Source organism: Sturnus vulgaris, chromosome 3 (genome assembly GCF_052056855.1).
Source record: "Sturnus vulgaris isolate bStuVul1 chromosome 3, bStuVul1.hap1, whole genome shotgun sequence".
NCBI classification, from domain to species: domain Eukaryota; kingdom Metazoa; phylum Chordata; class Aves; order Passeriformes; family Sturnidae; genus Sturnus; species Sturnus vulgaris.
This window is the reverse complement of record NC_142245.1, coordinates 2676824-3253539: the sequence shown is the minus strand read 5'-3', so window position 1 is coordinate 3253539 and position 576716 is coordinate 2676824. Positions and strand designations below refer to the sequence as shown.

Genomic DNA, 576716 nt, shown 5'->3' with positions numbered 1-576716 from the left:
TTTTGGCCCCCTTCTCCCTCCTGCCGCAAATATAATTAGTTTATGTTAGCTGGAAAAGGTCGGGGGTGACGGAAGGGCAGGGCCCTTTTTGTTTTTAGGCAAGATAGTGGAATAATTGCTTGACGCTCAGATCTGCAGGTGCTTTATGAAGCTCATTTGGTGCTGGCAGCCCACAGTGAAAGCTGATTTCCCTGGAAAATGCCGGATTCCATGTGACAGGGTTTATTTGCTGCGGCAGGAGTGATTGTCCATTCATGCCATTCATCATTACGGTACCTGTTACAGTCAACACTTCCTTGAGCCGCCAGTCCTTTTAACACTTGCTGTCCTTCTTCCCAAGGCTGGGTATCCGCGGCTGCAGCAGGACAGAGCCTCCACATGCAATTCCAAAGAGGACACAGGGATGCCATGGGGGTTTGTGCCTTCCAGCTCTTCTGCTGTCCCCTGTGCCTTCAGGGACAGTGCCAGAGGCACACGGTGCCCTGCAGGGACTGGTGCTGGCCATCCTGACTCTATCTTTAGGCACCCTGTGACAAGTTTTCCTGCATGAGGCAGATATTTCAGGCCCAGGCCACCTCTCAGTCAAGCTGCAGGAATGGCAGTGTCCATTCCGCCAGTTGTGCTCACTCAGAGAGCTGCAAATACACCCAGTTTTTCAAACATGCTATGATAAAAACCCCTGTGCCAAGGGAGAAACATTCCAGAGCCCTCCTCCAGGCTGAAGGGAGGATCTTGCTGGAAATTTGTTTCTTATGCCCATTCAAATTCAAGTTTCAAATAAACTATCCAGAAGATAGAAGTGGCACTTCAGCGCTCCAGGCATTTATCTAAAAAGTTATTTTCTATTTTGTTTTCAATGATGTGCAGTTCTTGCATGTGGAGCCTCCCTGAGAGACAGCCTGGCAGTGTCCTGTCCTTAATGCAGAAACTTCCTCCTGCTATTCACCCTCACTTTTTGGATGCAATTTAGTCTCATCACTAATTGTCCTACCTGCTACAAGAACAGAATTATCCCTCCTCCTTCTGCAGAAGCCTGTGCACAGTCGAAGATCTTTGTGACACAGATACATCAACTTCCAGAGCACAACCAGAAAACTTCTTGTCCTTTGTGCAAAACCTCAATGGTCAGTCCCTGTCTGTAATAAAATAAAAGCTACCCCATCTTTTTTTAATTCCAAACATCCCCCCATTCCTTCAAGTGTCTTGTTATCTTTGTTTCTTACTGTAATAACAGCTAAACAGCTTCTAGCATTAGCATTTCAAAGCAGTCTGCACTTGGAAACACACCAAAATGGCAATTCCAGATACTCTGGAATAGCTGTTTTGATTAATTTCCAGGCATAGACAAGCCTTAAGATTTCACCTCTTGATGTTGCCTGCAAGGGGTTGCTGACCCTAAATCCCAGCACTAACCTCCTGTGCCTGGAGGTACCACCTGGCCTCTAGGAAATCAAACTCTCTCACAGCCAACAATTACAGCTCAGACGTTTCCACATCAGTATTTCTGGCCTACTGCACTCATTACTGGTTTATATCTTATTTAGCTATTTATCTCCTGGCTGAGGAACAACATTTCTACAACATTATCTGAGCCCTGATTAATAAAGCACAGATATTACCTAACCAGTGTCAACTGGAACTTCTCCACGGATCTGCACAGAGAACAGCTTTAATTTCTATCAGGTGAGGATCTGGCCTGCTTAAGAGTGTGTTAACAGAAGACAAAGCCCAAATGTGTTTTATCTCCAGTGATAAATGTTGCATTACCCAGTCCATGTAGGATATACCTTCTCAGAAATGTGATCTTGGCCAAAGCATGTACTGGGCACAATAGCTGGAAAAATGTAGATATTTTCAAGTAGGAGTGGTTAGAAATTGCCAAGAGCTGTCAGTTGAAGCTTGAATTTAGGCAATTTGTTATTGCATAAGTAACAAGTGCCCAGATCTATCAGGACAGTTTAAAGAGACAAAAATCAGGTCTCTGGCCTATTTTGCAGCCAAGGAAGGAAGGCCCTGAAGGGAGGCATTCACAGGTGAAAGCTGGGCACCTCAGAGCAATCCAGAGCAAAGATAAGGTAATGCTGGCTAAAGACAGACCTGGGCATAAAAGTCAGAACCCAACATTTCTCTGCCTGTTTTGGAAAGCTCATATGTATCCAGGGAAACGTCAAAATAGAGGATCTGAAGAAACTGAAAGCAACAGAAACTCAAGGTATACAGCCTGTCCATTTTCTGAATCAGTTAGTGTGGTTTAGCACCTGAAGTCACACCTACATCCCCTCCTAGGTCTCACTTTGTGGCCACTGCAGAGTGCTTTCCATCAGGATTTCTCTTGTGAGCTCTAAAGCCTGCCAGAGGAATGTGTACAAGCACACTCTTCCTCCTCCCACAGGTCAGGGTTTGTACCTGTAACCTCAGAAGAAATCAGCCCCTGCAAACAGGACAGGTGAATTCTCTTCCTGGCACTGCTGGGTAACCCTTTTCTGTCAGTTCTTTCTTTTTAGATTGAGAAGTTCTCCACTGGGACAAATGACACACATTTCTTTTTCGAGAGATGCACGTTACAGATATTTCTATCATTAGACACTGCAATTTGTATAAATAGTGCAGGGAAATGATTCATTAAATGCATTTTTAGTCTTTGAGAAAGTTTTTTCCATGGACAGCACTTCAATCAAGGAGAAAAAGTAAGAGCAGTGTTTGACTGTCATATCCCAACTTCTGGCCTGTGTAGCTGCAGAATGTTCCTCTGCCCCTTTCACCCATGATTCACCAGCATATTCCACTCAACTGCTGAAGCAAAGCCTATAATTAGGTTATTATCTTTAAGAGAGGAGTCTAATTGTAGGACAACAAATGCCAAGCACATGAAAGATTACTCGTGTCTTACGAACAGATGACGATACCTTCCAGCACATGCTTCTTTCCACGTGGGGAAAACTTGGGTGCCAGTTTCAGACAGGACTGGATCACTGACAGCCACTCAAAAAGACATCTGGAAGTGGATGATCTCATGTGGTGAAAAAGGACAATAAATTAACTACACGAACAAAATCATTGTCCCAGAAGAAAGGAAAAAAAAAAAAAAAAAAAGAAGAAGAAAAAGAAAAAAGAATTCAACTGTGTGCAAGTGGACTTCCAGTCCAGAGGTAGAAACATATGGGAATCAATAGCAGAGGCAGGAGGACAACTGCCATACAAAGGATGCAGGGAATTTAAGCAAATTAATAGCTGTGGGAAGATGAAACAAAGATGACTCAATTGTCAGACAAATAATTTTGTTTCCCCCCACAGGCATCATTACCAGTTATTTGATACAGATTCCCATTAAGCTGCCTCAAAAGTAGGTCAGAGAAGTTGGACCTGTGGGTTGAGCAAGGCCTGTGCTAGAGGTAATGTGAGCTCTTACAGAGAACAGCTCAGCCTCTGGAGCACAGCTTGGGATTCATCTCCAGGAAGGTACCTCGGAGACATGCAGCTTGAATTGGGCTCCTAAACCCACAAACAGACAGCCCCCAGCTCTATCAGGTCTAAACTCAGTGAGAACTTGCAGCAGATGTGTCCTTAGGAACACAGCAAAAAGCATCATATAGGACTCACAAAACAAAAGTGCAATTTTTTAAATCTCTTTGTCAAGTTTGCCAAAACCATCAGATAAAATGACATTACACTGAAGCACCTTGACTCAGATACCTGACTGTGAAGGCACTAGTTGAGGAATACATAGAATTTTTTTAATCAACGTGCCCTGGATCAAGCAACCAGATGCAGGGTTTAAGGAAATTTCAACTCTTGTGGCAGAAGAGTGACCCATCCCATTTCCCAGCCTGCTCACACGTCTGCCTCAGTGACCCCCCACAGCAGTAAGATTGACAGAATAACTAATACACTGTGTGAAGTAGTACAGTAAAGTCTTGTTAATATTCCCTTTGCTAATCCACACACCTCATAATTCACACACAGAAAGCCATGGTCTCTTCCCCCTTCTCTGCTAAGATTTAACAGATTGCTTTAAGGAGGTCTCACATTACCAAGAGTTCAGGAATATTACCAAATGTGCTGCAGGACATATCTTCCTGTACATGAAGAATAAATAGAAATCATCACAAACATTCACACATCTATTGACCAAATCCACAGCTTTACAGTCATCTCCACAGCTGTTAGAATGAGCAATCAAAAGGGGATTGTTTTAGCTTGTGTTTCCTATTTCATCTAAACAAGCTCAGTTAGTAATATTATAGAAAGGCATCATCTCATTGTGAAAGAAAGAATTGACCCAATTCTAATGTTTCCTCCAAAATTCCAAAGGCCTTGGGGAAACACCCGTTGAACACTTTCTCCTGCAAAGTTAGTTCATGCTGTACCTTGAGTTACCACCTCACACAGGAGCAGAATTCTTAATTTAAATGGGTGGGCTTGTCAGCACTCCTTGGCTGGCCCACAGACAAGACATTGGAATAGTGAGAAGATGGGAACTGCTTGTTCTCCAGTGTTTTCCCATAACTCCTGTTGGGAAGGAGGAAGGACAACAAAGTTTTCCTGGATCCATTAAAACACAGTTTGTAGAGCAGTCTAGGCCAGCAGAACTGTCTTGAAGAACTGGGAACCTCTGAATTGATTCTTTCATCAGGATTTCCAGGAGAACAGTTGTGTTATTTCTGAGCCCAAGAGAAGATCAGCCTTTGTCCTCATGGCAAAGTAAGTGGGTTGCTCATCTACCCAAGTCAAACAAGCTCATATCCCTTCTCTCCTCCTGGGAAGGAGCATGGAGAACATCTTGCACAATCTGTCCTCTTACTCATCGTGTGTCCTCAGCACAGCTAACCACAGAGCTGGGGACCACATCCAGAGGCCGCAGCAGCCATGGGGAAGGTCCTTCTGAAGTGCAGTGCAGTAAAACCTGCCAGACCCTTTATGTGACATCTACCACTATATTAACCAATTGAATAAATGACTTCCTAGCAGTGATTTTGTTTCCTTAAGGTATGCAAGACATTGGAAACCTGCTTGGATAGAAGAGAAATTTTTCCTATTTCTGCCAACCCTCTTCCACCACGTTACCAGAGCCCAGTGAAATGAAACTTTCCTGCTGCGTCCGGCAGTAACATCTGCTCTGTTGGCTGCCCTCACTTAGCTCCACTAAACTTCAGCTTACAACTGCTTGCTTAAAAAACAAGCAAGCAAAACCTCCCAGCCCCCACTTTAATAATTAAAATAAATAACTGGAAATAAGTTGCAAACACTTTTCTGACATCACGTTAGTGCTGTGCCTTACAGAAGACCACTTGTGCTAAAGCTGAAATTCAGCTTTGGGGCCAAGTGCCTCAGCTCCTCAGTGGACTCAAGTTCAGGCTCCTTCATCTTTAATTTCTGCTCTTGTGGCTGCTTGGAGTCAACAGCAACTTCACCATGTGTTGCATACATAATCCCCAAGAGCTGTCATCCTCTTCTCATCCAGTTGTCCCAGGAATCTGTCTGATTTCCTTTTCTAAGCTTATCTATAAGGGATGTCATACAGCAAGCTTTGTGTTGTGTTTTATTCCATTGTACAACCCCTTAATGGAGTCACTTGGGTCAGGAAAAGGGATTATTTCCCCTCTAGAGCAGCTCTGTTATTTTGACCCTGGTTAATGAAACTATTTATTTTAAAATGAAAACTAAACAAATAAATGAAAGGCAATGCAAGACCCAAGAACTGCTCTTGTTTGTTTGTTCTTGAGTGTTGGAGGCTTTAATTTTTTTGGTAGGTGGGGAGAGTAAAACAGTGAATGAACATATTTTTATGAAAATATCTCCTTTGTCAGAAAGCTGTAGTACCTTAAAAGAACCTCTAGAAGGAAAAATTACAGACTGTCTACTTTGTGGCTAAATTCAGCATTTGTTCAGCTCAGAGTGGTTTTTATCTAGAGTCAGGAGTTCCTGGCAAACATGAGTGAATGCAGCAGCATTCCAGCCTTTCCTGCTGTCTTTACTGGCCTTGCCACTTTGTACTGAAATTTCTGCAAAACGCTCCAGATTGGGATTCCTGTGATCTACCACTTACAAGCTGCTCCAAATCTGATTTCTTCCTTGAGCGTTTCGACTCCTATCAAAATCAAACATGCAAAATCGAAAATCAGCAAAATTGTTTGTATTTCCTTCTTTATCCTCTTCTGCAGCAGAGCAGGAGAACACTCAGACCTAACTGAGAAGCCATTCAGCAGACTCTGGGGTGGGCAGGGATCAGATTTCCAGCTTGCTCCTTAGCCTCCCCTTCAATTCTCAGTCTGGTTCCAGAATGTCCAGGTTCCTCAGGGCTGAAGCCACCCCAAAGAGAGCAGGGACATCATCAACCTCTAGGTTCTGCAGAGCACTCAGCCACAGCAACTCAGAGCTTTTTGCAAGGTGGGAAGTAGGCATGATTTCAAACCTTGAAAACCACATATTCACCTGTAATAGCTTCAGGTATAATACATAAATCAATAATCCTGGTAATCCTTCTTCTGTCATCAGACTAACCTTGCTGCCTAATCCTACTCCCTGGAGTAAATCATGGAGCTGTTTTGAATCATTACTACTGCCACAAGCCTTGAACTTGAGCAAGAGGCAGAGATTACTGAGCTGGCAGAACTGGAGCCAGACTCAGGGATGAATCCAATGGGGTCCAGGAGAGTTTCCATTCAGTCTGATGGGGATGAGAGGAAAGATATTCCCTAGGATTGAGGAATATAATCAAACAAGCCATCCCTTATATTAGTGGGGATCTCCCTTGGAAGTTATCACAAGAGTAGTCATCTCCAGCTTATCTCCTCACAATTTGGCTCAGACCTCAAGCTGTGGCCTGTCTGCATCCACTCACCCAAAGGGAACTCACACTCTTTGCAGCCCAGCTCTGCATCTGGCCATGGGGAAGGAGCAGCTTTAAGACTCTCTGCTTCATAACAGCCAATTTTATACAAGCTTCTTTTGTTCAGAAAAGGATTTTGATAGAAAAGCTCCAATGTGATTAGTTAAGATGCAGGGTTCCTCTAATAGAACCACCAAGAAAGAAAAACAAAAGTCAGCACCATTAAAAAGAACCTATTTCTGCCTCCCTGCTTATTAAGTTAGACCTTTCTCCCCAGAACGCTGCTATTTATTTTATCAACTTGTTATATAAAAGCTGTTCCTCTTGGGGAGCGCTGTGCACACACACACACACACAGAGATAATCACTAATAAATTGCAAAGCTCTGCATTTCACAAATTAATTCTGGCTTTATCTTGCCAATCATAATCTGCCAACAAGTTCTCAGGTCCAGCCATCACATTTTTGGTCACACTAAAAGCAGGAATTTTAATACTTATATTGCAATTCCATATAATGAAGGTTGATGTTTAAAAAATATTTAAAGTAAGCTCCAAAGTTTTTACTTTTTGTATTTATAAAGGAAATTATTGCTATTTTTCTGGGCAATTAAGTTTGCACACCTATCTAGAACCTAATTTGTTTCTATTTTCTTAATACCTATAAATTGTATTTGACATGTCTTCCTTTATTCAGCCCCTAAATTTGTCCTTGAGTAAATGTGTGCTTGTTTAAAGCAGTTTAACACAGTAGTTCAAAACCACTGGGGCTGCCAGGGCAGAACTTTGAACTTCATGCTCCCGAGAAATGTGGGGCCTTGACCTTGCCAAAACCCCCTGTTTTATATTTAAGTGGTCACAGATTTAATAATGGGCTGCAAGAAAGATTTGCCATTAACTACCTCCTTTACTTTGCTCTTAGTTAACAAAACACTTATGTAGGCAGTGGATGCTGTAAGAATTGAATTAGTTATCTAGGATAATCTGTCCACATGAGCAAATGGTGTCCCACTAGGTCAATACAGAAATTAATTGTGGGATTCTTGTCAAATCCACATTGTTTCCTGGCGCAGTTGCAAGCCACTCAATTAGACACCTTTCAAGGCCTTTTGCTGGTCTAAATGTAGCTAATTGCTCCAGTTCTGGCTGGGGATGATTCATCTCCCAGATGTCTCAGAGCCCTCCCCAGCACTGCTCAGCACAGATCAATACATACACCCAGCCCACAGGATATTCCTGTGAACAGGATATTTTTACTCATGCCTCCCTTTTATATGATTAATCCCAAACAAGGAAGGTCTCCTGAATCATGCTCCCGACACGGCAGCTCCTTTAGGTCTTGCTGGCTTCCCACACACGAGGGACTGGGCATGAATGCAGCCCCTTTGTCTGTGCTCTCCAGGTGCAGCACTATTCACACTTGAGCTTGACAGCACAACACAACAGTTTTTATTTGCCGGCCTCCTCTGTCAAGTATTCTTTTCTCTTGTGCCTCTTCCTCATTTGTCCATATATCAGTGGCAGGCCTGGCCAAATTGAAAATGAATGAAGCACAAAGAAAGACTGTAGTTTCCACAGTGACGCTCTATGGGAAAGCAGTGCACGGTTTGGTTTTTTTTTAGAGAGTCCTCAAAGGTCACTGGTAGCACTTGTAGCTGTGAGTCCCAGGGAGAAGGACCAGAGCATCTGGTCCACTGGTTACCAACTTTCAAGAAGAAATCCTCATGAGCTGCTGCTTAAGAGCCACGGGGGAAAGGATTAAAAATATAATAACCCTGACATTTCTTCCCAAGCTCCCTTTGTAGATGAGTAAATTCAGGAATACAGGAACAAGGGAGGATGGGGCAGTTTGGTAACCCCTTCCCCATGCAGAAGGACACAGAGTTGTACGTGGGAGCTGTGTTCTCCCAGGCCTGGTGAGTGACTGCAACACGAGACTTTGACTCGACGTGGCGCAGCACCTTTGGCTGCAGAAAACCTCGGCGAGGCCTCCTCACTCACCTGCCATTAGCCCAACCAGCCACCGGATGTCTTCAGTGCTCCATGCCAATAGCCAAGGGACAGCAGCACCCAGGAGTGGGAAATGGGTCTCTTAAGGATGGGGATACACAAAATGACACCTGGAAGATCACAGCTCACTCACCAAACCTGGGCTTTAGCAGAAACCAATGTGCAGTGGTTGGACATTGCTTGAGGAACTGAGTTTTGTTCAGCACAACGCTGGCTGTCTCTGGGACCTTCACTTAGAGGACAGATTATCTGAGTTTCTCATGCTGGATACCCCCTGCTTGTGGAAGTGTCAAGAGAACTGCACAACATCCAGAAAGAATTTGGGATGCTGAGAACTGCAGAGACCTGTCAGGCACTTGCCCTGTCTGTGCTTCCGACTGTCCCTGTGCCATTGAGTACATGGCACCGTGCTGGCTGAAAGGGGGAAAAGATGTCTACCCTTGAGAGCTGCATCTCACCCAGCTCTGCACACCTGCATCCAGCTTCAGTAGCACAAGGAAAAGGGGGAAAATGAAGTGGATTTCAGTGATGTATATAAATACATACACACAGAGACAGGTGCTGTAAGCACTGTTTGTAACACGGGGGTAGGCAGAGGCCAGCACTGAGCTGGACAGCACCACCCTGAACATGCAGAGCAGAAACACAGCACCCCCCTACTCTACTCTCCCTGCAGGCCTTTGGAGTGCGTCTGCCAGTTAATTAATTTCTCTCAATTTCTTCCTTTTCTCTCCTAGTAACCCCTCCTTTCCTCTTTTTCCTTGTCAACCCTTTCTTCTTTCTCCTCTGTTTCACTGGTGGTTTTAATTCTGGATCACACTCACACCATCACTCCCCAGGGTCAGTGCTGGACATTAAACATTCTTCTGTACATCCTGAACTCTGTGTGAAAGAGGACAGAAAGTCTCTCCCAGCTCATCCTTATGGGTGCCTGCCTCCATGGCAGCTCACAATGCCAGAGATGCTTCAGGACAGCTCACTGGAAGGAACAACACCAGGCTGTGGTCTCCAGGTCCTTTCTGCCCAGGACATTCCTGCTTAGGCACACCTGAAAATGCCTTTTTCAATCCTACACAAGTCAGGTTTGCCAGGGGCATGCTTAGGTAGGAAAAGCTGAAGAGATGTAGCCCAAACACAACACTGAAGTAACACAGTTTCAGAGAGGCACGGGTTTGGGATCTCCTGAGGCCTCAGCATAGCATATAAAGAAATTTATCTTTCTTATCAAAACTCTTAATGTGCTAACAACTGCATATTTGTCTAAGTGCTTTCATATGGTAGGGTCTGTCTGACACAACAGCCATTCAGAGCCCTGCTGACTCAGAGCTTTCTTGGCGATTCCTCTATGCCTTGGATCAACTCTGCCTTTGGGGGAGATGTAACAGCATTGAAAACAACCTCCTTAAGGATTCTCAGCTGTTCTGACTCCCTTGGAATGTCCATTCCATACTCCATCAGCTAAGGCCCCATCACATTTCTAATCTTTCCTATGTCATTGTATATAAGTCACCAGGATTCTTTTTGTGGTGCAACAAATTAAATAAGCAACCAAGACACTTTTCTACAGTTTTCTAATAAATTTTTGTACTTTTAGTGAGGTGGTAAGCCTGTCTCTGGCTGGCAGAAGCACTCTTTTCATTTCTAAAGAAGCTGATGTCCCAGTGGCAGCAGACACAGTGCTCAGGGGAGTGATTTCTGGAAGGAATACCAAGCAACTTTGAAAAGTTTCCCATCCAAAAAGTCTGCAATTTCCAGTGACTATTCTATGGTAACACCTTGAGAAGACAACCACGGAATAGTTTAAATCTGCAATCATATTTTTTATCATGTTATTTAGCATGTCATTGCTCCACTGTTATCAAACAGCAAGGGAAAATGACTTCAGTGTGATACTCCTTAACACGGACTGCAACTACTTTTAGGAAAATTGATGACGCAGGATCTCTTAATTTTATTTTCTGTCTGTTTTTCTTTAATTATTTAATTTGTTCTGACTAATGATCATCTTACACTTGTTTGCTTTACCCCACTGTCAGGTTTTCAGGCATTTTTTCCTGATCTTTATGGAAAGCTTCAAAAGCTTTTTTAAGCACTCCAGAAAATTAAACAATAATTGAGTCTTTTGTTTTTGCTTTTGAAGACTAAAGCTAATGAGAAGTAGGTCAAGCTGAACTCTATTTTCCCAAGCATTATTCCTGAAATCTGTTAGCACCTTGTATCTCTACTCCTCTCTTAGCACTACAGTGTGTTTACAATCTCTCTGAGCATGTCCTCACATGCCAATTATGCCGAACAGACCAACTCAAACAGGAGATACCATCCCCAAATTTGAGCAAGCAGCTCTTTGGGGTAGCTACTAAAAAAAAAAAAAGAAAAAATACAAAACCACAAAAAACTGAACATCACCCAGATCCACTAATTCACATTGTTTTTGGCTTACTTCCAGACTATGTCTTAAGCTTTGAATAGGGACTAATGCAGAATACACACACAGAAGTTTATTATTCCACTGCTGCTTGGAGAATTTAATGCCAGAGAGAGCAAGGCAACATGTGTAAGGAGACAATAGCCCCTTATAGCAAAGTTTTGCAATTTAAGATGAAAAGTAGTGTTCTGCTATGCTGACAATTGTAATCCTTGTTACATCAAGCAGTGCTACAAATCCTTGGACACCACTGGAGCTACAGCCACGTACGATGCTGTGGGGCCTGGGCAGCACAGCCATGGGGCTCAGCTGCTTCTGCTGGGAAACAGAAGCTGCTGGGGCTCCAGGCTCAGCAACCAGCCTGAGTTACTTCCTTGAGCTATCAGGGCTCTGGGAACACATGGCTGCTGTCTAATGAATCCCCATGCAAAGCCATTTCAGGATCCAATCCCTGAAAACAGCCCCTCCCCACATGACTATTAACCCTTCTGAGCAATCAGAACCTACACAGGGGCTTTGAGGCTTTGATCTACACCTCTATACAGATGCAAGCCTTCCAGCAAAGATCCAAACATGTATCCTCTTTCATCTCGCCACTTCTCCCTGACATTTGATTTTCCACCTCCAAAGGTTTATATGGAAAAGCCAGAAATCACATTGATCCAAAATTCTGGTGGCACAGAACCAGCCTAACACCTGTGCCACTACAGGAGACCAGACTACACCAGCAGGCTTAGTGGAATATTCCCTCCTTAGGAACAGAGAAAAGCTTGGAAACCAGTGCTAAGGAATACACTTCACCATGGAACTGGATATTCTGCTGGCACTCAAGAATGAATCCTTGTTCCCACAGGTGGACTGTGGATGGTCCAGCTTGGAGAAAACACCTGCTGGCCTGAAGAAACAGCCCATGGCTACAATTTCCTTGTTGGCCACGAGAAAACCAGGGAAGAGCCTGAGCCATGGAATACTTGGATAATATTTTACCCTTGAGCCAACAGAAAACTGATTTGCAGCTGAAATCAAGTATTGGTCTTGATCAATCAATCAAAAGGCACGTGGAGGAAGTCACACTATCAAAGTTCCCTAAACCTGCAATGCAAACAAACAAAGCTGGTTCCCTGGCACAGGCTTCACACAGAAAAAAATCAAGCAAAATTTTGTTTTCTGCAGGAAGAAATAGAACACAGTCATGGATCTTTACATAGCTAAGTTGACGAGATGCTCAGATAGCAGAACTACAGTGTGAATTATCATATAATCAATACTAACATGGTTATTATTCTTACAGGATAATTTATTTGTGTCAACCAAGTTGGTGTTTCTTTTCCATTCTGTTGTAATTCCTTTTTCTTTTATGAAATGTAATTACATTTCCACAAACGCCATGTCTGCAGAGGGAGCATGCCAGAAAGCTGTCAGCCTTTTACTCGTCCTGCTGTGCTGCCAGATGCAGAATGCATTGATTTTCTGAAGACCATGAGGTGTCTCATTTTGCCCAATTCTCCATGTCTGGGTGAAGCCACACGTGCAGACATCAACACAGCCAGTCTGCAAAGGTGGCAGCTCATAAGATCACCGAGTTTAGCTCCCTTCCACCACAAGCCACCTACATTATTAGGCTAGAAAACAGTATTGAAAGAATGAGAGCTGTTATTTCCACAGCAGATTACTCCAGACCTGCTGCAGACCTAAAAGGCAGGACTGCACAAATAGGAGCAAACAAAGGAAGAGTTTTGCCATTCCTGGATTCTGTGCCTTTTCAATGACAGTGTTTTCGCTATCTTCTACCACCTGCCCCATTAGTAAGCTACCAGAAATGAAAGCCTAAGTCATCTTAGGGTAAACTTTGTTATTCTTTATTAATGCTCTATAAATCAGTCTTGTTATAAATCAGGGAATGTTCATTAATCAATTCTCAAAAAATATTTTATTTGGCTAAGAGTGTCAAATCGTGAAAGTAACAAAGCAAAAATTAAAACCATGTGCTAGAAGCGGGTTCATGACTGCATGCTTACGTCAACAAAGCCTCATAACTGCACAAATAATTACCATAGATCATGTTAACTTTCATTAAATAAAACCATGCTGAAAACCAGTAGTACAATCCTTATAAGGCACACATGTTTTCTAATACATTTGTGTACTCAGGACAGCATTTTGCACTCAGTTAACTGCAAACTTGGGTTGCATATGTGTAAACGTGGGTAGAAGCTTTCCTGCTGGCTTTCTATACACAGACATACTAAAAATGTTGACTCAAAAGCCCATTTCTACTACTTTTTTCTGCAATCAGAACAATGTTATCCTCATTTTCAGACAGGATATACTGCTGAGTGACAGAAACACAGGACCAAAGTTCAGGGATATGCAGACTTCCCTCCTTAGCCTGTTACTACCCAGTTATTTAATCTTTGATAAGCCATTTGTAACAAAGTATTTAAACCTGGCTGAAACCAGCTCATCAGTTCATGTGAACTGATTTGTCCATTAATTAAGATGCAGTCCCTTGACTGTGTACTACCTGGGTCTGGTTTCCTTAACTTAAAGTTAGACAACACTATCTACATTTAGGAGAAGGCAGAAATAAAAAGCTGTGCCAAGAATACAACAGAACTAAATCCTCACAGAGAAGAAAAGTTAAACAGAAAAATAACATATCAGTTGCCTGTGCAAGATAACTCTGCCAGTGAGAGAGTGTTTAGTTGGTATCTGTCTGTTCTAGAGCACTAGAAAAGTATTTGAAAAAAAAGAAACCATCACATTTGTCACACACAAAAGTCTAAAGCAGATCTGACCCAAGAGCTGGGCCAACAGAACGTCATGGTCACTTCCCTAGACGACAGCAAACCACAGGAACCACATGAGTCTCAAATTCCAGCCTGGGCCCATTTCTAGGCCAGTTTTTCTTCTTTTTCCATGTTTCTGTTTACTGATATTTATATTGCAGCAGTTCCTAGAGCTTCTAAGTGATATCACACTGCTACTGAACTAGGCAACGTAAAAAATAAATACAGCAAAATAAAAACATACTGAGAGATCTCCAAGCAATTAGAAATTAAAACAGACTAGACAGGGAGCAAAAGCTGTATCATACTCATTTTGATTACCCCATGCTCAAGTGAAAACTAGAGAGAAGGTACTGATACAGGGCTAGGTAAAAAAGAAAGGCTCAGAAGGCAGGGGGGAACCAAAAAGAGTGAGACTCCCCAAATTGCTGCTTCTGGAAGATCTTTGTGCTTTGTCATTCAGATCTCTTGGGGGCTGATCCATCACATTGGAAAGCCTTAGGCTGACTCTAAAAGGAAAAACTCCTGCCAAACACAGGGCACGGACACCTGGGCATTGCCTCAGCCTGTCTGTGCATGTTTCTCCTATTTAAGCTTCTATGCACCACTATCAAATGGGTGGTTGTTTGATTCACACAGCAAAGCCTACCCTGTGGAGCTCATACTTTAGGCATTTTTAACAAACATTGGCTACAAACTCTAAAATGGGGCATTTACCCAGGCTTTTATATGCATTCATTTGTGTAGGAAAAATAAATAGAAAAGAAGATAATTTAAGCCTTGGCATGGATGGAGCTTCATCTCTGAACTTTAGCACCTGATGCTGATTAATCAGTTGTGGCCTGACTGTTGGCAGAATCAAAAAACATTCTTCCAGGATTCTAATCAGAGATAAGCACCAAGTGAATCTATAGAATAAACTCTGATTCGCTGCACAAAATTCAGGTTATGCAAAAGCCTCTTCTGATGTGCAGCAGGACAACCCGTGCAGTGTTGGGGCAGGATTGAAAGCCCCTGACACGCAGGGAAAACAAATGCCTGCCCTGTCACAGGCCTGGTGCACATAGCACCCATTTGCTGATGAGCTGCATTGATTCTGTGAAGTGTCCCATGAAATAGGCCTTCAAAGCAGTAAAGAAAAAAACCCACCCTGAAAGAGGACAACCACTGTGAAAGCCACAGAACCTTCTTTGTGTCTCTGCTCTTCCCTCGGGGTTTGCCATGAGCACACACAGAAGGATGGAGGGAATTATTGGTGATTCCCTGGATCCTGTGGGCACTTCTCTCTTCACCTGGCTCTGTATCTGTGTTCTGACATTTCAGAGCCAAACTCACTCCTTTAAATCACTTGGAACTTTAGACTGGCTATTATGGCAGCAAGATGCTGGATTAGCACAGCTACAGGTGGCCAATATAGATCTCTGTCACAGGAGTGAGAGGAGAAGGCTTTGCTGAAAGTTTCCAGATAAAATAAGATGCTGAATAATTAATAAAAAATAATCGAGTTTTATCTGCACTTCTCTTCCTTGCCTTTTCATATTTTTTTCTGAATCATCTAAAGACGGGTAGGAAAGGAAAGGGGAGAAAATTCCACAATAAAAGAAGGTAAAAGCCAAATAATACCATCTCTAAGGGATGTTAAAAAGCAGAAAGCAGCCCATGCATGTGCAGCATAAAAAATCCAATCTGTCTCTGCTTGCTCATTCACACATCTACTTTCTTTGCAATTTTCCACACACACTTTAAGCACATGACTAGAGATGCTGAACTTCACCTTCCCCTCACCCCATGGAAAATTGGATTTTTAATTAGAGGAAAATGTCTATTTTCCTTGAACATAGTAATTACATCTTTTCCCCCAAGTCACAAAGCTCATTTGAGAAAGTTTTACCTCAATGTTTTTGTTTGCCTAAATTGAGAGGGAGCTTGGTGGTGGAAATAAGTGAGGGCAAGGGGGGAAGTTTTTTCTACATTTTTATTTTGGAATAAAAGGCTGGATTTCCTGAAAACGTTGAGATACGGAGTGTGGCAAAGTCTGCAAATTACACAGAAAAATAATTCAAATTACACATGTATGTTAATACTTGGTGAACACTTCCCTCCCCAAGGAAGGGGTTGGTCCATGGCATAAGCCAGCTCATTCTTCTCCTGCCTGAGCTGACTCTCCAGCTGACTCAAACAAGAGCACTTGTGTGCTCAATTGCTGCATGGTTGCTAATGCAGACCTTCCCTATTTCACATTTATCCACAGGACCCTTCCTGAAAGCAGCCTGAGGCACCAGATGAGCCCCTGTTCTAAAATCAGAATCACAAAGAGTTTTCAACCCAGCAGAAAGGAGTTCAGTGACAGCAAACCCAATCCCTCCAGTGCCAGGTATGGCTGGATATACAACAAAGAGGGGAAAAAAGGTTCAGTCCAGACCACTTAACCCACAGAATTAGTCTGAATCCAGCTTTTACTTCAGGCTGAAGCACCACAGATACAAGTGCAAAAGGGGTTTGCTTCTGAAAACAAAGTTACTTATGGGGTGGACTTGCTTCATAATAACAACCAGTGCCACTGCAGGTTTGCAAACCAATTTTCACCTGTTATTTATATCCAAGGGGAACCTGTGCCAGTGGCAAATATCAGATGATCCCAGGCATGACTTTGGTGTTCAGAACTTTAGCCTGTTCACAGAATAACCAAATGCATGTTTAATAGAGAATCCCATTAGTAGGGACTTTATTAATGCTTTTCTTACACAATTCTTGGAACTTACTGTGTATGTTCAACCACAAGTAATGAATGTGTTTTGGGAAGGAAATACTGCAGAAATGGTCAGGATATAATGATCCATAGAATGTGGGTAGATAGGAGAATGGAAAAGGGGGAAATTAAACAATTCAGAATGTGAGCCAAAGACTTGCTGAATCCAGCAGGCTTTGCATAAAATTTGTTTTCAGGTTAGACATGTATCTTGCAAACACTACAAAAAAAAAAAGGGCAGAGCTGATCCTTTCAGGGAGCAAAGAGAGATTGAAGAGCCCTTGAAAGATGTTTGAGGGGTGGTGCTGTGATAGGAATAAAAATGGCATGGTCATGTAAGAAGGTAAAGGAATAGTGCAGGAAGCTTGGCTGGATTTGCTCAGCAATGAGGATTTAGCAAACAGGGACACCAGAGGGGAAGGGAGACCCATCCTTTGGTAGCTGAGCCCATTGCTGGAGCCACCTGCCACCAGCTCTGATGGTGAAATTGGAGTTGCCCTCCCTGACACCCCTGCTTCATTTTAACAACCAAAGAGAAAGAGGGTTGTGGAAGCTTTTCAATAAACTACACTTGTTTGAAAGGAAGAAAATGGCCATTTTCCTCATATCATGAGGGAAAATGTCCTCCCTATTAAAAATAATGCTCATTTCAGGCATAAAAAGTCCTCAGAAATTGAGTTCCATCTGCCCTGCCCCTCCATACCTGCTACTAAATTTTACCCATTCCATTTCCACTCACACCTCAACTTGGCTTCCTCTTTCCCACTGACCCTCAGATGTGGAAATAATAAAGGAGAAATATGACACTGCTCTTGTTTTCTGAACCGTACCAGCTTCTTCTGAATTTATTGTCAGGATCTATTTTTTGGCAGGAATAACAAGAAAGGTCAAACTGGAAGAGAGCTGCAGGTGTGCAGCTACAGCTCACACCACTGCTTTGTGTGGGGATGAAGGCAAACATGGCAGGGTTTGAACTGTGCCTGACAGAGCAGAGGCTCTTTTATCTCTCCTTGAGGGATGCTGGAGGGGGAGCAGCTCAGCTGCTGCTCCATCTGATACATTTTTCCTGCTGATTTCTGGGCTGGGCAGTTTTGTATTACAGCTGATCCACACATCTGGCCTTTTCTCCTTTGGTTTTCTTTGCATTTGGTGTTGGAAAAGCCAACAAGAACAAATTAATCTGAAATCAAAGCCAAGTCAGCAGCAGAAAGAGACTAAATACTTTCACTAGTTTGATAATTCACCAGTACAAGAAAACAGAGAAGCTCTTTATGCTCAGCCACAAAACAGGACAACTGTTGTGAAGGATGAAGAGTTACTGACACTTTCACTAAAAAAAAAGGCATTGATACAGGAATTATATTTTGCTGATATCTCAGATAAGGCCTTACAGATCCCATTTGGGGGTGGAGCAGATATTGTTATAAGCATTTGGGAAATTTGTTATTTGGGAGAGGCCAAATCTAAAGCTCAGCAAGAAAATAGGACACAACTCTGCCCACATTCCTGGAGGGATAGCAGAGATCCTGCTAGTTCCATTTCATTCAATTTGTGACTATAAAATGATATATTTCCTTTCCACTGTTGCCTCTCAATGTCACCACTGCACAAAAGTACCTGAACCGACTTTGCTCCCAACAATTCCCATTTAGAGACCAAAAAAAAGGGGCTGCAATACAAGAATTCAGTTTTGGGAGGGGAGGGAAAAATCCCCCTCAAGCTCTCCCAGAGAGGAAGTGAACTTCTCCTGCTGTCTTTTTTGGACTGGTGAACAGGACTGAACGTTTTAGGAAATGCAGGCTTCCTTTATTTGCTTCAATAGGCACACAAGTCAGAAAATTCAGCTCTGTGTCTGCCCCAAAAGCCTGAAATTCAGACTGAAAGCAATAAGGGCACACCTGTACTGGTGGTGCACACATCATGGAGTGGGATCTCCCAGCCAGGAGCATATCCTGGGGAGGATACCCAAGTCTCTCTGTAAATCCTTACCCATCATCAGGCTCCAGCTCCAGAAAATCTTGGCCTCAAATAAAAATTGCATTCCAAGCACGTGTCCCTCAAGTTTCTTTCTAGAAAAGCCAACTTGAAAGCATAAGTTGGTCAGCTCTGCCCTAATAATTTGGCAGTAACTTCAACACAGCTACAAGCAGCATCATCCAAAATATAAACTAAATACAACAGTAAACAGACTGGACTGTCGTGCTGTGCTTTCACTACAAGTCCTACCAAACTACCATTTTTGCAAGTATTAGAAATATGCTTTTAATTCCTTCTAGATCCAGTAGTCATTGCTATGGTCTAAGAAGAAATGTTGTCTCTTAGTTATTTAAATAACCCTTGTTCCTGAAGCAGTCATGTCCTCAGAAGCTACCACACCTTTTCTTGGCTGGGGAACCAAGGCCCAGACTTATGATTTGTCCAAGGTCATATAAAAAGATATTAATAGAGGGAATTTATGTCATGGCCAACATCTGGTGTAGATTATTTACAAATAAGTTGGCTCTCTTAAAAAAAAAAAAAAAAAAAAAAAGGAGTTTTTAAGTTTGTTTACAAAGTTGCTGCATGTTGTTTCCACTGTTTTATTAAGAGCACATGGAGCCATGCTTCCAAACAGCAGCATTAAAAATAGCCTAGGATTCACAGTGGATGAAATTCAAGCTTTGGTTTTGATAAGCATCCAGAAGTCAGGATTAGCCAAACTCCTTTGGTCAGCCAAGAATTTATAGCAAGACATTTATTATGGAAAGCTAGGGTAGCAGAAACCTAAACAGAAGCAAGGCAGAGTCTTCCAGACAAACCCATCTGCCATGTAAAGGTATGTCACTGAGATCTTGCCACCAAAAGGCAGCAAGCAGAATGAAAAATGTCTGAGCAGTTTGATCTGAAGTATTCAAAGAGGCTCAAATGTACTTTATTAGCCACAGTACCAGAGCACAACAGATCTTCAGATGAGGACGTTGGAGAAGGATTTGCCTTTTACATCAACATTAAATTTCCCCTGTGGAATAGCCCAGTTTGTCAGGAGAAGCTTCAAACCTCCAAGTCCAGCAACGAGTGATCTCTGAGGGGTTCAGCTCTGTTCCATTCACTGCACAGGTAACCCCCCCAAAATTCCAGCTGAGAATGTTCACTGCTTACACTGGATTGAGTTACAAGTTATCATCTGAAGACACCGGCCAGGTTACAGAAGGAATGAAGGAAGAGTATCCAGTATTTAGGAATTCATTAAAAAATGCAGATTAAAAGAATGAGAGCACATGGAAAAACAGTAGAGCTCCGACCACACGAAATGTGCCAAACCCAGGATTCTACAGGAAGGAGATCATAACTGGAGAGCTTTCCTGAGCATGAGTGGGTGACCTTCACAAAATAGCATCAACTGGATGCTTGCATTTTTATTTTCTATTTGATTTCCAAACAGACTGCAAAGGTGAAATGCACAAATATTAACTTAAAAGGTTGGTAAAACATGGCTTAACCCAAACCTCGCTGTGTGCAGTTTCTGGAGATTTTAACTACCTGTCTGCACATCTGTAAGAAATGTGTGAGTTTACCTTGGAACCACAACCCTCTGTTCATAAACCTGGAACTAAGATGTACTGAAACAGCTTGCTGTCTTTTTAGGACTCTAACATTTAATCCTGTCAGACTTCTGCAGACCTGAAAATGGTTGGACCTGTTCCTGTCACAGCCAGGAAGGATTACTGCATTCTTTCTTCTCAATTATTTTTACAGAAACTTCAGTTCACCCCAACTAAAGCTGAGGACCTTCCTGTGTGCCGAGTATCTGGCACTTTAAAGAATAAGGCAGATTTACCCACTGCAAAACCAGAATACTGATACCAGACTGCAGCCAGATGCTGTTCTGAGCTATTTAATCAACAGGGTAAGGCTCTGTCATAATCACTTTCCCTTGCTACTCTGTACCTTCAGATGGATTTAGGACTGAGATTTTCTTTACCTGGCACAGCTGCTTCTGGGACTTTTCTCCACTCTGTATCCATTTCTCTTCCATCATCACCATCCACATCACAGCAGATCTTGCTGCTTCCTGGGTTCTTATTTGCTGCAGATCCTCCTTTATCTTTCTGGCACCAAATCCACCCCAGCTCGTGCATTACAGGTCAAACTGGTGCAAACCAGCAATGCTCAGAGGACAATTCACCAGCTGAAGCTGAGGCCACTTGCTGGCAAAACAAGGCCAGGCTTTGAGTTTCTTGTTTAAGAAAGTGTTAACTTTTCAAAACTGAGTGTAACTTAATTCCCCCCTCAGATGATCTGTGGTCTGTTCAATACAGTGAGAATAAAGACAAATAATTTTTCCTTCACCTGCTCTTTTGCCTCACCACAAAGGTACAGGTGTCCCTGTCATTCTCAAAGCCTGGGGAACTTAAAGCTCTGTTTATGAGGAGTTTAAATTTATTATGAAATTTGGTTCTCTCCACCTGGCATCATTTAAGCCAACAGGTGAATATCACTTGTTGAAAAATGACACACTTGATTCTCCACTCAACTCTAATGGATTTGCACTGTTTTAACTCTGAACAGACCCACGGGATGTTTATGCCCTACAAATAAACAGAAGTAGCTTTTCTTTCAGCAAATACAATCTGTTTCACCCTAATGATCGATGTTTCCACTACTGAAAGAAATCCTAGTCCTACTTGGCTAACCCCAGTATTAGTCAATAATGACTTTTAGACTATTCAGCCAACCTTCTGGGAAAAACAATATTATATATGTGTTTTGCCAAGGCAGAAATCATAAGCAAAAATATTGGACCAGCTGACATAAATTAGCACAGCTCCATTGACAGAGGTTGCACAAACTAGAAGCTCTGCAAGAGAAAAGAAATAATAAGCAAACTTCCCTACTAGTTATAGGAGACAAAATTGATGTTTCAATTACCATATTTTCTTATGGTAATCATTGGTAACAATAGTTGAAATTATTTCAGTTCTTTCTATATTTTTCTTTTAAGAACACAAATTCCCACAGCTAATTTGAAAAATAACTCCACATAATATGCACACGAGAAAAAAATAAATCTGCTTTTAAGGTAAACCAGGCTCTAATTCAGATTTTTGTTATCAGAACAGGACTCTGAGATGGTAGACATAAAATTCAGTTTTTGATATGGTACTAAAGGCTACAACAGATGGATTTTGGAGAAGACCTGGCCAAATCTTTACTCAGCTGCTGCAAATGTCTCTTCCCAAATGCCCAATTTTGCAGGAAAGAAAGGACTGCTCTGTCCAGATGTGTCCAAAAGGTGTCCATGGACAAGACCTTTGTCTGGAGTCATTCCAAACAAGCTTTAATGAATTCACACCACACAAGAGGAGAAGTGAAAAAAATAAAAGACAAAAGCACTTAACTTTCATACATCCATTAAAACAGAAATTCCGTTTTTCAAAATTATCTCCAATTTCAGAAAAGGAAAAAAAAAATTTTCAAAACACAGCCTGCACAAAAGCAGCAATCTTTGCTCATTTCTAACAAGGAGGTTGTGATCCAATGTGGCCACCTTTTAAAATCTGCCCATTACAGAAACGCTTATTTGGGTTTATTGTAGGACCAACAACCCTACAAATCAGCCAGAGAAGTTCAGATTAATTTTTTTGTGCTGATAGAAATTTGGCAGCTAGAATGATAAAGTGTTAGGGGGTGAATCCCCACCTGGAATAAGTGGATTTCTGTGCATTGCTGGGCTGTGCTGATGGTCCAGCCCTTGGAGACTCCACCATTGTTCCAAGTGAGCCCAGTCAGTTCATGACCCTCTTTGCTCTGACACCCCATAAACTTGAGCATTTCAAAGGAGCAATGACCCTACCAGCTTGTCTACTGTCTCTGATTACCCCAGGCCAACCCACAGCTGTTCCTCATCAAAAAACTAAAGGAATAAACCCTCCTAATAGCAACCTGAAAATCTGACAGGCATTTTTCCATTCTACTTTGCATATTTGAGTGCTGATTTGCTTATCTCCCAGCCAGTGCTAATTAAAAGGTTATTAACCTCTCTGTGAACTTCATTCACTTTGTAACCTGGTTCCTTTCCCTGCTGACATGCAAAGGCATGAGGAGTACTCCATTTAAGAGGTGAAATATTCATCATAGGAAATGCTATTACTGGGATACCTTGTCCAAAACCACTGTCCACAATTTCTCTACAGCTGAAAAATCATATTGAAGTCAAAGACTTGCTGGTTTGTGGTCTACTGAAAGAGTTTTTAAAGTATGTTTATTTACAACCCTGCTTATCCTGCTCACACTAAATAAGATGAAATAAGTAATGTTACTCTGTTGATAGAAAAGCTTGCACACCAATAATTTTGTCTCTTGAAAACCACATAAAATAGGGTTAATTTGTGATCCTCTTCTGACCTGTGACAGGGAAATCCCTACTTTCTATATACACAAAGATGCAGGTATAACAAATTTGGCAGAACCACCTCTCACCTGGCAGTGGAACAGCCAGCAGAGAATGTGTGCCTCTAGAAGACTCAGGTCTCCAGGAGAATTATCACTGCTGCCTAAAACAATCACTTGTTTCATTTTTGGGAGACAAGATAAACAAAGCCTTTCTGAAGAACAACTGTGACAGGAATTTCATTGAAGTTCACAGAAATGCTTTCTGTTAATTCCTGTGAGCTTTGGATCAATTCCTGTATTTGGCAACTGAAGGGATGCTTGTGCACTGGAGATTGGAGTAGCTAAAAATAAATCAAATATCAGAACTGGAGTTCTCTGCTTGTGTGGAGGCTCCTGGCAGAAGTGTTGCTGAGAGAGCATATATTCAAAAAGAAACATAAAACATAGGTTTGCATTATTTTTATAATGTTCTCCTGAGTACACTTTTAAATTTAGAGCTATTTTTAGGTTTGCTCACCTAAAACTACAGGTAGAGGGCACAACAGACAAATCCAAGCAACCAAACTATTAATTAGTGCAAGTTCCTGTGGTACCTGAGGCAAACTATTACTGCAGAAGTTTGATTTTGTACAAGGATGTGGCTCAGAAGGTCCAAAGATCACAAGCACTGAGCTGCAGGCTTCAAGCTCCCTATCCCCAAATCTCCAACACGCACAAGGGTAAAATTCCAACAGCTGGAGACAACACACAGCTCAAGCTGAGTTTTGCCCATGATGAGGAAATAAGCTGGCATCAGACACCACAAAGTGCCCGAAGGCTTTGCCAGAGCTACTGAGTTGCGTGCAAAGCAGTCAAAGGCTGCTCTGACACACAGCAAATAAAGCTGAAAAAATGACATCTCTGCTTGTAAAATTCAACCACATGGATTAACTCAGATATATTTAAATATTGCAGGATAACCTTTCATATAAGTTCAATTTTATTTCAGATGGTACCTCCAACTCCTGGTTCTCTTACTGCATTTCACCAAAGGAGAAAGAAGAAGATAAAGGAAGATTCAAGCAGAAATCTTAGCATAACTCACAACAAAGGTGGGAAATGAGTGAGAGAATGCCCCTGCTTCATTTGCACAAACACAAACACATCTTTTTTACTCTCTTTCAGCACAGTGGGGGAGAAAAATCCAAATTCAGCAGCCAAGAGTTCCTGAGTACCCTGTGTTAAGACCACCTAGGGTTGGAGAGAGAAGTGAAGCAGATACAGAGGAGCACACAAGTCGGGCAGAGGAGCAAGGATAAGAATCTGCAGAACACAGAATCTGCTCCTCCACCTCCTCCCTTCCAGGCCTCCTCTGAAAAACACCCACAAGCCACCCAAGTCCCAAGGATGGTCCACAGAGCATTGGTATGACTTCTCACCTGTATGTGAAGCCAGAACTAAAATCCAGATACAGTGTTCCAGAAAAACGTGGCTAAAATGAACACGGCAACAGCCTCACTGATATAAACATCCCAAGCTGTTTCTATGTCAAGTTCAGACATTCATGTCACTGGGCTGCAGGCACTGGTTTTGCTCTGTGGTGAAATCACAGTAAAGAAATAAATCTGTGTAACCGGGTTTTGCTGGATACAACCGAAATGCAAAATTTCCTTCTAATATTTTTTTGTAAGAGAATGAATAGAAAAAGCTTCAGTAGCAAGCCTGACACGGCCTGAACTTCTGCAAACCTTTGAAGAGAACACTGACAATTAGTATTTCAATTTTTGAGGGGAGGCAGGAGAAAAAGGGCACAGTTAATGATTTCTTCAAATCTTTCTTTGTGGTGTTTTTTTTGGTTGGGCTTTAATTTTCTAAATTTTTAATTACAATTTTTTTCTTTTCAATCCTCCTCTTACACTTAAGGGTTGGTCCAAAACTTGTATTTCTTTCTTTTTTAATCTGATTCATCAAGAGCTGCTGATCTGCTGAGCCATGTAGAGTAGTAAGGCAATTCAGCAGTGAATTCTGATCTTTGTCCTGTGAGAGCATATTTATGCATGTAAACCCTCATATACAGGTATATTAATTTACCATTTTTTTAATGACTTGCATGTATAACTTTTAAAGCACCAATCTTAAGCTGATGATGCAGCTCCAGTTCTTATAAAAGACCACTAGGTATGCACAAGGCATTAATAGAAGTCCTATTAACTCCCATCAAGTTGTAAATCTAAAATCCTGTGCTGTCACTATGGAGACTCTGATCTGGGAGACACTGTAGGAAACAGGGGACATTGTCCAGGATATCTCATTCCTCAACAGAATGCAGCATTTCTTCCACAGCAGTTATAACTCAGGCTGTGAAGAAACAGTGACCTCTTCCATTGGGTGCCCAGGGGAAAAAAGTAGCCAGCTTGGTTGTGTCAAATGCAAACTTTGGGGTTTACAGACAAAGTGAAAAAAAAAAAGAATTCATTCCTCATCAGCCTCAAGTGTTGGATTTCAAAGAACTTTTGCTTTAAACCAGTAATTTTAAATTTTGCATTTGATAAAACTAAATTTTCCAGAGGAATTTGTCTGTACTTACACTTCCCTTCACGTGTTCAAAATGCTTTGTACAAATTAAAAAGCCAAAAGTTCTAAGCTGGTAAAACCTAGGTTAGACACTTCAAATTTCCAAAAATACAGTGATAAAGCACTGAAAAAGTTTCAACATCTCTTCCATCTACCCAGTACTTTTAGCCAAGATTATTTACCACTTTGTCCCAACCTTACAGAGAGTGCAAATCTGTGATTCATTCCAGCAGCTTGGTTTTGTTCAATGAGCACTTCAAATGCAGACTCAAAAACATGCTAAGGCTTGAACCCAGAATGGAAAAACTGTATTTTCTTTTTCTAAAAGTAGAAATGGAATTCTATAAAGAAGAATAGTGCTGCTTGCCTATGAAACATGGTATTTCATGCAGATACAGTCAGGTAGAACACTGCCCTGGGCTGAAAGGCCAGGCTGAGTTATCACAGCAGCAGGAGGGTGGAAGGAAACAACTGGTGCTGCCTTTGCAAATTTGAACTGAATTTAAACCCTTGGTCAACAACATTATTCACCTGTGTGTGCTGATCCCAAGCACTGTACTGGGAGAACAGTGGGGTTTTTTTTCATTTGTTTGGTTTTTGCAAGTCTTACCCAGCAAGGAGGGGAAGAGACCAATCCTAGAGGTGTAGAACAGGCAGCTCCTCTGGAGGCTGACAGCACACACCGACCTTCTGCTGCACAGGAATTGGTTCAAGTGCCCCTGCCCTCCTGGAGCAAAGCTGCTGTGAAGCCAGCATGTTAAACCCACAGGTATCTGCCAAGAAAGGTTTGAAAAAAGTGAATTTTGGAATCGGGCTTGGGTTGGGCAAGCAAAGATGGAGAAACTTTGAATATCACGAGCAAGTCAGGCAATGGTAGCACTGAGCACAGCTCAGCTTGGGGCTTGTTTTAACTATGACTTGGGGGGTTTGCACTGCAGTTTTATGGACAGAAACAGCTGCCTGTACAGTGGGGAAGTGACAAGTAGGATAACAGAATAGAATGCTGGAATGGTTTGGCTTGGAAGGGACCTTAAAGATCACCTTGATCCAATCCCCTGCTTTGGGCAGGAACACCTCCCACTAGACCATACTGCTCAGAACCCCTTCCAGCCTGGCCTCGAACACCTGCAGGGATGAGGCAACCTGTTCCAATGCCACCATCCTCACAGGAAAGAACTTCCTCCTCAAATCCAATCTAAACCTTCTTTCTTCCAGTTTGAATCTATTCCCCCTTTTGCTGTCACTCCAGGCTCTTGTAAAAAGCCCCCTCCCATCTTTCTTGTAGGCTCTGCTTAGGTACTGAGAGGATGCAATCAGGTCACCCCTAAGCTGACTTTTCCAGGCTGAGCAAACCCAATTCCCTCAGCCTTTCTTTGTAGGAGAGGTGCTCCATCCCTCTAATCTGAGAAGTTATATATAATTTATTAAAAAGGCACATTTCATTTTGCTAGAGGTAAGTTTCACACAAAGTCACACTAAAGCTTCATTCCTCAACCCAAATACAGGTATCTACAAGCTGTTTATCTCAATGCTCCCAGAATTACAGCAGAGAACAATAACTTCTAACTCACTTTTTACCTCCAAGATAGAGAATTAAAACAGGACATATTTGTTTAAGTGTTCAAGTGTGTAATTAGAATAAAAATGTGTAATTTCACATGGTGAAGGGTTTTAAAACTGGGGTTTTTAGAACATAGTAATAGGAATGGGACAAGACAGAGGATTTTGGGTGGTGTCTCCATTCTGTCTTCTTCTTCCTTCTTCCTCATGCTTTCAGGCAGTAGTTTTTGGTTGGACAGTTGGTGCTGCACTGCAGGTCACAGGAGTTTGATTATTGGGTCAAAAGTACAAATAATATAGATGTTAACTCTTTATTGGAGTGTTTAGCTTTAAAAGACCTTGTAACTAGCTAGGTTCACCTCCATTTTGCTCACTTTTAGCTGGTAGCTAGGAGTGTTGCAGAAATCTCTGTACTTTAGATAAGATTTAATAAACAACCAAGTCTGAACACAAGAAATTCATCTCCTTTGTGTTTTTAATCCTGACTCTGAGTGAAGACAGAAGAAAACGAAGACAAGCCACTAATTAAGTGGTGCAGATACCACCATTACAGCCTATAACTCCTATTGATGAAGGGGACCCAGGGGGCTGCATCAGCTGTGGAAATACCTGAAAGTAAATGAGTGGAGTTCAGTGACACCAGAAAGCCAGCACTGCTCACACATGCACCAGCTACAGTTTGCACAGCTCAAGTTTTCTCCTCCTCCACAAAAAAATGATTTAATGTCTTTCCAGGTGTCCTGAGCATTCCCTGTGCCCCTTCAGACTGCTGCACACACAGCTCCTCAGCACACCACCAAGGCAGCTCCGTGGCTCAGGCATGATCTCCTTGACCCAGGATCTGGGTGAGGATTTGGCCATCAAAGCAGTAATGTGTCAATAGCAAAGGGAGTTAAAAATGCCATTGGACATAGAACAGATTTAGCTTTTCCCACTTAGCTGTAAATACCAAAGCAGGGTGTGCAATTCAAACAGCTCTTTCTCATTCTTAAAGGGTTTAGGCTGGGAATTTGCTGTGTCCATGGAAACACCAGGAAAAAGGATTTCAAGTGAGATTTCCACTGTCTACCACTTGCTTTATTGAGTCTTTTCATGATGCATGGGTTGCTGTTGGGTTTGCTTGCAAACAAGGACCTGGGCTTAATCCCACCTGTCAGGCAAGCACAGCAAACAGCTTCTCTTCATTATCCTGCTCCAAGCCCACTTTGGAGTCTCACATGGAGGCAATAAATATTCCTGGATTAACATCCAAGATACAGGTGGGTAGAATAGAAGCATGCACACCTTACCCTGAGAATGGGCTGACATAGTCCATGCTTGGGATGGCTTTGTTAAAGCAGTCAGCAGGGTAGTTGGAATATGAATAATTGAAGAAACAGCTTCTTTAATATGAACCATGGGCAGCATGTGGTGCAACTTTCCCTCTGTTTCCCCCTCCCCAACAAGAATTCTTCATATCAAGCTGGTTTGGTGCTAAGTGCACATATCTAGGAGGCATTTCTCTCCAAAATTTGGATCCAAACACACATCAAAAATAACAGTTCATCCGTCACGGTTGGGAAGCATGTATGACAAGAAAATATTTGCTTTGCTCTGGTTTTGTGTTTGGTTTGCTGACCGCTTATATCAAAAAGCTAGAACAGCTTTTTCATCTTGCCCTAGTTTAGAAACATTTATAGGACAGATGGTCTAAATTTGTGGGTTTTATAAACTTAATGAGAATGTTAAAAAAAAAAAAAAAAGGCGCATATGGGTGCAATATTTTCTGGGGCTTCTTTGAGCTGGCCAAGAAGTAGCCCACTGCAGAGGGGAGTAACAATTTCATTGGGAACTCATTCCAAGGGGAATAACAATTTCATTGGGAACTCATTCCAAGGTTTACAAACGACTGAGAAGAGGGACTGCCACAGGCTTTCTTCACCTCAGTGGCAGTTTCACTTGCATACATTTATTTATTCTTCCCAGCAAGCAATGTTTCTTAAACTTTGCCTTCACAGAGCTGCTAAATGGGCTGGCTGTGGTAGCTCAACAACAGGCACAGGTGGTGCTCCATCCTCTGTCCTGAACACTTGCTCTTGGGGCTCCTTGCTGGACCCAACAAAGACTTTAGCTCTCAGTTCCTCCAGGATGATTGCATTTAGTCCTACATGCAGCTCTCTCTTTCTCCAGACACCACCATTTCTAAAGGACACTGACAATGTAATCTGGGCTTCAGGTCAGACCAGAGCATGGGGAGTTGGGGTATCCATATAGAGGCCCTGGTCCCAGGCTCTGTGGCAAACTTTGGGCAGTTCAGCATGACTTTTGTCCTCAAGTGGGCTCCAAACAGAGCCACCATGAGCACACAAAGAGGGAGGAGAATTATCTCTTCAGGGAAGAACCAACCTCTTTCTCCACCTACTCCAAGAGCTGGTGTGTGTAAGTGTCTCTCAAAGTGAATAGATCAGTGAACAGAGTAAAATCAGCTTGTAAGGTCAGGGCTCATGTGACAGGCTCAGAGCCCTATTTCCTCACTGTGAGACAATCAATAAGAAGCACCATCTTTTCAGCCTCTTAGTACCTGTCAGGTTCTCCACCTCAGAACTTAATCTCACCTCAAACACTTCATGTTGAAATAAAATAGGTTGAAGATGTTTTTATGAAACAACATCCTTGGTATAAGACTGAGAGTAAGAATCTCCTGTTAGGGAAAAATCCTCCTTCACCCATCTTCCCAGGCTGAAAAAGCAAATTTAAAAAATCAGCTTCCAGTTCTCCCTTATGTGAGCTATTAAAATATTCATGAACAAAGTGTAAGCCATCAAAACAAGCTCCACTAACTTAAGACCTCAATTTTCACCTTGGACAATCTTCTTCCAGTGAAACACACTAGGAGGTATGAACCTCAAGTTATTTTCAGTGAAATATTTCAGAGTGTTGGCACATAAGCTGTCACTTCTAGTTTGTGCATAAACACAGCATTAAGAAAAAACAGGCAGCAATGCTCTCAAAATTATTGTCTAAGCCCCTTTGCAATCTTAGGCATGCACTGTTTCATTTTACACCCAGCTGCTGCTTCCAAAATCTTCTTCAGGATTCTGATGTTTTATTTTATTCTCTTTAAATGTGACAGCTCAGAGTATGGTCAGGTGTGAAGGAACTGTGCAATACTTTGAGGAAATCTCAAAACAAATCCTTTTTCCCCCTAATTTCAGGGGGAATTGAAATGAGCAAGGCTTGCAGACTGAGCAGGCCTTGCTTTAGCTTAGATTTCAGGCTGTCTTTTACCAACCAGCTGAATAGAAATCTCACTTATTAACAAGCAGAGCAAAAGCAGCACAGGGCAGTGCAGTGCCCTGGTGTGACCCCAGGATTCCTCTGCACGTTATCAGCTCGAGACAGAACTGCTGTGTGTACAAAAGGCTGATTCCCAATAAGTCATCTCTAGACAGGATCCAACAAAATCCAGCTCTGCTGGGAGCAGAAGGAGGCTGTGATTACACAAAAATCACCTTTTCATGCAAGGCAGAAGCACTCCTGCCCCCCCACCAGCTCCCTACCCACCCCCACTTCCCAATAACTAAAGTTCTCAACAAACGTTCAGCAAAGATTTGGACAAACAGCCAAGGACTTCTCAGAACATCAAATGATTATTAAATCTTGAGCTGCACTTTCCAAAAATAATTTTCTGCTGCTGCTGTTTGTTTGTTTGAAAGGAAGGGTAGTAAAATCCACAGATGTGTATGGCCATAAACCTTTAGATGAGACTCAATTTCCTTGATGTCCAACGATAAAATCCACTAATAAATGTGTACAGATGCAAAGGCCTATTTGTTGTCCTGTCAAGTCAGGCCATGTGGAACAAAAAACCTAAAAGCAACCAGGAGAGGAACTAATGATGTAGGCTTGCCTCTGCCAAGATGCACTTACTGCAGTTCCTGTGACATTTAAGGAACATAATGATGGGACATTCCTTTTTAACTTGATTGTTTTGTCAAAAGCGCAGTTTTACAGCTGAAGATCACGTTCCCAAGATAGTCAATTAGGTTATGCAGATTTACACACACACTGTGATCTCCTTTGTGCAGCATGACCAGTTCCTTTGCTAACAATCACTCACATTTGATGACAAAGATTGGGCTGGTGTCAATATCTCCCATATAGAGCTGGATTATTTTTTTATTTATTTTTTTTTATTTTAAATGCTTTCCATGAAAAGCTCTTTAGATCTCCTGGTGCATCAAGACAGCTTTTCTTTTTTTAATCTCCAGATAATTATTTCTGAATGTGCAAATATAGTTTTCAAGGGGAAAAAAACCCACTCTCTGGAGTAACCAAACACCAGATTTCCGCAGTATGAAAGCCATTTTAAGGCACTGTGGTGTGCTTCGTGGTTAGCCCTGCTTCTACTTAATTAGGGACCTAAGTTATAAGTCCACAGCTGCAGGAGAGCAGTAAATAGCTATTGCTGACTTCCTTATTGCCAATATGTACATCATGATTGTAGGGTGAAGAGCAGGGAGCTTTTTGTAAACACTGCCTTGTGCAGCAACACTACTTTGATGTCATAAAAACGCTGTTACATATTTTAAAGTCTTAATTGTGGTCCACTGTGGTGCTGTCAGCTTCCTGGTGGAGCACTAACCCTTTCTGTGATTTCTGGGGGATGCAGAACATTTCTTTGCAGGTTTCCTAATTCATGCAACCTGATTGCAAAGCCCTAAGTCCTCCTATAGCACATGATATCCATGCTGAGAAGGGAAAGGAGAGGGGGGAAGGAAAGAAAAAAATTCCCCCCCCTTGTTCTCCCCAGTTTGAAGGGCACTTGCCTGCTCCATATTGTTCTGATTAACAGCATCCGCTTGCTCACTGTTAGGAACACTCCCCCACTAAACACCCTGGCCAGAAACCCCTTAATTCTGTGCCTCCAAGACAAGAGTCCCCACAGCAGCAGTCTCAAATAACCCTCCATCTTTCACCAATCCTTGCTACAATATCCAGGCAAACCCTCCCACCTCAGCACATTCTGGCTTTGTGCATGGATTCTCCAGCCTCTCTCTTCTACCCGCATTCTTCAGGTCACCCAAAATTGAAAGCTTTCAAATTTCTTACCTAATTTTTTTAATGCCCTATCTTGCTTCTATGTCCACTGTGGCCACCTTAGTAAAATTTATTTTTCAACCAGCCTTTTTGAGCCCCTCCATGGCAGGCAACTTCTGATTGCTACCCTAGAAATAGTGGAAAGCTGTCTAAAAAGAGGCTCAAATCAAAACAAGCAAAAGCTTGCAAGAGCAAAAACTCACCTGTTGTCACCAAAACCACTTCTGTTCCCATCCTGGTGCCAAGCCCTGCCCCTGGCTGCAGGGCCAGTTCCTCAGGGTGATGGGACAGACACTGCAGTACCCACCAGCCCTTCTGAACTCACACTTGGCATTAATCCCTGGGTATCCACACAGCCACCGGATCCCAAGTGCTCTCTCCTTGTCTCCAGGATCCACTCCTATGCTCTGGGCTTTGCAGGTTGTCTGCATGACCACACCAGGTCCTCCTGGCCTTCAAAGCATGCACTATTCTGGAGAAATCAGGCTGTTAGCAAGTAAGAACTCAGCCTCAGAAGAAAACTTTAATGAGTGGACAAGACACTGAAGAGAAGGACTGAGGTCCAGTCCCATCTCTGCTGTCACCCTGATAAGCACAAAGACACCTTTTCCTCTTTTCACACTTTTCTCCCTGTTTCCACAAAGGTTACAGGAGCCTTGGAGACCAGCTCCTCTCAGCACAAGGTATTTGGCAGGTGTTGTGGGCAGCACATAGAGGATAGCACTGGCAAGCTCACATTCTATTTCCTGTCAGCAATAAAAGCCACCTATTCCCACTTAGGCTGAACAGGCTGTCAGGAAAAGGTTCTTCCCCTGTTGCCAGCAATGCATTCAGAGATCAAACATCACCTGCAAACAGGTTGCTGACCTCAAGTAGTCTTTCTAGACATCCTTGTAAACAGAAATAAAGAACAATGCCAGAAAAGGCAGAGGGAGGACTTACATCTCCAGAGATGAGATTTGGGCAGTGTCCCTGGTAAACACCAGCACTTTGGAACTTGTCTGGATGAATGGGGCTGTCTGATGGCAGCACAATGGGGACTGATGATGAAACGCTGACAAATGGGTTTCCTCCCAGCTGGAGGAAAACATTATTTGCCATCTGCACAGTCTGTGTCTTGGAAACATATTTTGCAACATGAACACTGAGTTCATGCAATAAACAAACCCAAAGAGTCCTGTCTGACAAAGGCATCTCCCAGAGCAAGAAGCAACTGGATTAAAGGCACAGAAGAAGACCACAGCTGTCTCCAAGGGAGTTGGAGACCTCAAAGAATGACCCAGCAAAGAGAGGGATGGATTTAGTTTATACACCTGCATTTACCAGGTGAGCAGAGCATCTGAGATCAGCCTCAATAGCTCAGTCTTCAGATAAGGGGGTGGAGATATCACCAAGGAAAGGAAATGCGGGGGAAAAAACTGGCCAGGAGAAAGGAGAAGAGTTAGGACAATTTTAATTGACTTCACAGTAGGGAGCAACAAAAGGAAAGATATTTGTGAAGCCATTATAAATTGGCAAGGAAAATAGGGGAAAACAGACAAATCAGTCACACAGGAGAAGAAAAGAGCTTTGCCAGAGCTGAATTGTCAGGCTGTTTCATAGTGACACCCAACCCATTTGGTTATGCTTCAATTCAAGCTGAGTTTGTTGGGTGTCTGGGCCTTCAAGCAGCTCTTCTGAAAAGCTACAAATGTCACCCCCAGAGCTGCCTCTGGGTGGGAAGCCCACATCTGGGAGCAGCTTAAGATCCCTACAGGAACACAAACATCTCCCAGTGCAATTACAAAGACAGAGTTTAAATTTCTGTTCTGAAAGGGCACACCAAGAACAAGCCAAGAGAACAGAGCCACCATCCAAACAGTTTTTCCTTCACTCTTCTCTGTCCTAAGGGGATTAAATGATAGAAGGAATGCAGTGGGATAAATTAGAGATTAGGGACAAGTTTTAAAGTCCTGGTTACTTGGCACACAGTGAAATCCAAAGCCACACATCATTCCCCTGAAGAGATCCCATAGGATATCACTGATAGTACCAGGAAACACAGCACAATGCAACAAACCCCTGAATGAAACCAAGGTCTTAGGATCTGTGAAAATAAATAAGAAACACATGCAAAACCCTCAAGGAACACCACCAAACCAATACATTCAAATAAATAAATAGAAGTTTTCTGCTTCATTGACTGGCTTTATGTTTGCATATCCAGCATCACTGGATATCTTTGCCTCAATGCTCTTGCTGGCATCCTATTTCTTGTTGGCCTATTAGAAGTTCAGAGGAATAATGTTTTATCAATAAGAGCTAAACTACTGACTCAGAGCATGAAGTCAGAGGTTTCATGCTCGAAGTAAATGGCTGACTTTTCTCTCATTTCTAAAAGTAGATAGTTCCTGCTTCTGCCAGTTTCTGTGTCACCTACTGGCCACATACTTTGTGTTCTAAGACTTCTCTGTATTTATAAACTGAGGCTTACAGTGCTTTTCAACAGAGTCTCTCTTGACTACTGTTGGTGAAGCTCTGGACTCCAGGAACCAGTCTCAATTTCAGAAAGGTAGCACCAAGAATGAGAGGTCACCATACCAGCTGGACTCTACAGCAACAAATAGCCCTTAAAAACAAATAAATCAAATCTCTCTTATGCTGTATATATTTTAAAGCCCATACAACAATAAAACTGATTTAGCAGCCAGAAGAAGATGGCATATCTTCATTCACAAAGCTTCACTGAGAGACATGTCCCTTCCATTCTCATCTTTTTCTGGGAAAAAAAATCCTTCCAAAACTCTTTTATGGGAAAGACCAGTGACCAGTCAGAACCAAACCAAGAGATACAAAAGCCAGGAAACACCAAGCAGGGCTCTACTGCACACTGATTTGATGAATCATGGTAAATATGGAGCTTGAAATAATTGTGAAGCCATTACCAGAATTCAGATTATAAAAGGATAACTTAGACAAGTTGTCCTCATCCACAGAGTGATTGGGGAGCAGTTTTTAGCATAACCAAAGGCCCACTGAGGCAACATTAACCCTTCAGCTCCTAAAGGGTCACTGCACTGTAGCTCAGGCAGAAGTTCTATTTACACTGGATGTGAGTGGGTACTCATATACCCACCTACAGGCATGGACTTGTGGATACCCCCAAATTACTGACTGACTCAGGAGGCAACATTTCTGGAAATAATGATTCAGTGCCATGGGGTGGCTGCATGAATCTGTTCCCTCCCATCAAACCCAGCACAGACACTCCTAACCTCAGGTCTGTGGTATTTCTCTCTTTGGAAACATGCAAAAATGTTGGGAGTGTTCAAATATCTTTAAACAGTGTAGAAGATCTTATCTGCTGTGTTGCATGCAGCACCCAATGCTGGCAGGCTACTTGGAAATACCATTCCCTTGGATTTAATTACCAGTATCTGTGTTTGTTTCATTTCCCCACCACCCACCAAAAAAACTGAAAACCCAGTAAGGTTTATAGACAGCTCCATTAGCTTAGGTTTTACAACATTACCTGAGCTTAGGTGCTTCTTAAACAGTCTGCATTAAACTAATTTCTCAATCGACACTGATTTCTAAAACATTATTATCATCCAAATGAATTCCTTCAAGTTCTTCCAATAAGCTTTCTTTTACCTTAGACAGTACAGAAGCGTTTCCAGGCTGAAATCTCATTTGTGTCCTAAATTCCTGGCATGTCCACAGCACGATGTCTATTTTTCAAAGCATCTGAAGTTCTGACAGATGCATGAATAGGAGGCATCAAAAGGATTGGAGGAGGAAAAAAAAGAAAGTAAAAAGCCAAATGCTTAACTCCTTGAAGCAAACACACCTCAAACCCCATTATTTTAGGAAGAACACAGTAACATCTCTCCAGTTCTAATAAATGAGATTTAGGATAAGAATCTAATTTAGGAACTAAAAAAAAAAAAAAAAAAAAAAAAAAAGTTGCAGTTACACCTGGGATGAATTTGGTTTAGCAGCCCACTTATCTGTACGTAAAAGTTAAATAAATTCCCCTTAAACAGCAGGTTATCAAGCAGAAATCAGCAACACCTGCTGTATTTGTACAATAACAATAACAAGCTGGGATGCCATTCACTTCTGCTAAGAAGAATGCCAAGTTTGCCAAGATTTGTTTTGGCCGCTGGTAAATCTATGTCTAATAGGCAAGTGATGCATTTCATGGAAAATAAGCTGCACCTGGATTTGAGTCATACCTTGTCCCCTTGAAAACCTGTCATATCCTCCTACTTAAATGTCTCTGATACAATAAACACATGAGCATAAACAAGGCCTGACTCTTTTGCCCTGTCTCTCCCTTCATTCCAGACAGGAAACATAAACCAGCTAACAGCCTGAGATGCATGAAACCATTTCTAAAGCTACTTTGGGCCATTTGTTTAATGTCATCCAGGATCTCTTTTGTGCACTGGACAATTTTCCTACCATGTGTTTGCTTATTGTGTTACCTGCTGCTGCATTGCCATGCAGAGAGAGCCATGTAATAGAAACTGGAGCCAGCCTAGTCTTCACAGAAGGTGCCTGATCCTGCACCACTGAGGTAAATAGGAGCTTCAAAAGGGACAGATGGTGCAGGTGGACTCATAAAACATAGCTTTTATTATTCTGCAGTGAAAACTATGTGAAAAACGTGGAAAAAATGGTATATGGACAGGAATGGGTATCATATGGGAGATGCTACACATTTGATACCAGCCATGGCTTGAAAAAGAAAGATACAAGAACATCTTCACTTTTGGGTCCCAGCATGAAGGAAGTGCACGTGGGTGACAGTGACAGCTTTGGGGGGCTTTGAGTCAGGCAGCACACAGGCCATTGGGAGCAGCCCAGCCCCACATCCATCCAGGGCAGACAGGGAGCAGGAGGGTGGGGAATGGGGCAGGGTGGTGCCTCAGCTGAGTGAGGTACTCTCCACAGCTGTAAACAGCTGCATTCCTCAGCTTGGACGAGTCACATCAGTGCTCCCCAGAGCACATGGCAGCAGGGAAAGCAAGGCACTGGCACTCCCACACCAAGATGCTCGTGCAGGAATGTCAGCAATGCTATCCTGAGTTTCTCCACCACAGTAACAGAGGTCATGCACACATTTGATGCATGGAAACCCCTTGCTTTTGTTCCCCCAGCAGTTAGAAAACCCCTCAGGCCGGCTACAAGTACAAGGAGTGTTGCTGTATGAAAATTCCCACAACTATTTTAGGTTTTAAGTGTTTTACTGGCACAATTCAGCCAATTTTCCCCTCTTTGCTTGTCACGTGTCACATTGCAAGGCAGGTGCAAAGCTTGCAGAATTTCAAACTTTCACATTTAACATATTTTTCCCTTCATTTATACATTGACTTTTCCATACAGGATCTACGCATGTCGACACACCTGAAAATGGGTAACTAGATCCCTTTTCCACATTTAATGAGTGCTTCCCTCATTATTCTCCTTCCTGTAGGGCCACACAGGTAGATATAAAAGGGAAAATTAAAATGACTCAAGCCACTTTAGTAATCCCCAGACCACCCATGTCATTAGCACTGCTCCTCCAGCAAATGCTCCATTTCAAGGGGTTCTATGTCACTTGCAATAATTTTGGAGCAAGACAGACCATAAAACCTCCTAGAGCTGCTTGACAGAGGCAGTGGGACACACACTATGGCACTCCAATAACTCAGCCTAAACACAGCAGCTCCCCATCAAATCACAAACAGTGGTTAACAAAGAACTAGAGTTTCCCACCCACCCCAATGATTTTTCTTAAACTCTCTGGCTCGTTCCTCAATTCCATTTTCCTTCTCGGACTTTTCAGTGGGTGGAAAGAACTGTCAGACAAAACCAGCTTACTGAGTATTTCTGAGAAGAGATTGCCTGGATTGGGGTTGTGTGTGTATGCCTGGCTGCTGAAGTAATGTCAGGGCAACCAGGGAGAACATGGTGACCTGGAAAAAAGCCTAACCCTCGGGAAGGGAATGTGGGTAGTGATAACAGGGTTAGACAAGGGACAGAAAGGGAAGTGGAGGGTCGATTTGCTGATGTGTGCATGTTCAGGCAAGTAGGATGGGAAATGAAAAGCAGGAACTGAAGGCATCAATACATAATCAAAATTATAGGTTACTTGGCATAACATATAATGAAATAACTCATATGACTGGAAAATTAACATTGAACATATTGAGGAATAGCAAGCAGGGGAAAATAAAGTCTGTTGAGAAACAGGGTATATTGCTACAAGACTGGATAAAACAATATGAAAAATGGTAAGAACCACAGATGCAGTTTGTTAAACCCTAGACTTGGAAGGTGATGATGATGAGGCTTCTTGTCCTCCCAAAATTCTACTGTGTAAGATTACCCAAAAGGGGATTTAAGGCATCCTGATATCTTTTGTAACATCTGCTGTACCTTTCCCAAGAGCACAGCGTCCAGGGAAGGCAACAAGGGCAAACAGAAGCAGCTTGGCCTTGATTAGTGGGGAGGAGCCAAGAGAGACATAAAGCAAAAAGCATTTTTGTGATACTAAGTAGTAACAAGGCAATCAGAGCAGAAGGAAGATCACAAACAGCATTAAAGCCACCGAAAGTTGCTCAGGCTGCCATGGTTCCCAGTGACACTGCTGTGTATTTCCATGCAGATGTGAGCACAGCAGTGCTGCACTCTGGTTTGGAAGCACAAAGCAGTGTCCCAGAGGAGCTATGATCTGGGTAAAGCTGTGGCATCCAGTTATTACTGACTCTACATTTTCCTCATGTCCTAATAGGAAAAGAACAAAAAGTTACAAATGCATTTCTATAATTAAATTTTCATCCACAAATTAATTCCAAGAGGTGAATGATGAGTTCTGTCTAAATAATGTCTCAGAGGCATCTGGAGCAGTGCCTGCACTTAGTAGTAAAGTTTTTTCAATAAAAACTCTCTGCTCTGTGGCACTGAGTCACTCATAGTAGCAGAAGTTCACTTGCAATATCACATATCACCATCAGTGACTCTCACGTGTTCCAGGCTTTGAAGGCATGGCACTGATGGAGAAGCTGCTTTTGAAATGCTGGGGTTACAAACACTCACAGGTTCAGTGCCATTTCTAAAGGATCAGAGGGTAAGTCTGCTGCTGTTACTCTGATTATCTCCAGGACCTTTCTCCTTTGCAAGAACTCTACTACCAACTGCAATTAGTTGCACCCAGTAAGTCACGTTTCTAAGAAAAAAAACCACAAAACAATAAAAAAAACCCCGGGTGTTCCTCTTCTGTAAGGACAGGCTGAGAGAGCTGGGGTTGTTCAGACAACGAAAAAAAGTTCTAGGGAGGCATTCCAGCACCCAAAGGGGCTACAAGAGAGTTGGAGAGGGACTTTCCAGAAGGGCTTCAATGGCAGGAAAAGGGGATGGATTCAAACTGACATAGGGTAGATTTAGACGAGAAAACAGGAAGAAATTCTTTACTGTGAAGGTGGTGAGGCACTGGAACATGTTACCCAGATAAAATGTGGATGCCCCATCCCTGGCAGTGCTCAGGGCCAGGTTGGATGGAGCTTTGAACAACCTGGTCTAGTGAAAGCTCTCCCTGCTCACAGCAGGGCAGTTGGAAAAAAAATGGTCTCTAATGTCTGTTCTAGCCCAAACCATCCTGTGAAGTTCAGGCAGGAAATGAATTCACAACCCACAAATATTATCATACTATTTGCAATATCTGCTGAATTCCTCCAGCAGATCCACAGCACAGGTTGTTAGGATATACTTGACATCCACTTGCAGCAGTTAAAAAAAAGAGAAGATGCAACACGTTTGGTGAAGCAGACAGCAAACTGGGATCCTTTAGAGGGTAAATCACTGTAAATGATTTGATTTGAACTTGGGATAGAGCTGGTGATTTAATATGGCTGTAGGGCACAGGTGTAGCTATTTTAACCCTTAAGTGGAATCTCAGAGCTTTTCTATTTACCTGGAGATGTTTCTATACTACATAAAGGAAATATTTAAAACCAAAGGCAAGAGTCCTTCTGCCATGTAAAAATAGATTCAATCTCTCTGTCAGGGGTAGATGTCACAGTGCAGGGAGTGGCCAGACCACATTTGTGCCTTTGCACCCATGGATGGACACCATTTCATTTTCTTGAGCAGCAGTTTACCCAGGATAAACTGCTGTTGATATGTCAGGTAAAAACCCATAACAACAACCACGTTCAGAAATTATTACAACGGGCTTTGGATGCCTTAAGGATGGCTTTGACCTTGTGACAGGAATTACAAAGACTGTAATTATCAAGGGCATGGCTACAATAAATCATTAAAACTTTAAAAAATTAGTGGGTTTCCTTCTATGCTTTAAGTAGAGAAAGACTTCTTTTGGAATGAAGCCATACACACAAGGACTTGCATCTGCACTGTAATTCCACTCAAATATCCCACAAAGGTGAGCCCTTTGTAAACCTTTCCCCTCGAGGAATCTTTTTTTGGTCACCTTTACCTGCACCTTCCAGTCTTGCCACAGCAGCAGCTCTGCTGCTGGGGAGTGTGAGCTGTTGGTGTGTGAAGCAGAGCTCCAGCAGAGCAGTGACACACACAGGCACTGCTGGCTTGGCTCACACCTGAGCAGAGAGCAGGGAGAATCACCGAGCAACTCAAATCACATGGGAGGCATCACTGTGTGATTTCTGTACCCTGTATAAGTCCTGGGTGGGTCACTCACTCTCATCACTAAGTGCCCTTCTGTCAGTAATTGACTCAAAGAGCAAAGCAGGGAGGGATGTTGGTATTTAGGCTTTATTCCACTCACCTATTCCAACATGTATTTGACTGGCACTCAAAGCTGCAAACAACAGCCATGCCAACCTGCTGATATTCTAAACAGCCAGAAACATCTCTTGATAAAGTAAAAATTGCAAGTGTGCTGTCAGAGTTTAATCCCCTGAGCTCCTCTTTTGTGTAGCTGGCAATGGTAAGAGGGATGGAGGAAGTGCTGCAGAAGACAGCCCACATTCCCATAAACTTTTTCCAAACCCAGGTTTCACTGAAGTCTTGCATGTACCTTGACACAGACCAAGGACAAACAGTAGCATATGCAGAATGGAAAAAGCAGACAAGCCTTCATAACCTCTCCTGCACAATTTCATCCTTAAGAGGCACATTTATTCACATAATTCACTGCCACAGCTCAAGTGCTGCTCTAAAAAAATTTGGCCCTCATTGTTTTTTGATGGACTGCCTTTTCAATTATTTTTCTTGCCTTTAGCATCCATCTTAATACTCTAACAGCTGCTTAAATGGTCAAAAAAATGTGATCTTCTGTAGAGCTGCTTGGAAAGTGCTTGATTTTTCCTGGGCAAAACTTCAATGGAAATACATAATAGTTTTCATCTCAATTTTTCAAAGGAAAAATTTCAAATTTTCGGCTGAAACTCAAATACCAAAATATTTCAACCAAAACCCAAAATATTTCCATTAGGAAATGCTACTGCATGGTGTCCTGGGAGATGGAATTCCAGATCTCATGCTCTCATTTCCCTTTGTGCCCCATGATACAGCTGATTTCCCTTTTTCCAGATGAAAGCTGCTGCATCACTGAAGTTGTATTTCCTAATTCCTGGTGGGACACACACTACAGAAATGAATGGGGATGTGAGGCTGAAGAATACCAGCAAATTCCCACACTACCCTTTCAGATTATACAGATGGAAACATTTTGGTTTTCAAGAAAGGTTTCAAGAAAAAGGTTTCCCTGGAAAGCAAGCCCTTTTTCAAGGTAAGCTTAATTGAAAACCTGTGATTTCTGTCAACAGGCAGTTTCAGGACAGCTATTTTCTTTCAGCTGGTTGAACAGATCCTGCTGTTGAGCATTATTCCAGATTGCCATACAGCCTGAGTGCAGTTAGCTAGAGCAGCCAGACTTCCAAAGCTTTCTAGAAGACCCAGATTCCATTTCTGTGGGGTTTTGAAATGAACACCCCAATCCTGCAGGATTTGACAGCAATCTGGACTGGTAAGAGGCATCTCACAAGGCACTGAGTCAGTGCCTTTGAGAATTAGTGACTAAATGGTTTTTTGAGTTAAGGAAACACCAGCCTGGCTTTACTTTGGGGCACACAAAGTTGCCAGCAGAACTCAGAGCATCCCAGGGTTGCTTTTGGATGGAAAGGATGAATTTACATCTTTGATGAGACTCTTGCTCCTTCATGCCTCTGCCTGGCAAGCTCCAAGAGGTGTGATCCCCTGAGAAGGAAGGGGAGCAAGTATTTATGGAGCAGCAGGAAAACCAGACAGTACAACCTTGGGCATCCAAGGGCTGCAAGGCTCTCTGAGGGAAATGCCATGTGTGAGTCACTGATTTTAGTGTGACAAAACCATTCCTTGGACTCAAAGTGAAGCCCAACTTTGCTTCCTTCCTAAGGACAGAGAGGGGAGAGGACTGACACACACCTTACTGAGCTCACAGTTGGGATGGATTTGAGCATCTCTCCTTGAAGTCCTGTCTATCACTGAGACCTTTTTGTCCACGGGCTCAGCTGCTTTTCCTTCAAGCTGCCTCATCACAGGGCTGGCCTTGTTATGGTTCTGGGCCTTACCAAGTGATGCAGAACAAAATTTCTTCCCAAATCTGCTAATCAAATCAGTTTGACCAGCCAGTCCTCTGCAAAGAGAGGATCTTAAGTACCACGTCCAAGCACTGGCCTATCTCCAGTGTCATGTCTCCAGCTGGGAAAAATCTGGTGCCTCAGAGGAAAGCAAACAATAAATCCTTCCCAAGTCCTGCAGGCTGAAACCCTGAAACATGAGATTTGGTTACAGCATTCCATTTAAAAAGGGTTAGGAACACACTGAAACCAGTTCAGACCTTCCTGTTCTCCTCAAGAAGGGAATGGATACTACCACATCCCAAATAGTTTTTCTCTGTAGCCAGATTACAGCACCAATATCCCTCAGGCAGACACATTGAGCTTGCTTTTGTTACATTATATTTAGAGCTATTTTGGGTGCTGGGCAAGGGAGATGGATGGGTTCTCATCTGCTGGCTCCTCCAGAAGGACACAAGTACCTGCACTGCTATTTCAGTGCAACCTCGTTCACATGTCTCTGAGACCTTGGCTTTCAAGCACCTTGGAGATTTTCTGTCTGCAAGAAACTGAATCAAGTCCTCAAGCTCACTCTGAGGACCTTAAGTGCCGATAAAACAATTTTAAAATTCTTTTTCTTACCTTTCTTAATTTATTCCAGGGCCAAGTTACATCACCGTTATGAAATTTCACCTTCACCCCAGGCTGAAGCTGTCTGACTTTGACCAGCCATTAGATATAATTCTAAATATCAACAAATCAGACTCTCTTGCAAGTCTTGGTGCAGCATAGAGAGACAAAAGCACTGCTGGTATAAACCCTTTTATACATCCAGAAGTCACACTTGTCACAGAACTCAATTGAGACCCGAGTTTGGAAGCTCCATAAAGTTTGTATGTTCATTACAGTGGAAACTAATTAACACAGCTGACACTTTCAACTAGAACAAGCAAAGAAATATCTCAGCATTATTTTCCCAGATCACACTCTTCCCACCTCCAGCATTTGGCTTCTACTAACCTTAGATTATTTATTGAGAAGGAATACTTGAATTTCCAACCAGACCGATTTAGGGTTGAGCAGGGCTGGCACAAAGGGGACAAGGACAAGGGAAGGAACCAAGTCCAGACATCACTGCAACACTGCCCAGAGCCAGAATATGCACCAGGCATTGATAACTTCACTGACTGTTCCAATTACCATATACTTTGGAATGGCTACTCTATTTCTCCCTGTTGCCCATATTACTCCTCTACTTCTGATATTTCTTCCTCTAATAGAGCAATAAACATTTCTGTAACTCACTACCAAAGTAGTTCCTTATGTACCAGTTTAGATATTGTGGCAAACACCCAGGAGGAGCATGCTCATTTCCAAATGATATGAATGAACAATCTAGAAATTAAATTCCTGTGCTGATTTAATTTGTGGTAGGATTCTGCAGTTTATTGGTGGCTTTAGCCTCGGTTATCTTTGGTATCTGCAGTTGCCCAGCTGTACTTCCTTGATCATTTCTCCCAGGGGACTTCTTGAAGTACAACCAAGTCCAATCTGCCCTTAAAAGCAAGAAAATGTCCTATTAACCACTCCAGCTTCTGGACAACCAGTCAGGACAGTCTCGAGATAGGAATACAAGATTTTTCACGATTTCCCTTACAGAGAGCAGATTCCCAAAGCCCTGCAGAGCTTGGGGACTAAACCTCTTGACTTCTACTCCTACCAGAGAAAAGAATCTTAACCTGAGTTGGACACAATGAAGGTTCTTGATGGCCATTCAAGAAGCAATACAAAACACAAACCTTTGATAACAATAACCACGTGTGTGCCAGCAGGACAATGCACATGCAGAAACTCAGTGTGCATGCTCAAATACCTTGCTGAATCAGGGCCACAGTAAATGCATTCTTTTCATAGAAGCATTTTTCCATGGACCTGATCCAAAGCCCACTGAGGTCAGCAAGAGTCTTTCACTTCAATAGGATTTGGATCAGACCCCGTGAGCATTTCCAACTAAAACCAGCACTGGAATTTGTGCATGCCCTTGCATTGAAACAATTTGAGTCTAGTTCATTGTAAACCCTAAACTCAAATACTCCTCACCTCTGGGAAAGCTGGGAACACAAGCTGGATCTTTACTTTGCTTTCAAAGGCCAATTCGAAAAAGATTCCAACTCCAATGAGCATAAGCCTTCAGAACATTCATACCTGAATGAGGGGCATAATTTAAAAAGAGCTCAAATATCTCTGAAGAGGAAAGTTTCATCAGATCTTTCACACAGTACTGCAGGTTAAGTAAAAAAGTATTAATTAAGGACTAGCTGAAAAGGCATCTGCTGAGGAATGCATTTTAGGGTCTTCCTACAAAGATAAGGATTCTATTTCCTAATAGCTATATAAATCCATAAAGACTTATCTACGATTTCACTGATAGATCATCACTGGAAAAAAAGAGAGAAATCATAAAAGCATTCCACCTGTATTGCTGGCAGATGGCTTATAAATGTCACACAGACTTAGACCTACTACTGGCTCATACAAGAGGTATTAAATAAACTGCTGAACATCTGCTGGTAAATACACAGCAAACAAGAATGCAACTCAGAGCCAAACATCTGGCGAGTGTGGGCCACATCTCTGCTCATAAACTAAGCAATGTTTTCTGCTAATCATTAACAGAGTTATTGATTTTAGAAGTGTATCACACAGCTATAATTTTGTCAGAGAGTAGACCACATAAGTTGTTCTTTTTCTGGTTGTTTCATTTTGTCTTATTCCAAAAGTCCGTAAATTGACGAGTGGGACAAAAATTATAATTGACATCATCTGTGGGAAATATTTCATAAAACAACAGGCCCAGATGTAGGATTAAAGCCATGTGGTAGTAAAATACCACACTGAAAAAAGTCCAGGTTCCATGATTTCTTATGAAAACAGATGTGCTATTACTCCACTCTACTTGTTTTTCAATGCTTTTTACTCCAAATAATTCTCTTTTTTTCCCCTCTTCTTCTTCTTTTTTTTTTTTTTCCACAATTGCACTAGGGAGAGATCATAAATTGATTGCAGATGGCAACTTGTACTTCAAAATCCTAACTGTCACAATCTTTGAAATAAAAATAAATGAAACATTTTGTGAAATTATATTGAGCCGTGTTAAAAGTAATGAAGATTATACAAACATATGTCTTTTTGTCATTTATACAGCACCTTCAGGCATGACAACCAGATCTATTAGACAGTACTTGTCTCCCTGGGAAGTGGTTATTTTCCAAGTGCAGGATGTACTGAAATATAGAAGGTAACCTATAGCCTGAGCACTCCTTTCTCCAAGCCTCAAGATGGTTGGAACCTCCTGCAGCACAGAGCCAGCAATTCACATCCTCGATTCCCTCACATACAAAGAGGCAACATGGAAACAAGAGAGGATTGCTGCATGCATTCTGCTTTGTACATCATTTCATAGCAGAACATTCTTGACAAACACATTGTATAGGAGATCTGTGAAAGACAGAGGCTTGTATGGTTTGAATCTTAATTTGTCAGTGCTGTGCAGGATGGCAAACAACTGTATTTCTTCCTAAATGACTTACTAACATATGGAGCCCATTCTGATGCCACTAATTACCATTCATTAAGTTCTGAATTTATGCATTTTCACAACGGAGTCAGAGATTCTCCGTTTTCCAGTTATCAGAGATTTTGCAAGAAATAATAAAATAAAGGTCTAAGTAGACTCCCACCCTGTCACTGTAATGTCTTCATGCAAAAGCCATTTTTGCTAGAACTGATGGGGTTTGATGGTGATTGAAAAGGGATTGATTGAGGTGCCTAGTGTTAGGAATCCCAAAGAAAGAAAGGGGAGGAAAGATCCAGATACTCATTTGGGAAAGGAGATGTCATGTCCCAGTATACTTTGGGGGAAGCTGTGAAGGAAATGGGAACATTGCCCCTTCATGACTCACATAAAGGAAGATTAAACCAACAGTAGCAGGTAATGAGTCAGGACGAAAGATTTTTGGGGACCACAAAAACCATTAAAAAACACCCCTAAATGAGAACAGGAGCAAAGACCATGCCCACAAAAAGAAGTGGGAGCAGTCTGAGAACTTTTTCTTCTATTAAATCTTTATATCCAAGAGAGTTAACAGGAATGCCTCCATTATTTTGTGTCCCAGGCAAACTGTGAAGGGATGGGCAATCTTTGCCATCTGGCTCTGGAAGCTCCACATCCTTGCTGTGAAATCTTTGCTCACAATGCAGCTCTTGGAGCATCTCTTCTTCAGTAGCAGCAAAACTTGGGCAACCCTTCACACAACAATCCAGAATTCCTTCTGCCAGAAAAACTAGGAATAGCAAGATTTGGTTCAAGATATGGAATGTACACTTGTCTCTAATGATACACAAGAGTTTCCAGAGACTGAAGTGGTGGTTGAGGGAGAAGGGGTGGGATTGAACTGTTGCTCAGTTGGCTGGAATAAAGGTTTTCGAGCAACAAGGGGAAGGCTTGGAGGAAGTTCAAATCGGGGTCATTTGCTTTTTGTGACAGATGAATGTGGAATCCCATGAAGCCTGGTACTCTGGAGCATGGGAATTCACAGCTCCAGTAAAGACCCCGTGGAGGGACAGCAGTTTAGCACTCAATATTCCTCTCTAAAGAGACATGGTTCAAACCCTCACTCGAGAAACTCCATTGCTCACAATGCCTGGTATTTTGGCTGTGTGTGCTGGATGGGAAAATTTCAGGCAAAAGAACAAAACCAGAAGCTCATGGAGAAAGATTGCAAGGGCTTTGCAGGCCAGGTAAGCACAAGGCCTGCAGCAAGAGCTTTGTTTGCACAAATATTTACATGGGCATCTCCTCATGCTCTCTGTGAGTCTATCCACCCTCTCCCTCACCTCCCAGCTTACTGAGGAATGACACTGGATTGCAAGGAGCATCACTGCACACATCAAATAAGAAAAGAATTGCTTTGGATGCTCCTGAACACTTTGTTTTAACCCATCATGACCTGTGTGTTCTGCCTTATGCCACCTCCCCTCCCACTCCTCTCCTAAGAGACTTGGCTTTACTTAATTCACTGTAAACATGACCTTGACAGAATATTTACTGATTGTATGGAGTTTTGGGGTCAGCAATGAATACTGAATACATTATTACTACTTTTTCCTCTCTATAGTTTGTGGTTCAAAACAGACAACCCATTCTTTCTCAACTTGCAATTATTTCAAGCTGAGGTTAGCATCTACCATCAACATTCAGAAGACATCTCCTCATTTGAAACCTGTTTTCCAATTAAACGAAAAGGTCACTAAGAAAACACACATCTAATGCAATCCAGTGCCCAGATTACACAAATAAAGGAGGTACCTTTCTGAATATGTTTTTAAATCCAAGTCCTCCTTAAGGCTGGGACCTGCCATGCTTAACTTCCAGCAGTTTCTAAGTCTGCAGAAATGCTGAAATAGTATTTCTCTTACCTAATTATCATAAATCTCCTCTCTCCAATAAGACATAAATAAGTCTCATAAAATCCTCACCAGGGACATGATATTTTGAAAATCAGAATGTGACAGGGTTTGTTTGGCAGGGTTTTGGGGGATTTTTTTTTTTTTTCAGTATGGTTTGGGCATTGTACTTTTAAGTTATTCTTATTTGGTCAGTGATATCACCTTGGTACCACCTGCATATCCTGGCCAGTTGGCTGCATCCACCACAGCAGCCCAAGAAAATAAATCAGAGTACATCAGAGACTATGAAACCAGACATGATTCAGGAGGTGAGGAAAAGAATAGAAAGAAAATTATCCATATGAACACAAAGCAGAGCAGAGGAAAAGCCTAAATTAAGATCTTGATCAGCTGACTCCTGGCCCAGTTTTCTACGAGACAACTCCAAGAACTATCTCATGTTTTCCCATAATGGCTCAGGAGGCTGAAAATATTGCCCAAAGGAAGGTCTCATAGTGCTGCACACTGAGTCAGACACAAACCAGAGGAATGTCACATTTATTGATTTAGCTGGAATATTCAGAGATTTGAAGGCTGTATTGACCTTTTTTATGGCAGCAGTTTCAAAACCTTTCAAAATCTGCTGCTGTTCGTGAAAGAGCCAGCAACTTTTCTCATCCTTCCAGTCTTACTCTCACACACTGGAAAAAGAGAGGATGTGTTTTAGAGAGATGGAAAAGGTCAGAGAAACAGAAGAACAGTAAAAACGGATGAAAGTGGAAGTTTGTTCCTAAATCAAGATGTGACCTTCACTTGAAAAAGGCTGCATTTTTCAAGTTTCTTCATTCATTCATTTTCAGTGGTTTCCCTGTAGCAGGTAAAAAGCCTGGAAATACATTAAATTTTCCAAGAAAGCTTTTCTGAGCTCACATTGGATGGGCAGAGGTGGTCAATAGGCTGCTCCTGAACCCACAGTTCAAGGCCTTGCCTCAGCTGCTATCTCACTCCACAGCTTGCAGCAAGAAGGGAGTGAGAAGAGGGAACCCGCCCAGTACTGCAATCAAGATTCTGTTTCATCATCACTAAGCCTGCTGCTATTCCTGCCAGAAGCCAAAACCACCCCACTGAGCTGCCTGAAAAAGGGGTGGTCGGTGCTAGAAGAGGATTTCAAACACTTGAGATGGATGAAAGGAAGCCCACGGCCATTAGCACTGTTGGAGACACAATTGTTATTATTAACACCATCTGCAACATGGACATTTTGGTCTTTGATGAAGGAAGGATGGAGCTGGAGACCACCAGCAGCAGCCTGGAGTGGGTGGAGTGAGAAGGAAACATACCACAGTAGCAGCAGCCACAGAATTTGGGATCAATAGTGAGGAGGATGGATCTGAGCAGGATGTAGTTTGCTGAGCAGCCATACGTGCTCGTGGGCATTGGAAGCTCTATGCACACTTTACTAGAAACAAGGGGAAACAACAATTCTTTGAGATCTATTTCTGCTCTGAATTAAGTCCAGCCATTGTAACAAATCATGCAGAGATTTGTGTCTATCAGCAGCTGGTCAGAAGTCTCAACAGCAATCAGCAAGAGAAAGTGACATTAGCAGAATCTGCAGTGAGACAAGGCTCTAGCACCAAAAACTACATTCGATGCTACTTAAACATCCTGAACATCCTGGTACCAACTGAGGAAGGCAGAAAACCAAAACAAGACACAACCCTGCACGTAGGCTGCACACAAAGGAGCACATAAACACCGTGGCTGTGTTTCAGGCCTCAGGAGCTCTCTTTTGCCACACAGCAGCCTCTGAACTGCAAACAGAAACATGCATTTGCCCAAACTACAGCAGCCAGCGGTGGCAGGATAGGCAGCACAATCACCAAAACCAGCAGTGCTGCCAAACACGCCCATCTCCTCCCCTTTCCAATGCTAGCATTAAGTGCATTACCTCTGGGAAAGGAAAGGGCTAATTATGGCTGACCCCACCTTTTCCATCCTGACACTGGCCTCAGCAACACCCACAAGATGATGGTACTGAGATATCAACCACAGCTCCCCACAAGTTGCATTTCAAGCCACAGCAAATAGCAGCCCTTAAAGCCTGTGGGAAGGCACTGACCTGACTGATAGGGCAGCTGATAACAATGTTAGCACTGCTGGATGTTTTGCTGCCAGATTCCAGCCTGGAGAGGCCTTCTCACTCTCCAGGAAAAATTTACTGTAAGACCAAAGTGAAGTGGATGCTACAGATGCTGAAAGACTTTATCAGTGTCTTTTCTTCAGAAGCAGCTGCTGAGGGAAGTGAAAAGACCTGTTTGGAATAAGCTGGAGGATAGCAGACAGTATTAATATTTAACATCACTTTATCAGTCACCATCATGACATCTTTCTGTACCTTTGTAAGGTGACAGCTTCACTTGTAGATCTTGATATCAGAGGTAATTTACCTCACCTTGCTATTCATTTTTTTTAGATCATGGATGATAGGCTGGACTGCACAAATCTTGGAAAAAGACTTTCGTTGGGCCATCATGGCCTCCCAAAAGAGCCAAAGATAAACAAGACCCCTATATAAATAAGGTCTTGTTTTAGCTGGCCAGTCCTACAGGGTCTTCCATGTCAAAATCCAGGGCTAGAAATGACCATGCAGCAAAGAAAAATTAGGAATTCTAATTTTTTACATATGAGAATAAAAAAAGCATAACATCTCAGTTTTGACACAGAACAAAACTTGTCGTTGGCAGGGGACCCATGTCATTTGTCAAAGGAGTAATTTGTGTTCTTGTGTAACAACAGACGCTAATGGGAAGCACACTCATTGCTCCATCCCTGCTGGCCACCAGCAGTGTATTTGCATACAACTTCCAGCATCTGAGTCCTGCCCAGAGCCAAATCACCTGGGCTGAGCCTTCATTGTCCCTTCACTCTACTAAACCTTCCTTACAAGTGGACCCAGGGCCAACACTTCTCACTTTATTGTCTGGCAAATTGAATCCAGTTAAGTGACAGGGTCCTTGAGGCTGTTTCTAGGCTCATTTTTTCATTAGCTTTTAAGAAATACAAAAGCCTGTGAAGCCACGCACTGGATGTCCTGCCAAGAGTCCCTTGGTTTTGAGAGCCCCAGGCCCCTTTCAGAGGAAAATTCCCATCAGTCTCATTGCTCACTGAATCTAACAAGACACTTCGTGATTTAAATATCGCCAGCAAAGTTAAATCGAATCTAGTTCACATTTTCCTGATCCAGAAAGAAGCAGGGAGCCGTGCAAAGTGTAGTTTATTGGCAGTAACTTGAAGAAATCATTTTTCACCCATTTCACCTGATGCACAGCCAGCTTTGAGCAAGGGTGCAGCAGCTCAGTTGTCTCAATTCTCAGGAAAGCAGCCAGGGGTTTTCTCAAGTTCACCTCTCCCCATCACCAACTGTTCAGCAGCACTGAGCCCATCAGCAGCAGCAACTTAGGATCTGCTGACCTCCTGTACACTCGTGTTCAAGCAGCAGCTTTTATTTCACCACTAACAGGAGATCAGAAATGCTCTCTCAGTGGTAGTATCCCATATCCTCTCTAAAGTTTATCAATTCCACTCATTTCCATTTCCTAGCAGAGCATAGTAAATTTAACATTTCACAGGGTCAAAGCTGTGAAATCCATCTCAAAACCATTTTAAGTGAGCTTCAGCCAGGTGCTGAGGATTACATATTGCTCCACATGGAGATTCAAGCATTGCACAGAATGGGGAAGGTTGGAAGGGACCAGAGTGGGTCATTGAACCTCCCTGTGTGCAGGATCAACAAAACCATTGGCACAACAAATATCGGTCAATAGTAGAATATAGTAGTAAGAAGCAAAAAGAAATTTAATTCTGGTTTTTGAGAGATTCTCCTTATAAACAACTACAGGAGATGAAAGGTTCTTGAGAAAAATCTGCTAAGAGTAGAATAGTGACACTTCAACATTTTTTTGCATAGGAGCACACCAGTCATGCCAAAGCAATTCATCTTGGAAATACAGCAAGGGAATTTGCTGTTCTATGAACATCATTTCAACAGTGAGACTTTGTGGCAATGATCCCAATACCCTTGCACATCACTTTTTTTTTTTTATGTGTAACATGTGGCACTAAAGGGTTTGTTTGTGCATGGTGCACAGTCCTTCTATTCTATTTAAAACCAGGTCTAGCAGAGCACAGCAGATCAGATAAGTATTGTTTGCAGAAAGAAGAATTATTTTCTTTCTTTTCCCAGTTTCAAAACTTGCAGATACGACTCCATTCAGCAGACTAATAGCAACAAAAAGTATATTTCTGGTTAACCAGCTGAGAATATTCCTGACCAGATATTTGATTAGCATTTTACATCCCTTTTCCTTTAGTACATGTCTGTTTTCCCATGATCAGTAATCTATAAATTTCTAATTTGCTGGCAAGCATTAGAATCCTTTTTCTTTGGTCCTCCCACCTACATTAAGATCTACAAAACAAAATATCATAACTGCTCATAAATGCTCACTCATTAAGTGTAGATCTAGACCACCTATAAAGCCAAGAAAAAGCATAAAAAGCTGAAGAATTGTCCAGTGCTGGCCCACTGTAACTCTGTATTTGTATCAGGATCCTGGTAGTGTAACATTCTCACTTCAGGAACGCAGCTCATGGGATGCCTTCAGTGCCTGCAAAAAGTATCAGTTTTACATAGTATTTGCAGTTTCTATGGACCATTGAAAGTTTGAGCAGACAGCTGGAGAAGCCTCTGGAGATGTTTCCTCTCTAGAGTTCTTTCTTTTTCTAAAATGGTCAGTTTGCTTACTTATTATCTATCTGAAAAGTCACAATAATTTAATCAATGCTGGATAATTTCAAAACTAAAGGAGCTTACACTTGCGTGACACTATACACAAACTCACATTTCCAAATCTGTCAATAGCTTTGGTTGGAAGTAGTAAAAGTAGTAAAAAACATCATACATAAAGTTAAGCAAGAGATTCATTGAGTAATTACCACAACAACAATTAGCACGGACAAACTTCATGCTATGGGAACAAGAAGGGGCACTGTCAGCTTTTCACCTGCTGGCCACTCTCAACTCAGCCAAAGGAGAGAATTGACTTGAAATAACATCCAGGGTGGCATGGGGGACTATAAATGCTTTCTTTTCCCTGGAGGTATTAGATGGAAGCAATCCTTAAACGTCTTTGGAGCTGCTTGCCCCAAATCCTAAAGCTGCAAGGTCCATCTGCCCTCCAGTGTTCAAGCACTGCTTTGCTTAAACAGCAGCACCATCCCCAGACTGACAATGCTGCTTGACTGAGAGGATGATTCCTTAAAGGATGCATTCAGCTACAGGATCTTGTCTTTATGTATGGGGTCCAAAATATGGAGCTCTCTCTCTCTGAGGTGTCTAGAGTCCTTTCCAAGCATTCCCTTTTTGTGATTGATTGTTTTGTAATGATTTTTTTATTCCATTTGGGACAGGAAGGTTTTGTGGTTTTCCTTTTCTGTTTAAAAGCAAAAACCTACTGTTGATTACTTATTTTTGTTACCTGCTTGACAGAGTTAACTCTACAGTTTCTTTTCTTGAGTTAAACAACTCTGCGCAGACCTTGCTAATAGCCAGTATGTCAAATACATTACAACAATTTTTAACTATCAGTTCCCTACTTTGAATTTATTTTACCCATTTGAAAGCATTTGGAAGAGAGCAAAACTGAAGCACAGATGGCATCATTAGAAGTAAACATTGGCCAGGATACAATATAAATACCATACCGTGGCATCTGCTCTAAATTTAGGGTACACCACAGTCAAGTCAATAGCACGGGTTGATATTGGTTTACCTTTTAATGAGATCCACAATATTAAAGTCAAAAAGTGGCAGAACAACATGTGAGACCCCTTAGTTTGTGAGTAAGGTACTGCTTCCTGAATGCTAACTATCTGGCCCAGGCTCAAAATGAACTTTTAGGCACAGTGTGGATGCATGATTCTCCAGATCCCAGTCCTGCCAAGCCAAAAGGGAGGCAGGATTAGTCAAGTTATTAAGCTGATGACAGCTCCTCTGCACACTGATCTGCACCAGCAGTGGCTCTGAGTACCCCATAGCTTCTCCCCAGAGGAACAATGAGCCAGCATTTAATGTCTACATCCTCCTCTGTCCCAAGGTTTGATAAGTGTGGAAGCAGCAAAAGTCATAACAGTGCCTTAAAACAATCCTACATATAGGCTAATGATAAGAACAATTTTAAGCACAGAAGTGATTTAGGAATGCTACTGCTGGGAGACTGGGGAGAAATAAATCACTAGATCTTGTTTCTAATGTATTCCTGAAATGCAACCCATCCTCAAGTCCTGCCTCTGTGAATACCTCAGGGTGCATTGCAGATCTCAGCAGTTTCTGAAAGAAGCCTTTTTGCCTTCTTTGCTGGCAAGGGTACAATTTTCAGAGCCCCATGAAGAACCAGACATGCCAATTCCCAAGACAATCCCAGCAGGAACTGTCTACCCCATTGCTTTATGCAGATTGGAACCTTTCTCCCATGGGCACACTGTAAGGGCCAACAGGCCAGTGGTACCTGTGGTACCAGTGTAGCCAACAAAGCCAAAAGAAAAGTCCAAGAGATGTCTGTGATCCCTGCACTGATGATGCCTTTCCCTTGTGTTGGCATGGCCTCCAGAAATACAGGTCTTCTGCTTCCATGCACTAGGGCTCATCTTCTCAGTGCAAACACTTCATGATTTATGAGGGCAGAGGTAAAAAGCAAACCTTTTCTGTTTGTGTACACAACTAACCAGCAGTTTGACTCCTGGCCATTTACAAAGTTTTGCTGCTTTACTGCCCTCGACCAACACAAAATAAAATGTCTACAGAGAAATTGCTATTCATAGCAAAACAGGAGTTGCCACCTAAGACTTTCTGTTAGATTAAACAGCCAGTCCATTATTTTCTTCTTCATAGCTATTCCTTGTGCATTTCAACTGCTCTGTTAGACGGCTCTTCGGGGATTAAGGAGTAATGTTTCATTTTTCACTGATCCTTAACAAAATACAGCAAAAGTATCTACAATATAACAGAAGGGGTGCTGTCATTGTTCCAAGCATATTATATTTTAGACTAGCTGAATAACCTTTTGGGAGCCAGAATGCTGATTCACACATAAAATGTTACATTCTCTTATCCATTAAGCCACATTTATGCAGAAATGCATTCCCTGTTTTGGGCTGGGGTTGGCTCATCTGTATAGAAAGGGACTTTATTCTCAACTGGGGGGTAAGATGAGCTAAGAATCTCATAATATTTTTCTTCCCATTACAGCTGGCCAGGCCATTGAGTACCTCAGTTACATGACCCACAGCATTAGGTAAAGCTATACTGAGTCTCACCCACTCCCTCCCATTGTGTGGCACTAATAGCATGCTAGAACTCAAAATGGAATTATTTTCCTTCTTTTCCTCCCATGAGGCTTTACAGTCTCATCTGGTTTCAGCAGCAAGTATTTCTTAATAAAATGCTGCTGCAGCAGAAGAGAGGGAACTGGGGCAGGGAATGAAAATTACCCAGTAGTTCAGATCACCATTTTCCCTCCTTGATCTGGTTGACCAGTGGGTCACATCATCTTCACTTTCACCTGCTCACAGTCCCAGCTTGTGTTACTCATCCATCAGAGCACTGCTGCAAAGGCATTGCTACATCAGCTGCATTTTGGGTACATGCTCAGACTGGACCAAGTCCCAAAATCTATTTAAAAAGTTTCAGATTCTTTCTCACAATCTCTTACTAACCAAAACATTTTTGAGAATTATTTCAATAGGAACAGTCATTCAATCATTAGGCCGCTGGGTCTTTTGAAAATCTGCTCTGAGTCACTTGGAATCTAATTATCAGTGGTATTTAAATCATCGTCATTAAGGGAACCAAAGATGTTTTCTGTAAAGATTCATTTTTGCCCCCACATTTGTTTCATCAAGCAAGCAGAGGATGTCAAGATCTCCACAAAAGCAGATCATGGAAAAAAAAGCAAGTCTCATACTGAGCTGCAGAACATCAGAAAACACTTAAAGATGTTAAGGCTCGAATAATTATGTAGCAAAAGCTTTTACATAATTTGTGTCACCACACTTAAATCTAAGAAAAACTTCAAGGGCCTCAAATATTTAAAATGCATTTGCCAGAGTGTTGGAACCCAGATAAAACTCGCAGGGAAGAGAAGAATAAGTGGTCCAGTCACCAAGGCAAACTCCACCAGGGGGAAAAAAGTTGAAGTCACATATTCAGACTTTACTGCATGCTAAAAATGAACAGAGCAGGACAGCCTTTGCCTGTGCTGCCAGCAGTCTTCCCATTCATTTCAAAATTAATGTGAATTTCTGGTCAGAACAACACAAGGGAAACTTTAGCATTAGCCTGACGCTGTGGTGTAGATATTTGCATTTCACAAATGCAGGAGAAATTCCCCCAAATGCTGCAGTTCATATCCCAGGGGGCTCCTGCAGATGTTGATGCTGTTGTAATGCAAGTCAAGATGGGAGCTTTGCCGTCGGTTTCGGCAGCGCCGGCTCAAGTCAACTGAGCTTCTGCAGGGTTTGAGGCTGTGCATGTCCTGAACTGCCTGGGGGGATGAAAGGCAGCCAGGACCAGCACTGCCACCTCTAATTATCCTGAGTGGTACCATTCCATAGGAATCACCCACCCCTTGGCAGCAGGGTCTATGGATCCTTGCTAGCTCAAGCCTTTTTTAGTGGCAAATGCTCTCCATGGTCACCCTCTGCTCAGGAGACAATGTCATCCTCCCTTTGGGTTTGGTAGCAAGACATCCATTCTTACAGACCTTAACAAGAACCACTAAATCATTCTCCTTGTCTGAGGCAGGTTTGGCACCCTTCTCCCCATCAAATCCCCCTGCAAGAGACCTTTTCCACTCTTTCAACATTAAGGATAAAGGAAACAGAGACTAGCACATAAATAAGAATAGACCCTCAAACAGAAAGTATGTGGGTTTCATTCTGGAGAAACGACTCTGAAATTCCATGGGTCTCGTTGTGTAAATGCTGTCACCTCAAAAATGCTCTTAAGGTAAAGAGCAACATAAAAAAGACAGAAAGATGCAGCAATTTGACTCCAGCTGGTTTTAAACAGGCACATTTTACTCCAAGGTCAGATTCAGCACTGATAGAAGCTGGAACAGCCTCTGGCTATTGCAGTTATTAAAGCTGAAGGACAAATGCCCATGCTCCTCTGGCAAGAAGAGGTGTCCTGTTTTGTTTCTCAAAATTGAGGAAAACCTGTACTTGCTGAAATCCATGCAGTGTCAGAACTTCAGGGCAAGTGCTCAAAATGGAAATCGTCATTCTCTTCTTCCCAGATCACCAGGGTCTGGCACAAAGCCTGAATCATTACAGAGACAGACCTTCAAGGAACAAGGGAACAGGCTGGTAAAAGAGCCCTTTTACTGCAAAAGATACTGGAACTGAACCTGGCCAGGCCACTGAGCACTGCTCAGCTGCAGTTTTCTCATGGTAATACCAGAGCTCCTACTCAAAGGCAAAAACTTCTCTCTTTATTGCAGTTGTAATCAGCAGGAACGTGATCGGTTCCTTTCCCAGCATGAACTGTCTCTCCCCACATCTGTTGCTTCTCCCAGCCCCCAGTGAAAGAGAGAAAAAAGGAAAAATAGTTTATTAAAGAAAACAAACCCAAAGCTGTGCAACTGCTGTTTTAGCCCCACTGGAGGAGCTTTTGTCTAGTTTTACAGGGCCTAACATGTGTTCGATCAAGATCAATTTCTGAGAAGATCTAGATGGAAAACAATCAGGTGTTATCAACAGTATCACTGGAGCAACATCAAAGCCTTGCCTTAGTGCATGAGCCTTGATGCACCCCAGCTGCTCCAGACAGAGCTGAAAGAAAAACTCCAGCATCTGACAGAGCTTGTGAGACACCTTGTAAAGATGGAGAAAATTAGCCAAGCAGGTGCCTGATGTGGAATGTTTCTAGAAACTCCTGCCTCAGAACTGAGATATGTAAGAACAGTAAAAATAAGAAAAAGCACTTATTTTTTTAATTAAGGACGCATTCTGTAAAAAATACTTTTCTTAAAACTAAAATAGCCACGAATAAGGATTCTGGAGATGGTTTGTCCCACAGCTGTTTGTAAGGAAGTGCTCCACACAGACCCTGGCACTAATCCCTGCTGGACACAGGATTATGCCCATGGCTGGAGCTGATTTAGAAGAAATGCAGATCTGCTGTAATGACACAGAGGAAACTTGTACAAATTGAAACTGCTCATGAACTAGGACTTCGTGCAGGGGTCACAGGCCCTGCTAATTAGATACAACCACAATTAACAGCTGTCAAGTTCTAAGACTCAGCTTGACAGAAGGGCTGTCCCAGTCCTTCTCCTATCTTTGAACAGTCCAGGTTGCCTCACACTTTGTGTCACTGCTCTACCTAGAGACAGAGGGAATGGGCAGGGACAATGAGGCATGTGACAGCTCTAATGGCTTCGTGGCCAGATGCAGAGAAACATACAGCTTTTGTTTCACATGCATCTTCTTGGGCATGTGAAGCTTTTGTGTGGAAAAGACGTGGTTTGACATTCTGCTGATAGCACAGGAGATCCATCCTAAGTATGGAGGGAGATTTCCAATGAATGCTCAAGGCCCACTTAGTGATAAGACATCCTTTGGAGCTGAGCAACACATCTCACTCTGCCATGTGTCTCCCATCTGAGTAGCTTAGGCTACACAGCAGATTTAATCAGTTCCAGCTGGGACATTTCCTGTCTCCCCACAAGCTGCATTAACCCCTTCTTTCTTTCTTTCTACTATTCAGAGGCTCATGGAACATAGATAGTTCTCCCAAGCATCCCATAAACAACATTACCTCTTGTTCCTACCATTTTGAACACTCCAGTATCACCCATGGCTCATGCAGCACAGGTTTAACCCTGGCACTGTACAGAGTTGGGCAACTATAGGTGTCTGATCCAAGATGAAGTGGACTAGAATCGGATCTTCCCTGCAAACTACTTAACTACTACACATTTCTTCTAAAGATGGCCTTATTTTTTCTGGATTTATATTCAAGTATGGTTTTTTTAATTAGATGTCCCTTTTTTCTCTAAGGTACATCCCCAGCAGCAGAACTAGCCTCAGTCAGAAATTCTACCCTTCATCCACATCTGCTTCATGTTTCTAGGGCCCAGAACTCCAGAAATGTTTGCAAGACAGGCTACCAGAGAAGTAGGCATACACTTCCTGTGATAACGAGCCAAAAAACAAAGCAGGGCATAATCACCTCTCTGCTCCCAAGGCACATGTTACAGCTGGCATCCCTGTGAAGCTGGTCCAGTCAAATCACACAGGACAGGTATCCAAATGGAGCAGTGCATCACCTTTCCCAAAGTCAATACATCTTAAGAGCCCATCTGGCTTCAGGACTAATATTAACAAGCTGTGCCACTCACTCTGACCTCCCTATGACCACTAATTCCTTCCTATTCTTACTATCCACTCTTCCCAACATGTATTTGCCAGATTTCCCCCAAGCTGACAGGATATACAGAAGTGGTAATCAACTCCAGGTGAGGTGCCTCTTGCTTCCTAAAGGCTGCCTTGGCTACCCTGGTGTTTGTCCCAGGGTTTATGCACACATTATGTGAGGCAGCACAAACCCCGTGACGCATTCCGACATGTCCGGCGGCTCCGCAGCCATGCCGACATCCCAGAGCCTGCAGAGGACCACATTTTAAAATAAACACAACTTTGCTTACACTGTATCCTGATCTTTTACCCAGGAGGCAGACACACAGACTCAGCTGGGCAGAGACATGGGCTTGTGGTTGAGGCCCTGGTCTGGGAGTTGACACAGCTGGGACTGGACCCTGCTCCCCTGCCATCTCTTCCTCCGTGACCTTGGACAAGTTGCTGGTTCTTCTGGACCTCAGCTTTCCCCTCTTCAAAATGTGATGCAGATCTCTCAGTAGGGACTGACCAGGAATTTAAGTCAAAATGGGACTTCTAAATTGCATTTTAACCACAGTCCCCAACTTTTAAGCTGGCACTAAGTAATGTAGATCCTCTGGCCTAGACATTATAACTTAGATGGATGACATTGCTGCTAGAAGGGAATCTGCCTTGAAGGACAAGACCAGAGTTCCAAACTAAATTAATTAATTATGTGGCAAAAAAAAACAATATCCAAGAAAATTCAGTAAGTGCAATATATTTGCACTGAAATGGGAATACTCATTCTGCACAGTGGGACTGTGCAGAAGTGCTGGCTGCATGAAGAGAACCAGGCTTTTGAATAAATAAAGCCATAACCATCATCCTGGAACACATAACCAGGAGTAAAATCTGTGAGGCAAATGAAGTGCCCACTCATTCAGCTTTTGCAAGACCTCAGCTGAATAATTGCACCCTGATTTGGACCATTTAGAGAAATTCCAGAGAAGAGTCGTGGGAATGGTCTGGAGTTCAGAAATCATGAGCTGCCAAAAAGACTGAGAAACTGGGGTTGCTTCAAGAGAAGAGAAATGGACTGCTGAAAAAAAGGGGAAAGAATTAATCCATGGTGGTCAGAACAAATAGAAATATGATTAAATTACACATATTCAGGAAAACATTGGGAGTAAAGCAGTGAAGCACAAGAATGTTTTTCTTGGATAGAACATCCACCATTAGGAGAATTAGGGACAGGTTAAACAAGAATCTCTAAGGAGTGACATAGTTGGGTTTGATCCTGCTCAATCAGAGGATGCCCTAGAAGAACTGCATCCCTGTCAGCTGCATTTTTTAAATTATTCTTTCATTTCTGAAGAGATTGATTACTAATGGAGTCCTCACCATGGACACATTCATAAAATGGATGTACCTGAAACTTCTCAGGGTTTGAGTTTTCCTCAAGTCTCAGTTTTGAGGAAGAGTTTCACCACAGCACGTTCAAAATGGGTGTTTGATTGTTACATTACACCTGCCAGCCAGTTATTTTTACATGTTTAAAAAAATAGATTTTGCCTTTTAAGCACCCTTGGTCAGCAAGATATGTATGTAATAAAAGATGATTTGAGGTATCCATCATATCCACAGGCATGCCTGGCACCTTTATTTTTTAAGGTCACATTAAATGTTTTGCCTTAGTGACCTCATGGTAAAAAACACTGCAGAAATTGGGTTTCATGCAGAAGTGGCAGATGAATCCATAGAAGGAGACACTAATTAGTGATTTCGTAACACCTTTAACAGAAGTTTTCCAGAAAATCAAAATTTTGGTCTTTTTCTGGAAAATCTAAGACCTATAACACAGAGGTTGGACAATTTCATTGTGTTACCAACATTGAAAGACTGCAACTCAAAAACCAAAACACTCCATATAGTTGGATCCAAGGAGGCAAATCTGAGCAAAGAGGTTGAAAAATTTTTACAAGGACAGCCATTGATCTGAATATACAAAAACCCCTGCTATGTTTTAATACCTAATAAGTCCCCTAGGTGTGAATTTTGAAAGATAAATACATAAATAACCATAACCCCATTACTAAATCAGTGAAAGAAGGATACCTCCATAATTTTAAACCAGGGAAGTATTTTTCAAGCACCAAACCCAACAACTGCTCTCATTCAGCAAGTGGAGGGAAATAGGGACAAATGTCATTAATTGTGCCCTGCCAAGCTGCAAGTCCAGTGCCATGGAATAAAACCTTTCAAGGCAGGTATGTTATGGAAGCAGAGAAGAAATGGTTGTCTCTGCAAATACTTGGGGCAGGGGTATTTATAAAGTGAAAAACCACACCCCCATGCCTGGGTTAACATAACTACAAACAACCACTTCTCAGCCTGGAAAAAAGTTGAGTTGGGGGGCTGCAAATCTGGTTATTGCTCATATGGAATTTATATTCTTCCTATCAATGATCTGGTTTCTACTCTACCCACTCTGACATTAGACACACACATTTTAGGAACCTATTGGAGAAATTGTTAGATTGTGCCAGAACAGCAAGTGATCTTGGAGCAAGTGCTGAGAACAAATCTACCTCCAAAAGTGCTTGAAGCAACAGAGTAAACCCTGTGAAAAACCAGCAGGAAAGAGAGGGTGTGTGGAATGTTCCCTCTGCCACCAAGAAGAGTCTTACACACAGATACTGAGAAATAACTCTCACAATTAACAGGCACATTCTCATTGCTGAACAACCACTGCTCTCTCATTGTAACACTCCCAACTTCCTCCTCTGCTTTGGCCTCATCCATAATTTTTAGACTCCCCCAAACAGGAGGAGAAACCCTTCCTTCAAACCCCCTGCAAGGCTCAGCAGCAGCAGGGAAAGCATTTCCTGCACTGTTGCTGTTAAACCCAGACTGCAGCAGAGTCACCTCACTGCACAAACTCTGCCTCAGCACCTTACCCAGTTTCCACATCAGGTCAGTGACAGACCACCCGTGTTTCTACTGAAACAGGAAAACCAAGAAGACACTTTGACTACATTATTAATGCCACTGTGAAGATTCCACAAGGAATCCAGAACAAAACTGAATCACACACTGATACATCTCGACAGCTGCAGCTGTATGAAGTGAGAGCAGCCATATTTGTAAAGCACCAACAAGATGACTTGTAGAGAGACAGCCCTTTTAAACTCCAGCAGGGGCTAAAGGGCACATCTGAGAAGCAAGTAGAAGATCAGAAAGACAATGAAAGCAGCATAATGCCCAAAGTAAATTAAGGGAAAAGGAGGAAGCATCCCTTTCTCAGGGCATCATAAATATCCATCCCCCTGCTCTGTTGCTTTCCTTCCCCATTTGAAAGAAACAAACATTTTAAAGTTGCAAAGTACAAACCAACCCCCCAACTAAAGAGGGGCCTGGGGTGAAAAGATTTGGATCAGGACTTCTCTAAAGACAGAGAACATTTGGGGTTTTTTTTATTTATGTATTTTTTCATTGCCCTGATCTTCAGTTCCCTGGAAGGTGAAGAGAGCAGCAGATATTTCTGGTTCTAACTATATGACTTAGTTCTCAGAAAAAGAGGAAAACTTTTGGGAAAGGTCAGTGCAAGGCTGCATCTGCTCAGCTGTAAAATGCCTTTAGCCATTTATATGGGTTATACACAAATATTTACTGCTTTTTCAATCAAAAACAAATATTTACTATTCTAATTACAGCAGTACTTGGCAGACACGCTAGTCTGCAAATACAGAGCATCTTCCTAAGGAAATACATTCTCATCCACTGAAGTTAAGGAGGACAAAAGAAAAACCTCTCCATCAAAGACAGGCTGAGAGAGTTGGAGTTAGTTCAGTCTGGAGAAGGCTCTGGAAACCCTCCAGTGCTTAAAGGGGCAACGAGAGAGCTGGAGAGGGACTTTTGACAAGGTGGGGAACTGCTCCAAACTGAGAAAGGATAGGTTTAGATGAGAATATTAGGAAGAAATGCTTCATCATTAGGTGGTGAGACCCTGGCACAGGTTGTCCAGAGAAGCTGTGGCTGCCCCATCCCTGGAAGTGTTCAAGGCCAGGTTGGAAAAGACTTGGAGCAACCTGGTCCAGCAGGAGATGTCCCTGCCCAAGGCACTGGATTGGGTTGGCACTGGATGATCTTTAAGGCCTCTTCCTGTCCAAACCATTCTATGACTTTATGAATAAGGGATGATTTTTATAATTTCATTTCCATCCCTGAATGTCAACCAACCCAAACAGAATAGGATCTGTTTAGTGCATGCTGAAATGTGACTTTGACCGCACGTCATGAACTGATGGAAAGTTTTGCTTTCCCACTCTGTTCTCTATGGCTGAGGGTGCAGAGCACACAGCAGAAGCTTCCAAGACATCAATATATTAGAGAGGAAACCCCCACATGTTTTAATAACCCACAGCTACAAAACTTCAGTTGAAATGGCAAGTGTTGTGATCCTTAATTGACCACGGCAGATTTGGAAAGCTGGAGAAAGCGCTACAACAGTCAGACTGAACTAAAAATGTTCAGCAGTCATTTTTGTTCTAGCTAATATTTCAATACAGAGGAATAACATCTAACAAGTTTTGGTTATGGGTGACTAAACTATTGATTTCTACTCTGGAATATTTCATAATAATGTCTTTAAATATTCAATAAACAGTAAGGTTTAATTTAAAATTATCAGTTCTACGTAAGTAATGGTGCACAAAATGTAAGGTTATAAAGAATTAACTGCCTATATCTATTCATAGTCAGGCAGTAGGTGAAAAAGTAAATAAAGAATGTTCATGTTCAGCAATATATACAGACAGGTCTCTGATCATCTTAGCCCTTGTATTTTGGGACACAACGAGGTCTTCAGGCTTCAAAAACCTCCATTAAATATTTTAGAAAAGTGACCTGGGCTCCCCAGATAAGTCTGAGACAACCCTGAGTTAAGGCATGCATCAACCTAATCAATATATTTTCCATTTGGTGTGCCTCACAGTACACTATCCATCACTAGTAATGGAATTGTGCATTAGAGGTTTGAGGTTAGACAGTCCTAGATTTCTTCCCTCTTTCATGTCACCATAGAAATCTCAAAAAACCTGAGCAGAGAAAAAGGGAGGGAGTTGCTCACTTTGAATCATTCGTTACCATAAACCTGATGACTTGGATTCCAGTTTGGGACAAGTGTGTCATGAGACCTGTTGAAAAAAGGTCTGTTTCAAATAGACACACACCCATCTGGATAGTCCTTCTGGTTTTGTCTTCATTTTAGGTTTGGTTTGGCTCTCCTGGAGCTTGTTATTTCACTTTTCAAAAAAAGCTGCCAAATGTGGACAGTGGGTGTGTCTTGTTGACATCTTGCGGTCCGCACAATATGTCCATTTTGCTGATTGTCAGGGCAATATGATTAAGACTTTAAAATCAAGGGAGATTTTAGCCTGTGACATGTGTTGAACAGCAGCAGTGTTTGTTGAACAGCAGCAATTAAGCCTCATTTCAACAGTCAGGGATGACCACCTCCATCACTCTTCCTCAACCACCCTCCCTCAGTCCCCAGCTGTATCATTTGTCTGGGTCCTCCTTCACCCACCAGGATTAGGCACAGCTCCAGCCTGAGCAATAGCAGCGACCAGACTGAGCTAAATCCAAGGTCCTTGCAGCCCAGTACCCTGTGTCCAGCCATGGCCAGGAAACAGCTGTTTAGGAACAGAAACAAGGCAAGAGAATTATGCTCCTTGTGGTACAGCCTCCAAGTAATCAGCAGTTTAAGGAAATATTTCCTGATTTCCAGAAGTAGACTGTTCCCACAAGATTATGTGCATCCAAGGCTTGGTGTTCCCTCCCAGCCAACTGGCAGAGGTTGGATCTTCAATCTGTCAACCCTGAAACTCTGCAGAATAGGCCAAATTCTCTGCCAATAAAAAAAATCAGTGACATTTCACCAGCGTGAAAGATATTAACATTATATGAGTTCTTTGGAGTCCTGTCTGAAAATGAAAGCATCCTAGGGGCCAGTTCTCATGTAGACAGAGGATCTTTAAATCATAAGAGCAATAAGGAAAAGATTAGAAGCAATCCTGAATTTTATTTGGCTGCCCTGAGGAGCCTTAGCCCAAGTTTGAGAGAGGTTTTGTTATGAATTTAAAAGCTAATAGATAACCCCCGAACATTAATCTCCTTTTAAGCACCACACATTGGACACAGTACTAAGAAAACCAAGGTTCAGATGTGAATATATGAAAGAAATTAAATTAAAGTGTTGCAACTAATTATCCACATGGCTAAAGTGATTTACAGCAGCCATCAATACAGCCAAGCACTGATAGGAAAAGTAGCACACATAGTAAAATGATATGGTGTGGTAAAATATTTATTAATATTTTCAAGAATTATTTCTGTATAAATTACTTCAATGACTCAGAAAATCCCTGCCAAAACAATGTAACATATATCACGCACCACACAGAGCGAAAAGGACCAAGGTATGGGATACTCTTATTAAAATTACAGAATAATTTAAGGAAGAAGGGACCTCTGGAAGTCATCTACTCCAACCTCCAGTTCAAAGCAGGTGTAATTAGACTGGGCTGCTCAGGGACATGTCTAGTTGAGTCTTGAGCATTTCCAAGGCCAGAAATTCCACAAAATTTAAGTCGTGATGTTAGAAAAATCGTTTCATTTAAGTTGCAACTGTCAAACACCATTATTCCTCCATTACAGCGTGCATATTACATTTACTACTTCCCACCATGTCTGTTTCTTATTGCTGTTCTGCTGATACTCCAGAAAAGAATTGGATGAAGAAATTCTTTGCAGAGGCCTCCCTCAGCTTCTGGAGCTGATGTGACAGGGAAAAGGACAGCTTCCTACCTCAGCATTTGTCACTTGAACCAGAACATTCGTTAGAAAAAGCATAAAATGAGCCACTATGTGTATATACATTTCTAGGGAAGGATTCAGAAGTTCCTAATGGATTGCAGGTTTTGGGCACTATCACTCCGGAGGGGCACAGGAGGAGGCAAGCAACAGCCACAAGGCAGCCTGAAGCTGCACTCCAGCCCATCCAGAGCCTGGCTCACACCCCACACCAGAAACTCCTTTGTCTTCAAGTAGATTCAGTGATTTGCAGGCAGAAATTATCTCCTGTTCCAATCACAAGTTTGTGGGACTCCATCTTAACAGACCATAACATTATTATGATAAAAGTAAAACCCAAGTCCATCAAGAAGTCTGGAGTTCAGGAGTGGCCAGGGTAAGTCACAAAGTAACATACTTCGAATAATAAACCAGCTTTGGGACCCATGTGCACACTGCTCAGTGTCCCTGCTGATCCACAAAGGAACAGAATAACTTCAAAAAGTTGTGGGTTGGCTGAATGATTTCTATCCCCCTGTCCAGCCCAAACCATAATCTGTTTCAAAAGGAGAGATTAATTGCATCAGGCATCACTCAGAGCAGGCCAACCATCCCTAGAATTTTCATTGTCCTGGACATTTGACTGCACAACAGAATTCCAAGCAATTCTGGACTGTGTTCCTCATCACTCTGCAAGCTCCATTGGTTGGGAGGGACGACTAAATACCAGTGGACAACAGCAATTAATAGAACAAAGAGAAGGATGATCCTATAACTTTAGAAAGCCTCTCCCGTTTTCTTCAAATTCCCACCCCTCACTCTTATAATGAAGGGAAGGGTATCTATGAAGCAGAAGCCAAAAATTAATTTAGCCATGTATTACAGAGTTACAACGAAAATCAAGTGGAGGAAACACATCCCCAGCTCAGTATGTGAAAGGCCAGGAAGGATTCTGGTGCTTTCCCAAGCACAGAGACAGGGAAGAAAATTCAGTTCATCAGTGTTACAGCCAACACCGTCACAACCTTAATTACACAAATTTTTCCAGTTTCTTATTTCAGTCAAGTTTGCTAACATGTGACCCAAAGTCTTGCTCAGGTCACAGATTTCACAGAATATTGTGAGCTGGAAGGGACTCCCAAGGATCCTTGAGTCCAGCTCTTAAGTGAATGGCTTATACTGGGATCAAACAGAGATTGAACCCACAGTGATCAGAGACAAGGGACTTTTGCAAGGCAAAAAAAGAGTTTTTGTGGAATAACAACCCATTGGCCATCACTTTGCACATGGTGATGACAAGTCACAGTTAATGCTCCAGGAATCTAGTGTATCTTAATTAACCTGGGTAACTCAAGAAAAATGGAGTTTTACATCCTAGAACAAAGGATTTCAAGCCTTTCCTTCTGGTCACTAATAACAGCATGTACCAACATCTGTCTTAATTCTTCAAAGTGCAACAGAAATGAAGGTCAAGCATTCAACACTTGAAAACTCATCTGGACCAATAAATGTCTGCAGATTTTAGTGAACCTGCTTAAAAAACATGTCTAAGTGATGTCATCCTTTCCCTGAACCTACAATATCCCGGGATTTACAACATCCTCCTTGTGCTGGAATCAAAGCACCATAGCTTGTTCTGATAAAAGCTTTGACTTCACAGACATTACCCCAACAACATGCCATCAGTTTAACAAAAGGCTCAAATATCAGAGTGCATCACAAGACTCGGCCTCGTGTTTCCTTCCTGCTCAGCTGCAGGGAGCACTCACTGCTGAGCCACAGGCAGAGGGCACACACAGCCACTCAGAGCAGGCTGCCAGCTTCACCACAGCTCTGCAGGGGTTATTTATGATTATTCATGCACCTGCTTGTAAACATGTACATAAAATAAAGCCATCCAGTGCCCATCATCCCGGCCAAGGGTATTGCAGACTGTGATGTCATCCCAAACAAGTCTTGAGGCTGTAAGAGCCAACACAGGCCCCCTAGTACTCACTCACCATTCTGAATTACCTATTAATGCTGCATCACTTCCAGGAGCTGAAGTAGATCTCATCTGGGAGCCATTTGTAGACAGGTAACAGCCAACGGGCTAATCAAGACCCCAGACTTTCAAAGCAGCATTTTCTTGAGGAAACAGCAACCTCTGATCTCTCACTCAGCCCAAGTCAGCAGGGTTTGGTTCCTCTCCTTGCTACCATCTTCCAGCTGCAACAGGCTGAGCTTGCCAGGCCTTATTCCTCTGAAGACTCACTGGACAACCAGGGCTGTAACCACATTGTCCAGCCTGTTGTTCTTACTCCTTGCTGTCAGTAGTCTGCCCTTTTCCAAAGGGAAAAAGCTCTGACATATCAGGCAACTTTGTGCAGAGCAGCTGAACTCCAGTCCTCACTGCTTCCCCACACTCTTTCCTCTTCCTCGGGAGGCACCTTCCCAGCAGCAGCTTTCATCCAGGCACTATTCCTCAGTTTAACATCATCACCCTATAAAAAGTTTTCTACCTCAAGCTCAGAAGTGCTCCAGCTCACTCATAGAGCAGTATATTCCCAATTCAGCCTTTCCTCAGCTTACAGCTCTCCTCCACAAAAGCAGCATCAGCACACTACTCACACACCAGCCTTTCCCTACAAGACCAGCTCCTTCCTTGCTACTAAACCGAGTGCAGGTGTGGCCAACTGAGCAGGGCTGGCCACCCTTAGAAGGTGCAAACACCTCCCACGTCCTACCAGTCACTAGAGGGGATTTGCTTTCAGATTGCTCTAATATAGCTGCAATAAGGAGAAGGTGGAAAAAGTATATCTGGGTATGTTTTAGGCAGCCTTCTGATTCACAAGAATCAAATGTTCTTTATTGGAAATTGAAAAGCTCCTTTATTTAAGAGCAGCAAAGAATCAAGAACAAACATAAACAGCTAATGGAAAATTAGGGAGTGATGAACAAGGTGTTTTTAATTAGTGGGATTGGGCTGAAGTAGCCAGTTTTAGCACTTCATAGAGGAGTATCTTCCTCCCCTTGCAATGTGAACTGTTAATATGGCATTTGCATATGGAGAAATCATTTGTTGTGTATTTATTGTACCAAGAGGTTTGATGGGTGACATTGGAGCAGCCTAATCCGTGTGCCCCGGGCCTGGGCTGCTCATCAGCCTTCTCATGGGCAGGGCTGTACCCTCAGGGCCCCACACAGTGACAGTAAGGAATTGTTGAAGCCATTCTGCCTCTTTCTAGGAGGTTTGGTGACACAGAAAAGGTGTGGAAAAGGTTTTGTCTCTCACAATGTCCTTGCTCAATTGAGAGGAGTGGCACATTCATTTCAGGCTGCCCTAAAGTCTTTTCCCAGCTGTCAGATGCAGTCAAACTCCAAGCATACACCTCCTATCCTACTCAAAACCAGCACGATAAATAAAGGGAATGCTTGTGATTTTAAAGGATTAACTTCTACTGGAAGGTAAAACAGGGAGGCAGAATTGTAATATATGTTTAATTATGGCATTCAAAATCAAGCATAACTGGAGCTGATGGAAGTCTTTTCATTGATTTCACTTGGCAAAATCGGGGTCATCCTTAGACAAATTCCTTGTTTTGCCTTCAGATCCATTGACAGCCTTACAGCATTAGAATCACGTGTGTGGTAATATCTTAACCTGTACATGATCCATTCATGCTACCATTAAGGAAATGGAAAATGTGAAAGGTGACAGAAGAAATTTGACTTTCTGCACATTCCATAACACAAATCCTCTCTGTAGCATTCTGTCCTCTTTCTGAGTGAGAAGAGGCTTTCTCCTGTAGATACTTTTTTCCAAAAAGTAGCTCAAGCTGGCTGATCAGTGCCTAAAGCAGGACAAAATCCGTGATTATCTGCATGACTTTTACAGCCCAGGCTTTCAGGAGTCATGGCAACACAAATGCTACCTGTGAATACCATTGTCCTAAACCCAAAAAAGGAAAACATTTAAGGTTTTCAGTTTGCACAAACAACTTTCCATCATCCTGGCAACTTCATTCCATCTGGAACATCCTGTCTTCATATTTCAGAAAATACGGAATGAGGGAGGACAGGAAATATTAAGAGTTCACAAATGAATTTTTGAAAGTTCCTTGGATCAGAATGGAAATAATTTTCCTTCCCACTCCTTTTTGCCCCCTCTACCACTACATGCTGCAGTATTTTCCATCTCACTGCACTTTGGATTTGACCTCTTGGTGAAAGTCAGGAAACATCATCCACCTCATTGTGAGCACCTGCACAGCTGCAGGTGTGAGGGGAAACACCTCATTGAGAGTGGGTCAGGGAAGTCTCTGCTGATTTCAATATTAACACCCATCACATCCACAAAAAGCAGCCTGTATTCATTGTTAATGCAGTGGCAGAGTATCAGAAATGCCACTCGTGGCGGTCAAAGTGGCTATGGCCACTTCATTTTTGATAAAGGAGGTAATCCTTAGTTTCAGGACTGTCTGGTCTGCATTTTCAGTAAACTTTGTTCTCTCTTTTGAAATCTTCCCCTTTCCTGCCTTGACCTAGACTGAGGGGAGTACACACACACGTTCACCCTGAGTGCATGGGACACACTGCACTGCCTTCAGCAGGACTGACCACGCACACCATGTGCTGCCTATAGTACATTTGCAGGGATTTTTCTGTTTAACTTTTCAACTGGACTCATATGAGACTCTCCCCAGCCAGACACCTCATTAAAGCTGACAGATTTACAATCCCCAGCTTGCAGTTTCTGGACTGTGGGTGGCCTTGGCTTTGGCCAACTTGCGAAATTTTGCATGCCACCATTTTCCAGTGGTAGAGTAGGAAGAAGAAGAACCCTCCTTACCTCCCATACACAGCCTTGCTGCTCAGGGTAAAGCACTAATATTTCAAAAAGGACCTGCCTATTATGACATGCCCCTCCACTGATTGTAACAATGGAACCTCAACCACAGATGGGGCTCCTAATAAAAATAAATTAGTGCTGCTGTTGTAAAAACAAATAAATAACACTAATAACTTCAGGAGAACTCTGTCAACACAGATGATGGGCAGGGCTGTCAGAGTATTTATTTACTACGTTTCCAGAACTTTGCTGTTGACCTTTTACCTTCTAGAAACAGCCATGCTACAGAAACCTCCCTGAAGAACAGTCTCTGTCTCCCCACACAAACAGCTGAGAAGCCTCTGGAGAGCTGCTAGTGAGATATATGCACTGTCTGTCAGTGGTGAAGGAGTCAATTCAACCCCACGATTCAAACAAATGCGCTTTAAGAGCATCTAATGTTTATATTGGCTTTGTGTCTGCAACGCTATTTTGAGAATGGTCTGCCTAAGGCATTTTTCTCATTTCCAGACTGAAAGGTACTTTAATGGGGCCATGCCTGCAATGGTTTAGTTCCTGTGTTGGGCTCCTTGCCGAGGCTTCCACCTGCCTGTTTAATGGCAGAGCTTTTCAACTGCTCTGCACGGGGTGATATCTGGACTTTAAGGACTCTGCAGTGATGGTGCTGCCTGGTATCGTGTGCTGCACCCTCCTCATGTCCCCAGGCTGAGAGCAATCAGAGCTAGGCAGAGCAGGGAAGGAGTAAGAAAAAGCAATATTTACACAGTAAACTTTCCAAGCATTCAGGAGAGAATGGCTTGCAGATGTATATGTTTAAATGACATTTACACTCCCATTGTTTCCTTTAACTTGGTGCTCATCTTACTCTGGACTTCTTCGGATGAAAAAAACAATACTGCCCAGAGCTGTGCTCTTGGTGAGAAATAACACCCTTCCCCTTCTCTCTCAGATGTACTAAGTGCTAAGTAAAAAAAAAAAATCAGCATTGTAGAATTGTGTGTTTAGTGGGGAGGGCTCCCTTTGATCTATGAGCCTAAGTCAGTTGGGTCCTCTTCAGCCAGAATAGCAAGCAGAAGACTTCAGGTACCTGGCACAGGGGCTCAGAGCAGACCTGGCACAACATTTTAAATCACCCACTCCAAGGCTCCAGAGGGAAGGACAAAAGTAAGGAAATCTCAACACAATATAATATTCACAGCCATTTTCCCCTCAGCAAAGGCATTCAGCTGAACCAAACCTTCTACAGCTGAACCAAACCTTCTATTTCTTTTTATAAACTAGGACTCCAAAATTTCTACACTCTTTCCTTCCTCAGTAATCTTGGTCACACCTAATGCTCTAGGCTAGGCATTGAAAAACAGCACCTTACAGTTCTGGTAGTCAGCAGACAAAATAAAACAATTAACTTCTTCAATTGCTGGCTGCCTGTTTTTTGAATACCTCAGTGTATATAGGACATTGCTGTTAACATAAGTCACATCACCCTGACAGTGTGCCAAGCACCAGGAATCAGCAGTGCAGGCAGCAATAGCACATTATTGGAGTTAAGGGCTGTTTTCTTCCACATGTGCAGCCAGGAGGGCAAGGGGAAATGCCACCAGACACTTGCAGTTTCCTCTGTGTTAGTGCTTTCATTCTACACAAATAACTCACATGTGAGGGCTGACAATCACCAAGTGAAAATCAACACTTGAGCAAAGGTCACAAGGAAAACATAATGCTACCTTTTCCATAAATAATTAGGATGTTGTACAGCCACTCAAAGTCCAGTCTATCACTCACCCAAGCCAAGGACTACAGAGACTTTTGCAGGCTTTGCAACACCCTTGCCATTTGTTAACATCTCCACAGAAAAATCCTATTTAATTTACCCAGTAGTCTCTTCCCAGATGCAATGATACTTTGGCATCTCACTCTGCAACATCTCTATTTTTGATTTTCTGTCTTGGAAATTGGTTTTGTGGTTCAACCACATATTTTTTTCACTTCCTATGACTGACATATGATCTGAGCTTGGCTAGAGGAAAGGGACATTCTGTATAACACATCATCAAGAGAAAACCTGCCCCGGACAAGGAATCTGTGTGGACTTGGTCTGACTGGTAAAGAAGGTCAGAATGAAAACATATGACATGTAGAGAAACAGCCCTATGAGATTAATGTGAAGGCAGGAGGAGAAATCAGATGTCTATTGCAATGCAGTCCTCCATCTGGGGTACTTTGCACTCCTTGGGGTTTTGCTGAACTGACAATCTGCACACCAAGCCCATCTGAAATACCTTGTCACCCCGGGGGTCACCTGGGTGCTGCCCTGCCAACATGTGACAAGTCACAGCCCACAGTCCTGCTTGGCTCCAGCTGAAGAGTGGGAAATAAGGGCTGAGGTGCCTCCTCCCATGATGACATGTGGGATCTGTCCTGAGATGGAGGGGGAATGATTCTGCTGATATTTCCAATAACACAGCTCCTGATGCAGTCTGCTCCTCCTGGTGCCACACTGAAATCACTTCACAATTACATCACAGAAAATCTAGAAGTACTGATTAAGTACTGATTTAAGTACTGATTTGTGCCCTCTGAACCCAGCAGACCTAACCAGGACTCTTCAGGATTGCTTTTAGAACATGTTTTTTTTTCAGATTCCTTTGCAAAATAGTTAGTACTTGGTACAGAGAAAGCAATAATATGCTATAATCAAGTTAAATCATTCATGTGAAGAATTTCCATAGGTATGTATTTAATAAGCATCAGGAGTGAAAGATCACACTGGATTCACTACAGATCAATATTTCTGCACACATGTGAACTGCTGAAAGTACAGTGCACAACCCAACCGTGTAACACAGCAGAAAACCAGCTCCACTTGGTTCATTTTACAAATTCCAAATGTTTGGGTTTTTTTCACCAAAACCTTCTTCTTATTCTTTATTCTTTATAAACGGAACTGTCATTCACTGCAGGACTGAATGGAAATGATCAAACTGCAGTCACTGGAAAGACTTCTGTACATGTTGGATTGGATTCTCCTGGAGTAGCTTGAAGTAAATGTTTATATATACTTCTAGTGAGTTTATTTTCTTAGGGTGAATGAAAATAGAAACTTCTTGGAGCAGGGAATGGAGAGAATCAGCTTTCCACGGAAACCACAACTGAGAAGAATTTGATAACAGCTCAGAATAAGGAGTAGTACGATATTTTAGTTTCACTAAAGACTTATCTTCTTCAGAAATTTATTGCACCTTATATACTTGGAACTGGTTACCCACAGGTTGCCTTCAAGTGAGCACTCTGAAATACTGATTTTAGCAGAGGTATTTTGATGTTTTATTAGCATCTTGGGAAACCAAGTCTGAGCTATTTTAGGCAGAAGTCAAACACTTTATTTCCAACGCCTCAAGAAATAACAGGGCAGCCAATTATTTCCCTCTCCCCCTTATAGCACATATGAAATTAGCAATATCACCCAATCACATGTCAAAGCCACAAAACCACTCTCTAAATAGGTTCAATACTTAGCCAAGACTGCAAACATACCAGAATAAAGGCAGCTCAAGAGGACTCATGCTATGTCCAGCACTTTGCCCAGTTCTAATAATTCCATCATGTCCATAGAGAAAACAGGCAGGTATTACGTGCTGTTGGCTGATGAGGAGTAAAAGATATATTCTGTGAGGCTTCAAGGCTTCATGTAGAGGTTCTAGTGTTCTTTCTTAAACCTTAAACATCTTTTTATCCTTCTCTTTAAGGCACACTACAACATCATTGCTCAGTCCTTAACAATCTTTCCCTGACACAAGAAACAAGGAAGGAAACTGGACAATCATTCAACCAAACCCTGTTGTTTCCTTCCACTGAAGAGTTTCAAGCATTTTGGGATTCCTCACTGAGAGGGAGGCAAAGAGAGGGCTCCAGCTTGGCAGAAGAGAGAGACAGCAGCAGGAGCATGAAAGAGTTGGGGTGATTTGGGTTGGCCAAAAAAATAGTGTCATCAGATGGATGTGAGAAACCTCCAGTGCAGTGTGAAAATTAGAGAAGTAAGAAAATGTCATTGAAATCAATTTATTTTAAATAAATTAAATTTCTTTTACCTAAGACTGTAGAACACCTGGTGCAAATGCCTCAGTTTCTGTTAGCTCTGTAACAACTCTTGAATCCTGCTCTTATAGACTCTCTTCATGCCTACATGTCCAGTCACTCCCAAACTTTTCATTTGGTTCTCACTGAGAGGATGCAAAATGACCAGGGGAAGTGAGTCCCAAACAGATGGGATCCATAAGAGTGACTGGAATCCAAAGAAAAACAAATTAGAAAACACCCCAAAGAATTATTCCTCCTATTGAAAAATAAGCAGTACTTACTCATTATTCTGCAAGGAAAAAAAATTGAGTGCCACGGAATTCTCACCAGAAAAAAAAAATACATCCATATACTTATTTGGATGTCAATATCCATCTTGGTAAATAAATAATCCCTTCTATGGCTGAAGGTGAATAGCTCTGAGTGTCTTACAGGATCTGCATCACTAAAACGTGCTTTTCTTGCCAGACCTCATCACTCATAAAACAGTCCTGTATCAGAACAGCCCCTGCAGTGCAATTCAGACACCATTCAGGTCCTGGGGGAAAGAATAAAACAGGAGAGGCTTGGAATTATGGGTCTCATGGGACACCACCACAAAAGAGATGAAGAGATTTATTTCTGTTGTAACAAAATCCCATTTTCTGATGGGGAAAGGTTTGGTCTGGATTGTCTTTTCTGGCCTCATTTATTGTTTGAGTACAAAGCTACAGGAGGAATCACATTCATTTGTTTTAATACATCAGAAGCAAAAGGCTATGCACCGTTGGTCTAGTTTCATTTCATCTGTTTAAGAGAACATTTTGTACTGTCAATGAAGTATCAAGTCCTGATTTGTGCCAAGCTCATAATAAAATTGCAGACCAACAACACTTCTGTTTGGAAATAAGGTCAAAGGTAGGAATGACAGGCATGAAAAGACACATCCACAAAGTCAAGACCATGACTTGAAAAGCAAAATAATAAGTTAACAGCCCTGAAACCACAGCTCTCCATGACTTGTGCACAGTGTGTGGAAGGACAGACTGGTTTTGACTAAACTGCCTCACTCTGCCAAGGAGTTATTTCTCATGAAAACTCCTCAGAGCTTTTCAAGCCACAAAAAAATCTTCTATTATATTATCTTTTCATTCAGATTTGGAACTGAGACAAACAGCAGTCTGTCAGGTTTTCTTCAAGATGGAATTTCTGGGGAAAGTTGCTGAGCTCTTTTTGTCAGCTGTCATGGAAGATAAATGATTGTCTAAGCAGAAGTATGCCAGGGCTTCCTCCGGGGTGCTTTGGCTGAAATCAGCTTGAGGATTGTCCTCCTACCAGGCACTGTCACAAAGCACCTTTGTGACTTCTGCTGGACAGCTCCAGAGGGCCAGCAAGGAGAGAGGCAAAAGTGGGAAAGGTGGAAACAGTGGTCTCTTCACTACAGATCCACATAGAGCCAATCCTGCTGCTGCTAACTAGGACAACACTGAGGAAATTCTTCTGTTTCCATGAGATCCTCTAGTGGCTGTGCAGCTTCCACAGGGTCAGGCTGAATTCTGCAAACAGGCTTTGAAAAGTTCAAGTTGTTCCATGCATGCAATCACAGCCTTTGTAATTTGTTCATTTCTTTTATAGTAAAAAATACGTTTTCTCAGTTATTTACCAACAGTTGCACCAGCTGCTTCTCTGTGCCACCTGCCTGAAGATCAGGAGAGGTCATCACATATTTCTCACAGATTTTCTCCCTGGATTATCTACACTCTGCAGTAACACTCTGTGTAAAGGCTTCCTTTGATAAAAAGGACCATACAAATGGGCAGCACAGAGGTGATTTTATCCATCCATACTGCACATCCATAGAGGAGATAACCAGATGCTTTTTCACTGGGATTCAGTGAAGGAGAACCATTCCCAGAAGCTGGATACTTGTCAAAGCCCTCTGTGCCTGTGCCTGCCACACACACTGGAAGCTCTGCCATCAGAGTAGGCAATTCCTCTGTGTGAAAAAGGGAGCAGCAAAAAGGATACCAAAATAACTTGGATTTTGGGTGTGGTTCAGCACCAGAAACTGCTGTGTTCAAATTTACCTTCTCCAGGGTAATAACCTGCCACCTGCTCAGCAGCAGCTCCAGCTGACAGGAGGATCCTGTCTATTTATACAGGACATATGGAAACATGTCTAGGGAAACACAGGCATGGTCAAAACTGCACCTGCAGAAAGGGACTTCCTTTAAATTAAGGTATCCCCAATGTCAGCAAGCTGAATATTTTCTTATTCACATTGGGGACCTTCCTTAGACCTTTCTGCCTTTTTCAAAATGATTCTTCTTTCCCTTGTTGATAAACCCTTTTCTGAAGTTGCTTTTCAGCTGTGGAACAAGGAATGAGATTTACTTGTTCAACAGCACTGTACACACACAAAACCCCAAACCATTTGCACAGTCCCCCTTCTCAAGATCTCCAAAGTACCCCAAGCAGGACCTCTCACCATCACAGGGTACCTTGAGGAGAAGCTGAGATTCCACTTACAAAGCAGAATGTAAATATGGGAGGAGCAAAGCACAGAACCCATCTGCAATATCCTGGATAATGCAACAATACTCTGGATAATACGGCTGTTCTCCTTAACCCTCCCCCCTCCATCCCAGCCCTTCCAAAGGGCAGAATCTAAACACAGCTGCTGGCTCTGTCCTTAGGCCAAGAGGCTACATCTGGCAGAGCAGCTCTACATGTCTCTGATTTGGGCATTCCCAAAATAATGTCATCTCCTCTTGGCCTCTGTTCCTGTCACCACCCGAGTGCAAAAACTCTGCTGTTCCTGTGTAATTCACAGGAATCCTGCTATCAGCTTCTCTTGTGATCATCACTCAGAACCAGGAATCCAGGCCATTCCACTTGTTACTAGTGACTGACCCAACTTCAGAAATAACTTTTGGTCTCCACTGTAAGTCCCAGGACTATTTTTTGAAGGATTATTTCCTTTACACACCCACTTGCATGCTGAGAATCTAACATTCCTTCCTATCAAAATCTGGGCTGGGCTCATAACCTTCCAAACAAATCATTTCCAAGCTCCTATTAATCATTTATTTTTCATCTCTACCATACAGATTATCCCTGTCTGGTAATTTGAACCTGGATGACATGGAAATTTTGAATAGATTTAATTTCATTTTTGCTCAGCAAGTGTCCTGTCCATGTCTGGTGAGAAGATGGGTGAGTTTTTCCAAAGTGAAAGATGTTACATCCTCTTTTCTTATTTCAATGTGCACATCCACTGATGATGCCATTTTCCCAAGGCAGAAGGCCCCTGAGTATTTATTTTTCAATCATAGATGTCCCAACTATTTGCACAGAACATATATTGTAGCAGGATGATCTCTTGACATAACTAGTGACACTGATTATATTTAACTCTTTTATCCAGTTCTTCCTGGTGACCTAAATAGCTCCAAGCCAAAGATTTCACATGAAAAATGCAGGATGTAATTCACATAACCCTGTGCAAATATGATGCCAGGATCTGGATGCATATCCAATTTGGTATTCCCTGAAATCACTAGAACAGGGTGACAGAAGTACCCCAAACCTCTATGCAGCACATCACACGACAGATTAAATCCTTGCCCAGGGCAGAGAGCCACTAGGGAGGTTAAACTATTCACATTGCTTTTCAAACATTTCCTGCCTCCTTCCTTACAAGCTGACACGAGGGCTTTAACAAGGCTGAAATTCTGGAACAAAGATTAGACATCCTCCTATACAACAAATACTCTCAAGAGTTCTGTTCTATTCCAAGCCTTCACCATGCTCAGTTGCCATGATTCCACCTTCCCATCCTATGCAGTAGCTCACACACACTATTCCTTATCTCCAGGAAATCCAAAGGATACTGTAGAGCATGGATTTGTTGGCTGTCTCTCTTCCCAGCTCCTTCTGTAATACTGACACATTTTCAGCATTATTTCTGCCAGGGCTGTCACTCCCCAGCACAGCCTATTCTGTACCAAGCACTGACATATTTACTGGGAGTCTCTGGAAAACATTCACAATCCCTGCAACAACTTACTGAACTCATATAAGCATCTCTTGTGTGACTCGAATGTTAAATTCCTTACACTTGTCCTTCAGTCCCTTTCTTGGTATTTCTGAAATATATCAATGTACTGACACCAGAACTTACTCCTCAGTAGGGCAAATACTTTATGAGCAGATGACAGCACTGTCCAGGCACAGTTGGCTTTGTGCTTCCTGTAAGATGCAAAAGGTTTTCCACTTTAACTATAAACACTATAATGATACCCTTTCCTACCCATCTAAATCAATCCCTGCCTTGAGAATATCAGCAACCAGCTCCTCTGATCAGGTACTTCAAACTATTAATATTACCCTAATTGTTACACTATCTAAAATTGCAAAGCCATTTCTAATCCCTGAGAGTTTGTCCTATTGGTCTTTGTCAGAGGGTATGGATAATTATTTAACTTGCATTTAGTACCTGCAGTCCTTATTGCCTAGGAGATTTTATTCAGTCTCAAGATCACTAAAATATGAGTTTTTGCTCAAGAAGAAATTCCAAATGCTTTGGGCCACATCCACTTCCCCTTCTGCCACAGTTGTCTTTGAATTCTTATATTATTATCTCCACAAACTGAACTACACCTCTAGGACATTTCTAAAAGGAAAATATTCATCTCATCTATTTTAGCTCCACCACAGTCAGAGGAGCATGGCTCAATGACCACAGCAGCACTCCCTGCAGAGGCTATTTGCAAGACATATCCCTTCCATGCCAACACACAAACCCACATCCTGGACTCCTGGTGGACTGCTTCCTCACAGCCTTCCCATTCCTACACCCAGCTCTGGGCTGCAGCTGCTCCTTGCTGGTCCCTGCTGGCCTTCCCTGCCTCACTCCAGCAAGTGGGAGGTGGCAAGAGGAGCAGCTGGCCAGGCAGCCACAAGGCCACTGCTGCTGTTAGCACAGACAGCATGAGCCTGTCAGGGCCATGGAGGCTGGCACAGCCAGGGGCAGTGACAGTGCCTGCAAATGAAAAGTTACCTCACCCCCTCCCGAGCTTCCTGTGACTCTTCTGGAGGTGATCCAGATGCACAGTTCCCCATGAGCCACTGACTGTCCCAGTGTGTGCTCCAGTGCTAAATCCCCATCCCATGCCAAGACTGCCTGAGTAGATTGTTCCACAAGCACGAGCTTTACAACCCACACCCCACTGTGACTTCTCAGCTGCAACCACAGGCAGAGGTCACAAGCCATTGTACACAACCACCTTCCCCAGGGATCTGTCTCATTCCTGGAATCACTGTCAGAGCATCTCTTGGGTTAGGTCACAGCAGTTCAGTATGGCCAGCCTGAACAGGAGGGCACAATTTCAGGCAGACTAGAGAAAAGATGAAGAGACACTCCAGAGGGTGGTTGGTCCCAGTCACGAGCACTTGGCAGGGTCTCAGGCTCCAGAACTGTGTCACAGCTTCGTGTCCTTGCCCCAGACATGGTGGCCAGAACATCAGAGGGTCACTTAGCTACTGTCCCCATTTGCAGAGACACCAAACACACTCACTCGTCCAGCTGCCAACACTTGTGCTGGGCTGCTGGCAGCACTGAGCTGTGCCACATCAGGGCCACTGCTTGTGGAATCACCTGCCAGCCTGGCCCATGCTGCTCCTCTCAGGCAGCCATTTGTTGTGGCATTTGGTGCTGCTCTAGCAGGTGTCTGCTTGCACAGATGTTACACATTGACCTGAACTGGCATTACTTCCATTCTTAATCTCAACAGCTCAGAGAGTTTGTGAGACTTCCACTCTTCAGCACTGCAATCTTGCTGCCACGTTATCTGAATTAGTTGTAAAATGGCTTCTCTCAGAGCTGGAATATAAATCTGCTCAAAACATCTCCCAAACCCTGTGAATTGCTGTCTGGCATCCTCAAATGGAGCCCTGACCCAAGTCTGAATTGGGACCTACTTTGAAGCTGACCTGTTCTGAGCAAGAGGTTTGACCAGATAATTTCCAGAAGACAACAGAGGGGAAAGTCCAACTCTCACCTCTATTTCTGCTCCCAAGCAGATACACCCATTTGAACACCAGGCCAGAAAAGACAACATGGTTTTACTCCTGTGGTTGACAGTGCAGCTTCCACATGACACTTCTGCCTCCATTTGGACAAGCAGATGCAAACTTACATGCCTGTGCTCCAAGAGTTGTGACCAAGCAAATAAATCCCCTCTCTCAGCAGTTGGACAGAACTGCTTCTGTAGGATACACAATATTTCACTGTCAACCTTTTTGTTTAAACAGGCATTTGCATCACAAATAGTCATTTACCTCTGGAAAACAAAATACTTCTTAAATTATGCCAAGAGTGCAACTTCTGGCTAGTTTTGCTCCAAATTAGGTGTAAAAATCAGAAACTTATTGAAACATACTTTTATCTTTGAAGCTGTTCTGGCTTGGAAAAAAATCAGAATATCCAAATTATATTTTCCTCAAAAAATCCTGCCTTCTTCTTAATTGATTAGGGTTTCTTCAGCTGCTTTTTATTAGTACTATAAGGAAAACAAACAAGAGCTGTCTCTGCTTTTTATTCACCTGGAGCCCACAGAAGATCATATCATCCTTCCAGCACCTGAAGGGAGCCTACAATAAACATGGAGACTATTTACAAAAACAGGGAGGAATGGATTCAAACTAGAAGAGAGAAGGCTTAGATCAGATATTAGGAATAAAAATTCTTCCCTGTGAGGGTGGCAAGGTCCTGGCACAGGTTACCCAGAGAACCTGTGGCTGCCCCATCCTTGGAAATGTTCCAGGCCAGGTTGGATGGGGCTTGGAACAATCTGGGATAGTGAAAGGTGTTTTTAAATTCCCTTCCAACCCAAACTTTTCTATTATTCTGTGATTCTATATTAGAGAATTATCTGCCTGGAAGCTTATCAGGTTCACTTTAAGTGCTAACTTTTTGTTTTCCAGAGGCATTTGAATCCTAGGCAATATTCAGGGTAGGTGTGAATAAACAGCAGCAGATATCCATCATGCTTTATAGTGACAGAGCTGAGTGAAGAGGTTTTAATTGCTACTGTACTTGAGAAAATGAAGCTTTCTCCAAAGCCTGTGGTTAGCCTGGAGAAGATTTCACTTGTTCTTTTCCTTAATTACATTGCTGCCAGTTGATACAGTTTTCTCAGACCTTAAATATCAAAGGAAAACATGTTCCTGTCAATGCAGTAAAAAGCTGTTTTTAAAAGAACCAAGGCTTGATGTTCTGTGTTCTCACTTCTGCAAAAATCTGAGTGACTTCAATGGTATTTTCAATTGAATAAGGAACATAAACTAAAGCCAACATTATTTGTGTGTGGATTTTTCCCCATAAATTTTTTGTTTGTTTTAAAGCAGTTGTTAAACACGTAAGACATTTGATTGATTAAAACTTACTTCCCAACAGCAAATAGTTTTAACAATCTTATTCTTATAACTTTGTTTGTTTGTTAGCTGAAGAGTTAGATGAAACAAAAAAAAAGAAAAAAAGTCTCGTGACAGGCCAAGGGGAAAGGCACAAATGGAATGGGATATAAAAGTCCACTAACACGTTAAAGATGTATCAAAGAATGTGATAGAACATATCTGTGGTCAGTTGAAGATGCTTTGAGTGGAGATAATTTCCCTGAATTATTATGTGATAACATTCTTTATCCCAGTACACAAAGCTCAAAGTTAGGATTCTGATTTTTTTTTCCCCTGCAAAGGCAAAACATTTCCAGGCCTTTTAACAGTCATCAGCTTGGTTTTTCAAAGGAGCACAAAAAACCAATTTGGTTGGAACAGGAGGACCAAGACTAGAACTAGAAAAAGGATGCAGGCAATTAACTTCCATCTGACCTAAATTTTGTGTCAGAATTCATGGTCAGATGACAGCTCATCCCACAGGTTTGTAACACTCTGTTACCAGCTCCTCTGTGTGTCCAAATGTGTGCTGCCAACTGTGAAAAGTCATGACAGTGACTCGCAGGACGTGCTGCTCACAACTGACACTGGGACACACACTGAGCTGGGCTATTTCTTCTTGGAAAATGCAACCAGAGAGGCTTTAATAGCCATAGCTGAAACAAGAACATCAAAGAAAGGGGCACAGTTGGCAGAGGACTAAAAAAACCAAAATCAATGTAGAAAAAGCTGATTATTGATATCATCAGAGCTGCCTCCTTCACTGTCTGTGAAATACAATATTGGACATCATCAGGCAGTTACTGCCTTTAAGTTCCTACAGGTTTCCTGTGCTCTTTTCCCTTTCCACCATGAATGCTTTCTTTCATGTCAATCCATGTGCACCAAGAAAGCTGGGAGCAGAGAAAACTTGCAGCTGGTCACCTTCAGTCCCCTGGTTTGTGCAGCAAACCTCCATCTTTGAAAGGTGACTGCTGACTCCTGGCAGCCATGGAGCAGATTCAGAATCAGTCTCCCATTTGTTTTTGGAGTTGAAAATGAGAGTTGGTATCACAGGCATCAGCAACAAAGTTGTGCACATGAGAAGCACTCAGGAGAATTCCTGCTCTAGAGCAGTTCTCGTCTTTCTCTGGCTGTACAATCACCAAGGAAAAGTCACGAGGTCAGACACCCCCTGTTGTTAGAATCAGTGGATAAATGTTGCTGTCACAAGGGGAAAACGGGACTCAGGGTCCCCTCAAGAAACTTCTACATCCCAGCGAGAATGAGCAGCTGCTAATTTGGCCTTTGGTCTCAATTTTATTGCCAAGCATATAAAAAGAAATGTTCCAATCTTTTATTCCTTTTTTTCCCCCAGCTGCTGACTCAAGTAACTTCTACCACCACTATCCCTTTTTGCTATCCTATAAAGCTCTACACAGATAATAGCTTGATCTATAAAGTGAGAGCAACCCCCCCAGTCACCCAAGTATCTTAAGAACAGGACATTCAATGCAGTCAGCCCAGATTTAGTGAATTACATTTTCATAGGAAGAACTGAGTATAAAGCAGACAGTGCAGGACAACAGCTGCACTAATGAAATCTTTAGTTACACCAGATGTCAGCTATGAAATGTAAGGAAGAGACACTTGCATCTTATTTTTTTCTTCTTTTCTCTGTTATCTGTGCCCTGCATTTTATTGTTTAAATGAAATTTCTGAATCATCAGGAGATTTTTGTGGTTGTATAATGGCTGGAGCCCATTCCTACCACCCTTGAATTTCACTGCAGGCATCTGGCATGAGCACCAGAGCTCTGGAAGGAGTCTTCTGGGTTTAAGACCACCAAAGAGACACAGGCTGTAAAAGAGACACAACTACAGCTGGAGACCAGTGAAAAGGAAATATTATTACTGGACATTTGTGAAGTCCTTTTTCTTTGGTCTGACTGTAAACCTGTATCAAACCCACTTAAATAATGAAGATTTCAAAGTTGAGCTTCAATAAAACCAGCTTTTCTTTGGTAGAATTTAGGATAGAGAGGATCATTAAGAAAAGACCCAGGTTAGGAGGGTTCAATAGTGAATTGTTCAAGAGTGAAATGTTTCTGCAGTCAGCAGTGGATAAAGACAGGTTTCATTGGAGACACTTCCTTGGTGGCTTAGCTTGAAGGAGGTGAGAAGAAGCACAAAAGAGGTACTAACACAGGAGATATTCTCATTTCAGACTCAACAGAAAAACAGTAACTGTCCAAAGGAATAACTACACATTTCATTGCAGGCACATAACCCAGCCACAAGTGCAAATCCAAATTAGGTGCTTAAAAATGTTTGTGAAATATTTAGAGGAGATGGCAAGGATATCTTTCATAGAGTTTTCCTTCATAAAGGGATACAATTCTGTAAAATTTTCAATGGAAAAAGATTTCTATGCTAATGTTCCTAACACAGAGGAGGGTTCTCTAGTCCCTTTCAGGAAAAAAGAATTTGATCAAAAACTTTGGTTTTTCAATTTGAAATAGAAGTCACTGTTTTTTGTGAAAGCGTGTGAAAGAGACACTGTTTTGCATGGACTTGTCTTCATTCCAAGGCAGAAAAAAGAGAAATTTCAGATACCTGGAAGTTGCCATCAGATGGGACAAAGAAGAAATGACTCTTGAGAGCACAAACACACCCTACCCACTACAGCCTGTAAGGGGGATTCTCATGGAATCCCTAATACTTCCCAAGCAACTTTACAGTTCACCAACTGCTTTCAAAAACTCACTGGGATTGATTTATGTGTTGGTAAAATGCACAGTCATGCTCACACAGGTGAGAGAAGGAAGAAATGCACTTTTCTTTCCCAACAAAAAATTCATTTTTGAAAAAGCAAAAAAAAAAAAAAAAAAATTAAAAAAGAAAAATCAACTTACAGAGGCTGCTGTAGTACTTCCAAAGATTGGCAACATAGGCTTACTGGTCAAAATTATAATTATTTTTACTAGAATATTTCAGTCTAGTTATAGCTATTGCCTCCAGAAAGGGATACAGGTGTGCTTTTTAAAGACCAGTAATAGCCAGTACATCAAAATAGTGATTTGCACAGGTTTTTCTGACCCTTGAAAGCCTTCATCTATGCTAAAGGCAGCATATAAATTCATCTCATATGAGAAAGAGCACAATAAAACAGATAGAGGAGGGTCATGAATGAATTATTCCTCTACAGGAAATTTGAGTGATCTTAAGATTAAGAAAATAAAGTCCAACATCTTAGAAAAGGAGAGTACTCTCAAACAGACTTGGAAAAAAAAAGTCCTCAAATGAAAACCACGTTGATAATAAGTAGCATGCTGGTGCAAATACTCTGCCTAACTTCTTCTGTGCAATTAAAGACTGTGTTGAAAAGCAAACTTCTGCTTTGCAAAATACAGATAATTTAGACCATGCTTCTGCATCCACATTCCAGAGTCTTTGGCTTCTCCATGGCAATGGCAATGAGGAACAGCAACTGCAGATCAGCACAACTGTGACAGGGGTTGTACTGATGGAAGGCTGGCCATGAGAAGCCCATTGGATCCTCCACCTCTCTAAATCCAGGCCTTTGACCCAACTGAAGAATGCAAAGATCCCTCTGGGGCCTGGCTGTAAATATCATCAAAACATTCTCAAATACTTTTTTCAAACACTGCTTTAGAAAATCTTCCATATTCTAAACTTGCAAGTTGGGTTGCAGCTCCAGTTCTCTAATCCTTAACATGTTGGCTGAAGTTCTAATCCTGTACCAAAATGTAATGTCCAGAAAGTTTTAAGCATTTAAGTTTTATATGTTCTTACAGTTTACTTAGGATTACTATAAGCATTGCTTCTTATAAACATTTACATACTTTGGCTCTGCTAATAAAGTGTATCCTCACTCTTTTTTTTTATTGAGGAGCTATAAATTTGTAAGAGAGAAAAAGCCTACAACAACAATGGGGGTAGCATGGCCAAAGCCAAAGGAAAATCATATATGAGGAAACAATGGGAAGTTGGCAAAAACAACACGAAGGAAAAAGGGAAGTTTATTGGATACACGCAAGGAAAAGACCACCCCATGTGTGTGGTATATATTTGTGCTAAGTCTCACATCTTTTCTGTGATATTTTTTTTTACAAGGTTCTAAGCTGTTTTTTATGAGATGAATAAAATACACAAGAGCAAAGTCTCCAGCAGTTAAAGGGCAGTAGTAGATGTCTCTGCTATGCATTTGCTTCTAATAGAATTCCCATTCACTTTCCTTGAGCAAATCAACATTGTTGTTGGAAAAAGTTCTTTGAAGACCAATGACCCAAATTATCCTTTTGCAAAGGAAAGAGGTATTCAAAGCTTGGAAATCTGCCTCCAAACATATATGCACAAAATGCTGTGTTGAGCAAATGAAGTGCACAGTAGTTCCTGCCCAAATCCTGGATGATGCTGAGCTCAAGCTGAGAGACTTCAAAGGGCCTCCAGCAGAAACGTGCTCAAAACCCCACACTGCCTGGCACCATCCCATGGGAATCTGCTCAGTTTACCTTGGAGGTGCAGCATTTTTCCTCATCTGAATCCAGGTAATTGATTTTATATCTCAACAGCCAATTTCAAATCACGTTCCCCCAACATTAGCGAGAGGCTCTTGTCTTGTTCTCGTACCATGTAGCATCTCTAATTAGAATCACCATGACATTCTCCAGCCCAACTCCTGTTTTCCTGCTCTTCTGTTTTGCTCTTCTGCTCTCCCCTCTTTGTGAGGGCAGCTTTAAGTTATGCACATGGTTACATTCTTCTAAGGATGTGGTAAATCCAACAGGCTTCGGTTACTTCTTATAAGGCCTCGGAAACCTGTCAGTGGTGAGGGAAGGATGCTGGCCTCCAATGTGTGGGAGAAATGACTAAAATTAAGCACATGACAAAAATTAGCAGAAGAAAAAAAGGAAGCTTCAACACATGGAAGGAATTTTGGTGGAACAAATAAGATTTGCTGGGCCCTTCTCATATGATTCAACGATTCTGTTGTTACACTGCAAGTTGCAGTAATGGAAAACAGAACAACAGTTGGAAGGTGGGAGGTAAACTGAAAACAAAACAATATGTTACCTTGCAATGCAGGAGAGGTGAGGGTTACATGTTTATGGTGCATTAAAATGCATCGCTCATTTGTCAAGGTAAAATCCATCTTAAAACCCTTTCATTCTTGTTTTCTTACTTTTAAGGTATTAGCAGAATTCTGCATTATACAAAGTAATCCAAGATCTACTCAGAAGAAAGGATTGTTGTCCCTTTTTTTGTCCATGAATCTTCAGATGCACGGAGTCTGAGAAGAAATTCAACTCTGGCACATATATACAACAGGTTCAGGGTGCTGTAAACTCTGCTAACTCATGATTATGAAGAAAGCATGTCACCACATTTCCTGACAGGAGGGTCTCAGCTATGAATGCAGCTTTAATTTTCTACAGCAGGGTTCATTAGCTTTCATTCTACTACATTTGTACCAATTTACAGTTTACATTTCACGCCACTGTGTTAAGAATCCTTCAATATTTGTGGTTCTTGTAGAAAATATTTGGGTCTGCCAGTCAGACACTTAACTGCAATCAAACCTTTTACCTTAAAGGTAAAGTTTTCTAATTGTGATAGGAGGAAATTTTTTTTTAAAATATTGAGAACTGAAGATACAGGCATTAATTAGGCACTGGAGGAAGTTTGGTGTTTCTCTTGTGAGGGATCCTAAGTGCATCCAATTCCAAAAGGATTAAAACAACACAGAATGAGCCACCTTCAAATGAAACGGATGAGAAATCAAATTAAAATAATTCAGTGGTAATAGTATGGTTTTCTCTTTTTTAATATTTTGGCTGTTATTGCTATTTAGTGAGCCTGGAAAGACAGCTTTAGAAAAATTCAGGATAGCCACTCTTATCCTGCTGTGTTTGTCCAGAGCTGAGACCTCACTGAGTTTCTGTGTTTGGTCCTCTGGAAGCAGCTGTTCCCCAAGTTCATTGTACTGCACTGAACTGAGTGTGCTGCTGTTCTGTGTCTGTTCCTGGCCTCCCTACTGCATTCCCGAGGCACAAAATCTGCAGCAGACACCCCTCTTGGCAGGACAAAAAGTGGCAATGAAAGCAGAAGAGCACACAGCTTGAAGAATCTTTCATCTTCATCTTGGAGAAGGACAAGCAAAACAAACAAATTGTGTTCTGAACACAGTCTCTTGCCTGTCATTCTTCCCTAATGTCTTTTCTCACTCCTTGGTGTCTGGACAGGCAGCTCAGACATGCTCTGAATTTGAACAAGAGTTTGGAGGAGTGTACACAGATTCCTGCAGCTCATGATGTCTTTAGCAAATAATAGTCCCTGCTTCTCAGTCTTCTCTGCCCTTCTGTGGCCCCATGCTCAGAAGCTGTGCTGTTCCACAGAGCAGGAGCTGTGTGGGTTTGTTCCAGCAGGAATTCCATAAGGAAGCAGAGCTGGGCACCGCTGTGCCAGCTGGCATTGGTGGTGCTGAACTCACGCCTTAGTTTCACGAACAGTGAAGGTGAGGGAAAAGAAAAAAGCAGAGCTCTTAACCTGAGATCTCTAAGAAGCCCTGTGCAAAGCAGGTAATTGGAGAGGTGTGTAAAGCCCTGCCTCAGGCTGGGTACTCAATGGACAGGTGAAGTGCAGCTCCTCTGTAGGAGCATAAGTTCAGACTGAAGTAATTTCTTGCTGTTATTTCTTGTATTTAGTTCACAGTGTTCTGTAAGAACTAAGTGCTCTACCTTAGCTAATTACTGAATTAAAAAAATATGACCAAGCCCCAGCAGAGGTGGTATCTCTCATTCTTAGCAAAGGGTCTCTGACCCTCCAGTGTACTTTCTGATCCTACTCACCTGCAGAATGAACTGCAGAATGGAACAGAGGCTCTTGCATCCATTCAAGACTTAAGAACCGACAGAGCCCACTTAGCACACTTCACTCAGTGAAGCCTACAAAGGCTTTTCCATTGACCTCATAAGAAGCTGGATCAGCCCTGTAGGAAAGGTTTCAGCACAGCAAATACAATTTCTTGCCATGATTGTACTTGGTTTGCCAGAAAGATTAATCCCAGACATGGTGGGTTAGTCAAAATTTGGATTTCCACCGCACCCACGCAAAATGAATGGTGAGAGGTTTCCTCTTGTTCCCCCTTCCCTGCCCAGCAGCACTGCCACCTGCAAGAGGACAAACCTTGAACTAACACAGACACAGTTATATAAACCCACATTCCAGTTAATAGTCACTTTTGAAATTCCCAAGCTATGAGCTGTCCTGCAATCTAGAAACTGTGGTTTCCAGACATGAGCTAAAATCCCAAACCACTGCACAAGGAGTCATTGCAAACATTTCTGTGTCATTGTTTCAAAACAAAGCTTGTAATATTTTAATGCCATGACCACAAGAACTTGTCTGCTGCAGCCTGTAAAGACTATCCAGTGAGTTAGGAAAGCACTCCAGCCTCCAGCCTGCTCCCACTCATTGACAAGTCTATTGGGAATACTGGGAAAAGAGTGCCCCAGTGGGCCAGCTACTGCCTTACCTAGAGCAGTAACAGTAAACATGCAGATGATGATAAAGACTGCCAGGAAACACTGTCTGCCCTTCCCACAGGTGGCACCAGGATCAGTGTCTGCCCAGAATGTGGGGGGCACAGGCTCTTGGCCTTCTTCAGTCTCTTGTTTAACAGCCAGGATTAACTCTCCCTGTTTCTGTAGCCATGCTGTGGTGCAATGAACAATGTCAAGCTCTTTGGGTCTTCAGGCCAGCGAGCAGAAGCACCTGTACAGCCTAGAGAGGGTGTCCTGTCTCTACTTTCTGAACGTTTTCATCTCATCTTAAAACTCCAGAGGTCACAACTGTTCACACCCAGCATTTTACAGCCACCAACTCTGACAGGCAGATCTGCTTTGATTCCTTTTGCCATTTTCCCCTCTATCTCACCTTCTTAGGGAGCTTCATCTTCAGTGTTAAACCACGCACCTGAGACAAAGGGTGCTGTGACAAGGACTCTCATGTGGCTTCCCCCCTTCATTCTCCTGTAACTCAGAGAACACACAGGTTTCTCTGCTGGAATTTCTTTCCTGATGTCCTCCCGTAACAACTGGCTTCCTAAACTGTGACCTCTAAGAACCAAGGACATTTTGGATGGCCATTTGAAACCTGAATATCTAGCATGGATGGGTGAAAGAATCACCTATATCTTTTGTTGCCTGATGATTATGCCTAGTTTGAGTTAGGAAAGCCAGAACCCTAAGCAGTAATACACCAAGGTATAAAGGGAAGGGCCAGAAGAGAAGAAACTAATCCAAGAACAATTATTTTGTCTGTTCTTTCTGAAGTAATAAAATACAACTAAAATTTTCTCACATTTAATTCCACAGGAGAATGCACATGTCTGCAAAAGCAAAAATACCCAACTATTTCAGCCCACAAAGATTCCAGGAAAGTGACAAGAGTTTGACTGAGTCAGGATAACACAAACTATTAACTTTCTGAAGTTTCAGGACATAGAAAGAATTCCAAATTTTGCTTGATCAGCTGAAACAATTTAGGGAATAAGTTTCTCTAATTTTATTGCCAGAAGTTTAGCAAAGAATTTCATGTCAACATTAAGTAGAGATAGAGCTGTATAATAGAAGACATTATGAGTCCTCCTCCATGGCTTTCCTAGTAAGGTGATACCAGCCTTGGAGAACAAAGCATCTTTCAACTTTATAGAAATCTGGAGGCTAAAAGAATGCTAAAGATTTAAAATAGATTCAAGAAAAAAGCAGGTTGAAACAGAAGCTTCACTTGTTTTCATATTAGAGTAGCTTTTCTCACTTTCCCCTTCCCAGGTTAGTTCATCCAGATTGGTTTGCAAAACTGAATTAATTTTCTGCAGGGCAACATTTCCAACTTACACCATATATATTTTATATGCTTTCATACTGAAATGTGTTTCCAAGACTCATGACATTTTGTCCTGCCAATTTGTGATATTTATGTTTACCTGGAGAAAACAATTCAGATCTGCCTGGAGGGGATGGATGCTCCTGTTTCATTCTGTTTAACAGAAAGAACTCACCAGCACTCAAGTGAAAGACTGATTATTGCACAGGCCAGCTGGGGCTACATAAAAGGGTATCTGCTATTATTTGCATGAGGCAGTGGGGAGAGCTTTATGTAAGTAATACCCCCATAAAAATGCATCACAAACTGAAGAAAGCAGATTTTGGCAAGTAACATCATCCTTAAGGAAACTTTTGCTGACAATGCACAGTCTCACTGGGATGGATGTGGTTGACCAGTAAGGCCAGTCCAGTCCCTGACAATTGTCCCTGGTTGGAATCTGCAGCTATTTAATTCTTCTTCTACAAAAATGACAAAAATGCTTTAAAGCTGAAGACTAGAATAATAAAACCATGTAGGTTTCTACAGAGAAAGTGTGTTTTGAGGGATCCTTTGATATGCTTTGTTTATTGTTGCAAGCAGTTGTAAACCACAGTCTATTTTGGTTTTTGTCTGATCCGAGTTGCACATCTGGCTGTCAGGGTTAGTGTCAGCTTGGTGGGGGGACTCTTCCAGAGATGTGTACAGGAGAAATATGTCTATTCTGCAGCATGGTGTGCAGGTCTGGGGTTTCTTTCCTTCACCTTTCAACCTCACACTGAAGGAAGGCTCTTAAGTAAAGCACAGTGGCTCAGTAATGACATCCAAGGTTTCCACTAAACCCAAAGCTCCCCAGTACTCACAAGACTTCCAGAAAAGCTAGCATGTCACACTGGTCTTTGGTAACCACTTTGACCAAGACCTTATTTGTTTGCCTATGGCCAATCAAATAGCACATTTTAGTGGTCAGCCCAACTGTTGTGTCCCCACAGCTCCTGTGGAAATGTCACATGCATGGAGGGTCTGAGGATTTGTGAAGGGGCACAGCCCACAGACAGAAAATAATGCATCACAGAGACACCAAGAGCTATTTCTAGACATCCTTCAAGTCTAGAACTTAAATCTGAGTGCCCAGCTGAGAAACTAATTTTGAGAAATGTGCCATGAAGGCTGCAATCCTGCACATTACCTCTAACCTTCATGTTGCTCCCAATGTCCTGAGCTGTCCCAGTGCTCCAGGAAGGCCAGGGTCCCACCCCCCCACACCACCTCAGTGTGGCATGAGAGCACTGCAATTCTGGGAACTCCTTTGCAAACAAAGATGCTGGTTTCTAAGGAGAACACTGTTGGTTTTGTAACCTGGGCTATTATATTCATGTTTAATACATGGATTTAGAAAATGGAATTAGACCAAAAATGTATTTTCAATGTGCTTCATTTAGTTTTACAGCTCCCTGCAAAACACACAATCTGGTTTGGGCTTTATAATACAAAATGTGATCTGAAGATAAGAAAGGTAGAATACTTAACACTTTGTGTATGTACAGATGAGCTGTAAATAGGCCCCTTCTTTCTTATGAGGAAGGGTTCTTCAAGTGCTTGATACACCGTGGTATTAACTTCTGTAAATATTGGTAACTCCTAAATTTTGGACTGTTAGAACTATCTTCTTATGGTACTCAGAAATTAATGTCTTCTATATCCAGATATGAAAAGCAAAACAAGTGACACATTGTGAAAAAAATCAATAATACATCTTGAAAGAAAATTATGGAAATGGCAGAGGTTGGTGCCAGCACCAATGCCAGGGTGCAGTGTGCTCCAGACATTCCAAATTCTCTCCCATTGTGATCAAAGAAAGAAAGAGTGCACAAGGAATTTGTTATCCTTTGGATATTCTGGTGAATGTTGTAGGAAGTTGGGCCTTGCTAAGACATCTTTGAGTACAGATTTGCCATCCCTGTGGCAAAGGAACACCTCAGTAATGGTGTTCACAATTAATCACAAAATCAATCATCAATTAAAGCCAGGTTAAGGTGAAGTGCAAATAAGAGGATGTACTAATTGCGTTTGCAGTTGATGCACTTAGATGTTTGTAAAAGATAAAGTGGAGAAATGAAAGAAGAATTTTACTTAATTGACAAAATTGACTAAATGAAATCAAAAGGGTTTTCTACCCTTTAGGCTACTGCCAGGGATAAGAGAACCACAGAAACATTAACAAACAAACCCCTTTGGTTCTCTCTGTTATCTTGAACCTCTAACTGCCTGATTTCCTGGTTCCATCAGATGAGTTTCCCACTAATACTGCTGCCCTGGAACATTTTGTTGGGAGCTCACAGTGAGAGACATTTTGAAGTTTCACAGAAGTTTCTCCCTACAAATTGGTCTTTACCCAAGGGGAGACCAGAAACAGGAATGGGACAGTGTTCCCCCTACCCTCCAAACATTAAACATGATCCTCAGCAGCTGCTGCTTCCCTTTGGAAGCCTGCTGCTCACAGGAAGAAAAGGTTGGTGGGATTCTGATAATACTTTTCTTGCACCAATCTGTTCCCACTTCAGCAAAGAGAAAGCACATGATGAAACAGAATATTCCTCCTCATTCCCAGTGAGGCTAAAGAATGATCCTGCTACTCTGAAGGACTGTCACAGCCTAAGACTTCGATGTGGGACAAAAAAAAAATCCAACTTGTTTAGATTTTTCAAGACAGGAGTTGCATCCTGGGGAACTGAATGAGTTTTCCCATCTGTGAAATTCAAGGAATAGAAACACTGAACAGTGGCATCAGGGTATTTGTCAGTGCAAGATGAGCAGATGAAAGTGTTTGGTAAAGCATCTTCATTTAATATCATTTAAGTGCAATGTGACAGACTTTACTGTCTTGCAGTAGTCTCTTGGTACCTTTTGGACTTGTAACCACCTGCCTAAAACCAGACCTGAGGAGCAAATGCTAAGCAGAAAACAATTCCATTTTGGCATCAAAACCTGGACCTGGAGACAGCATTCATCCCAAGGAATATAATTTGTCCAGGGATTACGCTGCTTTGCACAAAAACACTTGCAAAAATTAGCCTGAGATGATGAAAGGGAAATGAAGAGAGGTCCAAATAAGAAACATTTCCTGAAACACTGGAAATTTTAATTTTCACTTGAACATCATAGCTACTTCAGCAAAATTTTAGCTAAGAGAACAGCTGTGTTAAGTAAGACTCAAATTAGAATGGAACCTCATTCCCTCCATCAATTCTTTTTCCCCTTTAGTTTGGCTTTACTATCCTAAGATGTTACTTTTGCAATGTAAGGATGAAGTAAAATCCCAGCAAAAGTGTAACACAGACATTGCCAAGACTAGCAAAGTTCAATGAATCCTGAAGCTTTTTCTGATCCAATTCCAGCTTATAAATGGCCAAGGCTTTGCAAATTTTATGGGCCATCTGCAGGCATAAGACAATTTATGTCCTTGGAATTACATCAGATTTTTAAACACCATTTTCACGAAAATAAAAAAAAAAATGCATAAAATTTAGGCTTACCAAAACTTGTCATAGCCAATTATATCACCGAAATCAACAAAAGCAGGTGTCTTGCACACTTCCGAATATGTGGTGACCTTCCACTGTTCTATAATGCATTTAGGCTTTTTTAATGTTCTCTTTTCTGCCATTTCCTAACCTCCTCTCTATCTCAGCAGAGAAGCAGGATAGAGTAAGAAATGACCTGGACATTTATCCAAACCACAAGCCAAGATGCCTGTGGCTTGACAAAGTCTGGTTAATACTTTTTTCCAGGTTTTGACTCACATTGGAAGTAAAAGTGACAAAAACTCTACTGAGAGAAGTCCTTTCTTTTTTAAGATTCCCTTTCTGACTCTGTGCAGGTGTGAGCTTCAAGATTACCTGGATATGCCATGCACCCAAGGCTTTCTGTAACAGCAAATAAAACAGGACACACCTTGTTTCTTCTGAAGCAATCCCTAAGGGGTCAAAATCTTCAACTATAAAGCACAGGAGGACACAGTTTGTGTGCATTGCTCAGTACAGTTCCACACTCAAAATTCTCAATTGCCTCAACAACAGTTTAGTTTTAAACTGCTAAATTGGTAGTTCAGTTTTGTCTTAAAATCAACAGTCAAAATGGAGTTTACATTTTTGTTTTTCAGGCATGTCTCTCCTTTCCCTAATGAATCTTCTGTTTTCATGACTTGCTTTTGCTTTCAATTTCAATAATTTTGGTTAAAGAAATTGCAGTTTGTAAGAGCAAAGAAGTTTAGTTCCATCAAACATGATATTTATTGGCATGAGGGTGCCACCTATTGTCATGACAATTGATGTGAGAAAACCTTCAGCAGGGGTTTTAGGAAAGCATTGCCCTGTTCCTTCCTACTTTAGATCACTTCCAGTCCTTTAGATGATTCCATTTTGGCAAGATTATGTTTCTGTCTATCATACACAGCTGATGACACAGGGATTGCTTGTTCCATTAAGTGATAATGTTGTGGAATATGGTGATTGCAAGATCATACAAGTATCAAATTATAACCATTGTGCTTGACCCTCAGACACTGGTCTGCTATACCCACCACTACAATAACAAATCAGGTCCCAAAAGCACCTGTATTTAGGATTTTTCACTATACAAACATATGTATTTGGCAAAAAAAATACCCTAATACTTGACATTTTTCATGATTACTGAAGTTTTAAACTTCAATACATAATTCTATTAGGTACCCAGATTGGGGAGGCCAGGGACAGGCTTAGAAGCAGGAGAATAGTTCTACTTAAAGACCTGAAAAAGCACCACTACACCACTTCTGGAATTTTAAAGTGCTTCCCAAAAGGATTGTTCCATTTCTTTGACCACCAGCAGTCTTTGTAGCCATGCAAAGTGTAGCTCTCACCTATAAAAGTGATGATAGCTTTCTATAATGCTGACATAACAATGACAATAACAACAATATGTCAGTTTTCCTTTATTCTTTTAACTTTAAAGACGAGTTTTCAGTTTTCCAGCAGCTCAAATTATTAAATATTTCATATGGAAACTACTCCTAAATATGTAGAGAAACTAAAAGTTATATAACAAGTGCAATGTATGAAGTGCAAGCCCAGGAGTTCATTTTTGTGGACACTCACCTTTACACAGTGGTCTTCAATCCAAGGTGTGGACACTCACCTTTACACAGTGATCAGAATCAAACTACCCAGAAGCTGCTTCAAGGAAGGAAACACCAATTTCTAGGCCTGCTGTTATGTTGACCAAAAAAAAGGCAGAATAAACACTGTACTGGGAGGCAGTACATCCATACCTGCTTCTTTTGGAGTATTATTAACAGTAGCATTACCTTTAAGTAGATTTGTGGGAAATGCACCAAGACTTCACAAAGCTGGTCCTTCATATAAAATACACTGGCTGGATTGCTGCCTAGGATATTCTAAGCTTTTGCCACTTTTCAGAGATACCAGGATACAGATGGATCTCCAGATTTATTTGGTTTGGTATGGATTCATGTTAGGTTTGAGTTTTCATCTTAAGGCTTTTGGGCTTTCCTATCCCAAAAAAAACTTACCTAATCTGGAGTGACTCAGGGCTGTCTTTTCCTGGGCATGCAGGTAGAGAAAAACAGACCATCAAAGGTAGAATCAGCTGGAAAATACAAACAGCACTGCTGTTAACTGCTAGTTGAAGATCATTTGAGTAGACATGACCCTAAAAGACCACAGCTCTCAGTTTAAAATGCCAAGGCTGTGATTAGTGTCACCACTTTTTCCTCCCAAATCTGAATCTCAAAGACCCGCAAGATTTTGGTTTTTACATGTGCCATCCATGGTTACTGGAAATGGAATATTTGTTTCAGCTTCATGTCCAGTGTGAAAAGAAAAAGAAATTGAGTTAATTTTCAGAGTAGCAGGAGAAAGAAGAAAACACTATTATAATTTGGCTGCTATTTGTAAAATTACTTTAGAATTTTAAAAGCCTTTTTACATTAAAAAGGGTGGGGGGGGGGAGGGTGGAAGGAGAGTGAAAAAAGAAATCCCTAGTTCCAGGTTTGTGCCCCCTCAAATCCAACTGAGACTGGTACAGATTATTGATAAACCATAACAATTCTTAGCTGTGAGCTATAACGTTTTCTTCACATATGATGGCAGATAAGACCCAAAATGAGTCTGAGACAGGACCTTGGAGAATATTTCTAAGGCAACAAAGGAAAACCCTTTGTTTGTTTCAAATAAGCAGCAGCAAACACACATTTCCTCAGCTGGTAACACCTTCAATGAACTTGCTGACTTGTCACTGATCAACACATTAGATTAAAGGCTTATTTGTTGTATCCTAAATGAGTGAGTTTAATGAAAACAGCTGTTCTAGTAACACACCAGAACCTTTTAATTTGAGCAGCTAATGGGACTCCTAAGGCAATGCCAAAGAACACAGCTTCACTGGGGAAGCCACATTGCTTCTTTTCAGCCACCTCTCCAAAAATAAAACAGGGATTAACATAATCAGATTGAAAACTTTGTCTTGGTTCCTGCCAACAAATTCCTCTAGGTTACAGCAGATGCTTCCAGAAGCAGACAGAGGTGACCACAGTGCAGAACAATGGGAACAAGGATATTCCACAAAGATATTCCCAGAGGTCCAGACTCCACAGCTTTTACAGAAAGGTCACTAGGTTTTCAAAACAGCATTGTGCATTTAGGTTTTCAAAATCAATAAAGGCATATCAGCAAAACAAATGACATTGGAATTTATCCTGGAGATAACTGGATCCACGTTGCATAACTGTGGAGTTCTGTCACTGAAAATGCATGTGCAGAGAATACCCTAAAGCTGGGCTCAGCAGGAAAGCTCTATCTGAAGTCCCAACAGCACAAGGTGCTTGCTCAGATGGACAGAAAATGCTTTAAAACCTTTGCTTTAGGACACTTCTCCTCTGTAAAACGCCTGGCTACTTCACTCCTACCACCCAGAAAACCACACATCCTTGCAACAGAATTAAATATTCGTGGTGCTGCAGTTTATAATTAGCAAAAACACTGAGGGAAGGGGAAAGAAAAAAAATTAAACCAAAATAAATCCAGCCAGCAGCACTTGGTAAGAGATCCATGTTTATTTAGCATTCCCTTTGTTGGCAGCTAAATGCATATTATTGTCAGGTAGTGCCCATGTGTGTTTTGCTTTATCAGTACTGCCAGCTCTCTTTTCCCCATCCTAAATTACATTTTCCTCTTCAAGAGAGCACACAAAAGAATACACCAAGGAAGCAAACATGGACTCTGATTCTTCCAGCATTTCCACGCCTTGATACTCAACATGCAGTTGTATACAATTGGGTTTCCACATGCACTTTAAGTTATTCTCTTGGCAAAGGCCATCTTGGAGCTGGCTACTGAAAAATCTCTCCTTTGCTCTACTTTGCCCACCATAGCTTTTGTCTCATATAAATATCACTTGAGAGCTGAAAGTCACCAAGCTGAGAGCCACCTGGATCTTATACCACCAAAGAATTATAATGAGCTGTAAATGCTAAAAATGCAGTAATCATCAATGGAAGAGCACAGTACCTAAGCATGCAGAAAGTGGAATAAAATCCTGAGCTCCCTATAGCCAGCTTCTTCATTTCTGTATGCAATAGCCACACTCTGCTCCCTCCAGGTCTATGTTCAGCAATCTGACATGGGAGAAGGATTGCTCCAATCTACCTTTGCTGGATTTGCTCCATATCCAGGAGCCAGCACCTGGCCTTTGTGTCAGGTGTGCCCACAGAGCAGAGCCAGGGGAGCACAGGTGGGAAGGGAGGCAATAGATGCCCCAATATGGATGCCACAGGGCAGAACAAACATTCCCATTGGGATGTCTGACACTGGCTGATTCTGCTGCTGACTGGCAGCACACAGAACCTGTGTACTGTCATGAAGTCATTAATTCTCACAGGCAAAGCCTTCCTTTCACACACTGGAAGTAAGTTCTAGCAGAAAGGCACAGAAGAAATACACATGCTGGTGTCAGTCCTAGTTTTAGTAAAGTCTTTGCTTGTACCATTCACTGGATACTCTCCAGTGCTGCTACAGACAGCAGCAAACCTTCTTTTGCCATGTCCAGGTATTCACCAGGGCTCTAAACTCACATAACATCAAATAAAAGCATCCACACTTCGTCTGCCTTCTGCTGCTCCCAAAGTCAGTACTAAAAATTATCCAAATTGGAGGTAGAGGAACCTCACTTGGCAAAGTCCCCTCTGTCTCTCGTTAGGTATATTACAGGACATGATAAATTTCCTTCACATAAACGGTGAATAATCTGCTTAGCAGTAATAACAAGAAATGCAAACACTTCCCGAGCCAAAGGCAGACTAATACTATGCTGGCAAGCCCATCTCCCCACCTTAGTTTGGGAATGGTTAAAACAGTATGAAAGTGTAACACCAGTGGATAAAGCCTGTAGCACACTGTACAGCCAAGAAGTAATATTTTAATTCATGTGGGGAAACATTTTTGTGTGTTGCAGAGACCAAAACTCAGCTCTAAAGCCCCACGGGAGAGCTGATCTGGAAAGGCTGGATAATTCTGTCTTCGTTGCCTCATGGAGCTGGAGTACAAACAGGTGACGTATTGTGTGTTCTGGACTTGTCTTTGGAAAACTGGGCTCTGAACCACAAACATTTGTACACAGTCTCACCCTCTCACCAGGGCCATCATCTGTTTAAAAAACATAAGTGCAGGAAATTCGGTGTGACAAGAGGATTGTCACACTCGTGGTTTTTTACTACTGATTCTGATACTGGGTGGGCATTTTCCAAATAAAAAAAGGCAAAAAGCTAAAAAAAAGAGAATCTTGAGAATTTCAATGTTCCTTTTAGCTCCACAGATTTCTCAGTTCCTTTAGTCCACAGAACGACACACAAAAACTTGGAAATACGAACCCTAAGTTATTTTTGCTTTAAAATATTTTGTAACTGTCTTTCCTTTTGAAGCCTTGGTCATAATATTGCAGACATCAACTTATGATTTAAGAACCACTAGAACACCAAAACTGCAGATTGCTCCCCTGCATATTCCATAGGCTACACATTTATCCTTTCTATGTACTATTTTTTATGTGATATTTTTTGCCTGGAAAGAACCTCCATTTCTTTATCTGTAAAACTTTTTCTATAAACAGATACAGTGAAAGAATTAATTTTAAAGGCAAACATAATTTTCCCGGGGAATTCTTTGTTTGCTTGAGTACTTTGTATAATTAGACCAGCCAGTTCAAATTGTGCAAATTATTTTACATATACGCAGTTGCCCTAGTGAGTAATATGGATGCAATTCAAGTTAGAGAGCACACTCAGTGCTGACTGACAGCCCAGTTTTCACTGAGTTTTGTTTTCTTGTGGACATTTTCCCTGTGTGAATTGCAAGCCATACACGGAAAGAACATTTGTTTAAAGTTGAAAAATTATCTGCAGATTTTTACCATCCCCTGTGGCTCAGCAAATGAAAAGACTCTACACTGGTAGTCTGGCACGCCCTGGATTTTTTGCAGTTTGTATGGAGTGCATTGCATCCTTCTCCAGAAGGTACCACACTAATGACCTTGCCTGCTTGCTCCTGCCAAGCAGTAGTTGGCAAGTGTGGAACACACTTCAGTGAGCAATGCCTTTTACTGATGACATTTTTTACCCAAACTGAGTTGACCAAACAAATCAGTATGGGAACAAGAACATCAGTTTGGATGTTTCAGCATAACGTTACAGCAAACAGGAACCTGCACATACATATCCAACCTAAGCCTGGAGATCCTCACTTCATTCCTAAACTTTGTAAGCAGCTCCCAGCATTTAATACCCAGCCAGCAAACCATTTCCCTTGATGAGTTAATATCCTGGTGTTGTAATTACCTTGTTTTTTAACCACAGAAAGGGAATCACAGCCCATGTGCAAAGGGATCTCTGAGACACCTTTGGCATCTGTGTTACCTGTGAGGTCCATCCCACATGAGCCTCCATTGGAGCTGTGCTGGCAGTGTGTGAATTACCTGTTTCCCAAGGCTTTAACCCTGGTCTGCCATGGACTGGTAGGAGGCAAACTGGAGCAGCAGGAGCTGCAAGAGTCTCTCCAGTTCTTGGGGCATAGACAAAGCTTCACTGACCGAATAGCATGATGTTTTTCAGGATACTTCACTAGGCATTACCAACATCTCCAATAGCTGTGATTAAGAATACCTGCCCATATCCTCTGCTTCTTTCCTAGGTGGATGGAAATCCAGCTGATCTTGCCAAGTTTCAGTGGTATTTATCTTCTCTGGGTTGGATGGATCAAAAATGACCTTGTGTGTATACCAAAGTCCCATTTTTCACCTGGTCACACCAGCTTTAACAGGCCCCACCACTTAATGAAAGTCTCACTGCAACTGATTTGATGTTTCCTCTGCAAATCCTCAGGCATCTGAGAAAAATGGTTATCTGAGCTTTCATTTCTGGACTCCTACCTTGAAATCAAAGTATATTCACAAATGTGTATGTATAGATGGGAGAAAAAGCTCATGCTAATTTTGAATCCTGTAACTGCTTTCCCATCTGCTTGTATTTACTAGCATGCCATTCCCTGGAATGAGTGGATTCCAGCAAGCTGGTGTTAGTGGCAGCAAGCTGAAGCCTGCTCCAAACTGTTTGCAGGATCAGGGCTTTCTCCTCCTGGAATGCATCACTGTAAAGGAGCACAGTTTTCAAATAAGGCATCTGCATTCAGACACTGACACTCACTGGAGACTCTTAAATGCTTCTTTTATGTAACTAAAGGTCAAACTGAACCTCCAAATGTGGAATTTCTGACATCCAATTAAGTAGCCCACATTAAAAATTGGGCCAGTGTTTAATTATGTCTGGAGAATACATGAGTTCAGCTGAGACAATTCACACTCACCTCGTGTTTCTCAGTGTTTTCGATGGTGGAACTGAATAAATATTCTTTTGCTCCACAGATGCACTGGATCAAGGTTTAGCTTGTTACACATAAAAAATAAATCAGCTCATATTTCCTTGACTTCATTTTTCCAGCTTTGTCATTCTGTCTAGGAGCACACTGCACGGTCAAGCCAGGCATGGCTATGCATGTTAATAACCCTTGGAACATTATGGATATTTCTGTGCAAACCCCTTTTTATTTTTTCCAAATAAATAGTCAAAGTGCACCTGGTAAAAGATACTTTTCTTTCTCTTTTTTTTTTCCTAAAGCCTGTGTTTCAAAAACCCTAAGTGGAACTACAACTGTGGTGCTGCTTTTCAAATCAAAAGGACAGTACAGACTTCACAGGATATGGCTCCCAGCCAGTTGTTTAATGCTTGTAGGTCAATATACAACCAACTCAGCTTCTTCTGCTGCCTAATTGACAAACCACATATCAGGCACAGGAAGGTTAACAACTGAGCTTTCTTTCACCTAAGATCCTCTGTTGAGTCTCTGGGCCCTCAGCCCCCTTTTATTTTATCATTCACAAATATCTACTGTGAGCTCCCTCCAGGCACAACAGACGACGTGCATACCTGGGAAGAAGGAGAGCCCTGGTAAGGCAGTGAGTGTCTGGTCACTCAGGAGCCAGCCTAGCTGTTCATCATGCTCCTCCATTCAGTCTGCCAAAGAGGTTTAGACCCACTGCTCCCAGTGTAAATTATTTGTGCATGAATGAACCAGGAAGAATTTCCTCCAAAATATTTTTGATTAATGGAGCCGTGACACCAAATGTCAATGCATCACCAAACAGTCTTGATATAACCCAGCTCCCTGCCCCAGCCTGTTTGTCAATTGCCACTGTTTTAAGGTATCTGTTTGCAAAAACAAATGTTAAAAGTTTCTTCACGAAAATGTTTTCCAAAACACCAAAGAAGTAGCATTCCTTTTACTGTAGGTTTTTATCCCTGGTATTATTCCTTGCCTGTTTAAAGGAAAAAAAAACCTACAGGTAAGGAGTTTTTCTGGAGGGGGGCACCTGAGAAGAGCAGAGAACACAGGTATCTACCAAGAGCCCATGCTCACCACTGCTCAGGAAAATCACCTGGCTTGTATGACCTCCTCTGTTCCTCCACATCATGGCAGTCACATGTAAATCCATGGAAAAACACCAGGCCTCAGCCAACACTGCAATAACTTAGGATAATGGGATATGCCTCAGACAAGATACATCAGCAATAGCAGTGCATGAACAGCCCATGAGAAGCTACTAACATTATTCCACTCTCATTCTTGTCCAGATTCCTGGGGATGCTGCTCCTATCACATCATCACAGTAACGCCTCGTACTTCACCCTGACAAAGCTGCAGTGAAGTCCAGCAATACAAGCACAGAGGTTTCAGCTCTGTCTTTGGCCACAAGACACCCTACAGTGACATAAAACATCTCTGTGTACTGGTCCCAGTGACACTGAATGGATAACTGCCATTTGGAAGAGAAATCACCTGGTGAAGGCCAGCAGCTACTTCAGAGTACGACATGTATCCAGTCCACACAGAGACAGTCCCTCAGGGTTGAGTGCTGATTGTCTAAAAACCCTTACATGTATCCATGAGTGTGATGTGCACCTCAGAAGGAGGCACAGAGTGAATCCATTAGCAGCACACTCAGCTGCTTCCACCTGCTTTTTGTTATGCTCTTGTTCTACCAGCTGTTGCATTCAATGTTTTCAGGTGTTTCTGACCTTTGCTGTGTTTGATGGTGCCCGTCCAACAGTCTCAAAGTGACAGACTGACCTTTCCCATGTAGCTTCCACAAAGGACATGGATAATTTTGCAGGGATGCAGAGTCTGGGTCTGTGGTTCTATTAATCTAAATGAAATAACTTTCCCTGTTTTGTTTCTGAAAAGAAGATCCCTCTTAGGCTTCCTTTCTTGCTACTAGTGTTGGTACTACTGATGGAAAAGATCAGAATGGCTCTGTCTCATCCTTCCACCCACCTCTTTCAGGCAAACTCATCCATTTTTTATCCTCAAAGGCTCTTGAAGAATATTCTGAGGATGTCACCTTTCAGGATAGACCTCTTCATGTGACCAGCACAGGTGTGAATGTGTAGCAAAGCAACAGCAGTAAATCAGCCCATGCAAAACAAGGCAAAAGCAGATACAATACTGCAAAACCAGCCCAAACAAATAAATACTGCTGTTCAAACACTTGCTGAGAACTCCCAACATGCAGAACACAACAAAGAGACAACAGAAACTGGGCTTTGTGTCTAAGCTTTTCCTTTACCTCAAGAGACAAACCCTCACCTGCTTGAGGAGCTCTCTGCTTCCCCCACAATTCCCAGTTTTTCTCCAATACACAGAATGGTATCTTTACCCAGGTCAGCACAGTACAAAGGGTGCAGATACAGGAGTTCTAACTTTCCATCACAATGATTTCTGGCAGGAAAATTACTTCAGCTTTGGCAACACACATGTATCTTCAAAGATTTGAGGGCCAGTTGCTGTTTCTGCATGTTTGTTTCTCTCCCTTATGTGACATTGAGAAATGCAATTCCTCCTGTAAAGGAGGGAAAATTCCAGTATCCATCATTTTGAAGGATTACAGTCAGTGCCATTAACATGTGAATGCAGCTCTAGTCTAAATTACATTTTCTCTTAGGGCACTCTGAAAGTGAAACTGAGCATGAGGCTTGAAACTAAATTGGATTGGGAACAGAAAGCCTGGGAAACTTCCCCCTTTCCATAAAGTTGCTGGAGCCATTTTATTTTGCAACAGCGCTGTATAATATATTTCCATTGGCCTGGAAGACAAAGCTCAATTTGTTTGAGTATCATGAAGAAAGTGAATTGTTAAAATCCACAAAGTTAGCTAAGAAGTTGTTTTGAATTTGATGTTCAAAAGCCAGCTTTAACTTCCCTCAGTGTAACTTTTCAGGTATTCATGTACTTTTGAAAAATTTAATTTGCATAAGGCTGTGCTGCTTTTCTTCAGAATTAATCAGGTGGAACTCTCACATCTATTTCTGCACACATGCAGGACTTAATATTTTTTTCCATCATTGACATTTTTCACAGAACTGAGATTAAAAACTTACAGTTCTGTTTTCAAAATAAACTGCAGACAAGATTTTCAGAAGCGCCTCTGCACTTCTGCTCCCACTGAAATCAACACTCAAAACCTCAATTTTCCTTTCCTGTAATTACAAGCAAACCCATAAAAATGTAAGCTGATGCACTGTTATCTTCCCTAGTCTGCAGACAGCTTGAAACAATGTCTGAGGGATGAGAACTCCTGTCTCTCATCCTGGAGGAGTGAATCTGAAACCAGAAGCTGACAGTCTGTGTCAACATTGTTAAGGCTTCCCCAGCTGAGGATGTCAGCAGAAATGTCCTGATGAACTTCTACAGTCTCCCACTTTTTCACTTAGTGCCTTAAAAAACTCCAACCTCAAATCCTAATATGTACCCACAATCTGTCAATGCAACTCTTCCATCTCCACAACTCCTCCACAATGGCATCTTCTTCTGCTTTGTTCCTCTTCCAAGGTTCTCCTTGCTGCCACCATGCCTCAGGCTGATGCATGAAGAGTGCCAAATGTCCAACAGGAGAAAGCATGCTGCCAAGACCACAAAAACCTTCTTCCTTACCAATACCAAACTCCCAAACCAGACAGGAAATAAAAGTAGCTGAAAGACATTTATTTGAAGCTCTTTCATTTGAAACCAAGTTTAAGATTTATGAAAGTATAAGATACGACTCGGGGGGGATATTTGAGGTTGGCAGGACTGGATGCAGAACTGTTGTGCTGGGAAGGTACCACTTCCACAGAGGACAGCAGAGCTCTGACACACTCTATTAAGCAGCTGAGCAAGAATTCTTGATGCCCTTCCTCAAAAATGAAATAGCTCCTAGTTGGGCCATGTACAGCCACAGCACTGTCCTCAGATGTACTCGCCCTAGGATTTCAGAAGTTCACAGGTTATAAATACAATTACATCAGGATACTTCCTCTGCTTGGACAGAAATTTTTGTACTGTTAAACTGCCTCCTTCTCAGATTGCCCACTTGACTTTTCTGCCATCCTTGCTGCTTCTTACTCAGCTGACACAGTGCCACAATGGTAGCAATAGAAAGGCTTCTGCTGTCTCCCTAAAAATAATTTCACAACCTCAGTCCAGGCAGATTTACAAGCAGTTAAGAGTCTGATCATTTCAATGCATCACATACTTGGTAGGATTTTGGAAACATAATCTATTTGTTTTCATTTTAGCTTTTTCCTCTTTCTTTTTTTTCCCCCCATCATTTACTCTCACCAACACATCTGTTGAAATGTAAATCAAATCTATTTTTATGTAGTAAGCTCTTTGTATTACAGCTTTTTCAAGCCCTAGCCATCAGGTAAATATTTACAGATATTCTGTGGTTTAATTAATTGGCTATGGACTGCTGCAAGTGCGTGCACAATGCTGGTCTATTTGCAACAGAACACCACTAAGGAATGCCAGTTTGTTTCTTCTCTTTTGCAAACATAATATTTACCATTACCTGGTATATCAGATCAGGAGTTCTATAGGAATTGACTGATTCTGGCAATGAAGTTTGGAAGTAACTCTGTAGATCCTGATCCTCACGTGTGGCAATTCATACGGCCAGCCTCAGTCATTTGCAAATGAAATAGATTTTTTTTTTTCAAATTGCTGAAATCTGTTTTCTTTCAAAAGTCATTTCAGAGTAGTCAGTGAAATTCAGTCAACTTAATTAATGTCATTTAAAGGATGCCCAGTGGAAACACAGTTATTCAGGGGCACTGTTTCCATATTTGGACCAGTACCCCACTTCTATGCATTGTTCACCTCTACACTGATTTTGTAGGGGAGGACAAGGGGGAGGAGTGGAAAGGATGCTGTAATGAAATTTTAAACAACCAAAAGGTCCTTTGGCAGTTTCCTTATTCCCTGAAAAATTAGTGCATTGCCTGGAAAAGTAAAAAAAAAACCTGATCTGTAACTCCAGTGGAAACCACTTGTCATCTATTGTCCAGCTATGAGAAATGTTACTTTTCCTCTTCCAGACATGCTGCAAGCAGCAATCCAGCTGAATGCTTTGCAGGGACTGGAAGGCCACTGGAGACCAAATGCAATCATCTCCCCTGGCTTCCTGGATGACACAAGCCATGGAATTTCAAAGCCTATAACTCCTGCTGTAGCAACAAGCATGGCCATCAGAAAGACATCCATTCTTGATTTAAAGACTTCCAGTGATGGAGATCCACAATGTTCCTGGGTAATTTTTTCCAACCTGGTTAAATAAGCTCATTGTTCAAAATGCAGCCTTACTCCTGGTTTGAATGGATCCTCCTTCTCCTGTTTGTTGGCTCCTGTTACACCTTCCTGTGTCAGAGCACAGCAAATTCCACAGTCACAATATTTTGACTGTGACAAAACTGTACAAGGCACTTCTCAAAATGAAGAGTCTGGATTTTTTTCATCTTTTGATGCCAAGGAGTATTATTTATTTACTCTAGTTTATCTTGCTTTTTAAATAGGGCATGGAAATATTCTCTACACAGAGATTGTGACAAGCTTTACCACAAGGATAGCTGAGATCTGGTTCAGATTTTCCAGCCTTTAATATCATCATCATTACTCTTATTTTAAGAGTTAAGAACACCTCAATATTCTTCAGCTCCATCCACCATGCCACAGCTGAGCAGATGAAATACCAGGAAAAGGGTCTCATTCATCAATATCAGAGTGACATGAGACCTGCAAACATTTGATTCCACTTTCAGGAGACATCCCTCAATGCAGAAATATTCACAATCTACTTAATATTTTGTATTATGTCCCGTTTGGGAATTAAAATTGCAAAAGCAAGAAGTGGCTGTTCATTCTCCCAACCTTTTGGACAGGGATGGAGCTGAGCAGTATGATAAATTTCTTGGGAAACCTCCATCTCTTTTCTTTTGTTTACAAGTAGCTTGAGATAGTTTCAGATTTATTTGAAAGGACTTGTGAACTTGTTTTCCATTTCCCTCTCAGAACAACTTACAAGAAGTCTGCTGTTGACATTTCATTATTTAATTTAGGATGCTGCATTGTGTAAGTTACTCACAAAAATCAGTCATTGCCTTTTCTATCCCACGATTGGTTATTCTGACTAGATCTGCAAAGGTCAAATTAGGAACTTGACACAGAAATAAGACATGTTTCAGTCAGTGCTTGAAAAACCACACAAGAAATGATCTTGTGAATCTTACAGGGTGATCAGAGAGCAGGACAGGTGAGCTTTGGTGTGGAACAAGCTCAGGCTGGGAAGAGACAAGCAGTGGAGCTGCTAAACAAATGAAATCCCACTTCTTCCAGGCCTTCCTGGCTGCTGCACCATGGATAGTTGTTACACTGTGAATACTCTTGCTGGTTAATGCACGTCCATGAAAAAATGGATGCCAAGACATTCTGAACAGGCCTGCATTAAAAGTCACCCTGATATCACCTGCTCAGAAGGGACAGAATGTGCACAGGCAGCTGGAACTTTTAGGAGCAGCATTCAGCCTGACCTTAGACTTATTTAATGACACTTGGTAGCTCACACCCCTAAGGACCAAGGGAGCAGAGCCATAAATGACAGCCACTTCCTCCTTCTTCCTGAGAGTTTATAAATTGAGGGTATCACCCCGTATTTCTCATGTAGAAGTACGCTTTAAAGATAGCACTTTCAGCATTTAGAGCTTATTCTGGAACTCTCTTAACTAATGCCTGAATCCAGTTCAAATTCAGTCCCAATGCTGACATTTGTGCATGCTTCTATCCAGTATTTTCTCAGGCAAACCTCCATTGGCTTTCCAAAGCATTTTGCTTGAGCAAGAACATCAGGTTTGACCTTTCAATTGCACAGTGACAATTAGTAACAGCTCAAAACAGAGATTTTTCTTTTTTTTTTTTTAACACAATAAAAAATCCACTTTATTACAGGATGTTTGCTACCACTGAAGCTCTCTTCTCCCAAAACCAACAGAAATGAAGTGCTTTTTTCCAAAGAGGCTTCAACATCTCCTGAAGAGCCTCTACAGAGTTCAAGAGCTGTTAAATCAGCACCTTCCTGAGTGCCCATGCTTCCATCAAATTCAGCAGCTGATTCAGTCTCTATTCAGTATATTTAAATGTATAATTCCTATATATATATATAAACCAGCTATACATACAAGTATGTCTGTGAGGGAGTGGGAGAGAGCTCCCATCCTGTCCTCTATCCATTCATAAATGTTTTTTTTCCCCTTTTAACCTTAAGACAAGCAAGGGATACGGTGTGGTTTGGAGTCCAGTATAATTTATCTCCTCTGTAAATCTTGTGAATTGCTATCTAAACAACTGTTCTGTAGAGCAAAGCCTTTGACTGATTGGTCCCACGTGTCACAGAGCCAGGTCAGATGGGTGCCTCTTTCCTTACTCCATGAATATGAGAGGCCAGCATAAACTCCATGCCAAATCTGTGTTTATTTAATTACAATATTAACTACAAGTGACAACAAAACCTGCCACTGAAAGGAAGAAGGTGACTTTATACTGTGGAGGAGACCAGGTGAGTAACTGCAAATGTATGAGTCAATCCATCATCTCATTCCGTTCATTTATCCAGTCACACTTTTTTAATTTTTACTTCTGACATTTAAGTCAGAATCCACTTTCCAAAAGCTCCCTCACCTTTCCAGTGGCTGGAGAAGAAATACTGAATTATGCCCAGATCCCACAGCTTAGCCCAATGATTGCCTACACATTTGGACAAGAGGCACTTTACCTTCTCCTTCACAGGCTCTTGAGGTGTGAGTAAAATCCTGGCTCCTTGGAAGAGAAAATAAAAATTCTAATCTCATCAGAACCAAGGTTTCCCTCCTCAAATATCCTAGCCAGAAAAGCTTAGAAATGCAGCAATTCTGAATAGTTTGGGGTTTCTTGCTATCTACATTCTCTCCCAAGCTTACTGGTATTTTCCTTAGAGCGTGGTTAAACCTCAGGTGAGAACTCCACTCCTGAATCCACATCCTTGAGATGCTATGAGGGAAAGAAAGCTGAACCTGTGGAGGAAGTATTGCTCAACACCTCAAGCACTGTGGTAAAATACCTGTTTCTGCTGTGCTTTTTAATGCTATTTCCTTGTCTATTTTATGTTACCACATTTTGGTAGCACCTAAGTGATACCCCGATGAATCAAATTGACCAAAATTGAGAGCACTCACAGAGCCCAAGTAAGACAGGTTTCTATCTGCCCTGTCTTTGGGAGTTAGCAACTCTGCTTTGATAGAAATTTTACCCCAAGTGCATTGATTGATTGATAAGATAAATTGACTTTATGTCTTTTTGTTGCTATTTAGTATGGGTATGGCAGGGTTGGAGCCTTGAGAGGACGTGGTCATTACGGTATCAGGGTCACAAGTTTTCCAGAGAAACTTGTAGTGTTTCCCACTGATGGTCAGACCCTTTAATGCCTGTGGAAGACCTTGCATGTTCAGATCCTTTTGACAAATAATAGTTTATTTTTCAGCTGTCTCTTCCCAGCTCCACAGTAATGGAGCTGCAATTGCCTTTGTTGGCTTCAAAATGAGCCCTGTGTGTCCAGAGCTTAAACCAGAGGTGGTTGCTCCCTATTTTGATCAGCATCACTTCCAGAAGTCACCAAAGAGCACAAATGTCACCCTGTGTGCAAAGGAACTGGATCAGTACCTAGTACAGAAGAGATCTAGATACCACATCCTATAGTTACTTTTATAAAAACATTGTTAATATTTTTTAAATCAAATCAATGTGATTTGGTTATTTCTATCTCCTATCCACACTGCACAACAGTGAGCTGGCAGTGGAAGAAAAGGGTTTTTAGAGCTAACAAGTGTTGCAGTGAGGACAGGTTTGCTGAACTGATGGACTCACAGAAAGCACAGAGTGCCTAAAATACTGCTAAATCAACATTCAGCCTGAAATTTTCTCCTTGACTCTTCTACCTCCCATTCCAGACTATGTTCATCTTTATGCTTGCTGCAGTTCTGTCTTTTAATCTTTTACCAGCTCATTGTAAATCTTGATATCATTCTAATAACAGAACTGAATCATGCTAAGACAAACATCTTGGCAGGACTGAGACCTCCAAAACAGGAAGTCTTTAAGATAAGTCCATAGCTCAGAAAAGTATCACACAGAGGCCCTAGTAACTCCTGAGCTGTAGAATTACCAGTTTTGCCAAAAGCAACAGATTTCCTTCTGATCTCAGAGCAACTGTTTCCACACAAATCACATGTGGAGACATTTTATAGGGGTTATGTTATCCGTGCCTCTTCTGTTTTCTACTTGCATAGATTCTTGTATTTTGACACTACTTCTCCTCCCATATAAATGACCTTGTAAATTAAATTTATAGCTTCACAACTGGGGTCAGATCAGTACAGTTTGTTCTAGTTTGGAATATGGAATAGGAAGGAGTGTTCTTAATGGGTTTAGGATAGACATTGCTGCTTGGGAATGGAAACAGACTCCACCAATCACTAGAACAACAAACTGGGAATTGGGAATCCCTTATTCCATCTTGGCTGGCTAGGTGAACAAATCATGAAGTTTTTCTGTGGCTCCTGTTCATTCATCAGTAAAGAGGAAATTGGATCATTCCTGTCCTCTTTAGAGAGAGCTGATCTGCATTAAGCACTGACATATTGACATAGAAATGACTATAAGCACATAAATCTAGGTCTCAGTGGTAAATGGCAGTGGTTAAATCAACTCACAGCTCACGAGAATGACTCTGAGCCCAGCTCTCCTGTCATGCTCTGGGCATGCTGATCCTTACCCATGCAGTACTGATCAGATACATCCTCGGGGCTGGCAGGATTTGCTTTGTTCCTGCCTGCTCAGTGTGCTTTATCCATTTCCTACAGGGAACACAAGGAGTGCTGCAGATACTGCAGCACTGTTCCCTCTCAGAAATGGAAAAACAGCCCTAATAAAACCTTATGGCAACCACTGTACGTGTTGTGTGCCAGCGTGTAAAGGCTTCAGGAGAAGAGACAGAACTTTTGTCCAACTCTCCCTTCAAAGGTGGTTTGCCAAGCTTCAAGTTTACACCCCTTCAGCACTTAAAGATGCCTGATTTCATATATTGCTACTGGGTGATTAATACTATTCATTACTGGAAAGCTCTAAAAGAATCCAGTAAAATATCTGTACGGACACCATGCAGAGAGAAATGTTGAAACAGAGGGAGTGTGAGCAGTCAAGACCCACTAACAAATTTGTTAGGAGCAGAACTCAACAGACAGAAACTGCACTGGCAGTTTTGTCACTGCTAGTGACAAATCCAGAAAATTACGAATTCATAAAAAGCTGAACATGGCTTTTTCTCAGTGTCTTTCTCAACCCTGTTCCCACCCCAGACAATTGCAGCATTTTGGCTGCCATTCTGCTACGGGAGGCAAAGTTTAGTAAGCAGGACACAAGATCAGGAGTCAGCACACTTGGGCTTTACTCTTGGCTATGCCAGTGACCTGTTTGGCCTTTTCCATCACCCCATGGAAACAACCAGCACCTCTGTGAGTCTTTATTTCTGCTCCTGCGCTTTGCAAGTCCTATGAGCAGAGCTGTCCCTACATGTGCAACACGTGCAATGCATAACAAATCCCCAATCTTGGCCAAGGGCCTTAAATACTAAAATAAATCAAATTATTGTTACTAAATGTCAAAAAATGCACTCTCAGAAAAATCAAATGGTTGGCAGAAGACCTGTTAAGAAATGTCATTTTTTTCCATTTTCATTTCTCTCTCCTATTCAACTTTCAACTTTATATGTTAATCCTACAAATATTCATCCAAAAAGTAAGAGTCATTCATTGCTTGTCTTTCAGGCCTAATACTGGTTTCTTACTCAGGTAGTCTATAAGTTTTCTAAATCAATTTGACCCCATCATGCACAGTGGTTAATAGATCATGCAGTTTACACTGATAAAGGACCAAAACCAAAAAAATAGAGAGCAGTCCAGTACCTTATGTCTCTTTACGCGTTCATCTCCTGCTTTCCTCTGCTAGGCTTTTTTGGCTCTCGTTTTCAGTGCCTTGGAATAAAAAATGAAACACTTAAAACCTGTCTGAACAGAATGGCAAAAATAAGAAGGAAGAGATATCACATGACTCAATGGAAAATTGAGTTTCGTGGCAGTTACACCTAAAAGTTAAAATCTGTTTCTAGCTCAAATCTGTCCCTAGAATATACCCTGCAACACGACAGGACTGTCTGCACTGCAGGAAGCTGCTGGCACTCCGACTCAGGGTCAGTTTGGAGCACATTTGGAGGAAAAATGAAATCTTTGTTGCCATTATGATTGTCTTCATTAAATCTGATAGAAGTCTAGACATATTATAACTAACCAGGGAGAAGAAATGCAGAATACAGGTAAACCAGTCAAGGGCTGTATGGCACACATTGATTATCCATAACCTTCTACATTTCATCACAGGGAATACAAATAAGGTGTATGCTCATTTCACAAACAGTATCAAATGGACAGGCCTGAGTCCTTCTGCAGTATGGAATGTGGGGCAGCAGCACCAGCACCCTGATCCTTAGACTCTGCCTTATGGTTGACTCCTGGTTAGGAGCTGGACTAGAAACAAACAGGGATCTGAAAAAATACTGCTCCTCAGCAGTGAGGTCATCTCCTACTCAACCAGCTAGTAGGTAAGTTGTGTAATAGGAATATCCAAGTTGAAATATTTCAACTGCCAAAGATTATGAATTCTTTGTTTTGCTTTGGAAACAAATGCACAGTAGGGACCAGAATCACAGAGCAAGGAAGACAAAACAAAGGCTTTGTTTGTAAGGGGATGGAACCACTGCTCTCTGGTCAGGGATGAGGTTGGCTGATGTGTTTTCCATAATAGCCGATTGAACAATCTCAGCCCTCAATCCCAGCCAAATACTAATCTGCTGAATTTATTACATTTGTGTTTTCAAATTAAAATTACCATCTGTAGCTCGTGTGGCAAACAGCACAGAACATGTGACAAGAGAGAAAAAGCACCTCATGACAAGGTGGGCAAATTCCAGTTGGTTTGAGGAGCTCAAAGAACTGGGATACTGCAGGATGAACTTTTCTTCGCTGAGCAAAAAGTGTAGCAGTTTAATGAGGTTATTTGTTAAAAACTTCTCCCTCAGTAATGGGCTGTGCAGCCCAGGTCTGGAAATGTAGTTGGTTTGACCAAGTGATACTATCAACTCAACAAAGCCAAATTGCAGAGGAAAAATGACATGGTAGCCAGAAATAATACATATGCACACACAGAGAAGAAAATCCTCACTTGGTTTGGGGTTTTTTTTGTTTTGTTTTAAAGATTTCTGCTCTCACAATCATAAACATTCTCAGGACAACAAAAAGTGACTCAGTGTTGCAGCTACACTGTCTGAGGCGGGTGTTAGCCCACACCATGGAGTACTGGGTGTTTGGAGCTCTGCAGGCCCACAGTGTCACCTGGCATTTCTGGTCAATCAAGCTGCTGATGGTGCCTTTATGGTCTAATTCTTAGCAAGGCTGAGGGCTTGAACCTTTTTACTCTTTCACTGCTACTCTGAGACAAGTGAACTCTTTAGAAAAGCAGTCTGCTGGAAACAGCAGGTCCATTCATCTCCAGTTGAATAAACGACAAGGTATGAACTCCACTCAGATACCCACCCCATGCTCTCAGTGTGCCTGGTGCCAAACCATGTGTTTGATAGGATTTCTGCACAGAAATGCAGATGGGTCTGGGCCTAGTGGAAATGTCACATTGCACATGCACAGAGAGGTGCAAATTGCCTGCAAAATTATGCAGAGTAAAGCTGGCTTAAATAAATGTTTTCAGAACAAGTCTGTTGCCAGAAATACTTTTTCATTAACCTTTTGTCCAAGTGCCTGCAAATCATATAGGTGAATATTTGAATTCATTTTTTAATCAGGGTACCACACAGCAAGTGATTCTGTCTTTACTGATCCCTGGAGGGTTAGGAGTCTTAGGAGCTACTCAGGTGGGGTTTTCTACCCCTCCCATCATACCACTGCTTCCAGTTGGTATTTCCCAGTACAAATAAAACCAGAGTTGCAGCCTAAACATGCCAGGTGTTGTACTGCTTACAGTCTCCTGTGTAGGCAGAAAAGCATTGATTGAGGGCATCAGTCTCCTTGTACAGTTAAAGGAGCTGGGCACATTCCAATTACATCAATGGGATGCTCATCTCTGCTCTCTAGGAAGAGGTTAACTTGGACAAAAACATTAATTTTTTTCCAGTCTTTTCGGATTTTATTGATGAAAAGAGCTAGGTAAGAAAAATCCCATGTATGAAGCTAACAAAAAAAGACTTCCTATCCTCATTTTGCAAAAGAGAATAAACAAACAAGGCTAAAACAGAATCAGGCCCTTGATCAAAGACATGTAAAAAACTAGAAAAACTAGAAGTCAAAACTTCTTTTTTCTTTTGTCAGTTTATATCTTCCTTCCTCATGGTGAAGTAGGCTCCCATTGCTTTCCAATAAACAGAAGTGGAAAGATAGCATTGACTTATTTCACACTTGGTGAAACCTGTCCATTTCTCTATGAAAAGAGCACCATCCTCCTTTTCCTTCTTCCTGACCTAAGCCAAACACAGAAATTTAGCCTGCTTTTCCAGTGTTTTTGGCATTTATTCCTTGAGATATTGTTCATGTTGTTAATTTTGCTGTGGCTTGATTTTCCAGCTGAGATTTGAGCAAAATTTGTGACCAGATTGACTTATTTCAGTCAAGGTCTCAGACATTACTGCTTCAGGCAAGAAGTAGAAACCATATCTGAGCTTTTAGGGGTAGGGGTTGTCCAGGTTTTTTCCAAGCCTCTAATGTGAATGCTTAACTCAAGTTTTTTCTCTATTTCTGTGTTTAGCAGGTTAATTTTACCTGCAAAATATCTTCAAATAAATTTTTCCCCTACATAAACAGAAACATTAAGAGATACAACTAATAAAACATTTTGGTGGTCTTTTTGTGCATTACAGTTTCATTTCAAACTTTATCTAAATGCAGTTCAGAATGATGAATAAGCAAATAGTTAGTAGGTACTGAATGAAATTAAATATATTTTTCATCCTTTCCTAGGATAATCCAAATTCTACCAAGTTTTGATGGTTAGGAGTCCTAATGTTCTGTTCAATAATTGCTCTATACACACATAGGGATAATATTATAGAAAAAGAGGTCAGGACCAAGGAGAAAATTTAGTCGAAATACAAACTTCTAAAGATGTAAAGGTAGATACGAAACAAGGCTGAAGTGGCTAATTCAGTAGATTGTTGATCCTATTTAAAACCACAAAGGAGATCTTGGCCACCCACTGTTTTCCAGCAAGCAGCACAGACTCTCAGGTGCACAGCAGAAGTTCCCTTCTCGACTCCCCAGAAGTAGAGAAGCACCTCTGGGGATTTCTTCCCCCCCAAAAAAGAACCTTATTGAGAAAATACAAAAATACAGTTCAGAGGGCTCCTAGTCTACATATCTTTTTCTCACTCCATCTCTGGTGCTTTTTGATCACGTGTACAAACATAGTTGTCCTTCCCCTCTCATAAATCTAAAGATTGTCCCTTGTGTGCCACGCTGTTTCAAACATCTGCCCTGCCGCAATCCCTCCCCATCCCAAGGAAATCTCAGCAGGAGTCAAAGGAACTTTTTCATTGCCACTGCCAGTATTTCACATGATTTTGCTGGCTGTTGTTTGTTTGTAGCTGCTCTGTGGAGCAGAGAGAGTTCCCGAGATTGCCATTTGTGTTTTTAAGTTGCCATTAACATAATGGAAATGGTGTGTAACTCCCATCTCCCCAGCCATCAAGGGGCTGTCAGTCTTAGTCAGTGTCCCAACGCCCTCTCACTCATCCTCCTTAAAAGCAAATGAGTGGCTCTGCATCTGTTGTTTCTTTCAGAGGCAAGCCCAGCAGGGTCCTCCTTCCCTCTAACTCTCCCTCATCCAGAGGTTTGTGTTTTAGTAACTTGAAACATCCTGTAAAATCTATCAGGATTAGTTTCCAGTATAGAAGCACTTGTACTTGATCCAAGCCAATCAAATGTTCCTCGGATACTAAGCCCCAGGGTTTAAGAGAGCACACCCAACATATTAAGCAAAAATGACCTTCTTAGTGAGGCTACTACATTCTCCTTTTTGACCCCTTTTGACACAATTTTGGCTGAGACGAGACTGAGAGTTAAAGCCATTGTGAATGGGCCAAAAATAATATAGTAAGAGTGTCTCTGATGTCACCAGGATGTTATATCCTCAGACAAAAAAAGCAGGGTTTAGATGGAACTGGACATTTTTTACATATTAGTAAAAGAGGCTTTTTAGTAGATAACATTTGGCTTTCAAACTCATTTTTCAGTCTTTCCCAATGGAATTAGTAACCAAATTAAGGGGTTTAGGAGCTCCCATTATAATCTAACACAAGCCAGAACTTACAAGTCGTGTATGACCTGGCAGTCCAGAGGTTATGGTGACTGAGAAGGCAGACCACAGAAAACCAAAGAACAGGAAACTTTCAGTCTAGTGTTGATGGAAAAGCTTTGGATTAGATGGATGCAGTACTGAATAACTCATTTCAAAGCAAACAGCTCTACCAGAGGTTTCTGCCCCTTTTATGGAGGAAAGGCTGAAGATGTACAATGTAAGGATTCAGAGTTACATGAAAGTGCAAAGTCTTATTTTGAGTTATATACAGCAAGAACTGGGTTTGCACAGCTCCACAGAGTGACTCCCCCTTCTGCCATCCACAGGCTCCATTGACTGACTGACTTCCTCAATTTCTAACCCCAGTACTTATTATCCCATCAAAGTTGGTTTGATGCTCAGTTCATCTATATGTACAGGCAATTTAATGGCATTTCTGGAAGGCCACAGATGTACAACACTTAAACAATTCATTCCAGTCCTCTGTCAAAATCACTCGTTCTGTGCAGCCATGGAAAAACTTCTTCTTCTACCAGTGGCAATTCCAGAAACATCCAGATGCTGATGATTTTTAAAAAAGGCAAAGCTTTTCAGTGGGATTAAAATCAATCTAATCCAACATTTCCCCGTTCTCTGGGAGGGGTGTAACAACTGGAATATTGCACATAAGCATGAGCTTCTCTTGCTGCCAGATATGAAGGGGCTCTGAAAAAGAATGGCTCAGAAATGTCTGTGCCCACAGCCACTTATCAGACTGTGCTGCCTTAGTTTCAGTGTTACCTTGGATCCAGTTGAGCAGGTGGTTAATTTTAATCCTGACCACTAAAATGCAGCAGAAGTGTTCAAAGAAAATGGAGGCTAGACTGAAAACAGGAGCTGATTTCCTTGAGTGAACTTAGGCTTCATTAGATTCCTGAAAATATAATGTAATGCTAAAAACAAAATTAAACTTTGACCCAGGTTAGCTCTTTAATTTCCAGTGGAATAAAGGCAAACAGATTTCTCCACAATAAAATGAACAAAACAAAAAATATTATAAATTGGACAAAAATTCCAAATCTCACTAGGGCAGTTGTACATTCAGTTTCCATTAATATTAATTTGCAAGGATTCATTTATGAGAACATGTGTCATCAGCTGCTACAGCTCAGCTGATGAGTGGCAACTTGGTGACTTGAGGCCAAAACCTACCAGAGACAGCCTGTTTGTGTTGCCTGATGTTTAAATGAATGTGGATTTCAATTAACATTGAGGGAGTTAAAGGTTAAAGTTAAAGGTTAAAGAATAAATATTTAAAGTAAAGCTGACAAAACTCAAGAAACATCCATTTCAAGGAGCAGGGTCCTTCTCACTCTTTCCATTTTGCATAAAGCTGCTCTGGTTACCTTGGGGCTTTCCCTGATCAGGCTCCTCATGATAATGATGTACAAACCCCAGCTCTGCTCTCTCTGTGAGGTAGAAATGAGTTACCTGAACTCAAAAGAATCCAGTTCTGTCCAAATCCAGACTAATAGCACAGAGACATTTCAGCCACTCTCACAAAGCTCAGACTAACACACACTGACAAAACTGGGGACCAGGGAGAGATAAAAGAAGCTTCCAGAATGCTTTGCTTGAGTCCTTGTCACAATTTGACTTTCACATTCTTAAGAAAAAAAGCCCCCAAAAAAAGGCTCAGTCAAAAAAACCAAACCACTAAATGGCCAGATGCTCTTCTGGTGTGAATCAGTAAAGCTCAAACCCATGTACTGCCTAGGCTTTCTAATAACAACTCAGGTACAAGACACATGAGATCTGATTCCTCATTCCAGGCAATTATTAGATCCATACTACCATATACTTACAATAATATCTTTTTTTGTTTTAAAAATATTTCAAGATTTTGGTCCAAGGGGGAAAAAAAGGGAGAGGGGAAGTTATTTTTTTATTTTTAAAGCTCTGTGCTATTTTCTGGTCTTAACTTTGTGGTTTTCTGACATGACATATATTTCTAGATATCAGATGTTGAGAAACATCAAGTCACATTGAGAGGCAAATTAAGTTCACTTTCTTCCCAGATCTAGATCACCTGACCTGGACCACAATTACTAAAGCCAATATTCTGTTCTATCATAAAGGTCAGTATTTGCTGATTACACCGATTTTTGCCATACTCAGCCTATAAAACTTGCTTTAAAACCTCTGAGAAAACACGCCGTTTGTCTGGAAATGTAGAAATTGCATACTTGGCAGCCACTTCTCTAAGCCTAATTTATAAAATAATTTAAACATTCTGGATGACTCCCTGCTTAAAATCTTCATCAGAGCCCAGCAACAGTGCAGGAGGTGTTGGGATGGGAGACAGTGGGACCAACACCATGGTACAGCTGAGCTTCTGGAAGCAACACAGGGTTTTTGTTTGGAGGAGGCAAAGTTTAGTGCAGGAAGGGAATGGAGGGCATTCCATTCTCTGGAACAGAGATTGGTGTCAAGGGGGAATCCTGCTGCGAGGAATGTACTGAGCCCAGAAACTGTCTCTGTTTTTATTACTATTTCTAATTATAAATAAATGATGCTAAGCTTTCAAACTTTCCTTTCACAGCAAAATCCCAAGGTCATGGGAATCACCAGTGCCACAAATAGATGAGTGAGATGAAGACATGAAAACCTGCCCTTCACAGGGCCTGTCAGCCACAGGCTCCCAGCAGGAGAACACAACCAGGATTAGGACAGCTGGGCTTGTCTCCTTGGCTGGCCATCACCTTCCAATCTTTTTTCCCTGCACATCCCAATCTTTAAAGATCTTCACAGCTTTCATCATTTGTACTCCAAGACTTCCCCAGACAGCCAGACCAATGCAAGAAAAGATTCTCCTGCAATGTTCTGCTTGCTGCTTTCCTGGCTACTTCCTTTCACATCCACCTTCCTCTTTCTCTGCTGAAGGGAGGTGCAGCTGTCACTCAAACCACACTGTAAGCTCTAAAGAGTTCTGTCTTTGCCAGTACTCAAATGTGAAAAATCATTCTGCTGGAAATTTGGGAACCATTTAAATTTGAGTGAGAGTAAAAGCCCACAAACTACCTTCAAATCATGTAGAAACTCACATAATTTTGCCATATGAATCAGTTTAATTCTTTGCAAAAACAATCTTTTTTTACTGCAGGGCCCTCAGCAATCACAGCTGTTAGATCACACAGCTCAATACAAGGTCTCACATTACAAGAGTTATTATAGATAACAGTAAATTTATTATTGAAAACAAGGTGTTCTGTGGCTGCTCCTGCACAGCACAAGGAGTCCTGGAATGAAAATTGCTTGTCTAAAAAATAATTTGAATTTGGACAGCTTGCAATGAACACAGCCATATGCCAATCCCAGGGTGCTCTGCTTGCACAAGAATCACTGAAATAACTTCAGTGTCACTTGGGAAGCTCATTGAAACACAGTTTCTTTTGAATGTGTGAAGCTGGTAGGAAATGTTTCTATTTAATGCAACCTGTACATCCCCCAGTATGGTCCCCTCCAAAGCAGGGCTTTGCTTTCCACAGAAAACTGCAACTTTTCATCAGAAAGGCTAAAATACATTCAACAAAAAAGATTTTCAGCTTTTCAAAAGACAGAGGTTTCTCAGAAAAATAAAATGTTACCAACATCAGCACCAGGTACAAATTGCCTGGAGCCCCAGGACTAACTGGCCCTCTGTTTCCTGCTGTACCATTCCCTCTCTGGAGCACTAATCCCCTGCTGAGCCTCCAGTTAAGCAACTGGAACACCCACCATGAGTAAGCAGTATAGCTGAGTGAAAATTTCCCTCAGCGTTTGTTCCTTTGTGCATGACTAACCTGGATATAACTTCAGGTATTTTTTTTACCCTCTCTTTTTACAATGCAGACAGCTAGATTCTAGTGGAAACATTACTCCAGCCACTGCCCTCACCAGTAAAGACACACAGGCTCCTTTCCTCAGATCTGTCCTGCATGGAGCAGTTTAGCAGCAGGTGCCTCTGGTTATTTTGTCCTTGGAGCTGCATCCAGCTATGAACCCACACCTGACACAAGTGTCACCACAACCACCCGTTCCTAAGTCAGTTACCTTCTACAGAAAAAAGTGCAAACAAGGTGCTCAGAGAGAGATTAAGGAACAGCTTCTCAAAATTGTTGAAGCACAGGTAGGCACTTAAAGGGATTCTAAAAGTTCCCTACAGAGGTTAAGGATCCAGATTCCTTTGGTAACACAAACATTTAGGACACCTAGATCTCCACTGAAACAGCAATGAGGCCACAGAAATATTCAGAAAGACACAATACCTTTTACTGAAAGCAACATAACACTATGTAAGGCCATATAATAAGTGAATGTAGTAAAAAATATAACGTAGATGTCACTTCCATAGGAAGAAAAAAGATCTGCCTTTTGTAATCTTGGCAGCCAATGATGCTCAAACCCTTGCACAAACAGTGTGATCTTTCTTACATGACCAACACTGGGACTCTGGAGACATAGAAAGTGGCATTTGCTGTAAAACTCTGCTGCATAATCAAAGTTGATGATAATGGGGTTTTCTGTTTCTGTGGCTACAAAAAAGCAGATTTAAAATGTGAACTGAACTCAGAAAAGAATTTTCATTTTGTCAGGACTACAAATTTTGCTGTTTAATCCCATGCTCAATGTCCAGCTGCAGCCAAAGAGAAACAACTCTGTATCTTATTGTTTGTGGGAACATGCACAGAGCAGTGAGCCACATCTGTACTTTTCTGTATCTGAGGTGCTTATTTCAGAAGCACCATTCTCTCCATTTTACAACTACAATCTCTAATATTTTCCCCCTCTGTTCCTTAAGGCAGGGTTTGGAAAAGAAAGCCCCTAACTGTGTCATTCACAGTGGAGATGCCATCTCAGCAGCTGGCCAGCTGCAGCCGGGCCAGGTGGCAAACGACACCTAAATGCTGCCTTCAAACATCTCTCACTCTACCCAGGGAGCCTTTTCCTCACACCAGATAAAATTCTGGGCACAGAAAGGGCCTGGCTGAGGGAGGGAAGGAGAAATAATATGGGATTTCCAGTTTCTTTTTCAGTCACTATGAAAATATCCTTTGAAATAACAACCTTTAAGGTGAAATAACATTTTTACTGCTCCAAGATGTGATTCTTAAGGGTTTTTTTTTTTCATTTTTAAAGCAGAACAGAGCTCATGCATGCTTTGGTCATCTGTGAGCCCTGGCAGGTTTCAGAGAGGTTCAGAACTGTGGGATATAGAGTTTTATCCCTGTCTCTGGAGGCTTGCTGCTGGGAGACCTCTGAGGTCTGAAGGGGCCTCTCCTGTGCCCTCACACAGGGTCCAAGCAGTGGAGTATCAGGGAACTTGGAACTGTCCCACACCCACAAAGCCAGCTGAACAGCCTGAATAAAATTCGTGCCTCTCAGAGGACAGGGGACTTTGCTGTACAAGCAGCAAAGCCTTGGTAGTGACTTTGTTTTCCTCCCTGTCAGCCAGGAGCTGACCCATCCATTACCACAAAGGACACTTATTCAGTGTTGATGGAGAAGGAAGTGTACCACCTACTGAGTCACCCATGCCACATCCTAACACCTGGCTGTGGCCTTGCTGGGCTTCCACTTAAACATGAATCTACCCCGAGTACAGATGTAGAAAAAGCCTATAATAAAACCTCAAACCATATGAGACTCTCCTGGATGGGAGGGTATACTGCAATCTCCTCAAGTCTGTGGACTTCCAGAAGAAAACTGGAATTCATCTGCTTTGCTTTTGTCCAGTTTCAGGGGCAACAATTGTGCATGTCACATCCCAGAGCAAGGTACAAAAGTAAGTTTCCTTGAAATCAGAAACAAAATCATGGCTACAATTTATTTTTTCTTTTAAATTGACTGCATAAAACTGGCCAAATCTGGCAAGATGTTAGAAGCCTGATCTACCACTTACCTTACCTACCTCTGGAAGTTCATCCAAGTTCATTATTATCATTCTCACAAGACTGTTGAACATAAAATAGAGGGGTTTTTTAAAGCATTTCTTACAAATTAAATTCTCGCCCGCTGGGCAATGAATCACTCTCCATCCGCAGTACACCCCATAGTTGACAAACAAAGCAGTATTTGCCACCCTATTGCAAAACATGGTAGGGCTGTATTTTGGGAAATGATTCTTCACTAAAATAACATCGTCCAGAGCAGTACAATGCTACAAGAAACACAAATATGATGCTACATCCTGTGGCTGGCTCTGAAACATGTCTGAAAAAAAGCCCCATTTTGGGAGCTGCTGGAAGCACACGCTTTTCCAGGGAGCATCAGCTCACGGGTGGGATCACTGACTGGTTTGTCCTCAGTCACACCACAACCCCTTTAACCCCACACTGAGGAGCTCAGCCCCTCAGCAGCTCTCCCACAGGCAGGATGATCCAGCCCCCACTCTTCAAAGGCCCTTTCTCCAAAATGCTGCTACGTGGTTTCCCCGACAAAATCAATGTTTACTTGAAGCTTTGTGTCCTCCTGGATCTTCCAGCTGAAGAAATGAAAGAGCTCCGTGCTTGAGCTCAGGTCCCAAAACCATAAATGTGAAGTATGAGGGAAGGAAGAGGTGAGCTCAGGAAGAGAAGAAGGAAAAATATTTCTGTAATTAGCATCCTTTAAAAATATTAATTGCTTGCCTCTTTTAAACTAATGTTTGCAACGAATAATTTTGAAAAACCTTGAGTGCTGGAAGTATCTGCAACAGCTGTGCTTCTTCATATGCAGAATATCAAGAGCACCACCCAGATTATACAGAGTATCAAGAGTATGGAGTACATAATATCATAGTATCAATAGTATCAAGATGCACCCACACTGGTGAATCACTGCACCTGAGAGAACATAGTCAGTTCCAAAAGAAAAATCACCTCACTTCATACGGCCAATAAAATTGCTACTAATGGTTCACTGAAAATAAACTTAAGTCCTCTGGGACACTCACAGAATTTCTCCATAACTTTCCAGTTTTCTCACAGAATAATTATTTTTATTGTCACTCAGACAGCTGTATTCTGAAATATAAATGTGTCAAGTTAAACAAGTTATTTGTTCTGTTGCACAGAGCTCACCTTCTCCAAGTGCTCAAGGCCAGGCTGGACGTGCTCCTGAACAAGCTGCTCTAGTGGAAGGTGTTCTTGTTCATGGCAGGAGGGGTGGAATGAGATGGTCTTTAAGGACTTTGTCAATTTAACCTTTTTATGATTCTGCAGACCTTTCACAGGAGGAGCTCCTGCAAGGACCCATCCTTTCACATTCTGATTTCCAGCTCCTCAAACCATTTGGAGAAGAGATATGTAGAGGCACACTATAACAGGACAGAAAAATCACCTCACAGCCCCCTTATCCTGCAAAAGGAACACCAGCATCCATTCCCACATAGAGATAAAATCTAAATCTGCATCAAACTTCAAATCCAAGAATGGCAGAGGAGAGTCTGGCAAGGAGGAAAAGGTGAGATTACTTGGCAGGTTTTGCCTGAGCCACAGCAGGAGCCTCCAGAAGGGCTGCAGGCCATGACTCTGTGAGGCTGCTTATGAAATCCACCTTTTACCTGCTAAATCAAAACACAAAAACTACAGCACAGATCTCCCAATTTTGTTTGTAATAGGAATGAGCCACTTAAACAGCTCCTTTTTCTCTAGGTTCTCTATGGAATGGCTTTGGTTGCAAAGCCAGAGCAGCCTGGCTTCAGAGCAACTACTTCATGTTTCAGCCTGATGCTTCAGACTGAATTCAAGTCGAGGGGATGAGGCTATCACGTCAGCAGCACTCTTGCTTAATGTTTTGAGTCACATATTGTATTAGTCACAAGACACAGTAATTGTCTTTCCATCCTTTTTCCCTCACTGTGATGAATAACCTCTCTTATGGAGCAGGTTTTCCTAGGTGCTTTTGATTAGAAACAAATGGGTCATCTTCCCAAAAAGCTACTGAGCAGATAAAAAAACCCAACCAGAAGCCTCCACACACAAACACACGCACATGACTCACCATGATCAAATAATCCTGCAGTGAAAAGAAAAGTTTTGTTATTTACTTGTGAAAGGAATGTAGGCTGCCTCAGTCCTGGGAGCTGCAACTGCAGTGTGTGGTACATCAGTGTGCAAACCTCTGGGTACAGCCCCACATTCCCTGGATGCAAATTGCTCCAGCTCCAACAACGCCCCTCCACTTTGCTCCCCTGCTGTGCAGTAAATCATGCACAGGTTATCCTTCTCATCCCATCTGCTTCTTCATTTTTTTAACAAAACAAAACAAAACACGGAGGCCCTTTTCACATGCAGCCTCCACACTGAAATAACCTCCGCGTTTTGAATTACAGCAATGAAACGATGGGAGCAGCCAGGCTTTGCTTCTGTCCTCAGGTCACTCTGGTGCAGTTTGGTGCCAGAAGGATCAGGGAAAAGGCTCCACACTCCAACTGTGTTGTTGCTCTTCCATTTCTGCAATATTAAGCCATCCAAAAAAACGGGGTGGGGGGAAATTTCAATTTGCACAGAGTGCCCCAAGCGTCTATAAGCAGGACACACTAGTACTCCTGGCACAACCCTTGCTTTTTAAATGATTTTTCAACTTTACAGCTCGGTGGTATAACAAAAACAGCTGCACAGGGTTGTCCTATATCCTTCCCTAATCTGTGCCTCCCAATTTGTGTCTTCCCTCCCTGCTGCTTGCTGGTGACCAGCTCTTTGACCCCATAGCACACCATGGGTTTACAGGTGCTGGTGGGACAATCTCACAAATAAACACCAAATGTTTCATGAAGTTGCCTTTTTTACACGTTAAAAATAAGGTATCACATCCACATCGGTCTTGCTTCACCTTGCCCTGCTTTGCAGACCTCCTGCACACAAATAGGCCCTGCTTGCTCATGGTTCTTGCATGTGTTTCTGCACTTCAGCCCAAATTTCCCATGTCTCTCTCCTGTCTTTTTTTGGGGGGAGGATTTTCCTCATAATTTTCCTCACAATTCCATAGAGGATGGAGGCAGGTGGCGGAGGCAGCAATTGGGTGGCCCTCAGCACCCTGAGAGGAGAAGCAGCCCAAGACTCCTGCTGGGCCGGCAGCAGGGCTGAACACAAATTCACCACTATTTATTGGGAGGCTGAGATTTTTTAAAAATAAATTTTTGAGGGAAAAACTGGGCTTCCCTTACGCCCCAAGCACCTCCATTCCAAGCGGCGGGCAGAAACCCAGCACCGACCAAAGCGGCGGCGAGGGAGTCAAACATGGCCGCCCACCGTGAGGGCAAAGCGCCGCGGCCTCATGGCTGCCTTGCCGCCCTCAGACACCTTCCCCTCAATCCCAAAGACCCTTCCCCACCAGAAACTTCTTCGCCTGTCAGGAAATAACGATGGGGACATTCGCCCGGCCTCGGGAGGAAGCGGAGCTGCACCGGGCGCGTTCGCGATGGTACCGGGCTGCCGTGAGGGGAAGGCGGGACGCGGTTTCCCTCAGGGGCTGGAAGTAGCCAGGGGCAGCCCCGAGTAGATGGAGCGCAGGTTTTCCCTTTCCAGGGAAAAAAAATCACTTGGTGTATTGCAGCACCATCTGCTGGTTCCTGTCGAAGGGACACACGGGGCTCTCCCAACAGGGTAGGAAGGAAGAGAAGAAAGTTGCGAGGAGGTTTTCAGTGGTTTCTTGTGGGCTTTTCCTGAAGATTTTCCTTCATCTAAAGGCATTGACGCGTCTCTAAATAAGCAGTATAAGAAGCGCCACCACCCAGAGAAAAAAATGATATATTAGCGCCAAGTTTAGGGATTGTTTTCCCTCAAGAAGTCAAAATCCAGGTTTTTCCCTATTCCTCTGAAGCAGAGGGTGGTGAATCTGCAGGGCCTCCGGGCAAGGATTTTCTGAGGTGACCAACTGGTTGTGGGCACTTTAATTTTTTCTGTATATCCATCTCAGGCTGCCCGCCCTTATTTCTTTATGTTTGCATTTCATGAAGCCCTTAAAGCTGTGAGCCTGCGGTCCTGCGGAGGGGCTCAGCCCGCCCACCCGCAGCCTCCATCGCTTTGCTAAGCCCTCGCTGCCTTCCAGGGGTTCCTTTTTCCAGCCAGTTTCCTTCCTGGCCTTGATCCGTCCCAACGCTGAAGTCATGGTGGTGAGCTCTATTGAAAGTTGTTCCTTGCTGTTAATTTACAGCCTGGTGAAGGCAAAAGGAAGAGGTTGGGATTTTTTTTTTCCCCTCTCAGTGGTTGATTTGAGATAATACCAATATGAAGAAATACATTACTTTCATATTATGTTATATAGAGAGGAATGGCGCTCACGTATTTTGCTACTTTAAATTTCAAGTACAATATTAATTAAACCATGACTAAACAAAAGAGTGCTGGTCCACCCTATAGAGTATTTGAAAAGAAAAACTTCCCTTTACAGGGCCCAGCAAATGTCCAAGGTTCAAACAAAGTACGAGGTGCTAACGAACGGAGCCTTGACAAACCTTGTTTTCCTGCACAGGGGCTCAGTACATAATGATTTCATTCAGCAGCTACTGTTCAAGCATGGAAAGTGTTGGTAAAGAAATCCCACAGAGATCAGACAACCATTTTCCTAACTTAAGCTTCCCCCTCCGCTCCTCCCCCGTTTGCCTTTCGGGCCTCTGCCAGTCATAACATAAATATTCATCAGCTGATATTTGCAGTAGCTGTGAAGTTATGAATGAGGCCAAACGCCTTTCCCTCCTGCCCCATCTGCAAAATGGCAGCTTCTGGTCTTAGCTCATGGTCAAACGACACTTTCCGAAATCCCCAAAGTGCACTTGCAGGCTTTTCAAATTCAGTCGGGCTTTTAATGCGCAAAGCAGAAATGCTGTCTACCTAATATTTACCCTGGGATTACTGAAAAAAAAAAAAATATATATATGTATTACTTTGCTATGCTTTAAACTTTGCGATGCCTTGACGTAATAGACAGAAGTGTTGGCAGCTCAAAATGTTGGTTGGTTTATTTCAGGGGACATGACTGCTGCAGGTTTCCTTTCTGAATTGAATACCAGACACTTGAACCATTTGTTGTGCAGAAAAGAGAAACGGCTTTTATTCCTAATGCTGGTTTCTTAACCACCTGGGTGCTGTCAGAAGGAGCCACATGCACTTGAAAACACTTTTAATAAGACTCCTTTAAGCCTGTCTTAAATCCTGGATCCTGAAAAATGGAATCCCCACTGCCTGTCATACGTGTTTTCCCTCTGCAGATTAGTGAGGGGCTGCTGCTTTAGAAATGTTCCATTCTCACAAAGCCTGGAATTATGCTTTCAAACCTACCATAGGTCAGCAAGACAGTGAGACATCTGATGTAGCTACACCAGCAAAGTCAAAAGCAGAGATGTCAGAGAAACAAGGTGACAGTGCAGAGTTTTAATAAGTCTAATTCAGCAAGGTATCAACACTGGATCATAGAGGATTAAAAATCCTAAATGCCCAGAGCCATTGGGAAATCCTCGTGAAGAGGCTTAGAACCCTTTCAGATCAGGGAACTCACCTTTTTGTAGCTTGGGTTGCAAAAATCAGTCATGCAAACTATCCTCTCTTGTCTGATTCTCATAGATTCAGCCATAAATAAAAAAATTACCACCAAAAAGATGACCTTCTTAAAGGAAGGTGATAGACTTAGGAAGTTTTAAAAATGTTGCAATCATCCCATTTGATTTTGACCATGAAAAACCAGAATGTTTCAATCAACACATCTCCAATATCTTTTGACCAAAATAGAGCATATCTTCTAAAATATAATTGTATTTCATTTAAAGACTACAAAGGATAATTTACCACCTCCCTTGAGAACATTCCAATACTCATAATCCTTTTTGTTATTAAAAAAAGCCCCCATGCTTTGTTTTTCATACCTTCAACTTTCAGCCACAGCACCCTGTATGTTCTTTTCTGAGATGAAAGAGCCTCAAAATCATCTCATTGCACCTCCAAATTGAGACCAAGCACTCTCTCCATCTTTTTACTGATCAGTTATGTACACTTATTGGAATATTTGCAGTGGCAAGAGCTGCAGAGTTGTTGGGTCCTGCATGGCAAAAAGGTTTCCCCTCTGGGAAATCAGACATACCATCAGGTCATAAAGTTTTGATCAGGGCAAGAAAAATCATAGGGCAGATGTTGAATACACACCTTAGCATGGCTCCTCTGCTCCCACATACAAGTAACTGCTTGGGGTGTGCACATTACACATAAGATCAACAGGCAGTCCCTTAGCCAGACACATGTGCAAGGTTTTGTTTTACAGACCTAAATCACCTGCTGGAATGGACTTAGGATCACTTGATCTGCAAAATTTAAATTCACAATTAGAAAACATCTTACTAGGAATTTCTGCTTTTGACAGCAAACATCCTCTAAAGTTACACTCTGATTTTTTGCACTACACCCAAAAATCCAACATTCTTACTAGGCTGCTGGTCCTGTTTTTAACCAGCTGTTTACATAGTGTTGTGCTGTTTGAAACATCTTGTTGGGACAACAGAAGTATCTATGTGACAGCACAAGTGAAGAGTAATTAATCGACACACTTCACTGAGCACTCCAATATTGGGATGAGCTGTTCTGGCATTTGCCATGATGACGTGGCACAGCAGGATGGAATAACTACAAACAAAAACAAGATCGTCAGTGACACCTCCTCACACTCAGTGAGGCAGTGGCAATAGGGTCTATGCTAATTACAAGTAGAAAAGGAAAGAGACACTTCAAGGAATTTCTCCATAGCCGTTTTCTCAAGAGAATGGGAAGGTGAGACTGATAAAGGCTAGCTCAGGATGCTCTCTCCTGCATTCCCATATATTAATATTTGTAGTAATAGTCATATTGCTTTTCCTGTGTTAATAACCAAAAAGTTTCTCAGAGGCAACAGAAATCCTCCAAGGTAAATTATCCAGTGCACAAATTCAGAATGGAATGATTGTGCTGCAACCACAGCTCCAGAAATCATGGCAGCAGCCACAGTGTTGGCTGAGACACACTTGGTGTTGCAGCCAATGTCTTTGCTCATCACATAGTACTGAAGATTTACAAACACATCAGTAAACAGCAGCTCAAATTAATAAATGAGCTTGGGGGCTGGATGTGCTCTACAGTTCCTTGTTCTTTGGATGCACTCTACATCCTCTATAATAACTTGACAATATGGTCCCATCCATATCAGAGTAATAATGGAAAAAGGATTGAGAATCAAAAGGAATCATTTTTAAAATCTTTTTATCTTTATGGTAAAAGGGCCTTTCTGCAATAGATCAAAAGTATGGTTTTATGCTTGCAGAGGGGACATGTACACCCAAACCCAACACACTTGAAACCTATAAAAAGCAGAGCATGCAGATGGTTGAACTGTCTGGGTTGATGCTCATTAGCATGCCAGCAAATTATTTCAGTCGGGTGTGGTTTTGTAGTCTGTTGTGCAGCAGTTACAAACCTACACATAACTACTTGCAAGTGACTGTCCCTAGACTAACAGGAGGAGGACTGTCAATGATGCCAAAAAGCCTCCTCAGTGCCTCTGGCACAGAATAACCAGAACAGAAGCTGGAGCTATCAGAGATGTCTCTCAGCCTGCTGTACAGCTGTGGCAGCCTTCCAGATTAGCAGGGAGCAGAGGTTGGGAGACAGAATCCGTTTAAGGTAGTTTTATGGATAAATAACATGGAGAGTGAAGTACAGAGATCATGACCTATTTGGGTTATTTATACATTCAAGTGTGCATGCCATGAACTGGGACTGTTCTTTCCTTTCACAAAAGATGGATTAAGTGAAGCTCTGGGCAGCCTGGTCTAGTGGAAGATGCCTCTGCCCATGGCAGGAGTGTGGGAACTAGATGAGCTTTAAGGTCCCTTTTAACCCAAGCCCATGATTCTGTGATTCAGCACCAACTCTGTAACAGGGCAAGTTTGTCTGGGAAATACCAGCAGCATTTAGAGGGTTACTGCACAGGCCTTGCCAAACTAAGAACAATCACCACAGCAGCCTTGCCACAGAACTCGCTGCTTTCCTCCAGCTGTGGCCTCAAAATTCCTGATAGAAGCAACCATCAAGCACCTCACATGACAGCTGCAAGTCCCACCAATTCAAATACTGTGAACTTGATGGGATAGCCACGAAACTTCCAGTGATACCTATGAAAACTTTGGTGTCTCTTGGGGAGGCAGGGAGAACAGAGCCTGTAGGCTCATTTGAAGGTCTCTGCCTTCAAATCCTCTTTAGATTCCTTACCATGGCTGTAGATGATGTATGGGAACCAGGGACTGGGTTCCTCTGCCACAAGACTCAGTGCTTTCTCTGCTGATACAAAGTGCTACTGAAGCAACACAGGCCACCAAAATCCCACCTACACAGGTCCCTTGTCCCATCTGGCAAACCTTCAACTTTAATCCTGAGTAGGGGACTCTTGAAAAATGAAAATGAGCTCTTACCTTCTCACCAAAAGCCCTCCAGCATCACCCATACCTGTCCACACCTCGTGTCCAATTATTTCCAAAGGACAGACTCTGCCCAGAAGTCACTCCCATGTTTCTCGTCCCAGTTTCCCTGTGTGATCCAACCCAAGGACGTCACAGCAAAGGCTGGTGTGGCAGTAAACACGTGGGATACAGTGAGATGCAATGAAAGCCACAGCCAAGAGATGGATGCTGCTGCCCCCCAGTCCTACAGGCATGGATTAGGAGCTGTAGAACAAACTCACCAGCAGGCATAAAGGAAATGAGGTGGATTAGTGCCAACTCTCAGTCTTTAATTGCAGAAATATTCTGTCGGTCACAGTCTCAGGAAAGCATAAGTTCCCTTTTCCTAATATACAGTTCTCTGTTTGTAACTCTTTCAAAGAGCTTGCCAGTGGAGTTTCTTGTATGAAGGGCACTTCTTTAGTTTTTCCAAGTTCTTGGGTAGAGACACAAGCTTGTCAAAAAGAATTGATAACAAATTCAGTAATTTTTGCTGCTCTTAACTGCCTAATGGGAAGGCTGCAGACATGTAACTCCTAAGTCAGTGACAATTTGTATTAAAATTATAACAGAGACCCCCACCCACACTCTTCAGCCTCTCTCTTTGATGGAATATGTGTACAGACCCAGAGGAAGGAAGCTTAGATATGGGAGATGATCCTGCTGTTTGAATTCCCATCTCTGACCAGCGTTCAGGTCTCACCTGTTAGGAAGATTGTCTATCTCACACCCTGCTAGGTTTCTGGGTCCAATAACAGAACATGCTGAACTAATTTGCTGAGCACAGAGTAGAGATGTGCACAATACCCATCTTGAATTTGTGTAACAGCTGAGTTTATGCCATGTTACCTTATTGTTACCTTTGAAGTCTTGGTGACTGGTGAAAAAATGAGACTTACCCCACATGAAATAAACCTAATTGTGAATCCCTTCTTTGCAGGAACCCTTTTAATGACACTGAAGTGTTTAAAATCCACTACCCTCAGTTCTCCTAAAACTCTCTGCTCAGTTCACCTGTTGTTGAGTATTTGTGCTGTGTGTTGTCCACCCCAGAGTTACCTGCCTTAGGGAGAACAGCAAATTAAGGTGGTGGAAGTGAAAGTTAAGGGACTTAGCTGGGGGAATCAGTTTGTTTCTGCTCCCATTTCAGAGAAAGACTTTCTCTTCCTCTGCCTGTCAGTTTACCTTCTGACTCTGCTGAGCAGAGACTGCTGCCTGCAGAAAAGCATCTCTCAGTGCACAGCGCTGCCTTGACCTTGAGTGGAACTTACAGCTGCTGCTGTCATAAAATAATAACCACAATTAATCACTGTCAGTCTGGTTATGTGAATGTCTTCCCTTTGGCTGAATAATCCATCTGTATGCACCTCCCAGCCTTCCACACCACAGAGGTGCCAACTGATTACTCAGTGTGGATAATTACCTGAGCACCCTGCAGGATTGTGACAGAGGAGATGTACTGGTTGTCTCAGGGCAGTCCTATCAGGGTTCTCTCAGACACAATCCATCCTGCCCACCTGGAATGATCACTTAGGAGCTGGAAACCCCTAAGGAGGAATCAGATCTCTGAAGTTCTCCTGGGACAGCCTCTGGGTGCCCCTTTCCAGAGCACCAAGCCCTGGGGAAATGCAGGGCTGCCCTCAAGGTTCTTATGTTGGCACATAACCAAGGTACCTATGCAAAGGAAGAAGCTGAGCTACAACACAAAAGCATTTTGCATCTGGAGGACATGTTCTCTCATTTGTTATGAATGTAACATATGTGGTACTCTTCCTCTGTTTGGCAGGAGATAAGAAAAACAGAAGCAACGCAAAAATGAAAACAAAATGGAGCGTATAAGCATCGTGAAGCAATTACAGTGCTGCATCTTATTAGGATCTAAATCTGGGATTGCCAATCTTGTTTTAAAAACAGTTTTGTTCAACACCCAGTGACAGAATTTAAAAGCTGACATATCTCGCTGTATTGTGGGTCACAGTCACAGCTGGTGTAAATCAGTATAAACTAATGAAGTCAATGGAGCTTCTCTGATTTACACTAGCTGAGGTTATGGCTCAATAAGGTTAGGCTTGCTTTCTAGGAGTGTTCAAGGAAGCCAACTTCTGTGTGTCCTGTGATGAAGTGGTTATTTATAATGGCCTTCAGTGTGGTTTGGAGCCAAATTTCCACATCAAAAGTAGCTTTATAAGAGATATCCTTACACTGAGGTTCAGTGCAAAATCATGACTTCAGAAGCCAGCTTTCCTCATGCACTCAAGTATTTGATTTCAGCCTGAAAACCATTTGAGAAGCCAAGAAAAGCAGAGCCATTCCTGCCTACTTCCCCAGCTCTGCTTCATCTTTGAGTCGCCTGCATATCCAGCAGGCCCCAACCTACACTGCCCATTTATCAAGGCGAGTTACTCTAAGTGTCTGTTTATTTATGTTCAGAAATTCCCAGTAAGACAGACAAGTTTCATGCTCAACCTGAAAAATTGGGAATGGGGGTGGAGTTCTTACCCGTTCCAGAGCTATTTGTTTGACTTGGCCACTGGTGAAAATAAAACACAATAACTTGTCCTGGAGTCACAGCGAGAGGTGGAGGTCACAAGAAAACAGATCATGTCTTTCACAGCTCCTCAGCTTCAGTGCACTGAATTATGACTCCTATTATTTACTTACTGGATTCTCCACCCTGCCTGCACGCTCCAAGCATTCGAAAAGCAGCAGGTCTCTGCTTCAAAGGACTGACAGGCAAGTGAGAGAGAGAGGAAAATCTGTCCTGAAGCTGCAGTAACCTCCTCCTCCTCCACGTTTGATCTGAAAGGTCAGATGTTTTCCCAACCCTCGGCTGACTCCTGCCATCTGCTGAGCCACACCTGCAGTCCTGCACCTCTGTGCTCTCCTCTGCTGAATTAAACTGCTGGATTCTCATGGCAAAGATGTTCCCAGCGCAGCCAAGCCTGCTCCAGGTGGGCTTGTCCAGAAGGGTGTTGGTCTTTTTCTTAGGAGAACCCTGCTCCCTGCATGTCCATCTATCAGCTGTCCAGAAAACACCACAGGCTCTTTCACTGACCTTGCCACTTAGAAACACATTGATTTCTTTAGAACATAGTGCTAAAAATGCATGTCTTGATCTCAGTTGCTGAGATCCCAAACCAGGGCTGAAGCCTCTCCAAACCTCCTGAGTGCTTTCTACATATCCTGTATTCTGTATGTTCTTCTGTGGGTTTAATCCTCCAGGAGCTCACTGGGGCTAAGGAGACAACTTTGTGGTGATGCTTCCAAAAAGGGAAACTTCTGAACTGCCAGCAGCAGAGAAATCCACACACAGACTGAACATGAAACATCAGTATGTAAGAGCCTGCCTCACATCTGAACCTCTTGGGAAGTACCACTTTCTCCTAAAAAGCACTGGATCATCCTCTTCTTTCATACCATCAGATTTTGCTTTTGGTCTCTTCACACAGCATGTGATAAATATTTTCTCATTAAGAGCTGCAATCTCCTTTTCCAGGGAATGTTCCTGGTCCATCCTGGGAGGTGGTTAGAGAACCCCAATTCAGTTACTGATCATTCACCAGCCTCCCAAACCAGCTGGGAATTTTCTCAGTACCCAGCACACCAGCTGAGTGCTGTCTTTCTGGGTACAGAAATATCACTCACTGGTCTCTCCTTATTATTTCTTTTTCTACATAGACATTTTTTCTTTGTATTTGTGACTTAATATGGAACCAAAGTAAAGCCAGAAAATAATTTTGCTATTAAACCCATCATGTTTGCTATTTGACATTTGGGTAGGCACTAAATGACACTAAAGCATCATAAATGCAAAACACTTCTGCTCCCCTCCACTTCTGTGCCTTCATCTAAGGACTATGACCAATTGTTCCTAAAAGTTTGTTGGGTTCACTCGTTACTTAAGACAAATAATTTTATACTTAACATATTTAACATTTTTTTTTTACACTACTTATGTTCTCCTCAGAAATACTCTCAAAACCATAGAAAGATGTACTATCAGCTGTGTGCTCTGGTTTTTTCTCAGCTTCTCCAGATGAAGCAAGTGTGGAGATAAATTTTTTTTTCTTAGCTTGGACATTGTTCAGCTTTTAAAATGGTAGAGGGCACTCAGTCATTCTGCTTTTTAATCCAACTCAAACAGAATGCTTACCTTTTTATTAAATTAAATAATTTCAAAAAGTAGTTGTGTTTGGCTGTCTCAAAATGAAAAGAAATTCTATTCACCATGGCGTATTTTAAAAAGAGAATTCCACCAGACAAATGAATTTACTTTCTGTTAACAATCTCACAGCCTTTAAGTATTTGGCTCTAATTTTGGTTTTTAATGCTTGTCTAGTCTTACTAGGGTTGAACTGGAAGGCAGTCAGACGATTCTCAGATAACAGGCAGGAAAAAACAATGTAAACCCCTGATCCCAGAGGAACTAAAAACAGTGAATTACGCACAAGTAACGAAACCGGTTTCCTCAGCATCACAACTTCTACTGAACCACAGAGTTTCAGAACTTTCCTCCAATCTGGTTGGGGCAAAGACAGGAAACTGCATCTTCTGAGCTTTAGAAATAGATCTTAAACATGTAAACATAAGATATTATGCCGCTGTCTTTTAAGTAACATTTATATTATCTCAAATAAACAGTCTTGCCGAAGTTAGTCTGTAATTGACATCTGACACAGTCCACATTGCAACAGATATGATAAGTGCAGTAAACAGCAGAAATTATGCTTCTCTGTGCTCTGAGAAACATTCATATTTCCTTGCACAGATAAACTTTATTTTGTTGCTACGCAACTCTCACACAACAGACCACATTCTGCAGTAAATAAGAGTACAAATTTTACAACTGGAGGGCAAGCATGTGGCCTTTTGGGTTTTCTCCCCATTTCAAGTTCCAGCCCCAGCTTTAGTTCACATTATAATATTCCATCATTTCATTACAAAGCTGCCTCTAAAGCTCAGTAAGGGATATTTCAAACCAAGCAAAGTGGGAGAGTCAGAATGCACGAGGCTGATGGGAAACAAATGGTGGAGATGGTGATGTCAGTGAAGCCATGAAATTAAGAGGGTTTTCTCTTTTTTAGTCTTCTTTAAAAATGAAGATTACATTTTCACAGCAAGATATTCAAAACCTATGTGTCCACTCCCTGTTCCCTGTGAAACTGCCACACCTGCAAGGGAGGTGAGACAGGTGAAGAGCTACCTTTGGTTTTACCCAAGATGAGAACAGTATATTCTTACCTCTTTTGTTCTTTGCAGTTGCAAAATTTCTCCTGAATTCAGTGGATATTTGGATTGTTTAGAGAACAGAGGCACATCCTGAGTGTCTCTGCATCCTCATCACAAGCAGAGTGAAGAACACCAAGATTTGTCTGACTTAAGGGTGTGCATGGAAACTCAACAGAGCCACTAGGCTCTTCCCAAGTCATGGGTTAATACCTCAGTTATTCGAGTTTCCCTTTGCACATGGCTGCAAATTCTACAAACTCTCCCAGGTAGCGTCAGCCTTCCCTTGCCACTGGTAGCTAATCAATCCAGGTGACAAATGTGACTCGGAGCTCCAGGTGGATGCAGCTGGCACAGTTTGGGTTACAGGGATGTTGATGCTTGAGCCAAGGATCTGACGTACATGCAGTGCACGTACATAACAGCTGTCTGACTGCAGGGGGGCTTGTGCCACTTACACAGCTCCATTTCCCCACTTTTGCTTTGCTCTTTGCTTCCTTCCAAGCAAGAGTCCTCTGGGCTCCTACAGCCTACGTGCCACAAGCCCAGATGCTTATAAAGTCACTAGGGAAAGGACATTCTGTTCATAAGAAAGCAAGATTAATCTCTACAATCTGCAGTCTAGTTTCTCTAAACAGTGAGCAAGAAGCATCTTTTGCATTTTAAATTTCAGCATTTCTGTTTGCTATCAAAACATTTCTGTTTATAGTTTCACTTTAACAGCTAAATTACTCCCAGGCATAGAAATTAATTATCAGCATTTGCACATACACATTGAAGTTTCTATGCTGGTCTTGGATAAAGGCCTATCTCTAATCACACCTCCCAGTGTAGCAGCTTTCCTTAAGAGCCTGAGAGATTTGGAAACACCTGTAAAATTTGCTTTGAGTCCTTTCTTCAACAAGTGATCTCCTACAAAGCAGAGTGTTCCCTCAGTCAGGATTGCAGGAGGAGGCCCACAGAGGGAATGCAGTCGGATTTTGTCTGGAAGCACAACAGGCAACACACAAGACAAGAGTCTTCAGACCTAAATCTTGGAAAACAATGCTTGATGTCTTCGGATCAGTGTCCTGCCAATTTCTTCTACTCTCCGGCATCCTGGAGGAGAAGTTGCAGATCAGTTCAAGCCCCTGATTTTCCAACCCACTCTAAGCCTTTTCTTTCTCTGCCTCATAAAAATCTACATTCTGTCAGATGAAATCCACCCCTTAGCGACCAAAGATTTGCCACTAGTTTTCTGTGGATTTATTTCTCTCCTTGTGAAAAAAAAAAACCCACAAAGATAATGTTTTCACCTAATCTATTCAGTTCCCCATTTATAAGGCTGGGATAACAAGTCTTTTTCCAATTTCTCCACAGACTAACCTGTTTAGATTGCAAACATTCCCCTCGTGCAAGTTGCTATAGCATCTTGCCTGGGGCAAATGAAAGCTCAGAGAAAATGTGATTAGGGAGAGGAAATGTTGCTGTCCCACCTGTCAGTGCCATTGCCAGGCGAAACTCTTCCTTCAGCATCTGCAGAACTTCTTTTGCTCCCTCTTCACCCTGGGAGATTAGGAGACAATGTGAACTGTTACATATACGTGTGTAGGTATAGACATGTATACCTGTGCCAAGAAAAGTTTTATGCACAAACATAAATTCCTGAGGGCTGGTCATAGGAAATTTTAGCAAACAGCAAATCAGATGATCAGGATGCACACAAACAGATCACACACGTGCTCCTCTGTGCACCCAGGCACACACATGTGCATGCAGTAAGGCTGAAGAGTCAGTGTAGGGATCTAAAGTCGTGCATTTCAGCTTTTCCTCACTTACTTGATAAGCCAATCCCCAGAGGACAGGTCTCCCAACGAAAACAGCTTTGGCACCAAGAGCCAATGCCTTGAGAACGTCGGTGCCTTTTCTTACACCACCATCCAGGAACACCTCCACCTTCCCCTGCACAGCCTCCACGATTTCAGGCAAGACATCAATCTGAAAGAGAGAAACCAGGAACACAGCTTGACTGCTCCTGAAACCCTATTTATTTTTGGAGCCAATTCTTACACATAGGATCCAAGCTTTACAGCAGCTTAATGAGCAGTTGCATGCCTAAATCTATACCCAAATAACACAGCTTTGTATTGAGAACCAGCAGTGACTTTGCAGGGTAGAAGGTACATGCAAAGGTCAAATGTATTTGGAGAGTCACATAAACAGAATGAGAATCAGCAGGGTCTCCCAAAATGGCCATCTGACCCCATGACACATACCTGACACAAGCCAGTATCTGATTCTTAAGCAGAATATATGAAACAGCAGCACTGAGGAAGCCTTTTGGTGGTGTTACTTCCCAAACTTCCAGTCTTCACTAGTTTGGGGATGAAATTGAATCAGCTCACTTTTTAAATAATCATCTTTGTTTCCCTGTTTAAATTTCCCATTAGTTTATCCTGAGGACCAGCTCAGGAGCCCAGAGGCAGGAACTGTACCTATAGACAAGGAGGGAGAGAAACACAAGCCTGGAGGAACTTAAGAGCTGGCTGAAAAATTTTAAATAATGCATTTTCCCTTTTGAAAATGCATCTAATTACGGGAATGACTATAGAGAAAAAACTTCTTAACATAGGAAAAAATTAACTTTCCTCTAAGTTTTGAGCAAGGTGGAGAATAATTTCTTTCAATGCACATGTATGTTGCTTTCACTGAGCTCTGTTCATCCACTTTCTCAGCTTATCCCCTACACCAGTGATACAAGTGAAGGGAAGAAGTATTTTTGCTGTTCTCAAGTTCCAAGTAAGTAACCAAGGAATTAAGTAATTCTTCTTGCCATGCAAGAGGTCCCAATGAAAGGATGAGCCTTCTGAATTCAAGCCTGGAGCATTAATTACAAGGCAACTTTTCCTATTAGGCCACCTAAATAGTTCCTATTCATGAAAATCAGGAAAGGAGCACCACCAGAAGCCAAGTATTAAGGAGACTGGAAGCAGTGTGTGGAAGTAAGACAAAAGACACACAAATTCACATCTTTCCAATACGGATGTAATTAATTTCCTTTTTAATGGATAAAAATGACTAGAAGATGGGGGGAAAAAAACTTGAAAGTACAGTTTGTTTTTAGATTTGGATTAAAATTTTCTTGAAGTTTGGCACTTGCTGTGATTTTCCCCCTCCCTTTGGTTTTGCTCTCTTGCCAGACATATTTTGGATCTATTTCCATATCCAGAGACCACTTTCTACATCCTGACAAACTGTACCAACATTAAAGTGCTCTAATAACTAAAGCATGATGCAAACCATAATTAAAACATAGATTTCCTCAATGTGTAACTAGACACTAGAAATATTGACCAGCTTGGGTTCAACTCACGATCTGAAACCCCACAAAACTGAAGCAAATTATTATGTTTCTAAATCAGAACCATTTAACATGATCTGATACAGATACATTATAAAACCAGCATTGTGAAGTGTTGTTCTTTGTACCATAAATCCAGGGAACACATCAGCTTTAGCAGTTCTCCTCTGTCCTGTGGTGTGGCAAAGGAGTAACCCCTAACAAGGAGTTTGCAAATTTCTCTTCTGCTGCAGCTGTCAAAAATTAATTTTTATTTCTTGAGCTCTTCCACGTTCCTCAAAATGATGTTTTTAACAACTTTGTACGTTGTTGCTGTTGGATTACCTCACACACTGGCCTGCCCAAGAGTTTTAAATACTCTCAATGAAATTGGGGAATACATTCCCAGGAGGTGACAAGAGGACCTGTTCCCCTCTCCCTTCAGGGGACCATCATGGAAAACAGGAGGTTTTTCATCGAGAACATATTGGAAATACTCAGAGAGGCACAACTGGGCTTTGATTCTCCTCCCTTTCATTCTCTTTTTATTTGTGCAGCTTTCCCACACCAAATGAAGCAAGATGAGTGATGACTGGAATTTTGGGTTTTTTCCTTCATCCTGAGCACATACTTTTTCATTTTCCTTTACTTCTTTCTCTTTTGCCGACTGAGAAATTCTCAAATCCCTTTCACCTTTGGAAAAGTCATGGGGTAGCACGACAAGGAAAAGGAAAAAGGAAAAACTGTAATTTAATCACTCGCTCCCTTTTCCAAAGGTGAAAATACTTGAAAGGAGAAAAATGGAGAGTTTCATTCTGCCTTTAGCTGTTCCTTAACTGTAATTTTTTAGAAGCCTCCAAAGAATATTAAAAAGGGAAAAACAACCCTAATACAACCTTCAGTGTGCTGCAAATGGCAACAAAGGTTTTTCAAAAAAAAGAATGAGGAAGAAGAAATGAAAGAGGAGAGTGGAAAAAAAAAATTCTGATTTTCCAATTTGATCTACCAAGGAAAGGCTGTGTCTAACACAGAGTACAATGTGACATACATAGAGAAGTGGAGAGAGGTTGTTACTCATGGCCTAAGGCACAGAACACTTATTCCAGGTTTTTCCTCCAGCTTCCACATGTTCAGAGAAAGCAAACAAGAAGCTAAAAGGCAGAGAAAATGAGAGATTACTAGAGCATATTAGCATCAATACTCACAGTAGCAGGGACCCCATCAAGCTGTCGTGCTCCATGATTTGACACCAGGATCCCATTTACCCCAATCTTTATAGCTTCCTTGGCATCATCAGCTAGGAAAAAAGCCCAACACCACAATGAGGGAATCACTGAGAAAACCATTGCCAGCTCATGCAAAGCCACCTTAGGGCTTCAGCCTTCCAAAGCCTTGCCTCAATACAGAAAAATCTTTTATCTTTAAGTACTAAGACCAGAAAAGTAGTTTGAAATGTTGGAGCAAAACTTTTATCCCTTTGGATCAGCAGCCACTTTGGTTGCTTAGCCTTTATTTTCCCCATTATCTTCCAGAACTCATCAGTTAGAGATTCTTTTGCCAAATGATTTTGTCCACTGCAAAATTCTTGGCAAGATCATATTAATGGTGGTGTTGGTGACAACACCAGGCACTTATTTAAAAGCAGCTGCTTCCACAAGCACCTTCCCTGGTGGCTTTCTAACAGTGCAGGAGGAAGTGACAGCTCTTCCCTTGCCTTCCCCTGGGAAGCAGCAGAGCTACACACCCCTGAGGATCCCTTTCAGCACGATGGGCAGCGAGGTCAGTCCCCGCAGCCACTTGATGTCCTCCCAGTTGATGGTGGCATCGATGGCCTCAGCAACGTACACAGCCAGCCCGCTGTTTTCTCCAAAGTCTTTCCCTGAGGAAAATCCCAGGTCATTGCTCGAGAAGTTGTTTAATCTAAAGTGACAAAAAGAGAGAAAAATAGTCTGAGGAAGATTTGCTGTGGCCACCATCGGTGCCAAATGCCAGCATTCAATATATATGAGTTAAAGCTTTGCTGCCCTGCAGGGCAGGAACAAAACCAGGCTATCCCAGCATGGCAGATCCCATTCCTCAGTGAGTCAAATCCTTGGGCTCACAACCATTTGATAATCAACATATTACTGGATCTTTAATGGCCCCTCCAACCCAAGCCTTTGTATCTTTCTGTGATGGTTTTGTGATAACTCTGGGGCAAGTTTCTCTGGCCCAAGGTAATAGTCTGACCTCTATAGCAAAAGAAATAAGGCTGGGTTTTGTTTTTCAAATGCAGAGAATTCAGCTATGAGAGGAATAGGGAGGTAGAGGGGAAAAGGAGGAAATGAAGTTTCTTTTAAACTCAATGAAATAGATGGATGTGCATAAAGCCTTGCAAAGAATTCAGAGTTTTCATCTGTTCAATAAGGCCAACAGCCAGCCTGTTTACCTTGTGTCCCTTTTGTACATCTCCTTATAAAATGCAGGGAGGGAAGGAAGCTCATGTGAAAACATTGCTGTTATTTGGGTTTTTCAGCAGCAAAATCTCACAGGTTCTAGCACATCCATGTCCCAATTGCCCTGCTCTTCTGAAACTGTGTCCTGTTCTACATGGGGTCATTTAATACTCACATTTCACATTTTGGGGAGTGCATGAGTGTTTTTGCATGGAACCTGGCTGGTTTCACTGCTGATTTCATGCCTGCAACAAGCAGCATTTCACATGGCTTTTCTGTTCAGCTCCAGGCCCAGAAGCAAACGAGAAAGGAGCGGGCTCTCAGCAAGATCCAGCTTTTCAGCTGTTGGTTTGTGGAGGGTGGGGTGCCCAGAGAAAAACAGAACCATGGATAAGATTATATAAATAACTGTTGTTTTTCTTGGCCTGGAAAATGCAGATCAACACTTGGATGAATGTTGCCTTACATACATTTCAGAGCACAATGGCACCTTGTTGTTGCTTTGAAACTTTGTTGAAAACCCGAAGCCAAGAAAAAGTTATCACATAAATGAGCAGAGCCCTGCTCTAGGAGAGTTTCACTGTGGCCTCTGCAACAAAAGCACTGCCCAAGCAACACTCAGGAATCTGCAGTGATTAATTGGAACCTTTAAGGATTACTCCAATTTCATGTGATTTCATATGGTTCATTCAAAACCTTGTTATATTTGGGCAGGTAGGGTCAAAGTGCTTCAGAAACGTTCTCCTGCTTTCCTCAAATGCCTTTGTGTTGTTGGACTTGCATTCAAGAACTCCTCAACCCCTTAAAATTCTATTGCCCCTAAAAAATCAGCTATTTAAGTAATTGTTAAATTTTATCTTTTAGAGTAAAAGGTCAGTGTATATTGATAGTGGGCCAAAACCAGATCTCTAGCACAATTACCATACAGGCCATACACATACCAGTGTGGTACATTTTCATGTTAGATGTGTTAGGGCTTTTTTTGTTTTCTGGTTCTTTTCTCCTAAAACAGTACTTTAACACAGAAATCAGGGCAGAGTTCAGGTTGCTCTGTCAACTTTCATCTCTTAGCTGCAAGCACAAGTGCACAGGGGAGAGCCAACACCCCAAGCTCTGGAGGGGTTTTTGCCAGTGAGGCAGAGGATCAGATTCACTGCAGAGCCCCATGGCTTTTCTTCCTTTTGAATAGTGTGGAAATGAAGAAAAACCTCTACACATCATTCTTGCCAAGTACATGTTACAAACAATGTGTTTGTAGTATAACACAACAATCCTTGGAAACATAGGAAGAACAATTCAATTTCATTGATAATAATCAAAACTAGATTTCACCCAGAACTCACCTCAAAATACATTAAGCTGTCTTTTTTTTCTCTTTCTCTGTCTCTCCATTTTTGTGTTCATTTTCATGCTCCAAATAATTCTAACATGTGCAATGGTAGACTGTGGTTGTTACCAAGACCTAAATGCAAGAACCTCACAAGATTTTCAGCTTCAAGTCCTGGATATCCCATCAAGTAAATATTCTTCCAGACAGTCCTTGGCTGCTAGAACTGTGCCAGCACTTCAGCATAAATTTATCAGGTGAGTCTCTACAGCTTATCAATTCATATTTACAAAAAGCCAGGCAAATCAGCACCATTACAACACCATTGTAAGGTTCAAATTCTGGCTTAACTCTGTTAAAATTGAATTCCTCTTTGGCCCTGCTGTGGGGAGGAACTAGAACTAGTGCTGAAATGAATCATGATGCCACAAATGTCCCAAGACATACTTTGGGTTAAAAATTGCCCTCATGGAGAATTTAGAAAGACTGATACCCACATGTTTCTGTATCTGAGTGAAAGAATAGTTGAAGTTGCTCAAAAAGGGGCCCTGCAGTCGGTAGCAACATGGCCCTGCACCCAGAGCAGTGTCATAGGATGACACAGAAGGAACCTTAAGATCTTCTGGTAAGGAATTTTGCCCCACTAAGTCCAGGACCCTTTTGGAACCCAGCAAGTTCTTACATTGACACATCCATAAAGAAATGCCCCATATTGCTGGATCCCAGAAACCTGGGATTTTTGAGCTTTCTGTGCTTTCTGGCACTGACCCCCTGGAGAACACTGCTTTTGACCTAAGGCTTTGGAGAAGACTTCCAAATTTGAGTGATGGAGTTAAAGTCATGGGTGTGTAGCCAAATAGAAGTGTGCAATTTCACATGGTGAAGGGTTTTAAATTTGAAGTTATTATAATACAGTAATAGGTATGGGACAAAATGAAAAATTTGGGGTGGTGTCTCTTTTCAGTGTTCATCTTCCTTTTTCTTTATGGTTTCAGGTAGTAGTTTGTGGTTGCACTGAAGGTCACAGGAGTTTGGCTATTAGATCAAAAGTATAAATAATATAAGTGAATTGTTGATTCACTTATATTGAACTATTATTGAACTGTTTAGCTTTAAGAAACCTTGTAGCTAGCTAAGTTCATCTCCATTTTGCTCGCTTCTAGCTGATGGCTACAAGTGTTGCTGAACTTTCCGTACTTTAGATAAGATTTAACAACCAAGCCCGAACATGAGAAAATTCATCTCCATGTTTTTTAATCCTGGCTCTGAATAAAACCAGAAAAAACTCCAGACAAACCACTAATTAAGTAGTGCAAAGCACCACTGCGTTACAGCACATGTCTGACTTCAGCAGCCCGCATCCTCACATTGCACAGCGTGCAAACAGCCAGCAAAGTTTAGTCTTGGCCTAAAGCAGATCCCAGCCCCGCAGAGCTGCTGCCCAGCACAAAGCTCCCAGCAGCAGAGGTACCTGAGGTGCGGGGGCAGCTGGAATTTGTTGCGGACATCGGCGAGGCGCCGGCCCAGGTACGGGGTGTCCACGGTGACGAAGATCCCTTTGTATCCGGTTCTCTCCGCCCGCCTCACCAGCGACTCCGTCACCTCGCGGTCCTTGTACACGTACAGCTGCAGCCAGCGGAGGCCACCCGGAGCTGCCTCAGCCACCTCCTCGATGGAGGACGTGGCCCAGGAGCTCAGCATCATCCCTGTCCCCACGGCTTGGCACGCTGGAGGAAGGCAAAGTGAGATTCTTTAAACAGCAGCGTTAAAATAATGTGTTGAAAGCTTCCAGCTTTTTGGGATGTTGCTACATTGCCTCCCAAAAATCACCCTCTGCACCGGCTAACCTCACACAGATATGTTTTTATGAATCTATCGCTTACTCTCTGTCACTTATTGTAAAATAAAGGAAAACACGCTGTAGAACTCCAAAATATTATAGAAAGCCTTGTTTTCCTTGGTCTACCACAGTATGCATATTTTTAATGTAAATGGACCTCTGTTTCAAGACGTCATCCCCAGCCCATGGAGGAATTAAAAAGTGGTCTTTATGACAACATTTTATTAAATAAGGATTACAAGCCTCTTGGAGTGGAAACTTATGAACAGCTTATTCAAACAAATTGGTTACACCCTCCCAGGGCCACCAGCCAGTTTTCCCTCACTGGAAATACAGCAGCAATCACCCAAACCTCTCTAGTTCCTAACCATTCCGTTCCTCTCCTTTAAATCACTGGACGTAGTTCCCTCTATATTGGGAATGCACGGGAGGGTTGTGAACCCAGGAATTGCAAAACCCTCACATCAGATAAGGGAGAAATGTAAATGTTATGGTTCAATCTGCCTTTAGGTATCCATTTATTTCCATTTTTGCCTTTTATTCCCAAGTCTACCTCTCCAGCCCTATGGTTGCAAAAGCAAAAATTTAGTTAGAAACTACACAATAAAACATTTTGGGTGAAGAGAAGATGTAAATCACCAGATACATATCACTATATCCTTTCAACTTAGCTGCACATGCAGCAACAGAGAAAATAGTGCTTTTCTCTTATTTAAGATTAGGTTTAAGCAGTGTGGTTCAATGAGAGTTCAGCCATCCCAAACGGGGTTATGGCATTTTCATGCAAGCATGCTCATAAAATTCCCCTCGTCTCTCCTGTGAAGTTCACAGCTCTCTGGTGAAGCACCAGCTCAACACACATAGTTCAGATCTCTCAGGCAAATCCAAAGTTCACAGACAAAAGTTTTTGAAGTTTCAGAAATTCCCAGTTCCAGTTTTCGTCAATCTGTGCTTGACCTTGATAATTTTAAAGCTTATTTGGACAATTTTCTAGACTTCTAAAACCATGAGATACAGAGGCCTGAAGTGCTGCCAGGTTTGGTTGGGGATTTTTTCATACCTCAAATTAAGTTTCTCTAAAAATACACTCCCACTTCTCACACATTTAGCTGCAGTTGAAGAAAACAGAAACAATTAATTTCCTTTAACAACCGTGTTTTACACTTCACTTTTGGGGTGCTGCAAATTATTTATTATTTCAAATCAGTCCAACTACAGCCATATTCCCACAGGATGTTCTTGCTGCAATATGTGACATTTGCCAGAGTTTTAGCATGGGATGTTTTTGTAAACCAGCCTTTCCTCATGCCATTTCATGATTGCTTTTAGTTGTTTGGTTTTTGGGTTTTTTTTCAGGTCTTCTTTCAATCCTGAGCATTGCCCAAAGGACTCATTCACCCTTGTACACCCTGCAGGCTCCTCTTGGGCTCCACGACAGCACAGAGAGTACAGCAGTAGCCACACACAGGGAGCTGGGGAAGTCCATGGAATCAGAGAATGGTAAAAATCTCTTCCTCATCTCTAATCCAAACCTGCCCCCTGGCAGTTTGAAACCATTCGCTCTTGGGGAACTCAACTCAAGTATTTTACATAGCAAAAAATGGGACAGGGTGCACTTGGGAGCTCCAGTGGGGAACAGAGCAGTGACCTTTTTTAGCCCTTTTTACATCCTGAAGCCTCAGAGCATCCTCCCCCCATCTGATGGGGCATGGAATTTGTCCCTGTGGGCAGCTCAGAGGAACAATCCTTCAGGGAGGGCACTGGAGAGGAGCCCAGTTCAAGCCTGCAGATTTTGTCAGGGTTACCTTGTATGGGAATGGGAACTCGCTTTTTTCCTCTAACTGGGCAAATTCCCATCATTTCCCTTTTAGGGGCATTTCCAAAGCCCAGCAGTCAAAACCTGTAGCAGTCAAAACCTGCCCCACTGCAGGCATTTTTCCCTCAATCCACCAGTGAATCGCCAAGCTAAGGGCCAGAGGCCATTCCTTGGGATCAACACGATGTCCTTGTGGCACAGTGGCATTTCTCAGGAGCAGCAGCCGTGTTCTTGGAGCTGCAGCTCCTGAGAAACAGAGTTGTTTAAAGAACTCCACGTTACTCTCTTGACAAACCACACTTGGCTGAGAGACCCCTGTCAGCCTCTCCTCCCTCAGCCCTTACAAAACCCTGCGTGGGAGCAGTGCCTGCCCTCCTCTTGTTGACAGGACACGTTTTGTCAGCTGTGCAGGAAGGCTGGAGGGACAGGGACACGTGGCCAGAACGGATCTGGGATGTGCCTGGCATGCCAGGCTGCCTGGGCACACTTGTAGCACAAAGTCCCCTGGCCTTGTCACTCTCTGGGGGGGGGAATCCAGGCCAGGTCAGCCCAGGCCATGTTGTCCCATGAAAATATTGTCCTCTTCATGACTCTGGCTTGACATTAATTTTAGTATCTCAAAATTAACCTCAGCTTTTGATCACCACAGAGGTAACAGGTGGCTACAAAGTCCCACTATTTTCACTGTGGCTGAGCACAAAATGTAATAAATGGTCAAATCCCTCCTTCCCAGTCATAATCATGCCTGCTGGGCACAAGAAACCCAAATTTCAGTGCTCAGCATCACAGACAGAAAAAGCACAGTAGCAGCCTGTTAAGAGCCAAAGGAACAAAGGTGTTGCTCCCTCTCTAATAGGAATGAGAGAGCTGCCAGAAACTCAGCTAAAACAGAGGGAAAAAAACAGCTTTCCAGTCAATATTGCTGTTCTCCATTTGGCAAAGCAAACAGTGCAGTCACATCACAGGTGATGGTGAAACCCTGCCTGCGTCAGCAGCAGCCTGCAGAAGTGGTTTGAGTGCAGCTGCAGAGGGCAAACACAAACTGCAGCCCTGAGCAACTGTTCTCAGTTGAACTGTGACAGTTCTCAAAAGACCTGCCCAAGAAAACAGTCGGGTCCTCAGCCTGATTTTCAGCCATTCATGGAGAAGCCAGGCACTGCAATGCTGCTGTGGGGGTGAAAATACAGGAATTTTCACTACCCAGTAAGTTCAATATGGAATAAGCAGGAATAGAAACACAAATCTCAATAAAATAATGTGACAAATCTGTTTATAATCAATAAAGGCTGCAAAAACACTGCCATTTCTTGTTTAGCAGCTGGATGGTGCACAAGATTTTGAGTCAGTGGACTCGAGGTGACACAGGGATCACGTTGGTTTGCAAGCACAGCATGAAGTCAGTGTGGCAAATGAAAGCCTTGGAATGGAGAAACAGTGAATCTGCTGATGGACAAGCAAGAAAAAAAAAGATCCCATAGAATCAGAAGGGTTCTATTGAAAAGTGTTTAGAGAACAACCTTTTGCTCTTTAGTGGCTAAGATTATTCATCGAATTTGGCAAATATTTTTAGTCAAAGAGGTTGAAATTGGAGTGGGAAGGATGAGAAAAAAACACCTAAGTCAAAATGTCATGTGTTGATCTTTTCAAAATGGAAATGTTTTATCCTGAGCTGACACTTTTGTTTCAAAACAGAACTATAGCTAAAAGCATTAGCCAGTAGGAAAATGAAATAAAACATTATGTTTTGGATCAAATGAAACATTTCAGTTAATCCAAAACAATTTTCCTCCCAATTTTTCAGTTTCTACTGAACAGAAAATCCATTCTTTGGAAAATTGCCACATACACTGATGAGCTACAACTAAAATGCCAGGGAATATACTTGAAGGAAGACCTAGAAAAACTGGGATAACTGCCAGGGTGCATGAAATTTTTTCAAGGACAAGAGAGCTTTCTCTGTAAGGAAGGACTCCTGCTACATTCAGACATGTCAGAGAAAACTGAGGAGCAAGCTTATTACAGCCTGCATAGACTTTAAATTAATAAATGAATTTTTTAAAAAGTCCAGATAACAGGAATACAAGTAAACCCAACACCTGGATTTGAGTCTGTACAAGGTTTGACAATGATTGTAATTTATTCTGCTCAGAGTGGGGTCACCTAACTTTTGGAATAACTTACATTGTGTTGGCTGGCCTGTCACCAGCAGCTCTTAAAATGACAATTGGATGTTTTTCCTAGAAAAGATTCTTTACTCATGCAAAAGAACTGCCCATGAAGGGGAGTTTCAGGTGAGCTGACAGCCCCTGCCCTGCTCTGGGAAGGTGCACACTCCTCTCCACCAGCTTGGTTGCTGCAGGAGAGCATCCCTCAGGAAGCAGCAGCCCCCAAAACCCTGACAAGCCCCAGAGCAAGAAGTTGTGAAGGCAGGGAGTTCTAAGGGGCACCATGACATGCCCTTGTCCCTAGAGGGGACATTTACCCTACAACACGTGGGCAAACCTGCCAGGAGAGCAGAGCAGTTCTAAGCAAGAGGCTTAAGCTCCAGGAAACTGCTCAAGCATTCTTCTCAAAACACCAGGAGTTCAGGGAAGGAGCTGTCATGGCTCTCCTCAGCACCCTGCTCTGCAGGGCAGCGTGGTGTGAACCAGGATTATCTCCTGGGGTTCAAGGCCAGCCATCAGACTCAGGGCACACAGGGAGGCTCCTTTGGGAGCTGCTCTGCCCCCAGCAAGAGCCAGGGCACAGGCTGGGAAGGGGCAGGACTCAGGCCACGCTTCTCAAGGATCATGGTCACAGCAGAGGCACCACCTCAGAGAGCACTTCCTGCACACCTGAGCCAAGAAAAGCCAGGCTTGTGGAGCATGCCAGGCTCTGCAGAAGCCACAGCACTATGGATCAGACTTCCTTGGCTTGTGCAAACCGATGGGGAAGCTGAATTAAAGCAACCAACAGTTTGCTCACTTAAACTCTGGGCTACCTCTGGAACAGAAGTTGGATGTGGCAAAACCCCTGATCCCGAGTATCCCAAGTTAAAGAGAACCTTTAAGCCAAATGTGTACTTTATAGCTAATTCCTGTCATCTCATAAGGTCAAACCAAAAGTTTGGCACTGAGTGCCCTGCTCCACCTCTAACAGCACAAAACTAAAGCCATTTTTTTCTCCCCCAAATGCCAATGCAAGACAGAGGGTGTGATTTAAATACTGCCCTCCTTTGAAAGTAATGAAAAATGCACCAGCTCAAATGGATAAGTTTACTGGACCACACATTCCAACTGGTGCCAGTACACCAAGCTGTCCCAGCTTGAAAACCCAGGAACATTAAATGCAATAATCATGTGTTAAAGTTTGAAAATGTGGTATTCAGCCTTATTGTACCACTCAAATTCACATGCCATTGTGGATTTATGCCTTAAAACGTGGCCGGGCTGCAGCAGCAGTGGGAATTTTTGCTAGGAAACATCCTGGATTTTGTGTTTCAAATCTCGCTCTCACCATTGCGTTAATATGTTTGCACTAAATGTTTCAGAGTTTCCTCCCTGCACAACCTGGCCCAGAACTAATCCACAGGAACTGCCAGAGGATGGGACAGCACCAAGGAGCCCGTCCCAAAAACCCATCAGAGGTGCTGGAGCGCCATCGCGTGGAATGCGCTGGTACTTACAGACAGGAACAATCGCGTCGGCTTCCTGATAAAAAACTTCTTGGGAAGGGGAAAAAGGCAGTCCCAACATGCTGTAAAATTGGAGAGGTGTGGTTTTTTTTAAAGATGGCCATAACCCACCTCCGTGCACATGGCAGTTATGAGAGCTGACAGCAACTCCCACTGCAGGGCTGAGAATTTGACTCGCTTCACACCAGTATCTGCTGCACTGGGCATGGAAATGCTGTTAGATTAATAACCAAGCCATGCACAGGATTTTTTTTTTTTTAATATATATATCACCTATTTAGGTTTTGCACCCTTTTTCTTTCAGCACTGGAGCACTGAAATGCACAGTCTGTAACTCGAGTTGAAGGAGTAGGTGACAATTCCCCAGCTGAATTCTGGTTAATATCCTTTTAAGCTGCATCCTCTGTGCTGGCAAACATCTTTGTGCAGCTTCTAGCCCAGAGGATCCCTTATCTCACTGCCTCCCTGGGGTGCTCTCAAAGAGCTCTCTTCAAAGCAAGGATTTTTGCCAGGCAAACAAAGGCCTCGGAATTTCTAGATCAATTCTCTAATGGGAAGAGTGTTGCTGTGACAATGTTTATAGTGACATAGAATGTATAGGTAAGTAGATAGATGTTCTCAATTTTATATGCGACAAATTATTCCCATTCTGCATCCTTCATTTCACGGAGAGAGAAACCACACTCAGACGAATGAAACGGTAAAAAACAAGTGTGACAATCCAGCCGGTCACCCTGAGCAGCAGCAAGGAGCCCAGCCGGGCTGCCCTTGGGACATGCGGGGCTCACCTCTGGCGGTCGCCGTCTCTCCGTGCGGGTGAGCCATGCGCTGCATCGCGGTGGCGGCCACGCACACGGGCATGGTGACCCTCTGCCCCAGGACTGAGGTGGACAGATCCATCACCGACACGTCCCTGAGCACCCGCGGGTACAGCTTCCACCTGGCACACACACACAGATAAATCGGATTGCAAACGGCTGCAGCGTGGGGGGAATTTACAGTTCCCAATGGGCAAGAGCAGGTTTTCCTGCTGGTACATAGTGGCAGAATCGAAAACAAACCCCTGCACGGAACAGGCAAGGAGATACCAAAGAGCAGAGACTGAAAGAGGCAAAGATTCCTTGAACATTATTGCCTGGTATTGTCTGAAAGGAAAAACGGGAGCTGTAAAACAATGAGGTTCATGGTGGGTCTCAACCCCCTTGGGGAAAGCCTTGGGGCAGAACTGGGTGCCAGATGCTGTGTGCAAACAGGAGAAGTCATCAGCCACCCTGTTAGCCCTTCAATGGACTAGGGAGCCAAAAGACACGGGATTATTGGATAACACAAGGCTGGCCTGCGTGCTTGGAACTCCCTTTTCCAAAACAGAGCAAACTAAACCACACTTAACCTGAAATTACAGTTTACTGCAGCATGTCTGCACACACAGAAATTTACTTTTTCCTCCCCACACACACAAAACAGCATCACAAGATCATAATCGCCATTATAGGATCAACTAGACACTATAATATCCAAAGTTTTATGAGGAGGATTGCATTCCTGGGAATACCATGGGACTTTGCCCCATCATCCAGCTGTTGTCACAGCACTGCCGCCACTAGAAGCCACAAGAGGGGGTGCAATACCTGGGGCTGCCTCTGGAGAGCTCAGCCAGGCCAAACCAAGCACCAACCTCTCACTGAGACCTCCCTCCCTCTAAAAGGGCTCCCATGGCTCCTGAACTGTAATTACAGAGAAGAATTTAAAATGTGTGGTCTAATACTGCTGAACTTGAGTAACTGCTCAGCACCAGAATCCTCAAGACTGATAATATTATACTGACCAGCACAGAGAGAAAACCAGAGAGTAGGGGTGAGCTTGAGCTTGTGTATTAAAATGACATTTCAGGGAATAAAAGACAAAAATCTCTGGTTTATAGAAAGATCAAGAGACATTTCCCAAAAAGCCTGAGGCAGAGCCAGGATGAGACCCACCTTTCTGAAGGCCTGGAGCTTGGGGCCATGCCAGCTCTCCAGGGAGGAGAAGGACACTTATGATGCTTGGAAGGAGATGTGTGGCTGTGGAATTCAGCTGTGCTGCTCAGTGCCAAGACACACACGGCAGGAACATCTCCTCACACTTGTTTTCATGCCATTGTAACAGTTTGTTATTTTTCAGGGGAGGATGGGCTGAGGGTGGGACAAAGAAAACATGACTTCTTTCTTCCCCCTTTTTTCCTAATACTCATTATGAAGGCTTCCACTCTGCTCTGAGGTATCTTTTCCCAGCAAAGAAAGAAAACAAAAATCCCGTTGTAAACTTGCTCACTTATACAAACCCAAAAGCATACAGGATGTGAAGCATCTCCCTCTTGCCCAGGCTCCTGGTTTCTCTGACCGGTCACATTGGTACCTGCCACTGCCATCTCACAGCCGGCCTGTGAGGGTCAGTCCTGAGGTACAACATCCCTGTGGTGCCAAAATCCTCCCAGCAGTGTATGCAAGAACAATGGTGCAGTCCCAAGCAGAGATCCCTTATCAGGTCACATCCTCTCAATCAGCATCCAGACAGTGCTCCTGACCCAGAACTCACTGGTCCCACAAAAACACCAAACAGGTTCACTCCCTGAGTATCATCATCCTTTAATAAAACCTGATCTTGCTTTGGAAACCCGGGTGTTTCCAGCTCCAAGTTTGTCAAATACTTGAAACCAGGTGTTGTCTGGACAGGGAGATGTCCTTAGCAGCAGGAAGGAAACCTCATAGGCAGCATTTCCCAGCCACCAGGGCACACATTCATTTGGCTGCCACACAGCACCTGCTTCCTCCAACTTTTTCAGTGAAAGATTTCCTGCATATTTTGGAAAAAAAATAAAACTTGGAATTTTTTTTTTTAATTCATCATCTCCTCATCACCCACATCTTTTTCTAGCCAAGTCCACACTCGTGTGCTGCAATCAGCAACAGAGTGAATGCATCCTTCTTCCCAGCTGGAAGCAGGAGATGCCGCAGTGGGGAAGGCAGCGAGCACTCCCAATTTAGGCAACTTCAGCTAAAAGCTGTTTTGAAGGAAGGATTAAAGGGAAGGAAGAGGGATTAATCTTTTAGGTTTTTTTCCTTTTTTTCTCCATGCTCAAAAAAATTTCTGATTGTAAATTACCTTGCAGTAGGGTAAGAGGGAAACACTGGCTGCTTTCAGCTGGGAAAAACATGGAAATTTTCAAATTGCACCATATTTTCAAGCTGTTCCTCGCCTGAGTTTTCTCAAATCCCCTCATGCTGCAGGGCAAAAAGCACATTTGGGAAAAGACACACTGCTCAGGCCAAGCCTAGAACCAACCCAGTTTGCTGCCCTTCTCTCTCCTGCAGTTCCACTTCCCTTCAGAAGGAGCAGGGGCTGGTGCTGTGCCAGGCTTTTCCTTGGGGAAAATTATCTTCCAGCATGTCTTGTACTGGACGGTGCACTGGGAATCTGAGGTGAAACACATCACAACAACATAATTAAATTATTCTTCCAAGCATTCCTTTCCTTTTCTCCCTCTAAACTTGCCAGACTTGTCTGACCCAGTCCCACTCTAAGCCTTGCTTTTTAAACCAATGCTTAAATTACCTCTGTGGCCATTTTCATGTCTTTAATTGCTAGAAGGTAACACCACGTTTGCAGCAAGCCTGCAGTGATGCTGGCACTGCTGAAGCAGCAGCTGCTGTTTCTTGCACACGACAGAACAAGGCAGTTTCTCCCAAAGCCTCTGGGAATTCCATGGCGGGGTGGTTTAGCAGGAGCCTCCACACACCCATGTCCCCCCCTTCCCTGGTATGCCATGCTGAGAGGGGACACTCCAGACTGATGTCCCGAATGCCAACGAGCTGAAGGAGACTCCAGACTGATGTCCCGAATGCCATCGAGCTAAAGGCATCCCGACCTTGTCACAAAAATCTCTTCTCCATTCAGGCCCCTGTGACAACTCGAGAGAGGATTCCAGCTGCAGACAGGGCTGCGATGACATTCGGCATTCCGGGATGCAGAGCAAAGCCAAGGTGAAGGCAGGCAGACAACGGGAATGACATATGCTCTGCCATCCCAAATCATCTTTCCTGGCCTTAATGCCTCACTTCTGCCAGGGCCATTTGAGAACTATGAATAAGAAATACTTCTCTGGCCTCAGCAGGAGCACACTGATGTCAACATCCCAGAACTAGGAGCTGGGGGAGAGTTGCAGCACCTGGTGTTAAACTCCTCTTAAACACTGTCCTTGTGGCTGCAGTTTGTACTCTGGTACTTGATTACACAAAGTACCTGAAGGTGAAAAGGTCAAGGCGTTCATTTTATAATCCAATGAGTATAAAATGTGCTGCTCCAAAAATTGCATGGAGTGTTCCCAAGATACTGCAGGATCCAGCAACACAATCATCCATTAAGAACTAACCCTAATAACAGTAATATTAGTCCTTAAGATCATCTATTTATTTTTCCAGAAAGGAAACCATTTGTTTGCCAAAAAAATAATAAAGAACTCACAGATGAACCCAGCACTGGTTTTCCACCCTCACACCTCACCTGAATAATCCTGCACCATAAAGGTACAGACTAAGAATTTGTGCTTCTGGCTCAGTTTTGTGCTTTCTCTTCCACTTAAAATTATAAATACTTGTATTTAATAAACTGCAAACTTTTACAATCAGACTAAACCCTGCAACTAAGCTTCTGACAGGGGAAATAAATGGGAAACAAAACTGAATTTACTTCTATCTGTCACCAAATTATCTGACTTGGTTATCTTTGTGCCTCGGGGGTGTAAAGTCCATCTGACTTTCTATTTACCCACAAGCTGTAGTCAGGAACAGGCAGAAACACCAGGACTGTGTGAGGGTCAGAGTGAGCAGCATTTCTCCATCTGTAACAGCTGGGCCATGCTTCTCCCAACAGCATCCAAGGGAAAAAGAATTGTTTTGCAAAGTCCCTTGTATTAAATAGGTTCTTATAAACCAAAAAATTAAAGTGCCTTTCCCAGATAGTCTAAGGACTGTTAATGGCAGAATTCCACGTGCTGAGAAAATGGGCTCTTGTTTTACTTCAGATAAATATAAAGGGAGGGAGAGCAAAGACAGAAACACCTCCCAGCCCCTTCAGCCATCCCCACACTGCTGAGCAGGGACCCAGCACTGAGAGACTTTCAGCCACACCAAATATTGATTTCTTTTAACATCTCAGGTCGTTCAAGGCACTGCTAATGAACATCTCCTTCAGTCCCAGGCTGCCTGCAAACACCACAGTTTTGAACCCCTACAACTGGAGAGTTTTATTCAAAATCTAATAGAAGATTCAGGAAAGATGAGGTAAGCCTGAACCCCACAGGCAACCAGCCCAATGTAAGGAGGTCTCTTATCAGAGGAATCCATCCCTGTGGTGGGAAACAGCTTCAGAGCAGAGCTGCCCTTATCTCCCTGCCAACATCCAGCTCTGCTGATGCCAGCACAGCAAGGAACTTGCCCAGCTCTTTGTTAGAATGTCTCTGGCAGCTTTAGATCCCACCTCATCACGATTACTTTCAGCAGCTACAAGTAAAACCTTCACTGCTCCTGCAGTTTATTGCCTGCAAGTACTTCCTTGGAGTGTCCTTTCCTTAATGTCTCATTTTGGTTTTATGAGGGCAAGTAGCATCAGAGCATCTGGAAGCATTAAAAAAGGTACAATAAAAAAAAAAAAAAAAAAAATCAGGTGAGTGCTACTCCATCCTCTCCTGCTCCTATTCACTCCTCAGGGCAATCTTCTGGCCTGTGTTTGAGCAGGGAAATTTCTGTGATATCAGCTTCTGCATGGAGCTAGGAGGTCTGGAATAAGCAGTGGAGGTGAGATGTCTTCTCTTGACATTATAAAGCTTTCTACGTGTGTCCTTAAAGTTAAGGTTCTGGGCCCATTTCTGACTGCAGAAAAGCAAAGCAGGGAGGGAAAAAGACTAAGGATAAAACAGGAAAATCATGGTTTGGTTTGTTAGACTCAGACGAACTAAAAACAAAGCCTTTGCAAGGACAAGTGCAGGGGTTAAATGTCTGCACCAAAGCAGCCCCTGAAGGAAGGAGATGTCAGCAGCTGTTTGAGCAGCTTGGCTGGGCTCAGCTGGGCTGAGGGGAGCAGCCTCCAGCTGCCTCCTTCCCTCTGCCCTGCCTCAGGGACATTTGGGAGTAGGGAATCAACTGATGTGATGCCAATTGTGACACTTCCACTGAATCCCACAGCAAGTGCCCACTGACTTCGTGCTGACCTTGTCCTTCTGAGGCTAAGGGTGACCTGAGCCCGGGTTTTGACAACGGTTCAGGTTGTCAAACAGTCCAAGTCAAAACTGGTTTAGAATAGTTCCCAGCATTTACAGTATCTCCTGGTGAAGGGCTGACCTCCTGCTGGAAACCCCTGAGCACAGCTGGGCCACCCAGGACTGAGCCCTGCCTTTTCCAGTTCACCCCAGAGCTGGGAAATGCAACTCCTTCCTGCAGGGCCCTGCAGCTCTCACCTGGAAAGGCCACAGACCTAACTCAGTTTAGGAGAGCTAAGGAAAAGGTAAAACTGACTAAGGACCTAAAAAGTACAACCTCACCCCAAGAACCTCTTGCTGGCACTGTAACCTGAAATGTAGAAATTTCACTTTCACTAGCTGATTAAATATTGGAGCTGAAGGACTCTGGAGAGAATTTCTGTTAACAAAAGAACCCAAATGCAGCAAAGCTAAAAAGGTGCTAATGGATTTTAGGGACTGCTTTCTGACAGAAAACGTTAGGTGGAGGAGTGAAAGGGGAGAGAGAGTTATCTTAAAAATCAGTTCGAGAGTCTTTTTGCTAAAATAGAAAGAAGTTGCAGAAAATCTGAGTTTTGTTCACAGAGAAAAATCTAAAATTGCACCACATCTACCAATAAAGCAGAACTTACACCCCCTTCCTCCCACCCCAGCCTTCAATCATCCTCCTACCTGGAAAATGCTGCTACATTATCTGCCAGTGTTTCCTGGTCATCGGCCCCAGAGCAGTAATAATCGTACACGGATTTGGGCAGAAAGGTTTTAGCATACTCCTCAAAATCTGCAATGCACACTGGCTTGCCAGACATGTTTGCAGCTCTCACTGGGTTAATTTATTCCCACTTCCACTCTTTTAAACTCTGGAGTTTTGCCTGTAAATCATTAATATGGTACCTCATCAGGATTCAATTTATCTACATTTCTCCCCCTAGAAAAATAAATACACCGACTTCTTGTGTCATATTGGACTTCAGCACCATCTTTTAGTTCTTATGTTAAAGGCCAACCTAGAATATAACAGAATAAAATATGGTAAAACAAGAAAAAAATTAGTAAGCAAGGGAAGAAATATGTAGTTAAACCTCCAATAGCAGGAAGGTACCTTCCCCTCTGTCATCCAAAATATCCAGGAGACTGAAAGCACAAAGTTTGCTCACACCCAAAAAGCAAAATCTTGATTTAGATGATTTCTAAAAGCAGGTCCCAGCCTGCATCCTTAGGGTAACACCTATCACAGGTGAGATTGCAGTTATTTCCATTAGAATCCTGGGTACCAAGGGCAGCTTCAGAGACCCAGCTGCCAGACATCCTTGGGCACAGGGCTCCTGATTTTCAGGTAATTCCATCTCCACAACCCAGAGAGCTCTCGTTTTTCTTAAAATGTTAAGGGGTCAGATGCATTCACCAGCTGGAAATAAAAGCATCTTATCAAAGAGACAATCCTCATGCAAAGTGTAAAGTCTTGGTTAACATTTCTAGATTTCTCCTTGGTTTCAATTTTAAAAAATATGCAGAGTTTGCAACAGGTTTACACTAATTGCTTAACAGGGAAATTAAGAGTGTATCATGTGTATATAATACATTTTTTCAGCTGCAGACTGCACATTAATATCAATTTACACAGAATTACACCACAAGGCATTTGTAACACATCAGTGTCAGAAACAACTCAAATGCAAACTGCTTTAACCTTGGCATTTCACTGTGCTTGCAGCAAAAAACTGAGGACACGTCTGCTTGCATTTATTTAAAGTTTGCATCATCTGTGCTAAAAACAGGTATTTATCCTGGAGCATGAGACAGAAAGTGCTGCATGATAGCTGAACATTTTAATATGTGCAGCTGAACTCAACCTTAATGAACTCAAAAGGTTTTTATGTTGGGAAGTTGCAAAAATTTCTGGAGGCAGCAATAGCGTTGCACCACTGTTGCCCTCTCCCCATTCTATAAATGTCTGTATTCTTCAAAACTCTTCCCACCTTGATATTTCTTTTTCCACTTAGATGCTTCTCTGCCACATTCACAGGATATTGGTGATTGCTTTAATTGCCATTATTTGTCACTCAGGCTCAAAGTTCCTCTTCCCTCTTCCGTTGTGCAGTTTCTCAGGTGCCACCCTTCATGGATCCTCCCACATGTGCCAGTCACACCCCAAAGCCCCTCTGGGACCACTGAATGCCTGCTGCACTCCAGCCAAATCACCTTGGGAAGCTCCACAGAGCTCAGGGGTTCAGTTGGAACTGGAGCCTCCAGCAGGATCCACCACTTGCCATGCTGGCTAGTTGCTGAGCTTGGATGAGGTGGAAGGTGTCAGTATCAGCACAAGGGAAGAAAAACTAAGGAAAAGGTGAAATTTAATGCCAGGTCTCCCCAGCACATCTGATACCAACACACAGAGCTTCCCTCCAAGTAATTGGCTCCTCATTTTAATGAATCTCTCCGGATGAGATTTCCTCTGGCTGCCTAATGAGGCATTGGCTGTCTGGCCTTTAACCCTGGAGCCAAGGAACTGCATCCTGACTGAACAGCAAAGAGTTGGCCCGAGCAACCACACAAACCTCACTGCCACTGTCGATGTCAAAAAAACAACAGAGCCCCCTCCCACATCTCCTGCTTCTCCCTTGCTCCTTTTGCAGGATCTACAAACACAATGAGGTCATACCTGGAGCTCAGCTGAACCAGGCTCTGCAAAAGAAAATTTTCACTGTGGTTCAAAAAGGTCAATCACAAATTCCGGATGAAAAGCCCCACAGAGGGTTATTGAACAGAGAGAACTCGTGGCCTAGAAAGAGCTACTTGCAAAAGGCAAAAAGACTGCAGAAAAAAACCCCACAACATGCTTGTCCTGATGTCTGTTACTTGCTGTAAAGGGAGACTTTGCACAGCATTCCAGCCTGTGTCCTTCTGCACGATCAGACAGACATCCACAGTCTCCTGTCAGCACATGAAAACCTCTGCAGGGGAAAGATGACCCAGCTGGGACTTTCTCCCTTCGGTTAACTGCAGTGAAGATTAACTGGAGAAGTTAACTGCAGCATAGAATTCAAATATTTTAATGTTCAAACCACTGCCCATTTCTCATGACTGTTGTGCAAAGCTGTTTTATCAAGTACCTTACATAAGTAAAACAGTTATTTTGGCTTCCAAATTCTCCATAAACGATTTCTCCAAATGAAGTCATAAAATACCCATTTTCTAGAGTGTTTTTGGACATCATCTCACACCAGTCAAAACTGAACCAATTCATTTTGTCCCCTCCAAGCCAGCCAGAAGAACCAATAGAAAATATTTGTGGAGTTCTTACCCCAGCAGCCATCTGGCAACTCCACTGTGGGAGTCAAAGCTGATGGATGCTGCAGGGATGAGGACAGCTCTTTGGCCATTCAGCAGTGAGCAAGTGGCTGGAACAGGCCCCTGGATGTCTATTTTGGGAAGTCTGGAGACTGCTGGGATGGCAGAAGAGTGGAGCATTGAGCAGAGGACTGATGCTCCTGGGAGGAGCTGCATGGTTCCGAGTACAATGAAACCAATCCAGGGCAGATTTACCAAGATCTGTGTTACTCTTGTCCTGCAACCACAGCAACAAGACATAAAAAGTGCCTTTATCGAGGGTCATCTTTTAATTTCCTGATGTGTGACTGACACTTGGAATGGCCACTGTCCTTTCTGCATCCTCTGCAAGCATGTGAGGCACTGGCCCAGCCTGTGCCAGGAAAATCCGTGGTGTGCAAGTTCAGCTCCCACACTCCCCTGGAACCCAGACTAACAGATGTAAAAGTCTGATGTAGCAGCAGGCTCCAAGTAACTCTAATGAGCCATAAAAAACAACCTTTCCATATAAAATGGAAATTTAAATGAAAATATTAGGATAACTAAATCCCCATTTGTTCCCTGTATGTTTAAATAAGGAGCTTTCCTTTCTCCTGAGGAAAGATGAAGAGAAAGTAAAAGCAGAGTTTTAGGTGTTTTTCTAATGGGAGAAGAATGAAGATATTTGGTTAAAAATAAGTAACCACCACAGTGCTCACTGGGGTAAAACACAATGAACTCCCCAGTAGTGAAGGGAATGACAGCACACACTACTGGGCAGCTGCATTCCCAGAGCTGGGACTTACCACTGGTCCAGTTCCAGATGGAAAAATCAAGCTTTTCTGCCACTTTAGTTCAGCCACTGAAGAGTATCTTCAATATTTCCTCTGCAAAACTAGAGCTTGGATTTGTCTGATTGCTTGAGCCTGATCAAAAGCTGATCCGATTTTGCCTGTAGTACTCCACGTGCTGTTTTCACGGAGAAAATTTCATGTTCTCATATCACAAAAGAGAACAAGCAGCAGCTGATGAAACAGCAAACAAAATGCTCACAAAGCCTCATCTGATACCGTTCCAACTTCCACTTTGCATGCAGCAATGAGCACAGTGGAAAAGAAGAAAAGCAAAGTGAGTGGCAAATGGCCCAGGCCCTGCAGCTGCTCTGTTCACAGGGACAGGCAGCTCAGGTAACTCACCTGAGCACAATGAATCCAGGTGCCAGATCCAGCAGCTGCTCACAGCATCCAAGGAGGTCACAAGGACGGCTCCTGGCAGTCCCTTGTCCCTCTGGCACAGCTGCCCCTACAGCCTATTCCTGCAGCACTGCCTGGAATGTGAACCACAACCTGAGGATGCCTCATTTAGGTCTGGACATTTCTTGCTGGCCTCCAAATCCCAGAGGGAGTCGGCACAGCTTTGGCAGAATTAGGGGATTTCTCAGGGAGGGGAAAGAAGTACCTAACGTGGAGGTGAAGCCTTTAAGGGTTCAGTTATGTTGTTCTGCCCAGCTCCATTCTGAACCTTTGAGAGCCCTGGGTTCCTCCAGGGAAACCCTCCAAAAGGAAGCAATTCACTGATTTCCAGGTTCCTTTTAAAGATTTTAAGGAATCTTCACAAGTCACAACCTCTACAATTAACTGGAACATCAGCATCACAAAAAAACCCCTTTTTTTAATGACACAGATGAGCCAACTCTGCACAGAGGAAATGAAAAGGACTCCAAGCAGGTCATAAATACAAAATTTTATGTGGCATTTCAGTAAAAATACGCCTAAGTATAAATTTGCAACACTTTCATGTAACAGACAACCCTGTGTAACATTTCCAGGAAGAAAACCCACGTAACACGTGCCACCCCCATGGGGGCAGTAGATACAGAGCACACACATAAAAGTTTCACACAGATCCCAAGGACAGGAGGTTTGGAACGCTGCATGGATTGCCAGCCTCTTGAAAAAGGAACCTGACAGATTTTTTTCCTGTGACTTGCTGTTAAGCATTCCCATTCCAGTGGCACGCAGCCCAATTGATATTTAAATTTCTTCTCAACAACCTTAAATTAATTTTGACACACAGCTCTAGTTCACAAGCCTTAAGGCCCCGTCCTTCATCAAAACATTTTGAACAGTGCCAGCAGCAGCTTCTCCAAGGCCCTTTTGTCTATAGTGAGGTGGCAAGAACAAGTTCCATTTCTTCATGATTAATCCGAACAGAACAGAGATAACAGAACACCCAGATTGCACAAAAGGTTGATCTTGACTTTTTGGAAACACACCAAGTTTAGAACTATTGTAATAGTCTAATTAGCACAACTCACATGATTCAATTAAAATGTGTTTTAGTGGAAAAAAACCTGATCCTGGAAGGTATATTAATGTGACACTTCTACTGCACAGCTATTAGATTTTCTGTTAAACACAAATTTAGCTTTTATAGTGTTTGCTGCTCGCTGTTTCCCAGACAGACATCAGTCCAAATTGAGTATCTCCAGTATCACATCACAGTAGTTTTCCTACAAATGTAAAATTAAGTTGGAGAGATCAATGGCTGCACAGTATCACTTTTTTCTAAGCAAAGCCTTAATCACATTCAGTGATCTTTGTAATAAGATACACCAATACATGTCAAACATTGTCAAACCCAGTCTGCATTAATATTCCCTACTTTATTCATGAAAACACAGGAACAACATCCATCCTATGTTCAAGAACCCTTAGAAGCCTGAGCAAGCTCATTTCTAGATCCACAAGATAGATCTAAGCTGCTGTCACCTGCTGCCTGCTTATTTCATCTGTGCTCATCAGTGATCTCACACTTCAGTCTATCATGATGGAAAACATTTCTTTGGTTTAAATAATCCAAACCCAACTGTGACATGCAACAGCAGAGGAAATGTGAGCAGAGAATTCAGGCAACCCACACAAAGGGGCTTCTGATCTCTCCCACAGCATCTCACAAACCATTTGCCTTTTAGGACAAAGTGCCATTTGGGGGTTTCTTTGTTTCCTGTGAAATCCAAACACACCACAGAGAAACCCAACTCTTGCAGGAACACCTTTTTGTCTTCGAAGTGCACAGTTCTTCTCTTCACACTGTAGTGGCCACAAAGTTTTCTTAATTTTTGCAGAAAAAGTGTAGCTTTTAAAAGGCTGCTGTGTGCCTCACCTGCTGCTGAATTCTGTGGCTGCCAGCTTTACAACTGCTCAGTTACACAGGACAACACCTAAACATCACAAACTGTTCTCAAGATAGTGCAATGGATAGATATTATCAAGTCTACGTTTTCACCTTTGTGAAAGCACATTGAGTTTCATACAGTGGACACCTCTAAAACTCCAGACTGGGAGTATTCTTCAAGAAATTACAAATTCAGGATATGCAGTGTAATTTTCTTCTTTGAACAGCTCTACTAGACAAATGAAAGTTTCTATCATATAGATCAAAAACATATGTGACAGGACAGAAATGGGTAAGTTGAGCTTTCTTGGAAAATATCTTCTTCATGAGCATTAAAAAACAACAACAAAACAGCTTTCAACACAAATTGGCCCTATAAATCTCAGTCTCAAAGGAAACCAGCATTTTGCACTTGCAACTTCTCTTCTAATGAGAGATGATGTCATCTGTGACTAGTTTTTGTTCTTGAAGAACAAGATGAAATCCGTGCATGTTAGCAAGGTTTATGCAATATATATATTAAAATAATATCAAGATTAGGACACATCTTATGCTCATGGTCATACATCAACAAAGCAGGAACATACAGGATCTCACTGTGGGTGCTCCTTACCAAAAAAGACTTCTATACTAACCCAAAGGAGTGATACACTGATATGTTTAATGACCCAAGTCTAACCACATCTAATGCTGTCTACCTGACGAGCCATTTTCACTTGATGCAGTTCTACACACGCACGTTTATTCTGACAGAAGCAGCAAAACCCAAAGCTCCTCACCACTACCCACCTGTGCCCCCTCTCTTTTCCCAACATGATGAATCCAGAAGTAGAAAAGTGATCAAAAGTAAAAAAACCTTAAGTGCCTCTTCAGATAACATCACTAAAGCAGCTTGAGTTCTGCCAAAAGCAGAGTTTTCCGAGTTGGAAATGGCAGGATTGCACTGCACATGACAAACTTGCACTGGCAAGAAAGGTGCAACTTACTGACTCCAAAGGGAGTATTTTCCTGCTCCAATCTCTCCAATTTGTTGATGGGAACAAATTACCAAAAGAAGCAAAAAAAAAAGTAGTTGTGCTTGGGCAAAATTTCCCCCGACAAAAATAATTTCCTTTAAACCTGTTAAAGGTCCTAACACATTTTAAATATTTAGCTGCAAGTCTCTTTCTGCCTAACATTTTAAATTACTCTAACCCCTCGGGTGAAACAACTCAAGCTGCACAACCTCTGGATCACTAAAAACTGACACATCTGGGGGTGAGCTGCAGGATCAACTTCCAAAACAAAAACGAATAGAAATGGAAGAGAAAGGTGCTTCGGTTGAAAGTGATAAAAACAAACCCATGGTAAACAACATTTTTGATAGAAGACCAGTAAGGTGCCTCCTTTCACTAGTGAATCATCTCTGTGCTTCTGTGGCATTTGGGAACAATCAACATTCAGACAGAAAAGTCACAGTCCTGCCAAGCTACCATGGAGTTAAAAGTCCTGATCTTGCCCAGGTCAGTCCTTAGGGTGACACACACAATGATCATTTCAGAGCTGGTGAACTGAGGCTGACACCCCCTTTTTCTCTGAGAGGACATGGAACAGATAAGACACTGATTCTGATTGTCACGGCTAAGGTCACACAACACACAGCAAATGTGCTTATCAAAGAAAGTAAGCAAGAACTAAGCTTAAAAAAAGAGGAGCCTGCTGGCAGAGCAGAGCTTTGCGTAAACACCAACGACAAATCAAGTGTAAGCTCCAGCTTCAGACCCCCAAGGGGTCTGACACTTCTTTGGTCCAAGTGTAGCAGGTACAGCACTGGGAAAGCTATAGTTCCTTCTCAGCCTCCTGACTTCTCCGCTGCCTCACTGTGCTTTCAGTCTCTGGTTCAGCTAAAGGCTGCTCGCTTAAGTCTTCCATTTCTTCTTCCCCTGATTCTTTTCCAAGTGCTAAATCCTCCTCTGACTCTTCAGCACTCGAATTTGCTGCATCTTCTCCGTCTGAGGGATCTTTGTCATCTGCGGCCTCTTCCGCATCGTCGGCGGAAAGCTCCGCAGCGTCCTGCGGCTCCTCCAGCGCCGCGTTCTCCGCGTTCTCCTTGCTGATGGCTTCTTCTAAACAAAGCACACACTGCAGTTAGACTGAATCTCACTACAAAGCCTTGCCAATTGGCACCACCACGGACATACTCTGAAATATTGATCAACATTATAACTGATTAGGATTATTATTCCAGCTGGGATTGGAACCAGATGATCCTTAAACTATTCTGTGGTTCTGCGATTGAAAACTTTTCCTTATTTTTCAGTTATTTCATTAAACTTTCAGTACATTTCTCCTCCACGTCCATTTATTTTCCTTGCACAGATAGACTCTCATCTATTCTACTGAGTTACAAACCAATTTTACTTGGCTCCTGGATTATTGGTTCACACCTAAGAACTCAACAGTGGACTGCCCTTGCTCCTACAAATTTACACTTGAAATTACAGCTTCTCACCCTCTTAAAGAGTTCTTACCAGGAGTTTCAGCTCTGTATTTTGACTTTGATGGGCAGAGGCAGTCTGAAATCAAAACCAGGATCTGTGGAAAGGAAAAAGGCATTTATTAGCAATAATAAAAATGGGAATTGTTAGCAATTGCAAAAGTCCCTGCACTCATTCTCTTTAGAAAGATATACACAATGAAATTTACAAAATTATATTATTTTGCTTAGAGATAAGAGCTAAATAAAAACATGGAAAAAAAGTGCTTTCTCAGTGTGCACTAACCAGCATTCCCTGCTTTCTACTACCCATTTTCTGCCTCCTACTTGGCTAAATTTATTCAGTACTGACGCTTGCTGAAGAACAGCTCAGAACATGGTTGAGAATTTTTACTTTCTGAAAACTTATGAAAAAGTCTTGGTCAAGATTTCCTGTATTTTGGGATGTTACTTAATTTCTATGCCTGGCTCCCCACTACAGATGTGTGTTTGGCATTTTGTGCTCATTATTTAACCAGCCCAGTGCAGAACATGGACACTAAAAATGCAAGGAAGATATTTGTGCCTCACTGTCACACACTAAGAACAAAGACAGAGTGCAAAGAAAAAGACAGAGCTGATACCATGTGAAAGAAATATTTCAATCATTGAAAAGCTTTTGGCAAAGAGCTGGGATATTAACTTCACATTTTTTCAGCTTATTCAGTTTGGGGGTTTTTTTACTGAAGGAATAAGAAATGGAGTTTCTTTTAAAACATGACATTCACTTGCTTCTAGTTACACTAACTTTCTTGCTCTCATTTGGTGAAAATCTACCACCATAAGTTTATCTTATGAGCAAAGTTAGATTTTTTTTTTCACAAGATTATGCAAAGCATGAGTTCTAGTTAACTGAGAAAAAAAGTAATGTTTTTCTTACCAAACCCAGGAGCAGGCCGATCAGTAAGGTAGCCAAGATGAAGATGGCATAGGAAACCCAAACATGAACTCCAAGAGTGCCAGTGAGGTAGTTATGAATTTGCTGGAAATTAGAAAAAGATACTTAATAACTTCATACCTAAAACCACTTAGGATTTCTACTGCCAACACCATTACATAAATTTCTGTCTAAGACCTTGCATTTAACAGCATTTATACTGAAGTCTTCTCCTTCTGACACCATTAAATCTTGGGGGCTTTTACTAATTTGTTCACATTTAAAAGCTTTATAAGCAGAGGATGCACAATTCCTTCTCCCTAAGACACTCAGCATTACAGATGCCATACACAACCTTGAATGCAGATGGATGGATGAGGAGCCTCAGAGCCTGCAGAAAACTATCACAACACCCGTCATCCTCATGTGGCATCTGTTCAGTAACTAAAAATTCAGCTCTTACTTAAGCTTTTTAGCTCTTAAAAGGAGCCACATACTCTAAGCAAACCATAAAAAATTATTTCACTTCTAAATTTAAATATAATAACCCAAATACAGTATTAAGATTTCTTTCAAACACACAAATTCAACTGGTTGAGTCAAGCAGCACATCAAGTCAGACAAGCTGGTAGGAAATCAATTATGACATTAAATCTCTTTCAAAACAAACTACAATCAACAATTACAAGATTTTAAATATGAAAGTTCCAGAGTCGTCTTTTTAAATGTCAGGACATCTTTTGATATTTATTAAAGCATAAGCAAAGACAGCAGAGCAGGAGGAGTGAAGAAATGTACACCTGAAATACACATCAAAGTGGAAGGCAAATAAGAGGTTTCTTCTCAGGACAGTTCATCTTTGAGGAAGGAGGCTATAGAGAAACAACATTTCAGAGCAACCACGGAAGAGAAACATCAGAAGGCTACAAGAATTAAATACTATCCAGTGAAAGAATCAAAACCAGAATCAAGCAGAGTTCTGTGTTGTGTATTGTAGTTTGATGCTTAGGAGAAGTGATACAAACTTGTTGCAGCTCTCAAGGTACATTTCTTTTCTGAAGCACATGTTACAATAGTAACATATTTTGCCACAATTAAATAGTCTCTCAATCTCACTGACTCTTGAAGGTTTTGACAGGATGTTTCCTGACCAGAATCTGAAAGGTCTGAAAATTCTCAGTATTTAGATGCCATAGAAAAACTTGGATAGTTCCCAAATGAAAGCATCTTGAAATATTTTAAATTTAATACTTTAAAGCACACTTCAGTGTAGCTAAGCATTTCTCCTTTACTTCTGATAATCACTCTATTATCCAAATTCATCATGTTCCTATACAAGTGGGGTTGCCAGTTTGAACCCCAGATGCAGAAATTATTACTAAAAACCCCTTGCCCTCCCTTCTCCTGTGCAATACATGACTCCTCTCATAAAAGGATAATAAAAATATTCAGTTATTATTTAAGCATAAATAGGGAGTATGGAAAACACTATACAGTTACTTACCCTGATCCATCCCGAGAAGTGAAACAGCCCTGCCATGCCATGCATCCTGGAAAACAAGGAAATGGAAGGACAGGTTCACAGCAGCCCTGTAGCTCCTCTCCCCATTCCTAAATATCCTACAGCTCTTCTTCCTTCTCACATGAAAAACAAGGACCCTCTCTGGATCTTTGATGTGAATTTATATATAAGGGCTTCAGCCAGAATGAACTGCAGGCCACTCACATCTTTGGTGCATCCTTTGTGTCACGCAAGCTTTTTATAATATTTCTAAGCAAATCCCTCTCTCTAAAAACAAATTCTTCTATATTCTATAAGCACTACACTGTTTGCTATTCCAAAGGGAGACAAAAGTCTCTCTTGTAAAGAAATTAATAAGAAATCATTAAAGCTAAAGGCTGCCCAGTAGCCAGAAGTCATGATCTACATAGGCACACACTCGATTCCAGGACTCAGCAGATACTGGAAATGCCACTTTACATAACGCTCGGTGGCTGTATTTTTTCTCTTAATATCTTTTCAAAGATGACATAAACAAGCCCTAGCAGGCACAAACAAAAGCAAATGCAGAAAATAAGCTGCCTTTATAGGTGAGAAGTGGGAATCAGGCTGTCAATACTGATTGCTTCTGCAAAGCCTACAAGTCTAAGGAATAAAGGCCTTTTGTCTTCAAACTGTCAACACAGGACCCTTAACGAACAATGAGATATAAAACATCCTTTTTGTTAACAAAAACCAAGTGTTACATTATAGAAGATGGAGACTTCCATCCTGCTACAGGTTCCACAGCTTCCCATTTCCTCTCTAGGATGTAGCCTTGAAGATCTTCCAAGGTGCGGGAGCCGCGGTATCTGCGGAACACTCCATTGTTGGCACTGCAAAACCAACTCCCATCAGCACAGACAGCCCCAAACCCTGAGCTAAAAATCCCAACCACAACCCCCACATACATGATAGGTTTCACTTGCTCAGAGCTGAGTGTTTGGGGACTGTAAGCCATGATGGAAAACCTCAGTTTTTAAACAGCACGGGGTTTTGCCATTTATAAAGCTGCTGTTTTTCTTAAATGTTCACTGGCACTACAGCAAATACACAAACCACTTCTAAATACAGCTCAGAATTAAAAGTGCACATATATATGTATTTGTTTATGTATCTGCATGACTCTTAATACCCTGACTTACTGAGGGGTTCAATATTTTAAGGGTAACATCACCTTACTGGTGAAGAGATACAGCAAATGTCTTCTCTGATCCATTTTTAATGGTATGGACAACAGAGAAATTAGTAAAGTCACTAAAACTAAAGAAAAGCCCCAGATAAGGATTTCATCATACAATCAAAGCTACAATAACCTGAGCTGAAATCAGAAGTCACTATTCCTTCATTTTCCCCTACTCTTCAGTTACAGATTAAATCAAGTGACAAGTAGGAGCCAACAGCTGCAGTTTCCAGTATGACACACTTACTGGTAAATTGTAGGAAGTGTTGTGACAAAGAAACGACCACTCAAGCCTAGAAAGGGAAGAAAACAACACAAACAGTTAAGTAAAACTGAAATTTCTCAGCATTCTAACTTATCTATAAATACCTACAAATCTGTATTTTAGAGCAGGCCTCACAGCTTTCACCATTGTTTTGTAAATACAGGTTAGCAGTTTGTCTTCAGATATGCTACAAAAGGTAACAGATACTAAATATTAATTATACATTAAGGAAACATGTTAGCTTGAAGAACTGAGAGGTAATTTTCCTCATCAATGGATCTGTCTCCTCAGTATTTGCACCCAGCTGAAGTTTTGGACCAGCCCAGTATTAGATTCATTCAGAGTCCATTAGAAAGGGATGAATTCTTATAGTCAGCAACTGCAATTCAGATAAAGCACCAGTGTAAAGAGCATGGTTATTTAACTTTGCCTTTTATAAAATTCTGTGAAAATCTTTTGGGAAATGAAGGCCTTATTCAGCCTTCAATAAAGCAAACAGCTCTAGGCAACAGGATTAGCCACAGAAAAGTATTGTAGCAAGAGGATTTCTGCCTTTAGAGACAAAGAGGAGCCATACTGAAATAAGCCAGGTATTTTTAAAAGTTTCAGTGGTAATGTTTTCCTCAGTTTGAATTCCCCTATGGAAGAGACAAAAAAGGGTTATGGTTTTTTTGTTGTTTGGAATTTTGTTTGAAGGCATTTAAAGCAAATTATCTTTAAAGTTCTAAAAAGGAAAGCTTCTTCAACTTTTCAGCTCTCTGCCTTTATTGCTACAAGAGGCAGGGTGATAAACTTTGTGAAACAGCTAAAAGTTGTGCCAGCACAGGGAGATATCAAGCAAACAAACCCACAAGTGAGGCAGCAGAATTAATAAAGAGACAGCACAGCTGCACAAGGAAAACTGGGTGGAGAGTAACAAAGAACATAATTAGCTTAAGAACAGAGAAAGTCATGGGAACGCTGAAAGGCTCTCTCTGAAGTTCTTAAAAATGCCACTCAGGTAAGGGAAATAAAACAGCTCACTCCTCTTACCTGTGGCCTATCCTAGAGAGAACACCTCAGAAGCAACTCTGAAATGTATCTAAGCACCCTCAACATTTTAGGTGGAGGTCTGCTGGTTACCTAAGGCACCTCCCTAGATTGGTAAAACTAGATGTGAGTCAGCTAGAAAATTTAAGAACACATTAAATTGTTTTGGTGCCTGTTTAATACTATCTTGAATTGGCTATAGTTAAGCATCTGTCTGTGCCTGCATACCAAAAACTGACATGCACTATGAAAATCAACAGTTAATCAAAAATGCAAAAACCCTTTTATTTGCATATACACACCCGAGAATGTACAGAGAATAGAGATGTCATCTAAAACTCCAGCTGCTTTCAGCCAACAACCACTCAAAGAAGATGCAGAAGATCCAAGAAGACTTGTTGGAATTCACAAGTACATGTTGTGATCAGGAGCTTAAAAAAGGCACCACAAATATGCAGAACTTAAGGGTCCAGAAGCATCTTCACTATTTGCTTGCTCCACAAGGAATGTTTCAATGGAAAAGATGAGGCAAGAGGAAGCACTTTAAGGCTGGAACATCAAGGGACTGAAATCTGCTTTGAAGCCATTAAGACTCTGGTGGATTTATTCTTCAGGCATCTCCTGCAATTAGGCACCATGAATGGCCACTTTATCCTGCCAGTTTGGGAAGTGCAATTTTATGTAACTCTGCACTCATTTCATGGTTTTCCCCTAATTTAACACATTTTGACTACTTTCAATTCAATGAAGGGGTTACATAACTAAGACTAATTAAAGTACCATTGTGCAAGCAAAAAAGGGAGACAGAGCACTTAAACACAACTGAAAGGCTGATGCAAAGCCCACAGTAAAAATACCTCAGTAACTTTGGAGAGCTCCATAGAAACTCATATCTTCCAAATTACATCAGCACCAAAGGTCAAATATGTAATAAAAGTTTGTTTTCCAGTCTGAGCATTCCTTAGTTTTGGAAGTGCCTTCAGCTTCCAGTGCTGAACTGGATCTTGTAGGTTTATTACATGAGCTTTGGTACAAATTCATCCTTCTGGTCAGTCCTTTGACTCAGAAGCTACTCATGCTTAGGGGTCAGGACTCTCAGCAATATAAGAAATTCAAGTACTAAGTCTACATCTATTTAAATAAGGTAGTATTAAAATTCATCTGTTTATTTTTCACACACTTTATAAAGCAAAAACAAAGAAAAAAAATCAGTAAAGTTTGGCCTTTTTTTTCTAACAACATCTCATCTTTCAGTCTTTTGATACTGCTCAAAAATCCTTTATCCCTTCAGAGCCCAAACAAGCATAAAGCATCCCCAGAAGATGCAGAGGTTTATACAATATTAATACTGCTTGTACAAAGACACATTCAAAACTTTGAAGGGAGTCACCAAAGGAATAAATTAGATTGCACTCATGCTTCTGTGAACAGTTAGTAAAGTGTTTTTATAAACATATTTGCATATGTGCATCACCAACAGGAAACAGCAATAACATCTGTAATATAAAGCACTGCCACAATTAAAGCAGTCAATAAGCCAGCAACATGCTGGAAACAGTTAGCAGCTTTAATTAAAGCAGGCTCACTCTACCACACCCTCAAATTCTCCTAACGGGAGGCTACAGAGCTGGAATCTTCTGCAGACAGGTTGGAGGAATGAGACAGGCAACAGCCTCCAGTGAAGATTAAAATAGAGAATAAGCCTCTTTTAAGTCAGTATTAAGCCAGATCACCCTCCCAATTCTTTAATCCTTCAAACTGAGTTTATAAAGTTCAGTTCAGAAATATGAACTGTATGGAGAAACAAACTGTGGATAACATGATTTTGACTTTGAAGCCTAAATAAGGAGTAAATGGTAGCTGTAGTGAATAAATGCTGCTATTAAAGCACCTCGTTTTGTGCCATACCTGGCTCCTGAGTGACATCCACTTTTCCAACAGTGATGCCGAGGTGCTCACTCTCCTTGGCAAAGCTCTCCCAGGTCGCCTCAATCTGCTGACAGGCTGGACACCAAGGAGCATAACTAAAGGGGGAAGGAAGACAGGGTAAATATTTTAATACCCTTACACTTAAAGACATCCAAATTGATTTCTCATACAGAGAAAACAGAAGCACATCAATCACAAAGGAAAAAAACCTACATTATTTCTTAATCGAGTCTACTGAAGAACACAAAGTTGTTTTATCAATCCTTATGTTCCTCCCCATGTTATTAAACCAAATCATAGCTTTGAGAAATTCATACCCAAACTCCTCACCACTTGTGATTTATTGTATTTACATAGGAACTAAAATCCATTTCCGTGGCAGCTACCTGAATTATTGAAGGCAGGCAGTCCTCTGAAGCAGTATCCTTCATCACAACATTTCGTACTGATTTCCCACACCTCAGAACTTGCCAAAATTGCATTTGCCTTAGCCCACCACTCCATACATCATAACATGCCCTTTTTGATAGCAGTCATTAGAGACTTAAAAAGAACACACATCAAATTCCTACTGCTCATACTTACTGTCTTGTTTTTACCCAGGATTCATTTCAGAAAAATAGGAGCACACTTTTCAAGAGCTGAATTTTCTACACTCTCAGTCAGAATAATTAAACAAATTTTGCACCTATTGGTAATATAAATCTGGAAACAGAAGAGCTAACATAAAGGATAATATCAGATAAAACTGAAGATAAAATACCTTTCTGTATTTTAGCCTAACCGGGTTGGCCAAGTCTCCATGAAATTTGTGCAGCTTGGCAGGCACTGTCAGACACACCAAAGGGAACCAGGAGGACTGGGAGGTACAGACTGAGCTGAGCAAATTTTCCATGCACAGACTCAGCCTTTCACTAATGAGGAGAAACCCTTATGGAGTTTAATCTGATTTACTGGAGGGGGATGGAGGTTTCTGGCAGCAAAAGCAGTGAGTCTAGGGACACTTGTCACAGTGCTCCACAAATGCCACCAAGCACCCCATCCATTGCAAACCACAGAAACACATTCCCTCCTGGGCAGAGTCCAAGATCCTTAGCACAAAACCAGCACTGGGAAGCTTCACAAGGTTCTCTGCTCCTTCAGTCAGTCTGCCACCACTGCTATGTGACCCAGGGAACGATCCCTGCTCTCTGCCTGTCAGCAGGAATGCTTACTTCTGTCCTGGCTGCAGACAGAGATAGCCCCAGCCACCCTCAGATGTTTCATATGAATAAACCTTCATGTAAAACAGGTCATTTCTCACCGAAGAGAAGAGAATTCAATTTACTCTGAGTGCCTTGTGGTAGTTTCTAAACTCCTGCATTTAAAAGGGAATCTGGTCACTTTGCAGTTAAAGGGACATAAATTCAAAATACCTGGTGTATTTAACCATACTAGAAATTCATAATTCTGTGAAAGCCCCTATCTTGTCTTTTTAAGTCAACATCATTCTGTGTGAAAGCATCTGAAAAAAGGACATCAATCTTATCCTGCCAAGACACAGAACCTCAATATCTTTGCAAAAGCTCCTGGAAACAAGTCTCACATGCAGCGATGTTCTCCATTGTGATGCTGGCCCAGAGAGAGCTTTTAATAACAGTCTGACAGATACTGTACTTCACAAACAGGATTATTTTATTATAGAAGCTTGACTGATAAATAAGAAACTGCAAACATCCATCAGATAATGCAGCTGGTGTTGATCTAAAATGAAAGAGAGAAGTTTGACTGTTTTCTAAATCCAGCTTCTCTAGATGTCTCAAATTCACACCATGAGATTTTCAAAATTAATACATCCTTCAGACTGTTCAATCTGATTTTGGAATAGAAATTTTGACCCCATCTAAATCCATATTTACATTTGACATGCATGAGCATTTCTCCTGAATGAAGTGGAATATTCAATACACTACTAACACTCATATGACTGAAAATATTTCCTTTAACTCAAAGCAGCATGAAAATCCATCCATGTCACAGTTTAGCAGTGACAGGACATAACAGTGAACTTCACAAAAAGCTGTGTTTGCTGGCTGTCTAATTTTCAGTATCAATATTGGACATGGGATGGCAATAGTTCCATATAATGCTACAAGATCCAGCCACTCCAGCTGAACATTGGCACAAACAATCAGGATTAAAATATTTGCTTTACACTCCTGAAATGACACATCCCATTCCTGACAGCAGAAAACAGCCTGTCTCCACATGTTCAAGAGAGAACTTGCAATAGACTTCAGATTTCTGCAAGAATTACCACACTGCTGTTTACTTCAACACCCTCACTTGCCTGAAGCTTTCATGTCTGCATTTGTTGTGCAGCATTTGAGGCATCAAGGAATTCATGACTGCCTCCTGGAAATAACACAAAAAATAAAATTACCAAAGCTTTATTGTGTCTCTCTTAAAATAATCAAAGAGTAAGTGTAAGGGGAGGTAAGTTACTGAAGAGTAAAATACTTCACTAAAAGTTTCAAAAAACTTTCTGCACCCTGAAGGACTGAGGGAAGTACTTGATTACAACAAGGTCCTTTAGAACTGTGGCTGATTTGCATTTCCACAGAAGTTATGGGACAACTACCATTCTTAAATTCACAGAAAAAAAAAATCCGCAGGAGCAAGGAAACAGATCCTCATGCTTGCTGTGGAACCAGTCTTTGTTACTTTTCAAGCCACAAAACGCCAGAGCAGGTCCCTGGTAAAAGCAGATGTAACCTGCTTGTTGCACAAATCTCTTGTGCCTTGCTCCAGACAGGCCAGGAAACAACTAACACTTTGTCAACACCACCGAATTTAGGGCTGCCACTCCCATTTCTTCTCCCTGTGCACGAGGGGGTAGCTCTGTTAACTGGTAGGACACGGGGGCAGTGCAAACAGGTGTGCCAAGAAAACAAGCCTTTCCAAGTCAAAAATCCAAGTCCTCTGGAATTTCAATCAAGACTTGGGCACTCGGTTAAAGGAAAGAAAGCTTTCAGTAGCCTGCTACACATTAAAAGGCAATTTGCTGATCTCCATCACAGCTAAAAGTGACACACTGCCAAACTATTCAGTGCAAGCAGGTACTGCACATTCCTCAACACACACCTCATTCCTGATGCTTCCAGACCTCTTCCACAGCACAGTTGTACAGCTGAAATGCTCTCACACACGGTCAGCCCTCCATAAATAAGGCTGCAACAACGATTGACCTCAGTGGACTAAAATCACTATTTCCAAATATGCAGGTGTTTTCTCCTGTTCCTACCCCATTACGATACCGAAGGCTTTTTGCAGAAGGCATAAAGAAAGCAACTGAAAAGCAAAGTTTGAAGCTCTCAGACACAACTTTCCTTTTGACTTCTATTTATCTGTGATCTAAAGCATCAAAGAATATGCTTTGGCTTTCAAATACCAACAACATCACGCAGGCAATACAAAAGAAGCCGCTCAAGCTAAAACCAGTTTGAGCAAAGGTGCCATTGAGCCGTGTCACCCCGAGCCGATCAGTAAACACAGGAGGGCTTGGCTAAGTGTACTGACACACAATTCCCAGCCCCAAGGCACTCCGCTCTCTGCTGTACCTGCCTGGCTGCTCAATTCACCGCTTTCAAATACATTTAACTCATCTTTTTAGCTGCCTTTTCACTACCATTATTCACAATATCAGTGAACAGATGTAACCTCGAGGAGCACTCCACGCTTTGCTCTAATGACAATTTCATCAAGTTGCAGGAATCTAGGAAAAAGGAAAAACAGCTTATGGATACAGGCATGAGAGGATTTGCTAAACAGAAAACCGCAAAACTTTCTTAAACCAAGCTTCTTGATGGAGTTCGTACTGGGAATGCTATTAAAATGAGAGTGCAAATCTTGGGACAGTATCCAACAGAATGGTAAAAGCAGTATCAGAATGAAATTCTTATTTTTATTCTTTAAAATAGTTTTGCCTTATTCCTACAGATTTCACGAGCATAGAAAATAATTCAAAAAAAAAAAAAAAAAAAGACAGTTTCTAACTACAGCTAGGTCTTGAGGCGAGATAGGCAGCTTTGTAATGCCAACAAAAGAAAAGCTCCAGATGAGCTGTGTGGTTTTAATGACTTTTCAAGTGAGCAGGTGGCAGCCAAAGATACAGAAGCTGGTCCCTGTCATTCACCCGGATCTCTATCACCACAACACAAGCTCTGCAAGCTGACAACGAGCTTCCTGCAGAGCGCCAAACCAGACAAGCCTGTTCTTTTAAAGGAGGAAAAATTAGTTTTAAAATAGAAAGCAAATCAATGAAAACTTAGGTGAATTATTCTAGAGCTTCAGCAGATTTGGTTCCATCATTCCACATATTTTTATGTCCCCTTCTGCATCTGTTTTGTTTTGTTTCTGCTACCAGGGCTATTTTAGCATCACAATTTTGCAGTTTTTGTTCAGCCAATGCTCTGCACAGCACTCAGCTCTGTGTTCAATTATTAAATAAAATGTTTGGTCACTTCCTCTGGACCCAGCCAGCAGAGCTGCAGAGGCTTCAAAACCAAAACAGAGTTTTGATAACTTGATTTTCATTCCCCCTGCTTTTTGGCTTTTATTGGGTTTTGGGTTGTTGGGTATTTTTAAGAATATGACAAAGAAAAGCCTGGACACTAACAAGATGTAAGAGACTAGAAACCCTTAAGTGACAGAAAATTCTCAACCTTGTTGAATTCTTATCCTAACTTACAGTAATTGTTAAATAGTTCAGCACATCCTTTGGGATTTTATTTACACAAAGTACTTCAAGCCTACTGATTACAAACTTTAAACCATAAACAATAAATACTAAAAAAATTCAGCTTCATTTTTAACACACTCACGTGAAGCTACAGACCAAAGGTGCTGGTGGGAGGGGTGAACCCTTGCAATCAACTGGCCAACAAGACAGCAGGGCAATGTTTAATGATAAATGACAATGAAAAAATAAAAGGTGTGGGGCTACATTATAAATATAGGGTTTGAAACGGGACTATTAAGTGGTCTCCTGATTTCCACCTGGCTACAATTAAAAGGGACAATGGAGACATTCCTTATCAATGAGTCTGTGCTGAAACAAAGGGGAACCAAAACATTTAACACAAAGTACTGCAGATGCACCAAGAGCATAAATAGTTTCTTCTGCAATCAGAGGCATGAAGACAACAAGTTCATTGATGGGTTGGGTTTTTTTGCTTGTTTTAATTTACTTCAAAAAGAAGAGGATGTTAAATTAAGATAAATCAAGCCTCGAACAAGTTTTGTTTACAAATGCAAAATGTACTTCTAAGTAAGCAGACCAGAAATTAGTTTTCTGTGTTCCAAAAAGACACAATATTAAAGACAAAAAGAAAGCTCCTCATATTAATGACTCATTATCTCACAGCTACAGAACAGAGATAAGGAAACAGGGAAACTTTTAACACAGCTCATTCCAGCATCACACTCACAGCACTCCAGCCCAGACCTGTGTGCTGTGATAGCAACAACATCCAAAAAATGGTGCAACGTCTGGCAGATACAGAACCTTCTCCTAAACATTTTTATCAATAAAATGCAGCAGTGCTTCCAGGGCCTGAAATTTTTCCAGCTATGAACAACCGAATATTGACAAAAAGCCAGCAGAGCACACACACCTCAGCCAGGAGGGATGAAGGAGGAAAAATCCTATTTCTGTTACAGGTGCCACACACAAGTAATTTCAAACTTAAGTTTCTCTATTTGTGCCCCTGGGAATAACAAAAAAAGTGGAATTACACAGTGATTTTCCACTTTCCCAAATAGAAAAACTGACATTAAACAGCAGTGTACCTGTTCCTACCAGGGCAGGAGACTTCAAAAGAGCAGATGACAAAAATATTTTTTTTTTTTTCATGAAGATGTTATAGTAACATTGACATTAAAAAAAGTATTTCACTCCCAAGATAAAACTGAATTTTCTCCTTTCTCTTATAGGTATTTTGAAGAAGAGGACCGGGAGCAGGGATGGGGGGAAATGCTGATCAGATTTCACCCGGAAAGTAGATAGGGGAAAAAACTCAGACCGGATTCTGCGCGGAAAACATTAAAAAAAAAAAAAAAAAAAAAAAAAAAAAAAAAAAAAAAAAAAATCAATCCTAGAGCTGAAACCCTCACTAATTCCACACCAGCAGCATTGAGTTTGCATCCTCATTAAAGACAAAGGTGCCTCCTCAGGAGAAAAGCAGAAAGCACCAGTAATGAACCACAGGAATTAGCGTGGAGACCCGAGGATCCTTCACACATCAAACACCACATAAAATTAATTAGAGTCTGATTTAAGCAACACCAAAGCTAACTCTGCCACCAGCGCTGTTGTCAGCAACCTCCACTCCCAACCAAAGACCAATTTTTCATTTGGAGTAAAGCCTTCCAAAGGATTTTAATTGTTCACTATTCCAACCCCTTCTGATTTTAGTCAGTTCCTCTCTTTTTTTCTTCTTCAGAGGCATGCACCACTATTTATATAAATATTTTCTTTTTGAAATAAAAACTTAGGTTATTTATGGTAACTCATTCTCCTTAACACACCGACCTGTGAATCGGTAACTTTCATACAATTGCTTCTGCATTGGACTAAGATGTCCTAAGTGGAAAAACTTCAATTTAAAACAACCTCAGAGCGGGAGAAAACAAACTCATTTGTTTTTTTTTCTCTACCTTGTAGATCACAATAAATGAAGAGAGAAAAGCCATTCTAAATCCTCAGCCACAACACTTGACATCCCTGGGTCACTCTCAGCTGTTTCAAGATTGTTACCACCTCTTCACTTATTAACGCCAGGGCCCAGGAGGAACCTGAGCACTAAAGCCCTAAGAGAGGTGAGAGTCTATCTCGCTAAGAAAAGACTGGACATCTCATCAAAACAAATTAAAGAGCAAAGAAAAACTTTAAGTAGCTGGCTAAGTATTCAGGAGGGAGCAGGAGTTCAGATGTTCCAACTGTTTTAAACTTAAGCACTTGCACAGAGTAGCAAACGTGCCACAGTAAAATCCTCTTTTATAGCTGCACAGCCCACAGGTATCACGTGACTGTACTGCCTACTTAAACTACTTTTTTATTCATTGCTGTCTCAAAAAAACCCTCGAGCTCCTTTCCCCCCCTTCTAAATACAAGCAGGTGAGCGAGGCTCCACCAAAAATAAAGCCACGTGAATTTCAAGAACTGCGTCATGTCACAAGCAAAGCCACCACTCCAGCACAGTCAGTCAGAAGTTAATGAAATCTGATGCATCTCCCTCGAATGAGAACTCCGAGCTCAAGTCAAGGCTGGGATGTTATGTAATACTGCTCTGGAAGCCTACTCCTGCTAAATATTCCCTACTGAATTCAGGCCTCTTGGAGCTCACACAGAACCCAGCACCAGGTGGGGGATCAGGGCACGGAGCAGTGCTGGACACTGTTCCCAAAGTGACCCACTGAACCTTGGACACTCGGATGAGAACCGGAGGGACAGCTGCTTCACAGAACCACTGAATGGTTTGGGATGGAAGGGGACCTTGAAGACCACCCAGTGCCAACCCCATGCCATGAGCAGGGACACCTTTCTCTGGACCAGGCTGCTCCAAGCTCCATCCAACCTGGCCTTGAACACTGCCAGGAATGGGGCATCCACAGCTTCTCTGAGCAACCTGCGCCAGGGCCTCACCATCGCCACAGCAAATAAATTATTCCCCAATATCCAATCTAACCCAACTATCCACCAGTTTGAAGGCAATCCCCCTTGGTCTGTCATGACACGTTCTCGTAAATAGTCTGCTCGTCTTCCCTGTAAATTCCCTTCAGGTACTGGAAGGCCCCAGTTAGGTTTACCCAAAGCCTTCTCTTTCCCAGGGTGAACAACCCCAATTCTCTCAATCATTCCTCAAAGCAGAGATGCTCCATTCCTCTGATCAACTTGGTGGCCTCCCTCCACGTCCTTCACTTCATATCCCTCATTCCCCTCTGTCCGGAGTGACCGGTTTAACCTTGGGCGCTCTGTGCCCGCACAGGCCGGGAACCAGCGGGGCAGCTCCTCCTGCGCGGCCATCCCTGGCGAGCCCAGGCTGTGTCCGCCGCCTGAGGGCGGGCAGAGGGCACCGCGGGCACCGCCCGCAGCCTCCCTCACGCCGTCCCCGGGCAGCCACCAGCAGGATGGGGAAGCTACAGGGCGGCAAGGCCGGCCCGGCCTCCTTGTCCCCACGGCGGGGCTGCACTCACCGGCCGTGCCTGCCCCTCGCCGGGAACCCCCCTCGTCCCCCCGGCCACGCTGCCTCCGAGGCGGGCGGGAAAGCGGCCGCTACTCACAACTCCAACATCCACTGGCCCTGCAACACCAGGCTCCAGTTGGAGCCGCACAACACTCGCACGCTGCTCTGCGGCTCGCCGGGGCTGTAGAAGGAGGACGACAAACAGGCGGCGGGGCCCAGCAGCGCTGCGAGGAGCAGAGCGCGGAGGAACCGCCGCCCTTGGCGCCAGCGGCCCGGCGCCATGTTCGGCCCGCCCGCCCTCAGGAAGTCGGGGTACGAGCGGCCGCCGCGGGGGCGGCGCCTGCGCGGGGCAGGGGCGGCTCCTCGCGCCGCGGCCCCGCCCGCCGCCCGCCCGCCCCTCACGGCGGCCGCGGCCGGGGACGGGCCCCGAGCGGTCCCGAGCCCGAAATCCCGCTCCGACAGGGCCTCTGGGCACCTGCTCCGCCCACAGGTTTCTGTCATTTTTCTGGCTTTTCTTGTAATTGTGCGCGCTCGCGGCGCTGTGTTGTGGGAACTGGTTGAAAAGAGGCGGTGGCTTCGCTGAGGTGCCGTGAGGGGCCGGTCCCGTGGGATCACGTTAAAGCGAGTGTTCCCCCTTCCAAGGGATTGTCACAGAATCCCAGAACAGTTCGGGTTGGAACAGACCTCAGTCCAAGCCCCCTGCCAAGGCAGGGCCACCCAGAGCAGGTGACACAGGAACACGTCCAGGTGGGTTTGGAATCTCTTCAGGCAGGGATACTCCATGACTTCCCTAGACTGCCTGTTCCAGTGCTACGTCAACCTGAACGTAAAGAATTTCTTCCTCATGCTGAGGTGAAAAACTTCTGTTTTCGTTTATGGCCATTGCTGCTCCTCCTGTCTTCGGGCTGTAGCTCTCTGGCCCAGGCAGGCAGCCCATCCATCCCACACACATAACGCTGTGTTTTCCTTGACTCCAATGACATTCCTGCCAGCACCATCCTTTTGGCTTGTCCAGGTCCCTCTGAACAGCAGCCCTGCCTTTGAGTGCAATGACTGCAGTCTTAATTAATGGAAATTAAGAAAGTCGACTTCTTTGGTTTGCCTGGTAAATTGACTGAGGAAAAAGAAATTAGAAGAGATTACTGTAGAGGTCTAGGCTGCCTTCTTATCTCTTGGGAAAATCCTTGTTTGGCTGGAGATTATCTTGGCATGGAAATAACTTGTGCTGAACAATTTTCTAACAGCTTCTGCAACACAATGCTGGTAAGTCCTGTTGGTAAAACATTCACACTTTTTTTTTCCCTCAGCAGAGGAAATAGTAGCGTTTGCCACCTGTGAATTTTGTTGCACTTTTCCATTTTATTTTATGAGGCTCCTTTACATCACTCTCGTGTTTCCCCATAGGATTCTGGGCTTGATCAAACCATTCTTTAAGGCCTAAATATTGGTCTGACCTTTACTGACACTGAAGCAGACTCAGGGTTAATATTTGGTGACAGAAGCAGAAGATGCCCCTAGCACCATTCTCACTATGCAGAAATGGAACTATGACTGATGTTTTTTCTTTTTTTGTTACTTCTCAGGAGTGATGAGACCTCAGTGATACTCTCCTCATCAGGTATTCCAGCAGTACCTGCCTTTACCAAAGAAGAGTTTTGCTGACAGCTTCCCAGCACTGCAGAGAACCCTGACTTTCTGAGCCATCTTGCCACTGTAATTAAGGCCAGCTGAGGATTAAATAAGTAAGAGCCTTTCAGAATATGATTCTTGTAATATTTTTCATGTGGTATGTGACCTCAAAGTCTCTATATCACGATTTTTCTATTCCTTTTGTGATTTGTAAAAGAAAAAAACTTTCTCTAATTTATCATTGCTCTTCCTAAATGGATAGTGTTGTAAAATGGGATGGTTTAGCAATGTTTAGACCTGGGATATGTAGTGAAGAGAAAAAAAAAAATACAGCAGTAGAAATTATTTGAGGAGATACACTAGGCTGAAGTTCCTTTGTGAAAATATAATACAGACAGGAATTTTTTATTTTTTTTAATTTTTTTTTCTGCTGCTGCTGGTAAGAACTTGACAAACTTGAGGGAAACATGCTAATCTTTCTATAGATTCTCTAGGGAAAGAAGAAAAAGTGATTGGCCAAAGCAGAGAGAGGGTGGAGAACTGGTGGAGCCAAATTAAGAGAATTTATATGTCAAAGAACTGATGTGCAAAAGGGAAGGCTGAGGAACATTTTCTTTGGTGGTGGTACAGGGTGGTGAATAATTATAGTTGTGTCATTAAAGAACATGCAAATGAAGGGGCTGAGAAGGAACAACATGTAAAACGATGTCTCCAAATAAATGGGAGTGTTCCTGTGAATTCCAAAGAACAAGGAAAGCAAAACTTTGTAACTAATTTATCAGTAATTTCTGGCCACATTCTACACAGAGGAGGTTTGCATTTCAAGCAAGTGGTGATCAGGAAGAAGGCAGAGTTGCTTTCATTCCTGAAAGAGAACAGAGTGTTCCTAAACCAGGGGAGACATGTCATGGAGCTGCTAATCCCTGTCAGGTAGGTCAGGCTTGCCAAGATGGAGGTGGTACACCTCAGCTGAACCTCATCAGGAACATGCATTTGGAAATGGATAAAAAGAAAAAGCAAGGAGGGCCAGTTAGAGAAAACAAGTGTCTGGGCCAGACCTTCTCTTGCTTCTGTGATGACTTTATTTGCTCTGTTCCTTACACAGTTTACTCTCCTTTAGCTTCAGTGGGCTTCTGTTAACCTGACTGCTCCAACTTTTACACTCTGTGTGTGGTGCTCTGCTGGCTCTGCACAGACCTGGAGAGCCACAGTTTTCCAGCTTCCACACTCCAACTTCTATTACAGAAAAGCTTCAGGAATCCACCTGTCTCTTTAGGTTTCCACAGCTGTTGATAGAAGTATAGCCATGAACCCCAGGTAAGTTTTGGACAGAATTGAATTAAATAAAAATTCTAATCTGTTTTTGTTTGCTTTAATCTTGATTATAAAATGAGAAGTTCAACTACAATATGGAAAGAACGAGTGAAGCTACATGAAGGGAAAGATGCCAACCTGCCTTTCTCTTCTTCTGTGACACCCAGCCCACAGATATTTGTGTGTTGAAATGATAATTTATCTGGGTGACCAGCCCCTTGCTCTGCACAGAGGATACCACCAAAATACATTGTTTCCTACACTTCCCCATCAGTAATTTCACTGTTTCTCTTGAACTGTGTGAGGAAGATAGGGCTCTGTGTTTTGCCACTATTTTCTGTATAGGGAGCTTGAACTAGGTTACTTTTAAAAGGTCCCTTCCCACTCAAACTTCTGTGTCTTTGTGTTCACTGAACTAAAATTTTCCTCCTGGTTTTCTAGTGGAAAAAGAAGGGAGTTAAAAACTTGAGAGGTTTTAGGTGTGTGATACAGAGGACGAAGTTAGAAAATTCTTTCTGTAACTTAGTTTCTATTAGGTTTATTTTCTGCTTTATTGAATGTTGTCCTATTATTAGTTTGTGTGGGTGTCTCGTGGTAAGGAAAGGTATTCCAGCATTCCTGACACTTTTTCTTTCACTGTGTGCCATGATGGATTCATGACACTGCCTAGAGCAGATTAAATTACTGCAACACTCATTTTCCTAAAATACACTTCATATCACCAGCTACATGATTTTTTCCAGTTCTCTGCTGGATTTCCAGAACTATGCTCCTAAACTTTTGGAATTTTTTCTTGATGGATTGGTTGTGAAACTAAAAAACAAGATCATCACATAGACAATAGCAATGTTGATATTTCCAATTTTAATTTGTACATGTGTCTAACAAAACAACTCAACAGTTGCAAGATACTTTTCACAATGTGAATGCTAAAAGAGGTCTATAACTTAAATAATGTAGTAGAAAGTAAACAAGATGTGGCCAAAAATACATATTCAATGCATTTTCTAACATGGATTTATTAACAATAAAGTTTGTTCTATTTAAGGGGAATGGTTTAGTTTAGAACAGATAAATCAATAAATACACAACACTGTAACTGTTGGGAAGTCACCATGGCTCTGCCTTTGATACCCAAGAAAAATGAACAAAAGCTTTTAGACAAAACCTTGACTTCTGACAAGGAATGTTCATGTCTGTGCTTCAAAAAATGAGACTAAAGAATTCACTGAAATATTAAAATAATATAAAGAATATAAAAGAATATAAAGAGCTTTCTTGTTCATATTCATCGAATTAATGTGAATTTAATGACTACTCAGCAAAAGGTAAGTGTGCAATGAGAGGAGGAAATAATTTACAAAGTATTCTCCCCAGAATACATCCAGTTGAATGTGTGATATTCAAGAACATCTCTAACTAACTTTGAGTTTTGCTGTTCTCCAGAAATGTGAAGAACTAGTCCTGCCAAGATTTAGAGACAAGTTATCAAGGGTATTAAGCATTGAAAAATAGATCTTATTATCCAAAAAATATCACCTTTCGTTTTATGCTGCTTACACAGGGAAGTTGATGTGCACCAACAGTTCTTCCCTACCCTCCTGAGTGGCTCTCCTTGATCTTGTACTATTAAATAACATTGAAAAATCTGCTTTTTCACCTCATCTGCATGCCCAGAGGTGGAGTTGGTCATCCAAAGACTGAAACAGAAGCACCCCAGAGTACATCAGTGCTCAGTGTACTTCCTGCAGCCAGAGGTGTCCACAAGCTCCAGGGAGCAGGAATACTAGAGCACAGCTTGTCCAGGAAGCAGAACTGCCCCTGTGGGAGCAGGAGGACCTGCCTGCTCGCTGCCTCTGGAAAGGTGACTGCTCAGCAGGGGAGCTGGCACAGAAAGAACAAGTGTGGAGCCTGCAGGGCAGCCTGTTCCTCCTGCAATGCCTCTGTGTTGGCATCTTCCCTCTCTCCCAAGGTTCCAAGGGGAGGGAGGGGAAGGCATTGCCAAGCCTTATGTAACCTCCAGCCCTGTAAAGAGGTGCATGCTGGGGCTCCCTCTCCCCACACAGCACCCCAGCATGCAGGCACGCCTCCACTCCCTTCTCTTTGCACCAGGCAGGAGAGACCTCCCACAAGATCATCTCCCACCTCTCCTGTGCATCTGTTCATTTTCTGCCTGTCAAGCCTTTTCAGAATTTAAAAGGTCTTACAAGAGATAAGAGAACAAGCTTTCAAGTTTGAGTGCATCAGATCTGATATCAAATGTGAATTTTTATTGCTTTGGCTTATTTTTCTTACCTTTTTTGTCCCAAAGTGGAAAAGAGAGGGAACTGCTGTGTAAGGAATTATTGCTTGCAATATATTTTTCTCAGCAATAAAAATACCTTCAAGACAGCAGTACAATTCTCCTTTTAGGCTCGACACCTTCAAAGCCTGATATATGTGGCCGAGTTAGATGGAAAGGTATTATTAGGTTTTTATTAGATTATGATGCAAGCTCAAGCTGGCTAGGCTCATCAGGCAGTAAATCTAGTGCCAACAGCTGTGGCCAAATTCTGCTCCTGTACCTGTTACTCCTTGTGGTCAGTTTTCCTCTGGTTTCTGTCAGTTGTGAGAAGGGCATGCATGTATCAGGATTTACAGTATAACCTGTCATTGACAGAGTAGTTAGGATTGTGCTCCCAAATCAAATCAGGAATAGTTCTATTAAAGGAGGAAGAGTTATTCTTCCTTACACAATACAGGAATCCAAAACTCGGGCCATAATCACAGAAGTAATGCTTGTTAGATATGTCATGGGTATTATTTAGACATGGCTTTTACCATCAGTGACTTCTTGTTTCAACAAGGATCTTTTTTCAGCTCCTGTCTGGCAGCCACATGCTGTTTTAAAGAAGTGAATCAAACTGTGTTAGTCAGGCAGACCTGGAGATCTCCTGTTGCCCTCAGCAGGGCCTGCACAAGAATTGTGTATCCAAAAGCTGCCCTGGGTCCTGTGAACAGAGCAAGTGCTGTTTCCATTCCAGGCAGTGCCACAGTCCCACTTCAGGAATGCCACACTCATTGTAAGCCTGCTCTGGCTGCTGCAGGAGCTCAGCAGGGAAACAAAGGTGCAGATGGAAGCCCAGGCCAAGCTCACAGATGTCCTGTGGCAGAGGGGCTGCTGTGCACTCTGTAACACACAGAAGAGATGCTGTGATTTTAAAGGTTGCAATGCATCAAGACTTCCTGCAGAAAGAATAAAAACTCACCTGGCAGGATGGCAAGTTAGAGGAAATGAAAGCTGTTGTGTTAAAAGCCAAATTCTTGCTTGTAGTCAGTTTTTGGATAAGCATCTCAAAGAAACACTGGAGCAGAGCCATAAATCCAGATGCCACTGCATGTAGTTCTCAAGCAAAGCTTCCAACCTCTGCAAATATCCTTATTTATTAATCTTAATTTGTGCTGAATTAAGCAACTTCTGATGAAGGCATTAGGATATGCATGAAACAATATTTTCCAATGTACTGCTGTATCCACGCTACCTTTTCAGAGTTTGTAGCCATTCTCTCCCACACTAAGAAAATGTCTTCACCTAAAAGCAGTGAAAAATAATATTTCTGCCCCCCATTTGAACAATTAATAGATATTCTGCCTTGATATTTATTCCAGTCTTCTGAAGCTCCTATGGGATCTAATCTTCTCTAATAATTTTCAAGTTTTGGAAAGTAATGTTCATTTCCAGGTATTTCAAAGCAGGTATAAAATCCTTACCCTGGGCCTCCTTTTCCACTTACCAGTGCATGATGTGGACCAAGGACAAGTAATGCTGAGCCTCTTTTTTTCCTTTTTCCCAGTCAACCATTTAAACAAGGTAACAAGTGCACAAGACCTTGCAAGGCACTGGAAAAACCTACCCGTCCAGAGAAACTTATTGAAATCCCCACTGAATGTGAGAAGTGCAATTATGTAACTATATTGTGCCATAGCTTTGCCACAGTAATTCTCCTCCCTCTCCCTTTCCCAGAGACTGTTGAAAATAAGTTATTTGAAAGAAGAATTACATGCAATATGATCTGAGTTTAACTCAGCACTTATCTTGCATCAGTAGTGTCCAATAGACATTTCGAGCCATTTATTCTTGGGACAATGATCTCAAATTGTTCCTGGAATTTTAGGAACAAGATCACTTTCAGTTAGAGTCTAAAATCAGTGATAAGTTAGTTGAATGAAAATTGGAATCAATCCAAAAGGTTTTCTACACTGCAGTGTAAAACAGGTGGAGTTCAAATTTCTTGGTCCAAAAAATATCTTTTTCATAACCAAAAATCCAGGTGAATGATGAGCCAGCTGCAGAATTCCTACAAAATGGAATGTAAAGATTGCTTATGTGTCCTAGTAATTTATGTGGTCACAGAAGTAGCTCTGCTCCAAAAAGAAGTGCTGTACAGATTAATAATCCTGGCTAGGGGTGCATTTATCAGTCCCCTCTGCTGCTCTGCAAATGCCTCTCTCCAGGTGCCAAGGAAAATGGGCCACTCCAACAAGTGCTTGCAGGCCAGGCTCCATCTGGTACAGAACATTCCCAGAGCTCCCTGTGCTGCTGCTGGGGCTGACAGTTGCCAGAGGCCCAAACACTGCTGCTGTCAAAAGAGCCTTTTAGGCAGTTTGTCACCTGGGGTGGCACTTGTCTTTCAGGTGGTAGGACAGCGATAGTGGGCCTGCTGTGGCACTCCCTGTCCCTGCAGAGCTGTTGGGTTTGGCAGGAGTCTTGCTTGAGGAGTCAGTGCTAGATTAGGCTGCAGATTGGTCAGTGGAGAAATTGGATCTTGTTGCTGAGCCACATGAAAGCAGAAGTCTTTTAAAATGCAAAAAAAGGCAAGGCCACTCGAACTTCCAGGAAGATTAAATTCTAGTCTCTTGTTTGCCAAGGCCACAGAAATCGTCACATATACAATCAGCAACCCGTAATTAAATGCAACTTTCAGAGTGTCCATAAATATTTAAGCCTATTGCAATTTTCAGAGATATGATTTGATAATTAAGGTGATCACCACAAGGAAAATTATTTGTTTTGATCACTTTTGAGCACTTGTGATCCAGCTCTAGCACACAAGAGTCTCAGGTACAAAGTCAAGACACTTTCCTTTGGAAAGAAAAGGAAAACTGTAGAGGGTGCACATTTATCTGAAGTGTGGGCCGATGGTATGGGCTGATTTGAAAGTTTCTTTCAGAGCTACCCTTTTGCCAAAGAATGCATCAGCAGATCTCTAGAAATAGCAGGCTTTATATGGAATATGTTGGAGTTGGTAAGTACTCAGAGGCTCATATGCCATCCTTTTCCTGTTCAGCTCCACAAGTGGACAGTGCAAACCAGTTCTAATAACTGGATTATGTATGATAGCAATCTAATGAATATAAATATACAATTTTATATGGTTCCAGAAAAAAATAGTTCTGTTTTTGTTCCAGAAAAGCCCTGTACTGAAAGTGATGGATATTCTTTAAGCAGATATTTTACATTTCGTTGTCCCATTTCTTTGACTTTTTCTATGATGAGTAGGAAAAAATGGTAATGCATAAAACAATTATGGCATTCTCTGTTTATGTCTCAAATTCCACAGGGAGATGTTTTGCTTCTGTTTTGGAGATGCATTTGTGAATGAAAACCACCAGGAGTATAAACATGAAGCCAAAGGCACATTGAAACAAGCCACAGTCAGTGGCTGAGCAGACACTGACACTTGTGACTCTGACAGAGCCTTGGCCACAAAAATAGGGGAAGATTACTTCCTGATTTGGCTTCACAGGGAATTGTGCTTTTGGCAAGCTGTTAGGGTATAACTATAAATTTATAGTTTCTTTTTGATTTAAACACAGATCTATACACAAGAAACATGTCCCGCTAAATCACAGCTTCTGACAGCACTCCTGGTCCTCCTTTCACACATGTTTGAGAAGAAGCTAAATTTAATGCCTCATTGAGGAAGAAGAAAAGAATACTCTGTTGCAGTTTAGAGAGCAGTAAAAATATTTTAAAATTAATGAACCCTCCAAACAATTTCTGAAATGCAACCATGTGCATTCTATTGCAGAAAGGAAAAAAAAAGCCATAAGGATGTGCAGGGAGTCAGGCAAGTCCCACCACACCCTAAGAAATTAGCTCTGCTGTCATTCTCTAAAACAGAGAGCTGTCATTTGGAAAATTTGGACATTTTTGTAAGTATTCATGTGTGCCTACCATTTGCTGCTACTTGTGGTTCAGTATTTCCCAGTAAAATCCAGGCTGTGAACAAAAGGCCAGACAACTACAACGTTTTTAGCTGGTAACAGCTACTGGTTACTTCTTCTGCCTAAGAATTGTGGATTTTATGCCCTGAATGTCTTTTGGGGCTCAGCACTATTCCTTAGTATAAGTATCACAAAAATATCAAATCATGGGGGACTATAATGGAAGTATAACCCCTCCCTTAGGATTAGTGCAGCATCAATCTGCTAATTTATATTGCATTCCTATTTTCTAAGAGTCTCTAGTAAAAGCACATTTAGCTTTTAAACAGCTTACTTATTTCTCAGCAAAGTAAGAACTTGGACCTTCTTTGAAACGAAACGAAACAAAACCCAAAACAATATGGTGCAGATTGGCGTAAAAAGAAACAGCTGTACCGGAGCCCTGATAGCATTTAACTGTTGGTCCTGATTACCCTTCCCTTGTGTCCCATTTAAGCTCCAGCTTGGGATGTGGCTGGTGATTGTAGTTGTGTTGGTCTCTGCTTGTGCCTTATACTTATCTTTAGTACCTAGCCTGCTCTTTTATCTCCTAGCCAGGTGGCCCCTGTGCCTGGTTCTTGCTGTGCTTGAGGTAGGTGATGAATTTTTTTATTTGTAACTGGTTGAGCTCCTATGGGATGTTGGTGTGTGCTGGGATCCTCCACAGCCCTACTCAAGATTTTTCTGCCATCTGATATTCGAAGATAGAAAACATCTGCAATGAAACTCTGGGAGGTGAGCATGGAAGCTTTAAAAGTTAAACTTATTTTTCTGACACTTTAGTGACACTGGGAGGCATCTACACTTGCTTTAAAATATCTAGATGTGGGTAATTTGTAACTCTCTGCACTGAGTTGTTTGGTTGGATTTTTTAAAATTTAATTGGCCTAAGCAAGGGGAGAAAGCTTCTCAGGTGGCAAGTATTCCATTCTGTTACCCTGGGCTGTTTGCTTGTTACAGGCTCTTGTTACTGAAACCAGCAGGTTTAGAGAGTGGGATTTGCTTCTGTACTTCAGAATAGGCTGCTCAGAGGAACAGATTACTGAATGCCAAAGTAATCTTCTGAAAGAACTATTCTTCAGCCTCCAGAGGAATGGAGATTACTGATGGTTCCTCAACAGAAGAGAGCTGAGAATGGAGCTATTTAATGCTGTCAATAGGCAGAGCTTTTTGTATGTTTGTTCTGAAAGCACCAATAGAGGTGTCATATTCACCTCAAACACCCGTTTGCAGAGTATCTGATTTCTGTGAATTATTATCAGCAGCTTCCTGGGGAAATCAGATAAGGAATGTGACTGTATTAGCACACCTAGGCCAGATGCAGTGAAAGCTTTTGGAAATGTTGCAGTTTCAGTGCTCATAGGATTCACCCAGCTGCTGATGGTTGGGTTCTAATTAGCATCACTTCGTTTTTCTGCAGGGTAGCACAGCAAACCTGGCACATTTAATAAGATTGCCATGCTGCTTTCACAGCTTTAGCTGTCAACCTGCTTTCGTTCTGAGGAAGTGGAAAGACTGTTTGTGAAAATCCATGCTGGAAGGAGGGAAAAAATTAGAGAGGATCTTTGGACTTAGGAGCTTTCTTGAGGCATGAGAAAACTATAGGAGTGTGCAACTCTACTTTATATGGATAACTGCCCAGTAAAAATATTTCTTCAGATCAAAAATTTTCTTCCTTTCTGACTGAAAACTATCATCTTTCCCTCTGCCAGTGCCTCTTGCTGTTTCATAGCAGTTTGCAATATGTCTTGCTATCTTTGAGCTGCTTTGCATTCAGTTGTTGGTTTCTCAAAGTATCCAGGGGAGTCTGAGGGGTTTAATGGGGAAATCCAGCAGTTTCTTTTGCAGCATCTGGTCTTAAGAGGCTTGGAAAGGTCTGTGTAGGCCTTTTATACAAAATACTGTGCACACCCCAAATATATCGTTGTACTAAATACCTCACTAAAGGTAGTGAACCTGATGCAAATAGAAGATGACTGATGTAGCCCAAAGCCTTCAAGCTTGTCTGAGTAGAGCAGAGTTAAATGTGCTTCCTTCACTGGACAGTTCTAACAATTCAATTGTGTTTTCTGCATTTCTTCTTGGTGTTTTATTCATTTGGACACAGCAAATACCTGTGCTCTTCCATTTCCAATGGGCCAGTCTTCACGTGAGGACAAATGTTATATTGTTGTGTTTGCTAATAGGAAATTTCCAGTCTACTTTTTATTTGGAAAGATTTCCCTGACAGAGGCAGGGGACTGGTTCGAAGCATTCTGGCTTTTTTGAAGTTTCATTATTGTCTTCAGATGTACTTCACAAGCTGTATGACACTAAACATAAACTGAGGTATTTCCCCAATATCTTCCCTTTATTCCTACTGGTCACTCATGCTTTATGCAGGTGACTGCCTTTGAAAACACCTGTGTATCAGAATGCCCTAGAAAGGAATATTCATATTATTGCTGTACTAATTAAAAATTATAGCAAATAGCCTGTGCCAACTCATCCTGAATTAATGATGTTGAAAGAAAAAAGTTGCTAAGATTAAGTGCGTTTGTGGAATTTCCCTTAGTTCTCTGTTAGGACTGTCAGACCAGGCCCCTTTCTCATCTGACTAAACTTCAGTATAAGAGCTGGAAGTCTGAATCAGACAAATTTCTATCAGGCTAAGGATCCTGTCTCAACACAGCTTAATAACAATTTCCTGAGGAAAAAATATGAGTTAGGGCTGCGTGTAATTTTTTTTCATGTTGGAAATACTTGGCACCAATAGGGGTTTCTGGAGCATTTAGTTCATCTTTAATTATCAGCAATGGACTTGTGTGAATTTATTTATCTTTGAACTTGCTCATAGTTCTTGGATCCTTTAGCAGGAGGTTCCAGAACTTAATTGTGCTTTGTATTACAAAAGTAGTTCCTGCTTTTGCTTAAGTGGCCTCCTAGATCTAGCACTGTAAGAACTAGATAAAACATTTTTTTTTTCTTCCCTTCTCTTTTAGTGTTTGTAGATCAAATGCTGCTCCACTGACTGTAGTGGAAGCTGGGCTGATGATTTATGAAGTGGAAGTAAATTGCTGCTCTCCATGTATTTCCCACCCCTCTCCCAGTTAGCTGGCACTATAGTATGTTAATGACAGCCTGGAGCAGGTGTGATTTCCATTTGTGTGATGAACCACTTGTGTACTTCTCCTTTGCAAACGTGATGACAGATTGGGAATGCATCCAGTTAGACAACCCATGTCCTCCTCAACACTTGCTTGTGTTAGTGGATGCTGAGCTCCAGTCACTTAACAGTTTGTCCACAGCTGATTACAGGATGGCAAATTTAAGATAGACCCTCCTGCTAAGTGGGTTTTGCCTCCCTTAGGATATCAGTCCCCTGGGAATGATACTGGGTTCAGGCTGAGCTTAGTTTCCTTGCTGCTGCAGAGCCTGAACAGTAATTTTGCTCAAGTCTTGGAGACTCTGAAGGCTTTCTCAAATATTGGTCAAAAAAAGACCATCATGGAAATGTCTGGGTGACAAATCAAACCTGAAGTCAGTCCCTTCCTGGGAGGATTATCAGAATGAGAAAACATCATTATCTGTCTGTATGTACAAAGTAAAGATGGTTCTCTCCACTTGCTTTGCTCTCAAAATTCTAGGTCACCAGCATAAATAGAGAGCACAGGCTCAAAATGAGATCTCTGCTTTTCTGCTCTGCCTCTTCTATGTTGCCAGAGTAGAAGTGGGAGGGGAAAACTTTAAGCCTGGAACTTGGATGGCAGAGGAAGACTCTCCATGGAGATTTCCTCACTGTAAAAGGAAGGATCATAGGTTGGGGGCAGAATGCTGAACTTTAGGCATCACTCCAAATCATATTTTGGTTTGGAGACAGTGCTGGGTTTCAGGCAGCCTCTAAAGGCCAAATTGCCTGGAGAAGCGTTTTTACATCCATCCTTCCACCTCTGCATGGCTGAGGCAAGAAGGCAGAATTACCTGTGTGATTGCTTCCTTTCACTATTTATATTGTTTATCACCTTTACCTGGCTGGCTCAGTACAGCTTGCACTCTGCTTTTGTTTGGGAGTAGCACAGGGAAGAGAGTCTAGAAGGAATGTTCAGGGGAAATATGCAAGGAAACAACTTATAATTGTTCCTCAAATATGATCCAAAGTGTTTTGAGCTTTATTCAAAAAACATAACATTAAACAATTAAGAATGTAAGATCAGCATGCCCACATGAAAGTGCATTAAACAGATTTAAGTGTACTCTGCTTCAGGGATAAAAACCCCTAATATGGGGCTAAGCCTCTTTAAAGATCCATCAGTTGCAGAAAATACAGTATCATTCTAAGCATTCTGAGATTTGGCTTGAGTTTAAGTGTTGGGAAATTTTCTGCCTTGACTTTGCCTTAGTGAGAGAAATGTGTGGTGGTGAACCTTAATTCAAGTCACTTGATAAGTGTGCAGCCCAATGATGTCTTTATTGGGTATTTGACTGATGTCTCTTCCCCAGTTCCTTATGGCAGAAATCACTTCTGCAATTTACTGTAATGGGACTTTTCCAGGCCAGAGACAATTGCTACAGGACAGGTGTAAACTGGAATGATCTGTCATGCTGAGTGCTTGATGAACTCTGTTCAGAGACACTTTACCTGGACAGAGCTGCACTGATTGGAGACTGGTTTCTACCATTCCCATTTTCATTGCATCAAAGCAATGGGCTCAGTATCATTACATACACGAGACTAAAATTTTCATATGGACCTGACACTTATTTTCTCTTTTTTTCCTTTTAAACCACATGTTTTGACAAGTTGGATCTTTAGAGGACAATTCCTTGTAGGTCTTGAATTACAGTTAAGCTTTGACTTCAGCCATAAGGAATGTAAGGATCTTAGAAAAACTCAATAGTGTGTTACTAACCTGCTGTTTTTCCTCTTGGGATATATTTGAGCTCAATACTGGACTCCTGGTGGCTGTTGCTCCAATGCATATTTAGAATTTCTTTTTCTGCCTCTACAGAAGTAATCAACTTGTCACCTAGTGCCCTGGTATGTGTAGAAATGACAAAACCAACTAAAAGTGAAACTAGTAACATCACAAATTAAATTATCTGCCTGCAACTTCAGCAGCATTTTTAGTTAGTCTCGAAAACAAGGGGAATAAATCAAATATAACAAAATGTGCTGTGTTTGGATTTTGGAAGTGACAGCCTTTGACAGTCAGTCTGTTTTCTGCCCAAAAGAAAATTCAGCTGTACATAAACATGGGAAACAAAATTACTTCTTGGAGACCCTGGTGTTAAACAGTCTATGTTGGCTGAAACTTGGCAGCATCAGCCTGTTCACCTCATTTATGGAAGCAAGATCTATCAGTGTACTGTATGAAAAATGAACTCTCCTTCTGGAATCATTGCCATTAATTATGAGATTCAAGATCAGATTTCCTTGCTAAAATGAATTTGGACTTTGACAATTACTTTAAAAGAAACTGTTCTATGGTCTTGTCTTTTCTTGTCAAAACACTGCTTCTTAATGCATTATTTTTATTGTAGTAAATTGAGGAAAAAAATGCTTAAAAGGACATAGAAATTGTGCAAGGCATGGTAACAGTTGAGATTGGAATTATTGTACTTGTTTTTGGAAGGGGTGGAAATGCCTTGTCACTCTCTGCCATCAGTTCCTTCCATGATGTGCCTGGAATTGTTGTGACAGAAACAATTCCTGCTTGTTTCTTTTCCTTGGAGGTGACCAGCCAGGGGCATGCAGAGAAGAGGAATAGCCAGACCTTCAAATTACTCTTCCACCCTCTGGCCCTAGAGTGGGGGAGCAATCAGGAAGCTCCTGTGGGAATCAAGCGTGGTTTTAAAATGCCCTGTGAATAACGAGCATTTTGTATCCTGCATCTCCTTGAAACCCAAGAGAATTAGGCTCTTTGCCAGGTTTAAAAAGGTAATCAGGCTGAGCATTGGAAATCAGATGTTTTCCTGTGTGAATTTGAATTTTGAATTTTATTTTTAAATCGAGCACTGTTGACTTTGAGTCTGTTACAAGGACATAAAGGAGAAAGAAACAAAAAAATACTGGAGACTTCAATAAGTTCTGAGCTGTAAAGCTTCTGCAGGCTACTTGTCAGGCATGTTCCAGCTGTAAAATAAGTGTTACTGAAAATATCTTAAGATCACTGTATAATTTAGTCAGCTTTGAATGTCAGATCATACAATGGAGCACATGTGCATATTTTACAAGGAGAGAACTGGTAAAATTAGCCTGTTTCTGCTGAGATATTGCTCTGAGTTGGCATTGCCTCAGGTGTGTGGCAGGGTGGATGGAGCTGGGAGAGGAGAAAGGGCTCTGCTCCCTTCTGGCACTGAACAATTCCCCTCACGTTTGCTTCCCTGTCTGTAAGTGGATGGAGGAGCTCTGATAAAAAGCTTTGTCTAAAAGATAGCTAAAAGAACAATTCTACCCTGCTGAGGGTTTTACTGTAGAACTCGAGTGTTCTTTTTTCATTAAGAAAGAGTATTATTGATTAGCAATGATGTGGCCACTTAGCATTTTTAAGGTAGATACATATTATGTTCTTTCAGTAGTTGTGACTCGATGGGCATCATAATTCAGCTCTAATTGTTCTTGGAAATACATCTCTAAGAAGTTATTTTAAAAAGCTTCAGTACAGAGTACCTTTATTTCGATATTTGAAAAACTATGTTGTTCTCTTTTGTTTTATTGACATCCAAATGCTCAAAGCATCCAGTAGAAATTCATCATTTCCTAAAAGCAGCTTTCTCCAAAAACTATGTTTAGTTTTTGGGTAAATGTAATAGCACACTTAGTGAATGATATTGTTAGACCCCACTTTTACTGAAAACTAGAAACTCTTTGGAAGGAGCAATGAGTTTTTACTGCTTCTCTGCTGCAAATGGATGGCACAACTCATCCGAGATTGCTCCAAGTGATCTAATTTTCATTGTTACAAAAGACAAATAGTCACCAGTTCCCTTCATGGTGTGCTCTTAGATGAGCAATCTGGGACTGATAGTCGTGCTGAGATGCTGAGCTCGTGGGAGAAAAGAGAAATATCCACTCCAGTGAAATCCTGTGTGCAGATGTTGAAATGAAAGGAGCGCTGCAAAATGCCAATGCTTTCCTTTTAGTGCACTTTTTGCATATTCTATCAGTTCTGCTTGATTTGCTGATGAAAACAAGTTCCTGCATTACACACTATGGGTAAGTACTTAAAAATGAATAAAAATTGTATTGAGGGATGTTGTCTCCAAATATCCAAGGAGAAATGAAAACCAGCAATGCAAGTCTCTCCTGTCAGAGGCCTTGCTGATGAAACAATAGGTTTTTTTAATAGATCACATTATCTTCAGGAGGGTGGTGCAACTTGTATTTTAACTGTGAATATATTAATTTATGTGCAAAGCAGTTACTTAAATGGGAATATCCAAGAATTTTTGCCAAACCTAAGTGAATAAATGCTTGTTTTTAATTAAGGGATTGGATTCCAATCCCATTCTGCCAAGACTACCGTATATTTTAGGAAAAGGAGAAAAAGAATCAAAAAGGAAAAGGTGTAGGAAAAGCAACCCCCTTGACCACATGGGAATATATTTTTTTTGTTGGATATTGGTTACTTTTGAAGATTTGTGTGGGAGAAATAGGAGGATGAATTTTAAGTGTTCTACAAGTCTCAAGAACCAGAGAAAAAGAGAAGCCAGGAATGGAGCAGGAGGATAATGCAGGCAGGAAGGATCAGGGTCAGATCAGACTCAGAGCAGTATTTTTAAAATAGGAAATTTATTCTGGATGCTTTTATTCCTACCTTCTGTTTGAGTATCTGCAAACACCAGTTTAAATCCTTAGCAATTGCTACATTAGCATGAATTTCCAAGGGTTTTAGCATTTTGGGTATCACTGACCAACTATGGGTCATAATTGCGGCTCTTCTCAATTGGCCATAGCCCTGCTAGGGTTTTAGGTTGTGAATATTTAGGTGAACTGCAATCTGCTAAGATTGAAGTCTTAAATGCTAGTTTTTAAAGCTCTGAATTTGTAATCAATTGGACCTACGTAAAGAAGATTCTATAATCATTATCAAGTAGTGTGGAGATCAAAAGTGAATATTTTTTTTTGTTCAAGCAGAGATAAGGATGAACTGCTTAGAGTTTAAAAATTCCTTTACAGAAAATGTACAGGTCCAAACGATAATGATTGAAATGAGTGCTTTGAAGGTCAGTAAATTAGGCCTATCTTCACAAGGGAAGCTGAGATTTGATAAAAGCATTTCATCCCTAGATGACGTTATTTCAGCTATGAATTGTCATCAAAGTGCCTCAAAGTCATCTCTCCCTGGTCTTTTATATAATCAAAGGTGTGTAGTGGAACTTTCTCTTGTGTTTTCATTTTAGGCTAATAGTTATCATGTTTCAGGCATTCAGTGTTTATTCAGAAAGTGACATTTCTGCCAAGAAGTCTCCATGAAAGGTTTCAGTTCAAGATCTGGGTTTTCCTTGAAAAATTTGCCTTCTGGTAGATTTTGTCCCAGCTCATGAGTCACAGCAGCTCTGTTACTTCTGGACAGTGACACTATTTAGAGTTTTTGTGATAATACGGACTTGTTCAACTACTTGAGGCCACTGCAGTTGGAGTTGAAGGACTGTCATACCTAAAAATAGGAGAATGTCAATTCCTTAAGAATGAGTAACATTTGGGAATTCTTGTATCTCACCTGTTCACAGCTACACATGGAGAAATGCAGTTCAGCATTGCACCTAAATGCTTAAAACAGTGCAGATTGGAAGTGCTGAAGGCAAGGCAGCTCTGTGAGCATGAAAGGAAGAGAGGCCACTGAAAGATGGCTTTTAGTGGGAGCTTCCCAGAAGGAAAACCTGTTCCCACTGATGTGTGTGTTTAGCAAACTCAAAGGGACAATCAGTGGTTCAAGCAGGCCAAGAAAACAACAGAGGGAATTAGAACTGGAAGCAGGCCTGCAGAATGATGGATAGCTACTGGATTAGTGAGTACATGGAAACTTTATTTGGCATTCATGTAGTCTTGAGCCTCAAAGAAAGAACCACAATGTTCCCTTGGGAGATTATTTTAAGATTGCAAAGAATGTATGTGCAGTTCCTTGGTATCGAGCAATTTCATCATGTGCTCATCCAGCCTGGGTTTTTTAATTTAGGAGTGAAAGTGCAGAGCATCCCCTGGATGCAGAGCTACTGCTGTTCTATGGGGGGGAAGAAAAAATGATCTTATTTCCACATCCACAGTAAGTTATTTTCCCTCAGGATCCATTTTGCAGCATACTACAGCCTTTGGATGTCTCACTGATTTTATAGTCATGAGCTCTCTGCCACTAGAAAAGGGAATAGAGATCACACTTGGCATAATGCCATTTAGAATAAATTGTTTTAGCTGCTAAATAGAAATTTAGCTCAAATTAATTCTAAAACTGGTTTCAAGGTTAACTTTCAAACAGATTTCTTGAGGCTTACTTTTAAAAAGTGGGGATTATGCAGATTTTGTTGTTTTAGGAATGGATTGCTTGCATAATCAAACCAAAATGAGGTTTGAAGTGCAGCTGTATGTAATGTCAACATTTGGACATCAATATCCAGACATTTATGTTATATAAAATGTCCCTTTCTTGTGCAATAGACTTTGAACAACAGCTAAATTAATAGGCCAACAATAGTTTGCTATTAGTGTATCAAAACTATATTGTGGAGATAATGCAAAAAATAAATACAAGATTCCCTAAGAAACATCCAGACAAGCTTTTTCATTTTCTTGCAGGAGTCAAATGAGATGTAGAAGCAAACATTGAATTTTTCTCTGAGCCATGCATGTTGTAGGCCTTGTTTTACATTCAAATGCACCTGATTCCCCCAAAAAGAGTAGCAAAACTTTCAATCCTCACTAAGTGAGGAACTGCAGTTTTTGGAGTTTGCTTTTAAGTTAAAATTTGGCAGAAGTGCACATTGTTCCCTTTCCATTCTCCACTTTTTTTCTGCAGGTTCAGTAACTGCCCGTGCCTTCTCCAGCAAGGGAGGTTTCCAAGGGATGTGCTGATTCTCTAAGTGGCTGTATTTCTGATTTTCTGCTGCTGTGAATGTCAGTGGCTTGAGCAGAGGAATGATGTTGTTCTAGGCAGGCACTGTACTCCTCAAGTGCAGTGTGTGATAGATATGTGGATGTTATGATTCCAGAACAGCTATGCTAATTTCCAGGTGCTGAATCAACTTCCCACCCTATATTTCAGTAGGTGAAGGCTCTCTGTTCAAAACAAATACCCAGTGGAGACAGACTGTTCTCATTTTTGAAATCATGCAAGACTTTTGACACTTGCTCTATTAATTTTCCACTAAGGACAGCGAGTCCCTAGAATAACTGTTTAGCTAACCTCTGTATGGAAGGGCTCTGCCTGTCACTGCTAAAATTGGAAGCACTCATTGTGCTAATGGATTTTGGCTCTCCTCTGCAGCTTCACCTTTATCTCTTAAGCATAGATGTTGTTGTTTGAACATCGGTTTTCTGAGTAAAAAGATAAAATGCACATTTTAAATTAATCCTCCTTATCCTCTATGCTGCCCTCTTCCCTTATAATTTCCTCTTGGAAGCTCAGAACTGCTGGATGACAGTGCAGTTGCTATTGTCAGGTCCTGTCAGCTGAACCACCACCACAGAGGCTTTGCTTGACTTTTCCAACACATCTGTCCCTAGGCTGGGCCATATTTTAGTTTGGCTTCTCTGAGCCTTCACTCAGAGGATATAACTTTATTAATCCAGCTCACAGAATCCTCTATTGTGAATTACAGAGAGGTACCCGGGCTCAATGTTTTGTGCTGTCAGTATATTACCAAGTATTTCTCTGTGTCAAGTATTTTATCTTATTTTGATTTTTCCATTCCACAAGTTGAAATGCTCAGGGTGAAGGCTCAGGGCTGTTTTGATGGACAAAGTTAATCACTTGGTGATTCAAACCTTGATGCCTGATACATCAAGCTTCCAAGATGTGTTTACTTCCCAGCCTCAAATCCTACAGTCCCAGCTGAAGTATTAGCAGCAGACTTAAATTTATTTCCTGACTACCTTGGAGGGGGCAAAGATCAGCTGCAGCTGTATACAAGGAGGGTGAGCTGAATCTTGGAATTGTTATGCATTTGCATGCAATTAATTTTCATCAGATTTAAGATCTCAAAGTTTTTGAAAAGCAAAGGGTTTGTCCTTTAAACAATTTTATTTAAAAATTCTATCTTCTATGTGTCTTTGTGGGGGGGGAACAAGTATTCTAGAACAATCTAAGTGTACTCTGTGGAAAACCTGTATGAAGCCACCCTAGCATGACATAATTCATGGACTGCTTTCAGCAAAAGTTAGCTAAAAATAGAGGATGAATCTGTACTGTTTGAATTAATGGCTATCTAAATTTTATTTTAACATCATCCATTTGGAATCCAAAACATTCCCTAGGTGTAGCAACTGATGAAAAAATCTGAAATGAAGTTATACCTCCAGTTCCTGGTGCATATTCTGAGGCTGTCTCAAATACTCCTAATGCTTTTTTTTCTCCAAGATACCCCACTTTGAAGGTGCTGTCACATTATTATTGGTCTGACAAACTTTTTTTCTCCTCCCTTTTAAATAAGTCCTTAGCGGAAACAATACTGTGAGGAGTGTTGCTGGTTCTGTCTATGTTGAGACCCCCTTTTTTCATTTGTTATATCACTGTGGAATTTTTTATACCTGCTAGACAATCACTTGGACAATCAACACATGGCTGTTGCCTCATGGATTTCAAAGTGCTGATGTGACTATTTTGGGGTTTTCTGAGCCTATTTCTAGCAGCACTGATTGGCTTTTAAACAGTGCTTGTGTATGGCACCTGGAATATCCCTAGGTATTGCATCCAGGACATTGCCATTTCCAGTGTGGCTGGTGGTGTGATGGCCCAGGAACTTGCATTCCTGTTCTGGCATCCATGGTGATTTTGACAGCACAGCTCTCATATCTGTGTGTTCAGGTCTGAGCTCACAGGACATCCAACACCTGTTTAAAATCATGAAGACCTTTCCATGTGTTTCAGTGGAGGTGATGCTAAAATCCAATGGATGCCTGTATATTTAGTGATAGATCCTCTGTGATTTCAAGAGGACCAGTGCTATGAAACAGGACTTGCCAAGCTGACTTTGACTGGATTGCCAGTGATAAAAATGTCTCATGTGAAATGGCTGCAGCATGTGGAAGGGACCAAGTCTCATGGCTGACTTGGTCTGGGTCCCTGTCAGTGCCTGCCTGAGGTCCCTGTAGAGGCACCAGGGAGCAGTGTTGGGATAACCTGGGCCCTCTGGGGTGCCATCAATTGCTGTCAGCAAGTGGAGAGTTGGAAAAGCAGGTCCCTTGAGCAAACTTCCCCACTGGCTGCTGTGAGGTGCTTGTCATCAAATCCTGCACTGTGTGAACAGAAGCAGTGCATAAAGAGCAATTTAGCTGGGCTGTGAGGATACTGACTGCTCTAGGTGTGCAATGAGCACTTTGTGGTTTCCAAAGTGAATTAGAGTGCATTTCAGCAGTGGTAGGCAGTCCTTTAGACACTATTTACAAAGCCTGCAGCTTCTGTGATGCTCTCTGCTGTTGACCCCTTCTTTTAATTGTGCTTTCCCAGCCCAGCTCTTCTGTGATAAAAGAGCACTGAATCTCTGCTATTCTTCCCGGAGCAGAAACCTTTCATTTGGAAAGGTTGCAGGCAAACTGCCTAAATGTGTGAGCAGGAGGAAAATCACTACTGGCATTGAGTAAAGAACTGTTTGACTTTTCTTGTGCAGAATGTGTTTTGAGAAACTCTTTCTGTTAGGCAAACAGAAATGGCCCCATTACAGTGCTGTTCATTCTGAAAAACTCTGCTGTGACCCTGTTGCACCAGGAGGAGCAGCTCTTTGAGTGCCTTGCCCACACAACTAAATGGAAAGAGCACTTTCTTTAGAATAGAAATGTTCCTGCTGCAGTTCAGATGGTTGATGGAGTGGATGTCATGTTTTGACTGCAAGTCACCATAGTCACCCAGCCTCCATGGGTTTGTTGTGATAGGAAATAAATAAATTTTAATTCTCCAGTTGGATGTATTAAGATGCTGAGAGTAGCAATTGAGCTACTATTTGATTCTTGAAGTTTAAAATCCCAATTAAGAGGTACATGCCCTTGCCCCCTGGGTAACTGTGCATGTCTGTGTTGGGTGCTTTTTAGTTTTCTTACTTTGAGGTTATTTTCTGAGACATTTAGAAAATGTTTGTATATATATCTTGTCATACAGTTATTCAATCTAAATATCAAGGTGCAGTATGGGCTGATGGCTGGCTGTGGAACCAGGAGCTGCAGGCTCTGAGCATTCCTGGTCAGCCAGACCCTGTCTCACTGCCTCTGGGGACATCAGGTTCATCTGGGGACAGGCCATGGTCAGCTGGGATGTCAGTCTATGGATCAGGGTTTGGATCAAGGTGCTCCACAGCCAGGAATGGGCATGGCTGTGTGACACAGCTCAGACAGACCCTGAGGAAGGGATGAGGGTGAGAGCCTTAGGGAGCTGAGGGCCTCTCCCCAAAATGACTTAGCAGAGCTATTGAGGCAGCTCCCAGCTTTAATCACAGAGCTTGATCAGCCTTTGGAAGTTGAGAGGGGAGGGAGATGCTCTAGGTCCTGACATTAAGGACCTGAATAGGCAGAAAATAAAAAGCAAGAAGATCCCTGGGATTCCATTGGGTTTGCTCCTTGCACACTGTACAGAACACTCATTAATCCAGCTGTACAGGCACTTGGGATGCAGAACTATGCTTTGCTAGTATTTAGTGTACATAAACCATTGTTGTGGTTGCACTAATGAGCTGCTTAGTTGATTAGTGCAGCTAAATGAATTAATTAGCTGCCCAGTCAATGGTGGTGGCTCACATGGCTTGGGCAGCACGTTGGCTTCCAGGATGCTAATCCTGGTTCCTTCAGGGATTGTCACAGTCAGAGAGGCTGGAGGGGAGCTCAGAGTGGCAGTGACTCATCACTGATAGCAGAAGGCATGAGCAGGGTGAGAGGATGGGTTGTAACTGGCACACCTGACTGGCCATACAGGTGTTGGGTAGGCTGAATGGCTCATTGCAGTGGGACTGTGCTGGAGCCTGGCTGCATTTCACCCACACTTCCCACCATATTGAAATTATTTTGTGTTTGTAGACCACACAATTGTTTGACAAGAGTGTTCTCAGGCAGTACAGCTCCAAGTACACAACTTTATAAAGAAAAGTGCCATATGGTTTGTCAGGAAGGTCTCTGCTGCCTCTCACACATGCTGAATCACAAGGATATTGCATGCAACCCTTGGCACGTGATAGGAGAAGCATCTGCTTTGTGACATGAAGATGTGTGAAATGTAAGTAAATCACTTGGGTTTGTGTTCCTGGAATACCCCTCAGCCCTGTGTGTGCATTGGAGCTGCACTCTGCCAGGCACTGCACAAACAGAACTGAGTCCCAGATCCCAGTGCTCAAAGGCCTCTCCGTGCTGGATTGGGAAATGTAGCAATATGAAAGTAAGGAAGAGCCTCTTGCATTACTGCATTGAGATCAACTCGGAGTGCTATAAAATATCCAAATATTCTCATCTGCTGCAGACCTGGCCTAACTCAATTGAAATGCAAGCTATCACAGCAAGGTTGAGCTCATTAAAATCAAAGCTTTATTCTACTGTCCAGCCTCCTCTATGTTGCAGTCAGCAAGTCTGCAAAAATATATTTTGAGAATCAGCCTTTCCTTAGTAAGCCTGAAGAAAGCAGCACAGTTGTTTTAGATGTTATTTATTAAATATGGCTTAATTAAAAACTGGTTTAGCTGTGTTTGGAGCCTGAAACAATTCCCTTTAATTCCTTTGAGAATGTTTTATTCAACTTTATTAGCAATTAAATCTAGCCCTTAACCCTTTGGAGGTTGCCAACAAATTGCATATTTGGGGAAAGCAGCTTAGTATTCATTGGTCAGCTGTCTAGAGACGGTGTCTGTTCCAAGGATTAAATAGATACTTTTTTTTTTGCCACTGGGCAAAGTTGTCTGCCAAGTTTTCACCAGATGCCTGTTAAGCTGGGATTTATAAACAGTTCTGATGCAGGGATCAGGGCAATCTGAGTGACTCAGCTGCTCCTCTTAGCTCTCATTTGAGCTGAGATGCAAGCTGTAAGCAAATTCAAGTATTATTTGATAGTATTCACTGAAAATAGTGAGGCTCAAATCCATTGTCATAGCTGACAAGAGGCACATCTCAAAGGAGCTGTGTAGTTGGCATTGTCTGACATTTTCTGGGAGTCCTCAGAGAAGCCAAGGAGCAAATAGCCATGAAGGATTCATTCTTTGTGGCACCAGCAGTGCCCAGCTCAGGCTGCAGTGCATTGCCAGCAGCAGGTGAGAGAGGTGCCCTTCCTGTCTGGGCAAGGTGTTCTGGGCACTTGGGGTGACACTGGGGGCGAAGGTTCCCCTCTGAGCACAGTAGTGAGGCTGGAGTGGTGTTTGCTTTGCCAACAGACTCAGAACACCCTGCAAGGAGCCCCAGTCTAGCTGAAATTTAGCAAGAGGAAAAATCTGAGCAAGATAAACCTAAATAATTGCTGCTCTTTGGTTTGCCACTCTGAGGCTGTGCATGTAGCAGCCTAACCCCGAGTCCTGCTCTTCCTTTCCAGCACTCAGAATGCCTGAAATTAGTAAGATTTTAGGTTGCAGTGGCAAAGACAAGAGCCTTCTGTGGCTGGGGTTTTTTTTTTTACTATTGGTGTAAATGAGGGTCCTAGAGAACTCATGGGAAGTAGTCCAGAGCTGAAGCCAAGTCAAGAAAATCTACTTCCAAAATTTCCTGCCAGTGCTAGTGCCCAAGAGGAGAAATTTAAGTTGGTAGAGGAGATTTTACTCCTGTGTGGCTCCACAAATGTTTATGGTCTTATTTTAGAAACAGAGTCCCTCCCAGCAGCCACAGCCCTTATTGTCTGCAATTATAAACACAAGTTACAGTGCATGATTGAGGCACCAGACTTTCTTGTGTTATCATGCAAGTGAAATAAAATCAGAGTTTCCAAGACTCTGCTTTCTTTCTTCCAGGGTTGTTATTTTTTTTATTGGCCTTGATAGTCCAGGGAGCTTCCTGCTAGGGACTTCTTCCCACAAACATTTGTGTTCCTGTTGCAAATTCATTCTGGTGTATTTTGTCTTGTTTGCTCTTCCACTGAATTGTCTGAATTTTGAATTTTAATAGCTACTTCCTTCAGAGCTATCTCTCCATGTGACCATTGTAGAGATGTTAATTCTTGACAAATAACAAGATACAACAATAGCTATATCAGAAAGGAAATCCTTTTGATAAGAGCTGGAGGTGTGACTGCTAACCAGAAAATTGAGCTAGAAACACACTCAGTCTCAGTCTGGCCCTTGATTTAGTCTTGGGCAATTTAGTTCACTTCATTTCTTGTTGTTCTTTGCAAGTGTGGGGATAATGCCTAATCATGTGGTAACTTGTTACCTCCTATAGGTTCTCAAGCTGTGTTGTTGCCTAGTATTGAAGTAGAACTTATATAATCAGAATAGCATTATTACTCCTATTAGTAACTATTTTTGCACTTTGTGTAAACTGAATGGAAGCCAATTTAGTCTTGCTGCATGTGAGCCTTTCACAGTTCATACTCGTATATAATGCATAATTCATATATTAAACACATTTATTACCATGCAAAGTGCAAGCAAAGATAGGGGAGAACAAAGACACATATTTTACAATCTATTAATTCTGGGCCATTTTAGAGAGAGCAAAATACTGAGTGGATTACTTAGGCTAATATCCATTCTCTAGGCTGCTCAAGGTCATATATAATGGATGATGGACCTCTCTGTGTACAATATGCATTATGCATAGTTTCTGAACAAGTTGTAATCAAGTCTAGGAACTATGCCAATTCATTATTGGAGAAATTTATGGCATTTAGCACTTACATAGCATGTTTTTAAAGGAGAATTATAACTAACCCTTGCATGTCTGCAGGTGTGTTACAAGAAAGACTTTTTTGAAAGAATCAGAATTAAACCTCAGATTGTTTACCTTTTTTGATGTGATCCATTTTATAGGCCTTCCTTTAGCTCCAAAATGGAGTTCCTAAAATAAGGAGTGGGTTAGCTGAATCCAAGAATGTTCTGCCTTGTTGAAGATCTTGACTCCCTGGATATTAATGATACTAAAGGTGAGCAAGTCAACTTTAAATGGATGCATCCTGTCATTGGGTCTTACACTGAGAACATCCTGCTTAGCAAGGACCCACAGCTGCCAGGGGAGTGGGGCTTTTTTTTATAGATTTATCTCTTTTGATGGACTTGTGGATTCCAAACACATGAAACCATGAACTGCAGATGACAGTGGAAAGTTGGAGGCTGCACGATATAACAGAAAGGAGGGATGAGCGAGGTAGAGAAAGTTCCTTGGCTGAAGTTAGGAGCCATTATTGCCTGGGCTTGCCAAAATCTTCTGACAGTTCTGTTTGCTAATTACCTATGACTCTTGGAATGCAGCTCTTATAAAGCCAGTTTCTCTTCTCTTCTCTTTGCTGGGAAAATAACAATTATGGATTTGCTGAACTAACTTGTAGTGCTGTACTACCACAGTGAGAGCAGCTTGAGATGAGGATCCTTGATGCTCTCTTTTACTTGTGCTCAGCACCAGCAGCCGTGCTTCCTTAAAGGAGCACATAGACTGTTCTGAAAATCCTCTGGAGCTGCTTTCTTAGCTCATTTCTCCAAAATGCCCTTGCTGTAGGCTCAGGCATCGTTGTTCAAGTCTGACTTTTTCCTCTGTGTGATTTCACTGTATGATTGCACTTGCCAGTGGGATTATATTCTTTGTCACCTTCTATTTTCTATTTGTAAATGCCGGTATTGTATCACTTGTGACTGTTCTGATTCTTCTCATCTGTGAAATGGTGTGAGGAAAGAGAGCTTTTTGAGAAGTCTCTGTCTCTATTTTGTTTTTCAGTCAATGTATCTTTGGAGAATTGGGGTAGCACAAATCAACTGTATTGGGATCGATTTCAGTGTTTTATTGAGACAGTCACTACTTTGCTCTGGGAGGACATTGAGTGAATGGCTTTTCTTCATTAAATGCTATTTGTTCTAGTCAACATGGCTGTGGCTATTCCTATTCCCATGCAAGTCTAATTGCTCTTTTCTTACAGATGAGATTTTAGAGTAAATTGTATGGGCAGAAGAAAGGAAGTTGTAATGAAAGCTAAAAGGCTCAGGTTCTGATGTGCATTTGAGGTCACTCTAACCCCAGGTGCTGATTTCAAGTTTGAACAATGAGAGAATGACAGGCTAATGTTACTGTGAAGGCATAATTCATCTGGCTACCGTTCAGGTCCCCACACTATTAGGGCCTATTAAGAATCTGAAACACTCTGAAGAGGCATTAAAAACTGTTGATGAGAGAAGTTCCCATCAAAGTCCATTAGCATAAGTGAGTGGTCAGAGTAGCTGGGCCTGACATTTCATATTCTTTTGCTACAAGAGTAAGTCTGAGTTTCTGAAGAGCTTTCAGGCTCAATCTTATTCAAGATGATCTCACATGGCATTTAGCAGTCCCATTGCTTTTCAGGCACTTGTGTGAGGAGCAAGCATTCTGAGAACAAGGCATGCATTTGCTTCAGTAGATAACAGGAAGGTGGGAGGAGGGAAAAGACCTGAAGCATGGCTGCAAGGGCAGACAGATTCCTGGATGATCAGCTTTGCATACAAAAGGACCTCAAAATGGTCACTAGATATCCTAGAGAAAGGAAAGCTCCCTCTGTGCTGTCAGAACTAGTAATAGATCCTTGGATGTTGAAACACCACATGGATGCAGGAAACATGAGAACTTTGTGGTTTAATAAACCTGATATAATGCATAGTGATTCTTTAGCTTTCGAAGCTGGTTGAGCTGTACAGGTCACTGGGAAAAATCTGTAGCTTTTTAAAGAAAAAACAAATTAGAGTAATCATAATATCCCACATATAACTGCAATATAACTCACCTCAACCTATTCAGTTGGTTTATAAATGTCAGTGGCCACAAAAAGTTAAAGAACTTGGTGTTCTGGCTCAGCCTGCCCATGGCAAAGAGCCTGGGTGCTCCACCTGCCAAGGTGGGAGCAGCACCATCAGTGGGTGTGTGGCTGGGCTTCCCAAAAGGGCTCAGAGCACATTGGTCCCAAACTGCTTTTCTGAAAGTGAGGCAGCTTGCATTCAGAATGACCAGGAGACTGCTGAAACAAAAGCAGTGTTTTTAAAAAAGCATAAAAAGCTTGCAACAGTGGGGAAGAAGATTTGGCACTGCCAGCAGCTTTCCTGTGGTATCAAAACCTTCCCACCTGTCCCTGGCCAAGCATCCTCTGTGGTGGGCACCAGGAGTAGCTTCCAGCAAGGTAGGGCACTCTCAGTTCAGGGTGTGGCCAGTAGGGTTCCTCCCTGGTGGGGCGTTTGCATGTTGGGATGTGTTCAAATCCTGTGTTGTGATGTTCTGGTGTCTCACCGGTGAGAACACAGCCAGTGGAATGTGGAAATCAGGAGGAAGATTTTTAGAACTCAGTGCCTTAAAGCAAATTTTAGTTGTATTATAGCTGCTTGCTGTCATCTTTGAGGTGGGTATGATGGTAAATAAAATGTTCAATAGTTATTTAGCTCAATTTCAGAGTAGCTCAGCATGCAAAGCAGATCTGAATTTCTCCATGCAGTCCAGGTAGTTCAAAACTGGCTGTGTTTTCCTTGGGATATTTTAGCATTGTGTGCTCATGAAGACATGGACCCTCCTAGGGGATCCTGAAATGAGAGTCAGAGTCTTGGGAAAGTCTTGGTCAAATCACAAGCACAGGGCATGTGTTGTTGTAGTCCAGTGCTTACTTACTCCAACTTAGCTACACACAGGCAGATCATTATTTTGAGCTGTTTTATGTGATTACAGCAGGTTACAGTTCAGAAGTATCTAACATATACATTCAACATTTTAACTGTGGATTTAAACTGCTTATACTCTAAGCAAACATTAAATGTTGACTTGTCATTATGTATTAAAATTATTTGCTTGAGGAGAAATGTATTCTATGCCAGTGATTTAACCTTGCTTATTCATGTCAGCATAAACATGTAAAACAGGGAAGAAAACTGTAACCTTGATAGCTGACAGTAGAACAGGAATATCTGTAATCAGACTCCCATTTCTTTGCCAGTTGGTCATATCATTGTGATAAATGATATTAAACAGCAATGGATTAGCCACTGACTGGTGTCTCAATATTCCATGTGGGCAAGGATCCTTGAGAGATCTACCTGTGTTTTTGAAAAGATGTCACCAAGATGACAAAATGCACTATCAGTTACCAAATGTTGTTCTAAACTAGGATGTTCATCAATGTAGATAGCTCTTCTGTGTTAACATAGAAGTTCATAGATTTAAGTTGTCACAGAAATTGTCCCTTGAATGATTACACACCTTTCAGAGTGGATTCTTCCAAATGTAATCCATGAGTAAAAGGTGGGCTAGAACTTGCCTTTTCCTCATCCTTGGTCACTGTTTCCCCTTGCATCCAACAAAAGAAGCAAATTCTCCTTCATTGTTGCTCTGTTGCTTTGTATGAGTTGGTATCACTTGGCTGGATCTTGGTTTACTCCTAAGTGGCAAAGTAATGGTGAAAGATGTAATATATTACAGGAGGAAGACTTGTGGAAATGCTCATCCTCTCGCCTCTTGCATTCCTCTTATCCAATTCTGAAGGCTGTACATGCAGGCATTTCCCAGACATACTTTGACAATACATCTTTGCTCTTGCCATCTGACAATCCTGCAAATTATGCAAGTTACCTTCCTGAAGTTGTTCCTCTTGCCCAAGTTCTGTCTCTACAAGAATCATTTTTTGTACTTTACAAAATACCTGTGCCAGGAGTTTGTCATGTGAAGCCACTTGGGGTGCAGCCTGATGGAACAGTTGGGAGATGTGTACTGTTAATGGAAACAAGCTCTGGTTATCCATCTTTTCTTTGTCACTTCACACTTCTCCTATGCAGGACTTGTCTGCACTAAATGCCTGTTGACTGACAAGTTAGAACACATTTGCTGTACTCCAGGTTCAGCCTTAGCATTTTTCATAAACACTTTCACCTGAAAGCTTCCTTAAGGACAAGAAAGTCAGAATCTAATGCAAGTCGGCTGTGGATAAGTCCAACCTAAAAATAACATATGTTAGAATTACCCTACAAAGAGTTAGATAATTTGAGTATATTGACAGAAATGGAAGTGCCATTCCTGGGAGCCTTATTTCTGAAATACCCCAGTAATAATTCCTTTCATATTGTTTTAGGAGTATACTGTAATTATTATACTACTTAGTGTAGTAAGGATCTTTTTCTTTTAATCTGATCTATTGTGCTTGACCAGTTATACTTGTAATACAATACTGGATGAATATTCATGTGTGACTCCTCATAAAGTTCTCTTAAAATCGATACTAAAAGGCTGAAATTGTTTGAGAGGTGGCAATTACCGACTGCAAGGAAATTATTCTCTACTGAACACTTGCAACAAGAATTACTGCCAAAATGCTGCTGATGGAAAGAGTATTAAATAGTGAGTGTAAATCACAAAGCTATTATGGTGGTTTATACAAAATAGTTCACTAATGGATCACAAACCATGGCAGTTAGGTTTATAACAAGCAGAGGCCTGAATTTAGACAAATAATGGGGTTTTTTATTGCATGAGGGCTTGAAGATCACTATGTTCCTTTATTACTGGGCTATTTAACAGTTACTAGTAAGCCTGTGAATTGTCTTCACTGGGTGAATACTCCCTTGCCTTGGACATATTTGACTATGTTCTTAAATCAGGCCCATCTTTGAGACTGAGCTCTTGAGGGTTTGCTGCAGCAGTGTCAGCTGGATATATTTTTAGGAGTGCACCAGAGCTGTTTGGGCACAGCCAGCCAGAATGGTTTAGAGGACCTGTGGGGCAGAGCTTCCAAATGCAGCCTCTCCTTTACCTGTGGGCATGCAAGCAGTTTCTGTGCTGTGGTGGGTTAAACTGGTACAGAAAAACATAAAGTTTGTGTGTCTAGGGAAATTCATTTGTATGCCATGGCACAGACAAAGCAACCCTGGTTTGCCTGTGTCAAATTTTGTTAGCCCTTAAGAGCCTTCAGGGATTAAATACTGCAGCAGAACAAATCCATGGAGTGCAGCACAGTCTCTATGCATGTAGCACACTCATTTCTCAAAGTCTGCCTTCAGGAAAGGCACAGAAATTCTGGGTTTATTGCAAACAACTAAATACCTAAGATCAGGGAGTTAGAAAGAAAACGTGTCCAAAGGTATAAGGACAGCAACTCCATTATTTCCACAATATCTTCACTAGATACAGTTCCCTTTGCTAATGTCATTATTTTTCATGCACAGCTGACCTTGTATCATTTGGCATTAGGGGACACATAATAGCCCTTTAAATATTAAATAGTATTTTCATATACTGAAACCTGTTGGTGATATTATATATTATGCATAAGCAACGTTTCCTTTTTCATTTTCCACCTATAAAGATGTGTTGTACGTTTCCCCCTCTTGAATTTGAGGTGACAGGGTTTTTTTTCCTGAGTAGCTGTAGATATAAAATACCTAGCAGCAAGATGGCTTTTAACTCATTTTTATGGCACTGCAAGGCAGTATCTTCCTAATAGCCTTTTCTCAGACATGGAAATGCTGCCATTAGAGGAGGGCTGTGGCTGTCTCTCTCTCTCTTAAAAAGGATGTTGTCTTTCACAGAGGTTAAGACTCTTCATTACAACTTTATATATTCAAGCAGAAATCAAGTCCTGTCTCTTTTCTAAGCTATGAGATGCCTTAAAGAAAAAAGTTGTGCAGAAAAGCCTCTTGTAGGTGAACTGTTAGAAGCAGTATGGGCCAAATCCAAATAGCTATTCCATGGGGTAGGTGCTACCCAAGCATGAATCCTCCTTGTGCCAAAATGTCAACTAACTCCAATTTACATCTCCTGGCCATCTTAACAGGCAGCCTCTGACTCGGGCTTTAATTGACTGGTGAGACAAGAATACCTTTTTTTGGGGGGAATGGAGGCAAAGCTTTGCAAATGCAACAGCTGTGCATTGCTAAGATGAAAACAGGACCTCGTGGTGACTTGGAGAGGAGCCTGGGAAGAGATGGGTGCAGCTCACAGGGAACAGGGGGCTGCAGCAAAGGGCCAATTGCTGCTTCCTGACAACCAGGAGGGAGGAGATGAACAACTGATGGGTTTTGCTTTATTTGGGAAGTGGTGGCTGCTGGTTGCCTGAACTAACAGCCTCCTAAGCTGCTCTCAGCTGTGATTTAGCTACTGGTCTGTGCTGCAGTCTAGCTGGCTGGTTCTTTAATGGCAGAAATGAGTTTTAAGAGCTTGGCAAAAGCGCTGTAATTGGACTTGAGGATTTAAGTGTTGCAGTGAGGGAAATAAGTGTTCCTTCTGTTGGGAAGGGATAATGCAAATAGCTTGATTTTTTGGAAAATGAAGAAAAATTTCAGTGAGGTGTCTAGGAGGAATACTTGTATGTTGTGCTGCAAACAGCATTTTTAGTAAAATATAAATAGGAATATGTACATGCATAGGTGACATACATCTAATGCTTATCTTATCCACATAAAGGGGAAAAAGCCAACCAATTCCTTTTCTCATACCTCAGAAAATTCCTTACCCAATGTTCTTGTTAAATACCTAACAACATAGTATGCTGAAAAAATTCTATCCCAAAATGCTAATTCTTGCACAAGATGTGTGCCTGAGAACAGCAGATTTAAAGAAAAAATTCAGCCACCAACAGTGTCTCGTTTTTATTTGAAATGCCTTTTTTAATTTTTTTTTTTTTTTAATTTGGAGGAATAAAGTCTATTTGTCAGTTAACTACATTTTTAGCTTTGGGGGAACTGGATGATCTTCAACATCCCTTCCAAGCCAGTTTACAAATCAGAAACACACACAAGTAGAGAGTACAGAATACACTGCCTTGCCAGAAACGAGCCATGGACCACTCTGGAAATCTGCTGCCCAGGCCACTCAGTGCCTGCAAACCACTGTTTCCTAAAGCTCCTCAAATTCCATGCCCACCCTCCCAGAGAGACAAAATCTGAGCAGGACATGTGAGTAAGGAGTTGTTCAGGCTGGTGCAGTACTGAAGAACAATGATCTGCTCACCACGTGAGAATGGAAGATGTTTAAAGCTCTTCCAGCTGAAGTCTGTGGAGATTCTATATTCCAAAACAGTTCAGGAAGGAAATTAAGAAGATTGGCACCCCAGTGGCATATTGGAAGTCAGCCATTTCCTACCAGGGAGTGATAGGATGTTAGAGCACTGCTGGATTATCCTCCTGGGGCTCTCAGCAATTTCTGTAGTCTTGCATCTTTGCAGTTTGGTTTGAACTTGCTAGGTGACTCCAGAGGTTTTTCCATGCACCCACAATAACTGGAATTATTCCCCTCTATTAACAATCTGGTGCTAAAACACTTCTAGCACAAAGTGAAATGATTCTGTGCCAAGTACTGGGGCTTGGGCTGAGGTGTGCATGGACTTCCTCAGTGTAGGAAGGTGATGAAAAGTTAAATAGGGGGGGTCTTGGGTTCAGAGACTTGACCTGCAGAAGAGAAAAAGCCAAGGAGCTAATCCTGAAGGCATGGAATCTGGGGATTGTGTTCCTCACCTTCACACTTGATGTAAATGAAAGGCCTGCCTATTTCCACAAAATAATTAGAGGGAAACAGTTTTCTACCAAGGGAGCAAACTGCTCCCAAAGCAATGCCTGTGTCTCTACTGCCAAAACTTGGTGTGTTTTCATGTATTTCTACAATAAAGCTGGCATTTTTAGCAATATTCCGTGGTACAATTAGATATTCATTATAGCTTGCAAGATCTTTGTCAGGTAATAGTCATGTCCATTTTTTTAGGTCAGTGAGAAGGTTCTCACTGATGAACAGTGGCAGAGGAAGGCAAAGAGCTCTGACTCCGTTTCACAGCCTGTCGAGCCCACCTTCGTGACAATGCAGTCATATGGCAGCACTTTGCATCTCCTGAAAAAATGGATTCCAGTTGTGAATTTGCATGTGAGAAGGCCCTTGTTAAGGATCTCTGGAGCTCCTATGTCTCATTTCTGTCTAAGAAAATCACTTTTCCTGAACTGATCCTGAAGGGAAATCAGTACCCACAGCTCAGTGGCAATCAGTGAAGTGCCCAGGAGCATCAGTGCTCTGTGTGATCAGGCACTTGGATTTGAAGCAGGACTGTGCTGCTCTGGCTTTGTAGTGATGAGCTCACGTTATTGAACTTGTGGTCACTTTGTTAGAAGTGCCAAGCTGAAGTCACATGGCTGTTTCCTTTCTATTTTAGGTGGTATTTCTGAACTAGTGTGCAGGGCAGCTATGCTTTAATTTAAATCCTTCTTCAATAATAAGTCCTATTGTGCCAGCTATGAGATGGCATCAGTGACTAGAATTTTATTGACAGACTTGGTACCAGTATATATTAAACACTACTCATTCATTGGTATTTCTGTAATGCTATTCACAAGATATTTTCCCTACACTGCTCTGATTCTTGCTATTGTATCATATCAAAAACATCAATTTTTTTTATCAGTGTTGTAAGGCATAGAGGAGAACAGAGAAACACTACTTGAATAGGTTTCTTGGAAACCTGGACTCGGGTCTCAGCTTATCTGAGACTTCTTGTAAGATAATGGTCTCTTAGGGCAGTGATAATCCTTGGTCTGAGCACACTTCCTTTGTGTCACCGAGGCTGTAACAAACAGTCCAAACTGCTAAAAATGTGTGTGTAAAAAGGAGGCTGCACTCCTGCTTGAATCCCCAGTGTATCACAAGTATAGAAGTCTCTTAACATATTCTTGGCACTGTAAGAGCAAATAATGTCTATTGTGGTGTCTTTTCTTAAATAAAAGTATACTTTAAGTGGCACCTATATTCAGATGAATTTTCTAAGCAGACAGTGTGCTGGTAGATGATCTGAGATTTCACTCTGGTAACACTGGTGGGGGAATGTTAATTCAAATGAGCACTTGTGTCAAGTATTCCTTATGACTGCTGCAAATCTCATTGTGTAGAGAAGTCAAGAGGTTTTTTATTATAGCCTGTGATGTTCACTCAGCTTTGTTTTGCTCCTAGTGCTTTAGCTGCTGGCTGCTCTGAAACATAAAGCTTCCTTACAATAATTGCTTTTCCTTATTTGAAATTATATGTCATGACCTTTTATGTGTTTACAAGACTACTGGGAAAATGAATGTTGAAACTTAAATTCATCATCAGCTGTTTCATCAAAACCGTTGCATAATCTCAGGAAAAAAAAAAGATAATTGCAAGATAAATTATTTGCTTTCAGAGTGCCTTTTTGAACTTGCACAAAGCTCATGGAATGACTTCAACCCAAGTATGGCTGGGGCCTTTCAGTTTAACCTATTAGTCCTTTTATTCTCACTTTTCCTGGAACAAGAGGACTTTTGGGTATTGTGGAACTCAATATCTGATGCAGAATGTGAGTAAGGCAACCAGCACTTTGCTGATCTTGCAGTGATCTCTATGGAATAGAGACAGTGGCTGGTTTTCCCTCTTTTCTTCCTCCTGGCTGTGTTTTGCTGATAAATATCAAGATGTAGCCCATGGTGGCTTTTACAAAGGGCATTTTTCCTCCCCTGTTTAACCTCCTCCCTTCCTCTGACAATGTCTCCTGGTTGGGAGGTTGGTAAATGATGTTTCTGATTGCTCAGCAGGCATCCTGTTAGAGCAGATTGCCTCCCAGACAGCCAAGAGCTGTAGTTAGTGATTTTCCTGGCCACACAGCGACAGGACCATCAGCAGAGCCAGTCCTGAACCTGCATTTTGAGCTTTGGAGCTCTCACCTAAAATCCTAGCAAACTGTTAGTTCCTGGTGAAGGGTGCTTTCTTATTTAAGAGAATACACTAAATACTGGAAAATGCTTATTGTGGATTTTAACTAAGCAGAAGTATCCTCCATAATCATCAAGCTGAAAGCTGTTATGGTCTATCCAAACTCTTGTGCTCTTATTTGACACTGCAAGTTGGGCTGGGACAGCTCATAGATTTGTAGGGGACCGAGTCCTTTCTTCCATTAGATGTGTTATTAGTGATCCAAGCTTTATTCAGATTAGCAATATTAAGAACTGAATTAGATTTAAACCAAGTTGTCTGAACTGTAACTGGGAATTTTTTTTTTATTTTTTTTTTTTTTGCTATTGGGAGTTTCAATTCACTCTAGGAGATGTGGCTCCAAGACCTACATCACAAGAAAATTGCTCGAAGTTTTAGAAACATGGCTGAAAGCAAACGTTTTCAGCTACATAAATGGTGTTCTATTGCTTTCTGCCTAATTTTTTGTCAGTTGTGGAGTTTCACCTCTATAACTGCAGGTTCTGTAAAACAGCCAGAATGGTAAAGCAAGTCTGATTATTCAGGAGAGGGTATTATAAGAACATTTCTAAAATGAGCTTAGATAAAAGTGTTAGTGGCAAAGGCATAAAGTTTCAAATGGCCTGCTTCAAGGGAAGATATGCCATCAAAATAATTGTGTATTAATTTAGGAACATCATGAGACAAAACAGCAATTGGGAAATCTGAAAATTGAAAATGTCAAATTTCCCATGCAAGAGATTCAACACAAATTTTCTCCTTAACATTTTAGCATCTGAAAGAGTTGTAAACATTTTTCCTCTAAATATTTAATAGAAAGTAAATAGTCCTGCTGGTGTACAGACCCTTAATTTTTAGGGTACTTAAACCAAGCCCTGGTCATCTCCAGAATCCAGGCTATGTGTATGCTGGGCTCTTGGCCTTTAGGAATGAAATGGGAAGAGCTGAAGGACTTGAGAGATAAATCCTTTTAAGTGTAAGGAAAGAGGACTGGGCCAGATCTGTGAACACTTTTTCAGACTTATCTTCCATCTTTCTAAAAACAAACCATCCTGCCACCAGCTTTAATAAATACTTTTTTTTTTTAACTGTACCAAACTTGTAAGCTAGGCCTAAGTGAGTTAGCCACCATGGGACATGACTCCACCATTGGAATGGGAAATACAGCTGAGAGCTGTTAGTTAAATATTGCTCAGCCATAGCAATACATGCAAAAATTTTGTGGGAATTACAGATGGGAATCCAGAGAGTGTGTATGCTGACTCTCATTATGGGCTTGCTGGGCATGTAATCCAAGAGCATCTTTGTGCCTCTGAAAGATACCATGAGATTTGTGTGATTTTCAGACACTGCAAGAAAAGCACAAACCAGCTTTTTTCTCTTTGCATGAAGCACAGAGGTCCCATTCATGCAGCAGCTATTTTATCCAGAGCACAAAATTTCTGCTCTACACAAGGGCTGGGGGTTTTCAAGGCAATTTCTGTGTTGCAGCCCATTTGATATTTTTGTCATCTCACAGCTCAACTTGAATGTAAGCTCAAGCAGGTGAGAGAATCTGCTTATGAGAGGGTTCTAATCTGCTTATACAGCTGGGACAAAAAGGATGAGCTAGAAGAGAACAAAAAAAGGCAAAGGTGCATGAATTACACTGGGATAAACAAATGCACAGCTTTGGAGTCAGTGCACCTTTGGCAGTTTACCCTGCCTGTGATTTACCAAACCTGGTAGGCCATGAAATCTTCCATAATTAACTTCAACATTCTTCAATGTGTTTTGTGTTTTATGGACTGGTTTTAACAATCTGTAAAAAAAGAATGTATTATGCTGTAAATTTAACAGGGAAGCAATAACAGATTATAGTACATAAAAGGTGAATTAACACTTGTTAGGGAATGCATTAGCTGACTTTTTAACTTGGCATTTTGACTGTTGCAAGAATGGCAATGATTTTGGGTTCTTCGGGTAACAGTTTGGGCTTTTTTAGCAGAGATGAAGTAGGCAGGGAGTGTCAGGGCTTGCATGGAGAAGAGGGGCCCATGGGATGGAGCAGATCAGGGAAGGACCTCTCAAACCAGGGTCCATCCCCAGTGCAAGAGCAGGGTAAGAGGCCCCAGCAGGTGAGAAATTCTGTTAGCATCTTCTGTCCAAACCATCCAGGGTTCATTCTTCTTCACACAGGGTGTTTTCCTGGAGGATTGTGGACTGCTTCTGGTGACATGGAGTTCCATGGGGCCAGCTGTGCATCGGGTCAAAATCCATCCAAAATGAAATGCTGTCCTAGTGGGTGTAACAGTGACCCAGCCACTTCATTTACACAAAGACACTATTTGTGTCATAATTTCCATCATTGTGCATTAATCTTTATTCTCCCAGTGTTTTAAAGACACTTGTGATTCTGATGTGAGGGAAAAATGAAAATGATTTGAACAGGAAATGGACTCCTGCACAAGATTCCCCTCCCCTTCCAATTTCTGTGTAGCAGCTGCTGTTGCCAGGCTGTCTTTGTTGCTATGGTGGTGGCTTGTGTGCCAGAATTTTATATTCACTCCTCAAGAGTCACCTGATTGAGTGGCTGTGCCACCAAAGTTATCAGGCTCCCTTGTAAAGATCAAGGCTGTATCTGACTGCTGCTCTGTACGTATGGCAACTTGTAAAGGAAGCAGATTAAACATCAACAGATTCCAATGGCCTCTGGCCATGAGCTCAAGGAAGAATTAGCAGATGAATTCTCTCAGTAAATGAGTAACTTGTGCATTTGGAAGGTGTCACTTCTTAGCACACAAGGCAGCTTCACCACACCTTATGGCACGTGTGTCTCCTTGGTCAGGTGTGAGCTTTGCTGTCTGCGTGACTTGAGAGGAGCTTTTTATCAGGACTGAGCTTTAATCAGAGAGAGAGGGTCACATTTTCTGTATTTCTTTTATGGAGAGTTGTTCCATAGAACTTAATGATCCTGCTCCCTCTGATAATTAGAGTATAATTTGACCCAATTTAAAATGCAGTTAGGATGATATACTTCTGGCGAAGCTGAATTTATCTTAAACATAAGTGTTTGCAGGATTTGGGATTAAACTCTCAGTATGTTCACTGCACCATTGCAGTGAAGCATTTGCAAGGCTGAGGCCCCTGCTTCTCTTTAAAATCTAGAATTACACCAAGAAGCTGAGGATACCAAGTGAAATAGATATTTAATATTTATTTCTCTGAACCCAAATTTAAAATAGTAAATTTAGATTTTTAGTGCATTTCTCATATCACTTCACATATAGTCTTTCTGCGTAGCTTTTGCCATGTCTTCATTTGATCTGACTTTGGTCAAAGCCATTTGTTATTTAAATCAGTTATTGCTCCTTTCCTGATGTGTTTACACACACTTCCAGATGTGTATCTAAAACGTTGTATATTCAGTTATTCCCCTGGAAATGAAACATTGGTACCTAAGCCCCTTATATAAAAAATGATGCTTTATGGCTATACTGCATTCAAGCTACTTGTGTTGTCTATGCAAGGCAATCCCTTTAGAGTCTAGGCTCAGATTTTTGAACCTAGAGTAATCGAAATATCCTGAAACAGTTCTTGCAGTACCATGAGACCAGCAGGTATCACATCTGATTTGTGTGATTTGGAATAACCACTTCAATAAGCCTATTGCTGAGTGGGTTTTTTTCGAACACTACATCTTTCCTTTACTCTTGGAGCTGAAAGGGGCTGAGTGAAGAAGAAATAGAAGATAAGCATTCAGATGTTTAACTGAGGCTTTGGAGGAAGGTGTCTGATTCTTCTTTGGTGAGGCTTGGTCCAATCATTTAATGACAACATCTCCATATTCTTTCTGGGTGTAACAATCCTGCTGAGTGTAGCTGGTTTCCAGGTCACTGACCTCAAGCTTTGTGGAAAAGGAAACTAGAGTGACACACTGAATTTGCTTGCAATATGCACCAGACAACAAGAAATGTGCTCCTTGCTGGAGCAGATGCCAGTTAAGCAATAGCAGTAACACATGAGCCAGCTATCTGGGTTGAAGCTAAAATTCCCACTGTTTTCTCAGAGCCGGGATTTCAGCACAGGCTGAATCATGAGCACTTTCCAGAGCTGTTGTTTAAAAGGCCCAGGCATAATGCCATTTCCTTTTGTGCCGCTTCTTCCTTTTGATGGAAAATTCATTAGATACCTGCCATATAAAAGGCATATTGCTTTTCAGACAAAAGCTATCAGATTAAAATACTCAAGTCTGAAAAACCACAAAATTGCTCCAGATAGGTTTTATCTGTAATGACAGGCACCAGTATCAGAGCCTATCCTAACCCATAGGGCCACTTCTTCCATGTTCAGCACAATGGCTGCTGGGAGCATATATGGCATCATCCTGAATCCGGAGGTATCATCAACTGTGATTTGTTTTTCCCTAACAAAGATTGTAAATGAGGCCAGGCCAAATGCAGGTGGATTGTGGATTTGTTGAGGAGGGTGCCATGGAAATGTCACAAGAAGTAAACCCTGGGAAGAAGGTTTACTTCTTCCCAAGATCTTATTTCAGTAGACTGCTGGGAATGCAAGAGCTTAAAAGATCATAAATAAGTAGTACTGTAGCATCAGTACTCTCTGCTTTTATTTTCTGGGTATTTTAGTAGTGTTGTCATTCTTTTGTATGCCATATGAAATGAGATGAAAAGGCAGTTGTGAAAATGGCCCTGAAAATCTCTCCCTTTTCCCCCATCATGGAGCAACCCCATACATCAGTGCAGCCAAAGGCAGAATTGGTTATGGTTTCTTTAAGTCATGGCAAATGGGAATTGAAGCACAGCAGGGAGAGAGCAGGTTCACATCCTGACTGATGTGACACCCATGTTTGCATGGAAGATTAATAAGAACAAAAAATAGATGAAATGGGTTAATTGGCCTTGAAATGGGTACGCTGTGTGCATGGGCTATCGTAAAGGAGCAGATTCAACTCCCACTAAAGGCAATCAAAAGTTTTTCATTGAAGGAGAAGAATCTGGACAAGACCCAGAGGAAAAGCTTTAGCAACTCTTTATAGTAAGAGCAAATCAGCAGTCTAACATGCCAGTTTTGTAGCTTTTTAATTAAAGAAAAAATGAAACCAGCATCTCCAGGTTCAGATTGAAGAAAAAATGTTTAATTTGGAGGAATGATATTTCAAAATAGTACTAAGTTAAAAATACAAAGATATTTTTTCTATGTCATCTGCGTTGTCTGTAGCAGAAGTTTAAACATCTCCTAAATCCCAAGGGTCAGTTGGCAACTCCTACAGAGAAATTAGAAATCTCATGAGCTGTGTCATCTGATGCTTTATCTCTTTGACTGCACAGGAGCTCTAACAGAGAGAAGGTCATTGGTGGAGCACATATAACTTTGTTCTTCAAAAACATTTTCTTAAAACCTCTGGATTTAGAATTTTGCTGGGTGAGAGGACTTTTTGCCATCTTTATGCCTTTTAAGTATACCTGAAACTGAATTAAGGTCATATGCCTTTGTTTTGAGGAAGCCTCTTCATCTTATGAGATGAAAAAAGCTGTGGTAAAGCACTTTGTGTTTTTTAAAGCATGACGCTTTGGGAGTTGTTTGTGCCGCTCTTTCAATTAGAAGTTGTTCTTCTTTTGGCATCACTGTGCAGGCTCAGCGCTGTCCCTCTGCTTTTGTAATATCTGTTCCCTCAAAACTAAAAGACAAAGTTTCACTCAACACGAGGGACAGCTGTGCTGAAGGTGCAGAGTACTGCAACAGCACTGGGAGGGTGTGAGGTCTCGGTCTCTGAGACATCCCAAGCCCACGTGGCTGTGTTGCCGTGTCCCCTGCTCCGGGTGTGGAGGAGCAGGGCTGTGGGACTGGGTGGTCTCCGGAGGTCCCTTCCAGCATCCCCCATTGCGTGGTTCAGTGCTCACTCCCTTTGCAGCCACATCTCTCAGTGGGACGAGACGCACGGACACTCACCCTCTCTCCCTTGCTGGGCCTTGCGGCGCGGTAGCGGAGCCCCACGCGTGCTTCCCGAGAGAAGGGAGATGGATCTCCTGTTCCCAGCGTCTCCCTGCCGTCTTTCTGCATTCCGGAGGAACCTGACCGTGGCCGTGGCTGGTGGCCAGGAGCTGGCGGTGGCCGTGGCCGGGAGGTGGCGCCGCGGCGCCGCCGGCGCTGCCCTGGGCGCGGGGGAACCTCGGGGGCCGAGCCTGGCGGGGCGGGAGGAGGAGCGGAGCGGGGAGGGAGGGAGCGGAGCGGAGCGGGCAGCGCCGCGGCTCCGTGCCCTGCGTGCGTGCGTGTGTGTGAGAGGAGCGGGCGGGCCGGCGGTATATAGAGGATGTGCCGCCGCATGGCTCGCCCCGGCCGCTGCCGTGCCAGCTCCTTGGGCCAGCGCCAGTGAAGCCTCTCGCCCTCGCCGCCCGGGCAGCCGCCTCCCTGCCCGTTCCAGGCGCCTCCGCCGGCCTCTCTCCCGGGTTTCCGGCGCCCCGGCGTCCCTCTTGCAGCGGCCGCTTCCCGCGGCTCCTCCGCGCCGGGGCAGAGCGAGCGCGTCCATGCGGTGCAGATGGCCGGGGCACAGCCAGGGGTGCACGCTCTGCAGCTCAAGCCCGTCTGCGTCTCGGAAACCCTCAAGAAAGGCGTCAAATTCGTCAAGTGGGACGATGTGAGTAGCCCCCGCTTCCCCCGGCAGGGGCACGGCGGGGTTACGGATCGATGGGGCGGGAGGGCTCCGGGCCCTGCCCTGCTCGGCGCGGAGGGCAGGTGCGGGGCGGCGACAGAGCTGTCCCTGCCGTGTGCTGTGGTGCGGTGTTGGACCGGCGGCTGAATGCCGGGCAAACTTTCTGCGAGGGCTCTCCTGCCTAATTGCGCCTGGCCGGTGCGAGCTGTGTTGAGCTGGTGCCTTTCGCGAGCGTCTTCCTCTCCCGCCTCCCGTGTTTCTGTGTGCATGTTGCCACCTCTGTCCTCGTAACATAGTTGTTTCAACCTGTTCTCTCGCTCCATCTCCCGTCTCCTCCTCCCAGCCTCTCCTTTCCCTTCTGGCTCCTGTTCCTTTCGTTGTCGCTCTCGTTCTGGTGGAGTTGTCAAGCCCTGGATGTGTTCTCCCAGGGCTTGCAGTTTGGTACCCTAGGTCACTTTACTTCCTCCGCAGAAGATACTCTTCTTTCTTGGCTCATTAGGGCATGAGACGTGCCTCGACATCACAATCTGCTTTCCCTTGCTGCTTCCCAACCATTTACGTTTGTGTGGCCTCAAGTAGGAAAGGCGTGAGAGTGGTTTCTACTTCACCTTTGGTAGATCAGCTTTGGTACAGAGCTGCGATTTCTTTTTTGGCATGCTGGCTATGCCCGGGACAGTTTCAGGGGAAAGGGGAGTAAAACATAAGAGTTGGCTTTTTCAAAGCCTGCAGAGAAGGAAAGCAGGATGAGTCCTCTGCCACCGTATGCTCCGGCAGTACAACGCTGGGTGTTTGTGTCTCAGTTGTGCGTGGAGGAGCAGGTGCCCCAGAAAGTCTGTGTGCGAGAGGTGTCTGGAGGCACAGAGGCATCGTGAGACTCGAGCTGTGCTAGGGAAATGGTTGGGAAAGAAGGCAGGCAGTCTGAGCTTCAGGAGAATTGTTGAGAATGAGTTGTTTTCAGAGCTCTTGTGTTTTTGCTGTGGGCTTGGCCGTGCTAAAGACGTCCACAGCAACAACTGGAGGGACAGCAGCGAGGGAGAAGGAGCAGTTCGTGTGTAATCACTGTTCTTGGCTTATGGCTCGCTCTTTTGCCATTGCTTTCAGCCTGTCCAGCAGCCAAATGTGTGAGCTTGGCCGCTGTAATAACCTGTGATAAACACTCTCAAGGAGAGAGAGAACATCAGAAACCAAACAACTTGTGGTGTGAAGTTTTATTTACAGTAATAAGCTAACACATTTTTAAAAGGCTCAGCAAACTGACCTTGTCCGCAGCACTAAACAGTCGCTTGATACAGGTTCTTTATGTTCAGGAACTAAGCTTGAATGACTTGCCTGAGAAAACGTTTTCTTTTGGTTGACATTTTCCTTAGGATGGGAAAAGGCAGCCTTGTCATTGCAGTTATTGTTTTATTTTTGGTAAGCTACCAAGGAATTTCCGCGTGTATACGCAGAGGTCAAGCTAACAATGATTTGAGTCTCCAGACTGAAAGTCCAAGTCATCAGGCAGCAGGTTAAATTACTGGAGTGCTATTTCCCGAATAGTAATTGTATAGATAGAATTAAAAGATGAAGAGGTGTTCTCCCTGCACAGTGGATGTTCACTGCATAACCTGTCTGCTATAGGCTAGTTGGTAAAAAGATTTAGAATTGTAAACCTAAAGCCTGCAGTAATAAAACATGGCCAAATTTTGGAGAAAGAGCTGTATGTTTGGGTTAAAGGTGCTACTCAGCAATACACAGGTGTTACCTGGAATGTGTGGCTGAGTTGAGTCCTGTTATATTTAGTGAGTGCTTTCATGAGCAGCCTTGTGAGTGTTGATGTCTATTTAGCCACACTGTAATGAAGAATTCTAGCATTAATTCATTGTTGACTGTGCATTGTGTGTATACCTGCACGTTTCCCACCCCTCAGCCCTTCTGTCTTGCCTGTGGTGTTCTCAGCAGTGGAAGCCTCACAAAATCCAAGGTTTCAAGGGAAGGGAGTCTTCTCTGCCACTCTGTATGAAGGCGTTCAAACAAATGCACGTTTGAAAAATATTTGCCATTGGGTAGCCATTAACCACTTTGGAGTCTTAGTTTTCTATGAAATTAATCTGCTGGAGGTTTTTTTTAAAAGATGCTGATGAATGTGAACCTCTGTGGTCTGTGATGTAATAGGCATGCACAAACTCACTAGTGAAACAATAGGCTGTAATAAGAAGTAGTGAACTACAACATGTAACTGTAAAACACAATTGACCATAATGAGCACTTTGGCTCTGCTGTGCTACCCGGGCTCTTCAGAAGAGCCAGGCTCACACACTGTTTATTATGCACCCTTTCTTTTCACTGTGTGTGAGAGTGGCAGCTCAGTCCTTCCACATCATCACCTGTGCACTCAGGTAGCCTCTATCCTCTCCTGGTTGTTCCTGTCGCTGCTGTTCTGGATTGCAGTTTCAAGACGGTCCTACTGACTTTCCTTTGCGTTTCATGAAGCACAAGTGGTTTTTGTGAGTTCTTACAACTTGTACCAAATTTCAGCCCAAAGCAAAATTTTTCTTGCTGAGCTTAAAACCACTGAGGACTTTTTAAATGGGAATGCTGGAAGCATTTAAACCAGAGCATGAGAGGCATGTAAGGAATTTCATGTTGTATGGAGTAACACTGTAGAAAGTGTTTGCCGGCTTTGAGGAGGACACTGTGGCAAGGTGTGCAGAGCAGGCTGACAAAAGCTGTGGTGGTACAGACTTGAAAACCGGTCCATGGATGGACTTCTCATCCTGAGTCTCTGGTAGCTCCGTGCCTGGTCAATAACTGAGGTACTGATAGCAAATGTGGTACTGACAATTCACATGAACCCCCTATTTGAGGAACAGCTCCAAAATCTTCTACGTGTCACCCACGAGCCTCATCCAGTGCCTGCTGCTCCTGCACTGTGGGGGTAATACAGCTGCTAAGAGAAATGCTGTGCCTGAGCTTGGTGAAGTGGAGAGGAGGAGGTCACATCAGCCACTCCAGATCACAGGCAGGCAGGTGGAAGGCTTGGAATTCCATTTCCTCTGCAGACCATCTTCAGTTTATAAATTAAAAAAGCATTAGGATCAATTAAGCAGTTCTGGCTTTGCACAACAAGTCACTTTTTAATGCCTTGGGATTGGATGTAATACTACTCCCACCATCCAGTGCCTAATACACTGTTCACAAATTCCATTTGGAATCAGGATTAAAGCACTGAAGTCAAACAGATTGTTGTTTTCTTGTAACTTTGCTTTTCCTCACACTGTTTCTGTTGTATTCTGTAACAGTTTTCCAGGTCAGAAAACAAATTTTAAAACTATATGTTGCTCTTGGTGTGTAGTTTTGGGTTCCCAAGGCACTGAGCAGAAATAGCTGCTCTTAAAATCTGTGAATGTAGCTGGTTGCTTCAGTCTTTATCCATGTGTGCTTGGTTCAGATGGTCGTTGGCTGAGCTCTTGCTTCTTCAAGTTATTTTTTGAGTTGAGCCTCTATAGCTGCTTCTCCCTGACTGCTGGGAGAGACTCTGGGTCTCCTGGCTGCCGGTCTGGCTTTGAACAGCTGTGCTCTTGTATTCCTAGAGAGAAGTGAGAGAGGGGGAAGGCTTGGCAAGAACTGGCTTCAGCCTCTCTGCTGTGGTGATCCCAGGTTATAGCAGCTTTTCCTGATGAGCGTTTCAAGTATAATAAATTCAATAAGTTAATATATTTAATTAATAAAGTTCACAGGTGAAACTATTTTTGGTAAGGGGTTAAGCTTAATGGGGCAGAATGTGTTGCTAGGCTGAGAAGGGTAAGGAAACTTGAGTGTGAAGAGCAACTTCTCTCATGAATGATGTGTCTCCAGGGCTGAAATGTGCCCTGGCTGACTTCTTTCCTTGTTTTTGTCTGGCCTGTAGTGGGAACAAGATAGACATAACTGAGTCTTTAAGTAGCTCAACAGCCAGAGCACAGCTGAGCTGATATTTTCTGAGAGCTGTAATTGGCACGCTGTAGCAAGTTAAAATGATGGTGTATGTTCAGAAATAGGTTTGTTTTCATTTCTTGCTTAAAGGCTTTCTTATCTTCCCTAGTGATAATATGTACTTTGCATAAAGATTTTGACTGATCTCTCTGTGGCTCACACTATTTACTTTTACTTTTAAGTTACCTATATTGCTAAGGTGAATTCTACCTAAATTGAGGTTCAGGATTCCAATTTTCTATCCATATCTTTTTTTTCTGAGCACTGGATTACTGCAGCAAATCTCCTGACAGGTAACATTACTTAGTGGTTATAGAACTGCCCCAGGTGAGCAGCAAAATAGAACCCAGGTCTTCTAAATTTTCTTAATGCATTTCTCTTAGAGCACTTTGTCTTAATGCAGCATTTTTGAGCTCAGAGTGAATGCTCTGGAAATTTGCAAGCTTCTTTATCTGTTTAGAATGTTTTAAAGAACATTATCAGGAGTATCCCCTTTAACCTTACAAGTGAACATAACATCAGAGCATCTTTATTCTGGATAAGCTGAGATGAAACAAATAAACAGCTTGGGATTTTTCAGAAGTTATTTTAAGTAACTTTTTCCCCCTTGCCTTTTTTTGTTTTTAAACTGTGCACAAGCCTGCCACTCGAGTACATTAGTGAGAACATGAAAAATGAGTGACCATTGTTCTGTGTGTATAAAACTAAAACAATAAGCTGAAGAGTTTATTTTTTTATGAACACTTTCAGCCTGGAGTGAAGAGGTCAAGTCTGACGTTCTGGAGTTTTTCTTGTTTCTTCTTTGTTGCTGATCTTTATGTAGTAAACAAGTATCAGCTCTGGGCTATTTAAAAGTATTTTATCTCAATGAGCCTAAGTGGTGGTTTTGGTCTTTTGCAACAAAAGAGATTGAATTTACAGCTTTTAAGAGTTAATATTTAGTAAGTGGGAGAGTCTGAACTTGCTTAACTCTCTTGGAAAGCTCTTTATAACTTAAATGTAGGGGGAAAATAAGATTTGGATGTGCTGCAGATTGGTTAGATGCCTGCCTGGGAAGATCTGATGTTCAAATCATGGATGACATGTGTTAGTGGGGTTCTGGAGCCCTTTGGTGTGCTGGTGGATACATGGGAAAGTGAAAACCAGAAAACAACTCCTGAATAAATGAGGATTCTTTGGGAAAAGGGAAGGTAAATGTGAATTTGGGTTGTGCACCGTGTGCTTTCTTTGCTCCAGTGTTTGAATGCTCAAGACTGTTCTGTTCTTTTTTTAACAAAACCTGGAGTGAAATAGGTAACACACAATTAACTATTGCATTCTGTTTCTAACTATGCAGTCTTTGATCTATTATACAGTAAATGCTTCATAAGCACTTTTAAATTTATTTTCACGAGACCCATTAAATGACAAAATATTTTCCAGTTGTACTGTTGTAGATCCAAAAAAAGACCAACATTAAAAATTTTTAATTTGTCATGAGATACCTTGGACCTAATTTTCAGCCTGCAGTGCCATACTGTCAGATGTTCAGAGTGCCTCCCCAGTGACTTCAGATAAGTTTGAGCTCAGCATCTCTGGAAATTAGGAAATGAAATGTGGAAATCCAGTGTTCTCTCAATCAGAATGCAGCATTTATGCTGATGAGCACACTGGTTTAAATTTTTTTCTCAGCATCACACAAAAACTCTGGCCATGGTCTGGTTGGCATTTCACTGCCTTTGCTCTAAAGTTTTCCCTTTATTTTTTCTTGACTATTTAGCTTGCAAGGTGTAAGGACTCATGCAAACCAATGCAGTAAGAGGATCATTAGCTTGAGTGTGAGGATAGCCTGAGAAATGGCTTGGGGAAGGACAGACTTGTGAGAAATCCCACTCAAGGCAGATCTCTGAAACTTGCAGTCTGTCATCAGCAGAACAATGATTTCTGTGCTGTGGTGCCATCACCAAAGCTTTTCCAGGGTTCAACAGCTCTAATAGTGAAGGGTATCTTCTTGCATGTTCCTATTGAACAGATGGAATTTCTTTTTACAGGTTTGTAAATTCCAGTTCTGATTTTTTTTGTTTCCAGCACTCATTTCACCTTCCCCAATGCTTTATTCTTTGCAACCTATTCACTTGTGGCAGATTTGGTTCCTCTGCCCTCAGTAAGAGGACATCTTTACCCTTTCAGATGATTTCAAGGGGTTCATTGCAAATGGGATGGGAACTTTGTCCCATTCACTTGTAGTTCAGCTGTCAGCCTGAAGAAGTTCATAGCTCTGATTGTCTGGGTGATCCTGTTTAGTTCCAGTCTGAGTACATTTGTATTATGGAATTCACAGCTAATGTCTGCTGACCTTATGGAAACTGGAGTTCTGCTATTCCTTCTCCTTTGCACCTTCTCTGCTTCCCCTAGGCCTGGAATCCACCTGATTTGTGGGGTGTCAAGAGAGCTCTTTTTAGGGACTGTCCCCACATCTTACACCTTTGCTCAACCAGGTTTTAGGCCCTTTGGCCAAAGTGAAAGAAATATTCAAGAATTGTTTGCCTCTGCCAGAAAGAGTCCACATTTCTTACTTTTGTGTTTCAAAGCATTTTGGCAGAAGTTTTCGAGAAGATTCAAGCAAGTGAAATAATGATGTACAAAAGTTTTCAGGTTATATTTGGTGATGTTCAATGTCTCTGAAAATCTGAGGCAAACCCAGGAAAGAACAGTCAGCCTTAATAAGGCAATGTCATGAGCCTCATCTGTCAGAAGAGCTGAGGACAGAGGCTGCTCTGCTTTTCTTTTTCATATCTGTTGATGTGAATTTTGACTGCAGCTGTTTCTAAGAAACATCCTCATTATCTATATGTGATTTATTAAAACACCAGCTCTTCTGGCTTGTCATGGAGTAAAAGGTTCCATGTCATGCACAGCCAGGTCATGGTGGTTCTCTGATAGATATGGTCAGAAAGGAGCTAAACCCACATTTTCACTAATTACCTTTGTATGATCATCTTTACTGGTCTGTAGTAATGAAATGGAGGTGACACCTTTTGCTCACTGGTGTTAGATGTAGTCTGAGGGACCCACTCCTAAAATCAGACCTTGAAGCCTTTCCCTGGCAGTCATTTAATTATGGATTTGTCCATTGATCTTCTGTGCTTATGTTTTGCTGTGCCTGGCTGGTAAGGATCCCAAAGTTCCTTGTGGCACTTTCTGGGTGTCAAGTTGGAACCTCTATATTTAAAAGTATAAACCAAAGAATATCACTAATGCAGGATCTGAGGTTGGACAGCCAGTTAGAAGGCAACTTAATGGAGTAAGTATAGAACAGCCCCATTACTCATTTGAGGCTGTGGAATTGGAGGAAAGTAGAGAATTGGCCCTAAGTCAGCAAATGAAAAGGTGGAGGACTTTTAAAGGTGATATTAAAAGCCCTTCAAGAAAATCATTCTGTTAAGCTGAGACTGACACTGGGACAGCAGGTTAAGGCAACTCTTTGTTCCAAGGAATTTGCAGGAGCAGTCTCCTGGAAATCACTGCTTAGCATGAGCACCCATAGGTGACATTTGAAAAGCCTTGTCACCCAGAGTCATTTGCACCATTGGCTGGACCACTTTCCCTTTTTCTTTTTCTTGACTCTTTCTGCTCACAGCTGATTTTTGCCTTGGTCATCTTCTCCTGTACCTTTTTAATCTGCTTGGAAGTGTCTCAGCCATCTGGCCTGCTGCTCGATTTGTTGATATCCAGAGGAATGGATGTAGGATATAGGCTCCTCTCCTTCTACACATTTCAATGTGCTAATTTCCAAACCCTTTAGCTTTAGAGATGGACAACATTTTTATTTCCTGTTTTATTCTCAGTTTTGGATATGAGTGCCTTAGGGGAGATATGTCTCTTCCTGATTTGTTTGTCCTTGAAATTCTGTTTATTTTAGTTGTCCTCCCCCTCTGTTATGTCCTGTTCAGAGTTGTGTATGGTTAGTCAGTCTGCTCAGGAGAGTTATGAGGTCAGCTCTTGGGGTGAGGAAATTGAATTAATGGACTTCACGATACTCATAAATGACTGCAGGTGTGTCTTATGGGTCATAAACCGCAGTCATTCCTTTAATAGTACAATAATATTTGTAAATAAATGCACCAAACAATTGTTGGTTGAAGCCAATATCTATTGAGCCTTGAACTGCTGCTTTTCTTGAGTGTGTTGCAAAAGGGATTTTTCAGGAGTCTTGTTGATCATTTCCTGCCTTTGCAGAGTAGTACAAAAACAACAGACCTGTCCCAGGTGACAAAGGACTGTGCTTTTTCTCTGGAGTGGCTGGGAGGACTTGCAGAGCTGACTCAAAGTTTATTCCTATTCCTCCACACCCAGAACAGAGCGTGGCATTTGGTGTCAGGGATTTACAAGAGTGATAATTAACTTGTAGAACATATAAAGCATTATTCACATGACTTTTATTGCTGCTGCTGGCTGTGTGGAAGTGTTCCTAAGGCACGTGTTGCACAAATACATGTGCAGAGTTGTTCTCAGATCCTGTGACAGTGTGGGGCTCTCATGTTCATCAGCACATTAATTGTGCTGTGCCTTATGCCAGAGTAGTAGAGTTAATTAAAACTCTACCCCCCCCCCCCAAAAAAACCCCAAACAGCTTTCTGGAACAGAGATTCCCAGACTAAGACTCACCCTGTCATGATAAAGTTTCCTTTGGGCCCCCTGATAGATAGTGAAGTTTCTTTCACCTCACCCTCTGCTTTCTGAGTCTGATTTTAGTCAACATTTCAAAACCCACATGTACAAAAGTATTACTCTGCTAGCTGTGTGTCATCAAACACACTTGGGCTTGAAGCAACTGATTTGCAGTGATTAGGATTTACTGATTTTGCTGGTTAGACCAAATTGCTTTGTGTGTTTCCCATCACTTCCTTCTCTTTCCCCCTGAAGTTGCTGATGTCTCATCCAAAGGCAGAAGGACACTTAGTCTTTATCTTTGCTCGTTTTTATATTTTCATGCACAGGCTGCATATGACACAATAAAATAAGCTAAAAAAGGAGAGTTTTGTCTCCAGAGCAGAGATTTTTTTTCTCTTTTTGAATGGTGGAGGTCTAAGAACCCTTTTCATGGTGCTTGTGGATACAGACAGATTTTTTTCAGGGTCTGATATATTTTAAAACCAAATTTGCATGTTGCTTCAAACAGTATCCAAATCTCAGGTTTTAAGTTCTTAAAAACTAGGAAGCTTTGGAAATAGGTGAATGTTAAAGCTATAAAATACCTGTAGCACTTGAACAGAAATATAAATCCTTTCTCAGAAGGAACTGTGTGTTTAGCCTGGCTTAGGCCATTTTTCTGTGTCCTTGTCTTTTTCCCTTCTGTGCCCCTTCCATAACTTCTAAATTGAGTTTCAAAAATGGGTAGAGGTCTTGAGACAACAGTGTCTTTACAGATATCATGAAAAATAGAAGAGAAACAGGAAAAATCCTATTAGGAGCAGGCTGCACTGATGTCAGGTATTGAGGCACCAGGGTAACCTGATGTGAGAGATGTGATGAACTCCCATCTATGGAAAAGGCTTGGATTAGAGCTTGTGTCTGCCAAATCAGGCACTGCTGTCAGTCAGAAGACAGGAATTTGTAGGTAACAAAGCTGCCTTGCTCATTGTACTAAGAAATGGGCCTGTTTTTAAATGACCTGAGCTATGGATGTCACCAGACTGGACAGGTTTTCAACCAGTTTGAAAGTGAGGTGGGGTATGGATATATTCCCATTACTATATTTTTCATGGTTAGATTAAAAAGATAAAATTTAATGGAATGTTACTGATACAGGTCTTAAGGTAAATAATGCTATTCCATGTTTTCTAGGCAAATTCACCTTTGTAAAAGTAAATTTTAAGTATTTAGTGTTGCTATCTGAAGGTGAAGTCAGATCAAGGTGGGCAGTGGACACTTAACTATAATGCTTTACCGTGTAGCTCTGGTTTGACATTCAGGATGTTATGCCTGTTTAACTTCATCTACTTCCAGCTTTTCTGGGTTAACGCCACATGTTGACAAGTCTGGAGTTATTAGGTGCTGTCTCCACAGTAATGGAAATACGTTATGTCAGAAAAATGGAGATGAGGCAGGTGATACTGAATTCTTTCAGTGACATCTTGCTAGTGATACCTTCAGGGTAATTTCTAGATGTTGCAATTCATTAACACGGATGGCAAAACAGCTTGTGCATAATTATGTGCTCTGTGTGCTGACATGGATTTCTTGTTTGTCCTTTCTCTGCCAGGACTCCACTGTTGTGACTCCAATTATCCTCCGAACAGACCCACAGGGATTTTTCTTCTACTGGACGGATCAAAATAAGGTAAGAGAAGCTTTCGGTTCCACAGTGGTTCTTCTTTTTCTCAGTGATGTGATGTGCAGTCCTGGCACAGCATTTTATCAGCATATTTTCCTCTGCTCTTGAGAGCAAAGACAGCAGGCCTGGGGCTCATCCCTGGTGCACAAATCTAGGAGCCATGGATGGAAGATTTGGTAAATTCCAGCCGTGAAAATGCTGGGATTCCCAGTGAAGTGTCTGATTGTCCTGGCCAGGACAGGAAGGATCCATTTGGGATGCTGTTGTGGTTCACAGTTGCCTTCTGCACATTGAGGATTTTGTCTGTGGTGCACGGCAGCCTGCAATTCCCTGAGGTTTATAATAGAAAATTAGTGTTGTAGTTGTTGTTGTAAAACACTGTGGAAACTGGGAATTGAACGATTTTCTCCTAGTTATATAGATGAATTTTCAAGGACTGATCAAGTGCTTGTACTGGTTCCCTGTTGAAAATGGTGTTGAACTTGGTAGTGCTTGAGCTTTGGCCTTGTATGAGCATCTGCCAAAAAACTGAATGTGTGCTTGTAGTGCTCTGGCTGCAGAAAGCTGGTTTACCAGTTGTGTAGCTGTTTTTCAGGAGTTGATGTTGATTGTATGTTTAGATACCAGGGCCAAAATAGCTTGAGGAGACAGCAACCATGAAATGTGCAGGCACATTGAAGAGGCAATTTGCTGTTACATTAGACGGTGTTTATCTTCCTATGTTTGCTTTTGAGAGGAGATGGAGCACGGCTTTGAGTGAGCCTATTTGGGAATCATACCGTGGAGTTTACAATGAAAATCTTGTCTTTGCCTGTGCTTGTGCAAGGTTATGGTGGGTAAGAGTGAGTTCATCTGTTGGGAGTGCAGGGTTGTTTTAATTTGGTGCCCAGAGCAGGCAAGTGAGTGCCCTCAGAAGCTGAAGGCTGTGAGTGATTTACACTGACCCAGTGGCTGGGTCAGGACACAGTGCAGCCTTCTGGTTTGTTCTTTCCCTTGCATAAACTAATTGTATAAGCTAAAAAATAACGATGAACTTTGTAAGAATAAGTGGAAACCCAGAGTTGATTGGAGAGTTTATTTCACTTTTAATGTGTTTGGCGCTAAGACCTCCTTCAGTTTCCTACTGTTGTCTGTAAAAACAATGTCTTGAAGCAATTCTGTGAAGAATAGCTATTTATAGAATTGTTGTTCCCATATTCATGAAAAAATGTATTTATAATGCTCAGGGCATTTTTTTTAAAGGTTGGGTATTTATACAAGAAGTTTAAGTGTCAGTTTGATTTTTAAACTTGCAAATCAAGACTCTGTAAAGAACAAGACGGATTTTTTTTCTGGTTAATAATTCATGACAACTAGGTGAAGCTTGTTTCTAAACACCATTCTAGCAGTGCCTATTTAAAGAAAGTAAATTTATATCTACCGGGTGCTGATAGTGCAAGGACTGGAAAGGAAATGCCATTTTCTGCTTTTAGAGTATTTGGCTTCATGTTGATTGTGAAATTGCAAATACATGAAAAAAAGGAGGTTATATAGGAGATTCTCTTTAATTTCCTTCTCTTTGTGTGAAGTGATCCTGTGATGATAGTGGAGCTGAGTGAAGAAATATGAAGACAATACAACCTCTATGTGATCACTTTCTCTTTTTTCCCCAATGTTATTTTTTTTTAAGCAGTTGCTTTTGTCATGAGCAAGGCCTCTGCTATTTTCTGTGTGTGGAAAGATAAGCCTTGCTAAACAAAGTGATGAATTGGGAGAAGCCTGCTGCCAGCTTCCTTGATCAGGCACGTTTTTCTGGGAGCTGACTACAAAAGGTGTGGAGATGAGGCCTGAGCAGCAGCCATCTCTCAAGCCATTCTTGTGTCCTGTTTGTCAGACACTGTGTCAAACAGTAAATCACTGCCTGGGAATGGTGTGCTGCTTCAAACAGGAGTCTGCCTCCTTTGCTTGCTGTTGCCTTATCAGTAAAGTTGCACAAAAATTACATGAATCACTGGGAGGGAAAAACAAAACAAACAGAAAACCACTCCCCTGTGCTATATTTTTTAATTTAGCTTCGAGAGCTGGTGGTTGTAGCCCTGCAGCTTTCCCTATCTCATTGGCTGGTTGAGCTGCTTCTGGCATGGTTTTTTTGTTGCCTTTTCTGTTTCTTCTCTGTTGCAGGGCAAGACAAATAATGTGTAGTGTCTGCTGTCTAGCAGTGGGTCTGGACAGTCTGAGATTGCTCTTGGTGCAGTCAGAACCCAAAGTTCTGGTGAAGATTCCTGTGGAGAGCAGCCTTTGCTCAGTGTCACTGACCCCATCTTGTAGCTCTCCATGAGCTGCTGATGCCCACAGGGTTTGCAGTGAGTCTGGGTAATGCTGCAGACCAAAAGGCTGCTGGGGGTCAAGTTTTAAATACATGACCAGTGTGCTCTGTTCACTTGCTTTCCCTTGTAGCTTTCTAATAAATAAGTTAGTAGCAGTTTCCAGTTGAGTCTCAGCAGCTGTGAGCTCCTCATAAACAATCCAAAATCTGTAGTTTCAGCTCCGTGGAGATCCTTTCCACTTGGGATATGTCACATGTGAAAGATAATTTCAATTGGATGGCAATTTTCGTGGTGTGAAGGTCTGTTAAATATTTTCATTTAAGCTCCTATCTTGCAGTTAGGTAAGACCCATGTGGTATCCTGCATTTTGAGATGCTCCCTGTGCATTTGCATATTTCAGCTTGCATTGCTGTCATTAGTAAGGGTAATCTTCCAAAATCAAGGCATCCATAGCATTTCCTTATTTTCTGATAACAGCAAGAACATTTGATACCTTTTGTTTTGAACAGATGGCAGGACAGCTTTCTGATGTTAATTCTATTTTTCAGTATAAAATTCCTTTGTTGCTGAGGATTCTGGAATGTTTTCTTCATCTGTATGCCGAGTGCTGGTTGATTCCCTATTATTACTTGACTGATTCTCAACATGGATTTTAAAAAGAAAAATTAATTAATGTGGCAAGCTTATGTCTGTTACTTATTGTTTAGGTCACGTTTTTTAACTACAGCAAATCCAGACAATATTCTTTGTGGTGTTGTATTTTTATGACCTGACTAAAACATAACTCAATTTCTTTTTTTTTTAACAATGAGTAGTGCCATTTCTTCCATTTGTTCTTATTCTAGTCATGAGCGTGGAAGAAAGATAAATCAAAATTTCACCAGGTGAGGAGAATCTGCTAGAGTGAAAAGGAGTGATAATCAAAAGCATTTCTCAGGAGATGAGCAGAGGCTGGAAGCATTTGGTGTGTTTAGCCCAGCTAGCAAAGCAAAGCTAGACAGACTTGATTTCTGTCTATGGATAAGTACATTAATGGATGCACAGGCAGACTAGGAGGAGAAAAAGGTATTGTCAGACAGTTTGTGTTATTTTTCCTGCATCCTTTGTCTGGAAGTTGTTATGCAATCAAAAGGATGTTGGGAGAAGGCACTTAGCCATTGACTCTGAAATTCCTAACACTGTGCAAGAATAGGAGGGAGAGAAGGAAAGCAGCTAATTGCTTTTGTGGTGGATTCATTTAGGGGTTTAAAAGTCTGAGGATGGTTCATATGCTGTCCTTTCTCTCACTAGCACATACTGATTTATTCCCCTTTGTTTTAAAAGCTGGCTAGCAGCGTGGCATGACACACAAGATGCAGACCCAGTCTCATCTACTGCACCACAAAAAGAGATGGAACAGTCTGTATTGTGAAACTCAACATAAGTGCCCAGTTCCTGGGAGTCAGCAGCCATTTCCAATGCCTGTGATAAACAGATGATGATGTTGTTTGTCCAAAGGAAGTGTTTGTTGAGAAGCTACTGCGAGTGCTGATGCTCTGTGGGGGGGATGTGAGGCTGGAGCTTCCCTCCTCGGCCCTTTGCAATTTGAGCAGCAGGACACCCCAGCCAGGGGCTTGAACTACGGGGAAAAGCAGCTTCAGGGTGTACATGGCACATTGCTACCTCAAGATTTTAAGTGTTTGAGGTAAAATGGAGTGGTGAAGCCACAGAAATGTTCCTGCCAGACTCTCAGGCTGATGGTATCTCAAGGCAGAGCGACTCGATCGGTATGATTTTTTTTAATGGCTGTTTTGTATTTTTAAAGGATAAAAGTTGCTCTTCTAACAGCAGCCTGTTTTCATGTGTGAACATCACTGGCAGAACTGGTGCCAGCATTGCTGCAGCTCAGCCACAGGATAGGAGTTTGCTACAAGAGCCTGGAGCAATAATCCTGTGCCTCAAGCTGGAGCTCTCTGGTGCCATGTGAGTGCATCAAGTGGTTCCCCATGATAAAAACTGAGAAGATTGATCTTCCTTGGAAGGTCCTCATCCTTCCTGTGTCCTGATGTGATCCTGAGTTCCTCTGGGCCTGAAAACCCAGCACAGATGCCAGTGTGGGAAGTGGAGCCTGAGGGCTGTAGGTAGGATTCAGGAGGATTAGGTTTGGCTTCAGCATGTTTGTAATTTCTGTGGCAATCCCATTGGCCTCATCCAAATGGAAGATGGTGTGGCATTTTTCCAGCTGCTGGGGATTTTGCCTGTTATGTAAGAGTTCTTTTGTGTCTCTTTTGAAGCAGAGCTTCTAACCAATTGGGCCAGTATTTGTATTGCCCTATGTGCCAAAAATGTTTACCTTAAATCTATGTATGCTTTACAGTACATTTGACAAGCATGCAATAAAGACTGAAGTTAATATATCAATATTTAAGGTACGCCTAGTAATTTAATGAGAATGGAATATTTACTAGTACTAGGTTTAAAAAGACCTTCTCCAAATCTCAACTGTTTGGCTTAATTTATTCAAGAGCAAGGTTACTCAGCCCTGCATCTCAGCACAGAAAGCATCCAGGAATTACATCATTAAACATGTATTCACACTTCTCTCTCTGGTATGTAAACAAAAAAAGCCCTAAATAACTTAAACCCTTGAAAAACCTAGGACTGTAAATGTGATGAATTGAATGAGAAAAAAATGCATATGTGTCCTTACAAAGGAGTGCTTTAACCTGTGCAGTGAAAATCTCACTTGTCCTGCTCATTCTTGCATTTCAGCAGTCACCATCCCTTTCTGTTAATTCTGTTTCATGATGAGTGTTGGATACATGGGTCTCTATCATGTTTTGCCATATGAGCAGATTGGTCTTTGCTTCAGCTGTAGAACACAGGAGCTGGCATTACTGGGGTCCATGTCCTGGCATTCTACCAGGCATGAACAAGACTTGTGGAGGGTTTTTTGTTGTTGCTTTTTTAAAAATTCTGTATGAGATGCCTTGTATTCTCAGTGCTCTGCTACTTCTGAGGCTTCTCTGTGGACTTGTGTAAAAGCAAAGAAAAAACTCTTAATTTGCATCTGCATGTTCTCCAGTGTCAGATGGGCACAAGGGGAAATAAAAACGTTCCTAGTCTCAGTATTTATGTTTTATAGGACATTTTTGATATCAGATCATAATCATCTCCTACTGAAGGGAAAGTAAAATTGATTAATGAATGGAGTCAAGGAGTTGTGGTGGTGTGAAGTTTTGCTTCTTAATGACACTGGAAATTGGGAGTCAACCTGAAGCAAACAGTGAAATAATAGTGGTGGCACAGCAAATAATCTGTGTTTTGCAGTCTTTGTGATTGATGAATTTGAGGTGTTACATCAGCAGGTACCATGATGGCATTTAGGAACTTGAAACCAGCTCATTTTTTTTCCCAACAACTTAAAAAACAGTATGTGAGTGGAATAAAAGAAGACAGGGTAAGTGGCAGGGAATTGCCACAGACAGTTAAAATGGGAGGAAATATTTCATGGAGGTCAGCTTCCCATCAGGCTGCTGATTTAAAGGAAATCTCTCTGCTTTCAAAACATGGAAATTGTTCAAGGCCCATTAGGGAAATGGTACTACATCAAACACAGATCTCTAATAAGCATTTCCCACTGCTAAATATCTCCCTTCTTGTGAGGGAGGCAGGAATAGAAAACCAAGTGCTGGGTTTAATCCACAATACAAATCAAATTGCTGAAGTGAGGAAGCCAAAAACCTCAGAAAGTGAGGATGACTCTGGAGTCAGCCAAATTTATGTACTGCTGAGTTCCTGGGCACAGAGAACAATCCTAACATTTTAATTCATCTGAGAATATTCTTCTTGCTGTCTATTGAACATGGGTTGTGACTTTCCTGTAAAGATGAGATGGTAGGTTGTGTATTGTTTAAAAAGATTGAGACTTTGTAAGCTTTGGCTGTAGATGGATGTAAGTGTCATATGTTACAAAAAATTGGCAACTTGGATTTTAATGCAAAAGATTTTTATGATCTGTCTGCTGTTTTGCTGTTAGAATTTTCAATTTCAATAGCTCAGTAAAGAAGACTTGTGTCCAAGTGGACCAACATCCCCTCAAGTGCCTTCCTGGGCTGGGGTCTGTTTTCTAGCTCAGCAGGCCTTGCAGTAAACAGAGCCACTGGTGTATCATAAGCCAGCCTGCAGATTCTTTTTTGCCTCCTTAATTAAACAAAGTCTCTTGTGTTGGTGCCTGCAGCTTGTACATCGATTTGGTTCAATGTGCAGCATCAGCTTTGCTGACTGACCTATTATTAGCATAGTTCAAAAATTGGCTCCTAGCACATCAGCTTTCCTGATCTTTGGAAGGATAGCTCATCTCCTGGTGTGCCTGTTGGATTGACTTCTCCCTAATGCTTCACATCCTGGCTGTTTCCTCTCCCTATTATGCTTTCAGGGCTTTTTTTTTGTGGATTTTTTTTTTTTTGAGCTGTGTAAGAGAAGAGTGCTCCAAAAATCATGATCTTTAAATAAGATATATTCTGTCTCCATATATGTCATCTTCCTGTGTGAACATATGCACTCCCCTACCAATCAGTTCTATGGGATGTGTTAGAAATTTGGATTTTTTTTTTATTGGAGGAGTTTAAAGATGCTTTTGAAATACAAGTGAGTGGCAATAAATGTCAGTTTTGCACTAATCATTGCCTTATTTACCTGAAGGCTTTTCATCATTAATAAAGTGGAATTGATCCTGCTTCCCTCTCCTGCCTGCTCCTAACAATTCTGGTGTCTTACACATCCTGTGTGCTTGCAGGTGGCATCACACAGGGCAGAAATGCCCCTGGCCTGGATGTTCAGTGGTAACAATGAGCTCCATTGTACCAGGCTGCTTTCCTTTTTGGTTTGGGATTAGTGTGTAAGGACAGAAGGCCTTCCTTGCTTAGGAAATCATTTCAGTCCTGTCTTTTTTTTTTTTTTTTTTTTTTTTGTATTAACCCAGCACTGGGAAAACACAGTAACAGCTTCAAATGCTATAAATCATAAGAGTTTTAGGTTCACTGTGTGTGTCTTATTTTTGACTAATTCTAACTGTACAGATGCCAGTCTCCTGCAAATATTCTGCTGGATTAGAAGGTGTGTAACATCCATGGGCAGACTGCTGGTCTTTTGTGCTGCTGTATCTCCTTGCCAGGCATCAGCTGTGCTACTGAATCTCTGAGCAAGCTATGGGGGGTGTCAAATCCCCAAAAGAGGGGAGACTGTGACTTCCCCTGGCTGTGATTGGTGCTCTGTGTGCTGCCAGCAGCAAACCTCCTGTCTTGCCTTTGCAGTTAGGGCTCTACATCAAGCAGGAAGTGAGAATTCATCTTCATTACTGCTCCCAGTTCATCTTTGCACATAGGCACGTTCAGCAGTGTACCCTCCTCATGTCCATCCTTTACTTGTGAACAGAGACCCCAATAACAGGGCCATGTTCTCATCTCTGAGACCCAGTTTGTGATGTTGGAGCTCTGATGCTGAGCTGTGTGGGCAAGGAGCAGGGGCTGCCATGTAGAGGATGTAGATTTGTATTGATAGATATCCCAGGAACATTTCCAGTGTCTGGATTTTTATTGTGGAGGTTGGCCCATGCCTTTATCCACGGTGTGCTGTGCATCATGTGGGAGGAACAGGGTGTTCTGTTGTCCCAGACAAGTGCTGGTGGCTGGAGAATTTCTGTAAATCTGGATTGTCCAGGGCATGTCAGACACTCAGCTGCCCAGTTATCCCAATGCAATTTGGGATATGTAGACCCCTGGTATTTCGAGGCTGTACTCACACATCAAAAGTGAAATTCTACCCCAGTGCCACATCCCAAAGAGCTTCTCGTGCTGTCTGAGAATGAGGATTACCAGCACCTCCCCCTGATCCCAAGGCTGGTCACAGTGTGCCTGCAGAGCTTTACTGAGCCTTTTGCCTCTGCCTGTGCAGACACCGTTGGGGTGTGACATCCCTGGCTGCCCCTGGACTGGGGTGTGACATCCCTGGCTGCTCCAGGTGACAGAGCCTGCCTCAAAGCTGGAGAGCTCCATGGGAGCTGTTTCAGGTTCTGTTTATTGACAGCAAACTCACTGCTGAGGTGAACAAACTGTGGGAGTATTAATGTGGTTACTGCACAGTATTTCTCACTTCAGGGGCCTGTGGATAATTTGGACAGGTGCTTCCCTACCCAGGGAGCTGGTTATCTCTGACTGATAAAACAGCAGTACATGCTGTAATGAGAATAATAATGAAAATATTGATTAGCAGGGTAGAGCTGCTTGGTACTGAGTGATGCTTGTTGAAGCCTCGTTAAAACCATCATGAAATTCTAAAGGAAACTCTTTTTTCTTTGATTCTAGCTGCCCTCTATTTACCCAGTTAGACATTGGGCCTTATTTAATAGAACATATTATGAAGTGGAACACTAATGCTTGGAAGTTAGGAGTAAAGCCCAAAATTTAGGTAAATTATCTTGGCAATTTCAACTTTGAGACTGGGACATTTAAAAATACTCTATACTTCAGGCAACTTTTAGAACAATACAGTGATAGGTTTATTCTTTAATTTACTTAAAAACAAGAGAGAAGTAAAAGAAAGGTGAGTTTTCTGCTTTGAATCCAGATTTGCTTCCTAACTAATAAAATAAGCATAGGGCCGTGTTGTTCATGGAGAAAATCCTTCTCAACTGGGGTAACAGACCACAGTAGAGGACCAGGCTGAATCATTAAATGTCATAAATACTTTCCCTCACAGAGGAAAACACCTGATTATGCTGATTGTGGAATTTGAAGATAAGGGCAACTTTTCCTTTCGGTTCCCTACTCAAGGCTTTTCTCCTGAAGCTGAGGGTTTTTTTAGGTACAGATCCTCAATTGCTCTTTACTTTAAAAAAAGCATTTCCTTAAAAGCAATATGATTTGTTATAATGCTCCACAAGTCCATAATTCACTGAGGTGTTTGATGAGTAACTGGTGCTTGGCAGCACAGGAAAATGCTTTAGCAGCTGTTTGAAGTGCTGTGTGTCTGTCAATGTGCTGTGAAAATTGTGCTCAGAGGAGCTCAGCAGGCTGTGCCCTTTCTGTGGGTGCACACTCCCATCACCACACTGCAGTGTTTGCCTTTGGGCTGGCTGCAGAACAATTGTTGCAGAGCAAGCTGGGTTACTGCCATAAAATGCTATCAATAAGTGTCATAGTTGAAAATGATCTCAGCTAAATCCATAAGTTTGCATCATTCCCTGTTGCAGGCACCTGCAGACATTTTTGCCAGTGCAAATTGCTGGGAAGAGCCTGTCAGAGATGCTGCACTTGGACTCTGAGCATCATGATGCCATACATGTTAGATGGATGAGGTGAAAAGCTCCTCTCCTTAGACTTGCATGCAGTATATTCCAAAATATGGAGGAGCAGTTTGAAGAGTGGCACTGCTTTTCTCCTGCCAGAAGGAGATTTTTTTCACTGTACTGACTGCAAATTTATCTTGTCACTGACAGCTCATACCAGCATCTTTAGCCTAGCTGGGTGTTGCATACCCAAATTTAGATCCCTCTTTCACATATATTGGACTTTGAGTCAATGTTTGTACTGAAATGAAGGACCCAGGAGGGAAGTACAGGTAAGGTGAAGAAAGCTGGAGATCAGCTCAGCTGTTCAGACTGAAATACTTGCACTTTCTTCCATAGAGTGCCTGCATTTCACCAAATTCTTTAGACTTTGCAGCCTTTGTATAAAGGGGAAAACTATCTGCCCTTTTGTAGTCACAGTGTGTAAGTATCTTAAGCTTTATCTTAGTCCTGTTGCAAAGCTGATTGTTGAAATAAGATCTCTTAATACCTTGAAAATATTTTTTTCTTGGCTGAGAACTGACATAAGACATTTCATAATGCTGAGTGAAACTTTTTTTCCCCCTTCTGCCTCCACTTTTCCCTGGCATTTCATTCGATATTTGCAGGGGTTCAAGCTAAAAATTGGGGGTTCTTTTTCCTCTCTTTGCTCTTGCTGCCTCCAATGCTGCTTCATAGCTCTGTCAGAGTGATAGCTGATATCTGAGTTTCCTGGGAATGTCTTGTGTCCTCATGTAGGAATTTTGTCAGGATGGCTTTTGACTTTGCTTTGATTTCTGGAGTTGCTGTACAGTGCACATGGACTGTGCCACTCTGATATGTTCCTGTTGTGTTAAAACAGCTCTTCACAAATTGCCTTCAGAGCAGGTTTAAAATGTGGCAGAGATTTGGAATACGGTTGGACTGGCAATTACAAATGTAACTGTGTATGCCATGTCACTTTGTGTCAGCTTCTTTAGAGTGCTTAGACACATGGATAATATAGTAGCTAAAAATATGGGCCTGAAAATAACAATGCAAGGCTCCAACCAGTGAAGAATGCAAGAATTTAGCCCCAGCTATCGCTCCAAATGCTTTGGATTTATGCTGGTACTTGGTCATGGCCACTCAGCAACTTGCCTGGATTTCTGCCACGAAGATGGTTAATGGAACAATCTTTTTATGATCTGTTTAGCTAAATGGCTGTAATAATGTGGGATATTAGAGTAACAGATGCTGTTGACCATCTTGCAGTAGATCAAAGTTTGCATATACAGGAACTATGCACTTCCTCTCAGAGTCATGCATATAATTTGGAGCTTCTCATTTGTTGCCATGGTATTAGATTATCAGAACAATGAGAAATAGAAGTGGTGATCTTAATGAACCAAGTCAAAAGTGGCAGTCTGCAGCAGTCTGAGCTCAGAGCCTAAGGAATGGTTTTTGGGTGCCACTAGTAACACACAAGTGTGCTCTGTAGGTGGTGTCAGACACTGGTGGCATCTGAGGGAATCCAAACTTGCTAAAACTGTCCTGTGTCGTGAGGCTGGGGACACACTGGGCTCATGGTGCTGTTTCAGTTTTATCATCTCAGACTGTGGCCCCTGAAGGACAGATGGCCAACACCTGGAGCTGGCATTTGCATCCCAGGATTCACAGGTTTGACTCACTCAGCTTTACCTGGTCTGTGCAGGGTGTGATGGTGGCTGGCAGCTCATTCACCTCCTGATTTCACAGTGGGCTTGGAGGTGGAGAGAAAAGGAGGAGATGGAAGTGAAGCATCCATGGCACTGCCTATTGCTTCTGGCAACCTTAAAACAAAATACTTGAGTTTTGCTGTTGTATAAATTGTGATTGTGACCAGTGTGAGATCCCTCAGTGTCTGGAGAGACTTGAGCCCCCATCTCTGCCTGATTCCAAAGAACATTTTGAAGCACATCCATACCTGAGGTTGGTGGAACTGAGATGTTTCAGCCATGTATTAGTTGTGTACATGTAAATTTAATCTGCATGATGATGACACCAACATGAGGATAATCTCTGAATCCTGAGGGCATTGTAAATTAGCAGTGAATTCTCTAGAGACTATAAAAAGGCAAAGTATATGGGTATGACTTGAAGAGTAAGATCTATGGGAATAAATAATACATAATCTTCGTGGGCTGGTTCAGAAATTGTAAAATCTACTCCATTAGTGAAATATCCTAGTGGCATTAGATAAGTTGTGTAGTTGGCTTGGCTTAATGTTGGGAATTTAGCCTGTTGGATGATCTAAATGTTCATATATTGCTGTGATGAATTTTGGTGCAAATGCTTTACAGAATTGGCCTGAGAATGTTGAACAAGCTGTTATGACCTAATAAAGTTATATGCCAAAACCAAAAAGAAAATACCATTATTTAAGTCAAATATTCAAACTGAAAAGACAGCTGTTGTCCACCATTGCAGGTCTAGTGGATGTAGGATGCAAGGTTTGTATCATTTGAGAAAGAAATTGCTGAATGAAAGCCCCACTGGCTTCCATCTGTATTTTTTGTCTGGCTGGGCACTGAATGAGCTGTTCATAAATATCTTTCTCATGTGTGGAGTTAGAGTGAATTTACCAGGCATGTGTTGTGTGAGTAGCAAGGATGAGGGACCAGGCTTTTGTAGCTCAGTAACCTCTGGGAAATGTCAAAACCCAGATATGTTTCCTTGATTTCATAGTTGGATTTTTATTTTTTTATTTTTTTAATGCTTGATTCTTAATATAAAATTAAATAGGCTAACTTGTGCAATCAGACTCATTACTCTGAGCTAAGGAATGGAATGCTTTTGGGAATCTTGAATGTCATGTTTGACTTGAGTTACAGTCGTGGGGAGTAGGAATTGACATTAGTATCTGCTTACTGTCATGTAAGGAGAATGAGCAGTTCTGGTTTAAATCCAGATTTACTTGGATTTTGTTAAAGACAAATAATGATGTTATTTTTATCTACATCTATACTTTACCCCACACTGGTTCGTTGAGGTGACAATGCAGTACTCTAACCTGAATTTGCCTCAAGATGCAAGCCATACTCTGATGTAGATTAATAAACTTATGTTCTGTTGACTTTAGGGATCAGTTGTATCTCGTGTCTAAATGTTTTTGTTCCTTAGAGGTGTCTAAAAGGAGATTCTGGAGTTTTAAATGTGCCACAAACACAGAGATCTCTGTATGTGCTTAATTTTTTGGTATTTTTCTTTTTTTTTCCCCTCCATTCTCAACTCCCAAGAAGTTAATGTACTTTGAAATGTGTGCTTCAGAAGTGGCCTGAGAAAGTCTTTGACTGATATTATCATAAGAATGGCAGTATTTGCTCCAGATTACTCAATTCCAGTCAGACAGCTACTGATGAGCAAACCACTGCACAAATCAACGTGAGAAAAAGCTCAGAATATTGCAAGGTCCTGCAATTGTGACCTGGAAGTTTTTGCTCACTGTGTTTTCTGTCAAACTGCATCCTCTATGTTTTTTTCCATCTTGGTTACAGAGCATGTGACTTAGTAATGGTGTATCAGAGATGCTTCAGTAATTGAGAAATGTGTTGGAGTTGTGGAGTGACACCCAGTGCAGTGTTGGACTGCAGGTGTGCATTGTGGAGGGTGGGAATTGGGGATGGAGGAGCTTTGCCTACCTGGCAGCCTCACAGCTGGAAGCAGACTTCTGCTTTCCACTCACTTCAAAATGTGACACTGGTGATAAACAGCTTTTGAAATGGGAACCTTAGATCAGGAGGCAAATAACTAATGAATATTGCATTAAAGTGCAAAGAAATCCTCTTTTTGCAAACGTTGGGGAGATAGCTTGGAGCATTTTGTTTGAACTTCAGAATCTTTTTCACTTAGGCCATTTTCTAAGCAGGAAAGCTAAGCAGTGTGGGTTTTAAACTTCAGACTAAGATGAAGATGCATGGGTGTACAGTTACACAGCTGGGCATTGCAAAGGTCCTTCACTGAAGGAGGAAAACATGTTCGTTCTTCTTTAGTTTTATTTATTTAATTTTAGCACGAAGCATAAATTTGTGCCTGCAAATCCAAAATGATGCAGTTTTTGAGTTGATGTTGTGCATGCTTTGAAGATAGAAAGCAAGCCAGTTATAAAGCTTGGTCTCTGAAGCTAAATCAGTTTTAGTGTGTTGTCTTAGAATTGTACCCAGGGATTTTTTTTTTTTTCTCCTAGCAAGGTACCCTCTTAAGAGAAGATAATTTAAGTGATAATTCATGAATATCCACACCACCAACACACACTGGAGTAGCCATGTGAGTCCTCAGGTCTTTAGGCATTGTCCAGCCTGTTGTGTGAGTGAGAAGGGTCACATTTGGGAACTGGTGGCTTTTGCCGAGTTGGGGATGCTAATTTGCTGTCCTGGCATATTTGGAGTGCTCCTGTTCTGTCGTGGTCGTTTTTGAGGTTTCCATGGGCTGTCCCTCCTTTCAGTCCTTGCATTCTGTGAGATGTTGCTGGTGAGCTGCTGAACCTTCAGTTCATCCGTGTGAGTTCATTCCTGGGGCTTGGAGGATGCCACCAGGAGATCCCACCCATCAGGATTTGCCTGAGGGTGACCCTGAGGCTCAAGCAGCTCCCTACCAAGTCCCCTGGGGCACTGGAGCTGGCAGAGGGAGAACAGCCTGGGTGATGCTGGCTCCAGAGAAGGTGACACCAGGGAGCAAGGAGTCTGTGTTGGTTCTGTGACTGTCTAGGTGTGCTGCTCTTCCATCCACAAAGGGAGTCTGATAGCTGTGACACTCTGAAATGCACTTATTTTCACAGGATCACAGAAAACACATAGGGTTGGGGGGATTTTGTTGTACATAAAGTTCTAGGTGAGGTTTTAAGGATTTTCATGCATCAGGCAGGTGTGATTTCTCTAAAACATTGTGGCTGTGCTGTGTCACACTGATCCAACACACAGCTGAGATGCACTTAAGCAAGCTCTCCTGAGCACCCTTATTCCCGATGAGAAGAATAAATAAATCCTTTAGTGTACACCTGTATTAAATGAGAATTCACTGCACTTCATTGTTTGAGGAGGGAAGAAACCCTTTATTTTTTTTTTTGTTTTCCCATTTTAAAATCCCACATCTCCAGGCATTTTCTGCAGTGTGCTTACTCTGTGTGTGAGCAAGGCTGCTTCTTGTTGACTGATACTGTAGCTGTTGTTTAACTCCTGCCTCTGTCACGGGACAGGTTCTGCTCTGGGATCTGACATTTGGCAGCAGTGTTTCATTCCTTGACAATTGACAAGTCAATTAAAATGATGGAGATGTTGATGTGCATTTCCTCATCACCTGTAGCTGCCTAATCCTGGAGTGACAGATAAGTGGTGGCCCAAATAATTAGAAGCTTCCTTGAAAGCTCTCAAAGCATTGGACTAAACTTTTTTCCTGCATTGTAATCCTACAGCAGATGGAGGAAAGGCAAAGTCTGGCAAGGCAATATGGAATGTATTTAATTATTCAGTCCTGAACAGAATTTTTCTAGGCTTTTTTGAGTTTTCTGGAATTAACTTGATTTGTCATTTAGGAGAAAGGTAAGATGGGCCACCAGGCAGTAACAGAATCCCCATTTTCTCAGCCAGAAGCTAAGTGTAGTTGTTTGCTGGTGGCATCTTCTGGGGGACAGTGCTTCTCCTCCTACCAAAGCATTTTTGCAGAATGAAGCTTTGTCCCACCATCCCCTGTCTGTGTTCAGCATTGCAGGCTCCTGGGACTGGGAACTGAGTTTTTCCTGAGCTCTCAGCACCAAGAAACTCTTCAGAGTCACTGAAGGTATTTTTGTACCACTGCTACAGGAGCAGACAGTGTTCAATAGTCTGCTCCAAGCCCCTGAAGGGTGGCTATGAATGCACTTTTAGCAAGTGGAAATGAAGAGTGTGCTTGAGCAGTGCTGCTCTGAAACCCTGTGAGATGCTGCTATCTTCCTTAAGGGGCTGTGTTGTTTGACAGGGTCTGTTTCCTGGCCCTGTCACACCTCTGGATAATCATTAGCTGTGTCTGAATCTTCTCCCCAGGGCACTGGATTTCCTGTTTCCTGCAGGTGAATAGCAATGAGGCAAAATTGAGGAGAGGAAAGGCTTGCTGCCAGCTGTGGAGAATCTACACCTGTTGCTCCAAGTGTAATCATTAGCTTGGCCTTTTAGAGTGACTGGAAATAATTCTCAGGATATTAGGTGCTACGAAAACTTGCAGGCTTCTTTTGGAGTGGTTGTGTGGCTGATTGTGTGTAACCCTTGAGAGGTGTTGAAAAGTTGTGTACTCAGTGATGCTGAGCTTTTCTCTGCCAGTGTGAAAGCCAAACAAGAAAACTTGTAATCCAAAGAGTGACTTCATCTGGTTCTTTCTTTGTTGTTGTTGCCATTACGACTTTCTCTGCAGCTCAGATAATTTCCTTGTGTAATTCCTTGTCCTCTCCCGGAAGGTGGAGTTGGGGAGACTACAAAACACACGAGCTGCTGTTGCATAACCCTTGTTTGGATGGGTGGTACTGCAGCCTCTTCAGCATCCACGTGGAGTTGCATTTGGCAGTAAAAATGTGCTGAAGTGATGCCTCTCTAGCAGAGATACTGATGTTTTGTCCAATGAAGTAATGCTGTATTTGGAGAAAAAACAGCAACAGCTCCAAATTTTGAAATAGAAGTACAGCTATAGTGGAAGATGCAGTGATTGTATTGTCACAGGAAAAAGAAGTGTGGGAAATGTGAGTTAAGTTTTGTTGGGTTGCTGTTGTTTGGCATGTATGATTACTTAAACTTTCTTAAAAACAGGGAGAACAGGTTAAAATTTTGGTTTTAGGTTGAAGAAATGACTTCACTGTGTGATTACAGAAGCAGTTGTGCTTGCTGTGTGAGCTGTTACGATTCCCAAAGCTCAGGATACATCCACTGAAGGAAAATTCTGGAATTAATGAGTATATTTGCTTACTGTTTTAGGAAGAATGTCCTCTTAGTTTACATTGGTAGTGAGATTAAAACTGAAGCTGCCTCCTGGTAAAAGGGAAAACTGTGTTTGAATTGTGGAGAATTGGGAGAGGAGTTCTGTGAATGAGTCATATCTTACTGGATTCCAGCTTTTCATGTCAGGATCAATTCTGATAAGCAGATCTGAATTCTGGGCAGTGCCCTGACATGTAGATCACAGATCTCACTGTGATATTGGAGTTTTGTGTATTTGGGGCCAGTAATTTCTTTTGAAAGCCGAGTTGCTCCACTGCTTCAATCCATGCATTCAGTGAAGAAAAGTAAAAGTATAAGGTAGAAAAATTACTTTCTCCTTTTTGATTGACTGGAGTAATTAATGAAAATAAATTTCTAACTTTAAAGCTGACAGAAATGTAATCTGATGTCTTGTCAAGTTCACTGGCATTGCTTTGCAGGAGACTGATTGACAGCTCTGGGGAAAAAAAAGCTGTAATTGTATTCATAGGGAGCCTACAGCATTTGTCTTTAACTCATCAAGAAAAAGTTATTGAAAATGTCCCTAGACCTTTCTACAGCCCTTAATGCTTAAAGAGTTTTGTCTTTAAGGCAAAATATCAATATAAAAACTTATTAACTGGGACGTGCAAAAGTGAGAAAATCCGTGGGTGGGGCTGAATGAATGAAGTTGAAATCCTTCAAGGTGCTCACAGGGTGCAGCTGTTGTGGCAGATGTCTCTGTCCTTGTGAAATCTTAAAGCTTGGAGAGGTAGAGCAGCAGAATTCAGATCCTCTTTTTGAGGTGAGAATTGGGTTAATATTGGCAGGTGCTTCAGAAGGTAGAAAACGCTTCTAAAAGCTCCCCTTTAGTTCAGTGTGATTCCATTATTATACATTGGCTGCTGGCTGAGAGTTGGGAAATGCTGGATTTGAGCTGCACTCCTTCTCTGCTTGGTGACAACACAGACCTCAGTTGAAGCAATGAAAAGTTCTTAGTGATACAGCACTGAAGAGTTTAATATAGTTTGAGTTTAATATAGACACTTATAGACACTTTGTGTTTGTTTTCAACACAAATGCCCTGGAGTTCTGTCATTTACTGTAAAATTGTGATTTTTTTTTTTTTTTTTTTATAAATGCAGTTCTTGAAAGCTCATAACTAACCTTTACTCAGAAGAAATAAGACTGAGCCTACCCCTAGTCTGGGTTCTATCCTTTAGATGAAATACTAAAGCAAGATCCCTCTTGCTTTAATGGAAAAAACCCAGTTGTTCTGTAAAGAAACAGTTGCTTTGGAAAGGAGGAGTGGATAGTGTGTGTACATGGGCCAAGAGTCCCCCTCTGACAGGTTGTAGCAGTCAAGGCTGTTCTGCTGCTCTCTTCCAGTCCCAACCTTAAAATAATTGACAGTATGGGATTCTGCAATTCCCAAAATCCATTTTTTAAGCCGTCTCTAGTGTGTGTAATATTTGAAGCCTCAAGTCAAAAGTAAAAAGAGTCTTTAACAGTTGTTATCTAAATACTGTTTTTGTTGGTTGTTATGGTACTTGTCACGAGACATTAAAAAACCAGGGCAAGTTTGGAATGAGGTGTGTGTTTTTAATGCCTACCTGAAAGAAATTCTGTAAGTAATTAGGAGATGTAGTACTATGTGTTGTTGGAGAGAAACCTTGCAACTTAGCATTTCCATATAGTCATTACTTCACTGATATCCTTTGAAGAATGAAAATGTTGTTAAAATTCATGCAGTGCTTTTCCATTTGATTCAATGTATATTTCTGATTGCAAAGCATCTCTTATTTTGCATAGGGAATAATAGTAAATCAATTTCTATTGCCTTCTGTTGTGTATCATCCCTAGAAGTTTCAGCCATTTCAGCTTGTTTTATTGCGTGTCTTTGCTTGTATTGAATGTGTTCCAGCTCTTCATTTCCCAGGGCATGTAAAATTGGTGAAATTCCATGGGAAAGGATTGTTTTGGGCATGTAAACACAGTTTCAGGAGTTTTTAAAGCTCGGGAAGTGCAGGCACTTAAAAGTTGTGGGAGTCAAATGCATCCATGTGTGCTTGTGTACATTTCTCAAGGCAATGTGTTGTGGTGGAACATCACAGGATGGTTTTTGTTTGGGGTTTTTTTTTTTTTTTTTTGGAGATCTGGTTTCCCCCAAGAGTTTTATCCATGTAAAGGAAGTCAGGAGAAAACAAGTCTATTGTTATTTCCTGGATTATATGTATTTACCTCCTAGAAAAGTTATGCAATAAATAAAGGTTTGGCCTGGCTAATGTTGATGGAAAGTTCCAAAGGAAATGTCTGTGAATGGTTAGTGCTTTTGTTGCACTTGCTAAAAAGAGAAGTAAACCTGTGAACAAAGAGAATGAGCTAAAGTCAGGCTAAACATAGAGATTTATTTTCTAATTAATCAGATATTTATTATGAAATGTGTAATTCACAAGCCTTTCTTGCGAGACAAACAAAAACTGTCACGGGAAACAGCAGATTAAAGTGTATTCACCAGTGTCCCAAACATTCAATTTTCCAACTTGCATCCTGTCCTTGAGCCAGTAACCAAACCTTAACGTGATGTGCTAATTGGGAAATGTTTTGTGTTCTCCCTGCTCAGCTGTTGCTCAGTTTGGCCAGCCCAGCCCACGTTTTTCCTGTGAGGTTTTTGCAGCCAAGCTGTGTCTCCATCCAGCCCCTTCAGGCATCAGCGGGCGTCCCGTGGGTGGATGTTGAGATTTCCACCAAAATTCTCAGTCCTAAATACTGAGGGATGAGAAGGGTCTTGAAGGCTGCATCTGTGGCCAAAAAAGCAGAATAATTTAGCTCGATGTGAGTGGAGGGGCTGCCGGAGCAGGGCAGGTGTAGGGCTTGTTTTTGTGGTGGGCACAGAGGCTCTGGGATTGTTGGCTTTATTACTGGGGAAAGGGATTTGCAGGAAGGCAGTTTGTCTCACAGAAAACTGCTTTTGCTGTCAGAAATTACCATAAAAGTCAGTGTGCTGTGAAGTCCTCCTCCTTCCCACCATCCTGCTGCCACTTTCTTATTTATAGAGCTTTTCCCAAGAACCTTTTTGTAGTCCCACTCCTGTGAGTGTAGAAATGCTGGAGAAGCAGCACAGGCAGTTTTTTGCTTCTCTACCATCCTCAGTGATAAAAGGAGCCTTTTTTTCATGTAGCTTTGATAAGCCTTGGGAAAGTTTTGTCCTTGCTGGTGTCCTTTAGATTTTTTTTTTTTTTTTGAGGGAGTGAACTTTCAAGTAATTAATTGGACCTTGAAAATCAAGTGATTATCTTCCAGCTAGCATGTCTGAGATGTATGTCTGTGTTCAGAGAGCAGTGCCTCAGATGCTTAACATTTTCAAATGCCATTGTAAGTAAACAATCCTTGGAAGTGTTTGCTGGAGATGTCACTGCCAAATTAAGGTAAAAATTGTACAATCATAGAGCAGGACATCCTGAGGTACCATGAATAGGGAATTTCTTCTGGAATATTTTCAGAGGGTTCAATAGGCTACATAGGGATCTTCTTGGTGGGTTTAACGGGTAGAATAGCATGGGAGGTAAAAAAAGAAAAATGCACACAGATGAATGGAGCCTGGGATGATAAGTGGAAGAGCCCAACACTGCTTGTGTAACTTCCTCAAGTGACAGGGGTGGGGAAATGAAGTGACAGGTGGCAGACTCCTGACATTTGCACGAAGTTCTGTTTTTTTGACCAGCAGAAAGTGCTGTTTATCTCTGCACTGGTTTGGGGACATTTCAGAGCTGTGTAAATAATTTCAGCATGTATTTTTAGAACAGCCACAAGCATCCATGGCAAAGCTTTTACCTGATGATTTCCAGGTAACTCTCCAAGTTGGAAATAATTATTAACACAAATATTTTTTTGCTGTCCTCTTGACACTTTACTCATAAGCATTTTTGGTCATCTGATAGTTCAGGTTATAAACACCAAGGCTTGCAAATCTTATTCCTTTAAATTTTGTCCTTTGTGTGTGTAATCCTCAACAGTGCCAGAATCAAGTTTATAATATGCATCCTTAAGTACTTTGAACAGCATTTGAGCTCTTATTTACTGGAAGCTAAGTGCTCCTTGAGTGTCTCCAAACTTGGACTGGATGTGCAGTACCAGATTTAATGTGGCCCTGTACTGACACTAATAATGTTGTTGAACTATTGGGCATCAGCAGAGCTCAAATCCTTGCTTGTTCCCTTCCTGCTTTCCCTACAGCACAGTAAATGTCAGGAATTATCCCCACATTATTTTAAATGCCAGTGCTAAGGCCAACTGCCTTTAAATGCCAGTTCTGCTTATTTTTACAGATACTGTCATTATGTTTAGGCTAGAAGGGATTTTAATGAAACAATGACCTGTGGCTCCATGAAAGTTTAAATAAGTGATTTCCTTTGCCAGTTACAGAATCTCATTTACCCTCATGTGTGTTTCCAAAGAAATATTAATGCTTGCAATACAGGTTTTAATACAAGCTCTGTACCTTAAAGGTGTATATTATATAGATGGGAAAATAATAATTCAGAATGGTCAAGTCAAATCCTCAAGGTATTTTAGAATTTTCTTTCAAGATTACCATTCTAACTTTTAAAAATAAAACTAATGTTTTTGAAGAAAAAAGAAGCTAAAATAAATCCTGAGCAGGCTTTTGTGGGAAACGAGCCACTGGCTATGTTCAGTTATCTGTCTGGTGTCTTTTTGGTCTATCCAACAGGGTATTGCTGGAATATTTCCACATTCTGGGAGTGTTGTGATCTTGTTCTACATGAAAAGCACAGATCACTTATCTTTGTGTGCTACTTTTTCTCAGCATGCATTGGGCTGGCCAAAGAGGACGTGGCCTCTTCTGCTGGGTTGGGTGATTTCATGGCATGTGTGCTCAAATTTATGAGACAATGCTTTTAGGCAGGAAAAATATTTGGATAGGAAAGAAGAATATTTGTTTTCTTTGGAAATGTGTGCCCTGTGAGATGCTGGTTGGGTCCTAAAAGAATCCCCCTTTTCTGAGGAGCAGTAGGGATGGAAGGACACATTCCTTTGGCCATAAGAACAGTTCTGCAAGCTCTTGTGAGTTGGAGCATCAAAATGCATGTGGGAAATGTTGGAATTTGTGCAATGTAGTAACTGCTCTGCTTCTGCTTCACTCAGTAGTCAGATGCTTTTGGCAGAATAAAATAACTCTTGTATCATTCATGTTCTGGACTAAAAATGTTATTACTTCAACAGAAAGTGCTTTGTTTTTTTCTATATACAGTCCAGGTGATAAGGTGGAACAGGAAGGAAGAATTGGTACAAAATGTGGAGTGTTTTGGTGATTGTGTAGATGTCTCCTGGCTCTCACAGGTATTCTCTAGGTCAGTCTACATTTGAGTTTCAGTTTGTGTTCTCAGTTTCTAGGAACTATTCATTCCCTCTGGACACAGACCAATCTAACCTTTTAAGTGTAGCTATTTTAAGAAATTAAATTTTCTTATTAGTTTTTCTTTCTTTCTGTTTGCTCCCTGGCCTACCTGGCACTTGCAGGACATAATTTAGTTCCTTCCTGTTTTAGCAAAAGCAGCTCCAAAGAACATGGGCCATTATTTTCTGGATGCAATGTGAAATCCTCCATTTTTGTATGCAATTATAAGATTGGTAACAGAGTCCTCAAATATATCAGATTAATGAATTAATTTCCATGATACCATAATTCCAGATGAGTCTGATACCCAAAAGAAGGACTGGACAGGCTTGCAAATTTGATGTCCAGTCATTGTGCTCAGAGGGATGAGGTAAAAGTGTTCTCAAAATTTGTGAGGTTTTGGGAGGGTGGTTGTGTGTGAGTTTTCTTGGGTTTGTTTTGCTTGTCCTCATAGGTTCTCAGAGCATCCAAACTGCTCATAATGGGGCCTGGGTGGCATCAGCTTACTGCCCCAGAAGTGCCTTAAATGACATTTTGGATAGGGACTGATGACAGCCCAGTGTGTAGCAAGGACTAGGTTAAAGCCTCATCTAATGTAGTTTTACACACAGGAGTTCAATTGAAGCCAGTGCCACAGTATTTGTGTCCAGTGCTTGCTGGGATTGGTGGCAAGTGATGAATTCCTGTCCCTTAGCCTCAGTGCTCCTGTGGGGAGCTGCTGTACCTGTGCAGGGCTCAGGGTCTTGCTGCCAGAGCCTGACACTGCCCCACTGTCACCTCCAGTCAGGCTTTGCTCTTCTCAAGCCGATTTCCACACTGGGATCTAGTTCAGCAATGGGAGAGCCCCGAGTTCCTTTACTTTTTTCCTTTTTACATGTAAAATCCACATGATTATGCACCCAGTTGCTTCAATGGCATGTCCTTATCAAATGATGTTAATTGGCTGATAACTTCCAGAATGCTGAATTTGACAGACTGGGTATTACTTCCATGAGTGTCCTGCCTGGTGGTGTGTTGGTATTCATTGTGTATTTGCATCACTCTGAGAAGTGACAGTCTTCTGGGCCACACACAGCTCTGTCCTTGAGCTGAAATAGAATGTTATTTCCAGAATATCTGCTGTACTTAAAGCTTGACATCAGCAGAAAAAGAAGTTTGATGTGAAAGCCAAATATTAAGGTTTGTGGATGCAGTTACGTGACATGTCACATGAATGGTTTTATACACTGGAATTGGTTCTGCTCCTTGATGCTGATTGCTTAAAAGATCATTTCATGACATTATCTAAATCACTTACATGTGTTGTTCATCCCCAGCAGATGTGCATTCTGTCCCTGAAATGGCATCAAAGTCTGGGGGGAACTTCTGAAATGCTGGAAGAAGGTTTTGTCCTGGTGGTCTGGACTACAACTGTCCTATCTACCTTTCTATCTGCTTCCCTATGATTTAGTAGCCAGCTGACTTGGTCAACTAGTGAACTTGGTACAAGTAGCAAAAGCTGAGCTGTTGGTTCAAAAAAACCTCTCAATTTCAGGTGACATCAGCACAAAATTTGCTGTTGTCTCTAAGGTTGAGCACACCATGGACTTCAGGCAGTACTGGCAGTAGGTGATCATCAGATTAATTTAATAAATAGTTTTCAAATGTGACTGAATAAGTTACAGCCAAAGGCATTTCTGTTATTTCGTGGCACTTCTCATCTCTGCTTAATTAGAAATACTGAACTGTTCTGGTGTATGAGCAGGCAACTCTCATCGTGCAAGTCTTTGTTCCTGACATCTGTGTTCCACTTAGTGCTCCTGTCTCTGTAACAGAAGGAAAATTGGTGAGAGAACAGAACTGAGTTTCAGAGTCTTTCCAATCTCTACTGTCTCATATGTGCTGGTCCCTTAGGTAAGAAATAAGTCACATTGCTTGTAGCACAAGAAATAAGTAGTGTATTAGCCATTAATCTAGAATTGCAGCTGAGACATTAATTGCCAACTATGAGGATTATTGGAGACCTCTTTTAAGTACATTAGATATTGTCCTGTTTTGGCAGGAAAGACCTCTTTCCTTTGTACTGTACACAGCCACTATAGCTGCAAGGACAGTGTAAAATCACATGTTTGAAATGTGCTTAATGTTCTTTCATTCCTGTAGCTGACACAGGCAAATCTTTCTTTTATACTTGCAGTGGAAAGTATCTGTCATGTTCGTCTGTCAATGACACGATTATTAAAATGCCCTGTTCAATTAAAGACATTCTTATTTCAGATCAATGTTTGTAAAAATGAGTCTTAGGCATGGAGTTGCCTCAAGATCAAAAAATATGAGCCCAGAGTTGGTTTGTGAGAAGCTGACTTGAATGATTGTTTATTTCTGTGAAAATTGCTTTTTATATCCCATAGACACAATTAAAGCTGCATTTATTGGAATGAACAGCCTCGCTGCCATACAGGTGGAAGACAGATTATAAAGACATATGTGATACTGTAGTGAAGCCCCTGAGAATGAATGATCTCATCAGGATGAAATCAAATTGTCTGGGTGCTGTAATGAGAAGACTCAGGTTTGCTTTTATCCCTCCAGCTAGCTGGGAACACTCAAGGCTGCCTTTTGCAAGGGGAGATTGTGCTGTCATTTGGAGATGATTATAGCAGCAACAAAGAGAATGCAAGCTATCTCCAATTTATTTTGGCCCACTTAGTCCAGTATTTGATGTATCTGATACATTGCTTACACTGTGAAGTTTAAATATTTTATCTGTTACATTTAAATGAAAATAAACAGCCTAAAAGGAGGGAAAAGTCGTGCTAAGTAAATACTTGGGGGAAAATATTCCTCTGTTCTTAGAGCACTTGAATAAGGAAGGGAAAAAAAATAATGCCTGTAATGCATTCTTGTGATGTTTCTTTTATACTTGTTAGCTCCTCTGAAGAGTGAGTTAGCACATTGCCTAATTCCAGAATTCTGCAGCCCATGGATTAGGGGAATACAGGATTTTCCATGCTGTCAAATGTGTTTAGCCTGTAGCTGTGACAGTCCTGTAGCTCATGGGTGGGCTTTATTTCATTTAATGTAGGAATATAAAAACTCATGGAGAACCTGGATGCCTGTACTCTTAACAGCTATGAGAGTTGTAACTTTGAGCAAGTTCCTGTTTTTTAAGATATTAAATTACAAAACAGAGCCATCCCTCCCTAGTGTTAATGCAACATCTTAGCAAAATCTTAAGCATTCAAAAACATACAGCACTGTCATATTGAGAATTTTTATTTAACTTAGTGTTCATGTATTTAACCTTAGTTCTTATCATTTTCCATATAAATTGTGAATGCACTAAACCAGCCACTTAAAAGGCAAAATGAAGTCTGGATCCTGAGGTTTTATGCATGTAGAGCTGCAGCTTAACATTTTGAGATAAAATGTTACTATTTTTGGAGTCATTTCGCTTTCCCAGAAGCAGAAGTTATTTAGTAAGCTATGAAGCCATCAGATTTAAGACTATCCAAATCCAACTCCATTTTTTTAAAATATGCTGTTTGTCCAGCTAGAACGACTTCAGACTCTACTGGGAATACTGGCAGTGGCTTCAGTGCCAGGCAGGCATGGGCTGAGCTTTGCCTGGGTATTTCACACATGGCCTTAAAACCCTTTGGGGTTTTATTTGCTTGTTCGTGGCCCATAGAAGCCTGTTGGGTTTATTGATGCCAGGTTCTGTCTGGTGGGGTCTTTCATACCAGACTTATGGAAAAGAAATCCTTTTTTCACAGCAAATTTCTTAAATGTGTAAGTATTATCTTTGGTGTTCAGTACCACTATTGTCTCTAGAACTGCCTACACACTTTTTTCTGAGGAAAATAATAATCTTCAGAAGCCACATTGGAAATAAATTGATTGCAGCAATGGGTTTTGCTACCAAAACTTCTAAATACCTGCAGGCCTTGTGTGTGTGAAAATACTTGGAGCCAAATCCCTGTAAGTCATTCCAAATTCTCTCCCCAGTGCATCTGGCTTGCTTTTTGTTTTTTTTTTAAGACCTCAACAACAGCCCTAAAAGAGAATGAAGTGTGTGTGTTTTCAGCTTATTGGATGATAATTTCTTCAATGACTTAATGAGCCAAGTGTACTTAAGACCCGAGTTTCAGGCTGTGATGGATGTGTAGGGTGGCTGTGATGGAGCTGTTCTCCCCATTCATGTGAGTAACTCCTGACACAGCTGGGCTGTCAGTTCCAAGTTTTGCATGTTCAGGTCTCATTTTCAACAATCTCCAGCAGTATCACTTGAGTGTAAGATGTCTGTTATGTAAATGATTGTCCTGAAGTGCTCAGGGACAAGGCAGCAAAGACAAGTGCACCCTGGGTTTTTGAGAGAAGAGTGAAGGGTGTGTTCTGCCACCTGGGCAGATGAGCACCTGCAAGGAGTTAGAATTCAACTTGCTAGTATCAGGTTTTAAATTATTGCTGAGGGATTGCTGCTGTCATAGACATTTCAGGGTGCAGCTCTGGTGACTTAAAGTCTGTTTAGTCTTGGAGTTACACTGAAGACTTAAACAGAATTGTTTCCTGGTTGACTCTCTTTGCACCTGCACTTTATGGCTTAAATAATAATAATAATTAAAATGCTTGAGCATGTGTATAGTGCTCTCTAAGGAACAGCTGGTAGCCTAACACAAGATCTAGGGAGTTTCCATCTTTTGGAGGGATGTAGGATCTGACTTTACACTGCAGGCAGTACTTGAATACAGGAAATCCAGGCTGAGAAATTCTATGGAGTGAATAAAAGACGAGTGCTAATACACCTGATGGTGTTTGACAGGCTGTGTTGTTTTTATGCCTGGAGAGAGGAAGAAAGTAAAGACTACATCAGAAATGGCTTGCAGTAAGTAAAGGACAGCAGAGTGAGTAAATGTTGTCTCTGATATCAATGCACATCTTGAACTTGTTTATTTATAGCTTGCATGTGTCATGTATTTGGAAATAGAAAAGCTATTTGGTCACAGCCCTGCAGTAGCACATGCTTGGCAAGGTGCAATAGCTTAGTACTTTAATTTAAAAGTTTTTTTTTAGTATTTATTACTTCTAGTAGTTTATAGCACTTTATTAATTTGGTTCTTTTAAGGTGAGTGTGTTTCACTCAAGACTGACAGTCACATACTGTTTCTAAATCATCCAAACACAAAGCCATCATTCTTAATTTTCTGGCCTAAACTTGAGATATGTTTTAGCTTTGGCAAAGGAATAAATTCTGGACTCAGTCCAAGGTCCCAAGATTTTACCATATGTGGATGTCCCCTTGCCTGTGTTTGTTCCCCTTTGGCTTTCATCTTTGCCCAGCTCGCTGGCAGCAAGGCTGAGGGACCAGGCTGATGTGAGTGACACACCCGGAGTGCTCTCACTCGGGGCTCTCTGAAGGAGCAAGTGCAGCTGTTCACGTGGGGAGTTTTGATTTCCTTCCTTTGGACAACAAGGAGGGTGGTTCAGTGGCTGTGCAGCTGATCAGAAGGAACTGGGGTTACCCAAATGGAGAGCTGGAGACAGCTCTCAGTCACCAAGTGAGTTAAAACAGATTGTTCACTGCACTCTGCTGATTTGATTAATGACCCCAATCAGCTGCCTTGGAGTGCATCACTGCCAGAGCCTGTTAAACAATGAAAACAGGAAACTTGTGTGTCTCGAATCTCTCTGCTACTGTGGTGTCCCCAGACATAACAAAAAGGAGGCTTTGCTGTGCGTGGCGAAGAGGAGAATGTTTAGGAACTGATTCTGCCCCTGCCACACCCAGGCCATGGACCACGCTGGGATGTGGGAGCTGGCAGTGGCCTCTGAGGAATCACCTGCTTCCTTGAGATTGCAGGCACAGAGCTCAGCTCTTGCTCTCTGCCCCAGCATGTGTTTCCTGCTCTTGGCTTTGGGCCTGTCAAGAGAGCGTGGCTGGAGGAAAAGGAATTGCAGAGGTGCCCTTGGAGCGTCTGGAGCTGCGTATCGAATGTGCAGGGCAGCCGGGCTCCCCTCTCCTGCCGGGCAGGGAGGGAGAAGGGGAGTAGAACACAACACAGAATGTGCCCTGCTTGTGGCAGGTACCGGGAGTAAGTGGCAAAGAGGAGGGGGAAGTCAAGTTTGATGGGAATATTCCTTATAATTTGGGTTTTGAGCGTATTAGGAAATTTGCAGCAGCTCTTGTGCAGGCAAACCTCTTGTGAAGCATCACAATCTTCCCAGGAAAGCTGAGGGTGTTTGCCTCCTCCCTACAACAGCACATTGAGTTCGCTAAAAACTTCTAGCACTTGGTTGTAAGTGGCTGAGACTGATGTCCATGGAGAGCTTTTGCAAGGATGGATGGCAGAAATGAGTGTGGGACAGGACCCTTGTGATCCCTGCAGCTCAGCATTGGCCTGGTGACTTGGGCTGTCTGCTTCCAGATTGATTTGGAGTTGCTGTGAGTAGAATGTAAGGCAGAGGATGCTGTGGGTGTGAGCAGGTCCTTCTTTATCTCCTGTGATATCACTTTCATCTGTATTAAATATTATCACCAGCTTCTGTATTTAAGCACACTGCTAAAAGCCATGGTGATGATTAAGTAATTTCCAAGGTTATTACAGCATAAACTTGAGAATATTTAAAATTATTTTTATGCTAAATAAACAAGTATACTGAATTAATAAATAATTTGTATATAAACATCTGAAAGTAAGATAAATACAGACAAGTCTGCCTCCTGATAAGCCAGGACCAATGAATTAATGAAAGAACTGGTCAGCCTGTTAGTTCAAGTACATTGAGCATTTTCTTTTTCCAGAGGAGTGTTTTTTTTGGGTCAAAGCAATTCCCTGACAGAACTGTTCAGCATTTCTCTTTCTGTGCACAGTAGTAGCAAGCAAGGTAGTAAAGTAATTTTTCTTGGTACCAGGTTGCAACATAACCAAGTGAAAAAGTTTTTTATTTTTAGGCTTTTAAGCAAAATAATCCTCCATTTTAAGTTTTAAATAAACATTTTCATTTCAACTTTAATAGTCTTATTGTTTGGGTTTTTTTATTTGAATAAGTGGGTAGTTTGGGTCCGTATTTTGCTTGAATACAAATGGCTTAAATCAATGAAGATTTTCTGGTATTCGTGTTGGATTCAAGAGCAGCCAGGCAATAAAGCAGATTGTTGTAATGGATCAGGTGGGGAAGATTTCCCCTTTCACCATTCCAAACACACATTCTCACAATTCTCCTGGTACATGTTTTACAGCTGTGTAAATGCTCAGTTTATGTGCTGCTGCTTATCTTGCTTGCTTGCTCCATTTTTAAAACCATAACACTGATCTTAATTCTGTGTATAATGTCTTCTTACCAACTCAAACAGCTCCTTCCCCTGGGTTCATGTTTCTGATTGCAGCTTTAGATCAACTCTCTTCATTGTAGCATTTCTTTCCTTTTGATCTTGATGCCTACTTCAAACATGGTGTAATTAAATATGCATCTGCCACATCCTAAGCATTCAGACTGGAGGGCTGCTGTAAAGCTGAAATTGCTCTCTGTTCTTAGCTCAGCGAGCCAGGAAGGTCTAAAGAAAAGCTTAAGAGCCACTGATTTTGTTTATACTGTTATTTGAGGTGTTATAATAATTTTGAGCGTGCCAGTTTGAGCTTTGTTGTTTTAAGAGCTATGAACTTATATCAGATTACAAGGGCAGTTATCAAAGCACTTAAATAACTTGTGGATCTAGCCAACAGCTTAGTTTTGGTTGTGGCTGCTATGGGAAGATGTACAGAAAATGCAGACTTGTGGGATGTACCTAATTCTGTGCTTCTGTGCCCTATTTCTTCATGATGCATGAACATCTGACTGTAACATCTTCATCCCAGTACTGGTGGGTCTGGTTGTGTTTGCTGGGAGCTGCATGTCCTGATCCAAGCTGTGCCTGACTCTTTGTCCAGGAGTCATTTACTCTTAATTACTTGATAAGACTCCTGAATATCTGTAAAGCACTTGATATATTCTGGTGGGGGTGGAGATTCAGATGCATGTGGTGTAATAAGGTACTATAAAAATGCATTTATATGCCCTGCATGCTTTAAGTCTGTTTGGGGAAGAGATTTTTCCTTTACAGCTCTACTGAGACACCTCTCCACCTTTAGTGCAATGGTGTCTGCAGGATTTCTGTGCAAACATGGTAGAAGGGCTGAGGTTTAAAACTCTGGTACCTGTGGAGTGTTAGAGGTTACCTGAGACCTCATTCTGGATTCTTCATCTTCATTCTCTCTCTGCCAGTAGGAGCTTTAAAATCCAGTTTCTAGTCTTGAGACAATACATGTCCAAATATCCTTTAAGCCTTACCTGCCTTGTCCTTTCCCCTGAGATGTTTGATAGTGATTTAGCCATTATTGTTTGACTTTGGACTGGTTTTTATGAAAAGCTGGCTAAGATGTTAGAGGCCATTTATAGGTGGGAATGTGCTTTGTGATGGTACATATGGCATGTGGTCTCTGCTAGTGAACTTATTTGGCTTTAAAGCAAAACTAAAAGATATTTCAGACCCCCCCTTTCCCATTCCCTCAAATATTGCATTGGATGTCACTCATTCAATTCCAAAAAAGGGTGAGTGTTTTTCTAGTCCTTTAGTAAACTCACTGAAATACCACAGCAAAAATACTTTCTTCTGAAACTGGAGCTCACTTTAATTTAGTGATTTCTTCACGTTAGCAAGTGGAATACTGTAATATGAGATGAAATTTCACTTAATCAGGTAAATAGTGTTAAAATGAGGGCCTTTCTAAAGGATTAGTGAATGGAAGAGCACATGGGAAAACTAATATGAGTTAATTTTCAAAGCCACTTGTTGCACTGCATCAAAACTGTGTGTGGATGCTTTCCTTCAGCATTTCAAGTGGCCTAATTCAATTGAGTTCACTTCCAAACTTGAGTAAAGAAATCATATTCAAGTCCCTTTCATTCTGAAGGAAGGCATCCACATAGAATTTAGCTCATCTTCTTTAAGTCCTAAATTAATGCCAACTGACTTCCCTGAGCATTCCTGCAAAGTCATGTCCTGAGAGCTTCCCTCAGCTTCAGTGACAATTTTATTTCAGATAAATGTGGCAGTCGGGCCCCTCTGTATAACCGTGTAGTGTGACAAAAATGCAAATATGTAATTAATTCCTACCCTGTAGATATGCTTGCTATATCCTAATATGGTTTAATACTGTGTTTATGAAGTTGTAAAGAAATGTTTTTCAAGTAGGATGTTATAATTTGTTTCATCATTATGCTTATTGACTATTGCAGCCTTTTGAAATAAAAAATACATGTAAAGTGTTGTAAGTGCACTTTACATCTCTCATACAGGTTAGACAGTACCTGTTGCTGGTTAGAATGTCAAAACTGGGATTCGTTGCACTAAAGTAGCTGTAACCTCCCTCTGTGATGGATTTATAGATTTTTTTAAAAGGTAATAAACGTGTTATATGATAGGCTCCTTGCAGATATCACTCAATAAATGCACTCATAAATGTCTTCTCCTCGTAGAAGCCATTGTGTTTGTGATAATCACATAATTATGTGATCCAAAGTGAGATAATTTTCTAAGTATTGGTACTGTTGTACCAAATTTCTTTTTGCAGAGAACAAGCACAGGTTTGTTTCAGAAGTTATGTACAAGTGTTCAACCTTTTCTTTTAGTGTTTTTCCTAAAGTCTGGAGCTGGAGCTTAACAAAGACTTGCATTGACCTCGCTGGTATTTTTGAAGCAGACCTCAACCCTCAAGAAAAATCCTTATGTTTTGCTATGTTCCTTTCAGGAGACTCTAGAAAGAAATATCTTGGCAGATACAAATGTTAGAATTACATAGAATGAAGCCTCCAAGAAATCCTGCTCTGGCTGAGCTGGCATTCTGCTTGGCAAGGAGGAATCCAAGGATTCACATCTTGGATCTGTGTGCCCTGATCCCAACATTTCCAACAGCAGCTGTAGTGGCTCTGGTTTTTGGGTTTGCATCATCACAGTTCTCCTCTTTAAGACTGTGTTGCAAATGATCATCAGGGGGTGGGAGAGGTGCTGAATTGCCAGATTTGGAGTATTTACAGGAATCTTGGCTCTGGTTCAGCACGCTGGGATTTGGGCTGTGTGTGGAATTCAGTGTTGGCAAGGCATCGATTGAATTGGGGTGTGAGCTGCTGGTGCTTCAAGAGCTCAGTGTACTTGTGTTAGCTTGCTGAGTATCCAGGGCAATCACCAGCATAAGAACTGGTGAATTTGGGCCCTAATTTACCACCTAGGCTGATTTGAGATGTTTTCAAAAGTGAGAGACTGTCCTGGAGATAAGTCTGTGGCTGCTGTGGAATTTGCCCCGTTTAGAGGCAGTCATAGCACTTGATCTCTGACCTGAGAGGAGAATTTACAGCCTGTTAATATGTGCTAATTGCAACCATCAGCAATCACAGCCACATCCATAAGTGACATGGTGGCCTTGAAATCCTGAAATGGGTCAAGAGCTGTGTCACATAAAATTGCCTTTGGAAGTGCAGAGCTGTCTGGGAGATTTACCAGGCAAATGGGACAGAATCAGCATCTCCTCCTGACTTATGCACCTGCTTATGGGCTGCAAGCGTCTTTCCTTTTTTAACAGCATAATTATCTTGACCACAGCAGACCAGATCCAGCATAACCCTGTCTGGCAGCTACTCCTGCTGACAGCCTTGTCATCTCTTTGAAGAGAATCCTCTCTGTCTTGTCAGGATGGGGATCCTCCTCCCTGCATTGCCCCATCTGTTCATCACACTCACCCACAGATCCTGAATTTTTGTTTGCTTGTTAAAAAATTGTTCCAGTGTTGTCAGTGGAGAGCTCAGATGTTTTATTGCCTTTCTTGGAGTTGCTCAGTTGTTTCCTGATGTGGATGATCAGACAACAGAGACTCTTCCAGATTTGTAGGAGCCTCCCATTTCTCCAGATTCTGTTTCCTGTGTATTTGTGCTTGTTGTGTTTCAAATCTGTTGTGTCCCCGGGTTGTCAGTGGTACCATTGGCAAGACTGGATGCCAGGGTGTAACTCCTTGCCGTTAGTGGAAACGTGCATGATACTGGTATTTTGACTTCTAGGGGGGTTGCATTTCCCAATAAAATAGTGAAGGGGAAGAATGTTTAACAAGTGATTCATCCTTTGCTGGGATGATTATGTACCTTCTCTTCTTCAAACTCTTTATCTGTTGTGAATGATTGTCATGCATCCCTCTTGATGAAAGAGGAACCTTCCTAAAATGAAAGGTACTGAGCTAAAATTGTACATCTTTAGAAATGTGCTCTGCCAGTGTAGAGGGGTTTGGTCCTGTGGGGCAGTGCCTGAACAGACAGCCCTGTTTTCATTTCAGCTGCAGGGCTTTGGCTTTACCTTGGCTAATTCACTTTCTTCATGGCTTTTTTCTGAGTAGGGGACTACAGGTAACACTTGTTTTTTCCTTCCGTCATTCTTGCTTTGATTTGTAAATTCCTCAGGGTGGAGGCTGCATCCCACCCAAGTCAGCACTTGCTAGGTTTGTCTCATGACACAGAGATAGGAGAGCACAAGGATTCTTAACCCTCTTTTTATCACCTTATACTGATGAAGCCCTGACAGACATTGCTGTTCCAGCTTAAAGGCACTTTGTTTATTTTTTCTTGGTACAGCTCAGTTTGTTTTGCTAACCTTGTTGACAAAGCGAGCCTATAAATAGTTACAATAAGTTTGTCTATAATAAGGATATTTCTTGATGAGCTGTGGCAAAGTTTAAGTGTAGTTTTCATTCTAGTGTCTACACAGGGCTGAGAGCAATTCAGCTGTGACACGGGCAAAGCCTTATTATAATAACATCAAATCCTGAAACTGCTCTTGCCTTGAAAATTGTACGGCCATGCTGAGCGACAAATAATCCAGTACTTCACTCCAGCTGAGGTGTTTACTCTGCCATCTTCCCTTCTCCACAAGAAAGTTTTTAAGGTGGATGTGCTTTGCAGTCTGCCACCAGCGTTGACACAAGCAGGAGCTATCCCGTGGTGTGAAATGCAGAGTTAGTGGGTTCCCCCAGAGCATCGTGCTGGCAGAATGCTCTGCCCTCTCTGCCACGCTGCAGTGCAGCCTGGTGACCTTTGCTGATGCACAGACAGGAGTTTAATCACATCTAGACTGGTCCCAGCTGGCTACATCTCTAAATAGTTGCTTAGTGCTTGGCTGGAAATAGTTGAGTTCAGAAAGGAAAAGTTGTTTTTTCCTGGTTCAGTGGGACACTGTGCTTGCTGAGACACCAGCCAGATCGTGGTGCTGGGAGCTTCTGAGAACAAGACCTTGGGTCAGCCAGCCTGTGCTGCTCCAGTGCATTCCCCAGGCAGCTTTTCCAAGCTGTAGCCCAAAGATTGCTGTGCTGAGAGCTGAGATGGAGGCTCTGGATACCAGCCTTGGAGGTGACTTGGAAACACAGCAATCTCCAGGAGCTGGGAGCACCCAGACAGTGTTGGCTGTGCTGGGAGCAGGTGTGGATGTGGCTGCTGGGTCAGTGGAATGTGGCACAGGACCCTTGTGAGCATCAAACCATCTCATGCTTCAGCTGGAGCCTTCACACGTTTTATTGAACAGTACCCTCGTGGGAGGGCAAAGTGCCATGGTTTGCTCTCCCATACTGCAGAGTGAAGGTAGAGCAATTCCATGGGTGTCCTCAGAGTTGTTCCTTATCTGTGTTGGTGATGTAGACAAACCCACCTCCGATTTTGAGGTAATTTCTTGTGTCCAAAGCAGAGGGACAAGAGGGTAGGAGGCTGTTAGTTCTGCTGGGAGAGCATAAGCCAATTTTCATAGGGTTTCAGTGCTTTCTAGTTAAAATTTCTGCTGGAAAATTCAATATGCTCTAAGCAGGTCTAGTGCTAGAAAGAAATTAAACTGCTATTCCAAAGTAGGAATGTTGTTATTAGGCAGCATTATTATTCCTCACCTTACAAAAGCTTTTGGTGCTAGCTCTGAATTTTCTGCTGTGCATATCTACTGCATTGAACTCACCAGAGCAATCTTGTGCTCTGCTTTCTACAATTGGGCTTCACCAACATCCCTTGGAGTTCCTGTGTGTGCTGCACAACTAGCTCAGCCAATAGGCAAGGCCATACCTTGGCTGGGAGTATTTTCTTTTCAAGAAATATCTGATAAGATCTAATTTCTTTTATCGAGTCACAAAACACTATCTGTTTATTCATTAGAAAATGAACAGAAAAGATTGTTACATGGTAACTACCCAGAGTCTGGCAATTACTGTGCCCAGTGTACAGACCCCATGGTGCTGAGTTCTCATTGAATGGCAATCTCCAAGTGATGATTTCAATATTGCACCATCTTTAAAAAATATTTATTTGGGCTATTTGAATAGAACACTTGTGAGTGCAATGCCTTTATGCAGTAGCTATGCTTTGAGAGGGTGATTAATGCAAGATTTGTAGAAGGAAAATGATTTCTTCCAGTGGCTTGACTGTAATAACTGAGAAGAATAAATGTCCTAATTTAATATTTATGTAGGTGTCTCAGTAATAGGCATCCTACATCCTAATTATGTAAGAAAGATAAGTGTTGGTGCTGACATGAGCTCATATATACTTGTAGGATAAGAAGCACAGATAGATTATCAGTCCCTTATTTTACCATCTTTCATTAAAACATCTTGAAATGAATTAAACCTGGTTTATGATGCATTAAATTACAGTTGTTTCATGTTTTGCTAAATAAGAGTTGGGCATTGTTCTCAGCAGATAGGCAGTGCAATCTGTGAGCTTTCTTCATCCCTCCAAGATATTATTACAGAAAATACTTGTTCATCAGGGATTTGTACCTGAACACCTTAATTTTGAAAGTCTTATGCCTTTGGAGTTTTGCTTTGTATTAGATTTATTTCTTCTAATTTTCCTAATTTTACGATATTTTTAATAGCCAGAAAAGAACTCCATCCTGTACTTAGGGACAAACCAGAAAATAATTAGCCATTTTCTATTGCTTAGCTTTGTACACTAAGTTTGGGGGACATTGCACCTTTTCATTTGTGGGAAATCTTGAGAGAGAAAGGAATGTTACCAACTTCAGTGTTGTCCAGTCAATTGGAAGGAGTGAGCATCTCTAAAATTGAAGTTCTAGGTGTAACTGCACATGAATTCTTAAGTCCTTCTGAAGCAGAAATCTTTTTCATTTCATTCATCGTGGCCATTTGTTTCAGTAAGAAATTTTCCAAGACACACATTGCTGTTTTCTAGGGAGTGCAAGCTGTTTAAATGTCCTTTTGTGCCTTTGAAACCTCCTCTAAAGTTTTTATGAAGCATAAAACAGAGGGAATGCAATTAATTAGTGCAGTCTCTTATCATTCAGTAGCAAAGAGGAACTGTTAAATGCTTTTAGAGCACTACATTATAATAGAAAATTATTGTTATTCTTTAATACCAAGCTGACAAATCAGAGAATGCAAGGACTAATTATGAAGGATGGAAAACAAACACAATTTACAAAGGCTTTGTTTGTGGCACAAGTTTGCCTGTCAAAGCAGGCAGGAGAAAGCAACTGAATTACATAGAAGCTTTTGTGCTCTTAGTCACTATTATTTTTTTTGGTTGGAAATGGATGCTTCTTTGTGATTTAGATAATTCCTCTAAATCTCAGGTGCTCTGAAAAATTGTCTTCCTTTTAAGCAGTGCTTTGCAAATTCAAGTCTAACCAGCGGTGCAGAGCAGCTGAAGGGTTTGCTGCTTTTAATGAAAATAGGCAGGAATTTTCATCTGGGGACAATCTCTGCCTGAATAAGGGTTGGTGCTCTGTGGTTCTAGAGTCATGTTCTGATTCAGAAATACTTTCCAAAATTGGGGTGTAGACAGGAGTTAGAATCTGTTTAACGTGTTCCTGGGTAGGGGATGGAGATGTGTCCATGTATTTTTCTGGGTACAGGCTGACAATGAGTGCAAGACAATTTGATTTAACAGGTCCAGGTAATAAGCCAAGCCCATGTCACATGGTATAACTCTCAAGCATCTGTTTTGCTCGTGGCTAAATGAGAGTTTTAAAAGAACAAGCTAATTTCTCTGGGTGTTCTTTAGCACTAACAGTAGCAGTTGCTTTCTAAGCCGTGTCCATCTGTTGATTTTGGAGGAGCTTTCAGGGAGGTAAGAGATGATCAAATGCTGCTCTGTAGCTGCCCCAGCCTTTGTCCGTGCTCAGGAGTTCCTGGATGTGCTATAAATGTCCTCTTCTTCCATGAATGCTTTTAGCACACCTAACTGCAAGGTTAATGCTCTGGGTTGGATGAGAAGAGAAATGAATGAGATGAAAAAGGAACTGGATAATGTGGATGCAGTAGGGGAAAAGCCAGATTCTATTCAAGGCAGTACCAAGATTTCCATGAGCTTTGCTGCTTTTTGTTCACAGTACTACAGGTGCACCTTGATATAACAAAACTTGGGGCTAGCACTGGAGTGTTTGCATTTAAAGTAATTTGTGACTAGGTGGAACTTTTCAGTTTAAAAACGGGGTGGAAATAGAAAATCAAAGTAAGATTGTGTGAAGGGCAATATTTTTTTTTATAGTTGAAGGAAGCCTTGAACAGCTGTTGGTATGTGGGGCTGTGGTTTCAGCTACCCAGCTGAGCTCTGTGTCACAGTGGCTGGAAAAGAAATAATGTTAGAAATGTTGTGCTCCAGATATTTTCCTTTCAACAATTTTAACCTTTTGAACCAGCTATAATCCTAGCTTGGATATAAAATGAAATATCCAGTTACTTGTCTCGACTAATTTGTGTGCATTTAGTGTTTCTGAATGTGATGTTCTGTACATTTGAAGAGTTTTCCTGTGAGGTTGCTCCTGCCTTTAAGTGGAGCTGGTAGCAGATGTTTTCTCCAAGTGTTTGAGATGGTAATTCTTTTTAACAGAGATTGCTTAGTTCATCAAATAGCTTATATAAAACACTTCTGTTTTCATAAGAAATATGTACAGTTATGCTGGAAAACATGGAGCTGTTCCTTTTCTGGGCTGCCAAAGAGAAAATGTTTCCTTTTTCTGCAAGAAAATATTTTTTTTTTAATAAAAGCTTGACAATATATTATTTCTCACCAAAATTTCCTGTGAAGAAAAAATTCCTGCTCATCAACTCTTCACCTTAGCCAGGGGAAGGACTTGTTGTGCTGCAGCTTCTCCTTGTGGATCAGAAATGTGGGCACGTGGTGGCTGCTGAGCCGTGGTGATGCTCTCCTTGGGAAAGCAAAGGTTTCTTTTGGCAGGGTGGGAAGGGACAGAGCTTTTTGGGGATAAGTTTGCAGTGACACCTGGCTGTGGAATAAATGGTTAGGGTTAAAATCCACAGCAAAGGATGGAGTTGGTTTTGGAAGTGTTTGGGGTGGTTTTTTTTTTATTTTTTTTTTTTAAATTCTTATTTTAATCTTTAGCGTTTTCTGATCAGAAATGTGCTTTTCCCATGTTCTCCCTTGAAAAAGAGAGAAGGGAAGACCAGATCCCTTTGTTCTATCCAGAGAAGTGTTTTGTTCTTGCTCTGACTTCTTTATTTATCCAAGAAAATCAACGTGAAAATTTATGGCAAGTGCAAAACACAATTTTTTTTTCAGATGGCAACTGATGGATTATTGTTGGGTGGTGGTCTTGAAAATAAAGATTTAAAATATAGAAATAATTTCTTTTTGGAAGTTCACGGAAAGTTTTATGATCTAGTTTTGATTTGACTTTAAAATGTCTTTTCTAGAGATGTTCTTACCTAGGATAGGCTGGTTTGGGCTGCAGAAAGATAAGGAGAGTTGTTGAGGGTGATTTTCCTGAGGTTTCTTTGGGTTTTGTGAATTTGTGTTGCTAACAAGATAGTTGCCTACCCTGGCCATTAGAGCTGTATTTCACATTGATGCTTTCTTTTTTGCCCCCTTGAAAAGTAGTTACTTTATGTTGTTTTCCATTCCTTTATATATTTTACATTTATCCTTCTATTCAGATGCAGAGGTTGGGACTGAGATCATTAAGTGGCACTCAGGAACTTCTTTTCAGCTGGTGCCTATCAATAAGTCCATTTATTAGTAGACTCTTTGAAACTGCAGAACTTGAGATATTACTTCTCTCTATTCACTTTCTTATTTTTTTCCCTTTCTTCAGCATACAGCAGAGCTTGTAGGTGTTTAATGGCTTTTTATAGTTTTTTCTTTTTACATGTACTTAACTTTTTTTTAAAAGAAGTGCAAGGGAGTACAAACAGTGAAATTGCCTGAGTGTTTGGAGCTTTTATTAACATGCTGCATCCCACAGATGAGAACATGTCTTCAAGTTCTTAAGTTCAAGTTTAATCTGGGCATGAGACCAAGGACTTCAAATTTATGTCCAAATCTTGTATCTGATCCTATGTTAAACACATCCAGATGGAAGGTGATATTCTAATGTTAACAATCTGCTTCCCCTCCCTCTGCTGCCTTTCTAAGAAGTTGCTGACAAGTCTTTCTGACAGTCTTTTTTAAGTAAATGAGATCAAGTATATTGAAGGGCTTTTATAGCAACAACCTCGGAGAAAGATTAGACTTTGCAGCAGCACTGCAGAATGTGGATTTGCTGAAATTGTCCCCAAAGTCCTGGGTGGCACAGCTCACCCCAGGGCTCCCAGAACTTAAGGCTTGTTCTGGTCATTCCATGCAAATTGATGCCATTTGTGCAATTAACTCTTAGTAATTTATAAGCATTTAATAGGTAAATGATTTCTTGATAAATCTGTACAGCTTTTCATCTGGGGTTTTTCCTGTGTTGTGATTTTGGGTCATCCTGGGCATGATGTCTTATGCAGCTTAGGTGATGTTAATGTAGTTCATTGAAGGATGTGGAAACTAAATATTTCTCCTTTATGACCAGGATGTAAAAGAGACAGTGCATCTTTGACAACAATAATTGTTTATTTTTGCCTAATTATGTGCTGAGCTCGCTGCATTTCAGCTCTTGAATTTTCCTTGTCTCTGCAGTTCATGTGTGTTAGCTTTCCTGCTTAGCACAGTCTGATGTTTAGGTATATGTCAGAAGAGCTGCATTGAAATTATTTGGCACCACTGGTAGAACCAATTGGTTGTTTCTGTGTGTAGGGCCAGTCTGCTCCCATCCCATCTGGATTCATCCCCCTGTGCAGCTACAAAGCCTCATCCATCCTCAGCCTTCCTGCTCTGCAAGTCTTTAGCAATCCTTGTCCAAGAGGCAGTGCTTGGGTAGAGCATAGGCTGGATGAGCCTTTGCCTGTTTTTTTTACCAGTTGTGCTAAAAGGCATCAAACCCCTTTAGGATTCCATGTGAGATTTCTCAGAGCTGGTATCTTCTGCCTTCACTGAAGCCATTTGTAATGCTGATTGCTGCATATGTTAGAATTGCCTGCCCTTCTTTACCTCACCAAGCCCCCTGTGCCGTGCTGTGAAAACAATTCCTGTCCCTGAGATGATCAGCTGGGGAGCCATTGTGTGTCTCCTGCTCTTTTTTCTTCTTGAAAAATGAATCTCTGAAAGTACCATAAAAGTAGCATGAATCTCTAAAAGTACCAGAGAACAGATCCTGCAAAGGAGCATTCATTAAAGTGTGTTTCCTGATGTGTAAAATTTGTTTTGTTGTGTAGGAATAGAATTCCAAAGGAGTTTTACCACTTGTTTTACAGAAATATTTAGAGGTGTTTAAAATTATTCATTTTAAAATGGCGCTAGAATACCTTGGAGTCTGACTTGAACTTTACAAGCAGTGATGCCTGAAAGTCTGCAGAGGATGTTCACTGCTGCTGGGCTGTGTCCAGGTGTAATTCTGGCATTGTCCAGGTGTAATTCAACTGGAGCAACACACACTGGTGATGGGACAGGAGCAGAGCTCAGAAGCTCTTTGGGATCTGCACTGACCACTTTCAGATATTCAGCAGATCTCAAGTCATTGCTGTAACAGAAGTATTCCCTTTATAATCCCAGTACAGGTATCTTCATACACACACAATTTTAACTTAACATGTATTTTGTGTAAGTAAATGCACATCACCCTGCTGGGGTAACAATGTCAATAAGTTGCACAGGACTGTCAAGGTGTAGTGTCAGCAGCAGGGATAATAATCACATGAGCTGGACATCTCCAGCTTTTACTCTGCAGCCTGAGCACCCTCTGTCCCCAGATTGCCTCCTGCAAACCACGGTGTCAGGCCAGCAAAGAGTTAAAGGAGAAAGGATTTATTCATTTCTGTCCTCCTGGGGTGAAATTACCTTGCCTGTTCAACTAACATCAGCTTCTCACTTTAGAACTAATTTGTATTGATTGAATTTCAGCCTGGCTCTGTGGTTGCTTTGTAAAGCTGAAAAGCATGCTAGAACTCTACAATGTTATGCTTCCATGATGGAGTACAGGCAGTCGGTAATGCCCAGGAATTTTTGTGATCATTAGGGACCATCTCACAGCTTCCAGCATGCAGAGCAGGCTGTTCAGCTCCTGAGAAGGTGCTGCACTTGCACAAGGCCCTGAAAGCTCTTCAAACTAATTCACATTACTGTGATCATCTGTCTAATTGTCTTTCCTTTAACTTTCATTAGCGGGTTCTGCATCATTCCATTTGTCTTCCTGAACAAAGATGAAGATGAATTCAGTAGAGTTATGACAGTGCAGCAAGAGACACAAGCTGTGTGTACATGATGTGGAGAGATGATGATTTATTGGCCTGTGTGGTGGCAGGAGAGGATGTGCTGGGAAGAGCCAGGAAAAAAAATGCCTGTAAAGATCATCTCAACCAGGATTTTTATCTATTTTTTTTTTTCCCCCTATGTACATCTGCACTCTGTCTCCTGCTATGAAAGATGTGCTGATTTGCCTGCATGCAAGCATTGAACTAAAATTCCTGTAAGCTTTTATTAGTTGGAAGGAAGTCTGTTTTGTGGCTAAGAGGCTGGGCTGGAAATTAGGAGACTTGGACTTGTCTTCCAGGCTAGATACAGACTTCCTGGGTAAACAAAGAAGGTTCATTTAATCTTCCTTTATTTCAGGTCTTGATCTCCAATGTGGGGATTAATAGTACTTCCTTTGTCTCTTCCTGAATATCCCCTCTGTTGATAGCTCTTTGAGATCCTTTTGATGATGTAATTGAAAATGTTTTGTGGGTTTTTTCCATTTATTCCATAGTCTTAGGAAAAATCTGTCCTCCAGTTTTTGTGGAGGGGTAGAACATTAAAGCAGGAGCAAGACAATCTGTAACTGCTGCTGTTCTCCGAGCTGTGGCGTGTTTTACTGATAAAACACAAAAATCTGGGTAAATAGAGGCAAGAGAATGTCAGGTATGATACCATGACCAGCTAAAAAGTGATTTGGAGCAGATGCTTTTGATCTGCAACACATTTGAAGAATCCTTCAGGATGTTTTGAGGATGGAATACGAGTAATGCAAGGCTGGTGTTGGGCCTTAATGGGTTGTTGACAGCTCTGATAGGAGGAGAGTGAGAGGCTTCAGCTGCTGCTGGTGAGAGTTCCTCTGCAAATACTGGCAGCTCCCAAAGCAACATGCTTGGGAAAATGCAGAGCAGACAAGTGGAGTGTTTAGAGTGGAGAGCAGTGTGGTACTAAGCCTGCACTTCTGGCTTCTGCAATATGCAAAATTCACATCGTCCAACTTTGTCAGCGAGGTATAAGCATGGCTGGGGTCTGCATGATGTTGCAAAGGGTTAAAATGGTTTTTATTGTGTTTAACTTCTCACTGCTGGTTAATAGTGTTGCTCTAGCAAGGCTCTGTGTCGATGCTGCAGTTGCAAAGCTTTGTCCCACTGCACTTCTCTCCATGTGGAACTCTCCTGCCTTTAGAGCAAGGTGTGTCGAGTTCATGTTAGATAATCTGTGTCAGAAGCCACAGTGTGTAAAGGAAAGGTCCTGTCTGCCTCCAACTGCTGCATGTGGAGAGAGAGGTGAGCCCTTCTCCCTCCCATGGCCCTGCCTGCAGCACAGCCATGTGCCAGTCTCCAGAGGAGCTGGGGAGGAGCCATTAATTCCAACCATAGCAGGTAACAGCAGGGTCTGCTGATAAATCCACAGGCTGGATTAGCAGTGACTGCCTGCAAGCACAAAGCTCAGTGACTCATGTTCATCTCTTGAGCCTTCTGACTTCCTCACCATGTTCCCTGCAGTTGGGTCTAAATTAACTGAAATAATTATTTCAGGATCTTTCCTTCCTCTGAAAACTTGCTTTTACCTTTGCAAACACACCAACAGCCCTGAGTATCTAGAATCTTCTGTTCACTGGGGAGGAAAAAGGTGAATTCCAAGTGTTTACTTTAAATTCCTTCCTTAACACCACTCAAAGTTTTATTTTTGTCTTTACATGGTGCATTGTCTTAAATCTGCCCAGTGTTTAATTTCCCTCCCAGTTCTGAGTCTGAGGTGGAGTAGGATACACTTAGGCTCACATTAATGGTAAGGGTAGAAAAAAAACAAGCATTTACCAGTATCAACCTCTGTTCCTGTCTGTCTGACCTACAAACTAGCCCAGCCTGAATTCCCCATAAAATCTTCCTGCTTGCTTTCCATCTGGGACAACACTTAGTGGTCAGTGTTGCCAGGTGGGTTGAATAGAGGGGTGGGTTGTGTGACCACTGAACACCTTGTCACAGCTCAAGGGCGAGGCCTGAGCTGCCTGGTGCAAGGACAAAGAGAAACTCTCGAGTTTCTGCCAGTCTGCAACCACCAGGACATCCATCAGCTGAGGTAATCCATCCTCCCTGACTTTGCAACTTGGCTCCTTCTTTGGACTCTGCCAAACTGCTGGCATAATACTTCAAAAATACTTTATGCTGTGATCAGCAGGATTGAGGAGAAGCTGTTTGCCCCTAGCACTCCTTGTCCTCTTGTGTCCTTTGTCACCTGTCACAAGCAATCAGTTTGCTACAGTGATGGAGTCAGGCCTGAAGATGCTGAAGGCTGCACTGGTTGTCCAGGGATAGAGACTGGATGATTTGCCTCCTGCCAGGTCACTCTTACTGTCATCTACTGGCCTGACCAAGATCTCTCTCTCTCCAGAAAGAGGTATCTTAAAGGTTTAAGAATTTAAATATAACCTTTTCCTCTGTTCTTTTTTCTTTAAATACCTTCTTTTAATTCCTGCTTCCCGTGTGACCTGAATTTCTGCCAAACCATTTCTTATTAATTCTGTGGAGTATGGACCATCTTGAGAGGTGATATTTCATTGTATATTTGAAAAATGAGATTCTTGCCATGGACTGATGGATCTTGTGCCTTAGTTTAGACTAGGGCAATCACTGGATTTGCTGAAAGTTGTGGTTTGGTTTTTTTTCTTTTTTTTCCTCTATCCAGTGTTTTTTGACACCATGGCTACATTTCTTCTATTCATAAAAGCAGCATGGTGGTATGTTGCTATAACATGTGTCTTGGTGATTAAACAGAAACTGAGAGGCAGAGAGACTTGGAGAAAGCTGATGGTGCCAAATCAACATTTTCCATCTCCAGAAATTTGCTTTCCAAAATACCTAGGCTTTATATCTGTTTAAATTGATGAAAGTTTAAAGCACCAATCTGATGGTGGGTTTGACTGTGTATAGGAGTTTGGTTGATGCAGGATGGTACTCAGCCAATACAACCAATTCTGCATTGTGTTTTTACAAAAGCAAGGAGGATGACTGAATCTGTCACAGTCAGTATCCCATCATGCTGCTGATCATTTAACTGTCCTAAAGGATGAAGATTAGGAATGTATAGTCTTAAAGGATGTGCAGATCTAGGGCTCTTTGAGGTGACAGTTTTTCCATGCATCACCATGGGGTTCAGCTCACACCAGTGGGGTGCTTGTGACCCCCAGGCTGTGCAGGACAGGAGTGGTTTGGGAGCACTCAGTGATGGAAGAGGGCTGTGAGTGCCTTTGGCACTGGGGCAGAGCACAGAGCTGCAGGTTGTTGCTGAGCAGGCTCAGACAGATGCGACACCTCCAGGAGTTGTGGGGCAATGCTGAGAGAGAGAGAGCAGAGGAAGGACCAGCAGCCAACACGGTGTGCTTGGCTCCTTTGGATGCTCATACTCCTGAAAGTCTGGGAAAGGCAAATATGGCAGCAACGCAGGAGCTTCTAGGTGGAAGTTTGGGCTGGCTTTTTCTCAGGACTGTTCTTTCTCAGGAGCTGGAGAGAGCTTCTCTCTTGGGGAGTCTTGCTGTGCTCCTGCTGCTCTTCCCTGGCTTGCAGATGCCTGTAGTCCCCTTCCTTTGGAATGACAAGTGCCAAGAGGGCAGCTCGTCAAAATGGGCTTTTTTACAGCTGCCTGGGACAGCACAGAGTAGTGTCACAGTGTGCTTGATCACCAACCAGCATTCCCCTGCTCCACTTGAGCAATGCAACTTGGAGTTTTCAAAGAAAATGCCGGAAATCCACCTCTGCTTCCCGTGCAGCTTTTCATTGTTGTGCAGACCTGTTCCATCCTCCCTGTGATTTTTGAGTGATTGCACTGTGATCTGGTGATTTATGGGCAGAGCCATCCTACACCAATAATTGCCTGGCCATCAGTGCAGTCACATCTGGCTTTTATGTTCTGTCAATAGCCCTAAGGCAGACGAGGAGCTCCTCCCCCAGTTGTGCAGGGCTGAGATGAAAGGCTCTGGCTTGGCTGTGGTGTGTGGTGAGTTCCTGGTGTTGTTAATGGAAGCTGACAGTCTACATCCCATTCCATCTGCTCCCAGTTTATGCCTCGAGATCTACTGTCTCTGGCAAGGGTAAAATAAAGACTTGTGGAACAGAATTAGTGGTTCTGAAAGCTGTAGGGGAGGTGTAGTGTCTATCTGCTTCTGTACTTTCAAAACTAGAGGAAGAAAGAGTTGTTGAAATGGAAGCCAAGCTCTGTCACAAGGTGTGCCTGGGATGGACCACAGCCTGTCCCTCAGGGTGTGCAGCTGTCATTTGGTCCATGCTCAGCTTCAACAACAGAGACACTTTCAGGTCTCTTGTGTTTCTACAGCCCCAACTTGAGAATTTCATTCATTTACAGCCATAAGAGTGATGGCTAGAGGAGCTGGAGCAGAAGCTAGACTGAGTTAAGAGGAATCAAGTGCATATTTATTGAGGGGCCTTCCAAGGCCACACCCTGGCAGTACCAGTGCCACAGTGGTGGCCCTGCCTGGATGGCTCCAAGATGGAAGCACAAGAGAGCTTGGTGACAAGACTCACATTTTATAGGTTTTAGTCCTTTTGCATACAGAAGTCAACTGTCCAATTAATAGCCTCAAATCATGAAGTTTCATCATCTTTGCTTGCTTGCCTGCCCTCCTCTTCTCACATTGTTTATGCTTAGGGCCTGAAGTTTGAAGAGACTGCCCTTGAGTCCCCAGCTGGAATGGGACTGTTTTGTCTTGACCACCCTGTGAAAAAATCCTAGTAACCCTTAATATAAAACTAAAAGCTGCACACCAAAACAGAAAAGAAAAACTTAAAATAAGGCATCAATTGATGCACAAAGACCCAGAAGCCCAGATGATCCGAGGAACATGCCACAGCTCTTGTTTCTTTGCCAATTCTTCTCCTACAAAGGGTTGAGCCCTGCAGGTACAGAGTGATGTAACAACATAATGGTCCTTTATGTCAGTAGGAGCTACTGCTCACATTTAGGGTGGAAGGGAAACCTTGCAGTGATTTCTGTCAGGACCCAGCAGTGCTTGGCTCCTCTAACTCTGGAGCAGAGTCCAACCCACTTTGGATTTAATTTCTATCAAGAAAAAAAATCAATGGGACCTCAGCAACAGGATGGGCCCCTTGGGAAGCAAAGCAGCTGCAGCCAGGAAGGGTGGAAGCAGCAGAGGTTGCATCAGGAGCTGCTCAAGGAATTTGAGGGAATTGTGGAGGGGCTGGAAGTTTGCCAGAAGGCTTTGGTGCTCTTGGCAGGTTTGTACAGCTGCAGGTCACCTAGGGCTGGTTCAGCTGGGGACTTGCAGCCAGGGCAGTCACAAAGTGGGGGATGGAAGTCTTTGGTGGGCTTGAAGGAGCTGTGCCAAACTGCTCCACGTTCTGCTTTTGCTGTGGTGGAGAGCTGGGGAAGGGCAGCGCTAATCACTGAGGACAATGGACATAATAAATGAAGCATGAGTTGGGGTGTGAAGGGAAGACATGACAGGAGAGAGGTTATTGTGAGACTTCTCATGAATCTTACCTCCATTTTACCTCCTTATCTGTGCGGTTGTGCTTGAAAGTTTGATTTCTTTATAACAGAAGGAACAACCTAAAAATAAAAATCTGCCAAAGCCAAAAAGAGAGAGAGTGAAAAGTGCTGGAGTAACCAACCACTTCTGTGTTTTTCTCTAAAATTTAGGAAATCCAAAAGTGACATCTGATTGTGGATATCTGCAAGTAAAAGCTGTAGTATTTTGCAACCTTTTGGGACAGTTCAGGGACAGAGAATTGAGGATATGGGTATGACAATCATCAGTTGTATAGAATGAAGCTGAGAGATGTCACATTTACTGCTAATGTGCCTGAAAGTTAATTTATTCACCACTATTTGAAACACCTAAAGCCATCTCCCCTCAATGCAGGACTTGGGCATTTGGAGAAAAAAACCTCAGTAAAACTACTTATCTAGAATTGCCAAATGATCAAGGAGGAAAAAATAGTCACAGAGGAGGACAAGTGTTTGTTAAAATTTCTGGTTTGTAGGAATTGTCAGAAATTTGCTGTTTCTATTAGAGCTGTCTGTGTTCAGCTCTCTTGAGCTGCTTATTTTACATTTCACGTGTTTATACTACTTTGTGTCCATTATTAAATGGCACAATATAAAGTTTCTTTTCTGCTGTAGGAAGTGAGCAAGGTTTCCATAAATAAAATGTTAACATTCTTATTAGCACAAGAGGTTTAAACTTTTTTTTCCACCCCTAGAAACCCAAGTCTTAAATGTACAGCAGATTTTTTGGAACAAAAATCTGCATTAAAAACATAAAGCTTCTTAATGGCCCTGATCACAACTGATTGATAGCTCTTCCAAACTCTGTGGCATTCCAGGTGAGTCAGATGTGTTTAGTATCGTTCCTTGCAAATAATCTAGATTGGCTGACTTTGTTTTGCAAATAGAAATTAAAAGTTTGTTATTCTTAGCCATGTACTTTTAATTCTATTTATATTTAATTATATTGCTAATGGAAATGCCTTCAAATTTTTTTGTTGAACTGGGAGATGTGCTACGGGATACTTTCTTAGCATTAAAGAGGTTTTAAAGAAATGATGCTTTTGGAATGTGACAAAATGCTGATACTCTATTTTCATGTTACTCTTGTGGATGACCAAAATAATCCCATTTACAGCCCATATCCATCAGAAACAAAGGAATTAGGGAGAGTGCTGGGCTTCTCCAGACCAGGCAGCCAAATTTTTTCAGGAGCCTCCCAGCTGGGCAGCTCTTGGCCCAATAAGCAGCACTTGTGTCTGTGAGCTGTGAATTACAGAATCTGGGAACCTTGGGCTGATAAAGGCTGAAATCACTTTCCTGTGGCGTCAAGGGAGATCTGAATCAGTCCTATAGTGAGAGCAAAACAGGAAATCACCAATTCAAAAAGCCAGATTTGTTGAGTAATGATTGAAATTTAGTCACTAGGTCATTGCAGTCTGTACTATATAAACAGAAATGGTTAAAAGCCTCGTGGTGCAGCTTTAGGTAAATGTCTTGTTAGAGGATGTTAAGAGAAGGTGTGAGGAATGTAGCAAAACTGGCAGCATCACCCTTTTGTTTTGAGTTGTAGTAAAATACTCATTTTATCTTTTTTATTTTTTTTTATTGGGCTGCTATGATCTGCAAGAAAAGAGAAAAGGGGGGGGCACACTTCATTCACAGAAAAGGAGGTTTTCATATGAACAAATGTTCATGAAGGGCTGCATAATGAAACTGCCTTAATTTTCTTTCCAGTCATAGTTCTTCTAACCACTGCAGGTGTGTTCTAGGGTTTTCCCCTTCCCTCACTCTTTTGTAGATAATTTCAACACTTGCTCAGGTCAGCTCTGGGACAGGTGCTGTACTTGCAGGATTTCTGGGTGTTTGTGTGTCAGGTGTGCTGGAGCCCAGCATTTGCTTTTCTCTGCAGAGCCCATTCCTGGTACAGAGCTCATGTCTGGGTTTCCTTTGGCTCCTGTTTTGGCCATCCAAGGTATTACAAGTGTCCTTTGGAACTTGAAAGACAATAAATGTCTGCATGTTGGCTTGGATGAGATGTTTTTGGGAAAAAATTCTTGACCATGAGGGTGGTGAGGCCCTGGCACAGGTTGCCCAGAGAAGCTGTGGCTGCCCCATTCCTGGAGGTGTCCAAGGCCAACTGGGTGGGATTTGGAGCAAGCTGGGACAGAGGAAGGTGTCTTCCAAGGCAGAGCATTGGAACCAGGTCATCTTTAGGGTCCCTTCCAACCTAACCTATTCTATGATTATATACACAGCCTCTAATTTGAAGGTAACTTTTCCAAAACTGTGCAAGGCTGAGTCCTTTGGGAATTCTCACCAGCTCACAACAGCACTGGTAAAATAGTAGTGATAGAGCTTTGAGAGGTGTGTATGGCTGGCGTTATGGCCATTTTCTGGTATTTTTGGCACACGTGTTATTAGCATTTGAATGGTTAGAGGATTGTGCAACACAAATAAGTCTAGACAGGCTGGATTGCTGCAGCTGCTGTGGGAACCCGCTGAGCTCAGAACGCATTTGTGATGTCTCCGTGCTCAAGTGGCACAGTCGGGCTCTGGCTGATGTCCTGCAGGAAACCTCGATGGCTCAGGGCCCCACTGATGGCAGAGCAGGTGCAAAGGCTGCTGCAGGTCAGTCTGGCCTGAGAGCTACAATTCATCTTCAGCTCTGGCTTCAGGCCCTGGGGTGTGCCTCGAGTGTGGTGACTCAAACCTCTCCTCTACCAAGTGCCCTATTAAGCTCTGATGGAGCAGACATCCGTGGAGAGTTATGTCTGACACATCCATAGTGTGTTTCACTGGAGAACATCTGGCAGATGTTGCCTGCCTCTTTATCTTCACTTCCTCTCTATTGTTTACACCTCTCTCCCATTCTGAGAGCGTTCAGCGCTCTTTGCAACACCGGGAGTGATCATAAGTGAGGTCAGATGGCAGGAGCCGTATTCCCCAAATTCTTTAGTCAGATGTCACAGGAACCTGCAGGAGACAGGAGCAGATGTTTGCATCTGTGTGGAGCTGGAGAGGGAGGCTGTCCTGCTGCAGAGTTGTTTGTGGAACTGCTTCAGAGGATATTAAGTTTCCAAGCTTGGGAACAAGTGGATTGTCCTTGTTCAACTTGGAAAGGGCAGTAGGACAGTCCACAGGCTGCCTTGTTTCCTTTTGCTGGGAAACAAAAGGGGTTTAGCTTGTATTGCATAGAAAGGTGTAAAGTTAGAGGCTGTGGAAAATAAGAAGAAATGGCTGTTGAAGTGAAGAGATAAAGCTAAAGCTGAATGCTTTATTTCTCCAGCCTGCAGGTCACGCCACTGCCCTTGGTGCGGGCAAGTGCTAACGTGGTAGCTAATGATGAAGTAACAAATTCCTGTCCAGACTTTTAAATACCATCCTGCAGGATTAATGTGAGCTGCCCTGAGAAATGCGATCTGTGTCAGTAATCTTGCTGACAGCTGCTTGCCTCAGCCCTCCATTCACTGCTCATCTGGTGGCTGCCTATGGCCCGCCACAATGGCATTTCTGTTTCCATGGCACTGCTTTGCCATGTGGAAACAGTGCTGGAGCGTGTGCCTGGTGCATTTTACTGTCTTAATTGCCCTCATCTGGGAAAGAGGTATATCAGCTCGACTGGCTCAATGAAGTTTGTCAGCAATGAGGTATGAATCGGTGACTGCAGCTACCCAGAAGCCTGATGCTGGGGACCGAAGACTTGCTGCAGTATGTCTAAAAAGAGAGGAAAGCAGTTTTGTCTTAGTCTGAGCTTTGTTATGCTCTTTCCTACAGTTTGGGGATTAAGCTGTAAGTTTAGCATAGTATCTTCAACAATCTTGATAACTTAGAGTAAATTCCAATTTTAAAAGCAATTTTTTTTCTTGCCAGTGATTCAGAGTGTTGTCTCTGGTGCTTTGATAAGAGCTGTGCTGGTGGGCACATGCAGCAGATAGGAGAGGATTAAAATTTCCTAGAGAAGTATTTGCCATGGATACTTTGTGGCACATATAAGTATACCCCAGAACTTTCATGTGAAGAAGGACAACTGCCTGACTACTAATGAGTAATGTTATTTGTCTTGGGACGATTTTACCTGGCAAACCCGACTGTGGTGTCAGAGAACCACCACAAACATTTGATCTCTGTTTACTGCCCCACTGTCATGCAGGAGATGCTTCCACCTCAACTGTAGGTGTTTTTAACAAGGTAAGGCACGGAAAAGCAGCAGCAGTTCTTTAGCAGGGTGTGTGCCCAGGCTCACGCACAGCCCCAGCAGCAGCAGCACAGCCAGAGCTCGCTCCCATTCCCAGCCGCTCCCGGCCCGGGCGCTTTCCCTGCGCTGCAGTTCCTCCCGCAGCCGCCAGGGGGCGCTGTTGGCTGCCGGCCGGGCAGGGCGGGGCGCTGATTCCCCCCCGCCGGCAGGGGGCGCTGTGGCGCGGGCGCGGCTCCCTCAGGCGGCCATGGCGGGCGGGATGGGGAGCGACGTGCGCTGTGGCAGGGCACACCCCCTGGGGTGGCAAACAAATGTAACAGAATGCTCCACAGCCTTAGCAGGAGCCATGAGGATCAGGACATGGGATGCTGCCTCAAAGTGTAGCAAAAAAGCCTGAGGCGGCGGCAGCCGGGCTCCTCTGTAGCTGCTGCCTCACACAGCCAGGGAGACGCGCTGCGGACCAAGTTCTGGCATCGAGATCCCAGGTTCTTCCCTGAGGCACTTGAATAGATGGTGAGGGTCCTTTCCAGTCAGGTCCCAGTGCAATGGCTGCTCTCAAGAACAAAGGCTCACCCCTCAGTAGGAGAAACAATGGGAGGACGAAAGCTCCGTAGCGGCAGCGAATCCTTTGGGCAGTGACTACAGATCGGCTGTGCCTCCATGCAAAGAATGAGAGCAACCCGGCCAGCCCCTCACCATCCTGCCGAAATCTCCTCGTATCTTTGCCTTTCCAAAGACAAAACCACCCAGGTAAGAGGGTAACCAGCTGCACCCTTCCCACACCTTGAGGTTTTTTTTTTTGTCTCAAATACTGGTCATTATGGTCTCTTAGCAACAAATGGGACAAAATTCCGTGAAAGAAACAAAAAAAGTCCTAACGCCCAACAACAGGCTTCTTGAAATTAGGCAGTATTTTATATCTTCCAAGCACAGCTACCGCTGATTCTAAAGATACTGGCCCTGTAGCAAATGAGTCTTATGGGTTCGTGCTGTGCATCCTCTCCTTTTTCCCCAAAAGGGGGAATGCATTGGCAGCCTTTCGTGCAAGGATCAAAATTCTCCTTACTGCAAAGGTACTGGGGTGTTTGGCCCCAGACTGCAGGGCTCAGATGTGCTGAAATCCCCATGTGTTAATATCTGTGTCCCTGAGGGTCTCCATGCTGTCGTGGGCTGCAGCCATCAATGACAGGATAAATGCTCACCTTTCCTAAACTCCAGGGAGACCGGGATACCACTGGAGGGCTAATGGCTCTGCTCGGAGGGGCTGGCTGTGAGCCAAAATAGAAATGGGTTTGGGCATGTGCCCGTTGTGCTGCTCACCGAGGTTACACGAGGGTTATGGGAGTGGATGGGCTTGGGACCAGCCTCTGCATACTGGACTGGAATAGCTTGGTTACTCAGGCCTGGCTGCTCCCAGAAACTCTGGAGAATAAAGGACTGCTGAGGGCAAAACTGGGATTATGACCATAGGACTCTTGCTTGTCTTCTTGCTTGTCCCAGCCTCTTTTCCTTGTTTTCTTTGAATTCCCTGAATAAATGAAGCAGAGATCAGCAGCCTCTGTCACTGCACATCCCCTGGGTAAAGGGTTATTTTCTTGGGACAGTCTGGTTGGCAAATCCTCTAGTGCAGTCTGTGCCTCTTGGCTGACACAGATGCCCAGAGCTGTGCTTCCACAGGATTTATGGGGATTGGTCAGGAAGTCTTCAGCATCAACATGAGAGTTTGTAGTTACCCCCCAAAAAAGGATTTTTAGAGAAACCTGTAAGTAGTGTTCTCTTCTCTAATCAAAAGTACTAATTCTACATGAAAAATTTATTACCACGAGAAAAACCAGGCATTTGAAATGTCTTGTTCTCCTAGTGAGATCACCCTATAGATATGGTACACTTAATTGCAGTGCTTAATTGAGACAGGCACTTTTACTGGGACATCTCCCAGGGAGCCATTGTAGCCTAATGATTATCAATGCCAATGGTTGTTGCCTAATCAGGTCAGTGCTATAAATCCCTCTTAACAAGAATACATTCAGTGAGTATCAAGTGATTAAACAGTGCTTAAACAGGTGTTAACTAAGTGTGGGAGGCCATGTTTAAACACAGGGAAAATCAAAATGAAGTGGGAAGCCATAGGTGCAAATCTCAAAAATAACAACTGCTATTTTTGTCCTTTCTTTTCGTTTAGTGCAGGGCTTTCTATGATCAGCCTCAAATCTCACTTGGAGTTCTTCATCTTTTCTAGTGGTATGAAGAGTCCTGTGAATGAAAGCTGGCCAAAGGCTCAGGGAATCAGCACTAACCCTCATTAGGTTTGCCATTCATATAGGGCTTCCTTAACTACTCTAGGAATTTCTATATATGCTGGGATGGATTTTTTTTTTTTTTCGGGGGGGTTGGGGAGGGGAAATATTTTTTATTGATAGTTGATATAGCATAGCTGTAAAATAGAGTGATAGAGATTCTGCTGGGACAGCTGAATCCCTCTGTTGCTATTGATTTAACAGTCTAAGGATAATATAGAAAGCCTATAGTGTGCATGGACTGCCAAAACGTTTGTGGTCCCTGTGCTCTGCTGCTGTCCTGAATACAAATGGCAGTTGTCCACCTTTATCCCCCTCCCTGGCCACTGGCCAAGAAAAACACCTCCTTTTCCCATGGCACAACTTAGCCTGTAATGGGAATGTTGGCTGTGTCAGCATTCTGCTGTGCAGGCCGTGCCTCTCTCCATTTTTGATCTGATTATCTGATTAGGTGCCCTACAGTCCCTATTGATTTATAACAAAATCCAGTTGTGACTTATTTGATGAGTATGCAGTGCTGAATTAAATTTGGGAGAGAAGCTTAATCAGCTCTCTGTAAAGATCCAGAGGTGGGCATTTTCTCCCAGAAAACTGCTCTTCAGTATCTGATAGAAATCTTATGGCATCGAAGTGAAGCCTTTGGAGTGTGGGAGCCTGGAGGCTGTGAGTCCATCCCCCTGGTGCCATGTGAAACCCATACAAGTGCTTTGTGTGCAGCTTCTCACAGCTGCCTTTTCCTCATGTTGGTTTTCTAAGAAACAGGTCTCTCTTCTGAGCACTTTGATGGCCCTGATTGCTCTAACATTTTGTTTGCAGACTTCTAGGTTTTCACAGCTGTTTTCCTAGCAACCGTGTGCTTGTGAGAGGAGTCATTTCGTGTTCATTCACTTGCAGTGCAGGGAGAGTCTTTGGAAACATTGCTGCAGGTGGAAAGGTAACTCTTTTGTTATTATTTTTATTTTGACATGAGGTTACATCCCAGTGCAAGGAGGTACCAACTCTGTTCTCTTGATGCACTTCCTATTTATTAATCAGCAACTGGAGCTCTGTCTGGTCCTTTGGTGAGAGTTTATTTTACCTTTGAGTCTGGTTCTGTTTTCTGCTTGGCCTTCAATAATGTAGAGAATCAGAAAATGTTAATCTTGTACCCCAGGACAAGTTTTATGCATTGAATCACTCCACTGTACTAGAATAACCTTTCTTAAATTCACAATAGTGTCATTTGAAACCTGATGTAAGGTTTGGCAATCTTTTTTTAATTACACTATAGCTCCTATTGATGTTTATAAAAATAAACTGCAGTAACAGCACCCTTCCCTCCTCATGCCATACACTCATTTAATGGATCATTAGGAGTTGGAAATACAAATAGCCCTGTATTTTGTTACACAGCAAGCTTGATGTTCAAAGATATTTTGGAACTCACAGCAAGCATGGCTGGCATTACAGCAGCTACTTGATTTTTACAGTGCTTCTCCAGCTTTGCAGTACACAGTCACCAGATGCAAAGGGACAGGTTGTAATAAATCTTTAATTAGAGCCATATTTAATATTGCAGAACTAAAAACTTCCATAGAAATGGTAGAGTTGTTACTGACACGTATTTACAGCATCAAGGTATGTTCTGGAACTGGGTGAATTTCCATTCTGGCACAAAATTGAAATCTCTGTTTAAAGTGTTCTAGTGAATTACTGAGATATGCAGCTTCTTTTGACTTTTTTTCCAATTTTCCAGGTAGATGAAGTTGCAAACAAGCATAGAATTTAGCCCTTATTCTAGAAGAACAAACAGGCAAACTGATAAATGACAAAGTCTGGAATGGAATAAACTACTATTATCACTTTCATCCTGCTAAAGCAGGTCTGAAACATAGTGCAAGTTACTGGTCTGGTGATGGTCCCAGGGATTTAGCAAGGACAGAAAATTAATGCTAATCTGAATCTTAGTCTAGGGGTGGAACACCATCCATTGATTGAGGTGCCCACTGAGGGGCTGTGTGATGGGAGAGGTGAGGATGTGGCAAAGACAACAAAACCTCCCTGAACTCTGCTGTTACTTGCACAAGCCACAAAATCATGTCTTGAAATATGCAGAAAGGTCAGTGAGATAATGGAAGGATTTTGCTACCTGAGCACCAGAGGCTGTGCTTTATTAAAAAGGAAATAGGGAGGGATGGGTGTGCAGCTTGCCTTGGCTCCCTTCCAGAGCTGGAGCACGTGTGAAATAGAGGAGAGAGCAATGCCAGCAACTGGGGATGTGAGACTGGGAGCAGAACAGCAGTGAAGGAGCTAACTGGCAATGTTAAGAGTGGGTATTGACATAGCTGAAAGATGAGTCAGCAAACTCGGCAGAGTAATGGCAGAAATATAAATTAATATCAGATTCTTCTTAATAGATGTTAGAGTAGATTACTGCCACACATGCAATTCTTTGCAAATTTGGCCACTTCATTTTTTGCCCAAATGGGAACTAACTGAGCCCTTCTTGAAATGTTGGTCCCAATGATGAGTTGAATACTTTTGAAGTAGTGGATGGGATCAAATGCTGTAATTTATTCAGAGTGTGAATTCTTTCCTTGGCAGCAGCCACCCTTTGGGGCTTGGCTGACTTGCTTTATTCCTCCCTATCCTGCTGTGGTCCTCTGCCTTTCTGTATTAATGCTTTCCTAGTTGGTAACTTTTTTTAAGGGCTGCTTTGGGCTATTATTTGGTTCCATCTTAGAAGATCGATGCTGTTTGGTTAATCCAAATATAAAAACATCCCTTTTCCCCCCCTTGTTCTTTCCTATTTGTTTTGGGGTTTTTTCCCTGTGTAAAAATCCAAGAGATCTGATCACACTGGTCCCCTCACAGCAACGTTCTGTTTCTAGAGAAGGAGACGGGTGATTGAAGACAAAACCCAAATAAACCAAACAAAACAAGAACAAATCCTCTGCCCCCAAACCTTGCAGATTTTTCAGAGCTGTATGTCTCAGGACCATGTAGATAAGAGAGGAAGGGCACTAGTTATTAAAGGAAGGAAATCAGCTGTTTGGATGACTAACATAATGCCAAAGAAAGCAGATGAAAGGGTAAACAGAAGAATGAAAGAATAGGTGCCACTGATGTGGAGGAGTAACAAATCCTGGGAATATGAGGCTCGAGGAAACAAACACAGAATGGGAGAGAAATGGAGAAAAGATAATTATCCCTCGAGCCTCATGAACCTTCCAGTCTGTCAGCTGCCCTTCAGAAAATCCAGGATTTTGGTACCCAAACTTAAGGCTGGATTTTTCAGCATTACTCCCATGGCAGCTCCCCTGGATGGCTCAGCAGCAGTGGCTGAACATGAAGCAACTTCAGACCAAGTGCTCTCATCATCTACAGCTCCCCCCAGCCCCAGGCTGCTGTTCACCTCAGCTGAGGCAAGAGAAGGTAGGATTTACAAGCTGTAGCTGTTAGTAGGTCACACCAGCACCAAAATCAATATTTTCAGAAGACCTCGGTCTGCTAATGGGGGACACACCTTATGAAAATAACCTTAAAAGTAGACCTGACCTCTTTGAAAGTAGCTGGTCAGGAGCTTGTTGAATTTGTGTATTTCAAGACTGGTCTGAGCACGTTAATTTCATGGGCATCTTCTCACAGTGCAGATACTCAGTGATGTTTATTGAAACCAGTGTTCTTTACAGGCTCAGTGTTCTGAGCTGTGTGTGTATTCACGTGCCAGCCTTTTGTCTGTAGCTCCTTGGACGTGTTTTGACATTGTTCTTTGCTGGTGACAGTGTGGAGACCTGTGTGTTTGCTTTGTTCTCGGTTGGTGCTTCCTGGTCAACAGAAATAAAAAGCTGGTTGTGTTAACAGCTGACAAGGTCAACTCTGCGCTACAGGGCCAGCGAGCCGAGTGTTCCCCTCTCCTGAAAGGGGGCGCTCCATCAAATGCTGGCTTCAGTTTTCTCACTTCAATCCCTTCCTGTTCTTTTTTCAGGGAGAAGTTGTTGACTTGCACTTAACAGTTTAATTGTCTTTGACAGGGGAGTTGTTGCTCTTTTTTCTTGTCAAGACGTTTTTTGCATGTGCTTTATAAACCAAAAGCTGAGCAACCCAGCTGGAGATGCAGTGAGTCCTCAGGAGGGGAGGCTCGAGGCTGAACACAGCAAAGCCTGGTCTGCCTGCTGGTAGTGCCTCATCTGCAGGGGGTGTAGAAATGTGTGTGTGTGTGGGGAACAAAAAGAGAAAACAGGTCTCTGGGTTACAGGTGAGAAATGAAAGAAGCAGGAAGACTCACTGCTGGAGCTGGGGGCCACAACCCACTTCCATAAGGTGCAGGTTCATCTTCCTTGTAGTTTAATCCGGAGTAGAGAAGATCTGACCATAGTGTTCAATAGAACCCTGTTCTTCCTGCACTGGAAACAATTCTGTTTAATGGGGTAAACAGCAAATGCAAGTCAGTTGTCTCTTTGGTGCATGCTTAATGCTGTGCCTTCCAGAGAGCCTTTCCATACTTATGGTAGCAGGTAGAACTTATTCTTAGCCATGGAAACCTAGAATTGGGAGGCTGATGTCACCATCTCTGCTGTTCTTTCTGTATTCAGTTTCCTGCTTTCTCAGATCTCTTTCCAACCTGTCTGTCTCCAAATACTTCTTCCAAAAATAATTCTTTGTGAAGTGACAGGCACACAGGGACCTGAAAAAGAAAGTAAGCTGAGGATGACTGAAGGTGCTGATGAAAGGCAATCAGCTGGAGAGAGCAAAGCATCAGATGTGATCTGTCTGGCATGTGCCTAATTATCCTGTGCCTTCAGGCATGCAGCCGGGCAAGAGCCAGGAAGTTCACTGAGCAAGTTCACTTCATTTCCCTGTGCTGCTTTTCACACATGAGAAAAAAAGTGAAAAAAATCAAGTTCCTTAGGATAAGCAGCAGGACCGTAAGAGGCGATGTAGAAAGGAAAAAGGCTTGACTGGTGAAGTGAAGCATATAATGAGGTAATTAGAACTGTGAAAAGTTGACAAAGCAATAGACCAAGATGAATTGCATACCCCAAGTGCTCAGGAGATGGGCAAGGAACTAGAGCAGCCTCCTTGAATGAACTTCCAGAAGCAACCTCAGTACTGTTTTTGTCCTTCTGAAGTGTAGAGTTTCCATAGGACTGGAGGGGGACTGCACACAATTTGAGGAAAACAAGGAGTAAAAATAATATAGATGGCTTTGCTAACAGTGAGGAAAACTAGGGAGGGAGGACATTGCTTCAAGCTGGTGGTGAGATTTATTTGCTGGGAGTGGTAGGGCTGCTGTTGAAGTAGCTAGAAAGTCAACATCTAAGTAAAAAATATTTTCATTCCCGGTCTGTATCCACTTGGCAGCAATTAAATGAGCATCCCTGTAATCTGTCCTTCTGAGGAGGGGTCTGTCCTGCAGTGTGTTTGTGTTGGACCCAGCCAAAGACAGCACTGATCCAAATAAAAACAACCTTGCAGCTTTTCATGTCATGCTTTTACTCTGATGCAGCCTTCCCTTCCTCCCATCACCTGGCCATTATTTAGTATAAAAACAAGCAAAGCTCTAAAACAAACTGGTAAAGATTTGTCTGTGGGGATGCTGCCACTTGCTGCCCTTGAGGGTAACAAGAGAACACAGAAATCTGTTGTTGTAGCCAGAATCCCAGTTTGTGTACCTGTTAAAATGCATGATTTGCAGAACTTGTGTAGAGGAAATATGTTGTTTCTTTTGTTTTTCCTTATAAATGAGTGCCTGAAATGAATCAGGTGTTTCTGCTTGGAAAAAGGGGCAGTTTGTTTAGCTTTTCAAATACTGTATTTTAGTTTCTTTACATTGTTAAAATGAGCAGAGCTTTCTGTGACACTGGAGGGCTGCACTGCCCTGGAGTTCTCTGCACATATCCCATGCATGCACATGAGTTCTGTCAGTACCTGCTGAGGTTTTTTCGAGTTTTACACGATTAATTTAGTTTGAAGATAACCCTGAAAAAAGTGTAGAGTAAAGGAAATATGCAGCTATTTCCCACTGACATAAGGCATTTTGGTATGAAAATGCCCTTACTGGTTGTGTGTTCTTTTCTTCTGACCTGATTTTACTGATTTTTGGTGTGCTAAATTTCTCCTAGGACTCCTCTGAACACAGCAGATACTTGTGTGAGGCAGAAGGAGCGTGGAGGGTTTTGCCTTCTGACGTTCCCAAAGTTGTTTCAGGTTCATTAAGATGAATGGAAAGCCTGCCATTGATTTCAGTGGAGTTGAATCAGGCTCATATCCTCAATCTAATGAAAAACATTATCCACATGACTCTCATTAACTCTGTTTGCAAAACAGACAGCAAGATGTGACTCCGGATTTCTTCTGAGACATACAATGATGATGATGATGATGATCCTGTAGAACAGACAGAACCTCGTGTTTACAAGAGAATCACTGCCTGGATTTTGCCTGAATTTGTCCCCATTGCACCTGCTTTGTTCTCAGGCTTTTTTCACTTGGTGAAGGTGATCTCTGGGGGGGAGGGCTGCTCTGGAACATCTGTGAAAATCCAGATGTTGAGCTGCTGCTGGAGACACATGGCTTTGGAGGGTCAGCATATATCCCTGACTGTGCTGGGGTTGTGAAAAGGCAGATGAATCACTTGTCAGAATTTATTTTTCATGTTTTCTTATCAAAAGAGTGACCAATGTGTGCACTTTTGGGAAAGCTACTGCAATACTTCATTGTGATGTTTGATTGGCAGTAGGAAATCTCATTTCCTTGCACTTTTTTTTTAATCTTGAAAACTAATTTACAAATTGTGGCTTGCAACAGGAGGGCAAAATGCCAAGGCATAATCGACTGACACAAAAGAAATTAAGTTTGGGCAGGCAGTGTAAGAACCTGATCCTGTTTAAATCAGTGGTGTAATTCCTGTTGTTGTTATTTTTACCTTTGGTTTCACTGACTCCTTCAGATGTTCAGAGATCCTCTGAAGCTCAAACCTCATCCTATTTGCTGTTTTGTTGGAAGCCCCGATTTCTGCAGTCCCATCATGACATAACAGATGTTTTTGCTTGCTTTGAGAGAGGAATTTTCTTGCTCTGGTAGGTGAAAATTTTAAAATAGTGTAAAAATGGATCAAGAACATTTAAAAAAGCCTGAATGCATGATTCAATTTTATAACACATAAGCTCATTTACATGTTTTCTTGTCCATTTGGATCACTGGATACAACTATAAAATGCAAGGTGTCATGCACATGTCTGTCATGTGGATACATGTGCCCTGAATGTGTAATTTTTGATGATGTGGAGAATACCCAAACCAGCATTATTTTTTCCAGGTAATCTTAATGATATTCTGGAAAATCTAGGTGTGACTTACCAGCTTTAAATACCGAACTTCAATTCAAACAATATTTCATATCTTTTCAAGATGGCAGAATCTGTCAACACTGTAGGTCTGCAGACACACACATGCAAAAACCTCAGTTTGTTTTGTTTTTGTTTTTGTTTTTTTTTTTTTTGGTTGTTGTTTTTGATGGATCTCTCAACTATCACAGCAACTCTCAATTTATTTCTGCAAAGGGAGGAGATATATTGGCTGCATATCCCCATTTATTTTGAAGTGGTTGCCAAATGTTCTCTTTGAAGGTGGGACATTTTGAGGAATTTTATGCTTGTTTGTTTTTTTAATGTTTATTTCCTCTGGGGCTACTGTTTGTTTGACTTTGGGTCTTCTGGTGTGTGTGTGAGGAGGAGTAGGTTTGGAGGAGTGGAGGGGGGCTGTTTATTTTTCCTTTTTACTGCAAAAAGAAATAACTTCCTCTTCTCCCTTGTGGCTAAACAAGCCATCAAAGTCTAGGAGGAGTTGAAGCTAATGGTCCTTGATGTGCACCATTGGTTTAAACAAACCAAAAGTATGTTTCCATGTATATTTTTAAACATATGTGTGATTTAAAATTATCCCCCAAATAATTTTGGCTTGCCTGGTTGTGGGAGGACAAACATAGTTTCCTTTTTTCTTAGATTCCAAGTACTGACACGTTCTGTTGCTTGCTGTAGGTTACTAAAGACATATTTTGTGAGTCAAGATATTATTTCTGCAAGATAGCAACTGGAAGGAAATGAGCTTCTTTAGAGAGGCAGAAAGGGGAAGCCAGGGTTAATTTTCTTCTTACAGAAAGTGTTCAGCCAGCACTAAAAGCCCATGTCTCAATATCTTTATTTTTAAATGTCTGCTTTTGCCTTGCCCTGCCCATTTTCCAAGTAAGTGTTCTGAAATCAGCTGCATGTTCTTCTTGTTCCAAACTCCCCCTAAAGTAGAAACTATGGGAGAAGGGCAGGTTTGGTCTTGTAAAATGTGTTTTCTATGTCTCTTCTCCCATGTGGTGGTCAGTCAAAAGCTGTGCTTTGCTACACCCTACTGTGTAATGATGACATTTGAATAAACCCCAGGCACTTCATAATGGCCAGAGCAACCATGCCGAGCCTGAAATGACAGCATGTTTGGGATTGCACGAGGAAGGACGTGTTGTTTGCAGGAAGGGTTGTTTGTGAAATCCTACCTTGCACAGCTGATTCCGGCCCAGGCTCCACACAGCTGAAATTGCAGGCAGAGACCTTTACTGTGATGTATGGAGTGATGATGTGAGGGCTCCTGGTGAATTTGACTGCTGTGTCTTCACCTGCACTTGGATGGCCAAACTTGCAGTCCTGTGAAGTGTGTGAATTATGCAGAACCTTTCCTTAAACCCTGCAGGCAGCAGCTGCATCCAGGAGCCAGTGCTCTGTGGGGACAGAGGATGTGAATGAGCAGGAATAGCTCAGGCAAGAAGAGGAGTTCCTGTGCTTGCAAGTCAAGCTGATGCCACAGGCAGCACTGGGAAGTGTGTTTGTCTCCTGGCTGGCCCTTTGTGTTGTCAAGGTGACTTTTACAGGAGGTCACGAGTTCACTTTTGTCAACGCACAAAAAACTTGGAATAGACAAGTGGTGGGTTGGCAGGGTTAGGAGATGGTGAGCCTGAAGAGGGGATGCCAAGACAGAGGGGTCTGTGGAGGAATAAGAGGAAAGATGGAGGAGAGAACATCAAACATGGGCAGTTCTGCCAGTGGCACTATGGGCAGCATCTCAGAGATGTTCTTACTCAGGAGGCAGAGCTAGCAGGGCTCCTGGAGCTGGATAGGGAATTTAGTCTTTTTGACCCTTAGGCTGAATAGTGAGAAAATGCTTTCTGCAACAAGCCTAGAAGTATTTTACCTTTTCTTGGTGTCTTTTTTTTGGTGTGTTTTTGTTTTGTTTTTTTGGTTTTTAGCCAATATTTATCTGCAAACAGCAAAAATTAAATGAAAGGAAATGATGGGATCTGTTGGCTCAGCATGCACAAATACTTGTCACCCTGGATTTGTGAACTTGTAATTTCTCCCCTTGGAGTGGGGCTGAGCCCATCAGGCTGTGTTGCCTGTGGAGGCAGCAGAGGGGCTGGTGGGTGCTCTCAGCCGAGCTCAAAGCAGAACTGGCAGCCTGTGGGTGTGCAGCCGCTCCTTTCCCAGCCCGGAGTGGGTGTCTTGCAGCCTAGTTTAGTGGGAACATCAACCTGGTTCTGCCATGGCTGCAGGAGCTGCTCAGACGGGCTATCAGACAGACACACGGGAGCAGAGGAGGAGAACAATTCCTTCCATCACCTGTTCAGCTTAGGAGAGGCAGAAGTGGCACAGAGTTTGTTGAGGGATCACTGCACAAGTCTGTTTTGTGCTTGCTGAGGAATGTTTTTTCTTCTGGTTTTCCTTCCCATAATCCCTTCATGAACAGTGCATGAGCCACTGAACTCTGCTGCCACTTGATTATGGTCAAGTTATTTGTATTGGTGTGTCAGTCTGCACTGGTTTTGCTCAAGGATTGCAAATCAGGTACTGGGCAGTGCCTGATCCCTCATCTTTCATAGGGATGTGCAAAGAAAGGTGTTGAGAGGGTTTAGAATTTATCTTTTGCTGTTTGTTAGAGTTGCACTTCAGAAGAGAATGCACACTGTGGTACTACATTTAGCACAAAGCCAAATTATATTGCTGTAGCTTTTTTTGGCCTGCCATTGTTCATTTACACTAATTTGGCTGGCTTAGAAAGATGTTGGAAGTGCAGCTTTGCCAAAGCTCCTCTGTCCTCCAAGAGTCCTGACAGGATAGGTAATTCAGACAAGCCCATGTCTCACAGGAATCCTCCATTAGCACTGCTAGTGCTTATACCATTTATTCCAGAGGGAATTGAGCAACTCTCACACTCGGTGCATTTGCAAATTCCAGCCTGCAGCTTCCTCTTATCACTCACTAGAAGATGCTCACATAAAGGAGTGTGAAAGCAAGGGAAGGGCTATCAAGATGTGCTTACTTCCAAAGAGCCCTGAAAACAAATACAGGCAGTCATATATTTGCTAGTGAAACTCCTAGTGGCTCCCCCCTGCCTCTCGCTTCTTTTCCTTAGAAAATATCTTGGCTGTCCCAGGAGCAGAAGGGAGAAGCTTGGATGTAGCTGAATATTAAACTGGTACCTGCCTGATCTGCCCTCAGCTATTCAGAGGGAAAGTTCAGGACCTCTGGCCATTAGATGATTTTGTCCCAGGATAAATTTAATCAGATTACAGTGAGTTTATTGCCCTCTTGAAATACAACATCAAAAATTTTTCAACTGAAAGTCCATAATCTGCTCAATTGAACAGAATTGAGTGGTGTCTAACTTGTGAATTGTAACTTTTGGAGGCAGTAGGTCCGTGCTTACACCAGGTCCTGTCCCCCAGCCCTGTCACCTTGGTGTGGAATGTGGGATTTTTATTTAAAGCATGGGTCTAGAGGACTCCAGTTACGTTGTGGGTTTTGCCCCTGACAGGACCTGTGTTGTGGGATGGTAGAAGTGGGATTTTGCAGTGCAGGTCCAGGCAGGTGCTGGTCACTACAGATGAGGAAAACAAAAGGTGTTGGATTACTGCAGGAAACATGAACAAAGAGGGGTTTTGGCAGAGGGTTTTTAGTGCTAGCTTCCCATATACTTTTGTTTAGAGAGATGCATTGCAAAGTGCAGTTAGGAATGTAATTTCATACTGGTATTATTTTCCTCCTGCGTTTTCCATCTGCATCACTTACTAAATGCATTTTGAATAATTATATGGCAGAGTCCTATCTGGGCTTGACAATTAGGCAGAGACACTGCAGCGGAAACACACACACACACACAAAAGCATAATTGTAAATAATGGATATTGACTGGATCTGCCAAAAGTTGCAATAAAAAGCCTTGCCTTAGGTCAATTGTTCCTGGCATATGGATGGAAAAAGGAATCCAGCAGTATGTGTTATAACATGAGCTGCTGTACATCAACATTTGCTGGCCACCCTTTTTTTTTTTTCTCTCCTTGTTTTATGATTTATGGAGTTCATATCTATCACAAAATGTTTTGAAAACATTCAGCACTTCTGCTGCTTGTTCGTATTGATTTGTTTTTGTTTTTTTTTTTTTTTTTTAATAATTAAGAGTGAGGTAATAGAGAGAACCAAGCTGACACTTGTTGGTCATCCTTCTCCTGAAAATCAGAGCTGTGTTGTGACTATTGTTGGTCAGGACTTTTGTGTGTCACCCAGAAGGTTACACTTGAACAGGAAGGAGCCCTCCACCACGGATCTGTGGAGTTCTGTAGGGCAGGGGCACTTTGTCCTTCACATCTATAACTGTGTGGTCCCACAGCCAGTCCTTTTCCATGACAGCTGCATCCCAAAGACCTGACTGCTCTTAGCTGCTTGCTTGGGCTGAATTACCCTGTGGAATCAGAAATCTTCTAATGAGGAGCTATCCTGTCATTTCAGCTGGGAATTGGCCTTTGGCTCGTGCTCAGACTCTTGACGTAGTCAAAGGATAACAAAACTCACAGGAGTCTTGCTGGCTGTGCAGCCTGGGCTGTGGATTAGGGCTATCATGAACTACAGGAGGTTTTGCAATTGTTTATGCCAATCCTTGGAGAATAAGTGTGAAATTAAGATCGTGGTCTGATTTATATTTATAATTTCTGTGATGTGCTCCTGTGATGCTGCAGAGCCAATTATAGATAACTATAAATATGCCATTGGGAGTCTTTTAAGCATTTATTTTAGTGCTTTTGAGGAAGCCAGTACTAAGTTTAATAGGCTGTGGTGAATTATTGACTGAACAAATTGTAACCATGGACTAGAGTATGGTGTTGACATTAGAGATTGTACAGTTGTCTTTAGGAGTCATTACAGGATTTAATTTGGGGCATGCTGAACTTTGAGATTGACACTGGTGGGATATTGACTCCATAATGTGAGAGACATATGTTAACCTGCATGCATAGCAGACTACTGTTAACATGTCTAATATAAAAGCCATAGAGATGACATAATAAAATCAAATCAGATTTTTTTCCCTATCTTTATGCTGAAGGAGTTGTACATGCAGATATAGGAAGGTCTGTGGTTAGTGGCAGTAACTGCTGTAGAAATACATCCATTTTCCTATCAGGTATCAGAAGCAAGGTTTGAGTTGTTTTATTTCTCCTTTTAAAATAACCTAAAGCATTCTGGAAACTAATTTTGAGCTTGGAAGACAAGAGAAACAAGGACTTGCTCCATGCACATCTGAAGGGAGCAGTGACGATTGTGCACAGGGCAGCTTTTATTACCGAGTGGGGATTGGTTCCTGGAGTTGTAAAGCAGCAAAAGGCGTGGGATGTTTCTTTCCCTGCCCTCTGAGCCTTCCCAGAGGCTCGTGGCACTGCGGGGAGTCCCAGCAGGAATGAACCACGGAGCCAAGTGCAGGCACTCGGCGTGTGCAGCCAAGAGCATCCGCGCTTCCCTTACCGCACAGCGGGCGTTTGTACGGGATAGCTCAGGAGGAATCCCTGCATCCGGGCCTGAAGGGAAACCCGCTCTGCAGCAGCTGCCAGAGGCACAAACACGCTGAGGCCGGTCCTGAGCAGCGTTTCTGTATGCCAGGGAAACTTCAGGAGCCTTTATGTAGCCAAAGTAAATGTTAACACTCTGGCTACTTCCAAAGTTTCCTTTATAAATCCATTTTGGAAATGGTTTTTCCTGTTTCTTCCTAGTGTCTGGTGTTTAGCTTGCCTTGGATTCTGATGGAGCATGAAACCCCTTCAGAAACCAAATCAATCAGATAGATAGTACTGGATCTTGAGATCTATTCCCTACATTGCTCATGTTTCCTTGGGGTTTATTGCTGGGAGAAGGAAACCTGCACTTTGTCCTATCCCTGTGTGGCAAGTGCAGAAGAAACAAATGTCTCCAATATTTCTGAAGTGAACAGAGTCAATATGCCCAGCCTGCTTCTTCAATTACGAGTTTTGGAGGGGGAGAGACTATGTGCCATCAATGGAATAGTAATAGTGTGTTATTTAGCCTTCTCCCTGATAATGGACCATTCAAACTCTTCTGAGAATCAGAGGTGAGCAATTATTTATGGGATGATCAAATGTAGATTCTATATTTGGGGCAATAAAAGTCAAGATCAGTTGATTTATTTGGTGGAGGTTAGATGTTCTATTCAAATATTGATAGGATCTTCCAGAAGCACAAATGAGTCTGTTAAACTCATAACAAAAGTTATATAAAATAGTGCAAAAAGTATTAAAATAGCATTCCTACTGGTGCTTTCCCAATGCCTGAATGATCTGTATTCCTCCTTCAGGGCTGTAATGATAGGGACACACATGATTGTGGCTGCTGAGCTCTCCCATCTTGGGCATGTACTTGTTCAAGAAATTAATCTCATGTTTAATCTGGTTTGAGACTGTATCTTAATTTATTTTGCTGCTGCAATAATTGGCTAAGGTTTGTTTATCCATAAGGGTAATTTCAAGTTCAATATAAAACCCCATCTCCTTCATCTTTTTAATTGGTCATGTTATTCTGTTCTCCTTTAATTGAAGTGGTAAACAATCCTTTTGAAAGGTTGAGGCTGAGAGAGACTCAGCCTCTGCCAGCCTAAATAAAAACTTACAGATATACACTGTTAGTATTTAACAGACTTTTTTGTACAGAAAAAGGTAAATTTCCATCTGGACTGTCAGTAAAGCCAAATTTTCAGAGAAATTAAAGCTGCTTCTGCAATTTTTTTTAATGAATGGAAAATTGTATTTGCTGTGGGAAATCAAGTGATAATGCCATTACAATGTCATAGCCCTACATTTCCAAAACTGTTGATACACAGATTAGTGTTTTGAATTAGGTTTGGAAGATCCTGGAGATAATCCAGACTAAAAAAGAAGTCTAAAATGTTACATTGTGTGTCTGAGGGGGGATTTTCTTTGTTATAGAAGAGGCAGGTTTTGTAACAGGAATATACATCAAGGTGTGGAAGAAAGCACATGGACTTGTGACACTCTTATTTGCTTGTTTTTGAGAGGATTGCAGAGTTTCTGCCAGTTTTTTGTTTGCCCATTATTAAGTAAAACATGTTCATTGTGGTCACTCTTGACCCTTGTATGAGATGCTTTGTGGATTTTCATATAAAACATCCTGCAAAAAATGGGGGAAGGTGGTGAATTGTGACTTATGAATTTGCTTCTCCTGGGGAAGAATGAGAATCTAGGAGTCTGGTTTAACTGGATAAAGTAATTTTATTGTGTACACAGAGCAGGAGATACGTGCCTAAAAACTTGTGTCCCTCAACACATCCCAATCTATGTTTAATCCTGTGTGAGAATTACAGGACCTTGGACTCACAAACAGTAGTAGGAAAATAAAATCTCCAAATAGAACCCTAAATATCATCACTATCTTTATAAAGCTGCAAGGGTTGACCACAAAACACACAGACATGATCTTCTGGAAAGGTTCCTGTTTATTTGCTCTCTCCCCCACCATGTGTTTGACAGGGTTTAGCTGTCACTCAGGTTCTAATTTTGAGTGTCTTGTGTCATCACCCCTCCTGTCCTGACTTACAGCCAGACCAGCTGTGTGGTGTGGGAGGGATTTTTGAGGGTGACAAGCTGCAGTTAAATTCTTATCAGTAAAATCCTTATCTGATGTGTCCATGGACTAAAATCAGTTGGTGATGCCTGACCCCAGACTCTACCCAAGTGCTGTTCTCCTGAACAGGTTTTCTCATTGCTGGTTTTCAAACCATCATTTTTCTGGGAGGAAAAAAAAACACCACTGTTTTTCTAATTTTCCTCTATTTACTTTCCATAGCTTGAAAAGTCTCTTTGAAGATGTTGACAAAAATAGCTGTTTCTTAATCTACGTAATTATGGAAAAATCATTTGTTTTTCTAAGCATGTGAGCCTTTTTTTTACCCCCATCATGCTTTTTACTCAGTAATAGCACTTTCTGGTGTTATTCTGGAGGCAACCTAGTCTGCTTTGAAAGACATACTAAATCATACCCTTGATTCCTAACAATTTCATTACACATGAAATTGTATTTAGAAAGAAGAGAGACACTTGTTAAGATATTACTTAAGCTGCAAATGCAACCACTTAGATATTGTGAAATGCTAGATTAAACCCTTAATTTCCCTTATGCATTTTGAGAATATCAGTATGCATGTATGTTCTGGTTTAAGTTCATTATGTGCAAAAGAAGATGTTTCAGTAGCTTGTCTAAACTTGGTTGTATTTTCACAGATGTGGTAGTGACAACCTCACTGACTGCTGAAATCCAAAGGTATTTTTCCAAGCAGGAAGGCATTAGATCTTCCCACATACAAGAAGTAGTTGGTATTTTAGAGCATGCATGAAACATTTCCCAAAGCGTTTTTGACTCCCATTCATCTCTTTTTCTAGGATATGTGCCTTATTTCAGAAATTGCAGCTTCATTTGAGGAAATTGGTGAAATCACCTTGGCTGCTACATTAAGAATAATAACAACCGACCCACCCCAGGCCAGGCAATCCTCCAGCAGGATTATTTCATGCTGAGTGGTTCAAGTCTGGAAAAGAAATGCAGAGCTGACACCCAGGTTGTGTCAGGGAGAGCGCTGGAAAAGCGAGACGATTTTTCTGACAATATGAGATACAAATGGATTCAAATCAGTGTATTTGGATGTTAAATGCCCTTCAGGCTTGCAGGTTGGTTGTGCTGTGAAAAATGTCCTTGAGGTTTTTAAAAATTGTGCATCATAGAGGCTTGGAGGACCTGCCAAGTATTTGGGTCCTCTCATTTTGCATTTTCCTGCCAGGATTGAGCCATTCAGTATTTCTTCAAGTCGTGTTTCAGTCACCTTCAAGAACATGAAACTTTCTTTTGCAAAGTCAAGAAGTCTTGGCTTGCTGCTGCTGGGGGAAAGGTACTTGGAATAATTATGCTCCAGAGAACAAAACTGAGAACATTTCTGGGGGGGGAAAACAGCAACTGCAGTCAAACGAGCTGCTAAATAAAGAAACATCATTAGACAACAGGGCTAACCTTGGGTTTGCTGCATTGCTTTTAGATCCACATAGTAGGAGAAAATATAAACAGGAAAGAAGCAGTGAGTGCCCTGCTAGAAGAGAAAAATATCTTCTTGTGTCTGTGCTGCCAACAAGACAGAGTTAGCAAAAAAATCCCCATCTTGTAACAGCCTCCAAAATGTTGGATTCAGACAAGGAATAAAATGTGCAGTTGGGAGTGTGCAGAGTGTAATGCTGAACACAGCCAACTATTGGCACACTTCAGGTGTAGGCTGAAGTGAGTCCCTGTTAAGAAAAGTGTGTTCTTCAGTTGGATGAAAGATAAGAAGAGCTAATCATCCATCTCTACATCTTTTTGCTGAATTACAACTTGGGTATGTTTTGAGTATGTGCCTTTGATGCTTAGAGCAGCTGGCTCCTGCAGGAGAGTGTAGCTGCTAATTGAGGCTTGAGAGTGGTGTAGGGCAAAATATTTTGGGAAACGTGGCTTGGCAAGAATTCAAGGTCTTCCAACAAGTTGCCATTGACTTCATGTGTGTTGTGTTTGCAGAATGACCCGTATTTCCCCATTCAGTGTCAATTCCAACTTCAGGCACAGCTGCCAAGACGAAAAGAATCTGAGGCATGTGCATGCAAATACTTCAATAAAAATAATTTCCCAGCTCTAGCTAGAGATTTATAAAATAATGGTGATGAATATTATGCATTTAGATTAATAGCAGATGAATGTAAATTAAATCTGTAGAGATTCACCCACTGATTCTGATCTGGGGATTCTTTTTTTTTCCTTTGCTTTGATTTTTAAGATGCACTTATCCATAAACCCTGAGAGCATGAAAAAGTAAGAATGATTACAGCTTGTAAAGAATAAATTAGCAAGAAATTCTTACTCCCCTCTAATTAATTCCCTAATAAACACCGAACAAATAACTGTTTTAAACTCACTTATATTTACAAGGTAAGCAGCAAATGGAGGTAATAAGGGAAATTCAAGTGTGGCAGCAGCCAGTGAAGTGAAAGGGGCTGTGGGAAGATGGAGTGAGAGTTTGTGCCTCAGCACAGGGAGAAGAACATGAAAAACTGCTGCCCAGCTCCTCACTAGGGACTGTGCATTTTGAAGAAGCAAAATATGATTTCCCTCAGAACAAACCAATGCTACCTTACAGATCTGTTTGCCCTCACCTGCGTGTTTCTCCTCTCTTTGGTGTGTGAGAACACCTTCAGCTGATGCTGTTTGTGTGCTTTATCCTTCTTGACAGCAGCAAACACTCGAGGATCTGGCTGGGAAAAGCTTTTCCCTCTGCATGTGCAGCTTCTGCTGCCTTTTTCTGATGCTCATATAAAGAGCCTGGAAGTAAAAATCTCCTTTGGAGTATCAACACCTGCTAGATAGGCCACTTACAAATTAGTGTTTAATAAATTATTCTCTGAATTACCCAGTGGTAACTTTGTAGATAAAGCTGCCTAGTGGTTGGAGTGGTGAGAACACAAAAATTTAGCTGTAAATAAATACAATCCCTACTGTAGAAAAACATGTTCTGTGCTCTATGTTTATGGATATTGTGTAGTGCATGTATTAGTATTCAGAAACACATCTCAACCTCCTTTTTAAAAGGGGTTTTTGCTTTCAATATCTAAAGAAAAATAGTCCTAATTTTGCCCACACTTATTAGAATCCATATAACTCAATTCTTATTTCTTTCTAGACTGAATAGCTCCTCTTCTTCTCAGCTGATTACACAATGCATGTATTTATAGATAATAATCATCCCCCCTCCTAGCTGTTTGGTGGAAGCCAAGCTCTCTGAGTCTCCTCTAACAAGAGCCTACTCTGGATTCTGTGATCACTTCTGGAACCTTCTCTGTTGCTCCTTCAGGTTAAATTCACCTCAGAGTACTGGTGACCAGAGTTTGGGATGATGACTTGTCAGTTCCTATATCAGGCTCATATAATTTATCAAAATTCAGGCAGAGAAGATGTCAAAGCTTCCTGCACCAAGAGAAAAGAAAAATTAGCAGCTGAGGTATGATCTGGCCAGCAAGCCCATGCTGTCTCGTTGTTGTTGTTTTACCTTCATGTGATTAATGCTCCTTTCATCATCTCATCCAAAGCTTTGCCTGTCAGACTAATGTGCATGCAGCTGCTGGGGTTATTTCTTCTCCCTCTTCCAAAATTGTAGCTGTTTTAGGTTTTTTCCAGTCTCCAGGTTTTGCAGGTTTTCAGCTGTTGTTGTTAGTGCTCAAGCAGCATGTTATAGCTGGAGTCTCCAGTTGGAACTGTGCCTGGACTGTGGATTTTCCAGTTAAGTAACAGAGCCAGGGCTGTAGCTAGAGGAGTTGGCAGGGATGTCCATTCTGCTTCCATACAGTTCTTAGTTGATTCTCTTCATCCATCCATGCAAGTGGCAGGTGTGTTAAGTAGGCCATGGATTGCTGTGCTTGTGCCTTAACACTTAAAACTCCCTGTGTTATGTGGGGAGCAGAGCAACTCTAAGGTCCCAATCTCCCAATTGTGTTAAATTTAGATATGTAAAAAACATTTATTGTTTTAATATAGACAAGCCAAAAGCTCTGTGCTGTTGATATGAATGTGCAGTCTCCAAGCCCCTCCACAAAACCCAACTAGTCAGAAGGAGAACTACTCCAGAGCAGTGGAGTTGTGCCAAAAACACCCTCACCTGCTGAAGTAGCTTCTCAAATCCAACAGCCACAGCCATTTATTTGTTGACATTTGTTTAGATGCCTCCAACTTGTGCTGCATGTATTAAAAAAGGGCTTTTCTAAAAGTTCTAAAGCCTTGAATCTCAGGCAGTCTTGGAAAAACCTTTTGTTGATGGACAAATTTTCCTGAGGAGGTAGAGCAGGAATTGTACAGTGGTTTTCCCTGTGGGATGAAAGTCTCTGCTCCTGCTGTTCACTGTTTGGGGCATTCTGTTGAAGAAAATACATTTTACTTGCTTCCAAGTAAAAAACACAATCTCTGTGTAGTCTGTGATCCCCTGTCAGTGGGAAATAATGCCATGAGAACATCAGCCCCAAAATATGATAGATTCCTTCTTGGGCAGGAATTTAATCATCATAATCATACATGCTTGAGTTGGGATTTGAAAGGAAAAGTTTCTTAATAGAAATATTGCTTTTTTTGGTTGTTCTTAAATATACTGCTTAAACTTCAATTCAGTGTACTCTTCCTTGTGACTCTCAAGCTACAAATTGCCAGGTTATTCTCAGTTATGTGAATAAAAAAATCAGTTAAGTACCATTATGAAGGCTGCCTACAAGGTGCTTTTGTGTTTTCTTCTGGAGCAGGTCCTCCCCCAGCTCATTTCATTTTTGAATATGGCTCCACTTCATGAATTCTCCTTTTGCTCCTGTTCTTCCCTGCTTGTGTGAGTGGGATGAGCAGTGGTGCAAGAGCAATTTTAGCAGATGCAAACCAGTTCCAGCCAGGTACATGGAAGGTGTTCCTGTCCATACAATTCCTTCCCACTGCTTGCTGCAACAAATCCAAGTTGTTTGGATGAGAAACTTCTGGGTTTGAGTGTTCTCATGGTGGAGCCTTTCCTGGAAAGGGAGAGCAGTGGGATAAGGAGGTGCCATGTCAATGGGTGTGGGATTAGGATAGGGAGGTACTTCTCCAGCTTTGCCATGGTTTTCCTGTGTCCTGCTGGGAGAAAACCTCACAAACCCATTGCTCCTTCCCTTCACTGATTGTCTCGTGTGGTTAGGCTGTAAAATTAAGGATTGTGGCTTGTTTTTTTGGAGTAGGTACTGACACTCTGACTGACAGGGAAGTGTTTTTATATACCAAGCTGAGCTTATACCCTCTCAACACTGACTTTGGACTTGAACTGTGGCATCAGCTGGTTGAGATTGATAAATGGCTGAACTCTTACTTGCTATGGAAATTTTCTCTTAATCCAGTGCAGTACTTCTAGCACCTGGGATGATGGCTGATCATAGCACCCTGAGTCTTCCTTATGTTCTTTGCCTATTTGTGATGGTCAATTTGCTGAGATGAAGGCAGGCAGCAAATCTTTACTTCTTGTAAATCTTCCTGTTTCTTTGCACTAAGATTTGTACTGTTAAATCTCTGTGCTCGTTTCTAGACTGCTCAGCCACAGCATCTGTAAATCCAAGTAAATGAAATTTTCCTTTAATGAGGCAGCAAAGAACTCTATGCATAGCTGCAGAAGAATTGTTTCACTTTCATTATTAAAAGGGCACTTAGCATTAAAATTCCCCTCTCATTTTTGTCCTAATAGCTCAATGTTTTATGCTTTATGTAAATGGCAGATAATTTTCCTTGTACTAGAAAATATTGCTGTTCTTACAGCTCCAGGGATGCATTGAGAGACTCTGTGGTATTAAGATATCCAAAACTTTTCAGTTTGGGGTTTGTTTTTCCATAGGAATGCTTCTTGTAAGGGCCTGGCAGGGTGGATGTTGAAGGTTCTTCCCGAAGTGCCAGGAAACCTTTGAAGGTGTTCAGAGCTCATTCCCAGAGCAGTTGAGTCAAATAATAAATGCTGGTTCTTGCCTTGCTGAGGTCCCCCAAGTATTTTTAAATTAAGAATTAGTGTCTACCCAGTAAAGTAAAGCACAAGTTCAAATTTGCAGATAATATAAATGTTGAGTAGTAAGAAATCATTCTGTTCTCATTCTGTTCAAGCGGTTTTTTTTTTTTTTTAAATTTCCATTCTCTGTGATACCAAACTCCACGGTTCTGCCAGTGGTTCAGAAATGCTAGTCCAGACCTAGGGAGCCATGTGGTCCAAGCAGGGTTTAAACCCATCCCTTGTTTTCCACGCTGCTGCTCTGTGTAAGGAGCACATCTCTGTCCTTTCTCCTCTCTGCCTCGGGGGATGTCCCTTGTCACCCTAGGTAATAGAACAAATGGCAGCAATGCCTCCCCAACTCCACGGGGAGCTGTAGTGCTGCTGCTGACAAACAGTCGCCTCCTCTGGAGCCGCCTCTCAGGGGGTTTGCAAATTCCCTTGAGCGTGTGCTGAAACGTGCCTGACGGGGATGAGGCCGCGGTGATTTTCTGCCAGTGCTCATTGGCCAGAAAGGAAAAGTTTGGAGTGATGTGGAGTGAAGGAGTGAAGGCAGCAGAGTGTTTGCTGTGGTTCCCCTCATGAACAGCTGTGCCTCTCACCCAAATTTTCATTTCATGTGCCAGGGTTTGGGTTTTTGTAATAGGTGTTTAGAACACAGAGAATTCGGAAGCCACTTTAACCTGGAGATGTCAGTGGCTACTCTAGGAGTAAGAGCCTTTGTTCCATCGTTTTAGTGCCTTGCTGCTGCTTTATCCATCACCTGCAAGAAGCTACTTTGGGCAGGTTGACATTAATAATATACTAGTTTATAATATAAGTTTAGCATTAATAATAGAATTTTTTTTTTCTTTGAAGAGTGTGTGGGAAGGTAACAAATCACTTTGAACTTGTGAAGGACAAGACTTTGCTGTTGTTGAGGAGAGTTCTCCTGTTGATTTGAGGTGTACGTGCTGCTCTGCTGCTGCCTTATTGACACAGCCCATAATTTTGATGCCTGATAATTGAATTGTGTGCTGCCAGGAGGAAGCATGGAGACAGCTTCTTCAGGGACTGTGTCTCTCTAGTGGGATGCAGCTCATGAATTATATAATGGGACTTTTGGATAAGCACAGCACAAGCTTAGCACAGCTGCAATTACAGCCATTGAATACCTTGCTGTAGCTGTCGGTGCAGGTTTCTGTTAAATCAGTCTCACCGGTCCTCCACGGTTTTCCTTTGGGATGAGGAGACAAATTGCTGTGTTTCATTCAATTTATTCTTAATGATAATAAGGAAAAATAGGTATGTTCTGAGCAGGGCAATGATACATGTCATCTCCTAGCTCTCTGCAAGCACCCTTTTGGAACTGGCATGAACTATTCAATCCCACTGTGGACAAATTCATCCTGGAGTTAATCCAAGTGTGGCTGATGGATCACTGTCAAAATCCCTGAAACCTGAGCAAGGTATATTCCATAAGTGGCTGTAAATTGATGAATTTCCATACATATTTACCAAAGGTAGTTCTGTAGCATAGCTTGCAATTTCTTGGAGCTTCTTCCCAGAAGGGGTGATTAGACATTGCAATGGGCTGCCCAGGAGGTGGAGTCACCATCCCTGCTCCAGGAAAGACTGCACATAGCACTCGGTGCCATGGTGGGATTTGGTCAAAGGCTGGACTCCATGATCTCAGAGGTCTTTTCCAGCCTAAATGATTCTCTAATTGTTCCTCATCACATTCAAGTGTTGTTCTTAATATTTTCTTTCTGACGTGTTGTTAGGACAGTAGTCATGTGGACTTAGTTAGAATAGCATTTTTAAAATACTGAATAAAAGTAAGTGTAGCACAGATACATTTTTTTCTTAGAGCTATTCAGTGCTTTGGTGTTCAGAGGATGAGAAAAATAGACTTTCAATATTAAAGAACCATTTCATTTTGATTAGCTAGTCCCAATAGAAAGTGTTGTTTGACTCTCTTTGAAGTTTGTTTCAGCAAATTGGCTTTATCCCTTGGAAAACTTTGACCAGATGTTGCCATCCAGTAGCACTAAATGGTGCTTGTTTAGAAAACTGGCTTAGTTTTCCAAAGTTTATTTTGCTAGCAGTGCATCAAGCAAACTTCGAAGGCAGTCTTGTGTCTTCTAATAGACTGCCTGGTAATATTTATGAGAATTAGATAAGCTTTCAGGCACACAGCTTCTTCAGATTTGAAACTGTGAAGCCACAGGTTTTCCAGCTAAGTGGAAAATGAGTTTACAGAGTTTAATTGGTTAGACCTTCTCCCTAGATGGCACTGGCTGAGAGATGTGCCATACACTGGGAAAAAAGAACATCCAGCCAGAAGAGTCATGAAAAGAGGTTGAACAGTTGAGGTCAGAGCAATATACAGCTCCTCAGCCCCAATGAGTGCTTGCAGAAGAGTGGAATTATTTTTCTTAGGTTTGCCTATAAAGCAGTTGGCTCTGTGGACTCACCTGTGCAGCTGTTGCAATGCACAGCTGCTCCTGCTGGGTCTCCTTGACACAGTTTTGGGAGGGTCTGTAGCTGATCCTGCTCTCAGCCTGCCCTGCTGCTGCTGCCTCTCCAGGAGAGCTCTCCAGTGGTACCCAGAGGATTCCTGCTTTGTGGCTGGGGTTATGTCACAAGCACGTTCCCAAGGCACCGTGACTCACTTGGCATCATTTTGGGCAGTTTAAAATAGAAGTGAGCCAGATCCTCAGCTGGTATGAATTGGTGTTATTATATTAAATTCAGATGGGCCTAATTACAAGTGCTCAAGCAGACACTGAGGGTTGCACAATCCATTGCTTTTGTAAGTGTGTGCTCACCCATAAAAGTGAGATTGCACAATGCAGCCCTCTCTGAATGCATCTCTGTCTCGGCTGCTAATTGAAAACAAACAAGATAGGATTAATAATTCACTGCTCCACAATTTTAGAATTATGAATGATTGGAGGGATCTACCACTTGCATTAAGACGTGTTACTCTGTTGCAGGATTAAGTCCCAGCAGCAGTGACTGGAGGTCTCTAAACAGGGAAAATTTGGATTTGTGGAGGATTTAGATTTTTTTTCTTTCCCCCAGGTACTATGGCTTCCATGCCCCCTGCAACACAGAGTGCATTTTCCTAGCCTGGATGGAGGAAGTCATTAAGAAAACTCCTGAATATTTGGGTGGAGGAGGGCTTGGGCTGTTTTGCTGCACAGGAAAGGGGGCATTTTTGGCCACTGCTCAAGTGTATTTTCCCTTTGCAAAAATCCCCCCACGTATTGTAATAGGGAAATAGGAAATTGTATTTCCTCTGACTTGCAAGGAAGTTGATCTCTGCCCTCTTAATTAGTTGTTTAAAAGATGAAAGCAAGTGCCTGGGGCGAGGGAATTCCAGGAGGTTTTTTGAACCGAAGTACTAAGAAATGGCCCATTATGAATTTTGATTTATCCAAGCCCCACTGAAGGCTGCCTGCAGAGGCACTTCCATGGATGCAGGGCCTGCTCTCATCTCCTTTTAGGAAATGATGTTGTCAGGTAGGGATAAAAGGATTCTGGGGACAGGATTACAAAGCCTGTGCCCTCTGCCAGGGAGGTAACAGGGCAGGAAGGCCGTGAGGTGCACATTTGGGGATCAGGTTTCCTACAGCACTGGCAGCTGGGCTGGGCCAAGCAGCCCCACAAAACTCCACTTGTCCCTTACTCTTACACTGCCCTTGCCAGTTCTTACATCCTCAGGTGGTCCCATTTTCTGCACATGGCTTGTGGCATGCAAGTAGCTTGAAAGCAGTAGCCAAAACTCCAAACCTGCCTTGTACCTGCTCATCCTCCTCTGTCTGGGAGGATGCAGACATGGACAGATCCTTGTGCAGGTCCTTGGGAGTGCTTGTCATTGCCTTTTCATTTTTTTGTGTCTCTTTTTAATGTGTGTTCTTCTACTTAAAAGAGTCTTTTTGTGTTTGTGTTACAGGAGGTCTAGTTGCACTTTTGTAAGTGACTAAATTACTAATTCTGTTCTTGTTCTTACTTTTTAAGAAAAAACAAAATACCAGACAAATAAGAAAAAAAGCTTTTGAAATTCTCTCTGTGTGGCTCAGAATCCCTGTGTAAGATCCTTTTTGCTTCAGCATATTTAATTTCCCTCATGTGTTTGCTGTTAGAGCTTTCTTTTTAGTGCTTGTTAGGCCTTTCAGTTGGGGAAATCTGATTTTTATGGCATGATCTGCATGTGCCTGGAGCTTCTGTGGAACATTTCACTGTGGGCTTGAGACCACTTAAGGGTGTGGGTATTATTTGGTGGTGTAAATATAACTCCTGGTTCCCACCTGAGTTTTTGCTCTGAGTGTGATAAACTCATATGTACCTCTGCCATATTCATTATTTTCATTCCTGCCAGGATCTTAATGGCCACATGGATTAACTCAAAGTTAAAAAGCCTCAAAGCCCTCCAGTGTGCTTAACTATAAATTGTTTTTATTTTAAGTTTCACCTGCACTGTCAGAAGTGCTTGTGTCCATTTTCCCAGAGTATTGGTAGCATTTGGGTTATTCCCATCTTTTATCACCCTGCCAGTGTTTCTTTCTAATCTTGGCAAGTTTTGATACTCTTGTCCTCTTTCAGGCAAGTGAGGGTGAAAAATAACCATCTCAAAAGTGCAAGTTTGCTCTAAACAGGCTCCATGAATGGGGAGGGGGAAGTGCTCATGGAGTTCAGCAAGTACTAGAACAGAAGGGAATTGGGATTGCTGGGGGGGACAGAGGGAAATGTGATGAATGTACAGTCAGAGGAAAATTGGTTGGGAGAGTTTGTCTTAGTAGAAAGCAAAGATCTGCAAGAGCTGAGCAGGAGTTGGTTCCTTAAAATGAAAAACAAATTAGGATCTCAAGTAACCCCTGGCAAAATAACATGTCCATCAATTTATTTTTTCTCCTTGGAATTGAAAAGGAGTAGTGGCTTTGTCCAGTACAAATGTTAAGTTCCCTGCCCAGCATTTGCAGTTACTACTCTGGAAGGCTGAAATGCTTGGAAGTGGTGTGGCTCTCCCTGCAGTATTTCAGATTGCAGCTGGGAATCACACTGCTTCAGCACCCATCCTCCTTCCAAATGCTCAAATCAGGCCAAGGGGATTTTTCATGTTACTTGTGTGTAGGGGAGGGCCAACAGAAGCTGTCATGATGTGCCAGCTTTGTTGTATGACCCTTAATTCAAGAGCAGCACACAAGCTCTGAAGTGCCTGAAAAAAAGTGAGTGTGTTTTACTGAGCAGCAGTCACTGCAATTGCTAAACCTTGTTATCATTATAGAGATAACACTTCTGGGGGTTTATGGGCACTTTTCAAAGTGTTCTGGCAATAATAAAGCAGGTTTTCTATTGCAGAGGCAGGGTTTTCTGTTTGTGACAATGCCTTTTGTCACACTGTGACAAGCATCAAAATGCTAAAATTGTATTAAAAGGATTAAAGCAAAAGCACAGCAGCTGCTATTTAGCAATCCAGGAAATCAGCTTGACTCTCCTGGTTTCTGTATAATCTACAGGAGACCTGCACAGTATTGCTGTTGGAATTGCCTGGGTGTACCTGGGCTCTCCTAGAAGCTGACCTCAGTTTGGACAAACACATGTGGCAAGTGGGACACTGATAACACAACAAGGCTTCTTGAATAATGTAATAATTACTTGTGTTGCAATTTTTCCTTCTAGGAGACTGAGCTGCTGGATATCAGCCTTGTCAAAGATGCCAGATGTGGAAAACATGCCAGAGCTCCCAAGGTAGGAATTCTTGCTGTGTGCTTCCCTCTTACATTGATCACCTTCATAAAAAAAGAATGAAAATTATGTGCAAGAATTGAAAAGAAGAGAAAAAAAAGTTCCCTCAGCCAAAAAAAAAGTATTTTGCCTTTTCTTTAACACTATTTCTGTTGAGAAGTATTGGGATTGTTGAGCTGTTGGCTTTGGTTTCTGTGTGTAAAATCCTGCTGGAAGCTCTGCTGGCAGTGCAGGAGCAAAAATCCTGGTTTGTCAAGGTACACTTACACAAGTTCTTGGCTTCCCTGATGACAGGGAGCTGATATTTGTTTGAGTCCATGCTGTATTTTGTGCTGGTGATTTTCCTCTTTCAGTGCCTCCTGAGGCCAAGAAGGAGGATTTGGGTTTTTTTTTAAACTGCTCTCAGAGATTTCGGGCTATGAGCTCCCTTTGGGTTTGCCCTGAGTATTGTGCACTCATTTACAGTCTCTACAGACAGCAGGCTGTAGACAGAAGTTCTCTCTGGTGTTTTTGTTTGGGCACACACAGCACATCAGAGGAAAAAGCCAAGCACTCAGCTCGGGAAGCAAGAGAGTGCCTCGGGGAATCCCAGGAGTGATAGGAAAAAACGAAATCTCCCCAGGGGCTACAAAGTTTGGCCTTGCTGCTGCTTAGCCCTGCTTGGACAGAGCGAAAGAATGTTCTTCCTACTCTCATCTGGGGGGAGGAATATTCCTGGGTCTGGATGACCTGTCTTCCTTGCAGCCCACAGCCCCAGGGGCTCCTCACCCCCCGAGGGCAATTAGCAATGGAAAAGGTTGTTTTTCTGTGCCAGAAAGCAGCTGTAGTTATCTCTGAACAGACTATTCATATTTGGTTTTCAAAGCTCTCCATGTAGTGCTGGCAGCATTTTAAAGGCTGAGTTATAATTGAAATGCAACAGAAGTATTTTATGACATCCACATTAATACCAAATGAGTTCACCATGATTAATGGTTCTATGATGAATAGCAATAAAGTATTAACAATGTCTAGAACATTATTTTAAAATGCTACCCGTTTTACAGAGGACATTCATGCTCTTCTAACAAAATGTTTTTAGCTAAAATTTATGCACAGCTATTGCCTTGGTGACTTTTATTTATTGGGTTACATAAAGGCTGGTTTTGTTAGAGCACGTTACAGGTTTGACAGCAGTGGCATTAAACGAAGGGTAGGATAAAATCCCAGCTCTCAGGGTAGTGAAATGCACCACCTGTGTGAATGAGCTTGCCTTTTGTCATTGATTTGTGTGTGGGCAGCAGCTAAACAGCACCTGGGTTGGCTGTTGATGGCATCTTGCAAATGGTGTGAAATAAAAGGCTGCTTTTGAGGCCATTTGTGCCAGTTTTGCTCTGATCCCAGCAGAGGAGTGCTGGCTGCAGGTGAGCAGTGTTACAGAGCCCGGTGTGTGTCACTTCCACAGAGCAGCTAAAGCTCAGCTTTAGGAGGCTTGGCTCTGAGTCTGGCAGTAGCAGCTGGGATTGCACAGAGGTTTCCAGTAAAACTCAATGGGATTTTGGCTGAAGAGAGCCCTGGGAATGGAGGGATACTCAGCAAAGCTTTTCTGGGGCTGTTTTCCACAGCTTTTCCAGGTGGGAGCACCCCTGCTTTTGCTGCAAACGAAGAGACTGAGGTGATTTTTCTCTACATGACCCCACCACCCCTCCTGCCCATGGTTTTGTACAATTTTTATATTAGAGGATTTCTGACAGTTTATGGGAATTTTTAAATCTATTTTGAGAATTGTAAGAGTAGATTTCACCCATGGGTTGTCATTACGAACTTAATGGGAATCTTTAAACCTCATTTGATGTATTTCTGATCTACTGCTGCTTTTTGATAGAAATAAGTGTCTTTTTTAATAAGCCTTGACTTCCCCATTAAATACAAAAGAGTAATTCCTTTTTATTTTTATAGTAAGCTAAGTTTCAGTGTAAGCTACCAGAACGTGTGAGGTGTGCTGCTACACAAGGCCAGCAGCAAGAAATGATTTTAGAGGACTGTAAGCAGTCTTGGTTCCCAAAACTCTATCTGTTCTCATGCTGCATTCAGTGTACTGCCATGAGTATTCTTCATTTCTGAAAAAGGACTGGGAAGCACAAAGGGTTTTACTGTTTCTCTTCTTCTGGTTGATATTCAGTCTTTTCATAGTATTTTTCCATTAGTCCAGTCCCATCTATTTTGTGATTGTTCTTGCATGGCTTTTGCATCTTGCTGGGTTTCTCATCCAGCTGGTCTGGTTGCTTTCTCCATTCCCTCAGTGTTCAGCCTCCAAAGTTCCCACGAAGGCACAGAAGTGCAGCTCTCACCCTGCACTCCTCACCTTAATGTAGCACAAGCAATGAGCTGAGAACACATTTTTGGGTACTGTAATGAATGCGTGGCTGCCCCTGAGCACTGCTGCTGCCTCCAGGGCAGGAACTTGGGTTTCTAATAATATAAAAGGGAGTTTTCATTGGGTACCAAGGCACTTGATGCTTGGGAGATGAAAAGCAGTCTACTCAAATGACCCTGAGATCCTGAGAAGCTCCAGAATCGCCTTCTTTTTTGCACATTGTCAAGGATGGCTCCTTCTGTCTTCAGCTGTTATTTTCAGAAATGGAAACAGAGTTTTCCATCTCAATGCAATATACATGCAAAGGATGATTCCTTGGTACAAAGGCAAAATCTCAGGCAGCACAGAGCACTGCAGCAGAGCTCCACATGAGGAAAAAAAAATCAAAGTCATGTTCTGATGGGAACAAGAAAAGATACATTAATTGTGTATGTTAGGAAGAAGTTAGAAAAATGAAATTTATAAAGAAGTGAGAGAATTATAAAATTAGTATCATGACTTGGCTTTTTTAGTTTGTGTTAGAATCAGGTAGGAAAGGGAGGGAGAAGAATTTTGGGAACAGGAGAAAATCAGTTGTGATGAAGCAACGTTTCATTTCCCCTTATTCTCACATTACCTGGTCAAACTCTAGAGCTTTGGCTTCATGTGCAGACTGAGACATCTTTTCCCTTGTAAAGTTCAGTGACGAGGTCTGCAAATGAAAATAACACAAAATGTGCTTTTGTACGAGGCATAGGAGTAGCTATGAATATTCACATGCCTTCTGGAAAGCATGGAAGTGCCTCTCAAAAGTGTTCGTGCTCTTTAAAGGGAGCCATAGCTAAAAATGTCAGGCACCAGCAAATACTGAGAAACGAATGGTCAGGTGGTGAAAATTTGGCAGCTGCACACATGCTCACAGGACTAGGGAAGTCACACTTTTTACCATCTTGTATTATTTATTTTAGTCAATAACAGTTTCTATGGAAACTAAAATCTTAAGCAACTATTTGTGTTTTTACTAGTGAGAAGAAATATCGGGATGAGTTGACAGGGAGAAGGAAATAACCCCATGGTAAATGCTCATATTGAAAACTTTTGATGCATTTGATCAGTCTGTTTTCCCTCAGCATCCTGTTTTCCCTCATAAATCATTCAGCAGGAAATGAATTTCTTAAAATAACATACACTGTGAAACCTGTAGGAGATGAAATTATGAATGATAGAATCACTCTCATGCCAAGATGTGTTTAGAGAGTAATCCCCAATTTTAAAAAAATCTCGTGACTCCCCCGCCCCAAGTTTTCTCACTTTAAGAAGCAAGCTCTACAGAGAAAAATAATTCAGATGTTTGAATGTCAGAAATTTGCCAAGATCCCTACTACTATTTTAATAACAGCACCAGCCTCTCTGTATTTGGTGGCTTTTCTTAGAATGCTCGAGTGAGATGATTTTGGACCTATCTCAGTTGTAATCCAGAAGTTGCTGTGGAAGGTTTGCTGACTTCTAACACATCTATAGAGGAAAAGCACCATTTCCTGAACTGGATGGGCTCAGGGATTAAAAGGAAAACCAGCAAGAAAAGCCTAAATAATTAATTAACTGAAAATTAGGTGATTTTGGGGGAAATGAGGATGTGCAAATCTATTTGAATGGTCAGAACTGTCCAGACTGCAGTGTTTGGATCTGCTGCTGTGCACTCCATGGCCCTGTAGGACTGACAGTCTGTGCAGGGACATTTATATCGTGTTTAGTAACACCCTGATTAGACTGCCTGTGGGAAATGGCACATTTTTGGGGTTTTTTCCTTTTTGTGCACTCAGTCTTTTCCCTGGAAAAGCCAGCTGTGTCCATGGATGGCACAGAACAGCAATACACTTGCTGCCCTTTGCAGCAGTGGCCTCTGTCGCTCTGCCCATCTCCAACGCTGCTGTTGCTGTTATTTTTGTCTGCTGATATCAATGCACCCTGCTTTCCCTTCAACAACCTTGATGCTAAATTAGAAAATGTAAATTATGCCCAAGTAGTGTTCTATTTCTGCCAAAAGGAAATAAAAATGGAATGTGCACGCAGCTCACCTTCTTCCCACTCACCTTGGGGATAACAGTGACAGCCACAAACATCCGCCCCAAATGTGTTTGTTCTTTTACATAACTGTTTTTTTTTTCTCCCTTATGATAGAGTTGCATAAACATTTTGTCTAATTTTACTTTTTAAATGAAGGTTAAGATGAATTTCTTTGGATGGTATTGGCCAGTGCTCATGTGGAAATGGAAGTGGTTTAAATGCCACCAGGAGTGTGGGAGCTGTGGGCCCTGAAAGTGAGGGACCCTCCAATGGCCCAAATAGATGATTTTATTCACAACCCCTAATGCCTGGGGGACTGGGACCTTTTCAGCAGTGTGTCATCCACTGTGTAACTTAGCTCTGTCTGGGCAGCTCATTGAAATCACTATTTACTAACATTCACGACATGGCAGAAATCACAGGGTTTTTTCCAAGGATTTCATTATGAATCATTGCCAGAAGGATTTAATTTTTTTTTTCCCCTGCTTGCTGACTTTTTCAGTTAGCTTTCTGAGCGGGTTGGATTTATACTTTGCTTTGTTATATTTATAAAGCCTTCATCTTTTTGTTTGCCAAAGTTCGCAGCACAAAGCCTGTAATAAGAAATTCCATATTTTAAGAAGCACAGAGGGATCTTAGAACTGTGACTTTAAAAGTTGACATTTAAATTTGAAAAGGTAGGCACTGCTCAATTAAATACATGATATTTAACTTCCTGAAAACACCAGAAACTATCGGTAAAGCTGAGCTTTAAATGCTGCTGCTGCTTCTGAATAAACCTTTGTAAATGCACGCTTTGTTTTTTCCTTTGCCCCTGTTGGTATGCCCAGTGTTGCTGCCCAGGAATCCGGGACAGGGATGTCTCACTCCTGCTTTCACAACTAATGATGTTAATGAGCTGAGGGTGCAGCTGGGACAACGTGTCCAGCCATGGCTGTCACAAACTCCCACGCTCTGTCACTCGTGATAAACCTCACCTGAATCTGACAAACGGCATTTCTGCAGTGACTGACACAAAAATTTAAAAATTGGTGGGATGACAAAGTTATTTTGGAGGCATTTTTAACGATGCTAAGATGTTGTTACTGCCTATCACTTTGCTTTATTATCTGTTTGTTACCTTTTGACTTGCAGCAAGATCACAAAGCACAGCCCTAGTGCAATACTAATACAAAAACTAATAAATAAAATGTTGCTGTCCATAAAAAGGAGCGGTCCATTTAGCCTCTCATGAACACTTAGTCTGGAAAGAATTTCAAAGTTTTTTTCCTGGAAATTATAAAGGTCCTCAATAACTGAACTGTGCTAGTCGTTCCTTCAGAGCCATCATCTCCATCTAGACGTACTCCATAAATATTAAAGTATTTTTAATAAAGTATACTTCAGCAGTGGCGTGGAGAGATCTGATGGTACTGCAATACCCTCAAGCTTCAAATGTAGGCTCAACAGGCTCAAGTGAAAATGTCACAGCAGATGCATCTTTCTGCAACTGTTTAGAACAAATGATTAAAATTTTCCTGGTTTATTGGAATCCAGCTTGGTGATTTGTCATTACATCCCTTAGCTTGTAAACAAGTTTGGAGAAAGCTGTCAGGTTTTAATTAGTTGCAAAGGTTTGATGTGTTTATCATCTGCATGTAAATGGGATTTTTGGCATCTCCTGATGGAGCTGGGAGGCTTTTTGGTCTGTGCTGTGCCACTGGGATGCACCAGAGACCTTGTAGGGACACAGCTGTGCTGCAAAGAGACCTCGACCAGTATTACTGGGAAACTTTTATTAGGAATATGAGAGTGGGACCTAAAATTCAGCTACAGGTAAGGTAGTGAATGGGAGCAAATGAAAATGGCCAGGGGCCCATGTGAGCAATAAAGGAGCAGAAAACAATGGATTTCCAGGGCAGTGGTATCATTATATTCATGTTAATAAATCCATGTTAGCATTTTTCCAAAGCATCAGGCAGAAAGGAAACTTGTTTCTTTTGCTTGGTCTGCTGTGGATGTGCAAGAAAGTGGGCAAGTACATCCAAATATCTGCCTGGGGTTTTTAATTCACTGGCTTATTTCTGAAACCAAAGCAAACAAAGCTCCTTTCCTATTTAATTATAGTTAGGATTATGCTACCAAGACGTATAAATACTTCATTTTTAAGTAAGTCCTGGGCAGTATTTGTGTGGTGATAACAAAAAAAACCATACAGCTGTATTGAGTGTGAATTTCCTGTCTGTGGCTTTCTCAGCTCCGTCACCTCCCAAACTAATCCTAGTTAAATAAACAAAATTATCAGCTGTTGCCACTGGGGAGTTCAGACACTGCCACTCCTGGGCTGTTAATGAGCCATCCACAGGGGTGTTCCTGCAGAAGGGATGGCACAGGGAAGAAAAATGGTTCTCTGTAGGCCAGAGCTACAAGAAAAGTTTCTGGGGGCCAAAAGTTACCTTAATGCGTTTTCCCACCCTTTGTGACTCACAAAGTGCAGTGAATTCCGGGTGAAAACTGCTGTGTGTTAAGACTGATACACAGCTATAGTGATTCAGGAAGGTTTTTCTCAATATGGAGGGCACTGTGGATTGAGTCTTTCCAAAGACAAGCATTTTCTGCAGCTCCAAACTGGAGGAGTAGAAATTGCACAGCTGCTCCTCGATGTGGCTGACCTGCACAGACAGAATCAGGAGCAGTTTTCTGCATCTGCATCTTCTGTCCTGTGGTTAACAGCATTGGGAGTGTCCAGTACCCCTCATAATTTGGCTTTAGATGGCAAAAGTCAGGTCTTTGGTGAGAAGGTTGACCTGCAGAGAAATCTTGTTTTTGAATATATGTGTGATTTTTGGTGAACAGAAACCACTTTAAGGGCTGGGTAAGAAAGCAGGTGAATTAAATGTTTCCCAAACTTAGCCACTCTCGAGTATGAGCTTGCCTTCCTACTCCTCAAGTGTAGGGTGAATTATTAACCAGCCTGAAATGTGAAGAATCTTACAGAAATACTGACAGAAATGTATCAGTGCTCTGGGATTGTGGCCCAGGTGCAGAAAGGGACAATTCCATGCTGATCTTACACTAAGTTCAGGTGGCTCTGAATTTAGTTGGTACAACTAAATTGCCAAACAATAAAAAAACCCCCATGAGTTTGTATCTGTAAAGTGCAGCAATCTTAAAATGCAGGTTTCCCCTTTCAAAGACATATTCTGTATGGTTTAGATGTGAGCTGCTGAGTTACACTGTTTATCAGGAGGAATTTGGATAAAGCACAATTGCCTTACTTTGGAGAAGAAATCCCCTTGGCTGGAGGTTTCTTAGGAAGCTCCTGGCTGTGATATTTGGCAGCATCCAGTTTCTTTGTTGTCTTTTGGAATCAGAGTGAACTCAGAGGTGTGATTTAAATTAGGCCTGGATGGAAGTTATTTTCCCACCCTCTTATGCACTGTCTCTATGTTTGGGGCTCATTCCCATCAAGGGAGATTGATTTCCACATACCAGACTTCCAATGGTGGTTAATTACCATAACACCTGTTAAAAGAACATATCTTTTCCATTTTATTTCCAGGAGGAATCCTAAAAGAAGTGTCAGTATAACTTGCAAATACTAATACATCATGGTCTTTTTTGAATTTGAAAGTTATGTCCAGTCCTGGTGCTAGGTCAGTGTTAAACATGGTTCACTGCAGCTGGTAAATAATTGGATTTAAAAAAAAAAGTGCAGAGGAAACGAGTTATTTCTGTTGTGTTGAAACACAGAAAAACCATTATCAACTCAGTCATTTTTATGAGAAATTGCTGTGATGGAAGGTTCTGGTAGTTCAGGGGAGCTGTGCTGATGGTGGGTCTGACTTGCTATGTATCCCATGCTTATTTTCCCTTTTCTGAAACACAGCCAATATTGATAATGCTATAACTGAAATTACACAAAGATATTTTTTTTGTTCTTGTTGCTGCTCGGAGTTAACCTCCTTCCTCTGAGATTAATGAAATACATTTAAAATAATTTATATGAGAAATTGTGTGCTGTAATTGGGAATGTTTAGTGTAAATGGCTCCAAAATGGTGTTTGCTAATGAAGTGGCAGAAGCAGAACAGCCGTGCTAGGGAAGGTCATGGTATAAAGGGGGAACATTAATCTTGGATTCATTTGCATGCTGTTAAAATGCTTTATAAAAGGACAAAACTTAATTCAGCTAAGCTAAAGTGTCTGTGTGAATGGTTACCCTCATGTTGAGACAAATAGAAGCTAAGGTGTGTGGGGTAGTTGATAGAGCAGTGGGAGCAGATCCCAGCCCTCCCAGGGCAGGGGGACTCTGCTCTGGCTGTTGCAGAGAGCCAGACTCCCTTCAGAGGGTTCAAGATCAAAGCCAACACAGGGAGCTTTTCTGCAGCACATTTTTGGTTAAAAAGTCTAAACCCCCAAATGGCTGTTTGGGAGGGAAGGCTGATTTAGCTAGCCCAGTTTTGCTGAGTTGTGCCTTGATAAGGACAAAGATCCCTTTCTGCCCTTGTTCCCAAAGCTGGCTCTGGGGATCTGCCCACGCTGCTGCTTCTATGCCCAGAAGCCTCGAGCTGCAGCCCAGCAGTTTCCCCCATCCTTCTGTGTTTACACACCCCTCAGACCACACTACAGGTTTTGTAGGAGACAATGTCACTTTATCCAGAAATGTTTCTGTGTTTTGTTAGAGCAGTGCTAAAATGTTTCCTTACAGCCATGGACTGTTGGTACCTGGGTGAACATGCAAGGTGCTGGACAGAGGCAGGAGGAAGGGCAGGACACGGGCTTGGTTAGGGCTCGTGGTGTGTGTGTGTGTTTTACAGGTCAGTGCATGAACGCTTTCAGAACTGCTGCAGGGCTTTGGGTTTGCTTGGCTTTGGCTGAAAAAGAGAAGAAGTTCTTTTGGAGTTGCTTTTGTATTGTCCTTCAGAGTTTGTGTGCAGTGGCCCAAGGCTCTAGGGGGCTTTAGGAGCTGATGCTGTTGAGTCTGAATCTGATGGAAGTGTGTTCAAGGCCAGTTTGGATGGACCTCTGAGCAACCTGGTATAGTGGAAGGATGTCCCTGCCCATGCCAGAGGGGCTGGAACAATATGGTGTTAAAGGCTTCTTCCAACACAAACCATTCTAGAATTCTCTCATGTCCTTGGTTGCAACTTCTCATAACTGATGGGTTGATCTTTGCACCGTGTTTGTCCCTGTACTGACAAGTGGCAGCACTACAGCATGTTTCATAGGAGCTATGGCTGCTGTGAATTTTTGTAGGCAACACTGAATATGATCTAGCTCGTTTTTAAAACACTTAGAAGTTTGTGGCAGTGTTTCAGTTGTGGGAAGTGATTTGTTTTTTCAAGACTATTCTTTTTCATCCTGCTGGAGTCAGGAGAGTTTCAAATGGTGGGAGGAGAAGTGGAATTATTTAACTGTTGCTTACATAATAAAAAAGGAGAATTTGAAAGCTGTGCTTAGGTCTCATATTTTGATGATGCTTGGCTTTTCCTTTTGGTTTATATTTAAAGCGTTCTCTGAAAGTATAATCACTTGATATTGCTAATTTAAATGTTTGTGTGTGACACTTGCAAATTATGTAATTAAAAGGAACCCTTTGCTGGTGTTTTTAGGAATCAGATACCAGCTTGATTGAGAGCATTTAAATGTCCACGTGCTTGAAAGGGAGCTACTGATTTTTTTCTACTTCAACTGAAAACTTCTTTGGACAAATTATGAGTGCCAAGGTAAAACTTACCAGGCTGTAAACAAAAGTTACACAATCTCTGTTGGCTTTTCTGCCATCTGGCCAAGCCCAGCGATTCTCAGGCAGTCTTGTGCTCTTCTTGGCAATGTGGGAAAAGCTGCCCATAGCTGTCAGTGCTGCCAGGGAGGAGAAGGTCTGGTGGAGGAGCCTCAAAACAAACCCTTATGCTGCTGGGGATGGGGATATGAGGTGCCTCCCCTACTCTCAGACCTGCTGCTGGCACTGTGGCTACTTCCCTGTGGCTTTAGGAAATTTCATATTTGTAAGGTGTTTGAATATTCGGAATAATCTTCAGATTATCAGTTCAATATCCTTAAGCAAACTGAAGAGCTTGTGCCACTCCACAGCAGGGAGGACCAATGTGAGCAGCCCTAGTGCTCCTACACAGCTTTGCTCAGTCTTATTGAAGGTTCCTGTGATCATCAGTGTCCACTGTGAGCTCCCTTCCTGCTGGGAGCATGGACAGGGAATTGCCCGAGCTGGGCTTGCACATCCCATGAAAGGAAGTGGATTCCTGCCCTGCCTGCATGCAGAGCCTGATTCACCAAGGCACTTGGCATACTCCAGAAGCCTTGTAGGAAGAAACTCTGCAATGACCAAGTGTTTGTTTAGCACATCCAGGAAAGGTGTGATCCCAGGATAAGAGAACTGGGAGACAAAGTGTCATTTAAAGAAAAGTCTATATTAAGTAGCCCAGAATTAAGATGAGTGATGAGAATGTACAAGTCTTGTCAGCAGCTTTCCCCTGAGTAGGAATTGTGCCTGTTAGTCATGCAGTTTATCCTGATGATAAATTCAAAACTATTTGCAAGATTATTTAGAGTATGAGGGGAAAAAAAAGTATTTTCCTTTACTCTTTGAGCTATGTCACATGTGATATAAAACTATTTGATCTAGAGTTATTTCAATTGCAGTTGAATATTAGAGACATATTTAGAATTCTAATGTGCTTATAAACCAGAGAAAAACATGAGGAGAGATGTTTTTATTTGCATGAAAATAGTGAAGCCCTGATTTAGATGCAGATGGATATTTTTCTTCGGGTGCACGTTGTCTATTGCCCCTGGGAGTACAGAATTGAATTGCATGAATGCACAGTTCAGCCTGGCCAGATGAATGTGGTACAGTTGCTCTACCTGCTGCAAATAAGAGAACTGGAGATTACAATTAAGTTAAATACTTGTTTTTCTCTGCTTTTCTGCATGGGCTTATGCTTGAGAATTGCAAGCAACACCTTGCAAGTGTTAATACAGGCTCTGTGGTCTCAGCAGCATGGACAGAAAATAAAGAAGCTAATGGCACTCAGCAAATGCCCTCCTTGGAACCCGTGTGCCCAGTTTTGCAGGGAGAGAGCTGAGGAGTGGATTTCATCCTCCCTTGCACCATGGAGACAGCTGTTTACACAACCAAGCCGTTTTAGAGTCGTGTTTGTCACAGGCTTTAAATCCAGAGCTTATTTACATCAATTGCTGCAGATCAGAGCACTTGGGCAAAGCCAAAATCTATTTATAGGGCACTTATCAGTATGTCACGTGTTTTCCAGTTCTCTTGGTGGCACAGTGAGCCCACCCCCAGTGAAATTAAAGAAATGCTTTTTTGCTGGACCTGTGAGCAGAGGCAGCAAAAACACAAGGCTTTGTGTGCTGCCTCCAGTTCTTTGCTCTTCCATCAGTGGGTCATTGCAGTTTGGGAGGATGGATAGATTTTGTTTGGGTTTTGGGATGTAGAAGGCTTAGAAATGTCTCCAGGAAATGAAAAGGCAATCAACAGGCAAATCAGCAAAGGAAAGGGAGGAAAAAAAAAAAAAGCTGTATTGCAGTTATTTATTCTTGGTGTGTAGCAGGGTTCTTTAAAATTCCCATCACCCAGAGGGAGCTGATTGGCTTCCTTTTTAATTTTGCTTCAAATATAAAATCTTAGCTTGAAAAACCAACTTCAGTGGGCTCTGCTCATCCAGAATCTCTTTCCTAAGTTGCTCCCAATCCTGATTAGTGGATATAACAAAGAAAAACCTCATCACATTACAAAAAATTGGGTTTGCTGCTCATGTCCTGTGTGTGTAAGAGAAAATAATGTGCAGGCTCAGAACAAAAGCACTGATGTTGGAAACCACGGCTGGGGAAGAAATACGATGGTTTATTGTGTTCGAGGAGCTTTCTTGAAATGCAGGGATGAGTGATGTGGGCAGCAGCTGCCTCTGGGATTCAATTCTTCTGCAAACCCTAGGCTGGGAGGGCACACTTCAGTCTGGGCACACAGAGCAGAGCCAGGCTGCTTCATTTGCCTGGGTTGGTTTGGTTTTCAGCATAATTTGATGTGTGTGTTCTGATTTCTTTGTATTTCTGCATTGGGAGCTTCATTAGAAGTTGCATTTTTACAAATGTAAATTTTATTTCTTAAGCGTGAGAATGGAATGAGACAAGAACAATTCTGATGAGCTTTTTTAGCAACCAGCATCACAAGGGAGACTTGGTGGAAAAATACAGTGTAAATTCAAATTTAGTGTAAAATTCCATATTTTTAGAAGCAGTAGTTAGTTATTAATTAAATATTTTGCAAATATTTCTGTTGGTACTTGGTATTAGTGGAAATCATCTACATTTTGCTAGACCAGAGATAGATTTTTTTTTTTAAACAAATAGATGTTTTTTAAATTTAAAAAAGTACAGTTGGAAGGGACCACAGTGGGTCATCTGAGCCAAGCACAATCTTTTCTATTTCTAACTTGAAATCTGTTTCTATTCATTGTTTATTGATATATTACAGATAGGAGTGCTGTTACAAAGCATGAACTGTGCTGTCTAAAATAGACTTCTTTAGAAATGTGGGGAATGGTTTTGTCTGTTTTTTAACGTGCCTGTCATCTGTTAAAAGTGACTTTTTCTCCTGAAGGGAAGAGCTGGGTGGTGCTCACATGCCTTGTCTGGTAGGAATGAAGTGTCAGCAGCTGAGTGCAATTACATTGTCTTGGAGAGGCCACCACAGCCCAGCCAGGGGAGGTGAAACATGAAAATGGAGCCCCAAGGAGAGGGGCAGAGCTCTGAAATCACACTGAGATGTTGTGAATTGGTGCCAGCCCCACAGCACTGCCATGGATTCTCACCCCATGCCAGGACTCCAAGCCAAGGCACGTGAACACGGGCACAGAGCACCAGGGAACCCTCAGGGCCTGGGAAGCAGCAGAGATGTCTTCTCCAAATAGCATCTGGCAAAGCCTGGACAAGATGTTAGGGCAAAGAAACCCTTGTGCAATCCTAGCAGTTGTTTGGTTTTTATTGGGAAACAGCTAAGCCAGGAAAAAGTCCAATAAGCAGCAATTAGTAATGCTGATGCAGTTTAGTGCATTGATGTATTTATTTTTCTACTCTTTCTACATCTGTATTTGCTTAACTCCTAGCTGGAATCCAAGCATTGCTCCTTTGAAGGGGTTTGAAGTGCTGTGTGAAGCACCTTCAGTTCTGGAGTTCAGCTGATGTTGGATCATTTCAGAATCACAGAATCTTTAAGGTTGGAAAAGAGCTCTGAGGATGTGGCTGAACCTTCACCATGTCAACCAGAGCAGAGCACTGTGTGCCACATCCAGGGATGGTGACTCCATCACCTCCCCTGGCAGTCCAAACCAATGTTTACCAACCTTTTCCATGAAGAAATTCCTTCATGTCCAGCCTCAACCTGGCATAGCAACCCAGCAAACAATTTTTACTTAGTGACATTTCATTGTTAGTGCATTTCTCCCTTTCCTTTTGAGAAAGTTTCTTGGTAGTTAGTCTTGTTTCTTGAAAATTGCATGTGAAGTCACCTTGGAGCCAGGAGCTCAGTTCAGTGATGTGCAGCCTGCACCACTGCATGTCTTTGGTCTGGATCCTGTATTAACTTGTAATCAGTTGAAATATGCTTTATAATCTATTTCCAATTTCATTCCTTTATCTAGGACATGTTTCTTTGAAGAAGAAATTGCGTTTGACAGCGCACTTCATGTTTGAGAGCTGAAATCCAATTTGTGTGATCCTAGAAAGCTGGCTCCCATGTTTCTGTTAATGAAAACCCTCACGTCATCCTGCTGTCCAAAGCAGCAGGAGTGACCACTAACCATCCATTACCATGGCTCAGCACGTCACAGCCAAAGCACCAGGCAGGTGGGAAGATGGATAGAAACAAATCCCTGACCTCCTGCCAGTCTCATCTTCCCCTTCAGAGCATTGCAATCGAATTCCAGAAATATTTTCATGTTTTTCTGTGTATTTAAAGCCCAAACCGTGTTTGCTTCTGTAGCTGCATGGCTATTTATTGGCATCATTTCAGGGATGAAAGAGCTGACTGAAAGTGAAAGATCAGGATATGTTACCTGCAGAACTGTCAGTGTAGCCTCTTTGCTGTGCTTTATGATGAGCTGCAGGCTGGCAGACCCAGCATGGAGAGTGTTTGCAAATGTGTATGTTTTGTTTAAAAGCTGAGAAGCAGAATAGTTATTATTTTGGGATCTGTGCCTAATGTAATTTTCCAGTAGTAACTAAATCAGACAGTGCCCTCAATATTTGTTTGCTTTTTATGCAGTGAAGGAGGAATAGTGTGGATATTGTAAAATGGGAGTCAAGCACTAAGCAGGAGCAATATTTACAAAGGCATTTGTGTTACTCAAGTATTTCTTCTCCATTACACTTTGCTAATGACCATTCAAGTCCTTTCCAAGTTTACATTTCTTCAATTTTATGAATCTTATTTATAAAAAATAAGCTTTAATTCATTCTTTACTCCAACAACCTTTGGTAGGTTGGAAAAGGGTACTTGTAATTCTAAGTAAACCTTTCATACTGGGATAGTAAATTGTTCTAAATTGATGATCTGCTGTAGAGCTTAACCTTGGTGATCAGTGAGGATTTTATGTAACATCTCATCTGTTTCTCCTAAATCTGGGAGGAAAATCCTGACAGCCTTGTCACATTTGCTTTCCCTAACCTGGAATATCTCAATCTAATTGTGCATCTCTGAATCATCCCTTATTTCTTTTCTTGGAGAAACAGAGATTGTTCTTAACTGTCAACACCCAGGAAAATGGAACTGGAAGACCAAAGGTTTCTAAAGCTTTGCAGGAGGCATAAGAAAGCACAAAAGTTTATTCAGAAAACCTATGTTCATGTCTGATAATTGAAGGAAGACACATCTGCTGCTCTTGGTTTGTGTGATTCCTTGGCTTTCTGTTCTGAATTGTTTGACATCAAATACAGACATCTTGGAAGGAGGACCTGCAGCAAGGCAGCTTCCTAAAGGCATTGCCTGACATGGGAACACTGGAGTTAGTGCTGTTCTAGTTCCAGCCTCCTGCTCGGAGGATCTGCAGCAGCTGGACACAAGTAAATGTGCAGTGGTTCATGAAACTGAACTTTGTCATGTTTGTGTCACTTTATCAAGAATGTAAAATGTCCTGGTAGCACAGTTTCCTAACTGAGCTTTGCCTGTTACTTCCTGACTGAGAAGTGGTACTGACACTGGGATGTTGGATTTTCTGCTTAAAAAAAAAAGGAGGCTGAAAAGAGCCAGAGCTGAACTATACTTTTGAGAAAGACACTGAGTGAAGTGGACTGTGGCTCAGTTGCCAACAGAACAGAAAGCCCTCAAAACCATCAGCTGGATGTGGTGCTGTTATATTCGTTTTCCTCTGCACCTTCAGCTTATTTGGTCCTGACTCGAACTTCCTTTCCTTGGCAGAGATTTCTGCACAAGAGTAGAGCAAGTTTCTTCTTCAAGCAGCTCGACTGGAGCGTTTGTGGGAGCACCACCCTTCCTTGTCAGCCAAGACCATGTTCCCTTTTGATGGAAGATCACAGTGTCTTTTTAATAAGCCACCTCAGCTGAGCTGTGATATTTAAAACAAGATGATGCCTGTACCTGGAAGCAAATTACAAAAGGATATTTCAAAATCTCTTGAGTGAAACACTGGCTAAAGAAACACTGCCCTGGGCATAGGGTTAAGGGCAGTGGAGAGAGTCCTTTCTGCAAATGCTGTTCTGTCTTCCAGGGTCCATGGAGCCAGTTCCTGTTTGTATCCCTGAGTGGTTTCTAGTGGAGAGTGCTGGTAATTAAACAGGGACTCTGTTCATGGAAGGATGTGCAAGCAAATGCTAATTGAACAGGAATTAGCAGCAGTGGAAGAGGCCGTGTGGAGAGCATGTCATACATAAGGTTACAGTGCCTGGCAAGAATACAAATTTCCTGGTGCTGAAATGTGACAACCTGAGCAAGTTGCTGAGGAGTAGGTGGGGTCTGAAGAACCATGTGTGGAGATTTGATTTACAGAGACAGAGGATGGAACAGGAGTTTTTTCTGGAAGTGGCAGCAGCTCTCTGCTTTGGATGAGCCATTCCAGAACACAGGAGGTGCAGCTGCTCGGCCCTCATCTCCCATCCAGTGCAGTGACTGTGTGTGTTTTAAAACCAGCACTTTGAACACAGCTCTGATTGCATCCTTGCATTTTGTTCTGCCACTGTGTTTTCTCCTTGGAGTGCGATTCTGGAGCTTTGGAGTTTAGTTGCTTTTAATTGTATCTAGAAATCAAGTTCTTTAAGTACTAATAGGTTGAACAAGAGCTTCTTTTTGTTTAAATTTAATTTCAAAGCACTTGTTTTTCCTTACTGAATTTTCAGTTAATGGCTGGTGGTTAAATGAAAAGATCTTTGCTAAGATTTACAAGCAAGCCAGAGTTTATAGTGGAAGTTCAGATAAGCAGCTGAGCCACAAACTTTGGATAAAATAAATGCTTACAAATCAGCTTCGTTTTGTTTCTGAGCCCCTGTGCCAGCTACAGGAATTCTCATCAAAACGATTTTAACAGAACTCAGAGCATGACTAATACTTGGTGGGAAAGATTTGTGCAAACAAAAATGGCCCAAGGAGTTCTGATCAGCAACAAAATATTTAACAGAATAAAATCCAGAACTTCTCATGCAAATAGCCTTTTCCCCCCAAGGAAAGAGTATTATGGCTTCAGTGTAGAAAGTGCAGCACAGCCTTTTTGAAGAACATCAGTGACCAAAGTTTTCTACATATTGGAGACATCTACAGGGAATGTATTTTTTTAAATTGAATTATCTTACTCATGCAAACTGCTTCTTCCAGATAAACAAAACCAGACAGGCTGTAAGCAGATTATTAAAATATTGGGCAATTAAAGCAAACTCTTGGAAATATAAACAATTTTATGTGTTCTCAGTTTAACCTAAAGGCTGCTACCACAAGTATATGTAAACCAGGCCTTGTAAACATCTGAGCTGCACAAGTTCTAGTACCCAGCAGCAATTATTCAAGACTTAACCTCACATCAGAATCAAGTTTCCATCTAAACTCAATTGAAATTTGGGAGTTGAAGTCGTTCTGTACCTAGACAGGAGCACTCAGCATCATGGAAAATCAGTGCTCACAAGCAGCAGAGATTCCATGAGTAAAGTCCTTTAATCAGAGGTGTTGGCTGTAGTTTATTCATTGCAAGGGAGCCAGAAGGAGAGGAATTAAAGGTTCCATGAGTTATCCAGTGTCAGGCTTTGTATCCAGCCCTGTGATTTCTTTTGAAGTGGAGATGGCAGATAATGACATGGAAACAGAGAGTCTGTCCAAAGCACCTTTTTAGCCATCCACTTATGAGCTCAGGAAATGAGGAAAACTCTCCTGTGGGAATTTGTTATATAGAGGTGTGTCTACAACTTTGTAGGATTTGTCCAGTTGTATTTTATAAATGCATCCTCAATTCTGTGTAGTCAAGGCCATTTCTCGGGGTTTTTCTGTCTGTATAAAGCACAGGGTTATGATATAAAACAGTGCCCAAGCAGTTGGTCTTGTTGCTTGATTTTGGGTTTAATAGAGACAATTTAGGCTTTGCTCTTGCTGTTATTCTGGCTGAATGTATGTGTGCTTATGCTGTCATTCCTCCTGGAAGAATTGGTTTAATCTATTTGCCATGTTTCCTTGACTTAGCTGGAACTCTAACACTGCTTCTCGTGGTGCCATTATTCCCCATCCTGCTGGGAATTGCAGGATGTGTGACTCCACAAGTGGCTGAGCCTCAGCAACAGGGAAGTGAGCGTGCTCAATCCTTCATGTACCACTCCTCCAAAAAGGAGTTAATGCTTCCCTGTGGGCATGGCAAAGGAGCTGTGGAGTTATGTTTGCTGAGAGCTCTGGGCTTGTAAAAATTCCCCTCTTGGGCCTCCCTAGCTCTCAGCCCCATAACTCACCTGGAAGCACAGCTCCTCAGAAACCCGAGCTTTTGGGGAGCCTGATGTACTTCTAGAGGTTTTGCTACAAAAACTTGGGTAGTAGAAGTTCTGTTACAAACACAGCTGAAGAAGCAGAACAGTTCTTTCACTGGCTGGAGCATGTTTTCTTTGGTGAAATGGTTTTGTTGGCAAAATAACTTAATGTGAGCATGAAACTGCCTGCACTGAGGTGTCTGCTGGTACCTTCCTGCAAGGCTCAAAGATTGGCAGACCTTGAGTTTTGGGTAGGGAAGAGCCACCTGTGACTGCTGAGAGACAGGAACTGAGAATTGATGCTCCCAATACACAAAATAGGAGATTGGGATTGATTGCTGCTGTCAGTTGAACAAGGAGGAAGATTTGGCAATCCACACTAATGGACCTGAGATACTGAAATGAAATTTAGCAGTGAAAAATGCCCTGGCTCATCCACTCAGTTGTAATTGTATACTTGCAATTCCTTCATCTGGACTGGACCTAAAATATGTACTTTGGTGATCAGATTAAATGAAATTTTAATGATCAGCTGGGGTTATACAGAATGCTAATTAAACCCAGGGAAGTCTATTAATATAATTAGCCTTGGGACAAAACAATTTAAGAACTGGAAACATTATTTGTAGAGTCCTGTCATTTCCTAAATACACTGTTTGAGTCTGGAGACAAGAGACAAAAAGTGGAATTCTTTGTGTAGAACTGAGAAGGGCTGACTGTATTTTTTTTTTTTATATGTTTTATATCTTCTGGGTGTCTTTAGTTCGCTCCTGACTTTTGGCAGCAACATGAGGCAGCCCTGTACATTTTAAGCAGCACAAAAAAGGAACCTCTATGACTTAGTTTGAAGAAGTGCCCTCTTCAGCAGCAAAGGTGCCTGGAAGTTGAGTGGGCATTGGAAAACAAAAAAAGGACTCAAATACCATTGGGATTTATGTTAGTCTTCTCCTGTCAGATTATGTCCTTGAAAATGAGCTTTGTAAAGCATGGGGAAAACTGTTTGTGCTTTTTCTGGGCCTCTGTTTTTAATGCTGGTTGGATTTCCTTTCCTTTGAAGACTCATACAAAATAAATTTATATTTATTTAATCTTATTTTTTTAGTCTGTTTTAGAACACGTTTAACTTTCACATTTCTAATGACATAAAGAAAAGAAAATGTTGGATTCCTTGTTCATTATTACTTTGGAGGCCTGGTGGAGAATGAATAGTTTGCCTTTTTGGAGTCTAACACAGGCTATTTGGTGTTAAAAAGAAAATCAATAATAATTAAAAGAAATCATTAAAAGGATGGTAAGACCTAATAATCTTCAGGTGTCCCAGACAGCACTTGCAAAGAGGTTACAAAGCTGGAATTTAAACCTCTAAATAGTTCTTTTTTTCTTCCATTGCTAATAGGTTGAAGGTCTCCCATCTTGTGTCATGGCAGGCATTTCTTTGTCAGATCATGTAGCATCTTCAAACCCCTTTGGCATCTTCTTTCTGGTCTTTGATGCAAAGGGCAAATGCATGAGGAATCTTATCTGAGCTCCTGCAGATCATTATAAAATGTTTTATTTTAGCACTAGGAAATGTTGCATCCTTAAATATATGTGTGAATTGTACTGAGGCAGTTCCGGTCTCCTTTTTAAGCTGGGATGATTCAAATTGGAAAATTCCATTTTAGGAACTTCAGATCAAGTTTGAAAAGCATCAGAGTTACTTGTCTAGAATTCATGTTTCAAAATTGAGAAGAATGTAAAGATTAGGATTAATGTTATGAATTCAGAACAGAATATCAGTGAGAACTGGTGGGTTTTTTCCAGAAATTTTCATATTTAATACCTCTATTAGACCTCAAAGTTAATTTAAGATTACTGTCTTCATAAAACAGCTCAAAAATGTTTTAATAAGGGTATACAAGGGGGAAACATTCACAGCTATGTTGATTTCCACATAAAAATTGACAGTTTTTTACACAGACGAACTATTTCCTGTCTGCTGTCCATCTGCTGCTTTTGGTTTGATGTACAGCTTTACATTCTGCACTCTGAAGTGCTAATGAAAGAGTGAGAAAGTGAATTTTGGTTTCTATTACAGCCTGACTTCAAACCCTGTGATCCGTGTAAGCCCTTTCTCTGTCATTAGCTGATGTAGCAGAGGAGCTCCATGTTCCTTTGGGAAATTATGTTGGACAGGCAGCCCCCTTTTTTGGGGCTTTGTAAACACAGGCAGGACTTTAATAGAGATGCTGGTCTCTGGCTAGCTCACCATTAATCATTGACAAGTAACTAAAGCTGAACCTCAGAGACAAGCAGCCACAGAATGAGAAATTCACAGGGGTTTTCACAGCAGGGTGAATAAACGTGCAAAAGCAGCCTCTTGTGAAGGAGTTTTGTGCTCTTACTGCTCTCCCCCACCAGGAGATACTTGACACTGCTGAACTGTTATTAAAGAAGTTTAAAACCAAACACAAAAGTAATGAAAAGGCATCTTCTGAGCCAGATGTGTTTGTTTTTGTTGCAACTGCTGAATGAAGATTCGTGACTTAATATAGGTTTTGTTCTTAATATAGTAATTGATTATTAAATTTGCCCTTTGTGGAAACCATTCCTAAGGGAGAAGGAAAAAAGAAATCAATCCCATGCTCATCCTCTCTGAATATCAACAAAAGCATGTGTCAGGGTATCAGTGCCTGATATTAGTGACCCACTATAAATATAAATCTATATACAATATTTTAAACTGTATTTTTGGTGAGTATAAATAAGAAATCACTGGCACAAAAAGACTGAAAGACTTGTTCTACAAGAGCTGTGCTGCTTATTGTGATGCATTGGATTTATTTTATGAAGTGTGAAACTTGGAAAGGGTTTGTTATCCATTTCTGTTTTATTTCTCCTGGTCTTTCAGGAGCTGGAAGCTGCAGCTGTCACCAAGACAAGAATAATGGTACAGGATGGATGAAGGTGGTACCAAGCAGAATATTTTTAATCATTTATCTTCAAAGCAATGATTGGTATTTGCCAAGAGTTGCACAAAACTTTTGTGGGTTTGTTCTGCAGAAATTAAGCATACATAGTTAAAAATAGAGAAAAGCCACCAATTTACTGTGTAGGTATAAGTTTAGGTGCTGGTCAGCATGAAATATTAGTTGTACTAGGATGAGTTCAAGCGTGTCTCTGAAATTTAAATTGTAGGGTTTTTTTTTTTTGGTATTAGCAGTAATGTTAGAATTTGTTGTTTAAAAAGAGTCACAGAGTAGTCATTCTGAGGAAAATCTGGAGGCTGCAAGCCCAGTATTACAAATACATATGTGTAAGTATATATGTATGTAGTATTAATGGACACATACACACTATACATGGCAAATTAAGAGGAATTTGGTGAAGTACATTACAAATTATTGTAATTGCTTTATGCAGAAAGCAGGAAGCATTTGTTTTTCCCTCATCTGAGTAGTGGCCAAGAGCTGTGACAGAGTAGAGCTTATAAAACAAGGAGAAGAAAACCAATATCCCCTGAAATCCCTTGCTGTGCCTGCCTGAGCCTGCTTTCAGCTCTGCAGCACAGCTTGCCTTAGCTCGAGCTCAGCCTGGGCTCTGCTCTAGACCCCCACAACTTTGTGGGTGTGAAAGCTTTCCCAGACAAGTGCCCGAGTGCTTCTGGGTTCTCTGTCTCCCAGCTGAGGGTGCATCTCACTGGTGCTTTCCTGACTCTCACATGGAGCCTTGGAGACAGCAGCATTCACTTTTTCTCTCCAGGCAAGTGCCCAATGACCTGAAAGTCCTTTACCCAAATTAGCTCTTCCCTAAGTAGTTCCTTTGGAAATTGGAGATACCTGTGTGATACAGTAACATTTGGTTATGCTGAAATGCAGTAAACCTCTCAGGTTTTTTGTATCTGCCATGGTTTTATTTAATTAAGTGGCACTGCTCTAATCATCAATTAATTGCTTGAAATTTGGATGGTCCTTCATTGACTCAGGGCAGCCTGGTGCTGATTTTTTTATGTTACAAATGTAATTGAAGTTTTATCATGCAGAACTTTAGTTCTTTCTGTAAGGGAGCATCAGGCTGTGTGCAGAGCTGTCTCCTGACATTGGTCCCAAGAGACTTTCCCTGGACTGGCTGTCCTAAGTCACTGCCATGTGTTGAGAATTCTCTCAGGCCCAGCTCCAGGAAAGCACTCAGGCATGCATAGAACTTGTGATTGTAGCTGCAATTGGCCATTGACATCAGTGGGAATACTGACGTAATAAAAATTATGCACATGATTAAGTGCTTGGTTGGGCAAAGGCCTGAGCTAATTCTCTTTTGTAAGCAGATTTGGACACAAATTGACACTACATTTCTGCTTTCTTTAATTTATTATAGGAATTTCAAGTGAAGGTAATTTAATCTCCCATCAAAGACTTCAGCAAACACAAGCATTAGAACAAAACATTTTAAAGTAATTATAATAGAGCTTGTCAAAACCACTTAGCATCACGTAGCCAAGATCTTACTGGGCCCAAGCTCTCTTAGTTTAAGTGTCTTGAAGGGGTACTCGAAAGTACATGATTAAATATAAAATAGCAACAAAAGAATGCTTTTGTATTTCTGTTTATTAAATGTAGGGAATAATGTATCTACATGACTCGAACTGTACTCGAGTCATCCATCTACATCACAAGTCTCTGTGTACCTTTGTGATCAAACCACCTTTCCTAGGTTAGGGTCAGGTGTGAAACACCACAGCTTTGGAGCCAGCTGAGGGTGTGCTGTGTATTCTTTATCTCTGAAACTGCTGCGCTGGGTGGAGTTTTTGGCATCTGAGTGAGATGTGGATTTAAATGTTGGTGCCCATTTCTGAGCTGATTCCCTTTTGTTCTGTCCCTATTCCTGCTGGTGGAGGGAAGGGGGAGAAGCTGGATGCCTGCAAATGGGATTCAGTGCTTTGTAAAATGGCCACGTTCCTGTGTCTGATTGCTCTGTGCAGGGTTATGATTGTGTCTGAGACGCTTTCATTTATTAAATGGGTGTGAGAGCTACTGTTTATAAAAAATCCTTGCGTGACAGGCTCAATTTTCAAGGCATACAGGCAATAATTCTGTACTAAACAAAAGGCTGGGATGGTTGTCTTGGGTAAATGCTTATTACTACAAAATACTAAGTGAACCAGTTGGCTTTCTTTCAAAACTTAAAAGCAGTGGTGCTTTCTGTTGGAGCTGAACACTAAATGATTTTTCCTCTGTTTCAGTGATGGTGAGAGAAACAAGAGCTGTGTTGTGTCTTCACATCATTTCTGTGAAGCTTTATGGCATTGCTTCAAATAGGATGTTATCTGAGAACAGTGAAGTTGAGGCTTTCTTTCTTCCTTTTTTTTTCCCCAATAAATGTATATTTAATGGTATCATTTTTTATCTGACATGCTTCCCAGCAGTAAGTTGTCTTCATGCAATACAGGAAGTTTTCTGGCTACAGGAGGTGGCTGGAGCTGGTATCATGAGCACCAAGCCTGTGCCTCATTTAGCTCTTTTTTCTTTTGGTAGTGTCATTTCATCATACACTGAATCACTGAATTGTTTGGGTTTGAAAGGACCTTGAAGACCACCTGGTCCAACCCCTCCATCATGGGCAGGGATCTCTCCCTATCCCAGGTTGTTCCAAGCCCCATCCAAGATGACCTTGGACACTTCCAGCAATGGGGCAGCCACAGCTTCTCTGGGCAGCCTGTGCCAGGACTTCACTACTCTCACGGGAAAGAAGTCCACCATTGGTTTTGTGAGAGGAAGACGTTTTAAAACAAAATTTAAAAAAAAAATCTATTTCTCAGTAGTTTTGTAAACAGAAGTGTAGTGTAAAACGAGAAGCTATTGACAATTTCTGCTCTCTAAAATACTTTATTGAGCTTTTATACCCCAGGAGATCCATCCAGTCACTTGTAAAGTCTGCTCTGCTCCCCCGGGGTTTCTCCAAAGTGCTCTGGAGCTCAGCAGTTCTGGTTCTCTATGTCAGCACTACAACGTGTTCACCCTCTGTGAGCACCTTGGCGGTGGGAGCTCTGCTGTTCATCCCAGGAGGAGCTGTGGAAATCCAGCCCACAATTCCCCAGCTGAATTCACAGTTGAGGTGGATTAGGTGTTTGAAAACTAGTCACAAGCTGAGTTAATTCAATAGTAAAATTGTCTATCAATATTAAACTGAGGAAGTTATTTGGTATTTCTGCTTGAAGAATGGATTGAATCCCTGAATAAGTCGCTCTGATGGTTAATTGCCTGCAGAAATAAAAGGATGTGACCTTTCCCAGCTCTCAGTTCAGCTTTGCTTTACAGGCAGTAGCTCTTGTGCAGGCTTCTGTTTGGACAGCTCTTGCATTTTCTCCCAATTAATTCCCATCCGGGTTGCTGGAAGTAATAAATCAAGCTTTTGGAAAACTAAACAATGTTAGTCTTTTGGGGAGGAATGAATAAAGTGAGGTGGTTGTTGGCTTCACAATATAATCACTATCTAGCTCATGCTCTGGCACATGGAAGAATGAGCAGAGGACCACAGTTTTCCATGTAGCCTTGTAAGACACACTTAGCCTGAGCACATGAACTTTTCCAAAAGTTTTGGAAAAAGTAAGCTGTCAGTTCTCCTTCAGAGTGGCAGTACCTATTAGTGGGAATATAACCAGCTCCAGAGCCTGGGTCAGCACCACAGGTTTTCATCTCATTTCATGGAGCAAAAGCTACATGCACATTGCTGTTAAAGCTTTTGAGTTTTTGGAAAGTGTTCTGGGCTTGGTGTTGTTCACTCACTGTTGCTTTTTGAAAAACTGCAAATAGCAAATGTGTTTTGAAAGATGGCAAATAGCCACATTCGGTCTGTGAAATCTTTCTGCTTCTCTCTGCTTGCAGCAATTTTGTCATTATGTCACCTCCTAAAGATTTAGTTGTTATTGACAGTCAGCAGGACACAGCCTCAGTGTTACTTGGGTGATTTTGAAGATGAGATATTTCTTATTTTAAAAAACAAAACTCCTTTCTAAGCCCCAAACACAGATTTTATTTGCCACTTCAGTACAGAAACAGTTGCTGTGTTTGCCTGAGGACAAGATACATCTCAGAGATAACACTTGCTGATTGTGAATAAGAAGGACTTTTTTTTTTTTTAAGTTGGGGAATGTTTTTTTGCTGATGGAAATGTTATACACTGCTGTCAGTGGGAGGGAAGAGAGTTTGTGTGAGAGAAGGAATATCCAGTAATAACTCGAATCCCCTTGGGGTCAGTTGGAGTATTTTACAGTACAGAGATTCTGACCCTATCGTGAAAGCCTCAGGTTAGACTGACTTTTGCTCATATTTCTCAGCAGTAGTACACGGAGTTCAAAATATCAGATTCAGACCTAATTATTGAAGAAAAATATTATGTTTTCTCTGAAGTCAGCTGTGTAGCTTTTATGGGCAAATATTTCAAAGAGATGCTAAGTTATAAGCTTACTACTCCATTTTTTTAAAAAAGAAGTTTTCACACTGTGCCTACATTGGGGCTTTCAAGTGCCTAAAATTTCTCTTTAATTGGTGTAGTGGCGAAAGCCTGTGGTTCAGGATTGTGGGACTGCAGTTGAAGTTCATGCAGAATTTCAGTTTGTTTCATTGTGTCATCTCCTTGCTTGGGTTCCATGTTATCAGCTCTTTGCCTGTCCACAAGTGTGGCTGTGGTGTACTTATTTTAAAACTCTAAAGCTTATGAACTTATGAACTATGTTACCCTGGATTCAGCTCAAATAATCAAATTTTTGCTATTTAATACAAGATTATAGCAATAAACTTCCATAGCTCTTTTGGGAGTAAAAACTCCCAATAATTTCTAAAACACAGTTGAAGTGTAAACGGAATGTGCTTTTTAGGCAGGTAAAAAAACTCCAAACCTGTTTAATGTTTTCTCCTCTGTGTGTTCCTGGTCATGAGGTGGTGCTGGGCACATCTCAGTTTACAAACTTGTCACTATCATGGGTCCATCCAGCCTTTCCACAAACATGGACACAGAGTCCTTTCTGGATGGAGCCAACATCATCAGATTCTGTACAAACAGCCTTAATGAATGTGAGTCACTTTATTCTTGGAATTCATTTCTGCACTGCAAATGGATGTAATGATGTGGCTAAACTGAGAGGAGCTATAAACAAAACAGAACTGTCAACCAAGTCCTGCAGGAAGCAACAGGCTGAGAGCCTCACCATTGTTGGCTTGTGGAAAAAGGGAAAAAAAATGGGAAAGAAAATGGGAAGCAAAAATGGGATGGGGAAAGACCATCTTAGGCTCGGTGGGCAGGGTCAGCACGGAGGAGCTGGGGAAGAGCAGCTGCCATCCATGCAGGAATGGGTTTTCCCTTGCCTTCAGTGCACAGGTTCTGCCAGGAGACTCCCAGTGATGGGATTCCACATTGCCTTCCACAGCACAGGGCTTAGGCCAGGCGTGCTGTCCTAGACGGGAAACTGTGCAAGTGGCTGAGGCATTTAGAGAGCCCGGTGCTGTTTGTCAGTTCCTCTGCCTTAGCTGAGCACAGAGGCTGCTTTTTGATTGCATCCTTGGGGATAGGTTATTCACTGAGCACAGGAATTATTGGATGGATGTGTCTGTCCTTTGCTGTACAGCTCTGGTTTTGCAAGCTGGCTTCAGCTTTTTCATGAGCTTTCAGGGTGGCTTGTAGGTGCTCGGTGTGGGTTGTGGGAGACCTTTAAACCTGTCTTCATACTCGTCTAATAAATGCAGGAGGGCAGAGGACAGGAAGGTGTGAGAAAAAGAAAAGAAAAAAAAACAAAAACCAGGGACAGTGAAATAGGGATCCTGTTTTATACTGCAGGATCGCAAGAAGCAGCAGCTTTGTCACTTTTAGGCAGCAGAGCCCTGCCAGCAGAGAAGGCAGCGCTGCTGAAATGCCCGTGCAGTCCATCTCAAACTTCTCTCCGCAGCTCCTCCAGCAGCTCAGAGGAGGTAGGGCAGAGCATGGCATCCTGCCATGCATTTATCTTTGCGTGGCCCCTTCCCTCATTTCCTCGGATCAACACTCTGGCAGCGGCCGTCACCCATCCTACCCCGAGCTGGCACTGGGAGGGCAAAGGGGCGCTGCTGCTCCCTCCTTCCCGCCAGCTCCTCTGCCAGGCCGGCATTCAGAGCGCTACAATGACATATTGTGCCACCGGGATTGCGTGCTACTGTTTGGATGGGGTGGGGAAGGGATCGTTATTTTTTTTGTACAGTGGGAGCCAGCAATCTGGAACAAACTGCTTTAGAAAGCGCCCAACGTGCCTTTCATTATTGCCAAAATAAGAAATGCATTATCCGGCAAAAAAACTCCATGCTGCTTATGTTGTGGAGGGGTTTCTTTCTTCCACCCTTTTGGGATATTTTTACCCAGCAAAAAAGGCTCAGGAAACCCTTTAAGTAATGTTAGTATTCAACCTTTTGTGAATGGAAGACATGCTACTAATGGCTGGTAATTATACCTTTTTTTTTTCCTCCAAGGAAATTCACAAATCTGACTTTTTTTTCTTTGGGAAGGCAGCAGTCCCTTTGCGTGTGGTTAAATGGCTGGTTTGCTTGGGAACAAGCCTGCAGAAGCATTGTTTGGAACCAGAAGGAAGTGAAAGGTGGCAGCCTAATTACTGAGCTGAAGTGCCTCTAGTGACAAGTTAGGTGCCACACAGCTTTCTGAGGGAATCAGCCCATTCAGCTCCAGGAACACTTGGGGACATTCAGTCAAAACAGAGATATTCTCGAGTCTGAGCAATCAGGAGAGGAAAATCAATATTGTGTATTAGAGACACTGTCATAATTAGCAGTGCATAGATGTCAGATCTGTGAGGTGCTCCCATGTCAGCCAGGCTTTGGCTGCGATGCCAGAAGTGTCCACATCGGGGATTTCCATCCAAGATTTCCCTTTAGAAGTTTTCAGAGGTAATGGTGCAATTGACTCTCATCTTCCCCTCCCATTCCTTCATCATCCCCACATGTAATTGCTTCAAGTTTCCTCTGGTGAACTCAAAGAGGAAGCAATAAAACAATACCAGCACACCTTGAGTTTCGATGGTCACACAGTACACATTTATTATTGGGGTTTTGTCTTGGTAGTTCTGCAATAACTGTTGTAATACAGTGGACTTGGTGGTACTCTGTTTCAGACATGTAAATTAACAAACATCATTATGATTTCATTTGAGACTTGGGGAAGGAAGTAGTCTTGGAATGTAAAGAAAACAGAAATACATTATTTTTTTCATGTTTTTGACATGTTACATAGAATAACATGTTCCTGCATGACCTGCCAGGTTTGCATTTGTCTTTTCTGAATTAAGCTCTTTTTATTAAGTGCAACTAAATGAGCTGAATGCTTAATGCTGGCATTGTTCAGGTGGGCCTTTTGCTTTGCCTGTGCACTCCTGCATTTGTTTGTCCTCACACATAACCCAGTGTGGCTGTTTCCACACCTCGGTTCCTGCTGCCCCAGTCACCCTTAAACATCCGCACACATTTCCTTTGTGTCTGGGTGGGGCACCTTGTTGTGACTCCAGATGTTAGATGTCACTGATCTTAGCTGAGGGGACACCTCAGTGTTGACTAAAGCTCAGCTTTGTATCAGCACCTCGGTTCAGTGCTCATTCCCTTGTTCTCCAGCACGCTCCCATTGTGTCTAACTCCACTGTCTGCAGCCAGCAGCCCGTGCTGCACAGGATGCTTGGCCAGCCCCTCGTGCCAGCAGAGGATTTGTGCACTCTGGTGTGCAGGAGTGTGCTTTTGGAGTGAACCTCTCCCATTTCATGTTGGTAGAGCACGTTTGGCATGCACTAATGGCATGAAACTCAATTTAGAATTGTGTTTCAGGAGCATCCTAATGGAGTCCTGTTCATGGGTGCAGCAGATCCACTCCTCACCTCTGGCATGCATCAGTCAGGTTTTCAGCACCAGCAGATCTGCTCCTGCCATCCTCAGTGCTGCTAAGGTACAGGAAGCCAGGGCTATCTTAAGCTTTTCCCCTCCTGATTTAAGTTATGGCATCCTGTGCTGAACTTGTGTAAAAAGTGATCTTAATCTTACTGTATATTTTTGCTGCCAGTTAGACACACTCAACTTGTAGTCATTGGACTTTTCATTTAAAGCTGCTTCAGGATTTATTGTGCTTACCCTGTGCTTCATGGGAAGATCAGGTTGGGAGGGATTTACCAGGTCCTTAGGTCCTGGATCCCCTGGTTTCACAAGGTTTGCCCTAAAATCCTATTCAGGAACTTCTTAAATTCTTTTGATTCCCAAGTTATTCTATGAAGGGATTATAGGTTGAGCTGTCCACTGCTCCATCCCTACCCTGACTGGCACTGAAGTTTATGGATGTGGTGTTTTGTCCAACTGGCATCTGAGCCCTTCACACCATAAGGGGAGAGATGGAGGTGCTTCCTGTTGAAGTCAAGTGCCAGGGAAAGCGCCCCTTGATTTTTGACTTGTGTTTTTCCTTGAAATGTTTGTCTTTTGCTCCATGAGCACTGAGTCTTCTGAAGACACACAGTAGTGAAATACAGAGCTGGAAAATTGAGCTGGAAATGCAGGTTGTGCCATTGGATGGGTGAGCTCTCCTGACTGTCAGAGTTTAGCCTGGACCTCTCTACTCACATGTTCCTGTTGGCCTGGGAGGATTTGTGTCAGTCTGCACAAACCTGTGTTAATTCCTGTGGAGCCTTACACCGACCAGTCTTGGAGTACTGGGAAAAGCATTTCTTTTCCTCTGTCTCAGTTACTTCTTTGCTGGTATGGAGGAGGAGGGGCCGATCATACATTTATTTCATTTTGTGGGAGCGTTATGATTTGGTGCCTATTGGAGTAATGAAGATGGCATTGTCTTTTCATGGATTTATGCTGACATGGGATAACCCTCTAGGCTTTTTCTCTGTCAAACCCCTTGCCTTCAGAAGTTCTTCCCTGAGGAAGCCAAACTTCCCCCTAAATAGTTCTGTGAGCTCACCAGCCTCACTCATGTCCCTGTAAATGTGCCATTTTCCCATGGGTTTAAAACCGCTTTTCTCCCCTCCATTTGCCAGCATGAAATAATAGGATTGTTCCAGTGGGAAAGGAAATGTGTTTTGACACCATTGTGTCAGAGTGCCACTTTGAGGGTGATTTGTTTAACTTGTGCTAAGTTCCTGTTGGCGTTTCTTTGTGGTTATTATCATTTTGTAAACATTACAGAGCGGGCTGTAGAGTGCCAACTGCTTTATGTTTTCTGTTAAATCAAACATACAGTGCAGCCCGTTCACATGACCTAATCCCCTGTGCCCGAGTTGTTGTGCAACTCTGGGACCAAGATCTCCAAAAAGAATACAAAGCCACAAGGCTCTGCTCACCCCAGTGGAAGGACAGGTCCTGACACCTGCAGCGACTCAGGCTGGCAGAGGAATGATTCCCTCTCCTTCCATGCAGATCTGTGGCTCTGAGTTGTAAAAACAATAATAACGAGGAGTTACAGAATCCTTGGTTTGTGTTCTCTTACTCACTACGAGCTGCTGCGTTCAGGTGTTATCTCAAAGTGACAAAATCGCTTATTTTCACATTTTTAAAAGTAATGTATGTAAGTTTTTCTTCCCCATAAACACATCCAGTGTCTATAGTAGGTGGTAGAGATCCCTGAGCAGCAGTGCTGGGTGCATCCATGGCCCCAGGCTGTCCTGCCCTGGGAGGACCTGGAGCAGCACTGCTGGGCGGGACACTGGTCACACCTGAGACATCTGGGAAGGTCACTGTGTGTCCCTGTGCCACAAGCTGCTCAGAGGTCACGTGCCACTGCAGTTATGATCCCATCAGGAGAGCAGGGCCGGCAAACGAACCGTGCCTAAGTCATCGAGCACCAAAGCATTGACGAGGTGCATCTTCCACCGGACAGCCAACGTGTCCTAAGGAATGACAACAGGCAGAGCAGGTTATTTTAATTCTGGGTTTTTAACAGCTGTCCTTCCCTCTCTTCTTGTGGTGGTCAGCCTTTCCAGCCAGATGGGCCATGCAGCCTTTTCCAGAGGCAGGGACACACGATGCTCTGCTCTTCTCTTGTCCCCTGTAACTTGTCACGCAAGGCTGGCGGCTTTGTTCTTGCACACTGAATCTACAGCTTCTGGGAAGCTTTGGACTGAGATATATTACAAGCTGGATAAATTCATTCTGCCTCCCCCCTGCTTTATGTCATATAATAGTGACAGAAAAAATGGCAGTAGGAAAAGGCTGCTATTGTTAAAATAATTAATCTGGCTGATAGCCTCTTCCTAAAGGGCCCTTGGGAAAGAGGACTGCCAAAAGTAGGCTGCAGGCTGGGCAAATTTGCATAGTGTGAAAGGTGGGACATTTCATAATAAATCTGTATTTGTTATCTTGGTCTTTTACAATGAAATGGAAGTACGGCCAGCACTTTGACGTCCAGAGTAAATACCCTACAGTATTTACTGGGCAAGGCTGAAATAGGCTTTCGTGGGAAGGTTACAATAAAAATGAAACACTGAGTGTTGTGAAGTGAGTTTTAAAATGCTCAAAATGATGAGTTTCTCTGGTCTGGATTTCTGGAACTCTTGAGGAGATTAGCATAAATTTGGTTACATGAAGGATAAAGCCTGTTGTTAAAAGTGGTAGCAGTGAATCCAGCACAGCATAAATTTAATAATCTGCTTCTGCTGGTTCTCATCTTTTTCATGATGTTTCCTTGACAGAATTATCTGCTCTGAATTGAAGTCCAAATCCACGTATTTCACGTCTGTCACTGTTTTTTGAGAGTAAGTGGCCATTTAGAAAGGCACCCAGACTTCACATAAAGGCGCTTAGCAGTGGCATATCTGTGATATCCCAGGGATGTGACTAAGTGCTCCTGAACATTCAGTATCACGTCATTTATCACTCATGAATGCAAGCTTCATCTCTGCTTAAATGCTAATTACTGATTATGTCATGTAATTAGAAGTTATTCTTTACCAGTAGCTAGGCTGCTCAATCTAATGGCGTTTGTATCTAACAAGTGACATACTCAGAGCAATGAAAATTTATAGTTTTAAGGGGCAGCGTTGCCGAGCTGGGTTAACGTGGTTCGCTTCTGCAAAAATGCATCAGCTCCAGTCTCTTGTTTTCCTGCAAATGAAGCAACAGGAAGGTGACTGCCAGCAGCACATCTGCTGTCAGCACGGGGGAAGGTGAGCTTTCAGTAGGCTAAAAGATACTGCTGACGTGGGACACTCTGGGAAACATTTTTTCCTCTCCTCTTGTCTTCTGAAAGTAGTGAAGCATTACATGGAATGCTGGGGAAGGTGTTTTGTTTAAATCTGAATCTTTTCAGAGCTTGTGGTAGAAGCTGCTCTATTGCAGTCTCTTAACTCCAAATCAAGAGCAGGGTTTGTGTTGGGTTACACCAACCAAGGGTGTGTGGAGAACAAGCAGAAACCCAAACCGTGGCTGGGGATGGCCACCCCAGCGGGCAAGTCCAGGCCTTGGGGAGGATGCCCCAGCTGTTGGCAGGGATGGGCTGATGCCCAGCCCTCAGGCAGCTTGCCCAAGGCCTGGTGTCACACGGGGAGGAGCCGGTCAAGCAGCAAGGGACGCGCTCCAGGTGTCAGGGAGGCAGTTTTGCATACACTCACTAGACTCGTTCAGCCAAGCTGCACATAAAAATTGCTGTCTTAAAATCTTGTAAATGCTTTATCCTACTCTTCAGAATATGCACTCTCTTGGTTTCAGCAGTCACCAGCTGTCCCTGACTGCTGCAGGGAGGAACGGCGGTGCTGACTCAGCCCAGATGCTTAAGCAGGGTTTATATACAGGGCTGGGAAGGGAGGGCTGTACCGCAGCTTTTGGTGCACTAATGCCAGGCCTACAGAGTTATCAGGATTGCTGTCTGCTCTCTTGCTCGTTTTGTTACTTACTGTGACTTTCCTCATCCTTTTCCTGTCCCCCTGTCCCTGCAATTGCCCAGCACGTTGTAATTATCTTGTCATTCTTTCGAATCAATGCCTTTCCATATATATGTCCGTGGTTCCCTGGCTGGCTTCACTGGCAGATGCTTAGGGGCAAATCTTCAGCTGGTAAAAATAGAGCTCCCTGCAACCGTGATCATTTACACCAGCTGACAATTGGCCACTTGGATATCTTAAAATATCCAACTCTGAGAAGCAATTTGTTACTTAATGAAGAAAATGCTCCTAGTCATCTATTTCTCATTTCCAAACACCATGAATATCGTTGGGTGGGTTTTTTTTTCTTTTTAGACTAGGCTTTGTTTTTAATAGAAGCAGTGTTGTGTAATCTGGACTATAACACATGGTCATGAAAGTGTCTTTGAAATACGCATTTTATTTCTTCTTAAAATATTTTAAGAAAAACATTCTGTATTTTGCTATGAGACGTGTAAAAGCTTTATACCTCTGAAATCTTTCTGTTTGGGAAGTAGCCCTTCTACATTTTGGCAGGGTAAGTGTAGTTCTCCCCTGCCTTTTGCCAAAATCCTCTCTGTTGCCAACTTCTTTTTCTGACTCGAAGCATATTCTCCATTTTGAAATGTTGGCAGGTGGGATAATTTTGTATTGTAATATCTCTTCATAGAAATTAATGGAGAAAGATACAACTTGCAACTCTATTTTATAAGCCTCTAGTGTAGAGGAGTGGACTATAGCTGGAAGATCATCTTCCTTTAATGTGTGTCTCTCCTTGCTCATACATGTCCAAATAAATCCCACACCAAACTGCAGTGCTTATTTTGTTACAATAAAAAGAATTCTTTTTTCTCTCTTCTTTGAAGGACAAAACGTTTAGGTTGAGCTGCTGTTTCCTTTCTTAAACTTTGTTTGAGGAAGTTGTAAGGAGTTGGAAAAGTTGATTTTGATTGTTTAAAGTAATACAGACCCCTGAGGCTGAGTTTCCTTTAGGACCTTCAAATGCTTAAAGTTTTCTACTCCACAAACTCTGCAGTGGGGTTCCCAGGAATGCCCTGGCTCTGTGTTAATTTTTTATATATATAAATATGAAGAGATATATGTTTATTGTAACATCTGGGTTCCATGGTCATGTCTTTAAAACTATAAACAGAGAGGCCTATTTCAAGTAGGAAAGCAGTAGAGTGAGATAGGGGAGAGATGAATTTGGTGAGATTTGGTTCTGTTCAGGATGCTGTTGTTGCATTAGGTGAAGTCTGGCCTCCTGCATCATGCATTGGAGCTGCCAGGCTTGCTGCTTCCTTCCAAGGCATCTAAATTGTGATTTAATTGCCCCAGGAAAGTAAAAGCCTTCCTGAAGTGGGAGAAGGTGCATCGATTTCATTACAGTTTGATTTGGGGTTTTTCTGTGAAGCTTTTTCTTCAGTTTTAGGGGGTTGGATGTTTTGTTCTGTTTGGTTGGGGGGGATTCCTCCCCTCCCCTCCTTTTCTTTTTTTCTTTTCCCCATAGCAGTGAGTTATATCCCTCCATCAAAAGCAAAAGAAAAAAACAAATGAAGCATCTTAATGCTGGATTTTCCATAGGGGCAATTTAAAGGATTTCTCAGCATTAGCTCTGTAGAAGCAACACTGGGAATTGTGCAGCTGAAAGAAGAAAGGAGACTTCCTCTAGTCGTGACTGCTCCTGAGTATGATCAGTGACAATGATTGATGTGTTACTTTTTGTCCCTGCTTTTTCCAGCTCGTTCAAACCTACTTGGTAACTGTAGTTCCTCCTAGGAGAGACCCACCCAGCTATCCCAGCACTGCTGAGCTGACAGTGCAAACCTGCTCTTAGACACTGCTTGTACTAATTCAGCTCCTCTTCAGATTTAGTGTGCATGTGTGAATCTGTCTGTTTTGAAGCTTCCAAAGTTGTTTTCTTAATTTTTTACGAGTGGTTCAAACAGTAGCTAATACAAATTATTCACCAATGAGCTACAGAGCCTATGATTTAGTAGAAATGATTAGAAATTCAAAACAGAAGAACCTTATTCTAAGGAACTGCAGCATGGTACCTGTACCATAGTAGGGATGTAGCCAAAGGACTCTGTGAGCTCCACACTGATGAAACATGGAGAAAAAGGTAAAATTACAAAACCAGAATGACTCTTAAGTGTTCACTTTTTGTATGAGGTAAAGGCAAGGTATAAACCATTGTATGAACAGTCTCCACTCTGAAATGAGGACAGACCTCATAGGAAAGATTGTTTGTCCTCTCCCTTTGCTCCCTTCTTACACTGGCCAGAATGTGCATCTGCCTGGGTTTTCTGCAACAGGTTATTCAGTTTATTTCCAGCATTCATGCAATTGGAAGGCTATTCCTAGGCTTTCCTTTGCTGAAGGATAGTTTCTAGTCAGATGATCTGACTGCAGCAAAGGAAACAGAACAGTCCATGAGGTCTGGGTGCTGTCCCAAGTGCAATTCTTGTGACCACCAACAGCCTGAGTGTGAGCCTTGTGCTCGGGCAGGTGGGTTGGAGATCAGGTTGTTGTGGAGGCAGTGCCTGGGCTGGATGTGACAGTCCCATCTTGGTGCTGTTTTGCTGGCCATCATTAGCATGCCACGGCAGAGCTGGGAGGCAGCTGGGCAGCATTCATGGGCAGCACGCAGGCAGCCAGCAAAGCAGCAGCAGCTTCTGAATGGAAAATGACTGTGCCTAAGCCATTTTGTGTGAATTGTCCAGCAAATGAGCATGTGTGACAGAGCAGTCAGGACATGATGTCATTTTCCCAGGACAGGCTTTGCAAAGGGTGCTGCAGCTCCTGCATTCAGCATCTCTTCCTCTCCTCTGCTGAATGCTTTTGTTGCAGCAGCCTCTTAAGTAAGTTCTTTGGCAATATTCTAAGAGCAGAGTAAATTCTAGGCATTTAAATGAAAATGGGTTTGGTTCCATTTTATTTTTGTCTCCCATGGAGAACATATGGTTTTCTCTAATTGATGCTGAACAAATCAACATGTAGACATTACTATACCAATAAATCTACTGCTATGTCTGTTCTTTTCTTTCAGGTATGCATTCAGAAATTGGCTAACTAGGCTTGTTAATTCATAAATTCAGTGTGTGCAGGGCCTCACAAAGCCAAAGAAATGGGTAGTTTTGCAGTCTGTTGAAAAGACCTTGTGCATTCAAGTGAACTGCCCAATACATGTGACCCAGACAGTTTTCCTCGGTGTTTTTTTATTTGAGGCGCAGTACAAATGATGACATTCTTAGCCTAAAAGTTACTGAGGACAAGTCCCCAAGAAATGATTGAAAATGGGTTCTCTTTAAGATTAGCAGCAGTTGAAATACCAGAAGAACAAAATTTCTTTAATGAGGTTCTTGTTTATTGGTGTTATCTCCATTTCTTAACCCTTTGATTATCAGATTAACACTTGTCCCCAGGTCAGCACCGATTATGTATAGCAATAAATAACTACCTAACAGTGTCATCAACGTGTGGAACTCAGGTTTTACATCAAATTCAGATGGGAACACCCCATATCAATGCTGTTCCTTCTCTTAGGGCTCTGGTGTCAAATCAATTTTAAGTGGTGTTATCTAATGTAAAACTGAAAGTTGCTCCTGAAGCTAAAATGCCAGGTGAAGTGTTACACAGACAGAGCTGTCCTGCAGGTGAGATTGTGTAACTGGGCATCTGCACCTTCCCTTGGCACTGTAAATACGTAAATAAGTTGTAAAGAGTGAATGAATGGATAAAGAACAGACCCATTTAAATCCTGGGTGGCCCTGCTGCAGTGAGTGTGAAACTCTCAGAGTGCAGTGACTGATTCCAGGGCTCAGTCGTTCATTTCCCCCTCCCATCCAAGTGAGGAGTCAGGCAGGGATGTGGGGTGAGGACTTTGCCCCACAGCTGGAAGCCCTGGTAATGCAGAATGCAGCTGCAAACCTCTCCTTGATCCGTGTTAAGCTGATTCAGCCCAGCTCCCTGCAGCAGGACTTGAAATAAAAACTGCTTGTTGCATATAGGATTGGTTTAGGTGTTTTCTGTGGTTTTTATGGGAATAAATGCCACCTACTTGTGTTCTCTGTGCTGTTCTGTGATGTTCTTGACCACTTTCCTAACATCCATTTCACTTCCAAGCTGCAGAATTCTTAGACTTGGGGTTATTTACCTACCATTTCTTCTACATAACATGTCTCACACTTGGCTTTCTCGTTGTAGTGGGGAGTTTTGAAATTTTAGTCTTTAACTATTTAGCATCTTAATTTTAATATGCATCATCTTTGTTTCTTCATCCTTTTGTTGACAGTGATTTGAGTTTTCGCTTTCAGAAAAGAAAACCATTCATTTGCCTTGTGAATATCAAAAATGAGAGTTACTGATAACACAAAAGGGGAACTTACTGGAAGAAACACTGCAACTTTCTTTTAGAAGTCTTTCATTTGTATTTTAGTATTGATATTACACGGTGTCAAAAATTATACTGCAACCTCCTTTCTTTCCTTGCCCACACAGAGTGTTTAATAAAAGAAAAGAAAATGTCACTGGATCTGTGAGTGTCTGTATGTATTTGTCAGAACACCACAGCAGAGTGGCATTGTGTTGAGGACCCAGTCAGGGTGGTAATTATTCTCTCAGCAGTTTAAGGCTCTACCTGTTCCCTGTATTTTAAGTTCCTGCTGGAGAACAAGGCACTGCAAATTGATTAAATATTAATTGTGACAGTGAAATTTTCTGTCACGTGGCTTTGAGCTGCATTGATCTGCATTTGAACGCTGTGAAGCAACTGCTTGACTACAATGAAAGTGTACAAGGTGGCTTTTTATGGGAAATCCATCTAAAACTGGGTGGAAAAAGTTATTTTTGCCTTTAAGGGTGCCTTGGGAACTCACTCGGTGTTAGTTGTGCACACAGAAGTAACAGTGAGGTCAAATGAATGTTTCCAGACTAAAGGGTTTATCCTGTGGGTTAGTAGAATTTTGGTAAGTGAAGCTTTGATAGGCTTCACAGGAGGATTTTATTTTGATTACAAATATGGGTCAGTGGGAGCCTTCTGCAATAAAGAGTGTGTCAGCTGCCACAGCCCATCTCCTGTGCACTCTGAGCTGCCTTCTGAAGCCATTTCTCTCCTTGCTGAGACACAGTCCAATCAATAAAGGACATTAACAGTGTTTGTACTCTATTTACAAATCTCCACGGTTTCTCACCCCGATGCTTAACATACCACAAGTCCAGTCCCACACCAAAGGAGACATTTGCTGTCTCTGGTAAAGCACCACAACCTTCTTGGTCTTCTGCAGCCAGAAATGCTCCAGCCTGCAAGGAGTGCTCTGTGTGCCAAGGACGCATTTTTTCCTTTTATTTAAAGAACTTCTTTGAGTTCTTGGTTACTGCAATGCCACAGACACGTGGGTGTCCTGGTCCCTATGGATGAGTGACCAACAACTGCTCCCTTGTGGCTGCTCCTGAGCAGGCTGAGGTGTGAAAATCCCCATCCATCCATCCCTCAGGTGCCATAGCCAGGCTCTCCGAGGGTATTTTGGATTAATTTTTGACTTGTACTTTCCCAAAGTCGGCAAAGTGCACATTTAAACCACAGCAATCATCGGTAATCAGTTTACTATAGATTTTAATGGATGTTAATACAGTTTTCCCTCCAAGTGGAATAAAAATTACTCTTAATTTGATCTTGCCATCAAAAAAGCTTTTCAGTGTTTTGATTTTATTTGGTGTATTTTTAATCATTCCTATTTCAAAGCATATAATTTTGCATTAATATACTGCTGGGGAACTTCGTCTGTCCTAAAAACATTGGTTGTTTTAATGTTGAAGTGTTTCACTTGGTGCATTTCCACCACTGGAGATTAAGACGTTTTGCCAATTTTAGCACGTTTTGTACTTTGAAAATTTTTACCTCAAGCTGTTTTTCCTGTTTTGTTTTCTCCCCTGAAGCATTTCATGTGATGAAGGGAATCTGCATTTTGTGAATTTTTAAAATGTTTTGTGAAGATTTAGTTTGGAAGGTCCGAGGTGGGATAGTTCACAGACGGTTTTATGTGTGCCTGTGTAAATGTTTCATGCATTTCAGTCCTCCTGATCTCACATTTAATAATTACACAGAATAAGGACACAATATAGACACAAAAAAAGAAGTGCAGCAATTCAATGCTTACTCCACAATATGTGATTTGAAGTGCTGACCCTTCAGCCTTGCAGTGCCCAGTCTAATGTCCAAGCCATGGTTGTACCATGGTGCATGGTTTACTTCCATCATTTTCCCATTTGCTTTTAACTAGTTTAAATTTCACAGCTGAAGTCTTAAAGGCCTGCCCTGGTACCTGGTTTGTCATCCTCACTGCTGGAGCCTCACATTTATACACCTGCCTGGTGTCTCTGTAGCTTATGTGGCACTCTCTGCAAAGGTAAATGAAGGGTTCAGGAGAGCTGCTGCGTTTGATTCCTTCCTCATCTTCTGGATGTGCCTTCACTGCTGTAGCCTTGTTGGTGTTTTAGAAGATGTCATCAGAGGCCCTGGCAGGAGGTGATGGGGTCTAGGGGGAATCAGAGAGTATTCTCTGCACCCTCCTGTATCGTGTCTTCCTCCTCCCTCAGCTGCCCAATTCCCACTCTGCTCCCTCTGTTCTCTGGAGTGGGGAACAATCAAGGTGTGAATTGTGTGGTGCCAGCCGAGCTCCTGAGATAAGGGAAAGTGTTTATCCAGGCTCCTGGGGATTCAACAGCCAGGACACAGCGCTTGCCTCTTTTATCACCTGCTTTTGTGTTTTCTGTGACTAAAGCTCTCTCAGCTGGCCAGCAGTTTCACCCCTTCCTTCCTGTAGATGCTCTCCAGTTTGCAGCTGCCCTGCTGGCCCTGGCACATGGTGGCTGATGATTATTTTGTCTTTCCTTAAGGCTGGTGACCCTTTGAGTTCTTCTATTTGTCTATTTTATCTATTTCAGCTGCGTAAAGTAATGTGTGACAGTTAATACTCCTTTAAATACTAAAATTCTACTGTTCGGGATGGGATTTTCACAGGTCAGTGCTGATACTGAAGTCATCACTAGAGCTTGTTGTAATCTCTGCTCATACAGATAAAATGCAGCTTCTCATTAAAGAAAAAAATCAAAATAAGCTGTTCTTCCATTTTCTTATCACCTCTTTTTTTTTTTTTTTTTTTTTTTTTTTTTTTTTTTTTTTTTTTTTTTTTTATTTACTAAAACTGTATGTGTTCACCCTGCTTTTTTTTGCTCTACCAAAACCCTTATCAAATCAACTGCATAAAAACTAAATCCTAGTTTTGGCAAAACAGGATAGAGATTTTATTATCCCCAGGAGCTAAGAACATGAGAATATGAGCTAATAAAATTGTGGTTTGGGAACCAAATAGGATAGTGAAGGTGCACCCATACTGGCTTGTCTTAATTGAACCAAATGGTTTATCAGGTTTGCTTCTCATATTGTAGAATGCAGGGTGTATTTTGTATTTTGTTTGACTTTTCAAGCCTGTTTGTTTGTTTTTGTTGTTCTTGAGGTGGCTCTAGGAGAAACGGCCCTCAAAGAACTAATTTCTGGAGTTTTTTCTGACTGCAAAGCAGAAGGAGGACTTTCTGCTCCCCTTTAAAATAGATGCAAAACTTTTGCAGTCTCATCCATAGGCTGTGCTGAAGTCAGGGATGTGGGCCCTGCTCTGTTCAGCCCCACTTGCTCATCCACAGGGTCATCCCTTTTCACTGCTCTCTGGAGAAGAAGCTCCTTGCACAGATCTGCCCCTAACATGCCACTAAAAGTAGGGATAAGACAAGGAGGAGACTCTGAGTAATAAGAGCAGTGTCTTTATGTGCAGCCTGGAAGGACTTCCTGATAAATATGAAATGCTTCCCATGAATTTCCTGGCTGTTTTCTTGGCCTGTATGGAACAGCTTAAAAATTGCAGCATAAGCTGCAAATTAAAGACAGTTTAAAAAAATAAAGCTGGTTTAGAGGTGGTAGTGCATGCTATGGTAAGCCTGAATTAGCCTTACTTTCTAGGCTGATATTTGTGGATTATGCTTTCGTAGCTCAATCCTCAAGCTACTGAACAAATCTGGCTTTATCCACTTAGGGCAGGTTCTGCTTTAGCATGTGCATGGTCTCCAGGAGTGCAGTGCTGTCTGCTGGAGGCTCTTGGTGTCCTCAGAGCCTCCTGTAACTCTGCAAAACTCAGCATTTTGTAAAGCCTGGCATCAACTGAGCCACTTGATTCGTTTAGGCTTCATCTTCCAAATAACCTGGGAGCCCAGAGTGTGGATCAGGCATCAGGCAAGTCCGAGTGCCTTCAGCAAGGGCTGGTTTCTACCTAGGACAGCTCCAAAGCTTTTCATAAGCTGCAGCCAAATCTTGTCGTTTGTGTTCACTGCTTCTTGCTCTGCTCGTCTTGGAGAAAAGGAGAAAAATTACTCCTTTCTTACCCCCCATTTATTCACTTTCCTTTTTGTTCACCTCTCCTTTAGTATCAGTACCCTCAGTCCTCATCTTCAAGTGCCCCCAGCTGGCCCCTGCAGAGATGGGTGATTTATCCCTGATCCTGTGTGTGTGTCCCAGGTTGGTGTCTGTCAGCTTTGCGAACAGCACAACAACGTTCAGCTCCTGATGCCTTTAACAAACAATAAAACACTGAGCTCTGCCTGCTGAGGTTTCCAGGAGATGGAAGGAGCAGGAGAGGGGCTCCGAGGCTCACAAGGAAGCTGAGTGTGGGGAGGAGAAGCTGTTTCATGTGCTAATCCTTGGTCTCTAGCACCTCTGGAGATGCTAAATACCCTCACCTCAGCAGGACACTCAATAAAATCATTTAGAATAAAATATCATCAGCTTAAGAGATGATTGGCTGCTCAGCCTCTCTATGCCCCCATTTGCAGTTGGTAAACCCACTATTTAGAAGAAAAGAAAAAGTGACTTTGAACCAAAACTCTGCCTTTTTTTCTTGCACCTTTTTCCTTGAGCCCTTCCTGAAGGTCCCTAAATCCTCCCCATTCTGCCAGGCAGGTATTGAGCTCCCTCCAGGCAAGCCCACACAGCCTCCCCCAGCAAGTGTGGCATCCTGGGACCACACAAAAAAATTCCTTCCCTGCACAACCCGCGGCTTTATTTTGGCACAAGAATCCCAAAGTGGCAACCCAGGGGGAAGACGAATTCAAATTCCAGCTTCCCACACGGAGACTTACCACTGAGTCACCAAAGCTGCTTAGGAATATCATTATGGTATTTCCTGAAAACAGCACTGCTACCTGGTAAGCTGTAAAGTGTTCAGGCTTTATAAAATTCAATTCCCTGCTTAAAGTGTCTATTTGCAGCTACATTTTTTATTTTGCTGAATTTAAGAGACCTTGTATCTCCAGTCAAGTGGTTTTCAGCCAGAAGGGCTAACTGAGGTTACCCCATCATTTTATGGATGAGCTTATATTGAAGCTTCAAGTGCTTGAGAAGAATAAGCTGCAAAGCAAAAAGACTCTGTTTAATCAGAGGGCATTTAGTCTTTGCAGGACAAACAATACTAAAGAGAGTGGTTTGTTTGCATCTAAGATGGAGAAGTCGTTGTGCCTCATCCTGGTATCTCTGAATGCATTTCAATTCAAAGGAAGCATTTAAATGCTTAATTTCATTGTCTCAGAAGTTGTTTCTCAGGGTTTGATTTGTGTAATGCATTTGTTTTGTGTTGTGCTGTGCAAGACAAAATACAAAAACGGAGCAGCATCAAGCGTTTGCTGTTTTCAGCAGTTTAATTGTGTTGTGCTGTGAGATCTGGGGTGGTAATGACTGATAATAGCAAATCTGTACTTAGAAGTATCACTTGGATGTTTTGGGAATGAGCCTGTAGACAAATTCCCTCTGCTGCTCTGAGCTAGGGCTGTCTATGATGAAATAAAGAAAATGGTCCAATGCATTGCTGAAATACACTGAAAATGAATATCCTAACAATTCCTGCAGGAATCAAAGACCGTGTTTAAATGCTCACAGTACTGATGCTTTAGCTCTTAGGAAAAGTTCATCAATATGCCTATTTTGAAGGTATGGATCTCTGAATATTAGAATACATAAAACAGGAATCTGGATTCTAATATTAAACCCTGATGCAGAAAATTGTGGATTGCAGCTTCAGAGATGTGCATTGTTTGTTCAAATCTGTGCCACCATACAGAGAATATTAAGAAAGAAAAGGAAACATCAAGGAATATTTTGACTAAATCGTTAATTATCAGGATTTCAGGATTTGTGTATCTGTGGGGGAAATTTTTAACTGTAGTTTTTTGCTGGAAAAGCCTTTACGTGTTCTCAGAGTCACAGAATCCTTTAGACTTGAAAAGACCTCTGAGATCACAGAGTCGGACTGCTCTCCCAGCACTGCTAAGGCCATCACTAAACCATGTCCCCAAGTGCCACATCAATTGAATACCTCTAAGGAGGGTGGCTCTGCCACTTCCCTGGGCAGCCTGTGCTGCCTTGACAAGCCTTTCTCCTGTTAATTTCTCACTGAAGTTAATTTTGATTTGCATGACTGACCTTTATCTCTGAGGACAAAGACATCCAGAATTTCCATCCCACTTAGAACTGGATTCATTGAATTAGACCCAGACCTAATTGCACCATGAATTGCAAAACACAGCTCTGTCTATGAGATGCTTTCATATTGTGGCCTCATTATAATAAGGTGTTAATGGCACAGTGCATTGAATTGATCTTGGTAATTATATTTCTATTGCTCCACAGAATCTTGCTGATATTTTAGGCGATGCAAGGTGAGCTAATAATGAATACATTTAAACTGTGTAGTAATAATTACATTGCTCTAGTCTGCATGTGATATTTGGCCTTTGTGTTGGGAAAATTGAAGATTTGTAGTATTTTGTTCCTATCTTTTATCCTGTGTTTTCCTGTCTTCCACTGCAATTACATAACTCCCTGCAGATCCTACCAATGATCCCTACCTTTCCCAGGTGCCATGTTTTCACAGAGATGGAAGAAGAATGTGTTATTAAAGCTAGATTTCACATAGCTGAATTTATTTATAAAAAGAAATTGGATGCACATATCCTTGGATGTCTTGATTACGGGAATCATTCTCAGTTTGATGGAAGCAAGCACAGCTGCAGGTGTGGAAACAGATGCTCAGAGTGGGTTTGATTTTTTTTCTGTTCCCCAGAAATGTAAAAGAAATTCTTTCCTCTTCCATATCCTGGTAGCTGACCCACAAATGACAACCCTGGGGAGTGTCAGGTTCTGGGTATGGAGATGATTTGCCTAAAGATTAAAGCCTAAGATTTTCAGAAGAACCTGAAGATTTTGTGTGCTGAATTCCACTGAAATTGTGCTGCAAGTTGACTTCCCAAGTCATTAATTCTTAATTCTTTATCATCTACGTATTTTGTTACCAAACACAAAAGTTAGAGATTATTTAAGTGGCAAAGTAAGTTGAAAAAGTAAAAGTGTCAGTTTTATGTTGCTTGTTTAGCCATGTTGCTGACATTCTCCAAAGAAGTAAAATGATGATTATTTTAGCACTTCATAACTTAACTGAATCTCACTGAAATTCCATCGAAAAAGTGTGAAACATTTTCGAAGCTTAAGGAATATTCCCCTACTTTCTATGGGAAGTTTTATGCAAGTGATGGAGAGCATCAGTACCTGGAGTAGATTCCTGTCATTGGCAAAATCGGCCCCTCCTCTGACTGAGGAGATTTTGGGCTCTTCCCTCGTGGTTTGGCACATCTGTAATTCTGCAAGAGCTGGCTATTGCAGCAGCTAAATCCTAAATACTACCAGGGAAAACTGGCAATATTTTACATGATGAAAATTTTAGGTCACTGTCAAAATTTGGATAAAAAAACTAAAATCAGTTGAATGTGAAGAAGCAAAGAGAGGTCCTTTGTGGGATGAAGTTAATGATTCCCCTGTGATTTCAGGGGTTGTACTCTGTCACTTACATCTGAAGGATTCTAGCCTGCAGTTTTTAGGTAGCAAATTTGGAATATTCCTCATATTTGGCTGCTCAGAGGGTATAATCTTAATCAGGCTGTACATCAGTGAAAATGGGAGTGGGGTGATGCTCAAGCAGGGAGAAGGGGTAGCTGGATTTATGGTAGTAATGTTCCTGTCCTTGAGGAACTGGATGCTTGTGAATGTCAAATCTCTAAGTAATTGTCCTCCAAATTATAAAATAATGAATTTTCTTTTTGAAGTGCCTTATCTGCATAACTCTTCTTTGGTTGCTTTGTGTGACAGAGATCTTTTTCTCTTGCCTGTTTCAGGGAGAAAAATCGATCTTCTTTTCTTCAGGGATTTACTGTGTTAACTATGATTTTATGTTTTCTGTAGGAAACTATACTTTCATGCTCTCCTGTGCAAAATAGATGAGTGAACAGACCAGAAATTGCCTAGGGGCTGAGCCTTTTTATTTTTTATAAGTGTACCTTTAAACAAAGTCCTGTCTGCTGCTTGAGAGACTTCTCTGGCATCCCTAAGGAACTGCTGGGATGTGTCTGCTTGTCCAGGCTTGAGGAAAGTTATGTAGCAATAGCACTTTTATGTAATTATGTCTAGGAATGTGGGACCTGGATCAAATTGTCCTAAACTGTGGCTAAAATGACCAAAGTGTTATTTGGAAGCAAATGAAATCCCTGGAAGCTTTTAAGCTGGCAGACAGGAAGCTCTCTTTTCTCAGGAAGTTTTCTGGCAGATGAGTTGGATTTATTAGATGAAATGAGTACATATTTAGGTTTATCCCATTCAAGCTGCAATAGGGTGTGCTCTTGGCAAGGCTGTTGCCCTGTAACTCCCTGTATCCCCCTAAAATGTCCAGAGAAACTCCAGACATTTCCCTGGCATTGTGCAGCAGGTGACATTAACATGACTTTATCAAACACATCAGTGGAGGAAAAGGCTTTTAGATAAAACAATCGGCCACCCAGTAACTCATGCCTTAGTGGGTTTTTGGCTGTCTCATATTTGTACCAGGGAACAAGTTATTGAAATGTTCTCAGTTTGTTTGCCTTTGTCTTGGCTCTGAGGGTTGTTTATACTGCTGTGTATCATCTGTAAACACGGTCATAAATGTGCAGAATGTTGTCTGTGGGGTTTTTTTCCCAGGTTTTTCAATTCCCTGCTGGATGTAGTTCCTGGCTATAGAGTGGGCAGGTATCTATAGAGATGAACTGTAATACACAGTTTTGCTTGAGCTGTCATTTTTAAGGAAAACTACTTGGCCAGCATTAAAAAGATCTTATTTGTAGAGATTCAAAAATAAAATGTATCAACAGAAAGGTGACAGTTTTTCGAGGCAGAATGGGAATTACAGAGCCAGTACCACCACACACAAAGTTTATCTTGAAAGCAAAGTGCCACTCCTGACCCAGGCTAAAAATAAAAAATGTGTTTTGTAGAAAAGGATCAAGAATGCACATTTGCTGTGCTAATGCCATAACACACGTGGTCCTGATTGTTGTTTTGCCTCCTGTCTTTATTTTCTTTTGAGATAAATTTCTTCACTAAGGCCAGTTAAAGACTGAACCTCACACCTGGACTCCTGTTTTTCAATTATACAAACAAAATAGATTTGTAGGAGAGGATGAGAAGGTAGAGAAAGCAAGAAGTCATGTAATTGCATGGATTTCTTCTGCTTTTATCACATGATGTAAATATTGAAATTTGCAGTTCTGGCTCCCCCTGAGTATCAAAATAGTGTCAAACAGATGCACTTCACATTTTGCCAAAATAAGGGTTACAGCACAGGGGCAAATACAAGTTCTTCTCTGTTTAATAACCTAAATGAAGTTTTATTGAGGGGAAAGAATGATAGATAGTTTAAAAAATTCAGAAAATGATTTGTCACTCTTTTTTAAGATAAAAAATGCATGCATTATAGTAAGATTAAAATTGGAAAGGAGTTAGTTTTTTTAAGGAAAGTGATGAACCTTCCCATGGTGGCTTGGAAACCATCAGTATTTTTTATGAAAACTTCATCCAGCTAATTTGGAGTCTTTTATTTGCTCATTTCAAATAGTTATGGTGCCACTGAATTCTGTGGAACTGCTTTGTTGTAGATATTCCAAGAAGTTTTATTGATCATGGATATTTTTTTCATCTCACTCACCACATGCTCCTGCTTTGCACTTGCTGATTCAGCTGTGCTTTGAACTTTATGTGTATCTATTGTTCAGAATGGTCCTTCAACATAGAACTTTTATTTAAATAAATAAATTTGCAACTGACAGACTTGAAAGATAGCAGCAGTTTTCATCTGGGGTGTGCACAATAGGAACACAAGGATTTCACTTGACTCTCATGCTCAGTTGTGTTGCTCTTCAAGCTGCCTTATCTTTCTGCCTTATTAAAAACTGCCTGGTCCTTCAAATAATCCATAATTAATCATTTCTAAAACACTTGTGTCTCTGCAGTCACTCCTTTAAGATGTTTTCACGACCATTGTGACACAAGGTCACAATTGCAACCCTTAAAGAATTAAATTAGTCTTGGTTAGGCAGATTTCCCACATTGTTTATAGGGAATGCAGATTTTGCTATCAAATGTGATCGTTTGGATTGGGTTTGGCAGGAACTTTTTGCACCCACATTGCTAAGTTGAAGATCTTAAGTAAGGAAAATGGGATTATCTCTTGTAGGACATCTTTTAGGGTTGTGTAAGCAATGAGAAGCATCTTGCTGGGGTTTTTTTTGCCACCTTCAAATTTTATTATCTGATTTTAGAGACTCTTTCACCTTTTTATTTCTACTAATAGAGCTCAGTAAGTCTGTACTTTGGGCTTCTTCTTCCACTCAAAGCAATTTACTTTTATTCTTAAAATTAATGCAAAGGCTGTCAAGGAGCTGGGGAAAATGAATAATTTATTTTTTGAAATCTAGAGCCACTGATAGCAGAAGATACAAGAAAGCTTTACTTACAGGGTTGTGTGTGTGTGTGCTTCCTTACTAAAAATGCCATCTATTTCCAGGCAGTTTTCGTTACTGAAAATATTTCACCCACCTAACCAGGAGAATTTGTAATTTCTTCTTCATCTTTTCCAAACTCAGCCGTGGGCAGGGGTTATGTGCTTGTAATTGGTGAGAGTTGTCAGTATGGTCAAGTGAGTTACGTGAGAATTAATTCTGCTTTTCTAATCCCTTTGTGCTGAAGTGTTGGAGCATTTGAAACTTGTGGAAAGCAAAATTGACCCAATGTTCCCGAGGAAACAGAATTTGCATGAGCTTTGTTTGCCAGATGGATGAGAAGCTCTAGAGTCACTGGCTTGAAGGTCTGGCCCTCATGGTTTTGAATTTAATATCAACTGGTGAATACTTTCAGTATGGAGCTCTCCCAAAGTCCTGGCAGTCTAGAAAGAATCCTGAGGATAATGTTATAAATAAGTGTGTGGCAACAGCAATGAAGTATTTGTGGAGAAAATTCTGAAAAGTCTGAGCTCCAGAATACACATCTCAGTTCAGCTTTGCCAAAATATTTCCAGTTATTATGGGACTGCTGAAGAACAATTAAAGAGCCTGTTGACTGAAATGGTTCAAAGGTTCAGTTTTGCATGTAATCATTAAATGAATTAAGTTCTGGTGGCTGAATAATTTGAGAGCTTCAAATAATCCAGCTTCCAACAGATATATATGTAATTGAGAGGGAATCTTCACTTTTAGTGCAGAAAGAAATGAAGCTCATTTCTTATGAATTTGGGAGAACATTTGAACGAGAGAATAACTCCTGGGAACTAGGAAGGAGTGTTGATGCATTATTAAAATGAACATATGTGGATTGTTGTATATTTTAGAGCCAAATAATCAAAGAAGTTGAGCTGAATTTGGATCTTTCTAATATTTTATTCTTCTAGGGAGAAGGCTGGTGCTCAAAGCCATTCTAACAACGTTTCTTATCAATTACAAGGATCTTGATACTGAGGGTTGAGGGAAAAGGAAACAAGCAGCAAAGTGGCTGTGCCAGGAGAAAGGGATTCAGGTCTCCCTGTGTTCACACAAAGTGTCCCAGGAACTCTACAGGCTGGCTGCCAAGCAAATTTTCCACTTGTTTTTCCAACTTCATGCTGGGATTCAACAGGATTTGGCCCCCAGATGCACACAGAGGTTTAGCCGTGGTCTTGTATTTTTTTACAGCCATTCGTGATTGCTTTGGAAAAGTGCAAGTTTTTATCTGACTCTGCAAAGGAAACTTGAGTTGAAAATCTTGTAGCTGAAATCTGGAATCTTCTTTTTTTCCTTCACCCTCCACTTCCATGATTTCCCACATTTGACAATGCTGTATATACCATCACTTGGAATATTTTACTGATGATGAGGCAATTTCTGCCTTGCTGGAAGGCTGTAATCATCCAGACACATTTTGAAAGGAATACATAGATGGCAGGAAGTAAAATGTGCTCTGTTAGAAATTTCTATCCTTTCCAACCGCATCAATTATTCCAATAAATAATATTATTTTCCCTGCAGACCTTGCATCCTTCGTATTTATCGTGGCTATAATTATATGAAATTTTCACATAATCATAGAATCACTGAGTGCTTTGGGTTGGGAGGGACCTCAAAGCTCATCTTGTTCCAACCCCCTGCCATGGACAGGGACACCTCCCACTCTCCCAGGTTGCTCCAAGCACCATCCAGCCTGGTTTTGATCACAGCTTCTCTGGGCTACCTGTGCCAGGGCCTCAAACCCTCAGAGTCATTTTTTTAACCCAATATTCAATCTAAAACTACCCTCTGACAGTCAAAGCCATTCCTCTTGTCCTGTCACTCCATGTCCTTGTAGGAAGTCCCTCCCAGCTCTTTTGGGCCTCCTTTAGGCACTGGAAGAGGCTCTGAGGTCTCCCTGCAGCCTCCTCTTCTCTAGGCTGCCCAACCCCAATTCCCTGTCTAGGAAAATCAACTTCATGGCCTCCTCTGGTTTCAGAGATTTCATTCAACCTGCTTCAAATTCTTCCTGGCTTTCCATCACACGGTGCTATTTTCCTGCTGCCCAAACAGCATCATCGCCCTCTCCTCCTCTGTGTGCAGCACCACCGGCATTGTTTCCTGCAGTATTGTGATTTTCCTCAGCCCTGGCCCCGTGGCACAGAGCTGTTGATTGCTTGGCTGAACGTGGAGCACAAACTTGCAGGAGTTTTCAGGTGATGAATAAAAGATGCTGCTCAAGCACCCCCAAAGCCTCTCTGCTGTGGGCAGAGGGACAATAGAAACACAAGCCCTTGAAAACAACGGGCAGCTTTTCAGATTGACAGAGATTTCCATCAATTTGTTTATGGATGCCTGACTTCTTCAGAGGAGCAGCATCCCCTTTGCAAAGTGCTCACCCTAAGCTGGGATTTGGCTGCTCTCAATCCCCCATTTGCAGACATTTTGGAGACTGCTGTTAGTGCTGGCTGAGTCACACAAACACCAGCAAGAAAGAAAACAAATCTTCCAGAGACTGGCTCTTTTATTTTGTCATTCACAGTTCTGGAGAAGGGAAATACCGTCTAGTGCTCATATTGCTTCAAACAGAACATTGGTTTTTTTGTCTAAATAAACTAGTTGGAATTTTTTTCCTATCACTGAGTCATAGAAAACATAGAGAAAAAGTTACCTAAAATGATATAAATACTGGTGGGGTTTTACTATTTTCATAGTCCAGTTCTAGATTTTGAAGTATTGTTTTCTTAAACTGGATAAAGGTCTTTTACATTTCTTGAAATTTTGCAAGCACTGGAAGTTTTTCCTATTTCTTGTTTATTTGTGGAATTTGCTTGATAGCAGACCTGTAGTGCAGGTGGTGAAGAGACTAGAAATGGTTTCCATTTCAGCTCTTATTAAAACAAGACCCACTTAGTCCATGGCTGACTGTTCTTAAGAGCTTTATCAACATGGACCTGTCACTTGAAGTCCATCTTAGTTAACTGCTATGAGGCAAGTGCAAGAATTTTACTGACTTTAATAATAAAATTCTTGATTTCTCATTTTTTTCCTCATTCCAGTGCAGTCAGCGTTTGAAGCATGAGGCAAAGTTCTCCTGTGAAGTTATTTAATGTTTATTCCACCTGATTACCTATTGATTTCTTGGGTTTACAAGCTCCTTTTGGAGAGTGGTACTTTAGTCCTCAGGAATAAAGAAAATTACATCATTAGCAGGCACATAAAGAAAACTAATAGTTTGTTCTTTTGATTAGTCACAGAATTGCTTTGGTAGATTATTCTTTTCAAAGTGCTTCTTAGTAGAATGCTTTCATTCCCACTTTTGATATCTTATTTACAAACTAAAAAGACAAATCCAGAAATGCAAAGTGTGATCCTCAAATTATACTCTTTAGAAAACAAAAAAAACCCCACCCAAAATAATTACTTTGCTCGGGGTTTTGTTAATGAGCTTGTAATGTATACACACCAAGGAATATTAATGAAATGTCATGTTAAAACTCCATAGCTCTTTTTTTTCCAAAACCTAAGAAGTCATTTTCTTTTCTCTGGGTTTTAACAGTGGCAATAATATCCTGATAAGGAATTTGTCTGGAAACTCTCACAACTTAATTTGAGTTATGACAACCTCGCTGAGAACTCTGAACTTGCACAGTCTCCACAATAAAAACACAATGTAAATTTAGCAGAACAGTAGTACTTTTAGAAGTAAAAATGGTAGGAAAATAAACCTGGTTTGCCAGGTGACAAAGGATTTAGAACTAGCAGAGAAATGTGCATTTTATTTCCAAGCTCCTTAAAAGCTTAATGAACAAACCCACCATGGCTGGGGCAGGATTTGGCTCCAGGTGGGGTTTTAGGAATTCTCAGTGGGGAGGAATTTCTGCTTTGAGGTACTCAGAGCCCTTAATGCAAGTGCCATATCCTGACCTGGTTATTCCCTTTGCACTGCCCTCCCTTTCCAGCTGGGTAATAAAGGGAGAGGGTGAATTATTGCCCTCTCTCCATCCCCTGCCTGGTTAAATCCTTTCACACATGGCTGTTTGGGACAGAGGTGGCTCTTTCCCTGTGTTTTTGAGCTAAATGCCAAATTCTCCTTGGTGCTTTGTGGGTGTCCCAAGTCTTCCTGCTGCCTGTGGAATAGAATGAGTTCTGAGTTTATTACCTGTCAGCAAAACCTCTGTTTTTACTTGGATTTCTTTTGTTCTAGCTGGGCAAACAGGACCCAAGTACCTTACAAGATTCAAAGCTTGCTTTATATCTACCTTTAAAAAAAGAACTTTATTGTCGAAATAGTTGAGGCAGCCTCAAAACAGTTGTCCTAACTGGAGACTGGGCCTTGAGGCTCAGGAATTCTTGTTTTTGCCATCTCCAGTGGAAGGGGCTTTAGGAGCTCTGTGTTTCAGAACCCCCAGGTATTCACACGCTGTCCTTAGGTGTGTGGTGCATCCTGAAAGGTGTGATTCCGAGTGCCTGATTCTGGAAGGCTAAATTCTCCATGTGTCCAAGAATACACATGACCTAGAGGCAACCTGGGCCATGTCCCTAAAATGAAGGCAGGATGAATTATCCCACCCCAGCAGCTAAAAAATTCCTTCATTACTCATTGGTTATTTAGCTGCTTGGAGGGTTCACAGGACATGACACACATGTTATAAAAATACTTCCAAAGAGTTTGGGGTTTTAAAAGCACATTTCTGTTCAACTGTTTTGCTTTTTAAGCTAATTTTCAAAAATCTGTTTGGAAAGAAGATTGGCAACACCAAAACCTCGCCAGAAATCCTCATCAGGACAAAGCCTTCCAATCTTTATAAATAGCACTTTTGACAGAAGCAGCATTCCTCAACATGTGAGCAACAAATCTTTGCTGCTCTTGAAGTGATGCACAGAGAAAGCAGGAAATAAGAGGTGCAGGCAAGAGGAGAGAGAGAGGAAAGAAATGAAAATAAAAGCTATTTTAGGCATAGACAAGGCCAGAGTTGTGAGCTGGGGCAGAGGTTCAGGGGCTCAGAGTAAAAGTATTTATTACCGAGTTGCACTGGCAGAGAGGCACCAGGAAGGTTTTGCTGAAAGCATTCTGGTTAAGGGAAGGAAGAGGGAAGAGAAAGATCTGGACGGGTCTTTGGCAGCCAGGCAAGAGCTTGCCATTGTTTCTGCCAACTGACCCGAGGGGATTCTGGAAAGGATGTTGGAGGAGAGGCAAAAGGCTCTGAGCAGGGCTGAGAGAGTAACTGTGAGAAGGACTTGGCTGCTGAAGCCAAATCCAGGGCAGGGGCTGCAGGAAGGGGAATTCTCCATGTGCTGCAGGAGACAAACAGTGGCTCAGACCAAGAGCACAAAAATTGTTTTTTATTATCAGGGGAAGAAGGAGATCTGAGTTCACCTCGCAGTGTTTGCTGGCAGACAAATTCCCATACTGGGATGGCCCAGGCACCGTCAGGCAACTCCCCACTGTGACTTAATTTCCCTTTGCCTTCTGGAATCCTTGCTCTTCCCACTGCACAGTCTCTCCTGCCTCAGAGTCCCGCCGTGACCATCTTTGAAACACAGGGACGTTCAGAGCACACCACTCTGGAAATGGTACCTGTGGGAGGCCTTTTTTCCCTGCTGGTCATGATGTTTTTATACCATCACACATTTGGTGTCTGATTCCAGTGTAATCACCAACACTGTTCCTGGTAGTGCTTTATTTACAAGTATTTAAAAATGTCTGAATTAACTTCAATATGAAAAACTATGGACATCATTCTGTACCAGACACTTCTGGAATGAGCCCTAAAATATGTTTTTATCCCCACAGTTGAAAAGGTAAGTTCTGCAAGACATTTAAGGCTCTTAATTCAAATGCATTTAATTGCAGTTGACATTATTATTGCATGACTAATTATCAGCGTCTTAAATTTCGTCCAGTGACCTTGAAGTTTCCCCAGCTTGGCACACATGGCACTATTAAATCCATAGGGAATCAAATGCCTTATTTTCTGTTCCCACAGCCAGCAGGTTTCCAGGCTGCACATAGCCAGGATTTTAGTGTCCTTTGGGACATGATGAGCCAGTGTGCTCCCCTCCTTGGAGAATTCAGCCAAAAATCACTGACTAACTTACTTTGTCCTTGTTCCCCATAAATCTGCTGGCACCAGTTCTCTCACCACCTCTGCACCTATTCTAGCACATGAAGAAAAAGCCAGGAAAACTGGATATTGTCCCTTCAGGTTTGTGGGACTCAGAGGGAGAGTGTGTTCTGCTTTTAATGACACTGGATCAGTTCAGGGACACACATGGCACAAAGAGTTTTGGGAAAACCCACGTAGGTACCATTAGCACAGCTTTAAGAGATACCTTCAGCATCCTGCAGCTCTGCAGGGTTTTTTATTGAGCTGTGCATAGCAGAACTCTTCTCCTGGTTGCCACCAGCTGTTAGGGGCTGTTGGTGAGGAGGAGAAAAGTTCAATTCAGCCTTGCCCAGCCAGACTTCACCACTCTCCTCCTGGCATCCATTCCCTTTCCAGCCTTCACGAGGTGACAGCCAAGCAACGTGAAAAGCAAAGGGATGTATTTCACAGGAATTTTCTGTAGAATGAAGTTGTGAAAGGCTTGCTTTATATTTTTCTTTGGGAAATCCAGATTTCTTTCCTTCTTAAAGCTCTCTGAACCAGTAGTATTTATTTGTTCTTTCAGCAGCCCTACGTCCTGCTGCTTCAATATTACCACTTTGTGGCATTTGCTTGGTGGTTTGTACCCTTCTTAGCTGCTGGCAACCATCAAGCTTTCAATGTATAATAACTGAGCAAGGTGGTTTTCTGAAAGAAAATAATCAGATGTCAAGGTTACAGTTGCTCTTGGGAGGACAAGTCCCTGGTAATAAGCACTTTGTTTCAAAAGACACACTCAATAGTTCTGCGGGAAATTTTAGCATTCAGGCTTCTGTCGTGAGTCACAAAAGCTTTTGTTTCACCCGAGACAGGCGAGCTCAAAGCCATGTTATTTCCTGGGCACGGCACGAGTGGGCTGGGGATTATTCAGGGGTTTCAGGCTCGGGGCAGCTGTGGGGGCTGAGGACTCCATCAGGTTGTCATTTCCAACTCCCACCATCTCCACAGTCTTTATTTGCTGCTGCACTTTTTCTTTGCACCAAATTCTTCATTGATGTAAACTAGGGAGATTTTTTAGGTGGAATTGTGTTGTGCAGGTTGTTATATTTTGGCTGGGTTTAGTCCCTTCAGAAGTGTCCAGGCTGGGGTTTGGGGCTGATAGCTGGCAGGAAAGCTGTCACCTCTTCTGGATTTCAGAATGAGGTCAGAGACCCTCAGGAGTTACCTTGGAAGAGTTTCCTTGCTGTCTCTCCATTTCTTCCCACACGTTCACCCATGAGCTGCCTCCTCCCTGTGTCTCCTTCCCACTCCCAGCCTGTAAAGTGTGTCATGCCGTGTGTGTCCCAAATCCCACACAGGCACAGCTGCCAGCTCTGCATCCCTGCACTGCCAGCAACAGCATCCCATCCTTCCTGCGGCTGCCAGAGCAGGATCCTTCCCTTGCAAGCAGAGAAATCTCCTTTTAGTTCCAACCCAGTGCAGCTTTCTTCCCTCCAAACACACCAGTGCTTAAATACATCCTTTGTTCGGGGTGTTTGTGAGGTTGTTCTTTTATCAGCGTCCATTGTTTGGCTTCTTAGGAAACATTTACCAAACATTTCTTTGTGCTTTGAAAACAAGCATTGAACAAATCACAGGTTATTTGGGGATTTTTTTAATTAAATGCAGAAAATTCAGTAAAAACTGTCTGTGAGGGGGTTAGGTGAGTGGGGGAAGATAAGACCTTTTCATTTAATAACTTTTGGAGAAAGCATTTCAGCAAGCAAGTTTTGTGGATTTTTTTCCAGATTTGGATATGGAACTATGACAGGACAGGCTTTTAGAAAGCTCGGCTGGATGTCATAGGAAAGCTAATTTTAGGAAAGTAGGCAATGAGGTATAAACAGGTAAAGTACACAGGGTTTTCTAACAGATTTGGCAGTCAAATGGAGTAGCTTTCTTTTTTTTCGGTGTAATTACTTCATAGGTGAGTGTCATCTTTCACTTCACCACTACATTCTCACCTGTCCTGTGACAATGTAAATCCAGGGAAAACCTGGATGTAATCAGTGTGGTGGGAAGTTGCTGCATTCCTGTCAGGATATTATAATTTGTCTCTGCCTCTTTCCCCTTCTTGTTCCTCAGAATATCCCTTACTGAAACTTTTAATCAAGATCCTCACTTCCATATCCCTAAAAGAAACCTTTCATGAACATGCCAAACTTTACCTATCACTCCACATTCCCAGTTCCTAAAGATGGTTTGAGCCTGAAGGAGGGAAAAGCAAACAGGAGGCACAGTGTGTTCAGAAGAGATCACTCACTGCAGGTCTGTCATCAACTGTGTTGGTTTAGGGAAACATTTCAAGGAATAACTCTCCAAAACTGGCCATCCATTTCTTGGCAGCAATTTGCTGTAGGTGAACTTTAAAAAACTGGGTTAGAATTGCCTTTTAAAAGGTAATCAAATATCAGAATTGTTGTTCTGTGGGGAGCTAGTCAGATCTAATTCTTTTTTCTTCTTGGCTGGAGGAAAAATATAAGAATACATATTAAATTTTCATATAGAGAGGTGAACTACTTTTTCTTTGCGGTCTCAGTTTATTAGAGAGATTTTTTTCACCACTGTCTGGTCTGAGCATGGAGTTTTGGTCTGCTAAAATGAATCAAACTGTTTAAACATAATTTGTTATGAAATGATACCTTGGTAAAAAAAATCTTTCTGGAGCCACAGTTTCAGTGATGTTAGCATGGTCTCAGATAATATCATGAAATGATTCATTCTGAGTTTCCTCTGCTATTAAGATAAAAAAACAACCTTCTGGTAAAACCGTGTTTTGCATCCACATGGATTTATGTGCTTGGGATTTTTTCTGAAGTCCAGTGCACAAAATAGATACCTTTTGAGTTAGCTAGTCTGAGAATAGGAACTCTGGGCCGAGATGCTGAGACTTAATAAAATACAGATTTCTTTGACTATGGGTGTTGATGATGAGAAGAAGCTGGATCCAGCACTTCCTTTTCTCTGATTCAAACTTCCAAATAAAATTGATGAGGGAGAGAGCAGGTGAGTCACTGTCCTGGAACAGAGCTTTGTGTCTCCAATTAACATCTGGTGGTTTCTTTGTCCACGGTGTCATTTATCTGAGACCCCGTCATCGACGGAGCCATTAGCATGCAGGGAGCTGGGAAGAGCTAATTACTTTGGCACTGCTAGGATTGGGAAAGGGAGTTCTGCAGAAAACCTCCAGGATGCAAAACCAGGAGTAATTGCCCATTTTCCAGCTGGATTCACAAAACGCTGGTGCTGCATGAGCTCTTCCAGAGAGCTGAGAAGGTGCCACCATCTGCTTTGTTTGCTGTGAACCTGCTCACACTGCTTTCCTTTCCGTGGTCTGCTACGTGCTCTGTATCTCACACATCCCTTTAAGTGTTTGTGTGTTTTGCTGATTTGACAGTGTAAGAACAGGCAGGGTGGGTGCTTTCCACTAGTTATACTATCAATTTTATTGCCAAAACTTTTCATTATTCTTGCATATTTCGTGACATTGGGTGGTGATGTTTTCACTTCTAAACTGTACTTGAGATTTCCCTGCTTCTAAGCAATCAGTAAATGTGTAAAATCGTTTCTGCCCCGTCTGGAAACTAAACTTAAAGCTCATCTACATCAAAACCACAAGGCACCATCACCTCTCCTTATGCAGTTGGAAAAGCCTCAGTTTGGGATCAAGTTCCATTTAAAGTATTAGAGCTTTTCAGCTGTAATTGCAGAGTGAGGCAGTCCTGATGTAGGGTGTAAAGGATGTAAATGTTGTTGCCATTTGTGTTACCTAATCCACATGATTCAGGTTTGCAAAGCTGTCAGTTGTGTGCTTAAACACAGAGAAATCTGTGAACAGTTGAAGTTGTGAATGTTTATCCAGGGAATACAATATTGCAGTCAGTGCCTTGTCTGGGCTATCCTGGGACAAAAATTTCCCTTGAATTTTCACTGCACATAGCAGAAGGGCATGTGATGCATTACCACTGTCAAGGAAGCCAGATATACAAAAGAATTTGATTTTAAAACTTACTGGGGTGTGTCTTCAAGTTTGAAATAACATTATTGATTCATTTATGCACTGAGACTAGAGACTTAAACTTATCAGCATTATCAGGTGAAGCAGAAAAGTAATCTTACTTCCTATTCCAGATAGGGACATTGAGAGCATGAAACTGCATTTCCTAAATTTCCAAGGTTTTACAGGCATTGATTTTTTTGAGCTTTCAGCTTTCTGATTTCTTAATGGGACCACGGGGTTTCAAACAACAGATTCATAGTATTTTAGGTGATATGTAGAGAGACTGCAGCTGAAAAGTTCCTTTGCTGTTCAAACCAGGCTTTCACTCTTGGGGGTTTAAAATGAGCCAAAAAGCTGAGAAGAGATTTTGTGTGTGGAGAGTATGGGGGAGCACAGTCAGTAGGAACACAAATTGCAAGTACTTTGTGCCATTTGGAAAAATCCCTTGGCAAGCTGGGATCTGCCCACTTCCCATTGCTCTGCAGTGGAAAATAACCCTCCTGCTTCCCTTGGTTATGATCTTCATCACAGCACTGCACACTTAACACCAACTGATTTTTTTCTTACATTTTGAGCAATTTATGACAGTGTTCCTACATCAGTTTGGCTTTGTGGGTATTTTAACTCCACGTGAGGTAAATTCTTGGATGTAAGTGAGCAAAATGCAGAGATTTTGTGGAGTCAATTCAGCCACTTGCTTATAGGCACTCCTGTGAATGATACTTAATGGGATTGATTTCCTAAAGGACTTCAATTGGAAGGGCAGAAGTCAAGTTTCTCTGACTGATCTGTATTTAATGGAGAGGTTTGGGTCAGTCACCTTCTTCTTGCTTGATGTGCAGCGTGACATTTCAGCAGGTGAGAATTGAGACAAAAAAATGCCATCACTCCCTCCTCAGAAATATCAAAAGCAATATCAAAAACATAGTTAATGAGAAAAGATCAGCCAGTTATAGGGAGACACCTCTCCCCCTGGCCTCACTCATTTGCTTTGCAGGCAGAAGATTTACCCCAAGGCAGCAAAAAGCACTGCAAAATGGTGTAAAAAGGGCTGGGTCTCTTGCTGTGTGGTCAGAAGAGGTTTGAGAAGCCCTGGAAGGAGACAAGCCAGGTTTGCTGTGTTGTAGGAAATGCTTGGCCCCTGGGTCAGGGTGGTTTGCACAAAGGGGAATTGGTGGTTCTTACAGTGGCACAGCTGCCACACCAACCTTGTGAATCTGTGCCTCTCCCCAGTTCCCAGGTCTTATTTCTTCCAAAAGAAGTGACAGGGCCATAATGTAACTTTAAGTAACTTCAAAGAGTGTTTTCAGGACTTTTTAATAACACAGTAGAACTTATTTAATGCTCCAGTTATACAGGAGTTACTATAATAAGAACTCTTCAAATGTGATTGTGCTCTCTGAAGTATCATCCCTCTTAAATCAGTGGTGTTATTATGGAAAAGGCTTGTTCATACACCCAGTGCATTATTGAAAATTGCTTTTATAATTCAGGTTGCAAGTAAATCTACCAGGATGGAAGAAAATTGTCACTAATTTCCTGATCATAAACACCAGTTCAGCTTACCTGACTAGTTCTGTCGAGGTCCATGGAATTACTTTAGTTTGTAAACAAAATAGGGTTTGATATCAAGTCTTCAGTAATGTCTTAGAAATTATGAGCTGATGTCTTAAAAACTATGAGCTTGACCAATGCTGTCATGTGGTTAATAGTGTGTCAATGGTCTTGATAGATTAAGTAATGTACAAAACCAGTTCAAATTTGTTTTTACTTCCCAGAGTGTAGAGACCAGAGCTACCATGGTACAACTGAACGTGGGCAGCTTTTCACTATCTCCTGCCAAGGTGATGTTCCTGGATCTCAGAGCATGTTAAAAGTTGTTGATTTTGGTTTACATCAGAGTCCACTTGGATCTGCTCTTTGCTGCCTTGCTCTGCACACAGGCACACACAGCTTGCTGCAGTTCTTTTCTCCCACCTTGCCATGTCCAGCATCGCAGGGCAGCCTGTGACATCCTTCCCCAGATCTGTTTATTCAGGAAGAAGAAAAGAAGACAAAAATAGAATGCCTTGGAGAAAATCCCTGGCAGGAACTGAAAGGCTGTAGCCCTCCCAACAGCACTTGTCACGGGAGTTCTGTTGTTCTCTTGCTTTTTTTCCTGCTTTGTTTCATAGAAGAGATTGTTACATCTTTCCTTCAAGAAATGGAGAGGTCAGCAGAGCTGCCCTGGTTTCAGGAGCCATCACTGCCCACTGTGCCAAGGCTGGCTGTTGATCCTGCAGTGCCTGTGGGGATGGACCCAGAGCTTCTGCAGCTTCCCAGAGCAGGGACAAAGGAGGGTCTGCCAGACAGAGCCCCGAGACACTCTGGCAGAGCTTCCTTGAATGTCTTTTATCAGTTGCCATCCCTGTTACATTTCCAATCATTTGATGAGACAGGCCAGAATGGTTTCATTTTGGAATTTTATTTTGTCTGGCCTTCAGCTGCTTGGGATTTGTGGGGCTGTAATTTTTGAGGTTAAATTTTTTAAGTGCCATGTTGCTGTAATCAGCAATAAATGTTCTGATCTGTTGTTTGGGTTTATCTGGAAAATGATAAGGAAAAAGACATCTTCTATCTTCCAGCTTCAGTGGGGTAAGTGTTAATCTTCACTGGAAGCTCATGAATAAATAAATAAATAGGTTTTGATGGTGCTGCAAGGAGCACAGAAGATTATTGGAGCAGTGATCCGAACTCGGAGGGCATTGTCCTCTGTCAGTGCTGTGTTGTAGATGGGTGTTATCTGTTGGGAATTTTGTCAGCCAAGCTTATGCAGACCATTAAAAAGTCAGGTTTTGTCAACAGCTGCCATACAGTAGTCTGGAGGGAAAAAAATAGTGATTTTATATAGGAGAGAAGCTGTGAAATTTTGTAATTTCCATTATTCACAGAATTCACCAAGAACTGACCTCTCATTACTTTTGGAATTCTTTCCCTGTTATGATCAGAAATGCATCATGAAACAATCTATGTGTGAGTATTGGGCCTGCTTCTCTGACTGGGAGCAGCACTGAGATGTGTTTGAGATACATTTCCCCTTCAAAAAAAGTGCTTAGAAACTCCAATTTCTAAATGTTTTCTCTTAATTTGCTTTTGGGCAAATTCTGGCTAATGGGGAAGAAGAGAAATAAAAGAAATAAAAATAGAAATTTAGAAATAAAGGTATGATCATGATTTGATAACGATTATTGAAGATGGTTTAGTTTAATAACCAGGTAAGTGTTCTTAATGTGCATTTCTGAAGATTTGTATTTTGGGGGTTGCAGAATTTATGTGGTGGAAACTGCTCGGTGAAAAAGCTGGAATTGATAAACTGGGTTGTCCAGTTGGCAGAGAATATATAAAAATCATTAACAGAGCTGGAAGAGACAGGATAAACTTTTTATTAGAACAAAGTATCATTTGATTGTATGTTTGGCTCCTTCATTAGAATCTCTCTGTTTCCCAGGATGTATTTAAATTGTTTACTTCATTGCTAAAATGTCTTGTCACTTGATAGCTCTCAAGGTCAACATGACCTTTCCTATCAGGCCTAATCCTTTATTCATAGCCAAGCAGTCAAAGATTGAATTATAAATGCATTAAGCTCATTGGGTGAACAATTAAGTGAACAAAGGACTATATTGTGGAGAAAAACTCCAATTATAGCTGTACAAAAGAGCTCTTTGTTTATGATACAGTGAGGTTTTGCTGTCCTGTTTGTGTCCTCATTAAAAGTTTTTGGTCACTCGTGTTCCAGGTGTTAAAATAAATGGCTCTTCAGGCTGATTATAAAGGCCTTGATTGATTTTGTAGGACCTGAATGAGTGACTTTGCTCCTCTCCAGCCACCAGAGGTGTTGGGTTTGGTGTAACCTCAGCCTCCTTTGCTGCCACGGTTTTCTGTAGCCTCTGATGGATTCCATTCCCTGAAAAATGGCAAGAAGGAAAAGAAACCAAGGGGAAAGGAAAGTTCACTGAGAGGTGCCCAAAAAGAGAACAGATAGTGTGGGCTGGGTGTAGTCTGCTGCTCTATCAAGGTGCCTGGTGAGAAGGGATCAGCAGAACAGGTAGGAAACAGGAAAAGAGAGAAATGAAGTGGGAGAGCTAAATCAGAGAGGAACAAGGTGCTTTTGGAAAAGTCTGAGATGTTTTAGAGAGGCCCACGGCAAAACATATAAATTGTTTATTGATATTATTATTACTTTGGACATGGAATACCTGGAAATGGGAGAACAGCTTCATAACACACTGTCCCTTGATGCACTGGTCTGTTACAGGCTTTATGCTTTTGTTCCCCCTCTGTCCACCTTTGTCAGTGTCAGGCTAAGAAAGCAGAGCTGGGCTGCACAGGGACAGGGAGGAGGGAATAACAATGTTCCCTTTCCTTACCCAATCTGCTGCCTTCCAACATTGCATTTTGAAAGCTGAGAAAATATCATTTAATAATTTTTGCTTTCCTGCACATTTCCCAAAACACTTGTTATTCTCTTGCAGCTGAAATAAGGCTGGTCGTGTGGAAAAGGGTAAAATGGAAGTGTTTTATTATAGCTTCTTCTTTTACCAGCTCATGGAGTAAAAAAACCACAGTGAGAGCAACTGAAAGGCTAACTTAAATTTATGTTTGTTCTTGGCCTGGCACTATTTACAGCAGAAGTTGTGATGTTCCCTTCTGAACATTCTGGTAACTGTTACCATGAAGGATCATGGACCTCAATTAATACTTGCAAATTCCTGCTTGTAAGTAAAAATAGCCAGAAGTTATTACTGTCCTCGAAAAACAAGGTTATTGACGTCAATAAAATATGTAATAACATTATCCAGGAGAAATATAACATCCCACAGGCAGAATGTCAGTGGTGTGAGAAGGAGCCACAAGTGAACATCTGTGTCTCTGTCTGTGTGTTAAAAGTTAAGCACACACTAAATTAATTGCTGTAATGATTGTTATGGCTTGAAACCTTTTTGGTCTTGATGGCCAGATTTTCATGGTTAGCTGTCTGTAAATGCACTGACTTCTCTGCACTTTTATAGGAGACCTGGGCTGCTTTTACACCCATTCTGCTCAAACACAGCCTTTGCAGGGGAGCTGCCCACGACCTGCTGAGGGACTTCTCCAGTTCTCCACCACTGACACTGGGACTGATGGCATCACATAATCCCTCTGTGCCAGAGCCTGAGTTATAACAGACACAAGGCAAAACATTCCCCAAGTCCTGTGTGGAATTGATAAAATATACTTTTAAAACAGGAAAGTGGAGAAGGGCTCCAAAGGTGGAATTTAGACACTGCTGTTGTGATAGCTGAAGTTGCAAGATGTTGGTTTGGACCCGTGTCTTACTTGATGTGTTGGTGCCTTTTCTTTTTTTTTGCCATTTTTATTTTCCATTTTCAGTGTGACCAGCACTGCTGTATTTTTACACAACTCGAAGCATTTATTTTCATTTTATATTTGTTAAATTGTGATGGTTTATGTACCCTGAGAGCTTAACTCCATCTTGTACATCACAAGGATTTCTTACATTACTTATTGGATCTGTTGGGATTTCATGGCACAGACTTCTACACTTGGCAAGTTCTCCCTTTTTTTTTTCTTTCTTTTTTTTTTAGGGGAACAACTGTAAATCAACTGATGTTTAGTGCTAACAAGTGCATAATAGCCGTTTCCTTTGTTCTTTTCCTTATTTTATTTCCATCATTGCCTGTGTTTTAATGGCTGTACGTGTCACAGAGTAGATTTAAGCTCTTAATCCCAGCTGTTACACATATATAGAGCTGTACATTATATTGTCAGCCTGAAAATAGTGCTATACCTATTCAAGGTGCAGGGCTATAAAGTGCCCATCACTACAGTGATAAATTACAGGGTCAGTAGTGCAGCTTTTTTCAGGATATCAAGTTGAAAAATAAGGAAAAGGACAATCGAGCCTCTGCTAACATGCAGGCACTGATGTGAAGTTATCCCAGGGACACACTTTGATTTTCTTGGCTGAACCTCAAAGGATTTTTTTCTCCACACACCCCAAAACACATCACTTGTCTTGAGTGCCATCTTCATCCCTTCATGGCTGGAAGTGTCACAGCCACCTGAGCATCACAAATTCATAACATCAGATTATTTAAATATTTTTCTGCTTTTCTGGACAAAATCCACGAAGAAAAGGAAAACCTGTCTGTGGCTATGGAGAATGTAAAGCTGTTGCCAAAACTGCAGGAAACAGAATTTGATAATTCACTTTGGTGTCATGGGAGCATCTTTAGCCTTGTAGCATTTGGCAGACCAGCAGCAAGAGATGTTTCAAAGAGGAATTCTTATTTGACTTACCAACTCTTACCACTTTCTGTCCTATTTAAAAACACATCACGTGCAGCATTTTGTTGCTAAGGTGCCTGCTTGGCCAAGAGCTGGTTTCTAAGCATGCTTTTATATTTAACTAACCCCTGCACAGCTTGCCAGGCATTTTGCCCCCATGAGTTCTAATTTTCACTTCACTGTTTTCTGTATTTTTGGGTAAGGAAAATTCCTTCTTCATAGATTTAATTGAGATAATGTCTCCCAGCTAAATATAGGAGATTTACATCTCCTCCTTGGAACTAGAGAAATTGTGTGCAGAAGTAGTACAGCTGGATTGGAGCTGCTATCAGAAAATGTTGGGGAAAAAAAATCAAATTTAGCATTATTTAGTTTTAGAATCACTTAAAGAAAAAAAGTAGAGAATTTATTGCTATTTGCTTATGATTGATGCAAACAAATTCCACAGAGATTCAAGGGAAAACAGTGGTAACAGAGAGCACAGAAGTCTGGGTTTCCAAGAGCAGAGGCCATGCACCTTTCTGTTGATTTAAAATGAGCAGGAGTTAGATGAAAAGTTCCTTTAAGCTGTTTAACCAACCTCTGCCTTCAGGGAGTTGTTAATTTGGGGCTGCCTCTGCCAGCACAGAGCGTTGGAGCAGATGAGGAGATCCTGTGGGAGGGAAATGCCCATGGTTTGTTCACAGGGATGGAGAGCTCCCTGCCAGGGACAGCTTGACTGCTTCTGGGGCACTCTAATTTGGGGAGGAATATCATATTTCCAGCTGCTTTGCTTCCTTGCTGCTTGCTTTTTTTTTTATTTTTTTAATTTTTTTTTTTAAACCAGAGGAGGAGGATGTTGCCTGAATTACACATAAAGACACCCCACTTACTCTGAAACAGCATCAACTGAGAACTATAAACCCACCATCCACACCTGCCAGTTTTTCTTAGAGAGGCTGAAGAAAAAGCAAAATTGAGGACAAAATGTTGCCATAACACTCTGAAATTGTTTTATCAGCTTTTGTGACATATTAACCAAAATTCTGTGGGTACTTCTCTGCAGCACTCAATCAATCAGATTGTATTGCCAGGATAAGAGTGATCAGAGAAATACCTGGTATTATACTAACAACAGGGCCATTTTATTGCTTTTCTGTAAAGGGAAGAATATTTTAACAAGGGAGAAGAAAATTTAGGGGCTGAGCTTCCCTATTTGGAATTATCATGAAAAGTTGGTTTCATTTCCCCCAGCAGCACCAATAAAATCAAGATGAAAAGTCAATAGCTTTTACTAAAGCAGCAACAGTCAGAGTAAATTGTTTTGTTGAAATTCTACTAAAATAATTTCAAATAAACCCAGATATTTACTCTCTGGAGTTCGTTGTAGTGAGATTCTCATTTAGAGATAAAAAGTGGTGCTAGTTCTGCAGGGGGGGATGAATCTGCCTGACTTGCAGTGTGAGGTGCTCTGGAAATCCTCACAGAGTGTCCCCAGTTATAAATACTGCAGACAGCTAATTCTTGTTCATTCCTGTGATTTGTAGCTGATGCTGGAACACAAACTGCCCTTTCCTCTCTCAGGTCCAGATCAGATCAAACTGTAGTAGCTGCATAATTAAATATGAGCCCGTGTTTAAATGGAATTTACCTTTGCTTCCAGCTCCCCTGCTCTTGGTACAGCATGGGAAGCTGGGGTTGATTCTCTGCTCTCATTACAATGCTTTCCCTGATGTTTATGGAGATATATTGATTTAAACTAGCTCAAACTGTTCTTCTGAGACCAGCTTCTTGCATTTGTCATTGAAAGTTCATACTCAGGCTCCATCTCCTATGATAATATTTTTTAAACTTTGACTCTTTGTGATGATGAAGTTACAAGATATGCTGGTGATTACTAAAAGGATGTTGCTCACTGACATTTACATACTGCTCTGGAAGAAAAATCTGCTGAATGGGATATATATTGCAATTACTGTGGTGCTTTTACTCTCAGTGTCTCCTTTCCCCTCCCCCCCTCTTTTTTATTTTTATTTTTCCTTTCCCTCTTCTTTTTTTCTACTTTTCCCCAACCTTTCTCCCTGCTTTACCTTCCTGTCTCTTCTCTTCTCTTCTCTTCTCTTCTCTTCTCTTCTCTTCTCTTCTCTTCTCTTCTCTTCTCTTCTCTTCTCTTCTCTTCTCTTCTCTTCTCTTCTCTTCTCTTCTCTTCTCTTCTCTTCTCTTCTCTCTTTTCACTCTTGTTACTCTTATATTTTTCAGGCATGACCATGCCTCTATTTCACTTGCTTGCAATCAGAAATTGTGTGTGCAGGGAATCAGAAATGAAACCTGAGCCTCACTGATGGCAAACTGCAGTGTTTTGTTGGCATAAGCAGGACTGGGATTTTACCTCACAGGCCACTCGTTGCCATTTTATTTGACCATCCTCTGACAGAGGAACACATTAGGACTTTATCAGCTAAGCCAAAATCTGTGTGAAATACACAGTAAACATCAATGAGGAGTTAAGGAACAAGAGGAAGCTGCTTTTTAAAATGCTGCAGCTTTTATAACTTGAATAAATTTTCTTTATGGGGACATTAACTATAACAGATCCTTCCTTCCCTGTCCACTGTTGGGAAGGATGGAAATTTTTTCAGGTTTTAACAAAAGTCAAGCCTCGAGCTCTCTGCCCAGTGTTGCCATCTGGAAATTTTTTGAGGCTGGGAATATTTGGAGAGTCTGCCTTTAGCCAGGAGGCTCCTGGTCCTGCTCCAAAGCTTGTGGTGCTTGTGCATCTCCACAGCCATGGTGGGGCTGGGCTCAGCAGAGGGCTTGCAGTTACTGGAGGCTGGACAAAGGCTACTTTTGCAAAAGACATTAAAAGATTCTTTCCTGTAATTTCTCCTGAAAGTCTGCAAAGTGTCTTGGGACACCAAGGCATCCAAGCCTGTAGCCTTTCCTCATGTCAGAGTCCTGTTCTTTCTAAGGTTAAAACAGCATTTTTGGAAAGAGAGATAAAGCTTTTCATGGGCCTGCACATCAATTGGGAGACTGGAGCCAAGTCCCTCAGCAATATAAACATTAAGCTGGACTCAGCCAAATTCCCTTTTACGAGGAGAATATTTGGCTGATTCCTCTGTGTTTCCCAAGGCTGGAGCTGCTGGGATTAACTCACGTTCTGATTTTGTCCCTTGGCCCTCGCTCAACTCCTGCTCATGCATGGAAACACTGGACTGGGATGGGTAAAGCCTGGGATAACCTGTGCAAAAATGGATTGTTGGCTTCATTCCCAAGCTCTCAGGGCACATCCTGGTTCACTGTGCACCATGGATACAGACACCTTCACTGCATTTAAGCTAATTCTAGGAAAGGCCACTGGGTTTAGGTATTGACAAGAACAATTGTAAATTTGAGAGAATTGTGCCTCAGGGAAATGGTGCTGCTTCATCCTTACCTGGTCCTAACCACAGCCTTCCAAATACATGGAGCAGGCATGAGGAAAAGCCTTTCATTTTCTGGAAAGGAACAAGGCTGGAGCTTTCTTCCTTTTCCCTCGTTGCTTTGTGTGTTCCCTCAGGGCTTTTTTGTTTCCCCTTGGGAGTTTCATAGCAGTTTTTTGGGTCAAGCAGTGCAGCACTACTGTACAGGCAAACCTTGCAAGAAAGACTGTGTAACCTGAGCACATGTTAGCTTGGCAAAAGTGCATCTAAACCCTAATTTCTCAGTTACCCACTGCATTACTACATAAATAATGCAGGATTCTTTCCAACTTGCATTACTCTTCCTTATTTCAACTGGGGCTGAGAGTAACATTGATAGGAAAGATTCATCACCATTGGTTACTGCAGTATGTTGGTACAACATTAGAATGTCATTCTTCCTATTTCCCAAGACTGAGCTCTTCCTGAAATTTATACCTGTGCTAACTATTTGGAATGTATTAGGAAGAATGGAATATTACACCTTAGGTTGCTCAGGAAGAGTGAAGAGAAAGCATCATTTGCTGCCATAAAATAGCACTCAGTTTTAAGTCACTGTTTTCACATGTGAAGTAAAGCCAAGATGATTTTCAGACTTGAGTTTTTATTCTGATCCTGCTCATATCCACATCAAAAACTGCTCATATCCTGTCTGCTTTAAGAGCTCTATTTTTGGAACATCCCAATTAAAATGACACCGTGTGATGTGTGGTACAGCATGGGGCTTCACCCTCAAATCACAAATATAAACTTCCTATTGTGTGAGATGCTCACAAGGCTTTTGTGTCTGCAAATAGAGAAAAATAAAGCATACAACTCGATGTTTCAGGGGAGGGAGGTGTCCTTCCCATGGTAATGGAAAAATAATGTTTGTTGTAGTGCAGGCAGACGAACACATCTCAAGGCTTATTAGAGATAATACCCATGCCTGATTCATATGCATGGTTCTACCTCTTTGTCTTATTTCCGTTCTGTTGCCCACAGGTTGATTCCACAATGCTTGTAGTGATAACCCCAAATTGCAGATCTCATAGGATCGTTGTTTAGTATGTTGCTTCACGTTTTCTTGGGGAGGAGTCAAAGCAGTGCTCAGATAATTTGCCTGCAGTGCTGTGTGTGCTGTGAGAGCTGATCCAGGCTTTGAAGGATAACTGGGTTTTAGTGAGACTTGATTTGGCTCAACCCATAAGGAAACAGAAACCCCATCTAGAGCAGCACTGGCACAAGGCTGAGCTTTCAGCTCTCTTCAGAAGGAAGATTCTGCTGAATTTGTTCCACAGCTGCTTGCACAGTTTTCAGTCCAGTAAGACTCAGACATTTCTCTAAAAATACTCCATACACAGAGATGTGGTTCAGTTGGGTGGTGGAGAGCTCAGCTCGCATATTCAGCAAGATTGCTCAGTATTAAATATGTTTTATTCTCTAAAATTAGACTGACATAACACTTGCTACAAGAACCTTCATCAAAATTAATAGATCATGCATTGTGTTTTTAAGCCAAATGCTGCTGTGTTCACAGTGTGCTTCCTTCTTCCTCCCCCTGAGATGTTAAGCCATTAAAAGATGTGTTTTCTTGTATTCCTTTAGACTTTTTTTAATGCTTTTCTGTGTATGCCATCATGTCACTGCAGGCAGGTAATCAATTGCAAGATGACACCTGAAAAATGTATTAGTATTTGTTATTTGTCTGGCCAGAAGGATTTCTGTCAAAGGGCCCCAGCACTGTTAGATGCCTGGAGAGCTTTCATCCCCTGCTCTAGATGCACCCATGACTCCACAGCTGTTCAAAGAGCACATGGAGAGTTAGAGAGACCTGGATGGCCCTGAAAAGCTGCTGAGATGCAAACCCAAACCAGAGTCACATACCTGGGTGCCTTCATAATTCTGTGTGCCTGAGGAGAAGAGTTTGAGAGGATTGGGAAAGCAAGGAGAAATTATATGAGAGGATGGGCAGTGACTCTGCACCTGATGGCCTTGCAGCCTCCTCAGTGAGGTGATGCTCCAGCCCAGAACCCTCAGAGAGAACACTGAGTGCCTGAAATGAGGCATCAAACAACACAAAATAATGCAAAAGCTAATTAGATGAGCAAGCCCTCTGCTTGCTTTTCTTCCAAGCTTGTGCCCCAGCAAAACAAGATGTCATTTTCCTGTTGTTCTCTCGGTCCCTTTTCTGTGCACGGCGCGTCTTCAGCAGAAACCTGCTGTCACAGTGACACACTAACCCACTTTAGCCCCAGGTCCTTTTTCTGTGGGGTAGGGCAAAGAACAGACTGTGTGTGCTTGTAACAGTACTTTGTGATAGAGGGGACTAGGTCTGAGTCTTTCTGCATGCAGTCCTTGCTGAGAGGAGTGTCCTTAAAAATGATAAATATATGGAACAGGGTTTTGTCAATCACAGATCTGAATTTTCTGGCATTCCTCTAAGGTTTTGCAGGCATTTTATTGTCTCCTGAAAGTCTTGTGCACAGTTATTTCGTCACTGTACACCCCACACCAGGTTATTTTTGCCCAGCATAAAGAAATTTCAGTGTTTCTAACAGATGACACCTGGCTGAAGACTTGTCTAGACACTCCTTAAAATCTTGTCTGTAGGAAATTGGTTTTCAGCTTAAAGTAAAATCTCAGTGGAAACCAGGCTTGCTTGTACACTGAGTATATATTTGGCCATTCAAAACAAACTGTTCTATGTTGTGGAAGAGATTAAATGTGTGAAAACTAGAAACTTACCCATCTTCACCAGGCTTTGATCCTATATCAATCACCATGTATTAGTTAACCGTGTAAAGATTGCCCCATTAATTGCAGGTATTTATTCTGGTTTGCATTTGTTCATGATTTACTTTAGAAATCAGTAAATTAAGTATTTCATTTGCTCCTTTACTTGGGTTAGTTAAACACAGGAAATTGTCTGAGAGGAAATCTGGTAATATTCAAAAATTAATTCCTCAAAAGTGTGGGGAAGGCAGAACTAAGGCTGGCTGTGATATCCAGGCACACAGGAGAAGTGGGAGGAGATGGATTGTGTATATTCTACCCCTTGCCCTGCCAGTGTGAATCCTTTTAAACTTCTCAACAGGAAAGGGAACCTCAAGAAACAGCAGTGCTAAAATTACCTGCACCTCATTAGTAAGTGCAGACTCCATCTTGCAAAGCCCTGGCTTTGCTGGAAAAGATGTTCACAGCAAGAGCTGGCAGTGAACCTCAGCAAAGTAGGCCAAGACTGAAATGCCAAGCTTTAGCTGGCAAATGGAGTGGCTCTGAAATGATGGCACCAATGGTGTATTCTCAGGAGAGACCCCACACACGGTAAATTTGAGTTCACATTTGCTTGGGAAGGAGAAAATTGTGCTCCAGAGAGCTCGGGCACCTTTTCTACAACGTGGTACCTTCCTCCTCCCTCGGTTCCCATTACGCCTCCTCACTCTGACAGACAAAACCTTTGTTGACGTTCAGGCTCACAAAATCTCCCACTCCTTTTAAAATTAGCAGATTGTTACCTCAATGGGAGAGAGCTGAGAGTGTTAAAGCAGCAGCACAAGATTCTGTCAAGGCCCTGGTTTCGTGGCTGCAGTTTCTTCCTCGGTACGTCCTGCCACTGCAGAGGGAATCAGTGCTCCTGAATCAGTGCTCCTTTATCAGACATTCCTGGCATCACATCGATCCCCTGAAGGTTGTAGCATTTTTAGAGAAGCATAAATGAATCATTGAACTGACAACCCCTTCCACAGTTTAGTATATGGCTTTCAGGAAGAGAAAAAAACTGCCATAAAGGAAAGATCTTTCATGTCCAGTTCCCTGATCCAGATCCCTTAGAAAGGTGTCAAAGCAATTGTCTAACAAGACAATGCCTAACAAATGTCTAAAAAGAGGATTCTAAGCCACGTTTATTGTATGTATGTGTGTACATATATATGCACATATATATGTGTGAGTTTTAACTGTTTTTTTAATCCACCATGGCATTTGCTTGACTCTAGAGAAATCATACCAGCTTTGTATTTGGGGCATCCCTCCTCCTCATTGTCTTTCTGGATTTCCTTGTTCTTTCATTCCATGATTCTTTTTTCCCTAGGTGTGTTTCTGTGGGAGCAGTGCAAGGACATGTAGCACAAGTTGTCAGCGAGGTGCCGGCTTGTTTGTCCTGTTTCCTTCAGGTTGTTTTCATGTTTGCCTCAGTCATGCCAATAAACATTTTCAGAACACAATGGTGTTTATTCAGAAAAGAAGCCAAAGGTCTCAAAACATGAATAAATGCAAGGTCAGTGTTCTTGTGTTGAGCCACTGCTTTCAAATTCCTATGAATTATTCTGGATTTTTTCCTACTTCGGTTGGCTTCAAATACCTCTTTGAACATATCTATTCATCATCATCAAATCAAAAGCTTGGCAGCTATTTCTTGATTAAATAATTATTCCCAAACTAATAAACATCACAGCAGGGTTTAATTAATATATGTCAGTCATGTGGCTTTTTTTTTTCCTCTCTTTTTTTTTCTTCCTAAAAATACCAAGTTCTGAAATTAGTATCTGCAGAATAAAGGTGTGGGCTTTTTTCTGCAGTGAGCCATGGGAAAGACAATTAAGGAGTCTGTTGATTGCATCTACTTCTCTTTCTGTTTAAGCATGGATGTGTCATGTTTGAGAGTTTCCTGCTAGAAAAGCTGCAAAAATCTCACTGGAAACCCTCCTTGCCGCTGTAGGACTGTTGTTATTGTAATAAAAACAACTCTGCTGTGACTTCGTCTTTTATGAAAAATCTTCCACTAACAACTTAGCTTTATTAACCACCTCCCAGACCAGAACCCGTGGAGAGATTGAGGCAGTGTTGGGGATAAAAGTTTATAATTTAGAAATATTAAACCCCAAAGTGCATTTGAAGTATCTGAGCAGCTCTGAATGTGCTGCCTAAGGATATCAAGTGATGAAGAGATGTTGATATCTTTGACCCTAGATGAGATAGCAGCAATTAAGAAACATAATTGCTTGCTTTTGTATTTAGTTCTTCTTTTGGTGTTGTTGGTAATGAATCTCTCTATATGCATAAGCTTCAAATTAACTTTAGCTACTGAGTGAAAAGTGTGTTTTAATGTAAAAAACCAGACAAAACTCCTTAAATTAGTCTAACAAAATAAAACAGCCGTTTAAATTAATGGGTTCAGTGTAGTTTTCCTGCTTAACAACCTGGCAGTTTTAGCATGTTCTTCGTGTTCACACTTCCCAGAGACTTAAGGGGCAATATATAGAAATCAGGCTTTAAAATGAGCAAGCAGTCACAGTCCCTCAAGTGGATCTCACTGCCTGACCTTGATGAAATGAATATTTCTAATGTGCTGAAGGGATGGATAATTATTACCATATTTTGCGAGAAATGCGGTCTGCTTTGAAGTTGGCAGAATCTTTTCCTGGGGACTTTGTAGGATTAGACTTTCTCCATGAGCAAAATTGCTTCCTTTAAGGGATGCATTTCCAGATGGAGCGATAGTCGGCTCATGCACACTGAGATACAGAATGGCTTCAAACAGCCCTGAGATCTAATGAGAAGTGATATCATTCATAACCTCATCAAGAGCTGCATCCATGGAGATTATGGAACGACCTCATCTTTTATTTGGACTGTGTCACATATTCTGTCTTCAACAGGGGGCCCTGGGTGAAACATGGGCTCAGCTGATTAATTTAGTTTCAATTTACAGGAAGACTTCTGTGCCCGTAAATATTTTTCGGTACATGCATAGCTTTGCATTTAAGTAATGCCTTTGAGGGGAATTGGAGAAATTATTAGTTCATATTGTACAGGAAAGAGTATTCATAAAGGTTTTGGAGTTGAATCTTATTGTATGGATTCTTTGGTTGTCGAGTCCTGCTTGCACTGCATCCTTTGTTCCACTGGTTTTACAGGTCTAACCTTTGAAGGAGGAGAATATTATTTGGCATTCTGTGTATATGCTTCACTTTATATAAATGATCTGTTTTGATATTTGCTGGTTTTGTAATAACTTAGTAACTTGAGTACTGTAGTAACTTTAGTACTTAATGAATAATAAATGTTCAAAAAACATTAAATTTCTTTCCACGAGGAAAGTATTCCCAGGATTTTAAGAAGACTGAGTTTCCTATCTCCTGTTGAATATGCATTTCCAAGTGTGCTGGATGGTTGACTGATGTGTTTTTAACTGAATACATACACATTATGACAATTAGACAAAATTTGAACAAAAATTTATCAAACAAGGAGGGCAATGAGAAAATCCCTGTGCTTGTGGTAAGAGTTTTCTGCCAGCCTTGGTGATGTGCTGAAATGCCAGGAGAACATCTGGGCTGCAGTGATGTGTGCCTTGGGATGGGGAGAGACCTTGGTGCCTTCCCCTGTGGAGGGGGGGGTTTGGAGCAGCTCTGGGAAGGCATTCCCTGCCTCGAATGTCCCTCGAGGGTTTATGAAGTCACTGGTCAGGGTAATTGCCATGGGATGTGCTGGAAGTCCCAATGGGGAGACCTCTGGGATGTATCCGAGGGGGTTTATACCTGCAGGGCCACGAAGGAGAGGTTGTGTCTGAATTTATAGCCAGGGATTCTCAGGGAACTGGGGCTCTGCAGCTGTAACTCATAGCTGGAAACCCGAAATGAGCAGCACCTCTCATTTCACCTGAATTTCAGCACCCTGTGTCCCCCAGCCCCAGGGAGGGGCTGCAGCTCCTGGTTGGGCTCAGCCCCTGCACTGGGTGTGCATTGCCAGGCAGGGCTGCACACAGAGCTGGGAGTATGAATGAGCTGCTTCTCAGGAGGCAACATCTGAAGAAGCTGAGGTCTTATTTAAGCCCAATCCTTCCTCCCAGGAGAGGATAAACTCCACCCTGCTGAATGCAGCATTGTTCTGCTCATGGCTGAGCTTTATGGGGACCCCCACAGGACAGCTAGGCTAAGCTGAGGGCTGGGGACATCTGTAAGCCTATTGTTCCTGGTCTGAATCCTTGATAAAATGTCTCTCGGGTTTGCCATGCACAATTCTCAGCACCATTTTGCTGGCAGAGGATGAGCTGAATTTCTCAAGCTCTTGAAGCTCTTTGCAGCTTGATCCTGGGATGATTTTTACAAGCAGATAGAAATGTTTGTAGTGGCAGAGAGGCACAGGATCTGACAACACATCTCGTCTCCCAGTATTGTAGCTCTTGACTTGCTGATCAAATGAGTTTACCTGGGTCTAAGTTTGGATATTGTTCTGCATTTTCCCTGCAGTGGTGTGGGAGGCTGTGTTCAGTACCAGCCATTGCTGCTCAGTGTTAGGGAGGTGGTTCTCAGGAAAATGTGTGGCACTGGTTTTCTTTTTTGCTGTAACCACTTTACTACATAATATTGGACAAAATTCTCTAGGGTGCGGTGTGTTAAAGCAGCGTGAAACCCATTGACTCCTTCTCTTCAGAAAGTATAAAAATAGAGACAGCTCTGCAAGCAGAGCACTTTTCTCTGAGTAGAAACAGATGAAATACGAGGGACCTACACTGCAGAGTGTTTTGGACAGCCTTTAATTACCAGCAGTCATTCCTGTGCTAATCTGTCCCTCTTTAGGAATATTTCCAGTTACTCTTGAATTGCGCAAATTCATTTTATTTTGTTCCCTTTGCTGTCGGGGTTGTTGCTTAATATCAGGCGGCAGGTGAGAGCTCTCAGGGCTGGGAGGCAGCAGAAATGAATATTCCACTGGGGAGGGAGACAGATGTGTGATCACTGCATCAAGTTAAGGAGGGCCGGGGAAGAAGGTGTCATTTATCAAATGCCATTAACTTCGCAAGTACTTTCTGCTTCACAGATGAATCTGGACGTTTTCATTACATAGTAGACAATGAATTGGGTCGGCTGCAAAATATAAAACATTTGGGAATACTTTAAAACATTATCTGACAAAAGTTTTTCTAAAAACAAAAAACAAACAGAACCAAAGAGCATTCGTATGAACCATTCTTCATTAAAACAAATAACATTTGTCTCTGTTCAGAGCCAGAGGAGAGAGCACTTTATTTCCTTTATGTCTAGTTTTCCCTGCTTACAACTCTACTGTAAAATTATGTCTTTTCTTTCAAAATTGGCATTGTTGCAATAGGTTATCCAAAGAAGTAGTTGGTAAGCTTTCCCTCTCAAAACCACACTCTGAGTAAATTATGAAAGAGCTGCTTCTTTATATAATCTCTAATTACTATTTTATTAAGCATGTACATTTTAGCATTAAGCATCTTTTGTTGTATTTTACTATCACAAAACTCAGAGGTTGTTATCTGGAAATAAAGGAATAGATATAAACCTTAAGTTTAAAAAATCCTATGTTAGCACTGAGGAAATCATAGTAATGGCACAGTTTGCATTCTCTGCAGTTTGTACATTAAAGTATTAACGTGCACCTGCAATTTTTATCTAAAAAATTATTGTGAAGGTAAGATTGCTACACACAAGTGCCTGTGGCAGTGATTGGATATGGTTAAATGTCCCTGCTAGGAACATGAGCATCAAGAATTCACTTTATATTCAGCTATGAAGCGTGGCTTTTCTTAATTTTAATGTTTGATGGCACAGACTGAAATAGATGCGTTATGTAATGCTAAAATAGGAGAGAAAGTTGAAGCAAAGTTGAGAATCCAGCCACCCCCACAACGTAGGTGTCTACGAGTCTGGGGTTGCAGCTGAATCAGATGATCAGAGCCTGAAGTTTTCCAAAATGTCAGAAGTCCCAGTACCAAAATTAAATGCAGACACATAAAGCTGAACATATGGGGGAGATGTGACCCTGGAAACTTTATTCCAGCTTGTGCCCAATTTAGAGCTCGGAGAGTTGATCTGGAAAGGTATTTCGGTGATGAAGGGAGGAGGTGCTTGCAGGAGTCCCAGTGGGCACCTGTGGGCAGGTACAGACTTTGGTAAAGCCCTTCTAGAAAATGTGAATTATTTCTTTTGTAGATTAGGAAGGAACTTCTGTATATGAAGCCTGTACCTGATCTGTCAGGTGAGTTTTTGTGAACCCACCACAATTTACAAGAACAATAGCAAAGTGTGGTAAATAAAAGTATCTGATAAAAAGGTGGTTACAAAGCAAGGACTCATTCTTGTGGTTGGCTCTTGCTTGAGGTGTGGTTTGGTTTTCTCCAAGTTGCTCTTTTTCTGTCTCTTAATTGATATCCCACTTTCATTAACTTAGGGAAATGCAAATGTTACATAGGATGAAGATGTTTCACCGAGAAGATTAATTAAGTACCAGGGCGGCCAATTAATAGCACTGATTACAAGTACACAGAGCGAGAGATGGTTTTTGTGTAGGATTAAACTGCAGCACTGTATCCAGAGTGAGACACACGGATTCAAAGCCTTTATCCAAGTACACACAATCTCCAGAGCAGAGCTGGACGCTGCTGCTGCTTGGAGCAAATGTACAGGAGGAAACTCAGTAAGGCAGATCCGTCGTGGAAAAAGAGAAATCACATTGCTTTGGTGTTGCATTTCATCTGCTTTTGGCTTCAGCCATAATTTTCTTCATAAAAGTAAAATTCTGTCAGATGTTACTGTGGCTGCCTGACTGATGAAATGGTGCAATTCCCTGGCTTGGAGCCGTTCCCACTCCGTTCTTCTGGAAGCAGTAGCTGCCTCCTCCTATTCCCTGGGTGGCTGATCCTGACTATTTCGTTAAGGCAGACTTTCAGGTCTTGATCCCTGGGCTCTGGTGGCACCGAGGTTGCCCAGCTGGCAGTCAGTGCTGCGGGTTTAGTTTAGCACCTGACACGAACTGGGCTCATGTTTTGCTGCTGCTCCTGCTGGAGAAGGTCTTGCCTCTGTCCTCAGCTCGTTTAAAACCTGCTAATTGCTCCGTGGTGTTCAAGTGGATGCAGGGGCTGAATTTTCTCCCGCTGAAATCTTCATGCATGGCTGCAGAGCAGTTCCTCCTGAGCTTCATTTCCAGTCATCAGTGGAGTTTTACTTCTCCATAAGCTTCAGCATTGCTTCATATTTATGCTTTTCATATGATTGAATACTGAAAAATACTTTACACAGTGCTATGCGTCACAATTACACCTCATGAATGTAATCTCATATACCAGAACAAATGGAGGTAGAACAAATAATTTAAAATAATTTGAGTATGCAGAAAGTTCATTAGGAGTAAAATCCCATTTTCAGTGTTACAAAACTATTCAGTGTCATTAGTGTATTGCTGTTTACACATACTTGTGAACTTCCATCAAATATTTATATTGGCTTAATTTGGAGCTGACATTCAGAAGACTTTGCTGATTTACAGCGATGAGCCCAGGTAAATAATTCTAATCTGGTTATATTAAATTTCTGTAATTAAGTTATCGCTTTCACTGAGAATTTTGCTCTAAGTTGCAGCATGGATTGCAGCCTTCTTCTGCTCTCTCTTCTCTTTCCTAGGAAAAACATGGAAGGTGCTGTCGTCACAACTGTTTATAGTTGTGCTGTAATTTTAATTTCTTTGAGCAGCTCTGGGTGTGCCTTCAAGCCTTGCAGATATGTTCTACAAGATGGAAGTAAAACATTTTCATCAGAATGCACCCTGCTAGATGCACAGCACCCCCCAGGGCCTAGTTTGTCTCTAGAAAGCCACCCTGTTATGCTTATGAATATTCACCTATGGCATTCTGTTCCAAGTGAGATTTAAGTTTTGAAAGACACTTGACAGAATGGATGTTTGCTCCTGAGCAATTCCTGGTTGGACCCAAACAAGAAAAGCCATTCTCTAGCCAGATGAGTGGGACTCAGGTCTCCATCTTCACGTCTTTGTTTTCAGCATCCATCCCACTGCTGCGGGTCCAGGGCTGGAGCTGCTGCCTCAGCACAGTCCTGCTTTGAGGGACTTGGAAATTCAGTGGTTTGTTGATGTGCCAGTTAGTTGTGAAACATCCCTCTGGTTTATCAGCCCCCTCAGGGATCTCTTATCTGCTTATCGTCCCTGCTCCCATTTCTCTTCTGATCTTAATTAATCTCTGTCAAGCGAAGCCACAAATTACTTGTCAGATCAATGACTGGATTCCCCATGCTCTGCCTTGGGCTTTCAGGAAGAAAGGATATCACTTAAACTGTGTGGATTATCAGAGTGGATTATTGTGGGTTCTGCCACCAAGAATAAGGAAAATCTGATCAGGCAGCTGCAGGTCAGTACACAGTTTATATCGAGCTGTGGGGAATGAAGCCAGCTGCTAAAAGACACACTTGAGTTTGGGAGGGAAACAGGAGTCTGCAAAGCATCTGACATTCCAAGCTCTGCACTTTTATAGGCATTTATAATCAGTTGCACATATTAAGGCTTTGTCAGGCTTGGGGAAGTAGGTGCTCAGGATATTCAATTTATTAAGTTGGAGTTTATTGAATTTCCTCTGAATTCCTTTGGTGATGTAATGTCACTCTTGTGCTTATCATGTGCAGCTGGCTGTGTCTGGGGGTATATGGTGTGTGCAGCAGGGAATAAATGCCCTAACTTGGTTTGCCTGTGTTACTCCAAGATCTTTGTCTGAAAGGACCAACGGGATTTTGGCAAACTGTGAAAGTTTTGTTGTTGTTGACTTGAATCACTGCAGCATGGGTTTGTTGTCCCTGGGGCAGAATTTCTGTGCAATATCTCTCTGTATTTATTGCTAAAAAGAACGACTCTTAAGTTACAGGTTATTAATTCTGTCTTAGGCACTTGCTGCAGGATGGAACTGGAAATTAGCAGAGTCTTGTCTTTGAAGTGTCATAAATGTATTTCTGCTACATTTTATTAACCTTTCTCTGTAATTAAAAAGATAATGGCAGTGAGATCTGCGAGTGAGCTTGGTTCAGGTAATTCACCTTTCTGACACAACTTTTGCATGGCTCTGGTTGGGTTTGAATTTCATTGCAGATATTTGTAGAATTCTTTCTACCTTATCCTGGGTTTTATTTACAAAGGCTCAAGGATGAACTTGTCAGAGCTGTTTGCTTTGTCCCGCTTTTGCTTTCTCTGCTGTGCCACACGTGTTTTGGACTTCTCAAAGGTTTTTCCCTGAAAATAAATAAATTCCACTTACTTTCTTCATGCTGCCAGCTTCTCAGGATTTCTAGTGGATCTCAAACTTCTTGATAGCTGCTAAGCCAGTGTGTTTATTTTATAATACTTTGGACTGACATTACCACTCTTCCCAGGTTGTAGGAGCTGCTACAGCCTCTTTGTGCTTAAAATTGCTTCCATTGACACCAAATGTTGGTATTGATGGTTGTTACTGCCTCCGTTTAAATCAGACAATATCTCTTTAAGGTCTGTTCGATTCCTCTTCCAGTCTAAAGAAGTATCTGTTCTCAGTCATAAATTCGAGTTGAAATCCTATTTTTTCCCCCCCAAATACAAGCATAATACACATTTTGGAAGGAATTCAGGGGTTTAAAGATCAGCCAATTTTCAAGGCCATTTTTTTTTTTTAGTATTCCAAGTTACACCTCTCAGTGAGGATGCTTCAAAGCACTAATGCTTTAACTAGGCACTGTTTTCCCTGTCAAGCAGCCTTTCAGTAGTTCTGCTTGCTGAGCACTTCCACCACTGAGCCCTTATTTCTTTGCTGTCTCTGACTTGCATAATATTGCAAAAATGCTATTAAATTTCAGTACAATATACTGCTGGAGAGAAGGTTCTTCTGTTTGCAGAAACAGTAATAATGTATTTTTTTCTATATATTTTACCTTTTATTTTTAACTTTTTGTCCCTGCACTCAGCTGTCACTTCTTGGGGAGCTGACAGTTTGTTTCGTAACCATGGGGGCAACTGCATCTGAGCTGGGATTTATTCACTGTGGGGGAAGGGAGTCAGAACAGATCGTGAACCACTGCAAAAACAAACAAACCTTATTCTCTCTGTGTGGGAAATGAGTCTCTGTGAAAAATGTCCTTATTGAGGAGGTCTTCCAGAGGGCTGTGCTCGCTGTGTCACCACATCCATGGCTCTGGGAGCCTGGTGAATGGCTGGAGCAGCAGCCTGGAGAGGGTTCTGACAGCAGGATCAGACCCACAGTGCAAAGTCCACACTCCCTGCTAATGCTTCTGCTTTCCTAAGGAAACCTTTTCTTTATAGGAACAAATATGGGAAGGTTTCCTTTAACCACCCTCATGAGAAGCTGCTTTCAGCTCTCTGCTACAGAGCCCTAATCCCTGCAGCCCAGCTCTGAGGCTCTCTCTATCCTGGCATTTGGTTTGTCTATTAAAAAAGAATTTCCCTTCTCAGTCTGTGTGCCCAGGAACAACTGTCACACTGCTTTAGCAGCAAAGTTTACAGAAATAACGTTCTAACATTTTTATTGCTGTTTATATTGCTTTAAAGTACCTGATTCATGACCAGTGGACAGTTTTATTGCCTTTTGTGAGCTTCGTGTCTCAGGCAGAATGCTTTTATTATTTAATGGATAATGTTGATTTTGGGGAAGCACCTTCCTTTGGATATTGTCCTACTAAAAGAGAATAATCCCTTAAAAAGTCACAAGGGTTTTAACTCTTGACCTTTAGGACTTGATGGCTGTGAGCACAGGAGTGCCCAGGGACTTGAGCCACTTGGCAGTGCCATGCCAGGAAAACTCCAGCTCTGATCTGAAATCTTGGGAGGCTTCAGGGAGCTCAAAAGTGAGTGTGAGACACCCAGAAGGTTGTTAGCTTTTTGTGCCTTTATCGTCTCAGCTTTACACGTGGAATCTAAAGGAACAAAGAATGGTTTTTGGTTTGGTAGTTCCAGATGTTTTCAGTGCTCCTGTGTGGGTCTCCACCAGGCTGGAGCATCTCCACAGTGAACTGACAGCCAAACTGTTGGAAAAAGGTGAGCTCTGAAGTGATCCAAGACCAGGGATTAGTCAAGTGTTGCATGGGTCAACTCTGATTATTTTTCCTCTGTATTAATTGTCATTTTTCTTACCTAAAACCTGGACACCCAGCCAGGTTATGTCTCTCAGTACAGCTCTAGCAGCAGCCATGTCCCTCTGGAAGTGCCTGTCTTGTTCCATTGGCCAAGAGAGGATTTAGATTATGAGTTTGGGCAAAATGCCAAATGCCAAACTTCTGCTTTTGGGAAAGTGTGCTGAGATGAAGCTCCACAGTGGATTTTTGTGATGGGTTTCCATGCAATGTCCCAGTTATTATTCCCTTGCTCTTTGGCTCTTCACAACCAAATATAAAATCTGGCAAGTCCATTACTCTGTCTCTTTGTAGACAGGGTAGACCTTTCCTTCTCCAATCTCTCCATGAGGCCCAGGTCTTCACAGAAAAAGGAAATGTCATCTTAAGTTTCATGGGAAGTTTCTTCAAGTCCAGTCAAGCCTCTGCAGTTTCCACACAGGCTGGATGGAAGAGGAGTCTCTCCACGTGCTTGTAGTGGTGAAACAGCACTGGGTGCAGTGAAAATAAACGGTATGAGCAAATGTTTGTATTTAATCCAGGTGTCATTTTCTCTCTGGAGCTGCTTAACGTTGAGCTTTGGAGAGAATTCGCTGTAGAAATGTGAGAGCAAAATGATGTGGGGCCCAATGGGGGATGTGTTTTACATCTGGCCTTGTACCTCTGTTAGTTTGTACTGAAACATCCTAATTATCAAGGAGCTTTTTTACCTGCTGGGAAACATCATAAGTAGAGGTCGCTCCCTGTGTGTTTGTGCTATTTACAATATACCTTGTTAGACCACGTTTAGAATTTAAATGAATTAATTTAGTGCAGGCAGCTCCTGTAATTGCAAGGGAGCAGCCCCGGTGCTGCTGCTTGTCATACCTGAGGATCAAGACACTGAGAAATTACCTCTACACACCTTTTCTCTGGGAGCTTTAATTAGCTGGGATTTTACAGCCTGGGCTCAGCTCACAATTAGTAAACCCAGCAGAATGAACAAACAGCTTGGAAATCTGGTGAAGCAATAAGTGTGAAAGCCCTTCGTGTATGGGAACATCATGCTGCTGCTAAATCCAGGGACAAAGCCTGGGCTATAAAAAGCCTCAGGAGGCAAATTCCACAGGCAGTTAAAATGCCAATGTGTTTTACTGCATCCTACAGCACGTGCCATTTAATGAGCATGTGATTGCCAAAATCTGAATTCGGTTGTGAACTTGGAAAAAAGAGAAATGAAATCATTCCAGTCAGAATTAGAAGTGGTGTCAGGACGGTCACATAGATCTACCATGTACAATTTTTAAAGTCTTTTCTTAAAAATGGGTTATTATGGGGATATTTGGGGGAACAGAAATGTTCTTTTGCATCCCATGAGGAAGTGAAATGATTATCCAGGAACAGAGCCAGTGTGTGGGGAGTTGCAGGTTATCCCTAGGGTTCCTGAATGGATTGGACATGGATTAGACCTGAATACTTTACAGATGCCTCTGGCTGAGAATCTGCCTGATGTATCCAGCGTGGTTTAATAGGAAAGGACTGAAATTATTAACAAGAAAGGAAAATAACTTCAGGCTAATAGCGAATCTGATTTTGTTTTTAACACTGAAGCCTCTTCTGGTGTAGATCAGTGTCAGGCTATATCAGGAGCTACTGTGATTCAAGCAAGAGGAGACTCTTTGATCATGGATGTCCTTGTCAGTTAAAATGTGATTAATGCAACCATGGATTAGGATGTGATTGTGCACTAAGAGTATTGCATGCCTTTTAAAAATAAACAAAGCCACTAAATACATTCTGAATTAACAAAAACTTCCAAAGTGCATATTGAAAACTGAAATTTGTTTTTGCTCAGTTCAAAAACTTCCAGATATTTCATTGGAAAAAAAATTAAAAAGAATAATATTGTCTATTTTTTTCTTCTACAGAAAGTTCCTACCAGCCATGAATTGTGGGTTATCCCATGGGCAGGACTGGGGTGTTTTGGGGTGAAGCCCTGGAGGGTGGCAGGTGACAGGGCTGTGTTGATGGCAGCAGGTTGTGCACAAACAGCACTTTTGCAAGTGCAGATTCCATCAGGCTTAAGTTTTCCAAGCTTCCAGGAATTTGAGTTTTCTTTTTTTTTTTTTTTTTAATTGGCAGCAAGACAACTTTTCTGATAGTGAGGAGTTTGTAAGCTGAAAGCTGAGGGAACGTCTCAGTTTGGGGCATTTGTGGCTCCCATGGATTGAAAAGATGATGATTCTGGTGGGGATTTTTCAGGGCTTTTTGATCAGAGGCTGAATTTATGAGATGCTTTCTTTGAGTAGGAAACACTTGTGATTTCTGCATTGCTTGGTGAAATAGTGATGAGGGTCATCATGGCTAACATTTTCAGAGGGGATAAATCCCCCAGCCAACAAGAGAACAAAGTAGCACAATGTGATTTCCATAGGCTTTCAGGGTATAATGTATTTCTATTTCCTAACAAAAGGGAGAATTTAGATACTTTGCTTTAATCCTCATATTTTTTTCTCCATTTCTCCTTTGCCTCAGGAATGTGTTTAGCAATAACAGGACAGACTTTTTAGCATTTAAAAATTAGCAATCATCTGCAAAGGCATCCTGCCAAGGGGAAGGGAGGCAGCGTGCAGGCTCCACACAAAACCTTTTCAGCATTCAGGAGCTGGAATTTATTCTTACAGTTTGATCTGGAGATACGTCAGCGTGTTAACAGGAGAACAATCTTATATCCGGGATAAATATTCCTGAATTGCTCACTGGAGCATTTTTGTTGGCAAAAAAAGTGAGGGCTGCTTTTGGTTACCTGGGAAAGAATAGCCTGTGCTGTGCCAGATGCTGATGAGAAGTTAATCAGCTTTTTGTATGGATACATTCACTGCTAAAAATAAGAGATTCCAGTACAATGGGGGCATAATTGCAGTGCTGGAGAAGAAAGCCTGAGAACTGCACCTTGGAAAATTTGGTGCTAGGCCAGGTATTTTTAGGGACATATGGTTTACTGAATGAAAAGTTTTCTATACTCGTGCTTGTGTTGTGGGCTGTCTAAGGAGGATTTCCACTGCTTAATTTTAATGCTGTTTCTCACACCAGAGAGACCTTTGAATTTCTTTTGAGGGGCTAAATTTCTGTTATTTAATCTAGATTTGCTGTCACCTATATAGAAAAAGCAGCACTTGTGGCAGATGTCAAAAGCAACCACAAATAGAATTTTGGAATGGATCCCTCAATATCTTTATGCAAAATCTGAAGAGCCAATCATTGCAGTAAAATTGCTTAAAAAGAAAAAAAACACCAAAAACAGTTGTGTTCTCCTCAAGGTATTTATTACCTGACTTTTTTTGTGTTTCATTTTCATGTCTGGATTTCCTGTTCAGTGTATGTGCAACTTTCTGAGCTGCAAATTGTGTCCCCATGTTCCTGTTCCGAGGTCATGAAACATTTGAGCACTTCAGTTCTCTTATCCATGAAATTAAGTTCATTTCCTATAATTTTAGCTGTGCAGCAACTAAAGATTGAACCCAAGGTGATCATCCAGGCTCTTTCCATGGCAGCACTATCAGTGCTCATGCATCTCCAGGATTTTAAGTAGCTGTTTTCAGTGGAAGGGAGGTGACTCATGGCTTTTTTGGACTACTTGGGATTGACATCGTTGTGAGCATGGAACTACAGGAGTGTTAAACAAACACTGAGGTGCAGTGGCCGTGGATAAATAATAGCAAATGGCATTCTAACAACTTGGTATGCTTTGATGGAGTGCTTTAAAATTCATATTCTCCTTGTAGAACTTCACAAAATAGACTGATTTAATCTGATAGTCACTAGGAGCACTTAGCTGCTGAACCCTTCTTTATCCCACATAATTGCTGTACACAACACTTGTATTTTTATGTGTTTCTGTTTTGCAGAGCTGAACAAACACTGTATTATTTTATCAAAAACAATTACAAGCCTGTTAACAGCAAATAAAACCCGAGCTATTACACCCCAACAGTTAGGACAAAGGAAAACTGGAGCATATGTAGGCTGATTAAATGGTGTATATTTAATTTTCCTTTCAACCAGAGAAAATTAAGGATGTCAGCTGCTGAAATTCACAGAAGACAGAATATAGTGTGAGCCACATGGGCTGAAAAAATGATCCAGGAAAATCAAGTACGTAGGGGCTCTTAAGAGACATTTGAAGGAAAAAGAACAGCAGAGGAGGAATCTCTTGGGGGAAAGAAGAAAAAAAAAATAGAAGAAACATCACTCTGAAAGCTTTAAATTGCTAATGTTTACATCCATGGCACCATAGATGATGGTGTTATCTAAGATCTGCCATTTTCTCTCATAAAGTTATTTTCAGAATTGATATCTTTTCACAAATGAGGAATTTTTATGGTAAGAAGCAATGTTACAGAAAGACAAATGGAAAGAAAAGGTCCAGAGAGATTGAGAGAGACTTTTAGATGAGCAACTGGCAGCCACTGTCAAAAATTAATCTTGAAAAATGTCCTAATTGGAAAAACTGTCTCAGGTGTGTAAGACTTCTTCCCCATCCCCTTTTCTGCTGCTTTCTTCCCAGACAGCAGGGGAGTTAACAGAAAACAGTTCTTTTTCTCTTAGGAAATATTTTTTTTTTATGTCTGAAAATAAGGAGAGGCTTCTTGCTACTTTGAAGTCCGAATATTTAGGAAAAGGCTTGGAAAAAGAAAAGCAAGTGACATTGTCTACATCGTCTTATAAATATCAAAGCCACTTACTCACTTTTTTTCTATTGCCTGAAGAATAATCAGGTTTTTTTCAGTATTTTGTGCCTCAGCAATAGAATTCTTCAAAGATTTTAGGGGCTTATTTTCAGCTCCTTTTGAGTCAGAGCTCTTGCAAAAATCTATATCCTTCTCTAAATTTCTTTCTTTGTAAGCCCATGTTAAAATGTCACACCTTGGCAAAAGAAATATGTCAGAAACAGATACATTAAAGCAAGAAAAAAAAACCACCTGTTTTTTTAATGCAAAAGTCTGTAGTGTAAAGAGGAATTGTAAATGTAATTTAAGTCCTTGAAAAGGGAAAATAAACCCAAAATGAAGTTTCTGGGCACGTTCCTCATGAATCTGCTGTGCACTGGATTCACCAGGGCTCCCACCATGAATGGGAGTCAGAGCAGAAATGTGGGAATAAACTGCACCCTCATCCCTTGGCTCATTCCCCTCTTCTGCACAGCTCCCACCGAACGTCACCAGAGGAATCAATGGCAACACGAGGAGGAAGTGACATCATTTTGCTTCTTGGTGGCTTGATTTATTCTTGCCTAATTAATGACTGCAGCGTCCACGGGCAGCCTTTGCCCCAAGGACATCCCACTAAAGCAGCTCACACCTCTTTAACTCCTGCTGTGTTCTGTGAGCATCTGCTTTTCTTTCTTGCCTTGGGAACGTGGGACTTTTCCTGTTCCAGTCAGTGGGATTATTCACAAAGGCAGGCATTAACATTGTGTTCCTCGTGGCACAGCTTCTGGAAGTGCCCCAGCAGAGCTCATCACAAAATGCTCTTCTACTCCCAAAATCCTGAGCACAGCCTTTCCTGTCTTAGATCCAGCATCTCCTAAGTCTTCCTGCATAGTGCTTCCATTCGTGGCATTAATTCTGTATTTTGGAAGCTTTTTAAGCAACCTTCATAGAAACAGAAAAGCCTGTTCAATTCTGCTTTTCTTTTTTTTTTTTTAAGGCAGAAGAGAATTTGCCTGACAACTGATCTAATAAAATATGCTCTGGTCAGATGTTTGCTCTGCTGCTGCTGACACTTGATCTGAGGGGAAACAGCACAATGAGCTGCTCTGAGCTTTAAAAAATAGGAACTTGTTTTTCAGTGTTTGTTTTTGTACATCATTGTCTGGGCAGGATCTTGCAGAAGGTCTCAAGAGAAGCAGCAGCAAACTCATGTTGTTGTGTCCATGGAAGCGTTTTTTCCTTTCCTCGGTTTTTAAGGTGTGAGGTTTCAGCTTTGTGCTCATCACAAAGTTAGCTGAGATCCATTCAGCTTCTCTTCCTCGTTCATGCACGACATCCTTCTGGAGCAGCTCACTCATCCCAGAGGCAGAGCTTGTACTAAGTGCACTAAAAAGCAAATAAATTTGTTGTGCTCATTGCTTTCCTTATCCATCTAATGAATTCCTTTCACTGGAGCACAAACTTGCAGTTACACTTCCAGGTTTCTGAAGGAAGGTGCAGAATCTCCACGTGTGGCACCACGGGGGTGTGATCTGAGCCAAACTGAACCAACCCCCCTGAACCCAGCAGGGTATCCAGGGAATGGAGGTCATTCAGGTGTTACCATATAGCACCAAAGAACCATTTCCCTGGAATTCTTGTGGCTTTCTGAGTGTTCCCCTCACAGTCTTAGACCAGCAGCTGAGGACTGAGCTATGATTGTTTATAACTCCTAAGAAGGATAATGTAGGTGTATTTATTATCCAAAATCAGAAAGGCTGAGTGAGATCCAAAGAACAAAACCTAAAGGAATGAAAACAGCATTTACAAGAGGCTCTGGCAGGAAGATGGAGGAGGGAATTCTTAGATATTAGATATGTCAAGAAGAGTGGAACTTTTCCTTAGAAGGTGTCAAACAAATCCAGACCCTGGATGGCATTTTCCAGCTTTATAGACCACAGCACCCTTGACAGAAGATGTGGGTCAGCAGATGTGCTTTACACGTGGAAGAAGCAAACAAAACTTCAAATGGCAGGAGAAAAGATCAGGTACCTAAGCAAGGACTCAGCCAATACATGGAAATTTGATTTTATTTAGGGCTGGCAGGGACAAGCAGTATCAGACTAGGGTATAACCCCTCTAAAGGTGCTAAATGATTAAACACATCAAGGTGTGTTGGATAAAGGTTCTAGCAACCTGATTTGAGAGCAGCAAGTTTGTTGGCGTCAATTGCCATAACTTTCTATCATCTTTTTATATGTTTTTAAGAATTTTCTCCATTATAATTTAAATTTCTCAATTCCTTTGTATTAGTACTGAAAATCCCAGCAGTGGTAAGTTGGGGGTCTTTTGGTTGTTTTTAGAGTTTGATTGGGGAGTTTTTTATTTGTTTGTGGGTTTTCAAAAAATTTGTTTGGCTGAAGTCTTTAACTTTTTTTGAAAACCCATTTGAATCATGAGCACAATCTGGTTAAGGACAAGCTCCTGTAGGATCTCATCAGAGTCACAGGTCTCAGAGGTCAGATTTCTGGGTTGATGGTATCCACTGCAGCCTGAAAGTTTCTGTCTCCTTATGAATTTCCTACCATTCAAGAGATTTACACCTATTCAGCAGCTTGGTTTAAAAAACTGATTAGAAACTTGATAAGCCAGAAATAAATTTCTGCTGGGAATCCTGCCCAGAAGGCTGCTCAAGCACACTTCCATTCACCATGTATTTTATTGGCACACGTTGTTTTTCCAGGGGAAGGTGTAAGGCTGTATTTTCATTCCTGCCCAAATTGTACATTTCTCAATGTTACATTTACCCCTCTTTCAAAATTATCCTGCTGTTCCCTTCCTCCAGGAGTTTAGCTATGAGTTGGGATGAAAACCAAAATCAAAGCAGACATTTAAAAAATTTACTGAGAATTTACTCCCTGTTGTTAGTTGTGCTTGCATAGCCACAGGAAAGGGCAAATGCCACAAGCACCACCACCATGTATAAAGAGTAAAACCAGATGGTGGTGCCAATATAAATTATGTTACAGAAATATTAAAAAATTACATTTGTTATTGTATATATGTTAAAAAAAGTCCATTATTTTGAAAGGGCTACAGATTGCCAAAGACAGGATTTTTTTCAAATAAGCCCACTGAGCAAATGAAACAAATCCTAACCTATTTAAGTGTCTAAATGGTATGGAAAATGTGGAAAAGAGGAAAAGAAGCTCCTTAGAAGATTTTGACCCTGTGTGCCTCATGCTCTGTAGTCTCAGGTAGGTGCCAGTGTGCACCACGTGGCCTTGTCTTGTTGCTATTTTGGGGAATCATTAATTTAAGCATGCCTGACTCCAGGCACTATTGATCTGGCTATTTTTAGTGCCAATCCATTACACAGGAGGTTTTTATCTGTAGGAGATTGGTTTGGTTTGTGGGTGAGTTCAGCTGCTTTGCAGGGGTTGGGGGTCACTGTCAGTCCAGGCAGCTTTGCTGGAAAGGTCCCATTTCACAGGCTTGGGAGATTTCTTCAAAGAACTCTTGGGATTCAGCTTTCTGTAATAAGAAAATTCGAATAAAAGAGGGAATTACAGAAATCCTTTGTGTCAGCCACACATCTGCACAGAATTGAACTGGCACCTTCATACTCTTCTAAGGGTGCTGAAATGTTCAGCAGACCCAAGGCACGTTGCTTGTCATGGCAGAGGGACAAAGACAACAACTCTGGGGCTCCTTGGGCGACATTATACATTGAAATCTAGAGGGAAAAATTCTATAGCAACACCTCAGTGACAGTGCTGGCAGGAGAGGCTGCTCTGGAATAAAGAAATAAATATATAGAAAGGTGTAGATGGCATGACAGCACCCCTGCAGCTGCTTGGTGGGGGATGGCCAAGCTGCAGCGTTCCCAAATTCCTTGCAGGATGAGGGAGCCTCTGAAATGAGCAGTGGGAAGCACTGCCACGCTGGCAGAATTATTATCCAGGTGTATCTTGGGTGCTTTGAAATTCCAGGAGCTATAAATGCATTCAAATGGCATCCTGCCATTTTCTGCTGTAAGCCAGGGTAGGGATGGTTGTGGTGGCTTTTCAAAGCAGCATCTCAGTGACACAATCAGGCAAGGCAGGAAAAGGCTTTGAGTCTCTGCTCATGTGAATGCAATGAGGTTTTGAGCTGCATCACTTCAGAGCTTATTCAGATGTGGAAGGATGAAGCATACATTTTTTCTTTTTCATAAAAATCGTTCAAAGAGGGGAGAAAAAGACTTCTGCTGTGTTAGCACTCTCAGTGAGGCAAGAGCAGTTGATCAGAATATAAGAAAAATGAAATGCAGTAGATTTTTAGAGAAGCAAAAGAGAAAAAGTCAGTTTACAGAGGAAGGAAATGAAGACACTGAAACTCGGGATTTTTCTTTCTTATCACAAGAGAAGTCCAGGTTTTGTTTGTCTCCTCATTTTCTGTTAAAGGATGAAGGAAGAAAAACTAAGTCAAGAACAAGCAAGGTATTAATGCATCTTGATTTAAAAGCCAGTATCAAATTGTTGTTTTGGAGAAGTAACATTTCGAATATTCTCATATTTGCAGAATATCCCTTTCCAAATGGCATCCATTAGAACTATTTGTTTTCCCAAGGATGTATTGGAAGGGATCCAACAGGAGGAAGTGTACCCTCAGTGCCATAATCTTATGTGCACAAAATATTTTTAATTCACTTTTCAAAAAACATTGGACTTTGTAACCTTTCAGAAATATTTTGGTCAAAGCCTGGAGTTCATAGCTTTGCTCAAGTGCTCCACTGGGGATCCTTGGGAATTACAGCAAAGGGGGGAGCACAAAGTGTGGCCTGGAGTTTGTGCAGGACTTTTCCAGCCTCCTCTACTCTTTTCTGGTCTCCTTTCTCCTGCCAAGCCTATTTGCTTGACATCCTCCAGCTAAAATTTTATTTTTATAATTGAAAATTAACTGCTTGGGTAGTTTATACACATCAAAGTGTGGTTTATTTTCCATTGCCTTTAAGGCTGTTTTATCCTTCAAGTTGGAAAGCTTCTTATCTAGATAAAACAGCCTGAAATGGCTGGATTTAGTTCATTAAATTCTTGGATAACTGGGAGTCTGTCTGGCTCTTAGCAAGTGAAATTAGGAAGAGAAGTGCTGATCTACCTTCTAAATGTAAGAAACTGAATTCTTTGCAAGCTGCCATGATTTGTACAAGGAGCTTTAAAAACAATCACGGTTAAAATTCCTCTGCCAATTTTTTATCTTTTCTCAACTCCTCTAAGTCCAGGTGAACCTCTTTGAATCGAGGAGAGTTGCTGAGTTTGTGCATTAGGGCACAATTCCCGTTTTCTCTTGATTTTAGTGCACCAGCTGGTGTTGGTACCTAGTCAAGGATCACGTGAGGTTTTGGGGTGAAAAATATCCTTTGTCTCCTTGCACTTTCCCCAGGTTTAATTATTTCTGCTGTGGAAATGAGACTTGCATGCATATCTGCATCCAGGGATGCAGAGGTGTTCACTGAGAGCTGTCTGCTTTTTAAAGAGCAACAGCTGCTGTCCCTGTTGCTGTCCCTGTGAACCCTGAGGAAAACTGCTGGAAATGGAGACGTTTGAAGTACCAAGCTTGGTGTGCAGTTGTCTTAATGCTCTGTATCTGCAGATGTATAGGCAGAAATATGTATTTATGAGGGAATTTTGGTTCTAGAACACATGTGAATAATTCAGATGCCCAAAACTGTTCACTCCAAAGTTTGCATCTGGATGTTTTGGGACCATTTCCATCACTTTCTGCTTGCATTCATTTTTTCTCTTCCATGTCTTGGTATTCTCACGTTGTTTGGCTGCTCACAAATATGTGACACTCAAGATTTTCATCAGCACTGTTCTTTGAGTTGATGTGTTGTGTTCTTCAAGCTTGATTTAAAATTGATCCAGCCATCCTTTTCATATTCCCTCCTCCAATTAGTTCTCAAAACCGTGGAGTACAAAACCAATACCTTAAAATAATGTCCGTGGCATCCCTTAAAGAATTCTCTCTGCAGCTGTTTGCCAGAGACACCAGTGTTTGGATGTCCTTTCCTAGCAGTGACTGAACATGTTTCCTGTGCTTTCACAGGTGGTGAAATTAATCTGTCATTAAACCACCCAAATCCAGTTTCTGCATTTATTCACTGTTGTCTCTCTCTCCTTGGCCAGCAAAACATATTTGTGGTTCTTACTCATACTCCTTGTAGATTTACTATGTTGGGGTTTTTTTTCCTTCTTCAGTAGTCATGTTGTCTTCTAAACCAGGAACCTATTTCTAGTTGGTTTTTTTTTCTATTAGATACTTGTTTTAAAAGTTAAAATGTACTTAGAGAAAATCCTCCTCTCTGGAGTAAATTGAAACTGACCGACTTTTAAAAACGAGTATTAATTTGTTTTTTTGTTAACATTACTTTTTCTCTATTAACTTTGCCATCTGAGGCAGTGGCATGTGCCATATGATTTTGCCATGTGGTTTTTAGCTGATTTTATGGATTTTCAGAGCCTTTCCCATCGAGCTGGGTTGTCACCAGGAGCCGGGACACCTCCATTAAGATCTACAGGGAATAAGTTCATCTGTGCTTGCTAATTAGGTACCAATTTGTAGGTGTCAAGTGTCCACATGCATTTCTGCTTCTGACTTGTATGAACTAAGGTGCAGTGCAGGTTTTTTGATGTGTGACAGTGCAGGACAACTTGTAATTAGCCATCAGTAATTAAGTAGATGGGCCATTAAGAGCCTGTTCTGACCCCACAGAATGATTTGCAGGAGCTGAGTATTTGCTACAGCCCGAGAAGGAAACAATTTCCACTCTCATTGCATCATCATTGAAATGGTTTATTTTTCTTTCCTATCCTGCAAATGAGTTTCCTAGAATTAAATACTTAAAGGTAATGGGAACACTGAGTGTTTACAATAATTAAAATCAGGTAAATTGAAACCTTTAGCATTAAGCATCCCACGTGACTTTGTAATTGGAAAAAACCAGAATGTGTCTCTCAGACAGGTAAGAGAGAATAAAATATCGCTGCCATGGCACACAGGCTCTTTTCTTGTTTTTTGTTATTCTCCTCTGCCCATGAGTGTGTCTGAAATGTTGCAATAATAAGCAGCTCGTTAGTAAGATGTTTTCAATTCTGCCTTCCCGGCTTTCATCTGTTTTGTTTGTGTGGGGTGGGTAGTTGGTGCATTCAGCGTTTCAGACCGTCTGGATGTACACGTTCCCACCAGCTGAAAACCAAAAGAACACATTGAAATGCAAGTGATTGTCCTGCAGCACTCCGGAGCAGCCTGGTGGGATTGCCACAATATCTCTCATTGAGCTCATTTCAAGCATCTCAGATTTTTACAAATGCCAGATAAATGAAGAGCTGATTGTACCTCAACCTCTGAAGTAACCATATTAAAATAACTCTACACAGCAATTCCAAATTGGAGGAACAATGCATGTGAGATTTATAGATAAGTGAAAATTAAGCTGCTGTTCCAGCTATTCCTGCCCTTGGGGTGCTGTGCAAGTTGCTGTAGAAATCATTTCATTTAAAGAGTTTTATAGTTTTTTCAATAGTCTCATACAGACCAAAGAAAATGACTTCATAAAAGTGACATGAAAATGAGATGAGTTTCTTTTTGCCACTGTCTATTCATCTCTTCCTTTAAAATTGAATTGAAGAAAAACTCATGGAATTTTGAGGAAGGAAAGGCAGGGAAGGGAAATGTGCGTGTTTAAAGGTCATTTTTAAAATAATGAGCCATCTGCAGCTGATAAAAATTGGTAAAAAATGTTGGTGAGTTAAAAAACACCTAGAGGAAGGTTGTGAATGGTTGTAGCTGCTTAGTATTTCACCTTTTTAGAGTTGTCATATAAATGAAGATTTACACTGTGAGATGTAAAGTTTTTTTCATGTTAATCACAACCACATGCAAAAGCACTGAAAAACACCACATTTGGTCCGATTTTACTTAGATGGTTTACACTGTCACTTGTTTTTTGTTAGAACACACAGTCTTGCAAACAATTTAAAATCAAATACCATGAACCTAGAAAAAAACATCTTGAGAAATACGAACGTTAGGATGGAAAACTAAAAAAATAAAATAAAATCCAGACTGAATATTTGGTAAATGTTCTGTCATGAGAGACCCAGGGAAGCTGGATTTGGATCACTTGAACTGTGAGAAAGGTCAGAAGAAGAGGAATGGGGTGGCCCTGGTTTTGTCCCTGGGCTTTTCCTCACCATGTGCAATTCATTCTCTTTGTATTTCAGATAAAATCCTGCTTCACTGTGTATGGCATAGATATAATTTGGGGATGTCTCTCCCTTTCCCCCAGAAATCAGGCTGATTTTGTACTCTAAGCAGTATCTTCACCAAAACTAGCACTGACCAATCATCAGTGAATTTGTAGCGTTGTCCCCAGTAAACTTTTGCAGCACATCTGCTACAGAAATCATGGTGTCATTGAAAATTGTAGGTTAAAAGAGACCTGTCCAGCACATCAGCTGCTCCCTCCAGCTTGGTGTGGCCTGTGAGCTTCCAAAGGATGCATTTGTCCCCCTGATGTGGTGGCTAACATAGGACTGGATGATTTTTTTTGGAGGATGTCCCTGAGTGTTATAAAAATACTGATTTATCACTTTTATGTTTTTAAATGTGATAAATTGCAACGTGGTGTTGCAACTTGGTTATTGTAGAAAGTCAGCATGAATTCATCCTGTGTTTTCAGAGCTCACAGTTAAAATTATATTTGGAAATGCCTATTGACAGTCCTCTCTTTTTCAAAGTTCATTGGTACAGGCACACATTGGCTTCCTTTTCTATTCCTTTGCCAAAGAAAAATATGTATTGAGCTGGCATGTGCTCTCTCTCCCTCAAAAGTTGTACATCACAGAAAAAGAAATATCTTCACTCTTCTTCATAACCTGGTCCTGATAAACTTGATATATTGATGTTCTTCCTTCAAGCATGGAATTGGATTAAGCTATTTTAGGAAAAACAACCGTTGTTCTGGACTAGGTGTTTCATAGAGAAGGTTAATCAGCATTGACACTTTGAGGTGTGATTTATGATAATATCCGTGGGAAGAGCAGCCCTTGGATTTTAGTTGCATCTGAGGGATTTGGGATTGCTGCATGTACCAGATCTGTAGGAGTCACTGGATGCCTTGGATCTCCTTCCCTAGGGACTGACTAAAGCATTTCTGACTCCTTTTACCTCATGCTGTGTTATATGTCAGAAATATTCCACTGTATTAACTGAGCAGATGGTCAAACTGAGACCAGTTTAAATGACTGAGATTATTTTTAAAGAAACTTCCTCTTGTTTTGTGCACACTGACTTGGTTTGCACAGAAACGATTTCTAGATGACTTGGGTGTTTAAACAAGATCCTGGCTCTGTTTCTGTGCATAGGTAGCTATGGTGATATCATGCCAAATTTGGAATCCATTCTGAAACCTTAGAAAGGAAGATAAATTGATTTGCAAATATTTTGGTTATGTCTTGGTCTGATACTCTTTTGTGAAATGTGTGAAGACATTATTTGTATTAAAACCATACTGCAGTGTTTCTTAGGCTAAATAGATTTCTGGTTTAATGACAACGGTTTTGATAAGGATAACTTGATACAAATAAATTCATTTAGCTATCAAACTTCCTGTATATTCTGTGTAATGAAAGAGAGTTTGGAGAACACTGTTTTGATTGTCTGTGATGTAGTAATTGGGGTCTATTCGTTTCACATGACTGTCATTAAGACAGACAAAATCCTGTCACTGAGTTTTGCAGATGTGATTCCCATGTATGGACATTCTCCTTAATCAGTGCAGAAAGATAAACTGGAGAGTTTTGACTTTGGTCTCAACAAAGGAGGGAGAGAAGAAAGATTTCTTTGAAGGATGAGTCTGTTGATGCACTTGATGGGAAGTTCTTAGTGATGTGTGACACAAAGGGTATTTGAACCAGCTGTGAAATCTGTGTGGGGATTGTTAGCAGGGAATTTCAGCCGGTTAAAAAGGACATTTTGTTTCTGAGGGTCAGGCTGGTGCAGACACAAAGATGAGAAGCAACTCTTAGATATCATCATGGACCCCAAAAGTCTGGCTCACCAGAGCTGTGTGCTTCAGGTGCTACAGGTGGTACAAAATAATTTTAAGAGCCTTAGAAAGCAATTCCTACCTTCAGTTGGTGTTCTGTGCTGGGCAGCTTGCACTGAGGAGTTGGGTTGGGTCACTGCAGCAGAGCTGGGGCTTGGGAACTGAAGCTAAGTCCTGAGCTAGCCACAGGGCTAAGTGATCTGATTTTAGGAATCACTATTTCCTATTTTACTTCCCCTAAACCAGCAACTTACCTGGTGCTTAAAGTGTTAAGAGCTGGTATTTTGAAATCTGAGTCAAATATATGAGATATCTATGCGTGTATATACATTTTTGTTTATAAATACTCTGTGATAAAGAATTCATGAAGACAAGACATTCTATTTGTAGGAAATCTGTGGGAGCTCAGCCTTCAATGGAGTCACAATATAAAGTTCTAATTTAGCAAGGTTCTTTGTTTAATTTAAGCCTCAAACTCGAGTGTTTCCTGGAAAACTCTTTGCATATGGAGCTTGCTAATTGTGCTTCTTTCCTCCCCTATATTCCCTCTTCTGGGATACACAAAGAGCTAGAAATATATAAATGCACTTTTGAATGCTTGGAAATCTCACTTCAATGAGCAGAAAACTCAGAGGAAAGTTGGTGCCATTTTTGTTTCAAATGTCTCCTGAAATTGTCAGGACAAAAATACAATGATTTGGGACCATGATGGTTACAGGTAGTAATATAGACTGTGGTAGTTACCCCACAAAAATCTTTAGCATTGCACAGATTTTCCTGTTGAAAGGGATCAGAAGCTGCTCTCTGAGATGGTGCTGCAGCTTTGGGAAGAATCAGGAAGCAAAGGGGGCTGACCTGCTGCTCCCTGGTGTGTTGAAATCAGTGTCTGAGTGCCACAAAACCTCGTGGCAGCCTTTTAGAACTGTCTGAAAAAAAACCAGAACATTTCCACAGACAGATGGTGTGTTGTAGGTTTTCAGAAGGAAAAAAAAGAAAAGTTTCAAGAGCTTGTGATACCAATAAAAGATGTTGTGGCATTTGCTGTGCTGTGCAGAGCACACACTGATTGGGATTCCAGGGTTAAGACCTACATTTTAATAACCCAAATCACAGTGGAAAGCAGGGATTGTAATGTGGCTGAGGTGCCTCTCTAAGTGTAGGGTATTCTTATGATTTCCAGTCAAAAGGAAATACAGCAGGAGAAAGTTTGGGAAGTCTGATTGAAATCTGTTTTTATCCATCTGTCTATAGGACCCTGGTTTCTAACAAAAAGTCATTTGCTCGTGAAAATGGTAGGAATCCCATAAGCTTGCGCTTTTTTTTTTTTTTTTGTGTGTGTGTGTGTTTCTGGTTAACTTTTTTCTATATTCTCTCTTTATTTCCTATTGATTTAAAGTACATTTTCTTTGATAAGTTTCCCAAGACAGCACAAACAAATAGGGAAGATTTTTTTTTCCAATGAGCAGGTAATCCTGTGACCAACCTTAGCCTCAGTTTGACATGACTAATTTGATTTTTGATAGATTCTAAACCTCTTTGTGCTGCCAACACCATGCTTATCACCACCTCCATATTTGCCTGCTCACAAATTCCATCTCCCTCTGGCCATTTAGACACTGTCACATCCAAACACTGATTTTCCTGACCTATTTCTGGAGCAGTCTTCAGGCACCTCCAATCTTTGAGCTGAAGCTCACACCAGATTCCAGTGGAAAGGGAAAACCAAGCTGGTCCCTGGGCCTTTGGACTGGAGGAAGCAAAAGGAAACATCAAAGACTTAAAATATTGAGCAGCAAAGGGAACTTCAGTGAGTTCTGTGGGTATTGCCAATGGCTGCTGTTTATTGGCCATCCTATGGGTGTGTTCCCAAACTTGAGTAGCTCAGGTGTTCCAAAAGTTACTGTAATCAATATTAAATAGCTCTAATTCTTCTGCATCTCCATCAAAGAGCTCAATATGTTGCTAATTAGGCCCCAGTCTAGCAAAAGCTTATCCCAAAAACCAGTCTGTCCACTCAAGAGCCAATGTATGAACCATAGCCCCAAGCAGCAGCAGGCTTTTCAGTGTCATTCCCTAAAATGGAATTATCAAAATTAAAACAATCCAATTTGCATAAAAGAAGCTAAACTTGGTCTTGGTGCTTGGTTGGTTTGTTTCCCCCATGTGCTTTCCTGCCATCTCCACAGGAAAAGCTGCTGACATTTTCGAAAGGGCTTTGATTCATAGAGCACTGATAGTCTTCAAGATGTTAATAAAGGAGATTTTGCTCATCTCCTTAGCACTGTTTGCAGCAAAGGGTGCTAACAAGGGAGCAGAGCTGTTCATGAGGAATGTGGGAATGGGCTTTGGTATCTGAGAACTTCAGATCCAAGCACTAATTATGACCTAGATCATCAGCTAAGGGTGAGGTTGTCACTGACAAGTGCATCTGTCACCCCTAAAGGGCAAGCACACCCATGGCAGAGGTCAAAAGGGGTGTGAATCATGTTTATTCTCTTGCACTCAACTTAAAAATATAGATTTTTTAAAAAAATAAAAAAAACAGCTACAAAAATATGTATTTTGAGTCTGTGGAGCCCACAGCAAGTTGCACTGAGACAGCCCAGGACATGTGGTGCATTCTCTTTATTAACAGCTGCTGGACAGTGCACTGCTGGAATGGACTGTGTGCTTCAAACTTTGCTAGACAAGCCTTAAACAGACCAGGGAAATTCAACATTTTAGCCGTTCAAACACAGCAACCCACAGACTATGGTCTGTCTAACTGCTTGCCTGTAAAACCTGGCAAAAATATCTTTCATTTGGAAAACCAAATTCATACACACATTGCTTGATTTGCTACTTATTTGCACTTCTAAAAACTGAGCCAGTGCCAGATAACTTCTCTTTTGATGAATTTGCTTGGAAAAAGCATCTCATTTCAAATATGTTTCTTTTTTTATTCCGTGGTGCGTGGCTAATGCATATCTCAGTCTAACTGGAGTGTGATTCATCACTGAGACATCCCTTGGCCAGTGTAAATAGGAAAGTTAAAGGTTATCTTCTCTCTTCTTTTGTTGCTACGATTGCAGTTCATCATCCAGAGTGAAACTGTGAGCTGGAGGTTGAGCCAGGGAGAGGGAGAGAGGAATGACAATGATGGGGAAGGGAGTGAAAGCAGATAGAAAACCCGAGCCCACGAAGAATGATGCTGTTCCCAGACAGGCCCTTGAGCAGAGGCATTTATCTGTCTGATTTGGGGCTTGAAATGGTACAGGGTAAAAAGGAGATGGATTCTCATCTCCCAGAGACATAAAACAAAGCTCTGAAACATCCAGCCTGTAAATAAAAGAGAAAGGAACCCATCTAGTAGTACACTGTGACTGACTTAGCAACTGCAGGGCATTTCTCTAGCTCTTCTCCCTGATCTAAATGATACCATTTCTTTGTCTTTCTCCTTTGAATCCTCATCTCTGAAACACAACTGCTATTTTTGTATCCCTCTCCTGTTTTTCTCTCCCGTGAAAGGCTGTGATTAACTTGTTTACCCACGAAACCATCTTTGTCTCGGAGCACAATGATATTCACAATTTACAGAGCCCTTAAATAGGATTATTCTGTCTGTTCTCCTGTAACACTTGGCATCATACCCAGTATTTAAAGAGACTCAGCATTTATGATAGACAGCATTGTACTTTCTTTGCAGTTTCTACCTCATGCTCTAAAAATGTTTTCCTAAATCTGAAGTGTTTGGTGAACACACACACAGCTCCGTTGCTTTCAAGAAGATGTGATACCAATCAGGAGATGCTCTTTAGATTGATGTCTTGTTGGTGCAGGATTTCCTGCAAGATCCATGAAAAATGGCCCTTTTTATCATCTTCATCTTGTTTTATTACATTTATTTGGTATCAGTTGGTGGAAATTTAGATATGTATTCAAAAGCTTATAAAATATTAAGAATACTACAAACTGAACATATACAGACAGTGTGGGGAGAAGGTTCATGGGAGAGTGAAATTTAAGTGCAGTACATTTGTTGTGTCAGTTTTGAAATAACTTGACCTCTACACAGCCTCTGTCATCCCACAAGGGTTCTGTTTGCTAGCCATTTTTTAGTTGTTGTAGGAGACTGAACAGTGTTGCCTTCCAGGAAACCTGAGCTTTGACATTATACGAGCCCTTTGCAAAGGATTGAATCCAATCATGCAGGGCAGCTTTTCATCTGTCTTTATAAACTTCACCATGAGGCCAAGGACCTGTTTTCTTCGTTTCGGACACACTGAGTGCATTTCTTGGAAATGGTGCAGCCTAATGGAAATGAAGAGAGTCACCAAATAACCTGAGGTTTTTACTCACACACTTAGCTTGCCAATGAAGCTGAGGTTCAGGCTATTAATAGCTGATAAAAATCATTAAATGTACTTTTCCTTCACAGAAGTGCTAGGTAGTCACTCCTCTGCCAAAGCTGGAGCAAGGTGCCTACAGAAGGGGTTGAGTCACCATCCCTGGAGGGGTTTCACAGATGTGTGGATGTGGCATTTGGGGACATGGGCTAATGGTGGCCTTGGCAGTGCAGGGGAACAGTTGGATTTGATGTTCTTAAAGGTCTTTTCCAACCTGAATGAGTCTGTGATTCTGTATTGGATACAAACTGGGGAGGAAAAAAGCCTAAAGGCTGAATCTAGATGGAATATAACTAATAATTTAAATAATACATGACTTGTTGAACATGAAGAAGAAAGAGGAGGGCAACGCTAAAAATCCATTATTCATTTCATAGAGTTTAAGAAAGTTAATTCCAGAAGTCTTCTTAATTCCTTAGGAAAAGCTAAGTTCTCATTTTCAGTTTTATCTAAAATCCATTAAAATCACAGGGAATCCCTCTGCTGAGGACAGTAGCCTTTGGACAGTAGCCTTTGGACAGATTGTGTTGTTCTGACAAGCAACACAGTTTGTGTTTGCTTAGCTTCTGTGGCAAAATAACTGGAAATAGGAATGTGCAGCCATCAGCTGGACAGCTCTGAGTCTGTACAGCACCACTATAGAGCTCAGAGGCTTTGAAGGATTTACAGCAGTGATTTCTTTTTTATTCTGGGTTAATAACTTTTAAGTACTTTAATGAGTCATTTACCAGATCAGAACCCAGAGCCAACATGTTTAAAATGTTCAAAATACCACATTCTTTCAAAATTCAAGTACTTGCAATTTTTGCACCTCTTTTAGTGCAATGTATTTGCAAAAGGTTTGGAATGATTTCATCGTTGTTTCCCTGCAGGATCCGAAGCTGCGCGAGCTGCTGGACGCTGGCAACGCGGGAGGTCGGCTGGAAAATCGGATGATCACTGTTGTGTATGGCCCAGACCTGGTCAATATATCCTACTTGAACCTGGTGGCATTCCAAGATGATATAGCAAAGGTAACACACCTGATAGGTGAAGTTGTGTCATAGCAAATTCAGGTTTTGGAAGTAGTGTTTTGAGATACATGAGCTAAAAGTGGGAATTGCTATGAAATGAGGCACGGTTCTATTTCTGGAGCTGTGCCACTCTTTCCCAAGAAGAAATGTGCAATCTTTTTTTGTTTTGTTTTGTTGGGTTTTTTTTTTTCCCCAAGGAGTTTATTCAGCGAGATTTATGCCCCTGGTAAGTGTGCTCATGTTCAGAACACTGCTTGTAAAGCCCAAATAATTGCAGTGAAAAGAGTGCTCCACACAAATTTTAACTCAGCAATGAGATGTTCCACTGTGGCTCCCCAAACACACATCAATACTTCAGTAGTAGCATCACATTTTGCCTGCTGAGAGCCCTTGATAAGGCTTGCAGTCAACATCATTGCCTTAAAAAAGTATTTTTTCCATGCAGGTCCATCAGTTTACTCTGTCCAACCCACAACATAAAACTACACTGATATTAGTACACTTGGGTTTGGGTTTTTTGGGTTTTTTGCTTTATCTATTTCAAACAGACATTCCAAAGCTTCTCCTCTTTCCACTTCTACTCATATGGGTACACTCTGATCCCAGTCTCCAGACATCCATGCACAGAACACTTTTCACAGAGCATTTTTACATCCTGGAGTTCTCTAGATTGTGCTAAAAAGAGGTTCTCTGCTGCCTGTTGGGATTTAACAACAGCAAGGATTTATTTTGTCACCTCACAGACAACAAGGATTGTTAGACCAGGTGCAAAAAGGTCATAGAGTTAAAGCCTGCAGTGAGGAGGGGACATTTTTGCTTGCCAGATTACTCTTTCTGCTAATCTTCTTTAGCCAATTGGCAAAACCACGATTTCCAACTTTGCTTTGACATAGAAGAGTAGAAACAGAATGAGTTTGTGGTGGTCCATGAACAGCTGAGAGGAAAGTGCTGTCCTCACACTTGAAAATGCAGAGCTCTACAGGGTGAGAAATCTTAACACTGCAGAAATGAAAGCAATTGAAATAACTCTTCAGGAAAAAAAAGGAGCTATGTTTATGAAGGAAAATGAAAAGGTGTGCTAAAGCTTTACCAGCAGAAATTGCTGTCCCTTATCAAGGAGCAGGGAAAATCAACCAAATCAGAAGCTTATGTCCTTTTTCACTTTCCTGTCTAGCCAGCAGTCAGTGAGCCATAATCTATTTGCTAAAACAGCACAGAAATGGGTATTTTAGGGCTATTTTCTGTTTGATAATGTGCAGTGGATAAAATCATGTTTTGTAAAACTTGCCTGTTCTAAATCTCGAGTAACTCCTACCATCTGAGTAACTAAGAATCTGAGTCTTCCTTTTTATTTGTAAATGCAATAGAGCAAATCAGTTTGTATTTGATCAGTTGGGCACTATGGCCTGGGGATGCAATTTTTAAGGCATTGTAGGTTCACTGTGAGTGCTTTGAGGTCAGGTTAAATATCCTGATTGTTTGAATCAAAACAATTTTGATCACTGTTGAACACATCTAAAAATTCCTCCCTTTTTAACCTGTTTACCAACTTTATATGAACCAGAACACAGAATTTGGTCTTTATTGTCTCTGAGCCCCATGCAGTGACTCAGAGAAGTTGTAATAATTAAGCACATCTGGCACAAATCATGTCTTCAGGCAGCTGTGGAAAGGAATGTCAGTACAAGACATTTTCAGTGCCACACTTGCAAATTTTGACCCTTCTGATGTTCCAGGGAAAGCAAGTGCCAATAGAAATCTCTCTCACCTTCCCTTTTCAGTGCACAAATGTTTTTTGGTTAACCCTCCATTTGTGATACCTTGTTTTTCAAGTTATGTGGCAAGTGTTGATCAGACCTCGCTAAAGGAGAAAGGCAAAGTAGATTGTGATGGTCTTAATGAGGCAGTTAAAATGATTTCATTATAGAATTTTTTCCCTTTGCAGAGGGCTGCCTTTTCTGCTACAAACTCTGCTTATCACATCCACTGGCCAAATTATGGGAAAATTAGGAAAATGCAAGTCTGGGGTTATTCAGTTTGCTTCAGGTGCACTAAACAGAAATGTCAGTGTGCTGGTTTATGTTCATTCTTCCATGAGATTAACTGTTTTTTAGAGCACATCAGTGATGAGCTGAAGGGCACCTGGTTGGTTTAAAGAATGCAGCTTGAAATTCATTAGGCACTGGTCTAAAGGGCAGGCAGGAACGTGTGTCTTGGTGGGGAAGAGAGCACTTGCTTATTTTCATTTTAATGTCACTTGCCTGTCTGGGGTAGGATTTATTTCTGAGCATCCACAGAGTGCTGCAGAAGCAGCAGAGGTTTATTCTCAAACCCTGTTCTGAGCTCCTTTTCTCTGTCTCCATTCCCAACATGAAGAAGTCCAACCCATCAGCCTCTGTTTGCTCTAGAGCAGTTCATTCTCTTCCCAAATTCAGCAGGTTCCAAAGTGAACATCTCATTTTCCCCATCTCTTTCCTCTCGCTCTCTTTGGTGCCTCTCTTCTTTCTGCACTGCCAATCCTGGCCATGCAGGCCCCTGTCCAGAGCCCAAGGAAATTTATTTCTCCTCAGTTTGATGAGCTTTAGGTAAAATGCATCAGTAAGAGCAGATGAATTCCTCCATAAATAAAATGATGTCATCAAGGATGATTCACAAATCACGCTATACTATTCTTTCCAGCATGCATCTTTAGTTTTCTAGCTTTCCCAGTGTATGTAAGAGCTTGATCAGTAGAATAAAATGCTAAAGCAAGCCACATAAATTCACATCCATTTGATATGGGGTTTTTTAAAATTAAATTCTGAAAGTGTAGAATTTCAGCAGCTTGCTTTGTTAACTTGCCACCAAAAAGAAATGTGTGAGGAACATTGCCTTCACATGTAGTCAGGCCTGATTTGAAGGAAGTGTTTTCAAGTGTCTGTGCTGCCTTTTCTTACAAGAAAGGTCTCCTCTCCTCTGTTGCACTAAATGTTTTATGGTATCCTGATGCCTGCAGAGGAAGAGAGATCACTGAGCAGCACATTTCCAAACGAGCTGCTGCTCATGTGCTGCCTGTCATAGCACAGAGCAGCTGAATTATTCGTCAGCAAAGTTCACAGGAGTGATAGAAGATGAACTGGCATGACAGGACAGAGCCAGGAGGGGATCAAGTTCAGGAAGCTCTTATCATGATGGATGTGCCTTGCCTGGAGTTGGAGATCAGAAGGCAGGGTCCTTCCTCTCCCAGAAGGGATCAGTGCTGGCTTTGCTGGCACTGCTGCACAAAGGCCAGATTTCTATTTTCCTGTTGTATCACATCTGTGCAGAGCCCATGGTGATCCTGAGGCTGCTGTAACCTTCCCACAGCTGGCTGTTTTCTCTGCACACACAGCAGCTTTCCATCCCTTGGAGTGCTCTCCCCGAGTGCTGCCTGCTGGAATCGCTGGTACAGAGCTGGAGTGTGGGCTCTGCTCTCTGCCAAGCAGCAAACCCAAGGAAATGGAGCCATTTGGTAGCTGAAGAAGCAAGGCACACCTTGGCTCACAGCTTGGTGAGAGCCCAGCAAAGTCAGTCCCAAGCATCTCTTTATTTTTTGAGCTCTGTCCTCAATGCTGTTGTTCCCCCTCCTGCCAAGGGCTCAGCTCAGTGGCTGGAAAGATGATGTGACCCTTGGCAGATTCTCTGATCTTGCCTTTCTGGCTGTGGCTCTGGGGTGGCTGGACCCCCTAAAGTGGGAGAGACAATGAGCAAGTGTTGCTTGTGACCTGGTTAGAAATGGCTCAGCCTGCAGGTAGCCCTCAGAATATTTGGCAAGAGCGCTGGGATTGCTTTGGAGAGCCAGGAAAAGCCAGCAAAGGAACAAAATGGAATAAATGGCAAGACTGCTTATATAAATAATGTGTGTGACAGGCACATAATAAGTGAGTTCCCCTTACATTCCTGTCAACAAGCATTCAGACAAAGAAAAGGAAGAGCTGGGGGTGTGGGATACTCTTGAAATGCCCTTCTTCTGTTTTATACAAAATATTCCAGCTTTAAGCCCAGCAAAAGCAGCAAGATGAAAACAGTCTATCATGTTGTGTTAAAAGCCAACGTATTTTCAATTTCCAGATAGTATTTTGTGTTGCTGTTAATCTCTGTGGCCCTTAGTGTCACAGGGAGAAGTTTGAGCAGCTATTATTAGTGCCTAAACAAAGCAGTGTTTACAAGATGAGCCTATTTTGAGCCTGGAAAAATGAGTTGCCAAGAAGAAAAACAGATGCTGCACTTAATACGTTCTGTGTTCCAAGAGTCACAGCAAAGCAGTTGTGTTGCTAACGAACCCAATTCCTCCTCCTCTGCTTTCTCACACCCCTGATTTTTTCAAACTAGACCTAAGAAGGAAAAACAATTAAAGAAGAAAAATGGCAGTGATCACGAGAAGGTGGAGGGGAGGACTATCTGAGCAGCACTGATTTGCCTCCAGGACAAGTCTGCGTCCTAGGGAAGATTTCTCTTCCAGAAACACCAGCCACAGGAGAGGTGTTATCTCTGTTCCTTAGGGGTGAGGTGGTAAATGGGATGGGCTTCAGAATCTGAGAGCTGGAGGACATCAAAGGCCTCCAAAACACTGGGCATCCAGGCAGCCTTATCTCCTCCTCCCTGGGAGCAGCAGTGCCAGACCAGTTTCAGGAACAAGGTCTGATAACGTGATAACATCAGGGAAAATACCGTAGCATATTAAAAAGTTGGAAAAAACTCCAGCTTCTCAAATCAGTCACCTGGTCATGTGAAAAAATGAGGTTTTTTGGGTAAAACAAGCTCTAAACTCCAAAGTGACAGAGAAACTTTTCTTTCATTGGAAGTCAATGACACTTCCCATCCCTATCCACTTTTATCAGAATGGAATCCTCCTTTTTTTTTTTTTTTTAATGTATTTTCTCAAGAGAAAAAAAGGAGAAGGGAATACTTCCCAAAGAATGTGGCAGTGGGAATTTTAGATTTGGACTGTTATAAAAGGAAACATAACATTGGCTTGGAACAAAACTCTGAAAGCTTTGTCAGCTAAAACAAAAAAAAAACCAAAGAAACAAAAAAATCACATTGTTTGCAAAGGCATTGCTTGTTTTCTTCCCTTTCTTTTAATGGGGTGAAATGAAGCCAATCCAAAACCACAGTTGTGATTAAAAAGGTTTGCAATTAAAGATTGTGAATAAGCACCAAGTTAGAAAGGAAAAACACAATGAAACTGTCAATGAAAAGCTGTGGGAGAGACCTGCAAGGGAGAAGAGCAGGACAAACTCTGAGAGTCTAAACTTCAGTTTCTAATCATGGATCAGCCCTGCTGGGAACCTGGGAAAGGTCACAGATGCAAGGGAAGGATTGAGCAATATGGAGCCACCTGGTCTAGGGAAAGGTCCCTGGATCCTCTTGGACATCCCTTCCAACCCAAACCATTCCATGATTCTATGGCATTTCTTCCCTACCCTGGGAAGAGGGAAAAAAAATTTAGTGAGGGATAGGATCACGGTGTGAGGATGTACAATCAGGGGGAAAAAGTTCATTGCAGTTGCATCTTCCTTGCACATCAGGGTAATTGAAATGCATTCCTGTATATTTCTGCTGGTTGGGACTTTTTAAAGCTTGTTTCTTACACTGGCTGGGAGGATCTTGGATAGAGTCAAGACTTTAGTTTGTAACAGTCTTCATTTTTTTGTAGCATGAGGAAAGCAGGTCTCACAGATGAGGAGGGGAGCTGTAATTGGAAAAATCAAGTTCAGGCTTGAATTAGGCCCTTTTTTTGAAAGCACAGTTTTCAAAAATATTTTGCATTGTGTCAGTAAACATCTAAACTGAGCCTCTTTTATTCACTTTTTCTCTTCATAGGAATGGTCAGATGAAGTGTTCAGTTTGGCAACAAATTTGTTGGCACAGAACATGTCCAGGGACGCGTTTCTGGAAAAAGCGTAAGTGGCCCTCGCATGTCACCCTCTGGGTGTTGCTCTTCCCTCTGCGTCATTTTCCTCCATGCTTCTTACTCACCTTGTCATCTATTGTTTCTGCTCTGGTGGCTTGTCACTTCTGTAAACACAGGTCCTTGTTTGTATGGTTCTAAAAAGCTTGTTATCTCGAAGTCATCTAAACAAAAATCCTTTTTAGGGTTCTCCTTGCAAGCTATTAAATCATTGCAGGAAGAATCAGAATTGAATGCTCCCTGCCCCTTGAAGTTGGAGCTTCAGCTGTAGGGTGAAGGTTTCAAGTTAAAAAGAAAGAATAGTCTGGACTGACTTGCTTCTGGTTTGTTTTCCTTTTTGTCTTTTATTGATAACAAAAAAAAGAGAAATTCCAGAAGCCCCTTTTCCTCAGTCCAGTCTCTCTGGTTTCCATGTGATCCAGGGAGAATTCATTCCTCTGGATTGCTTGGCAGAGTGGGCAGATTCTGAGTTGCTTTCCATGAAGTAGAAAAGCTGTTTATGAGGAAATTTGGGGTGAAGTACACACCTAAAAGGGAAGAGAGCTAAACCTGACATTAGCAATTCTCAGCTGATGAGGAGTGCATGGGCTGAGGCAGTTTTGTGTAAATCTGCTTTGAGAACAGCATGGCAAAGTCTGCCAGAAAGTGCTGGTGTTGAACTGGGATACTCACTGGCCTTTTGGGGTTCTAAAAGAAGGGATGCACCTTCCCCAGCCTGTGAATCAGCTGCTTAAAATCAGCTTAGTGTCTCCCCCAAACACCTTTTCCTGCTCACAGGCAGGGGCTCAGTCCAGCTAAATACTAAACTTACATTCCTAAAACTTTCTTCCCTCCAAAATTAACCTCTCCTTTCCCTGGACTTTTTGAGGCTGTGAATGACTACTTTGATTAGCTGCACCCAGAGTCAGAATGTTCCAGAGTGCTTAACTTTAATCCCACAGAATCACAGGTGCCTGTTCTGGGAAGGAGGGATGTGCATCTCTGGGTGTGTGTTTGCTCCTCGTGGTGTTTGTTGTGGTGCAGCACTGAAAGGTGCACGTTGCTGGAACAGCAGCATTGTGTCTGATAATGGTGTGTTGGGACAGCAGGAATGTCTTAGGCAAACAAAATCCCAAATGGATGGGAACATTTAACATTTCCTGTTGGCCCTGCATGTTGGCAGTGGGGAATGTGCTCACCTGAGCTGGTGACTTCCTTCAGCTCCATAGGTTGGAGATGAATTTTGAGAGTCATTTGGTTCTGCAATTTCCTTGCCCCTGAAATCCCCAGGTGCCCTGTGGGCTCTGCTGTCAGGTGTGTAGTGGGGAGGGTTGGGGCTGTACCTAATGGGCCTTTTCCTACTCAAATCAGAGGAGAAATATGTCATCACACAGTACAGCAGAGCTCCTTGTCTGGAGCTATTCTTTGGCAGTTTTTCAGGCAATATTAATTAAAAGATGAAGTCACTGGACACAGTGTGTAGATTCAGTAGCAGGCAAGCATGGCATTCCTGTGTCTTTTTCCACTAATTAATAAATCACTTGGAAACCATAAGGTTTCCCAGCTCCTCTGCACAGATGCCAAATCAGTCATTTAAGAAATCTATGACTTTGAAGATTAAATTATTTCCCCATTATAATTGGTGTACTAAGCAAAGGGTTGGTTGGAGTCCTATCAGAACCATTTTGTTGAAAGAGAAAACCGAATTGCATTAGAGCAGAATGAATGGTTTTCCTTTATGGCATTCAGTTTCTTGGAGCATTGGACATGCAATAATAATCAGATTGAGAAGCTTGTCCCCATCTTCTGTTATTTCTAACTTCCTTGGTTATAGAGGAAAACACTCAATGTGACCAAAATAAAGTCAGAATTTTTAAATGTGATATTTTTTGTTTTAATCTCCCTCAGTGCTGGGAGTTGTGCTTGGTGACACAGTAGCACGAAAGGCTTCAGTTTCCAGAAGATGAATTGGGGATTCAAGGATTTGTGGAAATGTTCCTGTCCCAGTTATCCCAGTTTTAGCATGTGCTTTGTTTTTGAAGTGGTTGCTAATGGCATTTTCTGTTGGGAAGAAAAGAAAAACTTATTAGAACCATGCAATTTCTTCTTGTTTTGGCAGACCAGTGGGTAAAGTGAAAAAGCTGAGTTTTTTAACAAAAAAAAAGATCCTCTGAAATATTTAAGTGTTGCCACATTTTTCACCAGATGAAGTTACTGCAAAACTCATTTACAGATATCTCGGGACAGACAATAGAAGGTTTTTAGTCAATAATGATACCCCAACATATTTTCATACTGGGAGAAAGAGCTGAGTGCAACTTGTCACATGATCAGAGCTAGAAAGTTGGGGGAGAGGTCCTTGAAAATGCTGTAAAAATAAAGCAGGGTTCTTTTCTCTCCACAGCTACACAAAACTCAAGCTGCAGGTGACTCCAGAGGGGCGCATTCCTCTGAAGAAGTAAGTGCTGGTCCCCTTCCTTAGCACCTGCTCTCTGCTGACTGTGGGGTGTGAATATGTGCTTGGGATGAGCATGGGACTCCTGTGTCTAGAAGAATAATTTTACCCTCTGTTTATAACAGTGTGGCCAATGATCCTTGGGGTATCTGTGTTCAAATGTCCTTTGGGCACAGACATTGTGCCTTAATTGTGAAAATTAAAAAAAAAAATAAAATTAAAAGTTCTTTATCTCAGGGACATGTGAAAATAAACAGACTCAAATTGCATGTCACTGGGACAATGAAGAGACCAGTGATAGCTGAAATAAATCCCTGCTGTGATAGGGGCTGGTGTGGGGTAGAGTTAAAACTGAGCACTGTTAAACTCCCCTCTGCTACTGAGCAGCCAGCAAATGGAAATAAATAGCTGAAGATGTAGTAGGCTGCTAAGAGATATTCAGTCTTTGAGCCACATGGGCCATCAGGACATGTCTTTAAGCCCATGCCTGTGTTTTGTGCTCGTTTTGCAGCATATACCGCTTGTTCTCCTCTGACAGAAAACGGGTAGAGACCGCCTTAGAAGCCTGCAACCTTCCCTCTTCCAGGGTAAGCATCTGCACTTATTCACACCAGCATTGCTTGGATTTGCTGCTCTTTCCTCTCTTCTGAGTTTGTTCATGGCTGAGCCTGCTGTGCTGGCTTTGCTGCTGGATGGGACCTCAGCAATGGCTCTGGCTCTCCCACACAGAAGTTCCTGGTACCCATCTGAGTACCCTTGATTTGAAGTTGTTTAGGATCAGGAACACCTGGAAGAAACCTTAAAGGATTCAAAGAAAGGGCAGAGTTTGTGTGAGCTGTCCTGGAGGAATCCTGTGGGACATTTTAAGAATAGGTGACCATTGCACAATTTCCAAGGCATAGTTTCCAGAGCAGTGTGAGCCTGAGGTGTGATCTGTAGCTGGAGATAAGTGACAGGCTAAACCCAGCCTGGCTTATCCAAAAGGTGCATGAAGGAAATGTTGAAATGCTGTTCTGTGGAAGCTGTTAATACTGCAGGGGTGCAGCCATTGCATCCTGTGAATCCAGGAGCTCTCCTCAGCCCAGAGCATTTCCTGGATGGTACCTTGCCCTCAAGAAGGCTTTTTCCAGAAGGAATGGACTCGATTCCAGATGATTCCAGTAAACGCTGGAGTCACAGAATCCCAGATTGGGTAAGGCTGGAAGGGACCACAGTGGGACACATCTGGTCCCACCTCCCTACTCAAGCTGGGTTTTAATCCCAGGAAAGCTTCTTGCAGGATAATTCCTTCGTCCAGGGGTCCAAGAGGTGGGGCAAAACCATTCTGTAGCAGAGGAGAGGCTGCACCTCCTGATCCCTTGACTTGTACAAAACTCTGTGCTGTGAGGTTTCCTCAATGTTTGCTCCCCCAGTGGTTTGATAGAGCCCATTCCTACAGCTCCACAAGAGCAGTGGAGCTAAATCTTCACCAGCCAGACCTCAGACACTACTTACAGTGAGGCCTTCCTTCGTAGGTTTGAGAGCTCAGTTCCATAAAATTCCAAGGAATGTCAGCAAAGTGGATATAAAATGCTGTAATAATCTTATCTAAAGTAATATTGTGAAGTTAGAAACGTGGAGAGATTGATTTTAAAGATGAATTTCCATTTAATTGATGGCAAACAAGACAAAGTGTGCAAAAAAAATCCCTGAGGCACTGCTTTCTGAATCAGCTGATTTATTTCTTCCATTTACTACATGTGTCTGAAAAGAAAATTTAAATATCATTTGGGTCTTTGGAAGAAACTGCAGCTTTTTTCTGCTATTTATCTAAGTAGAGCCAGTTTTACATACAGACTGCTGGTTGCTTGTTGCTGGGATACCACCTTCAAAATTATTCAGAGTATAAAGTAGATCCTTTCTTTTGTTGGGACAAAAGGGAAATGCATTGCATGCACCAAAGAAAACTGTGTTGATCATCTTTGAAAAAATGTTGTAGAAGGGCAAAACTGGGTCTCATGGAGGTAATGGACTAGAAGAAAAGCAGAACTTTAACTACAGCTCTTTTTCTTTGTGTTCCTGTTTATTTGAACAAGTGAAATTCTTAGCTTCAACTTCCAGCTTTTCTGCCCTATTGTACTGCAGGACTAATGGTGTTCCCATAAAGCCTTGGAAGAGCAATAGACTCCAACAGCCTGCAAGACACAAATATCAGGGAGTCTTGCTCAGCAAAATAACACCAAATTATTGAGAGAATTCATGAAAGTCTGCCATGGACATTAGCAGTTTAGGCTCTTTGGTTTTTCATATTCATGCCTCGTGGATTTGCTCCCCAAGTTTCCACACCTCTCCTTGCTCTGGGAAGATCTGGAGCTCGTTGGCCACGAGCTTCCCGTGATGTTTGGCTGCAGCTCTTGGGACTCAGGAATGAACCTTCAAGCCTGGGACAATCTCTCATCTGCCTTTAGGAGTGATCTGGGCACAGGTGCCAGGGGAGACTGTCCCTGTGTGGACAAATATTTCCACTCTCCAGGGAATTCCCTGTGTGTGTGTTTGCCAGGAGACCCTGTGGCACAGCATGCAGGCTCTGGAGGAGGAAGAATTCTCATTGCCTGGATAATTGTTTTCATCCTGAGGAATAGCACCAGAGAGAATCCTCGGAACTGCTGAAAAGAAATCCTTTATTTTGTATTTAAGGACCTTACTAAGGGATGGATTCTCTGTGGTGCTGAGCACTCCAGGCCTGATTGAGCTGAGCAGCAGAGCATGATCACAGTGGGATGGCCCATGAACCTCAAGTCAAGCACTTTTCCAAAGCATGGGTTTATTAATTTTTCTCTTTCTGGGTCAGAACTGGCCTGTGTAGAGTCTTGCAGGATCAAGCCCTGATTTTTGGAACAGTCATCATCCAGCAGAGCTGCAAGCAGAAGGATCTTTAAATAAATGTTTAAACAAAGTTTTAAAATAACCCAATGAATTTCTGAGTTTGCCATCTGATTCCCCTATGTTTTTGTGTTTTTTTTACATCTCGGCTACTTTTTGGAAATGGGGTTTTGTTATTGTTGGATATTTTTGTTTGTTTTGGTTAAAGGTGCCTTAAATAGAATTTGAAGAGCTTTATTTTAGCTAGGCTTTTGGTTGTGAAGAGTGGTTTTTGCCTTCTAGTTAATGTTGAGGTTCACAATGAAGCACCAGTGAGCTTGACTGTTAAAATAAAATAACCAGCTCTTGAGTCCAGTCTGTGCAAATAATCTGAATTAGCTCTTATGCTGCCAAATACGTAACAGACTGGATACAGATGTTATAAAAGCAGGCAGGTTACCAGGCAAATCATAAATCAGCAGTGCTTGAAATTAGTAGAGTCTTAATCACGGAATAAAATTGAATGCCAATATTAAGGCAGGCTGGAAACGAGGGATGCTCTCATGTGGTACAGAAGGTTTGTGCTTTGTTCATTGATGTCAAAAAAAGAGATGAGCCCATAAGGTGTGTGGGTGGTTCCTCTGAAATGGGAATGGCTCAGACCAGGCTGAGTAAGGGGGCAGTGTATTTTAATCCCTTTGGGCAGACAGGCTTTTGGAAGCCAAATATAGTTGTGTGAGGTTGTGCCTGAGGTGGCTTTCGTCTCCCATCTAGATAGCTGTGTTTTGTAGCCCACTGATTATGATACTGGTAGGAAGTACCTGTTAAAAAGTTCTGTAAACTTATGTGTCAAGGCTCATGTTGGTTATTCTCTTTGTAGTGGGTGTTTGGAGACACGGGGAGGCAAACTGATGTTTATTAATTGGGTCTGAGTGGCAAATCAGAGCCTGGATCTCAGGTCATTGGAGGAGATCCACATTTGTTCAGCTGAACACCTTCAAATCCCTTGGAAAGAAAAAGATAATGGCTTGATGGACTGCAGTTCTGTGGTAATTAGAGAATCATTGGAAAGCCCTTGGCTGAGGAGCAGCACCCTGATGGACAGGGATTATAAGCAGAGGGAACAAGGGAGGGCAGGGTGCCAGATCTAACAAGAAAATTCCCAAGCTTTGAGAATCCTAGCCTTGAGGAAAACACAGGTGTCAGCACTGAGAGCTCCACAGCTTGAATTTATCAGTGGCATGGGTGCAGGTCCAGTGCCACAGGCAGCCCTCACTGAAAGGAGCTGTTTTCATCCTCTACCCTCAGCTTTCCCACTTCTCCATCCACCCCTGCCCTGGACTTGGCAGCAGTGCCACTGGAGAGTTAGCTGGCTCAGGGATTGACCCCATGTAAAACACACAGGGAGGTTTTGGCTGGGTAAATTTTGAACCAGCTCACCCCGCAGCCACTCACAGTCTGCCGAAAAAAGGAGGGCACAAGGGTCTGATGGGGTCACCTTAAAATGTTGGAGCCTGGAGATGGTTATCCAAGCAGAGCAGAGGAACAGCCCAGCTTGGTCAATCTGCTCTTGTAGACAGAAACAGAATAAAACCCTCTCGAGCCCCTGCAGGTTTGAGATGAAAGGAGACAAAGCAATGCCTGTGGTATCATTTATTTATTGTAACCCAAAGCAGGAAAAATATAGAAAAGTTTCCTTGTGTCTGACAAAGGCTTGAACGGCTGCTTCCGGTTCCCTTGGCAACGGTGCTAACCAGGCAGAATAAATACAAGCCCTGATTGCCCCAGCAGCAGCTCGCTTCCAACAGCCTGCCAGGCTACCAGCTTTGTGCCCAAGTTCCCATTTTCCTCCTCTAGCTCATTGCATTTTGGAGCATGGAGAGGCATCCTGTGGGCCCACGGTGCTCCCAGACACCACGTGTCATAGCTTTGGATGAAGGACTCTCAAGCTTCGTGCAAAGGACTTTCCCAGTGCAGTAACTGCCTCCAGTAATTTGATTTTTTTTCGGAGAAGAATGTAGTGAGGATGATGAAATTGTCGTCTAGGAGTTGGACTAAATTTTAATCACTCTAAATTGTAGAAAATGTAAAGAAAAAATAATAGTGGCATGTCTTCTACAGAAGAGCATTTTTATCAATTCCTCTAAAAGAAGTCTGATTGCCAAATGTGTTACACTGAGTGTTTTGGACAAAGATGGATGGAAAAGCTGTGCTGCTTGAATCTTGCCCAGAATTGTGGCATCTTGAACATGAATCTTCAGGAAGGAGAAGGCAAAATCGCTGCTGCTGTCAGGGAACAAGCGTGTTAGTAATGACACAGTGACCCACTTTGTTCCCTAGTTGTGTGGCAGCCTTGCAAAGATGAGTGGCATCCTCATCCTCTGTGATGCTGCTCTTCTGCTCACTCAAAAACACAGGCTCAGCACCACTGGGGTGAGCTCAGAGGCTTCATCAGGGCTGATAAATCTATTTCTGCTGTAGGTGAGGGGGTTAGATGGGGAGATGTCCCTTCCTCCTCCTTCACAGTGCTCAGAGAATGTGATAACTGTGCCTCATGGAAGCTAATAGATGTGTTTGTATGTATAGTTAAAGATGTACTCTTTAAGCTGCTGCATGATTCAAGGGAATTTATAATCCTGCAGAATCTGGGCTCCTCTAGGTTGCAGGAAGGAAATCAAAAGCAGCCAAAAAGTGAGTGATCTATTTGCAAAGAACATATAAAAGTGCTGTGTTTCTCTTTCACTGTTTTTTCCCCCCATTTCACAGAATGATTCAATCCCTCAAGACGACTTCACGCCAGAAGTGTACAGAGTGTTCTTAAACAACCTCTGCCCTCGGCCCGAGATCGACCACATCTTTTCTGAGTTGTAAGGAAAGACTCTCGTTGGTTTATTTATTTATTTTTCCCATTCACTGATTTTCTGGGCTGGGGATGGCAAAGTAGGTTATTTATACTATAGCAGCATGCAGTGCTTGCTAGTAACAGATTTAAATGTCAAGCAGGGCTGTTATTTTATCTTGGATCAAGGGTTCCTTCTCTCCCAGGCTCTTACCTCCCTTCTGATGGCTTGAGTTTTAATAGAGGAGCAGAACTGCCAGATCTTGTTTTTCTGTATTGATCAGAATAGTTTAGGTTTCCAGGAAAGTAAGAAAGAAGAGTAATAAGCAATAACAGCATGAAATAGGCATGAGGATATGTATAATCATCCCCAAAAGCTTAATTAGGACTGGCAAAAAAATGCAGTAACTTTTAGGATTTGTGTATGATGAATTCACACCGTGAAATTAAATTAGCAGCCAGTTACAACTGATTTCATACATTCAGTTATGAGCTCTGTAACTCCTGGTGCTTCTACCCCTTCCAGCAATCTGTGTACTTCCAGTTTCAGCAGAGCCTGATCAATGGAGTCAGACCATTAAGAAATATGAGAGGAAAGCAATTTCCAAAATACACCCCACGACCTCCAAAGGAATTGCTGAATGTATTTCAGCAACACTACCGTGCTTACATTCTCCTTTTGGGATTGTTGTCCCTAAGGTCAGAGGGGTCACAGGAGCACAGCCCTGTGCTGTGAGAACTCTGTTTGCTCCCACTGCACCCAGGAGAAGCTGCCCATTGCTCTCTGGCCAGGCCTGAGTGCTCTAGACAGCCCTGAGCTCATCACCTGGCCCAGAGGCTTCCTGGATTTCTGTCTGGGCACAACTCGTACCCAAACTCTGCTCCTTTCACTGACTCTCTAAATTGCCATCTCTTTGCTTGCATTACACACAGCACCTCGGAGCTTTTAAAAGGTTTGTTAAAAAAGACCCATACAAATGACCAGAATAATGAAATCAAGGCTGCTGTTATTCAGCAGTAAACCCAAATAGTTGGGCCAGGAATGCCAGCAGTGTTTGTGGCAAGCTTGGGATTGAATTCCACGGCTGTTTTCTCTTTCACTTTAAAAAATAACTTAATTCCAAAAATTCAGAGGAATGAAAGGCCTTTAGCATTGTTCCAAGCCTTCCCATTGATGCCTGTAATGCTGAACATTGTCAAAGATCTTTGTCCTAGATGGCTGATGAAGAACCTTTGGCAAAATAAGTTAGTCCAGAGACACACGGGAGCGAGGTTTTTGTTGTATGGTAGTTTTCTATCAATCTTGTTTCAGTTTCCTTGGGAAATTTCAGACATGGAAAAAGGTTTAAAGGAAATGTATTAAAATTACTTTGCTTTTGCTTTAATTTCTCTCCAGTGGTGCCAAGAGCAAACCTTACCTTACTGTTGATCAGATGATGGACTTTATAAATTTGAAGCAACGGGATCCACGATTAAATGAGATCCTTTATCCACCACTCAAACAAGAACAAGTTCAAGTGCTGATTGAGAAGTACGAACCTAACAGCAACCTAGCAAAGAAAGGTCAGTGGATTTCACACTCCTGCTGTACTCAGTTCCTGATGTGGAATAGTAAATCAATTATCCTCATGTTACAGCAAAATTTGGTTGAAAATCCAGTTGCTTTCCCAGCTGTCTGCTTTTGGGATCATACAGGCCTGTGAGACATAATATTATTATAAACAATTTTAAATGTGTTTGGTTGATATCAGGTTAGGAAGGATGGGGCTGGTTTCTGTGCTTGCTTTGCAGCGTGTGTGATTGACAGAAGAACTGCTCTGGTATGTGACTCTCAGCAGAAACCTGACTAAAACAATGGCTGTTTACCAGCATCTAAAATGTAAAGTTGAAAGGAAAAATCAGAGACAATGCAACTAAGAGCATGATAATTCTATCATTTAATAATACTATTAAATCTAGCCCTCTGCTTTTGGATAAAGTGGTGTACAATGCAAGATATGAGATCAACTCAGTGTATTTCATGCTATAATCACAGACAATTCCTTTTTGAACATCTCAAGTGTTGTCAAGACTTAGCTGGGCATTTTGCCAAAACCAGTGAAAGAGCTCCTGCACAGATCTCTGCAGATTTTTGCTACCACCACAAGTCTTAAAAGAGCATTCAGTTTGTGTCTGCATCCTGTTTTATTCCAATCCATGTTCGTAATGATTAGCCCAGCTTTTGATGTGTTTACACCTTAGAAATTTTATAGGCATGGGAGTATCCTGAAAACCAAATCTAATATGGAAAAAAGATAGTTTGGTCCAGAGACTGTGGATCAAAAAAGTCCAAAAAAGACCAAAGAGTCTGGAGGTTAAATGCAGGCACTCCCATCTCTCCCTGGGAGCCTTCTCACCTGGATGCTTTCCTGAAGGAAATTGATGTCACGATCAGTGTTGTCTCTCAAACACTTCTAATTTTTCTCTTAAGGCTTCTTATTTTTCTAGTCCAATCAGACTGTGTTTCCAGAGGTTTTGCTGGAGGGTTAAATCCTGCTTCTTTGCCATATTTATGCAGACTGTCTTTTGACGTCAGTAGGAACAGTACCTTGAGTAAATGGAAACATGTTGTGACCTCCTTTCTCATCTGTGCAAATATTAGAATTGTGCTCTGTGCTTACCTTATTTCTCACCAGAGGCAGGAAAGTCTGTTACCTAAAAGATCATTCTTGTTACCCAAATATTAGCACTTGATATAAACCAAATAAAGGATTTATTAGAAGGAGGTGTGCTGGTGTGCCAGCAGAGTGCCAGAGTCAAAATGGAGCCACCTTCTGACTAGCAATAAGGAGAAAACATGAAACAGAGCCCAGGAAAAAGGGTGCTGTGGTGGTGTTTGCTACCACCCAGCTTTACCCTGTTTACCTTGGTGCACACATTTGCTCAGATATTTGCTGTTTCATAGGTGCCTCTCTTCCTGGGTGTGATTTATGTTGCTCTTAAAGAATCAGTTCTCTCTCAAAATGCTGACTTGAACAAGGGACAGGCAGATCATAGAGAGTTAATTCTTTTTGTGGGATTGTTTTGGCGTTTTTTTCCCTTTTCAGACTTGTGCACTGAGGTCCAGCTGGCACAACCTGAGAACCACCTCTGTGCTGAAGACACCACCTCCCTGTCTGGCAGCTGAGCTGCAGGAATTGGCACATGCTCCAGTGCAAATCCCAAGCTTACTGCCTTAAAATGACAGGAATTGGCTAATCAGGAATGACATGGGGACACAATATTTTCTGTACATCTGCTCCTAGTTGGGAATGCAATTCCACTGTATATTAAATGAAGTGTAGGTGTGCATTCATTTCTACACTCATGGAATAATTGTCAAAAAATGCTTCGTGTCTATAAAATGTCACCAAAATGTAACCACATATTTAGAGTGGTGATTTAACCTTTTAATCTGGTGTTCTGTAAAAGGGATGATCACCCAGGCTTCCTGCTGCCAGGGTTGTTAGGGTTGTTGAAGTGAAATTTCCAGACAGTTTTGGCCAGAAACATGAACGCACATACCCAGGCAACCTCCAAAGTGTGCTGCACTTGCTTCTTAGCAAATAAAATTTCATACATTGAAAAGTTCTTTTAAATAAAACCAGAGTTTTTTCCCTTGAAAATGTAAATGCAGATTCATGAAGTGAAGCTATGTACAGCACCTGACTCCTTGCTCCCTGTTTGGGTAGTGCTAGACCTTCACTTGTCTGATGATTGCTCTTCCTAATTTCCTGTCCCAGTTCATTGTGTGTGCACATCCACTGGACCACAATATTCTCTTCTAATCATTCTCTCATAGCTAAATGAATTTCTGCTGAGTTGTTGTGCTGTGTCTCGACTTCCACAGTGCTCCACAGTTCAAACACTTCTGGGATCTCATAATTCCCCTGGTCACCATTATGGCCCTTTTGTTGTACCTGTTGCTGCTCACCTACACTATTTTGAGCACAGTAAGGAAGAGCTGTCCATAATATTTGAAATTTTTGCAGCTCCTCGGGTACCTGGTAAAATCTAATGCTGGTGTTGTTGCTGGTGAAGTTCCTTAGGTTACAGAGTTCTGAGTGAAAATCCTGCCTGTGCTCCTGCTGTCACTGATGTATTTTAGGTGTATTTATTGATGGGACACGGTGGAGCTTTTGCAAAATCAGCAGCTAGGCGGGCTTGACATCTGCATAGGTCAAGTGTCTGGAGTAGTGTTTTATTGTGGTTCAGGTAAGCTGTTGTGATTAATGCTTTGTGTCATGCAGTGAAGGAGATTAATTCACTGTAGAACGTGTTCCCTTATCAGGTGGAAGCAGGAGGAAGTCCCTGGTAGTGCTGAGCAGTCTGTCCCTGTCAGCACAAGTGTGCTGGGCATTGTGAGGCTGGAGAAGAATTTACCATATATATGTTTTTCCCATTCTGCAGAAACATGCTGGTTCTTCCTTTACTTAATGATGCAATTTATTTCTAAAAGTTTCTGAGATGAAAAGGAGCTTTGAGAGCCCAAATCCCAATTTCTCAGTTTAAACTTTTCATTCTGAAACCAGATAAAAGCTTTGGAAACCACAGAGCCACAGCCCCAGCTCTGGGGGCATCCTGTGTCACTTCCACACTCCGAGCATGCAAGAAGAGCTGTAGCCATGTACCAGACTAGAAATGAAAGCAGGGAAGAACACAAACCCAAGGTCTGCTAGGGAAAGGAGGAGGTGTGAAAAAACTAAAGCTATAAAATATGTTTCCACCATTGTCCTTGGAGGGAGCAAGGCAAGGGTTAGGTTATTATCAGCTTTTATCTTTAGAGTGGGTTTTGTGGTGGAAGATTTAAAAACAGAGTGTGAAAGTGCTTTAAGTAATGCCATAAAGATGTTGATTTTTTTCCCTCTTAAGGATGCATTTATTTCAATATTATCCCTGCTTCTTGAATTTCAAAGAGCCAAACCTCTAGATCTGCACAGAAGAAAAGAGCTTTGCTCTTATATTTCATAGTGTTTCTTTCTCCAGATTTCCTCTGTATCTATTTGCTGTGTGTCAGCTTTGGTTAGACATGAATTTAGAAGGATTGTAGAGGAGCTGGTTGCATAATTCTCTCTCCATAATATTCCCTCCATAATTCCAGTATTAATTCTGTTTAGCAGTGCACATTTATTGGTAGTTGTTGCGCTGCGTTTTTCTTAAGTAATAAAATAAATTAAGCAATTATCATTCAATTAAGATATATTTAATTTTATACAGCATCTCTTGTATGTATTTTTCCCATGGCAGCCTTAATACCAGGCAGTATTCACTCCAGCATAAATGTATTTTTCCTCCTTTAAATTTCTATGCAATTTTAACATTTTCACCCCACTGCATTAAATTTACCTTTTAGTAACTGCTTAGGAATAATTACACAGTGGATTCTTTTGATGGCAGAAGGGGGTCATTTCCTGGGTAACAGATTTTAATGGCAAAAACAAGCACCATGCAGCCATGGCTCTACTTTTAAGACATACTTCATAATATTTAAAGCATAAATTCTGATGTATAAATCATCCAGGCAAATGGTTGGGCCTTCTGGTATGAAACATTTGTAGGAAGTGTTACAAAACAGTTGAAATTCTTTGGCCTCTCAACTGTAGCACTGAAAAGTAAGAATACTTACCCAAAAGCCCATTAACTTTGGGATTGTCAGTTTTTTTGGATTCCAGCATTCCAGCTGTACAAGTGAAGAGCTCTCTGCACTGTTTCTGTCTCAAATATTGACAGAACAATAGATCCCAGTCACGATTTATTACTCTTTGAAATGTTTAAGCCACATCAAAGTTGTAGTCTAGCCCAGGCTGTCAGCAACAAGTGCTAACTTAGGTAGCTTACCAGAAAATATTTTTTAAAAAATTATTTTAAAAATATATATGTATGTATCTGTGCAACAAATGTTAGTATGGATAACGTGTCAGCATAAATAAGTTAATGGAAACTACTTGTCAAAATGAATTTGCAAAATTTATTTCTGTAATACACTGGAGGTTGCTTTTTCTAGTTAAGCTATGAAATTAATTTCAGATCTTGCAGTTGTTTTGGAACATTGCATCTCAAGTGAAAAACTAAATGTAAAAATCTTTTAGAATGGAAAGTCCTCTATTATAAGGGGGTTTTTTTGCACCTGCTTTACAGGTAAATTGTGTCTTCATTGAACTGTACCAACTGAAACAGTGATGTGGACTAGTGATAATGGATTTTGCAACATTGAACACTGCTGTTTGCAGTAGAGATAATGAAAATACCAAAAATTTATTTATGGTTCAAGGGAGGGCAAATTTTGTGATCTTCAGTATATATAATGCAGATACTTTGAAAGAAGCATGAACTTTGCAAAAATCGATTTTGGACCTGGTGTCTGGTACCAGGAGTAGCTCCACTGATATCAGTGAAAGAGTGCTGAATGTAAAATGGCCCAGACATCCTGTGGAATTTGTCTTCAGAGCTGCAGAGCATCAACTCCTGGTGATAATGCCAGTCCTGCAGCCAGCCCTGTGCTGTCAAACATGGAAGTGACCACACAGGTGACTCCTGTTCCATGACCTGGAATGCACAGGGACCACGTGGTGGGCCCTGGGATCAAACCCTACAGGTAGCAGCCTGCAACCCTGTGTCCCAGCACTGAGAATGGCTGAAAACACTTGGGGTGACAGGAGCACAAAGCAATCACGGTTTTAGAGGTTTTAGAAGCTCATTGCCTCCAGCTGGAGCTTTTGCTCAGAGATAGGAGACTCCTACATCAATGCTGCATTTCAGGGCTTATGGAGACATTTCTCTGCCTGCTTTGTGTTTGACTCGGCCTCAGTCTATCAGAGCCCATAAATAGAAAACTGAGTCCAACAGTAAAACTGTTTCTTTTGTGCTTGTTGCTGCCTCTTTTATGGAGCACGAGGAAGTATTCAATTTTAGCAGCAGGATTTATTATTTGAAGATGAATATTAGATAAAGTTTACTTCTGAAAATATAAAGGAGCGTGTTCCTTTATACTCAAGTGCTGCAGGAAACAAATGTAGATAAAGTTTGGACAAACATGGCATGGGTTGACTCTTCATTATGACTTGCACAAATGTAGTGCTTCCAGCTGGGAAGAGCCCCTGAGGACACAGGGAGTGAAGGCTGCTGGGAATCCACTGGGTGACATCTAGGCCCAGTGGCACAGGAGCCACAAATGGGGTCACTGCCATCGGGCCATCCCCTTTTGTGTGTCATTTTTGGGCTTTGTCTCATCCTTGGGTCAGCTCGACTCCACAGACAGTCAGTCTGTGCCTTGAGGAGCCAGCCCTGACCCTGGAGTGTTTTGGGATGTGTGGTGTCTGTCAGAGCACTGGAGCCTGGGCACTTTTGGAACACAGCATCCATATGAGGAAGTTTCCCTTCTCATGTCAGATGGAATTATCTCACAATATCCTTTAGCTGGAATAAGCCTGTAAATACAGCAGGGTTAAAGGCTGGGGAGGCAGAAAGAAGTGGTAAACTAAAGGACAATGTTGGCACAAGAACACAGAGGGATCAAGTGGCCTTGAATAAATTTAGGCTGGAAATTCCTAACAATATGGTCCTGGCACAGACTACCAGAGGTAGTAAAGAAAGCAGAAAGAGCAATTGTTATTAGGAGAGAGCTCAAGTTGTTTATGAAAGGGATTGTCCACTGCAGTGCCTGCAGCTGCAGAACCAAGTTTAAAGAACAAATAAGGAAAGCCCTTTAAAGGGACTAAAATCCCTTCTTTTCAGTTTATTTGCACTGTCTTTGCAGTGCCACCCCTTTATTCTTTTCCACTTCTCTTTAATGTTAATCTTTTTTCAGCTGCAGGAGTTTCTGGAAGTAAAAATGTCACCTGTGATTTTTCTCTTTTAGATTTTTTTCAGCACTTACAGCACACTGACACTCATCTCTTCCCATGATACTACAGGGCATTCTTTTTGGCAAGTGCATTAATAGCTTATGTAGAGAAGTATCACTTAGCAGAAAAAAAATTACATATTTTTAGATGTCTTTTAGTGCAACTAAGCACTTGGAAGTAAGCCAACATTTAACATTATTCCATCTCCCAGAATCACTCTGAGGCATTGTACAGAGGATGTTTTTGAGAGGTTTGGCAAGACAGTGACATATTCCAGTGGTGTCCCTCTTTCAAGTCTGTCAGAAATAACTATAGTATTGCTGCAATGAATGGTGCTTTTATCTGATTCAACTCCTTTCCACTCAGCTGCCTTAGAAATCTGCCATGTTGCAAGGTGCTCATTCCACTGCTCACTGGGGACTGGTATGAAGGTGGTTTTGTGGATTTAACTGGATCTAAACTAACTGTCTTCTGATATCCTGTAAAGGATATCCTGTCAGAAACAATTTCTATTACATCTGCTGGCAAGTCAAGAGCAGAGAATGGGCTCGTGGCTGTAAAACCCTGCTTCAGTCTTGAGACTTAGGAGAGATCAGTTGCTTGGGGTTTTCCCCCACTCCTTAACAATTACAGGTTATTCAAGTTTGTATACATCTGCCTGCTCAAGTTTTAGAAAGTGTTCCAAGACTTGTTGTCCTTATCACGAAACCTCTGCTTACCAGAATCTCTCAGCTGTGACTATGCATTGTAACAGCAGAGGGTTTTAAAGCTGCTGCAGGCATTGAAAGGATCAATATCCATCAAAATAAACTTGTTTCCAAGGTATAAATTTTAAGGAAGAGAAAATGTTGAATGTTTAGAATCTTCCCTGCTTCAATGTGTGTTTTGCTGTTTTCTCACACTGCTGGAGAAAAATGCATCCTTCCATAGGCTGTGTAACCCCTGTGGGTTAGAGCCCTTCATTCCTGAGAGCTTGAAAAGGGCTGCAAAAGCCTGTGACTTCTAATACAAGAAGTAAATAAATACCATGTTCAACATTGTACAGTGACTTTAAGATCTTGTTAAACCCGGATGGTTCATGCCTACAGGCACCAGTGAGATTTGGAAACCTGTTTTTTTCCTCAGGTGACTCTCCTTCCTTTCCCTTTGGAGATGGCAGTGTCCTTGGAACGCTCCCCAAGTTTTAATTCTGATTGAAGTAGATATGCTGTTTGGCATGGCTTGCATGGAAGCTTGTAGGAAATATTTCTTCCCTGGAGTGAATTAAGTATCTTGGGCTGCAGTGCCTCATCTTGATAGTTCAGAAAAGCAGTTTTCCAACTGCAAACATTTTCTTACTCCCCCAAAAAGGTAAATAATTGTGTCCACTCTTGTTTTCCTCTGTGCACTTGTACAGATGATAAAGTGGCTATGATAGCTTCATTAGAATGACAAGCATTCCTGATTTAGGCACACTGAACTCTGCTTTACTTGATGAGCCTTCCTCTGCACAGAGCTCTGTGTCTGCGTGTCCTTGGGCATGCAATATTTCCACATGGATTAATGGATACTGAGCAAGCTCTTTTCTACAGGCACAACGTGTTTGCCTTCCCGTGTTTCCCCTCCCTGACTGCTTGTCATTCACTAAGCATTTATCCTGCTCTTGTATCACAGCTACCATGCTCTGCTTGTGTTCACATTTCCCTGTGTCTTATTGCACTGTACCCATTCAGGGCTGGAATCTTGCTCTGTTCCTTTCTTACTGAGTTCTCCATTTCTGTTTCATGAACAGCTTGTTTTGGTTTGTGGCCAGGTAACTGTCTAATTACAGAAGGTATTTGAGCAACTATAACTGAGGGCAGAATTGGATCCATTATGTTTTCCTCCAACTTTAGAGAAGGGAAATGAGATTTGAACACAACAGGATATTGTTATACTTTGATTTGAAAGGATTTAAGCAAGGAGACAACCAATAAATCCACTGCAAGACTGTTTCCTAGCACACATAGTTGAAGCACCGCCAAGCTTTTTCAGACACTCACCCCAAGTTTTCTAGTGCTCACTCTGGTCTCATTACCTGTTTAATTCCTTTTTCTTAATCACCTTTTTAAATGCAATTTCTTATACAGATGGGTTGCTGTTCTCTGCATCTCATCTGCCTCTCAGGGTGATAGATTTCTAGGCATCTTCTTTCCTATTCACCTCTGTATTTTTGATTTTTTTTTGCTCTAGTGATTAGCTGTGTAGCTTGAATTATTATTTGTGTGTTCTCATTTAATTTGTGTCCCATTTACCTGGTTTATTACAGATTTGCCCTCTTGTTTTGCTAACAGCCACCAGAGAACTGTCTGTTCTTTAAACCCTGTGTTGTTGATTATGCCTTTTCACATTATCAAGGAATTTATGAAGTCAGACCTACTGCTGGTTGGTGTTCAGCCTCTGGACTTTTTCTGCAGTTCAGCTTTCAAATTCAAAGAAACCCTGATCTTTTTAAGCTGACCTCAGTTTATTTCTATCAGAGTTTTTTTTGCAGATTAGTTTTTCCAATTAGGAAAAATTTGAGTTTAAAACTTCATTAAATGCTTCACTAATATCCAGATGCAGTAATTCAGATATTTTGCTGTTGCTCTACTTATTAATTTGATAAGGCTGCCTGACTAGTGTGAATTTTTGTCCTTACTGATCGTTGAGAGAACTGTTAAAATGGAGGAGCTGCTGACGATTTCTGCATGTGGTGTGTAAATGGTGGTTGGTACTTTGATATTTTGATATCCCTTGGACAACAGGACAATCTGTCCTGCCCTGGTTTGTAAAACTAAGTAGAGACAGAAACTCCAGTTACCCCATAGCAGTGTAGTAGTAGAGCATGTGTCTGGAAAGCCAAGAAGGTTTCAGCATCACTTGGATGCAAATGCTGCAAGTGCCACCCGAGCAGCTCTGGCACATTGTGTCCCACACAGTGTGAATTTTATGTAAATTCATCTTGTGAGCTTCTCTGCTGGCTCACAAAGCTAGAGAGCAGAGAGCTGCTAATCTGTGCCCAGTGTCAAGAGACACACCGGGACTCTGTGCATCCTACTGCACACTGTGCATGAAATTTTAATACCTAATGAGCTGTAGATTGCAGTGCTCGTTTGTGAGAGAGAATTCCCAGTGGGACAGGATTTGCAGATCTCTCCCTGGATTATCAAGCATCTGCTTTACTTGTTAGATTCTTAACTTTGAGTTGAGGGGACTGCTCAGTTGTGTGGGATTACAGCAAATGTGATTATTGTTACAGATTGCATTTCAATAAACCTGATTTCACTGTCAGACAAAATACTATTGTAATTCTGTTCTGCTGACTGGCAGATACAAGGCACCAATTATTTGTCTCACTTCCTTTTTGTTTGTTTTCTTTTTTGCTTTAATAACATCTCTTGGCACAATCCTGCTTTCCAGTTACATTATAACTGAGTGGATAAGAGCACAAATGGAAAGCACTATGAAGTTTGCAAATACACAGAAAGAAATGTTTAAGATCCATGTGGCCAAACCTGTTTACTGTGTACAAGCAAATGAACATTTTAATTGTCATACAGAATATCCACAAATTTTAAGGGACAACTGAAGGGGATTTTTATAGTTGCAAGAATGAAGTGCAAAGAAGAGTTTTCACACAAGTTGTCTCTTCTGCTGTCTGCTGTGCCTCTCTTGTTTTTCATCCCAAGACTTTTCCTGGAGAACTGGAAGGCTCCTGGGAGCAGGCTGGGCAGCCAGAGGAAAATTAAGTAGCTGCACATCCAGCATACCCACCAAAATAAGGGCATGAAGTTTAGATCAAGAAACTGTTTGAGAAGTTCTCAGGGTTAGCTGTACTTTTATATCTCCCCCAGGCTACTGCACTGCTGGTGTTTTAGTCGTGATCCTGGGCCTCTACAGAGGGCATTGAACTGCAGGAGAAGCTTCTTTTGGAAGCTCGACCCTACTTTGAACCCTGATGTCTTTTAGCAGGTGTTGAGTGAGCAGGGGTTTGTTTACATCCTCATGTTGAAGAGCTGGCAAGCTCCCAGGGACACAGGAGCCTTTCCACATGCAGAGCAACATACTGGTCATGCTGGCTGCTAGAGGGGCTGGGAAAGCAGGATCTTGTCGAATTACCTGTGTCTTCTTAGGCAGTGAGAGGAGGATTTCTGTGGCAAAAGCAGCCTGTGGTTTTTCCAGCTCTGGAAACTGCATGGGAACAGTTTTCCATGGGGCTGTCACCTGTGTCTGCCCTAGCACTGTCACAGGCCATACAAGGGACATGTCCTGGTTCTCTGGATCTGGTCAAACAGAGCCTTGTGATAACAGAGTCTTGTGATAACACAGTAAGTCTTCAAACAGAGGAGTCTCTGAGAGGTGAATTCACAAGGTACAGTCAGTCTATCCTATCAACCATTTCAGCTGGCTGGAATTCCTGCTTCATGGCAGATGTGTGATCACCATCTCCCAGGGATGGGGATATTCCACATCTCATAAGCTACAGAAGAAAACATTTTGATTGATGAATGTTGACAAGATCTAAGAACCATAGAGAAGAGGATTCACTTAATTACCCCTGGAAATTCTGTGAATTTTCAATAGATCATTTGCCAGAAATTTGTCACCTGCCTGAAGACTGCTTCCAGGAAAAAGATCTGGGATAACAGAAGTGACTTCTGTTGTATTTAGAGCTGACAAATGTTGACTAGAAAAGAGCCTTGATACTTGTGGACGAAGCAAGAGTTACATTTTTCTGTGGTTTTCTCTGAACCAGGAACATTCATGTATTTGATCCATTGTAATACATCTTGAAAGGTCTGGGATCATGTAGCTGGAGTTAATAAGAAATCATTGTGTAATACATAGAACTTGCCACTTCATTTGTGCTTTTTTTTTTCCCTCCCTTGTAACTATTTTGGAACAATCAAGTGGGGCCAAGGATGCAGAAAAAGATCAAGCTGCACGAACACTTCCCCTCTTTCATATAATGAAGCTGATCACAGTCAGGAAATTCAATAGAATCTCTCAACATATTCCTCTTCTAGTAGGAAATTACCTCTCCTTCCTATCAAATTTTAATGAAAAAATGCCAAATTTGGTTGACTTCACTTGGTTCCAGTGTGATGGTTCTGGTTCTTTTTTGATCTCTGCATGAATTCCACCTCCCTGAAGGTTGCATGGAGCAGCAGTTTGAGGTGTTCAGTGGAACCATTTGCTAAGAAACTGCCTCACATTTTTCTGCATGTGTGTACAAATCTAGAGAGAGGCATAGAGAGACATTTCCAGACTTTGCAGTGCCTTCCCAGACTCTTGGAAGTTTTTAATTCAGGTGCATTTCTAGTTAGATCAAAGCCTGTATCATCTCTGCAAGTGTGCAGCTACACATTTCTAATTTTGAGGTATTGGGAATGTCTGTGACTAAAAATACATCAGACGTTTTTGAATTTCTCCTCCACACTGGTTCTTGTATTTTTCAGGCCTTTTTTGTGTTCCAATGCACAACAAAAACATTAAAATGGATCTGTTATTTACTTGGCTGGCACCAAACTTTAGCTGGACACTTACGGGTGCTTTGGGAATCAGGTCAAAAATATGGAAAGTGAGAGGGGAAAAAATGCAGAGTGAGGCAAGGGAGGTGCAGAGTGTGAGGGGGAAACGTGTGAAATGGGAAGGAAAAACGTGCAAAGTGCAAAAGGGGAAAAGTGCAAAATATGAGGAGGAAAAGTGGAAAGTGAGAGGGGGAAAGTGAAGAGTGAGAGAAAAAGGGCAAAAGTACAGAAAAAAGTGCAAAGTGAGGAGAATAGTGCGCAGTGTGAAGGGAAGAAGTACAAAATGGGAGGGGAAAAGTGTGAAGTGTGAGTAAAGTAAAGCACTACTGAGTGACCCCATAGGGAGGGAAGTTGTAATTAATCACATAAATTAGAGAAGAGGTGTTTGAAGGGGAAGAAAAAGAAATTTCTTGTGCTGGCAAACTCCAAACCCTGCAGAGAGAAGGGTGTGCCTGAGGGTTGTAGCTGAAATGGATGACATGGCTTCTGCTGTGGTTACACAGATGGGAGCTCCATGTCAAGAACAGACATCAGATCAGATTTAACTGATGGTGGTGAGTGAAAAAGACAAGCCAATCAACTCTACAAGTTGAAGGATATAAAGCTCACTAGATATTTTTGGAAGTTTCATCAAAATTTTAGGGCTAAGATAACTTTAATATAAAAAGCCAAGAAAAAGAAAAATATGAATCTGTCATGTCTCTGTGTGTGTTTGCATTATGTGTCTCTTCTTTCTCTAACTTTTTATACCTAAACACACCATTAAATCTTTCTATTTTATATCCAAAGATAAAAGTTGACAACTGTGATCAAAACAACTGATCACATATTATTTTTTCTGTGTAAAGGTGTAATATGTTTAAGGAAACAGAGAACAAATCTCAGCACTTAATTGAGACTTTTTTTTTTTTTTTTTTTTTTTTGGATGACTGTCCACCAAGGATCATCCTCTCTGCAGTTGGCTCAGAATATTATTGACATTGGTCACAAACAATCTATTCTTTAATAACAGGACACAAAGCCCCTTTGACATCTGCCATCTCTGTTCTGCAGATAAACTCTCACTGGTGCAATATTGCCTGTAATTGAACTTGCAAATTGCTTCACTTTCTGAAATGCTGACTGCTTAATTGTGATAGGGGAAATCACATTGTAGGGCTGTGAGCTCAGACAAGTGTGTAACTCAGAAGCTGCCTGATTATGTGTGTGAATAATGCTGTGATTTATGTTAATACCAGCAGCAATGCACAGGAGGACCATCTCCAGCTGAAACACAAAGCCCTGTTTGTCAGGTGCACTCAAAGATCACTTTGAGAGCCTTGAAAACTTGACTTCTGTGAATCAGCCTAGCTGTGTAACAAAATTTTAACTGTTTTTTCCTCTATTATTTCACTTGCTGTGGATACACAACACATTCTCTGCCTGTAGCTCAGTAAACTTTGTGCAGAGTCTTCTCTTAGGTGGATTTTAGGTCAAGCTAACTCCATGATATATTCAGGTGGTTGAAAGGTTGTTCCTAAACCTTTAGTTTCATGAAAAACCTCAGTGGTGGGGCTTTTTTTCCTGATTTTTCACCTTCTTATATTTTTTTCTCGTGGAAAGGAAAGTACATGGGCCTCCATCTCTGGATGATTAGTTACCCTATAACAAAGCAGCTGTGGATCCTGGCAGGATTGCATTCAGATTACAGCCCTAAAATAGTGGATGGACTTCATGTTTTTCTTTTCAACCATCTTAAAATTGCAAATGGCAATTGCATTGCTCTGTATTGTCACTGCATTTTTTCTCTTATGAATTATGAAAAGTTCATTTAATGCTACCAGTCTTGGGTTGTTATGAAAATGAGGATGTGCACTTAATACTGTTACAGCTTTTCCTCTCTGAGCAAAAGCCAAATCAGGTCCAAAACCAGATTTTAAGTAAATGCTTTACATGCAATATTTGCATCATGTGGTTACAAGCTTTAAAGAAGAAGAAAAAAAAGGACTGGGTTGTCTGCTACATTTTAACATTGTAGAAAAATATGTGTTAGTTAATATGTTTTAATATAAAAAGGACTTGGTCCTGAAAGGAGAGAGTAGCCAAGTCAGGAGTATAACTGAAGTATTCAATTTTTCAATGCTATCAACAGGCAAATGAGATTTTGCTTTAACAGGCTGTGCAGAATATTTTGGGTTGGGCACAAGAAGTAAGAAATTCTCATTGTTGGAAATCACCAAATGTAGTTCAGAGATACAGAAGGTCTGTTTTAGTGTAGGCAGGGGCTGAAATGGCTAAAGATATATGGTTGAGTAAACAGATGAAATTTAGACAAAAGAGCAAAAAATACCAGGCAAAGAAAAATGTCTCAAATTTGTTCAGTTAAGCAATAATCTTCAATTATAGATTACTGGACTTCTTTTTAGTCTAAATGTGCAAGTTGACACCCTAAAGTCAACTTCCTGCAGAAGGCTTGACAGCAGAAGTCCTCCTGATGCAGTAAGAACAGCTCCACTGAGATGAATATTTAAGCTGAGGATAGGACTCAGCTTTCTAATTTAACAGCAGCATATGAAGTGATCATTTATTCTGGCACTCCAGTGAGATATGAATTAGAAGACAAATATAAAAATTACAAAGCAAAGCTTAGTTCCCACTTGAAAGGTAGTTTATACACACACACTGAACCCAACTCAAAAGAGGCCAGAGTTACCTGTGTCTGTGGCTCTCTGCAGGTTTCTTGGTTTCCTCTGGGAAGTGTGCTTTGTTTTGTCTCCAAAAACCCCTTTCCTTCATGGGTTTAGATCTATTTTCGCTGTAACTCTGATTCCCCCATGCACTTGATTGTCTGTAGATGCTGATTTATGATTTATCTTTGTTACAGCTAAAGGCTTCTTGTGTGGCTGAAAATGAGGTAATAGTAACAAAAGAATATTTGGATAACTAGGTGAAAGCCAGGCTGATGGTTTTATGCTCTTTCACACGTGCCTTTGTGTAAGTGTACATTGAATTTATCTGCATGTCACAAAATCTGTAGTTGAAATTAACTGGTGCTTTCCCTGGGTGTGTGTTTCTCTCAGGACAGATATCCGTGGATGGATTTATGCGGTATCTGAGTGGGGAAGAGAACGGCGTCGTCCCACCTGAGAAACTGGATTTAAATGAAGATATGTCTCAACCACTGTCACACTATTTCATCAACTCCTCACACAACACCTACCTCACAGGTACAGCAGTGCTGGACAGATCTAATTTCTTCCCTTACCAAAATTCTGAGTGTGTTTTCAGTGGTAACATAAAATACACCATGAACATCAGCATTGAACAGATGATGGAGTTCAGTCTTCAGGGAAGCAAGGGTGGCACTTGATTTTTGTTGCAGCTGCAACACAAGTGCATCAAATTCACTTTTATTAACAGTCAGCAGCAGTTGCATTGTTCAGATAAGGCCTGGTCAGAAACCCCCTGGAAAGTTTCCCTCAAATATGATCCCAGATTAAGGCCTGTCTTTAGGGAGGAGAATGAACGTTGTACTTTTTATGACAAAGATAGCAAGACAAGTATGCAAAGCAGAATACAGGAAATGCATCTCTGTAGCTCATAAATTTGCCCCTAAACATTAAATCGGGCAGTTTGTTGTGCTCCATGAAATTTGCTTTGATTCAGAGATTAGGGAGGTTCCAACATGGCCCATAACTTTGTGACAGCCCATAAATGCAAGGAGTGGAGATCTGCTCCCTGACAGTATCTAACATCCGAGCTGAAATTTTTAGGTGCTGTCATGTTTTTACAAAGGCTGAGCACCCAGAAGCTCCCATTAATTAGAGCTACAGTCTGAACTGTATTGTTTGCATAGCAAAGTCAACAATGCTTTAAGACTCAGAAAAAGCTAAGGCAGTTTAGGAATTCAACTTTTGGCGTCCGTTTTCCAGTCCAAGGTTCTCTTAACTTGTGAGAAAATAATTGTAAATTTACTATTTTAGTTTGCTTTGCACGGGAACAAATGTTTGGGGCAAGCAGATGTGCACAGGGGGTTTCCTCCTGTTTGATTTCATGTTTGCTTTGTCCTGTCATGTTTGCTAATGACTTAGCATTATGTTTAATTTAAAAAAAGGATGCTGCACTGAGTGCTAAAAACGTGGTTTATGCGTAATGTAGGCTTTTTAAATGCTATTAATAGACTGGCTTTAACTGACCAAATTCTTCAGAATGCCAGTATGCCAAAACATAAACAAGTCCAGGCAGTGGTAATGCCCACTTTAAACAGACCCTCATGGGAGTTATTTTCATCTGCTTTATGTTTGTTACAGCTCTTTCTCCAGCACCTTCGCCAGCTTTCATGGAGTGAATGAACTGTCATTGTTTCCATTAGACACCATTTTTCAAGGGTTTATATCTCTGCTGTAAAATGTGTTTTGTGCTAGAACTTGTCACATAAGTATTTGTTTTGACAGCAATTTTCTTTCTCTGAATTAAAAGAAACAAAAATCAGTGTGGCCGCTTTTAAGTTATGATTCCAATATGCAGAAATTTATGCTCTTTGGTGGAGCAAAGACAGGGCCAAAGCAAAAGCAATTTTTAACTCTGATGTTTTGCAGACGTCTTACCTCCGATATGGACTTTGTTCTGTCACTGAGGATTAGTTGGTGCTTAAACCAAATGCTGCAGCTTTATACAGATATTCTGGAAGAAAACAGTAAAGCTGTAGTACTAAAGTGAGAAGCACAGGCCCACGGGACGTTTAAAGACAATGCAATTTAAGGGTGATCTGAAGAGATAAAAGACTGCTCTCCCCTCTACCAGCAGGAATTTATAGCCGGGTCCATAGCACAGATTTTTATCAGGGCTGGTCAGGACAGAGATATGTTCCAAAGGTTTAGAGGTACAAAAGCCAAAGCCCAAAGAACTAAGGATGGGAATTCATGATTAGTCCAACCTATTCTAATTTTTTTTAACTGCACTACAAGTGACCTCACATGTTTAATTATTTACCTTGACACTTGCTAAATTTGCTTTGACTTGTATGTGGAAGTCTGCAAATCATCCCAGATTGCATCTACGTGTTTCTTTGCCTGCATTTCCAAGTAGCTTCAGAGGCTATATTTGGAAACATGATCTTCAGTCTTAATTTGACAAAATATTCCTAGCTTAGTAAACTGGGGGGAGTAAATCAGGATAAACTCAGGGGATAGTGCAAGAGAAGTTGGAAACTCTTTCAAATTCCTTTTCAGAGTGCATGTTTTCACATTTACAGACACAAACCTCAAGCCCTTCCCTTTTAGTGGGCTCATTATGTTCATAGAATGTGTGGCAGCTGGCTCACAATGGGATTAATGATTTGATTTTTATCTGTGCATTACAAAACCTGACAGCCCTGGATTTTGCTGTAAGCCTACATCAGATACAGCAATCACATTCCCATTTGCTTTCTTCCAGAAAGGAAGTAAAATTAATAAAATTAATGGTGACAGGCTATTCCTTTTTTCCCAAAAGATTTGAAGGATCTGCTCAAGGGCTCATGGCTTTGGAAGGGAAGCCTTGGAAGCACCTTTGCCCTGATTGAGGCCATGAAATAGCAACTAGTCATGTGATAATTATCAGGACAATAAGAAAACCATTCAGTCTGGCATTACTTTATGATTACTGAGCTTAATGCCCTACCAATTATCTCTCCCTTTGTTAGTTTTTTTTAACCCAGAAAGAGCATGCACAAAGAAACAACATTATAACATAAAAAGTACCATGTGCACACTCTGAATTTATTTTTAATTATGCTGAGCATTTTCCTAGCCTTTAGTAGAAGCCCTTGGCAGTACATCAAGTCCTGATTATTTATTTAGAAGTGTTACTGCTTTCTTTTTTCTTAGGGAAATGTAATTTTTAAGAACAAAGGTGAAAATCCATGAAGAAAGAAGTGATTTGCAGTGAACCTAGGCCAACTTAAAGAAATGTCATCTTTGTGAAACTTTTTTTACTGTCTCATCTTTTCTTATCATATTTATTTCTTTATTCCTTTGAACCATTAAAGTGCAACCCTGCTTTTTCCTGGAGTCTCACCTCAGGTTTCTGCTGTGGGCACAGTGGGGAGTGACCTTGCCACATTTCTTTCAGCAGCACCCAAAGTCAGAGACAAATGATGACATATCACACTCAGCCTCGCGTGTTTTGAGGGCTGGGCAACTTGCTGTTGTTTATGGGAAATGCACAGTACTAAAATCACACCCCTTTAACATGTTTTGGCTAAAAGGAACCATAATCTCAGCAATAGGTTGCTGAGAGATCAGCTGAGCACGTGTAGCCAATGTGCAACTATCCTGACCACCCTCAGCATCTGCTTCCCTGCTCACAATCTGATATTTCAGTTGTTTCTAGAAAAATCTCTCACGAGGGGCAGTTCTCTGTTGCTGCCTGTGACCTCTCATCTAAAATCCTCCAGCTCTTCTGTTCTCAGTGATTCCTCATCCTCACTGCTGCTGCTCTTTACCTGCATTCAGCACTTCCTTGAAACCTTCTCCACCTTCAAAGCCTCCAGAACAGTTTCCAAGCTGTCAGCACCGTATGGAGGGGATGGAAAGCTGGGTGACACCTTCCTGCTACTGACCACACATCCTGCTTTGGTCCAGTGTGAAGTGTTAAAAACGACAGGCAAGGCTGAGAGCCTGATTCTGACTGAGACACAAGCAGGAGTAGAATATGGCACCGTGTGGGGTCTGATCTGCTTGTCCCGTGCTTGGTGACATAGCTCAGGAGGAAGATCAATTCAGATAAATGTGGCTAAAAAATCCTGAGTTAGCAGCACGTTGTGTGGCTGCTGGAGTGAGGAGCCAGGCTCCCAGCAGTGTGGGGCTCTGAGTTTGTACCTTGCAAACCCCAGTGTATGATCCAGGGCACTTGTTGCTTCTCCAGGACTTGCCTGGGGAGAGGAGATTTTAGCAACCCGTGTTTGTGCACAGCAAAGGGAGGATACAGGCACTTCATGCTGGGAGAAAGAAGCATCTTCTGGTTCTAGAATAGTGAAGAGTCAGGTGATTCCAAATAGCTGCATCCAAATTCCCCCAGTTTGGGAAGGAAAGAGATCTTAAATAGATAGCAACCACATTTTAACTCCACGTATTGCAAATAACTTCCACTTGGAAAAAGTGGTGGGTGAACCCAACAAGGATGCAATTCCTGAGAAATGAGCACCTTATAGAAGTGTGGTGCTGCTCTGTGTGGGGACAGGGGTCATATCCTCACATTAATCAGCACCAGCTCATTCTGCATAGTACCCTGCCAGGTATCATTTAGCCAATTACATTTTTCAGAAAAGTGAATTTTTGTCAAAATTCATTTCTCCTTAGCCCATATAGCGTGATGGGATGCAAATGTTATGTATGGCATTACTGCAGACACTGCTTGTATTGTGAAAGGGAATACATAATGCTTTCAATTTCCAGAATTAAAAAATTGATCTGTACTGAGGCTATTAAAAATATACTGATGTATATTTTTAATAAAAAAGTTAAGTGTTCCCTTTAGTGTCTGTATTACCAAATTTTAGAATGCAAAAGGAGTATTTTAAAATAAATGCAAATACAGACTCACACAATAGAAATTTCTAAATAATATCTGCAAAACCCCCACATTTGGGGAACATTCCTCATAATCTGTATTTCAGAAAAACAAGCTGTTGGGACTATTAAAATGTGTGCTAGCATTTTACACTCTGCCTGGGGGTCTTCCTGAAGGTTGTATCGTTTGGAGGTTGAAGATCCTCTTATCCTTTGCAGGAATCCTTCCAAAATGTCTGAGCCTTATTAATAAGGTAGTGTGGGAAGTGTCATATAGCAAGTGATGCATGTCATGATTTACTTAAGCACTTTTGAAGGTGAAGGATCTTGGAGCCCAAACCACTTAGCAATGATAACCACCAGGAGTCTCTTGGGAAATAGAGCTTGTTAATCATAAAATAGTTTGTTAATCCAAACTCAAACTGCTCTGAGGGAAAAGAAAGACAACATTAGAACAGTTTTCTAAGTGAAAGTGAGTTTTTTAGGCAGTGGAGTTCAGTGGATCTCTATGAGAGCCAAGATTTCATAAGCAGATGCTTAGGGATAAGTACATGGAAATGAGTTGTTATTCCCTGATCCATGCTTATGCTTGTTTGCATCCTGCAAAGAAAAAGAGCCACTACTTAACCCAGACACTGGAATTGCACCAAAAAGGCTTTTGTGTGAGGAAAGATAATCTGCCATCATCAAAGGTGGAACAAGAGAAAGCTAAAAAAAAAAAAGAGACACGTTGTCACTTTGCTGACTCCATTTGAATTTTCAAAGCTTTCCAGCACTGGCCAATTTCTTCTGTACTAACAGGTATTTCTCACTGATTCCAGCAGGAACTGAGATTTCTTATGGATTTCAAGACGAGTAATGTTAATACCTTGTAGAATATTTATCATTGCTCTACCTCATGTATCAGACAGAAACAGGGATTTTCAAATAAGAAAGAGTTCTGTTACAATTTTTAGTACAATGCAAAAACAGAGCAAAACCAGACAATGCTGTTTTGTGAAGCAAATCTCAAAATGTGTATTTCCCAGCATAAACCCTAAACACAGAATCAGAGAGACAATAAAATGAGGATTAATCTGCATTATAGTATATGCCAGTCTAGATGAAATATTTATGTCCCCAGTCAGTAAAGAATCTTTGCTGTAAACGAACTCACTGCCTCCTTATAAAGAATATTAATTTCCTTCAAGAAATCCACCAAGATCTTCTCAGCAAGTCTGCTAGAAAGCAGGAAGCTGCATCCATTTTCTTCACATCTAAAAGAAGCACAAAGCCATTCTTCCATTACTGTTACCTCTCTGCTGCAAAAAATTTGTGTTTGAATGACTGGAATCAAACCTGTTGCAGCAGATGAAGACGACCTGGCTGGATATTCTTCCCTGAATCCAACTGTACTTCTTTGTTGGTTTGGGTTGGAATTTTTTTTATTTTTTTTATTTTTTTTATTTTTTTATACTTCCCTGGTTTGGAAAAAAATGAGTTTTCTTTCTTAATTTTTGGATTCATATTATCTCATTATTGGAAAAGGGCAGTTTCACTGAATTTTTCCCTGCATCACATGAGGAAATTTAACTGACCAACTCATTGCAGTGCTTAGCATATTAAATATTGATTTGAGACCTAATGATGGTGCCATTAGTGACTGCAGGGGGTTTATTTCATCTTGTACTAAACTGCTTTGCATGTTATGACAAAATGTGGTCTTGGTCTCCTGAGTTGCCTCTGAATTTTACATTGCTTGTCAAATGATAACAAAATCTCGTAGAACGAAGCTTTTTTATTATTATTATTATTTTCTTTCATGTATTTGATGCTGCCCATCGAAGCTTTTGATCTGGCTTCAGCTGGGATGTTTCTCTGTTTGACTGGGGGCAGGATCCAAACCATGACATTGACTGTACCAAAGTCATTTCTGTTGCATTCTCACACTTTTCTTATTCCTTGGAGTGTTATGCCGAGTGTCAGCCGGGGGTAAAAGCTGCTGTTAAGTCTGATTACTCTTAGATAATCTGTTCCCGAGGCCCAGGATGATTTCCCTTTGTGTGTGTTCTGTCCCAGCTGGACAGCTGGCTGGCAACTCCTCGGTGGAGATGTACCGGCAGGTGCTGCTGTCGGGCTGCCGCTGCGTGGAGCTGGATTGCTGGAAGGGACGCACGGCGGAGGAGGAGCCCGTCATCACACATGGCTTCACCATGACAACTGAGATTTCCTTCAAGGTACACCGCTGGGCCAGCTGGGCCAGCTGGGGAGGGGTCTTCTCCTGCAAAACCAGCACACATCGCTGAGAAGCTGGGAGGGGCAGAAATGCGAGGCCAAAAAGATGCTGCAAGAGGAAATGACAGAGCAGTGCTGGAAGAGAAAGGTGGCAGCATTTGGACCTTGCATGGGGAGAGGCTCCTGGTGGTCGTGGCAGTGTGAGGAAAAGGGATTATGTGGTGTGATAGCAGTGCCATCTGGGGACTGGGCTCCGTGCCCAGGTCTGTGCTCCTGTGCACGTCCCCACAGCAAATCTCACAGGGAGAGAGCCAGGCAAGGCCACAGCCATGGCTGAAGGAGCAGGCACAGCCACCACAACTGGCTCTGCACAGACACACATGGGGGTGTGGAGGCAATGGGAGGAACAACTGCTGGGGTTACAGCTCCATGGGACAGAGCTGGAGGCCACAGGAGTTGGACAGCAGTAATCACTTCACTCCTTTTCTCCTCTCTGCCACTGGGAGTGGGAGGCAAAAGTCCTGAACTGAGACAAGAAGTAGCAGCTAGACTTGAACAATTCCTGTGAGCAGACAATAGGCTGCTCATGGCCAGATGGGCAGGCTCCATGCACAGGACCCAGACACTTGGCATTATATTTTTAAAAAATTAATAAGTGTGTTTGCAATGTTGTCCCTGATACTTGGGATCAGACCCAAAGCACTGGAAGGTGAAAAAGAAAAATTAGTATCTTTGGAGACTGTGAAGGGATATTTGTGCCATTCAAACCCTGAACATGTCATCTTTATTATTGAATTTCATCTTCTATTTCCTTCTCTACAGTATAAGGTAGAGACCATACCCTTAGCAATAACCTTAAATTGTTATCTTCTTATTCTTCTTAAAGCTGTTTTTGATCCTAGGTGTTAGAGGAGCAAAACAGAGGTGTTTTCCTGTAGTATTAGGATTGGTAGTCAGCACAGCTTATAATGATACCTCAGGAAATCACTTTTGGAGTGTGAAGAAATAATTCTTCTTCATCTGAGACACTAACTCACCATGGAAATACATTTCTAGCCTTAGCTGTGTGCAAGAATATGTGGGAAAATGTTCATCACTGACTTTGGTTATGTTCCAGGGATTATGTGTGGCTTCTGTGCCAGCTGCAGCTTTGAGACATTTCACCCATACCTGAACCCTGTTGTTGGGTGGGTTTTTTTGTCTTCCAGTGCCTTTCTTCAGGAAGAAAAGCAAACAGGTCTGCCACAGACAGAACACCAAGTTTCACTTGTACCAGAACACTCTTTTCTTTTTTTTTCCAGTTTTCTTTCTCTAATTTTTCCCTGACTGAGTTAATCACAGAAACACATAAAACAACCTTCTTGCATGTCTGTTATTAACTTTCCAGTTATGTTTATGGGAAGGCAATTATGTTTATAGGCGTGGGGTTTGATTGCTGGAAGTCCTTTAATTAAGGAAGATGGCTCTCGACTGCTTTGGTCATGAGCAGGAATTTAAAGCAAAGTTAATCTGATTTTTAAAAGGATCATTAACAGGAACAAGGATTATCTCTGGATATTTAGATGTTCAACCCTTGGCATTGTGCTGGCAGGAGAGATGTTGGAAGGTATTTAAACCTACTGAGGAGTATTTCATCGGTCATTTCAGGGCAGGTGTTCTTTAATCCACACAGAAAAATGTGAAAAACATCTCGATTTCTTTTCAACACTCAAATTGTGCTGCTTGGCTGGGGAGGAGCAAAATGGCAGTGAAATAATGTGTCAGGAGTGTGAGAATCACTCCATGTCTTGAGTGCTGAATCATTTATCAGTGACCATGGCACAAGGATTCTGCTCAGTCTGCTGGCTTTCACAGCCTAGGTCAGACTCCCTGAAGTGCAGAGGCAGCAGCACTGTACACTCCCCATCCTCATGTTCCTGCCCTTTTGGGTTCCTTGGCTCCAAGGGTTTTCCCCTTATTTCATGACTCAGAAATCCATAAGGTTTTTCTCAGCTGAGGACTGTGAGCTGCTGCCAGAGTGGGATCCTCTAGGGAGCAGCCATGGATGTTCTTGCCATAACCAGGGACCTCTTTGTGACCATCTTTACACCTTGGAGAGCTGCTTCAGGTGAGCCATTCTGCAGCTGGAGCCAAGTATGGAACCTGCCAGCTCGTTTCTCTCTGGCCATGGAACATTTGCCTTTGCTGAACCAGTGTCTGAGCTTTTTCATCCTCACATCTCATCAGTGCAATCTTAATTTTACTCTTCCAGGTTATTTTCCCCACTCGTGCAGGATTCCATCCCCTCTTGCAGCGGGAATCAGGCAGTTAAAAATAAGTGGGCCAGAAGAATGTACCAGAAGCTCAGCTTTTCTTTTAGGAAGTGGATTTCTTACTGTTATGCTTCTCAATTGAGCCTCTAAAAGTACAGAAAATGAACAAGAGGAATCCCCAGAGAAAGCTTGTTTAAAATAAATGCATCTTTTAGGTTTTAGTCATCCTTATGATTTGACAAGGCAGAGACTTATGGGTTCTTAGAAACTCCAGAGTTTGCCAGCATATGAAAAGTCTTCAGTGTTTTGTATGTTCTTCTGGAAGAAAGATTTGTTCCAAGAAGGAAAAATTTCATAATTTGTAACAATGAGTGCATTTATTGTGCACCTCACTGAAATCATCCTTATCAAATGACTTTTCTACTGGATTTAGGGTTTCCATTTTCCATAGAGCTGACAGGAAACTTTATGGAAGTTTCTTTTCTGAGTCCTCTGATAATTACCACAGAACCAACTGTGTTGATTGAGTAAAGATTTCTTTTCTCCTTTCTTTTGCCTTAAAGGGATTTCTGTCATCAAAAAAAAAAAAAAAAGAGGGAACTAAAATGTGAGTCAGAGTAACTAAAGATTTTATGGATATCTGCTTGTGCTGCTGATGTTTAGAAGTTGTGCCTTTGTCAGAGCATGTTTATTATAACACCTGAAAGCCATAGCTGCAGGCATGGAACACCTCCACACCAAAACCAAGCTCTACATTTAAACTATTGATTTGGGCAGATATAAGTCATTTCTAGAGAAATGTGGTGCTTGACACTCATCAGATGTTTTGGAGATTTGATTATAGTTGAGGTTGAAAAATTTGGTGGTGGCAAGAGCACATCCAGAGCTTTCTGGGATGTTTAGGAAGGAAGGTCTCAGGGAATGATTTCAGAGCTTGTCAGGTCTTTTCTGTCTTCAAAGGGTAAAACTCTGCTTCTTTAGAGAGTTAAATTTGTAACTGTGTTTATTTTGATTCTTTAGGAAGTAATAGAAGCTATTGCTGAATGTGCATTTAAGACATCGCCCTTTCCAATCCTCCTTTCCTTTGAAAATCATGTGGATTCGTAAGTAATTACCACATTTTTCTTGTCTGATGTTTCATTTTTAAAAGTTCTAGGCATGGAATTGTGTGAGCACTTGTGACACAAACAACAGCTCTTACCCAAAAATGAAATTGGGCCTGTTCTTGAAAACCTTCCTGGATCAGAACCTTTTGTATGAGAGAAGAAGTTAAATTGTGAGAGGGATTTTGTTAACTTTTCACTCAGTATGTCCTGCTGGAATGTAGCAATACTCCAAAGAAAACGAGGCAGAATTTCACCTGCTTGGGACCCTATTCTGTGTTACAAACATAGTTAGAATTTGGTCAGTCTCTCCTGTTAGAAGCAGAGGCCAGAACCATGGACTTCTAGGACTGCAAAATAGGTGGTGTGGATGGCCAGGAACTGTTCATTTCTGCCAAAAAAATAACAGTTTGCATAAGTGTATTTCATTTTGGTTCTTTTAGTTACAAGAAAAGGACAGTTTCTCTGTGTAAGAAAAGAAAAAATAAATTACAACACTTCTAGCTTTGTCCCGGTGATATATTTTATTTTTAGAGTTCTGATTTTTTTTTTTTCACATTAACTTTGGTTTTGAATGCAGAGACCACATGGTTCAAAGTGGGATGACATTGACACATAACATGTGCCTTAACTTGAATTACCTTTTCCTTTTCTGTGTTTTTTTTTTTTTTAATACAAACATTTCCAACACTTCTGGGGGCAGGTTGGACTTTGAAACTAATTTTTGGGTTTTGTTTAGTTTTGGTTTGTTTTTTTTTTCTCAATATAAAATAAAAATATTATGGGGGCAGCTATGAATGTTTTAATACAAATTAGAAATTATTATTAGAAATTAGCTGGCACTTTTTTTTCTGAAAGAGGAAAAGGGTAAGGGCTAATTGCTTTTCCATTGTTTTAGGGAGAGCGTTCTTGCCATAAGGTAGAAGAAGCTATGTAAGAATGTTTTTTAAGAACAGATGTTCTTAAATACTGATTTAAGAATCAATAATACTGATCAAAAATTATGTAGGTAGAAAAATTTAAAATCTGAGCACTGAACTCCACTGCATGTATACCTCAGAGTATAAATTTACCTCTTGTGGGCAAATATGTGTTTGCTCTGCCACATGGTTGTGATTGCAACAGCGACCTCTTAAATCCTGCTTGGTCATTCCTGTGTTCCTCTGGAAGACCACACAGATGCTGTGTTTCATTTCCTTCTCTAATGGCCTCCTCATTTCTCTTTGGTGTACATTGTGTGCCTTTGGCCTTGTACTCACCTGCTCCTGTAGGTTTGAACTCACAGTGCTTCCAAATGCAACCTCTGGCCTTCAGGAAACATCTCAACCATCACTCTTCAATCTATTATATTTTCTACTCATTCTTCTGGATTTATTACAGCATACATTCATTCTGGCACTGTAAGGCAGAGAAAAAACAACAGCTAAATTATTTTAACCACAAGGATTACATTTTTCTTCCTTTAAAGTCACCACGACTTAAATCTTCAGCTGTTCCAGGGTGATTTCTTCTATTTTAGGGAGGTAAAGAAGTAAAAAGATTTATGAAATAAACTCCTGTCAGATGTAAGTTATATACAAAAGTGGCTTTAAAATGATAAGATGAAACAGTGTCAGAATTAAAAGTGGTGTGACACTGCAGGAATGTGACATTACTGTCATTTACAGTTTGCCCCACAGAAGGCATTGGACCTTTTATCTCCAGAAACCTGCAGCCATGGAATAATGAATTAACCTTGTGTGGATTCTTTGAAATCCTTTTCCATACATTGCTGAGACACAGGGTTTTAGCTAAGCAAGTTTGCAAAACCATCTTCAAATGTTTTCTCTTTCTGAAGTTTTCCTGCTAGTAATTATTTTCTGCTATAGTAAATTATCAAATTCAGTGTGTGTGTTTTCTGATTTTTCTTTGGCTGAAAAGAATTTCTAGTTATGTTACCAACTTCTACAATTACCCCTTAATTCCTTCCCTAGTTGCTGGAGAAATCTGCAATTAGTCATGCCACTCACAGAAAAGTTCACCTAATTTCATGGAATGTTCCTTTTGTCTTCTCATTTACTTGGAATGTTGTTTTTCTCCTGGATCTTAAAGCTGGACTTTGCCCTAAATGTTAACAAAAAGTTTTTTTAGAATTACTGTCAAACAAATCCTGTTTCATCAATTCCTACTTTTAGGGGAACAAATATTTTATCTGCTTTTAAAGTTGTGAAAATAGTTTGTGAAATTCTGGTCCCCTAGAAATTCTGACATTGGCTTAAACAAAAATATGGTTTTAGCCTGTGTTCATGGCTTTTAAACAGACTGCAATTATCAGAGGTAATTAAGTTTCACATCACCACCATACATATGACAGTGTTAATCACCACTGGACTTAAAATGCAGTTTTTCTTCCTTCTGGTTTATGTTCATGGGAATATTTTTGACACTTTTTGTCCACCTATGGGAAAAACCACTTTTTAGCACATTGTGTAAATCATCTCATTTGCTTTCCTTTGATGTGTTTCCTAGAAGGGCTCCTCTCCAATATCTTCATAGCACATGAAGGATTTTTATTTTCATTCTATAACTCCACTATTAGTATATTTTTTCTTGCCTGTTTATATGCAATAAAAAGTTAAGAAAAAGAGGCAAGCATGTAACTTTTAGAAGACATAAAACATTACGTATGCCATCATTTCTAGTGAAGTCAAAATATGCCCACTGAAAAATAGACCACTAAAACAAGCTGTGGTTCTTTGAAAAAAGCAGAGAAGTGCCCTGAAAATGTTGAAAAGACCTCAAGAAGACCTTGACGTTTGAAATGGGGCTTGCAAACCGATAAGCAATCTGCAAATCTGAGAGCAGACACTCTATAATTAGAAATGCACTGATGACATAGCAAAAAGGTTAAGTGGTCCTTGAGCAGTATCCATATAAGATTGCTTCCAAGATTAAATTTAATTACAGTTATTCATACTGCTGGTTTCTGGCTGGAATTGTTGCTTCAAATATTAGCAGGATTTTTATCACTTTTTCATCCCACACTTTGAATTATTTTAGACTCTTCTGGGAAGCATCTGTGCCTTTGTCTTATGCAAAGGAAGTATCTCTGCAGAAGTGATAAAAATGTAATGTTGGGAGCAGTAGTTGTGCCAAGGAGCCTCTGTGGTTGACCTTCATAATAGGCATGATACAAACACAGTAAAACAAAGTGCAGGCAATCCAATCATGGTAATGAAAACATTTCTTAATATTCTTTATATTTCCATATCTCCAGGTATCATGTTCCTGCTTTATGTCCCCTTGCCCTGGCATATTTGGGGACACTTATAATTAGTCTGTGTGCTACCTGTCAATGTCTGCACAGTGAAAATCATAGAGCAGATAAAGTCAGCTCTTGTCAGACAATCAATTTCCACTACAATGCATGAATGCTGAATTTCCAGTAACAGATGTGGACCACGAAATACCTGGATTTTGACTTCATAGCAAAATTAGAGGAAGACATTGATTTAGAAAACTTGATATTTCTGTTGCTCTGGTTCATAATTTTCAAAGAATGGAAAATAAAATGAAACCTGTTTTCCAACTTCTTAAAATACTTAAATAGGGATGTGTAATCTGCTATTCCTAATGATCTCTCTCTTGCAACAATACATAAATAGATATGTATGTTAGGGAGAGAAGAACACAAACATCGACCACACCAACCAGTTAAATGCTGGAACTCCTAAATTTTTTTTATTCCCTCTTAGAAGCTTTTAAAAGTGTCTGTACACATAGTCCAGTTCACAAAGACAAGTAATTTTGTAATGTCAAGATTTTCCTCGTTTGGCCTTGTTTACTACCTGAAGGGGGTTTTGTGGTGTTAAAACCCATTAGTTTTTCACATAATTTTCCTACTTTCTGCCTCTGGGATGCAGTGACATTGGAATTTATATGCTGAACCAACATAATATTGCATTACATTTTTCTCGTTTGCAAAAATGAAAGTTCTCACTGTGCTCTCTTTGAGGTAAACATGTAATTAAACACAGAAGATCAGAAGAATTTGTTCTAGCTGTAGCAGTGGCTGGGAATTTATTACATTTAACTGTTGCTTTTTATTTTTTAAATTCCTATGGAGAGGTTTTTTTTGGAGTTGTGCCCATTTAAGGATGATGATGATGATGTCACATCTAATTACTACTGTTTCAGTAAATGCACTCTTTTGATTTAAGGAGTTATCCTTTGAACTTTCTGGGTCCTGAGCATGGATCTGTTCAAAACCTACACTGCTGGAGAAGACTGAAATAAAACTCACTCTAATGACCCCTGGATTTATGGCACATGCACACTCTGCTGGAGTGGTGCCTTTATTTCCCTTGGTAGCTGAGGGCTGGAAATATCCAACACAATGTCCCAGCCTGATCTGTTCTTCCATCACCTTCTCCCATGTGGGTTCTTCCTTCTGCTGCCTTGCTTGTCTTCAGCTTTATGTTCCATGCTCAGCTGAAAGTGCCTTTTAGCTTCTGTGCACAAGTGGCTGCATGCAAAGCACAGCATTCATGGAATGCTGTTGGGATTTAAAGTGCATGCAGCTCTTGCTTTGGGGAATAATTTAAAGCCTCCTCACAGTGTTTTTTGTCAGTGACTGAGCTAATGACTGCTTCACCCCCTATCTGCTTCCAGGGGCTGCCAGGATGCTGATCCCAGGGAAATTACATTTTCTGATTGAAATGTCATTTGGCCACCCAACCTTTTTCTCAGCTCTGCTTTGGCCACACTGACCCTGGGAGTTGGTAACTACTGAGCAACTGGGCACAGCCAGGGTTGAACTCCTGGTTTGCAAGAGAAAAATGAGCATTTTCTTTTCTTTTTTTTTTCTCTATACTCAGCTCTATTTTGTCATGAAAAGTAGCTCCATGGTAACATAACAGCTTATAGCATCCCTGTCTCTTGCATGATATGCAGATCCTAATTAACAGGAGCTGAGGAAGTTATATTAAGCCATATAAACCTGTCCTTTAATCGAGACTTCCCAACAGCGTGTCAAAAAAGGAAACTTTGAAAGATGCCTCAGCTCAGATGCTACGCATTTTAAACAGGCACATGTAACAAAAATCCTCAGTTTTCTAAAATTAGAGAGTGACTGTGGTACTGAGCTGCATTTTGAGATGATTGGAGTAATGTTTCTGAGCCATAAAACCTATCTTCAGTCCTAAAACATCCACCACTGATATGCAGGAATTATTTCATCTTTTGGTTGCACTTTGGGAAAATTGGTTATAAGTAGAGTTTTCTCAGGTTCAGTTTACTTACAGAGGATGTTGTGAAAACTGCTGCAGTGCAAGAAAAATGCCAGGCATATGTATAAAGTAACACGAGGGGGAAAATATTTAAATTTTGAATAAAAGTATTGTCTGAAAGAGGCAAATTCATGTTATGGTTGTTTCACTGTTATTCCACTGACTTATGCCTTTACTTCATGTATGTTCCCTTTGATAAACTCCATCAGAGGATTTGAAATAATTGCATGACATATGTAGGTCTCACTGAAAAATTCCCAGCTGTTGAATCAGGAAATGATATCTAGTTAAGGGCTATTAGCTACTCCATTAATGCTGCTTTCACTCTGGAGCATTAGTAGGACTCATTTCTTTCTTTTTCTTCTCTTCAGCCCTAAACAACAGGCAAAAATGGCAGAGTACTGCAGATTAATATTTGGAGATGCACTGCTTATGGATCCATTGGAAAAATACCCGGTAATGTGCCTTGGTGTTTATCACTTCACAAATGTCTGTGTGAATTTTTATTTAAGTGTCTCAGTCCTGCCTCATTTTCATATAAAGCCTTTCAGTCTTAAGGAGAGAGTTAAGCAACGTGAGCTGTTGGTAACTTAAGCATCATTTCTGAGCAGAGATTGCCCTGATAGAGTGAATTGTGATCTTTTAAATGCAATTGATCCTCATAGCTGCCATTTTAAAATGTAGACTCTCATATCTGAGCTAATACTTATTTTGGTTATTACTGCAGACATTTCATAAAGCATTTTTCTTCTTAAGTGCCCTCAGTAGCCCCATTTCATTTAATGTTGACATTGCCTCTTGTGCAAAATCCATTTCATTTTAACAGGGCTTACAGAGGTTACAGAACTGTCCTGTACCATGTGGTCCCTAGGAAATTGCCATAAACTGTTTCTTCTGCTGTTCTAACAAATCTCTCCTCTTCCTAGCTGGAAGCTGGGGTTCCTCTCCCAAGCCCTATGGATTTAATGTACAAAATCCTGGTGAAGAATAAGAAGAAGTCTCATAAGTCAGCAGATGGGAGTGCCAAGAAGAAGCTGTCAGAGCAAGCTTCCAACACTTGCAGTGACACATCCAGTATGTTTGAGCCTTCGTCCCCCGGAGCAGGTAGGGCTTGGATCTACTGATATTCTTCTCCCTCCCTACAAATGCTTAATTACAGCTCCAGTCCCATCCATTTGCAGTGCTCTAGCAAGGTAAAGGTGCACCAGAGTGGGTTGCTGAGCAGGAAACAACACTAAAGTGTCATTGATCCTGGAGTCTGTTCTGAGAGGGCTCCAGCCAAGGAACTCTCATGGAGTGACCCAGGCCTCACTGATGTGTGCTAACGTTTCTCTGCACTGCTTATTAAGGACAGGGAGCTGCCAACTCCTCCACCCTTGGCTGCCTTTCCTGTGTGCCCAAGCCCAATATCAAATATAAATGTTTTCTTTTCCTTGTTGCCTCTGGGCTGTGCCTGCCATTATTTGGTGCCCTTTCAGACAGAGCCTATTGCCCAGGAGACCTGCAGGGCATCTGCAGTGCCCCAGGGTTTAAGATAAAGGGATGAGATCCCTGTTCCTCAGACAGGGAAGGCTCAAGCTGCTGTTGTCCTGCATTAGTTGGGTACATGTCATGGACCTCTATTTAAAGTGCTGTAGGATGTTCTTCTGGTCCAGAGATGGAAACAGGCAAAAATAATCACATCTCTATATCCTGATTTCCAGCCCGGTGTCAGTTCCCTGCACTGGAATTTTTTCTCCCATCAAGACTGAAACTTTGTGTTCCTATAGGCACAGACATTTATGGCCCAGCAGCAGAAAACTTACAGAGTAAATTGAAAGCTCTGCTGAAATACAAGTTCATTGTCATTTGCCATTAAAAAATTTTTCCCCATTGTTTGTAGTTTTTTCTAAACTCTGATTAACTGAGGTGAAAATTTTCATGCTGGCAGTTTTCCCCAAGCTGAATTAACAGGAAAGAAATCCTACTTCATTTGTGGATAACATTGTTTATCCTATTAGCAGCAAAGAAATAGTTTTCAACTGTTGTTTTTAAGAAACTATGAAAAGGGCATGTTTTGGAGTATGCTTTGGATTTCAAAGGAAGATTCATCCTGGTGTCAGGGATGACTTAATACTATTTTCTTGATTTGCTTTAGACAAATCCCAAGCAGGAGAAAAATAAGTGTGTGTTCCAACTGCCTCCTTTCCAGCATTTGAAATCAGCCCTGTGTTCTTATCTCTTCATTTTTGTTATCAGCACATGGTGAGGACAGTGGCAAAGAACACAGCCTTGGCTTTCTGGGGGCCTGGGCTGCATAGGGGGCAACAGCTTTGTCTTTCAGGAGCCTCCTTAGGAGCTTTTCTAGAAAAAGACCCAGGCTGTGAATAAAGATGATGATGATGATGTGAGGCAGAAGGGTCAGTCCCATAATAGGGTGTATAATTTTACAAATTAACTGTGACTATTTTGCCTGTATTACCTCTGTAACAGCCTCTGATTATGAAGATGAGCACTTACAAATTAGCAAATGCTGGAACTGAGACTGCAGAATTGCTGTGGTCACTTGGTTCATCCGTGACTGCCAAAACACATCGCTTGTAGTTCATGTGTCAGCCTCTGTTTCTCCTTTAGGATTTGTGCCTCTTTCTCAGAATGCAATTACTCAATATTTTGCCTCTCTCTGTCATTCAATGTTTGATCCTACATAGAGCATCCTCAGTGAGTTTCTGTAGGGGTATCCAGGCTGCCTGTGAGCTCCTGACAAACAGCAGAGAATTTATCTGAACGATACCTGTGGGAAGTGCAATAATATTAAACCAATTTTATCTAAGGACAGACGAATCTGACAGAACTTAAGAACACTTTAGGGATGACTGATGAGGAACACCCAGAATGTCATTTTTCTAGAGTACTTTGAATTTTTAAGTATTCAGAGCTCCAGAGATTACAGCTACAGCTTAAAGCTATGAGAATGCAGCATTTCTGTAAAACAAGTGCCAGTTTTTCTGTCTGTGGACAGTTAAAAAAAATTATTCATCATTTTATAAGAACACTGTGGTAGTGAAGAGTTTCCACATGGCAGAGCCCAAGAGTCCCTATGACACCCTTCTTCTCACATCTCCATATTGGCAATGTGTCATCCTGGAGCTCTGCAAGCCTTGAGCTCATCTGCATCCAATACCAATTTCTTTCTGGAGTAATGCAGTTAATCAGAAGCCTGATTCTTAACATTTCTCAACATTAAGTGTTCCAGTACTCCAACCTTAATATAATCTTTACATTTAGAACTTGGATATATTATTCAAACTACTCTATGGGGTTGTTTAGCTCCTGTCAGAATTGCTGCTGATCTCCAGGAGAAAGCTGTGCTGATTTAGCCTTCTGGAGATTCTAAATGAGTTTTTTCACAGCAGTGCAAAAAAAAAAGTAGAAATTCATACTGGAGTTGATATCAAGATTCACTGTGTCTTACACTGCTTGAGGTCAGATTTAAACCCATGTAAACCCACATTTTTGATGTCTTGTAAGTGTATGAAAGTGTAGTGCTGGTGAAAGAGTAGCAATAATTAAAGAAAGAATTCTGAGCTTTGTAGGATGCCTTGCAGGATGCCCATGAAACTCATATAGTCAGTGACTTCAACACATGTCAGTGGAAAAAAACTTTTTCTGAAAGTAGAGCAAAGCTGACAAAGCAGATGAAGAATTTCTGAGATAGATTTGTGAGATAGATGGCGATTTTGGTAAACAAGCATCTTAGACCTGGCTGGTCTTACACAATGAACAGAAGTAAGCAAGATTTCCAAAAAGTCCTGTCACAGTGCACAAGGAACAATGGCAGTTCTGCAGAGATGGGCATTTCACCAAAAGCAGGCCCATTCTGAAAGGAGCTAAAACTTGCTGATGGAGCAGTACTTAAATATTGTTAAATGAGCCAATTGTTAGATTCTCACTGATAGGATGATGGCTTTGTTAGAGCAGTGGGTGCTGCAAGGAAGGAGTCGTGGAAGACAGAGAGAGAGGCCAGAATTGGCTCCATTGTTTCATGATGTTTAATTGGAAAACTGGATAAAAGGTTTTAGGCTCAGTGTATGTAACTGCTGCTAATGCCAGCTGAGACCATGGCCCGTTGTTACAAAGCAAAATGGTTTATGAAACTGAATAAAGTTTATTTTTCCCTTTTAAAAATCAGCAAGTGCTGAGGTACAGTTGAAGAAACCCAAAAGTCGATTGCCCCCGAGGATGCTGGTGACTGCCCAAATGCTGCAGAGTTAACAAGCTGCACCAGCAAGTACCACATTCATAATTCATCCTGGCCATTGTTTTGAAAGGGTCTGAGAAAGCAGATTACCAGATTCCTCTGAATTTCAAGCACTTCTAACCTTTGGTTTTATAAGGCTCTCAGTATCTGTCAGGATGATGAGAATGGATGATGTTCAGCCCATTGCTTCCTCCACCCAGGGATTTGGCTTATGATTCCCAGCTCTCCTCTTCATCCTCCAGGCAGTATTACTGTGTTGAACCTCCCTACCCATCAACTGGGGTTCAGCCTCCTTTGTCCACTCGTTATTTTTCCCAAGGATCTCTTTTATATCTCCTCCACACTGCCCCACTCACCAGGGACAGCTCCTTGAAAATATCCTTGAACTGCCTTGTTATTTCACCAGTTTCCTGTGTCCTTCTGCCTGTGAGTGGTTGGCAGTATCTGTGTTTTAACTTGTGGTAGGGAGCAGCATCCTCTCATTTCTCGATATTCTTCTGTCTGCCTCTGTCCATGGGCTTTTGTTTGGCTTCCTTGGAGAAGGGCTCTATTTTCACTGTATTTGTGTGCCACAGAGCACTGAGGAGGTCCTGTGCTGCCCTGGCTCTGCAGTCCCATCTAAATGCAGATAGTAATGATGGTATTACAGCTAATGGTCCCTTAGACACCCCCAGGGTGGCTTTGTGTCCCTGCCATGAGTCAGGGAGAGTGGGACCGTGCTGCTGGGGGAAAAGCAGTGCAGAGGTACCACACCTCCTGAAACACTCATGCTGGCAGTCTTGTGTGTTACTTGTCCTGGTTTTGCTGTCTGATGCAGAACTTGAAAATGAGATTTGATCTCCTTGGGAGTATTTGTGTTAAATGTTTTTAAAGAAATGAACTGTGCATTGTGTACTTTCCTCTCTGGACACTTCCAGCAAGAACAGGCTATCATGTACCTCTTATCTCAGAAGTGCAAGCTGGCCAAAATCTGCCCACCTCCCCCTTCTTATGCTTTGTGCAAAGGCTTATTTTGCCAATCTGGTTAAATCAATTGAGAGCTTCCCATCCAAAGATTGTCAGTGCAAATCCTGTGGGAGCTTAGCTGGCTCTCTGCATTGTGCTGAGGCTCCTTGAGCCATCCCTTGAGCCTGTTGAGCAATCATGTTATTTTCTTCAATGAAATGTTCAGGAAGAAATGTGTTGATGAATAAAAGCCTGACATTTCAACATCTGCATCTGGAAGGAAATGCAGGGTGGGTAGTCATCGTTGGGTTGGGAAAGGCACACTCATGTGTGCTCTCTGTGCTCACAAGGGGCCCACTGGGCCTGCTGGAGCAAAGAGGAGTTTATTGACTCATTGGGCTTGGGATTAGGCCCCAGATTGACTGGAGGAACTGAGACTGAATTACCAGTCTCTGGAGAATTTGGGAACGCTGCACAGTAGTTAGATTTTTATGCTGCCACTGCTGAAGAAAGCTGGGAGGTTTGTGGAATAAAATCTTCAGGGAGAGCTGTCACTCTTACAGGTGTGGATAGGTGACTGCAGAATAAGTAAATCTTCCTTTCCAGGCTCTTAAGATGCACGGGGTACACTTTATGACAGCCAGGCCCACGGGAGGAGTTTCTAAAGACAAAGATAAGCTTGATACTCCTTAATGGTTTAATTTCTGATGCAACCAATCAAAACATTTTGAAGGCAACGGGAGACCTTCGTTAATTAACATTAAAGAATTTACGTCTTGCCCGTGGAAATTCGATGAATGCACTGCAATTGGGAGCGATGCATAAATGTGTTTTATTTGGTCCCATGTAGTCGGAGTTTGCAGGGAAAGGATGAGCCTTAGGCACGTCCTGCCATTGTTGGGTTCGCAGTGCCCTCAGCTGGCGCGGCTCAGCTCTGCTCCAGAGCCCCGACACGCGCCCCAAATGCCCTGCCAAGGGAATCGGTGTGAGCTCCTGCAGTTTGGCTTCTGTGCCAGACCCTCCCAGCTGTGCTGCCTCAGTGACATGGCTGTGACACGGCCAGAGCAGATGGATTCTGCTGAGCAGCCCTCGGTAGCACAGCACAGAGAAACTCCTCGATTTTCACTGTGATTTCTTCACCCCATGCAGGCTGTTGCTTCCCAGAGTGGGACCCTGGAGGTCCTGCGTGGAGCCTGCACCAGCAGGAGTTTGAACTCACATCTCCAAACCCTGGGGCTGTGCCCTGAACTCGGGAATATCACAGAGCAGTCTGTGAAACTCTACCCACACACTGAGCACACTGCACTCCTCTCAGCGCTGATTGCCAATGAATTAGCATCAAGCAGCTGCAAGGGAAGAGTTCTTGTTTGGTTGGGCAATAAGAACTTAAATCAGTGCTGAAGACAGATGAGTCCCTCGAGAGCAGCGTGTGATTGGTGCTGTGACAAAAAGCACATGTACAGTGCAGGCTGCTCTGGGCACTGCTTCTTGCAAATCTTGAATTTGTCACTGTAATTGTAATTATGACTGTTGCCTCAGCCGGTAATTATCCTCTGCTTGAAACTTTTCAGGGGAAGCAGAGATGGAGAGCGACGACGACGATGACTATGATGATGACTGTAAGAAGTCGTCGATGGATGAAGTAAGGGCAGAGATGTGTTTTTGGGGATTGGGTCGGCTCCAGTAGCTGCGGGTTGCTGCGCGTTACCAGGAGTGGAGCTGCCATCCAGTGGAGAGAGGGAGGCAGAGCACCGGGAAGCACAGCACCAGCTTTTCCAAGTTGGTTGTTAGTTGGTTTGGAAGCACATCTTTGCTTTGTTTATTTATCCTTTTATTTTCTCAAGATGAAGAACAAACAGCACCATAGCAGATCTGTTTCAGGCAGCTGCCTGTGGTGCAAGTAGCATTGTTGGATGAAAAACTTAGAGCTTTATTATTTATCCAAGAGTACTGATAAATGTGCTCAGCACTGTGCATGGGTAGAGGTGAGGAGCCACATACAACAAGTACAACATCAGTTTAATGTAAAGATTGACATCTTCAGTCCATTTTGTTCTTTCCTATGTGACATTCCCTATGTGAAGCGTTGCCTTCTCTAGCCAGGGGCAGGGAAAGGCACCACAATTGACAGAAAAACGGGCTTTGGCATTTGTGGCCTCTGATGGACAGACCAAACTGCAGCGTTTTCCCTTCTCTTCCCTAGGGTACTGCTGGAAGTGAAGCTATGGCCACAGAAGAGATGTCTAACCTGGTAAACTACATTCAGCCTGTGAAGTTTGAGTCATTTGAAGTATCAAAAAGTAAGTAAGAAACATCTTATATTTAAAATTACCTGGCAAGTGTTTGGCAGAGTTCTGCAGAAATGCTGCTTGGCTTCTTCTCAATTAGATACAGGAACACATACAGAAAATGTTCACTTGGTATCCAGCCAAATAAATCCATTTGTGTTTTGAAACCTCTTTTAGTCTAAATATCCAACTTCATCAACAGTAAACATGCTGACATTTCAAAAACAGTTTTGAAAATTACGTCTTACATTGTCTTTGTGGTCCATGGCTGAGGAGTAACTTAAGCAGTTTGAGAAAGGTGGTCATAAATATTCCTACTTTTATTTTGCCTCTGATACTTCTACAGAAGATTCAGGGCAAGCAGAGCCTGCCCTTCCCCACATGCAAATTCACTTTCCTGCATCTGTGTGTTGTAAAGAAAGGGCCATAATTTCCCCCCCTGCTGTGATTTACAGAAGATGCCTTGCTAGCAATGCACTCAGTGGCATCCTCAGTAAACACTGCAGCATCTCTGCCTTCCTTGATGCACACCCCCCCCCCACTGTTTGCCTGCCCTTTTTCACTTTGTTTTGACAGGTTTTAATGTGCTTTTGGAGCTTTTTAGTTAAAGAAGTGTACAGCATTTTAATTTATTCCGGATTTGTGATGTCCTTGGGAGAGGACAGGTAATTTTTGCTTAAGTCCATGTCTCTACACAAGATTTGGCATTTACTTGTGATGAATAATAAACATGTAAGAAGTTCTCAACTGTTCATTTGTATGTGGGTATTTATACAGATACCACACACGAGCAGTCACAGAATCATGCAGGGAATTGTGCTTGTTCCCTGTAGTAGTGTCCCTTTGGGTGTTTGTAATCTCCTCCAGCTCTAATGAGAGTTACAAGAACACAGTGGGAAGGAGATGTGCCTTCTGGAAAGGAAGCCATGTGAATCCTAGCACTACAAGTTGATGCAGCTGTTAGAAAATTGTCTCATGTAGGATTTTTTTTTTTTCTATTCACATGCCTTTGCCTTTCTGAGTTTTGTTTTTTGTGAAGATCTGCCGCTGTCCAGATTGTTCTCCTAAGTCCTGATGTGACCTTTGATCAATAATAGTTTCAGTGAACTCCTATTGTTAAGGAATTAAATTTATGGTGTTTGTGTCGAAAAAATCATTATGTGATAAATATGGCCCTAGGTGGTAAATGTTGCTGGCTGGCTAAAGAATGACTTGGGTGTTCTAGTCTTAGTTTTGGCCTGGACTCACTGCTGGATCTTCATTAAATGAGCTGAATAAAGAAGGGATTAAATGAGGATTGCTTTTCAGTTTGCTGTCTATCCAGCTGTTTCCCAAAAATTTTACTTTTGTTCACTTGACATCACTTTCTTAAGTATAGAGATCCATACTTGTATTTTATATAGTTTTATAATTTCAGTGTTACAGCACTTTCCTAATTTATTATTTTTTATTCAGAGTGTGTTTGGATTTGTGACCCAGATCTCTGTGGTGATAACAGTACCTCAGCTTCTGTCATTCACACATTTTACAAGTGCATTTTCTGGTCTTGCATCCAAGTTGGTAACAGAAATATTGAATAGCAGTGGATCTGTACCAGCCCCCTGATTGCCCTCACAAAGAAAGGTTCCCTCTTCTCTGGCAGCAAGTAGCTGTAACTGTATTTTTCCACGTTTTTCAGACAGTTTTCAATGAGTTATTTGTTCACTCTGCAGTAATTTGCTCCTGATAAGATAGCACAGTGTAATGTATCATGAGAGAGAAATGTGTCTCCTGCACAGTCTTTTCTTCAAAAGGCAGGTCCTTTAATCCTCTCCAGATACTACAAGGAAATAATTGTTCTTATTTTAATTATAAGTCTGATTAAGATCTGGACAGTTGGTAACCAAATCCTTTAACAACTACCAGCTCTGGTTTCCTACAAATGCTCTACTTAAAGAAAAGGTTGAGAAGTAAGAGTTTATTGCTACAAGAAATTCTAGTACCTACATTCCAAATAGGATAAAACCAGCACATGTGTTTTGATAGTGCTGTGCCATCAGTAGGGGGTAGCTGGAATAAGAATAATCTCAGGATCTTTATGAGAAGCTGAGATGGATGTGAGCCAGCTGGAGAAAGAAAGGAAGAAGGAGTGGTAAGAGAGCAGCCTTTAGGGAGTAACAGGAATTTTTCACCATTAGGAGATAACAGCTGTGAATAATAAAAGTAGCCTGATGGCTGCTGATTAGAAATAGGGACCACCATAAAGGACGAGTCCCAGCTCCCCTAGAGGCAGAGAATTACTTTTGGAAACCCATGTTCATCCTCTGAGTCTTCAGCACAGGCTGAGAATGGTTTGTAGCTCCCAGGCTGGCAGCACATTTTCCTCTCACAGTGACCCAAACAATCCAGTTCCTCATTTCTTTGGATCCACTGCTTCCTTTTTGGCTCCCTGTGAGGACATTGCCCACCTGTTTCTGTCCTGCTCCTCTGTGCTTTTGTTCGGTTTTGTCCCTCCCCTGCAGCTTCGCAGTTTGACTTTAAAGAGCCGGCCAGCCCTGGCTGTCCCTGGCTTGCTGCAGCACAGTACAGTCATTCCTAAACATGGATGGGGCCAGGCCTTTTCTCTGCCTTGCTCTTTGCTTTCAGTGAAGTGGTGAGGCTGGAAAGATGTTGCTGCAATGCAGGCACTGATCCCCTCATTTTTAAACACATCAGAGCTGTGTGAATTAATGGATTTGACCTCCAGGCTGTGGCCCTTCTAGGCAGCCACACGGCTGACTGGGATGAAGTGGGAAGCTTTTAGTTTACAGAAATCCTTACCTCTGAACAGAAGTGAAGGTACTGAAGCTAGCAAGGTCTTGGCTTAGGCTCTCTGCTGCATCCTGATGTCTGGGTGCATTAAAAGGCTGTGCCCACATCAGGCAAAGGTGAGTGACAAGTGATGCACAAATTCATGTTTGCTCCTACCGCTCAGACGTGGAGGAGGAGCTGTTCACCACTGGCAGATCAGAAAGTTTGACCAAATTAAAGACATCATAAAAGCCCAATATCAGTGGGGATTAGGTCTGAATCCCTGCTGGGACACAGGAGTGCCCCTTCAGGGATGGTTGGATAGTGGTGTCTTGTGGCTTTGACAGCTGTGACCTTGCCCCTGATGTACCGAGAGCCACTGCAGACACAGCACTGCTCACTTTAATTGGATAGGGACGTGGTTATTACAGCTCCAAGTGGTTCCCAGCCCTCACATCAGCCTGCACAGACCAGCCAGAGATCCAGCAGTGCCCACAGCAAGCTGCTGCAGCACCTGTGTGTCACAGATGTGATCCTGGACTCACCCTCTCAGGTACATCCACACGGTGTTTTGCCCCCAGTGTTGCCTGCAGCTGGTCCAGCATCAACCTCGGGCAGCACCAGTGCCCTTAATTTGGGCAGTGCTGATGTGAGTGCAGATGGAGCTCTGAGTGTGTGCAGAGCAAGGTCACTGCTGTCAGCAAACCTGTGTGTAAATTCCTTGGGATCAGGGTGAAAAGAGCTGGTGAACTTCAGCTGGGATGATGGGACTGGGACTAAACCAAGCAAGCTCATGCTCTAACCTGTCACTGGTTTTGTGTCCCCTGCAGAACGCAACAAAAGCTTTGAAATGTCTTCCTTTGTGGAAACCAAAGGGCTTGAGCAGCTTACAAAGTCTCCTGTGGAATTTGTGGAGTATCCTTGACTTTCAGAAAGCAGCTTCCTAAGTCTTTCTATATCTGAGATCTGCTACAGAGCTCTATTGGAATTCAGAGATGGGGGCTGGGGAGATAGGGAACCCAAATGAAATTTGTAGATTTGACTGTCTTTCTAAATGAATTAATTGGCCTGAGTTCTGATGAGCTAATTTAAAAACTGGCATGAGTCCTTGTGCTGTGGGCTAGGACTAGAGGGAATAGGCATAAATGACATATTGAAGACCTAATTCTTTGTATTCTGATTGTTAAATTTATCATCCTGTATGGAGTGGTAAGAGTTATGGTGAGCAAATTGTCAAAATGTGGCTGACTTTTTTGCAAAGTCACATGAGAATGCTCGCTTTCCCATCATACCTCTACTGATTTATTGCCACTGATTACTGATTTATTTATTGATTTATTTATTTATTTTCTTTAAATTATTTTTATAACTTCTAAAGAAAAGCTAAGGAATATTCTGGTTAGACCTTTTGATGTTTCTCAATCTCTCTCCTCATGGTTGCAGTTAACAATGAATGAGGTAGAATAGATAAACAGATAAAACAGTTCCTCAAAAGAGATTAATGGAAAGCTGCTTCCAAAGATTGCCTGCAGCACATTCTTATCTCAGAGATTTGTAGACTCCACCATGAGATGTGTGCACTTGTCATTTCTGTCCATGTAGAGGCCAATTCTAATCTCATTCCAGAAAACCACTTTTTAACTGAACACCTCTCCCTGCTCCAGAGAAAGAGTCACTGTTTACAGCCTCTGTTCATGTAATCCTAGGAAAATCCCAAAGTAGGAACCATAAAGATAAATGGAATTTTATGAATGTGATCTTCCTAATGCATCTGCCTGTGCTCTTTCCTTGCTTATTCTGAATACTCTATGCTGGAACAAGCAGCACCTTTAATTGCCCCATATTTATCATATCTCCTACAAAACTATGGACATCTGGAAGCATGATGGTTACAGAAATCCAATGAGGAACCCGTTGCAATTCTGTAAAGAATTACCTGCATTTAGTCCTGCAGCTGCACTTCTCACTTGCCTGGTGATTTTTGTCACATGTTCTGTACCTTAACTACTCACTGTTCAGATACAACAAAATGCAGCTGAGCAGGATTTACCCCAAGGGAACACGAGTAGACTCTTCCAACTACATGCCACAGGTCTTTTGGAATGCTGGCTGCCAGATGGTTGCCCTCAACTTCCAAACCGTAGGTAAGTCATGTTGTTCTCTGGTTTGGAAAGCTCTACATGTCCACTTCCTGATTCATAGATAGGAAAGGTTTTATTTGTTAAAAATTGTCTAGGGATTAAAGTATACTATAGTGCTGTTAATTAAAATGTTTAATCCAGGCTTGTACAGTTTCTGTTACAGTCAGTATGAAATTACAGTAATTTTTAAAAATTTTCATGCTTTTTGAAATTATCATCCATCCAGAAAATAACTCTTACCAATATTTTTAATACCCAGATTTGTCTATGCAAATAAACATGGGAATGTACGAGTACAATGGCAAAAGTGGATACAGGTTAAAGCCAGAGTTCATGAGAAGGCCAGACAAGCACTTTGATCCATTTACTGAAGGAATAGTGGATGGAATAGTGGCCAACACTCTGTCTGTCAAGGTATGTATGTAGCTGGTGGAAGTGCTCTCATGACAATGCCAGGGCATGGATACATTTATATTTCTGTGGTGCAGTGGCCTAGAAAATGACTCTACTAGCCAAGAAAATATAATTAATTTAATTTCCTGGAGAGACATTTAATTTTTAAATTCTGCCTCGCATTTCACATGGTAGGATAAATCAATATATTTTTATTGGATGTGTTCTTTGGCATAGAAGTAATGACAGAATCACAGAACTGGGGAGTGAAAGGATTTAGGAGCAGTTTGGCTGTGTTTTTAGAAACAAAGGGCTGGATTTAAAACATGCTGTTGTGAAGTGGGAGGTTGGACTGCAATAGCTAGAACACTACATTCTTGGTATAAATTAAATTTTCTGGTTTTCTGAAAGTTCTCCAGCAGAACTGGGGAACCACAAATGTCAGCTGCAATCCATAGCTAACTTGTTTTTCCTTGTTCCTTTTTAAGGACTTCTAATGAAGATCAGGGAGTGCCAGGAATCTGCAGGTTGAGAATTACCTGCATAAGTGTTTCAGGGGATAGATTGCATTGGCTGAGACAAATTCACTTGGTGTATCTCCAGCTATAAAACCATAAACTTTCTGGAGTCCTGCTACTCTTTTAATGGACTCATCCATTAGAACAGCCTCTGTATTATAGTGTCCATCTGCAAAATATCCTCTTGTTTTCACTGAGGGAAAACAAGTATTTCCTCTCAGGCTACAGGCAGAAGTACAGCAGAGCCGTGCTGGGAGGGATGTGGATAAAGGAATAATCTGGTGATATGCACAGTAATAAAAGAGGATGTGTGGGGTGACCTTTCCTGGTGACCTGCAATCATGGAAGCTTTTAGGCCCCTCCTGTGGGTTTAGAGGCACTTTCTTCTGCAATTAGAGCAAATGGAGGTGGAAGTCATTCAGCAGCTATTAGGAGGTGCACAGCTTTGTAAGGGGCTGAGCATGCAGGAGTCAGGAGACAGCTGTCAGATGGCTCTGCCTGCTCAGGGAGGGCTCTGCTGGGCACAGTGTCAGTGCTCACACAGCCAGAGCTGGCACTGGATTAACATTTGCTTTAGGCAAGCCTCAATTTGTTAAGGTACAGTGACACACTCCTGTGCCTCTTCAGCTTCCTGAAGTAATTGCAGACCTTTCTTTCACTTTTTCTAGCTGAGAGTTGTGCTGCCTGTTAAAAATGAGAATTGGGAAAGATCAGCTGTTTTACAATTTTTTTTCATATTAAAACTCCTCTGTGAAGAGCCTTTATTGGAATACAAACTTTTAAGGTTGTTTTCTCCTTCACAGCTAAAAGCACATACATAATTTCTCTGCCATTTAAACCTCAATTTTTTCAAGCATTTTTTGAACCTGTTGTTGAGACTAGATAGAACTTAAGAGTGCTCAGGAAATAGGCATACAGATTGAGGAAGAAATCCAAATGGGTATTCCTGCTGTGGGAAGGGCAGCAGCAGGATTTCAACCACATTATTGCTCATAGGGGAATTCAGGACCACAGGGTCACAGGAAACCAGGCCTCACAAGTTGTTTTTCTGTGTCTGCAGTTAAATATTGAGGGTTTTTTTCTGTTTATTGTGGGCTTGGTGTTGTTTTGGTTTTATTTTAAATGCCCATTAGCTGATCATTAATGAGAACTATGCATCTGCATTACAGCCACTCATTTCCTAATCTACCACAACGATCTCTGATGATGCTCTTTTGTTCTTTGGTGGCTTTAGATAATTTCAGGCCAGTTCCTTTCTGATAAAAAAGTCGGTACCTATGTGGAAGTGGACATGTTTGGCCTGCCTGTGGATACCAGGAGAAAAGCTCTGAAGACCAAGACCTCCCAAGGCAACGCAGTGAATCCAGTCTGGGAAGAGGAAGCCATAGTGTTTAAGAAGGTTGGTGTAACACTTGCTTCCCAAAAGGAATTATGTTTTTTTTTAATCCCTGTCCAGTGGGGTCTTTCCATGAAAGAAAACCTGAAACCTTGCACTTGTTAGAAAGCAGGAAAAGTGATTCTGAATAGTTATTTCATATTTCAGCTGCTTTTGCTGAACTTTGGCTGCTCCAGGTGTGCCAATTCCTGCTAAAGGAAGTGAACCTGAAGTCCCTTTGGCTGTTTCAGTGGCACAGCTGGGCTAGTCACTAGATTGGGCTATAAAGTCACTGCCCAGGTGATGAAGACACAAATCCCATCCACCTGAGATACCAAATTCTGAGCTGCTCATGCAGCATTACTCAGACTAAATTCTCTAAACTTCTGAGGTGGCAGAAAGCACTGAGCACCGTGCAGTGTGAATGTTTGATTGCACTTTTGCAATATACCTGCAGCCAATATTTCAACAGAGCCTCTGGGTTTTGCTCACTGAGCACCTTGGTTAAGTATATCCTGAGTCCAGGTGCTTGTAAAACAGCTTCTTTCAGATTTCTCTCAGCAAGTGTAGCTTACAAGGATGTTTAGACACTTGGTCCTTGCAGCAGTGCTCTCTTCCCTGAATATTTGGCCTTGTGAATAGCTTTCCTTTGGCAGCCTGCCAGAGCTTAAGTTTGGAAACATCACTGGCATTTTTCTTCTGTAATGAACTTCTAATTAGTGTACTTCGTTTCTCTATTTAGTTAATGATCATGCCTGACTGCCCCTGTGCTCAGAGAAGCACAGGCTACTATTTTTAGTAGGTTGAAAATAAATCAGGGAAGCTCTTTTTGTTGCTTTTTTGGTTTTTTCCTTTCAATGACTAGATACATTTTAGCATCTGTTCTGTGCAGCCTGTGGAAGGAGGTGCTTCATTCCGAGCTGAGAGTTAATAATGCAACAATATTGCCTTCCAGGTGGTTTTGCCTTCCCTGGCCTGTTTAAGGCTAGCAGTGTATGAAGAAGGAGGGAAATTCATTGGCCATCGGATATTGCCAGTCTCAGCAATTCGACCAGGTAAAACCCTTTTCCCCAGCCAGCCAGACATTGTGTGGGGAAAAGAGACAGCAAGGCAGAATGTCAGCTGCTCTAAATCAGCAGCCACTCTGCAGCCTCATACCAACTGAGGACTTGGATAGTCTGTCTTGGGTTTGAAAATGAAAAAATCCGTATTTTAATCAGAAATTTAAATTTTTAACCATCCAAACCAATGGAATTAAAGCATTGGAGGCATAGTTGGCACTTCCTTATCTCCAGTACACCAACTTCATGCTCACAGGTTTATGGTAAAAAGTACAATTGCACACTTTTAAGAGGAAGGAGAGCAGCAACAGCCAATTTTGATATCATCTTTGTGAGAATGGGATGTGGCTGGGAATGAAAGCAAAACCTGCTCCTGTCAATGTAATTTCTGCACACATGGAAGACTGACCTATATGCCAGCTGTTATGTCTCTGTAATACCTTTAAATCAATCCAAAATTACTTTCATCCACATTGCTAAAAATAAAAAGAAAAATATAATTATTGGACTCTTTTAAATCACATTATTTCTACTATAATTAGTGGCTACTTAAATGAGAATTACCTTGTGTGACAACTCAGGCCACATTTTCCAGGCCAGAGACTTGTTAGAGATCTTGTTTCAGAAAGATGCAGTGACATTGGCAGTCTGAGCCAGGGAAGTGTTCAAATTCAGTGCCAGATTTTCCAGAGAGGGGAGGAAGCTGAATTAGGGCAAGCATATGGGCCATGAACATGCTCCCAGCTCTACTCACTGGAAAAGGAAGAATATCTGTATCTACCCTGTGCCTTATCCAGCACAAAACTCACCTGTCCCCATATCTGACAGTTGGCCAAATTATTCCTGAGGAATAATCTCCACACCTTTTTCATGAGCAAACTTAGATTATCAACCCAGCAGACACCTTTTTTATGGCAGCTGCATTTTCTGCTGGCTTAATGGATGTAGCTGTCTCACTGAGTGCCAGAGGAAGGTGGGTGGGTGACTGGGGAGGAGAAGGGGGATGGGAAGGATTTCTCTCTTCTGATGTGTGAAATCTTACCAGAGCTGTTCCCCACAAGCTCATTCTCTGTCCTTTTGGCTCCAGCAATCATCAGTTTACAGCATGTGATGGAGAACAGTCTGTTGGTCTGGGTTTGTGTCCATGCTCAAAATTTGCTGGAGGAGGTTGAGAGAACTGAGAACCCTTTGTAATATGTCATTTCTCTCTTTTCTGAGATGCTAGTGAAAGTTATACCCTGCTGTCACATAAATCCACAGACTTGTCACTATTCCCAAAGCAAGGATTTAGCCATTACTTGCAGAGAAAGAGTTGCTTACATCAGTCAGGTGAGGATTCCCCCAGACAAATGCATCCTGCTCCTGACTTGGATCCTGACACCTCTCACATGTGTGATTCCCAAACTGGACATGGCACCCAGTGCCACAAGGAGATCAGTTGGACAGCCAGCTTTCAAAACAATCTGGAATTTATTTTTTTACAGATGTATTCCTAAGGATGGTCACACAATAGGATTTATACACACAAACACTCTGTGCCCATCATGCCACATTGTATATTTTTTAAATTGGATGCTATGTGTGGATGGGCTGTTACATCTTGGTTTACTTTGGCAGTTCAGATTACTGAGTACTACTAGGGTCAATTTTGAAAATTAAATGAGATGTACTAAACTAAAAAAATCCAGACATAGGTAGTAAAACAGAATGCATGAAAAATTTAACTAAATTACCATTTTTAGCATCAGTCACATATGTAAGAATAAATAGAAAATATAACTTTAAACTGCAGTGCCATATGCCTTTCCAGCAGTCTGTACACTTATCCCTGAAAGCCTCCAGGTAAACCTTTTCCTCCCACAAGTCCCTGGAGCTGCTTGCTCAGTTGGCACCACACTATAAATAACAAATGATAAGAGAGATGCATTGGAAATGCCTGTGGAAGGGTTTATGCTGTGAACTGGTTGTTCCTTACTTTGCAGGCTATCACTACATCTGCTTGAGGAATGAGAGGAACCAGCCTCTGACACTGCCAGCTCTCTTTGTGTACATCGAGGTCAAAGACTACGTACCTGACACTTATGCAGGTAACTCTGTATCATGCAGGTAATTTTACTACTGGGGAACAGAAAAGGTTAATTGAAACACAAAATGCTTGGGGTGTGGATGACTTGCCAGGCTGGGCTAACAGTCCTGTGAGCAAAGGTCTGCATCTGGTGGATCATTGTGTCTCCTCACTCCTAGGAGATGGCCTGATTTACAGCACCTTGCCTGAGGCTTAGGATTAGGGCCAACTCTTATTTTCAGCAGACTCCAAAGGAGGAAATACCCCAGGCACTTGCCACTGGAACACAAATGAAACTTTGCATGTAGGACACACGTGGATGTAATTGCTTCCTAGGCAAAGTGCCATGCTCGAGGGGGAGAACTGTGTTTTGGCATTGGCTCTAAACAGGGGTAGGTTTAAATGCCATGCAGTGAATTCCATCTTCAGGGAAAAACACTTTTCTGCCTCTTTCTTAAAACTTGAGTGCTGGAGCCATAACATCAGGGCTTTGAAACTGAAGTATTTGCCTTTTTCCTAGATGTGATTGAGGCCTTATCCAATCCAATCAGATATGTGAACTTGATGGAGCAGAGAGCTAAGCAGCTGGCTGCACTGACTCTGGAAGATGAGGAGGAGGTCAAGAAAGAGGTAAGGGAGGTTTCTGAGCCTCTGGAAATCATACTGTAGTATTTAAAAGCACCTATTTTGCTTAGAAAGACAAATACTGAAAATCTCTGGGAATTGTATGTGTTGATTATGTGGACACCTGTAAACATCTCACCCTGAGGGAGGCTGGGGCACAGGACACCCCAGCAGCATTGCACTGTGAGTGTGGTTTCACTGAAAGCAGCATGGTGTGCACTGAGCAGGTTATTGTTCAGAGATAAAAGAAATGAAAAACTGTGTTGTTTGTGTGCTGTGCAACTTTGCTCTGGAGCAACTGAAATATTTTTGAGTCAATGCTCATTGTTTTCCAGTGTGCTGCTGGTTCCCCTTGCAAAAAAAGACAACTCTGTATCAGGAGTTTTTCCTGAAAATATTACAAATTGCAGAGAATTTCAGGCTGTTTCTGGAGAGGTCATTCTGTTGAGAAACATTTGTGTATCTCAGATTATGATGTCTCTATTGATTCTCTGAGAGCAAACGTGTCCTAAAGAGACACAGGGTAATCATACAAGAATTTAGGTGGGAAGGGGCCTCTGGAGTTCAGCTGATCCAACCCTTCATAGCTGTTAGAAAGAGAAATGAAGAGGGAGGAGACCATGGAGTAAATAAGTAGTCAGGCCTATTGTAGCTCAGCTGAAAGCTATGCAAGCCACGATTTTAGTTGTTAGGTATCTGGATATTTATGGTTACTTGCAGACTAACCTGTAAACCCTTTTTCTGTATAAGTGAAGGTGTTATGCACCCAAATGCACAGATGCTGTTCTGAGTATAACTGAGAGTTCAGCTGTGGTGTCTGAGAAACTCTGCATGTTCAAACATTCAGTCTCTCTGTTCCAGACACTGTCACTGGGGCTTCTAGCAGTGTTTGAGAATACCAGCTTTGTCTGTCAGAGGTGGCTGTGCCAGGTGCTGTGCACACCAAGTGATCAAAAGGCTCTTAGCAGTCTCTAGCAAAGACAGAGAAATGGTTTTTAATCCTAAACTGCCCTCTGCTCTGGTGCCTGCCTTCTGCAATTCTCAGATGTGCAAAACCTCGCTGAACTAGATTTTGTAACCAAGAATACATTCCCAAAGCAGACCAGATGAGTGAAAGTCATTACAATTCAGTAGCCAACAATTGACTCTTTGTGCAGTGTCACAAGTTCTGCTGAATGAGGACACTGTGAAATGCTCCATAGTATCTTAGACATTTATCTAGGACACGCTACACATGAGATTCTATATTAATAGCAAAGCCTTTTTTTAACATAATCCTTTAAATACCTTAGAGGTCATTTTTACCTTTGAAAAACTACAGATTTTCCTGGTATATACAGTTTATTTGTTAGTTAGAAAAACTCTTGTTACAGAGTATCTTCTGCAGCAAATGGAAGAAGGAGAGATGACTGTCAAGGAGCTTGGAAGCTCATAGGATAAAGGAGGTTGTTTTGGAGAAGCAGAGAAATATTTTTTAAAAGAAAACTGGAGTGATTATGGTCTGTTTGCTAAAAATGTGTAATGGTTGAGTTAGCTGCAGCACCAAGAAACAGGGACAAAACTGCCACTCTGAGTGTCAATCTGAATTCACCACTGTTACCTTCTATTTTAAAGGCACCTTTGGGGGAAGATATTTTGGTCTGTACTTGGGAATCTTGAATCCCCTGACCATGTTTTGTGATGATAACATTTTCCTCATCTGTCAGACTGTCTGTCAGTCAGTCTCCCCACACCTCTTTCCTTCCCCTCACACACATTTTTGATCTGAGCAGCTGTCAGAGGAAAACTACCAGAGGTTTTTGCTTTGCTTTCCTTGCTGTAGAAGTTTAAACTCAACCTCTGCAGGAAATTCCACAGGCTTCTCACAGAACAACAGTGAAATAAACTACCCAATAGTGAATTATTTCAAACAAATAAATCAGCCTTTCTTCAGGCTTCACATTACCTTGTCTGTTAATGGTCAGTGTAATCACACAAACAAAGAATGCTGAAGAACTGACTGAGGTTCCAGCAACTTTTCTGGATTTATTTACAAAGTTCCCATCATAAATATGACAGGAGTTCCTACCTTTACTGTTCTTGGTCAGTTCTTGATTTCCAGCCTGGATGGAGAAGAGCTGTTTGTGGGGAATGGAATGCCTGCAGTGTGAGTTTTGCACCTTTCAATGAACACATTGTAAATCTCTAAGAGCATACAGGTAGTGAAGGGTTGCCCTCTCTTCCCCTGCCAAATGTCCTTTACACACAGGAGGAACAATCCAAAAGAATTTGCAGAGAATTCCTTGATAAGAACTAATCCCAGCCTAAAGGAGCTCCTTTTCTCTGTAGAAATAAAAATAGACCATAGAGATTCCTCTATGGGTATGGATCTCTCTACTTAGAAATGCACTGTATTGCAAAAGACATGGCAATGTGAAATAGAAACAGTTTATGTGAATATTAAAACTGTAAATTAGAAGGCTGGATTACATCATGTTTTGAAAACAGCCTAAAAGGAATAATCATTTTTTTTAAAGGAAAAATCATGTTTATTTTAGCATTCTTTTAGCATAGTGTGATGAATTATGGGAAGAGAAAGTGCTTTTTAATGAGATTAGATTGCTTGATGTAGTGAAAATTATTCCTTATTCACTTTGTGATCCTGCCTCACATTTCTGCTTCAGTTTCTGCAAACAGATGTTTTTTGTCCCAAACTGACAGGTTATATTAATAGTTCCTCAACAAGCTGTGATGAAGCATTTCACAGCACATAAAAACCAAGTCTCAAAAGAAGATAATATCCACTTCCCATTCAATGGGGCACAGAGCTGCCAGAATTTAGGAATTCTGGCTTTATTTGTGTTAAATGTTGATGATCTGTGTGGCAAACATTGTTTTTATTAAACTAATGAACTGCAGCCTGAGGAGAACTGTGAGGATAACCACATCTGTGTGTGTTTGTCACAGCTACAGCTTTTTCCTGTCACATGGTTCCTCTGTTAGAAGTGTTGGCTAAATGAGGTTTTCCCATATTTTATTGCAGTCGTTCCTGCTTGATAGAAATGAAGTTGTTGGCACTGTTTTTAAATTGCATCATGTTTCTGCCTGCAGTATCTGTCTCCTGTAATTCTAGTAGGAATAGGCTGTTGAGACAGGAATTGTTTTGCAATGTACAGTGTAATGTCAGGGCCAGGCTGAAGGAAACCAGCAGCAGGAACAGCACAAAACAGTTGGATCAAAATCCATTTTGCCTCTGTTGATGCAGCACAGGCTGATATTTTGCAAGTGTGGAGTAATCACGGGGTAAAAAAAAAACCAAACCAACTGTGGTATCCTGCCTCTTCATGTAATGTGATTACCATCAAAGAAGGAGATGGAAGCAGCTGAAGGAACAAATCCAAAACTTCCCTGAGACACCATGGCAACCGGCCCCTGGCAGGGACAGCAGGAAGCAGGGCCTGGCCATTTCAAAATAAAAATTGCTTTGAATGACCTTCTGTCTGCTGAGTCCTGGGTGGCTGCTAAAACCTGATGGTCACAGGGACAATTTCAGATGGTCAGTGTGTAGCACAGTGCACGCTGCAAGCCTGAGCCTTTAACTGACTGGAGAGAAGGAAAAGATTGTTGGAAATGCTTAAAAATGTGGATAGCTCAGATGTGTTGGTGCAGCAGAATGGAGGTACTGTTTACATCTTATCCTTGGAGTGTAGTTACAAGAATGTAAGATCTTGGGAGTCAGAAGGATGTTCCTGTTCTGTGAGAATGGTGAATAATGGTAGGGCTGTGTGTATCTATGAAATTTAAAAGTAATCTTGTGTACGCGTTTTGTTCACAGCAGGGATTTGAGGAGCATTCTCCTGCCAGCACCTACGGTATTTCTAGAAAGATTTTATGGCTCTTCACTGAAATGCAGCCTTCACATCTGGTGCAGCTAATATATATTGTACTGAAAAATGTCCCTGATGAGTTATATCTGCTTAAAATACTTTTTCTGAATAATACATGCTCCATTGCTTCTCGAAATTTATCCTCCACAAATGTGCCACCTGGGTTACCACAGCTCTTAAGGATGTCTCCTCCTGTTGTTTTATTTTAGATTGATTTTTAGATACAATATTTGCAGAATTTTACATTTAAAAACCAGGCTAAACTGAACCTGCAAATAGATTTAGTCTGTTAGTTGGGAAGAGTAATGTGAATTATCATGTGATTTCAGATTGACCATGGGGATGCACCATCTGAAGCTAACAATGAACCCAGGCCAACACCAGCAGAAAATGGGGTAAATTTCACTGCCTCTCTCACACCGAAACCAGCAACTCAGGTTGTCCACAGCCAGCCAGCACCAGGTAAAAAAAAAACAAACAACAAAACAAAGGAAAAGGAAAAAAAAAAAAAGCCCCATCTTTTCTAAATGAGTTTGAATAATAATTTTTCAAGTGCTTTGTCTTTAAAGTTGTGTGTGTTTGTTTTGTTTGTCTAAAATAGGTAGAAACTTCCCCACCACTTTTCTCTGCTTCAAGTATACAAATTCTACTTAGCAGTTGCATTAGTGGTAAAATTGAAATTCATTACAAGCAAGAAAATGTGCTGGGGTTCTTTTGTTGTTGTTGCAAGTGCAGGAATCTCTTGGAATTGTTTTTACAGCTCTGCCTAATTTATGCACGTAGTGACATCTTATTCCACACATAAAACACAGTCTTAGATACTTCAGTGTTGTATTGACACATCTCCTAAAGCAAATGCTTGTTAAACACAGTGTTTATAATTTAATGGCTGCAGTCTCTATGGGCCTGATCTGACTGACTTCCAAGGATTCATCCTGTGTGCAGGAATTTTGCACTCATGTCAGAATATGTAACACAGTTGTACTGTCAGCCCAATGCCTCCCATGACTCGTGTCAGTGGTATCAGGGAATTCCACCCTCCTTATCAGTAAAACAACACAGCTCAGGTGGGTTTTTGGAAGGTCACCTTTCTGTGTTGGTCCAGAGGGTTGATGTTTTCATGTTCTCTTGCTCAAAAGATGTATTTTCTCCAATGATTAATAACTGCCCGTGTCAGGATGTGTCCTGTGTCACCTGCCCTGTTTTAACACCCAGTCAAGCAGCACAGTCATGGCTGTTGTTTTAAAAGAATTAGAATTAAACATCTCTTTTACCTCTAGGTTCTGTGAAAGCACCTGCAAAGACAGAAGATCTTATCCAGAGTGTCCTCACAGGTAATAAATACACAGGTCACACTGCATGAATGATAAGCTTCCTAGTCAAGAAAAGCATTTTTTTTTATGAAATAGGCCACCTGGCTTAGGCATTTCTTCCAGTGATTAGGACTGCAGTAACTCCTAGAAAACATGCATACCAAATGTTCTTCCTCAGGTTTGAAGTAAACAATGTCTGAGCACATGTCATGAGATGGGGTGCCAACAGGGAATTTTTTAGAAATGATTGTAGTTTCACAAGTACCAAGTTACCATCTAACACAGAGAAAAGAGCAGCATTATTGTGACAACAGAAGTTAAATTGGTTCTGAATTTAGTGAATAGTAGTGGAACTATTTTATTCCAGGGCTTTCAAGCCAGTTAGATTATTTCAGGTAAAACTACTCAGTTTATGCCTTATTTCCTATACCCACAGAAAACAAGCAGGTTTTGTTTCATTCCTGCTCATGGCAATCCCTGGCTCCTCTGACTGAAATCCTACACTGCTGGAAAATTGAAGTGGCTTTTATTATTATCATTGCAGAAGTGGAAGCACAGACCATTGAGGAGTTAAAACAACAGAAATCATTTGTTAAACTTCAGAAGAAGCACTACAAGGAAATGAAGGACCTGGTGAAGAGGCACCACAAGAAAACCACCGACCTTATCAAAGAGCACACGGCAAAGTACAACGAGATCCAGAACGATTACCTGAGGCGGAGAGCAGTGCTAGAGAAAACTGCAAAAAGGGACAGCAAGAAAAGGTGGGTGAAACCCAGCCTGCTCATCAGTGTGCTGCTGGAGATCTTCACTCAGGCCTTCTTTTGCAGCAGAGAAATCGTGTGGGGGTGGCAGAGCACAGAAAAAAATCAAAAGCAGCGGATTGCTGGTTAATGGGGGAGGTGAGAGCGATGGCTCCGAGTTAGAGCTTTGGAGAAACTCAGGCCACAGTAAAAGACATCAAATGTAGAATTAGGGGAAAGAAGCACCTGGAGATTATAAACATCTGACTGCTGTTTAAATCAGGATCGATCCAGAACTCTTGGCAGTGTCTGAATGACTGCCTGCCTTTGCCTCTGCATGAACACCCCTTCTGTGCTTTCTCTTTCCAAGCCTTGCACCACCCTGCCTCATTCTCTGTCCTGATACAATTTTAATATTCTTTATTTATTATTTCTTTTTATCAGTTTGGAATCAAAGGCTGCAATGAATTCTTACTTACCTTTCCACAATTATTGCCTTGTTCTTATGGTGAGGAACTGTGTGTTATTCAAGATCAATTCATAACTCCTGGCAAAGCATATACACACATACAGCCAATCAGTGCCAGATACTCTTGCAACTGAACTTTTATTTCTCCCATTGGTGTATCCTTTTGGTCTTAATATAATTTATTTTTTAAAGCAGTTAAATAAGCACAGAAGTCCTCTTAACTTTTAGATGAAATTGATGATGATATTGAATGAGCTTTTTTAAAAAATTACTTTTTGGTAGGAGATGATCAGAGAAAAAAGCTGCAAGCCTGCTCTGGCTGCCAACCTTGTTGATAGTACCTCTAAATGTAAGTGACTGGGACTCAGGCCATAACTTGTCCCTGGGAAAGAGCTTATTAATTTCTGCTTTCCTGATGACAGAATGTCATTGGGCTTAATAAGAGCTTGACACTCACAATATATCTGTGTTCTGCTGGCCTTCACTGTTGCCAGTTTTCAGGCTTCCAGGTTCTCTACTTGAGTTTAACAAACTCTTTTTAATGACTGGCTGTCAACTGCAAGCACAAGGATATTTTATCTGCAGTGTTTTCCATCACCAAAGTCTGTGAGTGGCAGGCAAAACAACAGCAGATTTCTGTCTTTCCTCCTATTCACATTTAAGCAGAAAATCAAGCTGAATAAATAAAATGACTCATTTGTTTTTGAGCAAAAAAGCATTTGAGTTTTTTTACTGTGTTGAGATCTGACTGCAAACCATTGCTGATGTCAGGCAGTAAAACCCTGCAGTCTCCTACGTGGAGCTGCCCCAGTGGTGTCAGAGACGTGAAGTTTTATGTGCAGATACAGACAAGTCTGGAGGTTAAATTTTAATAAAGGCACAAATATGTTTTCAGGGATTTTCAAGCTTGCAAGTACCTATTATCTCAAGCAGCAGACTTCGAATAGAGCACTTCATCCCAAGGAGAAAGGGGATTTTTACCATTTTAAATTATTGCTGTAACTATTTGCCTGTAACTGCAAAGTATAAATCCCTACTTCACAGGAGTCCCTGTATCAGATGGCCATAAAAATGTACGGTCTCTGGTCAGGGGCAGTCCCTGTTTTTTGCCCTTGTCTAAAATTGAGCTAAGATTCAGTAAAGCCATTGTCTACAGGAAGTTTGAAATATTTATTTATACACATGCACAAGTGTTTTTTTGGTGTTGCTCTGAAGTTTCTTTCATGATCATGTCCCGTGAAAAACAGTCAGTATTTTAGCCAATGTTTAGAAATAGGCCTGATTTCTTTTTTCCAGAAATACAAGAGAAATGTCAGCTTTAAAATATGTGTTGTGTAATGGCATAATATGCTGACTGTAATATTCATTAATGCTGTCTTCTGGCTCTGTAATGTTTAAATTACCCTCACCCATCACACTGACACCACTTAACCTCTTAGCAGAATATTCAAATACAATAAAAATACAAGAAATAAAAGGAGGCTACCTTGGGATTCGTGTCCTCGGACGGATGAAAGCAGGATCACATTATTTCAGGTGAAGTAACTCTAAGTGACAGCAGCTGCACACTTGAACCTGGGAGAGAGACGAGAGGCAGAGCCAGTTCTCTGCATTGTAATCTCAGCATATTTCTGAGGAGCAAACTCATTTTTCTCCCCGTGGCAGCCCTCTCTGTTCAAGGTTTTGTTGTTTTGTCCATCTCCTGCGCTGTTCTGACGTTTCCCAGGCAACTGATTTAGCACCTGAGCATGGCAGTAAATACAGCAGCAGAGCAGGGACACAGCATAATCTTATTTTTTTAATGTATTGTCCTTGGGTTTGGTTTGGTGCTGGCCTAAGAGTGATACTGCTTTTTTTTTTTTTGCTGCTTATTTTTCTCTTGGGCAGTTTAGTGTTATCATATCTCCTTTCACAGTTACATCTATCCTTTCTTCTGACTTAGGAAACAGTAAAACAGACCCAAATTGTTCCTTAGTGTTGCTTTTTAGCTTCCTTATTGTGTTTTTCCCTTGCCCCTGAAAGTTGCCTGTCTGAGGTTTGCTCCCCACTGGTGTGTGAACTTTCCCTCTGAAGTCAGCAGCCCGTGGAGCACTTTCCTGTGTGTGCTATGCATGGCATTTCCTGAAGGGGGGAGAAAACACCAAATAAAGGGATGTTCCTACCATGTGAAGCATTTGGTAAAAGCAGATGTAATGTTAAGGTTTTTAATTTATTGCTGAATGCTCGCAGGGATGACTTGGTTTCCAAAATATTCGGCATTCACCCTTTCTGCTGAAGGCTCTGCAGCTTTGAAGTCCAAGTTTTGTCTGGAAGTGGATAAACAAGTTCCAGAGCATCTGTTCATGGGAAATCTTGGCAGCTGTGTTTATAGCTCACTCATACTAAGTCTGGTTGACACCACCCTGGTGGGTCAGTGAGATGAGGTTTAAAAGCAGTAGCCATCCCATTAATAAATCATTAATAACTTCTTTTTAATTAAATTATTGAACTTTCTAAGGCTAAAGTCACCAATCTTCTTGCTCTGTGTGTGGTGCTGAAGAACTTATTAATGGACTGCTTATAAATACTGCCTTTAGAAGGCAAATTTAAATAAATAAAGGCAGGGTGTAGATGCCTGGTGACCCTTTGGGGTGTGTTGTGTCCTTGCAGGTCTGAGACGAGCAGCCCCGACCACAGCTCTTCCACCATTGAGCAGGAGCTGGCTGCACTCGACTCTGAGATGACCCAAAAGCTCGTGGAGCTGAAGGAGAAGCAGCAGCAGCAGCTGCTGAACCTCAGGCAGGAGCAGTATTACAGTGAGAAGTACCAGAAACGGGAGCACATCAAGCTGGTAGGTTTGTGGTGTCGAGCTCAGGGTGAGCACTGATGGCACCAGGACAAATTCTCATGAACTGGGGCTTCCTCCTGCTTGGAGTCCCTTCAAGAGCTTCACTTTGTGTGTTCTGCTGCAGCTTCAAGGGGCTGTTGTGTCCAGCAGCTTGGAAGGCTTTGGGTGGAAGGCACAAAGGCAACGGGATTATTGCCACCTCTGGTTACGTAACTCTGGTTTTACTGCAGCTTTTGGATGATGTTCCTCTTTTGTTCTGCCACTTTTTCAAACCTGTAACACACAAGGAGGCAGGATTAGCCAGAAAATAAATCAAAACATCATGAAAATAAACTCAAACATTCCCCAGGACAGGGGGTTGTGCCAAAGAGTGTTCCTGTAGCAGATGAATGCTTTAAGGGGATGCAGGACATATTTTGTATATGGTGAAGAAATATTTTGCATTCATTGGTCCAAGTCAGCTTTGTTTTTACAGCTGGAGTTTGGCTGACAACTACAGCAAGATCATAGGCCCTCTGAGCTGAAATAGAGGAGCTTGGGCAGATGGAAGCTGATGCTAATGGATATTCGTAGGCAGAAATGAACATTTTTAAAGGTATTATGGGAGAAACAGCAAACTGCTTCTCAACTCCAGACAACCCCCTCTTGCAATTTTTTCTATTACCTGATGTTTTGCCTCACTCCTATTGGGTGAAGTGATTTGTCTGCTCTGCTCTGCCAGCCAAAAAGAGCAGGTCAGAGCAGTGATTGGTGTGTGGGCATTGCTCAGCAAGGCCCCTGCACAGTCTGATTTCCATGGATCACAGCACAGAGCTGTGTTTATCCCCATCCCTATGTGAGTCACAGCTGCTCCAGGGTGGCTGTATGGACACAGTTACCTGCACCACAGGGGGACAGTCCCCATCCCAGTAACAGATGGTGGCTGCATCTCAGAGATTGGAATTTTTATAAAAAAGAACCATTTTAGACCCACATAGTTGTGCTTATCTCATGAGGTAACTCATTTCTCATTCCAAAATGGGAAATTGCATTTCTCAAAGCAAAGTGACATTTCTGCCATTATCCTGTTAGGTGGTGGCACAGTAAATTCATTTTTTAGCATGGAACTTTTGGGCAGTTTTCCCTCTGAGCTGTGCAGGAGTTATATTCCAATTAGAATTTGTCTTTCAGCTGAGAGACTCTTTCTGCTGGCTTTCTTTTAGAGAGGAGCCTATTGTTGGTACCTTTCTACTTTTATCTAAGGAATGAAAAGTTACCTTGTTATAGATTCCTGGTTCATCACCCTGAGAGGGTGATTTTACAAAATCAGACTTGACCTAGAAGGGTGATCAAACCAAATGGGTCCCATTTCCCACTTTATTCCCTGTTCATTGAACTGGCACAGGAGTTCTGCCCATGACTTCTTTCCTGTCAGCATCCCCACCACAGGCATGGCTTTTGTTACTGGTTTGGCCACAAAGGGGATTGAACCCACAGCAGATTTCAAACCAACGACTCAGAGCTTTTTCATTCTGTGACCAAAATGTAGGTTATGCTTCTCTGTGCTCGGCTTTCATAGCTGTCACCCCTGATTCTCACCCCAAAATCCAAACCACTCCTTGTAATAATTCTCATTACAAGAGGAACATTTTCAGCCTTCACAGAAAAACCTGGATATTCAGTGACACAGGAATTCAGTTGGCAATTAGCATTGTGTAAATTTGATTTGTGACCCCTTATGATTTTTCACAGGCATTTTCATTCCTAGCAAAGGTAAAATACCTGAAATATATTTTGATTTTACATTTAATATTGTGAAACTGTATCACCTTGATGTACAGAGAAGTTGCACTCTCTGTGTGAGTTGGATATGCACCATTCTGGCTGAACTCCACAAGTTAATAATGTGTTTGCACTGATAATAATGTTTACAGGCTTTTGATGGTTGGTAATTAATCCAGGAATGGCGTAAGACTTTCATGTCTGCTGCAGACTTTTACTGCCTCTATGATGTTTAGCTGAAAATACATATTTTTATTGCTTGGGATTTTTTTTCTAGCTAATTCAGAAGCTGACAGATGTAGCAGAGGAGTGTCAGAACAACCAGCTAAAGAAGCTGAAAGAAACATGTGAAAAGTAAGTGCTGTTCCCTTTATCATTGATTGCTGCTCTCTGTGGGATTTGTTTAGATACTTTTTGAACTTTCCTTTAATTTCATACTTTAGAGAAAAGAAAGAACTGAAGAAAAAAATGGACAAGAAGAGGCAGGAGAAGATCACAGAAGCAAAGTCCAAGGATAAAAATCAAATGGAAGAGTAAGTATATCTCTAGATCTATATCCTTCTCTAAGATTTTTCACAGCTGGTAAATCAAAGGAAGGTCTTGATCCTAAATGCAAGGCAGCCTTTAGTCAGACCTCACCAGAGTCCTTTCCCTGATAATAATTTCAGTTCCTGGGGCTAATCCAATCTTCTGTTCTGAGAGCTTGGGCCAGCAGCAGAGGTGCTGCAGTGTGGAGTGGGTTTGTTCCTGGGAGCACTTTATGGAGCAGTTCCCAAAAATGCTGTTCATCCAGGCACTGTTCCTCTGAGCACAAATAGCCTTAATGCTCCTGTTCCTGCAGGGTTGGATTTCATCTTAGCTTGGATTTCTATTTGTGAGCTGTCTTTGCTTCTTAACTCCATTAAGGCTGCTCTCCAGAAGAAATGGCAGCACCATACTGTGAGGTTTACTGTGCTTTTGGGATAAACTCCCCTCAGACACTGCTAATGATCCTTCACCAGTGACAGTGACACTTTTTGGGGGAGACAGGGGAAAGCTGAGCTCTCTGAGGGTGCAGTGTCCCTGGGCAGGCACAGCAATACTAATTCCATTTATGCACCCCCAGACAACACAAACTGCAGTTGTGCAAGTTGTGTTCTTCCCAAGGGCACACTATCTAGGTTTGTTTGTCTTCCTTCATTTGTTTTGGCAAGCAGCTCAAAAAGAAAATGGGGCATTTTAATCTTGCACTGCTATTCTTGTTACCAGTCTTTATTTTAGAGCAGTTAAAAATACAAGAGGAACAAACAAAACAAAGCAAAAAAAGAAACCCTCTAATGTTTGAGTTTTACCATGTAACAAAGGCACAACTCTGTTTGGTTTTCTGCAGGTAAAAGGGTTTACACAGGTTTTGGAGGCTCTCAAGAGAGAATCTGTATTTGGTAACACTGAAAGGAAATCAGACACACACAGTGAAGTGTTTCAGGTAGTTTAAGAATCAACTCATTAAAAAATTCAGTAAACATCCTACCAAAAAATGAGAATAATGTATTATGAAAAAGATGGAGAAATGCTTAATATAGTTAGAGCTGTTCTGAGGGCATGGAATTCAGCAATAAAAAGCAGTTTGCTGTTACAGAAATGCTACAGCAGTAAAAATCAATTGCAGTAGGAAATGATTTGCTGAGAGGTAAACGAGGCACTAGTGAGAAAGGCTCAGAGACAGACAAGTAGCAGTTATTTTCTCTTTCATTTTTTTCCTCGTTTTTCCCAAGGACTTTCCTCTGTGAGGCTTTTCAAAGAGCCCTTGAGAGAGGTGAGATGGGAACTCCATGATAAAGTCAGCTTTCCCCTGTCTGTGACACAGCTTGTCCTCACTCTGGGACTAGGGCAGAGAGGTGTGAGACCTTCTGGGAAATCCCTTTGGAGTCACTCTAGCTACACTGCAGCTCATCTAAAGCTTTTGCACAAATTTGGGAAGGAATATTGCACAGAGATAGTGATCCGTTGTTTTAATTGTTCTTAATGGTTTTACACCCAGCCAGTGCTTGCCTAAATTTTCCTGATTTTAGTGCCACCTGAGGAACAGTTCACTGGTCTTGGATGAGACAATCAGGATTTGGAAAACTGTCCTGGAACTGATCAACTGAAGTAGCCACAAATTGTTATTTTATGAGCATTTTACCCCTCTGGGGGTTCTTGTGTTCAGCCTTTGATGGTTACCAAATAACTCTGAGAGTGTGCCATAAAGTTCAGCTCAGTGTGGGGGCCAGGTCGTGCCTGCCCTGCTCCTGGGGGAGCTCTGTGCCCGGCTGTCACCAGCAGTGCCTGCTGTGGCAGAGGCTGCTCCTCTGCCACACCGTGGCACTGTGCCTCTGCTCACGGCTCTGCAGCTCCCAGGCTGACATTTGGGACTGTGGGAACACCACGAGCACTTGGAAAACACGGCATTATCCTGTGGGAAAAGCCTGCTGGGGAAGAGCAGGGGGATGTTGTGCAGGTCATGGGGAAGTCTGAGCCCTTTATGCAATAAAGGTGCAGCCTGGTGCAAGGACACGTTCAGGGAGTGCAGAAAAGTGAATTAGGCAGATCCTTAAAGATGGCCTTGATTAGGCAAAGAAAGAGTTGCAGGGAGTTAAAAGTCATTGGTGTGATCTTCCTGACTCCAATAACTGCTGGAATGCTTCCCCCAGGGAGAAGACAGAAATGATCCGGTCCTACATCCAGGAGGTGGTGCAGTACATAAAGAGGGTATGTCAGCCCAGGGGGTTATGCTGCAGCTGGGGGGATAAAATGTCACCTTTCATCTTTTACATTATATTCAACTGCAGATTCTAGGCTTCAGCAGAAAGATTCTGCTCCTTCTGAATTTTAGCAGATGCAGTGTAGACTCTGCTTCGTATTCCAGTCGAAGGAAAACTGGGATTTCAGAAAGCTCCTCATTAATTGTTAGTCAGCATTTGGGGAGTGGTGCTGAGGAGGGAAGATTTTAATACAATTTCATCTCTGAATATCCTGTGTGTATTCATGGAAAATGCACCCATTTTTCAATGGACTTGCTGTCTCACAAATGCCAAGATTGCAGAGGGAAGTCAATGAACATTTAATTGCAGAGTATATTTTAACTTTAATTGCATTTGTACAGTTATTGAAATGTAAAAAGCATTCTGTGAGTTCTGTAAACACAAATTAAAGAATTACAGTTGTTAGCTTTTGTGAAGCTACAGCTGGTTCACACCGGGCTGAAATCATGCACTGCAGTGCTTTGGGGTGTAAAATCACTATGGAATGTGTGCAGCCATTGAATTCTCCTCTTAATTTCAATGCAAGGAAAGTTAGGTTCAAAACTTGGCCCATTTTTGCTTAGAAGTGCCTTGATTTAGGAAGCAACCTAAAGAATTAGCAAATTAAATAGTCTTTATGTCTGAGTTCATTATGAAGTGAAGCCCCAAAATTTATAATTGAACGACATTTGAAGACTGCAGCAAGTCCTTTAGACATTTCTGATCCTGAATGTCACATGTGAAATCTGGTATTTCATGTCCACTCCCAGCTGTTGAACAGTTGTGCTCAGGGATGCTCGAGGCAGTGGTGTGTAATTTTATATTGGAATTGTTCATAGTTTTGATGTTTTAATTTTGATGGGTAGGATGTTTTTTGGGGAGGAGGTGGGAGAGTGAGGATGTGCAATCCACGAAAAAAGATTCTCTGCTCTTTTCTGACAGCTAGAAGATGCTCAGAGTAAAAGGCAGGAGAAACTTGTAGAAAAACACAAGGAGATTCGTCAGCAAATACTGGATGAAAAGCCTAAGGTAAAGAGTTTTTGAACATATGTTACACTGCTAAAATTGTCCTTCAGGAGAGAAGGAGCTCTTGCAGCAGGTAGGCTGATGTTTAAACTTGAGAGAATCCATTGACAGCATCAGAGCCACCCTCACTGACACTCAGGGTGGGAGAAGTCAAGCAGCAACCTGGTGTGGGCACCACCTCAGGTACAGGTGTCGTGACACGAGGGTTATTTTTCAGCACTCAGCTTGTTGAGGAGCTGTCAGTGTAAAAGGTGCTGTGACCAGCAGAGTGTGCCCTTCCCTCCCCTGTGCCTGAGCTGCACAGAAGCAAAACACAGTTCCCATTGAAAGGAAAAAAGAGATATCTCCTTAGCATGCTACCCCAGGTCCTGCTGACCATCCATCAGCATGGATTTCTGTGGGAAACAACGAGATTTTTTATAATAATAGTGCTTTGTATTCTACATTGCTTGCTGGATTTCCTCTCTTTGACTTTATGCACTGTATCTACATGTAACATTTGGAAATGCATGTTTTGATCCTTAAGCCTGGGGGCTCACTCTTGCTCCAAGTGGAACTGGTGGCATTTTTGCCACCAGCTTCAGTGGAGAAAGTTCAGAGTCCTGCACTTGTAGGTCCTACTCCTGTAGGAAGACGTATGTATAATCAGACTTCCACATGGAGGGAGACTTGTTTTCAGCAGGATTCATACCAAGTGTAATTCTTTGCAGCCCACTGTGTCATGTCTGCTTTCATTTTTTCTGCTCTTGCTCAAACGTGTGTCCTTGGCTTCAGTTCTCATTCCTTGTCTGTGTCCACAGTCCCAATGTTTCTGTGCTTGTGTTACAGCTTCAATTCTAGCACTGGCTGTGAGTTAATCAGTGTTGTCATGTCATCCCTGTGAAGTAGCCAGAGAATACATTAGGCTAAGGGCTGAATAGCCAGAAGTTTACAATAGTCTAGGAAAATAAAAATGTTAGCATTTCCAATTTTCTACTCATCTTTTTAAAATCATGCTTATAAATAAGCTGGAACTTTCTGGTGTTGTAGGCATCTGGGTATAAAAAGTATACATACTTGGTTTTATGTTTGGTGCTGTAGGATCATGGCTTGTGAACTGGAATTTAAGCACTGGAATTTAAAATGCCAAAGAATAATCAGACAGTGCTTCTAACACCGGTTTTCCCTGGATCCTTTGGCACTCAATTATTCTGTTTGGCTGCATCATTCCTTTTTTTTCCCCTTTATTTTTTATTTAAAATGTATTGATGTACAGAGGAGTAGCATAAAGCACTGGAAATTTGTCACGGAGGACTTGAGCAGAATTTTGAAAGGTGCTGGGCCAGCCATGTTTGACTCTTTTATCAGTTCTCTCTCTGCCCTGTGTTAGGTCCTGGCACAGAACAGCTCCAGATCCCTGTCCCCCCCTGCCTGTGGCCACAGTGCCAGCTCTTCCCCCTGCCCTCCCCATCCCTCCTCACAGGGATGTGCTCACAGGGCCTGGCTCCAGGGATTTCTCCCTTTCCCACACACTGAAACGGGCACTGTGCTGAATTTATGATGGTATGTGCCTCCTGCTTGCATGAGAGGGTTTAGGGAAAACATAATTACTCATTTTATTAAGTCTCTTTTTATGTTTTGCTCTGTGTCCATATTTCATAGCCATATTTGCCTCCTCAGTGACAGGGCGGATGATATAAAATAGATCAAATGATTTCCCAGCTGAGCAGAGCTGATGTGTTTTCTGCAGGCAGCAGCCTTTCTGGGGGCTGCTTTTTCAACAACTCAGGCTCTCCTGCTTCAAACACCCACTGAAATTTATGCTGGCTGTGTTAAAAGGCTTTTCTGGCAGCATCAACTCAGCCCCAAACAAAGAGTTTAATACATAAAGAGGGAAAGAATTTTCAGTATTCTCACCAATAATTCCACTGGAGACAGATCTGCTGTCATCCATCACTGTCATTTGGTTATTTATTAGTGCCTCACAGTTTGTTGTGTTCTGACTCTGCTCAGAGCTCTTTCCCAGCCAGGGAGGATATCGTGTCACCCAGTGTTGCCAACACACTGCCACAACCTCTCACATTTTGTTGGCTTTTCTCAAAGTATGAGTTAGCAGCTTCCTCTCTTGTGGTGTGTGTAGGGCACCAGGAGAAAATTTGCCTTTGAGTGCTGTCGTTTTAGGCAGCAGGTTTTAGAAACTGCACAAGCTGGATGCAGAGTAGTTCCCTGTCCTGGAGGCTTTTTGTTTTGTTTTGTTTTGTTTTGTTTAAAATACCACATGGTTAGCTGAAAGTGCTTAATTCAGGACTGCTTTATACCCCTGAGCTCTGCCTCTCCCTCATATATATAATTTCTTTCTAGTGTTTGGATGTGAGACTGTTTTGCAGCTTTCATTTGCAGGGCTGTTGTATAAGAAGAAGCTTTTTTGCTCCTATGAGTGTTGAAGACTTCCTGAACCGGTGCTTTTAGGCAAAAGGTTGGAAACAGCATCTTGTGGTCCTGCAGGAGTCAGGGCAGGCATTGGCTTTAGTGAGCCCAAAAGGTGGTTATGTGCCTGTGTGGGTGATGACAATGTCTTTGTGACAAACTGATCTGTGATGCTGCAGAAACTGAGTCTGTGTGTGGAACCAGACCAGCCCCTCCCTCAAACATGCTTGGGAAAGGAGACCAGCACCTGTTAAGAAGTGAGATACTGACTTGCCTCTGGGTACAAACTCCCTAACTTGCCATTTTAGCGAAATCATATGGGAAACAAAGTTGATTCCCTCCTGCTGGTGTCTCCTAACAGCATCATTACCAAGCAAGGCCATATTGTATTTTCTTTTCTTTCACTCCTTGTTTTTCCTTACATTATCTACTGGCAGCTCTATTATCAGCAACAACTTGTATTTTCTTTCTCTCCCATCCTACTGCTTTGTCTTCTCCTCTTATTCTCTGATACACATTAAGCTTGTCCTGTCCTTATCTTCTTCCCCCTGGGCATCTCTCCTGCCTGCTGTGGAGGCTGCTGCAGACAGCCAGCTCTGTGCCCTGCATTATGTCAGAGCAGGGTGTGATTTTGGATCGTGCACTCCAGCACGTCTGGCACACGACATCTGAGCACAGGGAGCACCCAGGATGGGCATGGCCACAGCCATGCCTCAATTGCTTTGTCCTTTGCAGCTTGTGCATCAAATTAAACACAAATCAACTGCATTTCCTTCCCCCTGCACGCTTGCCTCCAATTCCAGTGTAATTACAAAAATCAATACACATGAGACATGACAAGGAATTAATTATTTTTCTGAGAATCGACTCAGTTACAGTAAATAGACCCAAGCCTCCTCTAATTGGAATCAATGAGACTTTTGTTACCTGTGCTTGTGGGTCAGAGCTACACTTAGATCTCACTGTAATGCTGAGACTCCTGTGCTCTTGCACTCAGCTCTCAGCTGAGTTGTCAGGGTTCTTTTGGCTCCAGTGGATCATGTTCTTACAGCCCAGCTGTCGAGGAAGGTGTAATTCATGTGGTTCCTCAGCTTGCAGCCCATGTTTCTGCCCACAGCTGCTCTACTCTGCACAACTCCAGCATAGCCAGGGCTGCCAGGTGGCTCCTGGAGGGATGTGGAAAATGGCACAATTCAGGGTGGGGCTAAGACTGTCCTAAGCGTTGCACCTCTGTGGTCTTTTAAGTGAATGAAGAGAATATACAGCATTAAGGTATGAAATTCCTTTTCTCCTCAAAAAGTGTAATGAAAACAATTTTTTAAAATTATAAATCTGTTCTTGTTAATGGGAAGTACAAGCACCTGATGCATACTAACTCACTTTCCTACTTTTATTATCTCCCAGTTTGGGACGTGTGATTAATTGCACCCCGTGGGAGTTGACACTTCCACATCCAATCAAAAATTAATATTAACAGTGAACCTGAAAAATTCATGGAGGCACAGAATGACACCTATTCAAGTTGCAGAGCAAAATTAGCCTCTTGTAACTCCAGGGCTGCAGCTCTGGTGCTTTAGGTGAAACTCTGTGATCACCTGGTGCAGGTGATGCTGTTGAGTTCAATGGAGCTGTTCCCTGCAGGAGGGTCCAAAAGGAAATCCTGCAGCACTTCTAGAAGCTATTTCAGCTGCCCTCAGAGCCACTCTCTGCTCATCTGGAAGGGAGCAGCCCTTAGGAACTTTGATGAGTATTCCAGTGTCACTTCAGCTCCCTGTTAACTCACAACAACAATGCTCTGTCCACCACAATCCCCTTTTTATCCCTGACACCTCTGCAGGAAGCCAAGCTGTCTTTTGGGCAAGCTGCACTTAATTCAAACACTTCCAGATGCATTCCAGTTCAACCACAGGCAGCTCTTCAAGAATTTTGGGGATGGAGTTTGGAGGAAAAGGTTATTTCAGTTTACTGGGATTCATGGGACTTGCCTGGATTTGGGTTCGACAGGGGAAAGTTGCCCTCCCCAAAAAATTAGTATTCAGACTCATGGCAAAAAAAAATCATAAAAATGATCTGATAGCCAGTGTAATATTTGAAAAGTTCTTCTTTTTCCCTGTTTAAGTAAAAATTTCTTTTGTTAGCTCATTCAATTTTAACATTTCCAAAGTTTAAAAGGAAATCTGTCTTCAATCTGTGGCTGCTAAGCCAAAATGACTTATGACATTATCTGCCAAAAAAGCACAGAATTAAGAGGATTCAAATAATTTACTGTTTGTTTCACTGTTCAGCTTTGGGTTTTGGTGCTTGTGTATTCATCAGAGGGGAATAACAAAATATTTCTTTGCCTCATTAAGTGAGCAACAGCATGGAGAAATTAATGGAATTTACCCTCAGTGACAAAGAAATATTTAAAAGAAAAAAAATAAAATACAGAGTAAGATTTACAAATCTTCCTGTGACTTGACCTGGCATCTTCCCATTTCTGAATCAGAGGCTGTGTGTAAGTTTTGGGGTGCAGTATTCATGGCCCATTCCCTGCAGGAATCTTTGCTCAGCACCTCTCAGCATCCAGTCCCAAGTGACAGTCAGCCAAAGCCCTGATGGGATTTAAATCTTGTGTTGGTGCAGTTGCTAAGCTGTCCCCACTTGCAGAGTATTATTTTGGGGAAGTTAGAGTGGTCCCTTTTTTTTCCCTGTTTCTCCAATAGAATAAATACTGCAGAATGCACTTTCAGCCTGTAAACTGAGTAGTAAATAATCTCACTACACCCATTAAAAATAAATAAGCTGACCTTTATCCTATGCCAATTTTATACCAATAAAACTTCCTTAAGTTCTGTGACTGACACATCACAGGCCTGAGACCAAAAGAATTCAGTCCAGTAACAGGATGCTCAAAGGATTCTTTTAGATTTGGGCCTTGCTTGTTTACATTTTTCTTCACAAATCCACATTTTAAATGGTTGTTTATTTTTTCCAGCAGAATAAATATTGCAGTGTGAGAAATGGGTATCAGGTCACAAAAGATACATCTAACAATTTGAGGTGATATTTATTGTGCTAATTGAATGTCTTCAGTGTAACTTCAAGAAACATTAACTTTTAAATCAACAGCATCACATTTCCAGTGTGAATATGTAAAATGCTTTAATTTTTTTTTATTGAATTCTGATATCACTTTCTTTTAAATAAAAATGTCGCCAGCTCTTTGTAGGAAGAATGTAAGTGTAAAGAAATACTTTGATGAATGGGACACATGGGAAAATATGATAAATTTAAATTGGAGCTTATTGATAGAGGGAGATATTTTTCACACATGGGTCATTCTACTGGAAGCCAGAGAAAATCTTGGCTTTGCTCTGGAGCTGCAATAAAAGGGGAAATTAATTACTTGAAAGAGCAAACTTTTTTCAGTTTTGCAGTAGTGTAAATCAGAAGGAACATTATCAAGTTACCAGTGTCACTGGTGATTTAAAGATATTAGTGAGGTCCATAATGGAGGGCATGTGGCAGCCAGACCAATTTGTGAAGGTTGCTGAGATCTTCCTGGATAACGTGCTAATAAATTAGAACTGTGAGGGTGGTGGTGTTGGGTTTTTTTAAGAATAGTGATTTTAGAATCCAACTACTCTCTGTGGGTGAAAGAGCTCACAGAAAATTATTTTTTAAAAAAGGTACAAATGTGAGAGTTCTTCCTGCAGAAAAAGAAACTTGATTGATTGGTTTTGGTTTTTTTCTAATTTGCCAAGTGAATCTGTTCTGTATTCTACCTGTCTCAGGTAAACACATTTCTCATGTCCCAGCCCACTCTGATTAGTTGGTTAATTTGCCTTCCTGATGCAAAAAAGCAGAAATCCAAAGCAGAGCTGGGACTGTCCTGCATTCCCAGCTGTTCCCCACCAGTGTCCATTTTTGTGTGACACAGGCAGCACTGAGAGAGGTCCCTGCTGCCCAGGAGCTGCACTGGCAGCTGGAGGGAAAGCAGAGGGAACTCCCCATTCCCAGAGGCAGCATGCCCAGGTTCTGCCCACCCTCAGCAGAAATTGCAGCTGCACCTGGCATGGTGCTGCCCTGGCACAGTGCAGGGGTGAGAGACACAGAGCAGATGGGCTTGGAAGGGGCCCTAAACCACCTCGTTCCACCCCTACCATGGGCAGGGACACCTCCCACTGGGCCAGGAATCCAGCTGTGCATCCAACATCAGCCATGGCAGTACAAGGAGCGTGTCCACCCTGCTCCTCTCTACCCCTGTTGGCTTCTGCACAGTCCCAGAGGTGCTGGATGGCAGCACAGATGAGCCCAACTGTGTGTGACTGGTGAGCAGTAAAGGGAGGGTTATTTACCATTATGCAGATCAAAAATGTGTGTTCCCAGTGCCATGAGGTTCCATCAATCTGAGGGAACAGACCCTGGTTCCTTGGAGTTGGGAGATTGTCCCAGAACAACCCCACGTGCCAACAGACCCACTTGGTAAAAGGGAATTGCTTCATTGGTAGGGTAACAGATTTTACAGTACTGCATTGCTCCTCTAATTCTTAATTTGAGTCACAAAGCAGATCAATTAAAGGGAGAAAAGTAAAACTGTCAGCTGGTGTAGTAAACACCAAAAATAAAAAACTAGCTTTTTTTTCCTTTGTAACTCAGAGTCATAGATGGTTTGGGTTGGAAGGTTCCTTAAAGACCATCTTGTTCCAACCTTCTGCCATGGGCAGGGACACCTTCCCCTATCCCACGTTGCTCTGAGCCACATCCAGCCTGGCCTTGGACTCCTCCAGGGATGGGGCATCCACAGCTTCTCTGGGCAAATACAATTTCCATAAGCAGACTTAACTTCTAACTTGAACATTTGTGAGTAGCTGATCCCTCTCAAAAAAAAGCTTTCTATGCAGAGAAGAGTGCAGTGTGTTTCTCCATAAAGATATGTTCGTGTTTCTCCATGAAGATAAAACTGGGGAAAGGGTGTGAAAAATCAATACTTAGCTTCTTTCTGCAAGGTCGAGCTCAGGATGATGCCATTCTATAGAGAGCATGTTTTTTCTGCAGGAGATGCTCCTCTAGGTACTGTGGTTAAGGATGAAGAAAATGCCACCCTGGAATGAACAGTGTAACACTGAAAGGCTCCTTACCTGTTCTCTGTGGCTCTCAAACACTTCCCCCTGTGCAGCCATTTCCTGCCCAACCACAGAGCTCCTTTGTAGGGGTCAGGGCTGAATGAATTCTGTCACTCAGCTGTCACTCACTCCCTGCTGCACCCCTGTGACCCCTTCCTGCACTCCCTGTGGTTGCACATTTCTTGCTTTCCACAGCAGAAAATTCCCAGAGCAGGGACAGGTGGCCAGCCAGGTCGAACTGCCTGTGAGAGGAGAGAGCACACAACTAACTGGTGTGTTAACATTGTGGTCTCTGAGGAGGAAACAACCAAATGTGATGCTAAAAAATTTAAGAAGCCAGGTACTGCAAACGTTTTGTGTCAGGATGTTTAGCTTAGATTGCAATATTTAACCTGCCCAGAGAGGTCTGTGCTATGGAAATATTTGTGATTCTGCAAGGCAAGTGCTTTGCATGCTGAATCTCGGGGAGCAACAGGGCACCCCAAGCTGTTGACTCCCCTTCCCCTCTTCATGAGCTAGGCTGGCACTCCAGGAAAATCCATGACAAAACACAGGCTGAATAATGCATGGGGTGTGCACAGATAGAGTGTTTGGAATGCGTGGCAGCACACAGAGACACCTGACAGTGCACACACAGCACCATGTACACGCTCATCACTCTCAGACCGAGCCAGGAATGCCACAGAGGCACAACCAAATACTCCTGTAAAACTGTGCTCATCATAACAGCAACTGCAGCAACACATTTCCTCATTTTCAGAGCCTCAGTGCAACATGACAAATGACACGAGGCTCTGTTTGACACAGCTAATGGAAAAATGTTGAACAAAATATTAATGCTTAGTATGTGAACTCATTAGAGAGATGCTTTAAAATGCATGAAATGGAGGAAAAAATGTGTTCTTTAACGAACAGAGAAATAAAATCAGTGGTCCTGCAAAGCTTGTAGCGTACTAACAGCTTTGTGCATGCAAGTCATTTGTCAGGAGAGTGGCAATGTTTCTGTGCAGAATCCCCCTGCAAAGCAGAGGCACTGAGGGAAATAATGCAGGGTGTCTGCACAGGAGGGACTCGTGCAAGCTGCTTTAACTGTGCAGTCATGACAAGGTGGGTGATGGGTTCATCTTACACTGACACCCTTTAGGATGATGAATGTACTGTTAGAAAAGGTAGCAAAAATAAGAAAACTAGTGTCAGAGTTTCAAAATGATACCTGATTTAAAGAGTGTATTAAAAATCATGTATAGCCTATTTTGGGGAAGGATTTTTCTTTCTAGAAACAACAAAAATAAGAAGATGCTGCTGTTTCCAGATGCAGTTTCTTCCCCAGGAGGTTAAGAGTTCTGAGCTTGGTAGGGGAATAAAGCCCTGCACATCCAGAAGGGAGAGAAAGTGGGAAGGAAACATTTCAGTCCCATTTCCACATTGTTTCCCGTGCTGCATGGGTGAGCTTTCAAGGGTCTGGAAGACCTCTGGAGTCAGTAGCAGAATAACTGGGGAAGATGTTCCCTTGGAAAGATTACTTTTCATTTAATTTCTCCTGTGACTCACTTGCAACAAATCAGCATTTTCTAACAGAGGAGTTCCAGAGGGTTGCTGCAGTTGCATAATCCAGGAGCTGTGGGTGATGACAGTCCATAGGTTGGACTGGAGTGACTCAGTCAATTCCCATTATTCAACCCTTGTTTGGAAGGAGATTTTGCCAAGACAATGTGGAGTGTGACTAAGCACCTAAACTGCAGCTCTGAACCTGAGAATTCTCTCTTTTGTGGAGACCCAGGGATTTGGAAGCTTTGTGTGGAATAAATGGATGTGCCTGGGAAGGGGAGGACTGATCTAGATTTGATACGGAGCCTGGCGCTAGGATGGCGGAGGCAAAATTTTAACTTTTTAACATTATCTTTTAACATTGTAACCAGATCTTGTAACACTGAGTTTGCCAAAGTCATGAGGTTGGTGAAAGTTCACGATCTTTGTTCGTTTTGCCTTACTCCTTAAAAGTAATGAAAGAAAAGGCAGTTTTGATGCTCATATGATAGAAAAATCCTTCTTTTTAAACCTACTGAGAATGGGACAGAAAATGTCAGCCTTGGTTCATTCAATGAACTTTGCAGCTCTCCTGCCTGGCCCCTGGTTTGTAGAAATAAAGTCATTCACTAAAGAAGGTTATCAGGCTTAATATTACCCTGCTGATAATGCAAGGAAGTCTCTCAGCCTTTTTTATTTCTCCTTTTTTATATCCTCACTTTCTCCTATTTTGCCTGCTCTCCTACTTGTCCTTCTCCACCTTGCATCAAGCTTCTTTTCACAGTATGTGGTTTCTTTCTCCTGCTCTTTCTATAAACTTTATTTACTTGCACTTCTTATACTCCTTCCTCTTTGCCATCACTTGCTGCTATTAAATTTCAAGGAGTATCTACAAGTACCTGCGGGAATGGTGTCTCTTTCAGATGAAACAGCACGTTTGAAGGAGCAGCCTGAAGGAGAGAGGTGTTAAAGAGCTGCCATGATGTGGTGTGCATATTTGTGAGCTTGACTGGGAATGTGGGATGGGTTCTGAAACCTTCCATCAGATAAAAGAGATGATACACAGGTTACAAAGATGTGTGGAAAATACTCCAGGCTGGAACAGTTGCAGAGACAGGGAGCTGCCTAAGGCAGCCCAGCCCTTTCAGAGTGGCTGGGCCACTTTCCCACTGCACAGGAGGAGACTGAGTCTCCTTAGGCAGAGCCCAAGCTGAGCATCCTGGGCACAGGAGCATTGGGAAAAGGCTCCCCACTGTTGTGCTTTGGTTTTTGAGAGTGTGTTTTAATCCCTAAACACACACAGAGTTTAAAGATTAAAGACTGAATCTCATTGAACACAAAACTTTTTAGCTTATATTTTCAGCATGCCTAAATCTAAACCTATTTATACCAAAACCCTTCACTTTATATTTCCTTTTCAGACCTGATCAGCCATTCACACAGTCCTATTCTTTGTCAAAGACAGTCTCCTGTAATATTTTACATTTCCTTTGATTTCTTTCACATTTCTTAAAACAAGGTGACTGCTGACAAGCAATTACATGCCAGTTTTAGTGTAACAAACACCCTTGATTTATACATCAAGGAAGCCCAGACCTCACTTGGCAACAGAAACAGCCCTCAATTAGGATGAGATAAAATGAGGAAAGCTGATTTCTGTGGTACCATAACTTCACCCACTTTCTTTTTCTCTTGCAAAATGTTCTCTGTAAATTCACCTTCTAGAACAGACCAAGTGTGTGTAGGAATGTGCAGAGAACCCAAAGCACATCACAGCAGCAGTGTTTTACAGTGCATGAGATAGCCAGTTACACTGAGAATTACATCTTCAAAGGTGCTGAACAGGCCCACAGGTTTGTGATCCAAGACACTGGTCCCCACAGGGCAGATAAAATTGTCTTCTGACATCTGAAGATTCATAAATGGAGCATTACTTAGGAGCCAGGCTGTTACCTGTAACCTCACTATCCTGGTCAGCATGAATTTTAATCACAGTATAAGGAAATGGAGTAGATATAATCCATTTGTTGATATTGATGAATAAATGTGGTTTTCTATATGTCACAGTAAATATTTGGCTATGTGTGCATATGCACACATGCTCACTAGATATATTAAGAACATACATATGCTATAATTTTAGAGATTTGGTTTGATATGTACATTTTGGATGCATCTGTTAAACTACAGTTATTCACAGCCTTGCAGGATGGAACATGAATTACCATCATCCCTGCTTGTCTCTTATGAAACTGCCCTAATGCTCCTTGAATTGTATTAGGGATTTGTTAGGTTAAGCACATGGAAGATTTTGAGGTGTTCAGATAATAAAGGGTATAATAAATGCAAATTAGACAGTAAATATAGGAGGAAGTCATGGAGGGTTTCAGTGAGAATTATCTGCTAGATAAATTCTCTTCTCAGCAAACTGCAGTGGCTCTTCCCTCCTAGGAGAGGCTCTTTGCAGTGCTTAACAGATACCTGCTTCTCAGAAAGAGCCCAAACAGATTTATCTCCTCAGCCCAAAGATTAACACATCATCAGTAGTGACAGATTGCAAAGCAGAGAGATGGATTGGCAGGGGAGAAGACAAGTGAAGCATCAAAATGTCATCCTGCATTCATTATGTCTGCAGCTTCCCAATTAATGCACAGGATCTCTCCTCTTAATGGAATTGTTACCTCTAGAGCTGCATAAACCATTCTACCTAACACTGTTTATTTTTTTTCCCTCCAGTTCATTGTGAAAACCTAGTTTGATGGCTTGAAAACAAATGGTCCCTTTCTCTCCATCACTTTCCTCTTCCATTTTTCTAATTGGAAATTACATTTTAAATTTGCCTTCATGTTTATTATTCCAGCATTCCTCTTTCCTGGAATTATCTAGATGCCTTTGCCTCCCCACCTGCCCCACGTGGTATGGGGGATAGGAAAAGCTCCATCACTGAGAGCTTCTTGTACCAAGGTTGAGATTAACAGTGCTGGTTCCACAGTTCCACACTCTTTGTTGTGTTGATACAGTAATGAAACACATTTTCTGTTCCAGCTCTGAGCTTTCTGCTATGCTCTGCTATATCCTGGTAGGCAATTCCTGCTCCTGCAGACAAGATGAGCTGACTCCTTATTGCCCTAATTGAGTAATTACTCTGCAGCCACCATCCCTTGCTCAGCTGTAGAGTTGTGTAAGTACATTTACAGACTGACCAACACCCTCCAGTGATTCAAACTCCTGCGTTTTCCTGTGATTTTTATCTTTTGCTGAAGGACATCATCCCAACATTTTTATCTTCTTTACATATGGAGCACAAAAGCTTTGTAATGATCACCTTGACTGTAATGCTGCAGTGTCAGTGCTCCCCCAGCCACCCTTCCCTCACCGTTTCAATCAGAATCACTCGCTGTTTGTTGTATCATGAAAAACATAATGTGACTTTCTAGCTCAGAAAAAAATGTCACATTTAGAGCTGATAACATATTGTGAGAAAATACATTTTGATAACATATTGTGAGAAAATACATTTTGTATTGGTTTGTTGAGTTCATTGTCTGCCTCACTTGCAGATGATGTTACTCACTATGCAGAGGGCACTTAGGAATGTCCTTTCTGTCCTGACTAGCTGATTGTTTTCCACCAAAAGCTTTGTTCTCCTATTACTTTCGTGGTGGCTTTTCAGGTCAAGGCTTCTGTTTCTCTCTCTGAGAGCTGGGCACTTATTGTCTGGTGCACAAGCCTTTGACAAGATGCAATATTAATAACACAGCAGGGAAAATCAGAAGTGTATTATTCATGTCATGGGAAGAGTCACAGCTTAGCCTACGTTTTATATGAAAAGCTGCCTTCAGAGCAGTAACTGATCCCACTCCATCTTTTGCCTGACTAGATTTACATTTTCCTGAGCAGGTATTTGGATAAGATGATCTCTACTATCCCATATTCTGTGCAACACACTCTTTTTGCAGTATGTGAACCACAAATTACTCTCATTTAATAAGAGTTTTCCAGTCTCCCTCTCAGCAGACACAGGATTCCACAATATTTCTCAGCTGGCCCTCTCAGTCCTATTTGCTGCTCTTGCTGCTCTTCCTGTCACTCACACCAGAGTCCTTCATCCACAAAGCAGAATTTTCCTGAGTGCCTGTTAACTTGTTAGGTGCCACAAGTGTGGCTTTTGAGACACCATCTCTCAGGGGAGCCTTCCCTCAGCATCTGTCAGCTCCCCATCCCAGCTCAGGGGGAAAGGGAGTGATATCCTCAGCAGTTACATATTATATATTCCTTATTCCTTTCACATAATGCCTTTTAGAAATGTTTTAAACACTTAGCAGCTTCTGTTTCAGTTGCAGTCTTTAATATGCAAGTAGGTACAGAATTTGGGGGGTTTGTCACCTGAGCCTGTTAATTGGTAAAGAAACAAATTTTCTAATCCATCTTTTAAGTGCCTTTTTTAGCTGCCTCTTAACCAGCTTTTAACCCACAAGTGAATCATATCTCCCATCTTTCTTTTTTTACCCTGTGTGCTGCACTTCCATCTTTGATGCAGAATACAATGTTGGAATTCACACCAAAATGTTGCCCTTGACCTCCCTGTGACTCCTTAATTCCACTGAAATTACTTCTTGTTGTTGGGTTTCAGTTTCTGTTATCTGTTAAAACTTAGGATTCAGTTCCCTGGGAGAGATTGGGGGATTATTTCTGTGGAGTTATGTTCAGTTATGACATTGATCCCTGCAGTTCATTGCATATAGCAATGTTAATATTTGGGATCAGTTTGTGAGTAGAAAGCAGCTCTTCTTGGGGGCTCCCCACTGAGACAGAATGTGCTGGTTTCCCTCTCTCCTTTACCTGCTCTGCAGACATTTCTTTTTCAATGCATTTTCCTGCAGGATTTTCTGTCCCTGCCTTCCTCAGGACACTCAGTCAGAGGCACCAGGCAGCCCCAGTGTCTCAGTGAAGCTGCTCTGCCTCGTTCCCAGAGCTCAGAGCAGCCTGAGCTTTCCCTGGATCTCAGCCCATCAGATGAAGCAGTTTCTCTTCTGAGCTGCCAGGAGTCAGGCTTTCCCAGTTTCCACTTTTTCCTTGTCCTTCCCCAATTTGTACTTTTTCACTGCCAAGCTCTCTTGGCAGCTGGAGGTGAAGTGCTGTTAAAACACTCTCTGTTGTTACAGGCTCCATGGAGTGGTTTGGTTTTGCCTCTGTCCCAATTTAAGAGCAGAAAAGTTTCAGTCATTTTCAGGGCGTTCTTGACCCCTGCACCTGGTTCTTCCTGCCATACAGGGACATCAGGACAGGCCAAAGGGATTTCTTGAATAACAGTGACAGGGAGGTGCCCACAGCACGAGCAGTGTGAATGATGAAAAGCTGCTGGAACAAGGAGACTGGATAAACTGCTCATAAATGGCAACAAATTCTCGTGTTTTTTCTCTTTTTACGTAGAATATTTGATGGGGGTGTTAATTTTTTAAAATTATTATTAATATTTGGAGATGGATATTTTCATTGTTATAAATCACTGATTACTTTCAAGCTGGTATCTGTCTTTTTAATATACTGAACTTTCATACTTGTAGTTTTTGGCCACTATGCTTTAAAAACATCCAACACATCAAATCACTCTTTTAGAGTAGTTGAGTATTTGAGCTTCTTTAGGCTGAAAATTTGATTTCTAACACCATAAACTGAAGAATATGGTGCATTGTTCACCATGTAGATCATTATGTGGTCAGAAGGGCTTCATTTTCCTAATGAATCCATCATGGCATAGAGACCTGTAGAGCACCTGAACAGAAAAAGGTAAAATTCTAAACTCAATCACCATCTCTGAAGTACTTCAGTGAGTTATGCCCTTTTGCAAATGTTACCTATAATGACATCCAGATTCTCCATCTGGTGTCACCCCATATAACTTTCTAGATATTGAATGTTGACCCTTTTTATAATTTGAAATTCATCTGGTATCATAAACAGCAGAAAACTGTGGGCTGTAATCATGTAATCATCCCATTCTGCACTTCTGAAAGGTTTTTTTTCCATTTTAGTTAGTGGCTGAAATCATGCCATCCTCTTTTTCTCTTTTTTTTTGGTGGCATAGACATCATGAGTGTCTGAAGAAAATTGCTGTTACTTAACCTGTTTTTTTGTGCCAGGGATTCCTTCAGCTTCTTTTCTTGAAAAAAAGCACTGCTGCAACATCAGAGGCAGACTGAATTTTGGTATAAAGATAATATTTCACTGCCTTGTGGGGTTTCTGGGTCTCAGTTTCACACTTACATGGAAGTATAGAGTGTTCTGCAGCTCATTTGTTCAAGTTTAATGCTGCTGCTAACTGGCAGTGCAAGAGTTTTATCATCCTGGGAATATTTCACCCTTTTCACCTTTTCCTGTTTTTATGTGGATTTGTGCAAATGTGATGAGTGCCAAGTGAAGAACTGGACAAGTGGGATGCTCTAATTGCATTTCCTCAGACTTTGCATTTCCAACACTTTTATCTTTCCACATTGCTGCACTGTTTAATTCACTTGAATTAAATGATGAATCCTAAAGTGAACTTCTGTGAAATTAAAAGGGCTGTGAAATAATGGAGCTGAAGAATACTCCAAGGGCAATAGGTGCAGGAATGGAGGTAAGGCTCACCTGCTCTGAATTTAGATACCTACAAGAAACCTGGGCAGGTCTCAAGTCCTGCAAGGGAAGGAAATGCTAGGGAGCACCTCAAATAACTCATTTTTTGTGCCTCCTCTGCAAGAAAACCAACACAGAACTCACAGAGATTCCAGCAGGACCTATGGAACATATTTTGATTAAAAATTAGACTGAGTGTGAGGGGTTTAAATGGTGTCAGCAGAACTGGCCTGAACCTCTCTAATGGAAGAGACAGGCATTACATTTCTAAAGGAAAGGATGAATTGAGATTAACTCTTCTGACAGGTGTGAAGCTTTCTTGATGCATGTGAAAACAAATATGGGACACCCTCCAAATTGCTGCACCTAATTTTTGTCTGTGAAATGGATTTCTTTAGGAGAATAATTTTTGTGGTTTAGATTAGCTGTCATAGAGGATTCTTAAATGGCCCTTTACAACAAAAAAGTGATTTATCTTGGCTATTTTGTATGACTAAATGTATATAGTACCACTAGATTGCAGTACTTTCAAGCTTTTCAATAAACCCCACTAAGTCTTGTACAAGGACTCTTTGGAGTCCAAACCTGCCCCCAGACTGTGAATGAGGCCCAGTGTGTGTCCTCAGGGAATTTCCTGTTTTTTTAAGGGAGGACAGCAAGCACAGCTCTTTGCTCAAACAAGGTTTTAATCCTGACTAAGGAACGAAGGAAGGCAAATGTTTAAAAAAATACACTAGTTATATTAGAATACATTCCTCAGCTCCCAGGGAAAAGGAAATACTGAGAATAGAAGGAAGGAAGTGCATCAGAATGAGGATATGGACAGTTTGTAGGTGGTGGTGAGGAAAGGAATGCTTGGAGAGATGCAGGAGGAAGATGAAAATTGGGAGGCAAATTTCAGTGTTCCATTGCCTGGCAATACAAAGCAGTGCCAAGATGCTCTGGTACAGGCTGTTCCAAGGCAGCCTCAATTACCCTAAACTGGTGAAACTGAAGTTTAAATAAGATTTATGAGATGCATTGTGTGCCTTCATTACAGATAGACGTATATTTTTATATAAATATTTAATAACAAAAAAGCAAGGAAAAATTGTAAAAGTTAAGACTAAATGTTTTGCATTTGCATTTCATTAATTCAGGAGTGGGTTTTGGAAAAACTAAAATTTTAAAAGAGAAATTCAGACTGTAATCATGGTGTTATGTTAAAGCCAACCCTCTTTTAAAGGGTGAAAATTGACATTCTAGTAACCATTCATCTGCAGACACAAGAAGTGAATTTTACCTTGCATGCCATCAGATGAAATTATTTTCTTTTATAAGAATTAGTATGAGAAGAATGATTCAATTGGTACAAAAGGCTTTTGGATGTATTGAGGTGGTTTTTGACAGACAGATTTGTACTACAGATGTGTTTTATTTGTTCTCATCTGAGCTTTACTGATGGCCATTTCTATTGTATTCCTTTAGCATGGAGCAGCTCTGTGTTTTGATCAGTCAGGTATCTTTAGTAAGATTTTAAATCTAAAATTTGAAGAGTAAGTAAGGGAGAGTAGTTGTTATTGTCAAGAAGAAAGGTTGTATTTCATCTGTGATTTTGCTTGTGAAAACAAGTTAAAGCTAGGTTTAAACTCAAATTTTGCTTTTTAATGCTGTAAGAGCAAAATGATTTTCTGTTGCTCATTGTCTGCTCCACCTACAAACTGTTTGAAGAAGCTTTTATTCAGGAAAAAAAAGAAACTCAGCAAAGTATCAACCACCTTTGCTGCTAATCCATGGAAAATTGGGCAGCATCGCTTTACTAGCAAAGCAAAGAGAAGGGCTGGGATATAGAAGTGTAAAATGGCACATGGACTGGAAAATTGATCCCAGTCCTCAGAGTTTCAGTTTCCAAGCAGACCAGGTCCATCCCTGGCAGAGCTGTCCTGCAGCCTGTGGTACATTGGACAGCTCTGGGAATGCTGTGGGTGCCTCCCTGCAGGTCCCTCCCCGCTGTGCCCCTGGCTGTGCAAAGACCCAAATCAAGGCCATGCTCCTTGGCTTGTGAAGAGAAACATTCCCTGCTTCCCTGAGCAGAGCTGGGCAGGGTGATCCATCAGCCCAGCTCTCAGCTGATGGGAAATGACAAGGTGTGAGAGGGGAGGGAAGTGTTCTGTGATTGCAGGTGAAACCTGCCTGGCACTGGTGCGTGTAGGACACAGTGACAGCGCTCTCAATTCCCTGGGAACAGCAGAGAGACAAAGCAAGAGGAATCTTAAAGTAGTGCTTGAAAAAAATCACATGGTTGGGCACTTCTTTTAGTTCTGTAACCATTACAGAGAGAGGGAAAAACTCCTCCTGTTGATCTTCCCCACTTGCCTTTATCCTTCACTATCCTGTGGTTTTTAAGGATTTTTTTCAGACTCACTAAACTATGCTTTCTCCAGGTATGTGCTCCCAGACACTGGGTTTGATTGTGTCCTTGTTCTCAGCCATTTCCAAATTGGGAACTATTTGAAATTCCTGCTACTTGGCTATGGGACTTTGGGCAATTTTTTCCCCCTTTTGGCTTATTCTTCCTTACAATCCTAAAAGCACATCCAAACTTGTGGTGAAGGCAGCAGTTGTGAGCAGAGCTGGCGTCAGGCATGACAGCTCCAGAGCAGGAATTTGGGAAGAGCTGTTTATCTGCAGTGTGATTAACAGGGTGATGCCATGGACTGCATGCCCAAGCAAACGTTTTGGATACCATAAATTTTTTTGCTCCTATGACTTAATTTAGACATTCCATGTGGCACTTGAAAATAAAGAATTCCCTAGTGCGCCATTATGGAAACTGAGTTTCTTTTGGCCTTTGCCCAGTGTTATACCAAGGGATCACTTTTAAGGACATCCATTGTAGCTATTGCCTAGAAAAAGCAGTTCAGCCATAATAGGTTGGTTGTGTACACTTTCAGCAAACCTTTAAATATTTATACTTTCTAATTTATGGTGTGTGCTCCTTTCCTTAAATAAAGAGCTATCCTGAGTATTATCCATCTAACTCTTCCAAAAAAACAAACCAGAGCACTAACCCAAACAAAGCTCTTCAATTGTATTGCTCTTCTTAGTTTACCTCAGTTCCATACTATTTCAGAGATTTTTTCCCTTTTGTGATTGTTCACTGCAGGCAAAGCAGTTGCAAACTCCTGTTGGAAGGATCTAAAGAGCAAGCAAGGATGAGTTTTACTAAATGCATCTCCTTCCTTTAGAAGACAGACTTGCTTCTAAAAAGACCTTTTTCTTCAAAGTATTGTTAACATAACAGTAGCAACTCATGTTTTCTATGAAAGATTGAAAGATAATAAATTTTTAAGTTGAACCAAAGAGGAAAAAAACACAAAAACCAGTGGATTTGACAGCAGAAAGATCAGGGGATGTAACTTCTAATGAAGCATCTCTGTTTACTTTGTTCTCGTTTAAGGAGAGTCTCTTCAATTATTTTTTGTTTTTTTATGGCATCTTGCAAACAATTTCCCAGCACAGCATAGTGTCCTAGGCACCTTGGCCCCTTTCCCACACAACAGCAATTAAACAGACACTTTGCCCCCTCCACAGACTTTTAAGTCACAAAACAATCAGAGCCAGCAGAGGAGGAGGGTGTTCTCTGCTGAGCAGCCCAGGAGAGGCTCTTTGATTCACTCAGCAAGTGCTGCCAGGCCTGGGATGTGTTTTTTGTGATGGGCTCAAGGCACGGGGAGTTTTTAATGCACTAAAATGTTATGTATCCTTGCAAGAGCACTGCTCCTGCAGGAAGGTCAGGTCATCTCTGGTTCTTTGGGCAGGTTGTGTCTCTGCAAAGCTGTGGGAGCTTCACTGTGGGTTAAGGGCAGAAAGGGACCTTAAATTTGTCACAGAGTCACTGCCCAAACCAGGCTCCAGATGTGTGTTTGGTGCCTGCAGGTGAAGACATTCTGTACAAAAAGGTTGGTGTGGAACAGGGGCTGTGGAATCAGGTCCTCCAGATGGACACAGTGAGAGTTTTCACTTGTGCCATGAGGATCAGCTTTTCCCAGAGTCTGAAGCTGATTTACTGCTCAGTACAAAGACACTTGTGTCTGGTATGACACAGTACTCTTAATATTATATTAAACTTCATACAAATGCTTCATACAAGTTATTGTTCTATGAATAGTAAAAGCTCTGATCTATGCATAAGGGTTTGGCATAAAATCTATGTTTGAGCTTCCTTTGATCTAAAAGGAAAAAGGGATTTCTCTGATTTTTCTTTTTAAAAAATGGTGCTTGGTATTTTTTCCAGAACTGTTGTGCTTTCCTCAATAATGACATAAACGCTATTTTTTGCTACTTCCTTTGGATTCTTTTCTCTCTCCAAATTTAATTTATGGCAAAGGAACAGAACTTTAAGACATACTGCTTTCCCATGTAAATCTTTTTCTATAAAGCATAAAAGAGAAAGTAATAGATACAAACTCATGAGCTTCTTTTTTTCTGTTTGTTTTGATTATAAAATATTTCTGTTTTCTGTTCCATCCACAACTGGAATATCCTTTCTAGTGATCTTCCCAGTCCTGGGAACTTCTTGCTGAAGATAACACCACGTTTGGCACACAGATAATGTAATGATATATCCTGAGTGTAGCCCTGCCAATCTTCATTAAATAATAAAATATTTGGTATGCTGATAAATTTTTATTTTAGGCAATGTTCTGCCAATTATTTTCACTTACTCTGTTACCTATAATCACCTCATTAGCAGTGTCTACACATGATACAACTGCTTCTCCCTGTGCTTGTCTTTCCCTTCTCACTTTCCCCAGATAAACAGTATTGATATGTGATGGGATGGTTTCAACCAGGATCTGTCACCTCCTCCTCAGTGTAAAATACAATGTCAGACTTGCTTCTCTGCAGGATTTTTGGGTTTGGTTTTCTCATGGCCTGAAGGATTTGTGTTTTAACAAGCATTCTGTTTTCATTTAGGAGAGTTACTGAGTTGTGTGTGCCCAGATTCACACACCACTGAACTCTCTGAGGGTCTGGTGGTGAACTTTCACAAGAGGAGCTGCTGAACACTTGAGACTTTTAGCAGTTCCACTTCATTTGTTGGTGCCAAGCCCTTGAAAAATCTGTCAAAAGCTGAGGAGATTCAAAATGGCACTGGAGACCACTTCAGAAATTAAATGTTTTCAGCATTGAAGTTCTTGTTGACTGATACTTTGACAGGAACTAAAACTTTACTAAAACTTTAATTGCAGGACTTAGGCCTTAGTGTTTGAGAGATTAGGACCAGGAAGGTGTGCTCAAAGGTGGGAACTGTTTTATCTCTGTCTGCTCTAGAAGTCTCTTTGCTTTGGGCAGCACCTGGTAGCAGCCAAGGGCAGAGGCAGAGCACAGGTGTCAGTCAGCCACGGGTCTGAGCCAGCCTGGCAGTTGTGGCACTCCTAAAGCCCTGAGCAATTTGGGGAATCTGGCCTACAGTGACCAGATGGCACTTCCATTATTCTCACATACCTTCACACTGGAGTTAATTATTGCAGAAATTCTCTTGTCCTGCTAATCCTGTAAATATATCTGTGACTTGGAGCATGGACAGAGAGTTTCCTTGTGGCTTCCCACGGGTTTGATTAGGAGCCCTACATGAATTTTGTCTGTATCGTGTCTTTATTCTCCTTCTCTAGAGCAGACACATTACTGTCGTCACTATTTCTTTATGTGGTGCCAGCATGAGAGTGCCTGGCTCCTCATTAGCCGTCCATATGTAAACCAATAAGTTGTAATTACTTTTGAGAGTGCCTTTAGGAAATAAGGAAGTGACACTTACACATTCACAGGCCCTGTTTCAGAAGGAAGTTGGAGGCATCACACGACTGCCCTGCTGGAGCAGATGTATCTGGGATGCAAAATGTACATGCCACATGTGGGCCAGCTATGAAACAAAATTAAAATTATAATCAGAGTCTCCGTGCATTCCCAAGTATTAGGCAGCAGATTGTTGGGAGTGTAAGTAGGTCACACGTTGTGTTGAGTGATTGTGCTTTGTCCTTTGCCATCTGGCAACATGAATCAACGTCAGCTGGATGCAAATAGAACTCTGCAAAGGTGACCTTGGCAACAGGAGCGGGGACTGCAGGAGGCTCACCTGCAGTCACAGCAATCCTGGCAGGGAAAACCCAAAAGGAAGAGGGATTTGTGTCTAGGAACCCTTGTGGCCACTGCTGCCAGTCTGGGAGTCAGCTGTTTGTCAGTGCAGCCCATGGAGTTTCAAGTCTGTGGATACTCACATTTCAGGGAATGGCCAAGACTCCACTGGAGTTCAGAGCAGGTGTAAATGAGATGGAAGATGCCAAAAAAACCCTGGTCATTATGGTCGACTGTTCCTAGAAAGAGGATTTATTACCCTAGGATATGTTTTTGAGGAAACCTAGCTTTTGAAGCAGTCTGCTTTTAAAAGTCTCTTTTTAAAAGTCTCTCGAAGCTTAACCTAGCAAATAGAAGATATTTGTAGCTCTGTTGAAATGACACTGTCAAGACAAATTTAGCTGTGAGTTTTTAATGTGGGTCAGAAAAAAAAATCAATAGACAATTTCAAAAGGGAAAATGATGTAGATAAAACTTCCTCGTGGTGCTTCCAAGACAAACCAATACCGTGGTTTTTGTGTATTGAAGGCTTTGCTTGGTTAACTTGCATTTTGCCTTACTTTAGGTGTCAATGTTTGAAATCTTTGGCTTAAGCATCTTTCAGAGCAAATTATCTGCATGACAATTAGAATCCAGTTCTGATGGTTCCCAGTCCTGTTTTGAAACCACCAATCCCAGAAAGGAGTTTTGTGGTCTGCTCAAGTTTTCCTAGTTGACTGCATTAACAATGAAGTCAGAGTTTCCCCTTTATGGAAAAGGAGAAAGGGGAAAGGCAGATTTATGGGTTCCCGGGTTCCATGTTATCTGCAAAATGGATTTAACACATGCCAAACCTACAGCAGAGAGGGTCCCTCATACCTTGTGTGAACACAAGCAGCATTTTCCCTCTGACACAAGGAAATGCTGTGGATCATGGAAGCCATCAGGTTTCCTCAGCTGCCTTCCCAAGCTGTGACTCATGCAGTTAAAAACACCACTGCAAAATCAGAATACAATGCTGCTGTCTGCACACAAGCACACTAATTTAAAACGTGTGGGGACTAATTGTCTTCAAATTCTGGAGTCATTGGGTTTCTCCAGTTACAGCCAGGCCCTACTGGAGTTTATGGTTTCTTTTATCATTATTTTTATTATTATTATCATTATTATTTCTGAAAGCATTTTATGGGAACATAGAAACTACTCTTCTTGCACAGCAAATACATCAAAGCACATTTATCTATTTCTCTAGTACTAAAGCAAGGAGAGTGCTGTTTAAAAGTGGGTGTGAAGCTGTTGTAAGATGGTCAGGATGTGAGCAGGAGGTAGCCAGGTGTTTATACCTGTTAAATATATGGGAAAGAGATTCCCTTATGTTTTTAATGTATGAGAAAAAATGAGAAAGTTTGCAATAACTCATGGTATATACCCACAATATATGGAGCAAGTAGAACATCTAATTTTGCTTTAAGATTATTTTCTTTTTTATTTTACATAAGTATTATAAATTGATCTGTGACTCCAGGCTGCCTTGAGTATATCTAGATTTGTGATCAGTGCACAGTGTAAGTTATTTTTAGATGTGAAATGCTCTTGCATCCACAGAGTATGGTTATTCACTGCCATAAATGCGCTGGGGAAATAAGTAATTTCAGGGCTTTAAAGTGGTTTGCAACCATCTCCTTTGACTTTATTGGATTTAAATATTTTCCCAGTACTCGTGAACTATTCAGTGGGGTGAGTCTGTTTCTAATTGATCACCAAGTCAGACATGACAATGTGATCTCTAGGTTCCAATTCCTGTGTCTGATTTAAGTTCAAAGACAGAATTTGAAAGCCTTACACAAACTTCACTGAGGGGACTCAAGACAAAATCGTGGTCCCTGCTGAAACTGTGAATTCTTTCTAAAGTTCTCAGTCGGAATGGCAGAGGTTTGAATCAGTGCAGCAGCAGGCATTTCCTGGAATATTACTGGATTCTAGCAGAAATTCATGAAGCTGGATCACAGCAGAGACTCTTGTTACAGATTCATATCCAGAGCCTCAAAATTCATTAAAGCCCTTAGCTGGAAGTGCAAACTTCCAATGTGAGTGCTGTCTAACAGGAACCAAAGGGAGCAGCAATTCCCTAATAATGTTACAGCCTTTGGGAGCAAATGTCATTGTTTTTAAATCAGGCAGGAAAGGAGCAGATGTTCAGCATGCCAGACAATGTCTGTAACACCTGGACAAGGATGATGGGGAATGTTTCTGATCGTGCTTGTGTAGGTGTGTTCTCAGTCATTTCCCAGAATCTATTCATTTTGGGGGGGTTAGATAATGCTATTTACAAAGCAATTGAGCCTAACTTTTATTTTTAATTAGGAAAGTTAATTGGAAAATGTTCTTAGAAATTAGGTTTCTCCCTTGACATGCTGTCAATAAATAAGTTATGTTGGAAAACAAAATGAAGATAAACAAAGGGTTGTTTCAAGCCAGCAGAAAAAAGGAGCTGCTTAGTTCTCTGAACAACAAAACTACATTTTATCATCTAAATATCAACACATTAATATTTATATTTATCATCATTAATTTGATTGCATTCTTTTAATAAGAAATGCAGATAGAATAAGTGTTATTGCATTCATATCACTTCCCATTGTTTCTGCACATTGTCAGTGGTTTGTGCTGCTGAGCAGCTCAGAACTAACCCCAGCTGGGGCAGCTCCCCAGAGCCTGGGGGAAGTTGTCACTAAACAGCTTCAGACTTCCAGCCCTTCTCCAGCAGGGCTCAGGTGTGCCCCAGGGGGAGGGAACTGCCCCCTATCACTTCATAATTCCCTCTTTGACAATATCAGCACTGCTGGTTTTAATAAATAAGACTAAAGGAAACCAAAACGTTGCTTTTTGGTCAGAAGTGAGCAGCAGTCTGTGGGTTCTGGTTCTCTGATCCTCAGAGAACTGTGTCCCAAGTGAGCTGGGTGCAGCACTGTCCTGGTTTAGGACACTCACCTCAGCTTTCTGCCCTTCCCTCCCCTGCAGTGAGATAAGTAACCCCAACTTTCTTCCTTATTTGTGGTCCTGCCTGTTAATGTGAATTCCACTTGGCAGCAGATTACATCCATGCACTTAATTAATTTAAGCTACAGCAGCTAACAAGCAGATGCAGAATTTGCTCAGCCATGCCTGCAAGAATGGCATCATCTTGGGGAGAGAAAAGGAGAATTGCTAAGGATGCTGTCTGCTTTAGCTGCACCAATTTAAGTCATCCATAAATTTGAACTGAAGTCCTCCATCTGTAAAAAATCTGGGCCCTTAGTCAATTTGAAATACAAGAGTATTTCAGCCTCCTTGTATTTTTTCAGGTATTTGTAGGACTCCATCTTTTCAAGAAATGATAATGTTCATGAATTGGCAGTAGCTTAGTGCAGGAACAGAGACCCTGAAACCCTTGGCTGGTTCTGCAGGGGCTTCTCACAAACAGTCCCTGCCCAGTTACTTCTTAAACACAGTTTTCAAACAAAAGTATAATAGAAATATTTGAGCAGGAATTAGGCACTTGTAAAGTGAAAGACAACTTGAAGTACTTCTCACTTATTAAAGGTAGTGAATATACATTCAACACAATTATTTCATTAATGATACACTTAATTTTTTTCAGTGTTATTACCATCACCAAGAACTGTTTAAAAACAAACAAGCTAACTAAGAAATTGATAAATGACTGACTGGGAAAGCTGTTTGAATAAGTATTTTTAGGGTGACAAGGAAAATGCTAATAGCAGAGCTGGACACTAGTAATTCCTTTTAAATGTTACTTCCAGACCAGATCTTCCAGAATGATCTTCGACATCTTTCAAAAAAATCGAAAAACAGAGGATAAAATTAACAAAAATTAATGTTATTTTTCATTGCACTTAATGGTTGGAGTTTAAAACTGTCCACATATGCAGTGCTTAGGCGACTAATTTATCTGGGGATGTAAAATAACACTTTAAAGGAGGTGTATCTCTGTCTCACTGAGGCTTTGGTGGATTTGGTGCCAATAAAGAAGCATTTGCTGGCATCTGCTTTGCCAAAGCTCTGGAGATGTGCCTGTCCTGAGGTCTGCAGGGCTCCTTCCTAGAGAGCTTTTACCTTTCTATGTCACTTTGACATGTTGTCCTAAACTCAGACTTCTGGGTGGAAATTCAGTCCAGGCAGCAGTGATTGATTAAATCACCCTAAGATGAGCCTGAGCAAATTTTAGGCTTTTGATGTGGGAATGAGGCAAAGACTTTTGGAGGAAAAAAAAAAAAAAAAGGTTGATTTATTAATAAGCATTTTCCTGCTATAAGTGCATCTTCTGTCAGTTTATGTGGATTAGGGAGACAGGGATGGCACAGCCCTTCTCTGTACCCTCTGGAAATTTGGTGTCATCACAATGGAGCCCAGCAGGTGCTGCTTTCCTGGGAACTCAGCAGTTCAGGCAGTCTCAAATATCAGGGACGTGAATGCTCTGGAGCAATGTACTGAAAGCACTGGGTGGGATCATCCTTAATTCAGGACCACTCCAATATTTCCATTTTTCATAGCTGTTCCCAAGCTTGTGTGCTTTTCCTGGCTGAACTGTGTTCCAGAAGAGAAAGAATTGTCCTGTTTCTGCCCAGCACAATCAGTTGAAAACATTTTTGTATGGACCTGACAAGAGAAGTGTGGGTGGATAAGGTTAAGCCCAGATGCCATCTGCAGATATCCCCTTGGCACACAGCTGCAGTATTATTCTCTCCAAGGCCGGAAAGGGCTGGAATTGAGGCAGAAAGGCAGGGTGGTCCTCACATTTCATGTGCCAAGGGAGAATTCCAGTCTGCATGCTCTTGGTACCTCAGGCTGGGGAGAAAAGCACAGCTGAGCCATTCTGCACTCCATAACGCTGAGAAGACAAATCTCACTGATTGCCTCCTGCTTTCCCTCCACACCTGACTTCCCTCTGGCTGATCTGTCATTCCTAAGAGTAGCTGTTCTTACAAACCTTGGGATGAGGTGGTAAATCTAGATCTAATGCCCCAGCTGAGTCAATAGCACACTGGGTTGGAGCTAATTTTTCAGGCTTATATGCTATTTGGAACAGGAAATCCGTGATTTTAATTAGCAATAAATAGGAAATAGTCTGCTGCGAATTGATCTTAAACAGGTACTGCTGTACTAAATTAGTTCAAAATAAGCAGGATTTTCCATTCAGCAAATTGATGCTAAGACATCTTGGGTTTATTAGCACCAGCTCCATTATCTGTCTCAGGCTAACTTTGGTTTCAGGAAGGAATGAAGCTGATTATCTGTTCTTAGACACAAACAAATGAGCTTATCATAGAGTGCAAAGCATCAGGACAGAAGGGATTTCTCCCATGTATTCATTTGAAGAACTAATTGTCATATGTATTCTGTCTTAGCAAGTAAATGGAACTAATAACAGTTTGTCAAAAAATATCAATATTTTTTGATTGTTAATTCACAGTCATTTAAAGTTTAATGGAATTTTGGGCGATGACAATTTCTTGATGTGTTTGTGAAGATCCTTTCATCTGACACTTCATTAGGGAAAGGATTTGGATTTTGAATGTTCTTAGGAAATAAAGCTCCTTTTACTCCAGAGAAAACTGTGCAATCTGCTATATTTAATACAGAAAAGGCTCTAAAATTGCCTAAGCTATCATGCTTGTCTGCAAGACAAGACCATGCTATTACTTTCAACTTCTAATAGTACTAAAATCTGAACCAGTAACTTGTATTTCATGCAGTTTTTCAGATGGGAGAGTTGAGACCTTGGCAGTGGAATGAATTGGGGAAGTTGCAAAGGAAATCAGTTTGTGGGATAAAGACAACTAAATTATTTCATTTGTACAAGGTGCTGAATCAATGAGATGTTCATTCTCAGCCTGATGCTTATCTCAGTTTATCTGGCATTTGTACATAATCTTTCCAAAGATGTTTCTGGAATTGGTTTGAATAGGTACTGGTGTGATTTAGAGTGACATTTTGGGATGGGATGAGAATTTTCTTTAATTGGCAGTCTTCCCATTTTGAGTATCATTTCCAGAAGGGCAATTCTGAGACAAGGAGCTACTGCAGAGGGTCCAGTGGAGGCCACAAAGATGATGAGGAGTCTGTTTTGAGGAGAAACTGGGCCTGTTTAGTCTGGAGAAAAGAGAACTGAACCCACATAAATATCTCAAAGAGGTGTCAAGGAAGTTGCCAAACTCTTTTCAGTGGTGCCCAGTGACAGGATGAAGAACAATGGCTATAAACTAAAACATAAGAAGCTTCACCTCAATGTGAGGAAGAAATTCTTTACAGTGAAGGTGGCAGAGCTCCCCAGAGAGGCAGTAGAGCCTCCCTCTCTGGAGACATCCCAAACGCATCTGGACACATTCCTGTGACCATGCCTGGGCAGGAGCTTGGACTGCATGATCTCCAGAGCTCCCTTCAAACTCAGACTATGCTGTGATTCTGTCTCACCACCAGGATCAGAGGACCAGGTCCTTTACATCCCCTGAAGAGAATTTACTTTCACAATCCCTATTCCCACTGTACACTTTAAAGCAATGAAATGCAGTGGAACATTTGCTGAATTGGGGCAATGAACACATTTCACTGGAGAGCTTTCAGGCTTTCCTCCCTGTGACCTGTTTACTCTGAGGACAGAGGGAAGGGGGAGTCATGGCAGGACACTGCTACAGGCTGTGTCCTTGCAGAAATAACTGGGTTAGCTCATGCTTAGCTCAGCCATCAGGCAAGCAGCTCTAGCTTTGGGTACTGGATACCTTATTTTAAATTGATGCACTGTGTGGACAGAAGGCTGGGTTTAAAGTGGAGCTAAACTGATTTCTCTTTATTTTATGGTTCACCTCAGAGGACTGAGGTCCTCCCTGGTCCTTGCTGTGCTTTTGTACATATACACATATAAATGTCTTGTAACACTGGAAGTTTAAAAGCTGAGTGAGAATTCAGCACTGCTTACTATGAAATATTGAGAGCCTTCATCTGTATCAAAGGAATATTGGAATGTGTGCTCTAGACATTCTGAGGCTTTACAAGGGATTCCTGCAGGAAGTCTGGGATAGCTGAGTGCTGTCCTGTGATGAAGCAGGTTTGGGGAACCCTGAGGGGTTTCTGCACAGCAGCCTTGGCACTCGAGCTTTACAGTAACAGGGCCATAATAGGACAACAAAGAGGTTTCATGATCATAAAGGAGCAGTCAGCAGTTCCTAAATCTCTTGGTGGCTATGTCACTGTGGCCAGGGAGAGCACTCTTGACTTCACTTATTTTAGTGCTTACTGAATAACAAAAACTTTTTCTGACTTGTGAAAATACAAAATGCTTCTATTGTGCCTTTCTTTTTTTAGCCTTCTCCCAGTGATAATCTAAGTCCCTTTGATTCCTTCATTCCTTTTAGTTGACCAGATTGGAATGCTTGCTTTGAAAACTGCCTTAAAACAATCCCTTGCCAACCTGCTGTACTGGATTAGCTGTAGAAATATTGGCTCCCCTCGCATTCTTTTAATTTTTAAAGTAATTTTTACTGCTTTGATGAGTAGCTAATTCACAGGGGTTGCTGAGCTACCTCTCAGACATGCCAAATGTATCCATGGAATGGGGAGCAAACCTTTATTGTTCTCTGAACTGGTATCAATAGCAAAATTCAGACTGACCTCAGTGGAGTAAACCTAAGTGTCCTAAGTGAGTAAACCTTTGAGACTTTCACATCCTGCAATGAGATATTCACAAAAATCTGGTGGCCTCATAACCACAGGGCATTAACTCTTCCTGCTGGACCAGAGGAACACAAACTCTGGGTAAGAGTCCCAGATTGGACTTCTTGTGTCTAACATTCATTGTATTAATGGAAATACAAATCTGAGAAATAAATTCCATTCTCTTGATCTCTGTCTAGCTTACCATTAGTAAATGTTATGCCCTTTACAAATGGTAAAGGTGATAAATAAAATGTTTTGTACAGACAGAATTTCAGTGATACTCTGCTTGCATCTTATATTGAGGTTTGGGAGTTTTGTTTTGAGCTGAAAAAATGCATATTCTGACTTAATCTTCTGGCATTTATGGAGCTGCTGTATAATTGCAGTTGATTATTTTTAAAGGTTATATCTAAAGTAGTCAATATGAAGCAGGAATGGAAATTTCTTTGCCCAGGATGAGAAGCAGGAGTACATCTGAAGACTGTTCTTGCTGCAGTTGGGTTGTGTGTGTGTAACTTAAGAGTAGAATTGCACAGGGGTGGGTTCCACATATGCTGCTGTTAAACCAGAGATTTTCACTGACACGCAGTAGAATTAATCTGAATAATTTTTTTTATTGTTTCACTGAGTGGGATCAAAGCCAGGACCAAACTCTTCCTCCTGCATTTCTTCCTCTGCCTACTACAGTCAGTCTTGGATCAATTGATAAACAAACCTAGATCTGTGCTGTCTCTGTGATAGGGATGTGAAGGATCTTTTCTGGTCTGGGGAAGATGAGAATATAACTGGCTTTCACAGCTTGCAAAATATGAACACAAGTTGGTGCCTTAAATGTTTTGTGCTGTTTCTATGTTGCCATGAGGTTGATTCTGTCCTGTCTGTGCCACCTTGCTGTAGATGACACCCGTGGGAAAGCACATCCCCTGCCCCTGGCTTTTCTGTTTCCTTGATTTGGCAATTCATCTTCTGTTAGTAGATACCTTCAGAAAAAGAGCCTAAAGCATATCTGGCACATTTTAGTGAAGATGAACTCCACAACACAGCTGGAAACAAAGTTTGAAAAGGAGTCATGGCTTAGGAATTTAGGCCAGGGCTACTCTTATAAAGAGCAAGAAAGTTTTTCTTGGTCCATTGGAGAGAATGTGCTGCTTTCCAGGGGATTTGGGCTTCTGGCCCGAGTTTGAGAAGAGTTGCCCCCCAGAGAAGAAGTATCCTTTAGTCAGCTGGACCCTTGGTGAGAGCAGTACAGTGCAGGAAAAGGAGAAGGCACTAGGCAGGAATATTTCATTTCTAAAAATCTTACCTTGCTTCGATTGTACCATTACTTAAAAATTTTCCCATTTTCCTTCAAACTGCTCTTACAAATTTTTGTACTACTGTGGTCTCAGAAAACCCTGCAAGTGTCTGCCAAAGGCAGAGCCAGAGCACCACGTGTGAGTTGCTGAACAGCTGAGAGGTGTGTGAATTATTGAGGGAACTAAACCGTGTGCTGTGAGGCAGCTCTTGTGGATAAGCACTATTTCCTTTTTCTTCTCCCTGAGACACATTTCTTCATTGTGGTTTTAAAGGTTCATTAATGGATAATTGTGAAGAACAGTCATGTTAACAAGAGTTGATTGGAGGTGTTATATCAGCACAGTTTATTGTGGGGACTGACAGGATTGTATGCCCTATTTCTATGTGCCAGCAAGAAGAGAAATCCTGACTAATTGTGGCAGTAGTTCTTTACAGTAATGGCACAATAACTGAGAACACAACACAGCTTTTCATGACAGCTTAGAAACCAGAAATACGAAGTGCAGCTTTTTTTGTGGCCCTTTGTACAGGTGAGGACACATCCAGAACCATCAGATAAACCAGATTATATTCAGCTTCAGTATTTTAAAAGCTTAAACATTTACTGGATTGATTTCTGGTGTTTCCAGAAAGCTTCTGGGAAACCAGCATTAGGTAGACAGTGACTGTGAATAGCAGGTAGTGTTTTAACACTCTCCCTTGCCATCAGTGTTCTTCTGCAATCTGGTTTCTCTGTGTGTGTCTTCCCTAAAATGTTGTCTCAGCACTACTAAAAGCAACAGATATATGGCTGCTTTATGATTTGGAGAAGTGTATGTATTTTCTGTGTTTTATTACCCCTGTGTTAGAGATTTCACAAGGAGCTGCTTAATGCAATGTCGGTACAAACAGAAAGCTTCTGCTCACACTGGAATCAAGAAGCTGCTCAGGCATTTTCAAAACAAGGCAATTTTGCAAGTACAGTCATGACTATCAGAATAGAAAAGAGCTTGAAAAATTCAGTGTTTGTTTTAATCCCTGTGTTTCTCTCTGACTTTTTCTTTCTTATGCTGCAAGGCCATGCCTGGAGCTCCCAAACTAGTGAGCACCCCGGTGGTAAATATCTGAAATATGTCTGCTGCACTACCATCACTTGGATCAGGAGCATCCCAGTGGTGCAAGTGCACAGATTGTACTGTTAAAAGCTCAATAAAAAAATAGAGGTTTTGAGTGGTGCATATCCTGCTCACAGCTACAGTGGCTGTATCTGGTAACCCTGTAATTTCCTCTGCCTGTGGAATTCATGCTACCCAGATATCTCTGTTACTTTCTGTGGACTGTGTTTTGATAAATAATCAAGGGGGAAATTCCTCAGGGGGGGTTTGTTACCATTTTTGAACGTTGCTTTTGTTGAAATGTTTACTTATTTCTGATGTTCATCCTGAAGGTAGGTAAAGTCTGGATATTGGCAAATGTGTGCCTCCTTTGCACACCCAAATCCTGGTGTGTGAGCACATCACACAGAGTACACAAACCTTTTCCCAAACCAAAATGTGCCCTTTAACAGGGAGGCTGGCTAAAAATGCTGCCAAAAGAAAGGAAAAGTATTAATGCTGCACAAACTAAGAAATTTAGCAAGAGGATGCTTAGTAGTGTATTCCAAGACTGGTTTTAAGGGAATTTGTAATCAAATCTTAACCTGCTTTCAGTAGTTACAAACCTTACTGAAGTAACTAGGCCAACATCCCCAGCAACAAAATGTTTGTGTGCTGCAAACTTCCATGTAATTTTGTAAAAATTGCCAATTTTCTGTGAGTTGCTTTATCTGATTTGTCTGTCAGTGGGAGCACAGAACCAGTGAAATACATAGATTAAAGGGGCAGAAAAATGAAGTGCATCAGGAGGAGCCATAATGAACTGTGCAAAACAAAGTAGCTTTCTTATTTCACTTTACTTTACATTTCACCTTCTTTGCTGCTACATTTTTTTCTGCTACAAACTGTCACCTTCTGCTTCCTCAGCTAATATTTTAGGTTCATTTTGCATGTCAAGATGGTGCAAGCTGCCACTGGGACCCATTTCCTGAGCATCTTAGGCCCCACATGTATCTCCTAACACCCTTTGTGCCAGTGTTAATGCTGTAGCTTTACAGACCACTGCCACAGTGAGAAAGACTTCAAGGAGAACATAAATAAAATGCATTTCATTCATTTGCTGCAACACAACAGAAGAAGATGGCATAGGTTCCCTTACACAGCTTTTCAATCAAATCCAGCCAGTTGTCAGCTAATGGTATTTTCTGCCTGCATTGTGACTCAATTAGAAGTCATTTATGAATCTGCATGGAAGTAAAATGAGGACACAGTGCTCAGACATATTGTTCTGCTTCTTCACCCATTACCAAGGAAGTGACTTAATAATTGCATTCAGTTTAAGAAAATGCTTTGAGAGGAAATGTTTTGTAACAAATATTAAAAGTAATAGCTCGGTTTCTAAGCTATTTCATCTTTACATATTAAATGAGAAGCTTTATTTTGTGTTATTGTCTGTTTGTATTTCTTTTTAAAGGTTTCCATTTTCAGTTTCATTCATAACAAACCTGACACCTTAGACAAAGCACAGGTTACCTCAGTGAGCTCACATGCAATGATTCCATGGCTGGCTGTCACCTGTGTGTCACCTGCATGTGACAGGGGATGCCACTGCAGCTCCAAAATGTCCAAAATACATGATAAAGTATAAAGTGTATGATGTGAGAAATGTCAAGATTTTGGTGGCACCAACTCAGTCATGAGAGAGCTGTGATTTAACCTCTGCAAGCAGAACCAAGTTCAGTGATAGACTCATGAAATTGCTACCATATGGAGCAGTAAATCACTAAATGCTGAAATAACACTGATTTTAGAATAAGACAAGACAGTTACCACAATAATTGAACACAACAGAGAAGGGAACATGCTGCAGCCACTTGAAAATGGCAGGACAGTGCTGTTTTAAGAACTGCACTTAGCAACAGCCAAAAGTCACCCATTTTTTTCACTTCCTGGCTATAATTTCATAGCAATATTCTACTAACTGCAAAAACTAAGGAACAAACTTCTGTCTTTTTGGTTGCTGCTGGATTACCTTCAGGACTTCTCTACCTCACACCTTAGACCTCTCCAAGAGAGAGAGTTTGAGTTCAGGGTGCTCAGAGTGGTGCGTGATGCTGTCCCCGTGAGTCGGCTCCGAGCAGCTCGGAGCACGTCAGGGGCTTTGGGACAATCTGACAAGCCTGGAGCACACCAGGGGCTTTGGGACCATCTGACAGTCCTGCTGTTCCTTGAAGTGCCAAACACAAGTTTCAGCTCCAGAGATAAACACGAGCTCAGGAAGAAGGTGAGAGAGCAGTGGTAACACCTCCATGAGCAGCGTGTCTCACACATTTCCTGCTCAGGCACTGACTCCAAGGGAATAGGCTGGAGCAGCACCACTCCTGTGAGCACTTGGGGATGTCCTTGGAGGTTTTCCATCCAAACTGCCCCGAGTTCATGACATAAGGCATGATCACAGTCTAAGGCCAGGGGTGTCTCTTCCAGCACATACTTCAGGTGGCATGGCTGATGCTCCTTTTTCCCTTCAGACACACTTCCTTCCCTTTCCCAGAAAAAAGTGACATTTCTTGCAACCTGCATAAGCTGCAACTTCAACTAAAGCTGGATCTCCCTGATAACACAGTTGGAATATTGTCCTCTTGTAGCATGGAGTGACAGGTTGTGATAAATAGACTGTTTCTCTGACTAATATGTACCTAGTCAAATATTAATGAGCCGGCACACAGAAGCATGAAGTAATCTTTTGTTTTTCATTAAGTGCATAGATTAAAGAGATGTTGCTTTACTGTAATGCACAGAATAATGTCATTTCAGCTTAGAGTAATTGTTAATCACCTCAAATTGAAATGATCCTTGGTTTTGTTTTAAAGAGCATAGAAGAACAAGAAGTAGAGGAAAAACAGAAGTAGAAATGGAATATGAGACTATAGTGAAAGTGAGTGAAAAATTCCCCTTTTTATCCAGTAATGCTGATGTTGTTTTCATTTTACATGTCAAAAACAAGTCAGGATCATCCACAATTAACTGCCTGGTGGTTTTTCTGAAATCTTTGAGCAATTCTAGCCCTGATTATTACCTGCTAGCTGCATAACATGAGCTGCCACTGACCATGACATCCCTTCGGTACCGCGAAAGCGATTTGTGCCTTCTTCGGATCATACCCCACCCCATTGTCTCCCTGCCTGTTTTATTTATTGCTGCTTCTGCCCCACCTCAGTGCAGCCATCAGGGGCTGTATGTAACAGCATGATTGTCCCAGCTTTCTTGCCACCAGCCCTTTGGGTCATGGGAATATCCTCTGTTCTCTGCTCACAGTAGCTGCAGTATTCTCAGATCAGAACACCAGGCACTGTGAAATTTCTCTCTGAAGAGGTAAAGAAGATTGATTAATGTGGGGGTAGGAATTGAGAGCATCTGAATGTAGAAGTGGGAGGTGGGGAAAGGTGTTGAAGGTAGGAATTCTGGGTACCTCTGAAGATTAAGCTTACCAAGTAGATAAATTAAGGATTTGTCATCTGGGACACCAGAGTATGGGATAAAGATGGGATTAACCAGGGCATCTCAGCAGAAAGAAGAATTTGGGTACAAAGAAAAAGAATTGATGAATGGGGATCAGTAAAACAGGATTAGTCTAAAGGGGAAGACTTTAAGGGAAGAGAGAGAATTTTTCAGGGAGGAGGAAGAGAACAGAAGACAATTGAGGAGAGGCAGCCAATTCCTGGAAGAAAGATGAAAGTAGATTATAGTAAGGGAGTTTTTTTCATTGCTTTATGGAAGGGTAAATGATTAAAGATGGTGATGGAATGGAGTATTATTTCAGGTGTGTTCATCAGGAGACATGATCATGTACAAGCGAACTTCCTGTATCCTCCTGCAAACACAGCCATGCCAGGAGGGCTTGGGCTGTCACTGTCAAGGGGGTAGCAATCATCCACACACCTTTGTCACTAAATGAGGGAATCCTGCTTGCTTTGTGTTTTTATTAACTATTTCATCTTCTACTCCTTTCTTCTGGATTGCTTTGATGTGATTTGCTTGTTTGGGGAGAGAACTGAGAAATGGTTCCCAGTGAGGGTTGTATTTGTTCTCTTAGCTTTGTCTGGGGGTATTGTTCTGTTTTTTCAATATTGATCATGTCCCTTTCCATGGACATGCACTGGCAAGGAAGAAGGAACCAACTCTGGGTGTTTGAACTGTGCCTTGCACAACACAGACTGAGTCCTGTGCTTTACAGGACTCAGCAAGTGCTAAGTTTGATGTATGAAGTGACTGTGATTTGTCAGGCTTTTCTTTCTGTGAATCACCTGCCTCTGCTCACACAGACCCCAACATATTCCTCATGTATAGATTTACATCATTACAGTTTATTTAAAGGTTTTTACTGTTGCATAATAAGTGAACATTTTTCTCAAATGCTTGTTAAAAATAACACCATTGCAAGTATTGTTTAGTTCTCTTATTGTGGCAGGGTCAGAGATTAAAACTGTGAGGTGGGGCCTTGATTTCATGAGTGCTGTTTTCCTCTTGGACACAGGCAAGGGAACTAAACGTGTGTTTCCTGAGCACAGTGGTTGTGACAAAAGAAAGCAGAGCCCATAATGAATATGTTGGCACCTCCACAGTATTCGAAGGAGTGACTTACTGAAGATGGCAAGATTAAACTGGCAATTGCTCACTAGGGGACTGGGATTTCTTTGTTGTTTGTGTTTAAGTGACAGGAGAATATTGATTTCTGTTCCTGAGGGATGTGCTGTCTTCCTTTCCTGAAAAGCAGGAGGATGGGAATAGAGATGAGCTGCCTTGAAACAGCTCACTGAACATTTGAAAAAAACAGAAGAACTTGTTTTAGCTCTGTTCTTGTCATACATCACTTACATTTTAAATAATATGAGGCCAAACTCATATCACTTGCCTGGGTCAAGTTAGGATATCTTGGGCAGATGCTGGGAACCCAGGCAAATCCAATTGCTCCTGCACAGTTAAGAGGAAATCAGACCCCAGAGAAAAACCTCCTCTAGAGAGAAGTAACTCTTCATTACATCACTGGAGTTACTCTTTCCTTGGCTTCATCCCGCTCTGAGCCTCATAGGCTGTGTAAAGGATTAGGGGAAGCTCTGCATGGTGGAATTGTCATTCAGTGCACCCTACCTGTGCATGGAAACTGGGAGACAAAATGGATTGGCACTGAGTACTCAGGGAGCTCCAAAATGGGGAGAAGGAATCCAGCACACCAAAGCAAACATGACAATGATGGGATGTGAAGAAACATTTTTTTTCACCCTTTTCTGTTCTAAGCTCTCACTGTTACATACACAGGACAAAGTATTTGGGATGCTGTGAAGTACCAGGATAAGGGAGGGTAGGCAGGGCAGAAGAAGGAAGCAAATTTTTCCTGCAGGCCAGAAAGGAATATCTCAGCTCCTGCTCTGGTAAACTACACTGGCTTTGGGCTGAACAAAACTGATCACCTTAGAGAATATTTCTGTGCAGGAGAGGCACAAAATCCTTCTAAGCCATGCTAATAGCTATGCAGAAATCTAGAGAAATTACCTAAATTACAGCTTCATTCAGGAGCTGTTTGAATCCTCTAGTGACTAAATGTTAGACAGCTACAGGAAGAGCTCACAGTTTTGTTTGTCAGCACAAGATAAAATTTTGAAACAGAAGGAAAATAATGTGGACTTACAAGTCTGGTCTGAACCTGCAGCCTGATTTTTTATTCTATACTTTTGCACTAGGATTTTTTGCTGGATAGGAATGGCTTTTAAGAAGTATAAAAAGTAGGGGCTAAAAAGCTACTGCTGCACTTTTCTCATCCTTTAAGCTGTGTTTCAAGTGGGCACTTAAGTGCATGAGAGAGTTTTTCTATGAGGCTTCAACCATATGCAAGTGTTGTCTAGGATCAAGCTGTTCTTTTTCCTAAACCTAGAATTTTGTAAGTCTTTTGATAGCTGCTGCACACATCCAGAATTCTTCACAGTACAACTTCAGCCTCCAGGTTCAGCTACTGCATGGCCTGTGGGGATGATATTGCACCGAGCTGCCTCTTTTCCTGACAGCTTTATTTTCACAAAGGAGGTGTTAATGCCTGAATAAAACATATGATGTGGAGCTTATAGGGCAAATTATTTCACAGTCTGCTGATACTGAAGGTTAGCATTTCTAGAAGCAGCTTACAGTCACTCATCTGTGGTCCTCCTTGAGAGTATTTCTATTAGTAAATGCAGAATTGCCTGTTTGGATCAGGTTTATTCTGCAGGGTGTTATATAGGTGGGTGAGATCCCAGTGTAGTATTTCTGCTCTCAAAATGCTCCTTTCTGCTGAAATTTTTGCAGGTTCAGTTTCCAGAGCAGAGGTCAAGTTTCAGAAATGGGTATTCCTTGTGGGATTGACTTGCAGCAATTAAATGTTTCCCTGATATTTCAGTAATCCACTTCACACCACATAGCTTGGATGCTGCTGGAGGGGGCAGAGAGCAGCTTGTAATGCCAAGGAGCATGGAAACTGTAGGAGCTCCTGGGAATGGTAACTCCCTGTCAGTCTTTCTGCCAGGGGATCATTGTCATTCTGAGCAGGGGCTTGTGCTTTCCATGCCATAAAGGAATAAATTCTGCAGTGACTTCTCCCCAGTTCCATGTCAGTGTTAACGCCTCCTCTTGGCCTGGAGTACCCTTCATTCCCATTTGTATTCAGACAGGCACCACTGCAGCTCCCTCTTGAAAATGCTAATTGGTTGAAAATTAATTCCAATTTTTAAATTATTGCTTAGCTTTTTTACTTTTGAAGTGATCTTTTTTTCCTAAGACTGGAGTTAATTTCTTGTAATATCAGCTGCCATGTAATGGTTGCAACTCATGAGCAGATTTAATTCAGTGATATAAACCATGTTTGAAGATTTACATAGACCAGGGTCCTCTCTGTTGGCTACTGTAGGAATTGATTTAATGTGGAAAAGCATGAAGCCTGCTCACAGGTCCACATCCTTTATGGGAAGAGGTGTCTGTTTTCCCATCCAGTCACCAGTAGAGAGGACATACTGTAAATATGGATGTTGCCTGCTCAGAAGTTGAAATATTCTGTGCCCTCCTGAAATCCTTTTGAAAAGTTTTCTGGGCAAGTAAGTAAAGACCCAGTTGTCTGTCCCACAGAGTGTTTTCATGTCCAATTCTGTCATTGCCCAGAGACCCTGAGCAGGTCCCTCTCCACAGTATGCTGGAGATCACAAAAAAAAATGCACATCTTTGATAAATATCTCACCAAAGATTCTCTTTGTACCTGTCCTCCCTGAACAAACTGCATCTTTTGTATGAATATTTCAGTAACATGATTTTTTTTCCAAGAAAACCTGTGTTTATGCCAGTGGAGTCATTATATTGATGTACTTAAAAATATTCAGATGTCTTCCCTTTCTTAAGTGTATGTCTATGCATCCACAAGCACACAGACCTGCCACAAGAGGATTGACTCAGTATTCACCCTTATTTCCTCCCTAGCTTATTAATATTAGTAGGAGGATGCTCTGCCTTTCCTTATTTAAAAGTACAATTAACCATAGGGTGCAGGAGACAGGGAACTGCTGGTGGAGCAGGCAGAGGCTGACAGGGAGCGAGCTGCAGTGGCTGCTCTGATTTAAAGAAGTTTCTCTCCCAGGTATGGTTCCCTCCATCAGAATATTTCAGCTGCTTTTATTCTAATTTCTGTGGCAGGAAGATGCCATTCCCAAGATCTGTTTGAACCAGCTGAGTGTTATCTTTGACTCATCTGTGCTGCAGTCACGGAGGATTTGGGAAAATTACACCTACCAAGGAAAGGCTGCACTTTTTAAACTGCCTTCCTTGGTCAGTGCTGCTGTGCCAGATGTGGCAGTCCCTGCTGTGCCTCTGACAGGTTCCAGCAGGAACCAGCTCAAAGAGAATGGGACAAATGCCAAAGTGTAGCTTCAGTGTATCTGTGAAGCAAAATCAGACCCAACAAGAGCAGTTCAGTTGTCCTTAGATCTGCTCTGCAAAGACAGGAAGACTTAAAAGCGTGGGTTGGAGGCTTCTTGGGGAGCCTGAAGCCATAACAGCAGGAGAAATTAAAATTGGTGTCTTCTCCTGATGTATGGACCAGATATTCCTGTGCAAACAGCCTCCCCCTGCCTTCTGAAGGAGTAACTTAACAATTTACATTCCCCATCCACAGCATTTGTAATTCTCCTGGGCAGAATCTCCTGAAGCAGCTCTGCAGGTTCTGTAGGGTGCTGCCTTTCCTTTGCATTCAGCACGGGAGCTCTGAGAGCAGCCGTGCCAATCGATCAGAAAATGGATGCACTGGAAAAGCAACCCTGCAAGTCAAACACGGGGATTCTTAAGCCTGTGGCTTCCACAGTGTGACAGGAGAGAATTGTAAACTGAGAAGGAGTTCTCCTGTGAATTCAGTGCCCCCATTATCTCTCCTCCTCTATCCGAAGGGCTGAGGAAATTTTTTTTGTTAGCCAAGACAGCTTGGTGCTTCAGCTTAATTTTCATTGCATAATTTTAAATACAGATCGTGCCAACAGTGCTGCAATTAATGGATAGCCTAAAGACTTATTATTTCAAACTAATTGATATGTAAGAAAGTTTAAATAACATAAGTGATAAGAATTTTTTAGGAATAACTTCTGTAACTAACTCAGAATAATCTTTTTACTGTTATTTAGAGTAGCAGATGACTTTATTATTCACTCACCTTCACTAAATCTAATGTCTGTCTGTTTTTCTCTAATACTAAATAGATTTCCATGAGATGGGGAAAAGATGACATTTTATAGTCGTTGTTCTAAAAGGTGTCTTTGCAAGTTAATAATCTCATTCATTTCTGATACTTGTCTACCATCATTTGAAATAAATACTCCCTAAGTTCCAGATGAATTTCTGTTATCCTCAACAGAGATGTGTACTCTACAGATTGTTAAAAGAGGGCTCTAAAGAAACACATGTTTTTAAAGTACTCTTGCTTCTTCAAATCACTTGATCACTTATGAAAGGCCTTTATTTTTCTAGTGTTCATTAAACTTATCTTCAGCTAGATTGTGATCAGAATTGGCATCAGAGAATACACTGTAAAGCTGTGAGACCTCTCAAGAACTTTTTAATGCTTTGGGAAGTTGTCAAGTACCGAAATAATAATAAAACACTGATAGAGCATTAAAAAGATAAGTTCTTGTAATGGAAAGAGGTTTTGTTCTACTGCTAGTGTTTTCTTTTCTTAAATAAGGTTTTCCAAAAGAGAAGCTACCAATAGTGATACACATAAATGAAATCAGATTAAAAACAAAGTGGAGCTCTAGGGGGATCATGTTAGGCATTTTGATGGCATGCCTCTCAGTGGAAAAAAAAGCAAAGGGCTCAGTGAAGTTCCATGAGATTCATCTCAGTTCAGGCTTGACCCTCTGGTGAACTGAACTTTGATGAACTCTATTAACTTGAGGAGGAGAGAAGCCAGGGACCTGCTCCAGCTCACAGTGATGTCAGTGAAAAGCTCAGGGTTCCTGTGGTAGGCTTGAGGTGTGGGGGAGCCCCAGAGTGACCTTCTGGTGCCCACTGGGCTCAGCAGGGACAGGAGGCACCAGAGGAATGGATTCTCAGGAAGTTTAAAGTTGTGGTGTCCCTTATCGTCCTGTCTCTGCTGGCTTTTAAGGAATTAGTGTATCCCTTTTCCTGGCAACAGCAAGGTCTGACCACAGAGCTCAATGTCTTTTAGAGATGTGCTCAAGAGGACTTTCAGATGCCCAGTCCTTGGCAAGAGGGGAAGTGTTCCATGACTCACACACAGGCCCTGTGACACACATCCCCTGTCACAGTTCCTCCCTGGACATATCCCACCACACCTGAGGGAGGAGTGTGTGAGGCTGCTTGGGCTGCAGCCTGACCAGGGTGGCAGTTCCTCACCCAGAATAAGCATTAAGAGGCAAAAACACCCTCAGCAGTTTCCCTTCCTCATGGAGCTCAGGTGCTGGACAGAAACCCAGATGGGTTTGTGCACAGAGAGAGCAAGGTCTGCACATGACAAAGGCATCTGCCCTTCTCTGTGGGAAGTTGTTATCTCTTGTCTGTTGGAGCAGGCTTGGATTTTAAGCAGCAGCATGGTCCCTTTTCCCAGACTCCTTCACGCTTTGCAGTTTGCTTAAATTGAAAAAGGGAGTGATTTTCAGGTGAAAACCCTGAGCCACTGAAACACAACTTTTGTACCTCTTCTTTGTGAGGCAGATTATGATTACCTCCAGATCTCTGCTGATTCAGGAGCAAGCATTTCATGTCCTTTTCTGCCAGCAGTTCCTTCACTTGATCTGGTCTGTTTGCATCTGTAGTTGTGTGGTTGTAGATCCAAATTGTACATCCAAACCCTGTTAAAGCCAATCACTGTCCTGTAGACTTTGAGTGAACTTTGGGTATGTGCTTTACCAGGCATGAGTTCAAGCTGCTCTGGGCAGCAGTGGGATGGGCTTTGTCCTGTTGATCTGGCTTGATGAAATTACCTTATATGTCGATTTTTGCATTGTGGGATGCTTGCTGAACATCACTGAACTAAAGTTTTCTGCATGGGTCATTTAAACTTGATGGGTAATTAGAGAGTTGCCTAAGTTTGCAGCAGTCAGCGTTAATATGAACTTTGGAGAAAATGTTTAAATGAAAAACAACTGAACTGAAATATTAATCCCTTGAACTTTATCATGAGGATGGCTCAGTCAACCTCCTATTGCACAGTACTGCTTAATCCAGTAACAGCAGTAGAGACAGCAAGAGGAGGGTTTTTTCCTTTAAAGCTCATTGTAGTATCAGGAAGTAAAAACCTTCAGGCTATTTTTAATTAGGCTGAACCACTGGGCAGTGTTGCTCCTACATTAAGCTCTAAAGTTTTTCATAGTAGCAGTTAAAATTGGACACTAATTTTGCTTCTCAAGTAAAAAACAGCCAAGTATGTTGTATAATACAGCATGAAACCATGAGAAGTGTGGATATATGGATGAACTCATGGTGCAAGTAGAGGGATGTGAAGATAATCATAGGATATAAACACAGAGCAGCCATAAACTTAGCAGACTGAGTCCCCAGTAGCAATGATACATCTCCATTTGATGGCCATTAGATAATAATGAACATATACATCAGCACATAAGTTTGAACCAGGTCCCAGCTTTTTGTCATTGTTAAACCTAGCCTCACAACTTCCCTGACACTTGGAAGTACAAAGGCCAAAATACTGAGCCATCATTTCTGGAAGATGGAAAATGAGGGATAGCAGCTCTGTCTCCACTGTTAAACTGCTGCCAGGTTCTGAATGGATTTTTTTTCATTAGCCTGTTATGTTAAAAAGTAATGGGTCTGTCACTAAATTGGCTCATTATTAGGGGAGAGTCAATGCAAAAGTCTCTGCTAATAGTTAAGAGGGAGCCAGATTCATGTTGTTGATGAGTTAGGAAATATTTTGGAATAGCCTTTGCTGTTATAAGGGATTATAGAACTGCAACTGCTTGAAAAGATTTTCAAAGAAACTTCGAAGGCTTTGATCTTTATTCAGAGTGTGCTTGCTTTCTAGTCTAGAAACATTCATTTTTAACAAGATATTAGGAGAAGGACTGACTGCTCAGTAATTTTCCAAGCAGACTTTTCAGCAGGGCTCCATCCTGCAGACACTCTCTGGCATGGAGAGCTACAGTCAGAGTAAGGTAAACTTCAAAGTGCAGCAGAGGCTTTATCAGTGTGATTATTTCTGAGCTAATGATGGCTTACTTCTAAACCTCCATGCAGCTCCCTGGCAGTTATCAGTGACATGGAAATCATAGTGAGTGTGTACCTTAAGAAAGGTGCTGTCTCAAGATGCACAGCCCTCAGTGTGTGTTTGGAGCTCTTATTACTGGAAATAGGCTCGAGAGTTGGGGCAGAGCAGGGCATGGCAGTGAAAGGAGGTGCCAGACTTAATCACAGGGTGAGCTGTTCCTTTTGCTTTGAGGAGCACACTGATGCCACTGGAGAGAGACAGAGAAAGAGATTATTTATTTCTTTTTCATTGTTGTTTGGAGGAGAAATCTCTGTGCTCAGAGGGGATTTTCTGTGACACTGACGGGGTCTGTTAGAGATGTCCTGCCAGGAGTCAGACACAGGCAACACTGTAATTACCTGTTAGCAAGGTGGATATGAGAGACTGGGAAATGCTTTGTTAAACTGAATCCAGAGTTCAATTTAGGTGAGGCCCAAAAGCTGTGCTGTGGGTTCCAACACCTTTTTTTCAGATCTGTACTTCATGAGCTCCTGAGCCCTCACACTTGAGGCCTTAAGCACCTGAAAATTTATTTTCTTGTCTCTCCTCTTTCAAAAATTGCCAGAATCTCTCACTTTGCAGGACACCACCACTTTCAGGCAAAACACAATAAATATTAAGTGGCCCTGTAGATTCCCATTGGGGACATGCTGCTGTGGTGCTGCTGAGTCCTGCATTCTCTGGTCCACCCGGGGTTTGGAATATTTCTGGAATACATTGTTACTGTTGTAACCTCAAGATGTCATTTAAAATGAGTTTCCAAGGGACTGTCCTGACCTCTTGAGATGAGAATTACAATACTGCTACTCTTGGAAGGCCTGTACTGTTGGACAGTCAGCTGCCTGTTTACAGCCTGCCTTGGAGGCATTGTGGAAGTGGAAAAACATCATTTATTAGAAGGTAATGGCTGCACTGATTTTTTTTGGTGTTTGTTTCTTTTGCAGTATCCAAAATATGGACAGCACTTTTAAAAAGGACCAGCTAAGAAGCTCTCTTTGAGCTCTGTCACTCGAGTTATTTACCCTTGGATCCACCCCAATAAACTAAGGGCAGTATCTGCTGATAGATGAGACTTCAGAGGAATTTCTCTGGATTTATTGCATTGAAACTGAGCAGATTCTCCTTTGCTTACAGTGCAGATAGCTTACTCTAGTGATGATGAAAAAGAACAGAATCTCAGAATCTACCCTTTAAATGCCCACGGAAAGGGGATTTTTCTCCTGCTCATTCTAGCTCAAATTATTTTTATTCATATGCATGATGAGGTGTATAGATCATACTTTTTTGGAGTTGTCTAAGAGCCACTTGACAGCTTAAGAAAGCATTTTATCCACAAAAGCTGTGGATATCCACTGTTACATGAAATAATCATCAGAAAGAGGAGTAATTCCAAGTATGCAGCTTACAAGGCTTTGCATGAGAATAAGCTGCCGTACTTTTGAAGGAACAGGAAACAAGCTCCTGTGAAGACAATCCTCCCACAGAATTCAGTATAAGCCATTTCTTTAAATAATTTCTTTAAAGAAAATGCAAGAGATCTGAAACTGCTGCTAATAATACAATTGCCAGTAGGAAAAGATCACCAGTTTAGGGTTTTGTTGTAAGGACCTTCTCTAACCCAGAAGGTTTCAGCAGAGATATTGTACAGGTGTATGTGTGTTTAATATGTCTATCACCTGGGCAGCACTGATGGGCATGTCACCACCCAAACATTTATTTTTAATCAGTTATTGGAGCAAATGTTGGTTTATTGCACAGAAGGTAGATATGAATTGCCTTATAAAAGTTAAAATCCAGGTGCCCTGGTCCCAGGTTTCCTTGCAGTGCTGTTGGTTTAATTGAGGTTGCAGTTTAATAAAGGTGGAGACACAGATTGATGGAGGCCCCAAGGTTACAGTCTAGTGCCTTGACACAGCAGATGTTAAAGGAACTCGTTTATGTGGGGACTTGTACCCTCAGGGAGGCAGAGCAAATCACCTTCGCTTCAGTAGCAAGAGACACCGAGCTGAAACATGGCAGATAAGGGAGGCAGTGGGAGGGGAAGTGTCTGACAAGGGCAGATAACACGGGATGTGGTACCTGCTCCCTGGCTTGTGATGCTCTGCAGGTGATTGCTGGTGATGTCTTTCAAGGGGAGTGTCTGCACTGTGCAGCCTGCTGCCATGGGAAGGCAGAGGGGCAGTAGTGGAGCAGTCAAACCTAGAGCTGAGCCAGCAGCCCTGGCTCAGGAAAACAGCACGGACACTTCGTGGGGTGGTGAGATCGGCCTGGTGGCCTTGTGTGAAGGACTAGGGGAGCATCACCTTCAGGTAGGGAGGCAGAGGAGGAGTCTGGGAATTGGTGTGCCTGCTGTCTCTCATGGTCTGGAAAGTAACCGTTGTTTGAGAATGCAGACATGTCCTTGTCTGAGGACAGGAGTCATTAATGGGAGCTTTCCAGTCAGCATGAAGACATTTCCCGCTGTTGTTTACCTGCTGCCATGCTGTTCCTCGTGCCACCTCAGACACCAAGTGCCCTTAGGCTCCCCTTAATGATTCCACACTCCCACATCTTCTGAGGGAAAGTTTCATCTCAGGGTTAGCAACGTTAACCTTAAACTGTATAAAGCCCAAACGCTAACGTTGTTGGCACGTCCCTTTATGCACTTTCTCCATGTCACTGGGAGAAGAAAGGAACATTTAGGTGCTCTCTGCACATGCAGAGTTAACTCCTTTCCCAGGCCTGGGCAAACGGCTTCCCAAGAACCTGCTGTTCCCAGCTGCTGTCTTAGGGCCATTCTGACAGAGGGCACAGAGGTCTCCAACCGAGTGCTGCAGAGGGACTGTGGCCTGAGGCATGAGGACATCTGAGCAGTGGTTACTCCTTTGCCTTCCCAGCAGAAATCTGCTTAGTGGAGGGAATAACATGGTCCTTAATAAGGAGCTCCTACTGTTTCCAATTAAACAAAAATTGCTGCCTATAAATCACTTGATCCCTCAGCTCTGTTCCTCAATTTCACTCTCCCTGTTACTGAGCCTCCATCTGCTTTTAACAGTTCTTGCTACTCATGTGTCTTTTAATGCTGTATCCCTCCAGAATGGCTTTCTAATTAAGTAAGCTCTGAAAATGAAAAGCAGAGGAACAGCAGCCTTCTTGCTCTCTGTACCCTTAATCTGGGAGTCCTCTATGTGCTATTTTGGAAGCTAAATCGAGGTCGCTGACATTATGCATATTTGTTGTCTGATGCAGGCTTAAAAGCCCCAAATCCTCTATTTAAAAGTATCTTTAGGCACACGGGTCAAATATTTGCAGGAAGAAAAATAAGTATTTGTAGCTTTAGCAGATTTAGAGAAGGAGGGGAGGAGTGAGAATGGGGCCCCAGTCCCAGCCCAGTGTTGCTGTTGCAATGTGGTTTCACTGACCACTGAAAATATCAGTGTTGCTGGTGTTAACAAAATAAACATTTCCAGTGGCACGTGATAAGGAAAACGGGAGCTTTGCTAAACAGAAATTCCCTGGAGAGGTTGCAGCCCCCCTTTGATTACAAATGGTGCAGTGACCAGTTACTGCCTCTTGTCAGAACACATTCTGCTGAAATTGCACAGAAGAAACGAATGCAGTTGAGTTTCTCATCAGTAAAACAAAAAGAACAGGCACTGTCCATGTGGAATTAAATAATATCCTGCATGTGGGCAGTGCCACGGTAATTATGGATACAAATGAATATCACATTTCAACTGGTGAGTAAATGCAACAATCAAATACCAAAAGAGTAAATTTCCTTTAATACTTCGCTGTGCTCTGCCTCAAGGAGAAATAACACAACTTTAAAATGTCTCACATTTGAAATCTTAACTCAAAAAATGTGAAAAAAAACTTGAGAATAAAGAGTTTGCTGTTGGAAATGTTGGAGATACTGAACTATTTAGTCCTCAGAGTCTATTTTTACCTAAATTGTTGAGCCAGGATATTTGAATAATTTTCCATTCATAATTCACTGCATCATTCAGGGAAAGAAAGTCATCAGGAAAACAAAATAAGATAAATTTAAAAGGAGGTATGACAGAAACACCAAACTCAAAAAGCTGCCCTTAGAGAAAAATTCCCATTGGAATGGAAAAACCTTAGACTTAAAAAAGTGACTTATTTGGAGTCATATCAAATCTTCGCAGTGGAAGAACTTCATCAAAACAAATACGGCCATAATTAATGTTTTTATTTCACCAAAACTGTGTTTTGGTGGAGATATTTTCACCAAAATGTGTAATTGGTTGTATTTCATACATAACTTTCTCAAAATGTTTTTGGCTGAAGATTAATTCTCGAGATGCTTTTAAAGTAGTGACCCTTACGTTATTTTTGAGTTGCAAATATATTTTTAAAAACCCATGTGAGCTGGAATGAATCCCAGTGCGGGTGGAAGTGGGTTGGCTCTGCATCAGCTAAGATGTTGGAGCAGGAGAAGGATGCTGCGAGGTCACAGGCCGAGCATGCCGTGTCCCAAGCCATGTGGGGACGGAAGAGAGGGACAAGCAGTTTGGAAAGCCCTTGCACTGGTGACTTCCTAAAGGCCACTCTCAGGGTACAAGGGGAAGGAGCTGCAATCTTCACATCCAGGACTTCAAAGGTGTTGCAGGAAGGGAGACGGGCTGGACGTGCTTCCCCCTGGTTTCCCTTTCCCTTGGGAGGGGGTGAGGTGGAAGCTGGGCTGTGTGGGCCAGCTGTGTCCCCTCTTGTCTCAAAGCCCTCCTGGTCACTTGTGCTGGCAGCACAGCACGTTTCCCACGTGGCTGCTTTGTTTTGGTTCTTGGTGGAAACAGGAGTTCATTAAATCACTTTGCAAGCATGCAAGAGTCAGGAGTGTCTAAACCCACAAACTCTGCTTCTGTAATCCTTTATTGATCACAGTCACTGCTTTTAGTGCTGTTCATGCTGTTCATTTGAGAGTTCTAATAATAACAGCTAAGTATAAATATAAATGTAAATAGTTTTAATAATACCATCTGTTTCCTTTTCTGAGTGTGTTTAAGCTGAACAACCATAATCACTGTCCCCTCCCACATTCCAAGGAAGGGCTGCAAGGCCTTTTCCTGACTGATGACCCTTTTTGGAAAGTGATTTTAGCTGAGGATGCCAAAGAGCCCTTTGAATTGGGAGGGAATGAACGTGAGGCCATGAGCTGGGCAGCTGGCTGGCCACCAGGAGCTCTGCTCACCTGCAGAGCCCTGTTTGTGTCCTGTCCCTTGGCTCAGGGCTATGTTGGTTACTCGAGGTGCAGGTAGTGCTGTTTGTCCAGGGCAGGTTTTGTGCAAAGCTGAGGTGAGCATCAGCTGCCATTTTTTAACTTGCATCTTGGGTAAAAAAATAAAAGGTAAGAGATGGCAGCACACATTCAAGAGCTTCTGGCCTCAGCCATCAAGAGTGGCTGACACATTCATCTCCTGTCCCCAAGGACCCCATTGCAAACACCTAATGATGGCTCTGAATTTTAAAGTTGTAACTCACTATGGGAGTGAGATTTACCTGAACAAGAAATAGTGTCCAACTGTGGGACACTAAAGCTACGTGGAGGTGACATTCGTGTTGTTTTTGTTGTGGGTTAAGGAGAGGACAGAGGATCTGTAAGAGGGCAGGTAGTGAGATAACAGAAGGAAGAAGGTTGTTACATGTTAATGAGGACAGTGGTCCAGATAATGATCTTCTAATCATCGGTCTCATTCCTCCCCCTTGTCTGACTCCAAAATCCTACACAGCAAGTGTAGGTCACCTTGTTTAGTAGCTAGAGAGCAGAGAAATTGGGGTAGGTGGACTTGTGATGGGAAGCAACCCAAGGGAATAGCAAACTGGGTGGGAAGGCCAGCCTGGGGTGGAGTCTGGTGAGGAGCAGAGAGGTTTTTACTCACACACTAAAATGGCACCTTGTCTTGCCATCAGCCAGCCAAATGAGAGATGTGTGTGGCTACTGCTGCTGCTGGGAGGGCAGCTTTCCATTCATTGCCATGAACTGTAATGTCCCTGTAAAGCTACACAATGAATAGAAGGACACTGAGGCTTTTAAAAGGAAAACAGCTGGATTTCTTTAGGCCAGCTGGTTTTAGGCAGGCAACTTATTTCTTTAATCTTGTGTGGTAGCTCAGGGGCCAGGGAATGGATGGGATCTGAGGGGCTTGTTGGTCACTGAGCAAGGGGAGGAACTGACAGTGCTTGGAGTCAAAAAGAAAACTGATTTTTACTGATGCAGTTTTAATCAACCCTCCTTGTCTGCTGTCTGCTCTTTCTCAACTAACTCCAACCTTCTCATGATTAGATATCTATATAGACTGTCTCTGGAGACAGAGAGGTAGCTCCAGATTCATGTCATTTCTATTAAACACCCGACTTAGGGGGAATTAGCCACTGGAGGCGCTTTAGGAGAATATTAGACACAATTGTTATCTAACAACATGCTTATGGTTGCACTGGGTTCAGCTAACGTTCAGTTTCTGAGGGATTTCAAATAGTTCTTTTGCCATTAAACCTAATTAAGCAAATCGAGGTTCTGAAGGAAGTTGAGAGACAGAAGACTTTCCCCTGACTTATGATACTACACACCTTCTTCTATACCTGAGGTGTCCAAAATTCACAAATGCCATGTACAACAGTGAGGTGGGAGAAATGCAGCAGCTCATCTCTGGCTGGGATACTCCTGTGTTTTTAAGCAGTGCAGGTATATAGCCATGAACTGTAACCCCAAGCACAATTGCACCATGAAGCAAGACCTTTTGCCTGGAATTTAATCTTTGGTTTTTCAGTGTGACCTACGTGAGTGCCGTGCTGCCGACACCCCAGCCAGAGAGGATGTGATCTCTCGGGGCTGAGGAGCTCCCTGGGCAGCAGGAGTGGAGTCCTGGGGCTGTGCTGAGCAGGGCAGAGAGGGAGGATCAGCATCAGTTTTCAGTTTTCTCCACCAGCCACCCTATGGCACTGTTCCTCTGATGATGCCTGCACTTGTGGAAGTGTTTGCAAAATGGAGACAAAAGGAGGATCCCTTCAGAAAATCTGTATCTGGACATAAAGCCAGAAAATGAAAGGGTCCAGGAAAAGAAGAAGGGTATTATGATAATGATTAACTACCACAGTGACAACTATGTATTTCTAGTTGATAGAAATATATATTTTAGTGGCAGGGTGTGTTTTAATGGAACCATATGTGCCTCAGACTTGATTTTTATCTGAGGTGGAATAGGACATCAGGAAAATTGCCAGAAAGAAGGCAGGAAGAGACCTTTAGCAGGGAAACCAAAAGGAAAAAGAGCAGATCTTAGATCTAGAGGAAGAAAAGCTGCAGAATTTGTCTAATTAAGGAATGTAGAACTAGACCGGGTGAGCTAAGGACATTGATTTGCACATCAGGAGAAAGGAGAAGAGGCCTCACAAAAATAAAGTCAGAGATGCAGGATGAAAACCAGGACAGAAGCATGGGGAATGGGATTGGAAGGGCTCCGAGGGAGGGGTAGTGATAGAGTCACATGGTGTGTGTGGACAGGTCAAGGATGGTAAGACTAGGGGTAGGACCTAATGTTCAAGTGAAAATTTGCATTGCCTATTGAGAGCTGTTGCAGTGGGGTGAAGGAGACCTGAAACTGCACAGGATAGACTCAGGCCTAGAGCTGAAGGATCAGAATTCCTAGCACCTTTGCCCTGGAAATCCTGGGAAAATACATAGCTGAAAACACAATTGCCAAAGAAACTATTGCAAAACTGCTGCAGCTACAGTTAGCAGAACCTGACTCCCTCTTTTTGAGAAGGTGGGTAGATGGATGGATGGATGGACGGACAGATGGAGCAGGTCTGGCTTTGGAACTCACCCCTTTTGCTTCCTGCTGTGCTCATATTGGTCATGATGAAAAAATTGGCTTTGTCTTCAGTTGAAACTTTGATACACATTAATGTTTTTTTAAATAATGGATCGTGCAGATCCTAATATGGGCACTAAAAACAAAGGCTGTACTAATAAATACTGGGAAAGGACCCACTGCTTCCTGAAGACTGATAGCCAGATTTCTTTCTGCATGCCTTTTGCATCCTGTTGATGATATGACACTTTTTCCCCAGTAATGTCCAAGACACATTCTGCATTAATCCGATAATGTAACTTTCCATGATCTAGCCCTAAGAAATGTAATTTAACTTGTTTTCCCTCCCTCTCTGACTCCCTTTGACAACTGACTTTTTCCTAATGATTTCTCCAACCCAAGAAATCTGGCAAAAGTTGTTTTATTGTTCTCAGAGCAATGTTTGTGGTGTGTTTGATGTGTGATTAACTACCTGAAGCTCAATGAAGGCCTTGCTCTTTTAAAGGCTTATCCGTGATCCATACTACACCTGATTGGGGTCTTGTCAAAGCCAGTGGGAGTATGGACACCAGTACAGTTAAATCCACATGTATTTGAAGGATTTGGGTACCCAAGGATGGTACCCAAAACCAACCTTATGACTGCACGTCCCTCCAGCTTTGCAATGACTGCATGGAAATTAATAGGCACTTTGGATGCGTGGTGCTAATATGGGAAAGAAGGGAATACGGTCTTGAATTGTGCAAAAATGCCTTGTTAATTCCCCTCCTGCCTGGTGTGGTACTTTCCCCATCCTGTAGCACTGGTCACATCAGACACACCTGAAGACAGCTTGTCTCTTTTGTTGTAGTTGCAGATGGAACTTGATCAGGAATATCAAGACAAATTCAAAAGACTGCCTTTGGAAATTCTGGAGTTCGTACAGGAAGCCATGAAAGGGAAAATCAGTGAAGATGGAGACCACAATTCTGCCCCCTCTTCCCTGGCATCTGACAGTGGAAAATCAAATCATAAACCTCCACAAAGTGAAGAGGAATTGGAAGAAGATAATCAAGAAAAAGTGTTTGATACTACTTTTTAACTGCCCAAGAAACAATCGGTGTGCCGGGGCGCACCATTCCCAACTGCCCGTCTCCGCTCTCCCGGGGTGAGCTGCTGCTGGAGCGCGTCGGGAGGCAGCAGGAATCTGCATTCAAGTGCACATTTCCCCAAAGGAACATTTTATAAAAAGTATTCTGCAAAGGTCTTCATTCTCATTCTTCATCTGATTATTATTCTAAAGCTTAGTGCAGTTGTAATGGGAAAATTAATATGTTAACCTCTCTCTTCTCTTTATTTTTCTTTTTTTTTTTTTCTTCTTTTTTGGCCAATTTACAATGGGTAATTTTCTGGCCATGTTCACTGTTAAGAATGTTTAATGAAGACCAGTGTATTGTACAGAGACAAACGTGTGCAGATTTCCTTTTGGAGTGCCAGTGCAAAGTGCTCCAAACTAATAGAGATCCTGGCGAATGTTACAACAGTACTTAATCATATTTGTTTCCTTCTTTATAACTGCACCTTGACAGCTGTACCATCCTTTTACATTTGCACTGAAACGTTGGATCCTTTTTAGCTCTGCAAGCACTGGTGGCTTGCTGTCTTGATATTATGTTTATCCCATGGAGAGACATATATTTGCTGCTGAAAATTCTTGGAACTGTGGGGACGAGAGGAAAACGGAGAGAAGAATCCGCGTGGAGATTGTCGGTGTCTGTGTCCGTCTGTGTTTGTTACACCGTGTGAGTGCATATATGTTTGTATATATATATATACATATATATATATATAGCTATATGTGCACACACATCTGTCTATATACACACACACAGCATGTTTCTATTTGGAGTTTTGATGTGGTCTCTTGGCCAAATGAAATGTTTCAGGGATCCGTGAGTAGGGAGAATCTTTCTGAGAGCTAACATCTGGGTTATACTGCTATAGAATAATCATGGAATCATAGAATTCTTTTTGTGGTGTTAGTGTTGTAAATCAAAGTAGTTTTAGAATATAAATTTGATATATATTTTGCAGACTCGAAAGTATTGATTTTAAGTATCATATTTTAAGCTTACTGAATTTGATAGGATTATAAAATGTTTAGGACTACAGTATTTGAAATCTAACAGAATCTTCCATTATTTTTAAGACTGAGGTTCAGTTTTACTAAGGTCTAAAATTTAAAAGCAAAGTATAAAAACCTGACCACTGTTATTTAAAAATGTATATTAATTTGTTTAACTGACTTGTTAAAATAAGAACAATAAAAGTTAGTGTACTGTATGATATGCATGAGAGAAGTAACAGCACATTCTGAGAAATTTATATCAGATGACAGAGAGACATTGTGAAAGTCAGGATATTTGAAAAGGTAAAGAAATGCTGTTCTCTGGATTCCCATCCTAACAGAAATTGGAATTATGAAACACCTCAGACAGATTGGGATTCATCAGGCCAGTGCACGATCCTTCCCTCGTTGGTGGAGGTGCCTTGGGGCAAAGGAGAAACCAGCTCAGAAGCCCCAGATTGGCTCGAGACACTCGATCCTGCAAAGTTGTGCTTTCCTGCACTACTGGGCTCAGTAGCTGGGCTGGGAATAATTCACATTCATGTTTGCAAGATCAGGGCCTTACTTAGGGTTAAAGAGCAGTCCGAGAAAGCAATCAATTAATAGGGAGGCATTTTAACACATCGTAACAGTTAAGTTACCTTACTTCCATTCCCTCAGGATTTTAGTACTCAAAGTAACTTATTTTATTTAAATTTAAGCAATAAAATACAAATCAAGCTTAAGTTTTCAGTTAAATAATGGTGTATATATATATAAGTTCAAATCTTGGAAAACAAACAGTATTTTGATGTTTCCTTTTTAAACTTAGAGCAGAAAGAAAGAAAAATTGCACATTGGAGATCATATTTTGAATTAAACTGTTCTGGTTTATGATGATGAAATCAGTGCACATGAAATTCAAAAATCTGACTTTCATCTTAATGCTAGGAAAGGTGACTCCTCTGCTAATCCTAGTTTTGCACTTTGAAATCAATCTTAATCACTCATTGAAAATGTAGAGTCGAGATTTAATGCTGCATTTTATAAAGTTAAAATGACGTATTGTCTAAATTATTACGAGAATAAACTGATAGCAGTGTTCATACTAAAACTGAAACTATTGCATTATAGAAACCGTTGTACAGCGCAGGCTTTTTGGGAAAATCCTGGCTCCTCTGAATCTCAGTGCGACGTTCCCGTGGATTTCAGGGGAGCCAGGGCTTCGCCACAGTCTTCAAAGAAACTCGGGCAAGTACCAATTAACCTTTTATTTATATTTAATAAGAAATAAATAGACTGGTTGGGTTAAATATACTATCAGCTGTAGTCATTTTACAGTACGTTTGTATTTGACCATTTCCTGTCCTCACATTTTTTTATATCTGTACAGTGCCACTTTCTGCAGGTGTAAGGTAGTGTGTAATCCTGTACATCTTGCATTGTTCAAACTATTTCAGTGAAACCGATATCATTTAATATTGATATTACTTGAACTAGAGTAAGATAATGAAAAAAAGGGTCTTTATGATGTGCAAGTCTTGTGCCTTTTATGTATTTGCCTTGTTCCGTGTTGAATGTGTGGAAATGCTGTATTGTGGACTTTCTGCTGTATAGAATAGAGCTGTCTATATTAAACTAGGTCGTGCACTTCAGATATCTTTACACTACTGAAAATAGCTTGGTTTTGGCAGTATAAACAGAATTTTAAAAATTCTAATGAAGGCCAGACATTTTAGACTTAACATGTTCATAATTATGTTAATTAATGCTCATGTATTAGCTAAACATTCACTGACAAATAACTAAAGGGACATCATTGCTTGCCTTTCTTTGAAATCAGTGTTGCTCTTGTACATTGTATTAATAGTGTCTGTGATTGATTAGTCCTTGATGATTTGCTTTCAGAGTAGGATGAAATATTCCAGTTAACATGTACATATTTTTTCGGTTCCTCAATCTATGATTGTTTCAGAGGCATAATTCACATTTTTGTAAAAATTCTATGCAATTTTGTGGCATGATGTTTCTTCCACTTGTAATTTTATGTGCTTACATTACAGATCCAAAGGACAAATAAAAATTTCTTAACACAAGTCCAGTTTTCTCTGTTCATTGCCTCAAGAGCCTTAGTTGACTCAGGAGACCTTACCCTGACCCCTTTGCTGATGACAGAGGCAGTGCCAGGAGAAGGCAGGGAACTTTCCCTGCAGGCTTTTGTGTTCACACCAAGAACAAGAAATTGCACATGCCTGTGCTTCCAGCCCCTGCCCATCCCAGCACAATGAGCATTTGCTGCTACTCTGAAACAATGGCAAACAAAAAGCAGCGTGCGGGGAGCCAATGGACTGGTAAGAAAATGTGTTGGTTTACAGGAAAGCTTTTGCAGGAGAGCTGGGACATGATTTCCAGCAATACCAATAACCTGCCTCGACAAAGTACAGCACCTTTACTTCTGTTCCACTGCCCCAGCTGTTTCACTCATCACCTATTCAATTATATATGTGCTGTGAAATATACCTTTGCAGGGCCTTCCACTGAGAGCATTGAAAAATAAACCTATTCCTTTGGCTTTTGACTTCCCCTATGTAATTTACAATGTACAAAATTATCTCTGGGAGAAGAGATAAGCAGGTATATTAATCCAGTGTACTGAGGGATATACCTGTTGAAATAAATAGTCTCTGAGGCAGCTGGAGTCAAATCACTCACTAGAAGGGAAATGGGGTCTAACACACGGGATAGACATGGCATGCGATGAGGGCAGGCAAGGAAGGGAGGAACAGAGCTGAAAGCAGAGCCATGAGTCTGACAGACAGGAATAGACTGGGACAGAAATGGGGAAGTGAGGGGGAATCAAAAGAAAAAAACTGGATACATTTCCTTCCCCAAAGAGCAGCAGTGGGGTGTGAAATCAAGAGCGGGTTCTGTGGAGACCCCCTTAGCCAGTGCCACTGTGAAGTGACACGGGTGAGAGGAGGAAAATGGAACCACAGGGCAGGAGGACAGCCTGGCCCCAAGACATCTAGGGACAAGGTGGAGGTGGTGATGGTGAGCACCGAGGGAAAAGCCAGGAGGCATGGGGAAGGATTGGGAAGCAACCCTTGGCTCCTGCAGGGCTCAGTGAGGCAGGATTCTCACAGCTGGCTGAGCAGGTGATCTTGGTGCTTGTACTTGGGCCACAAGAGGCTGACTTGGCTGCTGGGGGGAGAGAGGAGCAGGTTGGGATGTGTGGAAAAGCTGTTTGGAGGCCGAGCACAGGGAGGTTGGTGTTGCAGAGGCCAGGCAGTGGGACCTGAGCTGCTTTGAGAAGCCCACTGGGTGCTGAGGTTCTGGTGGGTTCTGTAAGTGCTCCTGGTGATGGCCAGAAGAAAACCAGTCCCACCACAGCAGCTTCCTGAGCCTTACACTGTTCCCTTCACTGTGGGGCAGCTTCCAGGAGAAGGCTGGAGAGTAGCCAGATCCAGCTGAGATGTTGGGATGAGCACTGGGGAACACTGCTGAGGGGGCAGAAAGAGTTTGGAGGGGATGAGCAGGCTGAAGAGCTGGACAAACAGGCCCCCTAAAACCTGGATGTGCATTTGAACCAAAGGAAGTAATTTTGAGGTAAGCAGCTGTGCATTTGAAAGACATGAGTGGGGATTTAAATCCCCAAGGACTAAATCATGGCCTTGGATTTTGGGAGAGCTGTGTGTGCAGGAGCTGCACATCAAATCTGCCAGCCTAAGCTCGCCCAGAGCAGGATTCTCTTGTCCATCATCAGAAGTGTTGCCTCCCTGCTCTTACTCTTTTTTCAGAGGGCTCATTAGGAGAAGGAAGAGCTGCTCAGCAAAAGGGCCAATGCAGGAAATCAAAGCCACATTCAAAAAGCAGCAGGTGATGGTCACTAGTGAAGTTAAGGAAGCCAACTGCAACGAGGAATTCTGGGCTTGAAAATGGTCCTCTAGAGAGAAGATGCTGCTGGACAGACAGATGGAAAGGCTTGGGGCTTCCCCAAGTATAGTTCCATTGTATTTTCAAAGTGGGACGGTTTAGATGTTCAGTTTACAAGTTCCTCAGGATCACTGTCATGGGGGTAGCATGATCAAAAGCAGAATCTGAGGGAAAAAAACACTGAAGAAATGAGAAATCCAAGTGTTCAGCCTGCAGAAAGTAAAGAAGAAAATATTAGAGGTTATCTATTAGCTGCTATATAATCCATATGATTTTATAGGGCTGGGGTTTTTGGAATGGTAGGTTGCAAAATATGGTGGGAAGACTGTGGTAAGAGGTGCTAATCCTCAAGGCTGAATTCCCCTCCAGGTAGAAGGGCTTTAAGCAGCCAAGCTCTAATTTAGAACAAATTGAAGCCAACCTGATGAACCTGAAGAGAAGAAATGTAAAGCCTGCTGCTGCATCAATGGAGGAAGCCTGGCTGATGGGCAGGAGAGCTTGGCAACTTCCACTGCGGAGAACTGTAATGCAATTAGTGTCATGAGCTGCTGTGGGATAATTGGCCTGTTCAATAAGTGATTATGGGCTGGACAAGGGGGATCAAATAATTTAAAAAGAGGGAAAAAAAAGGGGTGGGGGAAGGTGTGAATCAAACTGTTGTTGGGAAAGGTGAAATTTAGCTGGCAACTTTGCCTTCAGCTGGGAAAGAGGTTGCAGATGGGAAACAACTTGTCCAGGTTTTGTACCACATTTTCAGGAAAATACAGAGAAAAACTGGCCCTGTACAGTCCCTGGGCTATCGACCAATAGCTGAAAGCTGGGCTTCACAGGAAAACCACCAGAGACTGGTGAAAAGGCAGAACACCAGCTGCCACATGGAAGCTGGAGGCAGGAGAATTAGAGACACACCAAAATCTTTATTTTCTTTCTGCATACATATAGCAGAGATGATGGATTGTAAGCACTGACAGGAAGAGGAGATGATGCACTGCATGGGATGGTGCCACAGCAGGTACTTGCACTATGTGGTCGGTGTGGATGCAACAGAGGGGACTGTGATGGACAGGCCAGACCAGATGATCTCACAGCATCTCCTGGCCTTAAGATCTGTTGCTCTTAGTATAATGTTCTTTTTTTCGAGGGTTTTCTTCCCCCGGGAGGGTACTTTCACATGTGATCACCCCAAGGCTGTGATTCCCCTTGGAAAGGCTTTCTAATGTCCTCTTAATTGCCAGGGTCAGTAAAGTAACCCTGAATGGTGATTCAGCCATATGGGATATCTCCCAGAAAACGAGTCACCTCTCTCCAAGGGTGTAAATCAGTAAAATTGTGGCATCCCAGGAGCCCTCAGCAATAAATAAACTCAACCCAAGTGCTCTTGCAGCTCACCACCAGCTGAGTGGAGCAGATGAACTCCCTGGCTGGAAGCAGACCCAGGCTGTAAAGCCTGTGGTAAGATGCATTTCTGACTCATGGAGTGCAGCCTGTCAGCCTCGGGGAAACAGCTGGAGACAGAGCTCCAGCGAGGAGGAGGCAGTGGCTGTGGCGTGCCACGATTTCCATCCAAGAGTGCAATGATCTCAGCACAGAGCTCAGTTCCTCGAGCTAGGTGAAAAGCCTCTCCTGATGAGAAAGGACTTGAAGAAGTAGGAAACAGCCTGTGCTCCTTTCAGTAAATAAATATTACACTCTGCTTTCACTTTGCTACCGCAGAGTGCTCCCTCTGATCGTTAAGCCCGAGACCGCAGCCCGGCCGTCAGCAGAGCTGTTTGCTGCCCTGATTTATGGGCTGGAAGCGACCACAGAGCCCCTTCATGCCACTGCTGTCTTCTGTACCATGCTCAGAAACCTGCAGGCAGCTGCCAGGCCCGGCTGGAGAGCCCTTTCTGCTCCCCAGGAGTGGTTTTCCTTCTCCTGCGGAAGTGCTGGGCTGGAAGCAGGGCTGGGGACCCATGGGCAGGGCTGGGGGTGGTGCAGATGTCACAGGCCGTCCAGTGCCACTGTGCTGTGGCACCCCAGGCCTCTGCTCTGCCCTGCTGAGAAAAGGCTGTGCTGCCTCTCTGGCACAGGACCTGATTCAGCTCGGTGCATTAGAGCGTTCACCAGTGCGTGTCTCCTACATCTTGCTGCTATTAGCTCCTTTTATTATATTAGGGGTCTAGAAATAGGAAGAAAACACCCTGGTATCGCCTTGGTAGCAACAAAATAATTGCTCTGCTTTTCCCTGAGGAAATCCAGCTTTGGGCGTTCGCTCTCCCTTTCCATAAAAAGCAACTGTTTTCTATTGCCATAATTTAAAACCCATATTCCTGTTCCCTCGGACCAGTGACAGACTGGGGAGCTGTGATAACTTTCTTGTGTCAAGGTAACTAATGAGAGGGAAATTATCTTCTCTCTCTCTGGAAATACTGCTGTTCTCAACTATTGGAGGAAAGCTGCAGCTCCTTACCTGTACTCTCATACTGAGATGCCAGTGGTGCCAGATGAGGTCCAAGGCACAGGGGCAGGAGTTTGGTGATGTTACACACAGTGGTAAAAATCTTGGAGTTTAATTGGCCCTTCTTCATTATGGGTTACGGTGAATTTAACACAATTATCATTATCTTGCTTCATGTAGTTAATAGAGTTAAAATCTCTTTTTATCCATATTCCAATCACTTGCAAGCAGAGATCGTTGCAGCAAAGCCCTCTTTGTCAAAACACAGCACCACCTTAAAAACAGTTGTATGAAAACCAGCACATGACCTGCATGTGAAATGAGGAGTTTGTTTCTATACAAACTGATTCCTCCTGCAGGTTGCTGCCTTCCCCTCGGGTTGCACTTTCATTTTCGCAGCCTTTCCCATCTGCTGGCACTAGCTGCCGCTCTGCAGCAGCCTCAGCAGACAGCAGGCTGGAGGAAACAAGGGGCAGCCTGGCTGTCCCCAGCAGAGGACAATCATCAGGCAGATCCTGTGGTCCCTGGAATCCCACTCATGCCCTCTGCCCGAGTGGCTGCTTTCAGCTCAGTCCCAAAATGCATGTTTGATCTCTGTTTGCAACGCCGATGCACAGTGCACGTCCTATTTCTTCACTTGGTTTTTCAGCACTCTGGAGCATTGCCAGAAGTAAAGAACCAGCTCTACAAAATAACACTTGCAGCTTTTTGTTCCAGAAGACAAGTTCCTCAATATTTCTTAAAGAAAGACAAAGGGTATTTCTTGAGCAGTCTGTCTAATCCAATGCACATATCATGGTGCTCTCGTTAGCTCCACAGCAATTAGTACCCAGTGTTGTGAGCTCTTTGTGCCACAAACTTCTTTAAGTGTCAGAATTCACTAGCCAGGTATTAATATTGATTTTTTTAGCCTATGTGGAATAAAGAGTGAAAAAATCCATTACTGTTTTTTATGAAGAGCCATTTCATACTTTCATAATAGATGTCATGAAATTCCATCAATTACTGGGGTCTCTTCAGGGGACCTAATTATTGTGCTATGCATACCTAGTCTGAAAACTTAATAATATCTCCAGATGCTGCCAAAAGTCCTTTGGAGGTCTTACATTCCACGAGGGAACCCTCTCCTCTGTTTGGTTTTTTTCTTTCTTTTAAATGAACTATCAAATGTTCAGTGAGGGAGATGAACTGGAAATCCTGCGTTCACACAGATTCAGGGTGGTATTGTTCCTGTAAGGCAGGGAGGGAGAGCAGTATTTATTTTATTTTTTAATAATTAGATCATCTTGGATTTGCCTTAGGTCAAGTATTTAATGGTGATTTCCCAGTGTCACATGCTCAGGGAGCTGCAGATAGATCCCTCCATTGCTGTAGGAATTGTCAGTGCTGTAGCAATTAATGGGCAGCTTTGGGGTTGCTTTTTGGGGGGAAGAGGTTATCCTAGCAGAAGGTGAATGCCAACTGAGGCAAAGTTATTTTAGTGACTCCTTGCATGATGAAAGCAACGAGATGCTGAGGGAGCACTGGGAATTTTATATATGGACTGCTTGACAAATACCCAGCAGAGCAGCAGGTTCCACCCCAGCCCAAACACATTCTGGACGATTGTGATCACACTGGGTGAGGTGTTCCTGGAGTATTTCCCCACTTTCAGAGCTGCAGGCACCGAGGCTTGTTGCAGTCCATGGCACCGTGTGTCAGAGAGAAACAGGAGTGGTGCAAGCTCCCAGCACAAATGGCAGCCCTCTGCAAAAGCCCAAGGTGATTTATGGCCCATGGGAAGGCAAACCAGAGCCATAGAACAAGCTCCCATCTTCCCATTTTCACATCCAGATGGCTGTTACAAAACATGATGTGCCTGGGTCTGTCTGAGATGACAAAACCACACTGGTGGATCAAGCTAATCCCTTCATGTCTGAACCCCAGCTCCTCTTGGGTGCATTACTCATCCCTGTGGCTCTCCAAAGAACTACGTTTTTCCTTTAGATGTCTGATTTTGCTGAAAGATCTGAGAAATGCTCAAGGGCATAAATTGTTCTTTTCATAGCCTGTGATAATGTATGATTCTTAAATTGCCACCAGATCTGCCTCCTTCAGATAGTGGAATGAAAATAATGCTGTGCTTGCCCCGAGCCAGGAGGAGGATCTGGTCCAAACCACGTTGTCTTTCAGCAGCCCAGCAGCATCATGGATGCAGATGGTGGGGATGCCTGGAGAAATGCAAGTGCTGGAGGTTCCGAATTCGGTATCAGCCACTCAAATTAATTTCTTACAACAGTCCTCAGAATTGGGACCAGGTTTGTAGGGATGCTAAGTGTCAGTATGGTGTAAATCAGTGTGGTGTGTACACTGCAGGGTGATGGAGCACTAGTGTCGAGTAGGGCAGGAATTGGTTTCTTCCTTTGTACTCCCACCCACTCCAAACCTAAACTGGGACATTCAGAAAGCCTCCTTTAAATAAAAAATTCCTTTTCATTTGTAATTATAAGAATCATCCCCACTAATATTACTGGTGCTTATAGCAGTTACCAGTTGCATGCTTGCAATCTACCTTGACCAGCAGCAGATATGGGATCATTCCTGAGCTGTGAAATGGAAACTGTTTTGTACTTCCAAAAAAATCAATAAACATCATAGCACCTGCAGTAAAATCAGAGTTAGCAACCCTAAATCAGTGAAGGCCACAAAACCACTAACACAGGGAGCTGTAGAAGACAGGTAATTGATTTAAAGCACGCAGTATTTATATAAAATGAGGGGAAAACTAGTTGGAGGATGTTTCTATACAACCATTTTGGGCTTTCTGGCTAGCATTCCTTACCAGCAGAAATACAGGTATCAGCCAACAGTGCCTGATCCTGCTTTTCCTGGCAAAATTGCAATTTGCCACAAGTTACACCGGGAGCAGGACTCATCTTACAATAAAACACATCCATTTCCCAGGCAGCTTTCTATGGGAGCCACACTGTGGCTTTGATTGCAGATGGAGCCCATCCAGGCACGCTGACAGCCAGGCACTCGTGATCATGGTGGCTGCATTTGGGCTAAATCCCTGCTCTCCCTACAGGAGACTTGTAAGGCAAGAAGCACAGGCATCAACACACAGTTTAGGCACAGGTCTGCCAAGACCCTTCCTATTTCCACAAAGATATTCCTGCCATATATGAGCCAAAAAAAAAAAAAAAAAAAGCATATTAATTTAATAGCAGAGGAGAGATTCTACCACACTTGTTTATTGTAACTGATGAAAAGGCTGTAATGCAAATTGTTGTGCCAAGTTGCCTGTGCTAGCCAACATTTTGGCATGTTACATTCCTATCTAGGCAGCTTTTAATTATTAATCATTTCAAGTGTTTTGAGAGTTCATTTCAGTGGATTTTAACTGATGGGTTATCATGGATGTTAAACACTGAGCCCAAGTCTCAATGTGAGGGTGCTGGCAGTGATCTCCTACCATTACTTCTGGCTGTGGGTGGCTGCAGAGGAGGACAGCTGAAACTGCAAATGTGAGAAACTCTCAAATGTGTATCCAAATGAGACAGGCCCTGTGGGTTCACATTTTTGCATTGTTATCCATTACAGTAATTGATTCTTAGCCAGTGTCCTAGGTTAAAGCAAAACTAAAGCTTCTGCTTTTCCCACGTTCACTTGTAGAGGTTTCAGGATGTGTGTGATCATTTCCAAAGTTTATTGTTGTTGGCCAAGTAGGACTTTCCATGGATAAGAGAAGATACAACTGGAAACAGAGAGCTCCTCGTTCAACACTGATTCCAATCACATGGGATAATTTCAAATGGATCTCAGTGTGAGTGAGCCAATGATCATGTGCCTGTACTCTGAGACAGTGAGGGATCTGAAAAATGGTACATCCATGTATCCTGGGATCAGAAGTGTTTGCTTCTTATATTTTGCATTGTTTGCTGAAGCTGAACGACTCCAGCTCTAGCAACTATTGATAGAACACGATCATTTCAAAAGAGAAAGATTTTGCAAGTCTTTTATACATGCAATAAAATTAAATCCTCTGGAAAATTTCAAAATATGACTTTGCACCGAGTCCCCTGTGACAGGACATCCCCCATGAGAAAGAATGAGAGGGGAGAATGTAGCTCAGCAAAGCTGACAGTTTAAACATCCCCAGAGAAAAATATAACCAAGGAAATTATTTTTGTGTTTGTGCCGGGCTTGGGAGAGGAGGCTGGGTTTGTTTTATTAAGCAAATGACCCATGGCACTTCTGCAAAGAAGAAGGCAGATTTTAGATAGAAAAACTCTGCATCTTACTTGGAATCAGTGGTCTATCAAGACTGTTGGAAGTTACCATTTTTAAAAGATGCCTTGGTCCTTGTTCAGTTCAGCTAAACAACTTGGGCCAACCCTGGGTCTTTAATGGATGGATGGATGTCGTGAGGAAGAAAAGGGCCTGGACTTATCTACAGAGACTTGGAACATTTGGGGCAAGTGTTCCAAATTAAGAAAGAAAACATTCCATGATTTACGTCAAAACTATAAAAATAAGCATTTTGCACAGCTCATGCTCTGACCAAAGTCAGCATCCAAAACATGCAAAAATTACTTTTAATTACTCCAGCTCATGACAAATGAAATTCTCCTTGGTGTTCCATGGCTGAAATATCTGTCTTGTCTTGATTTTTTCCTGTAACCACTCCCAGACACAAGAGGTGCTGTGTAGAGGTTCAGAACAATGCCATGATATCCATGACAGAGGGCACAGGAGAGGGGGAAGGGAGAAAGCAAAAGGCATTATTTGTAGTTCTTACAATATTAATATAGTAATACTAATATCTGCTATGAGCATCCCACAAAGCTCCAGCTAAGCCTGTGGCCCTAGAGGACTGGTGCTGCCTTAGAAACATGTGGACAAAAAAGGCAAGGAAGGGACAAGGGCTGTTCCTGGGATAATGTCCAAGCCATGTGGTTTTTAAATAAATGAGGGTACAAATGAATGAAATTGTGTTTTGTTTCCAACTCAGATCACATTCTGCTGGAATCCAGAGCTGCTACAGTAGGATGCAATGTTACTTCCTACACCTGATCTCCTGTGCAAGTGTTTCATGGTATCATTGGTTTGTAGAGGGAAGAAAGAGGGTGGCTATGTCAGTCTATGTGGTAGTTATAGCTCCTCTAAGCTGCCAGTGAGGATTCTCCTGCCAGCAGCACTTGGGTGTTGCTCCTCAGGCTGAAAACTTTCCTTTTGCTGCAAGGGCTCCTCCACAAGAAGTCCCAGGTGCCCTGAGTGAAGTGAAGAAGCTTCAAGAGTGAGGCCCTTGAAGGCATTCCCTTGACAGAAGGGTGATGCTGATTGAGAGTGCAGCACCAATTTGCAGTGCACTGCCTAAGAGAAAAGGGGAATAATTTGCAGTAATGGGGGTGAAAGCTAAACTTTGCAGCATAGCTCTTGTCAAACAAAAACCAAAGTCACAACGAATTTCTGGAATACCTGACAGGCATTTCTTCTGGGTAGGGCCGCATAACACACACTCGCTTCACAAGCCATTTGTTTTGCCTTACAAACTGCCACTGTTGAGCTGATGCCACCAAAAGTTGGAAGGAAATGTGACTGGAGATCCTCCATCAGCACTTCTAATTTTCTTCCCCAAGGTGGGAGGAGTGGCATATAAAGAGAAAACTTGTGTGTGTGTCTCTATGGAGAACGCCAACGAGGCAACACAAATGAGCAGGATTGTTTATGCTGGGTTATCAGATGGTGTTGCTACCAAGCACTATGTGTGATTAGAAAAAAAAAAGAGACTTTATACTGAATTTTTGGTTCTGAAGTGGCTGGGTGTATCTGCTCTTGGCGTGTTCTTGGATTAGGAAGATGCATTCCCAGCACCCACAGGTGTGCAGAGCAAAGACCTCTCCTGGTGACCAAGCCCTCCAGGTGATGCTGCAGGCTCTGGAAGGAGCAGAGCAGTGGGAACACGTGGCTGGGGTCCCAGCAGGGCTGCTGCAGTTGGTACCAGGCTGAGTGCACAACTCTATTTGCTGTAGCAGAGGTGATTCCAGAAGTCTCATGCTCTTCTGAGGGCTGCTGTGTTTTCATATGAGAGAAACCTTGGTCTGTACAGGATCTGACACTTCATTAAACTCAGAAATGCATCTGCATTCCTAAAATCCCTCATTGAAATCCTGACATGGACATGCACAGCAAGCAGCAGCTTGGATTTTGTGTCAATGGCCCCTGGGGTAGGAAATCACTGTGGTATTTCCACAATCTGTACTGATTTATGTGGATGCAGAGTCACACCTTAACTCTGAGCACAGCTAGTGATTCCTGGGATAAACATCTTTGGCTTTTCCCTAAGAAAGGCAGCTTGAGAAAGGGCTGTTCATCCCTTCACCTCAGCTGGGGCTGAGACCTTCATGCTTGTAAGAAAAATAAATTAATCTTCTGGGGGAGAGGGCTGCTATGAAATTAACATCAGATGTGTCAACCACACAGACTTAAGAGGAGAAATAATGGTTTGGGAGTGAACAATAACCAACTGTGGCCAAAGAAAGAGCAGGGAAAGAACCCATTGCAGATCTTCATTGGCATCCCATTCTCTTCTGCAGTGAAAGCTGGCATATTGCAGGACAGATGATTTCCCTGCCTGTTTTTTTATAGTGCTTTACACTTCCCAGGAGTTGTTTCTATATGACTGTAATAGAGCTGTCAAAATAACAGCTTGTGGTGGAGGATGCAGTTGCACCTCTCGCCTCCGTGCTGCCCTTCTCCTGCAGCACCTGCTCCCAATGAATGGCTGGAGGACGAGGCCAAATGAAGGTGACATTGGCTGTGAGTGCAGGACATGGCTCAGTGCTCATTTGGCTGACCTTCCAGCAGAGCCATGGCCTCAGGCCTCTCCAGCCTTTTGCACTGTAAGCCTGGCCCCAACGATGGTCTCCTTTGCCCCATGACCAGAAAAACAGAGGAACCAGGCTTTCCTGGACCTGTAGAAGAAGGTCTTTTGTACCTTCCAGCCTTATAGTTCTGCTGATCCTGCCCTTCCTGCCCTGCATTTTTGATCTAACCACACTGTGCAGGCAACTGTGTGTGGAGCACAGTCACAGGAGCAGCCAGCTGATGATCTGGGGTTTTGGCAAGTATTATTCTACTGCAGCTTGACAGGGCAATCAATGAGGGTGGAGATGGGAGAAGATCTAGTCCCTATCCACTGCAAAATGGCTGTTGAGTAGGCTATGGAATATATCTCAAGGAGGAATAGCCTTAGGAGTACCTGGCAATGACTGCCTGGAGGGAGGCAGCATCTTGGTGCTGGGATAGTGATGGTCTCCCATGCCTGAGGAAGAGTGTTAGGAAGTGTCCAGACCTGCTCCATCTGGGAATAACTGTGTAAAGTCAAATGGGTGGCAATATGAGAGCAGAACATTAATGAAGGGACTGGAGTAGCCATCCATCAATGTCCATTTGCTTGGAGACATCAGGCTTTTTTTACCCCTTCTTTTACCAGACATTTTCAGTAACCTACAGGTGCCTGCTTGCAAGGTCAGCGTTTCCTATGCACGAGAGCAGTGGCTCTGCAGGCTGAAGCTGAAGGCTGCAGAGATCCAACGTACCAGCTCAATCAGATGTTTAAGTATCTCTGCAGGAATGATCACTGTCATTGAATTTGCTGATTAGTGTTGTCATATCTATTTGTAGAATACAGTACATGTAGAATACAGTTTATGGTGAGATCCCTGGAGGATCTTCAGCAAATGCTACGAGTAATTGAATCTGATGATTTCTAAAGGTCAGGTGAAAACCAAGCATTATTATAACACAGATAGAGGTGATGATGATACCAGGTAGCCTTACATTTCAAATTTAAAAACTTGTATTTACTGATCGTTGCTGTATGCCATCACTGTGGAAGATGAGTGAATAAGACAGTCAAGAACCATAATGTCCATTTTCACCCTGTCAGTAAAGCAATGGAGTTTCTGAAGAGGGGAAAAAGGGACTTACTTTTCCAAATCAACGGGTGAGGGGGGAGAAGAATTTCAGAGAGGCGTGATTAGGGAAGCATCAGGAAATTGTTTGGGTGATTTTACTGAAGAAGTGGCTCACTGATGAACTCTGAGGCTGAGTGCTGCTATTTCCAGTCCTGGCTGAGTACGATTCCCCAAGCTGGCACAGCTACTTTCCGTCTCCCATCCAGCAAACAAGCGGATTTCCCTCATCAGCAAAACTAATTTTGTCTGGCTGACAAGTTATAAAAATTAAGTCTTTTAATTTGGATTGTACAGTCTGGAGTTCACTTCTGCAGAAATGAAGGAGAAACAGAAGGAAGGTGGTCTGGAAAGTGGCAGGGACAATCAGCTTTTGAGGGCACCAGACTAGAGCAGCTCACTGAAGAAATGGTTTGGCAGAAGAACAAAGATGATGGAGGGTACCAGCCACACAAAGCTCAAGCTGATGTGCTGGTTTGCACTAAAAAATCTGTATGCTGATAATAAGTTGAGATTTTTTCCCAATAAAACCAAACTATTTGTTTGTTTAAAGAAGAAAAGTATTTCTTCAGGACTAGTTTTTTTGTCAAATTTGTCTGGGCCCATTAGAAACTTCCCCAGTTTCTGGGGGACTTCTGCAATACCACTAGTTACCATCTGCTTCCCTCAAAGTAACGGAGTCAGTGGAGAGCTTGGCAGGAACCAAATTGGGAAGACAAGGAGTGGGTTGAAACAGTGACTGAATGTGGGATGTGTCTATCCCAGTGAAGCTGCTGCTAACCCCAGCACCCTGTACATTGTCTAACAGGCATTTATAGTCCATGCACCACTAACTTCTGCAGCAGCTCCTGCCTACAGGTGCTCTGCACAGGGCAAAACTGCACTGAGGTCATAAATTTTGTGGCTGAAATGCCTAATAAAAAGGGTAAATGCCTGTTTGCTTGTAAAAGCCCTCCCCCAAAATGGATCAAACAAGTTATCCTGTGCTTTTTCACTGCAGAAATATGTGCATGCTGCAAACTTTCTTCTTTAGCTGCTCTGTAAATCATCAACCTAGAGCACTACAGGCTACAAGAGCTGCCAGGACAATAAACTGAAGCTTTAAGCCCAGGAAAGACTTAAATACCCACCTAACTTTACATAGCCTGGTGACAGCAATATGGATGTGCCTAAGGCTGAGTGCTCCCATGCTCCGATGGATCAGGGCCTAAATACACATGGACACTTCAAACAGAGGCATCTGTCAGCAAAAACTTCCTCTCCTTGGGAGGAGGCTTCTCTCACAGCTCCTGCGTGGGTGTTGGGGCACATAAATCCCCCAGACTTTGTTGTTCTGCCAGCAAGCAGGACAGAAGAGCAGTAAAAACCTGCCAGGTCAGTTAGAAACCAGCTGAGTCACAATGCTGCAACAGGGCCACCTGAAAATAAACAGGCCAACGATAAAAGCTGCACCAGGGCCAAGCCAGAAGCCTGACTCTCTGGGTGGGTGCAGGTTTGTCTGCTGCACTGGCTCTGGGACTGTGGATGCTCTCTCCTGCTTTCCTGAATGCCTCCCTTTGTGCAAACCCAGAGCACTGGCAGAGCTGGGTACCCCATTACTTGCTGTGTAGCACACGAGTGGAGTTGAATATTTGGAAAAACAGCACCAGAGCAAGGACCCTGTATGACACCTTCAGCATGAACCCTTTTTCTCTGGCCCCAGCATCGTTCCCCTTAGGGTGACAGCGGGCACCACTGATTACAAGGGTATGCCAGCCCACAGGTACCAAATGGGGACCTGTTAGGTTATTTTGGTGCTCTCCGGGGAGAAAGCGAGGGCACGCAAACATGGATAAATAACCGCTCCCGGTTCTGGGTCTCTTATATAAGGCGATGATTATAGAAACTGCCGTGTACGAGGGGGTGGAAAGGGATGCAGGATCAGAGTTTTTAAAGGAAAGTAGGTCTGGATGTTGAGGGGGGAAATGGAAATTACCAGCCTTCCTTAAGGTTTGATAAAACCGAAGAAGGCGGTGCTGTATTGTACCGATGTCTTGGCCGCAGACAAGACACGAGCGTCCTGTGCTGGGGAAGAGCCGCTCAAAGACTTTATATAGATCTTTTCTTCAGGATGAGCTGATGTATGGGACTGTCAGCTGAACACAGTGCTGGGAATAAATGATTTAATAGCACAAATGGTTTCCAAAGGGAGCTGGGAAAGTATTGTCCCGCAGTAACCAACACTTCATGTTCCTTCGCAAGCACAAACGATAATTGAATTATCGCAGACATGTAGAAAGCAATTTCGTAGCAATCCTGACACTAATGTTGGTTGGTTGATTGGTTAGTGAAGAATTTTTGACTATATATTTCCCTTTCTTTTAAGCTTACTGAAGATTGCAGGATTAATACTCAGGGTACTTTTTAATCCTAATCAGAAATGAAGCTGCTTACAAACTAGGTTTAAGCGTCTTTAAATCCTTATCACAGAGGGGCTGGGTTTGGGCTGTGTTAAAACAGGCTGCTATTTTATTTGTAATTGTTTATAGAAAAACAGGGAAGGGTTTCATAAAGCACTAAACTTCACACACAGCTATTTGCCATCTCCTCCTCTTTTAAACACAGACTGTAACTCACCGGTTCCCTACGCTGCAATTTATTTTCTTATAGCCAGGTTGTGAAAGCTGTGGGAATGGAAGTGATCCATTGTTCTAATCTGTAATGAGAGTACCAAACCCCTCTGTGTCTTCAGCCTGATTGTGGTGGCAACGTGTGCATTTAGAGATTCACTGGTGAGTGTCTGGAGGTTACTCTTCAGTGAGTGCTGTTTATGATCTGATCAGAGTCACACACTAAAGAGTAGATGTCTTGCAGCAATGTAATTCTGAGTTACGCTGCCTGAGCTGCATTCCTCTCCCTGTTGGGTTTCTGATTGCTGCACCAGAACCAGCATCACAACTTCTTTCATGAAGTAGGTTTTGGTGCACGGTCACTGGGAAGTCTGCTTTGGAAAAATCGTTGTGCTAATGTAAAACACTGGTTTGAAGCAGGGCTGTAACACAGTGGGCTGGATCTAGGAGGATAATCAGTGTACTGCATGATAGGGATATTGCCTGGATGCCACTCAAGCTTCTCTGTCTCTCAGTCCTAGTACACATCTATGCTTGGCGTGTAGTCCACAGGTGAATTCACACAAGGACAGAGAGAATCCTCTTGGATGTTTTTGGTACATCCTTTCCTTGGGGCCAAGTCTGCTCTCACTGCAATTAGCAGGAGCTTGTGTTGCAGTTCTTGTGCGTAAGCCTTGCTCAGCTGAGCAGTCTCCCTGACCTCAGCAGGGCTCCTTGTGTGCCTAATTTAGGGCTGGAATTTGCCAGCGGGTCGGCACCCACCGGGATGCTGATAAATAAGACCTGCTCAGTCTATAGACCTGCTATTTTAGATCACCCCAAAGACTGCCCCTGATGGGCATTGCCAGCAGGAGCCCACAGCACAGGCCAGATCCAGATCTCCTGGATTGTCCCAGCCATGTGGTGTGCCCCAGTCTGTAGGCATTTCATGGGTCAAAGGGGCATTCATGCTTCTAGTGACAGCATTTAATGACTGAGAGATTGACATGTGTTTATGGCACAGTGTTTTCATGAGGCAGGATTGATAAACGAGAAGCAAAAATCTCCCTGGGGCACAGGTAAAAGTGCACTGACACTGGTTTTACAGGTTATGGGTTGCAAGGACCCTGTTTGTCTCCCTTCCCTCCTGCAAATCTGCAAATGGAAGAGCTAAGGCAGCAAATCCTGCTCTTGTTTTGGCTTCCTTCACGTGCCTGCTAAGGCGTTGCTATGTGCAAATCCTGGCAGGGGGTGGGAAATGCTGTGTCTGCTGGAGCTGAACAAGTTCCTGTGTGCTCAGTAGTTGTGGTGTCCTTGTTTGCTCTTTCTTGTGAGGCGTGTGAATGGAGACCTTTGTACGTCAGGGCATGTGGTAGTGCCCAGGTACTCCTTGGATATAAAGGAATATTTGTGCAGTGGCAGCTGAGCCATGGAGATGGTAGAAGCAGGTGCCTTGTCTACATTTCATAGGAAAATGGAGTATGTTGTATTGAATAAATCAAGGCTTTGTTAGCTAGGCCACCTTATTCCTGCAGGGAATCCGTAGGAAGGATTTATATTAAGTGTTCTCTGATGATAATGATGCTTTTAAAATAGAATTCAGAATATTATGCCACCTAAATCTTGATAGCCCATTCCTTCAGCTCAGAAATACTAATGCAAGGTGTATCTTGTACTCCGTATTTCATGGCTGTTCCAATTTCTTTTCTTTCTGACTATATATTAATGTGGAGTTAGAGGCTTTATCTCCACAGCTACACAGTCCCCCTCACAAGTCTCTCCAGACATGTAATTTAGCAAAAAAAAAAAAAAAGCTTGTTTTGTTCCTCAGCATTATATGGTGTAATCAGGGGAATGAATAGAGATGCCAGAAAGATTTATGACTTGATTTTTTCTCAGAGATGGAGAGGACAACTAATACACAATATTGATTTCATGAGAAACTGAGGATCCTCACATCAGAGAAGCATTTTTTTCAATATCCACTTTAGAAAAACCACCCTAAATGAAGTGGGTTTTTTGAGAAACTAAAGGATGAATAGGAGAAATTTTCAAGATGGACTGCTTTTTTCTTTTCCAAAACATGAAGTTATGCTTCAATAATCTAGAATAGATTTGGCATTCGTGGGAAGTCCTGTCCAATGTTAATCCACCCTTCAGAAAATGTACCATAACCTCACTACCCCTGAAGCATCACTTAACTGAAAATATTGCAAAAAGCTTTGTTATATTTCACCACCCTTTTTTTTTTTAATCTCCTAGAAGTGCAGCATTTATGGACATTCATGAAACAGACCAGAATACAGCATTTCAGTTTCAAATTAAAACTCTCAGACAGTTTAAACTCTCTCTCTCTCTCAACAGTGCAAATGAATACAGTTCTGTCTTTTTAACTATCCTAAATACAAATGCAATCATTTAGTGACATCTCTTTTATTTTTGGCTGGGTTTATGATATGTCTTGAGATCACCTTTTAGTTCCAAAGGGGTGGCGAGCTGCTCTGCTCCCACCCCTGAGATACCAAGCCTGAAGTCTAATTATGTTCTTTCCATCTTTCTTGGTTGTTCCTTGCTACACTGATGACAAATTTAGCAAAAAAACCTCCAGCTGTGCTGAGACTGTGGAAGGAGTTGAGGCTTGGGGTTAGAGCTTGAATAGCATGCAACCTCTTATTTCCTACCCTGTCTGGCTCTGAATGGCAGCTATGCAAATTATATACATACACTTTCTACTGTAGGTTGGTTTTATGGGGGCTTTCACTGCAGCAGATGAAATTTGAACAAATAATTTTAAGCTGGTAACTTGAATCAATGCAATTTTTTCGTATTTTTTTCCTTGCAAAACCAGGTTCTTCAATGTCACTTGTAATTCAGCACCTAGTTGAATACTGTTGGTTTCCTAGGGAAGATGTGCTATTGTTTAACTCAGAAAGGCAAAATACAAATGTAACACAATATCCTGTCTACCAAACGTGTGGGACGTGCAGATGAGCAGCTCCCAGTCAAGCTTCAAATGCAACTTAGTTTTCATTTTTCTTTGAATTCCTGGAAAGAAAGATCTGTACAAAGAATGGGGCTCTTAAAATCCCAGTCTGCAACCAGTTGCAATGAAAGTCAGCTATTGTAGCTCTATAGCTCTGGACCTCGGTGCCTCCAGAAATTAAAAGCCCCATTACTATTGATTTTTTAAAATTAATATTTAATAATAGTAAAAGCATGATTTCCATGCCAGAAGAGGGTTTCTTCCTAACAAAATCTTTCTTTTGATGCAACTCAGAGGACTTGCCTATCACTGTTGGATTCTGCCCAGGGCCATGGCCAGACCATAGGATCCTATAGCATCTCCTGGCTTCTGGAGTCAAGTGAACCACTTGTTTTCTCCCTGCTGTGTGTGCCCTGCATATCCCTTATCCAGTCTCATATCCTAAATCCTGGGGCACCCAGCACCACAGAGTGAGCCAACACAACCTTTGTCTCCCAGGGTGGGAGGATGGTTTGTAAAGGTAGTGCTGAAGGCAGTCTTCCCCAATGAATTACAACTGTACTGATTACTGAGGAGTGAAAACAGCCATGCCTGTCCAATGAGGATGGGCTTTATAAAAGAGTGGGTTAGCTGCTTGAAATTGAGATGGAGCTTGGGACCCAGAGTCTGCTGGCTGTGATGTGAGGAGGAAGGGACATGTGGTTGTGCAAGGGGCAGATAAGGTAAGATGCTCTGTGAAGGACAGACAGGGTTAGGTGGCTGGATAAGGGACAGCTTGGGGTTAGCTGGTCATGCAGAAGAGAGGAGTCAATGCTGTGTGGGACTGCCTGTGGAGAAAGGAGTTTGCCTGAAAGAAATCCACTGAGAGAAGGCATGAAAAGTTTTTAATAAAGGACTGATGATCATGGTGTCAGGCCAGTCTACCTTGAAGTAATTTCTACATCCCAGTCTAAGCACAGCTGTAGTAATTTCTGTGGTTTATACCTACTTTCTAAAAGTATAAATAACTGCTATCAGCTCCTGGGTCTATGGGCCAGCACAGCAGAGTGCTAATGAGACCTGCTCAGCTCTGTGTGGGCAAATAGGTGTTAAACAGAATTTTAATCTGCTGGCAATGAACATCTTATTATATAGGTGTGCTTAAGGGCTCGGCAGGTTTGTGCACCACACACCACGTGCTCAGGGTGAAAGCTGAGTTCGTGGGTGAGGATTCAGGAGAGAAAAGACAGTTCTCATTTTCTGCTGAGTGCCACCAATACATCAGAGACTGAAGCTCCTTTTCTCCACCATCTACATATAGATGTACTACAACTATTTTTTCTGGGATAGCTGGAGGATATTTCTGTTTGGATGGAGAGGTTGAGAGAAAAAGAAAGAAAAGAAGTGTTAGCCCCCAAATTGTGCTTCATAAAAACCTGCATACAGCACACACGCCAGATGCTTGTACCACAAACTGGTGGTCCTGCCAGCTCTCCTTTGCCATCCCAAGAATATCAGTTTGAAGGGAAGATACAAGTGACACAAATCTTTCTTTTTGCTGCTTTTATCAGGCTTATTTTAATCTTGCCTAAATTAGCCAGAGGTGCTATTAGTCAGCAGCACAATGCCAATTTCTGCTAGCAGGGTCTTGGTGCTTTCTGCCCTTTTTCTGAAGAAAGGCACATTAGCATAAGAGATGCAAGGGCTTTATTAGATACTGATACTTTGTGGTTCTCTCCCAATTCTATTAGTAATCCAGTCACCAGCTCCTGTCTCTCCCCTTGATCTACAATTTCACACACTCCTGCTATTGTGTCTGCTGCATCTCTGATTCACAAAGCTTCTTCCTTCAACTTCAGTTCACTTTTACAGAGTAACTCCTGGTAAGAAAATCTTTAAAACCTATTTAGTCAGATTATGGCCAGTCCAAGTGTGGGGCAACTGATGTTTAAGGGGAAAGGAATAAAGCAAGTTTTAATATAAAGAGAACCCATCAAAAGTTCTTAAAAGAAATTGCTAAAGATGGTGCACAAGTGACTTGCTGGACACATCTGTGGTATTTAGATTGTCTTTTATGTTTTTCAACAACATTTTAATTAAAGCCTTTATTAGCAAGTGCCTCATAGAAGACTGACATTTTTTTATTATGTTCTACTTCATAATTTTTACAAGTGACTTTCTACCAATGTTTTGCTCTAAAAAGGTCATTCTGGGAGAAAGCAAGAAGGAAGTGTTTAACAGTGTTAAATCAGTCATGTAAAAGGTGTGATTTGAGGCATAGCTTGTTTTAATGAATTTTGTTCACTAAGTGAGTCTAATTTCTGGTCACAGCAATTTTGGTGTATTGATTTCCAGCCCTACTGTTGCCTGGTAAACAAGATCTCATCACAGGCCCTGGTTTGTTTCAGTATGTCCTTTCTCCTCAAGCAAATCAAACATTTTAATCTCCAGGTCCTCACAGCTTTTGTGCTCAATTACATGCAAGCCCCTAAATGAAGAGGCTCCAAGCTGCAGCTGCAAGGCTGGGCAGGGCAGAGCCTGAAGGTGCTCACGTCCCCATTTTTGCTCCTGAGCTGATGGATCCTCGTCCCAGGCTGTGCCAGCTGTTTGCAGCTGTACAGCTTTTCCCTTTGCACCTGGGCAGTGTCAGCCTTGACTTGTGCCTGGGCTGTAGCTCAGGGAGGCAGGAGGAAGGCAGGCCAAGCTGTGTCCTGGTTCCCAGGCTGCTCTAAGGATGTCTCTCCTACCCCCAGTTTACTCTGTGCTCACACCTGGGCTGATGAGGATCTAGCCTTTGCTTTTTCACAACACTCTGAAGTCTTTGTATAGCTTTCAGATAGAGCAATCAAGTCAGTGAGCAACTGGACCCAAAACCCTAAAATTAGATCTGACAGGGAAACAAAAGTCTGAATACAAACTGACTGCTTCTGCTTGGCTGCTTGTGGATTTAGATTGCTGTCTTTAGTTGCCTTTGCAGGTTGCTCACAAAGTAACATAAGCTATAAGAAAAACTTCTATACAACCTCAAAAAACAAGAATAAGCTCATCTTCCCCCAGTTTAGCCCATGAGCTAAACAGCTCTTCTCCATTCTTGTGGCCAGCTGTCCCAATGACTATACTGTGTGTACTGAGCCAGTGCTGATGTCTCAGCTGTAAGTAACAGCCAGTCAGGGAGCACTGCATATATTTAAAGTGAGTAAGGACCCAGCAGATATTGTGCCAAGATTGGTATATAACATTTTTGTGCCTATCTGAGACCTCCTCCTTGGAGGATTTGTTCTTGAGTGTTGTGTAACACCTTTCCTTCTGCACTGACCTCTGAGATAATGTGCATCAGGAACGTCATATTGTCAAGAGAGCCAGGCAGCAGCTTGGGAGTTGGTACAAGGGCACATGAATAATGGCATTATTTCCAATCAGAAAATTGCTAAATTTAAGTCTATTACTGAATCCAACAGAACACTGTGCAGCTTGGCACTTTATACAGGGTGTGTACCTACATAAGATTATGTTCATAACAGGAATCAATAAGGTCCAAAGAAAAAGCTGGAAAAAATCTCCATGAGCATGTGGGAGGGAATACTAAATGCTTAGTGATATTTTTAGCTGATCTCTTGATTTCAAAGTTTTTACTTTAAATATCCTTTCCTAACAAAACAAAATAGTAAGCTACAACCTGAAAAAACCTACAGGGATGGGAAAAATTCCTACAAGGTTTGGAGCCTGTTTTGCCTTTAGCTGTTTCATGCAGGGTAAGCTGAACTCCTTACACCTGCTAGATCCATAGACCATAACAGGAAGGGACAGACACTCCTTTATTTAAAGCTAACCCCTGTGAGGCTGTCGGTGTGAGCACCAGAATGTGGAGCAATTGTGTGCAGCATGAACATAAAAGTCCTTAAAATAATCTTTCCTCACACAAGTGCCACCAAAAGTACCGTGAACAAAGGAAACTGCTTGCTGAGTGGGGATGGTTCCCTCTTCCAGCATTCTGTGAGTAAATGTGGCATCACTGGGTCTGTTGTAAGCAAGCCTGTCAGTACCTGTAAGGTGACTGTCTGTGCCTTAGAACACAGAAGTAATAACCTGCAAAATTAAGACAGTGCAAATTCTAACATTTCCCAGGAGTGTCTGGCTTTGCAGGTCTAGCAGTGCTGGTGCAAGGCAGGGGATTTTTTTTTCTTTTATGGTAATATATTTGATTCAGCAATTACAATCAGGAAGTTCTAAAAGTACCGATGCCAATTCACTAAAAGAAAAAATTAACATGGGGCTTTCCTATCAAAACAGCAGGAAGATGAGCCAAAACTAATAATGGCAGTGGTAGTTTCTATCTTGTGTTTCTATGGTAAAAAACAGGAAGCTGTCTGACATTGATAAAACTGCTCTTGAAAAGTTGTCATCAAATGTCTAAATTATTCATTTGAATGCATCGTTACTAAACACATACTAAACAGGAGCTAAGCTCTTAAAAGACAAGCTAAAAAATACTGGGTTTGCATGTTTTCTCTTTGTTGATTTTTTTTTTCCTACAGTGGAGAGAGGAAGAGTAATGATGTGCTCGTTTTTACGCTGCATTAACTAATTATAGACATTAAAGGCAAAAAACACCTATTATTTTATTTAAATCTTCCCCTAGCTGTTTGTCATGGCTGACAAATCCAGTTCTTTTTAAACACAGTTTTGCAAACTGCTCTTTCCTTGTACGAGCATGCTTCACAGCACAAAACCACCTTAAAATAATGAGTAATGTAATTCCCTTACCTGTCTAGGCCATGTGTCCTTGCAAATTCAAAGGTCACCGAGTTGAGAGATCCTCTGTGCGTGATGCTTTTATTTACTGTAAATGTAGTTTTCTCTCGCTCTCATCCGCAAGCCCCTCTCCACCAGGCTTCTCCCGTGGTGTCTGCAAAACACAATGCATTCAGCCTGAGCACATGCTGTGTTGCAAAGGTAGAATCACATGGAATCACCTGGATTTTATTAAAAGAGGAGTCCAAGTAGACTCACTGTGATAGAACGCTGCATGTGTGAATGTTTTTGCTTTCGTACTTTGCACGCCGTGCCAATATTGGGGGGTGGGAGGTGACAAGTAATATGTTTTTCACTATCCCAACTGTTTTAGCTCTAAAGGGAAATCATGCAAAAAGCAGACTAGCAGAAGTCACTCATTGCATGAAGGGTATGGAATAAATAATATAATTACAGCATCAAGAAAAGGCTTTTTGTACGCTAAAATCAAAAGAAGATTTGACCTCACTCTATGGTGATGAAACATGAGTAGGTCTCATTAAATAACTGAGATCACCAATATGTGTCCATTCATATGTTCTTAGGACACCTATGACCCGATTCCTGCATTGTATTCCGTTCCTGAGGTAGCAGGACAAGGTGACAGAGAGCACCAAGGTCACTGAAGGCAGCGAGAGAAACGATCTCTCAGATGATGGGATTAAAACCCCACTGAGAGAAGGGTGACATCAACTATTTCCCAGCTCCCCTCTCCCAAGTCCCAGAGACTGAGTTGCTTTCTAAGGGTCAACAACACCCTGAGACCAGTTCAGACTAAACACCTAAGCTGACAGCTCACGTAGCCTGGGGACTCATTTTTCCTTTTTGCAGTGTCAATGTGACCTTTTGCATCCATCACTTTGGGTAAGGGAGGGCTGAGATTCACCCCGTAACTGAAGCACCTGACTGCTGGCAGCCTTTGGGACTAAAAGCAGGGAGCACATACAGAGAGCTTCAATAAATGCAAACAGGCTGCTCTGCTCTGATGGGGAAAAGAAATCTCTGAAATATTACTGCACCTGAGGTTCCTGAAAACACTTCTTGAAACTATTTACTTGGGCAAGCAGTTGGTTGCTTAAGTGAAAATGACAGATCAAAGCCTAATTTTGTCAGTTCTTGATTTTCTGGTACCTAAGAACCCAGGATGAATTAATACTGTAGTAGAGGAATATGACTTCTGCACTTCTATGCTTCATTATGTTAGCATAGCATTAAAGGGAATTATTTTCTGGTTTTGATTTTGGGTGTATTCCCTTGTTCCCATGTAAACGTGAGGCACAATTGCACCATTTAATGGCTAAGAAAAGAAAGGCAACACCAGGAAAGCTGGTTTCTCACCTATGTCTGATTGCCTGGAGTTCTAAATTAATTATCCCTCTTAAGGGAAAATGGATGT

The 576716-nt window shown here is 41.9% G+C and overlaps 3 protein-coding genes and 2 long non-coding RNA genes across 13 annotated transcripts; 2 read left to right on the top strand and 3 right to left on the bottom strand.

The window, feature by feature from the left end:
• Positions 1 to 138545: 138545 nt before the first annotated feature.
• On the bottom strand, positions 138546 to 159535 carry HAO1 (hydroxyacid oxidase 1). Of its 2 annotated transcripts, none has more exons than XM_014895076.2 (8): positions 159321 to 159535; positions 153166 to 153317; positions 146520 to 146775; positions 143031 to 143206; positions 142492 to 142583; positions 139786 to 139944; positions 139443 to 139512; positions 138546 to 139065 (listed from the first exon to the last, which is right to left on the bottom strand). In XM_014895076.2, exons 1-8 carry the CDS (start codon positions 159455 to 159457, stop codon positions 138995 to 138997), a joined length of 1113 nt encoding a protein of 370 aa, XP_014750562.2. In that variant the 5' UTR covers positions 159458 to 159535; the 3' UTR covers positions 138546 to 138994. The 2 variants fall into 2 exon arrangements, with proteins under 2 accessions (XP_014750562.2, XP_088016862.1); XM_088160736.1 differs by lacking the exon at positions 159321 to 159535 and adding an exon at positions 154354 to 154481.
• A 4150-nt stretch (positions 159536 to 163685) lies between these two features.
• Positions 163686 to 183021, bottom strand: TMX4 (thioredoxin related transmembrane protein 4). Of its 2 annotated transcripts, none has more exons than XM_014895078.2 (8): positions 182795 to 183021; positions 174452 to 174567; positions 171497 to 171542; positions 170774 to 170902; positions 170031 to 170076; positions 168530 to 168631; positions 167645 to 167708; positions 163686 to 167239 (listed from the first exon to the last, which is right to left on the bottom strand). In XM_014895078.2, exons 1-8 carry the CDS (start codon positions 182977 to 182979, stop codon positions 166953 to 166955), a joined length of 975 nt encoding a protein of 324 aa, XP_014750564.2. In that variant the 5' UTR covers positions 182980 to 183021; the 3' UTR covers positions 163686 to 166952. The 2 variants fall into 2 exon arrangements, with proteins under 2 accessions (XP_014750564.2, XP_088016863.1); XM_088160737.1 differs by having other exon boundaries at positions 163686 to 167236; positions 182795 to 183019.
• A 72-nt stretch (positions 183022 to 183093) lies between these two features.
• Positions 183094 to 187287, top strand: LOC148224136 (uncharacterized). 4 transcript variants are annotated; one of them, XR_015802052.1, is made up of 3 exons: positions 183094 to 183444; positions 184281 to 184439; positions 185447 to 187287. It is a non-coding gene; the product is annotated as an uncharacterized LOC148224136 (long non-coding RNA). The 4 variants fall into 4 exon arrangements; XR_015802053.1 differs by having other exon boundaries at positions 184281 to 185643; positions 187087 to 187287; XR_015802050.1 differs by having other exon boundaries at positions 184281 to 187287.
• A 37785-nt stretch (positions 187288 to 225072) lies between these two features.
• PLCB1 (phospholipase C beta 1) lies at positions 225073 to 552747 on the top strand. 4 transcript variants are annotated; one of them, XM_088160735.1, is made up of 33 exons: positions 225073 to 225497; positions 235711 to 235788; positions 315958 to 316026; positions 417999 to 418139; positions 423984 to 424063; positions 426455 to 426508; positions 427017 to 427092; positions 432113 to 432213; positions 433582 to 433748; positions 448638 to 448784; positions 455166 to 455323; positions 458594 to 458676; positions 464315 to 464399; positions 464870 to 465047; positions 470700 to 470770; positions 471332 to 471428; positions 475016 to 475100; positions 476205 to 476329; positions 476586 to 476740; positions 478472 to 478636; positions 479568 to 479667; positions 481656 to 481760; positions 482259 to 482368; positions 486558 to 486690; positions 487509 to 487562; positions 488086 to 488305; positions 491403 to 491583; positions 493619 to 493695; positions 493785 to 493874; positions 496014 to 496071; positions 497046 to 497132; positions 531837 to 531901; positions 549422 to 549563. In XM_088160735.1, the coding sequence occupies exons 1-32, from the start codon at positions 225399 to 225401 to the stop codon at positions 531873 to 531875; spliced, it is 3468 nt and encodes a 1155-aa protein (XP_088016861.1). In that variant the 5' UTR covers positions 225073 to 225398; the 3' UTR covers positions 531876 to 531901; positions 549422 to 549563. The 4 variants fall into 4 exon arrangements, with proteins under 4 accessions (XP_088016861.1, XP_014750560.1, XP_088016860.1 ...); XM_014895074.2 differs by having other exon boundaries at positions 549416 to 549556; XM_088160734.1 differs by lacking the exon at positions 531837 to 531901 and having other exon boundaries at positions 549422 to 552747.
• On the bottom strand, positions 434100 to 575596 carry LOC148224135 (uncharacterized). Its single transcript, XR_015802049.1, has 6 exons — positions 575540 to 575596; positions 575294 to 575435; positions 490240 to 491853; positions 459936 to 460074; positions 450165 to 450240; positions 434100 to 444527 (listed from the first exon to the last, which is right to left on the bottom strand). It is a non-coding gene; the product is annotated as an uncharacterized LOC148224135 (long non-coding RNA).
• Between the last annotated feature and the right edge of the window lie 1120 nt (positions 575597 to 576716).

Excerpts from the sequence above, each read along its gene's own strand:
- TMX4 (XM_014895078.2), bottom strand. The coding sequence starts at position 182,979 with ATGGCGCCGGGCCGCTGGCGCCAAGGGCGGCGGTTCCTCCGCGCTCTG. Across the intron at positions 171,543-174,451 it reads GGATGTCACTCAGGAGCCAG|GCTTGAGTGGTCGTTTCTTT; the intron begins GTATGGCACAAA and ends TTCCCTTTCTAG. Across the intron at positions 170,077-170,773 it reads AAGTCTCCATCTTCTATAAT|GATGCATGGCATGGCAGGGC; the intron begins GTAACACTTGGT and ends CTTGTTTTCCAG.
- PLCB1 (XM_014895072.2), top strand. The coding sequence starts at position 225,399 with ATGGCCGGGGCACAGCCAGGGGTGCACGCTCTGCAGCTCAAGCCCGTC. Across the intron at positions 478,637-479,567 it reads AAGCCATAGTGTTTAAGAAG|GTGGTTTTGCCTTCCCTGGC; the intron begins GTTGGTGTAACA and ends ATTGCCTTCCAG. Across the intron at positions 488,306-491,402 it reads AAAAGGGACAGCAAGAAAAG|GTCTGAGACGAGCAGCCCCG; the intron begins GTGGGTGAAACC and ends GTGTCCTTGCAG.
- HAO1 (XM_014895076.2), bottom strand. The coding sequence starts at position 159,457 with ATGTCTGGCAAGCCAGTGTGCATTGCAGATTTTGAGGAGTATGCTAAA. Across the intron at positions 143,207-146,519 it reads CAGCTGCCCCCGCACCTCAG|ATTAAACAACTTCTCGAGCA; the intron begins GTACCTCTGCTG and ends TTGTCACTTTAG. Across the intron at positions 139,513-139,785 it reads TCTGGGGATTGGCTTATCAA|GGTGAAGAGGGAGCAAAAGA; the intron begins GTAAGTGAGGAA and ends CTAATCTCCCAG.